Raw genomic sequence first — 576,716 nt, forward strand, 5'->3', positions numbered from 1 at the left:
TTCCCTGAAAGCTCTACCACAACAACAGACTAATTAGCAAAATAATAATTATTGTGGTTTCAAATCAATTTGAAGCAGGTTATTTGAACAATTAGTAAACAGAACTAAACTTTAAAGTTGAATGCTATTATGACAAATTCTACAGCATGTTAGTTTTGAGACCAGATTATAGGAGGAAACAGGAAAAATTTTGAGGAGACACTGTGAAATCAAAGAGACTGTGTAAGCTAAAAGGAATATGATGAAATTGTTACACAATTCTAGTAAACAAACAATCCCTATTGTTCAGTAACATAAATTTTGGCTGCAGTATAACTTCTGGTTATATGGACATCTAAAGTATATCTAATGAACTGGTAGGTTTGGGGAAAAAACATCTTCCATGAAGATGGTAGAAAGTGTCAACTTCTTTATCTTACTTGTTTATAATAAGATATGTATAGAAACAGATAAGCTGAAAATAAAAACACAGTCAAGTTATTAAGTTTAGAGAAAATATAAAAATATAAAGGATCCAGGTTCAAAAGTAAATTATTCTAATTTCCATTTAGTTCAGAAAAAGAAATCTGTCAAATAAGAACTGGCCTATCTAGTATTACTATAATATTAATGAGAGATAAGAACACTACAAGAAAAAAAATATTTACAGGCTAATATTCCTGACCAATATAGATGGCAAAATCCTCAACAAAATGCTAGCAAACTAAATTTAACAATACATTTAAACAATCACACCCAGATCCAATGGGATTTATCTCTGGGATGCAAGGATGGTTTAACAGACACAAATCTATAAATGTGATACACTACATTAACAGAATGAAGAATAAACATTATATGGTTATCTCAATGCAAACATAAAAAGTATTAGACAAGATTTAGCATACTTTTGTGATTAAAAAAACTCTCAATAGGTACAAAAGGAAAATACCTCACTATTATAAAGGTCATATATGACAAGCCCGTTTTAACATACTAAATAATGAAAAAGTTAAAGCTTGTCCTCTAAGATCAGAAACTAGATGATGATGCCCCCTCTTGCCCCTTCTACCCAACACAGTAGTGAAAATTCTAGACATAGAGATTAGGAAAGAGAAATAAAAGGCATCCAAGTCAGAAAAAGGTAAAATTGTTTGTGAATGGTATAACCATATATATATAAGCATATATTATATATTATATATATAAGCATGTATCATATATTATATATATAATATAAATATATAATATATAAATATATATGTCAAAATTTTGACCAAAATAATTAGAATAAGCAAATTCAGTAAAGTTGCAGGTTTCAAAATCAGAATACAAAAAATAGTTAATTTTAATACACTTCAAATAATAAAAAATAAATTAAGAAAACAATTCCACTAATGATAGCATCAAAAAATAAAACACTTAGGTATAAATTTAAGTAGAGTGAAAGATTTGCACACTGAAAACTCTGAGACATCAATGAAGGAATTATCATAAATAAATGGAGAGATATCTCATTTTTGTAAAGTAGAATACTGTTAAAATATCCACACTACTCCAAGTAACTCCAAGTAATCTGATTCAATGCAATCCCTATCAAAATTACTATGACATTCCTTAGAGAAATAGAAAAATCAATTATAAAATCCATGTGGAACCACTAAAGAACCCAAGCAGCCAATGGAAAACAAACAAACACAAGAAGCATCACCCTTTATGGTTTCAAATTATGTTATAAAGCTATAGTAACTAAAACATGTGGTATTCACATAAAAACAGATAGACTGATGAAATAGAATAAAAAGCCCAGTAGTAAATCCCTACATAACATCAACTAATTTCCATCAAGTACGCCACTAATATACAATGCAGAAAGCACAGTGTCTTCAATATATGCTACTGGAAAAACTAGTTATTTACATGCAACAGAGTAAAATTAGACCAGCAAACCACCATACCACACGTTTACATATGTAACAAACTGGCACATCCTGCACATGTACTCCAGAACTTAAAATAAAAATAATTTTTTTTAAAAAATAGAATAAAATTGCACCCTTATTTATCACCATACACAAAAATAAACTACACTTGAAGACTTAATGGTAAGAACTGAAACCATAAAACACCTAGCAAAAAATAAAATAAAATAAAAAACAGGAAAAAAAATACTTGAGATTGGTCTTGGCAATCGTTTTTTGAAGATGATACCATAAGCTCAGGCAAAAAAAGCAAAAAATAAACAAGGAGGATTGTAACAGCTGAAATGTCTAGCACAGCAAAACAAACAATCAACAAAATCAAAAAGTACTTTAAAGAATAGGAGAAAATACTTGCAAATGATAAATCTAATAAAAAAAATTAGTGTCAACAATGGACAAGAAACCCATAAAACTGAATATCAAAGTGAATTAACACATTAAAAAATGGGCAAAGAAAAAAATCACTAATGGATACTAGGCTTAATACCTAGGAGATGAAATAATCTGTACAACAAACACCTATGACACAAGTTTACTTGTGTAACAAACCTACGCTTGTACCCCTGAACTTAAAATAAAAGTCAAAAAATGTGGGCAAAGAACCTGAATGGACATTTCTTCAAATAAAACATATAAATGGCCAACAGGTATATAAAAAGATGAGTATCATTAATTATCAGGAAAACATAAACTAAAACCTCAGTAGGATATCACATTACATATTTTAAGATGACTATTATTTAAAAAGTAAATAAGTATTGGTTCAAACGTGGAAAAAAGGGAATCCTTGTGCACTGTTGGTGGAAATGTAAATTGGCACAGCCATTATAGAAAACAGTTGGAGATTTCTAAAGAAATTAAAAAGATAACTACTATATATTCCATCCACCCCACTACTGGACATATACTTAAAGGATATAAAATTACTATTACCTAAGAAATATTTGCACTTTCATGTATTTTGCAGCATTATTATCAACAGTCAAGATATGTAATCAACCTAAACACTTATGGATCCATAAATGAATTTAAAAACTGTGATATATATATGTGCATATATATGTGTATATTACATATATATCACATATACATAAATCACATATATATGAACATATACATAAGAATATAATTTGGCTTCATGCATAAAAGAAATCCTGTCATTAGCAACAACGTGGATGGAACTGGAAGACATTATGTTAAACAAATGAAGCCAGGTACAAAGAGACAAACTTCACATATTCTCACTTATTTGTGGGAGGTAAAAGTTAAAACAATTGAACTCATGGAGATAGAGAGTATAGTGATGGTTACCATAAAAGCAGATATAAAATTATTTTATAATTAATAAAAGCATCTCTATAAACTCTGTTTTTCATAATTTGTTAATGAAACACAATCATATTAAAGTGAGAAACCCAAATAAGTGTTGTCACTTCCAATGTGTTTAATAGTTATCTTTTCTATTCCTCTCTCTCCTTCCACCCTCCAATCACATGCAAACCCCAGTGCCTATTGTCTCCTTGTGTTCATAAGTTGTTAACATTTAGCTTCCACATATATGTGAGAACATATCGTATTTGGTTTTCTGTTCCTGTGTTAGTTTGTTAAGGGTAACAGCCTCCAGCTCCATCCACGTTCCCACAAAAGACATAATCTTCCTTTTTTATGGCTGCATAGTATTCCATGTTGTATATGTACCACATTTTTCTTTATCCAATTTGTCATTGAGGGGTATTTAGTTTGATTCCCTGTCTTTGCTATTGCGAATAGTGCTGCAATGAAAACTTGTGTGTATTTGTCTTTATGGTAGAATTTATATTCCTCTGGGTATATACTCAGTAATGGGATTGATGTGTCCAATGGTAGTTCTGCTTTTAGCTCTTTGAGGAATGGCCCTACTTCTTTCCACTATGGTTGAACTAATTTACACTCCCACCTACAGGGTATAAGTGTTCCCTTTTCTCTACCACATTGCCAGCATATGTTACTATTTGACCTTTTTTTTTTTTTTTTTTTTTTTTAAATGAGATGGAGTCTTGCTCTGTCGCCCAGGCTGCAGTGCAGTTGCACAATCTCGGCTCACTGCAAGCTCTGCCTCCCGAGTTCACGCCATTCTCCTGCCTCAGCCACCTGAGTAGCTGGGACTACAAGCACCCGCCACCACGCCTGGCTAATTCTTTTTTTTTTTTTTTTTTTGTATTTTTAGTAGAGATGGTTTCACCGTGTTAGCCAGGATGATCTCGGCCTCCTGACTTCGTGATCTGCCCACCTCAGCCTCCCAAAGTGCTGGGATTACAGGCGTGAGTCACCGGGGCGCCCGGCCTATTTGACTTTTTAATAATAGTCATTCTGATAGCTGTGAGATAGTATCTCATTGTGTTTTTGATTTGCATTTCTCTGATGATCAGTGATATTGATCTTTTTTCATATGCTTGTTGGCTACATGTATGTCTTCTTTTGAAAAGTGTCTTTTGGTGTAGTTTGCCTACTTTTTAATGGGGTTGTTTTTCTCTTGTAGATCTGTTTAAGTTCCTTATAGATGCTGGATATTAGACCTTTGTCAGATGCATAGTTTGAAAATATTGTCTCCCATTCTATAGGTTATCTGTTTACTCTGTTGATGGTTTCTTTTGCTGTGTAGAAGCTCTTAAGCTTAATTAAATCTGACATGTCAATTTTTGCTTTTGTTGTGATTGCTTTTGATGTATTTGTCATGAAATCTTTGTTCGTTCCTATGTCCAGAATGGTATTTTCTAGGTTGTCTCCCAGGGTTTTTGTAGTTTTGGATTTTACATTTGTCTTTAATCCATCTTGAGTTGCTTTTGTATATGGTGTAAGGAAGGGGTCCAGCTTTAATATTCTGCATATGGCTAGCCAGTTATCCCAGAACCATTTATTGAATAGGGAGTCTTTTTCCCATTGCCTGTTTTTATCTATTTTGCCAGAGATCAGATAGTTGTAGGTGTGAGGCCTTATTTCTGGGCTATTCTGTTCTATTGGTCTATGTGCCTGTATTTGTACCAGTAACATGGTGTTTTGATACTGTAGCCTTATATTATAGTTTGAAGTTGGGTAACATGATGCCTCCAGCTTTGTTCTTTTTGCTTAGAATTGTCTTGGCTATGCGGGCTCTTTTTTTTATCCATATGAATTTTGAAATAGATTTTTTTCTAATTCTGTGAAGAATGCTATTGGTACTTTGATAGGAATAGCATTGAATCTAATCTATTACTCTACTACTTCCTATATTATTTTGAAGCAATTTCCAGGAATTGTAAATATGTCGGTAAATACCTCTCAAAGATGAGGACTCTATTATTTAACATAATCGTGGTACTATTTTAATGCTTTAAAAATAAAATTATCAATTCTTTCATATTATAAAATATGCAGTCAGTGTAAATTTTTCCATTGCCTCATAAATGTAATTTTTCTCAATTTATTAGTTTTGTTGAATCTGTCTCCAAAATACCTTCATATATTGCAAATGGTTGATATATCTCTAAAGTCTCTTTTAAATGTTAGTTCATTTTTTGTGCAATCTATTGATAGAGACTAAGATATTTGTCCAAAGACACATATTTAAAATATTAGTTTTATTGAGGTATAATTTATATATAAATTCAATTTTGGGTGAATAATTCAATGAACTTAGACAAATGACCGCATAATTACCACCAGAGTAATAATATATAGAGCATTTCTATTAACCCTAAAAGTTCTCTTGTGCTCATTTTTAAAAGATACTCATGGCTATTATTTATTACATTGAAAGGATGGAAGGCAAAATTAACAATGAATAAAGGTACATGTGGCAAAATCTCGAGGAAATCAGGTATAAGCTTCCAAAAGTCCTCTCCCAGTATTGTTGCATAGGAATAAATTAATTCCTTCTGCATGGAGTAGTGACAGCACATGAAAAATGTTATGGGATTTATTCAACTTATTTTAGATTCAGCGGGTACATGTGGAAGACTTACCTGGGTATACTATGTGAGGCTGACGTTTGGGGTATGAATTATCCTGTCACCCAGGTACTGAGCATAATATCCGGCAACTAGTTTTCCAGTTCTTGTGCCCTTGCCTAGCTTCCCCATCTAACAGTCTCCAGTGTCTATTATTACCATCTTTATGTCCTTGAGTGACCAATGTTTAGCTACTACTTATAAGAGAGAACATGCAGTATTTGGTTTTCTGTTCTTGCATGGATTTGCTTAAGATGATGTCCTACAGCTGCATCCATGTTGCTGCAAAGAACTTTTTTTATGGCTGCATAGCACTCTGTGGTATACATATACTGTATTTTCTTTATCTAATCCACCATTGATGGGCACCTAGGTTGATTTCATATCTTTGCTTTTGTGAATAGTGCCATGAAGAACATACACATGCGTGTGTCTTTTTGGTATAATGATCCATATTTGTTTGGTTATAGACCCAGTAATAGGATTACTGTGTTGAATGATAGCTCTGTTTTCAGGTATTTGAGAAATCTCCAGAGTGCTTTCCACAGAAGCTGAACTAATTAACATTCCCACCAACAGTGTATAAGCATTCTTTTTTCTCCACGGACTTGCCAGTATCTGTTTTTTTTTTTTTTTTTTTTTTTTTTAACTTCTTGATAGTAGGCATTCTGACTAGTTTGAGATGGTATCTCATTGTAGTTTTGATTTGCGTTTCTCTAAGGATTAATGATATTGAGCATTTTTCAAATGTTTGTTTAGCCACTTGTATGTCTTATTTTGAAAAGTGTCTGTTCATTTTTTTTTTGCCCACTTTTACTGAAGTTTTTACTTGTTCAATTGTTTAAGTTCCTTATTCATTCTGGATATTAGACATTTGTTGATCTAGAGTCTGTAAATATCTTCCCCCATTCTGTAGCTTACCTGTTTACCCTGTTGGTGGTTTCTGCTGCTGTGCAGAAGTTCTTTAGCTTAATTAGGTCACGTTTTTCCATTTTTTGTTTTTGTTGCAATTGTTTTTTCAAGACTTAGTCATGAATCATTTTTTCAAGGCTGATGTCCAGACTGGTGTTTCTGCAGTTTTCTTTGTGCATTTTTATAGTTTGATACCCTTTCCATTTAAAACTGCAATCCATCTTGAGATAATTTTTGCATATTGTGAAAGGTAGGGGTACAGTTTTATTCTTCTGTTTATGGCTAGCTAGCTATGCCAGCATCATTTATTGAATAGGAAGTCCTTTCCACAGTGCTTATTTTTTTCAACTTTGTCAAAGAATAGATGGTAGTGGTTGTGAAGCTTTTATTTCTGGGTTCTCTATTTTGTTACATTTGTCTACATATCTAGTTTTGTAACAGTACCATGCTGTTTTGGTTACTGAAGTCTCATAGTGTATTTTGAAGTCCCATAATGTGATGCCTCCAGCTTTGGACTTTTTGTTTGTTGTTTTGGCTTAGGATTGCTTTGCCTATTCAGGTTTATTTTTTGTTTGTTTGTTTCCATATTATTTTTAGAATAGTTTTACCAATTCTGTGAAAATTGGCATCGGTAGTTTGATAGAAATAGCATTGAATCTGAAAATGGCTTTGAGGTGTGTGGCCATTTTGATGATATTGGTTCTTTCAATCCATGAGTATGAAATGTATTTCTATTTGTTTGTGTCATCTGAAATTCCCTTACTTATTCCATGAAGCCAGTATTACCCTGATGAAAACCTGGCAAAAACACAACAAATAAGGAAAACTACAGGCCAATATCCTTGATAAACATAGATGCAAAAATACTCAACAAAATACTATCAGGTTGGTGCAAAAATAATTTGGTTTCTTGCCATTACTTTACCTTTAGTGGCAAAAAAAAAAGCCAATGACTTTTGCACTAACGTAATAACAAACTGGATTAAATAGCACATCAAAAAGTTAATTCACCATGGTCAAGTAGGCTTCATTCCTGGGATAAAAGGTTGTTTCAACACATGCAAATCAATAAATGTGGTTTACCACATAAACATGATTAAAAACAAAGACCATATGATCATCTCAATAGATTCAGAAAAAGCTTTTGGTCAATACAACATCCCTTCGTAATAATACCCTCAATAAACTAGGGACTTAGGAAACATAACTCAAAATAATAAAAAAAAATATCTGTGACAAACCCACTGTCAACATCACCCTGAATGGGCAAAAACTGGAAGCATTTCTCTTGAGAACTGGAACAAGACAAGGATGCCCACTTTTACCACTCTTATTCAACATAGTTCTAGAAGTCTTAGCCAATGCCATCAGGCAAGATAAATAAATAAAAGTCATCCATATTTCAAAATAAGAAGTCCTACTATCTCTCTTTGTTCACAACATGATTCTATACCTAGAAAAACCTAGACTCTACAACAAAAGGCTATTAGAACAGATAAAACAATTTTAGCAAAGTTTTAGGATATAAAATCAATGTACAAATATCAGTAGCATTTCTATACACCAATAAAGTTAAAGCTGCATGCCACATCAAGAATGCAATCACATTTACAAGAACACCACAAAAAATAAAATACCTGGGAATACATCTAACCAAGGAGGATAAAGATCTCTATGAGAAGAACGTTGTGCCCCTTTGAAATCAATCTCCTCTGTTTTGTCAACCACTGATGTGGATTTTATCATCATACTTCTTCCCCTTCAAGGATTACTTGCAAGTGTAATTTTATAGTGTGTAAGCTTTTGTGACTAGCTTCTTAAACTTATTACAATACTTTTGAGATTTATTAATGTTATTGCATGTTTCAGTAGTCATTCATTTTTATTGATACACCAACCATATTCCATTGTGTGGATTAACCACAAAAAGCACTTTTTTAGAACATAGGTTACCTAAGCAAAAATATTTTTGCCAATATGTTGTTTTTGTCACATTTGGATAGAGATAGTCATAACCACGAAGTTAAAAAGAAAATAAATGCAATCACCTGGTTTATAAAATTATATTATTTCTTTCTGCTTTTCAGGAGTGTCTACAATTAATCTCAATATGGCTTTTTAAATACAACTCTAAAGTGTGCAGCAATAATTTTTCAAAGACATACTGAAGTACAGCTTTTCAGAAACTCTTTATGATTATGAAAATCTGGAGATAAGACGATTGTAATCAACGGGAGAATTTCTTCTAAGCAAAAAGATTCTAGCAAACACATTTTAGAAGGAGATTTATAAACAGAATCAGGTTGTGCTCCAAATGACTGAATTCAAAAATCAGAATTATCATTTTTATAAGTTTGAAGTATGAGCAAATACTGAATTCCTAGCAAGAGATGATGAATTATCAATCACTCACTGTTGCCTCCTTATGAAATGTAGATTAAAAGATTGTGATGGAATAGCCTAGCCCATGAACAGAGTCTTAGGATACTAAAGTTTAAAAAAATAAAACATACTGAAAATCAAAAATGTGTGTTTGAAGTGACTCACATTTAGAATGCTGATTCAAATAGAACTTTTGCTTGATATTCAGTATAAAATAATATATTTCTAGCAGATTTATATTGTTTGTACATAGATTTATTATGTTTCTTCAGTATGTTATTTTTCTCTTTAGTGTATTATTTTTACAATATCCCTTATTTTCCAATTATAGAAATTTTCCAGGTTTAATCTACTTTATGCAGCATTAAAAGAGGATCCAATCATAATAAATTAAATACAATAAGAAGACATCTTAAGTTTATATAATTTTCAGGAAAATGATTCAATAGATTATCAAAGGGAGATTAAACAAAAATAGGAAATATTTTATTTTTTTCTATTTCTTTGGTTTAGGTTTCTAAACACAAAATTTATAAGCCTAAAAGAACATCCCAATATTATAAGGCCAAAGAAAAACTAATTTAAAAGGTAGCATGGGGGAACACAGCGTAAAACCCTAGTGAAAGTAGAATATCAAGTTTGTTTTCTCTTTCATGAGCTAGTGTTGAATATCTTTCATTTCTTGCAAAGCAAAAGATAAAAAGAAAAAAAAAAGTTTCCTTAATCGTGATGAAGACAAATAACTTTCCTTATATCTTTACTTCTCTTTATTTCTCTGGGTAAATACAAGAATGGCTCACCAAGAAAGCAATATAATGGTGAGAAACTGTGAAACCAAGTAGGTTGCTGGATTCTGTCTCAGGAGACAGTTTAAAAGACAGTTTCCCAGGTGGCTCACTCTCATGCCTGGCAAGTTTGGTTCTGAGTGTTGACAGGAGGCCTCACTTTCTCTACATATGGACCTCTACATAGGCAGTTTTAGTGTCCCCAAGACATGAGGGCTTGTTTCTTCCAGAGGAAATGATCCAAGACCCAGTTTTATCCTTTCAGTTGTGAAAACGTTGACAACAAAGCAAAACAAGCACATTCCACTAACATCTGCAGTTGTGGCTACATAGCAATTAAAATCTGACTATTTGGAATGAAGTTCTTTCTTTTTAATTTGCAACATTTTCTAAATGAGGGTTTCTATTTTCATCCATATATTTGTAGCTGTAATGGTATAGTCCCTCTTTTTTGAGCTTTCCATGATTTTAAAACACTAGTATTATAATTTTGATGCCATTTATGAACTCCTAAGTCACACGTTTAGAGAACTGATTTATTTATGTCAATATTCAATATGGTAATACTTAGTGTGTAGCCGATATTTCCTGATTATGAGTTTGTCTTTGGTCCTTTGTTGTCTCTATCTAGTCTTTTTTCTAAGCTCAAATTTTCTTTTAAAGCTATCATACTCTCAAGAAGCTGTCCCTCAAGTTAAATTATTTCTTTCAGCAAGATTGTTTCCAAAGTCATAGAAAAAATAGACAGTCATGGAAAACAGTAAAAATTCATTCTAAATACTGTCCTCTCACCAACAAAATATCATTATTTGAATCCATTCTCACATTTTTCTATAATATTTCAGGAGACTAGCTTCTCTCTAGACTAAGACTAATTTTTTCATCTTTTCAGAATCTGATCTTTTGCCTCGTTCTCATTAGGAAGTTGGGCAAATGGTTTACTGAGCGGAAAGAAGTTTAGGGCATGGCTCCATCTACTATTATTTTCTTTTAGTTTTTTTTTTTTTTTCTCTCTCTCTCTCTACTGATATATTGAGTATCTTCCATCTGAAAAGAAAGCAAAAAGAAAAACAATTAAAATGGTCATTTGTATGTCTTCTTTTTAAAATTGCCTATTCATGCCCTTATCCCACTTTTTGATGGGATTGTTTTTTTCTTACTGATTTGTTCAGTTCATTGTAGATTCTGGATATCAGCCCTTTGTCAGATGCACAGATTGTGAAGATTTTCTCCCACTCTATGGGGTGTCTGTTTACTCTGCTGACTGTTCCTTTTGCCATGGAAAAGCACTTTAGTTTAATTAAGTCCCAACTATTTATCTTTGTTTTTATTGCATTTTCTTTGGGGTTCTTGGTCATAAAATTCTTTCCTAAGTCAATGTCTAGAAGTGTTTTTCCAATGTTATCTTTTAGAATTTTTATAGTTTCAGGTCTTAGATTTAAGTTCTTAATTAAACATATGAAAAAATGCTCAACATCACTAATGAACAGGGAAATGCAAATCGAAACCACAATGCGATACCACCTTACTCCTGCAAGAATGGACATAATCAAAAAACTAAAGGGAAAAAAAACAGTATATGTTAGCATTGACATGGTGATCAGTGAACACTTCCACACTGCTGGTGGGAATGTATACACTACAGAAAACAGTGTGAAGATTCCTTAAAGAACTAAAAGTAGAACTACCATTTGATCCTGCAATCCCACTACTGGGTATCTACCTAGAGGAAAAAAAAGTCATTATATGAAAAAGATAGTGCACATACATGTTTATAGCAGCACAATTCATAACTGCAAAATCGGGGACCCAACCCAAATGCCCATCAATCAGCGAGTGGATAAAGAAACTGGTATGTGTGTGTGTGTCTGTGTGTGTGTGTATATATACACACAGACACCTACATATATATATACCTATATATACACACCTATACACACACACCCATATATATATGTATATATATGATGTATATACACATATATATGTGTGTGTATATATATATGATGGAATACTACTCAGCCATAAAAAGGAATGTATTCACAGCATTTGCAGTGACCTGGATGAGATTGGAGACTGTTATTCTGTGAAGTAACTCAGAAATGAAAAAACATACATTGTATGTTTTCACTGATATGTGCGAGCTAAGCGATGAGAATGCAAGCACAAAAGAATGATACAATGGGCTTTGGGGACTTGGGGGGAAGACAGGGAGGGGGCAAGGGATAAAAGAGTAAATATATGGTGCGGTATATACTGCTCAGGTGACGGGTGTACCAAAATTTCACAAATCACCACTAAAGAACTTACTCATTTAACCAAATACTACCTGTACCCCAATAACTTATGGAAAAACTAAAGAAAACAATTAAAATGAACAAAAAAATCACTTGTAGTGAATGTCTGTAGTCTACTCTACTTATTACCTTAGGCATCTTTCCATTGATAGCCAAGGTTTAAAATAAAATAGAGGTTTAGCTTCCATTTCTAAGTAAGAACATCAAGTATTTGCTTTTTTGTTTTCCTGCATTTGTTCGCTTAGGATAATGACCTTCAGCTCCATTCATGTTGCTGCAAAGGACATTATTTCATTCCTTTTTATGGATGCATAGTATTCCATGGTGCATATGTATGACATTTTATTTTCCAGTCTACCACCAATGATCATCTAGGTTGATTCTATGTCTTTGCTATTGTAAATCATACAGTAATGAACATATGCATGCATATGTCATTGTGGTAGAAATATTTACATTCCTTTGAGTAGATATGTAGTAATGGGATTAGTGGGTCAAATGGTAATTCTGTTTTGAATTCTTTGAAAATTGCTATGCTGCTTTCCACAATGACTGAACTAATTTAAATTACCACCAGCAGTATATAAGCATCCCCTTTTCTTGCAACCTTGCCAAAATCTGTTACTTTTTAATAATAAGCATTCCGCTACTGTGAGACGGCATCTGTCATTTTGTATTTCTCTATTGATTAGTAATGTTGAGCATTTTTTCATATGCTTCTTGCCCACATGTAGGTTTGAAGAGTCTGTTCGTGTCCTTTGCCCACTATTTAATGGGGTTTTGTGTTTTCTGCTTTTTAAGTTCCATATATGTTCTGGATGTTAGAACTTTGTCAGATGCATAGTTTGCAAGTATTTTCTCCCATTCTGTAGGCTGTTTGTTTACACTGTTGATAATTTATTTTGCTGTGCAGACATTTTTTGGTTTAATTAGGTCCCATTTGTCAATTTTTCTTTTTGTTGCAATTGCCTTTGGCATTTTCATAAATTGTTTTTGCAAGGGTCTATATACAGAATGGTATTTCCTAGGTTATCTTTCTATCTTCCTAGTTTTTTATAGTTTTAGGTTTTACATTTAAGTCTTTAATTTCTCTTTAGCTAATTTTTATATGGTGTAAGGAAGGGGTCCAGTTTCAATCTTTTGCCTATGGCTAACCAGTTATCCCAGCACCATTTATTGAATAGGGAATCTTTTCCCCATTGCTTGTTTTTGTCAGCTTTATTGAAGATCAAATGGTCACAGGCATGTAGGCTTATTTCTGGGCTCTCTCTTCTGTTGCATTGGTCTATGTGCCTGTTTTTGTACCACTACCATAATGTTTTGGTTACCAGAGCTTTGTAGTACAGTTTGAAGTTGAGTAATGTTATGCCTCTAGGTTTGCTCTTTTTGTTTAGGATTACCTTGACTATTCTGGCTGTTTTCTGGTTCCATATGAATTTTTAATTAGTTTTTTTCTAACTTTGCAAAGAAAGTCATTGGTAGTTTAATAGAAATAGCATTGAGTTTTTTCTTGTAAATTTGTTTAAGTTCCTTGTAGATTCTGGATATTAGCCCTTTGTCAGATGGATAGATTGCAAAAATTTTCTCCCATTCTGTGGGTTACCTATTCACTCTGATGATAGTTTCTTTTGCTTTGGAGAAGCTCTTTAGTTTAATTAGACCCCATTCAAGAAGGAAAAACCCCATCAAAAAGTGGGTGAAGAATATGAACAGACACTTCTCAAAAGAAAACATTCATGCAGCCAACAAACAGTTGAAAAAAGCTCATCATTACTGGTCATTAGAGAAGTGCAAATCAAAACCACAACGAGACACCGTCTCACACCAGTTAGAATAATGACTATTAAAAAGTCAGGAAACAACAGATGCTGGAGAGGATGTGGAGAAATAGGAAGGCTTTTACACTGTTGGTGGGAGTGTAAATTGGTTCAACCATTGTGGGAGACAGTGTAGAGATTCCTCAAGGATCTAGACCCAGAAATACCATTTGACCTGGCAATTCCATTACTGGGTATATATCCAAAGGATTATAAATCATTCTATTATAAAGACACATGCACATGTATGTATATTGCAGCACTATTCACAATAGCAAAGACTTGGAACCAACTCAAATGCCCATCAATGTTAGACTCAGTAAAGAAAACATGGCACATATACACCATGGAATACTATGCAGCCATAAAAAAGAATGAGTTCATGTCCTTTTCAGTGACATGGATGAAGCTGGAAACAATAATTCTCAGGAAACTAACACAGGAACTCAGAAAACCAAACACTGCATGTTCTTACTCATAAGTGGGAGTTGAAAAATAAGAACACATGGACATAGGGAGGAGAACATCACACGCCAAGGCCTGTTGGGGGGTAGGGGGGCAAGGGGAGGGAGAGCATTAGGTAAATACCTAAGGCATGTGGGGCTTAAAACCTAGATGATGGGTGGATGAGTGCAGCAAACCACCATGGCACATGTATACCTATGTAACAAACCTGCACGTTCTGCACGTGTGTCCCAGAACTTAAAGTACAATAAATAAATTTTTAAAAGTAATAGCATTGAATCTGTAGATTACTTTAGGAAATATGGTCAATTTAATAATATTGAATGTTGCTATTCTTGAGCATAGAATACTTTTCCATTTGTTTTTGTCATCTCTGATTTCTATGCAGTTTTTTGTAATTTTCATTGTAGGGATCTTTTACATCCCTGGTTTGCTGCATTTATACATGTTTAATTCTTTTTGTGGCTATGGTGAATGGGATTGTGTTCTTGATTTTTCTCTTATCTTGAACATTGTTGATATATAGAAATGCTACTAATTTTTGTACATTGATTTTATTTCCTGAAATTCTGCTGACGTTGTTTATCAAATCTAGAAGCTTTTGAGCAAACACTATGGGGTTTTTGGCATAGAATCACATCATTGACAATCAGAGATATTTTGACTTCCTCTCTTTCTATTTGGATGTGTTTTACTTCTTTATCTTGCCTGATATCTTGTCTGGCCAAGACTTCCACTACTATGTAGAATAGAAGTGGTGAGAGTGGCATCTTTCTCTTGTTTTGGTTCCCTAGGGGGATGCTTCCAGCTTTTTTCCTATCAGTCTGATGTTGACTGTCATTTTGTCACAGATTGCTCTCATTGTTTTGATGTATGTTCCTTCAATGGTTAGTTTGTTGAGGGTTTCTAACATGAAGTACTGTTGGATTTTGTTGAAAACTTTACTGCATCTATTAAAGTGATCCCGTGTTTTTTGGTTTACTTGTTCTGTTTATGTGATGAATCACATTTATTGACTTGCGTATGTTGAACTAAACTTGCATCCCAGGGGTAAAGCCTACTTGAATGTGGTGTATTAGATTTTTGATACGCTGCTGGATTCAGTTTTCTAGTATTGAGTTGACTATTTTTGCAACTATGTTTCCCAAGAATATTTGCTTTATTTTTATGTTGTTTCTCTGCCAAGTTTTGATATCCGGATAATGCTGGCCTTATATGAGTTAAGGAGGAGTCCCTTTACCTCAATTATTTGTAATAGTTTTAGTAGGAATGGTACCAGCTCTTCTTTATACATCTGATAGAAATTCACTGTATCTGGCCCTGGGCTTTTTCTGGCCAGTAGACTTTTTATTACTGATTCAATTTTGGACCTCCTTATTAGGCTACTTAGGGATTCAATTTCTTTCTGGGAAGTGTAATTTTTAGTAGCCTCTGAAAGTTTTTAATTTCTGTGGGTTTGATCGTAATGTCCTCTATCATTTCTGATTGTGTTTATTTGAATCTTCCCTCTTTTTTTCTTCTTGGGTAATGTGATACCTCCAGCTTTGTTCTTTTTGCTTAGAATTTTATTCTCTAGTCTAGTTGTCTATCAGTCTTATTTATTCTTTCAAAGAAAAAAGTAGACTTGTTGATCTTTTGTGTAGTTTTTCCTCAGTTTTCTTTAGACTCTGATTTTGCTTATTACTTGTTTTCTGCTAGTGTTGGGTTTTATTTGCTCTGGTTTCTCTAGTTCCTCTGAATGTGATGTTTAGTTATTAATTTAAGATCTAACTTTTTTATGTGGGCATTTAGTACTAAAACTTCCCTCTTAATACTTCTATAGCTGTGTTGCAGAGATTCTGATATGTCATATTATGGTTATTAGTTTCAAATAATTTGTTTCTACCTTAATTTCATTGTTCACCAAATAGTCATTTAGGAGCAAGTTTTTGCATTTTCCTGCTAATTGTATGGTTTTGAGAAATATTCTTTGTATTGATTTCCATCAAAACTGTACTGGGAATGATTTTTTTTTTTCAATTTGCTGAGAATTGCTTTATGGACAAAATGTGGTTGACTTTAGAGTATGAACCATGTGTAGATGAGAATACATATTCTGTAATTTTTGAATGGTGAGTTCTGTAAATGTTTATTAGGACCACTTGGTCATGTATTGAGTTCAGACCCTAAACATCTTGGTTAATTTTCTGCTTTGATGATATGTCTAACACTGTCAGTGGGGTGTTGAAGTTTTATACATTGTGTGGTTTTCTTCATACATCTCTAATAACTTGCTTTATATATCTGGGTACTACTGTGTTTGATGCATATATATTTAGGAGACTTAGATATTCTCATTAATTTCAACCCTTTACCATTATCTAATGATCTTGTCTTTTTTGTTGGTTTAAAGTCTCTTTTGTCTAAAATCAGTATAGTAACCCCTGCTTTTTTCTGTTTTCTATTTACTTTGTAGATTTTTCTCCATCCCTTTACATTGAACTTATAAACACCATGGTTTGTGTTGTGTCTCTCCTGAAGACAGCATACGATTGGGTCTTGCTTCTTTATCTGAATTGCCACTCTGTGCCTTTTAATCGGCATATTTAGTCAATTTACATTTTAATTGTAAAAGTTAATATTGGTATGTGTGGAGCTGATACTATTATGTTGTTAGCTAGTTATTATGCATATTTGATTGTGTGGTTGCTTTATAGCATCATGGGTCTATGTACTTAAGTGTGCTTTTGTGGTGGCTAGTAACAGTCTTTCCTTTCCATATTTAGTGCTCCCTTAAGGACCTCCTTTAAGGCATGCCTGGTGGTGATAAATTACCTTAGCATTTTCTTTTCTGGAAAGAAGTTTATTTTTTATTTGCTCATGAAGTTTATTTGGGCTGGAAATAAAAATTTTGGTTGATTTTTTTTTTTTTTTTTTTTTTTTTTAAGAATGCTGAAGATAGGCCTAGAATCTTCTGTGACTTGTAGAGTTTTCACTGAAAGGTCCACTTTTAGCTTTATTAGGTTTCATTTGAAGGTGACCTTTCCCTTATTTCTAGCTGCCTTTATCATTGTTTTAAAAATTTCTACCTTGGAGAAACTGATATCTATTTGTCTTGGGGATGCTCATCTTGTACAATATCTTTCAGGAGTTCTATGCATTTCCTGAATTTTTTTTTGAGACAGAGTCTCGCTCTGCCACCCAGGTTGGAGTACAGTGGCCGGATCTCAGCTCACTGCAAGCTCCGCCTCCCAGGTTTACGCCATTCTCCTGCCTCAGTCTCCCGAGTAGCTGGGACTACAGGCGCCCGCCACCTCGCCCGGCTAGTTTTTTGTATTTTTAGTAGAGACGAGGTTTCACCGTGTTAACCAGGATGGTCTCGATCTTCTGACCTCGTGATTTGCCCGTCTCGGCCTCCCAAAGTGCTGGGATTACAGGCTTGAGCCACCGCGCCCGGCCTGCATTTCCTGAATTTTAATGTTGGCCCTTCTAATAAGGTTGGGGAAATTTTTATAGATGATATTCTAAAATATATTTTTCAATTTGCCTGCTTTATCTCCCTCTCTTTTAGGGATGCCAATGTGTTGTAGATTTGGTCTCTTTACATAATCTTACATTTCTTAGAGGTTTTATTCATTCTTTGTTTTTATTTTTTTTTTGTTTTGTTTTGTTTTGTTTTTAATTAGCTCATCTGAGTTATTTTGGAGAACCAGTCTTTGAGCTCTGAGATTCTCTCCTCGGCTCCATGAATTCTGCTGTTAATATTTATGATGACACTAGGAAATCCTTGAAGTGCGTTTTCAGCTCTGTCATATCAGTTTGGTTCTTTCTTAAAATGGCTGCTTTGTCTTTCAGTTCCTGTATCATTTCATTACATTTTTTCAATTCCTCGGATTGAGTTTCAACTCTCCCCTGGATGTTGATGATCTTCTTTCCTATATCTATTCTGATTTCTATTTCTGTCAGTTCAGCAATTTCAACCTGGTTAAGAACCATTGCTAGGGATCTAGTGCCGTTTTTTGTAGGCTATAAGACCCTCTGGCTTTTTTAGTTTACAGAGTCCTTGTGCTGGTTCTTTCTCATCTGTGTGGGATGGTGTTTCTTCAGTCTTTCAGATTTCTGTCCTTTGGATGTTTTTGTTGTTGTTTTTGCTTTTATCTTTTTTGAAGCTCATGAAGGTTTGATTGTGGTATAAAGTGAGTTCAGTTGACTGGCTTTTTTTCGGGAAGATTTTAGATGGTGAAATCTCAGCTCATCACTTCTGCTCTGCATGTTCTAAATCTGGGATGCTGGTATTAGGCTGTGGCTTTGTTCTCTGGCCCCTCAATTTTAGGAACTTACTGGGTTGGAGGGGCCAAATTGTTCCTGTTCCACTGGCTATCACACTGTGTTGGGTGTTTCTAGCCAAAGCACTTTTTCAGGGCTGTAGCAGCAGGATTAATGCTTGCTCATACATGTCAGCAGGCATAGCAGTGCAATGGAGAACATGCACATTAGCTGGGGTGGGGTTAAATTGGCACCTTTAATATTTCTACATAGCAGACATTTTTTCTTTTTACTTAACTAGATGTATAAATATATGTGTAATATACCTGCAAATACCGTTTGATAAGATGTATTTAACTTAAAAAGTCAATATGTAATCAATAAGATTTTTCAATATCTTAAATATTTAATAATCTTGTTTTTTTCAAATATGTATGGCTACATTCTTGCTCACAATAAAGCCAGACACTATTGACAACTATTTATTGAGCACCTTCTATATGTTATTTAATTAATCTGCAGTGCTTTAAAAATTCGGAGCCATTAAATCAAATAGCTTAAATAGTGTATCTTTTCTCAAATATAAAATATAGTGAAACAGTACTTTTTTTCTAGTTAATTTTTTCAGGTTAATATGATTTATGTAACACATACTTTCTGAGTATACACAAGGTCCTAGGCATTGTAAAGAAATGAAGTGAGTACAGCAAATGAAATGAATAACTAATTGAGGGCTTCCAGGTGACTTCACAAGAGAAAGGACCTATTAAGCTATATTTTTGTCCAACTTTACTGAGGTGTGATTGACAAATAAAGATTGTATATATCTAAGATGTATAACATGATGTTTTGGTATAAATAGACATTGTAAAATTATTGTTACAATCAAACTAGTTAATATATCCATCAGCTCACATAGTTATAATTTGTGTGTGTGTGGTGAGAACAATTGAGATCTAGTCTTAGCAAATTTCGAGTATGCAATACACTAATTAACCATAATCACATGGTGCACATTTGGTCTCTAAAATTTATTTACCTTGTAACTAAAAGTTTGTATACTTTGGCCAAAATTTCCCCATTATTCTCATGCCCCAGGACCTAGTAACCTGATTTTGCCAAGTTCTCTATCCAGGTTTTCCTGTATCTGGTTAAGCTTTTTTAAAACTATTATTTTGAATTATTTACCAATCCAATTCTAGATCTCAATTCCTTTGAGGTTTGTTACTGGGTGATTTTTATGTTCTTTGGAAGGCAGCTATGCTCACTGCCTTACCACCAATGCCATTTATTGTGTTTCTTTGGTGTTGTCATGTTTCCTTGATTTTACCTGTTTCTTCAAATCTCGTATTGCTGTCTTCCCATTTGAAGAAGCAGTCACCTCTTTACTGACTGGCTTTAGAAAAAAAAAAAAAATGCCTTTACCAGTAAGTCTTGTCAGGGATTCTGAAATTTTCTCACATCTTTTCTATGAATATGTCTGTTCTACACCTCTTATTTATTCTTGGTGGTGGGGGAAGGATTCTTAAGATTGTATACCTTCTCCCTATTCTGTAAAGCCAAGACAGATGCTGAGAGTCTCTTACTAGTTTTCAATAGAGTGGTCCCTTAAATATTCAACTTTGTGTGTCTTCTTCCAATCACACAGTGTCAAGTTGGCTGTCTACATGTGCTCATAAGTCATTTTCAGAAGCTCACATATACTGTCTGTGCAAATGCACATGGGGAGCAAGCCATGTTTGAGGGGAAGAGTGTGAAGTGAGTAGAGCTTTGAGGTGCCTTTGGACCAGTTGGGGGGTCTCCAGGTAAGGCTCATAAGGGGGCTTTCTGTTTACGTCTATGAAGCAGTTAGTAGAATTTATGACTGTTTTTGAAATTCCAAGCCCTGGTTGCTATGACTTTCTGCCTCCCTTTTCTGTTTCCAGCTTTTCCTAACCCCTCAATCATGCTGATCACCTCAGTACTGAGTGAAGCAAGTAAGAATGCTTGCCCTCTTGGGCAGTATACCACCTGACTTGGAAGCTAGACTCTCACTGTCTAGCCTCTCACTTTTCTCTGTGAGAGAAATTGTAGGTTGAGTTTATATCCATTGGCAATTAGCTGAGTCACCTCAGAAGAGTGGTGATGTGGGTAAGTAAACATATTCTTTCTATCCTCATCAGTGCATTTATTATTGGAATATTATTTTTCTCCAGTGGTGTGCTGGAACTTCTACCCTAGACTCCCACACAGGTACTCTCATCAATCTGTGATTGCCAAAATTGATGTTTCTGTGAAAATATGACGGTAGACTCCTATTCTGTCATATTGCTGTCACTCCTGAACAATTATTTTCTGACTGAGTAATTCTTACATGTCATACAGCAGTAAACAATTATAACTCAATTTTAGTTACACAAATATAAGTTTAACCTACATCGATACTACCAATTCAAATACACTATTATTGTTTTATTTTGTTTTCTCTTAAAGTTTAATGGTTAAAATTGTAAAATATCAAAATGTAATCTTTGAAGACATTAGTTTCTACCATTCAAGCTTAACTTATATATTTTATTAGGTATGCTTTCAAATAAAATTCTACACGGCTTTTCCTAAAACTTAAATATATACCAGTAGCCAAACACTATAGAAGGAACCAGAGTCCATAGACACATAAAGACATGTTTATATAAAAATGAGTAATATATTTTCAGAATAAGAAAACTATCTTAACCATGTCTTTCCAAATAAGGATAAGCTTAAAATTTAGGACCCATGAATTCCAATGTTCTTGTTGGTCTTACTGACAGCTACTGAAATTCTAAATAAGCAGTAAAAAAAAATACAAGACTTGATGGCAAAATTAGTTATGTGTGCATTTTATTTACATTTATAGTCTTCCTAAGTGTCAGAAGAGTGAGATTGTTCTACTTTCTCTATAGATATTTCTCTTAGATATCTAAGGAAGCTCTTAGGGTACCCAAAAAACTACTTATCTGATGAGTAGATAGTTATTATATGTGATAACATATACTTAGTATCTTTACTAAGGAACTAACAACTCTATAGCAAACCTCACAAAAAATTTCATTTTGTAGAGCTAACAAACATTTTTTAATAGCATCAACTTATCCAACACTAAGACAACTAATCAAGAGAGTGCAATACCACCAGGAGATTATATCCCACAATTGGCCTGGAGGGTCCCACACCCACGGAGCCTCCCTCATTGCTAGCACAGCAGTCTGAGATCTAACTGCAAGGCAGCAGCGAGGCTGGGGGAGGGGCACCCACCATTACTGAGGCTTAAGTAGGTAAACAAAGCCACCAGGAAGCTCGAACTGGGTGAAGCCCACCGCAGCTCAAGGAGGCCTGCCTGCCTCTGTCCACCTCTGCTGACAGGGCATAGCTAAACAAAAAGCAGCAGAAACCTCTGCAGATGTAAATGACCCTGTCTGACAGCTTTGAAGAGAGCAGTGGGTCTCCCAGCACAGAGGTTGAGATCTGAGAACAGACTGCATGCTCAAGTGTGTCCCTGACCCTTGAGTAACCTAACTGGGAGACATACCCCGCTAGGTGCAGACTGATACCTCACACGGCTGGGCACACCTCTGAAACAAAGTTTCCAGAGCAAGAATCGGACAGCAACACTTGCTGTTCAGCAATATTCTATCTTCTGCAGCCTCCACTGCTGATACCCAGGCAAACAGGTCTGGAGTGGACTTCAAGCAAACTCCAACAGACCTGCAGCTGAGGGTCCTGACAGTTAGAGGGAAAACTAACAAACAGAAAGGACACCCACACCAAAACCCCATTAGTACGTCACCATCATCAAAGACCAAAGGCACATAAAACCACAAATATGGGGAAAAAGCAGGGCAGAAAAGCTGGAAATTCAAAAAATCAGAGCTCATCTGCCCCTCCAAAGGAACGCAGCTCATTGCCAGAAACAGATCAAAGCTGGATGGAGAATGACTTTGATGAGTTGAGAGAAGGTGGCTTCAGTCGATCAAACTTCTCAGAGCTAAAGGAGCAACTACATACCCAGTGAAAAGAAACTAAAAATCTTGAAAAAAGAATGGAAGAATGGATAACAACAATAATCAGTGCAGAGAAGGCCATAAACGAACTGATAGAGATAAAAACCATGACATGAGAATAACGTGACAAATGCACAAGCTTCAGTAACCGACTCAATCAACTGGAAGAAAGAGTATCAATGATTCAAGATCACAGGAATGAAATGAAGTGAGAAGTCTAGAGAGAAAAAGAGGAAAAAGAAATGAACAAAGCCTCCAAGAAATATGGGATTATGTGAAAAGAACAAATCTACCTCTGATTGGTGTGCCTGAAAGTGAGGGGGAAAATGGAACCAAGTTGGAAAACACTCTTCAGGATATCATCCAGGAGAACTTCCCCAACCTAGTAAGGCAGGCCAACATTCAAATTCAGGAAATACAGAGAATGCCACAAAGATACTCCTCGAGAAGAGCAACTCCAAGACACATAATTGTCAGATTTACCAAAGTTGAAATGAAGGAAAAATGTTAAGGGCAGACAGAGAGAGAGGTCAGGTTACCCACAAAGGGAAGCCCATCAGACTAACAGCAGATCTCTCGGCAGAAACTCTCCAAGCCAGAAGAGAGTGGGGGCCAATATTCAACATTCTTAAAGAAAAGAATTTTAAACCCAGAATTTCATATCCAGCCAAACTAAGTTTCATAAGTGAAGGAGAAATAAAATCCTTTACAGACAAGCAAATGCTGAGAGATTTTGTCACCACCAGGCCTGCCCTACAAGAGCTCCTGAAGGAAGCACTAAACATGGAAAGGAACAACCGGTACCAGCCATTGCAAAAACATGCCAAAATGTAAAGACCATTGATGCCAGGAAGAAACTGCATCAACTAACGAGGAAAATAACTAGCTAATATCACAATGACAGGATCAAGTTAACATAATATTAACCTTAAATGTAAATGGACTAAATGCTCCAATTAAAAGACACAGACTGGCAAATTGGATAAAGAGTCAAGATCCATCAGTCTGCTGTATTCAGGAGACCCATCTCACATGCAAAGACACACATAGGCTCAAAATAAAGGGATGGAGGAAGATCTGCCAAGCAAATGGATAACAAAAAAACACAGGGGTTGGAATCCTAGTCTCTGATAAAACAGACTTTAAACCATCAAAGATCAAAAGAGACAAAGAAGGCCATTACATAATGGTAAAGGGATCGATTCAACAGGAAGAGCTAACTATCCTAAATATATATGCACCCAATACAAGAACACCCAGATTCATAAAGCAAGTCCTTAGAGACTTAGAAAGAGACTTAGATTCCCATACATTAATGATGGGAGACTTCAACACCCCACTGTCAACATTAGACAGATCAACAAGACAGAAAGTTAACAAGGATATCCAGGAATTGAACTCAACTCTGCACCAAGTGGACCTAATAGACATCTACATAACTCTTCACCCCAAATCAACAGTACATTCTTCTCAGTACCACATTGCACTTATTCCAAAATTGACCACATAGTTGGAAGTAAAGCACTCCTCAGCAAATGTAAAAGAACAGAAATTATAACAAACTGTCTCTCAGACCACAGTGCAATCAAACTAGAACTCAGGACTAAGAAACTCAATCAAAAACACTCAACTACATGGAAACTGAACAACCTGCTCCTGAATGACTACTGGGTACATAACGAAATGAAGGCAGAAATAAAGATGTTCTTTGAAACCAATGAGAACCAAGATACAACATACCAGAATCTCTGGGACACATTTAAAGCAGTGTGTAGAGGGAAATTTATAGCACTAAATGCCCACAAGAGAAAGTTGGAAAGATCTAAAATTAACACCCTAACATCACAATTGAAAGAACTAGAGAAGCAAGAGCAAACATATTCAAAAACTAGCAGAAGGCAAGAAATAAGATCAGAGCAGAACTGAAGGAGATAGAGACACAAAACACCCTCCAAAACATCAATGAATCCAGGAGCTCTTTTTTTGAAACGATCAACAAAATTGATAGACAACTAGCAAGATTAATAAAGAAGAAAAGAGAGAAGAATCAAATAGAAGCAATAAAAAATGATAAAGAGGATATCACCACCGACCCCACAGAAATACAAACTACCATCAGAGAATACTATAAAAACCTCTACGCAAATAAACTAGAAAACCTAGAAGAAATGGATAATTTCCTGGACACTTACACTCTCCCAAGACTAAACCAGGAAGAAGTTGAATCCCTGAATAGACCAATAGCAGGCTCTGAAATTGAGGCAATAATTAATAGCCTACCAACCAAAAGAAGTCCAAGATCAGAATTCGGATTCACAGCCGAATTCTACCAGAGGTACAAGGAGGAGTTGGTACCATTCCTTCTGAAACTATTCCAATCAATAGAAAAAGAGGGACTCCTCCCTACCTCATTTTATGAGGCCAACGTCATCCTGATACCACAGCCTGGCAGAGACACAACAAAAAAAAGAGAATTTTAGACCAATATCCCTGATGAACATCGATGCAAAACTCCTCAATAAAATACTGGCAAACTGAATCCAGCAACACATCCAAATGGTGATCCACCATGATCAAGTGGGCTTCATCCCTGGGATGCAAGGCTGGTTCAACATACACAAATCAATAAATGTAACCCAGCATATTAACAGAACCAAAGACAAAAACCACATGATTATCTCAATAGATGCAGAAAAGGCTTTTGACAAAATTCAACAGCCCTTCATGCTAAATATTCTCAATAAATTTGGTATTGATGGAACGTATCTCAAAATAATAAGAGCTATTTATGACAAACCCACAGCCAATATCAGACTGAATGGGCAAAAACTGGAAGCATTCCCTTTGAAAACTGGCACAAGACAGGGATGCCCTCTCTCACCACTCCTATTCAACATAGTGTTGGAAGTTCTGGCTAGGGCAATCAGGCAAGAGAAAGAAATCAAGGGTACTCAGGAAAAGAAGAAGTCAAATTGTCCCTGTTTGCAGACGACATGATTGTATATTTAGAAATCCCCATTGTCTCAGCCCAAAATCTCCTTAAGCTGATAAGCACCTTCAGCAAAGTCTCAGGATACGAAATCAATGTGCAAAAATCACAAGCATTCTTATACACCAGTAACAGACAAACAGAGAGCCAAGTCATGAATGAACTCCCATTCACAATTGCTTCAAAGAGAATAAAATACCTAGGAATCCAACTTACAAGGGATGTAAAGGACCTCTTGAAGTAGAACTACAAACCACTGCTCAGTGAAATAAAAGAGGACACAAACAAATGGAAGAACATACCATGCTCATGGAGAGGAAGAATCAATATTGTGAAAATGGCCATACTGCCCAAGGTAATTTATAGATTCAATGCCATCCCCATTAAGCTACCAATGACTTTCTTCACAGAATTGGGGAAAAAAACTGCTTTAAAGTTCATATGGTACCAAAAGAGAGCCCACATTGCCAAGACAATCCTAAGCCAAAAGAACAAAGCTGGAGGCATCACTCTACCTGACTTCAAACTATACTACAAGGCTACAGTAACCAAAATAGCATGGCACTGATACCAAAACAGAGATATAGACCAATGGAACAGAACAGAGCCCTCAGAAATAATACCACACATCTACAACCATCTGATCTTTGACAAACCTGACAAAAACAAGAAATGGGGAAAGGATTCCCTATTTAATAAATGGTGCTGGGAAAATTGGCTAGCCATAAGTAGAAAGCTGAAACTGGATTCTTTCCTTACTCCTTATACGAAAATTAATTCAAGATGAATTAGAGACTTAAATGTTAGACCTAATACCATAAAAACCCTAGAAGAAAACCTAGGTAATACCATTCAGGACATATGCATACAGCCAACAGACACATGAAAAAATGCTCATCATCACTCGCCATCAGAGAAATGCAAATCAAAACCACAATGAGATACCATCTCACACCAGTTAGAATGACAATCTTTAAAAAGTCAGGAAACAACAGGTGCTGGAGAGGATGTGGAGAAATAGGAACACTTCTACACTGTTGGTGGGACTGTAAACTAGTTCAACCATTGTGGAAAACAGTGTGGTGATTCCTCAAGGATCTATAGCTGGAAATACCATATGACCCAGCCATCCCATTACTGGGTATATACCCAAAGGATTATAAATCATGATGCTATAAAGACACATGCACACGTATGTTTATTGCAGCACTATTCACAGTAGCAAAGACTTGGAGTCAACCCAAATGTCCATCAGTGACAGATTGGATTAAGAAAATGTGGCACATATACACCATGGAATACTATGCAGCCATGAAAAAGGATGAGTTCGTGTCCTTTGTAGGGACATGGATTCAGCTGGAAACCATCATTCTCAGCAAACTATCGCAAGAACAGAAAACCAAACACCACATGTTCTCACACATAGGTGGGAACTGAACAATGAGATCACTTGGACACAGGAAGGGGAACATCATACGCCAGGGCCTATTGTGGGGAGGGGGGAGGGATGGCATTGGGAGTTATACCTGGTGTAAATGACAAGTTGATGGGTGCTGACGAGTTAATGGGTGCAGCACACCAACATGGCACATGTATACATATGTAACAAACCTGCACATTGTACACATGTACCTTAGAACTTAAAGTATAAAAAAAAAAAAGTGCAGTACATTAGCATGAGTAAAAGAAAAATATCATTTGCCTAAGCCTAGGCATATATTTCTTCTTTTAGGAATAATTTTAATTTGTAAATTAATATTACAGAATGACTTATTTAAAAATATTGATAGCTATAACCTCTCTACATTCATTAGTAAGTCCTCAAAATATTGTAGTTTATCACCTTAAAGTTTAATTTACTATTAATATTTACAAACATACTTTTTATTTGAAATTTTAGCACTGAAAATGTTATCTGTAAGTAATCATTTTCTAATGATGTTTGTCACTAAATGAAAGTTTGTTGATATATTGAGATGGTAGATTTTTCTGTTTCTGATCTATGGGTGCATAGCTCTTAAAATATATTTTCCATGACAACCTTTTCTTGAGACAATGCTAGGTAAATATATTAACTCCACACCTATGCTAAGAATCTTTGAATAAACAAAACTTTACACTGAGAAGTATTATCACTGCATAATAATGTAAGCAGTATTTCTCCTTGAAATACTCTGTCATTTTTCTGGATATTTGAATTTGATTGGTGTAAGACTATCTATTCAGCATATCCTATTTTTGTTTCAAGTAGGCTTTCCATGTTTAGCAAATAAATCCTAGTCTCAAGCTGCCCTTTGACTATTATTTGGCTGTTTCTTCTCATATTGGTTTACATAAAAAAAATTGGCATAATCACAGGAAGAGATACTGATATATAGATTTCTATGGTTTAAATGTTTCCCCTCCTAAATTCAGGAGTTGCAGAATTTATTAACAGGTTGGATCTTTAAGAGGTGATTAGGCCATGAGGGCTGCTCCCTTGAGGATGGGATTAAGACTCTTGTAAAAGAGGCTTTATGTGGTGTTTGTCTAGCTTCCTCTTCCGTATTACTTTAGAAGAGGAAAGTAGCCTTCACCAGACAATGGAAACTGCTGGCTCTTTGATCTTAAAAGGGGACAACACTGTCACACATTATGCAGTACATGTTTGTGCTTAAGCTGGTGCTAAATCATTCAAAGATGATCTACTTCTGGGTCACACAGTTGCCTTAGGTCTTTGTTTCCTGCATTCTGGCCTAGTGCTCCTTGCCCCAGTTGTAGTTCAAGTGGGCCCAGGCATGGCTGAGGCTAGCACTTCAGAAGGCACAGTAATGCGCATTGGTGGTAATTTGGTGCTAACTCCATGTGGTGCCAATTTTACAAGTGTGCAGAGTGCATGAGCTCTAGAGGCATGGCATGGTCCACTTAAATGTCAAATAATGCCTCAGACAATTTTGGGGCCTGGGCAGAGACCTGCCACTAGAGCAGAGTTGTTGCAGAAAGCTCTCTAGAGCAATACTTAGAGTGGAGCTGTGGGATTAGGGCCACTCCTGAGACCCCAGACCTCTAGAGCCACCAACACACAATGCCAGCTTGGGAGAGCCACAGGTATCTTACTGCAACCTGAGAGAGCTGTGTCATGGGCTGTGTCCAACAAAGGGGTGAGTTTACCTGGAGCTTAAGGACCCTGCCCCCACTCCAATTTGTATGGAAGGTGTGACATGGCACAGATTATTCAAGCCTCAAGATTTAATAATTTTTGCCTTGTGGTTTGGACTAACCTAGGACCTGTTTCTTCTTTGTCCGTTCCTATTTCTCCCTTTTGGAATGGAAATGTCTGTTCTTGGCCTATCCTGCCACTGGATTTTAGAAAGACATAGCTTGTTTGATTTTATAGGTTCACAGTTTGGAGATTTTCCTCAGGATGAATTGCACCTTGAGTGGAACTCATATGATATTTAGCTAAGATGTTGGACTTAGACTTTAAAGTTGATGTTGAAATTAGTTAAGAATTTTGGGGCTAAATGGAATAAATGTATTTTGCAAGTGAGAAGGACAAGAATTTTGGGAAGCCAGAGATGGATATTATTGTTCAAATGTGTCCTCTCCAAAATTTAGGTGTTGACAATTTGATTAAATAGATGGGACTTTTATTATATGATTATGCCATGAGGCCTGCTACCCTGTTAGTGGAATTTAAGGTCCCTTTAAAAGTGGCCTAACAGTGTTAGGTTAACATGCTCTTCTGACTTCTTTGGAAGCAGAAAGAAGCTCTAACCAGAAAACTGAACCTGCTGAAACCTTCATCTTAGTCTTTCCAGCCTCACAGAGTTCTGAGAATATAAATTTATGTTCTTTATGATTACCGAGTTATCGGGGAAAACCCCACCCCCGATATTCAACGTGGGTTCTTTTCTATTTCCCTAAGCGTCGGCTGGTCTAATAAAACAAGAGTAGGAGAGAAAAATTTCAAAGCTGAGTGTCCAGGGGAGACATCACATGTTGGCAGGTTCCGTGATGCTCCCTGAGCTGTAAAACCAGCAAGTTTTTATTAGTGATTTTCAAAAGGGGAGGGAGTGTGCGAATAGGGTGTGGGTTACAGAGATCACATGATTCACAAGGTAATAAAATATAACAAAGCAAATGGAGGCAGGGTGAGATCACAGGACCACAGGACGGGGCAAAATTAAAATTGCTAATGAAGTTTTGGGCACACATTGTCATTGATAACATCTAATCAGGAGACAGGGTTTAAGAGCAGATAACCTGTCTGACCAAAATTAGGCATGAATTTCCTTGTCCTAATAAGCCTGGGAGCACTACAGGAGACCAGGGCTTATTTCATCCCTTCGTCTTCGACCATAAAAGACATCAGCCCCCAAAGGGGCCATTTCAGAGGCCTATCCTCAGGGGCCACACTCTTATCTCAGGGATGTTCCTTGCTGAAAAAAAAAAATGCAGCGATATTTCTCCTATTTGCTTTTGAAAGAAGAGAAATATAGCTGTTCTACCTGGCTCACCTGCAGAGTTTAAGGTTCTTTCTTGTTTCGTGAACATTGCTGTTATCCTGGTTTTTTTTTTTTTTTTTTTTTTTTGAGAGAGTCTCGCTCTGTCGCCCGGAGTGCAGTGGCCGGATCTCAGCTCACTGCAAGCTCCGCCTCCCGGGTTTACGCCATTCTCCTGCCTCAGTCTCCCGAGTAGCTGGGACTACAGGCGCCCACCACCTCGCCCAGCTAGTTTTTTGTATTTTTTAGTAGAGACGGGGTTTCACCGTATTAGCCAGGATGGTTTCGATCTTCTGACCTCGCGATCCACCCGTCTCGGCCTCCCAAAGTGCTGGGATTACAGGCTTGAGCCACCGCGCCCGGCCATATCCTGTTCTTTTTTCAAGGTGCCCAGATTTCATATTGTTCAAGCACACATACTCTACCAACAATTTGTGCAGTTAACACAATCATCACAGAGTCCTGGGTGACATAATCCTCCTCAGCTCACAAAGATGAGGGAATTGAGAGTAAAGACAGGCATAGGAAATCACAAGGGTATTGACTTGGGAAGTGATAAGTGTCTATGAAATCTTCGCAATTCACGTTCAGAAATTGCAGTAAAGACGGGCATAAGAAATTATTAAAAAGTATTAATTTGGGGAACTAATAAATGTCCATGAAATCTTCACAATTTATGTTCTTCTGCCATGACTCCAGCTGGTCCCTCCGTTTGGGGTCCCTGACTTCCCACAACACTGAGTCTCAAGTACTGTGTTAGAACAGTACAAATGGACTAAGACACAAATGAACGTGAGCATTTTCCACGAGTTTAATACACACTCATTCAGATTACTGGAAGATAGATCCATTTTGATCATCCATGTTATTTAGATAAAAGTTTTATATTCAAAATTATGAGCAAGCATTTTTGAGATACTATTTCTGCATTCACTATACATTAAGACCTTGACCACCCATATATTAATAGATTTTTTCTAGAATCATGTGTAAGCTTGACATCTTTAATATTTGTTCCTATGACAATTCCAGCAAGATATTTTCTATATGCATAAGAGAAAGGAATTACCAGCCAAATCATTGAATTTATCTATAACAACATGTGCAATACTATTCACTAAAATTCACACTTTATCTACATCCACTGAATAACTTGTAGGGGTTTTCTGACAGAAGAAAATCATTTCTGTTTGCTAAATTCCTTGATTTTTTTGAACTTGACACAAATAAAATATATTTGTGGGGAATACAGAATTGAAATGATAGTACTTCTGGATTTTCTTTCAGTCTCTCCTTAAACTCTCATTTTCAAGCTTGAAAGACTTCATTTTAATGGTGTTGCTGTAGGATTAAATTAGATAATATATGTGAAGAACTTAATGCAGTTTGTGTCACGATATTAGCTCTTTGTGAAATGATGTAAATAATGACATCAGTCACACAATAATGATGATGATAATGAAGGCTATAACATCAATCATAACTAAATTGATGAATCATCGAGTTTCTAAGATACGCGTTCAAATTCTAGCCATGGAGCAGAGATGCCTCAGGTTGCTCATTCAGTTGTTCAGTCGTAAGTGCTAGCTTTTGTTCCATCAACACACTGTCATCCCTCAGCCAATTTGTGTTGCACCATGGGTACAACTGTGTGCTCATCTGGCCCAAAGCTTCCTGACTGCTGATATTTAATGGTTGCCACAGTTACCTGAATAGTGTTTTTGAATGGCTGCTTTTGCTTTATGTTTGCCTTTTTTTCCCGGTGAATATTTGTCAGGATTATTTCTCATGAAGTAACCAAGATCAAATTATATACATTTGAAAAAAGTATATATATATATATATGGTTACAAGGATAGAGAGAAAGTTGAAAGCTTTCACTGATACATTAAAATAATTTTGTCTAATTAGGCCTCCACTATTTATCTTTTTGTTGCACTTGCTTTTGGGTTCTTGGTCATAAACTCTTTGCCTAAGCCAATGGCTAGAAGAGTTTTTCTGATGTTGTCTTCTGAAATTTTTATGGTTTCAGGTCTTAGATTTAAGTCTTTGATCCATTTTGAGGTGACTTATTTTATAAGGTTAGAGATGAGGATCCAGTATCATTCTGCTACACACAGCTTGCCAATTATTCTAGTACAGTTTGTTTAATAGGGTGTCTGTAGGGGTTCTGCCAGCTGCTAAGTATGTCTATGCCAATTATGCATTCTGGCACTGGGGAAATGACCACAGGAAGAGTCTGGGGACCAACTGGACCAACTGTAAGTCAGACCTGAACTAAAACTCCATTAATTACCTGTCCTCCATAAGCCCCTACTTTTAACTGCAGGACCACAGTGACATTTTGGATCCCCTGGAAACAACGTAAGCTGAGAGGCAGTGTCCAGTAGTTCCAGATATTGCCGATCATTTCCCTTTCCCCAGTGCACAGTTACCCTGGTAAAAGGCCAGAGGTCTCCTTGCAGAAGGGTAGGAGAAAGATTCACTGCATAAATTGTTGGTAATGTAGTAGGGTCCTTCCTCAAGGGGACCTGGCCTCCCCTTCATTCAAGGGGTTCTGGTCTGTAAATTGGCTTGAGTCTAGAAATTGATCAAGAGGCTGTGATTCTGTTTCTATAATTCAAATTAGTCTATTGTCCATTCGACCTAGAAGTTTTCTGTTTGTATAAATTAAGTAGCAATCTAGAAGGCTTCCTATTAATTTCACTTATAGGAACACCGTGATTAGTCAATGCCACAGCTCTACATGAGTGAGACAATTCTGATTGCAGCTTTGCCTCCTCTGCTGTTCATTATGGTAGTTACACCCACCTTGCCTTTGATGGCTGAATACTGCCACTTGGTCCTGGCCACCTCGGGATCCAATTATTCCATTGTATTTAAATTTTGTAGTTGAATGACTATGGTTCCCACCATTAGATCTGACTTACAGAGAAGAGCAATTACAGGGCTCTTCAAAGATGCAAGTGCTGCCCTCACAAATCTATTTTGCAAGGCATTGATCAAGGGTATGTATTCTGGACCCTCCAAGCTGGGATGAGTAGGTCTAAAATTATTACTCCACTCCACCATTCCAATCTCCTTAAGCCTTTGGATCCGTTTCTTTACATTAAACCTAGGGAGACCAGGCATTTCCAGCTCACTCACAGTGGGCCATCTTTTAATCTGTATTTCAGCTAACCAAGAAAATAAACTATTAGAACCTTTTTTAACTCCCCAAGCTGCAACATCAAAGGCAGAGTCCCTACTTAGTGGGCCCAAATAAATAAATTCAGCCTGATCTAACGCTATGTTCCTTCTATCATCATCCCACACCCTTAATATCCATTCTCATGCCTGTTCTCCAGATTTCTGTTTATATAAATTAGAAAACTCAAGCAGTTCTTTTCAAGTGTAGTGCACCTCCTCATGGGTCACAATCTTAACTTCACCTCTAGTGACCCTCCAGGACTTTAGTTATAGGTTTAGAAGCAAACCGGGGTGTTGGGGGTGGCTCCTAAAGAGAATCAACATTATCTTGCCTGGCAACTGCCTCAGGAGAGGTCATCACTGTTGCCTCAGGCAGTGAAGGGTTTATCTCCTCAAACAAAAGTGAAAAGGTTTATGGCAGCATGGGTCAAGGAGGGAATGGGGAAGCTGTATCTTCTGGCAAGAAAGGTTCAGAGTTTACAAACTCAGTGGCCCCAGATTCAGTCTCCTCCCACACATCCCCATTCCAAGTTGCAGGGTCCCCTTCTCTTCCAATCAATGCCCTCACTTTATCAGTGGACACCTGGTGAGGCTGTTCGGGAACCTTTTGTTGCAGGTCAGACACTTGCATGATAATAGCTTGTGTCTGTTTTTTCCACAGTTTGTTATTTCTCTACAGGAGATAAGGCTCTCACTGAGGGCAATTTTAGCAGACTTGAGGCTCTGTATCTGCTTCTGAAGTCTGGATACAGAATCCCTGAGTTTATCATTTTCTTTCATCACTTTTTCCACTGAACTTAGGAGCAGTCAACCAGTTTCATTATGTTCCTTGGTTCTCCACATATGGACAAAGGTATTATGTATAGTCACTAAAGTGCTTGCCTCTCACAGGCAATGAATCAGGAGTGTCAAATGCATTTATTTTGCCTAACTCTCCAAACAGTTCAGGCAAAGGATTATCAGCGTTCCCCATACTATTTAGAAGTAGAGTTCTTAGCATTTGGGGGCTTAATCATATTAAGCAGCCAACTCCAGAAACCCCAAAACCAGTTAAAGAACTCCATCCTTAATATTCTGTTCCCCTAGAACCACTCCTGGTACCAAAGTCTGTATTAGTCAGGGTTCCCTAGAGGGATAGAACTAATGGAATAGATATATAAAGGGGAGTTTATTAAGTATTAACTCACACAATCACAAGGTCCCACAATAGCCCATCTGCAGGCTGAGGAGCAAGGAGAGCCAGTCCAAGTTTCAAAATTGAAGAACTTGGAGTCCAATGTTCAAGGGCAGAAAACATCCAGCATGGGAGAAAGATAGGCTGGGAGGCAAGGCCAGTCTCTTTTCATATTTTTTTTTTACCTGCTCATTTATTAGCTGAGTTGGCAGCTGATTAGATTCTGCCCACCCAATATTAAGGGTGGGTCTGCCTTTCCTAGCCCACTGGCTCAAATGTTAATCTCCTTTGATAAAACCCTCACAGGCACACCCAGGATCAATACTTTGTATCCTTCAATGTAATCAAGTTGACACTTGGTATTAACCATCACAGTGTTCTTCACCGCACTTGATGTTTTTGTTAAGTTTCTGCATAGCAAAATAATAATAATAATCAGCAAAGTAAACAGAACCCCAAAAGTGGGAGAAAATACAATGTATCCAATAAAGAACTAATATCTAGAATCTACAAGGAACTCAAATCAGCAAAAACAAAATGAAGAATCCCATAAAAAAGTGGGTTAAAGACATGAATAGACAATTCTCAAAAGATATACAAGTGGTCAACATATGAAAAAATGCTAAATATCACTAATGATCAGGGAAATGCTAATCAAAACCACCACTGTGCAATACCACCTTAGTCTTGCAAGAAGGGCCATAATTAAAACATCAAAAAATAGATGTTGGCATGGGTGAGGTGAAAACAGAACACTTTTACACTGCTCATGAAATTCTGAACTAATACAACCACTATGGAAAACAAAATGGAGTTTCCTTATAGAACTAAAAGTAGAACTACCATTAATCAAGAAATCCCCCTACTGGGTATCTACACAGTGGAAAAGTCATTATATAAAAAAAAAAAACACTGGCACGTACATATTTATTGCAGCAAAATTTGCAATTGCAAAAAGATGGAACCAGCCTAAATGCCCATCAATCAATGAATGAAGAAAATGTGGTGTCTATATATAACATGGAATATCACTCAGCCATCAAAAGAAATGAAATAATGGCATTTATAGCAACTTGGATGGAGTTGGAGACAATTGTCCTAAGTGAAGTAACTCAGGAGTGAACAACCAAACATAATATATTCTCACATGTAAGTGGAAGTTAATTTATGAAGATGCAAAGGTGTAAGAATGATATAACAGATATAACAGCCTCTAGGGACTCAGGGAAAAAGGTGGGAGAGGAGTGAGAGATTAAAGACTATACATTGGGTACAATGTACACTGTTTGGGTGATGGGTGCACCAAAATCTCAGAAATCACCATTAAAGAACTTATTCATACAACCAAACACCACCTGTTTCCCCAAAACTATTGAAATAGTAAATAAAATATAAAAAAGAATTTTTTCATTCATGAGTTAAGGCAGATTTACTTGATTCAAGATGCAAAATGCTAAATATAAAACGATAGAATTTCTTCTGTACTGTTTGAATTTTTTTATAAATAGCACACTGGAGAGTCAATGAATAAAATGTGCATAACATGTATGATGTCACACAGACTGGCATTCTATTCCTTGTTTTTCATCTCTTGGGCAAATAGTTTTCTAAGGTATAGCTGCTTGTCTGTAAAATGTAGAGGACATCTATCTCAAAAAGGTTTCTGAGAGGTTTAGAGAGAATGTAAAGTACAGCTACCTGTATAAAATTCTATAATTTTTTGTTCACATATTATCACTTTGGGTGTATCCTAAATGTAATAGTTTGTTTTCACATTGCTCTAAGGAAATACCTGAGACTGGGTAATTTATAAAGAAAGAGTTCTACATGGCTGGAGAGGCATCAGGAAACTTACAATCACGGCATAAGGCACCTCTTCGCAAGGCAGCAGGATAGAAAATGAGTACAAGCAGGGGCAATCCCAGACACTTATAAAACTATCAGATATGGTGAGACTCATTATCATGAGAACAGCATGGGAGAAATCACCTCTATGATTCAGTTACCTCTACCTGGTCCCACTCTTGACACATGGAGATTATTGCGATTATAATTCAAGGTGAGATTTAGATGGGGACACGGAGCCAAACCATATCATTCTGACACTGGCCCCTCCCAAAATCTTATGTCTTCACATTTCAAAACAAAATCATGCCCTTCCAACAGTCCCTCAAAGTTTTAAACTTATTCTAACATTAACTCAAAAGTCCAAGTCCAAAGTACCATATCAGACAAGGCAAGTCCCTTCTGTCTATGAGCTTGTAAAATCAAACACAAATTAGTTACTTCCTAGATACAATGAGGGTACAAGCATTGGGTAAATACACCTGTTCTGAATGGGAGAAGTTGGCCAAAACAAAGGAGCTACAGGCCTCATTTAAGTCCAAAATCTAATAGGGTAATTATTAAAGTTCCAAAATTATCTCATTTAATTCTGTGTCTCACATCCAGGTCATGCTGATGCAAGAAGTGGGCTCCTATGGCCTTGGGCAGCTCCACTCTTGTGACTTTACAGGGTACAGCTGCACTCCTAACTGCTTTCATAGCTGACATTGAGTGTCTGCCACTTTTCTCGGCACACAGTGCAAGCTGTGGGTGGATCTACTATTCAGAGGTCTGAAGGATGGTGGCCCTTTTCTCCCAGCTCGACTAGGCAGTGCTCCAGTGGGAACTGTGTGGGGGCTCTAACCCCACATTTTTCTTCTACACTGCCCCAACAGAGGTTCTCCATGAGAGCTTCACCCTTGAATCAGACTTCTGCCTGGAAATCCAGGCATTTCCATACATCCTCTGAAATCTAGGTGAAGGTTCTCAAACCTCAATTTTTGTCTTCTGCACACCTGTAAGACCAACATTCGATGGAAACTGCCAAAGCTTGGGGCTTTCATCCTCTGAAGCAATGGCCTGAGCTGTACCATGGCCCCCTTTCGCCATGGCTGGAGTGGCTGAGACGCAGGGCACAAAGTGCTGAGGCTGCACACAGCAGGGAGGCCCTGGACCCGGCCCAGGAAATAATTTTTCTCTCCTAGGCTTCTAGGCCTTTGATGGGAGGGACTGCCACTAAGGTCTCTGACACGCCCTGGAGACATTTCCCCCCATATTTTGGCAATCACATTTGACTCCCAGTTACTTACGAAAATTTCTGCAGAAGGCTTAAATTTCTCCCCAGAAAATGAGTTTTTCCTTTCTATTGCATCATCAGGCTGCACATTTTCCAAACTTTTATGCTCTGTCACCTTTTGAATGCTTTAATGCTTAGAAATTTCTTCCAGCAGATACCCTAAATTACCTTTCTCAAGTTGAAAGTTCCCCAGATCTCTAGGGCAGGGGCAAAAAGCCACCAGTTTCTTTGCTAAAGCATAGCAAGAGTGACCTTTACTCCAGTTCCCAACAAGTTTATCATCTCCATCTGAGACCAGCTCAGCCTGGACTTCATTGTCCATATCACTATCAGCATTGTGGTCAAAGCCATTCAACAAGTGTCTACAAAGTTCCAAACTTTCCCACATCTTCCTGTCTTCTTCCGAGTCTTCCAAACTGTTCCAACCTCTGCCCATTACTCAATTCCAAAGTCACTTCTGCATTCTCAGGTATCTTGTAGCAATGCCCCACTCTTAGTACCAATTTAATGTAGCAGTCTGCTCCCACATTGCTATAAGGGAGTACTCAAGACTGGGTAATTTATGAAGAAAAGAGTTTTAGCTGACTCACAGTTCCACATGGCTGGGGAGGCCTCAAGAAACTTACAATCATGGTGGAAGACACCTCTTCACAAGGTGGCAAGATAGAGAATGAGTGCAAGCAGGGGAAATGCCAGACTCTTAAAAAACCATCAGATCTTGTGAGACTCACTCATCATCATGAGAACTCCATGTGGGAATCACCTCCATGAACCAATTACCTCTACCTGGTGCAACCCTTGACATGTGGGGATTATGGGGATTACAATTCAAGGTGAGATTTTGGTGAGGACACAGAGCCCAACCGTATCACTAATCATACTATTTTAAAAAATTCTAGATTTTATCATACTATGATTTTTCCTGCTGTCAATTTGTGTTCTTATTTTGTTGTATCTCTTTCTTACCGTTTGACCTATTGCTCCTCACAAGAGGGCATTAGCTGCGGGGGTCTGCCTTCAGACCCTGACCCAAATGACGGATGAATAAAACGTACACTGACAGAGATATTCTGTTTTGCCAGTCCTGCCGAGTGTCTGACTGCCTGCACACCAAGAGGTTTTTTCACTACGGCCAGCCCTGAGCAGTTTGCACTCCAGGCATTTATTTAGTATACAGTTAACAGAAGCTGAGTCAACACACGTGTAGATAATTAACATTGTTAGAGGGTAGTTCTAGGAATGATTAAAGCTTAGGTACCTGGGTTTAAAGTAAACACTATTAGGGGTCAATATCCCTGGTAGACATTCCCGACAACCGCCCATCCCAGGGCCATCTGGCTCAAAGGTTAATGGAGGTAGGGTAAACAGACTTAACTGGGGAAGCCTCTATTGTCCTTAGTATTTACCCTATGACCTAATGCTCTAAGGTAAGAACCAGCTGCCTTCAGCCTGTTCAATTATTACAAGCTATGTAACCTTTCGACCTTCCAAAAAGGTATGTGACTATTCCCTATAACTTTCCCTAATAATTCCCTTTAATATTTCTGCCACCATCCTGAGTGAATCCCAACAGTGTTAGATTTACTTATATATTTTAGAGTATTAGTGTATCAACTTACTCTGGGTGGGATAATTTTTTGTATATTTTCTTTTTCTCTCTCTTCACTTACTGACCTGGAAGTTTTACAATTACATTCATCTGACCCCAGGGAGGCTAGAATAGAATTAGATATGATATTAGTATTCTGAGATTCCTGTAGTTTACTGATATTGGGGTTTTCATATAACTGGCTGTTGAGCCATTGAGGAACCTGACTCAATCTTTGACGTGATGATACAGCTGTATCTTTATTTAAAATACCCTCAATAGGCGAGCTTTTTATTTTATATTTTATTTTTTATTTATGCCAAAGATAATGGTTTCTATTTCTTCATAAAGGTAATTGCCAAAAGACATTTGGTTGCACCCATGCAACGTTGGCCTGAGTAGTATTTTAAATATAAATTCGCTGTCAGCATTTTAAAAGTAGAATATTGCACATAAAAGTCTTGACTGTGGAAAAATTAGAGTATCTAAGCCACACACCTGCGTTATTTTATTACCAACAATCTGGGGCTTGAGAAATAGCTGTGCCTTTTAGGCTTAGTGTAAATACTGTAATCTTTCCATTGTCTTCATTACTGTTTTTTTCCTCAAAATCAGAGTTTGACTCATTTTACTTATCCATAATATTACTGCAGCCTCTTTGCACATTTTGAGAATATGCTTTAGTGCTTATATATACACATACACACATATATACATACACATATATACACACACACACATATACACACATTTACACACACATATATATACACACACATATATATTCTAAAAGAAAAAGCAAAAATTTGTTCCAAATGATTCATCTTTAAGAGTAATAAATAAACTTTTCCTATTACACTGTATATTACTTTAGACTTAGCCACCATTAACCAGTCAACAGCTATCTGTAACCTTGGGTATGCGACTAACATATTTGGAATTTAGTTTATTTTCCTTAAAAAAATGAGAGAATAGTTGACCTATCTACTCTACAGTGTTGTTATGATAAAACAACTATAGGAAACTGAAGGTAGACATGAAAGATTGATGCTGTATAAATGCTGTCATATATAAGATAGTGCCAATTTAACAGATGACTACTGAAGGGGCAGAGGAAGAAGAATGGGAGGCTTCATCAATCATTCCTCCCCTCACAACAAGGACATCAATTTAACAATTTAACAACTATCTACAAACGAAAAGCACCTTCATAAGAACCAAAAAATCAGGTTAGCACTCACAGTACTTGGTTTTAACTTTGTATTGCAAAAAGCGGAATTGAAGAGGTAGAAAAAAAAAAAAAATCTTGAATTACCAATGCAAACTGTTCCCCCATCCCTGGCAGCAGTTGCTGGGTGGTGAGAGCCTCTCTGTTTGAGGAACTGGGAAATGAAGAGCACAACAATTGTGAGGCACTGAACTCAGTGCTGTTCTGTTACAGCAGAAAGAAAAGCTGGACCAAACTCAGCTGATACTCCCCACAGAGGGAGCGTTTAAACCAGCCACAGCCAGCAGGAAATTACTGATGCCAGCGGCAGAAACTTGAGTTTCTGCAAACGTTTCCACCACAGATTAAAGTGCTCTGGGGCTCTCAACTAAGTTGAAAGGCAGTCTAGGCTACAAGGACTGCAACTTTTAAGCACTTCCATAACCTACTGAGACGCCAGCTGGGTAACAAAGAAATTGCTGGCATTATCCCTCCCCTGACTCCAGGCTGCACAGCTCACAGCTCCAAAAGAGCCCCCATTTTATCACTTACGAAAAGGAGAAGAAAGAGTGGGGAAGACTTTGTCTTGCATGTTGGATACCAGTTCAGCCACAGCAGGACAGGACACTGAGCAGAGTTGTGAGGCAATAATTCCAAGCCCTAGCTTCCAGATGATATTTTTAAACATGCCCTGGGCCAGAAAGGAACCTACTGCTTTGACGGGAAGAATCCAGTCCTGGTAGGATTTATCACCTGCTAACTGAAGAGCCATACGTTCTGAATAACCAGCAGCGATACCCAGGTACTATGTCTTGGGTGAGACTCTGAGATGTGCTGGCTTCAGGTGAGACTCAGCACATTGCCAGCTGTAGTGACTATGGGCAATACTCCTTCTGCTTGAGAAAAGCAATGGGAAAAGTAAAGGGGACTTTGTCTTACATCTTAGCTACCAGCTTAGTCACAGTAGGGTAGAGCACCAAGCAGGATCTTGGGGATCCTGACTCCAGGACTCACCACATGAACTAGATAAGCCACTAGGGACCAATTCTGGCTAAAAAGAGATATCTGACCTTTCAGAGTATTCAAAATAGCTGTGTTGAGGAAACTCAAAGAAATTAAAGATAACACAGGGGGAGAAAATAAAGCAGAAATCTGCAGCTGAAAAAATGCAACTGGCACAGTGAAGGATGCAAAGTATTTTAAAAGCAGAATCACAGAGAAAAGACAATTAGTGAGCTTGAAGACAGGCTAAAACACAAAGTGAGAGAATTCAAAAGTAAAAACAATGTAGCACACCTACAGGATCTAGAAAATAGTCTCAAAAAGGCAAATCTAAGCGTTATTGGCCTTGAAGAAGAGGTAGAGAAATAGATAGGAGTAGAACGTTTATTCCAAGATATAACAGAAAACTTCTCAAAGCTAGAGAAATATCAATATCCAAGTACATGAAGATTACGGAACACCTAGTAGATTTAACCCAAAGACGACTATTTCAAGGCATTTAATAATCAAATTCCCAAAGATCAAGAATAAAGTATCCTAAAAGAAACAGCAGTAAAAGAGAAACAAGCATACAATGAAACTCTAGTATGTCCAGCAGCAGACGTTTCAGTGGAAACTTTAAAAGTCAGGAGAGACCGGCATGACTAGTTTAAAGTGCTGAAAGAAAAACACTTTTAAACTAGAAGTGTATATCTGTAAAAAAATAGTCTTCAAACATAAAAGAGAAAGAAAGACGTTTCCAAACAAACAAAAGCTGAGGAATCTCATCAACACATAGACCTATTCTACAAGAAATGCTAAAGGGAGTTCTTCAATGTTGAGGTGGCCAGATCCAGCACAAAGTAACATCTTTGGGGGTAACAAAGCCTCATTATCTGTTTGAAATGGCTCAAGAGCTGCTTTTATTAGCACCCACAGTGACCAAACTGAGACTGGAATTTTTGCTCCATCTTTATACGCTTTTTAAAAATCTCTGCCAATTCTCTCCCATTGATCCAACTCCACAGTCCCTTGTTGTGGGAACCATGGGCAAAACTGCTTTACTGCACTAAAGAGTGATAACAAATTCTGAGTACTATCTTTCACTCTTTCACTCTCCCCCTTAGGAACAAATGCCTTAAGAAATTTAAATAAGCAGAAAGTCTGCTTTCACTTTGTCCCATTATTACCCTGGTTCTTCCGAGTGCTCAGCTTTACCATCGAGCTTCTAGCTTCTTTTAGACGTCCTCGGGTGTCCTTTGATGATGCGTCCTCCACTCTCACATGCTCTGGCATTCCTTCACTGGGGTCTTTGTCACCCCACGTTGGGCACCAGGAATTTTGAAGTGGCCAGATCCAACACCAGGTCATGAGGGCGATGAAGCCCGGTGGAGTCAAAGTATTGAGGAAAAAAAGACAGTTCAAGAGAGAAGTCGGACAAGGGGGAAACCACTGCAATCATGGAGGCTGGGAAGACCCCCCCCACCCCCAGCTCTGGGAGCTCAGGCTATTTATTGGTAATCCGACAAAGAAACAGGTGGTGAGAATGTGGCGGTCAAAAGGGCAGGCGCATGATCTACAGCTGTGACGGCTTAGCATTTATATGGAACATGTTTTGCTACTTGAGATAATGGGGATAGGCGCTTAGGAGGGCTAGGAGCAAGGAGCCTGCAAGTCTAGAGGTATTCCAGAGGACATTATGTCAGTCATGCAAGCCCTGCCTCAGCTTTCTTCCCAACCCTCAGCTTTTTCCCAACACTTCAATAAGAAAAACATATTAATGAGCAATAAGTAATCAACTACAACAACTTACCAAGACATATACAATACAATAAGATTTGAATTTAAAAAAAGATTAAAAAATGACAGGGCAAAGTTAAGGTGTAGTTTTATTATTCCTTGTTTGCTCCTCATTCAAACAGTTTTAAGTCATTATCAGCTTACAATAATGGATTATAAGACAATATTGGCAAGCCTCATAATAACCTCAAACCAAATAACATACAATGGATACAAAAAAATAAAAAGAAAAAATAAATCATATCACCAGAGAAAAGTACATTCACTAAAGAAAGGCAGGAAGAAAATAAAAAAGAGAAAATTACAAAACAACCAGAAAGGAGATAATAAAATGGCAGAAGTTAAGTCATCACTTATCAATAATAATATTGAATTTAAATGGACTAAACTCTTCAATCAAAAGACACAGAGTGACTGAACGTATTAAAAAACATGACCCATTGTTCTGGTACCTACAGGAAACACATGCCACCTAAGAAGACACATATAGACAGAAAACAAATGAAAACAAATTGATATTTCATGGAAATGGAAACCAAAAAAGAATGACAGTAGCTTTAATTATATCAGACAAAATAGATTTCAAGACCACAACTTTAAGAAGAAACAAAAGACCACTATGTAATGATAAAATGGTCAATTTAGCAAGTGTATATAATAATTTTAAATATATATGCATCCAATGCTGGAGCACCCAGATATATAAGCAAATATTATTAGAGCTAAAGAGAGAGGTAGGCTCCAATACAATGGTAACTGGAGGCATCAGCACTCAAATTTCAGTTATTTGACAGATCTTCTAGACAGAAAATCATCAAAGAAACATCAGACTTTATCTGCACTATAGGAAAACAATTGATCTAATAGATATGTACAGGACATTTTATCGAAGAACTGCAGAATACACATTCTTTTTATCAGCATATAGATTATTCTCAAGGATAGATGATATGATAGGTCACAAAACAAGTACTAAAACTTTTTAAAACTTGAAATAATCACAAGTATCTTCTCTGACCACAATGGAATAAAACTAGAAATCAATAAAAAGAGAAATTTTGGAAATTATACAAACACATGGAAATTAAACAACATGCCCCTGAATGACTGGTGGGTTAATGAAGATATTAAGCAGAAAATTGAAAAACTTCTGAAACAAATAACAATGGAAATACAACATACCAAACTTTATGGGATACAGCAAAGCAGTACTAAGAAGGAAGTTTGTAGGTATAAGTGCCTACATAAGAAATAAGAACAACTTAAAATAGACAATCTAATGATGAATTTTAAAGAACTAGAAAAGAGCAAATTAGTAGAAGGAAAGAAAAACAATAAAGATCAGAGCACAAATAAATGAATTTGAAATAGAGAAAATGATATAAAAGATCAATAAAATAAAAAGTTGGTTTTCTGAAAAGTTAAATAAAACAGACAAAACTTTTGTCAGACTAAGAAAAAAGAGAGAAGATTCAGATAAATAAAATTGGAGATGAAAAGAAGACATTAAAGCTGATACTGCAAAAATACAAAGGATAATTAGTGGCTCCTATAAACAAGTATATGCCAATAAATTGGAAAATCTATTTAAAAATGAACAAATTCCTAGACAAATGCAACCTACCAAGATTGATCCAGAAAAATAATCCAAAACATGAACAGACCAATAACAAGTAAGAAGATCAAAGCCATAAGGAAAGTCTCCCAGTAAAGAAAAGCCCTGGGACCCCAATGCCTTCACTGTTGATTTCTACCAAATGTTTAAAGAAGAACTAATGTCAATCTTACTCAAACTTTTCTAAATAATGGAGGAGAAATGAGTACTTCCAAATTAATTCTATGAGGCCAATATTACTCTGATATTAAAACAAGACAAAGACACATAAAAAAAAAAAAAAAAAAACTACCAGTCAATATGTCTGATGAATATTGATGCTAAAATCCTCAACAATATACTAGTAAACCAAATTCAACAATGCATTTGAGAGATTATTCATCATGAAAAAGTGGGATTTATACTAGGGATATGAGGATGGCTTAACATATGTAAATCCATTGCCATCTGCAATAACATGGATAGAACTGGAGGTCATTATGTAAAGTGAAATGACCCAGGCACAGAAAGAGAAACATCGCATGTTCTCACTTATTTGTGGGATCTAAAGATCACAGAAATTTAACTCATTGACATAGAGAGTAGAAGGATGGTTATTAGAGGCTGGGAACATAGTGGGGGGTCTTGTGGGGAGGTGGGCATAATTAATAGGTAAAAAAATAGAAAAAATGAGCAAGACCTATTATTTGATTGCACAACAAGCTGACTATAGTCAATAAGTTAATTTCAGATGTTTAAATAACTAAAAGTGTATAATTAGATTGTTTGTAACACAGATGATATATGCTGGAGGGGATGGATACGCCATTTTTCCATGATGTGATTATTTCACATTCCACGCCTTTATCAAAATATCTCATGTACCCCATAAATATATACACCTACTATGTACCCACAGAAATTGAAAATTAGAAAAAATTAAAAAGAAAGAAAAACAATGTAAGCCACTTTTATGAGACACAGAGATGGGCCTGTATTAAAAACATGAAGATTCATTTAATAATATTATCTCCATCTGAATTAATGTAATTTATTCTATGACTTGATACTAAATAACTTAAATGTTTGATTACTGATGGGATTTTTTTCTGTCATTTTCAAAACTAGAAAGGGATTATGACCTTTTTGTTTAAAATGTTGTGAATTCCTTCTGTGTGTGTATTTCTCTCTCCCTTTTTTTTTTTTTTTTTTTTTTTTTTGGCCTCCAGAATTGCAAATTATTCAGCCCCTCCAGGCCTAGAGACTGTCATATAGATGGTTTCGAGCAAAAAAATCAATTCAGACCTTCCAAATCAAGCATGGGCACACATATGCCTCAACAGCTGGCCAAAATGCTTGTGTTTTATATAGCTAATTGCTACAAGCCAAGATTATGGTAGCTCAATGAATAGAATATATAGATAAGTCAATTTTATATCCTTGCCTCTTGGCTTTTGATTTTTGGCACTTATGTTGCTTAAATAGGATTTAAACGTTAATGAGTGCCTGCCCACCTCCACTGCCATCTGGCTTAGAATGTTTAATTGGCTACAAGTCTTCTGAGTTTAAGTCTCTTGGCTACAGGTTCCTTCTGAGGGATATGATTGACCTTGGACAGGTAGCACACCACTCACACATAGATTTGGGATAAAATAAAAGCTTGCCCATCAATTCTGCCTTAGGTCTACCTTGACATAAAAAGGGGGAATATAAACTTATACAAATAAAATGAAATAAGATCCTAAGCCCTCCAACAGAATGAACCCCCCCCCCCACACACACACACAGGCCAAAGGAAATCCCTTCCAAAAAAAAAAAAAAAAAAAAAAAAGTTGCAACAGAATGAAACCCCACCCACCCAGGCCAAAGGAAATCCCCTCCAAAAAAAAAAAAAAAAAAAAAAAAAAACTGAGAATAAACTAGCTCTTGCCATGATGGAAAGCTGGGGGTCGAACCCACATCTCTATACATTTTCCCCCTTGTAATTCAGGCACAACTTTTCAGCATTAACATTAAGATAGAGATCATAAGACTGGCAGAACAGACTCTTTATGACAATAAATATCAAGTTATAAACTGGATCTAAGACCATGTCAGGCAAGGGTTAAGTCTCCACCCAAATATAAACAGAGTCTTATGTTACATTTATGTTTGTTCAACATACATGTGTCAGGAACACTTCCATAAACATTCATAGCTCCCTTGTTTAATCAAGAGACTGCAAGTACTATTAAAAACTTGGAAAAAAGAATGTCCCAAAGATCAATTACAACCAAAATGGAAGGGTACTACGAGGGTATTGTTAAGCACACCCACAGATGTTTAACTTTAGGGAATTACTAGATGGCTACACCATTGGACCTGTTTTATGTGAGTCCCTGCAGTCGCCGAAGAAAGACACCACTATCTACCCTTGTGAAGCCCTAGTAGACCTAAAGCTGCTGTTTTGCAAATAAACAGATAAGTAACATCTTTAATCCCTTCTACAGGTATGTAACCTTTTTAACAACTGCCATCTCTACTTTATGCTCTACCATATACAATTGGTTTAATTGGTTAATGGGTACTCAAATTCAGGTGTCAGGTGAAGTACCCTTTTGCTTTCAGAGACAACAGCTGCTTCTAGGCTGACAGTCATAATATGACCTCCTTTTAACTGACAAAATATAGATGGAATGCCAAAATAAATCTCTATAGTTAGATGCTGATATGGTTTGGCTCTGTGCCCACACCCAAATCTCACCTTGAATTGTAATAATCCCCACAAATCGTGAGAGGGACCTGGTGGGAGGTAGTTGAATCATGGGGGTGGGTTTTTCCTGTGCTGTTATCATGGTAGTGAATAAGTCTTATGAGATCTTATGGTTTTATAAAGGGGAGCTCCCCTGCACATATTCTTTTGCCTGCCACCATGTAAGATGTGACTTTTCTCCTCATTTGCCTTCCACCATGACTGTGAGGCATCCTCAGCCATATGGAACTGTGAGTCAATTAAACCCCTTTCCTCTATAAATTACTCAGTCTCGGGTATGTCTTCATTAGCAGCATGAGAACAGACTAATACAGGTGCCCATTCTTCTTCTTGGGAATTGTTGTGGGCATGTGGGTCTCATGTTTGGCCGTCCTATATTACAATTGAACTGGATGATGTACTTAGAGTTGTCCCTAACTTTCAGGACATATCCTTTATACATCTGTGTTCCCTCAACACCAACTGGGAAACAGTCAATGCTTATAGACAACAAAGCAGATTTCTTGGTGGTTTTATCCTATGACAATCGTCTCTTCTCAGGCAATAGCTGTGGACATTGAATTTCAGGTCCAAGCCCTAGAAGAACACATTGCTGCAGCTTTCAATAAACACTAATCAGGCTGTCATCACCCTTCTAACAGAAGCATAGTTGCAGATAAGACAAGTAAGTCTACAAAACTGTATTACTTTATATATTTTAACTGCAGCCCAGGGGGAACTTGTGCCTTGATTAAAACTAAATGTTGTGTTTATATTTCTGATTACTCCCATAATATATCCCAGGCTATAAGATCCCTGGAAACTCATATCTTAGCAATTGATTCCCTGTCTCAAGACCTCATAATGGCATGGTTTCATCAGTTCTCCAGCATTTGGAAAGCATTTCTTTTGGCATGCTTAGTATTATAGTATTCATTATTATTAGTTATTGTGCTTTTTATTTCTGTTGTGCTTGTTGTATATGGTTACAAGATAAAATAGCTCAGTTGCTTCTTTGCTCGTCTACTTACCAACCTAGTATATTAACTTTCTAGAATCTATAGGGATATCACACATGCAAGAAACTTTATAGCTCCCTGAAGAGGCTCACACTAAACTTATAGAGGACTCTGTCCCAGTGATCAATTTCCACTGTCAGCAGGAATAAGTTACAGAAGAATGAGTCTTGCCCTTCAGCTCCCCTTAAGATTAAGAATTCTTTCATAAATAGAGAGGGGAAAGTTAGGGAAGCAGGAACCTAAGAGAGCCAGAGTGACACCGTCTTAAAACTAGCAAGGCATATGTCTTGCCAGTCATGACCCATGGTCCTAAGATGTTTACAGCTAAGGAAGCAGCTTGGTAATGCCTGAAAGGACAAACTCTTAAAATAACTGAAAATCAAAGTGTCCCAAGACCCATAACAATATATGCTTTCAAGATCATTATAGATATGCTTTCATGTACTCACACATAAATTGTCAAGGATAGTTCTCCTTAAGTCAATAAAATAATAAATGTTGTCACGCTGTCCGTCCACCCACCCATAGACACAGCTTAGTTTAGTTTTTACATAGACAAGACCCCTATATAAGAGAAACTTAAAACAAAGATGGTGAATTTTTCCACTTGCTTTCTGAGGATGCCTTACTCTGTAACAGAGTAATTTCCAATAAAACTGCTTTTTTCACTGAACTCTGACTCCTTTTGAATTTTTTCCTGCATGAGAATCCAGGAACGCTCCCCTTTCTAGTAACATTACTTTCTTTTTTTCTTTTTAAATGTACTGTTTTCTTTCTTTTAACATTTACTTTATGTTTAAGGGTACATGTGCAGGATTGTCCCATAGGTAACCTGCATGTCATGGGAGTTTGGTGTACAGATTATTTAGTCACACAGAAAAACGTAGTACTTAATAAGTATTTTTAATCCTCTTTCTTCTCTCACCCTTCATCTTCAAGTAGGCCCCAGTGTCTGTTTTTCCCCTACTTGTGTCCATGTGTTCTTCTTGTGTAACTTCCTTTTATAAGTGAGAACATAAGGTATTTGGTTCTCTGTACCTGGTTAGTTTGCTCAGGATAATGGTCTCCAGCTCTATCCATATGGCTGCAAAGGACATGATCCAATTCTTTTTTATGGATGCGTAGTATTCCATGATATATATTTACCACATATTCTTTATCCAATCTAGTACTGATGGGCATTTAGGTTGAATTCATGTCTTTGCTATTGTGAATAGTGCTGCAATAAACATGTGTGTGCATATGTTTTATAGTAGAATAAATTATATTGCTTTGGGTATATACCTAATAACAGGTTTGCTGGGTCCAATAGTAATTCTGTTTTAAGATATTTGAGAAACCACCACACTGTCTTCCACAGTGGCTAAACTAGTTTGCACTTTCACCAGCAATGTATAAATGTTCCCTTTTCTCCACAGCCTGACCAGCATCTGTTGTTTTTAGACTTTTAAATCATAGTCATGCTGACTGATGTGAAATGTAACTCATTGTGGTTTGATTTGTGTTTTTCTAGTAATTAGTGATGTCGAACATTTTTATATTCTTTTTGGCTGCATGTATGTCTTCTTTTGAGAAGTGCCTGTTCATGTACTTTGCCCACTTTTTAATGCTTTTGTGTGTGTGTGTACTTGTAAATTTGTTTGAGTTTCTAATAGATTCTGGCTATTAAACTTTTGCCAGATGCATAGTTTGCAAATATTTTCTCCCCTCTGAAGGATGTCTCTCCACTCTGTTGATAGTTTATTTTGCTGTTCAAAACTCTTTAGTTTGTTTAGATCCCATTTGTCTGTCTATTTTTTGTTCTTGTTTCAAATACTTTTGGCATCTTTGTTATAAAATCTTTGCCAGGTCATATGTCCAGAATGGTATTTCCTAGGTTTGCTTTCAGGATTTTTATAGTTTCACATTTTACAGTGAAGTCTTTAATCTACCTTGAGTTGGTTTTAATACAACTCAGTTGTATTAAGGGTTTCAATTTCAATTATTTGCATATAGCTAACCAGTTATCCCAGCACTATTTATTGAATAGAGAGTCCTTTAGCCATTGCTTGATTTTGTCAGCTTGGTCACAGATCAAATGGTTGTAAGTGTACAGCATTATTTCTAGGCTCTCCATTCTGTTATTTGTCTATGTGTCTGTATTTTTATGAGTGCCATACTGTTTTGGTTACTGTAGCCTTTTAATATAGTTTGATGTCGAGTGATGTGATGCCTCCAGCTTTATTCTTTTTGCATAGGATTGCTTTGGATATTCAGGTTCTTTTTTGGTTCTGTGTAAATTTTAGAAGACTTTATTTTTTAATTATGTTAAAAAATGTGGTAGTTTGACAGGAATAGCATTTAAATTGTAAATTTCTTTGGGCAATATGACTATTTTAACAATATTAATTCTTCCTATCCATGAGCATGATTTTTCCATGTTTGTGTCATCTCTGATTTATTTGAGCACTGTTTTGTATTTTTCACTGTAGTAATACTTTACCTTCCTGTTTAGCTGTATACCTAGGTATTTTGTTCTTTTTCGTGGCTATTGTGAATGAAATAAAATCATTGATTTGGCTCTGAGCTTAGAGGTTGTTGGTATATAAGAATGCTAGTAATTTTTGTACATTGATTTTCTTTTTTCCCTGAAACTACTGAAGTTGTTTTTCAGATCTAGGAACTTTAGGACAGATACTATGAGGTTTTCTGGGTATAGAATAATGTTGTCTGCAAGCAGGGATAGTTTGACTTCCTCTCTTCCTATTTGGATGCCTTTACTTCTTTCTCTTGCCTGATTGCTCTGACCAAGATTTCCAGTGCTGTGTTGAATAGGAGTGGTAAGAGAGGATATCCTTGTCTTGTGTTGGTTTTGATGGGAACTGCTTACAACTTTTGCCTATTCAGTATGATGTTGGCTGAGGGTTTGCAATAGGTGGCCCTTATTGGTTTAGGGTGTGTTCCTACAATGTATAATTTTTTTAGGGTTTTGAACATAAAGAGATGTTGAATTTTATCATAAGCCTTTCCTCCATCTGTTGAGAAAATTCTGTGGCTTTTGTTTTGAGCTCCGTTTATGAGATGAATTATGTTCTCTAATTTGTGTGCATTGAGCCAACCTTGTGTCCCAGAAATGAAGCCTATTTGATTTTAGTAAATTAGCTTTTTGATGTGCTGCTGAATTATTAATAACATTACTTTCAATATTATTAGTAGTGTTAAGTAAAAATTCACCAAATTATGAAATTATATTGTGAGGTAAAATTTTAAATAATGATAGCATAAAGGCACAGAAATGTTGCAGCAATAATTATCAAAAAATTCTATGAAAGTATTAGTGACAAGAAAGCTATACTAATATCAAACAAAATATTCTTAGGACAAAAGACATTGTTAGCATTAAAGAACTTCCCTTCATAACATTGCAATATTTATCTCACCAAGAAAATATTAATTCTCAATTTTAATGTACTTAATATGGTTTCAAAGTAAATAAGGTGAAAATGACAATAGAGAAATAGCAAAAAAAATCGGTTAGTGATTATAATACATTTTTCTCAAAAATTCATAGAGCAAGTAGTAAAGATAAAGAAGCTTTAAACAACAATTAGAAGACTTTACATAAATAATATCTATATAATACTGAATTCAACAGCAGATTACATATTTTTTGAAGGACTAAAAAATAGGTAAGGAGATTATAGATTGCCTATATATAGATACTTTATTTATGACCAAAATGGCACTTAAAGCAATGGGAATTGAAGAGTCTTTTCAATGAATTGTGGTGAGAAACCTGGTTAAATATGTGGAAGAAAATGAAATTGGATCTCATTATTACACCATGCACAAATATCAATTTCAGTTCTGGTAATACACAATAGTGAAAGGTAAAAATGGAAAGACTTAGAATAAATTAAAGAAAAATATTATATTGAATTTAGAGTAGGGTAAGATTTCCTAATCAAAACATGTAAAGCATTCACCATAAAGGAAAACATGGTTGAAACCGAGTGGAGAAAAATGAAGAACCTCTGTTCACCAAAAGACAGCAAAAAAGAATGAAAAGACAAGCCATGAAGTGAATGAATGTATTTGAAAAAGTTATGACCAAAAAAGGACTAGTATAAAAATATATAGGTCAGGCGTGGTGGCTCACGCCTGTAATCCCAGCACTTTGGGAGGCCCAGGTGGGCGGATCACCAGGTCAGGAGACCGAGACCATCCTGGCTAACACAGTGACAACCCGTCTCCACGAAACATACAAAAAATTAGCCGGGCGCGGTGGCGGGCGCCTGTAGTCCCAGCCGGGAGGCTGAGGCAGGAGAATGGCCTGAACCCCGGAGGCGGACCTTACAGTGAACCGAGATCAAGCCACTGCACTCCACCCAAGCAGAGAGAAAAAGAGAGAGATCCTAGCACAAAAATAGCAAAAGACATGAAGATATAGGTTATGAAAGAAAATATCCAAATAATATATGAAATTAAATTATAAAATGATTCTTAAATTCATTGGTAGACAAGGTACAGTAGCTTACACCTATAATCCCAGCATTTTGGGAGGCCGAGGTAAAACGATCTCTTGAGCCCAGTAGTTTGAAACCAGCCTGGATAACATAGTGAGATCCCCATCTCTACCAAAAAAAAAAAAAAAAAATCAAAAAGAAAAATTAGAAAAATTAGATGGGTATGGTGGAATAGCAGCAGTTCCACCTAGCTATTCAGTTGGTTGAAGTGGAAGGATCACTTGAGACCAAGGGGTCAAGGCTGCAGTCAGCTGTGATTGTGCCACTGCACTCCAGCCTGGAAAACAGAGTAAAACCCTGTCTTAAATAAATAAATAAATAAATAAATAAATAAATAAATAAATACAAATAAATTTTAAAAAATCATTAGTATTCAGGGAAATGTAAATTAAAACCAAAATGAGACAGCTGTGTATACCCCCATGTTTGCTCGCTAGCAAAATCAATTTTAAAAGTGAATAAATACAAAAATAACACTATCATGTACTAAGGATGTAGGGAAACACAATCTCTTGTAATTGGCTGGTAGGAATTTAAATTTCCATGACCAACCACCACAAAATAATTGCTATTTTCCAGAAAATTTGTGGATATGTATATCCTAATACTAGGCAGTTCGACTGTGAGTTACACATATAGAAAACGCCCTGAACATTAATGTGAGACTACTGTTACAAAAATATTCTTAGAGATATTATTTGTAATTATCAGAAATTGTACATTTGAAATATTAAACTATAATGGTATTCTAAATTTTGACATATTGAGCCTAGGGAATATTATACAATAGTAAAAATGCAAATCAAAACGGATAAATCAATAAACATAATATAGAGCGAAAAATCAAGACACAGGAGAATGTAAGCAATTCTACTACATTTATGTAAAGTTCAGTAACAGACAAAACATAAAGGGTAGCATGTAGGAATGCAAATATAGTTGGTAAAACTGCAAAGAGATGTGAGAAGAGATAGTACCATAAAAGATAGGACTCTGAGAAAAAGCCAGGTTCTCTCTGATGTTTACAGGTGTTTATGAATGTATTTTAAACTCTCAATATACATTTCATGTATATTTTCTCTAAGTGTGTGTTATGTCACAATTTAATTTTTTCCCCATTTTCATAAAGGAAGGAGTAATTAACTTGGTCAAGTACAGAAAGAGTGAGATGAGGGCTAAGAATTGACAGCTGAACTTAGTGTTGTGGAGGCAACTCGATATATGTCAGTTTGTGAATGGACTCTTTATATTTCTTTTAAAATAATTTTGGTATCCACATTGGAGCTAAAGAGAACTATACCAAATATCAGTCTCTGCTTTTTATCAGCTGAATGACATTAAATATTTATGCATTCTCCATCTCAGTTTATTTGCTTATAAAATAGAAGCACAATACTTGCCTGACTGTGTTGTAAGTGTTGAAGAAACTGATGGAGTAAAAATTATTTATAATGTCTGTCATATAGAAGGCACTCAGTAAATGTTTCATGTCCTACAATCCAGTTTAGTAAGCAGGTGATTAATAAACATATGTTGATTTTTCACTTTTACTTGACAGAAAGTAAAATTTATAAATAAAAATAATATTTAAATTTAAATTTACATGTTCCCTAGACTGATGTTAACTGAAGCTTCAGAATTAGTTACTTTTTAAATTGATACTTAATATTTTTTCATGTTTATGGGGTACATGTGATATTCTGTTATATGTATAGAATATGTAATGATAATTCAGAATATTTAGAGTATCCTTCACATTGAATATTTATCTTTTGCATATGTTAGGAACATTTGAATTCTGTCCTAGCTGTTTTGAAACTGACAGTACATTATTGTTAACTATAGTCACTTTATTCTGCTATCAAACATTTAACTTATTCTATCTAACTGTACGTTTGTATCCATTAACTAATCTCTCTTCATGCCCCCAACCCAAATACACTTTCCAACTTCTGTTCTCTATCATTCTTCTATCTTAATGAGATCAATTTTTAGAGTTCCCACATGTGAATGAGAACATGTGATATTTGTCATTCTGTGACTGGCTTATTTCATGATGATTTGCAGTTTCATCCATGTTGTTGCAAATTACATGCTTTCGTTCTTTTTTTAATGACCAAATAGTATTGCATTGTGTATACATACCACATTTTCCTTATGCCTTCATCCGCTGATGGACACAGGTTGATTTCATATTTTTGCTATTCTAAATAGTGCTGCAATAAATATGGGGGTGTATTATCCTTTTGATATTCTAATTTCCTTTGTTTTGGATAAATGCTGAGTAATGGGATTGCTGGGTTAGTTTTGTGAGAAATCTTCATACTTTTTTTCATAGTGGCTTTACTAATTCAATTTCCAACAACAGTCAGGCAGTCTTTTCTAACCAAATGCTTCAAAATCCTACCACTTACGTCAACAACATCTACAAGATATGGGCATTCTTCGGCTGTTAAACTCAAGCTGTAAGTCTACGAAAATAGACAGAGTAAGGTTTGCAGAACTCTCTCACTCAGTCTAAACCTCCGTACTAAGAGATGACCAAACCCTGGCGTGGCTTCTAATAGCATAAGGCCATGTCCCTAAGATCATCCAAGACCCCTACTAAAAAGAGATCTATTGTACAGCCTGGTTACTATAAAAACATGGCACTGTGCACTTGAACATTGATGAGAGTACATTTGAAGTGTTCTCACATGCCTGGTAAGTATGTGAGGTAATGCATATGTTAATTGGCTTGATTTCGTCATTCCACAATGTATACGTATTTCAAAACACCATGTTGTACACCATAAATATGTACAGTGTGTATTCATCAATTTAAAAAATAAAAATTGGAAAAAAACAAAGCCTTCCCTAGAAAGCTCAATGCTGCAGGAGAACTTTCTGTTTGTTCTATTCCATACCTGGTGATAGGCCTCTTACCTCCCCTTCTAAGAACATTTACCAAAAAGGGCTTACAACTGTAAATCTTTACTCTGTCTCCTTGAGATGTGTATACATCCTCTAAGATTCTGGAGTGTCTTTCTCAAGGATTTGAAAATCAATCATTTCAAATGTAATAATTCAGAAAGATAGGATCTCTGTTGTCCAGTCTCTTTGCCAGGATAGAATCTTAACTTTGATTGTTGCCAGCAAGCAGACACAGCTGGCCTCATCATACTTACACTGAGTAACCCTTTCTAATTTTTCACTTAATCCGCCATTCACTCTCCCTCCCTTCTCTCTCATTCTTCTTTTAAACTCTTCAGTCACCTCTGAATAAATCTGAGTGGAGCTCAGCTCTTTTTCTACTGTCAGTAGTTGCTGAGTAAAATCTGTTTGCTCTGCTTTAATTAATATTCAACTTCGTTTATCTTTGAAAAAATATGAAAATTTCCCAACCATCTATTGTCTTAGGAGAAATAGTCCTAGCAGCAACAAGCAGCAAACAAGCACATATTTCATTACATATTGCAGTATTTGCAATAGCAGCAATCAAATGTTTCATTCAGTAATAATACCTGTGAAACAAAGAAAACATTCTTTAAGTATCTATCACTTAATGAATATGTCGTGGATGTGGAGATGAAGCAAGAACTTAGGAGTAGCACCCAGCAGCAGAAGGAAAGTGAGAAAAACCAAAAGGAAAAGTAGTAGAAATCTTACTAAGGTACTTTGGATAAGGCAAAATGTCTAAAGGCATAACTCTCTGCTTTGGCTCTAAGCATAAGTGAAATACAAATAGAACTTCAAAATAAATGCTTCTCCAAAAGTAAAATGTAACAAAAAACAAACCCGCAGTTGAAAATAGCAAAGTCAATAATAATTATGTATGTGGAGGGGTTTTCCATTTTTGTATAGATAAAAAATGGAAAGCGTCAGTTAAAAAGAGAAAATTTGAAGGCAGAACTGAAGAAATTCTGTGCTCATATGGACGTAAGATAGGTTAAACTTGTATCTTTTTTCTCATAATAGCACAGCAAAAAGATGTCCTTTGAAATTTAATATGCATGCAGAACATATAAATGAAATTTTTATTTTACAAATAGAGTAATAAACTTCTGCAGTATACTACCACAAAAGGAGAACGAGGGAAAATATTACATTCAAGAAAGTTGTAGATGAATCAGTAGATGCCAGAAACATGAAAACTTTCTATAGGAAACTTTTTGAGGTTGACAACCATATTTATTGCCCAGTGACCAAAACAGTGGATATTAAGCTTGAAAGATTATTTGTTTGATTAGTATGTCATGGTTTACATAGACACACTGTAGTTGTCTTTAGCCACTGGGTTAGCTTGCTCGGGCCCCTATAACAAACTACCACAGACTGGGTGACTTATACGACAGAAATGAACTGAAAAGTCTCAGAATTTTGGAGGCTAAAGTCCAAAAATCAAAGCAGGCGAAGATTGGTTCCTTCTGAGGGATGTAGAGGAAGGAAGCCTTTCTCCTGATGGCTTTCTCTTTCACTTTCAGATCAGTATCATATCTATGTCTCTTCACATGGTCTTCCTTCTATGCAGGGTTCTGTGTTCAAATTTCTTCTTTTTTTTAAGCCTATACATCATATTGAATTAGGTCCCACCCTAGTGACTTTATTTGAACTTGATTACCCTTTGAAGACCCAATTTTCAAATAAAGTCGCATCTTGAGGTACTAGGGGGTAGGATTTCAACAAATAAATTTGAGGGAGACACGATTTAATCCATAACATACATCAATATAGTAACAGATATACAGTAATCCTTTTGAATATTTTTCTTTATGGGAAAGCTTCATTTTACAATTAAAATACTGAAAGTGCTATTTCTTACTATTTTCAAAGTAGTATTTTCTTTATTTTTTGTGTGCGTTCCTATGTGTGTATGTGTGTGCGAAGGGGTCAGAGAACAGAATCGCTTTATCACATTGCATTTGTGAATGGATTCACTGTTTCTTATTATCGTTTCAGAATCAATATTATTGGTTTGAAATTTTCCGCTCTCCTTTGTCGATACTTATCTTTGACAAAGGACGTGCTATTTTGATCCTGTCATTTAGCTCCCTGAATGTATTTGCGTTTCATGGTTGTGTTCTTATATTGTATAAATTTAAAATTACAGAACAAATCACACTCCAGCAGACTCTCTTTATACCAAATTATGAAATAAAATAAACTTTCAGTAGTACTCATATTTTTGTGAATAATATCTGGCTTCTAACATGTAGGACGGAATTTTATCTCCAAAAGCCCTACTATCCTGAGGAGAGATATTAGTAGAACAGAGAGTTTACTATCCAAATAGTTCTATTTAATACAGCAGATGGCAATGTTTCTGAAATTGAAACAAGTGCAAAAATAGTACAGAGCATCATAGGCACAGATTTATTTCTCATTTCTTATAATTGATTTGAATAAATACATTAAAATTGAATTTACTTGATTTTACTACACATCTGTCAATTCAGCCTTCTGTTTAGATCCTGAGAAAACAATGCTGTTGTTAATGGTTGAAATTAATCGGAAGAATTTTGCTAAAATTTGGCTTCTCAAAATTTGGGGATAACATATGTACATCACAAATATTATTCCAGGCCTGAAAAATTGTGTCACTTTAATAGTAGAAATGCAGTTTCTATACAATTCTATCCATATTCAATTGAAGCCTGAAATTTATTTTTATTTTCAAGTTAAGATTAAAATGCCTACTACTTCACAGGTGATGGAAGTCATTTATTATTTAGAATTATGACAGTGGTATGTGTTCCAGTGTCCATCGGGTCAGGAAGTTTGCTTCTCACTGTGAAGTTTATCTACAGAGTTTATTGCTGATTAAATTACATCATTGAATTGTAATTCACTACAGGTTCACCTTACATTAAAAGTGATGGTGGGTTGACCAAATGCATTCCAATATCTTTATATGCTGTGTGTATGTGCTTGTGTAGATATGACTCTGTGGGCACTAGGAACCTAGAAAGTACCAGACTAAAGTAGACAAATATGCAAATGACTCTCAGACCCAAAAGGCTGTGGCAAAAAAATAAAGAGTAGTCTTACTAGTGGATAAAGGGAGAGGTCAGGATAGTGGAAAAACAAGAAAGACTAAGTGCATGGAATTAAAAATGTCATAAATAAAACTCTGGACCTTCGGAATATTTAAGTAGAGGCGAACCAACAAACCTGAATTATTTGTTCACTTGGGAATAACCGCAAAATGAAATACTGAATCCATGTATTGAGCTACATGTCCAGTTGTGGGTAAATTAAAAAAGGAAGAGGAAATATGTGTTCATTCTTGGGTCAGTTATTGTGTTACATACCTTAAATAGAGTATCTTCCTTCATCCTCTAAAAATTCCTGTGAAGTGAATGTTATTACCTTAATTTTACAGAAAATAATGGCATGTTTTAAGGAGACTAAATAGTAGGTCCAACGCTATATAATTAATAAGCAGTGACATAAACAATCAAATCTAGGTATGATTATATTAATTAGGATCCAAGTTCAGAAGCTGTAACAAATACTGAAAGAATCATGACTTAAAGCAGGATGGAAGTCTAAATAATAGTCTGCATGTAAACAATACAGAGCTAATATGGTTGCTTTACTTTGTCAGGGTCGCTACTGCCTTAATGCTCTATCATTTTCAATTGTGACTTTCATTTCGTAGTTTGAAGATTTCTGCTGTAGCTCCATTCTTTATGTTTGTATTCTAGCCAGTGGGAGGGAGAAAAGGGAAAATGAAGGGTAATCCCCTACTCTTTCAGGATTCTACTCTGAAGTTGCCCACATGACTTCAATTTACCTGGCTGCCTCTACTGCAGTGGAGGCTTACAAATATATTTAACTGGTGGCCATGAGTCCAGTTAAAATGTGAGGATTCTATTACAAAAGAGATAAAAATAGAATGGCTACTGGAAGATAGCTAGCAGACCCCATGGCCTGTGTTTAAAATTAACACCTTTCCCTCTATGGGTCAACATTATTGTTCTCACCCTTTTCTCAGTGTCATAAGTGAAGATGTTAGTCCCAGGCCTAGGTACAGTTTTTTCTTCTTGATTACCATGAGACAATCTGAATATTTCTAAAAGAAGTTTGACATAATGGGGTAAGTTTCCTCTAACCTTTCATGTACAACTTTAGAAGCTTGTGTTTCAGTTTTCAAGGCTGGTCTTTGTTAAGTCCAATTAGTTCAGTGTAGAAGAAGAATCTATTAATCTATGACTCCAGGGTACCACAGATTATACATTGACAAAGTTTTAGGTAAAAGAAGTAATCATGTCTTATTTTGGACTTCCAATTTAGATACTGGTTTCTCAACAATGTATTTCATTATTTTGGAAAGAGAGGTACCAGAAAATGTCTGTTTTTAAAAACTCAATCTTTTTTCATTATTGTCCCATAAGGAGTATTTTTAAAGTTTTTTTCCTAATCACCAGTTTTCCCTCATCCCCACCAAATTTTAGTACTGCAGATTTATTGCATACTCTTGAAGTAGTATAGTCTTTTGGAGGAACACAAACCATTATAACATGTAAGGCTTTCATCTTCCAAGGTCTTCCCTTTAAGGTCCAACTTGCCTCCCTTGATAATGCGTGTGGTAAAGTAACCTGAAGACTTTATCCCACTCATCTTTAAGCACTTTCTATCTGTCTCAATTTCTTTAGAAATTGTAGCCATCACTATTTTGAATTTGTTGGAAGGACCATGTTAACTCAATATCCTACTTTGGCTCTTCTAACTGGACCTGATAACTCATAAATAACCTCGTTTATGACAGACCTTGCTCTTATTATATCCCCCACCTTTTGCAGCCATTATGTATAGGTACGTTTCAAAGGAAAAATGAAGTGATTGTCTTGGAAGATTTGGGAGACTTAGGCACGAATGATGAACTTTCCAGGGCGAGAAATAACTTCTCTGAAGTTAAAAAGTGGAACTATAGAATTACTTGATAAATTGCTTCCTCATTGAGTAACACTGATTTATTACACATTACTACTGAGCAGTAAACCAGCTAGTTGTATCTACCTTAGGTCACAGAAGAAATTACGGCTTACACTCCAAAGGAATATTTTGGAGAATTTTATCACTTTGGAAAAGGTCACACAGGTGAGTTTGAGAGGTTTAATTGAATTTCTCTGTGAGATTTTGTTTGTTCAGATTTTCTTTTATGTAGGGGGAGGATGCCATGTAGCAAAACTTCAAAAAGGTGTTATTACATTATAGCCTATGTAAATGGTCCGTTAGTGTTGTTCAGTGTATATACTATGTAGCTATACATTGCATCCTTTGCAGGCAGTATCTACTTTTGTAGCAAATTAGTTACTCTATTAATGGAGATACAGTGATATAAATTTGGAAGCCTGGAGAACTACTTAGGACAGTGGCAGTCATCTTTCTGTGCTCAGAAAAGGTAGAGGCAGAATACATTGAAAAACATAGGTAATATAAATTCAATGTTTTGAAAAAATATACACCCAATGTTGAAGACTTGGCAAGATCAATGATCTTCAAATATTTTTCTTGCAATACCTTCTACAAGATTTTGTAAATGTTCTCCCTCACATATTTTTAAGTGGACATCTAAAATTTGTGATCATTGGTTTAAATAGTTGCAATATTTGTAATTCCTAGAATATTGTAAATACTAAATTTTAAAACGAAACATTACACTACTATTTTAAATGAATTTAATGTAATATAAATTCCACATCATCAATATAATACAAACTATTGTCCATTTAAAAATGAGTGAACAAGTTCATTTTTATCAGGTGGATATTTTACATTTTTATCCTGCTTATTGAACTTGTATTTCCATTTCATTTCCCCCAGAAAATTTTATCTTATGACAATGTATTTTATGCCTGAGAGTATTTTATACATCACCCTAACATACTCTTTGGAAATAAAATATGTGTATAAGTTGACTTTTAAAAAATGTCCTGTAACATTAAGCCTCTAAGGACTAAGGCATTTTACTCTGGATTAAGTTATCATTACAATTAGCAGTAGTAAATTATTCATTAGACACACACACACACACACACACACACACACATATATATATAGAGAGAGAGAATATTTAAATATGTAGTAGTAAATATTAATCTTTTATTGGAAATGCATTTCCTAATGAGATGGGTAGACTTATTTTCAATTAGTTTATGTACCTGTGAGTGTTTATTACTTATTGCTAGAATGAGACTAAGTTAAACATAATTTCTATTTTTAATTTCAATTTTGATTGATAGAAGCACTGAGAAAACTCATACATGTAAAGAAATGGAAATTTTTTATAGCAGTGTCACTCTTTAATCACTTTTTGACTTGTAGGTCAAAGATCTTCTAGTGATGCATCATGAAAATTTATTTTTAATTATATATAAGATAACTTTAAGTAAAGAACTATAAATAATGTGACCTAAAAGACTGTTAACCTATCATTAGCTTTGTGATTTCTATTGTTAATTTTTTTTTAAGTTTTAATTTGGTCTTGAGATCTCTCTCTTGAGAGTGGCTGTGTCAAGATAGCCACTCTACAGGAAAGTCCTGACTACAGGGAAAATCAGGTTCAGGTGTGTCAGTTGGGTGAGACACAATAAAGCAGAGGAAATGTATTGTATTACTCACATATCTCAGAGAGGTTAGTGGTACCCACTGGGTATGAGAGAGGACTGATAAGAAGTTCAGAGCCCATCCACTAGTTGAGCAGGGAGCTCGATTAGTAGGTGGGGAGTAAGAAAGAGAGAAAGAGAGGACCTGTGAGACTATGCCTTTAATAAGGATCATAAGCCTTATTCCTTTGATTTTTTGTTGTTGTTGTTGTTTTGTTTCACAGGGATTGTGGATTGACTAGTTTAAAGAAAGCGTGTGCAAGGAAAGGAGCTTAGTTACATAACTCAGGTGTTGATCATTAGGTTTGATTGTGGTCAGCAGCTGTGGGATATGTTGAGTTTTGCTTCAGTGAGATGAGGAACAAGGGGAATGTATCACAAACAAGCACACAAGGAGGAGAAGTTTTAACCAGGCCAAACATGAGGAGAAACTGCATCTCAAAAAACTTGTGTCAGGCCTATAATGGATGCCACGGCAGCAACTACATTAAACACATTTATGAAAATTAGAGTCATTAATTCTCAACAAGGACTGCATTATTTTGAGTTGTCTCTTGTTTGCTTTCTACACTAAGGGGCAGTGCACCATAATAAAATATGAGAATGGTAAGAGATAAGAGTGTCATCTGTCTTTTGCAAAGTGGAGGAAAGGCAATCGTGAAATAGGATATACAGAAACAGAAATTTTCTCTTCATTAGCGGTGCCTTCTCAGGGAGCTCAACATCAGAAAACAGAATATTTTGAAGATGTGATTCTCTAAACTGCTAAATGTAAAACTATCTGTGAATGCATTACTCCTGGAAAGCCTTCATATACTGTGGGGGTTCTGTACATGACAATAAGGACCATTAGACCAGGTCATGAGACATGACTAGGTTGATGTTTGGTGTTTTCACAAGAGTGTACTCTTGATAGTGGTGGTTTTCAAAAGCTTATTTCAGCCTAGAAGCAAACATTTTGGGTAGAAGAAAGGACATAGCCAGGGGATATTCTATCTCTTCTTCAAGTATACCAAGAAATAGTCTTGGTATGATTCCACTGAGAACTTCCCAGGTTATTTGAAATTAAGTAACAATGCTGAATTTTTTCAAAGCCTTCTGTTAAAGATATAATTGGAATACCTGCTCTGCAAAGGAAATAAAGGGTCAAAATTATTAGCATTGAATTTTATGTCTTATGATTATGTTGATATGGGAATAAACAGCAGGGTATGTATGATAGGGAGTGGATCTAGTTGACAAGAAAATGGACCAGAACAGTGAATGGTCAATATTCAGGCATTGGGACACTGTTTTGGGAATTAAGTGAAGGAAGGCAGAAATTTATTGGTTGATAAAAAAATAAAACTAAAGCACAAGTGAGATAATACCAGTGAATACAACTGGGATACAAAGTCATAAAAAGAAATCATTTGCCTTGCCTGGTTTGTTGCTGGATCATTGGCCTAGATATCATTAGCTTTTCCTGGATTAGGTGAACTATTCAAATCTAAATTTATTTTTGTGGATGAAATAGACCAAACGTTGAAGGTTAGAAGGGACATGAGAACAGAGAGCCTAGCAGGTCATTTAGTTGTCTTAACTGTTTTATACATACCTATAAAGATATTTTTAAATAAAAGGCTATGTTTTAAAATTAGAAATTTTGTGCATTGTTGTTAGGAATGTAAAATGGTGCAACTTCTATAGAAAACTGTATGGCAGTTCTTCAAAAAATTAAAATTAGAATTAGCATATAATCCAGCAACTTTACTTCTGAGTATATATCCCCAAATAACTGAAATCAGGAATTTAAATGGATATATTCACACCCATGTTCATAGAAACATGGTTCAAAAAGCTAAAAATTGTCAGGAATTAAAATGTCCCTTGATGGATGAATGGACAAGCAAAATGCAGTAGATGTACATAACAGAATAATATTTAGCCTTAAAAAAGGAAATTCTGACACATGTTACATCATAAACAAACTTTGAAGACATTACACTAAGTGAAGTAAGGCAGTCACAAAAGGACAAATAGTAGGAAATTTTACCTATATGAGATTTGTACAGTAGTCAAATTCATAGAGAAAGGTAGAATGGTGGTTGCCAGAGACTGGATGAAGGCAGATATGGTGAACTATTGTTTAATTGGTAAAAAGTTTCAGTTTGGGAAGATGAAAAAAGTTCTGGAGATGGATAGTGGTAATTCTTCCACAACAATGTAAATTTACTTAATGCCACTAAACTGTATAGCTAAAAGTTGTTAAAATGGTAAATTCTGTATTATGAACATTTTGTAACAATAAAAAAAGACTGTTGGAAATACTCCTCATAGTATTGTTAGTTGCTTTAATACAGGATGAAACCATTCATTACAATTATGTAATTTTATGTTTTGAGTTAAATATTGATGACATTCTCTTGTTAATGCCAAAGAATGTTAAGTTTCTTCAAAAGGAAAAGTGGATGAGCGAAAGCTTATTTAATACCAGTTCTAATGGGAAAAGTATGATTGACAGCAGAATCCTCATCTGCTGTGTAAATCTGCCAACCCTGACATATATCAACAACTATTTGCAGGGACTAAAAAGACTCATGATTGCAAATATACCCTGTTGGTCCATTTTCTTACCAAAAAATTAGAGATCTGGCAGACTAAGATGACACTGAAAGCAAAAGGTTGAGTACCATATGCATATAAAGCAAAGTCACCTTGTCACATTCCATATTTGAACACTTTCAGAGCTAAAATGCAAAATAACTTCTATGTGTAACTTAATACTGAGAATGAAAATGTGAGGTTTGGTAATTAACTTGATAACTAGTTAGTAAAATTAAAATGCATGTAAAACTGCAATCAGTTTGAAGCCAAACTATACCTCCCATAACCTCTGTTGGTTCCTAATAATAAGAATCTGAGGAATCTTTGAAAAACAGCTGCAGACGTATGTATTTAATTTTTAATATTAAAACATCAATATTGCTTTCACTAGCATTATAGTTATAGTTTTCATGGATGCAAATCTTTGAATACTAAAAGTGAAAGACTCTGTTAGAAGAGGGTAATCATATTTATTAGAATACTGAATTCCAGCCTGGTTTTCAGGTTTGTCTTCCATCGTCTCTAGGGTAGTCCTTTGTCTCTTTGGTCTGTTCTTCGTACATCTTCTGTGTATATTTGACTTCCTTGTTCACATACATATCTTTTTTTTCTTTTTTAATTTTTTTTTCCACAGGTTTTTGGGGAACAGGTGGTATTTAGGTGCATGAGTAAGTTCTTTAGTGACGATTTGTGAAAGTTTTGTGCACATATCACCTGAGCAGTATGCACTGAACCCAATTTATAGTCTTTTATTTCTCGCTCCTTTCCCACCCTTTCCCCCTAAGTCCTGAAAGTCCACTGTGTCATTTTTATGCTTTTGTATCCTCATAGTGTAGCTCCCATTTGTGAGTGAGAACATAATGATGCTTGGTTTTCCATTCCTGAGTTACTGCACTTAGAATAATAATCTCCAATCCCATCCAGGTTGCTGAAAATGCCATTAATTATTTGTTTTTATGGCTTATATATATATACACACACACACACATATATATATATACATTCAGATGTTTAATTTAATTATTTAATTTCCTGCACTAAAATGTAATTGCACTAAACTGTTATACAATGAAACAAGAAAAGCTTGTAAAATTCAGGAAAATATTCAAAATATTAATATAAATAGCACTTCCCATGTTCAATAATGTATGAACTAAGTCTTTAATGTTTATGCTTAATAAATAATGAACTTTTGAAAAGTGAATTTAATTTAATGATAAGTGCACTTAATAAGTTGCTTATATGGTAATAACAAATGTGAAAATAGTTGTTCAAATATAGAAATTTTACCTGAATAAAATGTTATATGTACCTAGTATATTTTAATTTTGTTTGTTTTTTGTATTAGGGGTATGTATTTTAATTGTATAATACATATGATTATAACACGTACAAACTAGTCATTGTAAGAATTAGAATAGCTTGCATGTAATGTAGTCATTAAGCTTGTTTACTTTACAATGTTAAGCATGATAGAATTTTATATCTCAGATGATATTATGACCTTGAATTTGTATAGTGTCTTTCGTGCAAAAATCACAAAGCATTTTTGCATTATTCACAATTAGATGAGGTAGAGAGTTGGAAGAGTTAACTTCATTTTACTGTTGGAAAAATATAAAGTTCAAAAAGGTTAAATGACTTGTTCAAAGTTGTAAAAGAAAGCAGTTATGACCCAGGGGGTAAATCCTAGTAAGATTATTTATATTTATTATTTTTCCTTTTTTGTCTAAAATACATATAACAAAATTTGCCATCTTAATAATTTGTGTGTGTATATTTCAGTACTAATGGGATTGATTTTGCATACATATGACAGAAATGACTAGTTTAGAATGTGAATGCTTTCTAACTTTAGCCTATCATGAAATTTATAGACTCTGTGCATTGTTCATGTTATAGTTCTGATATTGGGTTTTGTTTTATAGTGCTTCATTTGTGAATTCTATGAATTGTATATGATTTGGAGCTATATAAGATTGTCATTTTCTCACTTGTTTTATAATGTTACCTTTTAGTAATGGCTAGAACACACTTGTTAAACAGTTTAGTTGTCTTTATTACCTTGGGTTACCTTGCAAGTGGTCATCCTCTTCCTGTTAGGTTGTTGAGCTGTCCTCACTTCTTCCCCTTGTTTACGTCTGTGTATTTTGTAACACTCACTTTATATATTGCTTCTTTCAGGACGCTTCCCCTCACAATCTTCCCACTCCCATCAGTCTGAGTTAAATGTATGACACTACATATGCTGCTGTAGTAATAGATACAGTGCTCTGTAATGCCATCGTTCATTTACTTCACTATACCATTGCTAGCACAGAATATAAACTCTTTAACAGAAAAAAACTACATTTTATTAGTATTTGTATCCCAACCACAAAATATAGTGCCAAGTTCATATAGATAGGTGCTCAGTTAATGAATATTCAATGGATACATAAGTGAATGTGAGATGAATTCTTCATAGCATCTATTACATTTCTACTTGTTCGGTTTCTTTCTTTGCTAAATTATAAGCTCTAAAAAGCGGGACTGTATCTATTTTGGTCATCATGTTCACCTCAGCATCTAGGTGCATTATAAACTCCCAATAAATGTGGAATAAATGACTGAGTGGATGTATGCTCATCCCTCTCAATTGTGCAACACAGAAAATTGAATTACAATGACAGCAGTTATAAGAGGTTGTGTTACCAGAGATCATTATGGGTGAACCTATCCCACAGCAGAAAGTAAGTATGGCAGATCTCTGATTTATTGGTATAAGAGTTATTATTTAGGCAGCCCTCCAGTAATTATATAATCTCAGGCCTTTTCTGTACATGTACTTCTAACTGATTTTCAGCATCAAAGATTAGAAAGTATTGCCTGCCAAGTTATAGAAAACTCTCACTTGCAGTTATGGAATGTGAAAGACATTTTAAAAGATCGTACAGAGATGAGATCCAGGAAAGCAGGCCCACTGTGTAATAACTCTTTTGTAATAACTTCTATCTTATCTCTAAAAGCTAATTCTATGTCCTATTTCTACAGTACTTTACTTTCAAATAAATAGTAATTTATGCTGCTGTGCAGAGCAATGAAGAATGAAAATATTTATATTCCCGGGGCATTTGTATTTTAATAAAGAGCAGTTGAAAGTGAAAATAACCTGCTACCCAAAATCATTTATTATGAAATATGAAATATCAGGTAGTATAATAGATTGAGATAACTTGAGGGTGACCTTATTTAGGAGTTGGCAGGAACCCATATGATATTATTTGCAGGGTTTTTAGTAGATCATCATGTTCTTAAACATCTCTTACAGTTAGTTTTTTTTTTTTTTTTCTTTACCTAACATGTTTTCAGTAGCTATCCTGGAATGCTTTTTGGCATTATGTTCTCCCATTTGAAATTAAAATGTAATAAATAAGACACTTCAAGAAAATGAAAGGAAAACAAAACACAAGAAGAATCCCAGGCAAGGAGAAATAATAGGGTTAGATAGCAGTAGAACCAAAAGTGAAAAACCAGCTTAGAAGGGTAATACTACATAGAACAATAATTCTGAAGTTCAATCAACAGAGTATTTTTATTAGATACAACATACAATTCTTGTATTCATTTCGTCAGCACACAGGGGTGAACCACAGTTGGAAATCACATTTATAACTAAAAATATGAATGAAAAGATTTTTATCAAAGTGTAATCTGGTTCTTTAATAAGCTGAATCTGAATCCAAAATCATCCTATTGGATATTTTAGTAAATACTGATAGCTAATTGTCACTATTCTTTGATACTAAGTCATGAAGTTTCTCAACGGAATGAGGAAGAAATCGTTTACCCAAATTTATATTATTTTAAGAAGTAAGCAGATGCTGTCCTACAAGGCATTATTGGCCATAGCAAAGACTGTCCTAGAACGCAGTTTCCTCAATTATAAAACATTAAATAACAAAGTTGAGAGAAGCTTCGAAACCTATCCAGCTTGTGTATATTTCTGATTACAATGTGATGATTTGATACATGTATACATTATAAAATGATTATCACAATCAAGTTAGTTAACACATCCATTATCTGACATAATTACCGTGTGTGTGCACGTGTGTGTGTGTGCTGAGAACACTTAATATCTATTATCTTAGCAAATTTCAAGTATACAATACAGCATTATTAACTATAATCACTATGCTGTACATTACATCCCCAGAAATTATTTATTTTATAACTGAAAGTTTCTACTCTTTGACCAATACATTCCCATTTTCCCACCCCTAGCTCCTGGAAACGATCATTCTGTTCTGTTTATGTGAGTTAGAATTTTAAGATTCCACATACAAATGAGATCATTTAGTATTTATCTTTCTTTGACTGGCTTATTTCACTTAGTCTAGTATCCTCCAACTTCATCCATGTTGTCACAACTGGCAGAATTTTCTTCCTTTGTATAGATGAATAATACTCCATTTTATTCATACACTACCTTCACCATTAGTTTGTTGATGAACACTTTGGTTGTTTCTGTGTCTTGGCTGTCATAAATAATATTGCAATAAATATGAAAGTGTAAATATCTATTTAAGATACTGATGTTGTTTTCCATATATGTATATCCAGAAGTAGAATTGATGGAACATACAGTAGTCTTATCTTTAATTTTTAAAGCAATCTCCATATTGTTTTCATAATGGTTGTACAAATTTACTTTCCCAGCAACAGTGTACAAGGGTTCCCTATTTTCCACATCCTCACCAATACTTGTTATCTCTTGTATTTTTGATAATTGCCATTCTAAAATGTGTGAGGTGATATCTCATTGCAGTTTTGATTTGTATTTCTCTGATGATTAATTATGTTAATCCCCTTTTCATGTAATTGTAGGCTATTTGCATGTCTTCTTTGAAAAATGTCAAAACATTTATTTGGGTCTTTTACCCATTTTTAATTGGATTATTATTTTTATATTATTTTTATCCCTATTGAGTTGTATGAGTTCCACGTATATTTTGATATTAGCCCTTTATCAGATATATGTTTTGTGTTGTGTTGATTTTCTTTGCTATAAAAAAGATTTCCAGTTTTATGTGGCACTATTTTTTTTTTTTTTTTGCTTTAGTTATCTGCACTTATTTTTTTTTTCCTATTCAACTACTGTGTGTCTTTTTATTAGATAATTTAATCCATTTGTATTTAAAGTAATACTTGAAAGGCAATGAGTTACTATTGACGTTTTTCTAATTGTTATTTGACTGTTTTGTACTTTGTAGTTTTTCTTTTTTTCTTCCCTCTTCCTGACTTTCTTTGTGATTTGATGACTTTTTGTGGTGGTGTGATATGATTTCTTTTTCTTAATCTTTTATATATCTACTGCAGGTTTTTCTTTTTTGGTTACCATGAGTCCTGCATAAAACATTGTATAGTTATAATATCTCCTTTTAGGCTGACGCAACCTAACTATGATTGCATGCAAAATCTCTATAGTTTTACTTCTTCTTTCCTAACATTTTAGATTGTTGATGTTAAAATTTATATATATTTAATATTGTGTATCCATTAACAAATTATTGTGGTTATAGTTATTTTAATGAATTTGTCTTTTAATTTTTATATTAAGATGAAAGTGATTTATGCACTATCATCATTACAATATCAGAAACTTCAAAATTTGATTATAAATGTACCTGTATTAGTGAGTTTTACACACTGTTGTTTTAAAGTTGTTTGTTAGAACCCTTTTATTTCAGCTTAAAGAACTGCTGTTAGCATATCTCGTAAGTCAGATCTACTGTTTGACTTCTTCAGTGTTTGTTTGATGAAGAAGTTATTATTTCTCCTTCATTTCTAAAGCACAGATTTGCTGTGTATAGTATTCTTTAATGGAAGACTTTTATTTCAATATTTTGAGTATACCATCCTACCTTTTTCTTGCCTGTAAGGGTTCTGCTGAGAAAATCACTTATAATTTTATGGATATTTTCTTGTATTTGATGCATCATTTTTCTTTTCCTGCTTCCAAAATTCTCTCTTTGTCTCCTCCTAATGTGTCTTGGTCTTGGTGTAGATCTTTTTATGTTCAATCTATTTGAAAATGTACTCATGAAGCTCAATGTTCATTTATCTTCTCAAATTTAGAATTTTTTTAGACATTGCTGTAGTCCTCCCCACAACCTTATCTGGCATTTTGTTTTTTTGTAGTTTCAGTTACCTGTGGTCACTTCGGTACAAAAATAAATTATTACAGTACAATAAAATATTTAGAGATAGAGGGAGACAATATTCACATACTGTGCACTGATTAGCAGTTATTCATGAGTGAGTAATAAAGACTAATTTAAGGTAAGCTAGTAAGAAGGCACACCTGTCATTACACTATTTCTTTACCAAATTATTTTGAGGTATTCTCTAGAAATATTTGTATTATGCAATGACAAACATAAGCTTTTATTAATTGAGTTAAAATAATTTTTGTTTAAAGATGGAATCTAATCACTATTATATGTACAATTGTAAATGCGTATATAAAACATGATTATTTCTATATGTCTATATTGAATAAGAAACTTTTTAAAACAATATTTTAATAGAGGAGTTCACACTTTTTAAAAATTTTATTCAATTGTGAGGAGACAATACCTAAAGGTCTAAAGGTCTGATGTCTAGAGCAAGATAATAGTTTCATCCACATATAACATACACAGGAGCCCATTGAATATATGTATCACAAATAATGTTCAGAAAAGCCCAATTTCTATCAACTCAAAAATCTAGCCAACCAAGGAAGAGAGCCACAAACTTACTATTGCTGCTTTTGTGTCTAGGCATCCCAAACTTTTTCAAATAGCTCATCATCATGACTCTCACTTAAACTTATTACCTTATTCTGGTTATTTGTTGTTATAAATAACCTGAAAATACTTGCAGAATTTAATAGAAAATTATGAACCAACAGAATAGCAATGTGGCATTCTACATTAAAGGAAGGTGAAGAGAAGGTTCATAGAAACAACTAGTAAAGTTACAATGACACCATACATATTCAAAATAAAAGGCTTAACAATATTCAGAGTGCTTGTGAAATAAAGGAATTAGTTTTATTTTGAGTTCTACAATTGTCTGACTTTTAAAGAATACTTTTCCCCAAATGGAAAGAAGCTCTATGGAAAGAAAGGAAAAATATAAATAAGATGGCAGTAACAATGGGATTTCTTCTCACCAATGAGTCCAGGATGATATATGAGGCATGCAGTTACAACACCAGTTTCTAGCTTAAGCCAGTTTCTGTCAGTGAATTAAGTGCATATTTATCCAATCACTAAACATTTCAAGACTTTAGTTTCGTCTTTGAAAAGCAATACTTATCACATTGCTTTTCTCACTAGATTATTGTGAGACTTCAAGTAAAATATAACTGCTTAAGTAAATGGAAAAAAATGACTCTGATTTACAAAGTAATGTTGTGATAGCTAAAATAGTTAAATTGTCATGACTCACTCAACCTTTAGCAGCAAGCTTTAGCAGAATGCATCATGACATTTCCATGGGAAATTTCTCCAACGTGTTTGGCAGATGACACAAAGTAAGTAAATGTCTTTCTCTGTGGGATACTGTTATGCAGTCTACTGTAAGCTCTGAATTTATTCCAAGTGCCCAGTGCTGTCATCCTGCTATTCAGGCTCCTTCACTATGTCATTTTCTTTGTAAAGCAACACCCCATTCTTTAGAACATGGTATATTTTTTCTCATTTTCTCACCAATGCAGCATTCATAGTTTAGCACACATTTTACCAGCCCTTTGAGGGTTAGCTAGAGGTCTAGATCACCTTACACATTTATTCAAACACAGATAATCCTGGCAAATAATATTTTTGGGCCAGGCATGGTGGCTCATGCCATTTGAGAGGCCAAGGCAGGTGGATTGCTTGAGCCCAGGAGTTTTAGAGCAGTCTGGCAACATGGCAAAATCCTGTCTCTACAAAACATACAAAAATTAGCTGGGTGCGGTAATGCATGTCTGTAGTCTCAGCTACTCAGGAGGCTGAGAGGTGGAAGGATCCTTTGAGCCCAGGAGGTTGAGGCTGCTGCAGTGAACCCTGATCATGCCACTGCACTCCAGCCTAGGTGAGGGAGTAAGACTCTGTCTCAATAATAATAATATTTTTGATGTTTGCATGTTCAAAACAAAGCTGTGTAGACTGATGATCGAATGGCTGCTCACAATCCTTAAATATATGATAAAAATATACATTGCCAGGCCCAATTTCCAAGATTCAAAATTAATAACACTGGGATACAAATAAAAAATCTCTATTTTAAAGTAATTTCTTCAGGTGACTTTTCTGTGTAGCTGGTTTTGAGAACCACTGATACGGAAGTGCGATGGCTTTAATGTTTATGCACCTCCAAAATTTATATTAAGGGCACCATATAAGGGCACAGGGTTTGTCCCTTCCACAATGTGAGAATGCAGCAACAAATACCATCTTGAGAACAGAGAGCAAGCCCTTAACTGACACACAGTCCAAGATTACTGGCAACTGAATCTTGGAATTCCCAGTCGATAGAACTGTGAAAAATAAATTTCTATTTTTTTCAATTACCCAGTCCAGGGAAATTACATTTGCTAAAACCAACTTTATTTTTGAAGAACTTTCAATGCATTCACCAAAGGAACACAAGGAAATAAGGAGATTTCCATAAGACAATGTCTTCACTGTTATCTAACATGAAATATATATGGCAGCAAGAAAAACGTCTATTATAACATCTCGGAAGTATATAATAAAGGAGGATGGAGGATAAACACTTAGGTAGAGTGTGATGTCTTTTGTTCTTTTTTTATTTTCAGCATTTGTTTTAGGTTCAGAGGGTACATGTGCAAGTGTGTTATGTGGGTAAATTACATGTCACTGGGGTTTGGAATACAAATGTATGCATCCTATCCAATAGGTAGTTACTCAACCCTTACGCTGCTCCCACCCTTTTCCCTCAAGTAGACATCAGTGTTTATTATCCCCCTCTTTGTGTCCATGTGTACTCAATTTTTAGCTCCCACTTATAAGTGAAAGCAGGTGGCATTTGGTTTTCTGTTACTGCATTAATTTGCTTAAGATAATGACCTCCAGTTTGATCCATGCTGCTGCAAAGGACATTATTTCATTTTTTTCTATGGCTGCATAGTATTACATGGTGTATATGTACAACATTTTCTTTATCCAGTCAACCATTGATGGGCATTTAGGTTGATTCTGTGTTTGAGCATTGTGAAAAGTGCAGCAGTGAACATACAAGTGGATGTATCTTTTTGGTAGAATGATTTATATTCCTTTGGAAATATACTCCTTAATGGGATTGCTGGGTCAAATCGTTTTTCTAAGTTCTCTGAGAAATATCTAGACTGCTTTCCACAGGGTCTGAACTAATTTACATTCCTACCAGCTGTATATAAGCATTACCTTTTCTTCACAGCCTAACCAACATCTGTTATTTTTTGCCTTTTTTAACTTTTTTTTTCTGGAGATTGAGTTTCACTCTTCTTGCCCAGGCTGGAGTACAATGGTGTGGTCTTGGCTTACTGCTACCTCTGCCTCCTGGATTGAAGTGATTCTTCTGTTTCAGCCTCCCAAGTAGCTGGGATTACAGGTGCCTGCCACCACGCCCGGCTAATTTTTGTATTTTTAGAAGAGACAGGGTTTCACCATGTTGGCCAGGCTGGTCTGGAACTCCTGACCTCGTTATCTGCCCACCTCGGCCTCTCAAAGTGCTGGGATTACAGGCGTGAGCTTGTATATACTTGTTTTGATTTGCATGTGCCTGTTCACATACTTTGTCCATTTTTAATGAGGTTTTTCTTGCTTTTTGATTTGTCTAATTTATTTCTAGATTCTGTGTATCCATTTTATGTTTTTTGATTTGAGGTTTCCACATGGTTTGCAAATAGCATCTTATTTTAAACTGATGACGACTTATCACTGACTGCACAAAGATAAAATTAATGTAAACTCTACACTTTAACATCATCCTCCTCTTTTCAACATTTTTTGTTTCCGTTTATATGTTATTGAGGATGAGAGCTGGTGGGAGGTAATTGGATCACGGGTGTGGTTTCCTCCATGCTGTTCTAGTGATAGTGAGTGATCTACGAGAGCTGATAGTTTTAAAATTGTTTAGCAGTTCCCCCTTTGCTCGCGCTCTCTCTCTCTCTCTCTCTCTCTCTCTCTCTCTCTCTCCTGCCACCACGTAAGATATGCTTGCTGCCGCTTTGCCTTCTGCCATGATTGTAAGTTTCCTGAGGCCTCCCCAGCCATGTGGAACTGTGACTCAATTAAACCTCCTTTCTACACAAATTACCCAGTATCAGGGACCAATCCCAGAGAGACAGAGATATGTGACATTTCAGACAGAGAATTCAAAAGAGCCGTTTTGAGGAAAATCAAAGAAATTTGAGACAACACAGAGAAGGAATTAGAAATACTATCAGATAAATTTACCAAAGATACTCAAAATTTGAAAAGAGTCCAGCAAAAATTCTTCACCTGAAAATTCGTTTGACATACTGAAGAATGCATCAGAGTCTTTTAATAGCAGGATTGATTAAGCAGAAGAAATAATTAGCTCAAAGACAGGCTATTTGAAAATAAACAGTCATAGGAGATAATATAAAAAAGAATAAGAAATAATTAAGTACACTACAATATAGTATTTGTCCATTTTCACACTGCTATCAAGATTGACCCCTGGTGCTTTTTTCAATATTTTTTTGAGGTCATATTTTTCTGGATGGTCCTGATGTTCAACAGTGTCTGGGCATTAAAGAGTTAGGTATTTATTATAGTCTTCACAGTCTAGGCCTGTTTGCACCCATTTCTTGGCAAGGCTGTTCAGGTATTTGAAGGGACTTGGGTGTTGTGATCTAAGTTTTCTGTCACTGTAGCCGTATGTACATTAGGGATCACCTCAAGCCCAGAAACATTGTGTTTTTTACAGACTTATAGAAATACTGCCTTGGTAGTCTTAATTAACATCCAGAAGAATTCTCTGGATTACCTGGCAGAGACTCTTGTTCTTACTTTCTGCCAAACAAACAGAGCCTCTCTCTCTCTCTGCCGAGCTGCCTGGAGCTGTGAGAGGAGTAACACAGGCACCTCTCTGACCACCACCTCTGGTGTACGCTGAGTCAAATCTGAAGCCAGCACAACACTGGGCCTTGTGCAAGGTCTAGTGTAAACACTACCTGGCCTCTGCCTATGTTTGCTCAGGGCCCTAAGGCTCTGCAATCAACAGGTGGTGGAGCCTGCCAGGCTGGTGACCTTCCATTCAGAGTGGCAAGTTGCCCCAGGCCCTGTGTAGGTCCAGAGATGCCGTAGAGAAACCAGAGCCTGGAGTTGAAAACCTTAGAAAGCTAACTAGTGGTATATTCTACTGCAGGTGAGCTGGCACCCAAACTGCAAGACAAATTCTTTTCCATTCTTCCTACTTCTTTCCTCCTTTGTTTTTTTTTTTTTTTAATTTTCTTTTACAAATTACCCAGTCTCAAATAGTTTCTTTACAGCAATGTGAAAATGGACTAATACAGATAATTGGTACCGGCAGTGGTGCACTGCTATAAAGATAACCTGAAAATGTGGAAGCAACTTTGGAACTGGATAACAGGCAGAGATTGGCACAGTTTGGAGGGCTGAGAAGAAGAAGGAAGATGTGGGAAAGTTTGTAACTTCCTAGACACTTGTTAATCGGTTTTGACCAAAATGCTGATAGTGAAATGGAAAGAGACTACGGGGTTTTCTAGATCTAGAATTACATCTTCTGTTAAGAGAGACCCTTTGGTTTCCTGTGTTTCTGTTTGGATGTCTTTTATTTATTTCTTTTGCCTGATTGTTCTGGCTGGCTAGGAGTTCCAGTACTATGTTGAATAGGAGCAGTGAGAGACGGCGTCCTTGTTTTGTTCTGGATCTCAAGGGCAATGCTTCCAGCTTTTGCCTATCCAGTATAATATTGGCTGTGGGTTTGTCATAAGTGGCTTGTATTATTTTGAGATATGCTTCTTCAAAACCCAGTTTGCTGAGGATTTTTTAACAGAAAGTAATATTGAATTTTATCAAAGCACTCCTATGGATTTATTGAGATGATCATATGGTTTTTGTTTTTAGTTTTCCTTATATAATAAATCACATTTATTTATTTGTGTATGTTGAACCAACCTTGCATCCCAGGAATAAAGCCTACTTGATTGTGGCAAATTACTTTTTGATGTGCTCCTGGGTTTGATTTTCTAGTGTTTTGTTGAGGATTTTTGCATGTATGTTCATCAAACATACTCACCTGAAATTTTCTTTCTCCTTTCTGTGTCAGCCAGGTTTTGATGTAAGAATAATTATTTCCTTTTAAAATTAGTTGTGGAGGAGTGTCTCCTCAATTATTTCAAATAGCATCAGTAGGATTGGTACTAGTTCTTTATATGTCTGGTAGAATTTGGCTGTGAATAAATTTGATCAAGGGCTTTCTCTGATTGGTAGGTATTACGGATTGAATTTCAGAACTTGTTATTGGTCTGTCCAGATATTTAATTTCTCCCTGTTTCAATCTTGGAAGGATGAATGTTTCTAGAAATTCATCAATTTCTTCTAAGTTCTCTAGTTTGTGTGCATAGACAAGTTCATTATAGTCCCTAAGGGTTATTATTATTATTATTATTTGTGTTTCTGTGAGGTCATTGGTAATGTCATATTTGTCATTTCTGATTGTGTTTATTTGGATCTACTCTTTTTTGTTTTCTTCTTTAGTATAGCTAGTGGTCTATCAGTTGTATTTATTCTTTCAAAAAACCAACTTTTGTTTACATTGATCTGTATAAATTTTCATGACTTATTTTCATTCAGTTCAGCTCTAACATTGGCTATATTTTCTTCTACTAGCTTTGGAGTTAGTTTGCTGTTGCATTTCTCTTGATTTAGTTGTAATATTATATTGCTAATTTGATATCTTTCTATTTCTTGATGTAGACATTTAGTGTTACAAACTTTTCTCTTAATACTACTTTAGCTGCGTTGTAGAGATTTTCATATTTTTATCTTTGTTTTCATTAGTTTTAAAGAATTTATTGATTAATTCCTTAGTTTCTTTATTTATCCAAAAGTTATTCAGGGGCAAGTTGTTTAATTTCCCAGTAAAGGGATGGTTTTGAGATATCTTATTTGCATTGATTTCTATTCTAATGAGACAATGGTCCAAGAGTGTGGTTGGTATGATTTTTTTTAAATTTTTGAATTGGTTGAGAATTGCTTTATGACCAAGCATTTGGCCGTTCTTAGAGTATGTACCATGTGCAGATGAGAAGAAAGTACATTCTGTTGTTGGGTGATACGTTCTGTAGATGTGTGTTAGGTTCATTTGTTCAAGTGTTGCGTTTAGGTCTCAAATATATTTGTCAGTTTTCTGCCTCAATGATCTGTCTCATACTGTTGGTAGGGTGTTTAAGCCTTCCACTATTATTGTGTAAATATCTAAGCTTATTTGTAAGTTTCTAAGAACTTGTTTTATTAATCTGAGTGCTCCAGTGTTGGTTGCATATATATTAAAATTGTTAAGTCTTCTTGTTGGACAATCTCTGTTTAAAGTTATAATCAGTGTCTTTGAAAATAAAAATAATTGTTACATGATGACATTTGTCTTTGATGCCTTCCAACTTTATTGTTCGGCTACTATATTTTATCTCTTGAACTTTTAATCTCCCTTCTCTCAATCTAATGTTAATGGCCCTATGATCTTCAGAAACCTTACTTAAATAAAATCATGGTGATCTGTTCTCCTTGATTCCATAGTATTTATAGCAATTAAGGTAGCTTTAAAGCAATAATAATGATAAAATACAACAGTATGTATAACAATGTATAACCATATACATATATAACTATGTGTGTAACTATATTTACACATATAAAACATTAAAACAACAGTTACAAACAAATAATTCAGTGGTGTTACACACATTCACAGTGGTGTAAAATCATCACTACTATCTATTTAGAAAACTTTTTCATCATTACAAATAGAAACTCTTTAGTCATTAAACAACAACTCTCCATTCCTCCATACCCCCAACCCCTAGCAACCACTATTTACTTTATCTGTGAATTTCACCATTCTAGTTGCTTCACATAACTGGAATGACACAATATTTGTCCTTTTGTATCTGACCTATTTTATTTAGCCTAACAGTTTTAGGATTATTTGTGTCGTGTCTTATAATTGATTTCTTTCTAAGGCTAAATAATATTCCATTGTATGTATATGGCACATTTAGTTTGTCCATTATATGTTAATATACATTTAATTTTTTTGACTTTTGGTTATTATGAATAATGTTGCAACGAACATTCATGTACCAGCAAATTTTTGAGTCTCTACTTTGAATTATCTTGGTTATATACCTGCAAGTAGAATATTTGGATCATATGGTAATTCTACGTGTAACTTCCTAAAGAATTGTCATACTGGTTCCACAGGAGCTGCACCATATCTATTTCCACCACCAAAGCAGAAAGGTTTCAATTTCTCCATATGCTTTTCAACATTTATTTTTCATATACACACACACACACACACACACACACACACACATCAAAGCCATCTGATGTGTGTTCAGTGGTATCCCATTAGGGTTTCGATATGCATTTTCCTTATGATTAGTTTTGTTGAGCATCTTTTCATACAATTAATGGGCATAAGTTCATTTTCTTTGAAGAAATGTGTGTTTAAGTTCAATGCCTTTTTTTATATTGGATTTCTTGTTGTTGGGTTGTACAAGTTGTTTATTATGCATATTCATATTCTATTCAATATTTTATTTAATGTTATGTTCTCCTATTCTGTAGGTTGCCTTTTCACTGACTTGATAGGGTCACTTGATGAATAAAAGTTTTTAGTTTTGACGCGTTCTAATTATTCTACTTTTTTTTCTTGACTCTGCTTTTGATGTCATATCCAGGAAATTATTATCAAATCCAATATTATAGAAATTTTCCTGCATATTTTCCTCTAAGGGTTTTATAATTTTAACTCTTAAGTTTAGCTTTTGATCCATTTTCAGTTAATTTTTATATATGGTATAAGATAATGGTCCAATTGCTTTTGAATATGTATATGCAGTTTTCCTAGGACAATTCGCTAAAAAGAATATTTCACTTTGAATGGTCTTGAAATTCTAGTCAAAGAATCATTGACGGCCGGGCGCGGTGGCTCAAGCCTGTAATCCCAGCACTTTGGGAGGCCGAGACGGGCAGATCACGAGGTCAGGAGATCGAGACCATCCTGGCGAACACCGTGAAACCCCGTCTCTACTAAAAAATACAAAAAACTAGCCGGGCGAGGTGGCGGGCGCCTGTAGTCCCAGCTACTCGGGAGGCTGAGGCAGCAGAATGGCGTAAACCCGGGAGGCGGAGCTTGCAGTGAGCTGAGATCCGGCCACTGCACTCCAGCCCGGGCTACAGAGCGAGACTCCGTCTCAAAAAAAAAAAAAAAAAAAAAAAGAATCATTGACTAGAAAACTTAGGGGTTATTTCTGGACTCTTTATTCTATTCCATAGGTTCACATATTACCAATTTATTTCTTTCAAATATATAACTTTAAATATATATATACACATATATATGTATATTTATATATGATGGGTCTTCAAAAAGTTCATAGAAATGTATATTATGAAAAAACAATGCATGGATTTCAAAAATATTTATACATAAATAAACTCATATTAACTTGTTAGAACATGTCTGCGCAGGATCTAGTTTAAGGCACCAAGAATTATAAGACATCAATTTTAAAAGAACCCCTATAAGAGTGACATAAATTTTGCTAAAATTGAAGCAAGAACGAACAACAAATGTGTCATGAAGCCTGGGTGAAATAATGGTAAAATCACTGATGTTTTCCCAAAAGCTTATGGCGACAATTCCCCAAAGATATTACCAGTTTACAAATAGATAGACTCATTTTAAAAAGAGAAGAGAAAGTGTTGAAATGAAGCCCCGAGTATCAGATTATCTACATCAATTTTTGAGAAAAATAAAAGTATCTTGTTTGTGCTCGAATTAAAGAAGAGCAATAATTAACAGTGGAAATAATAGCTAACACAATAGAAATATCAATTAGTTCAGCTTACACAATTCTGACTGAAAAATTAATGTTGAGCAACCTTCCCGCTTGATGGGTGCCAAAATCATTACATCCCCATCAGTTGCAAGTAAGAGCAGAGCTTTCAAGAAAAATTTTTAATAAGTAGGCTTAACATCCTGAAGCATTACTTCAGAGAATTGTAACAGGAGATGAAACATGGCTTTATCATTACAATCCTGAAGACAAAGTGCAAACAAACCAATCACTATTGAGGATGGAAGTGATCCAGTAAAAGCAAGAGTAGAACACTCAAGAGCAGAGGTTTGGGCAACAGTGTTTTGGAATGCTCAATGTATTTTTGCTTGTTAACTTTCTGGAGGGCCAAAGAATTACCAGTCTGCTTAATATGAGAGTGCTTTGAGAATACCCAAATATTTAGCATGCACACACACACACACACGCACACACACAATGCCTGGGAAAGCTCCACTTTCCCATGGTGGAATCTGTCTCCACCATGACAATGTTCTTGCTCACTTCTCTCATAAAACAAGGGCAATTTTGTGAGAGTTTCAAAGGTAAATCATTAGGAATCCACCTTACCATTTTTGAACACTTCTGACATATTTTTTATTTCTTGATCTTAAAACAACCTGGAAAAGGGCACTTATTTTTCTTCAGTTAATAATGTAATAAGGACTACACTGACATTGGTAAATTTCCGGGACCCTCAGTTCTTTAGAGATGGACTAAATGGCTGGTATCATCCCTTACAAAAGTGTCTTGAACTTAATAAAATTTCTACTGAGAAATAAAGTTTATATGTTTTATTTTTATCTTTTAATTTTTCATGAACTTTTTCAAGTCTCTCTCTCTGTATACATATACATAACTTTAAATATAATGTCCAACTTCCTTCTGATCTCCAATGTTTGTAATGATAAACCAGCTAATAATCTCATTTTTTATGGTTAAAGACTGTAGTAGTTCACTATTTTGCAACTGTTCCAAACTATTTTTTCAAACAACATTTCGTTTTATGTGGGCTCAGTGAAATCTGCTTCTTTAGTTAGCATTCAGCTAATGTTTTGACACAGATTCCGTTTAATGCCAGGAGCTAAAATAAATCAAACAAGCAACAGAAAAGAACTACCGCCATTCCCAATTTCTCCACACTAGCTTTGTGCTGGAGAATTTCCCATCATTAGCTAGGCTTGGACTGATACTAGTGATAATCCTGAAGTGAAAGCTTAAAGTTTTCTCAGGATTTTACTGAACATGCCTCTTGTCTGAGCACGTATATGGCTTCTAAATTATCCTGTACATGCTGTTTTGATGTTTAAAATGATTAGAGAAAGTCTTTTTCCAATTAAGAACTGACTTATTTTTATAATGTTATGTTATAGTAAAATGATAGCATTTGCCATGTACTCAGAATCTACTACGTTCAAACAATTGTGTCACAACTTGTATATACATTAACAATCTCTACAAGAAATCTGCAAGGTGATTATTATTACCTTTGTTTTGTAGATAAAGAAACTGAAGCACATAAAAATTAATTAAATTCCCATTGTCACAAAATTAATAACTGGCACATTCAATTCTGCCTGTTCAAAAGCCTAAGCAATATCTACTACACCATGGCACTTTGCTGATACCTTGAAAGATTGAATGTAGGTTTCAAAGTAAGTATCCAACTATGTACTGTTCTAGAATAGTCAGATTAAGCAATTACACACATTTCAGTTCCTCTGTCTTCAATTCCCACTTCTGCAGCATTTATATCAACAAGTCATTTGGAACAGAACCTTACCATAAACCACTGTCTGAGTACCATGTGTGCAATCTATAGAAATAAACATAGTTAGATCATCAATTTGTAATAGAACTGAAGTATATAAAAAGACATATATTTCATGGCAGCAAATCTTGTTAATTTGCCTGAAATTCCTAAAGGGCATACATTTTAGAGAAGATAGAGATCATTTACCTTAAAAACAAAACAAAATAACAAAGGCACAATGTTTATTGATTATTTCTACCAGAGAATATTTTGCAATTATAACTATCTCTGACATACCAGAGAAATAATAGCTTATACACAGAAAACTTATCTTTGTAGCACTCATTCTGGAAATAGTAATGTCCACCTCTTGAGGCTCTAGGCATTGATAAGGTGTTATATTAACCAAAATGTTACTTAATTGTCACTCTAATTTTCTATCATTTTCTCTCTCTCTCTCTCTCGATGTGTGTGTGTGTGTGTGTGTGTGTGTGCGTGCGCGCATCTTGCAAATTCTAGGAAGGCCCTAGATTATCCTGCTTGTACCTCACTGAAGGAACAGATTTGCAAATTCCTTGTCAAGATCCCCTTCTTTCAATGACGCATTCTCACACAAGAAGGACAGAAAATATAGTCTAAGCAGAAAGCACTATGCCAATCTGAGCTACTATTATCTGGCACTACAATAATTCTGAAAAATTACTGAGTTATATCAACTGTAATAAAAATCCATTTCTAAACTTTCAGCAATATCAAGTAGTATGAATAAGCACTTTAAAATATATATATATAATGCAAAACTAAAATAATCATACTAAATAAATCCTATTTTTAAAAGGAAACAAAATCACCTATATAGAAAGTAGAGCTATATCAAAAATAAATTGGATAGATTCACAGGGTGACAGCTCGTAGAACATTTTCAAGAATAATATAGTACTTGCATACTTTCAGATTCCCGTAAAATAAATCTCAAGGTTTTCCAATCAGCCCACAGGCAATTAGACCCTTGCTTGCTTGCCCACAAGCATATTCCAGCCAAGCCTTTCTCTCAGAATTTTCATATTCTGTGAATGAATTATGAATAACATTTACAAATTCCACCAAGCCGACTGTCAGTATGTATCACCATCCCCTATTTTTGGGCAATAGTGTCAGAAGATACTTTTATGAGTTTTAAAGCTTTTGCAATTTAAAATGAGCTTTTTGAAGACCCCATTATTTTATGAGTAAGAACAACAGATAAATAAATATATTTGCAATGCCAGTAACAAACACAGCCTATAATTTTATTACCACACGACTGCAGGCTAAAGTTTAGGTGCTAAGCTGTGCTAAGCTGTTTCTGGTTTCATATCTCTCTGAGAGTTTTTTGTTTGTGTGTTTGTTTGTTTGTTTGTTTGTTTGTTTTTGAGATGAAGTCTTGCTCTGTCACCCAGGCTGGAGTGCAGTGGAGCGATCTCTGCTCCCTGCAAGCTCCGCCTCCCGGGTTCACGCCATTCTGCTGCCTCAGCCTCCCCAGCAGCTGAGACTACAGGTGCACGCCGCCACACCTGGCTAATTTTTTTTGTATTTTTAGTAGAGACGGGGTTTCACCATGTTAGCCAGTATGGTCTCGATCTCCTGACCTTGTGATCCGCCCGCCTCGGCCTCCCAAAGTGCTGGGATTACAGGTGTAATCCACCGCGCCCGGCCTCTGAGAGTTTTTTAAAATGTGGAGTATGTCCCGTTGCAGCTTACATTATTTTTTAAATCAATAATTTAACTTACATTTCTTATTATCTCATTATTACTTATCTCTTTCATTAAGGAATCATTACAGCATTAGAGTTTATAGCTCTACAGGCAAGGAAAATATAAGTGTTAAACAAGTAGCTTTACTGTATACAGACATAGCTGTGATGTGCAAGCTCACCCAGAAGCAATGTGGATTTTTGTGTCATTAGAAATAATTTTATTTAAAGAAATAAAATAGAAGAAAACATTTTGTTTGTTTGTTTGTTTGTTTGTTTTGAGACGGAGTCTCGCTCTGTCACCCAGGCTGGAGTGCAGTGGCCGGATCTCAGCTCACTGCAAGCTCCGCCTCCCGGGTTTACGCCATTCTCCTGCCTCAGCCTCCCGAGTAGCTGGGACTACAGGCGCCCGCCACCTCGCCCGGCTAGTTTTTTGTATTTTTTAGTAGAGACGGGGTTTCACCGGGTTAGCCAGGATGGTCTTGATCTCCTGACCTCGTGATCCGCCCGTCTCGGCCTCCCAAAGCGCTGGGATTACAGGCTTGAGCCACCGCGCCCAGCCAGAAGAAAACATTTTAATTATTCCTTGGAATAATTTGTATCCTGCAGATTTTTTTTTTTCCTGGTCAGTAATGAATGTATAATACTAAGATTGAATATATAAATAATTTTCATAATTCAAGAAAAAATAAATATAACTACCTCAGACATTTAATTATGAATGGGATGCTGTTATGGTATTTAAAGTAATATACATTAATACTAACTAAAATCTTGAGAATTCATTCTTTAAATATTCAATTCTGTATATTGTGTAAGTTATATAGCTCCAATATTGTGACCTAAAATATACTCTTTCATTGGGGAAAAATGGTAAATTATAAGACACATGGTTTCTTTTTTGGCAAACTATTTTTGAATATTTATTTTTCTGACATTACTAATCTATTTCATTTTAGAATCTATAATTTGAATTAGAGGGTATTTTTATTATTTTTGACAAAACATTATAGTCCACTGACAAATTTTGTAAATTCCATTTTGCATTAGAGTATTTTGGATGCTAAAACTTAAGTGTTCTACATAGTAATCATTAGTGATAACCAGTATTTAAAATGCATGTTACTAGTAAACCAAATTATATTAATTTTATGTATTATTGGTACATGTATCTGGCAATCCGCCCCCCCCCCGCCCAATTTCCATTCACCTCCAAAAATGGTAACTATTTCTGGTGTTTTACAGTTTTTTATTTATAATATTAATTCTATCAAAATATAACTTAAGGATTTATTTACAAACATTCAAAAGCAGAAAGATATTCACAAAAAAAGTTTTAAGTCTTGATAAACTTTACTTTGAAAAAAATGAATTGATAAATTATATATGAGGCCACATACTTCAAAATATCATGGTACTTCATCATCAAATTCCATCATTTGATGGGTTCATGATTATCTTAGTTGTATCTAAGGTATCTTATGACATGAAATGTAAAAATAACATAGTCGAAACTTTAGTTACAATAGTTATAATTCCTTGTTTTATTATTTTATATAAATTAAATGATTGTGTTTGAGTTTTATAGAGCACTCAGGGCACAAATAAATTGGAATATTAGAACAACATTTAGTGTATTCCTTAATATAGAGCTAGTGAAAGGACACAAAGATAGATGTGTACCCGCCCCTCTCGCTACACTCTTTGTTCTGCTTTCTAATCTCTGCACGTACCAGAGGTTTCGTAAGTTCTGTAAGTACATGTTTTTCTTTCTGAGGCCAGGTCACAAGGAATGTTTAAGTAAGATAGCCAGGTCACAAGGTGTGTTTAAGCAAGATAGCCATAAACTGGTTGTGCAACCTGACGCAATATAATTAACTGCCTTTGTGTAAAACTGCTCTTCTGCCTCAAAGGTTGTACTGAAATATCAGAAATGGTGGGAACCAATCATAGTTTGCCAAATCGCTTTGTTCAAACTCCAGCCAATCATACCTCTAATTTGTATAATGATTCTATGCCTACTTTCCTTAGACTATATAACATTGTTCGGAGCTCAGTGGGGGAGCTCTCCTGCCCGTCTCCTTTCGCGAGGGAGGGAGAGTTCCAGGTTCGAACCTGTAATAAAGATCCTTGCTGCTTAGCTTTGACTCTGGACTCTGGTGGTCTTCTTCGGGGAATAAACGGTCTGGGCATAACACTAGCATTTGTCTTAATATAATTAATCTCTCTTACATTAGATGTAATAAATAATAAGGTGAAAATATAAAAGCTGCTTTTTTATATAGGTTACTATTACTGATAGAGATTTTATGGCATGCTAAACCAGAAGAGATACACGTACAGACACACACATATGCATGTGTGTATTCATTAAAATGTCTGACAACTGTATTAAACCCACACAGGTGAAAAATGAGCGCTTTACCACACAGCTCATTGAAAAGTTGGTATTTTGGAGATTTGGTTTTGTTATACGTGTATAGACACATTTAAGTATATACCAACATGCAATAAATGTAGTTCTTATTGGCAAAAAAATAAAGATCTTATGAGGTATTAGTTGTATTTAAGAGGCACTCTGTAGTATTTCAAATTTTTTTTTTTTTTTTTTTTTTTTTTTTTTTTTTTTTTTTTTTTTTTGAGATGGAGTCGCGCTCTGTCGCCCAGGCTGGAGTGCAGTGGCCGGATCTCAGCTCACTGCAGGCTCCGCCTCCCGGGTTTACGCCATTCTCCTGCCTCAGCCTCCCGAGTAGCTGGGACTACAGGCGCCCGCCCCATCGCCCGGCTAGTTTTTTGTATTTTTTTAATAGAAACGGAGTTTCACCATGTTAGCCAGGATGGTCTCAGTCTCCTGACCTCGTGATCCGCCCGTCTCGGCCTCAAATATTTTCTTTTAACTTTATCAGTTCTCAAACCAGTTTTGCCACTAATTTGATAGTATTATAGAGAGATAATAAGGTGTATTTCAAACTATTCTGCATGTGTGTGTATATATTAAATACAAATATAAATTATGCATATAAATTATAGTGTGAAAATGAGAGAGAAAAAGATATATGAACTAGTCTATATATAATTTTCTGGTTTGGCTTGGTATTATTTTAGTATGGCTGTCTATATTAGTCTTTTCATAATTTTTTGAAATGTGCTTTATTACTAAGTGGAAGATTACTAAGAAATAGAAGAAAGCCTAATATTTCGATTCAAAACAAAATGGTATTCAAATAAATGGTTCAGTCTCCAGTTAATATGATTTGGGTACTAATATCTTAAAAATCATCTTAAGCCTAACTGTCAGTTGGGGAATATACAAATTATTTGACAATGACAGAGCCACAGTATTAGTTGGGTTCTTTGCAATCATCTTAAGAAAGTAAGCATTTTAAAACAAAGTCATATTTCTTTTCTTTCTACAGTCTTAATTTTCTCCTACTTTGAGCTACTATTTGGAATGTTGCCTTAAGGCTATATCACTGCTGCAGAAGAATGGGTGGGACATTGCTAGAAGACTGTTAATACTGTTTCTAATTGGCTATAAGAGTCTGAATCAGGCCCTCCTCACCTGAGGATTTAATGCATTCCTTTTGCAAAATTTGTGACTCCCTGTGCCCAGAAAGTTGCACAGTAGGCTTGGTAATCAGACAGTATTCAGCATCTGCTTGTTAAGCAGAAATAACTTGAGGACTCCAAAAATTTTAGGGAGAAAGATAGAAGACTGTCCAATATACGTATTCAAAATATTCACAACTCAAAATTTAGAAGCACGTTCCTGATTATAATATTGCCTTCATCCAAAAACATACGTAATTTGGGGAAAACAGCATCAGTAAACATTTTGTCTTATAGTACCTATAACGAAAGTGTCTCTTAAACCTGTACCCTCAGACAAAAATAAGGAAAAAAAGAATAAAAATATTAACAAAGCCTTTGAGATGTTTAGGACTATATAAAGTGACCAAACATTCAAATTATCAAAATTTCTGATAGGACAGATCAACAAGTTTAGAAAACATATTTAAAGAAATAAATCCTGAAAATATCCCATGTCTAGCAAGAGAGTTAGATATCCAGATATATGAGACCCAGTGATTCCTAGCCAAATACGTTCCACAAAAGACTGCCACACTGCATATTATAACTAGAATGCCTAAAGTCAAAGTGAAAAAAATAATTTCAAAATCAGCTAGAGAAAAGTGTCTCATCACCCATAAAGGAAACGCCATTAAACTATGACATGGTTTGGCTATATGTCCCCATGCAAATCTCATGTTGAATTGTGGTCCAAAGTGTTGGAGGTGGGGCCTAGTGGGAGGTGATTGGATCATGGGGGTAGTTTCTAATGGTTTAACACCATCCCCCCAGTGCTATCTTGTGACAGAGTTCTTATGAAATATGGCTGTTTGAAGTGTGTAGCATCTCTGCCTCCTGTTCTCTCTCTCTTCCTCCTGCTCCCACCACGTAAGATGTTCTGGGTTCCTGGTCACCTTCCACCATGATTGTAAGTGTCCTGAAGCCTCGCCAGCCATGCCTCCTGTACAGCCTGTGGAACTGTGAGTCAATTAAACCTATTTTCTTTATAAATTACCCAATCTTAGGTAGTTCTTTATTGCAGTGTGAGATCAGACTAATACATACTAACGATGGATTTTTAGCTGAATCTTCACAGGCCATAAAAGGATAGAATGACATTTTCAAAGTATAGAAAAAACAAAACAAAACAAAACAAAGAACCTTTTGATTAAGAAATTTATATCCAGCAAGAATACACTTTATAAATGAAGGCAAAATAAAGTATTTTCCAAATAAGCAAATGCTGAGGGAATTATTCACCACCAAACCAGCCCTATAAGACATACTCAAAGGAGTGTTTTGTTTTTTTTTTGAGACGGAGTCTCGCTCTGTCACCCAAACTGGAGTGCAGTGGCCGGATCTCAGCTCACTGCAAACTCCGCCTTTCGGGTTCACGCCATTCTCCTGCCTCAGCCTCCCGAGTAGCTGGGACTACAGGCGCCCGCCACCTCGCCCGGCTAGTTTTTTGTATTTTTTAGTAGAGACGGGGTTTCACCGTGTTAGCCAGGATGGTCTTGATCTCCTGACCTTGTGATCCGCCTGTCTCGGCCTCCCAAAGTGCTGGGATTACAGGCTTGAGCCACCGCACCCGGCCAGGAGTCTTAAACATGGAAATGAAAGACCAATATTCACCATGATGAAAACATATGAACAAAGAAGATAAATGAATCAGATGTTAATATGGGAGAATTTCCCCAAACCATAGAGAAGAAAAGAATCTATGAAACAACTAGAATACAGTTAACAATATGACAGAAACAAAACCTTAAATATCAATATTAACCTTGAATGTAAATAGATTAAATGTTCCATTTAAAAGATATAAATTAGTAGAATATTTTTAAAAAGTCATTCAACTGTATGCTGCTTATAAGAACTAACCTATAAAAACACAAATAGACTGAAGGTAAGGTAGTTGAAAAATATATTCCATGCATGTGGAAACCAAAAGAGAGCAGAAGTAGTTACATTTATATCAGATAAAACATAATTTTATTCAAAAACAGTAAAAAGATGGCAAGGAATGTCATTATATAATAATAAGGGTATCAATTTAGAAAAAAAAAAAATAACAATTTTCAATTTATACACACACCACACCAGAGAACCCAGATTTATAAAACAAATGTTATTAGACCTAAAGAGAGAGACAGAGAGAGAGAGAGACCAATTAGCTGATAGTAAGGAAGCTTAATATTCCACTTACAACATTAGACAGATAAGATAGAAAATCAACAAGGCAACATTGAACTTAAATTGAACTTTAGGACAAATGGAACTTACAGACATCTACAGGTCATTCTACCCGAAAACTAGAGAATATATATTCATCTCATTAACACATAGAGAATTTTCTAAGACAGACCATATTTGTTGAGAAAAAATATCTCAACAAACTTTTTAAAAGTAAAATTATATCAAGTATCTTTTATGACCGCAGTAGAATAAAACTAGAAATCAATACTGAGAGAAACTTTGGAAATTATACAAATATGTGGAAATTAAACAACATGCTCCTGAATGATCACTGGGCCAAGAAAGAAATTAAAATTGAAATGTTAAAAGTTGTTGAAACTAATAAAATTGAAAACACAATATACTAAAACCTGTGGGATACAGACAAAATAGTCTTCAGAGAGAAGTTGATAGTATTAAATGACTATATTAACAGAGTAGAAAGATTGCAAATTAACAATGTAACATCACCTCTCAAGGAGTGAAGAGTAAGTACAAACCAAACCTAGGCTGGGCGCAGTGGCTCATGCCTGTAATCCCAGCACTATGGGAGGCCATGGCAGGTGGATCACCTGAAGTCAGGAGTTTAAGACAGCCTGGCCAACATGGCAAAACCTTGTCTCTATTAGAAATACAAAAAGTACCTGGGCATGGTGGCGAGGGCCTGTAATCCCAGCTACTTGGGAGACTGAGGCTGGAGAATCACTTGAACCCGGAAGGGGGTGGTTGCAGTGGGCCGAGATCCAGCCATTGTACTCTAGCCTAAGACACAGAGCGAGACTCCGGAAAAAAAAAAAAAAAAAAAAAAAAAAAGAAGAACAAAGCAAACCTATAAACAGCAGAAGAAAAGAAAGATCATAGCAGAATTCAATGAAACTGAAACAAAAAATACAATGATTAACAAAATGATTCTTTTAAAAAAGATAAAATTGATAAACCAGTAGCAATAAAACCCAAGAAGACAGAGGATACAAATAAACAAATTTGGAAATTCAAAATGGACATTACAACTGACACCAAAGAGAAACAAAAGATCACCAGACCACTTTGAACAACACACTCACAAACTAGAAAACGTAGAGAAAGTGGATAAATTCCTGAAAACATACAACCTCCTAAGACTGAATCAGGAAGAAATAGAGAACCTCAACAGACCAATAACAAGTTCCAAGATTGAATCTGGAACAAAATAGCCCCAAAGAAAGAAAACCTCAGAACCAGACAGATTCACAGCTAAATTCTACCAAATGTACAAAGAAAAACAAACAACAATTCTCTTGATACTGTTAAAAAAGAAAGAAAGAAAAGAAAAGAAAACAAGGAGAAGAGAATTATTTCTAACTCATTCTATGAGGCCAGTATGATCCCTAAATCAGACAAGGACACAACAATAAAAGAAACCTGTAGACCAATAACCCTGATAAACATACACATAAAAGTTCTCAACAAAATACTAGAAAATCAATTCAACATCATATCAAAAAGGTAATACATAATGATAAAGTAGATTTTATACCAAGGATGCAAAGATGGTTTAACATATGCAAATCAAAAAATGTGATGCCTCACATTCACAGATTTAAAGACGAAAACTATATCATCATTTCAGTAGGTGAGAAAAAAAGCATTTGATAAAATCCAGCATTTCTTTGTGATAAAAATCCCTCAACAAATAAACCTATAAAGAACATATCTCAAAAGAATAACAGCCATGTATGACAAACCCACTGCCAACATCATACTGTATGGGGAAAAGTTGAAGGCATTTACTCTAAGAACTGGAATAAAACAAGGATCCCTATTTTTACCATTTCTATTCAAGATGACACTGGAAGTTCTAGTCAAACCAATCAGACAATAGGAAGAAATATAAGGCATCAAAACTTGAAAACAGTAAGTCAAATCATCCCTATTCGCTAATGATTAGATCTTATACCTGAAAAATGTAAAGACCCCACCAGAAAACTGTTAGATTTGATAAATGAATTCAGTTAAGTTTCAGGATACAAAATGAAAGTTCAGAAATTAGGCAGTTTTATACACCGATAATGACCTAGCTGACAACCAAATCAGGAAAGCAACAAAACTTACAATCACTACAAACATAAACAAACAAAATACCTAGGAAAATATTTAACCAATGAGGTGAATGGTCTCTACAACAAAAACTACAAATGACTGATAAAAGAAATTGTGTATAACACAAAGAGAAAACTTCCCATTCTCATGGATCAGAATAATTAATACCTTTAAAATGACCATATAACCCAAAGCCATTTGCAGCTACAATGCAACGCCTATCAAAATGTCAATGCCATTTTTCACATTGTTAGAAAAAAAAAAATTCTAAAATATATATGAGACAAAAAAGAGCCTGAAAAGCCAAAGCAATCCTATGTAAAAATAACAAAGCTGGAAATATCACATTAATTGACTTTAAATTACACTTCAAGGCTATAGTAACAAAACCAGCATCATGCTTGTGTAAAAATAGACACATAGATTAATAGCACAGAATAGAGAACCTAAAAGTATTTAAAACCACCTGATCTTCTAAAAAACTGACAAGCACATATGCTGGGGAAATGATACCCTTTTCAATAAATGATGCTTGAAAAATCGGACTTCCATGTGCAGAATATTAAAACTGATTACAAAATAAATGTAAAAAGAATGAAATACTTAAATATAAGAGCTAAAATTATAAACATACTAAAAGAAAACCTACGGAAAACTCTTTCAAACATTGGTCTAGGAAAGAATTTATGAGTAAGATCACAAAAGCACAAGCAACAAAAACAAAAATATATAAACTAAAAATCTTCTGTGCAGCAAAATTAATAATCAACAGAGTGAATGGACAACCTGCAGAATTGAATTTATTTGCAAACTATGCATCTGACAGGGAACTAATATTCAGAATTTACAAGAAACTTGTAAATTAACAACATTAACAACAACAACAACAAAAACTCCAAATAATACCATGAAAAAGTGAGCAAAGGAAAAGAAAACACAAAAGTGGCCAACAGGCATATGAAAAAATGTTCAACATCACTAGTTGTTGGAGAAATGCAAATTAAAACCACAATGAGGTATCATCTGACACCAGTTAGAATGGCGATTATTAAAAAGAAGAAAAGGAACAGAAGTTGGCAAGGATGTGAATAAAAGGAAACTCTTACATACTGTTGGTGCAAATGTAAACTAGTACAACTTCTATGGAAAACTCTGTGGAGATACGTTGGGGATAGGACCCAAGTCTAAATATGAAATTTATTTAACTTTTACATACACCCTATATACATAACCTGAAGGTAATTTTATACAATATTTTAAGTAATTTTATACATTAAACGAAATTTTGATTCTGATTTGATTGCATCCCATCACATGAGGTTAGGTGTAAAGTTTTCCACTTGTGTCATGTGTCACTCAAAAAGATTCAAATTTTATAGCATTTTAGATTTAGATTTTTGGATTTGAATGCTCAAACTGCAATATATCATATATTTCAAAACAGCTAAGATACCAAATTTTAAATGTCTCACCACAAAAAAATGGTAAGTGGGGTGACAAATATGTTAATTAGCTTGATTTAGATATTCCACGTTGTATACATATATCAAAACATGATATTGCACCCCAAAATATATACAATTATTATTTGTTGATTTAAAATATATGAAAACTGTTTTTGTAAACAAAATGTAGGTTGCTTTAAAAAATGTTTTGACCCATAAAAACTGTATATATTTAAGAGGTACCATGTAATATTTTGATATACATATACATTGTGAAGTGATTACCATTTTTAATGATGATGCAAACCATTCCCAATGATATAAAATGAAGAATTTATATGTAAAACATATGAAGCATGAAATATAATAACAACAATGATAATAACCAACATTTATTGAATTTTACTCTAAGTCAATCTGCCTGCTAAATATTTTACATGTATAAAATAATATGGTGGAAATTCAAGATGAAAGAAAAATAAACACAATTAAAGGAGTATGAAACTTTCACAGTCACTCTCAGTTCTCACCTGATCCAGCAGACAATTAATAATTACATTGGTAGAGGTTTTGATTGTATATTAATATAATTTGTTCTAATACATATGTTTAGAATGCTACATCTTATAAGCATACAATACAACAACCTCTCTTCATGCCTCTATCAAAAATATATAATAATTGGCTATTGTGTTACAAATACCTCAGAAAGTGGGAAAAAGTAGAATTAAAACATCTTACCACAAAACACAATAACTACAAATAAATAGTAAAAGTGAAACAAATAAGTAAAAATAAATACATGTGGAAGTAAGCTATTAATCCTTTTCTCACCTGAAATGTTCTTTGAACAAAACAGCCATTGCAAAATTTCCAGAAAAATAAATACTAATTAAGAGCCTGCAATAATTGTATGGTCATATTAGTCTCTGCATTTATTTACATATTGATTTGTTTTTTTTTTATTTTTATTTTTAAAATTTAATTTAATTTCAATAGTGTTGGGGGAACAGGTGGCTTTTGGTTACATGAATAAGTCCTTTAGTGGTGATTTCTGAGACTTTGGTGCACCTGTAACACAAGTACTGTACACTGTACCCAATGCGGTGTCTTTTATCCCTCACACTCCTCCCACTCTTCCCCCTGCATCCCCAAAGTCCATTATATCATTCTTACACCTTTGTGTCATCATAGCTTAGCTTCCACTTATAAGTGAGACCATACAATATTTGGTTTTCCATTCTGGAGTTACTTCACTTAGCATAATGGTCTCCAACTCCATCCAGGTTGTTGTGAATACCATTATTTCATTTCTTTGAATGGCTGAGTATTATTCCATTGTATATATATGTATCACATTTTCTTTATCCACTCATTGGTTTATGATCATTTAGGCTGGTTCCATATTTTTGCAATTGTGAATTGTGCTGCAGTAAGCATGTGTGTGTAAGTGTCTTTTTCATTTAATGACTCCTTTTTTTCTGGGTAGATCTGCAGTAGTGGAATTGCTGGATCAGATGGTAGTTCTACTTTTAGTTCTTTAAAGAATGTCCATACTGTTTTCTATAGTGACTGTGCTAGTTTACATTCCCACGAGCAATATGAAAGTGTTCCCTTTTCACTACATCCACACCACTGTTTTTGAATTTTTTAATTATGACAATTCTTGCAGGAGTAAGGTGCTATCTCATTGTGGTTTTAATTTACATTTCCCCAATAATTAGTAAAGTTGAGTGTTTTTTTCATGTATTTGTTGGCCATTTGTATATCTCCTTTTGAGAATTGTCTATTCATGTCCTTAGCCCACTTTTTGATGGGATTATTTGTTTTTTACTTGCAGATTTGTTTGAGTTCTTTGTAGATTCTGGATACTAATCCTTTTTCAGATGCATAGTTTGTGAATATTTTCTCCCACTCTGTGGGCTGTCTTTTTACTCTGCTGATTATAATAATAATTATTATTATATAATAATATATTATAATTTTATATAATAATTATTATGTTATAATTATATAATATAATTATAATATTATTATTATTTTGCTGTGTGGAAGCTCTTAGTTTAATTGGGTCACATCTGTTTATTTTTGTTTTTGTTGGATTTGCTTTTCTGTTCTTGGTCATGATATCTTTGCCTAAGCTAATGTCTAGAAGTTTTTCAGATGTTATCTTCTAGAATTTTTATGGTTTCAGGTCTTATATATGAGTCTTTAATCTATCTTGAGTTGATTTTTGTATAATGTGAGAGTGGAGGATCCAGTTCATTCTTCTACATGTGGCTTGCCAATTATCCCAGCACCCATTTGTTGAATATGAGGTGTCCTTTCTCCTCTTTATATTTTGTTCGCTTTGTCAAAGAGCAGTTGGCTGTAAGTATTTGACTTTATTTCTGGGTTTTCTATTCTGTTCTATTCATCTACTTGCCTATTTTTGTACCAGTATCATGCTGTTTTGATAACTATAGTGTTGTAGTAATTTGAAATCAGATGATGTGATGCCTCCAGATTTGCTCTTTTTGATTAGTCTTGCTTTGGCTATGTGGGCTCTTTTTTGGTTCCGTATGGATTTTAAGATTTTTTTTTTTTTTTTCAGTGCTGTGAAGGATGGTTGTATATTTATGGGAATTGCATTGAATTTGTAGATTGCTTTTGGCATTCTGGTCATTTTCGCAATATCATTTCTACCCATCCATGAGCATCGGATGTGTTTCCTGTGTCATCAGTGACTTTTTTAAGCGATGTTTTGTAGTTTTCCTTATAGAGACCTTTCACCTCCTTGGTTAAGTGTATTCTTAAGTACTTTAGGGTTTTTTTTTTTTTTTCTTTTTTGCAGCTGTTGTAAAAGCAATTCATTTCTTAATTTGATTCTTAGCTTGATCATTTTTGGTATATAGCAGCGCTATTGATTTGTGTACATTGATTCTGCATTCTGAGCTTCTTCTGAATTTATTTTTCAGTTCTAGGAGCTTTTTGGATGAGTCTTTAGAACTTGCTAGGTATACGATCATATCTTCAGTGAACAGTGACAGTTTAACTTCCTTTTTACCAATTTGGATGCTCTATATTTATTTTCTCTTGTCTGATTGCGCTGGTTAGGACTTCCAGTACTATGTTGAATAGAAATGGTGAAAGTGGGCATCCTAGTCTTGTTCGAGTTCTCAGGGGGAATGCTTTCAACTTTTCGCTGTTCAGTATAATGTTAGCTATTAAAATAATTTAAAAAGAGATATAATTGTTTATGATTACAGAACAGAAGGTAGTTGTTATCAAACCCCAACAATTAAAAATACAGATGTATCATGGGCATTGAAAGAGAGAGAAGGACTGAAGGTTAATATAAGGGCAAAAATATTCTCACTTATAGAGAGGTTGTATAATGATAACGTACAATATTGGTGGGATAATATTGTTCTATAAGTATATCAGCATTCTTTCTGTTTACATTAGTATAGTTATACCCAGTCCACCTGCTAACTTCTTTCTTATATTCTTTTTAATTTATCCAATTTGCATTTATGTTTATGTGTCTATAAACATGGGATGGATCTGCAACAGTATACACCAAACTATTAATGTGAATAATTACTTGGGTTTAGATTATGCAATAAAGACTTTCATATGCCACTAATATATATTATATATAATATATATTATATAGACATATTAGAAATAAGAGTATAAAAGCAAAATAAGTATGTAAGTGATGTCACATTGCGTTATTATCTAGAAACAAAATAAATACATAAAATCCTGTTTGTAGCCTATCAGAACAAGATAAGGCATTCAAAAGAAGTGAGCTAAGAGTTCAGGAAGAAAAAAAGACACTGCAATGGAAGTTAGTTATTTCCAGCCTTAGCTCAGAAAGGACATAAGGTAGCCTGAGAACATGGGAGTGTGACAATGGTATCCCACTTGTTTCTCACATAAGCCAAACGATTGCCAGACTTGCAGGCAAATAATGACTAGCTGGTGGGAATAGTGAGGAAAAAGGCAATAGGACCAGCTGAGGTCCACACTCCCTTTTACTATTTCTGTTGCGTCACTAAAACCATACTAAGTGACTAGCTTAGAGTGATTTCAAATGTTTCTTCTTTGTCCACTTTAAGCCAATATAGTCCCTCAGTTTTAGCTTTTATTACTACACTTCATTCTCCTGTTCAGCATTTCCAAGTGTCATGCATGAGAACTCCGTAGGGCCCAGGAGGCACCAGCTGCCTTGTATGGTGGAGGTCAAAGCCACAGATTGAGGGAGGCCCTGACCCCTTTTTGTCTGTGTCTGGCAGAGACGATGTGAGACCAAGACAATTCTTCCTGGCTGCCTGGATAATAAAGAATTTTGGCTGGACCTTTGAGCACACACTGGGATAGTGAGGAGCCAGGGAAAAAGCACAAACTATGTAACTGAAGCAGATTACTAAGGAATTTAGGATTTTTGTCCTTGGTCCTCTAGCACAGTGTTCTGTTGGATGTTATAGGTTTCATTGGCAGGCTACAATTATAGGACCTCCTTGCCGCCTGTATCAAGGTGGGTGTGTTCTTGACACTTCATTTTCATTCAGACTACCCCTTCAAACCACCTAAAGTTGCATTTATTACAATAATTTATCATCCAAACATTTATAGTAATGAGAGCATTTGTCTCAGTATTCTAAGATCACTGTGGTCTTCTGCTTTAACATTTTTAAAGTTATTTTTACATCAATTTGTTCACTGTTATGTGATCCAAATCCAGAAACCCCCTAGTGCTAGAGATTGCAGAGACCTATAAAACAGACAAAATAATAATAGAATGTTTTGGAAATAGACTGAGAAGTACACCGTATGATGCTTCCTCAAAGTCAGAATAACCTGTACTATAACTGTAATAAACTTTATTGTTCCTATTTTGATTTTCTTATGCAGATGCTCCCCTATCATACCTCACCGTTTTAATTTGTTTTTTCAGTCTCCCTCCATTCATTCACATGCTTATCAGAGAATTCTTAAGTTCTTACAGCTTTGGACAATAACTTCTTTTAGAAATTATAAACTAGTTACAAGGGAAAAGTTACTCAAGATTCAGAAATTTGAAAAAATGGAATATGTATATTATGTGACCGATGTCTTCACTTTACCTTAGTATGAGACTAAAACCATTCCTCGCTGCTCTAACATGCTGAAGAAATCATCTGCGGGGGAGGGAGACAGATACTCAGCTATAATATCAAAGAAAGCAGCATTACTCAGCAATATCCATTCATGTTTAAACTTTTCACCGTTAGAAATTTGAGGTTACGTGATATGCTTTATGCTCATAACCAATGTGGCTGGAGAATTGGCATTGAATTTACAACATCAGTAGAACAGAAAATGTGATGTATTTTATGCATGTCAGTAAAGTAATGACCTGTTCTTGTTCTACAGAGAATGGAAGAAAAAAGTGCCAAAGTTTCTATATTTAATGGTCCTGGTGAACAGAGATTATCTTCTACATATTTTCCAGGGCACTTATTTCAACAGGAATCAAATATTAGCCCCCATTGGAACTTCAAACATGAATGCTTATTTAAGCCCCAATGTACTTTTAATAGGAATATAAAAGGCAAATATTATTCAACACAGGAAAATCATAAGGTCTAGATGCATGTGTTTAGAGACTCATGGTAATATTGCTTTATTCTGAGTTTTACTTCAGATCTGAAAGGTGATCTATTGTGGAAACAAAACAAAACAAACAAAACAAAAACAAAAAAAACCTGTACCTTTAGTGGAAAGACCCATGACATGAAGTCGATAGACCCATGTTCTCATTTATTTAATACCCCATGACTTGTGCCTTTGGGTAAATTACTTAATTTGTACCTCAGTTTCCAGATCAATAAAATATAGTTGTTGACATGTTGATTTCTAATATATACATCCAGCTCTCTGTGCTGTGGTGGAAAAATGTGAACTTTTGACAAATCCAGGTTTTAATTCTGATTCTATTCCTTATCACCAATCACATTCAACCAATGATTAATGTCTTTTATTATCAGTTTCTTCTTCTCTATAAAATGGGGATAATACTGTCTGACTCCTAGAATTATAGAGTTAAATTTCATTAGGTAATATATGTAAAGTAAATGGCATAAATTAGGCACTATATATGTGCATACATAATATACACATATATATTTGTTATCTTTATGTCATTACTCTTTTTCTATAATTCTAAGGTATACTTTTTTCTTGAAATGATGTGATAGTCACAGCCATATAACTGTCACTTTTATACTATACTATTCTTTAGGTAAATAATGAAGATGAAACACCTAGCAACTGGGGCTATTTTTCAAGTTAATAATTTCTAGGAACCTAAGTCAGAGAAATATTTTTCAGCTGAGCTAACAAAAGCAAGGAATTGACTCCAGCGAACAGCTCATTGCAGCATTAATAGAAATTAATTGACTGCCAGGCTTCTCTGCACACCCAAAATATCATCACCAATATCATGCTATGGATTACAATGACAAGCACTATAAGGTATTGGTAAGTACAATCTGAGGACCATGCATATGCTTCTAGAGTATGTGGAATGACTTCACATGCTTTCAAAAATGCTGTCCTATGTAGAATTTGGTCTCAGTTTTAAAGCACTTTATCTGATAAGCTATTATTGAGCCACCATATGTAGGTTATATGCACTCATATAACATCTATTCTTTCTCTCTCATTGCACTCTTACCTCAGTTTATTTTAAATGCCTATAGAACTCCTTAAGTTTTTACTAGACTGTAAATTTCATGAAGGTAAAGGTCATAATGATCTCATTTACAACTACATCATCCGTGTTTAAAAATAATGCCTGAAGTATAGTTTAGTAAATATCCAGCAAGTAGAAGTTAAATGAAGAGGACATTGGTATGAAACCAAAGTTAGAGGCAATGTAAAAAGTGTTTGGATTTGTTAAAATTTTGAAGTTGCAATATAATCTAATTTTCAATTGTTTTCTTTTCATTTAAAAATTATTCTGACAGCCAGGCATGGTGGCTCATGCTTGCAATCTCAGTGCTGTGGGAGACCAAGGTGGGAGGATTGCTTGTGCCAGGAGTTCCAGACCAGTTTGAAAAATATAGCGAGATGTTGTCTCTACAAGAAGATAAAATGTCCGGATGCAGTCGCTCACGCCTGTAATCCCAATTCTTTGGGAAGCTGAGGTGGGCGGATCACGAGGTCAGGAGTTCGAGACCAGCCTGGCCAACATAGTGAAACCCCCTCTCTACTAAAAATACAAAAAAAAAATTGGCCAGGCCTGGTGGTGGGTGCCTGTAATCCTAGCTACTTGGGAGGCTGAGGCAGGAGAATCGCTTGAACCTGGGAGGCAGAGGTTGCAGTGAGCCAAGATCATGCCACTGCACTCCAGCCCAGGCAACAGTGTGAGACTACATCTCAAAATAAATAAATAAATAAATAAATAAAAATAAAATAAAATAAGTTAGACATGGTGGTGCATGCCTATAGTTCTAAGTAATCAGGAGGCTGAGACAAGAGGGTCAGTTGACCCCAGGAGGTAGAGGCTGCAGTGAGCTATGACTGTACCACTGCACTCCAGCCTGAATAACAATGTAAGGCTCTGTCTCAAAAGAATTTTATATCTATCTATCTCTCTCTATATATACATATATGTGTATATGTATATGTGTATATATGTGTGTATGTACGTGTGTGTGTGTGTGTATATGTATATGTATGTGTTCTGGGAAAATATCACTTATTGTAGAGGAGTACAGAGGAGGAAAGTAGACAGGACACTGAGCTAGGAGAATAAAATATGAGATTAAGTTTCACCTTTTCTACTTACTGAGGCAAGCAAAGGAAATGAGGAGCTGCTGGGTTAAATTGCTTAATTTTTCTGAATTTTAGTTAACTCACCTGTAAATGGAAGATGCAGATAAAATACGCTCTCTTTCTATTTCAAAGGGCTCTTGTGAGGCTTAGATATTATGTAAAAGTACTTCAAAAATTGTGAAAACTAATGCAAATGAAGCATTTATTCAGAATTATGTAAGATTATTGAGACAATTACTATAAAACACATTTTAGACTTATCAAAGCAAGAGCATAATCTGTTTGTATAATTGCAATGTTAAAAAGCCCAATAACGATCCCCAGATATTATATAAAAGACAATTTTCTGTTAGCCAAGGAAAGGAATGGTATCAGAATTTTGATCAAGAAGGGACAAAAGTGGTGAGAAAGTATAAGAATATATGCTTCTGATTTTATGGAAACAAGAAAGGCCAGTACCAGAAATATTTGGAACTTACTATAAACCAGGAATCGCCATATGTAGGAAGATACTTATGCAGCTCACATTTTAATGGAAGTGACAGATAGAGAAAATAGTGACAGAATTCACCCATGAGCTCTCCGGTCCTTATTATCCCAATAAACATCATCCTTTCTTTCAAATTCATTTCTATGAGCAGATATTCCATTTCCAACCTCTCGACTCTTCAACTAATAGTGAAATGATGGATAATTAATTTTGTGCCCATTTGAAGGAATTTTACTGTTAAAAATACAAATAAGGATTGTGTTTTAGGTACTTTGATCTTTAAGACAGACTGTGAAGTCTTACATATCCTACGCTCCTTCTTACTTTATCAGTTACTATTGCACAAAGAAATGTATGCTCATTCAGAGGTTATGTATGTATCTTAGAAACTTAAAATTCTGTCTTAGTAGCATATATTCGTCTAAATATAATATTAAACAAATGGAGTAATGAATGTGAATGAAATTTGGTAGAAACCAAGAGACAGAACTTTAAAAATCTAGTTAACCTAATATGATAGTAGGGTATATATTTTTTTAAACTTTGTTTCACACAGGTCATATAAGGTCAGTAAATCATGCAAATTCTGAGATAATCAAATTCAACTTCTATTTTCTATAAAGCTGAAAGAGTATGAATATATGCCACAGTGATTGATATTTGTATTTCTTCCTAGATTTAACATCATCGGATATGACATTTTCTGATTTTACAGATAACATTTTATAATTCATGATGCCTTTCAAAACCCAAAATAAACCTTCTTATGTTTCTAATTTGATTAAAAATAACTTTGTTATTTTAGCTAATTTTATATTTTAGCCCCCTAAATATAGAATATATTTTCCTTTACTCACAACCCACATCCCTCTCACTCCAGATTGTAGACAGTTCTGTTCTAAATACAAACTCTCCTTTTTAATTTTTTTTCTATTTAAAAACTCTGTGGTTAGGATTTAAAAACTTGTCACAAGAATTATTCTTACTAGTAACAGATTATAGATAAGGTAGAACTGAGAAAAAGGATTCATTCAAAAAACATTTGGAAAATACTTTGTATAGCCATGAGTCAGTATCCCTGACTACATGCAGCTTGCATTTTAAGACAATATACGTAAAAATAAAGCACAGGAAACTTGTATTTATCCTGGGGAGGGCCAACAATTGCTTTGGGGAGCAAGTTCTATTTTAGCTACACTTTGAAAGATGGCTATGCATCTATTAGGCAAAAAATAGAGGTATTCACATTCCAGGGATAAAAAGTAGATATTTCTGAGGAGGGATGCAGTACAACAGGTTTAAAGACAAGAAATAATCTTCATGTGATGGTAACATAAGAAAGCAAAAATGAGTGTGATATGACATGAGGCTAGAGTCGTAGGAAAGGACTAGAACATGAGAGCTTTTGTGGATTACATTACAGAATTTTGCCATCATTATAAAAACCATGGGAAGCCATTGAATGGTTTTATATTTGTATCTATTAGGGGATTAATGGCATGAATACCATCTTTTCTCCTTGCCTGGTATAGTGTGAGGTGAGACACGTTGAACTGACCGGATTCACTTTAAATATATGATCACTGACAACGAGTGTGTGTATTACTTTGTTTTTACACTGCTATAAATGACTACCTGAGACTGGGTAATTTATGAAGAAAAGAGGTTTAATGGATGTACAGCTTTACAGGCTTATCAGGAAGCATTGCTAGGGGGCCTCAGGAAACTTGCCGTCATGGCAGACAGTGAAGGGGAAGCAAGCACATCTTACGTGGTGGCAGAAGAGAGAGAGAGAGAGCAAAGGGGGAATCACAACACAGTTTTAAACCATCAGATTCCATTAGAAATCACTCACTATCACAAAAACAGCAAGGGGGAAGTCTGCCCCCATAGATTCCATTACCTCCCCCCAGACCCCACCTCTGACACCTGGGGATTACAATTTGAGATCAGATTTGGGTAGGGACACAGAGCCAAACCATGTCATACCACTCCTAGACTCTCCCAAATCTCATGTCCTTTTCACATTTCAAAACCAATTATGCCTTCCCAATAGTCCCTCAAAGTCTTAACGCATTCCAGCATTAACTCAAAAGTCCAAGTCCAAAATCTCATCTGAGATAAGGCAAGTCCCTTCTGCCTATGAGCCTGTAAAATCACAAACAAGTTGGTTATTTCCAAGATACAATAGGGGTACAGGCAATGGGTAATTGCTCCCATTTCCAAAGAGAGAAATTGGCCAAAACCAGGGTCTACAGTCACCACGCAAATGTAAAACTCAGCAGGGCAGCCATCAAATATTAAAGCTCCAAAATCGTCTTCTTTGACTCCATGTTTCACATCCAGAGCACACTGATATAAGGGGTGGGCACCCAAGCCCTTGGGAAGCTCCACCCCTGTGGTTCTGCATGGTACAGCCCCATGGCTGCTTTCATGGGATGGCATTGAGTACCTGCAGCTTTTTGAGGTGCACAGTACAAGCTGTCAGGGGACCTACCATTTTGAGGTCTCGAAGACAGTGGCCATCTTCTCACAGCTCAACTAGGCAGTGCCCCAGTGACGACTATGTGTGGGACTCCAACCCCACTTTTCACCTTTACACTGTGCTAAGACAGGTTCTTCATGAGGGCTTTTCCCTGTAGCCAACTTCTGCCTGGACATCCAGGCATTTCCATATGTCCTCTGAAATCTAAGTGGAGACTACCAAACCTTAACTCTTGCCTTCTGTGCACATGCAGGCCCAACACCACATGGAAGCTACTAAGGTGTGAAGCTTTCACCCTCTGAAGCAATGGTATGAGCTGTAAAATTGCCCCTTTTAGCCACAGATGGAGTTAGAGTGGCTGGAATGCAGGGTGACATATCCTGAGGCTGCACAGAGCAATTGGGCCCTGACCCTGGCCCATGAAACATTCTTTTCCTCCTAGGCCTCTGGGCCTGTGATGGAATGGGCTACTGTGAAGGTTTCTGATATGCCCTGGAGACATTTTTTCCCCACTGTCTTGGCTATTAACATTCTGCTTCTCTTTAGTCATACAAAGTTTTGCAGCCAGCTTGAATTTCTCCCCCAGGAAATGGGTTTTTCTTTTCTACTACAAGGTTAGGCTGTAAATTCCCCAAACTTTTATGCTCTGCTTCCCTTTTGAACATAAGTTCTAATTTCAGACCATCTCTTTGTGAACACCTGTGACTGTACACTATTAGGAGCAGCCGGGCTATTTCTTGAATGCTTTGCTGTTTAGAAATTTCTTCCAGCAGATATCCTAAATTACCTCTTTCAAGTTTAAAGTTTCAGAGATCTCGATAGCAGGGGCAAAATTATGCCAGTGTCATTGTTAAAGCATAACAAGTGAGATCTTTGCTCCAGTTCCCAATAAGTTCCTCATCTCCATCTGAGACCACCGCAGTCTGGACTTTATTGTCCATATAACTGTCAGCATTTTGGTCAAAACCGTTCAATAAGTCTCTAGGAAGTTCCAAACTTTCCCACATCTTCCTGTATTCTTTTGAGCCCTCCAAACTCTTCCAACCTCTGTTCATTACCCAGTTCCAAAGTTGCTTCCATATTTTCAGGTATCTTTAGAGCAGTGCCTCACTCTCCTGGTACCAATTCTCTGTATTAGTTCGTTTTCACACTGATATAAATAATTACCTGAGACTGGATAATTCATGAAGAAAAGTGGATTGACTGACTCACAGTTCCATAGTCTTAACAGAAAGCATGGCTAGGGGGCCTCAGAAAACTTACAGTCATGGCAGAATTTGATGAGGAAGCAAGAACCTTCTTCATTTGGTGGTGAGAGAGAGAGGGAGAGAGAGAGACAGAGAAGAGAGAGGAAGAGAGTGAAAGAAGGGGGAAGCACTAAACAGTTTTAAACCATCAGATCTCATGAGAATGCACTCACTATCACGAGAACAGCAAGGGAGAATTCCACCCCGCCCCATTCAATTAACTCCCACCAAGCCCCTCCTCTAACACATGGAGATTAAAACTCAAGATGAGATTTGGGTGGGGACACAGAGCCAAACAATATCAGTGTGCTTTTCACACTGCCCAGCAATATGATTATATTTTCCAGGCCCATACTCTCTTCTGCTTACTATAGACTATTTCAAACTTTCTTTTCACCTCAAATCTTCAAAATCTCACTACATTGCCATTCAGTTAATTCTCTTACCTCTAATTTCAGTAAGAAATTGGAATAAATCAGGTGAGAATATCCAGACCCTTCCACCACATCTACCAAGCTGATATGCAACTCTTCACAGTTGCCACCAAAGGGACTAATAATTAATTTAATAATATGATACAAAACAAATTAAGAAATAGGCTTTATTGATAAAAGTTACAAAATGGTGGTCAACAAGAAGAGTATCAAGAGAAGCATATGACATTCACTGTCCTTTCATCATCTCATGGAGAGGCATAGTGAGGTTTAAGTAATCTATAAGACACGCAGTAGATTTTTATTCCAGTGTAATGACCCTGCCCACTCTTGCTCTGCAGTTTCATATTGTTGAAACACACATGTTCTGCAGTCAACTTGTACAATAGTGGTCCTGAGGTGACATATATTCTAAGCTTACGAAGATAACAGGATTAAGAGATTACAGTAAAGACAGGCAAAAGAAATTATAAGAGTATTATTTGGGAACTGATAAATGTCCATGAAATCTTCACAATTTATGTTCAGAGATTGCAGTAAAGACAGGCGTAAGAAATTATAAAAGTATTAATTTTGGGAACTGATAAATAAATGTCCATGAAATCTTCACAATTTATGTTCCTCTGCCATGACTCCAGCTGGTCCCTCCGAGGTTCAGGGTCCCTGACTTCCCGCTACAGCCTGGTTGGATTTCCACCTGCTTAGATACAAGACTCCTTTTTACCTTTTTATTCCCCCCTTTTTGAATCAATGTCTAAAGCTCTTTTCCTACGCTTGTCCCACCATTGTACGTTGGGAGTAGTGAGGAAAAACAACTTGTCTCATTTCTTTTGTTGGTCCTCATATGGAGATGATTTTCATGTCCAGGAGCCTTATTTCCACCTGAGCACCTGAATTACATAATGAGATTTTGAACTTTGAGTTAAGATAATCTAGATGAAAATTTTCAACTTGAGCTAATGAGATACTGACATTTAGATGCAGATGATGAAATTTTGAACTGGAGCTCATATTGGGAAAAAAAGGTTGAGACACTTACTATGGAGCAAATGTATTTTGCATGTGGGAGAGAACTATATCATGGAAACCAGAATCCATATTGTAGTAGCCAGAATTATCTAGGTCCCCTGATGTCAGTCTTGTGATTCTCTTATATGATGTGGAAAAAAGGCTTTTGAAGATGTAATTAAATTTACTAATAATTTAACCTCAAGAAAGGTCTGAGTGGGCTTAACCTAATCAGATGCCTCCTTTAAAAGCAGAGGACTTTCTGGCCAATTTCAAAAGAGTTAGGGGAGGAGCATGTCAGAAAGATTGGTGAAACCTGAGAAAGATTTGACTCAAGGGAGATATTCCATTGCTAGCACTAAGGATGGAGAAGGTTACACAGAAAGGATCTGAGAGCTAAATATAGCTTCCAGGTGATGGCCAGCAAGGAAACAAGGACCTCAGCTGAAAGAAAGTGAATTATGTTAACCTCAATGAGCTTAGAAGTGAAGAGCCTCCAAATAAGAACCTAGTTCTACTGACATCTTTATGTTCACCTTGTAAAATCCTAAGGAAATAATCTATCTGAGCCCACCCAGACTTTCAACCTACAAAAAAAAGTATGAGATAATATATATGCTGTACTTTTAACCTACTAAGTCAGTGGTAATTTGTTAAGTGGCACCAAACATGCAAGACACCTTATCTAATGAAAGTATATTCAGACTACTGGAGTGTCCAGATGTCTAGGCTTAGGTGACAACAGTTTGAAAGAGGTATCTTGGAAAGGGAACTGCCTGGTATCTACGTCTTTGCAAAGGTATAGCCCTTTCTGTTTGAGTTACAGAATGGGAAAGAAAACTTCAGTCACCTATGAACTGATTTCAAATGCAGCCCATCCTGCTGGGAGATGAAGTTGATCACCAGAACCAGCTTCATCATTGCCCAGGTATCCCATATTGCATTCTTGAGGTAATTTTCAGACATTCCTTCATGTCTCACCACATCTACCTGCATGTATTCTAATATACTCTACCTTTCCTTACATTACTATGTTCAACTATTCTGTTCTCCTTTCGAAGACCAGCTACTCCACTTGTGCACTCTAGCCCATGTAATGTAAACTACTCAAGCATATCACTCTATCAATATTCCCACTTTTCTTAATTATCAAAACTTTTCTCTACTAGATTATTCTCATTAGCATGCAAATATCCTGTTAATCCTATAATCTTAAAAAATACAGTAGTCTCTCCCCATTTTATGTAGGGATACATTCCACAATTCCCAGTAAATGCCTGAAACCATCAACAATATTGATTCTTATGTATAGTATATGTTTTTCGATACATAATACATACCTATGATAAAGTTTAATTTTATAAATTAGGCACAGTAAGAGATTAATGTTAATAACTAATAATAAAATAGAGCAATTTTAACTATGTGAATATCACTGCTCTTGCACTTCAAGGCCATTATAAAGTAAAATAAGAGTTACTTGAACACAAGTACTGAAATACCAGACAATCAATCTGATAATGGAGATGACTACTAAATGACTAATGGATGGGTACCATAGACAGCATGGAGTAACTGGACACAGTGGTAATTCACATTCTGGGCAGGATGGAGCAGGATGGCACAAGCCTTCATCATGCTACTTAGAAAAGTATGCAATTTAAAAATTATAATTTTTTTCTTTCTGAATTTTTCCAGTTAGTGTTTTTGGACCATAGTTGAATATAGGTAACAGAAGCCATGGAAAGCAAAACCACAGATAAGGGGGATCTACTGAAAAATAAAATGAAATAAAGCCTTTTTACTCATGTATTTCTGTAGCTACTAACTGGTTTTTTTGTTTGTTTGTTTGTTTTGTTTTGTTTTTTAATCTACCTTGTTCATGCAACACTCCTTGAACAAATAGTTGATATATTGCTCTCTACAAATGTACTCCTTATTTTCTTAGACTCATTTGAATCAAAATTTTGCTCTCTTTTCAGGACTATCAATGACTTCTATAATGTTAAATACAATAGCCACTTTCAGTCTATCTTACTTGACCTATCAGTAGCATCTAATACAGATGATAAAGTGTTCTTCTCCTATCTCACAACCACTTTTTTTTTCAGCCACATTGATGGCTCTTGTTATCTATACAACATCTAAATATTGCAATATTTCAGGATTATTTGTTTTTTGTTTTTCTTCCTGGAGCAGATCCTGTTTAAATGCCAATAAGCACACAGAGAAATAAAGCATGGAAAGAAAACAACTAATGTAGGGTGAGTTATCAAACAAGCTTTTATTGTATCTTAGAGGAAGCTTTTCCCAATAGTCATTATGAGAGTTAGTGTAGAACATACACCATGTTGTTGTCCCACATAAGGGGTGAATGAAAAAAGGTATTTCACAACTCTTTTCATGGATTGGAAGGTGCTCCTGAGTGAATTTTTAGTTTTCTGTGTGTTAGGACAGATTAGACTTTAGTGTCCAGAGGTAATCTTTAAAAGGAGACAAAGTAAAGATGCATAGTTGCTGACCATTGGAAAGTGGGCTGGTATACACAAAAATTATGAATGTCAAGGGGATATGGGCAGGGCACTGATACCATCAGCTGTTCTTGAGATATAGTCTTAGGACCCTTAGTCTTAGGACCCTTTCTATTTTGTCACTACCAAGTCCCTTTGTGACCCTAAGCAGTCTCATGGATGTAAATATATTCTGCATACTGTTGACTCCTAAATTTATATCTCTAGCACAGACTTCTCTCTTTACCTTCAGACTCATATATCCAACTACTTCGTCGACATCTCTAGTTGAATGTATAATCTGCATGTAAAATTAATATATATAAACAGAACTTATGCTGTTTCTCTCTAAAATTATTTCTTCTTCATTCTTCTGTGTATCACTAACACTGTATCACCAACTACCCAATTGCTCAGGCTAAAATCCTATCATTATTCTAGATTTTTCTTATTCACACCCCAATTGGGTGATCTCCCAAATAATTTGATCTTCCAAATGGTCTATTTCTGCTTTTGCCCCCCTCTCCAAGTCTATTCTTGACACTTCAGCCAGAATGGTCTTCTAAAAATATAGGTCAAATCATATGATTTCTATGCTCAAGATTCTCCAGTGGTTTTCTATCTCACTTAGAAAACAACAACAACAAAAAAATTACATTAATTTTGATATCTTACTTTAATTTTATTGCCCTAATGTTACTATCATTTACCAGATACAAATTCAAATGTGTTTGAGACCATAGTTTATGCTGTTAAGCCTTATCCAATCATGCTTCCAAAAGCTATGTTTTCTTCCTTAGGCTCTCTCTAACATATTATTTTCTACGTACATTTTTAGCAGTAATTGTTATACATCTTTTCTTATGTTAATTTCAGTATAAACTATTATTGCTTTACATTTATACTTTTAGATATCAGTTAATGATAGTTGTGCACATTTAGGAATTCTTAGAAACACAGTAGCTCAACAATTTGTTTATAAAAGAAGACATTGGCATCTAGAAAATTATTAACCAGGTAACTTCCTATACTTGATAGTAGGCCTACACTTAGAAACCTGGCTTCGTCATGTCTTTTTTGCTCTTCTTTTCATTGTCGCCTACCAAGTCAATGATGCTATATCCATAAGAACAAAAGAGAAAACAGAAAACAAGCAAAAACTGAGTCTTGAAAACTCTGTTTTTGTTTCATTGTTTGCTTTTAAATAAAGACGGGTCTTGCAATGTTGCCCCGGTTGGTCTCAAACTTCTGGTCTCAAGCAATCTGCCTGCCTTGACTTTCCAAAGTGCTGGGATTACAGGAGCCCCTGCACCTGGACAAAACTCTATTTTATTTGTTTTATCTTATTGTTAATTGACACATAATTGAACATATTTATAGGGTATAGTGTGATGCTTTGATACATGTAACCACTCTGTGTATTTAGCATATTTACCGCCTTTACTATTTATTATTTCTTTATGGTGAGAACATTCAAAATCTTCTCTTATGGCTATGTTGAAATATGCAATATTGTTAACTATAGTATACCTACTGGGCAATAGAACACCAGAGCTTATTAATAATTTCTTATCTGGCTGGGCATGATGACTCATGCCTGTAATCCCAGCAATTATGGAGGCTCAGGTGTGGTGGCAAACCCCTATAATCCCAGCTGCTTGGGAGACTGAAGCACGAGAATCGCTTGAACCTAGGCAGTAGAGATTGCAGTCAGCCCACTCCAGCCTGGGCGACACAGTGAGACTCTGTCTCAAAAAAAACAAAAACAAAAACAACAACAACAAAAAATGGTTGTACTAATTTACATTACCAACAATAAAGGTTCCCATTTTTTTTCTGAATCTATGTCAGTGTTTGGTGATTTTTTCTTCTTTTTTATAATGGCTATTCTAATTGGAGTGAGGTGACATTTTACTGGGGATTTGATTTTTATTTCCCTGATAATTAGTGATTCAAAAACCCTGTTTTGAGCCTTGCGATCAGGAATTTATTCAAAGTAGAGCAAAAATAGCTAATAATTCACATTCAGGAGAAAATAAATGATTTTGTAGAGACAGAGTCTGAGTATAGATGAAAAATTAATGCCACATTTAAATTTGTTGATGTCTTATACCATATAGGATTAGAAAGTGTAACATAAGGTACTTATTTCTAAGGTTGATATCGAAGGAAGAAACTAGCTATATTCTCCGATGTTTTGACTGTGTCCAGTAAATTGTAAAAGGTCGAGATATGACCTACAGTATTCTTGGATCTATGTCAGAACAAATCATGTTTAATGAGATTCTTAATACAGCATGTATTTTTTCTTCAAAAGGTGACTTTCGTAGAATCATCCTCATATTGTATCTCTTGCCAGTCAACATGTAAGCTTTAGAAAGTAATCACACATTATTGCTGGGGCTTTCATTTCTATCAAAATATTTTCTACAAAACAAAAGTGGTAAATAATTTAACATTTGGAGAAACTAAAGCGGATTTTCAGCAAAAGCTCTCCTTTGCCTAACCCTTTGATGTGGAGAAGAACAGGAATAAGATGAGAATTTAGTCAGTGTAACTTCCTCAGTAAATCTACCTATATTCAGCAGCATAAAACATTTTTTGAAATCCTCTAAACATAGCAGTCAGAAAAGAAAATGAAAGGAGAAAAGCAAAAAGCAGCAAGAAATTAGATTAACTATCCCGATGAAGATACCCTAGAGGGAAAATAATTTGATTTTTCACAAACATACTCAACACAGAAGATGAATAAAAACTACCTGCTTTTATTGTATTCCTGCCTGCTAGGGTGGCTTAATGCTCTGCATACTTCATAGCTATTGGTCTTCAGAAAGAAATCTGTTCGAAATATAGTGCAGTTTGGGGTTTATATCCAGTGATACTCTGAATATATCGGAGGGTAGATACAGGAAAGTAATAAAGGAAATTTAAAGTCTAGCTGGTGCTTGATGGTTTTTAGGTAGTTAGCATCCTAATTTACAAATTAATTGGAAGATTAAGCAGGAAATGTACATTGCCAGCTTTTTCATTTATTTGTTTGCATTTTTCCTCTGCCAGAGCACTTAATAAAGATGAATAACTCTTAAATATGAAATTATAACAAATGGATACCACATAGTATTACTAAAAAGAGTAAAATCTAAATTGTTTTCCCCTTCAGAACTTAATAGTATTGTCTTTTTAATAAGCAGAAACAAACAAACAAACAAACAAAAATGAATAAAATCAAATCTCTGGGGTGCCTTTTATATGGGTAATGTAAAGGTTTTATATAGGCTTTGCAGCAGTTACTCCTGAACATTCCTCTTTTTTTTTTTTTAACCTCCTTTTTTTACCATTTGATTTATGGCGGAGATCTCAGCAGCAACAATGGAAGCCAAAGGAAAAATAAAATAAAATAATATCATCAAATGCTGGGAGAAAAATAGCTTTTAATCTAGAATTGAGTACTCTGAAAGTTTCTTTCAATAATGATAAATATACTTTCATATAGATAAGACCTAAAACAGCTTACCACCAGTAAACCTTTCACTAAAGCAGGTTTTAAAGAATGTAATTTGAGGAAGGGAAATGACAGTAAAAGTTCTTCATTTAAAAAGGATGAGTTTGTGTCCTTTGTAGGGACATGGATGCAGCTGGAAACCATCATTCTTAGCAAACTATCACAAGAACAGAAAACCAAACACCGCATGTTCTCACTCATAGGTGGGAACTGAACAATGAGATCACTTGGACTCGGGAAGGGGGACATCACACACCGGTGCCTATCATGGGGAGGGGGGGGGAGGGGAGAGGGATTGCATTGGGAGTTATACCTGATGTAAATGACTAGCTGATGGGTGCTGACGAGTTGATGGGTGCAGCACACCAACATGGCACAAGTATACATATGTAACAAACCTGCACGTTATGCACATGTACCCTAGAACTTTAAGTATAATAATAATAATAATAAATAAATAAATAAATAAATAAATAAAATAAAAGTGAAAAATAAAAAAAGAGGTTGCTAGTAGATTACATGTAGATTAATCAATTTTTTTTAAATAAAAGAATGATAATTTTGTCATTTATTTTAAAGTTTGTTTTGAAGTGGATGATTTGTATTATAGGTGTTATAAGAACTTTGCATGATTGAGGCAGAAAGTCAAGTTTATAATTTGTTAAGAATGCATGGTAAAACTTCAAGAGTAACCATTAAAATAAGAGACATTTCAGCAATATAAAAAGGCAAGGTATCCAACAGAATATATTATTGGCATAAATATCAATTAACAAATGCTCAATGACAAATATGTTTTAAAATATGAATTTTGAAATTATACATACACTCCTGTTACTCATAAATCAAAGAATTTATAATGAAATGTTAAAAATATTTATATCCTATCCATGAGCATGGAATGTTTTTCCATTTGTTTGTGTCTTCCTTTATTTCCTTGAGCAGTGGTTTGTAGTCCTCTTTGAATAGGTTCTTCACATCCCTTGTAAGTTGTATTCCTAGGTAATTTATTCTTTTTATAGCAATTGTGAATAGGGATTCACTCATGATTTGGCTCTCTGTCTATTATTGGTGTATAAGAATGCTTGTGATTTTTCCACATTGATTTTGTATCCTGAGACTTTGCCAAAGTTGCTTGTCAACTTAAGGAAAGAATCAATATCGTGGAAACAACAGATGCTGGAGAGGATGTGGAGAAATAGGAACGCTTTTACACTGTTGGTGGGAGTGTAAATTAGTTCAACCAGTGTGGAACACAGTGTGGTGATTCCTGAAGGATCTAGAACTAGAAATATCATTTGACCCAGCAATCCCATTACTGGGTATATACCTAAAGGATTATAAATCATTCTACTATAAAGACACATGAACACGTATGTTTATGGCAGCACTGTTCACAATAGCAAAGACTTGGAACCAACACAAATGCCCATCAATGATAAACTGGATAAAGAAAATGTGGTATATATACTCCATGGAATGTTATGCAGTCATAAAAAAGGATGAGTTCATGTCTTGCAGGGACATGGATGAAGCTTGAAACCATCGTTCTCAGCAAACTAACACAAGAATAGAAAACCAAACACCTAATGTTCTCACTCATAAGTGGGAGTTGAACAAAGAGAACACATGGACACAGGGAGGGGAACATCACACACTGGGGCCTGTCAGGGGGTGGGGGACTAGGAGAGGGATAGCATTAGGAGAAATACCTAATGTAGATGACAGGTTGATGGGTGCAGCAAACCACCATGGCACGTGTATATGTATGTAACAAACCTGAACATTCTGAACATGTATCCCAGAACTTAAAGTGTAATTTTAAAAAGGAAAATAATGTTTTTGATTTTCTTAAAATTTTTGAGACTTGTTTTGTGGCCTATCATATGATCTATCTTGGAGAATGTTCCATGTGCTGATGAGAGGAATGCATATTCTACAGATGGTGGGAGATTGTTCTGTAAAGACCTGTTAAGTTCATTTGTTTTAGGGTATAGTTTAAGTCCATTGTTTCTTGGTTGACTTTTTTTTTTTTTTCCTGAAGATCTGTCTAGTATTGTAAGTGGAGTATTAAAGTCCCCCACTATTATTGTTCTGCTATCTATCTCATTTCTTAGCTCTAGTAGAAATTGTTTTATAAATTTGGGGCTCCAGTGCTATTTACATATAAATTTAGGATTATAATATCTGTCTGCTGTACAAATTATTTTATCTTTATATAATGTTCTTGATTTTTTTTTTTACTGTTTTTGCTTGAAAGTGGTTTTTTTGTTTTTTGTTTGTTTGTTTGTTTGTTTTTTGAGACAGAGTCTCGCTCTGTCACCCAGGCTGGAGTGCAGTGGCGCGATCTCTGCTCACTCTCAGCTCTGCCTCCTGGGTTCACGCCATTCTCCTGACACAGCCTCCTGAGCAGCTGGGACTACAGGTGCCCGCCACCACGCCCGGCTAATTTTTTGTATGTTTAGTAGAGACGGGGTTTCACTGTGTTAGCCAGGATGGTCTTGATCTCCTGACCTCATGATCCGCCCACCTCGGCCTCCCAAAGTGCTGGGATTACAGGCGTGAGCCACCGCGCCCGACCGAAAGTCCATTTTTTTTCTGATATAAGAATAGCTACTTTTGCTCACTTTGGGTTTCCTTTTGTGGGGCATATATTTTTTCACCCCTTTACTTGAAGTTTATATGAGTCCTTATGTGTTAGGTGAGTCTCTTGAAGACAGCAGATACTTGGTAGATTTTTATCCATTCTGCCATGCTGTACCTTATCTTATAAGTGGAGCATTTAGGCCATTTACATTCAGTATTAATATTGAGATATGAGGCAGCATTCTATTCATCACGTTAGTTGTTTCCTAGTTACATTTTTTTAACTGTGATATTGTTTTATAGGTCCTGTGAGATTTATGCTTTAAGGAGATTGTATTTTGTATCATATCATGCTTTTGTCTCAACATTTAGAACTCGTTTTAGAATTTCTTGTAGAGCTTATTTGGTAGCGACAAATTTCTTTACCATTTGTTTGTCTGAAAAAGACTTTACCTCTACCTCATTTATGAAGCTTAGTTTTACTGGATACCAAATTCTCAGCTGACAATTATGTTGTTTAAGGAAACTAAAGATATGACCTCAATCCCATCTGGCTTGTAAGGTTTCTACTGAGAAGTCTGCTGTTAGTCTGATATGTTTTCCTTTTTAGGTTATCTAATGCTTTTGTCTCACAGCTCTTAAAATTATTTCCTTCATGTTGACTTTAGATAGCATGATGACTATGTGCCTTGGTGATGATTCTTTTGCAATGATTTTCCCAGAAGTTCTTTGAGCTTCTTTTATTTGGACATCTAGATCTCTAGCAAGGCCAGGAAATTTTCTTCAATTATTTTCTCATATAAATTTTGTAAACTTTTAGACTTTTCTACCTCAGAAACATCAATTATCCTTAGGTTGTAATTTATTTTAAATTTCTTTAAGGTGTTTTTACCTTTCTCTGGTAGCTCCTTGGTAGCTTAATTATCAACCTTCTGAATTCTTTATCTGGCATTTCAGATATTTCATCTTTGTTTGGATCTATTGATGGGGAACACTTATTATACAGCAGAGTTTGTATGAGTACATTTCTCAGACCACCTATACTGTAACCATCTTTGTCATTAGAACATATAATATAGATTCTTTGTCTAGACACCAGGCATGTCCAATCAGAATCTCAGAGAGGAGTGGACTGAAACTGCTCTTTATAACAAGCTGTCCGAATGATATGATGCATATATACCTAATTTTGAGAACCATAACAATAGAGGGTAGTTGAGTCTTGAAAATTAGCCTTTTGTTAAGCTTTACTTTTTACCTTCATGCTATTCCTTAAATTTTGTCTAACTTAGGGAATTCTTAACTTAGAAGTGCTACCAGTCTGGTTCATCATTAGTATAGTCATCAAAGGAAGCTTTTTGACAACCCCTTACTATATCAGCCACAGGTTTGAAGAATACCACATACCCATACTGCTTCTACCAAAAAACACACCACTTCCCCACCAACCAAAGCCTCTGCTAGGGGCTGCAAGTCTATTAGATTAATTTCTTAAGGAAATCCTTCATGATATGTACCTTGAATAGGTTAAAATATGATATTGCACAGAATAATTAATGTATTTAGTTAACATTCTATTTCTAATTTTCAGAGAGAAAGGCCCTGATGGTGTGAGACACAGATAAATTCTAATACAGAAGAACACAGGAAAGATCTGTAACATTGTATTACTTCACATGGAAAGCCAGAAGAATCAAGAGATTATACAACATCCATATATGGTGATATTTTTAATAAGGGAAGAAGTGTCAAAAAGCCAAAAATATGTGTGTGAGATTCACCAAAAGAGAGGAAGATAATAAAACAAATTTTGCCCGATTCAAAGTTGTGAGAGATTATTACTAAGGAATTCCCCACATTTATTCAAAATGCCAACTCAGCATCATGTATCCCTACGTTTTGTTTAAATTTTGAACCTAGACAAGTTTTCTAGCTGTGTCAAATGTTTTGCATACTTCTGTGCACTTGTAATTTAAATTTTACAGTTTCAAACGTGAAGTTAAAAAAAAAACTAAAGTAATGTATCAAAATGATCTATTATATTCAGGGCCATATGAAATTATTCAAATTAACCTTTTTGAATATTGATCATTTTTGTTTTAGATTAGATTAGGTCGTGCTTAAATGATAGCCCGGTTGTATAGCAGGTAAAATCAGGCATTAAGATACAAACCTTTGAAATTCATTCTTTTCAAGAGGTTCAGAAAAGCTTCATAAATCTCTCTTTGTAGGGAAAAATATCAAATTTATTTAAGAAGACTAAGACCTCTCAGTTGTACATTTCAAACCAGAAATATGATATGTTTCTTGCTGATAAAATTGATAAGGTAACTCCTAAAATTATATTCTCTTGGAAATCTCAGCTTATGCACATATATACACTATTGTCTTTCTTCTCTAAAGTTATTATGTAGCAGCATTTAAAAGCACTGATAAAGAAAAGTGTCTGTTTAGGTACATTCTGTGTCTCTACTTGCTCTTCTCTTTTCTTCAAGATGTTAAAAGTATTCAATGATTAATAAGTTGTTGGTGCCTTAACCTGTGCTCTGTATAGTTGTAGTAACTGAAAGAAGGTTTGTAGTGGGAGTTGAAGCTCAGAACTAAAGATGCACGATTAGCTCACTGCCATAGAGGAGTTGATGCAATCAAGTTGGTGAGAAGAGACATGGGCATATAACTCAAGGTGAAGAAAACAGACAATAGGATATAATTATGAGCCATGTGCTCAGTAGTATGCTTAAGAACTATATAAGGTCAAAAAAGGCAGAAAGTTGGCTGAGATAGTCACAGCAAATTATATGGAAGAGATGAGGCTTTAGTTCAACGTTGAAGGATGTGTAAAATTTGAATAGGAGAAAATAAAGAAATGGCATACTGGACAAGATCAACATAAAAAGTAAGAGGAATGATAATTCTTCAATATTATTTTGTGAAGCAGTAGGGAGGTAACGTGGAATATTCAGTGGTAAAGGTATTGTTATTTTCTTTCGCTTCCAACATTTGTCAGAATCATTATCATAAGTAGCATAATGCCTTAGTAAAATTTATTTTTAGTGAACATGACTCACTACAGGGACACTGAAAAAATCAACAGAGAGAGAGAGAGAAAGAGAGAGAGAAAAAAAGTATTAAAATTATATAGCTGCTCACTTAAAAGGGGCATGTTCAGAACAAGAAAATTGGTTGATTAAGGAATATTGATAATGCCAAAATGTTGTGACAGTATTAGAATTAGAAGTTTGGCTTGAACCACATGAGCAAGCTATTCTTACCTAATTACACTGCAGTGGATTAACTTGCCTTAGGAAATTTTATTTTTCAGGTTATTTGTCAATTTTATGGTATCATCCTATATTTCTTATGTCTTTTACCATGAAATTTATGAAAACCTTTTATATTCTCTTGCTATTTTGTCTTCATTCAATTGATTCTCAAACCACCATAACTGGCATTTTGTTCTCAATGTAATAGTAAACTTTGTATAAATTTGGATTATTAATACATCCCGTCAAACTCAATAGTAACTTCTAATCCTAATATAAATAGTTTTGACCCTGATAGAAGTATAACACTTTTTTTTCTTTCAACATTTTTTTCAGGTTCAAGGGGGTACATGTGTAGGTTTCTTACATGGGTAAATTGTGTGTCATGGGGTTTATTGCACAGATAATTTTGTCACACAGGTCATCAGCATAGTGCCTGACTAAAACACCAAAAGCAATGGCAACAAAAGCCAAAATTGACAAATGGGATCTAATTAAACTAAAGAGCTTCCAAATCGCAAAAGAAACTGTCATTACAGTGAATAGGCAACCTACAGAATGGGAGAAAATTTTTGCAACCCATCCATCTGACAAAGGGCTAATATCCAGAATCTACAAAGAACTTAAACAAATTTATAAGAAAAAGCAAACAACCTCATCAAAAAGTAGGTGAAGGATAACATTTATGTGGCCAACAAACATATGAAAAAAAGCTCATCATCACTGGTCATTGGAGAAATGCAAATCAAGACCACAATGAGATACCATCTGACACCAGTTAGAATGGCGATCATTAAAATGTCAGGAAATTACATGGAATACTATGCAGCCATAAGAATGAATGAAATCATCTCCTTTGCAGCAACATGGATGGAGGCTATTATACTAAGTGAATTAACACAGGAATAGAACCTAACACCACATGTTCTCACTTGTAGGTGAGAGCTAAGCATTAATGGGGTTGTTTGATTTTTGCTCAATTTGTTTAAGTTTCTTATAGATTCTGGATATTAGACCTTTCTCAGATGTATAGTTTGCAAATATTTTCTCCCATCCTATAGGTTGTCTGTTTGCTCTGTTGATAGTTTCTTCTGTTGTGCAGAAGCTCTTGTTTAATTAAGTCTCACTTCTCAATTTTTGTTTTTGTTGTAATTGCTTTTGGTGTCTTTGTCATGAAATCTATGCCCATTCCTATGTCCAAAATGGTATTACCTGGGTTGTCTTCCAGGGTTTTTATCATTTTGGGATAATATTTATGTCTTTAATACATCTTGATCTGATTTTTGTATATGGTAAATGGTAGGGATCCAGTTTTAATCTTCTGCATGTGGTTATTCAGTTATCCTAGCACCATTTATTGACTAGGAAGTCCCTTCTTTATTATTCATCACTGTTGGTTTTCTTTAAGATTAAATGGCTGTAGTTGTACAGCCATATTTCTGGGTTCTCTAACCTATTTCATTGGTTTATGTGCCTGTTTTTGTTTTGTACCAGTATCAAGTTATTTTAGTTATAGTAGCCTCATAGTATAGTTTGAAACCATGGAACATGATACCTCCATACCTCTAGCTTTTTTTTTTTTTTTTTTTTTTTTTTTTTTCCTTAGGATTGCTTTGGCTATTCAGGATCTTGTTGATTTCAAGTGAATTTTAGATTTTTTTTTCTAGTTTTGTGTAAATTTTTGTTGGTAGTTTGATAGAAACAGCATTGAATCTGTAAATTGCTTTGGACAGTATGGCCCTTTTAACAGTATCACAATATTGATTCTTCCTATTTGTGAGAATGAAATATTTTCCCATTTATTTGTGCCATTTCTCTTATCTTCCAGAAGTGTTTTGTGATTGTCATTGTAGTGATCTTTTACGTCCCCAGTTAGCTATATTCCTAGTTATTTTGATAATTTTGCAGCTATTGTGAATAAGATTGCATTCCTGATTTGGTTCCTATCTTGGGATTTTATTAGTGTATAGAAATGCTTCTAAATTTTGTGCATTTATTTTATATCCTGAAACTTTGCTAAAGTTGTTTATTAGATCTACAATTCACATTTTCTGTGAAGAGAGATACTTCCTCTCTTTCTATTTGGATGCCTTTTATCTATTTTTTCTTGCCTGATTGCTCTAGCTAAGACCTCCAATACAATGTTGAATAGGAGTTGTGAGAGTGGGTTTCCTTGTTTACTTTTGGTTCTCAAGGGGAATGCTTCCAGCTTTAGACTATTCAGTATGATGCTCGCTATTTGTCATAGATGGCTCTTATTATTTTGAAGTATATACTTTGAATGTCTAGTTTGTTGTGGATTAATAACATGAAAGGATGCTGAATTTTATCAAAAGCTTTACGTGCATCTATTGAGATGATCATGTAGTTTTTGTCTTTAGTCCTGTTTACGTGATAGATCACATTTACTGATTTGTGTATAATGAACAAACCTTGCATCCCAGGGGTGAAGCCTACTTGATCATTGTGGATAAGCTTTTTGATGTGATGCTGGATTTTGATTGCCAGTATTTTCTTGAGGATTTTTGCATTGATGTTCATCAAGAATATTGGCCTGAAATTTTCATTTATTGTTGTATCTCTGCCAGATTTTGGTATCAAAATGATGCTGGTCTCAGAATGAGATAGGGAGGTGTCCCTCCTCCTCAATTTTTTGAAATTGTTTCAGCAGGAATGGTACCAGCTCTTTTTTGTATGTCTGGTAGGTTTGGCTATGAATTCATATGGGATCAGGGCTTTTCCTGGTTGGTAGGTTTTTATTACCAATTCAGTTTGGGAACTCATTATTGATCTATCAGGGATTCAATTTTTTCTTTTTCAATCTTGGGGGCTTGTATATTTCTAGAAAATTATCCATTTATTCCACATTATCTAAGTTGTGTGTGTAGTGGTATTTGTAATAGTCTTTGAGGATTTTGTATTTCTGTGGGCTTAGTGGTGATGCTCTCCTTGTCATTTCTGATTTTGTTTATTTGGATATTGTCTCTTTTTTTCTAAATTAGCTTAGCTAGCACCATATCTATCTTATTCATTTTCTTCAAAGAACCAACTTTTGGTTTTGCTGATCTTTTGTATGACTTTTCTCATCTCCATTTCATTTAGTTCAGGCCTTATTTGGTTATTTATTTTCTTCTGCTAGCTATAGGGTTGGCTTGTTTTTGTTTTTCTAGGTCCTCTAGGTGTAATGTTAGTTTAATAATTTGAGATCTTTCAAAGTTTTTTATGTGGGTGTTCAAAAGTATAAAATTTTAAAATTTTCTCTTAACACTGCATTAGCTGTGTCCCAGAGATTCTGCTATGCTTTATTTTTGTTTTCATTAGTTTCAAAGAATTTCTTGTTTTCTGCCTTAATTTCATTGTTTATCCAAAAGTCATTCAGGAGCAGATTGTTTAACTTCTGTGTAATTGCATGGTTTTGAGAAATCTTCTTGGTTTTGATTTCTATTTTTACTGTGCTATGGTCTGAGAGTGTTGGTGGTATGATTTTTTTTTAATTTTCTTCAGATCCACTTTATGGTTGAGTGACCAATTTTAAAGTATGTGCCATGTGCAAATAAAAGTAATGTACATTCTGCTGTTGGCTGGAATGTTCTGTAGATGTATGTTAGGCCCATTTTGTCATGTGTCAAGTTTAGAACCCAAATATCATTGTTAGTGTTCTGTCTCAATGATCTGTCCATTTCTGTCTGTGGGGTGTTGAAGTCTCCCACTATTATTGTTTGGTTATTTATATTTCTTTATAAGTCTCTATGCACTTGTTTTATCAATCTGTGTACTCCAGTTTTTAGTGCATATTTAGTATAGGTTAAGTCTTCTTGTTGAATTGAATACTTTATCATTATGAAATGCCCTTCTTTTTATTATTTTTGATATAATGTCTATTTTTTTCTAAAATAAAAATAGCAACATCTGCTCTTTTTTTGTTTTGTATTTGCTTGATAGCTATTTCTCCATCCTTTTACTTTGAGCCTATGGTTGCCCTTGCATGGGAGATGGGTCTCTTGAAGATAGCATACAGTTGGGTCCTGCTTTTTTATCCAACTTGCCAGTCTGTGGCTTTCAAGTGGGAATGATTAGCTCATTTCCTTTCAAGGTTAATATTGATATGTGAGGATTTGATCTTTTTGTCGTATTATTAGCTGGTTGTTATTTGGACTTGATTGTGTATTAGCTTTATAGTTTCAATTGTCTATGTACTGGAGTGTGGTTTTGTGGTGGCTACTAATGGTCTGTTGGTTTCACATTTAGCACTCCCTTAAGAACCTCTCGTGAGGCAGGTCCGATGGTAATAAATTGTCTTAGCATTTACTTATCTACAAATAATTTTATTGCTCCTTCACTTAAGAAGCTTAGTTTGGTTAGATATGAAATTATTGTTTGGAATGTTTTTTCTTCAAAACTGCTGAATATAGGACCCTTAATTTCTTCTGGCTTGTAGAGTTTCTGCTGAAAGATTGTGTGTTACTTCATTTCTGGGTGTTTTCGGAGACATCTGAAACCTCAGATGTCTGATGGTTTCTCTGTATTTCCTCACATTTGCAGCCATGCTCCCTCTCAGTGCTCTGAGAGTGTGGATTCCTTTCCTACTTCAATGCTGACCACAGACCTTGGCTTGGCACTTCCAGTCTGTGCACTGCAGGCCTGGGGCAAGCTCAGACTTTTTGCTTACTCCCCAGCTTAGAGAAAGCAAAGTTGGAGACCTTGGCAGTGGCAATGGCAAAGCACCCTTCACTAGTGTCTTAGGGCTCCACTCCAGAGAAACACAGAGCCTTGGTAAAGTGGAATGATCAGCCTAGGGTGGGAAGAGTGTGTTGTGAGCCCAAGACAGGAACCCCTGTGTGGTGAAGAGTAGGAGATTTGAGGGGCTTATGAGGAAAACAGTCTAAACTTTTTTTTTGTAGGGTGACTGCAATGTGCTGGAGGTCCAAGCGCTCAGGCTCTCTGTTTCTTCCTCAGCCCAGGGCAGTAAGGATAGTACCACTGTATTGGTAGTGGCAGAGGGGCTGCCAGTTGCGTCTAAGAACACCACCCCAGAGAGACAGAGCCACTTCCAATGGGAATGTTTAACTGGGGTGATGTGACTGTGCTGTGGGACCACATCTGGGATCCTACTCTGTGAAGAGTAGAGGCAAAAGTCTTACAGGGAAGGAGAGTGGGCTCCTCCCTGTATGGTGTCTGCAATGTGTTGGAGGTTCCAGTAAAATGATCAGTCTCGGGTATGTTTTATCAACAGTGTGAAAATGGAATAATACAAGAGTTTCACAAAAAGTTAAAAAGATTACTTCAGACTTCTTTAGTTTGTGCAATTAACAGTCATAAACATTTCAGCCCTCCATGAATCCTGAAAGGTTTTCCTTTCATTCTAATATCACAATTTCTAAAGTTATTAGAAACCTGCATTTAATGACACCTGTTAGAGTTCTATAGCTGACTATAAACCACCTTTTAAAGAGGATTAAAACAAGACAACAAATATCTGTGGATGATAAAAAGCCTTAGGACAGCCACCGTCAAAAACAAAATTGACAAGGAAATTTGGTTACCTTTGTGGCATACAAACGTTTACATAATAATTATAACTATTAATAACATACACTAAGCCATATTAGAATTACAGGAGTTTCCCATGATTTTGGATCTTATACCAATAACATATGAATGCAAATACAGCCCAAAGAACACTAAACACAATTTCATATTTGACAATGCTTTCAGTATGAATTTTATGCCAAATACGCCAAATGTCACTGTTGCATTAGTGCATTATTGATGTCAAACCAAATCTTAAGAAAACCTTTTAGACAAATGTGTTTAATCTCAATTAGTTTGAACATAAGATAAGATTCTTATAAACCTTTTATAACTCTTTAAAATTTTTTTGTTAAAAAGCAAATTATAAGCAGATTTTTGCTCTAAGAAAAACGTGTTGTGCTTTTACTTTAATGATCAATTTATAGAAAAAATGAATAGTACCCCTTTAACTTTAGCCAAAATGCTCATGCACAGAATTAATTTTGTTTGCAATTAATTTTTCACATACCTTCCACAACTTTTTTAAACCTTCAGCTTTATCCTAACTTAAAACAATTTTTAACACTTTAGGCAGAAAAAAATCCACATTTCCATGACTTCTTATACTCTTTTACTAAAATTATTAATATATTTTACTTTCCTTACATGCTTCATGTGTAGAACTGTTTTTTCAGTAGTCTCAAATACATGTTACGATTTTAACTCTTAGCAACTTTTACTTTTGGTGAAAACCTTGGGAAATTTGGGATTTTAATTATGTACTAGGTGTGGAGCCTAGCCTAGGACACATCAGCCAAAAGTGCAGGTAAGGGTAAGGGTCTTTCTAACTCCATGTGTCTTTCTAACTCCATGTGTCCCAGGTCTTACATAGGTCTTACATAGATGTTAACATCCCACAGTGCCAAATCCGTTCTTAGCCAAGAGAGATTTTATCAAGTGGGACTTTACTGAAAGGGTTCCCTAATCCCTTAAATCTTAGAAGGGACTCTAATCCTCCTAAATTGGGCCTCTAACACAAGGTCCTTTATGCATCCTTGCCTTTTATTAAGAGGGGCCTCTAACCCAGTCTATCCTAGAAGACACTCAACTCCCTTAAGTTGGGCCTCTAATCCAATCCCATTCTTTACCTGGGTATATGCACCCCACTTACCCAAAGTTGGACAATCAGTGCTGCAGTCTATTTCCTTTGAGTGGGAGAGGTCTCCTCAGTATTTTTGCTTCTTGGTCACCAGAAAGATGTTACAGGAAAGGGATCTTGATCTAGACCCCAAGAAAGGGTTCTTGGATCTCATGTAAGAAAGAATTCAGGGCAAGTTTGTAAAGTGAAAGCAATTTATTAAGAAATAAAGGAATAAAAGAATGGCTACTCCATAGACAGAGCAGTCCCAAGGGCTACTGGTTGCTCATTTTTATGGTTATGGTTATTTATTGATGATATGCTAAACAAGGGGAGGATTATTCATGCCTCCCCTTTCTAAACCATATAGGTAACTTCCTGATGTTGCCATGGCATTTGTAACCTGCCATAGCACTGGTGGGAGTGTAGCAGTGAGGATGGCCAGAGGTCACTGTTTTGGTCATCTTGGTTTTGATGGGATTTAGCTGGCTTCCTTACTGCAAACTGTTTTATCAGCAAGGTCTTTATGACCTGTATCTTGTGCCAAATTCCTATCTCATCCTGTGACAGAATGCCTTAAACATCTGAGAATGCAGCCCAGTAGGTTTCAGCCTCATTGTACCTAGCTTCTGTTCAAGATGGAGTCGCTTTGGTTCATACACCTCTGATACAGGTCTGCATTAACCTAAAATCTAGTCTCTGCCTACTCTGCTACACTGTTATGACACAGGAAGTAAAGGACTAACCTCATTTTCTGTAGATTGTGAATGTAAACCTTGCATAGGACAAAATACTTTCACTGCATAGACTTTTTAAAAAAATTTATCCTATAGAAAAAGCTTCCCCTTTTACCTCTGAAGATTCACTGAAAGTCATTGGCAAAAAGGAGATTCATAGAAAAAAATATATACAAATTTATCTGTTTATAGCTTTTTAAGAAATGAGAGGCTTCAGATTGAAGACCCAAAGACACAGGGAAAGTTGTCCATTTTGATGCATAGGTATAGACATGTAGAAATATGATTAGATAATCTTAACAGACTGAAAGGGGAAACCTAGCCATTTCTGTCCATTTACATGCTTTTTGGCCTCTCTATGCAGTATTCTTTCTTTCTGTGTGTGGGGCAGAATTTTTTTCTGGAGGGAGGGTCTTATTACCTTCAACCAAACACCATAGCTCAGATCATGTCCTATGACCAGTTTTTACAAAGAAAGGCAGAAAGAGAGTTAGAGTAATATTTTTAGCTTTATGACTAGCTTTGGGAAAAAAAGATTCTGGTTTCTAAGACTTGCATTGAAGACGAGGGATTCTAGTTTCTATTTCTATCCTTGGGCAAGAATGAGGGGGTCAGAGACAGGAGGGTAGAAAAAAATCAGAGAGAAAAATTTGCTTCTTAAGCTGTTTCTGGGATCTTCATCTTGGAGTATGGTTTATCAAGCTCTAATAATCCATTCATCTACCAATTTATTACATAAGCACAGTATGTTCTAGTGTGGAAGATTTCAATAACTTGGTTTAGCTAGGAAAACCATACACTGCTATTATTTTTTAAAAAGTAAATTAAAAACAGAATGTTTCTGGTTGAAATTCAGGTTTGGGTGGTTTAAAATTATTTATTCAAAATAGTTATAAGTACATGTCAGAGTATTGTTTCAATTTTGTAAGAGGGGAGACCTAAAACAGGTCAATTCATAGAGAGTAGAAGGATGGTTACAAGAGGCTGGGAAGGGTTGTCAGAGATTGGGGAAGGGTTGGGATGTCTAATGGTACAGAACAATAGAAAGGATAAATAAGACCTAATATTTAATAGCATAACAGGGTGACTGTAGTCAATAATAACTTAATTGTACGTTTTAAAATAAAGATTGTAGTTGGATTGTTTTTTAACTCAAAAGATAAATGCTTGAGGAGATAGATACCCCATTCTCCACGATAGGCTCATTTCACATTTGCAAGCCTGTATCAAAGCATCTTATATACCATATAAATCTATACACCTAAAATATACTCATAAAAATTACAAATAAAAACAAAAAAAAGGTCAATTCAAATATAACCTCCCACTAGAACATTTTCATAGAAAAATAGAATTATTAGAAAATTATTGTTAGGGCTGATGTGGTGGTTAAAACCTGTAATCCCAACACTTTGGAAGGCTGAGGCAGGAAAATGGCTTGAGCATAGTACTTAGACCAGCCTGGGAAACAGTGAGACCATGACTCTAAATTTTTTAAAAAATGTAACCAGGTCATTTGGTATATGCCTACGGTTTCAGCTACTTAAGAGAGTGAGGCAGGAGAATCTGTTGAGCCCAGGAGGTCAAGGTTACAGTCAGCTGTGATTGCACCATGGCACTCTAGCCTGGATAACAAAGTAAAAGCCTGTCTTAACAAAAAGAAAGAAAAAAAATCATTATTATTTATTATTGCTATAATAAATTGTATTCCAGGGAAATAAATTCCATTTAGATATTATTTGACATCTTACTGAAATTAAGCTAATGGCCAGTTGAGGAAAGAACCAACAAAATCACGCAATATATTCCGGGGCCTGAGGCAAGAGTACACATGGAGTTTTACAAACAATATGAATAAATATTTACAAGTTATAAATTAAGCTAACTGTTTAGCAAAATATCTTCTTGACAAGATACAGTTTCATAAAGACCTGGAAGACCAGATTCTGGCTCAGAATTCTCAGATTCTTTAGAGTTATGTACCATATATGGCAATTCCAGGAGAACCATCCATAACCTGTCTCTCATCTCTTCCCATCCCTGGTTTTTGTGAACTATACATCAAGTAATCTTGAATGCAGGTGTGTTGACACCTCAGTTTGCATGTCAAAGCTATGTCCACACTTTCACCTTTGCATTCAGCTAAACCTCAAACCTAGGGCTATACACACTACCAGATTTTCTACCTTAGTTGGATGGATCCAGGGAAAAAGCTAATGTAAGTTTTAAACTCAGAGCCATTTGGGCAGATAATGTCTTGGATTTCATATTTAGGGGAGGAAATGTTTTTCTCTATTGCTCTACTCTCTGAGGGTTTGATAACTGCATCTATGAAATAACCTGAAAGAGACAAATTAACAGCAGAAAATGTACACAAATGTATCATAAGCACAGGGGCATCAGAGCAAAAATAAAAGTGAAAATTCCAAAATCCAGTGAGATGTAGAAGGTAACATATACTCTTCATAGGGGAGAGGAGATATAGGGAGCTTACAGGAGAATATATGATTTGGGAAAAAATGAATGGGACTTTAGGAGAATATATTGAGAGAGGAGAAAAGAAGAAACTGGTCAGGCAGACAGTTAGGGTGGGTCCTTAGTTAAATTCTTTCAAACAAAAACACAGCCTGAAAAATCAAGTTGCAGGAACACATAAAGGAACTTGCCCAGGGGGCTTGGCTAAGACATCCCCACAGCCACATAGATGAGAAAGTATACAGAGGAGACTTGCAAAGACATGCCCACAATGGAAAATTCCATCCCCTGACACATTTGCAGTAAGTGAAGCAAAGGAACATGGAATAACTCAAGCTAAGAGCCTGCATGCACACTGGGAGAATGGGGTGGAACTATCAGAAATGCACACCTTATGCAAATGAGATGCCCAGCCACCCTACTGATTTCATATAAAAGCCTCTATATCCAAAATGTGAATCAGCAACCCATTTTTCTGGGACCCTTCTCTGTACCAGGAAGCTATTCTCTTTCATATATTAAATTTCTGCTCTAAACCTCACCCTTTGTGTGTCCACGTCCTTGATCTCCATGGCTGTGAGACAGTGAACCCTGGCTGTTACCTCAGACAACAAGGTCACTTCAATATGATAGTTTGCATCAGTTTATCTGAGTGTGATGCCAACTTCTAGTTTTACTCACCTGTAATGAGTTAATCTTCCCTGTTTAACAAAACCCCTAGGGAAGGAATGGGTGACATTGAGTATTTATTGGAGGATTTGTCTTTGGACAGACAAGGCTTCTTCCTGCTACTACTGCCCCCAAAGTATCCTGAGTTCAAAGTAAGTAGCATACAAAAATGACATACTTTTGTTACATTTCCTGAACTTCTTTATAGTAGAGAGTAGTCTAAGAAACAAGTAGAGGCTACAGACCCAGGTGCACCTTTTCACTTGACCTGTGGTCTCTTCATGCTGTGGAAAGTGATGTTGCCATAAAATATACAGAGTGGGCTCCTCTAAAGCAGGGCTGAGGACATAACACCCCAAAATGTGACTGCAGGAGACCAAAACATACAACCCCAAATACACATTGATAAATAAAAATAAAATTCTATACCCCTAACTGACTAAACAGACCCCTTCTTGTCCACAGAAACCCCAGAGAAACCTTGGAAGCTGAGTTCATGGCCATGACAAGATGGGAGATTAGATTCACTTCATTACACCCCTTCCTTCGCTAACAGCCATTAAGCTTTCTTCCCTAAGAATTAAACAGAAACTAGCCCTTTCAAAAAACTACTAGCTTATATTTCCAGATTCAGAACAATGACAAGATTAGATTAATCATTTCTTCATCTTTCCCTGAGACTAGATGAGATTAATCATTCTTACATCTCTCTGTGAGAAGTCTACTTCCCCTACTCCCTTTTTGTAGAGGACTACATGCTCGCAAACCAGATGTTCCTGATAAGTCCTGCTCTTGCAAAGGAAGCAGGGTGTTGGGGGCTTGTTTATGTGTAAACATCTTGAAAATCCAGAAAGTCAGGGAAAGGTCAGAAAAACAACAATGTGTCTTGTGACTTGGCAACATTCCACAAATGACTGTATAAAATAAAGCAGAGCCCGCCATTCAAGGCGGCCGCCATGTTTGTCTTGTCTTGTGTTGTCTTGTGTGTTCATTCCTTTGTTTAGGAAACACGCAGACCCAACACTTTTTCTTCAAATGTTCACTTTATCTTATGTAAAATGTGGGTTTACTGGACACTAACTAAAGTCTTACAAGTATGTAATCATTTTTTCTCACTGCCGCCCCCGGCTTTGAAAAATAACATATAAATGCAAAACCTCCTGATAATGTCTTTTGGAAAAACAGTCACCAATGCTTCTGTAACTTGCATTTTTCCTAGGTGCAGCTTCAAGCTGGCTCAATAAACATTCATTTGAGACTTATGCCTCAATCACTTATTTTGGTTGTCAACCTCTTTGCCATATTGATTATTATTTTCATCTGCTTATTTTGAGAGACTGCAGACACAGTAGTAGATCTGAAAAGCTGCTCTTTTATGAAAAAAATTTGCATCTATAAACAGAATTGTTACTAGTAAGAATATCTGTATCAAGAAGAGAGATCCTCTAAGACGATCTTTATTACCTGAAGGACTTTTATCTGCATAAAAAGGCAACTTTTGTTTGCCATACATTCCTCTTCTAAAACTCCTAAAATTTGTCACCACTCTCAGAAGCCGCATGCCCCTATTTTTTTCTATAGCTCAGGATGCTATACAAGTCCTGATCATCTGTCCTTTCTTTGAATTTCATATTTCTGTGGGATTCTTGTGAATGTGCATGTAATTAAAAAGCTATTTTTTTCTGTTCATCGGTCTTATGCTAACTTAATTTATACCCAAGCCAAATAACTGAAATGGGTGGAGGGATGCTATTTTTTTCCTTCACTACAGGGTCCAGGGCATGGGACTTTCTTTCTGGGGCCTAACAGAGGTACCAAGCAACAATAATTTTATTACCAGAAAAGGGTGCTGATTCAGACCCCAAGAGAGGGTTCTTGGATCTCGTGCAAGAAAAAATTCAGGGCAAGTCTGTAAAGTGAAAGCAAGTTTATTAGGAAAATAAAGGAATAAAGGAATGGCTACTCCAGGGCTGCTGGTTGCCCATTGTTGTGGTTATTGCTTGATTACATACTAAACAAGCAGTACATTTTTCATGAGTTTCTGGGAAAGGGTGGGCATTTCCCTGGAGTTGAGGGTTCCTCCTCTTTTTAGTCCATGTCGGGTAACTTTCTGATGTTGCCATGGCATTTGTAAACTGTCATGGCACTGGTGGGGTAGCAGTGAGTTTGACCAGAAGTCACTCTCTTTGCCATCTTGGTTTTTATGGGTTTTAGCCAGCTTCTTTACTGCAACCTGTTTTATCAGCAAGGTCTTTATTACCTGTATTTTGTGTTGACCTCCTATCTCATCCTGGGACTTCGAATGCCTAACCATCTAGGAATGTAGTCCAGTAGGTCTCAACCTTACTTTACCCAGCCCCTATTCAAGACGGAGTTGCTCTGGTTCAATCTCCTTTGAAAATTTCCTAGAAAAGCCCTTAATCACATCAAATTATATCCAAAAATTGTTTAGGCATTTTATACAAAATAGTTGTTCATTTTTCAGAGTTTGTAAATTATGCTATACAAAAATATTCTGTAACATGCTAGATTTATAATAATGTTATTTGTTGGAGGAGTGGTAGCCTTCATTCTCTCCCCTTCAACATACACATGCAAAATTATAAATGCACCTAGCAGGCTTTGTGAGAACTCCCATAATGAACAACTTTAAAACTACTGATCCATTATGAAGGGTATAAACTTTGAAAATCAGCCCTGAATTCAAATGTAGTTCAGTGATTGTCTTTTTTTGCAAACTCAGACAAGTTATTTAACCCCTTGGAATTCAATTTCATTGTTTATCACACAGGAATAGTTTTAAATGCTTTTCAACATTTCAGGAGAACAAAAAGATTGTGCAGATTTGCTTTCAGTTACTGGGTATCCACTTCCTGAGAATGTAAGTAATACAAAGATTAAAGTTATAGAGCATAGTGATTAGAGAACATTTGAGAAATGGTTCTATAAAGGAAAACAAGTTCCACAAATTGAAATGGCAAAGAATAGACTCCAGTGTATGTATAGAGGTCTGTGAAAGACCAGGGTGGAAATCTGTTTAACATTACCTGGTAGTCTAATTATATTTATGTAACTGGCATACTTTAATTGGATTTGAGAATGTATGTATTCTGTAATAGATGTAAGTATCCTTTTAAGGACAAAAATGGTAAGCATACATGAATCGAAAGTACTAAATTTAGGCTTTAATTTTGTCATGAGAGATAATGAGAAAGATCACGAACAAGACAATTAGGTTATATTTTTAAGAATTAGCAGACAATGGCTTCCAATGTCACCATCTGTTTTTACTAATCCTTTTACAATTCATAGACAAGAGTTGAGAGTAAGGGTGAGAAAAAATGTATGTGACTCAAAACAAAAGAATAAAGACAGCAGTGAAACCAGCAAAATATGGACAAATGCTGACTTTAAAATAAAAACATAATATTTATTAGGAGCTGGGGTTGATGGATTTATGACATAATTTGAAGAAGCTGTTCATGTCATCCTCTGCTCCAAAAAATTTGAAATTTTCCAAGAGAAGCACAATCATTTAGATTGACATAGTCCTCTTTAAGGAGGTTGAGGGGGGAGGATCACTTGAAGCTAAGAGTTCAAGACTTACCAGGGCAAGAAAGTGAGACCTCATCTTCATAAAAAATAAAAAGAAAATAAATTAGCCCGGTGCAATGGCATGTGCCTGTAGTCCCAGATCCTGGAGAGACCGAGGTAAGAGAATTGCTTGAGCTCAAGAGTTCAAGGGTGCAGTGAGCTATGATCACACTACTGAACTCCAGCCTGGGTGCCAAAGTGAGTCTCTGTCTCTAAAGTCATCATCATTATCATCATCATCATCATCATCATCATCATCATCATGATAAAGATCCTAGCTCTGCATATGGTAAAAAAGTAGCTTCCTTGACCCTATGTATATAAAATTATATTACATAATATAATTTTCAGCTACAATTAAATATAGTTGTATATTATAAATATTTTATATATAAGTTGCACATTTTGAATATTTTATAAATATTTTATGCATATATTAAATCAGATTAATTATCAAGCTACAAGTAAAGTCAGTGGATTAAAATAGAAAGTTGTTTTGGGGGAGGCTTTACTTCATTTGCATTGCCCTACAAGAATATACGAGGCTAGGAAATTTATAGAGAGGTTTATTTTGCTTATCGTTCTGCGGGCAGTACAAGAAACATGGCACCAGTATCTGCTTCTGGTGAGGGACCCAGGGAGCTTTCAATTCTGGCAGAGGGAAAGAGGAGCAGGCATGTCACATGGCAAGAAGGAGCAAGGGAGAGGAGGTGCAGAATTTTTTAAACAATCAATTCTTGCACAAACTATGAACTCACTTGTTACCGTGAGGATGGCACCAAGTAATTCATGAGGGATCTGCCCCAACAACCCAAACACTTCCCCCTAAGCCCTACCTTTAACATTTTGGATTAAATTTTTACATGAGACTTGGAGGGAACAAATATCCGAACTACATCAGGGTGAAAGGTCTGAGAAGGAAGAGTCTGCAGTTGGTAAGGCTGGTTTGGTTGAGTAAGCCCTGGCCAATTAAGAGTTCTAGGTAGCTGAAAAGTACTTGTGGCCTGAAGAGCAGACAAAAGAAGAAACATAAATATATGCTTAAATATATGCTTAGGTGGATAGTGAAAGAAAGTTTATTACTATGAGTCAAAACTGTTAGAAAAGAGAAAGAAAAGGCATCACAAACAAACCCACCTTTAATCAAGTATATTCTTGATATGGTTTGGCTGTGTCCCCACCCAAATCTCATCTTGAATTGTAGCTCCCATAATTCACATGTGTCACGGGAGGGACCTGGTGGGAGTTACTTGATTCATGGGGGTAGTTCTTTCCTGTGTTATTCTCCTGATAGTAAGTAAGTCTCGTGAGATCAAATTGTTTTACAAAGAAGAGTTCTCCTGCACATGCTTTCTCTTGCCTGCCAACATGTAAGATGTCCCCTTGCTCTTCCTTCATCTTCTGCCATGATTGTGATGCCACCCCTGCCATGTGGAACTGTGAATTCTTCAAACCTTTTTTTCTTTATCAATTACCCAGTCTCAGGTATGTCTTTACTAGTAGTATGAGAACAGACTAATACAATTCTTAGCCTTTCAACTAGCCCTTTTTTCTACTTTACAATGCAAGGGAGTTTTAGTGTATAATGATTCATCTACCTTGAATTTTCTCTTTTAATGTTACAAAATATTTTACTAAAAAATACTTTAGAAGTCAGCATTGAAAAATTATATTGTCCATAACATAGTATGCTAATTGATTTTTTGTCTTTGCTTAGTTATCTACCATGTGCAAAGTACTTTTATACATACATTATTTATTTTGACCCTTATATATGTAAGTTTCATACAATTAGGAATTCTAGGAGTTTTTGCATATCCAAGTTACATAAATGCTCAGTACCTAAAATACTTCTTTTCTCTTTATATCAAAACAGAAGATCTTATGCTGTTTGACTTCAAGAGATATTTTTTGTTTGTTTGTTTTGTTTGCTTGCTATTAACTTGAGTTTATTCCAGAAATATTAATGAGATTCTCCATAGAATATTTAACTACTCTATAAATCCATCTTGGGTGTCCCTTGACACTCTAGCCAAACTTTACACTTGTGCAGGTCACACTTATGCATTGAAAGCTGTTTTCCACAAGCTACTGTGAGTCTTCCTTATATATCTTCACTGCAAATGTGGGCTGGCACTCTCCCCTCAATTTTCTATAGCAAAGGCCAAGATCTAGTTGTAATTTTAAATGAGATTTTTACTGAAGTCTTTGTTGTAATAGAATGGAATCATGGCACACAGAAACTTAAAACTGAATGGACCTTTATTAGAGTCTACAGATCTAACAATCTTAACTATCTCTCCTTTATCTCTTGTGAATACCCTTGTGCATGTCTCCCCGCCTCAAGTCCTGCTCTCTACAACTATAAATTCCAAAGAAAGTTAATCCAATTTTCAAAATTGCAATATTATTATGCAAAGCAATTTAGCCTTATTTCCCCAAGTCATATTAGAATCTAGATTTAGTTTGGTACAAATAAAAGATGCAGTAAGTGACTCTCCATTACAAGGGACAGCGATCTACCACTGAGAGTAATTTGCCTTTATGTCCACAGAACAAACATTTGCAGGCATTTTTAAAATAGCAATTTTTCCTCTCTACTAGCAGGTAACTTTAAAAAAATATATATTGTTCAGTTTCAATTATAGTACTTTGCAACACTCTGTTACTTTTACTTTACAAATAAAGAAACAACTTATAAGAATGTAATTTACCCTAATTAATGCCACAAAAATTTATTGAACATCCAAATTATGCAACTAACACATGATAAAACTGAAACAAAAACTAGGTCTTCTGATTCTTCATCCAGATATCTTTGTTTTTGTTTGTCCACCCTACCTTGACAGTTAAAATAAACACACTGTTTTTAATATAATAATTCAATCATCCATTTGACTATTCCAATTGACCTATGTTGCCAACGAAGTTATATTCTGTTGAATATATTTTCACATGTGTATTTGTCTTCTATATATCCTCTTTGGTAGAATGTCTGTGTGTGTCTTTGGCCCATTTTCTAATTGGATTGTTTTGGCCTACTTCTGTGGGTTGTGCTTCTATTGGAAGTCAAATTTTTAGAGACTTTATGATGTTCCTTTATTCTGTTTGAATTATCTGGTGTTACTGAGGCTTTCAGTGGTTCTTTGCTGATGCTGCCTGACAGACTCAAGCATAATAATAAGACAGGGCAGTCTGGTACCTCTAGGAGGGGGAAGGAAGCCTCCAGCCCACACTGCAAAAGAGTGTTTCCCTGTCTGAGTGCTTATTATTTCAGGATTCTTTTTGTGTGGAAAAGAAACCACTTCTGAGCAGGGGTGGCTTGATGAGACAGGATCCACCTTATCACCTTTGTCAGTTCTATAAGCCTGTCTCTGTCTCTGTATCTCTAAGCAGGGGCAAAATGTCTCAGGCACAATGATAATGATAATGACTACAATGAGAAAGGAGGGCATTTCCCTGGCAGCTTATTGTCCCTATTGATCCTCCTTGTAGGTGGTGCAGTCTGGCTTTCTTGTTTGGACTCCCATTTGGTCCAGGGGAGTGGTTAGCCTACCTGGTCTGTCCTCTCTTCCTTGGTTTGGTGTCAGGAAATGCTGGCCTGCGTGCTTCTCTTCAGTTGGTTTTGTAGAGGGGGAATATAAGAAGCCCTGCTCCTTTGTTCTTCCAGTTCTCAGGTCCCAAACAAGTTCACACTTCCCTTACCATCTTTCAGAGTTCTCCTTTGTCTTTTCTGTTAATTCCAGGGTTTATAGTTGCATTCAGCAGGGAGGAGGAGGACAAGAGGAGCTATGCTATCTTATCTAGACAGGAAATCCTACACAGTACTTTACTTCTCAGTGTTTGCTTCATTCCAAATTTATAATAGGTATTTATTGACATCCTAAAATTATATAGTTCTGGTAACTTTTTATTGGGAATCGGACAATATGTTACTTTTGTCAGCATCTTTTTTTTTCTTTGCCTTCCAAGGCCCATTAATTTACTAAACTTTAAATAGATATGAATGCTTACATATATATATATACACACACATATAATATGTATATATGTTCTGTTTTATTGTGATCAAGTTAAAAACCTGCTTGTTTTTGAAACTTGTCCATAAGTCACACAGATTCCCAGATTCCTATAAAGTCCCACAGATTCCTATCTCCTTTGTATATCCCAAAATTATTTATAGCCTGTCTTATAATAAGTGTTAATCTTATCTTTCTTATTCTTAAGAATGATCATCTTTCTAGAGCAGTGTTTCTCAACTGGGAATTATTTTACTTCTTCCCCACCCCACCCCCACAATATCCAGGAGATATTTGGAAATTTTGAGAGTTTTCTTCTTTGAACTTTGAGTCCAGTGCTAGTGCATCTAGTTTGTTAAAGTCAGTGAGGTTGATAAATGTCTTATTATACAAAGGACTGGCCCCCCACAATAAAGAATTACCTGATCTAAAATTTTAAAAATGCTGAGGTTGAGAAACCCTGCTCTATTTGCTAGTATAATACTTCTCAATTGTTTGTCAGAAACAAACAGGAAAACGTGTGACTTTTTTTTCAGTATTTTCTCTTTTCTCTATTCTCCCTGTTCTAAAGAGCTAAATCTTTCTACTTAGCCCTTTAGACATGCAAATATAATATTTTACTTTCCCTTCACCAGACATTCCCCACTGGGCAAGTTCATCTATGTGCTGCAACATGAAACTCCTACCCACCAGGAGGTTGCTTTGAGAGATAACAATCAATTTTTAGAACAAAGGATATGTTCTACAGAACTCACACCCACCAGGAGGTTGCCTCAAATGATGACAGTCAAAAGCATGTGTGCTACTCTCTCTCCCCTGGAGAGATTTTGGTGACCTTTACAACCTATTTCTGCCCATGAAGATGCCAATTTGACTGCCCAACACATAATGCACCAAGGTAGCATGCAGATTCCCCAACCTTGCTCACTTCCTCTCCTGACTTTTAACAATTTCCATGTTCTGCTTTAAAAGTGAAGTGGTATCCTTAAAGGCAAGAAATCTTTACTTCTTCCCCTAAACTAGCTTTGGAATAAGTCACTTTCTTTGTACAAGACCTATCTCTTGTTAATTAGATGGCACTGAGTGACTAGACCTGCTTTCAGTTCCTAATCAACTTGTTTTTCCTAATACACAAAAACTATTTACAGTCCCACATTTTCAAAGACTGTCTGGACATCGCCACTTGACTGTTTTCAAATTTGCCAAACTAATTATGTGCAAAACAAAACTTACTACTTTCCCCAATTCTTTACGCATTTTAAAAGAGTTAACTTTATCATAATCTCCTTACTCTTTCAAATTAGAGAGCCAAATTCAAATTCTGTTGTCTCTAAAACCTCACATTTAATTAGCCAATAAAATTGGTCATTTTATGATACAACCATAAAGCAATTTTAATTGCCCTTTGAGGTTTTTCATCTAAATATCTAGGGCCCTTGCACATGCCCTTTCTTGTTCATAAAATTTTACTTCCACCAACTTTCTTAACATAACATTTTCCAGCTTATGATTTAAGAACCAGATCGAGTACAATGTGTATAGGACCATTCTTGGACTAGTCTTCTTCTGAGCTTTCACAGCATTCCTATAACGCACTTCATGTTTTATTTATTCCAACGTCTCCCATGCTAAGAAGTAAGATTCTGGGGAAAAAATATATAATTATTATTCATCTTTATACCTCTAGTACCTAGTGTGGTGCCCAGAAAAAGGATGGTGACTTACTGAGTAAATGAATTAACAGGTAGGTAATTGGACATATGTATGAATGTAGACAAATTAACACAATTCAAACTGGAGTTTATAACAGACTCTTTTGTCAATGCCAGTGTTAAAAAGCCTTCAGAATTGCATTTGCTATCACAAAAAATACATAAAATATACATTAAAAATAGATTTAATAAAGTTAAAATATAGTTTCAAATATATTGAAATTTCCATCAAAGTATAAACTTTGTGAATTTTGATCTGTCAAATGTGCCCTAAGATGTTTCTCTAATCACATATGAACAAACGCTACACTATATAGGCCGCTCACAATAAGATTCATAAATAAATAAGTAATGGATATTTTAAAATTGTAAATTTTTGCACATCAAATTCAATTCAAGCAGAGGTAGTCATGACTACAGAATTTGACATAAACTAATATTAATAATTTCTGTTTGCTACTACAAATGTGTTGAATGTATTCTTATAGAGTGATTAAAGATAAGTTTTGGTTTTATTGAATGTTCTTAAAAGGTTAATTACGATACATTTTATATAATACATATTTTCTAATTTTTTTCCTAAAATTATGTTAAGGCAGCCTAGTGATTTGCTAATTTGTTAATGTTTATACTTTAAATAATATGAGTGCTTCTTTTCCCAGATGTAAATGTTAGAAATGTGCATTCAGGAAAAGGAAAAAATGTCCATAATTTACTCCTCAAATTTATGTCCCTTTTTATTGTCTCCTTAGTCATAAAGTGATCTGCAACCTATTTTTCAGAAAACATTATATTCTCCTTAGTGAAAGGGAGATAATTTGAACTATAATAAGAAAATAGAAACAATCGTAAATCATTTTCAGATTATAAAATTTACTAATGCTAGCCTATGGTTGCCAGCCTTCAAACCATTTATTTACTCATACTCTTTACATTGGGTGCTAGGTAGGACAAAAAAGACTTGAAATTAAATCTTGTCATTTATCTTTGCTACTAACCTTCTAAAAGTGTTTCTGAAAGAAAATATCAATATATTTAATTAAGGTAAGTTTTAAACGACCTATTAAATTTAGTCATTCCTATGTCCTAAACTATGCCTAATGAATTGGGAATAACAAAAATGAAGAAATTCAGAAAATGCCACCATAAAATATGATGATTTGGTATTACTTAGTTATTACTTTGAACTAAGTTCATTTGGGGAACAGGTAATGCAAGCAGAGGCTTTCTCAGAGCTCTGCTTATCTACTTAAAGATAGATCTTCCAAAAAGGACTCGATTATCATGAATTCCCTCCACAGAAATCTTGTCAACCAGGGACGATAAATTTGGATCAAAGGAGAGAAGACTATAGTGACTTCAGGCCTAGACAGACACTCACTTGTTCTTCTGAGAGCTGCTTCAAAAGAGGTTTTATTACCTGAGAGGCTTTTTATTCGCATAACAAGACAACTTTTATTCACCATGCATTTCCTACCCTTATCCTCCCATAACTCGTCGCCACCACCACCCAGAATCACCAAGCCCCTATACTTCTCTGTAGCTCAGGATGCTATATAAATATCAGTAATCTGACCCTTCTTTGAGTCTCATATTTTATGAGACTTCCATGCAGATATATGTAATTAAATATGTTTTTTCCCCTTGTTAATCTGTCTTATGTCAATTTAATTCATTGTCTAGCCAAAGGAACTAGAAGGCTGAAGAAAAGTCATTATTTCCAATAAAGATGAGGTTGTACTATGTTTCCCAGGCTGATCTGAAATGCCTGGGCTCAAGCCATTCTCCCATCTCAACCTTGCAAAGTGCTGTGATTACAGGTTCGAGTCTGTGAGCTTGGCCAAAAGTCATTTTTTGCTAACCTACAAAGACTTACCAAAAAATGACTTTTCAAAGTATAATTTTTGATTCAAACCTTAAAGAAAAATATTGACTAATTAGATATATCAGTCATTCAATTAAAGTATTTCTATTTTAAATTAATAGGGAAAGCAGTCTTAAATGACTAACTATTCATGATGTTTAGTGGTACATTTCTGCCTTATTTATAGAATTTTCTATATAACTTTCTATGAATATGAATGCATTAATTTATTCATTTATTATTCCTACATTTATAAAGTACTTGTTATATTGTTGCAGGAAGTCAGGGACCCCGAATGGAGAGACTGGCTGGAACCATGGCAGAGGAACATAAGTTGTGAAGATTTCATGGACATTTATCAGTTGCCAAAATTAATACTTTTATAATTTCTAATGCCTGTCTTTACTGCAATCTCTGAACATAAATTCTGAAGATGTCACAGACATTTATCACTTCCCTAATAATACTCTTATAATTTCTTATGCCTGTCTTTACTTTAATCTCTTAATCCTGTTATCTTCATAAGCTGAGAATGTACATCACCTCAGGACCACTATTGTGCAAATTGATTGTAAAACATGTGTGTTTGAACAATAAGAATTCAGTGCACCTTGAAAAAGAACAGAACAACAGCAATTTTAGGGAACAAGGGAAGATAACCATAGGTCTGACTGCCTGCAGGGTCAGACAGAATAGAGCTACATTTTTCTTCTTGCAGAGAGCCTATAAATGGATGTGCAAGTAGAAGAGATTTTTCTGAATTCTTTTCCCAGCAAGGAATACCCTGGGGAAGGAATGGTTTTTTGGGGGGAGGTCTATAAACAGCTGCTCTGGGAGTGTCTGTCTTATGTGGTTGAGATAAAAACTGAAATACACCCTGGACTGCAGAACCCTCAGGCTCACTAGGGTGGGGAAAAACCCCACCCTGGTGAAATTAAGGTCAGATTGGTTCTCTGCTCTCAAACTCTGTTTTCTGTTATCTAAGCTGTTTATCAAGACAATATGTGCACAGAGGGACATAGACCCTCAGCAGTAATTCTCATTTTGCCCTTGCCTTGTGATCTTTATTGCCCTTTGAAGCATGTGATCTTTGCGACCTATTCCCTTCTCATACACCTCCTCCCCTTTTGAAATCCCTAATGAAAACTTGCTGGTTTTGCAGCTCAGGGGACATCACGGACCTACCAATATGTGATGTGACCCCTGGAGGCACAGCTGTAAAATTCCTCTCTTTATACTCTTTATGTTTATTTCTCAGACCAGCTAACACTTAGGGAAAATAGAAAGAACCTACGTTGAAATATTGGGGGCTGGTTCCCCAGATATTATATGCTAAAAGTCATGTTTGATAATGGTATTACAAAAATGATTGATACTTCACCTTACTCTGAAGAAAATTATGAAGTCATCAATGAGACATACATGTATAAACAACCATTTACTTGCATGAGGGATAAGTGATAGTGAGATCTCCATATTTCAATAACCTGATTAATATTAAGCCAAGCATATTGCAAATCATTTTTAGAAACTGATTTTCAGATGACCTTTTGTGAAATGAGAAAAAAAATGCAGGATGTATGAACAAAATGAGTTTTAACAACAAGAACAAAGGGAAAGAAACCATGAAAAGTGTAAAAGTCTTCTAATTCTGAAGATGATTAGCCAAAGTAATTTCCCTTATATCATTTTAGCATTAGAGGTATCCAATAATTTTGAATCTAGTAAGTGATTGATATTGATTTGAAATCAACTAAAAATTAATTGTAGGCATTTTTAAATTTTCCTACATAAGAATTAAGATGGATGTTAATGGATAAGTAGTCAATGGTATTTTCTCTCCAAGTATAGATCACAAAAATAAAGAGTTTTTACACATACACACAAACATACAGGTGCCCCCACACACACACAACATTGATGTTTTAAAAAATTGCTTTTCATTTGCTCTCATATTCTGTAATAGAGAAAAACAAACAAAAACAAACAAACAAAAACAACAAAAAACTTCTCTTCCTTCTTTCACTGTATGTGACAGCTGGAGCTGTTTTGCACCAACTCAAAGCTAGTGGAACTAAATTCTCTTGGCCACTGAACTAAAAATTGCTTTGCGTTGTAGACTGGCTGGCAACTTTGAGACCAGACACACTTTCTTAGGGGCCAATGTGTTTAGGATTATGTATGGGCAGTGACTTCATGTAGTTTCTCTGCCTGAGATTTGTAAGGGCCAAGAGCATTCCTACTAGACTGCTTAGCAGATTATTTTCAGATTTCTACTTTTTAGAGAGAGAGGTGAAAAAAAAAATTGGCTGGAAAAAATATTTTGCAAATAATTCAAAGTAATCTTGATGAGATTAGGAAAATCTATCAGTAATGTATCCTCTAGGCAAATATCAGAAGTGACAGAGTGAAAGAATACTACAAAATAGAAAAACTAAATACTGGAAAGAAATGGATTTAATTAAATTTTAATGAGATTTTCTGAGAGTCATTGTTTTTATTGCACATTTTGGTTTTGTGCTGTTTATTAGGATTCTGAATTTACCAGCTTTGCATAAAATAAATTAAGCTTGTGATGAAAAATAATTTTAATTTTGTATTCATTAATTTTAAAAAATTGAAGAACATGGCAGATTACCAATAAACATTGAACATTGTAGTTATTTATTTTGTCCTACTAAAACTCTAGAAACATTTTAGCAATCCTTTATATGATGTGAATTGTTATATTTAGCAATAAACAGAATGTCATGTCTGTCATATATTCAAAAGAATAATCACAAATAGTTTGCCAATATCCAATCATTAAAGATCCAATGTTTTGTATAAGAGTTTTGTTATTTTCTAACTCTTAAAAAAAAAATCTAATTTTCATGGTGGCATTATATTTATTGGGTTCCAAAGAGTGTATATATTTAGAATTTTTTTTTTTAATTTATGTATGCTTTATAGTAGAATGCATTTAGGTTTTTTTTTCTTTTTGTAAAATCATTTGTGAAAAACTCCTGTTGAGTTTTTATTTAAAACTGTTAATTTTTTGTGAGTAAAAAATAACTGTATACTAGATATTTTGATATAGGTATGCAAGGTGTAATAATCATATCAGGGTAAAGGGAGTATCCATCACCTCAAGCATTTATTCTTTGTGTTATAAACAATCAAATTATACTCTTTTAGTTACGTTAAACTGTATAATTAAATTATTTTTTATTATAGCCACTCTGTTGTGCTATTAAATACCAGATCATAATTATTTTTTGTAACTATTTCTGTAACTATTAACCATTCCAACTTTTCGAAAGTCCATCCTCTCACTAACCTTCTAAGTCTCTGGTAACCATCCTATTCTCTATCTTCTTGAGTTCAATTGCTTTGGGTTTTAGGTCCCACAAGTAAGTGAGAACAGGTGACTGTCTTTCTGGGTCTGGCTTATTTCAATTAACATAATGATTTCCAGTTTCATCCATGTCTTTGCAAATAACAGGATAGAATCTTAAACATTCTTTTGCTTAAATAGTACTCCATTGTGTATATGTACTACATTTTCCTTACACATTTGTTTGCTGATAGATATTTAGGTTGTTTCCAAATCATGGCTATTGTGAATACTGCTGTAATAAACATGGGAGTGCAGATAATTCTTTGATATACTGATTTTTTTCTTTAAATATATACCTAGAATTGAGTGGGATTGATGAATGATATAGTAGCTCTATTTTTAATTTTTTTAATAATATTGAAACTGTTCTTCATAGTGATTGTACTGATTTACATTTACACCAACAGTGTTCAAGTGATTCCTTTTCTTCACTTCCTCACCAGCATGTGATATTGCCCATCTTTTGGATATAAGCCATATTAACTGGAGTGAGATTATATCACATTATAGTTGTGATTGGCATTTCTCTGATTATCAATGATGTTGAGCACCTTTTTGTATGCCTCTGTGCCATTTGTATGTCTTTTTCTGAGAAATGTCTATTCAAATATTTGGCCTAATTTTAAATTTTATTAACAGATTTTATCTTATTTAGTAATTTGAGTTACTTATGTATTCTGGTTATTAATCTATGGTCAGGTAGTTTGCAAATGTTTTCTCTCGTTCTGTGGATTGTCTCTTCACTTTGTTAATTGTTTCCTTTTCTGTGCAGGAGCTTTTAATTCGATGTGATTTTATTTGTTCATTTTTGCTTTTGTTGCTTGTGTATGTGGGGTATTACTCAAAAAAATCTTTGCTGAGTCCAATGTCCTGGAGAGATTCCCCATTTTTTTTTTTTTTTTTTTTTTTTTTTTTTTTTTTTTTTTGCAGTAGATTAATACTTTGAGGTCTTAAATTTAACTATTTCACTTATTTAGATTTGATTTCTATATTTGATGAGAGTCAGGGATTTAGATTTATTCTTTTGAATAGGCTATTTAATTTTCCCAGCACCATTTATTGAATAGATTGTCATTTCTCCAATGTGTGTTCTTGGCATCTTTGTGGAAAATTAGTTTACTGTAGGTCTATAGATTTGTTTTTGAGTTCTCTATTCTTTTGTATTGGTCTATGTGTCTGCTTTTATGCCAGAACCATGCTTTTTTGGTTACGATAGCTGTGTTATATAATTTAATTCCAGGTAATGTTATTACTCCAGTGTTGTTATTTTTGCTCAGGATAACCTTGACTATTCTTGCCTTATGTGATCCCATATAGATTTCGAGGATGTTTTGCCTATTTCTGTGAAGAATGTTATTGGTATTTTGATAGAGATTGCACAGAATCTGTAGATTACTTTGGGAAGTGTGGGCATTTTAACAAGATTGATTCTTTCAATCCATGAACATAGAATATCTTTATTTTTTTGTGAGTCTTTTTCAATGTCTTTCATCATTGTTTTATTATTTTAATTATAGAGATCTTTTACTTCATTTGTTAATTCCTAGGTATTTAATTGTATTTGTAGCTATTTTAAATGGGATTATATTTTTTATTTCTTTTTCAGATTGTTCACTGTTGGCATATAAAAATGCTCCTCATTTTCATATGTTGATATTTTATCTTGAAAATTTACTGAATGTATTCATCAGTTTGAATTTTTTTGTTGTTGTTGGAGTCTTTAGGTTTTTCTAAATATAAGACCATATTATCTGGGAACAAGGAGCATTTGATTTCTTCATTTCCAATTTGGATCCCTTTTGTTTATTTCTCTTGTCTGATTGCTCCAGCTAAGACTTCCAGTACAATGCTGAGTAACAGTTGGTGAAAATAGGCATATTTGTTGTATTCCAAATCACTTTTTTTAAAGGGTTTCAGTTTTTCCCCATTCCATATGATACTAGTTGTGGGATTTTCATATATGGCTTTTATTATGTGGAGGTATGTTCCTTCTATAGCCAGTTATTTTGTTTGTTTGTTTGTTTTGTGCCCAGGCTGGAGTGCAGTGGCATGATCTTGGCTCATTGCCAGCTGTGCCTCTCGGGTTCATGCCATTCTCCTGCCTCAGCCTCCCAAGTAGCTGGGACCATAGGTGCCCGCCACTATGCCCAGCTAATTTTTTTTTGGTATGTTTTAGTAGAAATGGGGTTTCACCGTGTTAGCCAGAATGGTCTCGATCTCCTGACCTCGTGATCCACCCGCCTTGGCCTCCCAAAGTACTGGGATTACAGGCGTGAGCCACCATGCCCAGCCCTTCTATACCGAGTTTTATGAGGGATTTTATCATAAGATATGTTGAACTTTATCAAATGCATTGTCAGCATCAGTTTAGTCATATAGTTTTTGTCTTTCATTCTGTTAACATGTTTTGTCACATTGATTGATTTGTTTATGTTGAACTATGTTGGCATGCCTGAGATAAAACCCATTTGGCTGTGAGGAATTGTGTTTTTAATATTTTGGTTTGATAGTATTTAGTTGAGAATTTTTGTGTCAATGTTCATTATTAATACTGGAACAAAGCTTTATTTTTTGTTATTTTGGTGTTTTCTTGAAAGGTTTTGTTATCAGGGTAATATTGGCCTCATAGAATGAGTTTGGAAATATTCCTTGCTCCTGAAAAGATACACGAAAATGTGGAAGCAACTTTGAAACTGGATAGTAGACAGAGGAGGTTGTAACAGTTTGGAGGGCTGAGAACAAGGCAGGACAGTGTGGAAAATTTCGGAATTTCCTAGAGACCTGTTGAATGACTTTGCTCAAAATGCTGATAATGATATGGACAATGAAATCCAGGATGTGGTGGTCTCAGATGGAGATGAGGAACTTGTTGGCAACTAGATCAAAGATGTCTCTTGTTATGTTTTAGCAAAAAGACTGGCAGCATTTTGCTCCTACCCTAGAGATTTGTGGAACTTTAAACTTGAGAGACATTATTTAGGATATCTGGCAGAAGAAATTTCTAAGCAGCAAAGCATTCAAGAGGTGACGTAGATGCTGTTAAAGGTATTCCGATTTAAAAGGAAAGTGAAGCATAAGAGTTCAGAAAATTTGCAGCCTGACAGTGTAAAAGAAAAGAAAATCCCATTTTCTGAGGAGAAATTCTGGCCAGCTGCAGAAATTTACATCAGTAACGAGGAGCTGGATGTTAATCCCCAAGACAATGGGAAATATGTTTCCAGGGCATGTCAGAGGTCTTCATGGCTGCCCCTCCCATCACAGGCACCAGAGGCCTAAGAGAAAAAAGTGGTTTCATGGGCCAGACCCAGGTTCCCTCTGTACAGCCTAGGGAGTTGGTGTCCTGCATCCCAGCTGCTCCAGCTGTGACTGAAAGGGGCCAATGTAGAGCTCAGGCCATGGCTTCAGAGGGTACAAGCCTCAAGTCTTGGCAGCTTCCATGTGGTGTTGAGCCTGTGAGTGCACAGAAGTCAAGAATTGAGGTTTGGAAACCTCCACCTAGATTTAAGAGTATGTGTGGAAATGCCTAGATGTCCAGGGAGAAGTTTGTTGCAGGAGGGGCTCTCATGGAGAACCTCTGCTAAGGCAATGTGGAAGGGGAATGTAGGATTGGAGGTCTCACACAGAGTCCCTACTGGGGCACCAGCTAGTGAAGCTGTTAGAAGAGGGTCACCATCTTCCAGACCCCAGAATGGTAGATCCACCAACAGCTTGCACGGTGTGCCTGAAAAAGCCACAAACACTCAACACCAGCCCACGAAAGCATCCGGGAAGGAGGCTGTATCCTGTAAAGCCACAGGGGCAGAGCTGCCCAAGGCCATGGGAACCCACCTCTTGCATGAGCATGAACAGGATGTGGACATGGAGTCAAAGATCATTTTGGAGCTTTAAGATTTGACTGCACCATTGGATTTAGAACTTGCATGGAACCTGTAGCCCCTTTATTTTGGCCAATTTCTCCCATTTGGAGCAGCTGTTATTTACCCAATGCCTGTACCTCCATTGTATCTAGGAAGTAACTAACTTACTTTTGATTTCACAGGCTCATGGGGGAAGGGACTTGCCTCATCTCAGATGAGACTTTGGACTGTGGACTTTTGAGTTAATGCTGACATGAGTTAAGACATTGGGGGACTGTTGGGAAGGCATGATTTATTTTGAAATGTGAGGACAGGAGATCTGAGAGGGACTAGAGCAGAATAATATGGTTTGACTGTGTTCCCACCCAAACCTCATTTTGAGTTCCCATGTGTTGTGGGAGAGACCTGGTGGGAAGTAATTGAATCATGGGACGGGCCTTTCCCATGCTCTTCCCATGATAATGAATAAGTCTCACAAGATCTGATGGTTTTAAAAGGGGAGTTTCCCTGCATACTCTCTTCTCTTGTCTGTCGCTAAGAGAAACTCTTCTCTTTCACCTTCTGCCATGATTGTGAGGCCTCCCCAGCCACGTGGAACTGTAAGTTCATTAAAGCTTTTTCTTTTGTAAATTGCCCAGTTTCAGATATTTCTTTATCAGCAGCATGAAAACAGACTAATACAATACCAAAGTAAGGACTAGGAACCAAGTTTACTTACTCTTAATTTATTATTTATATTCTTTTTCTTAATTGACTTCTTGCAAAATAAAGTAAAAGAAAATTTTTTAAAAAACTATGTAAGATTAGTTAATATAATTGATGTATATATAAGCTATACATTTTTTTCAGGGCTTTCAAATTACATATATGCACTCTCATCATTCATGTGTATTTATTTTTTTCTCTGTTAAACCTTATAGATATTTAAAGTGGAAAAGCTACTCTATAGTAGGTCACCAAAACTATATCTCTTTAATTTCTTCAATTTCCGATTTTTCAGATGTGTGTGTGTATGTGTATGTGTGTATACATATCCTGTGCATAACAAAATCCAAGAGTTGGATAGAGATAATCTTTACCATCCAGAATCATACCAAAAAGTGTAACTGAAAGATACATGAAAAAAGCTAGAAGTAATTAAGTAAATTAAAATAAAAAGCACAATAGGAGAGAAAAAAAGGAAAATTTATTGCACATAGAGACCATTTTATTGATTCAAAGAATTGGTCACATTTTAGTTTTACACTTTTCCTGCCCGTTCCATTGATACTATGAAATAAACTTGAAACATTCATTAGAATGTATTTCAACTTTTTAGCCACTTGTGTTGATTCCAGGTATCCTATGCAATTTTTATTTAATCCTGAATAAAAAGCCAAGTTGCTGTTTAGATAACTGGAGACCAAAAAATAGTGGAAGATTGTTTAGTTACGCATCATATAAAAGTAACAAAGGCAGATTTGGTACAACTTTCACTTATTTGAGCTCCGGAGTATGTTTAGTTTTTGTTTTTTAACGAAGTATGATTACAGAAAATGTCCTTAAAACATCTTTTGTTCACAATCGCAAAATTGATTAAACAATTTATGCACATATTAATATAGAATTCAAATACAAATAAAAGGGCATCTTAATTTTTCTTAAGCCAATGTAGTAACTTACCAATAAAAAAGGTGAAACAAATAAAATCTAGTGAACCTTGTGTTTCTGTTCAGGTTGCCAGCTTCCTAAAAGTGCTGTCTGCTTGGCAGAATATAGGAAGTGTTTGGGCACTGCAGAGCTATAGAATAATATTATTTCCGTACAAATAGATTAGCTAAATAACAGTGATCTTATACAGATGATTCAAATTGAGAAAAATACCTAAAATTTGAGAACAAAGACATGCAGTGTCTTGTCTAATACGTGTTGATAATAATGTGAAAAAATTACCCATATAGCTCCCCTGCTGTAATCTCTATATTCATGTTGTCAGGATTTGCAATTAACGTTAATTAGATTACTTTGTTTTTTGATGTGGTTTTGAATTAATGTAGTAATTAGCAATACTTAATTTTGAGCTGTGTTGTCACCATTTGCTGATACACTTTTATCAAAACATGCAAAGCAGATACTTTTCCAGTTCATAATAGGTCATGCTGCTCTTGGAAAATCTTACTTTTATTAGTCTTTCTGCTTCCTAATTGTTGGAGTGGTTCTAAAAAACCTTTTGTACTTGTAAATATCACTTGTACATATAAGGGGGCATTAATTAAAGGTTTCCGATTATGTTTTATTTTACTGGATACAATATTAATCACCTAATTTCTTCATTATTAGCTGAATTTTACGAGAGAAATTTTTTGATATGCAATATATATAAAAAAGTTTTAGAAAAGACACTATGTCTGCATAAAATACCAAAGTTGAGTTCCAACACATGATTGACTAAAGTGATGCAGATTCCTCTTCTGCTAGAAATACATACATTGACTATGATAGATATATTTTACAAGATTTATAGCTGAGAGTAAAAGACAAAGAAACTCCCAAGTGCTAGAAACAAAGCAGGAATTTAAAGCCAGAAAAGTAAATTAAGGCAAATACGATAGTGGTCCTTATGGATATTAGATAAATGGCAAAGGGCTTGGTTTTCAACATCTAGAAATAAAGCAAATGCACGGCTTCAGGCCTGCCCAATGTGGAATGTGGGTCCTGAGACTCTGAATTAAACCAGGACCTTTTATTTTAATTCAATCATTGAAAAAGGATTGGAAAATTCCTACTCGTAAGCAGCTCTTGGGTTCTCAGGTAGAAAAAACACACACACACACATCTTATAAGAAATTGAAAGTGTAAGGCTGCCCTATGTGCAAGTTCCAAATTAACACGACTCATTTAGTGCAACAGTGAATTTTAGACAGTAACAATAAAGAGAAAAACCATCTCATGCAGATAAAACCACTGAAAATATAACAGGGGAAAAAATCTTCTGTAGGAAAACTATTATATACGGGTTCTTTATGGGGGAATAAAGAGAGGTTACTTTCATTGAAGGAGGCCTCTGTAAAAATGTCGTGTCATCTGAGGATATAAATAATAAGGAAAGAAATTCAGCAAAAGAAACAAATATGAGAATTGTTTTCCAGTTACAAGAAGTAATAAAATAGTATAAAAGCATAAAGTTAACATTTTTATAATGAATCATAAATAGAATACGTCAGACAAGAAAAAAACGCAAAGAAAAAAAGGATGCTATGACAATGACAATTATTTCAACAGAAATTGTTTATTGACAATTAATTAAACAGAAATCAAATACCTGTTCAAAAACAAACAGAGATTCTCAGGTTTAATGTAATTTAAAACAACAAAAATTATGGGCTTTTGGTTGTGTTTATGAAAGAGCAAAGTTTAAAGTAAAGGGATGAAAATGATATAAAAGCAAACAAAAGTTGTTGTAGCTAAATTAATATAGACAAATTAAACTTTAGGTCAAAAAGTACTACAGAAATTAAGACACAGATGTCTTAGTGATGAAGGGATCTATTGAAAAGGATGCTAAAACCATTCTAAATGTTTATGTACCTCATAATTTATACTCAAAATATGTAAAGCAAAACTTGACACAACTGAAAAGAGAAAGAGGTAAATTTACAATCCCAGTAGGAGGCTTTCACACACAGTAACCGATCAAAAGAAGCAGAACAAAAAATTATAAATAATATAGAAAACTTGAACTTAATTCCCTATAAAGAACTCTACATCAAACATATTCCAGGTAGAGATTTTCTTGAAGTAAACATGGAACAGTTACCAAAATATATCATACTTGATGTTTAAAGTAACACTTAATATTTGTCAAAGAATTAAATCACAGAGATTATTGTCTCTGACCACAGTGAAATAAACCTAGAAATCAATAATATAAAGAGATTTTTTAAGAATTATCACTTTTTGGTCGGGCGCGGTGGCTCAAGCCTGTAATCCCAGCACTTTGGGAGGCCGAGACAGGCGGATCACGAGGTCAGGAGATCGAGACCATCCTGGCTAACCCGGTGAAACTCCGTCTCTACTAAAAAATACAAAAAACAAGCCGGGCGAGGTGGCGGGCGCCTGTACTCCCAGCTACTCAGGAGGCTGAGGCAGGAGAATGGCATGAACCCGGGTGGCGGAGCTTGCAGTGAGCTGAGATCCGGCCACTGCACTCCAGCCTGGGCAACAGAGCAAGACTCCGTCTCAAAAAAAAAAAAAAAAGAATTATCACTTTTTGAAAATTAAACAACACATATTTAAATAATCCATGGATCAAAAAAACAATCACAACATGAATTGAAACATATTTTCAGTGAATGAAAATTAAAATAAGACATATAAAAACATGTGGAACACAGCTATAGAAGAATTATAGACAAATTTATGGCCTTAAGTTACAATATAAAAATTAAAACCAGACATGGTGATGTGTGTCTATAATTTCAGCTACCTGGAAGACTGAGGGAAGAGGATTGCTTAAGCTTGGGAGTTCAAGCCAAAGAGTGTAACATAGTGAGACACCATCTCTAAATATAAAATAAAATAAAATAAAATAATTTTAAATAAATATTCTAAGCTTCCTTTCCAAGATCATAAAAAATTAACAGGAAATTAAAATGCAATGAAGTAGAAAGAAGAAAATAATAAATTTAAAAGAAAAATACATAAAATAGAAAGTTAATATATACTAGATAAAATTAGCAAAACCATTTGTTTTTTGAAAGATTAAAAAGAACTATACCTCTTGCAAGATTCACCAAAAAAAGAGAAAGAAAATAAATTAGCAGTATCCAATTTTTAAAGAACATCATTAAAAATTTTATAGATTTTTAAAAAATAAACATTATGAACAGATTCTTGCTAATAAAACTTACAATTCTGAATAAATTCATAAATTCATAAACTTTTTGAAAATTCACCTTACAAGAACATGGAGAAATAGGAAAACCTGAATAGTCTTTTGCACATTAGATAATTAAATTTCTACAAATAAATTTCTTCTATAAAGAAAGATCTGCACACAAATGACTTACTGGTGTAATCTTCCAAATATTTAACTTAAAAAAATAGCAAAATTTACCCAACTCTTCCAGAATGTAGAAAAACACGGAACATTTCCCACTTAATTTTATAAAGTTAGAATAACTTTCAGATAAAAGTCTGATGAGGCCATAAAAAAATTACAGACAAATATCTCTCATCAATATAGTTACAAAATGCCAAAGGCAAATATTGGTAAATCAAATCTATGCTATATAAAATAGATTTAATTACAACTACCATAATGTGGATTGATTTAATATTAGAAAATAAATTAATATGATTTACTACATTAGCAGAATAAATTATAAAAGCAATATGGTTACCTCAACTGATGTGGGAAGAACATTTGAAAAATCCAAAATTTCTTTGTTATTTTTAAAAATCTCATAAAAGTGATTACAAAAGATCAATTTTTTAAAAGTATCTAAAAAAGCTATCAGTAATATTTTATATGATTATGAAATATTGTATGGTCATTTCCTGAATTCACAGACAAGACAAAGCTCTGCACTACTACATGTTATTTTCAGCAATGAACTAACTGAAAGTCCTTTCAAGTGCAACGAGATGAAAAGTGTCACTTTTCTAGATGACATGATTCTATATATAGAAAACCCCAAATAATCCACAAAGTAACTAGTAGAATTAATAAGGAAATTTAGCCATGGTACATGATATGAGGTGCATATATAAAAGTTCATTGTAAGTATATTTTCAATAAACAATTTAAAATATTAAAAATATATATAATAGGATTAAAAGTATTAAATATATAGGAATAAATATAAACAAATATACCTAATATATTTACATTGAAAACAATAAAACTCTGCTGAGAGTCATTAAAGAGAACCTAAACCAATGGAGGTATATAGCAAATTCATGAGACAGTATTTCTACCATAACAATTCTTATTTTGAGTTATAGATTCAATGTAATATTGATGAAATCCCACAAAGTTTGTATGTTTCTGTGAGCATAAATTGAAAATCTGATTTTCAAATCTATGTGAAAAAGAATAAAATGCAAGGAATTATACTAACGGGTAGAGTAGTGCTTCCTTATCTTCAGGGGATATGTTTTATGACACAGAATGGATGCCTGAAATTACGACTAATACCAAGCCCTAAGCATACTATTTTCTCCTATACATATATATCTATGATAACATTTGTTTTATAAATTAAGCATAATAAGACATTAATAACAATATGATAACCAATAATTAAATAGAACAATTATAAAAATGTACTGTAACAAAAGTTATGTGAATTTGTTCTCTTTCTCGTTCTCTCTTTCTCTCTCTCTCAGTATTTTATTTTACTGAACCACAGGTAACTGAAACCATGAAAAGCAAAATTGTGGATAAGGAGAAACTACAGTATTGTAGTAGTTCGCTCAGGATGCCATAACTAAACACCACAGATTGGGTGGTTTATACAATAGAAACTTATTATCTCAAAGTCTAAGATCAAGATGCTGGCAGGGTTAGTTTCTGATAAGGCCTTTCTTCCTGGCTTACAGACAGCTGCCTTCTTACTGTGTTCTTACACTTACTTTCCTCTGTGCATAAGTATATACAGAGAGACAGAAACACAGAAAGCACTCTCTGATTTCCCTTCCTTTCTGGTAAGGACACCAGTCCTATCAGATTAGGATTCTATGCTTAAGACCTCACTTAGCCTTAAATACCTCCTTAAAAACTGTACCTCCAAATGGAGTGACATTTGGGCTTAGGACGTCAAGGTATGAATTGTGGGAGAAAACAATTCAGTCTGTATCAGATATCAAGACATATAACGTTCATAAATATAAGTGTATTACTGGCAAAAGAAATTAAAAAAAAAAAAAGATCAAGGAAGGAGAATAGAGTCCAGAATCAGATCCACAAATATATAGACATCGTAGTTACAAGAAATAATCCATGAAATTAAGTAAAGGATAGGTTAATTTTATTAATATATGGTGTCAAGTCAATTGGCTGTTGATATTGTAAAAGAAAAAAAAAACTTCTCCTTAACATCTGTATTAGTTCATTTTTACACTGCTTTAAAGAACGACCCGAGACAGAATAATTTATGAAGAAAAAAGTTTTAATTTACTCACAATTCCACATGGCAAATGAGGCCTCAAGAAACTAACAGTCATGGCAGAAAGTAAAAGGGAAGCCACGCATGTCTTACACGGTGGCATGAGAGAGAGAGATTGAGGGGGGAAGTGCCACACACTTTGAAACCATCAGATCTCATCAGAACTCACTCACTATTATGAAAAGAGCATGAGGGAACCACCCCCATGATCCAGTCACCCCCCACCATGTCCCTTATCCTACATGTGAGGATTGCCATACAAAATGAGATTTGGGTGAGGACGCAGAGCAAAACCATGTAATTCCACACCTGGCCCCTTCCCCAGATCTTATGTCCTCACATTGCAAAACACAATCATGCCTTTTGAACAGGCTCCCGAAGTCTTAACTCATTCCAGCATTAACTCAAAGGTCCAAGTTCAAAGTCTCATCTGAGATAAGGCAAGTCCCTTCTACCTATAAGCCTGTAAAATCAAAAGCAAGTGAGTTATTTCCAAAATACAGTGAGGGATACAAGCATTGAGTAAATGCCCCCTTTCTAAACGGGAGAAATTGGCCAAAACAAAGAGGCTATAGGCCTCATGCATGTCCAAAATCCAACAGGGCAGTCATTAAATCTTTAAGCTCTAAAGTAATCTCCTTTAACTGCATGTCTCATACCCAGGGCATATCAATGCAAAAGGCGGGCTCTCAAGGCCTTGGGCAGCTCTGTCTCTGTACCTCTGAAGGGTACAGCTTCCATGTGTCCTTTCACGGGCTGCTGTTGAGTGCCTATGGCCTTTCGAGGTGCACAGTGCAAGCTGTAAGTGATTCCACCATTCTGGGGTCTGGAAGATGGTGCCCCTCTTCCCACAGCAGTGCCCCAGTGGGGACTCTGTGTGAGGGTTCCAAGCCCACATGTCCCCTCTGCATTGCCCTGGTAGAGGTTCTCCATAAGGGCTCCAGCCCTGCAGCAGATTTCTGCCTGGACACTCAGGCATTTCCATACCTCGTCTGAAATCTAGGCAAAGACTCCCAAAGCTCAACTCTTGTCTTTCTGTGCACCTGCAAGCACAACAACACATGGAAACCACCTAAGCTTTGGGCTTGCACCCTCTGAAGCAATTGCGTGAGCCGTACCTTGGTCCCTTTAAGCTATGGCTGGAGCTGGAGCAGCTGGGATGCAGGGCACCGTGTCCTGAGGCTGCATAGAGCAGCAGGGCACTGGGCCCAGCCCCCAAACCCATTTTTCCCTTCTAGGCAGGCCTTCAGGCCTGTGACGGGAGGGGCTACCTTGAAGAGCTCTGAAATGCCCTGGAGATGCTTTCCCCATTGTCTTGATTATTCACATTCAGTTCCCAGTTACTTACACAGATTTCTGCAGCTGGCTTAAACTTCTTCCCTGAAAATTGGACTTTCTTTTCTACCACATGGTCAGGCTATGAATTTTCCAATCTTTTATGCTCTGCTTCCCTTTTAAACATAAGTTCCAATTTCAGATCATCTCTTTGTGAACACATATGACTGTACACTTTTAGAAACAGCCAGGTTACATCTTGAATGCTTTCCTGCTTAGAAATTTCTTACACCAGATACCCTTAATCATCTCTGACAAGTTCAAAGTTTCACAGATCTCTAGGGCAGGGGCAAAAAACTGCTAGTCTCTTTGTTAAAGCAAAGGAAGAGTGACCTTTGCTCCAGTTCCCAATTTTGGTCAAAAAGATTCTACAAGTATCTAGGAAGTTCCAAACTTTCCCACATCTCCCTGTCGTTTTCTGAACTCTCCCAACTATTCCAACCTTGTCCTGCTACTCATTTCCAAGGTTACTTCCACATTTTCAAGTATCTGTATAGCAATACCCTACTTCCAGTATCAGTTATCTGTACCAGTCCATTTTCAAACTGCTATAAAGAACTACCTGAGACTGGGCCAGGTGCAGCGATTCATGCCAGAACTTTGGAAGGCCAAGGCAGACAGATTGCTTGAGCTCAGGAGTTCAAGACCAGCCTTGCCAATGTGGTGAAAACCTATCTCTACAAAAAAAAAAAAAAAAAAAAAAAAAAAAAAAAAAAAAAAAAAAAACTTAAATAAATACATAGAATACAAAAAATAGTAGGGTGTAGTTGTGTGCACCTGTAATCCCAGCTAGCTACTTGGGAGGCTGAAGTGCGAGGATGGCTTAAGCCTCGGGGGCAGAGGTTGCAGTGAGCCAAGATTATGTCATTGCAATCCAGCCTGAGTGACAGAGCCAGACCCTGTTACAAAAACAAAACAAAACAAAACAAAAAAGCCTACAGAAGACTGGGTAATTTATAAAGAAATGATGTTTAATTGACTCCCAGCTTTGAATGGCTTAGGAAGCCTCAGGAAACTTACAATCATGGTGGAAGCTGAAGGGGAAGCAAGGCATTTCTTACATGGAGGCAGGGGAGAGAAAGAGCAAAGGTGGATTGCCACACACGTTTAAACCATCAGATCTCATGAGAACTCACTCACTGTCATCAGAACAGAATGGGGGAACTGCCCCCATGATCCAGTCACCTCCCATCAGGTCCCTCCTGACACGTGGGGATTCTAATTTGAGATGAGATTTAGGTGGAGACACAGAGCCAAACCATATCCACATCTATCATACGCAAAAAATATTTTGAGATAGATAACTGGTTGACTTGTGAAAGATAAAACAATATAGCTTCTAGAAAATCAGGAGAATATCTTTGCAAATGTAAAATGCAGACTTCTTAAATAGAGCCCCAAAGGCACTAACCATTAAAAACATATTAAATAGTTAGATGTCATTAAACTTAACTTCTTTATATCAAAGATACCATCAAACAGCAGAGTGGGAGAAGATATTTATATTATATTTATGAGACAAAAAATAGTAATAAGAACATATTTTTAAAATATGACAAATAAGTAAGACAAAGACAATCCAATTTTTAAAAAATGAACCAAACACTTAAGTAGGCACTTCAAAAAATATTTCCTAATGGCTATTAAACATGTGAATGTTTCTGAATTTTTTATTCATTAGAAAAATACAAATTAAAACTACAATAAAATGCCACTATTCTTTCACTACAAAGACACACACACACACACACACACACATATATATATATTTTTTTTTTTTTTTTTTGAAATAAAGTCTCACTCTGTGCCCAGGCTGGAGTGCAGTGGTGCCATCTTGGCTCACTGCAACCTCCACCTTCTGGGTTTAAGAAATTCTCTGCCTCAGCCTCCTGAATAGCTGGGATTACAGGCACGTGCCACCACACCCAGCTTTTTATTTTTGCAGTTTTAGCAGAGATGAGATTTCAGCAGCTTGGCCAGGCTGGTCTTGAATTCCTGACCTCGTGATCCACCCACCTTGGCCTCCCAAAGTGCTGGGATTACAGGCGTGACCCACCACGCCCAGCCTACAGACACTAATATTTTTAAAAGAATATGTTATATAAAGTCTTAGAAAGACTGTGGAGACACTCAAACTTTCATACATTGTCCATGGGAGTGTAAAGTGTTATAATCACTTTCAAAAGCTATTAGCAGCATGTATTAAATATCAATATAAGTATATGTTATCATACAAAAATTCCACATTACCTAACAGAAATTTTTATTTTTAACTACTAAAATAATGTACAAAAATATTAATGTAGGCTTTGTAAACAGCCAAAAAGTTTGAAAACAACCCAAACTTTCATCAATAGTAGAATGAATAAATACATTTTTATATATTTATACCACGGGATGCAAGACTGCAATAGAAAACTTGGCAAGACAAAGTGGCTCACATCTGTAATCTTGACATTTTGGTAGGTTGAGGCAGGAGAATCCCTTGAGCCCAGAAGTTAGAGGCCAGCCTGGGCAAAATAGTGAAACCCTGTCTCTACAAAAAGAAAAATAAAAATAAAAAATTAACCAGGTGTGATGGTGCACATCTGTGGTCCCAGCTATTCAGAAGGCTGAGGCAAAAGGATTGTTTGAGCCCAGGAGGTTGAGGCTGTAGTGAGCTGTGATCACACCACTGCGATCCACCCTAGGTAGCAGAGCAAACCAAGTCTAAAAAAGGAAAATAATAAACTATTATAAGCTACAGCATAAATGAATCTCAACGATATAAACTTGAGTAAAAGAAACAAGTCACTCTAAGGTTAATACTGTAAGATTCCATTTATTCGAAGTTCAAGAATAAGCAAAATTGCTCTATTGTACTAGAGGTCAGAACAGTGATTCCCTTTGAGGGGGTATCAACTGAGAGGTGACACGAGGAGACTTCTGTCATGGTGGAGTAAAATTCAGGTCATAGTCCTCCAAAATATGGCACCTTGGCATTTAAGGAAACGGCAAAAGTAGGAAAGTCGTTGTCTCATTTCCTTTGCCTTTCTTTTTTTTTCTCCCCTAAAGCAGGCCATTAAAAAACAAACAAACAAACAAAAACAAAACAAAACAAAACAAAACTATCTGACCTTTTTCTAAAGTAGATCTTTATTCCCAACAGATCCTACCTATACCCAGAGGAAAGGAACGGCACCCAAAGAAGCCAAGAAAAATATTAACAGATAGACCTTGTTAGGTTTTCATAATTTATTACCATTAGATCACACCCTTTGTCCTCCAATCATACTTCTGCATGACCGGTTATAAAAATGTACAGTTTTCTGGGGTCAAGTGCTGGGACCCTCACCTGTAATCCCACACTTGAGAGGCTGAGGTGGGAGAATCACTTGAGCCCGGAAGTTTGAGGCTACAGTGAGATATGATCATGTCACTGCACTCCAGCTTTGGTGAAAGAGATTCTGTTTCTAAGAAAACAACAACAAATATGTGTGAGTGTGTGTATATATATGTGCGTGTGCATAAATATATATAAACACACATATTTGTATATGTATATATTTGTGTACAAATATGTGTATATATATACAAGCACAGACACACACACACGCACACATACAAACACACAGTTTTACCTCTTTGGGTCTTCACTTCTGTGTAACATCCAACTTATAACAAATACATTTGCATGTTCTTTTACTGTTAATCTGTCCTTTTTTATAGGGCCCTCAGCCATGAATCTTGCTATGGGTAAGGAAAAGGAAAATATTACCATTTCTTCTTTAGAGTGGAAAGAATCTTTTTTTTTTTTTTTTTTTTTTTTTTTTTTTTTGAGACGGAGTCTCGCTCTGCCGCCCAGGCTGGAGTGCAGTGGCCAGATCTCAGCTCACTGCAAGCTCCGACTCCCGGGTTCACGCCATTCTCCTGCCTCAGCCTCCCGAGTAGTTGGGACTACAGGCGCCCACCACCGCGTCCGGCTAGTTTTTTGTATTTTTTTTAGTAGAGACGGGGTTTCACCGTGTTAGCCAGGATGGTCTGGATCTCCTGACCTCGTGATCCGCCCGTCTCGGCCTCCCAAAGTGCTGGGATTACAGGCTTGAGCCACCGCGCCCGGCCGGAAAGAGTCTTTAATACACGTAGTGGTAACAGGATTGTACAGACATATAAAAATTAATTAATCATGCTGTACTCTTAAGAATACCAAACTTTACATTGAAGTCAGAACAGCAAGAGTAAACTTTAAAAATAAACAGCAATTTAAAGTCATTTGAGTGCTACCAAGGTAGTAGAAAGTTATCCAGAATAATCTCAGTGTTGAAGAAAAACCAGAAGAAAAAGCTTGGGATTTATGGCTAGTTTTCTTAAAGAGGCTGCTAAGTAGTCAAGAAAATGAACATAATTTGACACTTATTCAGATTTAAAGAAACAAAAATCTCAACTGAAGTTCGGCACCTACCACGAAATAAAGGCCCTAAAAACCCACCACGATTTGAATTGCACTACTGAAATGTTATGTCCTAGATGCAAATATAAACCCGAAATATTTAGTGTAACAATGTCTGATGTCTGGTTTCAAATTACTTAGTTTCTGAAACTAGATGAAGATGATCTGGGATTACCAGTGTATTTAAACACTTGCCAGAAGACGTGAATCCTATCTGAATAATGATAAAATTATAAAGCCTAAAATTATTTTGCCAATTTTTAATGTAGAATCTTCAGCATTTAATATAATTAGACACATAAAAAATTAACAAGGAAAAGAAAATAATAATGGATTATGATAATAGACAATAGATACTAAAACTGATTTAAATGCAAAAAAGATACTTATGTGTATACTATATATACATATATAAAGGTATATATAATATATATTCCTTGATTGGCTATATATACACTATAATGTATAGTCAATATATGTATTATATATAATATATGCTATTATATATAATATATATACTATTATATACAGTCAATCAAAGAAAATGATTGACAAGTCTCAATCATTTTAGGTCTATTTGTTAAAGTTAAGCACACGTTCCTGAGAGAAAGTTATGTGGCTTTCTCTGAAGATGATTTTGAGGGCTTCAATATTTTTAAAGGGAAAAGGGTGGGATATTGAGAAATAACAGAATTTTTATGTGGGGCGAGGTAGGGAAAAATAGTTCTTCATGCCTTTGTCTGGCTCAATGAATCTGCATTTTTACAAAAGATAAAGTAGACAATAGGGCAGAGGAAACAATTAGATATCTATTTCTCTCATGTGGGCAGAGGGATTACTTTGAGTTCTTACCTATGTCCCTGCACACGTGAAGATAAACTATCACACTGCCATGGTGAACTTTTTAACAGAAATGTTTCAGGGTAAAGATCTTGAGGCCCCAAAGAAATTTCCTTGTAGGCAAAATGTCAGGGAGGTATGTAGCTTTTCATCTTTGTATCCATCTTATTTAGGAACCAAAATGGGAGGCAGGGTTGCATATATTATCTATCTATCTATCTATCTATCTATCTATCTATCTATCTACCTACCTACCTACCTACCTATCTGTAATAGTGATAAGGCGTAACGTAAATTTAATTTTACTTTTATGTTTTACCAAAACATAAAAGAGGAGAGAGAGGAATGTGCAGAAACAACAAACAATATTTGGAAAAATAACCGTTGGCAGTTTGCCAAAAACTGGCAAGCGCTATCGAGCCATAGATTAAAGAAGTTTTACAAATACCAAGAAGGATAAGAAAATAGTAAACATGATAAAAATCAAAGAAAAAGAGAAAATATAAAAAGTACCTAGGAATAATAGGCAAATTACCTTTAAGAAAACAAAATAAGACTGATACATATTAATGTGTTATAAAATAATTTAACATTGGCAAATAATTTATTAAATACTAAGATAATAGTCAAAAGATAGGAATTTTACTCTTGCCTGTTCCTCTGAAAAGTTATATGAGCAGCACTCAGTTTTCTCATCTATGAATGGAAATTCCATATTTTATCCTTTAAAAATATGTAAGTGTAAGATGAGAAAGGCACTGTTGGAAAGTAATTTGTTTTTGAATGATGGGGAAGGGAAACTAGGATTTTTAGTTGACCAAAATGTTAGTAACTGTAGACAGTGTGATGTGACTGCTGAATAAACAAGTAAACAAATAAATTATTAGACTTTATTAAAAGAAATAGGGATTAAATAAAAGGAGGTTATAGTTTTAATATATTCTCTCTTGGTTTGAGCACATCAGGCATGTCCAGTTCTGAGCAGTACTTGTTAGTAAGAACATGGCAGATGCGGACAAGGCATTATCAAGAGCAGCATAAGGTAAATTTTCAAAAATATGTCAAAGTAGGAATTAAAATGACTTCGGATTTTTACCTTGGAGAAGAGTGTATTTGGGGTGGCAACGGGTTTATGATAGAATTATTTATAAAGATTTGACAGCCTGTCAACTGAAGATCAAATCAGTAATTATCTTACATTGTTTTAGAAAACACAATAAAACGGAAGGTTTAAGAAGGCAAATAGCCAGGCGCGGTGGCTCACGCCTGTAATCCCAGCACTTTGGGAGACCGAGGCGGGAGGATCACCTGAGGCCGGGAGTTCGAGACCAGCCTGACCAACATGGAGAAACCCCGACTCTACTACAAATACAAATACAGCATTAGCCAGGCATGGTGTCAGGTGCCTGTAATCTCAGTTACTCAGCTACTCGGGAGGCTGAAGTAGGAGAATCGCTTGAACTCGGGAGGCGGAGGTTGCCATGAGCCGATATCGCGTCACTGCGTCACTGCACTCCAGCCTGGGCAATAAGAATGAAACTCTGTCAAAAAAAAAAAAAAAAAAAAAAAAGAAGGCAAATAAATACAGATACCTTGAGTTCAAAGCTTAGTGCCCTTCTTTAATTACTGTGTGACCTAAGATGTACTAGTCAGGATTCTCCAGAGAAACAGAATAAACCAGCTATTTATAATATTTATTTATTAATTATCAGGAATTTGCACATGTAATTACGTAGGCTGACAAGTCCAAATCCACAGAGTCAACGTTTCAGTTCCCGTCTGATGGTCCGAAACTGTTGTAGAATCAAGAATAGCTGATATCCCAGTTTGAAAATCTTCAGGCAGGAGAATTTCTCTCATTTAGGTGAGAGAGAGTAACGCTTCTGTTCTATTCGGGCCTTCAACAAACTGAATGACGCCCACCTACATTTTAAAGGGCAATCTGCTTTACCCAGTCCACTGATTTAAATGTTAATTTTATTCAAAAACATCCTTACAGAAACATACAGAATAATGTTTAATCAAATATTTGGGCACCTAATGGCCCAGTCATGTTGACACATAAAATTAACTGTCACATGAAGCAAGTTACTAAACTTCTCTCTGCTTTTGTTTAGTCATCTGTAAAATGGAGCTAATAATAGCGCCTAGCTCACTGGCCCATTGCAAGAATTGAATGATAAAAATACTTAAATAGGTACTTCAGAAAGTCACTGGAACATAGACATTTTCAATAAATATTAGGTAGCATTGTTTCTAGTACTTAATATACAAAGTTGTCAAATGATTATAATAATTTGTTATAATATGATAAAAGACTATGAGCCAAAAGGAAGCTATATTTTAACCCAATTCCAAAGTCTAAGAGCAGAAAATCAAAGCTTATCCTTACACTTTACAATATCTTTGCACATAGCATCTTAATAATTTTTTTTTTTTTTTTTTTTTTTTTTTTTAGATGGAGTACAGCCCTGTTTCCCAGGATGGAGTGCTGTGGTGCGATCTCGGCTCACTGCAAGCTCCGCCTCTTGGGTTCACGCCATTCTCCTGCCTCAGCCTCCCGAGTAGCTGGGACTACAGGCGCCCGCCACCACGCCCGGCTAATTTTTTTGGATTTTTAGTAGAGATGGGGTTTCACCATGTTAGCCAGGATGGTCTCCATCTCCTGATCTCGTGATGTGCCTGCCTTGGCCTCCTAAAGTGCTGGGATTACAGGCATGAGCCACCGTGCCTGGCCAAGAATTTTTTTAATAATTGACAATTGGTAATATATTTTAACAGTATTTTCAGTACTTTATTAAATTACATTTGATAAAGTTCTAGAGAAACTTTAGTTTCTATTTTACTATGAAGCAAACGAAATTAGATGATTTTAGTATAATTATAGAAAATTATGTCTAAAGTAAGACAAAGCTATTTCGAATCATTCAGAGGGTTGGATTTTAGAATAACATAATATAAATATATTTTTATCACATCAAAGTGCATACAAAAATACTAAATAATAAAAATATCAAAAAGGTGTCTCATCAGGTTTCCTTGAATGGAGAAGTAAAAGTCATTTGTAATCACCAGTAGACCTTTTTGCTATAAATTATTAAAGTTCTAAATTCTTTAAAAAAAGAAAAAAAAAAAACAGGAAATTTTCTTCAGTAAGTTAAAAGCTTTTTTATTTGGTATTTTCTCATAATTGCTTAAGAAAACTTTTCATCATAACAAGTACAAAGATAAAATTCATCCCGGCTAAACATGGTTTGTAGTACTTTTTTTTTTTTTTTTTTTTTTTTTTTTTTTGACGTGGGGTCTTGCTTTGTCACCCAGGTTGGAGTGCAGTGACACAATCTTGGTTTATTGCAACCTCTGCCTTCCAGGTTCAAGTGATTCTTCTGCCTCAGCTTCCCGTGTAGCTGGGATTACAGGCGTGTGCCACCACATACAGCTAATTTTGTATTTTTCAGTAGAGACAGGATTTCACTATGTTAGCCAGGCTGGTCTGGAACTCCTGGTCTCAAGTTATCAGCCTGCCTTGGCTTCCCAAATCCAAAGCTGGGATTACAGGCGTAAGCCACAACGCCTGGCTAGGTAGTATTTTTAATTGCTAAAGTATATTAATGCTAATTTAATGTATGAAAGAACAAGTCATAGGTAAATATGGTAAATATGATATTTTAAAGAAATGATTTTTTTTTGTACTCAAAGTGTGACTTTTCCAAGTATATCACCCAGAGTGAGAATTTGCAGCAGTTATTCAGTTATCTTCTTTCATTTAAAATACCTATTTCCATATTAATATTTTATTGCATTGATTGTGACAGTTTAATGCTATACTGTACAGATGTCATCTCAGAAAGTGTAAACACTGAATGAATTAAATGCAGAAGAAGGCCTCATTCTGTCCAAATTGAAGCATATCACAAGTTATTACTATATTTATGACAGATTTTCACCTCATACCAAACACTTTATCTTTAGAAGTTCAAGAAAACACAGCCATTCTCCACTTTGAGAACATTTTCTGACTTATCACTGACATAAGTGTAAATTTGTTATTTTTCCCTTTTTGTAAAGCAAAAATAGAAATCTATGCATACCTGCTTACTTATAATTGACATCCCCCATCTCCACCCAATAAAAGCAGGCTGGAAAAGAATATAAGACTTCTAATAACTGCAGAATTTTGTTCTGTTTCTTTTCTACTACCATATTATGTATCAAGATAGTTTTAACACACATGTTAGAAGGCAGTGTCCCAGTAGTCCCATAAAGTCTGAGACTTAAAAATTTAAGAGGGTAATTGTAGCTCCCTTGCTACTATAAAGTCATGTTCGTATGAAAAGTATTGTCACAGACCTGTATGACTATTAACTTTTAATCACCTTCAAAGAAACGTTAGTTAGTGTTTTCAAACCACCAAAACTACCGTAGAAGTGTACCGAGGTTTTTGGAGCTACCTTAATGGCTTCTATGCAGGGAAGAAAGATTCTATGCAGGAAAGAAAGAGGTTTCCCTCTTTCTTCTCTTCTCTTAATTTTAATCATACTTATTCTGTTTTTTTTTTTTTTCTTGTTTGTATATAATGCTAGGTGATGTTAAAAGATTATTTATGACACTTGTTATAGAATGGTAAGGCAGATTATATCTAGAAAAACTATCATAGTAGGTATGGTTACCACCACAGTAGGATTTTGCAGTAGAGGAGAGAGATTGAACTCCATTCTGATTTAAAAAAAAAAAAAAAAAAAAAGTGGGAATTTATATCCAAAGAAGAGGCTAGGTGTCTGCGGATAAAACAATTACTAAAATTTGAATCAATTTGAAACATCAGATATAAGGGGAGATTCTGGCTAAACCAACAAAACAAGACCATTGCTGAGGGCAAGCCAGGTAGTCAGACATCACCTGGGGGATGGTGGAGGATGAAGAACCCTATTAGATAACAGGGATGATCATACATGAAGGGTAGATGCCAGTGGGTATATTAGCTGGAAGATTCTTTACCACTTGCTTAGGAAAATTACCTGCGGAGATGCCCAGCTGCTTGGTGCCGCATCTGAAGCCTCGCACCACTTGGCCCCGGCAGAAGTAAGGCAGATGTTCCATAATGCTGTCTGCTTGGGGTATGGGCTGAGGCCTGGTCCACGTGTTCTGCGGAGCCACCATAGACCTAGTGCCAGTACCCCGGACCACATGTTCTGCAGAGCCACCATTGATGTGGTGCCTGGACCCCGGACCCACCGCCAGGCAGGAGCTTGGGCTCTGCCTACCGTAGGGGCACAGCAGGGGTCGTACAAACGCAAGAGTAGTTTCTGTTGGAATAACTGAGAGGAGCCGGGCACATTCCTCAGCCCTGGGCTCAAAACAAAGAAGCCCAATACAAACACATCCCATCCTCCCATCCCACCACATATCGCCATATATCTCTCAAACTTCCTGAGCCCAGTACAAACACCACCTGGAAAAGTCTCCGATAAGGAGGCAGCCGTTCAAAGTTTTACTGAAAGCGCGGGAACCAAAAGAATTCCTTTGTTCCCCTGTAACTTTTGGGCTATAAAAAACAAACACTCGCATTGTTCGGGGCCCTCTTGTATGCTGTGTAATGGAGGGACCAAGTTCGAACTTGTCGTAAAGATCCTTGCCGCTTGGCTTTGACTCTGGACTCTGGTGGTCTTCTTTGGGGAACAGAGGGTCTGGGCATAACATCTGGGGGCTCGTCCGGGATTCCCCCAAGCCCACCAGACCCCTGGTCAACGGATCTACTAGAATCGACCTACTGATAGGTGAGCCGGCTCGTCTCCGTTTGTCTGTCTGTGTCTGTTCCGAATCTGAATCTGACTCGCGAGGTCTGAAACTGGAGCTGGCACAGTCCTGGCGGACGCGCTATAGGACAGCCAGCGGAGACCGGTGGGAGACGTCCCCTGGCGCTCGTCTGATCTAGCTGTTTCTGATCTGAACTGCCCCAAGTGCCGGTTTGGGGTTTGGGCAGTAGCTGTCTCTGATCTGCACTGCCCCGACCGCCGGTTTGGGGTTTGGGCAGTAGCTGTCTCTGATCTGAACTGCCCCGACCGCCGGTTTGGGGTTTGGGCAGTAGCTGTCTCTGATCTGAACTGCCCCGACCGCCGGTTTGGGGTTTGGGCAGTAGCTGTCTCTGATCTGCACTGCCCCGAGCGCCGGTTTGGGGTTTGGGCAGTAGCTGTCTCTGATCTGAACTGCCCCGACCGCCGGTTTGGGGTTTGGGCAGTAGCTGTCTCTGATCTGCACTGCCCCGAGTGCCGGTTTGGGGTTTGGGCAGTAGCTGTCTCTGATCTGAACTGCCCCGACCGCCGGTTTGGGGTTTGGGCAGTAGCTGTCTCTGATCTGAACTGCCCCGACCGCCGGTTTGGGGTTTGGGCAGTAGCTGTCTCTGATCTGAACTGCCCCGAGCACCGGTTTGGGGTTTGGACAGTAGCTGTCTCTGATCTGCACTGCCCCGAGCGCCGGTTTGGGGTTTGGGCAGTAGCTGTCTCTGACCTGAACTGCCCCGAGCCCCGGTCTGCGGTTTGGGCAGTAACTGTCTCTGATCTGGGCTGTCGGAGCATGATCGCAACTAAATATCATTAATAAGTCAGATCAGATTTCCTTTGCAGGGATTCAAACCCACATTCCTTTACAGGAAGGGACTACAAATTATTACAGGATGGGTAATACCCAGAGCACTCCTCTATCTCTCTTTACAAATAATTTCAAAGAAGTAAGAGCAAGGGGCCATGATCTTGGTATGGAAATCAGGAAAGGAAAGCTAATTACTCTGTGTCGCTCCGAATGGCCTGCCTTTGATATAGGGTGGCCACTGGAAGGGACCTTCTGACTTGCGGTCATCACTAGGGTAAAGTCCAAGAATTTCCTACCTGGGCGTGCGGGCCACTTAGATCAAATCCCATATATCCTCATATGGCAGGACCTTGTTGAGAACCCGCCTCCTTGGCTGTCCCCTTTCCAATTAGCCTCTGAACCCTGTAAGACACTAGTTGCTCGACCACTAAAATCCAAGCAACCAACTGCCCCCCCATCCTGTTCTACCTGATAGCGGGGACCCACTGTTCACAGAACCCCCTCCGTACCCCTCCGGGCCCCAGGCCCCGACCCCCCGGGCTGAGTCGTGGGAGGGAGCAGGCGGAGGGGAGGCGGCCAGCACAGACGGGCCTGCTGACAGGGAAGGTAACTTTGAAGGGCCAGCGGGGCGGAAGCGAGGGCGCACTTCACGGGCTGGCCCCCCCCAGCCGCCTGACTCCACGGTGGCTTTACCCCTTCGGGAAATAGGACCCCCAGATGACACAGGAATCCCCAGGCTCCAGTACTGGCCATTCTCCACCAGTGATCTGTATAACTGGAAGACTCAGAGTGCTCGGTTTTCAGACAACCCCAAAGATTTACTGGCTTTACTGGATAGTGTCATGTTCACCCACCAGCCCACTTGGGATGATTGCCAGCAGCTCCTCCGAATCTTGTTTACCACGGAAGAGCGAGAGAGAATACAGGTAGAAGCTAGAAAGCTGGTCCCGGGGGACGACAGTCAACCGACTGCCAACCCCGACCTCATAAAGGCGACCTTTCCTCTGACCAGGCCAGCGTGGAACTACAACATGGCAGAAGGTAGGGGACGGCTACACCTTTATCGCCAGACTCTAATGGCAGGTCTCCGGGCAGCTGCTCGCAAGCCCACTAATTTGGCTAAAGTATATTCTATTCTGCAGGGAAAGACAGAGAGCCCAGCCACCTACTTAGAAAGATTAATGGAAGCTTTTAGACAGTACACCCCCATAGATCCAGAGGCTCCAGGATGTCAGGCAGCTGTTGTAATGTCTTTTGTAAATCAGGCAGCCCCAGATATTAAAAAAAAAAACTCCAGAAATTAGAAGACTTGGAAGGAAAGCAGATTCAAGACCTCCTTCAGATAGCCCAGCGGGTTTACAATAACAGAGATACTCCAGAGGAAAGGCAATTTAAGGCCACTGAAAAAATGACCAAGGTCCTGGCAGCAGTAGTACAGAAAGAGCATCTACAGCCAGAGTACACCCAACCTAGGCGGCCCCCCAGGCATGATAACCTGAGAAAAGACCAATGTGCCTACTGCAAGGAGGCTGGCCACTGGGTAAGAGACTGCCCCAAAAAGAAACAACGAGGACAGGGACCCCCTAGGTCTACACCTGTACTAGTCACTCAAGATGAAGACTAGGGAAGACGGGGTTCGGATCCCCTCCCCGAACCTAGGGTAACTTTGCAAGTGGAGGGGTCCCCAGTCCAGTTCTTGGTCGATACAGGAGCACAGCACTCAGTCTTAGTTAAAACTAATGGGAAATTTTCCTCCAAGTCCTCGTGGGTACAAGGGGCCACAGGAGTTAAAAAATACCCATGGACAACACAAAGGACAGTAAACCTCGGAGCCAAGAATGTAACCCATTCTTTCCTGGTCATCCCTGAGAGCCCCTGTCCCCTATTAGGGAGAGAACTGCTAACTAAAATGGGAGCACAGATCCATTTCCTCCCTGAAGGGCCGGTCGTGACCAACTCCCACAATCGGCCCGTGTCCGTCCTGACTATAACCCTAGAAGATGAGTACCGGCTCCACCAGGAGCGAGCAGCCCCTGACCAGGACATAGCAACCTGGCTCCAGCAATATCCAGAAGCTTGGGCGGAAACGGGGGGCTTAGGACTAGCAAAACACCATCCTGCCTTGTTTGTTGAACTTAAGCCTGGGACAGACCCCATGCGGGTATGCCAATACCCGATGCCCCTAGAGGCCAAGAAAGGAATTGCCCCGCATATCCGCCGGCTCCTTGACCAAGGGGTCCTTCGCCCATGTCACTCGCCCTGGAATACTCCATTGTTGCTGGTACGAAAACCTAATAGTGGAGAATACAGACCTGTACAAGACTTAAGAGAAATCAATAAGAGGGTTGTGGACATACATCCAACTGTGCCTAACCCGTATACCCTCCTGAGTACCTTAAACCCTAAACATCAATGGTACACTGTTTTAGATTTGAAAGATGCTTTCTTCAGTTTGCCTTTAGCCCCTCAGAGCCAAAAGCTCTTTGCCTTCGATTGGAATGACCCTGATAGGGGCATAAGTGGCCAATTGACATGGACCAGGCTGCGGCAGGGATTTAAAAACTCTCCTACCCTGTTCGATGAGGCCCTCCATGAAGACCTGGGTGAGTACCGACGCAAACACCCTGAAATAACTTTACTACGGTATGTTGATGACCTCCTAATTGCTGCTGAGACCCAAGAAGCTTGCATCCAAGGGACCAAGGGTCTCTTACAAGCTCTGGGGAATCTGGGCTACCGAGCCTCGGCAAAGAAAGCTCAAATCTGTAAGCCAGAGGTAACATATCTAGGGTACCTGCTTAAAGAAGGGCAGCACTGGTTAACAGATGCCCAGAAACAAACTGTTCTGCAGATCCCCAGGCCACAATCCACCCGACAAGTGAGGGAATTCCTGGGGTCGGCGGGATTTTGCAGACTATGGATACCTGGGTTCGCAGAACTGGCTAAACCCTTGTATCAGGCAACCCGGGGGCAGCAGCCATTTAATTGGACAGACGAAGCCGAGTCAGCTTTCCAACAGATTAAAACCGCCTTACTCTCTGCGCCTGCACTGGGGCTACCTGATGTTACCAAGCCCTTCCACCTATATGTGGACGAGAATACGGGTGTCGCCAAGGCGGTAATAACTCAGAACTTAGGCCCCTGGCGGAGGCCAGTTGCCTACCTGTCAAAGAAGTTAGACCCAGTGGCTGCCGGGTGGCCCCCTTGTCTCTGAATGATTGCGGCCACGGCTCTGATGGTGCAAGATGCTGATAAACTTGTCATGGGACAAGAATTGCAGGTCGTTACTCCACATGCCATCGAAGGTGTACTCAAACAGCCACCTAATCGATGGATGAGTAACGCCCGGCTCACCCACTACCAAGGACTACTACTAAATCCTCTCAGGATAACTTTCCTGCCCCCAACGACCTTAAACCCTGCCTCGCTGCTGCCCAACCCGGACCTGGACGCCCCACTCCATGACTGCACTGAGATACTAGCTCAGGTGCACAGAGTTCGAGAAGACCTGCAGGACCGCCCACTTCCTGACGCCGACCTCGTCTGGTTCACTGATGGGAGCAGCTTCATGCATCAAGGCCAGAGGTACGCTGGAGCGGCAGTGACTTCAGAGACTGAGGTAATCTGGGCGGAACCCCTGCCCCCGGGGACATCGGCCCAGAAGGCCGAACTGATTGCGCTCACCCAAGCCCTTACCTTAGGGGCGGGGAAGAAGCTGACAGTATATACAGACAGCCGATATGCTTTTGCAACGGCGCATATACATGGGGCCATTTACAGGGAGCGAGGGTTACTGACGGCTGAAGGAAAAGAGATAAAAAACAAGCAAGAGATCCTAGCCCTGCTAACAGCCCTATGGAGGCCAGAAAAGTTAGCCATTGTGCATTGCCCAGGGCATCAGAAACCAACTACTCCAACTGCTCAAGGCAACTTTCTGGCAGACCAAACTGCAAGGAATGTGGCAAAGGCTCCCAGCCAACTCCTTACACTCCAGCTCCCTGACCCGGGCCCCCAGGACTTGCCAAATTTCCCTGAATATTCAGAACAAGATCTCCAGTGGATTGAGAAACTTCCCCTGAAACAAGTCCAGAATGGGTGGTGGACTGATACTAATGACCAAACCATCCTACCAGAAAAATTAGGACAACAGGTGTTAGAACACATCCACTGAACCACCCACCTGGGGGCCCGGCGGATGATAGACCTGATCAGACGCTCCAAGCTCAAAATCAGACATATAGCTGAGACGGCCAGCAGTATCGTGACAAGTTGCAAAGTCTGCCAGCTTAACAACACATACCCCCAATCTCAAGCTGCAACAGGAACAAGGCTCAGGGGAACCAGGCCCGGTATCTACTGGGAAGTAGATTTTACTGAAATAAAGCCAGGAAAGTATGGGTACCGGTACTTACTTGTCTTTGTAGATACTTTTTCAGGGTGGACTGAAGCATTCCCAACCAAAAGAGAAACTGCTCAGGTCGTAGCAAAGAAAATTCTGGAAGATATCCTTCCCAGGTATGGCTTCCCCCTCCAGATAGGGTCAGATAATGGGCCCGCTTTCGTCACTAAGGTAAGTCAGGATTTGGCTTCCATCCTTGGGGCAAATTGGAAACTCCATTGCGCTTACAGGCCCCAGAGTTCAGGACAGGTAGAAAGGATGAATCGGACCTTAAAAGAGACCTTAACTAAATTGACTATGGAGACTGGCGCTAATTGGGTAGTCCTTCTCCCCTACGCTCTGTTCCGGGCCCATAATACCCCTTACAGACTGGGCCTTACCCCTTATGAAATCATGTATGGTAGACCCCCACCCCTAGTTCCCAGCCTAAAAGATGATCTGCTCAAGTCTGAAACAGAAAATGTCTCTGAACTCTTATTTTCCCTACAAGCCTTGCAGAAAATTCATCAAGAAATCTGGCCCAAGCTGAAGGAACTATATGAGACCGGTCCCCCGCCGACACCCCATCCGTACCAGCCAGGAGACTGGGTCCTGGTCAAGTGACACCGACAAGAGACCCTAGAACCCAGGTGGAAAGGACCACTCCAGGTACTCCTAACCACACCCACTGCCCTAAAGGTAGAAGGCATCGCGTCGTGGATCCACTACACCCACGTCAAGCCGGTGGACCCAACCTCTGACCTCCTGGGACCAATCACGGCGGCGGCTGAAGCACCGGACACGTGGACTGTGGACAGAACTAAGAACAACCCCTTAAAACTCACCCTGCGCCGACAGCATAGCTCACTGCAAACATGCAGTTAGGTAGTCTGACTCTAACGTTGGTCGCCCTAGTGGCCGCTGGGGAAAACATAAAGCCAGCTCCTAATCCCTTTGTCTGGAGATTCTGGCTTTATGAAAACCAAACCCACCCTGGGCAACCTCATAAGCCCGGGAAATTAGTGGCCAGTGCAGATTGCCCCTCCTCAGGGTGCAATAGCCCAATTTCACTAAATTTTACCGATTTCCCAATAGCCAAACCAGTGGCACCAATGATATGCTTCGAGTATGATCAGACTCAATACAATTGTAAGCACTATTGGTGGCACCAAAGTGCCGGCTGCCCTTATAACTATTGTATCATCCATAAATACCAATGGTGGGGTGGAAAAGAACAGATAGATCCCAGATGGCCCTTCCATCATAGACGAGATGGAGACCTTTCATATACATGGATAGTTAGAGACCCCTGGAACTCCCGCTGGACCACGCCTCAACACGGGGCTGTATACTACTCCTCCGCCTCCACATGGCCTAGCAGTCACCTCTATCTGTGGCGGGGTCTAGTGCAGGTACGGCCCCTGGTCCATGGAAATATCCAGCGACAAGAAAACTGCCTGACACAAGATTTACGTCCTTTTTCCTGGTTAAAATTATTGCAAGAAGGATTAGAACTTGCTAACCTTACAGGACTTCACAGCCTGTCTGGCTGCTTTCTGTGTGCCACTCTAGGGCGTCCACCGCTAACCGCTGTCCCCCTGCCGTGGGGATCCTCTACCTCTGCCCAAGCTAACAACCACCGAAACCTCTCATATGCCCCTATCCCTAACGTGCCACTATACCTAAACCCCAGTCAAGAAAAGTTTCCCTACTGTTTCTCAGGAACTAATTCCAGCCTCTGCAGCATCACTGCAACGCCCCCTAATATCACCTTAAGGGCTCCGTCAGGCATATTATTCTGGTGTAATGGAACATTATCTAAAAACCTATCAAGCCCCTCTGTTACCAACCTACTGTGTCTTCCTGTCACATTAGTTCCCCGGTTGACTCTACTTACTGCTGGAGAGTTCCTAGAGTATACCGGTAACTGGACTAGTGCTGTTATTCACCCAGTCCCTAGACCGAGACCTGCACGAGCCATATTTTTCCCCCTCATTGCAGGAATCTCCCTCACCGCATCCTTCATGGCAGCCGGACTGGCGGGGGGAGCCTTAGGTCACACCCTCATAGAAAGTAACAAGCTGTACCAACAATTTGCCATTGCTATGGAGGAGTCAGCTGAGTCCCTTGCCTCCCTCCAGCGGCAGCTCACGTTCCTAGCACAGGTAACCTTGCAGAACCGGAGGGCCTTAGACCTACTCACTGCTGAAAAAGGGGGTACGTGTATGTTCCTAAAGGAAGACTGTTGTTTCTACATAAATGAATCAGGACTTGTGGAGGACCGGGTCCAACAGTTACGCAAGTTAAGCACAGAAGTAAGAACACGGCAGTTTGCTTCAGCTGCAGACCAATGGTGGAACTCATCTATGTTTTCTCTGTTAGCCCCCTTCCTTGGACCCCTGCTGAGTCTTCTATTTCTGCTTACCGTAGGACCTTGGGTTGTTAACAGAATTTTGCGGTTCGTTAGAGAAAGATTTGACACTGTACAACTCATGGTCCTCAGAGCCCAATACCAACCTGTAGACGCTGAAACAGAATCAGACTTGTAAGACCCAAGATTGGCTCTAGAGATACCTGAAAAGAAGGGGGAAATGAGAGGAGCCGGGCACATTCCTCAGCCCTGGGCTCAAAACAAACAAGCCCAATGCAAACACATCCTATCCTCCCATCCCACCACATATCACCATATATCTCTCAAACTTCCTGAGCCCAGTACAAACACATCCCATCCTCCCATCCCACCACATATCGCCATATATCTCTCAAACTTCCTGAGCCCAGTACAAACACATCCCATCCTCCCATCCCACCACATATCGCCATATATCTCTCAAACTTCCTGAGCCCAGTACAAACACATCCCATCCTCCCATCCCACCACATATCGCCATATATCTCTCAAACTTCCTGAGCCCAGTACAAACACCACCTGGAAAAGTCTCCGATAAGGAGGCAGCCGTTCAAAGTTTTACTGAAAGCGCGGGAACCAAAAGAATTCCTTTGTTCCCCTGTAACTTTTGGGCTATAAAAAGCAAACACTCGCATTGTTCGGGGCCCTCTTGTATGCTGTGTAATGGAGGGACCAAGTTCGAACTTGTCGTAAAGATCCTTGCCGCTTGGCTTTGACTCTGGACTCTGGTGGTTTTCTTTGGGGAACAGAGGGTCTGGGCATAACATAACTATTTCAGTCAAGAAATCGAGTAACACAATATAAAAGCAAGCAGTTTGATCTGAGATGATCTTATCTGTTTACATACTTGGGGTTCCATAAGTAAAAACAGAGGTTTCTCCCTAGAAGGGAGCCTGATGCCTTCTCTGTTTACTTTAAGTAATCCCAGGCTCTTACAAACTATTTTAGGTCCCTCATGAAGCAAAGGAAAAAAAAAATAGCAAAAGAAAGGTGAGACAGCAGAGGTAAATGAAGAAAATATAATTTAGTCAACTGAGAAGAAAAAACTTTTTTTCAAAAACGACAAGATCATAAGAGAGAAAAAAACATAAAAGCCTCATAAATACGAACACACATGCACACACGCACATATCTTTGATGCTAGCTTTTAATTAAGCTGACTTTTAACCATTGAGTTTATTTAAAAAAAATCTTTTAAAATCTCATTATCATATTTTAGCTAGGACAAACTGCTGATATTTCAAAAGAAACAGGTATCAACTCAGAAAGGACTTGATTTAGGAATCAAACCCAGACTGTCATGGGAAAAAAGAAGGGAGAACCTTAGCTACAACAGAATTGCAGCATGGGGCAACAACCATTGCTCTTTCAGTTTGGTTTGGCTAGCAAAAAGGTGGCCTTGTTATGTAAATAAAGCCACTTAAGTAGTCTAATTAAAAATCTTTCTTTTTTGTTTTTTTCTTTTGGCTAGCTTTTTTTTCTACTCCCCGCCCCGACCTTTTTATGCAGGAATTTAGCCACTTCAGAGGCCTTGTTTCCCATAAATTTGAACTTTATATCGGATTTGATTATGTCAGATAGAGTTGGTCAAACCAATGCAAAAAAGACTGAAACAACAGGAAAAACAGAAACAAACTACAACAATAACAACAACAACAAAAATTAAGCAAAACAAATGATGCATAAATTATACAATTACTGAGTGCTGTAATGGTAAAGAGGAATTAAGACCAGCTGGTTGTTCATCTTAACTTTAGCTAAGATAAAAACCTCAATTCAGCTATTTACCTAGGGAGGAGTTGCAGGCTGAAGACTGCTATCTACTGTCCTGGAACCTGGAAAAAACTCAAACTTGCCTTCTCTGTTGGAAGTGAGCTCAAACTCCAGAAAGGAGTTACCTGCCTTGCATTGTCATGAAAGTGGAAAAACTTGCCTTCCTCGTTGGAAGCACGTAAATCTCCAGAAAAAGCATTGTACAGAAAAAATAAACTTTAGATCTCAACCAAATTTTGGGAGATCAGGGATTTTTCTGGAGGGAGAGGAGCTCCCAGGCCTCAGCAAATGGTTTTATTAGTTTGAGCCATAAGGGAATTTCAAGCTAGTTCCAAGCACCCATAGGAGATTTGTCAAAAGTCAAGGCCACCTCCATTCAGAGTCCCTCTGTGGTCACCAAATTGTTAACACAAAATATCTGAGACAGGGGCCAGTCAATATAGAAAGTTTATTTTGCTATGGTTAAGGACACACCTGTGACGCAGCCTCAGGAGGTCCTGATGACATGTGCCCAAGGTGGTCAGGGCACAGCTTCATTTTATACATTTTGGGGAGACATGAGGCATTAATAAATATATGTAAATTGTACATTGGTTCAATCTAGAGGCAGGACAACTTGAAGGGGGGAGGGAGCTTCCAGGTCGTAGATAAAGAAGAGATGATGAATAAAGGAGGGAAGGAGTTTTTTATGTCTAATGCAGGGTCTCTACCTCTATGTCACTCCCCCATGGGCTGGGGTTGGACCGCACAATCTAAACTGACCTGATTGGCTGTTTGTGAATATTTTCCCAAATAAGGAAGAGAAGGGGGATGTGTGAGTTACAATGGTAGGACACGTGATTTCGAAGAGTAGAATAGGTGCAGAGTGGGTAACTAAGGGAACAGATGTGAGTTATTGATTAGAGCTGATGGGAAGCTTGTTTTTTTTTGTTTTTGCTTTTTTTTTTTTTTTGAGACGGAGTCTTGCTCTGGTGCCCAGGCTAGAGTGCAGTGGCACGATCTCGGCTCACTGCAAGCTCCGCCTCCCGGGATCACGCCATTCTCCTGCCTCAGCCTCCAAAGTAACTGGGACTACAGGCGCCCGCCACCACGCCCGGCTAATTTTTTAAATATTTTTAGTAGAGACAGGGTTTCACCGTGTTAGCCAGGATGGTCTCAATCCCCTGACCTGGTGATCCACCCGCCTCGGCCTCTCAAAGTGCTGGGATTACAGGCGTGAGCCACCGCGCCCGGCTTGGGAAGGTTGTTTAGAATAACTAGAGGTAAGGAGGCAGGGAGAACAAGAAAGTTGAGTTTGAGAACAAAGAACAAGGAAGTTAACAGGCTGAACCTTTGAAGAGAAATTCAGAGAAATTCATTGTATCTTACAAGTTTTTAAAGAAGAGTGTAGTTTAGACACTTAAACATGTATTTGTTAAAAAACCAACAAACAATCAAAAAAACTAAAGTGCACTGTAAAAACATCGCATAGTCTACCCTCATAATAATTCTTCCTTTTTGGAGACCCAGGATTCAGTGTGGGCTCTGCTCGGAACTCAGAAATCCAGTTAAAAGGCAGGTAGACTCTATCTAAATAAAATTGATCTCCTTTTACAATCCTATGATAGATTTCTATAAATTTATGTTTGATTTGGCATCTATCTTTAATCTCCCTCTAGCATGACCAGACTTTCTCTCTGTATTTTGAGATGTAAATTTCACTATCCTATTTTTTACCTAAGAGTCCTTTAATATGTAAATTTAGGGCCTTCTAGCTGACAATTGCCTGGGGTAATAAAAGAGGAAATTGCAAGTCTAAAATAGGTGGAAAAAATAGAGGCCTTATGAATCTATAAGATTTACTTCTATCTGTGTATCTAATACATCTATACATTTATGTATCATGTATATGATGTTTCACTACTAAAAATGTATAAAATAGCTCTAATTAATTGGCTTAAAATGCTTAAATCAAATACATTACCAGAAAAATAGAGACTTTAAGCCAAGTGCTTTTTAAAGTTCCTGTGATTTAAGTAAATATTTAATAAATAAGCTATTTTTAAAAATATTGGTGGAACAGAATTAGAAATGCCTTGACAATTGTTAATACACGTTGTCTCTGCTAGATGTCAAAATTTGGCATGAGTGTTATAAAGCTGTGAATGCAGCTCGAAAGAGAATTATCTTCGTTTACATAAAATTTAATTAATAAGGCATTTAATATTGTTCAGTTAATGAAAACGACAAAATTCTGACTTATTGGCAAAAAAAATTATCTAACCTTAAAATTTTTGCTTAGGAAAACCTAAAATTCACAGGTTATAAAGGTGGTTAACAAGGAAACAGCTTTAAGTAATAACTATCACAGTTTTCATAAGTAATCTGGTTAAACTATTAAAAAATAATAATTTGGTAAATGTAATGGAATAATTATAAGTAAACTTGTCATATAATATAAAATCTAATGTTATATTAAGCAAAATAATAGGTATTCATTAAATGTCTGAGTCATTTCCAATTTTCTTTAAACAATAGGAAAATATTTTTTTAAAAAACCTGGGATTTTATTTAAAGAAAGCTAATTTTTGTGTAATCCAAAGGTTATTTTAAAGTTTTTTATAAAATTAGGTAAAGGCAATCAGTGAATAAGATCAATGTAAAAAATGTCATAAAGATATATTTTTGGCAGGAAAGGTTAAAAGGAAAATAATTTTGTATGAGAAAGCATCTTGTATGATAAATTTTTGTCTTAAAATAAAATAAATGGTTATTTAAGACAGAGGAATGCCTAGGATAAAAGAGAAGCCCAAGCCTGTCATAAAATGTTTCATATCAAGTTGTCTATAAGTAAAGGTAAATAATTTATAATAGTCTCTCTAGAGATTGGGTTATTGATGTAAAAACACTCATACACTAAAGAATCGGTTAGAACAATGACATTTTCTTAAGGGATTAATTTATTCTTAATAAGCTATAAAATATTTTAACTTTTTAACCCAAAAGCTTTCATTGTCTCACCATTTTCAGTTTTCTTTCCCCCTTCAAAAGGCCTGAAATAATTACTCTCTCCCTCAACTAATTCTCAAGCTCATACAAGTTCCCCCCACCACCCCACACCCTCAGGTTCTGTTTGTTGTGGCCTAATGCTAATAATGTTTTTCTTGAAGGTCTAAACAAAATATTTTCTTCCAATATAGTATTCTGTGCACTGCAGAAGTTATTTTCTTTTGTCTTTTGGTAACTGTCTAAAAAAACAGATTTTACATTTTGTTGAAATAATTCTTATGGCATTATTATTAAGTTTTAGTTTGCTTAGAAAGGAACTGAGATTAATTATTATTTTTTTTTTTTAACTAAGGTTATTACATCTATGGAACTTTCTGTATGTGCCTTTAAAGTCCTTGTGCCATTGAGTTACAGGACTTTGACTCTTGGACCTAAAAAGGACACAGTGTCCTGCTAAAATCTTAAACACTGACAGCAATTAAAGTCTCATCTTCAGAACTGGTAGAAGATGCCATTCAAAATAAACTGAGTTTGTGAGACACAGAGCCAAATATGAAAACTGTTCAACTTGGCCGGGAATGGTGGCTCATGCCTGTAATCCCAGCACTTTGGGTGGCCCAGGTGGGTGGATCACCTGAGGTCAGGAGTTTGAGACCAGCCTGGCCAACATGGTGAAACCCCATCTTTACTAAAAATACAAAAATTAGCTGGGCGTCATGAAGGGCGCCTGTAATCCCAGCTACTTGGGAGGCTGAGGCAGGAGAATTGCCTGAACCTGGGAGGCGGAGGTTGCAGTGAGCTGAGATCACGCCATTGCACTCCAGCCTGGGCGAAAAGAACAAAACTCTGTCCCCCACCAAAAAATAAATAAAAGAAAAAACTGTTCAACTCCTCAGGGCCCAAGGGCTATCATGGAAGAGGTGGGCACATAAGCTTGTAAGGGCTGGCTTTAAGAGATAAAATTAGTTCAGTTTCTCTAGAAATTAACTATTAATATCAAAGCCACACTGATGCAAAACCAACATCTGGGCCTCTGCGACTGATTAACAAGGTTTTATTGGAGAATTAACCCACTCCTTAATACAAAATTATAAAGATTACAAGAAGGTTAATAGAAATTATATTGTATGGTCAAGATGATCAATTTTATAGATTGTTTACAAAATGTTGAGAGACATGTTTAATTGACTTTACACTGTCTTTATTAAGGATTATTGTTTGGAAAACTAATTCTCCTCTCTCAAATAATAAAGGTTTCCACCTTTTTTTGAAATCTGTGGGTTATTACTTTGAATGAGTTATTACTAAATGAATGACTTATTTTACAATGACCTGTGATTCTATTCTGGCAATATAAAGTGTTTTAAACTTTTTATATTCAACAAACTTTCCAAAATCAAATTCTAACTTCAGTCTTCATTAATTTTTGGATTTTGGTTTCCTGAAGTCCAGAAGAGACATATTTGGCTTATTTGATATAATAAAATCATACAGGAAGTATTGTCAAATATGAAACAATGTTTAACCTTCTTGGGATTATATTTATATAAATGTATCATTATTGTGTGTTCCAGAATTGTATGAAATTCCTGTGATTCTAATATGTCTTAGCATATGTTATCAGTAGTAATTATGATTATTACATAAAATCGGTGTGTGCCATAGAAGTAAACAAATTTCCTTGTCAATTGTGTCTTTAGCTATGCCTGTTCTAAAGCTTGTTCTTTTTACTTTTATCCTTTTCCAAAGATGTTTTTATAATCAGCTATAGGATTCTGACAGGTGCTCTCAAATGCAAGTTTCTGATAACTTTGGAGATTGTTACACTAGAATACAGAGAAAACTTCCAAGGCTCCCAAGGAGAGTTAAAATGTTCATGAGTTTCAAGCAGAACAGGAGTTAACTGCATGAACTAAACTAATAGAAGACTGACATAAGCCTTTTATGACTTTTTGCTTTAAATGTTGCTGATCCACTTTTTTCAGAGCCGAGAAAACTGTTCTTTTGAGCTATTTGCAGCTTTTAACAATTGGGTAAAGTATACTCAGATAACCAAAATATGGAACATATTTCTCTCTACCTGATTTATACAAAATTTGGAAAGTACTTGTGAGTATTCTTTACTTACGGCAATGTAGTTATTTACATAAGTGCAGTAAGAATCTGTTTTCTTTTGTAACGGGACACAATTGGAAACACTAGTTATTTTACCAGTGTCTTGACTTGAATGGGATACTTTCAGATACAGGCTCTTTAAGGAATTAAAGTTAACTTATAGAGCCAGTAAAAGCCCCTTGGGAAGAAAACTGGCATCATACCTTGTCTATGCAGCCCTGTACAGATTCCTGACCTATGGTAGGTAAAGAATGTCACTTTCTGACAGGCCCAAGAGCCCCAAGTTTTCCTGTAGTCTCAAAGTGAGGAATTCACCCAACTAATATGGGTATTTGTAGGCACAGAATGGGCTTAAGGCATTAAAGCCAAATCTGAGATTCTTTATGGAATTAAGTTGCAGCAAAGCCAAAAAAAAAAAAAAAAAAAAAAAAGGAAACTATATGGCAAATAATTATTTTTTCTTACTTTATGAAAATACTCAGGCCAAGTATCATAAGACTAAAACTTATTTTCTAAATGAGTTTGTACTATAATTAGTCTTTACTGAAGATGGGGACTGGAGAGAAGAAAATTATGTTTCAAAATCAACTTAGTACACCTGTTACTAGATTCTAGTCTTGCATAAGGCTTTTCAATTTTTATTATTTTCTACAGTTTGGACTACATTCTAAAACTTTTTCTGGTTACAAGTCCCCAATATAATGTTTTCCATTTCTTTTCCTTCTTTCTTTTATTTTTTAACATTCTTTTTCTAATTTTAAGTCACTGAAAAGTAAGCTGGGCTTTCTTTTTTTTTTTTTTTTTTTTTTTTTTTTTTTTTTTTTGAGACTGAGTCTCGCTCTGTCGCCCAGGCTGGAGTGCAGTGGCCGGATCTCAGCTCACTGCAAGCTCCACCTCCCGGGTTTACGCCATTCTCCTGCCTCAGCCTCCCGAGTAGCTGGGACCACAGGCGCCCGCCACTTCGCCCGGCTAGTTTTTTGTATTTTTTAGTAGAGACGGGGTTTCACCGTGTTAGCCAGGATGGTCTTTTGTATTTTTTAGTAGAGACGGGGTTTCACCGTGTTAGCCAGGATGGTCTCGATCTCCTGACCTCGTGATCCGCCCGTCTCGGCCTCCCAAAGTGCTGGGATTACAGGCTTGAGCCACCGCGCCCGGCCCCAAGCTGGGCTTTCTTAAAGCCCTGAAAACTGAAGCTAGGCAACTTAAACTTCATAAGAATATAAAAGCAACTTGTTGGCCGGGCGCGGTGGCTCACGCCTGTAATCCCAGCACTTTGGGAGGCCGAGGCGGGCGGATCACAAGGTCAGGAGATCGAGACCACGGTGAAACCCCGTCTCTACTAAAAATACAAAAAATTAGCCGGGCGCGGTTGTGGGCGCCTGTAGTCCCAGCTACTCGGGAGGCTGAGGCCGGAGAATGGCGTGAACCCGGGAGGCGGAGCTTGCAGTGAGCCGAGATCGCGCCACTGCACTCCAGCCTGGGCGACAGAGCGAGACTCCGTCTCAAAAAAAAAAAAAAAAAAAAAAAAAAAAGAAAATAAAAGCAACTTGTTTACATACATAAGCCACTCTCATACCTGCCCACTGATATATGAACTTCAGAGTTACATGGCCTACATTGACTTTCCAGAATTTTTATCTTTCATTTGTTGTTGTTTTCCCCCTTTCTCTTGCTATTTGCTCTTCACAGGATGTGAGACTTCACAGTCTTCTAAAAATGAGTTTTCCTAACAATGTGGGACTTATCCTTCTAGGAATAAACCATCCTAGCCATGAGAAATCAGATGAAAACTGAGACCAGAGACTTTTTTTTTTTTTTTTTAATGCTTTTTCTGATAGATTTTAAAAAGAAAAGAGGGGAAATGTGAAAGGAAAGTAAAATTTTAGACCCCCAGACCACTAAGCTAAAGGGAAAAGTCGAGCTGGGAACTGTTTAGGGCAAACCTGCCTCCCCTTCTATTCAAAGCCATTGTCATGCGTGTCCGTGTGAAAAGACCACCAAACAGGCTTTGTGTGAGCAATAAAGCTTTTCAATCACCTGGGTGCAGGTGGGCTGAGTCCGAAAAGAGAGTCAGTGAAGGGAGATAGGGGTGGGGCCATTTTATAGGATTTGGGTAGATAAAGGAAAATTACAGTCAAAAGGCAGTTGTTCTCTGGCAGGCAGGAGTGGGGGGGTCACAAGGTACTCAGTGGGGGAGATTTTTTGAGCCAGGATGAGCCAGGAAATGGAATTTCACAAGGTAATGTCATCACTTAAGGCAAGGACCGGTCATTTTCACTTCTTTTGTGGTGGAATGTCATCAGTTAAGGCAGGGACAGGGCATTTTCACTTCTTCTGTGATTCTTCAGTTACTTCAGGCCATCTGGGCGTATATACGTGCAGGTCACAGGGGATGCGATGGCTTGGCTTGGGCTCAGAGGCCTGAGAGTCATTCCTCTGCTCACTGAGATAAATGCACATCTGATTCCTTTCTTTGGAAAGGCCAGTCAGAAACTCAAAAGGATGCAACCATTTGTCTCTTATCTACCTATGACCTGGAAGACCCCCCTCCCCACTTTGAGTTGTCCCGCCTTTACAGAACAATCCAATGTACATCTTAAATATATTAATTGCTGTCTCATGTCTCCCTAAAATGTATAAAATGAAGCTGTGCCCAGATCACCTTGGGCACATATTATCAGGGACCCTTGAGGCTCTGTCACGGGTGCATTCTTATCCTTGGCAAAATAAGCTTTTTAAATTGACTGAGAACTGTCTCAGATATTTTGGGTTAACAGACAAAATAACCAATTTTGCTTCCATTCTTAAACAATACTAAGTTTTGCTGATACAAAATGTTTGTAATAGTCAAGTGTTTTTGTAAATACTAATATATTATTTAAAGACCTATAGGCATCTTACATGTTTTAAAAAAGATAGTAATTACTGAGAAAAATAAAATAAAATTACAAAATTGCAGATAATAGATCAATAAAGAAACTTTTCAAACCACAATAATGTAGTTCAACCTTCTTATTTTTAATATGAGAAACCAAAACACAGGGAGATTGACTAATACAGGTTTACAAGGTTTTCTAGCTCCCAGTTTAGTGCTTGTTCTGTTTTGTTAGCCTGCCTTCAAATTCTAAACGTTTAGATGTTTTTAAACTAGACATATTCTGAGTTATTCAATTCAGAAATAGCAGACATAATTTCTTTAAAATAACTCCAACATTTGAAATCGACATGTTATAAGAGACCAGAATATGCCATTCCAAAATGTGACTGTAGGAGACTGGAATATACCACATCAAAATATGCCTCTTTAGCATAGGATTATGTTGTGCTGATTATTTTGAGAAACAGAAAAGATAGGAATAGTTCTGAAAACAAAGTAGAAGCCACCTTTTGTAAGGTAAATTTACATTTATAAAGGAAATCTCCATTTGTAGGTGTGTATTTCTCTCTGTATTAGAAACAGAAGGATGACTTTAAATGACAATGGAATCTTATCATTTGAAAAGGCACAAATTTAAATCTGCAATACCACCCTTGTTTACTGTGATTTTTCTGGTCACATTTCCATAAATAATCTCCCTCACAGTCTTCTTTCTTGGCTTTTACCTGAAGATGACATTTAAACCTGAATTCTATGCCACCTCTTTGGAAGTTTCTCTTTTGCTGAGTTTTTTCACATTTATATATGAAATATATGTGGAGTCCTAATTAGGGAAAAGGAGTCAGGCTGACAAGACTGGGGGGAAACAAACAGAGCAAATACGTTTTAAAAATGCTTTCTTTCATGGTCCACAGCATGCAAACAAATAGAGGAATCAGACAAGCTATAGATCTGCTTTTATTTATTTATTTATTTATTTTATTTATTTTTTTTTTTTTTTTGAGGCGGAGTCTCGCTCTGTGGCCCAGGCTGGAGTGCAGTGACGCAATCTCGGCTCACTGCATACTCTGCCTCCCGGGTTTACGCCATTCTCCTGCCTCAACCTCCCGAGTAGCTGGGACTTCAGGCACCCGCCACCACGCCCTGCTTATTTTTTTGTATTTTTAGTAGAGACGGGGTTTCACCGTGTTAGCCACGATGGTCTTGATCTCCTGACCTCGTGATCCGCCCGCCTTGGCCTCCCAAAGTGCTGGGATTACAGGCTTGAGCCACCGCGCCCAGCCTAGATCTGCTTTTATTTTATTTTTTTAGTAGTCCAGGATACATTTGGCCTTCCTGCCCAGATAACATACACAACTCACAAACTTCCTGCATACCATCAAACACCTCAATTCAAACACCTCCACTAACAGAAGAATGCAAGTTAACTCCCCTGCTAACTTTGCATTATCAATCAACCCAAATCCCATTGTATAAAATCTTCAACGAGCCTTTGTTTATTTGCTGTCGGCTTCTCTCATGCAGACTGCCCATTGTCTCTTGGGCAATGTATTTTACTATTTTCTTTAAAGAAATCTGCCTTCCTTTACCTACAACTGTCTTGGTAAATTTTTTTACCCCTGTGCCAGTGGCCATCGTTCACCCACAACATTTGGTGACCTGTACAGGGACCTATCTCCATGAAGGGCTCCCTTTGCTCCATATGGGGGGATACTCTCTCTTCTCATGGGGAAGTCTTTTCCCTATATCTTTCCCTTTCCCAACTTGGGACCCTTGGCTGACAGTGTCTAAGTGTAACCTCCCAGTGGGTTCACCTTCTCCACTGCCTAGAGTGAGCAGATTTATCAAGACAAGGGAATTGCAAGAGTAATTCACACCGAGTTCCCTGTGCAGGAGATTGGAATTTTATTCTTACTGAAATCAGTCTCCCTGAGCATTTGGGGATTGGAGTTTTTTTTTTTTTTTTTTTTTTTTTGAGGCGGAATTTCACTCTTGTTGCCCAGGCTGGAGTGCAATGACAGGATCTCGGCTCACTGCAACCTCTGCCTCCCAGGTTCAAGCAATTCTCCTGCCTCAGCCTCCCTAGTAGCTGGGATTATAGGCATGTGCCACCAGGCCCAGCTAATTTTGTATTTTTAGTAGAGACGGGGTTTCTCCATGTTGGTCAGGCTGGTCTCGAACTCCCGACCTCAGGTGATCCACCCGCCTCGGTTTCCCAAAGTGCTGGGATTACAGGCGTGAGCTACTGCACGGGGCCTAGGGATTGGAGTTTTTAAGGATAATTTGGCAAGTAGGGGCTCAGGAAGTGGGGAGTGCTGATTTGTGGGTCGGGTTGGAGATGGAATTATAGGGGGTTGAAGTGAGTTTTTCTTCATGTCTTCTGTTCTTGGGTGGGATCACAGAACTGGTTGAACGGGCTGTGTCAGCTAGTACATCAGAATGCAGGGTCTGCAAAATATCTCAAGCATGGATCCTGCATATTACAACAGTGATGTTATTTCCAGGAACGATTTGGGGAAGTTTAGAATCTTGCAGGCTCCAGCTGCATGACTCTTAAACCATAATTTCTAATCTCGTGGCTAATCTGTTAGTCCTGCAAAGGCAGTCTAGTCCCCAGGCAGGATTTTGTTTTGGAAAAGGTCTGTTATCATATTTGTTTCAAAGATAAACCATAAACTAAGTTCCTACCAGAGTTAGTTCAGCCTTACGCCTAGGACTAAACACGGACAGCTTGGAGGTTAGAAGCAAGATGGAGTCAGTTAGCTCAGATCTCTTTCACTGTAATAATTGTCTCACTTAAAATGTTTGCAAAGCTGGTTTCATCAGCACAGAGGCAATTGTGGGTCTCTGGCATAAAGTTAGGGGTTAGGATGTTAGAGACTGTTAGAGACGGGATACACTCCAGTGGGACTGAAATGTGTCCATGTGGAAATGCCTGACCGCCACCACCATCCAATTCGGGTGAGGAACCTGAGTTCTTCTACTTTCTTCAGTCTTTCAGTGGTCGTTTCCTAGTAGCTCTTTGGTAACTGAGGGTAACTGGCGGGGGCCACTCTCGGGTGGTGCCTGAAGGCCAAAGAGTGGACAGAGATAGCTTCCCTGTCGGAAGGGGGAGAAATTCTCTCCTATCTTTTCTTGTTATAGTCCATGATTCCTATGTGTAACGCAATTAGTGGCGGAAGCTTGTTCAGGGCAAATTCACACACATTTCAGGTGACTTAAACCTTCACTTTGTCATTCTAAATTCTCCTATGGAGTCAGCTAGCCATCTGTTTTGGATGTTGCCGAATTAGATGATCTCGAACAGCCTCAGAATGTTGAGTTTCCTACTCACCCCTCTCCTGGGCCGGCACAGGACAGAAATATTTCTTTGCCCTTTCTTCCACATACCAGAGCTGATCACTCAGTGTAAGTGCGTTCTTGGGCTGGGCATCCAGCTTAAAGCCCACAAACGGCCAGGTAGTCTTTTCTAATAGGTAGGATGGCCCTTTAGAAAGTGCACCCTAGGCCGGGCGCGGTGGCTCACGCCTGTAATCCTAACACTTTGGGAGGCCGAGGCGGGCGGATCACGAGGTCAGGATATCGAGACCATCCTGGCTAACACTGTGAAACCACGTCTCTACTAAAAATACAAAAAAATTAGCCGGGCGTGGTGGCCGGCGCCTGTAGTCCCAGCGACTCGGGAGGCTGAGGCAGGAGAATAGAGTGAACCTGGGAGGCGGAGCTTGCAGTGAGCTGAGATCCGGCCACTGCACTCCAGCCTAGGCAACAGAGCGAGACTCCATCTCAAAAAAAAAAAAAAAAAAAAAAAAAAAAAGAAAAGAAAAAAAAAAGAAAGTGGAAAGTGCACCCTAAGTCTCCTAGCAGACAGATGTGAAACCCTTTTTATCTTAGCAGACGCCCTGAAAGTGCAGTTCCTTAGCTGCGAGCAGTGCATTTTCCAGTCCCAACATGGGGCAAGTCCCATTCAATCGTTCAGGCTCACCTCTAGGCTGTGTTTTAAAGAATTGAAGCAAATTTGACTCCCAAACCCTCAAAAGGAAACATCTGATTTTTCTTTGCAAGATGGCTTGCTTTCTCTGCCACAAGCTCAACCAGAGGAAATGGAACTGCCCTTAAAGTTAAAGCGCGCATGGGACAAAACCCCAATCCCTAACGGCCTTAAGCTAAAGGAGCACTCTACTCTGGTTAAAATAGCTCACCTTAACTGGTAAATCACCTTAACCGGTAAATTTACTGGTATAAAATTTACACCATGTAAATCTAGAATACTAAGACTCTCCCTAACAGGGGATAAACAAAAGTAGCAAAGATGCTAACCCTGCACTCTGCAATGGCTGAAAGGCTCACTAGTCTTCCAGTAAAACTTAACCCTTTCTTCTCCTCTCCTTTCTTTTATTTTTTCTCATTTCTGTTCAATCTAAAAATCCAAACGTAAAAGGAAAAAAAAAGAAAAAAAAGTCTCTAACATCCTAACCCCTAATTTTATCATTCTCTTTAAAACTCAAGCTAGTTACATATTATGGCCTGTTTTGTGCACATTTTAAACTAATTGTCAAATAACAACAAGAAAAATTTGAAGTTCAAATGTTTAACTTACACTCTAAGTACAGTTTTCTAAAGCTTCCTATCTTCCTATTTAAAAATAAATAAATACATAAATAAATAAATACATAAATAAATAAATAAAAATTCTTCCTGCTGGCCTGGCACTGTGGCTCACGCCTGTAATCCCAGCACTTTGGGAGGCCGAGGTGGGCGGATCACCAGAGGTCAGGAGTTTGAGACCAGCCTGGCCAACATTGTGAAACCCCGTCTCTACCAAAAATACAAAAATTAGCCGGTGTGGTGGTGGGCGCCTGTAATCCCAGATACTCGGGAGGATGAGGCAGGAGAATCTCTTGAACCCTGCAGGCGGAGGTTGCAGTGAGCCGAGATTGCGCCATTGCCCTCCAGCCCGGGAAACGAGAGGGAGACTTCGTCTCAAAAAACAGACAAACAAACAAACAAAAAACTCTCCCTGCTTTAAATCTGCGTTTACTAAGTGACTGCTGCTGAAATAAGACTCATCATTTATGGCGAAACTAGAGTGTAAACATTAAAAACCCATTTAAAGTTAAAGAGTAAAATAGGTTTTGTTCAACCAAATTGCCATAAAGACTGCTTTACCCAAATTTTGCTTCACAGCTTTCCTTGGATTGCAAAGTTTAGCCATGTGAACAGGTTCCCATTTTATCTGAAAAAAAAAAAAAAAGAAAGCTTAAATTTTATAGGTTGGTAAGTTTATAATGCTGTCTCATGGCTAAAGTTCTGAGGTAAAAACTATTGAATCCTTGTGTATGTATGCATATATGTTTAAATATGTCTATGTAAAGTACATGCAATAGTTATGTTCTGTTTTTTCTTTTTATTTAGCATGCTACCAAATTGGAATATAAATAAATGAGTACTCAAATGCTTTTCAAGTTCACATGAACCTTTACCAAGTAAACCAACTTTAAAATTATTGGTAAAATTATTTCAAAACTGTTTTAAAACTTGTAATATATATTTTTGTTCATGTTTGCTGACCTCAAAAAATATCACAGCCATTGGAATTCTGTCTTAATTCTCTGTATCTGTGTGTCTGTGTATTATTTGTATTGTATGTGTGATGTTTTTATAAATGAGCTCTAATTAATTGGCTTAAATGAAAAGTAAGCACTTGAATCAAACATATTTTCAAGAAAAAGAAATAAAAACGTTAATGCATTTAGGCCACAGGACTGAAATCTTTAAAAAATAAAAACAGTTAAAAAGATCATTGATAAAAATAAATAAATTTCTTACAATTTTATACATTTGGTCTAAATTAGGCACCCATTTACCATACTGGTTGGTAAATGTTTTAAGGCGATAAACTGCTTCTATAACTTTTAGTAATTGTTTAACTTGTCTGTTTTACAGCCACTAAATTCAAGGTAAGTCCTGAGAACATACAGAGTTAGCCAGGTCCCCTGGCTAGGCTGGGGAAAGTTATGGGCTCTGCAATCTTATACATCTTTAAAATTGCTTACTTACTAGGTTTTTAATCAAAAATAAATGTTGCTAAGAGTTAACACTGTAATGTGCTTAAGACTATTGGAGAAACAGTTTTACATGCAAGGTATAGTACTGGTCCATTTTCACATGGCTGTAAAGACATACCCAAGACTAGGTAATTTATAAACAAAAGCAGTTTAATTGACTCACGGTTCCACATGTCTGGGGAGGCCTCAGGAAACTTACAATCATGGTGGAAGGGGAAGAGGCACATCTTATATGGTGGCAGGCAAAAGAGAGCACATGAGTGAGAAGGAAAAACTACCGTTTATGAAACTGTCAGGTCTCATGAAAATTCACTCACTATCAGGAGAACAGCATGGGAAGAACTGCCCCTATGATTCAATCACTTCCCTCCCTCAACACATGAGGATTACAATTCAAGATGAGACTTAGGTGGGGACACAAAGCCTAACCATATCAAGTATAAAAGAGAAGTTAAATGTGTTTCCTGGTAAAAGGGTTAATCTTGTAAAAAGTTCTCTGGTTGGCTAAAATTTAAAGGGAATTATTTGGGTTTTCAAGTACTAAATACTCTAAAGTCCAGAAAATAACATATTTGGCTTATTTGGCATATTAAAATCACACAGGATGTATTGTCAAATATAAAGTGGTGTTTAGCATTCTTTAAACTGCATTTATATTATGGGTTATTGGTGTGTATTCCAAAATTGTATAAAATTCCTGTAATATTTCTCAGTATATGTTATCAGTAATAATTATAATTATTTTGTTAAATTATTGTGTGTCACCAAAATAACCAAATATTAACCATGCCTGTTTTGAAACTTTTGTCATTCACAATTGTTCTAAGACTTCTAAATTGTTTTAAAACTTTTGTCACTCACAATTGTTTTACCTTAATCATATTCAAGTTGGTTTTATAATCAGCTATAGACCTCCAACAGGTACTCTTAAATGCAGGTTTCTAACAACTTTAAAGATTGTTACATCAAAATTGAAACAAAAACAAAAACAAAAAACTACTGATGTGTTCATAAATATTAGAGTTAATGTGTTCATAAATATTAGGCAAAGTAGGAGTTAATTATATTTTATAATCTAAAGTAATGAAAAACCAAAATAATTTTTATGGCTTTTGGTTTAAAATATTACTAATTTGTTTGTTTTTCAGAGTCCAGAAAGACTTTATTCTTCTAACCTATTTAGGGAACCCACTTTGCAATAATTATAACTGAGGAAATTATGACAGTGAAAGGAATTAGACCTAATCAACTCCATCTTGCTTCTAACCTTTAAGCTGTCCTTATTCATTCCTGAGCATAGGCCAAACTAACCATGGGAAAGAATTTAGTTTATAGTTTAACTCTGAAATCGAATTGATAATAGCCCTTTCCTGAAAACAAAAACAAAACAAAACCTTCTTGCCTGGGGACCAGTATGCATTTGTAGGACTAACAAATTAGCTACAAGATTAGAGATTACAGTTTAGGGGACACACACCTCTGGCTGCAAGCATCTGAACCTCCCCAAATTGCTCCTGAGAATAACACCACTGTTGTGAAGCATATGATCAGTGCATGAGATATTTTGCAGACCCTGCATTCTGATACCCCTTTTGACACCACCCAGAACAGTAATCTAATTCAACTGATCCTGCAATCCCACCCAGTAATAGAAGAGAGCAAGGAAACCTCACTTTGACTTCCTGGGATTCCATCTCTAACCCAGTCATTCAGAACTCCCCACTTCCTGAACTCCTACCTGCAAAATTATCCTTAAAAATTCTGATCACTGAATGCTCTGGGAGACCTAATTTCTCCAGAATTTAAAAACTATTTGCAAGTATACTTAATTTATGTCAGTGTAGTTATGTGCATAAGTTCCTTAAGAATCTCCTTTCTTTTTTAACAGGACACAATTGGAAACACTGGTTATTTTACCAAAGCCTTAACTGGAATGGTATACTTACAAACTGCTTTAAGGGATCAAGATAACTTATAAAGCCAATAAAAGCCCCTTGGCTCCTTCAGGCAGACTGCTCATTGTCTCTCCAGCAATGTCTTTCCCTTCTTTCTTTAATAATTGTCTTCCTTTACCTATAACTGTCTTGGTAAATTATTTTACCCAGTGCCACTACAATATACATGTCAATAAACTTGTGTTTTTTTCTTGTTAATATGTATTTTGTTAAAAGGGCTACTGTTGAAAAGTTAGAAAGATAGAAGAAAAATTATTTTTTCTTCCCCTACAATGTCCTTCTGTGTATAAAGTGTAAGCCTGGCAGGTGTATGTGTGTGTGATGCTCTCGAGTGTATGTGTGTTTTACTCTTGTTTGTATAAAAAGTACCCAAAATGTATTTGCTTAAAATATGAGATTAAATAAATGGATCAATAGTGAGAAACTATCATTTTGAGTTTAGTTGGTGAGATCAACCACATCACTCCAAGCAAATCATTTACGTGGTCAAAGTGGATGGAATCTATGTTTAGGAATGATTTCAGAAATCTTTTATTAAGCCAAGAAACAAGAAACAGGATTCCTTTGATATTCCTGATCTGACATTCTCTTAAACAGAAGCACTTTTTATTGATGCCGTATTAGAGACTCTCGATCAGCATTGAAATTACCATACTGCATAACAATAACTTTAGTTCAAAAATAGTCATTGTTTATCAGATATTCTTGATCTGACCAGAGTCAGCTTCTCATCTCTAGTGTTAGGAACAAGTCAATAATTGAAAAATTGCCTACATATGATGTCATAAGTAGGGTCATATAAATAGTAGAAAAGAAATGGCCATTTTTATTCCCAAGGAGAAATGACTATTTCTGTCAATAATAGACTCTATGTTTTCTAACTGGCTCCAAACCACCATTGTAACTCTAACTTTGCTCATAGGCTATGTAAACCAAAACTATTTGAGACAAGTCTCAATTAATTTAGAAGTTTATTTGCCAGGGTTAAGGACATGTCAGTGACACAGTCTCAGGAGGTCCTGAGAATGTGAATCTGAGGTGGTTGGGTTACGGTTTGATTTTATATGTTTTAGGGAGATGTAAGACATCAGTCAATACATGTAACATGTACCTTGGTTTCAACTCGAAAGATGGGACAATGCAAAGCGTGGAGTAAGAGGTGTTTCCAAGTCATAGGTGAATTTAAAGATTTTTTTGATTGGAAATTGGATGAAAGAGTTTATCTAAAGACTTGGAATTAATAGAAGGGAGTGTCTTAGTTCAGATTAGGGGATGTGGAGACCAAGGTTTTTATTATACACATGAAACCTCCAGGTAGTAGGCTTCAGAGAGAATAGATTGTAAATGCTTTTTCTTAGACCTTAAGAGGGTTATATTCTTAGTTAATTTTCTCCTGGATTAGGAAAAAGACATGGAAAGGGAAAAGGATTCTCTACAGAATGTAGATTTTCCCCACAAGAGACAGCTTTGCAGGGCCATTTAAAACATGTCAAATACATGTATTTTGGAATAAAACACTTTGATTTATTTTAGGGCCTGCTACCTGTTATGTTATTTTCTGGTTGCAAAGAATCTGTAAGACTGTTTTTTTAGTCTTAAGATCTCTATTTTAAAGTTAAATGCTGTTCAGCTGTGTCTCAATTTCAAAAGCAGAAGAGTATAATGAGGCTCCCAACCCCCACTTATCATCATAACTGATGACCAACCCCCACTTCTTATCATATCCTGAACCAGTTTTTTACGTTAATTCAGGAATATTCTTGTCCAAAAGGAGGAGTCCATTCAATTGGTTGGGTTCTCAGAATTTTATTTTTGGTTTACAGCTATTATTGGTGTAGAACAACTAGATTATCTAAGAATGTAATTGTTTGCAATGTTACTAAAGCATGAGTAAAAACGAACCTCTTGCATTGTGTAGCTGTTTAAATGACAAGAGCTATCAAAAAAAAAAAAAATCACAGTGTTACACAAAAGACTCTTTTAGGAAATATGAAAAGCTTATTTCATTTTAAAGATATGTTACCAATTAATCCTGAAACGATTTAGAAATTCAGACCTTTAATGTCAACATTGTTTTCAGCATAATTGTTCAATCACTAAATACACATGAATTTTACTGTGTCTGTGTTGGTTTGAAAATTAGAAAGATGCCAGCTTTCATCTATCTTTTTTAATTGTAAATTTTGGAGTTGCAAGGATTCCATTTCGTATTTGAAATGTTATGCAAAAATTAGATTACTATGAGTTAAAGAAAATTGATTTAAAAATATGATAGCAGGTGGCTGGATAAGCTTTAGCCATTAGAAAATATATTTTTAAAAAGGAAATAGAAGAACATTATTTTACACTATGACATAAAAATCCATAATTGCATTTTACTTGTACATCTGGGACAAGTGTATAATTATATTGCTTTTTACTTGCAACTTTACTGTTTAAAGTTTACAGGCTCCAACATTTAATTCAATTATTTTATTAAGGTTGAGAAAAATTCTCAACGCTATTTTTTTTTTTTTTTTTTTTTTGAGACGGAGTCTCGGTCTGTCGCACAGGCTGGAGTGCAGTGGAGCGATCTTGGCTTGTTGCAAGCTCCACCTCCTGGGTTCATACCATTCTCCTGCCTCAGCCTCCCGAGTAGCTGGGACTACAGGTGCCCGCCACCACGCCCGGCTAATTTTTTGTATTTTTTTTTAGTAGAGACAGGGTTTCACTGTGTTAGCCAGGATGTTCTCGATCTCCTGACCTCGTGATCCGCCTGCCTCAGCCTCCCAAAGTGCTGGGATCTCAAAACTATTAAAAACCAGAAAATAAAATGAGTGCTTAAAAAGTATTCCTTCATTTAAAAATGGTGGTTTCAAATTACTGCTCAAAATATAATTCAATGTTACTATTTCTTAAATTAAAATATTTCAATATATAAGCAACATATTTAATTATAGCTGTTTCATGTTGGTCTATAATTATGACATTAAAACATTTTAGGACATTATAGCATTTCTTTGGAATTTGAATTCAAATATGTGTACATTTATCACGTAAAACAATTCATGAGATAAAGCTGTACTCTTAACCTAACTCTACATTCAGCTACGGTTTTAGCTTAGTATCTTCTGTCATTTGTACTCTCTCTCTCAATTATAATGGCAGAATGCTATTTTAAATTTAAAACAATAGAAATAGAAAAGAAAACACGTCAAACAGATTCTAGCATTATTGAAGGGTTGACTTTATGATGTTACTGAGAATTTCTAAAATCCCCAGGTCTGTTTCCCAAAAGAGCCTGCCATGACATCCACCAAAATTCCAACTCTTGGATAGTTCTTTGGTTTAGAGAATCAACTGTAAGTTAGTATGTTAATATTTTGATATCCTATTAAAATAAATTAGTTTATTTGATTGGCTGGCCAAAAGTAGGCTGTGATAGGCTTTCCAGAGTACCTACAGTTGGGGCCTAGAGCCTGCCAAGACTCAAAGGCTAGTAGGCATCTGTAGATGAGTGTCAATCCATATGAAAGAGTATCAATAGGAAATTAAGAGCCCATTCCTCTTCATTTCTCATATTGGTGGAGTTTTAATATCCTGCCTGATCAGGATAAAGAAGTACAGTACTAAATTTCTCCTGCTGTTTAGGTTTTAGACCATTTATTACAATGGAGTCCTATTTGGTGCCCTGTCTTATCCTGCCTCAACCCTGCGACATGCACCATTCTTAATCTTCAGGTTTGCTGAGGTGGATGAGGACGGTTGAGAGTAAAGAGCTTATGTTTCAAGGTTGTTTTCAAAAAATTGACAAAACGTTTTGTAACATTTACAATGAATTTAATAGCACCTTAATATATTGTCAACCATAGCATTTACATGGTTTGAGGAAAAAGAATGTGTGTGCTTGTGCCTGTGTGTGATTGTGTGTGTGGCGTTTAATAAGTCTATAAAGAATATATCTCTTACTTGCAAATCTGTGACTCCCTTATGGGTCCACAGTGTGCAGACTGTGCTCCTCTGTAAATCCTCTGCTTTACAGTACACTTGGTCACTTTGAGAAATTAGGTTTACACATTCTGGGTATGTCTAGATAGTATGAAAACAAAGCAAAACAAAAAATTGTTGATCCAACAAAGCTATACATTGAAAATCGAGATAGGCATCTTAATCCAGTAACTGATTTATTTGAAAGAATCATCAGGACAGAACGGCAAATTGTTTCTAATATCTAGTTTTTGAAGAAGGTGAAACACACATGCATACTCAAGTTCCATATGAATTACTCTGACAATATGGCAACATGAACAAGTTTTCGTTCTTAGAGAAATATATATGTATATAATTTTGTTGTTTTATTATTTTTTTTCTTTAATAGAAACGAGATCTCACTATGTTGCCCAGGATGGTCTTGAACTCCTGGGCGAAAGCAATCCTCTTGCCTCAGCTTCCCTAAGTGCTGAGATTACAGGCATGAGCCCCCATGTGTGGAGATTATATATATATATATATAGGAATTCTAAATAATGTATACATCTGAAAATAGATAACACACATACTCTTGTACACATACATACGCAATGATCATTTCTTGAAATTAGTCTCAAGATAAATGGGTACCAAATTTGTTTTCCTGTGTGGGTAGGGCCTTAAATCACTGACTGCTTTCTCAACAGACAGGGAACATATTTTTAGCTATTGGAAGATAATGCAATCAGACTCATCCATTTGAGACTTCTCATTTGTCTAAAAACAATAGCAGAAGGACTTAAGGGAAATACACTGAAAACTCAGGACTCTTCTACTATGTCAATATATAATGTGAATACTTTTGCATGCTTGCTGTCAAATATACATCAATATTCTTTGGAATCCATGTGATATTAATTTATCATCATACAGAAATCTTAATTTATGATAAGTGTGAAATTTATAAGGGCCACTGATTACTGAAATACATGCATTCTACTCTGTTGTCATTGATTTTTTACCTTTGATTAAAAATCTGAAGGGTATCTTGTATATTCTTAAATTTCCTAAAATATCATTTAATTTCACAGAACTATACAAATTATTTCTCATTAAAATAATACTTATTTATATGAAAATATATATTTGCATTTATTGAAATGAAATTCCTCTAGTGTGTTAAAATAAATGACAGAAAGGAAAAATTTCTTTCTCAAAATTATAGTGAATTTACTACTCCCTTGTATAGTTGTTCTCCAACATATATTCAAAACAGATAGTATAATATAGTGTTAAGTATCTTTGAAATGTATACTAAATTTTATACAGTTTAACAAACTTTGATGATGATTTTGGACATTATAAGTAGATACATTAACATCTCTGTAAAATTCTTCAATTAGAACTGTGTTATGTAGACTTAAAATCAAGTATTTAAGACAACTTTCCTAGTATACACATTGTGACTTTAATGATCAAATGTATTTAGCATAGGTTACATAGACACAGGATTTTAACTCAGAAAACTCAGATGCCAACATTTTAAAATGCCCATTAATGATTTTAAAAATTAGCAATTACAAAAGGTATATTACTCCAAAAATTGAAGTTTTGTTCATTATATGATAATATAATTTATACTACTATGTTAATAATATATTATTTAGGGAAAATGAAAAATACTGTAGAAAATATAAATTACTCAGTTTTACCCAAGGAAAAATAGAAAAGATGAACAAATCAGTAGCTGTCAAAGAAATCAGAAAAGTTATCAAAGAATCACTACATTAAAAGTAACAAGCCTAGGAATCTTTTTATGTAAATTCTTTCAAAGAACACTATTTTGATTCTATATAAACCCTCTTAGAGCATGAAAAAATATAAAAATGTTCCAATTCATTTCTCACAAGTAAAATTAGTCTTATAAAAATGTTTGAAGCATAGTGCAATAAAATATTAATAGATGTATAATGAAATATACCAAGTTCTAAATTAAAATATTGCAAAACGCAATTCAGAAAGGCATTAAAAGAATAATATCATGACCAAAAAGGGGTGTTTTTCAGAGCTCAACCATTTCTGTCAGTGTAAACTGCTGTTCAAAATAAAAAACTAAAATAAAATAAAATGTAATTAAAATAATGTAAGCATGATTATAATGTTAGAAAATCTATTACTATGATATTCCTGATGAATATGTTAAACACATAAAAATAATTCAATGCACAGTAGGTATTTGTTTGTTTGTTTCTGTCTTTTTCAGTGACAGGGTCTTGCTCTGTTACCCAGGTTGGAGGACAGTGGTGCAATCACAGTTCACTGTAACCCTGAACTCTTGTACTCCAGGTATCCTTCCACCTCAACCCCCTGAGTAGCTAAGACTACAGACACATGCCATTATGCCCAGCTAATTTTTAAAATTTTTTTGTAGAAGTGGAATCTCGCTATGTTGCCCAGGCTGGTCTCAAACTTCTGGCCTCAAGGAATCCTCCCACCTTAACCTCCCAAAGCACTGGAATTACAGGCATAAGTCACCATGACCGGCAGCACAGTAGGTATTTCAAAAATTCAACAAGCACACCTTTATAATACATACATATAAATTAGGAATTGATGGATATTTCAACATAAATTCATTATTTCACTCCAGTGTTCAAAAGCCTCATTGTGGGCCGAGCATGGTGGCTCATTCCTGTAATCCCAGGACTTTGGGAGGTCAGAGCAGGAGAATTACTTAAGGCCAGGAATCCGAGAGCATTCCTTTTTGCCTCTCCAAGCAGGCATTTCTTCCATGTGTGTAGCAGGATTTTTCTGGAATGAGAGTCTTACTAGCTACATCCATATAAGGTAGGTCAGATAATTTATTTATGGCCAGTTTTTACACAAATAGGGCAAAGGGACAGCCAGAGTCATATTTTTAGGTTTTATGGCCAACACTGGAGAAAGGAAATGCTTGCTTCTAAAACCCACCTTGGGGAAGAGAAATTCTAGTTTCTATGGCTAGCCTCTGAGGAGAACAGGACTGAGAGTCAGGAAGGCAGAAGGTGAGAGAAAAGACTTTTGCTTCTGAGACTTTTATTTTGGGGCATTATTTTCTGAACTACAAGGTAATGAAAGACTATCGAACTGTTTACAAAAGTATGTTCAGCATTTATCAGAATGCAAAACGTCCATGAGAGGAAATGCATGTTTTCTTTCACTAGACATGGTCATGCTAGCATGTGATGTCTGGATCTCCTGAGGCTATCCTGCAACCACAAGAGGAAATATTATTTTTACACTGAATATGGCACAGCAATAAAATGAAAAGAAAACTGGTTTCTGACAATATTTTTGAGTTACTAATTTAAACAAATTTAGGGTCATTCTAATTTGGAACTTCTGTGAGCTAATAAATCCCACAATAATTAGATTATTTTTCATGGGTCTTCTTTTACTTTACATTGATAGTATTCTACCAGACACATATATATTATTACATTATCCCAAATGGAAACCAGGAGAAGTAGTTATTAACACCACGGCACCAACAGTAAATTTAGTATTTGAGAGAATACTGGCTGGGCGCTGTCGCTCACACCTGTAATCCTAGTACTTTGGGAGGCTGAGGCAGGCGAACAACTTGAGGTCAGGAGTTCGAGACCAGCCTGGCCAACATGGTGTAACCCTATCTCTACTAAAAACACAAAAATTAGCCAGGCATGGTGGCGGGCACCTGTAATCCCAGCTGCTCAGGAGGCTGAGGCGGGAGAATTGCTTGAACCCAAGAGGCGAAGGTTGCAGTGAGCCAAGATTGCGCCATTGCACTCCAGCCTGGACGATAAGAGTGAGCCTGAGTTTCAAACAAACAAACAAAAAAAAAAAAAAAAAAAAAAAAAGGAAAAAAGTAAAAGAAAAAGAGAATACTGACATGTCTTAAGTCACTTAGCTCAAAATTTTGTAACTAAGATTCAAACCTAGATGTTCTTACGTCTAAATCTTATGCTCTCAGCCATTATGCCAATGTCTTCTGTTTTCTAATGATGAATATAATACTGTATATATTATCATAATTTATTTAACTGCTGTACTGTTGTTTGATATTCACATTGTTTTATAGATAATATCATGATGAATATAATTTTTATAAATCTTTTGTACTATATCAAATTTTTCCTTAGAAGTAATTAGTAGAAATAGAATCACTAAGTTTTTTTCATGAATACTTTAGAGTATTTAATAATATTCTAAAGGAACTCCTAATTTTTCTCCCCAACTACTAAAACAACTTCTCTCCCTTCATCTTATCTACTGTTAAGGGTAAGAATAGGGTCAGAAAGGAAAATGGGAAATATAAGGGATGTCTCAATCACACAGGTGAGAGAAAAGCCCTCACTTTCTGGTACAGTGCATTATAGGAAAGAGAAATGTCAGAAGAAGATTTTTAAAAGATAAAACAGATGACTGAGATCAGTGGAGAAGCATTTTCCTTGCTTCCTTTTCAGAACTCCGAGAAGAAAACACCTTACAAGTTCCCCTTTCATAGGGTAACTGTATCTACAGAAAAGTGATGACAGAGAGAGAGAGCCTGGATTTATGTTCTCAAACTGTCTAAGCTCTATGTAATAGAAAAAAGACACAGAAACTCCTTCCTATCCAAAGGCTGAGTATCTCCTTGGTGAGCAAGCCAGATGGCAACGACAATAAATTATACTGAAAAACTGAGCTGCAAACCAAATGAGATGCACAGCCAGACCGCTGGAAATTCCCAAAACCACTAGAGGGAAGGTATGGCCAAGTCAGGAGGAGGAACTACAAGATTCTGTCTAAGTAAAAATGAAACAAATTGTGAGTTATACTAGTATTGAATCCAGCTTTGGATCTTATCAGAATGCCCAGCAAAGGGATTGGACAAACCGCACCTCAACAAATAACCACCAGTACACACCAAATGCCTACCATAGAGCTAAATGTTGCCTGTACCAAAGAGCCAGGGTAATGTAAACCTTCTATGTTGGTCACTATCATAAAGAGAAAGGGAAATGAAAAGACACTTGAAAGGTTTGGTAACACAAAAGGCTAATTGCCTAAAAAGACTTTTAAAATTCTGGATCCAGATGAGTTTACCACATCAGAATAACTTGAGTTTTTATTTTCCTTCTTAGCTAGTGAAGGTTAAGTTGGAATGAGTCCTTACAGAGAACACCAGGGTCAGCTATGCAGATAAATAATACAAACAGTGTAGGGTGACTAGATGTATAACCTCACTGTAATATGTTTTAAAGTTCTCAATTCATATTGTGGAAATCATCAACCAGAAAGGAAGGTTTGATGTATACATTATACAATCAATTTATACATTATACAATCGATTTATACATTTATACATTAATACTATAGTGTCTAAGTATATTCTTTCTGGAACTCTGGAAATCCTTGGTATCACTTCAAAAACTCATTAATTTAAAATTTTACAATATGAAAAATTAAAAGTGTTACTTTAATTTGCATTCCTTTTATTGCTACTGATGTTGAACATTTGTTCATATACTCATTGGTCATTTGTAATTCTTGTTGGGTTAATTGCCTCTTCATGACATCTAACTTATTTCCTGTTTGAAGTTTTCTTCTGAAAGGCTTTGTATATTTTTGGTTAAGTTCATCTATTAGAATATTTTTTCTTTTTTTCTGTTATGAATTGGACCAATCATTTCCATGTTATTGTTGTTTTTCCCTACATGACCGTAGATAATATATAAAAATGTTATTCATTGTTTTCAAACTTTTTAATGAAGAATAAACTATAAATAAAATAGTTAAAATGTACTACTTCTAAACAGACACTTTTACATATGTCTATATAGTTCCATACCATTGGTTTCAAGACACAGGACATTTCTGACACTCCAGAAAATTCTCCCGGGTCCCTTCTCAGTCATTTTTTCCCAATGGCAACCACTACTCTGACTTCAATCTCCATCGATTAGTTTTGCTTATTCTTAAACTTTACATAAAGGAAATAATACTGTTATATACTATTTTGTGTCTAAGCCATTTATTTTTACATGTTTGTTATGGATTTGGAGACTTTCCTAAACGCTATCTTCACAGCATTCTGGCATAATCTACACAGCAAGAACACCAGTATAGCTCTACCAGAGAGAATCAAGGGGCAACAGTAGTAAGAACAACCTTTTATAAAGGCTCTACAAGAGACTTCTCCTTAGGTCTCACTGGACAAAATTGGGTTATGTGATTAAATCAATCACTGGGAAGAGAAATAGATCACCATAATTGCATTTCACTTATGTAATTTATTCTCTGGAACTGGAGAAGAAAACATTTATCCTGAATACATAGCTGTGTAGAGAATGGATACCAAGCAACATTTGAGTATTGCCATTGAAAAAGAAAGTTTCAAATAGGGAAGGAGAATGTGACTATGGTTTCCAACATTGCCTAGCACAGTGTTTAGGAAAATTATCATAGTGCTTGATTCATAGTATAAAAAGTTAAAAAATTGTTAAAATATAAAATAATCTGTTATTACTGATAATTCAAATAAAATTAAATTTTAGGGAATAATGAAATAGGAACATTCTCTTATTTTATTTTGTTAGAAAGTAGCTTATAACCTGCATGATTACAATCTTGTTTTAAGATAAATGAATAAATATACAAACACATATTGTGTGCAGAAAAGAAAAAGAAGGAAGAAAGAAAAGAAACGAACACACACACTGGAAATCAAAGAACAATGTATAACAGTGGATGTCTTTGAAAACTGAAATAACAAATAGTTTCATTAAAAATCCTAAATTGTCCACAGCTTTTGTTATCAAAACTGGCAATTTAAACATAGTAAAAGCATAAAGAAAAACAAAAATATGATTATCAATTTTATATTTTATTTATGCTAATTATAATCTGTATTGTCATTGAAAGAGATAATTAATTCATGTGCCATTGAGCATTTAAAGATTAATTAACTGTTGCCAAGCTCATCATTAAATGAATTGCTTCTCTGGGAGATATCAGTTATATCTTGGAAATGTTTTATTTATAATGCATTTGACCTATTCACCCGTGATGTTGGGCTACAGTGCATCAAACTTAGTCTGATTATGCTTTTGTTACATACTATACACATTTGAACATTCTCAAAATGAAATGATGTACAGACTTGTGGTAGGCCAAATAATGCCTATTCTCTTTCAGCAAAAAATAAAATAAAATAAAAATAAAAAACGAAATAAATGCCTACATCCTAAACTGTTAGTATTGAACTTCACATGGCAAAAGGGGCTTTTCAAATGTGGTTAAGTATCTTGAAGTGGGGAGATTTTCCTGGGATACTCATGTGGGATCAGTGTAATCACGGGGTCCTTATAACAAGATGAGGATCAGAGTTATAGAAGAAGACGTGACAGTAAAAATAGAACTTAGAAGTTAGACTGATGCAGCCATGAAGCAAAAAATTTGGAGAGCTTTTAGAAACCTAAAAAAGGCAAAGGATGGACTTCCTCCTAGAGCCTCAGGAGTAATGCAACTCTTCAGACAACTTGGTTTATTTCTTTAAAACCCAATTTGTGCTTCTGATCCCTCAACCTGTCAGAGAATATATTTGTGTTTCATCAAACCATTAAGTTTGTGGTCATCTGCTACAGAAGCAATAGAATATTAATATCTTTCTATACTTTGCTACATTTTATTTTTTTCATAGGTTTGTAGGAGATGACAGAATTAAGTATTTTTATGTGTCTCTCATTTACAGAGATAAAGTAATATATGTGTTTTTTTAATTGACTTGTTCTTATGTTGATTAATAAATCATTGTTTTTCCTGATGTTCACAATTTAGAATATGCTAGTTTTGGTCAAGTGGGTGAACATTTTCTGAACGGTTTTCAAATCAGTTTCTGAGTCTGTTTTACTTCGTATATAAGAAATTGTTTTTCTTAATACATATATTACCACAGGTATGCAAAATATCATGGCCTGAAAGTGATATTATTTTTTCTAAAAATGATTAATTCAACTCATAGAGAAATGTATAATTCTGAAAACCTATATCCAAGCTATTCAATATACTATCTTTATTGTATCAGTTAGTAAGAAATTTTTTAAAAAAATAGACGGAGTCAGTATATTTTTGGCAACTGCTCCAAGCCTCAGGAAATTATTTAAAAATCAGTTAAAATAAAATAGATTGTATACATTCATTTAAAAAAATGAATAATGGTGGTCCATTTATAATTTAGTATCAGTATAAATAATAACCTCTTTTCAAATTAAATCACTTGAAGGTCCTTATATTATAAATGTATCAATTTATTTCTGATGTGATTTTAATGAATTTTTTTTTTTAAATTGAAAAAAGTATTTATTCTAAGCGGCACAAGTTTTTAGGCTTACTTTTTGTTTAAATATTAGTAAAAGAGGAATTGGCGGAGAAGGGTTTTTTGACGTCCTACAACATGAACTAACAGCTCAGAGAAAGTTACGACTAGTGATTACTGGCAGGAGGAGAGAAGAGAATGGAAGATAATGAAAAATAGCCACATTGACAAGGATAGAATCAGAGTAAAACCATACAATAAAAGTAATGGTCTTCCTTATGCATATTCCATTGTATTGGGGGATACAGCTATAATCATCTCAGGCTTAGTCTGACTACAACCATAGGAGTAGACAACAGCTTAGCTGTTTTAGAATTCAAGCCAGTGGTTTCAAGTTCCTCATGCCTAACCTTTCTACCTCACTTGTCTTTCCCCAATAATAGAGAATTCTAATGAATGTTTTAATGTATCAAGTACAAATGGAGATTTTGTGGAATATTTAACCTATATCAGTAATCTGCCCATTTAATTATTATGTAGCTTATCTCTTTATTAACAATTTTCTATAATCTAAAATTTAAAATGCTTGCAAAATATGTCTGTTCATGATCATGTGTGCATAAGCAAAGTTTATTAACTACCTCAGAGAGTATGTACATCAAGAATTATTAGCAGGGGCTACGTTAGTGGAAAATTGATCTTCAGGATTCTAAAACTAGTGATCTAGGCTTTTCAGTGAATATATAAATAAAGCAAGAATCACACATATGAAAGAAACGTTTTAATATACTAAGTCACATGTACTTGATATTCAGTTAATTGTGTGTATGTACATGTATCTTTACCAGGGAAAAAAAACTCATTTGAAGAAATAATAGAAATAATAGTAAGCAACTGTAATGTACCCTTGGAGTCCAAGGAAAGGTGTAAATTATTCCTTCACTGTTTTCCTTGGGTCATCTTTTAGCCCACAACAAATAATTTCTCCTGGGCTTGTAGAGACCCCTTATCTCTTGGTCTCTCTCTGATCATCCTGTCTGCCACTCAGTTTTCCCACCCATGATTCTCGTTCTTTTATCCCACTTCTATCGCTGTCCAAAGGAGTCTCCGTAAGAAGAACACCTACAAGAAAAAAAAAATCTTAGTGGTATTGATATGTTTTTATTGAGGAGCTTTGATTTAACGTTATGATTAAAGAGCCCTTCTCTGCCAGTGCTGAACCGAACACGGTAGGCAAATGAAACAGAGAACTCATCAATCACTCCCACCGTCTCCTCATCAGGCAGAATATATTTTGTGTTAAGGTTTTTAAACTCAAAAATACGAATATTCAACTACCATTTGTATCTGGGTTAAAACATACACACACACACAAACAAACACACACACACACACAGAGTACTTTAAAATCATTTGTATTATAATAATTGACCTGTAGTATTTTGAAAATATTTAAATCATGTTGAACATTTTAAATTCACATATGACATTAGGTACTCAAATGCCTTATTCTACAAGAAGCGTATCCCCAAAAGTGATGCCAGATAGCTTTTGTTGTTTGGAGTTATTTTTGTATCAAATAACTTCCATTGAATGCCATTCTCTGAAAAAGCTTGGCATGAAGTGCCTCGAGCATATAGCCAGGTTGTTGAAAGGCTACTGTTTTCTGAAAATCAAGTTTTCGAGAGAGAATGATGACATTGTATGTTGGAAAGCGGAAGACAGAGCAGCAAAGTTAACAAAGTCAGAGGGTATGAAACAGGTGTTTGGCAATCTAAGTAAACAAAGGCTTAACATTGTCATCTATGCCAAAATTCATATTTATGAGTACTTTTTCAGATAATCTTATTTATGCTTACAATTAAAAATAAACATTGGCGAAGATGCTAACATGAGTTAGTCTGGCAAATAAAAAATTAATAGTCTCTCTCTTTCTCCTGCTTTCCTACCCATACCCATTTGTGAGTGTGCACACTTGTGCCTGAGCCTGTGTTTATGTATGTATTTTTATATATATGTATGTATGTATATGTATATGATACAGATCTTAGAACATACATACATTAAAGAAGTTTCCATAAATCATTTCCATAATCATTGCCAAAAATGAGAAGTGTGTATCTAAATATTTTTCTTGTGGTTGTTAATGAGCATTGAGATATAAGAATTCTCTGTGTTACGCCAAAATGGGTGTTATATAGTTATTTATTGTAAAGAATCATAGGGTAAGGCAGACATAATTCAAGAGTTTATCAATAAAGTCAGCCTCCACTACTGCTTACTCAAATGAAGACAGATGTTGACAAAAGAACTAGCTTGATTTAAATAAAATTGGTCTGTTATTTGTAAAAAGAATACATTTGGATAGGTGCTAATCTGTTACTGTTATTGCCTTTTGTTTTTAATGAAGCTAGAATACATAAACTCAAGTCATCTAATCTGAATGATATTTAGAAAGGTTATACTTGTTTAAGAGATATAAACTTGAGCTATAGATCACCTAACAACTAGTTAGAAAACAAATGAGTTAGAAGCACTTATTGTGGGGAATGTTAATAACCAAGCAGAACATACTGGATCATTCATCTCCTAGTAAAATTGGTTCCATTTGGCCACATTTTCAGTTTGTCCATTTAATAAAATGGCTTAAGATTTTTAAATTGATTTCATCGTGTTTACTTTCTAGTGCCTGCTAGAGAACGTGTTTTTTAGATTATACACCCTGATTTTATAGGCAGTTTGCTATCTCTGAAGAAGGCTTAACATGATTTGCTAGAAAAAGATTTTATGGCAGGCAATGCCATTATTTTGAAGACCTGAATATTGAAAAATAATTTTATTTTTAATTCTATTTAAAATTCTGTAGAATTTTAATTCTATAGAAATTATCTACTTTTTAATAAATAATCAGTAGGGTGAACTTCAAGAAACATGAGATAATCTAGATAAGTGTTTGTGTTATTTCAAGGGTTCATATTTTCTCATTTAAAGTAGTCTGAAAGGAGGTTTACTTTATTTGACTAAGTGTGATTTTCAAAAGTAAAACTTTGAAGGAAGATATTAAAATTACTCACGTATTTTAGAAAAATCAATTTGCATGTATTCATAGACTATGACATTTCACAACCTCTGTTGTGTATCTTTCTGTGGCTAATTATATTTGACTTTAATAGTAGAGAACAATCATTTGATTAACTAACACACCTCAAAAAAAAAAAAAAACTATTGGTAAAATGTTAAATCTGTCAATATAAATACTTTTCAACAAAGTAGGAATATAACAAACTTCCATATTCTGATTAGGTTTATACATCAATAATTTTAAAATTATATCACATATTTTACTAAGAGATTTTTAGGTAATTTTTTAGAGTAAAAAATGAGACAAGGTTTCCCACTAGCATTGTTTCTATTCAACTTTGTAGTCCTGCCCCATGCTAGTATAGTATAGAAAGAAAAAGAAATAACAAAATTTGAGATATTTTTACCCAAACGTGCCAAACGTGCTTTTAATTATACTATTAACAAAGATAAAGCAAAATCAGGGAAGCAAAACATAATCACATGTGAGTCTAACAAAATTAACATCATTGGTTCTCAGATTCTATTTACTTCCTCTAAACCTGTTCCTTTTCCAAATATTGAATATTTTCCCTCTTTGCTAGTATTTCTCTATGAAACACCAAATTAAATATGCCTTTGCTTTAACAGCCAAATAATTATATGAGAAAAAATAACAAATATAAATTAAATCACGATGGCCTTTAAAGATTAAAATGAAGCAACAGTTTGATCAAAGATATTTATTAGTTAATATTTGTTCATCACTATGAATATTTCAAATCCTATGTAGTCAAACTAATCTGTCACTGGGTTCCAGGAAGTGATAATATCTCTTCTAGTGTCATTAACAATGTTAATCTTTGTCAAAGTCCCCTACATTAAAAATGTATAAAAGCAAAATGTTGCTGTAGTAATTATTCTAGAACAGTATTTTCTGGTTCTTGTGATTTAAAGACCTCAAATCTATAAGCAGAGCATCATGGGCAAGATATTATATACATGCATAGATACATGTATACAAATATACAATATGCTCCTGTCCCCTTTCACAGATAACTTCTTAAGTATTTATTTATTTTCAGACATGGTCTTGCTCTGTTGCCCGGGCTGGAATGCAATGGCATGATCATAGCTTTCTGCAGTCTTGATGTTCCAGGCCCAAGCAATCCTCCCATCTCAGCTTCCAGAATAGCTGGGACATCAAACATGCACCACCACACTTGGCTGATCTATTTCTTTTTCTTTTTCTTTTTCTTTTTCTTTTCTTTTCTTTCTTTTTTTTTTTTTTTTTTTTTTTTTTTTTTTTTTTTGTAGAGACATAGCCTCTGTATGTGGCCCAGGCTGGTCTCAAACACTTGGACTCAAATTGTCCTCCCACCTTGGTCTTTCAAAGTGTGGAGATTACACACATGAGCCACTGTGCCTAGCCTGATAACTTTTTCTTAAAACAGAAAACATTAACTAGTCACACATTCATGAAATGCATTAAACTATCAAAGCTTCATGGGCATTTACATATGGCCAGTTGTGTGTTTTATATTAAAAGTAACCAGATCATTTATTTCTGCTATTCCCATGAACACTGTGTGGAGACTTTCTGCTTGCCATTGTCTCATTTCCTCTATTGAATCAATGTGTTCATCAGGGGTCTTTCAGTTTCAAGCAACAGAGATGCACTCCAGCTATTATAGTTTAAACAGAGAAGAGGCATTCACTGGAAGCACAATCTGTGTTTCACAGCCAGGAGGGGCTAGAACCAAAATTCAAGGGCTGTCAAGGCCAAGCACAGGCTCTTTCTGAGACTTCATTCTCCCGCCTCATGCACACTTGCTGCTTCTTCCTTCTCTCTGCAGACTGGCTACTGGTGCATAAGGGCAAAACCTGGCCACTTCCAAAGGCCGTCTCTGCCTCATTGTGCATGCTAATCCCAAATCTTTTTTTTTTTAAGTTCTCAAAAAATCACCATCATTATTTAATATTTATTGTCATTTTGAAGGATTTTGATTTTTAAAAGTATTAATTTTATTTTATATGAAATTAAAGTAGCATCATTTTAAATTAATACAATCGATTTATGTGAAGTAGTGAGGATATCCAAGTTTTATGTTGAAATAAAACAAATTCTATCTTAGCAGACTGCTGCTAATAAGCATTTGCAAGTAAATATTTGCTAACTGGGGAAAGGAAAGAAATGGTAGTAAAGCACCAATTTGGCTTTGTTCCGATAATTTATTTTAAAATTATTCAAAATTAATCAGAAATTTTTAATTCAGATTTTAAGAATTAGTTATATCTTTTTCTTCAAAATAATGAGATACTTTATTGAATATTTAATATTGCCAGAAGTATTTTGTGTTTACCAGAAATAAATAATGCCAAAAGCTTTCTATATCATGAGACTGAATCAATGGCTTTCTTATTATTTTAAGCCAAGTAATCAATAAATATTTGATCTTATTTTAAAATTTAGATTTCTAGAACCATCCACCATGTATTTTACTAAGTACAAATAGCACTTTTTAAAATTTCAAGTATTGCCTCTGACTAGTCACAGTGGCTGTTATGATTGGCTGGTATCCATAAAAAACTAATTGTCAAGTATATTGGATGCCATTCTTACTTGTCATTGTTTTTCTTTTTGAGAGACAAGTTCTCACTATGTTGTCCAGGGTGGTCTTGAACTTCTGAGCTCCAGCAATCCATCCACTTCAGCTTCCCAAAGTGCTAGGATTACAGATGTGGCTCAGCACACCCAGCCTATACTTTTAGCATCAATTTTTTAATGTGCTTTTCTTTTCTTTTTTTTTTTTTTTGGTTAGAGATGTTTTACGAAAAGTTTTCTATTTATCTGCCCCTCTCAGCACCTAATTCCCTTAATTCCCTTTCCTATTCATCCCCTGATATTGGAAGGGGAGTGAATTTAATTTTTTAATTTTTTTCTGTCAAATGAGTATAATCACAGAATGAGAAGAAATTATAAATGTAATTTAAAAACTAACTTAGTTTAGTGACATATGAGTCAAAGCATCTCTATATTGATTACCTTTTCTGGCATTGATATGTCGTGTCTACTTTCTTCCTATTATACCCTTGTTGTGAATTTGAATGATATATTAATGGGAAAACACAGCAATCTAAAATATACCTGACTGAATAATAGTTCTCCTCTGTCTGAAAATGTTATCCTTACAATCATACAGTTATAGGAGAAATGTTTTTGCAGTTGCCAGATTATCTAAATAAAATATATGAATCCATCAATGGACTGACATGGAAGTTACCTACGAGGGTTTGCTATCAACATTATAATAATTTTAAATATTGGCATAATTTATTCTGAGAGTGATGAAGACAAATTAGGAAGCATTTTCAAATTTTGTTTTCTGAGATACAAAATTCATAAACTTAAAGATGAATATAGCAATTTGCTATAAGTCATGTAAGGCAAATGAGAAAAATAGAAAAATTGAAGTGTCTAAGGTGACATTAACTATACTTGGTTTATTATTGAGTTGGAGGTGGATAATAAATTACAATTTTAAAATTTGCTTATTACTTTCTATAAATAAAGATAAGTTATTCATAGATACGTGTTTACACATGTATAAGTAAATTATCTAACTTTAGTCAAATTTCAATTCGTAATTTTTCACCTCAAGCAATGAGAAGCTTCGAATTGGTAGTGTTTTACGTTTAGAAAACATAAAGAGATATCAAATCAACTTTTGTGATATATGCTATATTCAGAACACATTTGCTTTAGTTATATACATATATAACTAAGTTGTTGAACAGACAACAGTAGTAAGTTGAGCATAACACTATGTATATACATGCATATATGTATATAAATATGTGTATATATACTATATATACCTCTCTTTAAAGATATATATCTTTTAAGAGACAGGATCTCCGTATGTTGCCCTGGCTTGCCTTCAATTCCTGGGCTTAAGCAACCCTCCTGCCTCAGCCTCCCAGTGTGCTGGGACTACAGGCATGCACCACCACAACTGGCCCTGTTTAGTCTTAAGAGAGTAAGATTACATAAATTAATGAAATTAAAGTAAAGAAATCAGAATCATGTGGCTCTGCAAGTGCTTCAATCATTAAAATCTCAAGCTGTAGTTAAGTTGAGCAAAACAATGCCTCTCTCAGTTACATTATCATAAAAATGGACGGCAATAAAATATTTCACTTGACTGAAGGCAAACGACTGACTTACATTTTGAGGTCTCTTTTTATATTATTTTATGATTCTGGTTATGTATGTTACTGCAGGAAATATAAAAATAGATATAAAAATAGCATGGCTTATACAAGCAGAGTGTCTGTCTTATTTTCAATTGACAATGTTTAGTTATTTATAGTCCCACAACAGCCATTTCTGTGATTACATTTGTCTATATTTATTGCAATGATTTTGAAGCAAGTTAGATAAGGCCTGACAGTCATATAACTATCTCACTGATGCTAATAACTGATAATGGTTTACAACAATGATCTTAATCAGAAGTATACATCAGAAATATACACCAGAGACTGTTGTGGTCTGAATATTTGTATCCTTTCAAAATTCATGTGTTGAAATTCTAACCCTTAAGGTAATTGTATTAGGAAGCTGGCCTTTGGAAGGCAATAGGTCATAAGTGTAAGTGTGCCCCTCATGAATAGGATTAGTGCCTTTATAAAATAGAACTAAAAGAGCTTGTTCACTCCTTCCACCACGTGAGAACACAATAAAAAGACTCCATTCTATAGACAAGAAAGTGATTCTACACCAGACATCAAATCTGTTAGCATCATGACCTTGGACTTTCTAACATCCAGAACTGTGAGAAATAAATTTCTGTCATTTAGAAGCCACCAAATTTATGGTATTTGGTTAGAGCATCCCAAATAGGCTATGACAAAGGTATACATCAAAACCACCTAGGTGAGTTTTTGAAATTATAGGTGCCTTGATCCAAGCCCCAGAAATTCTGATTTCATAGCCTAAATTGAAAATAAGAACTGTTTTTTTCTTAGTGTTTTCAAGATCATTCTGAGAAGCCATACGTTTTCAGCAACTCTAAAGAGGAATTCTTGCATATTCGTACTTTGGTCAAAAACTGCAAGTAGAATATTTCTTTAACCCAAAAGAAGAGATATGATTTAAATATTTGCAATAGACTAGTAGGAATAAATATTTTTTTTGGGGGGGGGAATCTTGAGAGCTACTTTTCATGCCACAATTTTACATGTCAGATGTGTTATTGTCTTAGCTGCAGCTAACAATCTATAAAAGAGAAAACCAATGTATTTCAAAGTATTACAGGGTGGTATCAAGGGTTACCCTGTATTTAGGATATATTCTCAGATTTGTAGTTTTAAAATTTATAAGTTCGACATTAATAATTACAATATTGGGAAATGCTTTATATGCAACAAATTCAAAAGACAGGGATATATAATAGAGGAAGCCAGATTATTAAAGTAGAATGGACATTTATTTGTCACAGTACCTGAAACTGGCAATTTAGTTAGGAATCTTTTCCATCTAGTTGTTTTCATCAATACAAAATACTCTCTTAAAATTCCAGGCAATCAATATTCTATAAATAAATTTTCTAAGAAAAATTAAAAAAAAATTACAATAGCTACAGATGAAATTAAATACCTAGAAATTAACTTAACCAAAAAGCAAAAGATCTCTACAATAAAAACCATAAGGCACTGATTAAAGAAAATGAAAAGGACACAAAAAGTAGAACAACATTTTCTGATTATGGATTGGAAGAATCAATATTGTTAAAATGTCCATATTACTGAAAGCAATCTAGATTCAATGTGATCCCTGTCAAAACACCAATAGCATTCTTCACAGAAATAAAAAAAAAAAAAAGAAACTAAAATTTGTATGGAATCACAAAAGACCCAGAAGAGCCAAAGCTATGTAAGCATAAAGAACAAAACTGGAGGAATTATATTACCTGACCTCAAATAATACTACAGAGCTATAGTAACAAAAACAGTATGGTACTGGTATTAATACAGACACATAGACCAATAGAACAGAATAGAGAACACAGAAAAAAAAAATTTGCACACCTACAGTGAACTCACTTTCAACAAAAGTGCCAGAACATACATTGAAGAAAAGATGCAAACAGATGATGCTTGGGAAACTGTGTATCTATATGCAGAAGAATAAAACTTGATCCCCATCTCTCACCTCATACAAAAATCAAATCAGAATGGGTTAAAGACTTAAATCTAAGATCTCAAACTATGCTACAAGAAAACTTTGGGGAGAATCTCTAGGTCATTGGAGACTTTTTCTGGGCAAGAATTTATTGAGCAATACACCACAAGCACAGGAAAACCAAAGCAAAAAGGGACAAATAGAAGTTAAAAAGTTTCTGTACAGTAGAGCATACAATCAACAAAGTGAAGAGACAGCCCACAAAATGAGAGAGAATATTTGCAAGCTACTCATCTGACAGGGCATTTATATCCAGAATATAAAATGATCTCAAACAACTCTACAGGAAAAAATTCAATAACACAATTTTAAAATGTTCAAAAGATTTGGATAGACTTTTTCTCAAAAGAAGACATACAAATGACAAAGAGGCGTATGAAAAAGTGTTCAATGCCACTGATGATCAGAGAAATGCAAATCAAAACTACAATGAGATATCATCTCACCAGAGTCAAAATGACTTTTATCCAAAAGTCAGGAAATAGCACCTGCTGGTGAGGTTTTGAAGAAAAGGAAAACCTTGTACACTGTTGGTGGGAATGTAAGTTATTACAATCACTATGAAGAGCAGGTTGGAGGTTCCTCCAATAACTAAAATAAAATCCAGCATTCTCACTGCTAGGTATATATCTGAAAGAAAAGAGATCAGTATATTAAAGAGATATCTGCACTCCCGTATTTGTTGCAGCACTGCTCACAATAGCCAAAATGTGAAAGCAACCTAATTGTCCATTAACAGATGAATGGATAAAGGAAATGTGGTGCTTTTACGCAATGGAATACTATTCAGTGATTTTAAAAAAATGAGATTCTGTCTTTTGCAACAACATAAATGAAACTGGAGTTCATTATGTTTTTACATATTCTTTGTGTGTTCTAAAGATCAAAACAAATGAACTCCTGAAGATAGAGAATAGAAGTATGGTTACCAGCAGCTGAGAAATGTAGTTGGGGTGGGGGTGGTCAGAAGGGAGATGGGGATGGTTAATGTACACAAAAATAAACTGTTAGAAAGAATGATTAAGACCTACTATTTGCACAAACAGGGGATTTTAGTGAATAATAATTTAATTTTACATTTTAAAATAAAAGAGTGTTAGTGGATTGTTTAGAACACGAAGGGTAAGTGCATGAGAGGATGGATATCCAGTTTTCCATAATGTGATTATTATGTACTGCATGCCTGTATCAAAATAGCTCATGTAACCCATAAATATATACCTGTACTGTGTACCCACAAAAATTAAAGATAAAATTTAATAAAAATTGTTTGCTAAGAACAGGGAGCTTGATAGAAACAGAAAGTTTTTTTTTTTTTTTTTTAAAGGTGATCAAAAAGTGTGAGGAAAATTATTTTTATCTTGACCTTGAAAATTAAAATGAAGTCTAACAGTTCAATGGGATTTTCAATTATCATGTCTGTAAAGAGAGTCTTGGCATGGAAGATAACAGATAGATAAGAAGTGTATCTAGACCTTAGAGGTTCATTTTATAAAATGAGACTATTTTTAAGTCATGCTTAAAAAACAACATAGTGGAATAATGATAGACCTGTTTTTCAACTTCTTATGGAAAAATAGAAGATGAGTACCATATATAATGGGATAAAATGAAGGTAGTGTCTCGTGGGGAAAATAGTATTTTAACAATAACAAGTGATATTTTACTGTGAGTACTATTTTTTTTCATTATTGGCTAATAAGTTTTGTTTAATAGGATAAATTCTGCTTAGCTTTAAAACATTTTATGGGTTTCTTTTTTTCTTTTACATTGTTTTCATATTCTTAGTTACCTTGTCATATGATTTCTATAAATCTGGTTCTAGTTAAAAAATTTCTCACAAAATAACATAAAAAATTATTAGTATATCCAGATATCTCATGGAGTCTAAAGTAAAAATTTCATTTTAAAAATGCCTCTAAGGGGGCAGGATGTGGTGGCTCATGCCTGTAATCCCAGCACTTTAGGAGGCTAAGGTGGGAGGATAGCTTGAGCCTAGGAGTTCAAGACCAGCCTGGGCAACAAAGCAAGATCCACTCCAAAAAATTTTTTTAAAAATTACCTGGTAGGGTTGCATGTGCCTGTAGTCCCAGATACTTAGGAGGCTGAGGAGGGAGGATTTCCTTGAGCCCAGGAGTTTGAAGCTGGAGTGAGCTATGAGCACCACTACACTCCACTCTGGATGACAGAGTGAGATCTCATTTAAACATAATAATAATGAAAAGAAAATAAGTAAAATGATTCTAAGATATAATTTTAATATTCAGAACGTGAACAGATTCACATCTAAGTTGGAAATAGACACATTTAATTGAGGAGAGATCTGTAAAGGTCAACCTAAACAAGAAATTATTATTTTCTATTTATTTAAACTAGAAGAAGATTATTCTTAGAAGAAAATAAATCCATTTTGGGAGAGTGAGATGTAGCTTCTAGATTGTTTTAAAAATGATTTTTTCATATTTTATTTTCAACATCCACCTTAATTGGAAAGTATAAAATGGGAACTTCATTTTTTGTGTGTGTCCATGATAGTTATAAAGTTAAGGAATTTCAATTGACTCTCAAAAAATATAAAATAATTTGACATGTGTAAACATAGATCATAAAATACTTAAGATGGCGGTGATACATTAATAAAAATTAAAGTAAGTACAAAAATGAAGACACAAAACATTTTTTTGTGTGTTGTTTTAACGTTCCAATCATTCTTTTCCTGTGAAGTGGTTAACCGTTCACAAAGTGTTGCATATGCAAAGAAAAGACATGAGAATTATTTTAAATTCAATAATATGATATGCCATAAAAACAATTCATACAAGCTTCTGTTCAGAACAAATAACAAGTTATACATATAAAAATATTTAATTTATGAAACGTTGCCCCTTAAGACTTAGTCATAGTTTTCAGGATATATCAGATAGCACTGTATTAATATTGATTTATGATGTGCACAGTACTCAGCAGGACACAAGCAAGAGGAGTGCAGTACAGAGGCAGAAATAAAGCACAAGATACACTTTATATTCTTTAACATTCTGGCTGCTTTTTAAAGAGCACTCAGAAAATTGGAAAGAAATGCCATTCAAAGGCATCTGTGAACTTTACAAGGCCTTATTTCATGGCAAGTAGCCAAAGCATTTGATCCTAAAATTCATTGGCTCTGATTATTATTGCTTATGAAGTAGCCCTTCAAAATAATGGGTTCTCAGGATTCCACTGCATGGCTCACGGGGCTATGCAGCCTATATTGGATCTTATTTCATTAGAGTTGTAAAAAGCTTTTGAAATGTCCAATCCTCATGTTAAATTATATTAAAATCTGCTCTGAAAACTTTACATATACTCATCTTTTTATGTGTATTTTGATGATCTCAACTTTTTATTTATTACATCTAAATTTTCTTATTTTCAAATTCTATTTTCCTACTTCTTTTTTTTTTTTTAATCAATTCTTACCGTGAATCTTTAGTAAGTTAATTTTCAGTCTTTTTCTCCAAAATTAAAATGTTGAGTACTATGAAATGTATCATAAATAGTTCATATTTTAGGTTGGATACATGTTCATTTTGATTAAGAATTACTAAATGATTTATAGTTTTGGTTTTAACTTTTTAGTTAAACATACAATGGCTAAGGTTGTGCTGGTTTGTTTGATTATCTCTCTCTCTTTTTTTTTTTTACTTTCTTATAATCCTATTTTCTTCAGGGTATATAAGATGTGAACTGAAAAGTATCTGAGATAGATCTCGGTTTATTTAGAAAGTTTATTTTGCCAAGGTTAAGAACATGCCTGTAACACAACCTCAAGAGATCCTGGTAATGAGTATCCCAGGTGGTTGGAGTACAGCTTGCTTTTATATATTTTAGGGAGACATAATACATCAATCAATATGTGTAAGATTTACAGTGGTTCCATCTAGAAGGGCAGAACAGATCAAAGCAGGGGCTTCTAGATCATAGATAGACTTAAAAATTTTCTGATTGGTAATTTGTTGAAAGAGTTATTATCAATATAAAAGAATGTCTGGGTTACAATGAGAGAATATATTGTAATTGTTTCTTATCAGACTTAAGATCCGTGTTGATGTTAATGCGGTCAGCTTTTCCTGAATTCTAAAAGGGATGAGAATATAATGAAGAATTTCTGGCTTCCCCTTCCCATTATGGCCTGAGCTAGTTTTTCAGGTTAACTTTGGAATGTCCTTGGCCAAGAGGAGGGGTCCATTCAGATGGTTGGTGGCCTTATAATTTTATTTTTGGCTTACAAAAAATTTTGTTTTTCAAAATTAAGGTGGTCATTGTTAAGCATAAAGCTGTGATATTTCAAGAGCATAAAAGACTGTTATGCATTCTGTGATAGTCATAGTAATTTGAAATAATCAGTGTACAGATATTATTTAGAGCCGTTGGAGGAAATGACCTTATCAAAGTAGTGAGTATAGATAGAAAAGAGATTCAGGAAGAGAGACATTCCAGTTTGTAAGGGTTATTTAAACAAAGAGGGCTGAGGTATGTGAAAGATGATGAGAAGAGACCAGTAAAAAAGATTGACAATAAAAAGCTGGTGAGAAAAAAGTCAACTGTGGGAGCACAATTTTCTAAAAGTGAAATAAAGAAAAATGTTTCATGAAGAATGGAGTGGGCTAGGCAGTGACGTGCACCTGTAATCCCAGCACTTTAGGAAGCTGAAGTGGCTGAATTGCTTGAGCTCAGGAGTTTAAGACCCACCTGGGCAAAATGATAAAGCATTGTCTCTTCAAGAAAAAGAATGCAAAAATTATCCGGGCGTAGTGGAGCACACCTGTAGTGTCAGTTGTTAGGGTTTGAAGGGAAGATGAGGGTTAAAGAAAGACACACACACCAAAAGAGGGCAACCCAAGAGCAAATCCAGGCTTTGTGTCCAGCATAAAACCTATAAAAGTGGAGTACAAGTCTAATGCCAGAGCCCACCACCGCTTACAGGCTGGGGCAATTTATAGGTGTGGGTGGGAGGGGTCTGGGCAGTATGACTTGCTGCCTGGAAAAATATTGGTAAGATATCCGCATGATGAGGCAATTCTTGTCCTTGTTCCAGTGGAATGTCATTGTGGTGTTCCTTGGAACTTTGTCCAGCAAGATATAATAGGGATATTTCTTTAGTGCACCTTTGTCCACCTTGTAGTCAGGTGGTTAGTCAGGATGTTTCTTATGGTCCAAACTCCCGTAAAATGTTTCACTGTAACTGACGTCTGCAAAATAGTGGTGAGCTTATAAAATGGCACAGTTCGTACTAACACCAGCTACTAGGAATGCTGAGTTGGGAAAATCGCTTGAGCCCGGGAAGTAGGGATTGCAGTGAACCCTCCTTGTGTTACCGCACTCTAGCCTGGTTGACATAGTGAGACCCTGTCTCAAAAAAAAAAAAAAAAAATTGAGTGATGAACTGTCAAAATATGTGGGTATGTCAAGTTACAGGATGTCTTAGTTCCTTCAGGCTGCTATAACAAAATACCATAAACTGGATGACTTATAAACAAGAAAAGTTTATTTCTCACAGTTCTGGAGGTTGAAAAGTCCAAGATCAGGGTGCCGGCAGATGTGGTGTCTGGTGAAAGTCTACTTTCTGGTTCTTTGATGGCCGTCTTCTCACTGTGTCCTCATATGGCAAAATGAGTGAGCTAGTTGTCTGGGGTCTTTTTTATGAAGGCATTTATCAAGAGTCCTCATTACCTAATCATTTTCCAAAAGACCTACTTCCTAATACCATGTCATGAGGAGTTAGGATTTCAAAATACGTATTGTGGAAGGAACATAAACTATAGTATAGGAAAAGTTAAAGTCACATGGTCGATTTTGCACTGTAAAAATAATTAGTGGACTTGAAAAGAGTTGTTTCTATAGTGTGGTGGGGATAAAATTTTGATTAGTGTGGGTTCAATAGAGAGTGGGAAGAGAGAAATTTGAGAAGGGGGTTATAGGAGATTTATAGAAGTCAACCTTTGCAACAAATGGAATACTATCTAGGAAAAAATATAGGTAAGGTTGATAGATGCAGTAGAGGGAGAAAGTGGAAGTGTGGTTATATTTGTTATTGCTTTATATTATCTCAAATTATACTAATAAAAAGTATAGAATAGTATAATAAGCCCTACATACCCATCACTGAGTTTCAAAAATTATCAGCTTGTTTTACCTCTACCCTCAACCCCCCCAATTATTGTGAAATAAAATGTAAATTACATTACTTTATCTGTAAATATTTTAATATAAACCCCTAAAAGATAAAGACTCTTTAAAAATCACCAGAACGCTTTATAGTAATTAGAACAATATTAATTAAAAGACTTTAACATCATTGAATTACCCTAATCATTGATCTTCTAACTTTTTTTAAATCAGGAAAATTAATGTGTATAAAACATTGCAATCTGTTAAAATGTTTCTTAAGTCTCTTTCAATCTATAGCAATAGTTTGTAATCTTAGTTATGTGTCAGAATCAATTGAGAGTGGGTCTTTAAAAATCCTGATGTCTAAGCTATACACCTGACAAGTTAAATCAGTATCCCTTGTCATAGGATGTAGGCATCAGTTTTTTTATTTTTAATCTCTGCATGTGATGCTCATGCTCATATTAATTTGAGAACAATGATATATAGATCCCCATTCCTTTCATTTTTTCCCCTTGCAATTCATTCACTGTAACTACTAATTTGCTTTATCCCACAATACATACAGACACACACATACCCACACAATTTTTAGAATAATAACACTAATACGCCCATTAATAACATGTTGAAATTAAAAAGAGTGTTATTTTTAACAGCATGCTTTGTTTTTAGGGTGCATTTTATTAGTGATATACAGTCCAATTACTCTTTTGTTTTTCTGTGGAGATGTGGTCTTCCTATGTTGCCCAGGCTGGTCTCAAACTCCTGGTCTCAAGCGATCCTTCCACCTCGACCTCCCAAAGTTTTGGAAATACAGGAATGCACCATCACATCTGGTCAAATTACTAGGTTTCAAAGTAACTTATTTTTTTTTTCTTTGTGTAGTTATACCTCCAACTTGATATTCAGTTAGACTTATTTATATTAACTGTTTATTTGAGTTTTAGAAATGGCATTTCAACATTTAATTATATTGAAACATTTTCTATGTATTTTCCTGGATTTTAAAGCAAAAATACAAAGCATGGTATATTCAAAAGTTATATAATTACTTTTTCCATTAGCTTCAGGAATACACGTGGTTTTTCATTACATGGATGAATTTTATAGTGGTGAAGTCTGGGCATTTAGTGTACTCGTCACTGAACCCAATAGATAATTTTTCATTTATTTCCCTTCCTAACCTCCTCTCTTCTGAGTCTCCAATGTCCACTATACCACTCTATATGCATTTACAAACACATTGCTTAGCTACCACTTATAAGTGAGAACATGCAGTATCTGGTTTTCTATTCCTGAGTTACTTCACTTAGAATGATAACCTCCAGTTCCATTCAAGTTTTTTTTTTTTTTTTTTTTTTTTTTCCAATAGCGAATTGTGCAGCATTAAACATACATGTGTAGATTTCTTTTAAATACAATGACTTCTTTTCTTTTGGGTAGATACTCAGTTGTTGGATTGCTGTATTGAATGATAGATATACTTTTTATTCTTTGATACCTCTCCATACTGTTTTCCATAGAGGTTGTGCTAACTTACATTCCCACCAACAATGTATAAGTGATCCCTTTTCATTACATCTTTGCCAATATCCATTGTTTTTTGAGTGTTTAATAATGGTCATTCTGGCTGGGATAAGGTGGTATGTAACTGTGGTTTTAATTTTCATTTTCCTGATGATTAGTGAAGTTGGGCATTTGATTAGTGATGTTGAGTCAATCACATTTACTAACTTGAGTATGTTGGCTGTGGATTTGTCCTAGATGGCTCCCATTATTTTGAGATATGTTCCTTTTTTGTGTGTTTGTTGGCCATGTGTATATCTTCTTTTGAAAAATGTCCATTCAGGTCATTTGCTCATATTTTAATGGGATTATTTGTTTTTGTCTTCCTATTTTTTTGACTTCCTTGTAGATTCTGAATATTAGTTTTCCTCTTGTGGGTGTATAGTTTGCAAATATTTTCTCCCATTCTATATGTTGCCTGTTTATTCTATTTATTATTTCTTTTGCTATGCAGAAGGTTTTTAGTTTAATTAAGTCCAATTTATTTAGTTTTGTTTTACTTAGATTTGCTTTTGAAATCTTAGCCATAAATTCCTTGCATAGGCCAATGTCCAGAAAAGCTTATCCTAGGTTTTCTTGTATAATTTTAATGGTTTAAGTCTTTAATCTAACTTTACTTAATCCTTGTGTGTAGTGAGATATAGGGATCCAGTTTCATTTTCTTATATGTGGCCATCCAATATTCTCAGCACCACTTATTGAACAAAGTGCCCTTTCTCCAGTGTACATTTTTTTTTTTTTTTTTGACTTTGTCAAAGATTAGTTGTTGTAGCCATTGGGCTTTGTTTACAGGTTCACTGTTCTACTCCATTTGTCTTTGTATCTATTTTTATACAATTAGCATGCTGTTTTGGTTACTATAGCCTTGCAGTATAATTTTAATTTTGTAATGTGATGCCTACAGATTTATTTTTGGATCAGGATTGCATTGGCTATTCAGGTGATTTATTGGTTCTATAAGAATTTTGGGATTGTTTTTTGCTAAGTCTGTGAAAAAAAATGACACTGGTATTTTGAGAAGAATTTCATTGACTCTGTAGGTTGCTTGGGCAGTATAGTCATTTTCACAATACAGATTCTTTCAATCCATAAGAATGTAATATTTTTCCATTTGTTCCTGTCATCTATGATGTATTTCTTTAGTGTTTTGTACTTCTTCTTACAGAGGTCTTTCACCCCTTTGGTTAAATGTATTCCTACATATTTTATTTTATTTGCAGCTATAGTAAATAGGATTGAGTTTTTTACTTGATTAATGGCTTGGTTGTTTCTGGTATGTAACAGGGCTCCCGTTTTACATAACTTGATTTTGTAATCTGAGACTTTACTGAATTCATTTATCAAATCTAGTAATCTTTTGGAAGAGTTTTTATGGTATAAGATCATATTATTGGAAAACAGAGATGGCTTGACTTCCTCTTTTTCAATTTGGTTGGCCATTATTTTTTTCTCTTGCCTGATTTTTCGGGCCGGAACTTCCAGTATTGTATTGAATAGAAATGGTGAATGAGGGCATTTTAGTTTTGTTCCAGTTCTTAGAATGAATGCTTTCAACTTTTCCCCACTTAATGTGATGTTGGCTGTGGATTTGTATAAGATATCTCTGATTGTTTTGATGTATGTTCCTTCAGTGGCTAGTTTGTTGAGGGTTTTTATCAAGGGGTGTTGGATTTTATCTAATGCTTTTTCTGCATCTACTAAGATGATTGTGTGATTTTTGTTTTTAATTCTGTTTTTGTGTCCACTCACATTTATTGACTTACATATGTTGAACCATGCTTGCATACCTACCTGGAATAAACCCACTTGATTGTGTTCAATTGTTTTTTGATGTGATGCTGGATTCAGTTTGCTGGTATTTTTTGAAGATTTTTGAAATCATGTTTATTAGGAATACTGGTCTGTAGTTTTCTTTTATTCTTATGTCTTTTTCTCACTTTGGTTTCAAGGTGATACTGGCTTTCGAGAAAGAGTTACAGAGAATTCTCTCCTTCTTCCTCTTTTGAAATAGTTTCAGTGTAACTGCTACCAGTTCTTTAAACATCTGGTAGAAATTGGCTGTGAATTTATCTGGTTCTGGATTTTTTTGTTGCTGCTGGGAGATATTTTATTACTGATTCAGTCTCACTGCTTATTTTTCGTCGCTCAGGATTTCTATTTATTCCTGATTCAAGCTTTGGGGTGTTATGTGTTTCCAGGAATTTATTCATTTTCTATAAATTTTCTAGTTTGTGTACATAGAGGTGTTCATAGTAGTCTCAGATCTTTTGTATTTTTGTAATATAAGACATTATTTTCATTTCTGATTGAGCCTATTTGAATCTTCTCTCTTTTTGTCTTGGTTAATCTAGCTGTTGGTCTATGAATCTTGTTTATCTTTTCAAAGAGCCACCTTTTAATTGTATTAAATTTTGTAATTGCCTTGTTTCAATCATTTAGTTCTTCTCTAATCTTTGGTATTTATTTTCTTCAGTTAGCTTCTTTTTTTGTTTTTTTCTTGCTTCTCTAGATCCTTGAGGTGTAATGTTAGATAGTCAACTAGTGATTTTTTTGTCTTTTTGATATAGCTATTTAGCTCTAGAAACTTTTCTCTTAGCATGAATTCGGCTGTATCCCAGATATTTTGATAATTTGTGCCAATTTTATGGTGTATTTCAGGGGCTTGACATGGTGTCCTGCCTGTAAACCCAGCATTCTAGGAGGTAAAAGTAGAAGGATTATTTGAGGTCAGGAGTTTAAGATTAGCCTGGGAAAAATAGCAAGACTCTGTCCCTTCAACAAATAAAAATAAGAAAATTAGCCAGACAAGGTGGCATATGCTTGAAGTATCAGCAACTCAGGAGGTTGAGACAAGAGAATTGCTTGATGGTAGGAGTTCAAGGCTGAAGTGACCTATGATTGTGCCACTGCACTCCAGCCTGGATGACAGAGAAATATCCCATCTCAAAGAAAGAAATGATGAAAATTTCATATTAATATTATTGCTGATCCAAAAGTTCTTCAGGAGCCAATTGTTTGATTTCCATGTATCTGTATAGTTTTGTGAGTTTCTTTTGGAAGTTAATTCTAGTTGTATTCCACTGTGGTCTGAGAAGGTAATTAATATAATTTTGATTTAAAAAAATATTCAGATTTGTTTTGTTGCCTATAATATGGTGAATCTTAGAAAAATGTTCCATGTGCTGATAAGAATGTGTATTCTGCAGCTTTGAGGTGTGATGTTTATGACAAATATCTGTTAGTTTTGTTTGTTCTAGAATCCAATTTAAGGCCAGTGTTTCATTGTTAAATTTCTACCTCTATAATCTGTCTACTGCTGCCAGTGGAGTGTTGAAGTCTCCCACTATTATTGTATTGCTGTCTTTCTATTTTCTTAGGTCTAGTAGTATTTCTTTTATGAATCTGGGAGCTCCAGATTTAGTTGCATATATATTTAGGATCCTTACGTTTTCTTATTTAATTGATCTTTTTATCTTTACATAATGACGTTTTTCGCCTTTTTATTTTTACTATTGCTGATATAAATTCTGTTCTTAGAAGAGAGTATTTTTGCTCACTTTTGTTTCTATTTGAATGGAATATTTTTTCACCTATTTACCTTGAGTCTATCATAATCTAAAAGTTTGTCTGGTGGGTGCAGTGGCTCGCACCTATAATTCCAGCACTTTGAGAGGCTGAGGTGGATAGATCTCTTGAGTCCAGGAGTTTGAGACCAGCCTGGGAACACGATGAACTTTTTCTCTACAAGAAATACAAAAATTAGTCAGGTGTGGTGGTGCACACCTGTAGTCCCAGCTATTTGGGAGCTAATGTGGGAGGATTGCTTGAGCCTGTGAGGTGAAGGCTGCAGTGAGCAATGATCACGCCACTGCACTCCAGCCTGGGAAGCAGAGTGAGACTCTGTCTCAGAAAAAAAGTCAAAAGAATCTACAAGTTAGGTGGGACTCTTAAAGGCAGCAGATATTTGATTTGTGCTTTTCGTGTGTTTGTTTATTTATTTATTTATTTATTTATTTATTGAGACAAGGTCTCACTGTGTCATCCAGACTGAGTGAAGTGGCACAATTATAGCTCACTGCAGCCTCCAACTCCAGGGCTCAAGGGATTTTCCCTCAGAATTCTGAGTGGCTGGTACTGTAGGGGCACACCACTATGCCTATCCAACTTTTAAATATTTTTTTTAAAGACAGGGTCTTGCTATGCTGCCCAGGCTGGCCTCAGGCTTCTGGGCTCAAACCGTAGGCCCACCTTGGCCTCCCAAGTGATGGAATTTTAGTCATGAGCAACTGCAGCCAGTCACATTTGTGTTATTTCATTGTCAATTTTGCCAATGTGTATCTCTTAAGTGGGGCATTTGGATTCTTTATATTGAACATTAATATTGATATGTTATGTAGTGTTGCAGTTGTCATATTGATTGTTACCTGGTGGCTTTGTTTTCTTTAATGGGTTACAGTTTTATAAGTCCTGTGTGCTTTATATTTTTAAGTATTTATTTATACTGATGCATATTGACCTTTCATTTCAATATTTAGAACTCCTTTGAGCATGTTGTATAAGTCTGGTTTAGTGGTGATAAATTCCCTCAGCATTTGTTTGTCTGGGAAATATTTTATTTCTCCTTTATTTATGAAACTTAGTTTTGCTGGATATAAAACACTTGGCTGACAGTTACTCTATTTGAGAAGACTAGATATAGGGACCCCAATCCCTCTGGCTTGAAAGGTTTCTGCTGAGAAGTCTGCTGTTAGTCTGAAACATTTTTCTCTATATTTTATTACTTTCTCTCACTGTTCTTAAAATTATTTCCTTCATATTGACTTTATGTAGCCTGATGACCATAGCTTGGTGATATCCCTTTTGCAGTGAATCTTTCGGGAGTTCCCTGACCTTCTTATATTTATATGTATAAATCTCTAGCAAGACATAGGAAATTTACTTCAATTATTTCCTAAAAATATATTTTCATAACTTTTAAATTTTATTCTCCCTCAGAAATGCCTATGATTCTTAGGCTTGGACATTTTACATAATCCCATATTCCTTGAATACTTTGTTCATTTTTAAAATTTTTTTTGTGATTTTCATCTGATTGGGTTAATTCAAAAGTCTTGCATTCAAGCTCTGAAATTCTTTCTTCTACTTTGTCTCACATTTTGTTAAAACAATCCACTGCATTTTGTGATTTTCTAAGTATGTCTTTAATTTCCAGAAGTTCTATTTTTTTCTAAATATATTTCTCTTCAGGATATTTTAAAATCATATTCTGATTTTTTTTAAGTTGCTTTGTGTTTGTTTTCAACATTATCTTAGATCACATTGAGCAAATTAACAATCAACATTTTGAATTATCTAGCTGGTATTTAAAATATTTTATTTTGGTTTGAATCCATCGCTAAATAGTTCATGTGATTTTTTTCTGAAGTGTTGCAAAACTGTTTTCTTATATTGCTAGAATTATTTTTCCGGTTCCTTCTCATTTGGGAAAATATTTCTTCTTACTAGTTTTAAATTTATTTTTATTCAACTGAATTTTTTTTTCTTTTTTTCTCTTGAATATGTGACTTTAATGTGTATAGTCTATGGTCACCTAGCTTAGTCTCTGCATGTTTTCAGCAGCAAAGACTCTATATGAATTTGTTTTATAAAGAATCTTTATGCAATAGCTTTTTCAGATGCTGGTGGAAGTAGTAATATACCAGATGTTTGAATAAGTTCACCATCTCCTGTGGAGCCAGAATGACAAGAAGTCTCATAAATCTTAACTTGTTCACCAGCGATTTGCCCTTTTTTCTCAGTATTTTGTTTTCCTGGGTAGTACAGTTCAATCTTCAGTTCAGTTACAGGTTCTCACAGGTAAAAATCAGTTGTGACTACCAGGCCCCATCTCCAACATTGGGGATTACAATTCAACATGAAATTTGGGTGGGGACACAAATCCAAACCACATCATTTTGCTTCTGGTCCCTCTCAAATCTCATGTCCTTCTCACATTGCAAAATACAATCAAGGCTTCCCAACAATCTCTCAAGGTGTTAACTTATTTTAGCATTAACTTAAATGTCCGAAGTCTGTAGTCTCATCTGAGACAAGGCAAGTCCCTTCTGCCTATGAGCCTGTGAAAAACAAAAACTAGTTACATCTCCAAGATATAATGAGAGTATAGGCATTGAGTAAATGCTCTCATTTCAAAAGAGAGAACTCAGTCAAAAGAAAGGGGCTGTAGACCCTATCCAAGTCTGAAACCCAGCAGGGCAGTCATTATATCTTAAAGCTCTAAAACAATCTCCTTTGACTTCATGTCTCACATCCAGAGCGTGTTGGTGCCAGGGGTGGGCTTCCAAAGCCTTGGACAGTCCACCCCTGCTACTTTGCAGGGTTCAGCCCCCACAGTGGCTCTCATGGACTGTCATTAATTGCCTACAGCTTTTCCAGGTACAGGGTGCAAGCTGCCAATGGATCTAGCATTTTGAGATCTGGAGGATGGTGACCCTCTTCTCAAAGCTCCACTAGGCAGTGCCCCAATGAGGACTTAGTGTGGGGCCTCCAACCCCACATTTTTCCTCTACAGTACCCTAGTAGAGGGTACTGTACCTCTATGAGGTACCTCCTCTCTATGTGCTTTGCTCCTGCAGCAGGCTTCTGCCTGGGCATACCAGCTTTTCCATACATTCTCTGAAATCTAGGCAGAAGTTCCTAAGCATCAACTCTTGCATTCTGTGCATCTTCAGGCTTAACACCACTTGGAAGGCATCAAGGCTTATGGCTTTCACCCTCTGGAATAGCGGTCCAAGCTCTGCCTGGGGCACTTTAAGACAAGACTGGAGCTGAAGAAGTAGGGGTGCAGGGAGCCGTGTTCTGAGGCTGCATAAGGGAGCAGGTCCCTGGGCCTGGTCTACAAGATCATTCTACCCTCCTAGGTCTTTGGGCCTGCTATGAGAGGAGCTCCTGAGAAGGTCTCTGAAATGCCTTGGAGGCCTTTCCCCATTGTCTTGGGTATCAGTACTTGCCTTCCTTCTAGTTATAAAAATTTATGCAACCTGCTTGAATTTCTCCTCAGAAAGTTGATACTTCTTTTCTATCAAATGACCAGGCTGAAAATTATCCAAACTTTTACACTCTGCTTCCCTTTTAAACATAAGTGCAGGTCATTTATTTGCTCACTTATAGGAGCATAGGTTGTTAGAAGCAGCCAGTCCACATCTTCAACGCTGTTGCTTAAAAATTTCTTCTGCCAGATACCCTAAATAATGACTCTTGAGTTCAAAGTTCCACAGATTCCTAGCACAGGGGCACTATGCCTCCGAGTTTTATGCTAAAGCATAACAAAAGTGGCATTTGCTCCAGTTACCAATATATTTCTTTCTTTCTTTCTTTCTTTTTTGTAAATTATACTTTAAGTTCTAGGGTACATGTGCACAATGTGCAGGGTTGTTACATATGTATACATGTGCCATGTTGGTATGCTATGTTTCTTATTTATATCTGAGACCTCCTCAGCCTGAACTTCATTGTCCGTATCACTATTAGCATTTTAAGGTCACAACAATTCAAAAAACATCTAGCAAGTTCAAAACTTACCCTCATCTTCCTTTCTTCTTCTGAGCCCTCCAAACTGTTCCAATCTCTGCCCATTACCAAGTTCCAAAGCTTCTTTCACATTCTTAGGTATCCTTATGCAATGCCCTGCTCCTCAGTGCCAATTTTCTATATCAGTCTTTTTTTTTTTTTTTTACACTACTATACAGAAATAGCTGCACCTGGATAATTTATAAGAAAAAAAGTTTAATTGGCTTACAGTTCCACCGGCTGCACAGGAAGCATAATTCTGGCATTGGCTTACCTTCTAGGGAAGCTTAAGAAAACTTACAATTACGGTGGATGGCAAAGGGGGAGCCTACAGTTCAGAAGAAGGAAGTGGTGAGGGAGGTGCTTATATACTTTTAAATAACCAGATCTTGTGCAAACGCTATTACAAAACAAGAATGGCACCAAAGGATGAAATCCACCCCCATGATCCAATCACCTCCCACCAGGCCACACCTCCAGCATTGTGGATTACCATTAGACATGAGATTTTGGTGGGAATACAAATCTAAATCATTTCAAATGTGCTAATTTCTTTGCAGGGAGAAATGTTGGAGCCACCTCAGCTTTTCTATGAATTCAGCAGGAAAGTGATCCACCTGTCCTGTCTATTATGCTCCTCTAAGTGCTTTAGATATTCATATCAGATAAACACCTCTGTCCATCTGCAGGAACTCTGCTGTTTCATGTAGAGAGGGACTGGGACTTAACACCTTCTGAAACCCTTTATCCTTCCCTTATAGTTAACTTTTTAATTCATATTGAGTTTAACCTAACTTTTTGTAACTATAGGCAAATATATACACACTTCATATGTATATGCACATACACATACATGCATGTATGTGTCTCCTCATTCTTTGGAAAATGACATTATCTGTAAAAACTAGAAGTGCTATTCTAATGGCTTCTTTCTTGATGAATTAAAAATATTAAAAATAGTTAATTAATTAATTTATTTCCAATAAAGATGGGTGTCTCACTATATTGCTCAGGCTGGACTCAAACTCCTGGGCTTAATATATCCCACCTCCTCAGCCATTCAAGTAACTGGGACAACCAGTGCACACCACTATGTCCTAATGAAAGTGACATTTTATTTCTCATATTGAATCAATGAATATGTGAGCAAGTATTGTGATTTTGGTACTTTGTATTGGAGTATAATAATGAACAAGAAAATTATAGCACTTGCCTTCCCGGAGAGATTATTCCAAAAGAAAGACAGGCTGATGTGGGAAATTTTGGAACTTCCCAGATACTTGTTGAATAGCTTTGACCAAAATGCTGATAGTGATATGGACAATGAAGTCCAGACTGAGGTGGTCTCAGATAGAGATGAGAAACTTGTTGAGAACTGGTATAAACATGATTCTTGCTATGCTTTTGCAAAGAGACTGGCAGCATTTTGCCCCTGCCTGAAATATCAGTGGAACTTTAAACTTGAGAGAGATGATTTAGGGTATGTAACAGAAGAAATTTCTAAGCAGCATAGCATTCAATGCTACTTGGGTTTTCTTAAAAGCATTCCGTTGAAATTTATGGTTAAAAGAGAAGCAGAGCATAAAAGTTTGGGAAATTTTCAGACTGATGATGTAATTAGAAAAGAAAATCCCATTTTCTGAGAAGAAATTTAAGCTGGCTGCAGAAATTTGCATGAAGTAATGAGGAGCCAAATGTTAATTGCCAAGATGATGCGGAAAATGTCTCCAGGACATGTTAGAAGTCTTCTCAGCAGCCACTCACATCACAGTCCGGAAGTCCCAGGAAGAGAAAATTGTTTCATAGGCTGGGCCCAGGGACTTGTTGCTTTGTATAGTCTCAAGACTTGGTGCCCTGCATTCCAGCCATGGATGAACGGGGCCAAGATAAAGTTGAGGCCATTGCTTCAGAGGGTGCAAGCCCCAAGACTTGGCAGCTTACAAGTGGTGTTTGGCCTGTAGGTGCACAGGAGTCAATAATTGAGGTTGGGAACCTCTGCCTTTCAGAGGATGTATGGAAATGTCTAGATGTCCATGCAGAAGTTTGTTCCAGGGGTGATTCTTCATGGAGAACCACCGCTAGTGCAGTGTAGAAGGGAAATGTGGCATCAGAGTCCCCACTGGGGCACTGCCTAGTGCAGCTGTTAGAATAGGGCCACCGTCCTCCAGATCCCAGCATGGTAGATCCACCAACAGCTTGCATTGTGTGAATGGAAAGGCCACAGACATTCAATATCAGTCCATGAAAGCAGTTGAAAGGGGCGGGTGGGCTGTACCTTGCAAACGTATAATCCCACTTGTCAATGGAGAGACCAAATAGAGGTAAATGGATCATAGGGTTGGTTTACCCCATGCTGTGTTTATGCTAGCGAGTGTGTTATTGCAAGATCTGATCATTTATAAGTGTTTGGTAGTCCCTTCTGCATTCAGTCTTCTTTTCGCTGTCCTATGAAGAAGGTGAAATGATTCCTCTTCACCTTCCACCACGATTGCAACTTTTTTGAGGCCTCCCCAGCCATGCTGAACTGTGAGTCAATCAAGTGTTTTCCTTTATAAATTACCCAGTGTCATGCAGTTCTTTATAGAAGTATGATACCAGACTAATCTATCTATTTTATTAATTTTTTCAAATACCAATTCTTGGATTCATTTATCTTTTGAAAGGGTTTTGTGTCTCACTCTCCTTCAATTGAGCTTTTTTATTTTTTCTTGTCTTCTGCCAGCTTTGAGGTTGAATTGTTCTTGGTTCTCTAGTTCTTTTAGTTATGATTTTAGGTTTTAAAATTGAGATCTTTCTAACTTTGCAATATGGGAATTTAGTGCTACACATTTTCTTAAAACCATCTTAGCTGTGTCCCAAAGATTCTAGTCTGTTTTATCTTTCTTCTCACTAGTTTCAAAGAAATTCTTGATTTCTCTCTTAAATTTATTATTTACCCAAAAGTCATTCAGAAGCAGGTTATTTAGTTTCCACATAATTATATAGTTTTGAGTGATTTTCTTAGTCTTGATCTCTAAATTTATTGCATTTTGATCCAAGAGAGTGGTTGCTATAATTTCATTTGTTTTGCATTTTCTGAGGAGTGTTTTGTGTCCAATTACATGATCAATTTTACAGTACATGCTATGTGGTGATTAGAAGAACATAGACTGTTGTTTTGAGTGGAGAGTTCTGTAGATGTCTATCAGATCCATTTGATTCAGTGCTAAGTTCAGGTCCTAAATATCTTTGTGAATTTTCTGCTTCGATAATCTGATAGTGTCAGTGGGGTGTTGAAATCTCTCCCTGTTATTGTGTGGGAGTCTTAGTCTCTTTAAATGTCCATCAGAACTTGCTTTATGAATCTAGGTGCTCCTGTGTTGGATGCATACATATTTAGAATAGTTAGATCTTCTTGTTGAATTGAACATGTTACCATTATATAATGCTCCTCATTGTCTTTTTTGATTTTTGTTAAAGTCTGTTTGTTTTTCTGAAATTAGGATTCAAACCCCTGATTTTCTTCTGTTTTCCATTTGCTTTATAGATTTTTCTCCATGCCTTTAGTTTAAGCCTATGGGAATCATTGCGTACGATGTGTGTCTCTTGAAGACTGTATAACAATGAGTCTTGGTTCTTCATCCAGCTTGCCACTCTATGTCTTTTAATTGTGGCGTTTCACCCATTTACATTTAAAGTTAGTACAGATATATGTGGATTTGATCCTGTCATATTGAAGTTAGCTAGTTTCTATTGCATGTATTTTGGGTAAAAGCCATTCCAATTAAGGTGAGGTAATATCTTATTGTAGTTTGGATTTGCATTTTTCTGATGATCAGTAATGTTGAGAAACTTTTCATATATCTGTTTACCATTTGATTATCTTATTTTGAGAAATATCTATTGAAATATTTTGCCTAGTTTTTAATTGGATAACTAGATATTTTTCTATAGAGTTGTTTGAATTCTTTATATATTCCAGTTATAAATCCCTTGTCACATGGGTAGTTTGTAAATATTTTCTCCCATTTTCTGGGCTGTCTCTTCATTTCGTTGATTGTTTCCTTTGCTGCAAAGAAGCTTTTTAACTAGATGTAATCTTATTCATTTATTTTTGCTTTGGTGGTCTTTGATTATGGGGTGTTACTCAAAATATCGTTGCCTAGATCAATGACTTGGAAAGTTTCCTTGAGGTTTGCTTGTAGTGGGTATATTAGTTGGGGTCATGGATTTAAATATTTAATCCACTTTGAGGTAATTATTGTGTATGGTTAGAAATGAGTGCCAGGTTTCATTCTTCTGCATATGAATATCCAGTTTTCACAGTACAATTTATTGAAGAGATTGTGTTTTCCCCAGTGTATATTCTTGGAAAAATGAGTTCATTTTGAGTGTGTGGGTTTGTTTTGGGGTTCTCTATTCTGTTTCATTGGTCTATGTGTCTAAGCCAGTACCATGGTGTTTTGGTGTTTTGGTTACTATAGCTCAGTAGTAAAATTTGAAGTCAGGTAATGTTATTCCTTCAGCTTTGTTTCTTTTGCTTAGAATAGCTTTCGCTAGGCTGGGTGCAGTGGCTCACTCTTGTAATCCCAGTACTTTGGGAAGACGAGGTGTGTGGATCACTTGAGGTCGTGAGTTCAATACCTGCCTGGTCAATACAGCAAAACCCTGTCTCTACTAAACATACAAAAAATTAGCTGGGCATGGTGGCACGTGCCTGTAATCCCAGCTACACTGGCGGCTGAGGGAGTAGAATCACAGAGGTGGAGGTTGCAGGGAGCTGAGATCACGCCAATGCACTCCAGCATGGGCAATGAGAGTGAAACTCTGTGTCTAAATAAATAAATACATAAGTAAGAATAGCATTGGCTATTCTGGGTCTTTGTGGTTCCACATAAATTTACAGTTAAAAAATTTTCAGAAGAATGTCATTGGTATTTTGATAGTGATTGCAGTAAATTCATAGATTGCTTTGAGTAGTATGGATACTTTAACTATATTAATTCCTTCCATCCATGAACATATTTTTTTTTATTATTTTTTGGTGTCCTCATTAATTTCTTTCATTAGTGTTTTATAGTTTTCATTACAGTGACCTTTCACTTCATTGTTTAAGTTAATTCCTAGGTATTTAATATTATTTGTGGCTATTTTAAGCAGAAGCAATCTTTAATGCTTTTGCAGTTTGTTCACTGTTGGTATATAAAAATGCTACTTTGCCGGGCGCGGTGGCTCAAGCCTGTAATCCCAGCACTTTGGGAGGCCGAGACGAGCGGATCACGAGGTCAGGAGATCGAGACCATCCTGGCTAACACAGTGAAACCCCGTCTCTACTAAAAAATACAAAAAACTAGCCGGGCGAGGTGGCGGGCGCCTGTAGTCTCAGCTACTCGGGAGGCTGAGGCAGGAGAATGGCGTGAACCCAGGAGACGGAGCTTGCAGTGAGCCGAGATCCGGCCACTGCACTCCAGCCTGGGCGACAGAGCGAGACTCCGTCTCCAGAAAAAAAAAAAAAATGCTACTGATTTTTTTGTGTTGATTTTGTATCGTGCAACTTTAAGAAATTTGTATATCAGTTCTAACAATTTCTTTTGATGGAATCTTTAGTTTTTTTTCAAATACAAGATTACATTATTTGCAAATAAGTGTAATTTGACTTATTCTTTTCCTTTCTCTTGTTTTATAGCTCTAGCTTAGACTTTCAGTACTATATTGAAATACAATGATGAAAGTTAACATCCTTGTCTTGTTCTAGATCTTAGATGAAAGGCTCTCAGTTTTCGCCATTCAATATGATACTAGCTGTGAGTTTGTCATATATGGCTATTATTACATTGATGTGTCTTCCTTCCACCCCTAGTTTTTTGAGGGTTTTTTTTTTTTTTTTTTTTTTTGAGACGGAGTCTCACTCTGTTGCCCAGGCTGGAGTGCAGTGGCACGATCTCTGCTCACTGCAAGCTCCGCCTCCCGGGTTTACGCCATTCTCCTGCCTCAGCCTCCCGAGTAGTTGGGACTACAGGCGCCCGCCACCACACCTGGCTAATTTTTTTTGTATTTTTAGTAGAGACGGGTTTTCACAGTGTTTGCCAGGATGGTCTCGATCTCCTGACCTCGTGATCCGCCCGCCTCGGCCTCCCAAAGTGCTGGGATTACAGGCGTGAGTCACCACGCCCGGCACTTTTGAGGGTTTTTATATGAAAGGATATTGAATTTTATCCAGTGCTTTTTCAGTATCAACTGAAATGATGATTTTTTTTGTCCTTTCTGTTTATATAATGTATCGCATTGATTGACTTGCGTATGTTGAAGCATCTTTGCATGCCAGAGATAAATCTGACTTGGTCATGATTAATAATATTTTTAGCATATTGTTGATTTTAGTTTGCAAATATTTTATATTTTTGAGGATTTATGCATGTACATTCATTAGAAATATTGGCCTGTAAGTATCATTATTATTTTTTGGATGTGTCCTCGGTTTTGGTATTAGGGTAATACTGCACTTACAGAATGAGCTTGGAAGTGTTTTTTTCTGTAATTTTCAAAATGTTTTAAGTAGGATTGGTATTAGTTATTCTTCAAATGTTTTGTAGAATTCAGCATTTAGCTATTGGGTCCTAGAGTTTTCTTCAATGGGAGACTGTTTAAGAACAGCTTCCATCTCATTACTTGCTGTTGGTCTGTTGGTATTTTGGATTTATTCATGTTTCAATCATCATTGGCAGTATGTGTCTAGGAATTTGTCCATTTCTTCTAGATTTTTCAATTTATTTGCACATATTTGCTAATGGTAGTCACTAATAATCATTTTAATTTATGTACCATCAGTCACAATGTCTTCTGTTTCAGCTCTACTTTGATTTACTTGAAACTTCTCTCTCTCTCTCTCTTATTTTTTGGTCTGGCTAAAGGTTAGTCAACTTTGCTCAACTTTTCAAAAAACCAACTTTTTATTTCATGGATTTTTTGTATTGTTTTCTTCACTTCAAATTCAGTTATCACTGCTCTTATCTTTATTTTTCTTCTACTAATTTTGGGTTTGATTTGCTCTTGCATTTTTAATCTTTAAGGTGCATCATTTATTTAATTTAATTAATTATTTATTTAATTTTTATGTAGGCATTTACAGCTATAAAATTCCTTCTCAGTACTAGTTTGCTGTATCTCATAGGTTTTGGTATGCTGTGTTTTCATTATCATGTGTTTGAAATTAATTTTTAGTTTCCTTCTTAATTTCCTCATTGACTCACTGATTATTCAGGAGCATATTGCTTAATTTTATTGTATTTCTATTATTTCCAAAATTCCTCTTATTATTGATTTATAGTTTTATTCTATTGTGGTCAGATAATATGCTTCACATAATAATAATAATAATTATTATTATTATTACTGTTTTAAGACTTGTTTGGCTAGACACGGTGGCTCACACCTGTAATCCTAACATGTCGGGAAACCAAGGCAGGTGCATCTCTTGAGCTCAGGGGTTTGAGAAAAGCCTAGGCAACATGGCAAAACTCTGTCTCTACAAAAGGAAAAGAAAAATACAAAAAATTAGCCAGGCATGGTGGCACATGTCTTTAGTCCCAACTACTTGATGGTGCTGAGGCAGGAGGATCGTTTGAACCTGGGAATTCGAGGCTGCAGTAAGCTGAGATTGTGCCACTGCACTTTGGCTTGGGTGACAAAGTTAAATCCTGTTTCAGAAAAAAAACAAAAACAAAAACAACTTGTTTTTTAACCTAACATATGGTTTATTCTTGAGAATAATTTATGTATTGAGGAACAGAATGTGTATTTTCCAGCTGTTGGATACAATGTTCTATAAATATCTATTAGGTCTACCAATTACATTTGGTGGTTCTTTGTTAATTTTCTGTCTAGAAGATCTGTCCAATGCTAAAAGTGGGATGTTGATGTCTTTAGCTATTACTCTATTGGAGTTTACCTCTCTCTTTACATCTAACAATATTTGCTTTATATATCTAGTTGCTCCAGCGTTGGGTGTGTATATATTTACAACTGTTATGTTTTCTTGCTGAATTAACCTTTTTATTATTATACAGTGACTTTCTTTGTTTTTTCTTATGGTTTTTGTCTTAAAACCTGCTTTTTCTTTTGTAAGCATAGCTACTCTTGCTATTTTGTCATTTCCATTAGCATAGGATATCATTTGCCATCCTTTATTTTTAGACTTTTTTTTTTCTTTACCAAATACTGAGTCAGTTTCCTCTGAGTCCTCTGCCTTTACTAAGCCCAATCCTGAGCTTTTCACTTTGTTCTTATAGAACACAGTTTTAGCAGGAATTCTGCTAAATTAGTTTAGCAAAATTCACCCACTTTTGCTACCTGAGCACCCTTCAAATCTTACCACCTTGGCTTGCCTTCAGCAATAATTCTATTGCTGAAGATAATTCTATTGCTGAAGCAAAAGATAATTCTATTGCTGAAGCAATAATTCAGAAACCCTTTGCCTTTAATATTTTCTCCTAGTAATTCTCTATCCACTAACTCCCAACTTGCTTTTTGGTTATAAACCCCTATTTGTCTTTGCTGAAATAGGAGTTGAGACCAATCTTACTCCCACATTGCAAGACCTACTGTGGTGATCTGTAGACATATCGTTATGTCCTCTCTTGGATAACGTCTACCTTACCATTTTTAGCAAATGTTATGAATATTTTTGACAGCAACAATAGGTAAGAGTTCCTAGTGTAGTTCTTTACATTAAGTCTCTGAAGCTATCATTCTTTGATTCTTTCACAAGACCCAATCTCTAACCTATAGCTTAAAACATAAGCTTACAGAGAAAGCATGAGGAAACCCTTTTGTGACAGAAAGGCACAATGGTTTGGGCAAGTTTATTATATATAATGACTAAAAGTATAAACTTGGGAAGAATAGAATCCTCAATCGGGGTAAAGGACATAATTAAATAGGACTACTTATAATTATTTAATAGGAATTTGGTAATATTTTGAGGAGATTATATGACCGTTTGTATCTAAAATATAATTCACTCTGTTATGTTTATTATTTTTTTGATGTTTCTATTGTTTTATTTATAAATTTCCTTTTAATTTGGGGAATTTTTAAAGTTCCCTATCTCGTTTTCTAATATTTTGGTAAAATTGTGAGAATTATAAAATTTTTATGTTAATTTTTGTAGGTACTTATTAATTGCATACATTTATGTGGTACATGAAATATTTTGATACAGGCATATGATGTGTAAAAATTGCATTATGGTAAGTGGGGTATCCATCACCTCAAGTATTTATCCTTTCTTGGTGTTAGAGTCAACTTTTACCATTTTAGTTATTTAAAGGTGTACAATAAATTTTGTTGACTGTAATCACCCTGTTGTGCTATCAAATATTAGAACTTATTCATTTTCTCTGACTATTTTTGTACCCATTAACCCATTAACCATTCCCACTCCCCACCACTCACTACATTTCCCAGCCTCTGGTAACCATCATTCTACACTCTATCTCCATGAATTCAATTGTTTTAATTTTTTTTTAGCTCCCACAAATTAGTGAGAACATGCAAAGTTTGTCTTTTAGTGTCTCACTTATTTCACTTAACATAGTGACTTCCAGTTTTATTCGTGTTGCTGCAAATGACAGGATCGCATCATTTTTATTGCTGCATAGTATTCCATCGTGTGCAAGTAAAACTTTTTTTTTTAAATTTTACTTTAAGTTCTGGGATACATGTGCTGAATGTGCAGGTTTGTTACATAGGAACACATGTGCCATGGTGGTTTACTGTACCTATCAATCCATCATCTAGGTTTTAAACTCCACATACATTAGGTACTTGGCCTGAGGCTCTCCCTCCCCTTGCCCCCCACCCCCTGAAAGGGCCCAGTGTGTGATGTTCTCCTCCCTGTGTCCATGTGTTCTCATTGTTGAGCTCCCACTTATGAGTGAGAGGATGCATTGTTTGATTTTCTGTTCCTGTGGTAGTTTGCTGAGGATGATGGTTTCCAGCTTCACCCACATACCTGCAAAGGACATGAACTCATTCTTTTTTATTGCTGCATAGTATTCCATGGTGTATATGTGGCACATTTTCTTCATCCAGTCTATCATTGATGGGCATTTGGGTTGGTTCCAAGTCTTTGCTGTTGTGAATAGTGCCGCAATAACATACATGTCCATGTGTCTTTATAGTAGAATGATTTATAATCCTTTGGGTGTATACCCAGTAATGGGATTGCTGGGTCAAATGGTATTTCTGGTTCTGTATCCTTGAAAAATCACCACACTGTCTTCCACAATGGTTGAACAAATTTACACTCCCACCAACAGTGTAAAAACGTTCCTATTTCTCTGCATCCTCACCAGCACCTGTTGTTTCCAGAATTTTTAACGATCACCATTCTGACCGGCATGAGATGGTATCTCATTGTGGTTTCGATTTGCATTTCTCTAATGACCAGTGATGATGAGCATTTTTTCATATGTTTTTTGGTCAATAAATATTTTCTTTTGACAAGTATCTCTTGATATCCTTCACCCACTTTTTTATAGAGTTTTTTTTTCTTGTAAATTTGTTTAAGTTCCCTGTAGATACTGGTTATTAGACCTTTGTCAGATGGATATATTGCAAAAATGTTCTCCCATTCTGTAGGTTGCCTGTTCACTCTGATGGTAGTTTCTTTTGCTGAGCAGAAGCTCTTTAGTTTAATTAAATTCCATTTGTCAATTTTGGCTTCTGTTGCAATTGCTTTTGGTGTTTTAGTCATGTGGTCTTTGCCAGTGCCTATGTCCTGAATGATTTTGCCTAGGTTTTCTTCTAGGGTTTTTAATAGTTTTAGGTTTTACATTTAATTTTTTAATCCATCTTGAGTTAATTTTTGTATAAGATGTAAGGAAGGGGTCCAATTTCAGTTTTCTGCATATGGCTAGCCGGTTTTCCCAGTACCATTTATTAAATAGGGAATCCTTTCTCCATTGCTTGTTTTCGTCAGGTTTGTTGAAGATCGGATGGTATTACTTCTGAGGTCTCTGTTCTGTTCCATTGGTCTATATATCTGTTTTGGTACCATTATCATGCAATTTTGGTTACTGTAGCATTTTAGTGTAGTTTGAAGTCAGGTAGTGTGATGCCTCCAGCTTTTTTTTTTTTTTGCTTGGGATTGTCTTGGCTATACGGGCTCTTTTTTGGTTCCATATGAAATTTAAAGTCGTTTTTTCTAGTTCTGGGAAGAAAATCAATTGTAGCTTGATGGGAATTATTGAATCTATATATTACTTTGGGCACTATGGACATTTTCACGATAATGCTTCTTCCTATCCATGAACATAGAATGTTTTTCCATTAGCTTGTGTCCTCTCTTATTTTCTTGAGCAGTGGTTTGTAGTTCTTCTTAAAGAGGTCCTTCACATCCCTTGTAAGTTGTATTCCTGGGTATTTTATTTTCTTTGTAACAATTATGAATGTGAGTTCATTCATGATTTGGCTCTCTGCTTGTCTGTTATTGGTGTATAGGACTTCTTGTGGTTTTTGCATATTGGTTTCGTATCTGAGACTTTGCTGAAGTTGTTTACCAACTTAAGGAGTTTGGGGCTGAAACTATGGGGTTTTCTAAATATACAATCATGTTGTCTGCAAACAGAGACAATGTGACTTCCTCTCTTCTTATTTGAGTACTGTTTATTTCTTTCTCTTGCCTGATTGCTCTAGCCAGAACTTCCAATACTATGTTGAATAGGAGTGGTGAGAGAGGGCATCCTTGTCTTGTGCCAGTTTTCAAAGGCAATGCTTCCTGCTTTGGTGCACTCATTATGATATTGGCTATGGGTTTGCCATAAATAGCTCTTATTATTTTGAGATATGTTCCATCAATACCTAGTTTATTGAGAGTTTTTAGCATAAAGTGGTGTTAAATTTTCTCGAAGGTCTTTTCTGCATCTATTGAGATAATCATGTGATTTTTGTCATTGGTTCTGTTTCTGTGATGGATTATGTTTATTGATTTGCATATGTTGAACCAGGTTTGCATCCCAGGGATGAAGCCAATTTGATCATGGTAGATAAAGTTGATAAGCTTTTTGATGTGCTACTGGATTTGATTTGCCAGTATTTTATTGAGAATTTGCACATCAATGTTCTTCAGCGATCTTGGTCTGAAATTTTCTTTTTTAGTTGTGTCTCTGCCAGGTTTTGGAATCATGATGATACTGCCCTCATAAAATGAATTAGGGAGGAGTCCCTCTTTTTCTATTATTTGGAATAGTTTAAGAAGGCATGTTACCAACTCCTCTTTGTACCTCTGGTAGAATTCGGCTGTGAATCCATCTGATCCTGGACTTTTTTTGGTTGTTAAGTTATTAATTACTGCCTCAATTTCAGAACTTGTCATTGGTCTATTCAAGGATTCAAATTCTTCCTGGGTTAGTCTTGGAAGGGTATAGGTGTCCAGGAATTTATCCATTTCTTCTAGTTTTTCCAGTTTATTTGTGCAGAGGTGTTTATAGTATTCTCTGATGGTAGTTTGTATTTCTGTAGGATAGGTGATGATATCCCCTTCTTCACTGTTTATTGTGACTATTTGATTCTTCTATCTTTTCTTCTTTATTAGTCTGCTTAGCAGTCTATCTATTTTTTTAGTCTCTTCAAAAACCACCTCCTGGATTCGTTGATTTTTTTTGAAGGGTTTTTCATGTCTCTATCTCTTTCAGTTCTGCTGTGATCTTAGTTATTTCTTGTCTTCTGCGAGCTTTTGAATTTATTTGCTCTTGCTTCTCTGGTTCTTTTAATTGTTATGTTAGGGTGTCGATATTAGATCTTTAACACTTTCTGATGTGGGCATTTATTGCTACAAATTTCCCTCTAAACACTGCTTTAGCTGTGTCCCAGAGATTCTGGTACATTTTCTGTGTTCTCATTGGTTTCAGATAACTTTGTTGTTTCTCCCTTAATTTTATTATTTTTCCAGTAGTCATTTAGGAGCCAGTTGCTCAGTTACCATGTAGTTTGTGGTTTTGAGTGAATTTCTTAATCCTGAGTTCTGATTTGATTGCACTGTGGTCTGAGAGGCTGTTTGTTATGATTTCTACTCCTTTGCATTTGCTGAGGAGTGTTTTACTTCCAAGTATGTGGTCGATTTTAGAATAAGTGCTATGTGGTGCTGAGAAGAATGTATATTCTGTGGATTTGGGGTGGAGAGTTCTGTAGATATCTATTAGGTCCCCTTGGTCCAGAGCTGAGTTTATCCATTCATCTATTGATGGACCCTTGGGTTGCTTCCAAATCTTGGCTTTTTTGAATAATGCTGCACTAAACGCAATTACAAATATCTTTTCAATATACTAGTTTCCCTTCTTTTGTGTATATATCTAGTAGTGGGGTGGATGATTTTGTGGTTTTATTTTTAGTTTTTTAAGGACTCTCCAGACTCTTCTCCATACTGATTGTACTAATTTACATTCCCACCAAAAGTGTATGAGGATTCAGTTTTGCCCACATCCTTGCCAACATTCTTATTAATTTCTAGTTTTATTCCATGGTGGTCAGAGAAGGTACTTTGTTATTCTCTGTTCATCAGTCTTACATTTCTTTCATAAAATTTATTTCAATGTATTTTATTGTTATTATTTTTTGAGACAGGCTCTCATTCTGTCACTCAGGCTGAGTGCAGTGGTGTAATCACAGCTCACTACAGCCTTGACTTCCTGGGCTTAAGCGATTTTCCCACCTCAGCTTCCTATGTAACTGGGACCACATGTTTGTGCCACTATGCCCAGCTAATCTTAATTTTTCCTCTTGTAAAAATATGGTCTCAGTCTGTTGCCCAGGCTGGTTTTGAACTCCTGAGCTCAAGCCATTCTCCCACCTTGGCCTCCCAAAATGCTGGGATTGCACACTTGTACCACCAAGTCTGGCTCTTTTATTATTTTTGATACTATTGTAAATAAAATCTTGTGCTTAGTTTTTTTTTTTTTTTTTTTGGAGTATTCTTTACTAGTATATAAAAATATAACTTGTTGGCCTGGTATGATGGCTCATGCGTGTAATCTTAGCACTTTGGGAAGCTGAGGTGGCAGGATTGCTTGAGCTCAGAAGTTCAAGACCAGCCTGGGAAACATGGTGAAACCCTGTCTTTACAAAAAAATGAAAAAATTATCTAGGCATAATAGCATGCACTTGTTGTCCTAGCTACTCAAGTGGCTGAGGTGGCAGGATTGCTTGAACCTGGGAGGTTTTAGCTGCAGTGAGCTGTTATTACTCCACTACACTCCAGCCTTGGTAACAGAATGTCTCTCTCTCTCTCTCTCCTCTCTCTCTCTTCTCTCTCTCTCTCTCTCTCTTCTTCCCTGTGTGTGTGTATGTATACATATATATATAGAGAGAGAGAGAGAGAGAGAAATAGTTTGTTTTTGTATCTTTTATATCTTTAGCCTGTATTCTGCAAACTTCCTGAATTCATTTACTATTCTAATAATACTTGTGTGGATTCTTGAGGATTTTCTATATTCTAGATTATACTATATGTAAATAACCAGAGTTATACTTCTTTCATTTCAGTCTAGAAGCTTTTGTCTTTAATTTTTCTCTCCAACTACCTTAGCTAGAACCTCCAAAATGTTGTCAAATAGAGGTGGCAAAAGTAGACATCTGTTTCCTATTCCTCGTATTAGTAAAAAGAGTTTAGTATCTCAACATTAAATAGTATATTAGCCGTATGTTTTTCATAGATTGCCCTCTATTAGAACATGAAACTTACCTTCTATTCCTAGTTTTGTAAAAGTTTTATCATAAAACTTGGTTAGGTTTTGTCAAATGTTTTTCTGCATCTATGAATATGATCATGTAAATTTGGGCCTTTATTCTATTAGTATGGTAAATTACAGTGTTTAAATTTCAGATGCTGAAGCAGAAACACATACCTGAGATAAATATCACTTGGTCATTGAGTATATATACTCTCTCTCTCTCTCACATATATATACACACACACACACACACACGTATATATATACACACACACGTATATATATACACACAAGTATATATACACTTACACGTATATATATATATTCGTGTGTGTGTGTATATATATATACACATGTGCATATATATACATATTTGTTTTTTCAGATATAATTTACATACCAAAAAATGAATGCTTTTAAAGTATGTGCTTCGCGTTTCTTTAGTAGTTTCTCTATGTTGTGCAACCATTACCATTATATATTTGTAGAAAATTTTCATCACCTCAAAAGGAAACCTCATACCTATAAGCGGTTACTACAAATTCTCTCCTCTGTCTATGGCCTTGCAATCATTAATTTACTTTCTGTTTTTATGGATTTGTCTATTCTTGACATTTTATGTAAATGAGAACATACAACATGTGCCCATTTATGTCTAAGTTATTTCACTTAGCATAATGTTTTTATGTTGTAGCAAGTATCAGTACTTCATTTTTCATGACTGAAAAATATCCCATTATATTGATATATCACATTTTTTACTATCAGGAATAATACTGAAATACATATTACTGTACAAGCCTTTGTTTTTTGTTTTTTGTTTTTTTTTGAGACGGAGTCTCCATCTATCGACCAGGCTGGAGTGCAGTGGCCAGATCTCAGCTCACTGCAAGCTCCGCCTCCCGGGATTAGGCCATTCTCCTGCCTCAGCCTCCCGAGTAGCTGGGACTACAGGCGCCCATCACCTCGCCTGGCTAGTTTTTTTGTATTTTTTAGTAGAGACGGGATTTCACCGTGTTAGCCAGGATGGTCTCGATCTTCTGACCTCGTGATCCGCCCGTCTCGGCCTCCCAAAGTGCTGGGATTACAGGCTTGAGCCACCGCGCCCGGCCACAAGCCTTTGTTTGAAGATATGTTTTCAATTTTCTTGGGTATATACCAAGTAGAATTGCTGGGTTCTATCGTAAATTAATTTTTAACTTTTTGAGCTATTGCCAATCTATTTTTCACAATGTCTGCATCATTTTACATTTTCACCAGCAATGTATGAAGGTTCAAACTTCTCCACATCTTCACCTTGTTCTTTGTCTTCAATACTTGTTCTTTTCTTTTTTCTTTTTAAAATAGTATACCTAGATTAGTGATTGTAAAGCAACATGTCACTGATTTTGCTTTTTAAGTCCTTGAAAACAATTGATCTCAAATATCTGTTCATATGCTGACTCACTATTTGTATATTTTTTTGCCTAGCTTTCAATTCGGTCATTTTCCTTGTTTATTGACTTGTAAAAATTCTTTATATATTCTGAGCACTAGATCCTTAAGAGGTATACAATTTGCAAATATTTTCTACTGTTCTATAGACCTTCTTTTTACTTTTTTGATAATGTTATTTGAGAAAAGAAAAGCTTTTAATTTTTATGAAGTCCAATTTATCTACTTGTTTATGTTACTTGTGACTTTGGTGTAACATCTAAGGAACCTTTGCCCAATAAAAGATCACACAGATTTCAACCTATGCCTCCCTTAAAGAGTTTTATAATTTCAGTTTTTAAATTTACACCTTTGATCCATTTTGTGAAGTGTCCAACTCTGTGGTTTTGCATTGTATATCCAGCAGTCCCAGCACCATGGGACAAGACCATTTTTAATTGATGGACTTGGTATCCTTATCAAAAATGAACTGACTCTTTCCTGTAGGTGATAGCTAAACAAAAATGAATTGAACATAAATGTATGGGGTTATTCCTGGGGTCTCGATTATATTTATTTGCTAAATGTATATATCCTTTCAACAGTACCATACAGTCTAATATGTTTCAACATCAACAGATATGAGTCCTACTACTTTGTTTTTGTTTTACCTGCTTTTAGTTATCCTGTGATTCTTGAAAAATCTATATGGATTTTGGGATCAGCTGTCCCCTTATGAGAGAAAAAAAAAAAAAGCAGTTAGCATAGGGATTGCATTTAGTCTGTATATTAATTTGTGTAATATTGCCATTGTAATAATATTAAATTTTCCAATCCATGAAAATGATACATATTTAATTTATTTACATCTTTAATTTGGTTCAAGAATGTTTATAGTTTTCAATGGACACGTCTTACACTTCCTTGGTAAATGGATTACTAGGTATCTTATTCCTTGACTTCTGCTGTAAATGAAATTATTTACTTAGTTTTACTGTCAGATATTTAATTACTAATTTATAGACATACAAATGACTTTTATATGTTTAGCATTCTAAAACTTTGCTAAATTAACTTATTCATTAGTCCTAATTTTTAATTTGTTTTTTGGGGGTAGATTCTGTAAGATTTTCTGTACACAAGATTAGGTCACGTACAAAGAGAGGTACAGTTGCCTCTTTCTCTCCAATCTAGATGCTTGTTATTTTTTTTTTTTTTTTTTTTTTTTTTTTTTTGAGACGGAGTCTCGCTCTGTCGCCCAGGCTGGAGCGCAGTGGCCGGACCTTAGCTCACTGCAAGCTCCGCCTCCCGGGTTCACGCCATTCTCCTGCCTCAGCCTCCCGAGAAGCTGGGACTACAGGCGCCTGCCACCTCGCCTGGCTAGTTTTTTGTATTTTTTAGTAGAGACGGGGTTTCACCGTGTTAGCCAGGATGGTCTGGATCTCCTGACCTCGTGATCCACCCGTCTCGGCCTCCCAAAGTGCAGGGATTACAGGCTTGAGCCACCGCGCCCGGCCTAGATGCTTGTTATTTCTTTATCTTTAATAATTACCCTAACTAAGATCTCCAGAACAATATTGAATACGGGCATGGAGATGGGGCATTCTTGTCTTATTCCCAACATTAAAATTATAGCTTTTAGGTTTTCACAATTTACTATATTAGCTGTGGCTTCTTTGGATGTTATTTATCAAATTGAGATATGTCTTTTTTTTTTTTTTTTTTTTTTTTTTTTTTTTGACGGAATTCTGCTCTTGTTGCCCATAGTGGATTGCAATGGTTCAATCTCGGATCACTGCAACCTCCGCCTCCCGGGTTCAAGCGATTCTCCTGCCTCAGCCACCCGAGTAGCTGGGATTACAGGCATGCGCCACTATGCCAGGATAAGTTTGTTTGTTTGTTTGTTTTGTATTTTTAGTAAAGACGAGGTTCCTCCATGTTGGTCAGGCTGGTCTGAAACTCCTGACCTCAGGAGATCCGCCCGCCTCGGCCTCCCAAAGTGCTAGGATTACAGGTGTGAGCCATTGCTCCCGGTCAGACATGTCTCTGTTATTTCTAGTTTATTGACAGTTTTTATCAGGAAAGGGTGTTGGATTTCATCAAATTTTTTTTTCTGCATCTATTGAGATAATAATTTGTTTACATAATTTTATTGATAGAATATATTGCATTGATTCCGTTTTTATATATTGAACCGGGTTTACATTCCTGAAATAAATCCCAGTTGGTCGTGATGTATGATCCTTTTCATAAACTGTCTTATTTTGATAGCCATATTTTCTTGAAGATTTTTGCATCTCCATTGATAAGTTAAATTGATTTGCAGTTTTATTTTGATTTCTTTGTCTATCATTGTTATCAGGGTAATGCTGACTTCATAGAATTAGTTTCTATGTGTTTCCTTCTCTTCTAGTATTTGGAAGAGTTTTAGAAGCAATAATAATTCTTTGCTTTTGGTAGAATTCCCCTGTGAAACTATCTGGCCTTGGAGTTTTCTCTGTGAGTAGTTTTAAAATTACTAGTGCAATGTCTTTACTTGTTACAGGTCAATTCATATTTTCTTCTCATTGAGTTAGTTTTGATTGTGTGTTTTTAATAATTTGTTCATTTCATCTAAGTTATCTAATTTGTTCGTATGCAGCTATTTACAGTATGCCCTAATAATCCTTTTTATTTTTGTAAGGTCAGCACTAATATCCCCTCTTTCATTACTGATGTAATTTAATTCTTGTTCTTATTCTAGCCCTTCTTCTTCGTCCTCCTTCTCTTTCTCCTCCTCCTCCTCCTTCTTCTTCTGCTGCTTCTTCCTCCTCCTCCTCCTTCTTCCTCCTCTTCCTCTTTCTTCCTTCTTCCTTCTTCCTCCTCCCTCCTTCCTCCTCCTCCCCTTCCTCCTCCTCCTCCTCCTTCTTCTTCTTCCTCTTCCTCCTGCTCCTCCTCTTCTTTCCTCTTCTTCTTCTTCATAGAACCAACCAAACTTTTGGTTTTGTTAATCTTCTATGTTTTTCTCTTCTCTATTACATTTATTTTAATTCTCATTTTTATTATTCCATTTTTGTGCTTGCTTTGGATTTAGTGGTTCTTCTGGCTTCTTAAGATGGAAGCTTAGGTTATTAATTTGAGAAGATCTTTCTTCTTTTTAATATATATGTTTACAACTATGACTGTTATTATCTTTTTCTTTTGGAGACAAGGTCTCACTTTGTCACCTAGGCTGCAGTGCAGTGATGTGATCATAGCCTATGGTACCCTCAAACCTCTGGGATCCTCCCACCATTCCTCCTCAGCCTACTGAGTTATCTGGGAATACAGGTGCATGCCATTATGCCTGGCTAATTTTTTAATTTTTAAAAATTAGATCACACTGTATTTCCCACACTAGTCTCAAACTCCCGGCCTCAAGTGATCCTCCTGCCTTAGCTTCCCATGTAGCTGGGGTTACAGGCATTAGCCACTACACTCATGACTATAACTTTTAATTAAGCACTTCTTTTGCCGAATTGCATACGTTTTGGTATGTTGTGTTTTCACTGTCATGCTCCTCAAGGATGTTTCATGATTTCACTTTTACCCATTGGTAAAACCAACCTGAAAGACATATGCATAATTTCTCTTCACAAATCGTTGACAAGAATTACTCACATGGTCCTGCAAGGAGGTGTAACTACAAGGAGGCTGAGAAATGTAGGAGAGCACGTGTCATATTTGACTTTGCTACAGGCACACAATCATTTTTCCAAATCCTACTCTACTCAAGGAAAACAGTGTAAGTGCAATTTTTAATATCTAAAGATTCACAAACCCAGAATGATCTTCTACTTTCTTGTTCATCTAATTTAATGTTAGAAATATTCCATTGTATACTCTCTTTCTACTTGCTTATGATATTTTAGAGTTCTCATCTATACAATTACCTTCTATATATGTGCATGTATAGTATGCATATGTGTGTGTACATCTATCATACATATGCATACTGCTTTTCAAATAAGAACAAAATAAATATCAATCAAAAAAGGAAAAGCTTCAAGAAGTAACTAAAACAAGAAAAATAAAGAAATGCAAGTGGCCCAAAGTAAAAAAAAAGTTCAAATTCAATAGTAAGAAACAAAATGTAAAATGAAATTATATGCTATGTTTCCTTCATAAAATTGACTTTAAGTTGGCTTTGATCTGATAATTCTTGGCCCATGCCAGCAGATCTCCATTCTAAATATTGAAGAGAAGAATTTGGAATATTAGCCCTAGAGTGCTTGGATCTTCCTATGTAAAATGATATAATTCTTCCTTCAGATCGCTGAATGACAAGAAGTGAAGCCATCTTTATGAAGTCAAACAAAATATATGATTATATCTTTTCCCAGTATGAAATCATTTTTAAATTAACTTACATAACTATAGGTATATGATGTGCACAAAGCAAGTTTGCTCCATCATTGACTTTTGTCCCAACTTTTCCTTATGTTTCAGGGAAAAAATTGTTCTGAAAGGCTGAGCGTGGTGACACATGTCTGTAATCCCAGCACTTGGCAAGGCTGAAGCAAGAGAATTGCTTGAAGCCGAGAGCTCAACACCAACCTGGGCAACATAGCAAGACCTCATCTCTACAAAAAAGTAAAAATAAAAAATTAGCTGGGCGTGGTGGCATGCACCTGTAATCTTAACTACTTGGGAGGTTGAGACAGAATGATCACTTGAACCCAGGAGTCTGAGGCTGCAATGAGCCATGACTGTACCACTGCACTCCAGCCTGAGTGACCCAGTGAGACCCTTTTCTCCCCAAAACATATTCTGATAAATAAAATATATCTAGTTGCTTTTCTTCCTTCTCTTCACCTCTGTTTTCATTGTTGGTGACTTTTTCAAACTTTGTTAATTAAAAGCATCCATATAAATTAAGATTGAAGTCAGATTTTTATTGAAATAAATAAAATTAATTTACTTATTTGTTTTTTACAAAACAGGGCTTTGAAATTCAAAAGAAAAGACCTGAAAATCAGGTTTACAATACAACAATAAACTTTTAAGGAAAAATTCAGAAATTGGACACCACTCATGATCGCTGAGAGATTAGCAGGGAGTCAAATGAATTCGAAGATGGGAAGGAGCAAAGATGATTTGATTTGAGAGAATTTATAGGATTGCATGAATATAAACTGAAACTCAAAACTGAGAGCAATCATACAAGGATTATTTTTGAGAGAAATTTTTAGTAAGTTTATTTCCTGTAGAGTTGTGAAAGAGCCTAATCAATGCCTGGATGCCATGCTAATGCCTGGAGAAAATAGAACGGACCCTGGCAAACCAAACCTTTAACCCACTTCTGAACATACAGATATACTGTGTGAAGAAACATTCTGTTATTTCCTGGTTTTCTGTTATATATTTCTTTAGTTTAGATATTCTTTTATTAACAGCAACTTTAAGATCCGGTGTGGCTGCCAACTATGGTCTTAGTGAGGTCCGTTAACAAGTTTAGCAGTTTATTTTATTCATGTTGATTACAATGTGAAATACAGTACCCTAAAGCTGTGTAGTACACAGTCTGTACAACCAAATGTGAGGGCCCTGGAAACTCTCCAGACCTTGGGTCATCTCAGAATTTCATCCAAACTAACTCATATTTAAATTCCCTTATAAATGACCCAAAGTAATAGTAAACTCCTCAAAACAGAGTAAAATAGAGGGACAGTTGATACCAAGATAATCATAAAAAAAGTCCCAGCACTGGTATTTCATTGGCCATTTAAAGTGATTATATATGTACATCTGTATCTGCATCTACATCTAGAAATTTATCTCTAATTAGTATATCATCAATATCAATATACTATTCACAATTAATCACATATGGTTATTCAAAATCAATTTGAAATGCATTTGTACTAATCTGTTGATGATATGCATACAAAGTAATGCTGTAAAAGTCCCCTCATATATAATTGATATCTCCTTTCTCTTCTTCAGAATGTCTGAAAACTATTAAATGCGAAGTTTCTAATTCATAAATAGTTTCTGGAATATTAGTATTAGGCAGGTTTGTTTGTTTTAAAAGTGATCATAGGCCGGGCGCGGTGGCTCAAGCCTGTAATCCCAGCACTTTGGGAGGCCGAGACGGGCGGATCACGAGGTCAGGAGATCAAGACCATTCTGGCTAACATGGTGAAACCCCGTCTCTACTAAAAATACAAAAAAAAAATTAGCCGGGCGAGGTGGCGGGCGCCTGTACTCCCAGCTACTCGGGAGGCTGAGGCAGGAGAATGATGTGAACCCGGGAGGCAGGGCTTGCAGTGAGCTGAGATCCGGCCACTGCACTCCAGCCTGAGCAACAGAACCAGACTCCGTCTCCAAAAAATAAAAATAAAAAAATAATAAAATAAAATAAAATAAAAGTGATCATAAATTAGAATAATTAAGAGCTGTAATGCATTTTAAGATGTCTATATATTTAAGTTTATATGTGGGTCTACTTGGAAACTAAGTGGCTATTCGTAGGATAATGTACCATCAGTAAGATGACATTTATTTAAATATAAAATAACAAATAAGGCAAGACTCTTTTTGTGCCAGTAGATGTTGATGTTTAAGTGAAATTGCTTTCAAAATTCAGAATTTATTTTTATGAGAATGATTATGACATTAGTGTCCTCACAGATTTAAAAAAGGAGAGTAGTGAACAGAACTGAAAGTAGGGGGTATCATAACTTAACATTCAATAAATAAAGCTCTATAACTGATAACTGAAGTACACAAGGAGTTCACTATTTGGGTTAAATATATATATGTGTGTGTGTATATATACATGAATTTTTACATATATATATATATAAATGAATTTTTTGAGACAGGTTCTCACTCTGTCACCTAGGCTGGAGTGCCATGGTACAATCACTGACCACTGCAGCCTTGGCCTCCCAGGCTCAAACAATCCTCCCACCTCAGTCTCCAAAGTAACTGGGAACTACAGGCATACACCATATGCCCAACTAATTTTTATTTTTATTTTCTGTAGAGATGGTCTCAATATGTTGCCCAGGCTAATCTTGAACTCCAGGGCTCATGCAACGCTTCCACCTTGGCCTCCTAAAATGTTGGGATTATAGGCTTAAGCCACTGAGCCCAGTCATTTTTGTTTATATATACAAATCAAGCACCAGCTCCCCACTGTGTCTTGTCAAATGATTACCTGATTTCTTCATCAGCTTTGAATGTTTCATCATTCTGGAATTTGACTGAAATTAACAAAATACTTCAAATTGTCCCTAATTTTTGGTTTCTAAGAAGAAAAGTGTTTGTAGAGAACATTTCATTGCAACAAAAAGGAATGAATTCACAGTGTAGTTATTGTGCCATGTATTTGTAGAAACCGTTTAAAAGAAAAAAAATGTGCATTTTTATTTTATTTACCTTTAAAAATGGATGATATAAAAATAGTAAATAAATATCTATAAGCCTAAAGGTCTATTTGATTTACTAATAGTAATGACGACTTTCCCTTTTGTCTGCTTGTTCTTACAGAAAGGTTAAAATAAGTATTTTAAATTTACAAGTAGATATTGTTTTACTAAATAGATAGAGATTCGTTACATCATAATTCCCTTCTCAGTAATATTTAGTTAAACTAGCAATGATCCATTTTAAGATTTAGAGAAAATAGAAAATAAAACACAAGGTGGCATGCTTTGATTGCCAGTGTCTTGTTGGAAATCTGGCTTGCCAGAGTGTCATGTTGAGAAAAATGTTGAATGGAATTAAATAAACTTTTAGCCAACCAAGAGGAATACATACAGAAATGTTTAGCATTCCATGAGTTGGTCTGTAACAGATGCTTCACAAAATTAAGTGTTTGGACACATTTCGAAATTCATGAAACACTGTAAGCTTTTCACTAAATCTGAAGTTTTGGCATTTGATGATGCCAAGACTTTGTCAATAAAATTAGTTTGGTACAAACATTAAAACTGATTTTGTTTACCATAGAACAGTAAAGATTAACGGATTTTTAATTAGCATTCAAAATGTACATTCAACATTAATTATTCCTTTTGGGAACAATTGTCTTATGCCTTTCAGAGAGCATGAGGAAGAGAGTTCATATTACCCCTTAAATCTGAATACAAAAATCTCGTTGCACTTAATATGAGAATCTATCCTGCAGCAAATCTTTTAAAGTAAATAAGCTAACAAGCCTTAGAATAATGATTCTAAAGAGTCCGTTTGCTTATAACAATGCTCTCCAATATATCTATCTAATCACAGCAGCATTTTGCACCGTAGCATGCAGTGATCATGCTCTCAAATAAGAACATTTCAACAACAAATGTGCAATAGATATTTGGAAATATTTAAAGATCCATCATATGGCAAGCATTTATATCAAGGAAAAAGCCAAAGCAGCTTAGAATTATTTGAGTTATATTTTGTTGTCTTTGGGAGCTGTCACTTTACACATTTTGGCAGATGATCTTGTCGACATGATAATTTTTTCCCCAAAAATCTTGGTTCTTTAAGCAAAGCAAGAAACATATTCTCCATATCTACCACATTGTCAAGAAAGTTGCCAACATGTAGACAAATCATTTAATTAGGTTTTACTTCCATTCGATCACCCTTTGCAACTTGCCTACTCTGTTGAAAAGATAATAATGAAGACTGAGCAGGGAAACTGTACAGGAGAACTAGAAGAAGAATGAGAACAGGGGACCGAAGAGTCTGAGAGTTGCCTAATCGGTTCCTAAATAAACAAGCATTTATCACAGTATTTCAAATAGCTGAAGCACCATCAAATGTTCAGTTGAAATGAGGTAAAAATAGACATGCAGTTAGGCTACTGAAAAGAAAAATGTGTTTAATGTCAAGAATGAAGAAAAGGTAAAATTGGAAAAATTTTGTGCACTTAGTTCAGGTTACATAAACTCTATATCTACATGGGATATGGAAAAATAGTCATTTTTATTTACTTATTTTAACCAATAGTTCTACCCATGCTTATTAATAATTAACATATGTGGATCAGAATTGATGAAAACTGTATGAAGTGAGAGCCAGATATGTCAATCCTAATTAACCTGGCAGTCATTTAGAATGAACTATAGTAGTATTCTCAAACTTTAGTGTGTTGATTGCTTTTGCAATAAAAGGACCACATAAAGCTGATTGTGAGTTATCGGGAAAAGCCATAAAAGATGTTAACTCTTTTGTTAAGGTAGCTATCATGCAGAAACAATTGTAAGATACTTGGCTTCTGTGAACCCATTATGCTGAAGTGCCCGTGAAGAAAGACCACAGAGATTAAAAAAAATAAAAAAAAGTAATGGAGGGGCATCGGCTGTTTCATCCTCCAGCTATTGTCAGCCCTTGTGTGTGACATGTAAGTGAATTAACATTTGAGATGACCCCGGTCCCAGCTACCACTTTACTGCAAACTTAAGAGAGAATGTCCAACCAAGCTGCTTCTGAATATCTGATTCACAGGAACTCAGGAATAATAAATATTGTTTTAAGCCACTACGTTTTAGCATGGATTTTATGCAGTCATAGCCACTGACCCCTTCTCTAACAACTCTATTGGATTATGTAGAAACTAGACTTTAGTTATAATGATGAAGAAACTGAGGCCTAAAAATGATAAATCATTTGATCAAAGCCATATAACTAGTCTCCAGCAGAGATGAAATTGGAATCCAGGTTTCCTTCACTCTAAAGCAAATTTTCTTTCTAGTACAACACACTATCTTCTTTCTAGTAGAACATGCTGCTCTTCATATTTCCCTAACTTCTCACTCATACTCCATGCTCACTAGATATACATTAATATACAGAAGAAATAATATTTCCTTGAAAACTGCACTGCATGGTGCATTATTTATTGCTGCATAATAAATTATTATAAAACATTAATTAAAAAGAGCAAAAAGTTATCTATATCTCCCATCATTTCTGTGGATCAAGAATTCAGGAGTGGCTTGGCAGGGGGATTCTAGCATGAGGTCTTTCATAAATTTGCAAGCTCATGTTGGCCAGAGCTGCTGTCATCTAAATGCATGGCTGAAGCAAAAGTGTATTAGTCCGTTCTCACTCTGCTAATAAAGACATACCTGAGACTGTGCAATTTATAAAGGAAAGAGGCTTAATTGACTCACAGTTCCACAAGGCTGGGGAGGCCTCAGGAAACTTACAATTATGGCAGAAAGGGAATCAAACACTTCCTTATTCACATGGCAGCAGGGAGGACAAGTGCTGAGCAAAGTGGGAAAAGCCCCTTATAAAACACTCAGATCTTGTGATAACTCACTATTGTGAGAACGGCATGGGCAAAACTGCCCCCATGATTCAGTTACTTCCCACTGGGTCCTCCCACAACACATGGGAATTATGAGATTACAATTCAATTCAAGGTGTGACTTGGGTGGGGAGACTAAACCAAACCATATCACTTTGCCCTGGCCCTTCCCAAATATTGTCTTTCTCACATTTTAAGACACGATGATGCCTACCCAACAGTTCCCCAAAGTCTTCCCTAATTTTAGTGTTAACCTCAAAGTCCAAGTCCTAAGTCTCGTCTGAGACAAGGCAAGTCCCTTTCACTCATGAGTCTGTAAAATTAAAAACAAGTTAGTTACTTCCTAGATACAATGGAGGTACAGACATTGTGTAAATACACTTGTTCCAAATGTGAGACATTGGCCAAAACAAAGGGGCAACAGGATTCATGCAAGTCTGAAATCCAATAGGGCAGTTATTAAACCTTAAAGTTCCAAAAGGATCTCCTTTGACTCTGTGCCTCACATCCATGTCCTTTTGATGCAAAAGTGGGTTCCCACAGCCTTGGGCAGCTCCACCCCTTTGGCTTTGCAAGGTACAGCCCACCTCTCAGCTGCTTTCATGGGCTTGCATTGAGTGCCTGTGTCTTTTCCAGGTACATGGTGCAAGCTGTTGGTGTATCTACAATTCTGGGGCCTGGAAGACAGTGGTCTTCTTCTCACAGCTCCACTAGAGAGAGTGCCCCAGTGGGGACTCTGTGTGGGGGCTCCAACCCTACATTTGCCTTTTGCACTTCCCTAGCAGAGGTTCTCCATGAAGGCTCTGCACCTGCAGCTGGCTTCTGCTTGGACATCCAGGCATTTCCATACATCCTCTGAAATCTTGTTGGAGGTTCCCCAGCCTCAATGTTTGTCTTCTGTGCAGACGCAGACTCAACACCATAGAGAAGCCACAAATGCTTGGGGTGTGCACCCTCTGAAGCAATGGCCTGAGCTGTAGCTTGACTCCTTTTAGCCAGTGCTGGAGCAGCTGGGACACAGTGCACAAAGTCCTGAGGCTACACACGGCAGGGGAACCCTGGACCTGGCCCAGGAAACCATTTTTCTCTCCTAGGCTTCCGGGCCTTTTATGGGAGGGGCTACCACGAAGTCTCTTACATGCCCTGGAAAAGGTTTTCACATTGTCTTGGTTATTAGCATTTGGCTCCTTGTTACTGACAAAAATTTTTGCAGCAGGCTTGAATTTCTCCCCAGAAAATGGATTTTTCTTTGTTACTGCATCATCAGGCTGCAAATTTTCCAAACTTTTATTCTCTGTTACCTCTTGAAAGCTTTGCTGCTTAGAAATTTCTTCTGCCAGACACTCTAAATGCTCTCTTTCAAGTTCAAAGTTTCACTGATTTCTAGGGCAGGGGCAAAATGTCATCAGTTTCTTTGCTAAAGCATAGCAAGCATGACATTTACTCCAGTTCCAGTAAGTTCCTCATCTCCATCTGAGACCACCTCAGCCAGGACTTCGTTGTCCATATCACTATCTGCACTTTGGTCAAAGCCATTCAAGAAGTCTATAGGAAGTTCCAAACCATCCCACATCTTCCTGTTTTCTGAGCCCTCCAAGTCTCTAGGAAGTTCCAAACTTTCCCACATTTTCTTGTCTTCTTCTGTGCCCTCCAAACTGTTCCAACCTCTGCCTGTTAACCAGTTCCAAAGTTGCTTCCACATTTTAGGGTGTCTTAATAGCAGTAGCCCAATCTCTGAGGTACCAATTTACTTTATTAGCCTGTCTCATGCTACTATAAAGAACTGTCTGAGACTGGGTAATTTATAAAGGAAAGAGGCTTAATTGACTCATAGTTCTGCAGGACTGGGGAGGCCTTTGGAAGCTTACAATCATGGTAGAAGGGGAAGTAAACACATTCTTCTTCACAGAAGGAGAAGTGCTATGAAGGGGTGAAAAAGCCACTTATAAAACCGTCAGACGTCAAGAGAACTCACTAACTATTATGAGAACAGCATTGGGTAAATCACCCCATGATTTAATTACCTCCAACCAGGTTCCTCCAAGGACACATGACGATTATGGGATTACAATTCAAGATGAGATTTGGATGGGGACACAGAGCCAAACTACATCTTAAAGGATATGCTTCCAAGGTTACTCAATTGCCTGGCTGGCAGGTTGGTGCCAACTTTGATAGAAGGCCTCAGTCTCTTCATGTAGGCATCACAACAACATTGTTTGAATGTTCTTAGGCATGTCGGCTGGATTCCTTCAGAGTGAGCTACCCAAGAGAGTGAAGCAGAATCGTCCATGTTCTTTATGACCTAGTCTTGAACATCATACATCATCATGTTTAAGCCCTTGAAGAGGCTGAGGCCAGTATTCAAAAGGATTTGGGGATCATAGGGGAGCAGAAAATGTACTCTGAGACAAGTCATATTCCCTTATCTGCAGTTTTAGCTGTAATGCACACAGTAGCTTAGCTTTGATGTTTAGATGACCAGATTCTGCAGTTGATTTGATTCTACAAGGGATTGAGACTTGTCTATTTATGCTGAGGAACAATGAGGGAGGTAATGGATTTGAATACGGATAACTCTGTTTTACTTTGGATCACACATGCTCGATGGGATGCAGGAGGTGGAGGTGGATGAGATACTAAGGAATGTAGAATGAAAGCAAAAGAACATGTGAAAGGGCAAAAGAAAAGACCCTGAAACCTTCTAGTACACATGGGCTCATGCCAGTGGGGAAAAAAAAGGAGGAGGGGGGGCGTAGTTTAAAAGAATTCACTGCAGCTGCATTCCACTTCACATTTTCATTACTCAGAGCTAGGGCTAGGCATAATACTTTCTGTTGGCGGTTGTGATTTTAACCCTGTAAGTGCTAAATGTGACTGCTAGAAGTGAGCAAAGCTTTCAGACAAAATAGAGGGAAGAATTAATCATTTTAAAACTGATTTGTATTGTATTGTATTCTGCGCTATTGCATCTGTGTGTATGGTGGCAATCAATGTTGGATATTATATGCCTGTCGTAAATGTTAAAGAGATAGATCATCCCTGATCAGGGAAAGCTGCAAAGACAAATGTTGGTGGGACAAACTGCTTCTTGCTTCCTGTTGGTGGGACAGAGGGAAAAAAAAAAAAACAAACTGTTGGCTTCTTACCATCAAAAAAGAGACATAAAATCTTGTTAAACTCTAGGTATGGGAGACACAACGGGTCTTCTTGATGGATTTTTTGCTATGATTTCTGCATCTGGAAAGGCACTAAGCAAAGGAAGACAGCTGGAGAGCCTATCTGCTGACAAAGGTACCCTTGGAATTTTAGGCAGGCTACTAGATACATATCTTTTTGAAAAGTAGCTTTGAAGCATGTAAATGAGCTCTTCCGGAAAAGAGAAGCACCCTTTTGGAGGTGGATCAACTCAGCCTCAATGACTTGTGAAAAAGGGGGCTTAAGAAAGAAAAGCCTTGCAAGAAAGCCCACATTAACCCAGCAGAGTCCTAGCTTTGCCTGAAAAAGGGGCAGCTATGCCCTCTGCTTCCTATTCTGAAAAAAATAAAAAAAAACCAACAATTCAGGATTTTGACTCAATCATTTCCCTGGGCTTGACGTGTTCTTGTTTTTTTATAATTGTAACCCCAGGTCAGGTTGACTGGAAAGGGAGCTGGCATATTCAGACTTTAAGTTTTATGAAAATGTACTTCTGTAAAAAGGCTTTTGTTTCTCTTCCGCCAGAATGTTCTGAACAAAAGATCTAAAAGTAGAAGATGACTGGGAAAACTACAAAGTTAGAGTTAATGAAATGGGACACCCAGGTTTTATAACAATGGACGGAAAGCAAAAACCGTGCCATTGGGGTAGGGTAAACTTAAACCTCTAAGAAGTGTAGAGGAAAAGGGACATTAAGGAGCTCTGTCTTTTAGAAAGTGTCCCTGGAGTACTGGTCCGCGCTATTCTGCCAACTGACTGCCTTGATTGGAAGGAGTTCTTTTAAACTGCTTTCCATGACATCGTGAGGGCTTTGAATTCAGGCTACTGCTGAGCCAACCACCCCTGCCAAGAGAGCTGGGGATGGCCTCAGCTTCTACTTTTCAACACAAGGTACCTACAGATGTCATCAACATCTCATAGAACAGATAAATTGGCGTCGTGGGTAAGCACAATTGCCAGAAACTGACTGCCTTCACAGACCGAACTAAAATGTTCTGACTCAACTGCCGCGTGTTGGGGGTTTCCAAAATTTACCAACCAATGGGATTTGTGAGACTAGATTGGAGGCTGTTTCTATTTGTGCTGCCCGACTGAGGTATGTCTTGCATAGGAGCCCCCAACAGTTGTAAATTCTTTATCTCCAGGAGGAACATATATGACCTCTGGAATTGCGCTTCTTGCGTCCTCTGTGTAAAAAGCATATATTAACTTACATCTCTCTAGCTCTGATTGGTAGCTTGGGATAGAGAGCAACACATTAAAATGTTCAGAGACACATTCTACAGAATTTTTTTCTACAACAGGACTTATCCTATTACAAAGGTGGTATGAATGGTGTCCTGGATTTTATTGCAAGTGATTCATGACCCCATCTTAGTCTGGAAGGCATTTAATAGGCAGCTTCACCTCACTGACCAGAGTTGATAAATAAAATTTGCTATAGATTTCTTCCTTGCACATCAAAGTGAAGTCTGAGAAAATTATTGATTCTTCTGTTGTACCTTGTGCGTATGCTTCTGGCTAGTTGGACAAAGTCAATACAGACACTTAAGTGGGAAGCCACTGGGCTTTCTAAGATAAACCTTTATCATTAATGAGATTTGTTCAACTGATGAAACCCAAGACCCTTGGAGGGTGTGGCTAAGAACAATAATGCAGATTTGATCTCATCTTACCCTTGGAGTCCTGTCAATAGTTGAGTAAGTGTTGTTTTCAACAAAACAACAAAGGAGAAGAAGACAACAAAGGAGAAATTTTGAGGTATGAAGAGAATATTCATAAGTTCATGCAGACTTGGGGCATTCTGAAATAAATTATGCTAAAAACTCAGGATCTTGGACTAAGAGCCAACCTTAAGAAGATAATTTACAATTGTATAGATAATGAGAGAACTCCAAAAATATTAGCCTAATTCCAGAGGTATGTGTTTTAATTTCAAGGGAAAATAAGGCCCGGAACCTTGGAAAAACTCTTTAAGTCATAAAAGCCATTGACTCCAAGGCCTTTGGTAAAATGTATTTACATTTTAAAAAGTTAGAATGACAATCCAGGATTCTTTCCATTCTGTTTTCAAGAGCGAAGTTTATTATCTACTTCCTTTTGGGAGGAAAGGAGATGTAAGTCTTTCTTTTTCCAACTTGTAAGCAGAGAAAATATTTTTTTCACTATCTCTTGCCTGTGGACACTTTGTCCACTTGTATAGATTCCTCCATCTAGCTTTTATTATATTGCCCCACTGGTAAGGACAGGGTCATTAGGAAACCAACACAGTTATTATGTAGACATTAATAAATCATCTGTGTATGATCCAAAACACTTTGTCCACACATTGGCGATAAAATGAATACAGATGAATATAAAAAACCCAACATTGTAGCATAGGAGAAGCCAGGTGGCATCTTTAACACTGTGCCTAGAAATCTCCTTGGCTAGATCACCCACTTCATTAGGTACATACCCTATCTTTCATGATAATACAGGCTCTGGTGTGGGTTAAATGCTTGCCATTACAAAACAGGAGTTTTCTTTCTTCTATTTTCCAATAACTGTATTTTTTTAAATTTTATTTTAACCCTTTACCAAAACAGCTATTTCAAGAGTTATCAGGGTTCTGCTAACAGTTTCTTCAAGGCTTTTTAGGCTGACAAAGTCCGGAATGTGCTACAGTAGCCTAAGAATTATTTTGAGCTCAAGACATTTGAGAATCAGCAAATGCAGAAGGAGGCTTTCCTTGAATTCCCCTTATCTGCCTAAAAGCAGATCCTCAGAAAGAAAATACCTCATTTGTCATGAATCTCCTACCTGGGAGTTTCATCATCCAGGAAAGATTGACTTTTATCACAGCAGAAGAGATAATAATTGGTACCACACCCAGACATTGTCACAGACAATATATTATTTCCCATGTATATTTCATGTATATATCTCCCATGTATTTTCCTAAGGGCCCATTTATATTTCCTAACTAAAATTTATTTGCTCTCCCATTAAGTGACCTTTCTTTTTCTCCCTTTCCCCTATTAAGATGATATTTAAGTTCTCAAATCTCACCACTATTGGGTATTTACTCTTTTTCTGTGATGCCCCTGTGCATGTACAATTAAAAATTAATCGAGTTGAATATATATATATTTTTTGCCTGTTTATCTGTCTGTTGTCAGGTCCCCATTTACTAAACCTAAGAAGATAGAGAACAATTTTTTTTATTATTATTTTTTTATTTTTTACAAGGCTTTCAGTGGCATTCTTCTCAAGGTCCTTCTGGCTTATTCCTATAGCCCTATCCCAAAGCCACTTCAACATTTTAAGCTTTTGTTATGACATCATCCTACTTCTAGGTAGGAACATTTGTACTTGCTATGAAATTCTGTATAACAAATTACTCAAAACTTATATCTCACAGTATATGTAGGTAAGAAAATTGGAATGTTTTGGCAGGGCAGTTACTGTTTGATGTTTCTAATAAGATTGCAGTTAGATGGCAATGAGGGCAGTTGTCAACAGGAAACATGTCTGGAAAGAGAAGATCTGCTCTATTATGGCTTGTTTACATTGCTGGCAAGTTAATGCTGGCTGTTGGTGGGAAGTCTTAGTACTACAGGGAAAAAGAAGTTTCTTTTGTCCCTATGGCAAGGTTCACAGCTGAGGTATCTGTAACAAAAGGCGGATCATCAAAAGAAAAGCACACACATTTTGTAAATGTAAGTTTTATGTGGCATCAAAGCCTTCAGAAATGACTGAAACAGGTGGGCATGTGTACTTTTATGCTGAGGTATGATGAAGAGTAGATAGTCATGGGGAAATATGACTGAAAACAAAAAAGCGTGATCAGAAGACAAAAGGGTGTGATATAACGGTGGTAAACTGGGAGGAACTTAGCAAGACCAGCTTGTTCAGATTCTTCTTGGCATGTCTGTGTCTTTAGCAATAAGGATGTTTCTTTCCTCCAGTATAGGGTGGAGACATCTCAAATGAGAATCTTATAACTTGCTTCCGAGGAGAAAGGTGAGGGGAAGGAGAGAGGGATCTTCCTGATTCGACTGTTTTCTCAAATGCCACAATGCCATATTTTGTGGTAGCACGTCCTGAACCCCGTCAATACATTTCCATATATGCTTCTGCATGAGTTTTCCTAATGACATTGTAGCCGTCCTTCCCTAGAGCAAGTAATCAAGAAGATGTAATGCCCTTTACGGCCTAGCCTCAGAAGTTACACACTGTCACCTCTGAATATGTTATGGGTCACAGCAAGGCCATAAATACCAGAATTTGAGAATCAGTGGGGGCATCTTGGGAGCGGGCTATCACACAAGAAAATGGTCTAAATATAAGAGATGCAGGTTCTAGCACTTGAACATAGTTCTAGGGATTCCTGCTATCATTGGCCTGTGATGATGTCAGAAGGGTTTTCAGGGAGGGGTGTTGGAACCCTAGGTGCTGGGTGGCATTGGAGGGTCAGACTGAGACTTAGGCTATTTACTGACTGAAACTGTCAGCTGAATATTAATTACACACACGTGTGCACACACACACATACCTACACAGTATTTTGGCACCTAGAGTCATTAATAAAAAAAAGAATAACACATCCTTTTAGGGTTGTTGTGTGAGAAAAACATCAAATAGATTCAAAAGGATTCCAAAAAATCGATGTTCATTACATTTTCATTCTCTTCTTCATCAAGTTGTCTGACATATTAAATGTTAAAATACATTTAATTGTTCTCCAACTCTCAGTGGCTCCATATGCTAATTTTCCTTTCCCACTTAATTCTTCATTATTTTTTAAACAGGATTCCTATCTTAAACGTATTTTTTTTTCTATCCCCCTATGTGAGGAATACTGATGTTGGACATATAACCTATTACTGAATGATAAATCCTTACTGAGTTGGCTAACTCCTCCATCTCCTTATTATTTAGTTAATATTTTAGCAACTGTCTACCAAATTTAGAGCCTGTATTTTAAAAGGTAAGTTGAGCTCCTGCCCCAAGGATCACTAACTTTAACCAAATAATATTTAGAAATTTCAAAATGTATAAGGAATCAGAAAATATTATTCCAATGTCATGTGAGGGGAGTATACTGTTACTTCTAGGACAGGGATAACAACATTATTTGAAGGGTACTTTAAAACATACACACATTCTCCCAATATTCTGTATTTACTACCTAAGGGTTTTGGTCACTCACCAGCAGTACCTGCCCGTACTTTCTGGCCTCATTCCCTACTTCAGTAGCTCATCTTTTTTTCTTGTATTTTTTCTTTTTAAAAAATAACTTTTCCTTTTTTTTTTCTTTGTAGAAACATTGATCTAGAAAGTAGTTACAATTTGATTGGTTCTTATAAATTAAATGTTCTTTTTTTCTTGAGATGTTGAGACAAATCTTCTTGTTTTGACTTGTGTAAGTTTTTATTTTGTTATATGCTGTTGGAATAGAGGTCTGAGTGCTTATGAGAATTGGCTTAGATGAAAATCTTTAAATGCAGTTTTTTTTTTTTTTTTTTTTTTTTTTTGAGAAGGAGTCTTGCTCTGTCGCCGAGACTGGAGTGCAGTGGCCGGATCTCGGCTCACTGCAAGCTCCGCCTCCCGGGTTTACGCCATTCTCCTGCCTCAGCCTCCCGAGTAGCTGGGACTACAGGCACCCGCCACCTCGCCCGGCTATTTTTTTGTATTTTTTACTAGAGACGGGGTTTCACCGGGTTAGCCAGGATGGTCTGGATCTCCTGACCTCGTGATCCGCCCGTCTTGGCCTCCCAAAGTGCTGGGATTACAGGCTTGAGCCACCGCGCCCGGCCTTTAAATGCAGTTTCTAAATTTGGCAGACTAGAAAATAGTCAATTGCTCACAAAATATGAATGAATACATTTTCAAGGAACAAATAAACAATCTTCACATCTTTTTTTCTTTGTCTTTCCCATGCTTGGTGCTTACAAAGTATCTTTCTCTTTCTCACTTTTTCTAAAAGTTTTCAGGATTTTGTCAAATCCATATCTTGAGCATATTGTTTCAGTTGAAATTGGCAGTATCATCTTTATTTTTTTGAATAATTTAAAGCTAAATCCTACAGTTGTCACTCATTGGTTTTTGTGCTTTCTGACTAGGGGTGTGTGTGTGTGTGTGTGTGTGTGTGTGTGTGTGTGTGTGTTATATGTAATATATACAAACCATGAATTGCTTTCACTAAGTTACAATCCATGTTACTGATTGTGAAGGTTATAAAATAATCTTTCTTCTTTGACTGGGAAAGGTGGCTCACAACTGTAATTCCAGGACTTTGGGAGGCCAAAGTGGGAGGATCACTTGAGCTCAGGAGTCTGAGACCAGACTGGGCAACATAGCAAGACCCCATCTTTAAAAAAATAATTCTTTATTATTCTTTAAGTAATTCTTTTTCAAGCAGACATGCTTCAGTGACTCAGAAGTACAAACACTAAACATGGTTTGATTGTAAATCTTGTATATGCTTAGACTATGTATCTAATAATTTCTTTCCAGAATCTGCTATTTAAGTTTGATCCAAGTTCATTTCAGACTCCATTGTTTCTGGTGCAATGCAGTGAAAGAGTGTGACGTCAACTCTTTTTACTATCTTTCAACTAAGCATCAGCACAGAGGCAGCCACACGATGACAATTCTACAATGTGCTTTTCTAGTGGTTTAGTCACACTTGTGGCAAAGATAAACTCTGTGGTCAGAGGAAATATAAGACGACTTTAACAAGAACAAAAAATATTTCCTCTGAAATGATCGCAATTGTCAAATGTCTCATAGAACATATACACTATTCAGGGCTGGGCAAAACTGCACAGGCTCTTCCTTTTAACAGGATATTGGGAGTGGGAGGAGTGGAGGTGAAATCCAGTTCTCATTCTGCCTGCTAAACCTGTTATTCTGGTGAAAGACTGCATCTGACCAGACAAGGTGACTCTTTCTAACTCATGGAAAGACATCTTCTATCAGTGCTCCCGAGACTGAAGGCACTGAAGCACCTGGGTTTTTATTGTTTCTGTAGTTGTTATTTAATCAATGTAACCTATTGATGACACATATTTTTGTAAGTTTTAAATTTTTTATTTTCATTTATACTCTTTGTAAAATAAAATGCAAAATATAAAATACATACCTTACAAAACCCAAACTGAAAACTTTATATTAAGCAAAAAATAAAATTACATTTTTATAATATAATTAGAACATTTATAAAATAGAGAATCAAGAAAGTACATTGCCCATTGAAAATGTGTATATGATCAATTAATATAAAGTCTCCCTGTTAAACTTAAAACTTATTAGTTCACAATTATAAAACTTATTAGTTCACAATTATATCTAAAGTTTTCAAAAATGATTACAATAGCAGTTCTCAATATTAAATGCGTATGCACCCAGTTTGAATTAATACCTTGCTTATCAATTTTAAAGATTTCAACGTGAAGCAGTCGTGTGCTTATTGTTTAATCTAATTTGGTTTGACAACACTACTCACGGGATAACGCATATCTAAACTGTTTATATACTTTATTTTAATAACATTTGTAGTAAAGAATAAGTCTCATAGATGCATGTTGAAGGGAATAGAAGAGAAATTTTTAAGAATTTCAGCAAACTTCAGATACTAACACTTAAGTTTTATACATAACAAAGCCAAAAAGAGCATATTTTGAAAATGTTCTTAAAACTTTTCATCGGTAGCCAGATCCACCAATTTATATTATAAAGTTTTTGATAAGTTGAAATTATCTCTCAAGGAAATAAATGAATTTAAAATTTTCCAAATTTATGAATTTCCCTGTATGGATTTTCTTCTGAAGGAATATGCAATTCAGTACATTCTACCAGATTTGTAATGAGTTTGGTGGTACCTTTTTATAAATATGCAATATAGAGATCATCATCTCCTTATTGATAATTGTCCAATTGCGTAGCACAGCGTAATAATCTACAAAACTTCTGGCCAAGTGCTCATTATTTCCGATTTATAATCCTCTTTTTTTTGTTGTTTTTTTCCTGACGGATCATTAGTCAGTTTCTCTTCTCTCCACAAGCCCTTGAACTTTGGTTTGCCTCTAAATCTGAGCAAGCACTCAAGTGCAGATCCTGCTTCCTTTAGTAGTTTACGGAGAATCAGCTAAACACAGTGCGATGCATTTCCTGTTCAACCTCAAATATTCTATAGTCAGCTCAGTCTCCCTCATTTGTCCAATGTCTCCTTATGTAGTGTACTGCTTATATCTCCCTATAAAAAATGTTTTCTGTTTGATTTTGAGACCTTTGCAGATATCTGAGATCTGGAGAGTTCTTCCTATTGTGGGTTTTGTTTTTTTTTTAATTTTTGAGACAGAGTCTTGCTCTGTGGTCCAGGCTGTAATGTGGTGGCACAATCTCCACTCACTGCAACCTCTGCCTCCCAGGTTCAAGTGATTCTCCTGCCTCAGCCTCCCAAGCAGCTGGGATTACAGGTGCCTGGCACCACACCCAGGTAAATTTTTGTAATTTTATTAGAGATGGATTTTCATCATGTTGGTCAGGCTGGTCTCGAGCCCCAAATTGCTGGGATTCCAGACATGAGCCACCACGTCCGGCCTGTAGCAGCCTTTTTGAATAAAGTTTCTCCTTACCTAAGTCTGGAATGTTCTTATTGGACAATCTACTCTTTCAGGCTTCTTTCTCTTTTGCCCTTTGATCTCAACTGCCACTGAAAAACATGTTCTCCCCTTCCCTTCTATGGAAGTTGTTCAATGATCAAATATATCAGATAAATAAAATAAATAAGAAAGTCTGACTGTCCAATTGGTTTCTTTGAATATTTCGAACCAAACCATTTTTTTTTTTTTACCTTGCAGAAACACTGAGATTGTTTAGTAACAACTATACCTCAGCATGCAAGATGATTGTGTATGATTAGCTAATAATTTTTCACACAATAAAGATAATAATCTTAAATTTGTAACATTAATTTTATGTAATTCACATTTTTGTACTACTTCACTGAGCAAACTATTTGGTTCGGCTGACCAGTTTTTGTAGCAAGACTTTCTCAGTAATGGAAATGCGTTTAAATTCAGAAGCCAGCACTTTAATCTGGATACATTCCTGCCATTTTAGCAATTCCATCAGAATATACTCTTAGATAAAATTTAAACTCCAAGTCACATTTACTGAAAATGTGCTTTTTTTTTGGTAGATGTATGTAGTTCAAAGTAGATGTGTTCATCAGCAAAGAAATGGGGAAAAACAATCTTCTTTCAAATTGTTATTATGTTCAAATTTTACATTCTTGAAAAAAATTCCCATGTTATCAATTTGTGCCTTTGCCAAGTTGTACTTCAAATACTTAGCGAGCTGTATGTATTTTCTGAGTTAGCCTTCTATGTCATTTTTCATTTCCTGAGTATGTTGAGCTATAGTGTTATTGAAAAATGATGCCTTTTTTTTGATCACATATCCATCAAACATTTAAGCAACCATCTTTGATGTAGTATTTTAACAATATTTCAGCAGATGCAAATATTTCTTATCTTAGTAGTGTTAAGTTCTATATTAAAAGAAATATTAATATTTATGTGTAAAATATTGACTATCTGCATCTATCAATTTTTTAACCAATACTCTTTCTTTAAAATAATTATTTTGATGGCCGGGCTCGGTGGCTCATGCCTGTAATCTCAGAACGTTGGGAGTCCGAAGAGAGCAGATCACGAGGTTAGGATATTGAGACCATCCTTGCAAACACGGTGAAACCCCGTCTCTATTAAAAATACAATAAATTAGCCGGGCGTGGTGGTGGGCGCCTGTAGTCCCAGCTACTCGGGAGGCTGAGGCAGGAGAATGGCATGAACCTGGGAGGCGGAGCTTGCAGTGAGCCGAGATCGCACTACTGCACTCCAGCCTGGGTGACAGAGTGAGACTCCGTCTCAAAAAAAAAAAAAAAAATAATAATAATTATTTTGGTTTTGAAATTATCTCTTTTGGTTTTTATATAAATGCCACCTAAATTTTGATGTTTTTATTGATTAGTAAGCCAATATATCTCCACAAACTTTATATTATAGTTTTAGTACTTCACAATAAATTATGGCTCAAACACTGAACTCCATATATGAAGGAGCATGCTTTGAAGCAAAACTACTACAGAATATACAGGTTATTATTATTTTTTTTTCTAAGATCACATCCATCATCAACATTTAGTTTATAACAGCAACCACATCCAGAAAAAAAAAAATGTACTTTTTCTTAACAAAACAGATCAGTAAAGTTTGTTTTATCATCAGTGTATTGAAGTCAAATGTAAAGAATATAAATTTTAGGCCAGGCATGGTGGCTCACACCTGTAATCCCAGCACTTTGGGAGGCCAAGGTGGGCGGATCACGAGGTCAAAGATTGAGACCATCATGGCCAACATGGTGAAACCCCGACTCTACTAAAAAATACAAAAAGTAGGTGGGTGTGGTGGTACACACCTGTAGTCCCAGCTAATCAGGAGGCTGAGTCAGGAGAATCTATTGAACCTGGAAGGCAGAGGTTGCAGTGAGCGGAGATTGTGCCACTGCACTCGAGCCTGGCAACGGAGTGAGACCCATCTCAAAAAAAATAATAATAATAATAAAAAGAATATAAATTTTAATTTTCTAATCTAGCTAGTAACGTTTAAACTGTAAAAATATTCAGTCTTTATTAAATGTTAATGGATTACTAAAATGCAGTTTATAAATATAAATAAATATTTTTTCAGATTTTTATATACTTTTGGGTTCATTTGGGAAATTAACTTTAAAATATAATTATACTTTGTGTTTCCACTGCTCCTGCCTAGTAAGCAACTCAGGCTATATTCACTTTAGACATAAATAAGACAATATCCCAAATGATCTATGTCCTGTTGAAGGAGGCAAGTTTGCTAATCACAGGCTTGATTGTTTCGACAATATTAATGACAGTAGTTCCCCCTAATTTGCAAAGATACATTCCAAGATCCCCAGTGGATGTCTGAAACTGTGGATAGTACTGAACCCTTTATACAGTATATTTTTTTGTCTGATAGCCAAGACAGCTACTAAGTGACTAAGAGGCAGATACTGTCTACAGTGTGGATATACTGGATAAGAGAATGATCCATGTCCCAGGAAATATTTCATTATGTTACTCAGAGTGGTGTACAACTTAAAACTTATGAATTGTTTATTTCTGGAATTTTTCATTTAATATTTTTGGACCACAGTTGACCATGAGTAACTGAAACTGGGGAAAGTGAGACTGTGTAGTGTACTACAGTACTACAAAAATATCTAACATCATTGGGATTACAAGCACGAGCCTCCATGCCTGGCAAAACCACCCTTTGAGTTACAATTACATGTGGGTTGGTAGAGGCTTCTGTACTTTTTCAGATGTCATAAAAGCACAATAATTGCAACTGGTTGATTGAATTTTTTTTCTGAGCTGTTTTCTACAGTTTTTTTTTATCTTTGTGTGACGGTAACATTGTTTTAAGGCAAGAATGATACTAGTGATCGTTCTTCATTATCTGAATATGTTGCTATTTCTTTTGCTGCAAAAAAAGTTCACAATTCAAAAGTGTCTGATTTTACTTATAATACAGTAGATGAAACACTTTTTCAAGGTTATACTGAGCTTGTTGCTGTTCAGATACAAACATAAGAAGAAACAACCGGGTGTGTTTCATGAAATCTTTTTCATATTTGAGAATGAAACAAAGGTAGGCTTTCATAATTTTTCATGGTATCTCTTAATCAAAATTTAAAAGGTCTTATTCTTACTGCCCCTTCCCTGAGTCTTAAAAGATTGCTGAGACTTACTCCTGTTGGGGCTCAGAAACCACCATCCCAAAACACGACATTTTGAAATACGGAACTGAAGAAGAAGCCTTAGGGTCTCTCGGACATTTCCCCTCAATAGAATACCTTTTCTTCCCCTTCTCATAATCTGTTTTACCAGACTCCAAGTCCCCATTGTTTCTGTAACCTTAAGATGGTGTATAAGCTTCTGTTACTCATTAAAAAGTTGAGTCTTCATTTTGAAGCCTCCCGCGTATACATGTTAAGTAAATTTGTATGCCTTTTCTCCTATTAATTAAGCTGTCTCATGTCAGGGATTTTTCAGCAAACCTTTAGGGGACCAAGAGCCTGTGGCACTCACAGTATGGTACTGTGAGCAAGATAAACAAAGCTGCTCTGCTCTTATTAAAGCTACAGTGAAGAGAACTCAGGAACATGACAAGCCAGCAAAAGGGTAAGGCCTTCTTTTTTCAATTTTTTTTTTTTTTTGAGACAGAGTCTCGCTCTGTCACCCAGGCTGGAGCTCAGTGGCCGGATCTCAGCTCACTGCAAGCTCCGCATCCCAGGTTTACGCCATTCTCCTGCCTCAGCCTCCGGAGTAGCTGGGACTACAGGTGCCCGCCACCTCGCCCGGCTAGTTTTTTGTATTTTTTAGTAGAGACGGGGTTTCACCGTGTTAGCCAGGACGATCTCGATCTCCTGACCTCGTGATCCGCCCATCTCAGCCTCCCAAAGTGCTGGGATTACAGGCCTGAGCCACCGCGCCCGGCCTGCTCTGCTCTTATTAAAGCTACAGTGAAGAGAACTCAGGAACCTGACAAGCCAGCAAAACGGTAAGGACTTCTTCCCAATCAGGCTCCCGGTCTCTCTCTCTGTCTGTGTAATCTAGTTGAGCAGAAGGTAAAAATCACTGTTTCGTCTCAAGGTTTTGATTAACGGGAAAAAAAGCATTTGTGTGCTTAGTCTTGAGATGTAGTGACTCTGCTGTACATTTGGTACTTTGTAGTATGAATGCTCACATTGTTTGATCCTTTACTTCTCAGAAATAAATTCTTTGTGTGGTCATTTTCCTTTGTCTTTGTCTTTCTGTGCCATTCTGCCATAAAGAGGAGTACCATAGGGTACAACACAGGCCTGGAACCCCTAGAAGCCTGCTGGATGAGCCAGTCCCGCAGACTAATCAGCTTTGCAATGATGACTAGACCAGGGTCTGTTAAGACAAGCGTTTCTGTGGGTCCCTGGTTTTCCTCTCATCTTGGCTTATGTCCTTGAAAACTTGATTTGTGACTAAGTGGGGATACTGTCTTAGTGGATGCCATCCAGAGGGTATGAGTTTTCAGGGTCAGCTCAAGCAACCATCCTGAAAAGACTGGGTTTGCAGGACATGTGAGATTTTAAGCAACACACTTTTCATTCTAAACGTAAGTTCTTAGGGAAGTTTTGTCTCAAAAGGCACCATCCCTATGAAAATTTTGTCATCTTTACTCTCTTAAGTGTTTTTCTGAGAGTAAATTTTGGGGGATCATGTGGACTGTTTTATGTATGCCATTCCAGGAAATACGGTAAAAACCCTGGAAATTCACTTGGGCTTTACATGACAGACTTTTGGATTGAGTTGCTATTGAAATTAAGCGTGCAATTATAAATTCTAATTTATAGTAGCCATGAGGTCCCTTAAATTAGACTAAACTGCTAAATTAGAAAGGATGTTATGGATATCTTATTCTAAATATTGATTATAAAAAGCCATAGTCTGTAAGATATTTAAAAAGGCTTATTCTGAGCCAAATATGAGTGACAATGGCCCAAGGCACAAACTTAAGAAGTCCTGAGACCATGTGCCTAAGGTGGTTGGGTTGTAGCTTGGTTTTATATGTTTTAGGGAGATGTAACCACCCAACAAGTTCATCTTGCCCACTACCTAGATAGTAGGGGAATTACAAGTTAGGGAAATTACAATAGAGAAAGAGTTGAATGGACAAAAGGACTGCCTCCTTGAGAGAACTGGAATTATCACTCAAATGTGTCTTTCTGAAGGCACGGATGTTAAGATTTTTATGGACAATTTGGTCAGCAGGGAGCTAGAGAATTGATGTTGCTGATTAGTTGGGGATAAATTCATAGAGGTGTCCACAACAGTCCCCATGCCCCGAGTTGGCCTCTGGGTGGGGCCACAGGATCATATGAGTAATGAGTCAGAAGTCTAGGTAGAATCAGTCTGAAAGATACATTAAAAACAAAAGAAAAATAATTTTATGTTCTACAAGTGTGATGTTATCTATAGGAGCAATCTTGTGACTTCTGGCCACATGACTCCTGAGTAGTAAGGGACTGTAGAAAGTACACTTACATTTTAGCAGAGTTCAGGCTCCTCTCATAATCCTGTTCTTGTGGCCTTTCATTAGTCTTATAAATGTGGTTTTCAATTCCTGAGCAAGCTTTGGGGATAGTGTTAGAGAGATACTTGCTTTTAAGTTAAACTAAAAACTAAATTCCTCCCAATGTTAGCTTGACCTATGCCTAGAAGTGATGAATGACATCTTGAAGATAAGAAGCAAGATGGAGCCAACTATGTCAGATTTCTCTTAAATGTCATAATTTTGCAAAGGCAGTTTCAGGTCCCTGTGGAGTTATCTGATCATCGGAAATGCAAAGGTCTGAAAACACATCTCAAAAGGCCAATCTTAGGTTCTACAACCGTGATGTTATTTACAGGAATAATTGAGGAAGTTCCAAATCTTGTGACTTCTGGGACAGTGGCTGCTAATCATCTAACTACACCTATACTTAACAGAATTCAGGTCACTCTTATCATTCTAACCTTGGGGACTTTTATTGCTTTTATAAAGATGATTCAGTTTTGTGAGGGCTATTATCATTTAAACTATAAACAAAATTTCTCCCAAAATTAACTTGGCCCACACCCAGGAATGACCAAAGGCAGGTTGGAGGTTAAAAGCAAGATGGAATTGGTTAGATCAAATCACTTAAAATGTCAAAATATCCTCACTGTTATAATTTTTTCAAAGGTTGTTTCAGATATATAAGATATTAGTCAATACACATGGGGTACATATTTGTTCAATCCAGAAAGGCTGGACAACTCCAAGTGAGGGTTTACAGGTCATAGGTGGGTTCAAAAATATTCTGATTGGCAATTGGTTGAAAGAGTTAGGTTATTATCTAAAGACCTGGAATAAATAACAAAGAACATCTGGGTTAATAAGATAAAGAGTTTTGGAGACCAAGGTTCTTATTATGTACATGATGTCTCACAGATGGCTGCTTTTAGAAACAATAGATGACAAATATTTTCTATTTTGACCTTTAAATGATGCTAGACTCTGAGTTAATCTCTTCAGGGTTGGGAAGGCCTGAATGGGGAAAGATCTAGCTATGTTAATATATGTCATTTATAGATGCACATTTTTGCCCACAAAAGATGTTTTTTCAGGGCCAATTTAAAATGTGACAAAGAAACATATTTTTGAGTAAAATAGTTTCAATTCTTTCTTTATCTGCCATGTGATGTTATACTAGAGTCAATTGGGAATTTGGAATCTTATTGTTACAAAGACCCTGTTTTGTCAGTCTTAAGGTGTATTTTTTAATATTAGTGCTGGTCACTTTTGCCTGAGCTCCAAAGGAAGAAGAGTATAGGAAGTCATGTGTGATTCTCCCTTCCCGTCATGTCTTGAACTAGTTTTTTTCAGATTTCTTAGGGTTCCCTTGGCCATGAGGGGATTCTATTTGGTCACTTGAGGTGCTGAAAATTTTATTTTTGGTTTACATAAACAATCTATGAAAAAAATCATTTTTTTTAAAAAAAGGACATATAATAGTGTCATGCCAAGCCTTTAGAATTCTCTAGTCTAAATTCAGGAACAAAAGTATGACCTAAAAAGAGTTAAAATTCTTTGTAAGCTTAAAACTTCCATCAGTTTCTTTCTGGGAACAGCAATGGAGACCTCCCTATGCTATCTGCCAGTTGCTAAGGTGCTGCCCTTTTACAATGGTGGCCTTGGTTTGATTTCTGGACAGGGAATGAGTCCTTTCTGGTTTGATATTTGTGTGATTTTTGCCATTTATTGACGCTTTTCATTTCCGTGGACAGATTTTGATTTCCTATCTTCTGTCTGTGGGGCCATATGGGGCTTCTCGACCTGTGTATGTAGATGATAAGCTGAGAAGCTGATATCCTCAAGAATATAGCACAACAGAATTATGAATTGCATTTGGTTTATGACTAGCAAAACTTTCCTTTCTCTGAGCTATCTTTGGGGTGATACTGAATTTTATGAGGACTAATTTGCCTCTCTTTGGAGACTTCACACATCCTTGTTTAAGTCATAACTCTGGTTAAAGCATATTAGTTTCACTTGTAGAATACCTTTGCTAAAGAAGTTTAAAGGCCACAAATGCCAACTGTTTGCCCCAGCTAAAATCAGGTAATAAGAGAATAATTTATTTGTTTATTTACTTTTACAGAGATCTACAGTTAGAAGTCAATTTCATTAAAAGTCGATATCCAAGTATACACACACATACACACACACACACACACGAAAAACTACAGACCAATTAAATTTAAAGACTTAAAGGAGTTTCATTGAACGATAAACTATTTGTGAATTGGGCAGCCTTCTGAGCCATGGTAGGCTCAGAGACTGCAGTGCAGCTACGTGGTGGAAGAAGATTTACGGACAGAAAAGCGAAAGTGACATACAAAAAAACAGAAGTGAGGCACAGAAACAATTGGATTGGTTGCAACTCAGCATTTGCCTATTTGAACATGGTTCAAACAGTTGGCTACATATGGTTGGCCAAAACTCAGTGATTGGCACAGGTGTGGGCTACAGTCTGTTTATACCTCTACTTGTTATAGTTCACAATGTACAGAAAAACCTATATGCAAAACTTAAAATATGTAAGGACGCAGCTTTAGGCTAAACTTGATTTCACAATTTCCCCCCTTTAGGAAATGTTCTCAATTTTGAGAGATTGACTAAAACTTTAGACAATGATATTACTATCACCATCTTAAATGTACTTATTTGGTCTTGCAACCCACTAGGAAACAGTAAAACAGTGGGTTTTGCAAGGTGGGAACAAGGACTGAGTAGAGGGTACCACTTTATGCCAGAACATTCTGTTTACAGGAGAAAAACAAAACCTGGTCTGTTCTAGGGCCTACGTGTTTCCTTAAAGTCTTAGTTTGATTATGTCCCATTGAGCATGAGCAACTCCATTTTAGTTTGGTTTGGTCTGTTGGGGCCTAGTGCATGAGCTCAGTCCAAAACAATAGCCTCCTATAATTTTGTTTAAAGAAAATCCCCATTTTTGGTCGGGTTCTCACTTATATGAGAGTGTGACCAAAACTTAAGGTCTTAGTGCCACTCTCAGTTATCATCATTTTGAGTTTTTGGTGCCAGTATGTCATTCATAGGCTATAGTGTCCTCATTGTCACACATTTATTTCAGCTCTTGCCATTCCAGTTAAAGAGAGACCATTTGACATTGTAGAGATGCCTGCATCCAAACATTTAAAACCTTTGAGAGAATGCAGCACACCAAGAAGACTACTATTATGACTATTAGGAGGATAATACCAAGAATTTGGAGTATTCTTTTTACCCAGTGTCATAAGTCAAACCACCTAAAATCAAATAGACCAAAGAATGAGCTAGATAAAGAGTCTACTTGCTTAACTAAGCAGTCTCTTTGTTAATCCCCTACAGATAAATCTCTATAATAGCCAATATTTTCTCCATAGGCCATAAGTGCCAGCAGCTACACAAATACTTCTGTTTAGTCAGTAAGTAATCTGGAGTAATTATATTATTTAGCACAACTTTCACAAGAGTATTTAAAGTCTTTCATGTAACTATAGCCTTTACAGTAGCACCTGCTACAGAGCCTATTATGAGAGATACATTGCTAATCATTGTTTCCTTTACTCTAAACCATGGAAAAATGATCTAACAAAAGAAGCCCTTCTAGAAGACTGAAAACCTTCTGGCAATGTTCTTTTAACTCATGATGTGGGTTAAGAGGAGTGAAACAATGTTTGTTTCTGACTAATTATGAGGCAATTTATGTACCATTTAAGTTTCTCACTCCATTGGGCCTTCATCTTTCACGTATCAAGGTATAACATTATCCACACATAAGGCTGACTGCAAAATCCTTCACAAATAAAAGTATACCCCATAAGTGCATACAACAGCCCCCTTTTTCACTTCTATTGTTCATAGAGGCATAATCAAGGGAATAATATTTGAAGATAAGAGTTTCATGATAGTAGAGAAGTCTTGATTCATGATCATGGAAAAAGCTATCCACATCAAGGATGCTATCTTCTCCTGAAGAGAAACATTCCTTGTTAACTTTACCTTAAGGATTCCAATGAGCATACAGTTCCAAGAGTGTGGAGGGATCCTTCTCAGTTGTGAGATTGTGAACTCAAGGTTCGAGGTCCTGAAGTTTGGTTGCAGTGTGAGTGGCAAGGGCACTCTTTCTCTGATGTTCTCAGGAAATCCAATCTTTGTGTTCTAGATTGTGAAGAAGTTGATTTTCCTCAGTGAACCATAAAAAGCTTTCTTTACCTGGTAAAAATACACCGTGGCATAATAATTTACTATTATAACATCAGCCTTCTTGCATGGGAAAGCTTTTATACAACCAGAAAACATGCATTGAAAATGACAATTTAATAAAATCACTCCATAAATGTTTAAATGGCCCATCAGGTAGCTGAATGTACCTGAAGCTTTGATTGTCTTCCCAGGAATATGGGTTCGACAAACCAAACATTGTTCATAAACTATTTTATCATTTTATCTTTCTCAGTATGAGTCATTGAATGCAGAACTTTTAATACAATTTTAAAGGCTCAGGAAAGACAAGGCAGCCATCATGGTTCTCCATGAGTCCATGCTTAACACTGGACTTATGTCCTCTTGAATACCAGTTGTTTCTCCAATTTGAGTGTATAGCACTGATAACTAATGGATTATCATAGGTCATTTGACTTAGACCATGGAGTTCATTCAAATTGTATATATACACAATTTCAGTATTGTCTGATTTAGCAAGAAGTCCAAATGATACAACTTTAAAGTTATCAGAAACCTGCATTCAAGAGTGCGTTTTGGTGTCCTTTTCATCCTTTCACAAACCTCCTAAAAGACACCATATTTTAGAATTTTGTATGCTTGTGATTTTTTAGAAACTGCATCAGCATTAAGTACTTACCTGTGGAAATGACTTTAAATAGTCAAAGTTAGACAAAATTGACAAGGAAATTTGGTTATTTCTATAGTTTACAATAAATTAACATAACCATAATTATGATTGATAGCATGTACTCAGACATATGAGAATTTTAGAAATCTCATACAGTTTTGGAACATATATGAATGTCATTCACTGAAATATATAACCTGAAGGAGGCTAGACATTATTTTTAACTTTATTCATTGATAGAGGAAAGACTTAGCTTTCCAAACAATCTGTCTCTTGTCTTTCACCTTTTTTTCAGTAGTTTATTCAAAAGTCAAACAAAAATCTTTCATTATCCTTTAATGTTACATGAAAACCTTGTTCAAGAGAGAAAACCAAATTTCATCCTTGCATTATTGTACTGTTAATGTCAACACCAATCTTCAATAACACCTTGTAGGCAAATCCATCAATCTTAATCAGTTTGACCATGGGGTGAAATTTTAATAAGCTTTTTATAAATCCTTTACAAATTTTTGTAAAGAGCAGATCAGTACTCTAAGTAAACCCTGTTGTGCTTTTATTCCAATGTACAGTTTACAGAAAAAACTGAATTATAGCTCTTTTAATTCAGCCAATATGTTCATAATCAGAATCCCTTTTACAATTAATATTTCAGAAACCTTCCATAACTTGCTCAAACCTTTAGCTTTATCCTATTGAATTTAAAACAATCCTTTAATCCTATAAAGTAGGTACAAATTTACATTCTCATGCCTTCTTATAAGCTTTTACTAAAAGCACATTTTGCTTTCCTTACACATCTTTCATGTAAAACTGTTTTTCAGTAGTCTCAATTGCATATTGCAAGGTTACCTCTCAGCAATTTTAATTTTTGGTGAAGAACCTTGTAAGTGATTTTAATTATTTACTAGTTTTGGAGCCTAAAGTAACATACAAAAATGCAGATAAAGTCTGACTCTTTTCAGCATAGTTAGGGGCATGATTAACTCTACTACATGTCCCCAGGCCTTACCTAGCTGTAAAGCAGGCAAGTTGAACAATTTTCAAAAGTGAAAGAAGCAGTTTACGACCTTAAAGCATTTAGCAAACATAATATCTGACTTGCCTAACTTAGACCAATTTATTTTACCTATAATCTTTTTAAAACGGCTTTTATTTTCCAAAGATTATTAAAGTCACATGAACTAAAAGGCATTACAGTTTTCATTTTTCTTTCAAAATATTTGGCGTAAGTGCTTATTTTTCTTCATGTCAATTAATTAGAGCTTTTTTATATGAACATCACATATACGACACATATATAACTACACAGACAGACAGATGAAGATCCAGAAGTTGTAAGATTTTTTATTTGCCAGTTTTTAAGTTTCTTAATTGGATTACTGGTGTCACGGTGGAGTTCTTCGGGGAACAGGGCCAGGAAAGTCATGCAGTTCCTAGGGCCTAATAAGCAGGCTTCTTTGGAAGACAAAGATCTCCAAAATTAATGGCCCCATTTTTATATCACATCCTGGATTCTTAAAAAGAAGGAAACGTTATGGGAGAAGAAAGTGCAATGCTTTTACCATGCATTTCATTGCAAGGCAACCCAAGGCCACTTAGCCCATTTTGCAATCAATCCATCCCCCAATGGGAGTCATCTCAGTGGGGAGTGGCATCTCTCAGTGGGGAGTGGCGATATCTTCATACCTTCTAGGTGGCCAAGAGCATGCTTCTCTAATCCAAATGCATAAAGAGCTGAGTATCCCCCATGGCAGCCATAGCCATTTCTAAAAGTGTATTTTCTACCTAGCTATAATGCAAAGTATTTTCTGATATCCCCAAAACTCAAAACCATGAAATAATACAATGCAAAACAAAACAGAGCCTTAGATTTTGAAAGGGATCTATCCACTTCCAATTCCTGGGGTTTCATGAGGAAAACAGAGATTTTTCTCAAAATGGGATCCATGGAGCCCTCTCTGTTTTCCCCAAGGAGTCCCAAGCTATTAGAAGCTATCTTAGGTCCTCTCTTGTGTACATTGAGTAGCAAGAAGACAAAGTGGAGAAAAAAACTCGGTTGACTGAGAATAAAATAAACCCTTTTTTCTTCAGAAAACTAAAATCCAAGAAGGGGGAAAAAACAAAAACAAAAACATAAAGGTCTTTTAACTACACGTATAGCTCGGGTATGCACTGTTAATTAAGCTGACTTCTAACCATAGCGCTCTGTAAGAAACTATCCCTTTAAATTATTTTTTATACTACTTTACCCAGGCCAAATGGCCGATATTTCTGGCTTTTTAACTTCACCAGAAGTAACCTCACAAGTGAAACAACCAAATCTCAACTAAGGTTTTGACCCAATCACGAGTATATGAAGTATTTTCAAAAAGGTGGTAAGCTATCTTCAAAGGTAGCTCAGAAAAAAAAAAAAAAAAAAAAAAAAAAAAAAAAGAAGGAAAGCTAGCAGTTGTTATTGGAGGAAAAGAGAATCAACAAATGGTAAAGGTCAAACAGATATCACCCAGTAAGTGCTCATTCCCTATGCTATAATTGAACCTGGATTAGCTGCTGAATTACAGCATTGGGCAGTTTCCATTGCTCTTCCCAGAAGGAGTCTAAAGCAGTCAATTTTGAGCTTGCAAAGGCTTTTATCTACTCAAGGTAATTTTCAGAGCTAACTATGACGTGAACCCCAAAATCCTTGTTCCCCAGAAGGCAGAAATCAAGAGAAAGTGCTGCCACGTAGTTACAAGGTCAAGCTCCCAAGGTCATAAAACAAGATGGAGACCACATCCAGTTTTTTTGTTTGTTTCAGGGACCTGCAGCAAAGTTTGTTACTGAACAGCCTTTCCAGGTCATCTTGAATAGCAAGCTTATGTGGTCCTAATCCCGTATGCTATCCTAAGGTACTTTTCTTTATGACAGAACCATACAGAAAGACACACAAAGCACACTAGATATGCTACAGCTTAAGAATAGCCTCAGAATCCTTTTTCACATTAACCAAAACTTTACAGAGCAGATAAATCGTGATTTGTTTTCATCATTCACTCAACCAGTTTGCACAGAGAGAGAGAGAGAGAGAGAGAGAGAGAGAGAGAGCAAGGCCAGAAGCTGACTGGTAAGACATTCTTACCCTTTTGCCAGTATGCCAAGCTTCTCGCCTCCCCCTCCCTGAGCAGCCACACTATAGCTCTGGCGGCCAAGATGCAACACAAAAGAAAATCTTTTTTTTTTTTTTCTTTCTTTCTTTTTCATGGAACCACAGGCAAAAGCCTCTCAATTTTGTAAGATGCTCTCCAAGGGTGGCATGGGGTAATCAAATTAACCTTTTCAATTTTGGTCAGAGTAAAATACATGCGACAAATAATAAACATTAGCCACTTCACTTAGCACCCAATATCAAATTGGAAATGCCCAAACTTGCCCTCAGTTTGATCCTGTCAAGTTTAATCCAACCTCCCACCAGGAGATTTAACATGTGGTCTCTGGGCAAGATGGCCGCCCTGAGTAACAGAAAAGATAGGAAAGGGAAAGGAGAGAAAAAAAGAAGAGCATTGCCTGTGGTCGGGTGGGGAAGGCAAGGAGCTCAGGGAGGCCAGAGAAAGACCCACCCAATGCAGCAATACTGAATCAAAAGTCCAGGCAGCTGCTTGTTGGTCACGAAGAGATCTTTTCCAGCAGTCACATCTGCTCTCAAGTTTTCGTTTTTTAAGAGAAAAAGTTCCCCATGTTCCATGGTCCTATTCATGCCTAATCCTGTCACTCATAGCTGTCAGAAAAAAGTACAAGGCAGATTAATCCAAAGAGAATGTTAGTGCTAATAGCAGAATAGCACTAACATCCTGTAGTGCCAAATCTATTTTTAACAAAGAGAGATTTTATTGAAGGGAGGGTCTCTAACCCAATTCCAGCCTTTACCAATGTAAAATGTATTCCATTACTTAACCTGACTCAGCCAATTGGTGTTGCAGTCTATTTCCTTTGGATGAGGATAGTAACTAAGCTAAAAGGTTAGTATATTTTATTTATTTAATCAATTAGTCACTTAAGCTTATTATTTGCCTTTCATCATGTCTTTAAATAAAAATACTGAAATCTTTTAGCTTCTGAATATCAAGAGTCATCTCTAGATAGGACTAATTTGGGAGCCCTCATTTCCAAACGCACTTCATTGCAGTTTTGTTCATTTGGAACGTTCCACGGTAAGTTAACTTTAGTAAGATTTTGCCATTTCTGTGAGACTTTGGAGCTTCTGGGACCTCACACTTACCCATGTATGAGCCAGAAAAAAACTGATCTCTTCAGAAATTAAGGATCCCATTTTTACCTAAGATGTTGGCTTTGCTCTCAGGTTCCCTTGATTAACATAGCCAATGACTTTTTTCCTGCGTAAACATGTAATAAAAATGAAACGGGGGTAGAACATAAAAATCCCTGTGAATTTTCAAAAGCCAGTTACTACACATCCTGAAATATTACCACTTACTACCAGTTTCTGACCCAGTCAGATTTAAGAGGCCTGTAACTGGAACCAAGCCAGTTAATTACTGGATTGAATCCAATCCTGGACCCAGGCGAGTTTCTGTCACAACTTCTAAACCCAATTTGGATCAGAAATTTGCTCAGAGAAACTTGAGCAGCTCAAAACACAAATCTGTAGAGCTCTGAAATCTGAGCGAGAACTTACCATGATCCCCAGCTGCTCTAAGAGATCAATGGACACAAATGGGTTCTGCAGCTACCTCGCTTTGGTCACCTAGCACTCCTAGGGTTTGTTAGAAGTTCTGCTTGGGACCCTGCTTCTGACACCATCTGATAAAAGAAAAACTTCAGCTGAATTAAAATTTTAAAACATTAATTTTTTAATGAACAGTTCATGAGTCCAGCAGCCTTCTGAGCCAGGGGAGACTCACAGACTCCAGTGCAGCCATGTGGTGGAAGAAGAGCTACAAACAGAAAAAGAATAGTAACGTACAGAAAATGGAAGTGAGGTACAGAAACAGCTGGATTGGTTATAGCTTGGTGTTTGCCTTATTTGAACATGGTTCAAACAGTTGGCTACATATGATTGGCCAAAACTCGGTGATTGGCACAGGTGTGGTCTATGGTGTGCTTACAACTCCACTTGCTATAGTTCACAGTGTACAGAAAATAATTTAGGCTGGACTCAAAATATGTAAGGAGGCAACTTTAAGCTAAACTTTACTTAACAATATAAAAGGCCTTTATACATTTTATCTTTTTAGATCCTGTTTTGGGGAATCTATTTGAATTGACTGAAACTTTTTAAAAATTATGTGCTTGGTACCTTTGTTCACTTTCTTTCTTGAAAACTGTTCTCTTATTAATATTTATTTTTACTTCACCTATTTATTTTTCCTTTTTACCATCTTTAGTCTCTTTTGCATTGCATTATCTTGTCTCTTTAGCTTTTGGGGGAGTACCAGAAATTACTTTGTATTATTAAAAAAACTTGAACTTGGTATGTATAATGGCTTTATAAGCAGTGATCCAGTTATAAGATAGAGACTAAATTGAAAATGACCTATGTGAATTAAATTGGTCTTTTTATAAAGTCTTATGGTAAATTTCTAAGATTTTATGTTACCTTGGAATCCACTTTGAAATCATCCTATAACCCATCCAAACATTTTACAAAGGCTTCAGTTCTGTCTCTTTACATGCTTTGAGGTGTACATTTTCTACCTTGTTTCATCTAAGAGTTGTGCTTTAGAAACACAAAAATTAGGGTTGCCTAGCTGATAATTGCCTAGGGCAATAAAACAAGTAATGAAAAGAACAAATTTAAAAAACTATTTAAAATTGACAAATAAAGAATATTATAAATCTGTAACATCTGCTTCTGTCTGCGTGTTTTCATGTCTCTGTGTTTATAGATGTCATGTATATGTGATGTTTCACTATCAGAATACATGAATGAGCTCTAATTAATTGGCTCAAAGAAAAAAGTAAGTACATCAAATATTTCACCAAAACAATAGAAACTTGAACTCAAATGCCTTTTAGTTCATGTGACTTTAGTAATCTTTGGTGAATAAAGATTGTTTTAAAATTATTGGTAAAATAAAAATAAATGTCTTCAAAATTGAATATAGACATTTGGCCTAAATTGGTCAGGCAGGTCAGATACTGTTTTGCTATTTTAAGGTCATAAACTACTCTTGTGACATTTTTGATAATTCTTTAACTTGTCCATCTAAGAGCCATTACATTCTAGGAGCTATACAAATTGTCATAGAAATGCCTGGGGACATGTGGAGTTGTCCCTGGCCTATTTGTGACTCCTGTCCATGCTGTGAAGGGTCAGGTATTACCTGCAGCTCTGTCTTTTGTCCTGTGCTCTGCATGTGATATATAATTACAATTTCTTACCTCTTAGATTTTTCACTAAAAATAAGAATTACTAAGAGTTAACATTGTACCAAATAAATGCAATTAAAAATACCAAATATAAGAGAAGCAATTATGGATCCAAAGCAAATAAAAAAGGTAAGATGTGTTTTGGGTTAAAAGTTTATGAAAATGCATGGGAATATGTTTTTTTTTTAAAGGAAAGAAAAGAGGCTTTAAAGGATTTTTTTTTAAATGAAGAAATAAAAGAATGATGGTTAAAACTGAATGGATATAGAAAGTTAGTAAAGAAATAATCGGAAAAATTGTAAAAGTTTATAAAAGTTTATGATAACCTTACCTTGTGTTCAAACTGATATTGGATGAATTTGTTTATAAGATTTTATTAAAACTAGGATTAGCATGAATACACTAATGAAAAGACAGAATATGGTTTTTCCCTTTGAACAAAATATTTGTGTAGTATTAATAAGAGATAATAAAAAAATTAGTGTACCTTTTCAGTAAACTGCAAAAACAAAATAAAGTGGGACAGGGAGAGACAGATTCAGTTGGCTTCACACCATCTTGATCAGCTCTTATTTTTTGGGAAATTTTCTTCTCTCTATCAATAAATCAAGTTTTTTTTTTTTTTTTTTTTTTCTTTTTAAATCTTTGAATTACCTTTTTGGCTCGGTGAATGACTTATTTTACAGTAACACGTAACCCAATTTTTTGATATCAAGTGTTTTAAACCTCTGATATTATAATTTTTAAATCAAAATTTCAACTTTTGTACCGTCTTTTGACCTCAAATTATTTGTTTTTGGATATTAGTGTTACTGAAGTCCAAGAGAGACATATCTGCTTATTTAATATGTTAAATCATCCAGGAAGCATTGTCAAATATGAAATGGAGTTTAACTTTCTGTGAATTATACTTATATAAATATGTAATTAATGTCTGTTCCAAAATGGTACAAAATCTCTAAAATTCTTATGCCTTAGTGTATGTTATAATAATTATGATTATTATGTTAAATTACTTTGTGCCATAGAAATAGCCAAATTTCCTTTTCAATTGTGTCTTTCACTATAACTGTTCTAAGACTTTTATCATCAACCAGCAATTATTGTGTTATTTTTATCCCACCCCCCCAAAAAAGTGGTTTATGATTAGCTACAGCCCAAAACTTGCTTCTTTAGTGGAATTCATGAAAAGGACTCTGATAGGTGCTCTTAAAGGCAGGTTTCTGATAACTTTGGATATTGTGTCACTAGATTAGAGAAAAAACTTACTTAAAATAATCTCATTGCAATGCTGATGTGTGCATGAGGATTCTTGGCCCAATGTTGAGTAACACAGGAGTTAATTGCATGAATTGAACTAATAGGAAATGGAAATAATATTTTTTAATTCTCCAGTCCAGACTTCTGATTAGATAATTTTTTTTAACATTTTTGTTTGAAACATTGTTGATTCTTTCTGTTTGTGTTTCAGATTTAAGAAAAAAAATTTTGGGGTGACATTTGGAGATTTTAACAATTGAATAAAGTATGCAACTGTGAGCCAAATTTGAATCCTATTTTTTTTTTACCTGATTTCTCCAGAATTTTAAAACTATTTCTGAGTATTTTTAATTTATGTCAATATAGTTATTTACATAAGTTTAATAAAGATCTGTTTTTTTGTGTGTGTGTCTGTGCAGGAAACCATTGGAAACCCTGGTTATTTTACCAAGACTTTGACTAGAATGGCATAGTTTCAGTTCTGACTGCTTTGAGAAATTGAGATTGACTTTACAGAGCTGATAAAAGTCTTTTGGAAGGGTTGGCCTTGTACCTTGTCTACACATTTCCTTGACAGGTTTCCTGAAATAGATAGAAAAATATTCCAACTTCATGAATAAGAAAAATTAATATTGCTAAAATGTCCATATTACCCACATTGATCTATAGATTCAATGTAACCTCAATATAATGTATAATGTAATTTTTTAAAGAAATAGAAAAACAGTTTTAAAATTTATATGAACACAGGAAAAACCCTAAATAGCCAAGGCAATTTTGGGCAAAAAGGACACAGACAGAACTATCACTGTACCTGATTTAAAACTATATTACAAAGCTATTTTACTTAAAACAGAATGGTAATGGGCATCAAAATAGATATATTAAACAATGTGACAAAATAGAGAGCTCAGAAAAAACTTTCACATTTATGGTAAACTGATTTTCAGTAAAGGTGCCAAAAATACAAAATGGAAAAAGGAGAAATCTGGGTATCCACAAGTAGAACAATGAGATTGGATCCTTATCACGCACTATATGCAAAAATCAACTAAAAATGAATTAAAGATTTAAAGTTAGATGTGAATATATAAAATTACTGGAAGAAAACATAAAAGAAAAATGATATAGTATAAGTTTGGGCAATAATATTTTTAGGTTTGATTCCAAAAGCTCAGGCAATTAAAACAAAAATAGACAGATGTGACTAAACCAAATGTTTAAATAATAATTAACACCAATCTTTCTCAAGGTTTTCCAAATAATAAAAGAAGAAAAATATTTTCTAACTTATTGTGAGAGGTCTGTGTTATTAGCCTGCTACTATAGCCAGAGGAAGATTTCACAAGAGAAAACCAAAACCAAACCCAAACTTCAGACCGTATGCCTTATTCCTATAAACACAAAAATCTAAAAAAAAGCTGTAAAACAGAATACAGCAACATATAGAAAAGATTATATACACTTGTAATAAATGATATTTTTCCCAGGAATGCAAAACTGTGCAAACATATGAAAAAATTAATAAATATATTTCACCCTATCACAAAATAAAGACCAAAACTCACATGATCATATCAATAGATGCACAAAAAGCACTTGGCACAATATAACACTTCTTCAGAATAAAAGCAATCAACAAACCATAAGAGAAGAAAACTTCTTTGAATTAATGAAGTTTATCTACAAAAAACATACAGAAACATCACATTTACTAGTGCAAGTGAATTACCTTATTTTTCCTATAATCAGGAAAAATAGAGTGATGTACACTGTCTTCACTTCTATTCAACATTATACTTGAAGGTTTAGACAGGGCAATCAGAAAAGAATATAAAATAAAAGGCAGTCACTATCTTGCCTATAGAAAATCCTAAGGAATTTACACAAACATAGACACACAAAATAAACTATTAGAACTAATAAATGAGGTTGGCAAATTTAGTATAAAATATAAATATATGGAAATCAATTATATTTTTATTTCCTAGCAATGAACAATTGAAAAAAATTAAGAATATATATTTATTTACAGTAGCATCAAAAAGTGTACAATACTTCAGCATAAATTTAACCAAAGAAGTGTAAAATTTGAACTCTGAAAGCTATATAAGTCTGTATAAATAATTTAAAGGCCAAAATATTTGAAAATATATGTCATAAATCGAAAGATTTAATATTCTTAAAATAACAGTAGTTACTAAAATGAGCAATGTATTCAATGCAATCTTCATCAAAATTTCTGCTGACTTCACAAAAATTGATAAACTCATCCTAAACTTCTTATATAAATGCAAACGATTCAGACTACTCAAAACAATTTTGATAAAGAAGAACACAGTTGGAGGACTCACTTTTCTTGATTTCATGTCTGCTACAAAGTTACAGCAATCAAAGCAGTGTGGTACTGGAAAAAGATTGATTATATATTGATTATCTATAGATTAATAAAATAAAAGTAATAAGAAAAAAATAAATCGTGACATTTATTGTGACTTGATTGTTGGCAAGGGTGCCAAAATAATTCTATGTAAAGAAAATTTTTTTTAATCAAATGATACTGGGTAGATTCTACATCTACAAAAAAAAAATGAATAAAGTTGCAATCCTATCTCATAAGAAAAAAAAAGTTGGCTCAAAATATACCATATTCTTAAATACAAGAGCTGAAATAACAAAAACATTACATTGACATATAAGCATATCTTTTTTACCTTAGATGAGGCAATATCTTCTGAAATATGACATCCATAGAACGAGTAGCAACAACAAAAACAAAAACAAATAACATATCGACTTTATTTAAATGTTTTAAGTTTGTCCTGCGAAGACACCATCAAGGCAGCGAAAAATAACCCACAGAAGGAAAAATTTACTTCTGATTAAGTACATGTATCTAGAATGTACCCTTGCAACCAAAAAATAAAGAGATGAATAAACACAATTAAAAATAGGCAATATATTTGAATAAACATGTATCTGATAAAGGTATTAAATAGTCATTAAGCACGTAAGAAAGTGTTCAACATTATGAGCCATCAGGGCAATTAAAATTAAAACCACAATGAAATATTAGTTCACTCCTCAATAAGATGGTTATAATAAAAAAGATGGACAATAACAAGAATTGTCCTTAATATGACAAAAGTGGAGCCCTCACGTATTGCTAGTGGTAATGTAAAATGGTACAGCTGCTTTGGAAAACAGTTTACCGTTTCTTACAAAGTTAGCTTAGGGTTACCACACAACCCAGAAATTTCACTATTAGGTCCATGGCCAAAATAATTAAAAACATATGTCACAAACAACTTATAAATTGATGTTTATAGCAGCATTATTCATGATAGCTAAAAGGCAAGAACATTCCAAATACCAACCAAATGGTGAATGAAGAAATAAACATGGTATATTCATACAATGGAATATTATTCAGCCACAAAAAGAAATGATACATGCTATAATGTAAGTGAACCTTGAAAACATTGGACTAAGTTATAGAAATCAGACACATAAGGACACTTGTATGATTCCCTTTTGCTGTGGTTAATACTAAGTGTCAACTTCATTGGATTGAAGTACACAAAGTATTAATCCTGGGTGTGTCTGTGAGGGTGTTATCAAAGGAGATTAACATTTGGGTCAGTAAGCCGGAAAAGGCAGACCCATGCTTAATCTGGGTGGGCACAATCTAATCAGCTGCTAGCGTAGCTAGAATATAAGCAGGCAGAAAAATGTGAAAAGAGAGACTGGTCTAGCCTCCCAGCCTACATCTTTCTCCCGTGCTGGATGCTTCCTGCCCTCAAACATGGGACTCCAAGTTCTTCAGTTTTGGAACTCAAACTTGCTCTCCTTGCTCCTCAGCCTGCACATGACCTATTATGGGACTTTGTGATTGTGTGAGTTAACACTTAATAAACTCCCCTTTATATACATATATTTATAATATTAATATGTATATATCATATATATTTATATTTATCTTGTAACTGATGTAAAGTCCATAAGCAATAATTATAAAACTATATATACATACACACACACACACACACACACACACACACACAAATGCATTCCATTCTTTCTGTCCCTCTAGAGAACCCTGACTAATACAGATTTTGGTACCAGGAGTGGTTCTAGAAAAACACAATATTTAAGATGGAGTTGTTTTCTTGGTTTTGGAGTTTCTGGAGTTGGCCGCTTAATATGATTAGACCCAAGAATGCTAAGGGCTCTATTTCTGATAATATGGAGAACACTGATAGTCTTCGGCACGAACTGTTTAGAGAGTTATGCAAAATAAAACATATGACACCTGTAATCCCAGCACTTTGGGAGGTGGAGGCGGGCAGTTCACTTGAGGTCAGCAGTTCAAGACCAGCCTGGCCAACATGGCAAAATCCTGTCTCTACTAAAAATGCAAAAACATTAGGCGGGAGTGGTGGTGCACACGCCTGTAATCCCCGCTACTCGGGAAGCTGAGGCAGGAGAATCGCTTGAACCTGGGAGGCAGAGGTTGCAGTGAGTCAAGATGGCACCATTGCACTCCAGCCTGGGTGACAGAGTGAGACTCTGTCTCCAAAATAAAAGTCTTTAATCCAAATAAAAACAATGCAAAACAATATGGCTCTTATCACAGTACTAACTGAATTTCATAATATGCAAAATCTTTTTATACTATAGCTCTTTTTTCTCTTTCTCCTTTTGTGCTGCCTTTGCCTTGTAAATTACATCTTCATAGCTTATTAGCTCATCAAAACAGTTTTATAATTGTTGCTTTATGCACTTTACATCAGTTACAAGAAAAAACATATACAATAAAAATACATTAATGCTACCTTAAATTTATTCAGTTGGTGCAACTTTTAATGACAACAACCTCAATTACTTTTGCACCAACCTAATACCTGTGTACTTACCAACACCAGTCTATTTATTCATGGAGATTTTAGTTTTTGTCTATTGTCGTTTCATTTCAATCTGAAAGCTTCCATTTAATATTTCTTTTAGACAGGTTTGCAAAACATAAATTCTCTATTGTTTATTTTAAATCTAGAAATATCTTCATTTCTCTCTCAATGTTGAAGTATAGTTTGCTTTATATAAAAAAACATCTGGTTGATAGTCTTTTTCTTATAGCACATTGAATATATCATCCCTCTCTGTCTTTTGACCTCCATACTTTTTGATGAGAAGTCAAATGTTAATCTTATGAGGTTCTTTTGTCTATGATAAGTGAGTTTTATCTTGCTGCTTTTAAGATTCTATGTTTGTCTTTGGCTTATGATAATTTGACTGTAATGTATCCAGATGTGAATGGTTTTGTGTTCATCTAATTGCAGTTTTTTTGAGCTTTTCAGATGTGAACATTTAATATTTCATTTTTGGCAAAAATTTTTGGTCATGATTTCTTCAAGTATTTTTCTTGGTGTTTTCTCTCTCCTGTCCATCAGATTTCTATGTTGCATATTTTGGTATACTTATTCGTGGCCCACATGTCTCTAGGGTTCTGTTTCTTTTTTGTTTGTTTGTTGTCTTTCTGTTTCTTAGACTGGATAATCTCAATCGACTAGTTTTCAAGTTTGATGATTCTGTCTTTTTCAGTTGAAATCCATTGTTGAGCCACTTCACTGATTTATTTTTCATTTCAATATTTGTACTATTCAACACCAGCATATTTATTTTGCACGTTTATATAATTATTATCTCTTTATTGATATTCTTTATTTAACATAATATCATTGATCTACTCTCTTTTGCCATCATTTTCTTTTGACTTTTTTTTGTATACTTATATTAAGTCAACTAAATCTAATAAGTCCAATAACTGGACTTTTTCATTGTCAGTTTCTAATAACTTTTATATTCCCTGAATATACATCTTATTTTCCTATTTATTTGTATATCTCATATTTTTTGTTGAAAACTGGATATTTCAAATAATATAAATTGACAAATATTAAAATTATTTTCCCCTACCTGCTTTGGAGTTGTTTTTGTTTTCTTGTTTAATTTTTTTTTTTTTTTTTTTTTTTTTTTTGAGGCAGAGTCTCGCTCTGTCACCCAGGCTGGAGTGCAGTGGCCGGATCTCAGCTCACTGCAAGCTCCGCCTCCCGGGTTTATGCCATTCTCCTGCCTCAGCCTCCCAAGTAGCTGGGACTACAGGCGCCCGCCACCTCGCCCGGCTAGATTTTTGTATTTTTTAGTAGAGACGGGATTTCACCGTGTTAGCCAGGATGGTCTCGATCTCCTGACCTCGTGATCCGCCTGTCTCAGCCTCCCAAAGTGCTAGGATTACAGGCTTGAGCCTCTTGTTTAATTTTTATATCGTTGTGGTTAGTTTTGTGGCTTTCCTGTACCAATTCTGTTAAGTTTGTATTCCTTGTCATGTGTTTCCACCAAAGTTTTTCTCTGTTTAGTTTTCTGATCAGCTAATGGTTGAACAGAGGTTTCCTTAAATGACTTGAACCGATATATCATCTAAATTTTGCTGAGAGTTTCTCTCCATGTGGCAGGACATGCTTTTAATACTTTTTTTACAACTCTGCCTTAGTCTACATTTCTGGTTTGCCTAGAACTTCAAGGTCAACTATAGGTTAAATATTTTAACTTTCTCAGTATTTTTCTGGACATGTGCACAGCTCTTCAATGTGCATAGAATTATACATCCCGAGGAATATGTTGGAACTTTCAAAAGTTCCCTATGAGTATCTTATATCCCAACTCTTTCTTTTAAGATTTTAAGTCAGCCTTGAGTTAGCCCCAGTTACTTATTTATTTATTTATTTATTTATTCTCTCTCTTTATATATTTTATTATACTTTTAAGTTCTGGGACACATGTGCAGAACATGCAGGTTTGTTACATAGGTATACACGTGCCATGGTGGTTTGCTGCACCCATCAACCCATCATCTACATTAGGTATTTCTCATAATGCTATCCCTCCTCTAGCCCCCACCTCCCAACAGTGTGTGTGATGTTCCCCCCTCTGTGTCCATGTGTTCTCATTGTTCAGCTCCCACTTATGAGTGAAAATATGCCGTGTTTGGTTTTCTGTTCCTGTGTTAGTTTGCTGAGAATGATGGTTTCCAGCTTCATCCATGTCCCTACAAAGGTCATGAACTCATCCATTTTTATGACTGCATAGTACTCCATGGTGTAAATGTGCCACATTTTCTTTATCCACTCCATCATTGATGGGCATTTGGGTTGGTTCCAAGTCTTTGCCAGAGCTGCAATAAACGTATGTTTGCGTGTGTCTTTATAGTAGAATGGATTATAATCCCTTGAGTATATACCCAGTAATGGGTTTGCCGGGTCAAATAATATTTCTAGATCCTTGAGGAATTGCCACACTGTCTTCCACAATGGTTGAACTAATTTATACTCCCACCAACAGTGTAAAAGCATTCCTATTTCTCCATATCCTCTCCAGCATCTGTTGTTTCCTGACTTTTTAATGATCGCTAAAACTCTCAATAAACTAGGTATTGATGGAACATATCTCAAAATAATAAGACCTATTCATGACAAACCCACAGCCAATATCATACTGAATGAGCAAAAGCTGGAAGCATTCCTTTTGAAAACCGGCACAAGACAATGATGCCCTCTCTCACCACTCCTATTCAACATAGTATTGGAAGTTCTGGCCAGGGCAATCAGGCAAAAGAAAGAAATAAAGGGTATTTAAATTGCCTCTGCTTGCAGATGACATGATTGTATATTTAGAAAACCCCATCGTCTCAGCCCCAAATCTCCTTAAGCTGATAAGCAACTTCAGCAAAGTCTCAGGATACAAAATCAATGTGCAAAAAATCACAAGCATTCCTATACACCACTAATAGACAAACAGAGCCAAATTATGAGTGAACTCCCATTCACAATAGCCCCAGTTCTTAACATCACTTCATTCACCTGTGACATTGAACAGTTTGGTTTAAAAACAAAAAATTCTGTGGTGACAGGGTGATTCTCACAAAGTGTTCTCTGAGCAAGGTAAACTAAAGAATATGCTTCAGAATGTTGCTTTTCATGAGCTGCCAGATAAGTCAAATAGTGACAGTTCTCTAGGGATGGGGCTTTTTAGGAGCGCCAAACCCTTTCTGCCTCCACTTGTGGCTGCTATGCTCTTGTTTTTCACAATTAGAAGAGCTGTTCATTTTAGAAACTGCTGGAGAGCTGAGGAGAGAGAAATGTAAATAGAGTAAGTTAAAATGCCACAAAGGTCACTATTCTTACCAAGGTTCAGCTAATTCCTTGAATAAATGGTCCCCATTTCCAGATTTCTGAAAAAGTTGATTTTGACAATTTTGTAGTGTTCTATTTAGTTTTATGAAGAAACACTTTCAAAGTATTTACACTGCCATTCCGGAAATGCTTCACTTCAATATAATTTTATTTAAGTATTTTAGTTATAGTTTTTTTATATCCCATATTTTATCATTTCAATTTCAGATATCATTGTGTGGTTAATTCTGTCGTAGTTTTTCTGTTGCATCTCAATCATCGTAGCTTTTCATGTATTTGCTGATTTTTTTATTAGCTCATACATTTAAATTTTAAAAACAATTAGAGTCATTCCTCACTAGTGATATTTATAAGGTCAGAAATAAATGTATACCCTCAGTAACTTCTTAGCCCATTCCTTTAGAGTTACTGCCTTTACGAGTCACTGCTAGTGACTAAATTCATAAGTCTTGGAAAAATATATAGAGAACCCTTGTGAAAATGAGAAAATGATTAATCTTCACTTCCCTGATGAAGCCTGGTCTTTTTTTATTTTTATTTACTTATTTATTTATTTTGAGACAGGGTCTTACTTTTTCACCCAGGCTGGACTGCAGTGGAATGATCTCAGCTCACTCATTGCAGTCTCTCCCGCCTGAGCTCAAGTGAACCTCCCACCTCAGCCTCCTGAGTAGCTGACATTACAATTATAAGCTTGCATGCCCAGTGATGAAGCCTATTCTTTAATTCATTTTTTCTCAATATCCCCTAGCATTAATCAAAGGAGCATTAATCAAGGAACATACATGTTCCTTGACATTGTTTACACCTGACAGCACTGATTTCTTTTTTTGTTTGTTGGTTTGTTTAAGGTTTGTCATGTACCACTTATTTCTTATAATCTCTTATTTAGACTAATAGTTATTATACATTGCTAATAGTTATCATGTTCTGAGCAATTTATGTTATTACAAATTTTATTACTACCGCATCTCTTCCCTCCTGCCATAGTATTTCAGTGGGTTTGATGTGAAATCTTATTTGCAATTTCCACTTATGACTGGGCTTATTTAGCATTGCCTCTGACCTCAGGCTAACCTACAGAATCTAGAGCAACCCCCTGGTGTGGTGTATAGCGTCAGTACTTGTATGTTTTGGAAGATAGTCTGTTGGTTTATGTCTGTCTCAGAGTGGAACCAGAGGCTCCAGAAACCGATCCTGTATTTATTTCTCCGCCTACTGAATGCATAGTTAGAACAAAAATACTTGTCAAACAATAAATAATTCTACATTGGATACCTGGTCAATCTAGTGAGAATTACTATGGTAGAAAAGTCTAAGTGCAAGACCTTGCATCCAGCCCTTCTTACTAATATAGTTGACCATAACAATACCACATTGCTGAGTGAATTGCAGAGATTAGTATTTTCATGAGAAACTTGGAAGCTGCAGGTACAGTGATTCCCATTTTAACTCAATTATTTCACATGTGTGCAAGACCAGTATAACAAACCTGATCAAGTATTGTGTACAATTGCTACTGGACCCTTACAGAAACTAAATTCTTGACCATGAATTTAATATGACCCTAAGAACTGAACTATCTATGATAAACTGGATGCCATTTGTTACACCAAACCATAAAGTTACTCATAATGAAGCTCCTGAAGGCACAAGAAAGCTACATGAACTGTTTGCTCAAACTCTCAGTATAATAGCTATCTTTGCGGCATTGTTATATATTCCTTAACACACACCTGTGGCTTCATGGGAAGTTTCTTAAAGCCAGTTAAGAAAGAATAAAAATATACAAGCTTGATTTAAAGATAGTTCTGCAGGCAAAACCAGTATCAGCTGAGTTGATTGCTGCAGTATTATGGGCCTTGTGAGGGTGACTCAGAAAGCCAAAAAGGATGAAAAATTTTCATAGTAAGCAGAACTTTGAGCATTACATTTGATTGTTCAATTTTTGGAGCTAGGGAGATACATTCAGAAATATTACTACTTCATTGTCATTGTCTTATGGTTTGTCTACATATCCAGAGGCTTGTAAAAAACAGATTGCAGAATTGGTGACAAGGAGGTTTGAGAAAGAGATGAGATGATAGGAAGATGATAATTATTTGAGAATGGATCCTGTTATGAGTTGAACTGTGTGATCCCCAGATTCATATGTTGAAGTCTTAATTCCTAGTACCTAGAATATGACCTTATTTGGAAATGGGCTAATCAAGAAAAAGGGAGGTCATGGGGAGTTTCTAATCCAATGAGACTGATGTCCTTATTAAAAGGGGAAATTTGTATACAGTTGTTCATAGAGAAAACATGATGTTAAGAGACATAAGGAGACGCCATCACAAGCCAATGAGAAAGGCTAGAAGCAGACATTTCCCTCTCAGCTCTTGTAAGGAAGTAACCCTAATGATAAGTTGATTTTGGACTTCCGACCTTCATATCTGTAAGACAAAAAATGCATATTGTTTATGCCACCCAGTCTGTAGGACTTTGTAATAGTAGCCCTAGCAAACTAATATAGAGTCTAGTAATGGGAAGTGTGATGCTTCTGTAACAAATACCTAACAATGTGGAAGTGGCTTTAAACTGGATTACAGGCAGAGTGGTATCAAAATACCAACTGAAAATATATTACATACATAAACTATACTCTTTTTAATTCGAGAAGATTTCTTCTAATTTAAGATATATAACCTCACTTAAAAACAATAACCTATTCTGCTTACAATTCTTTAGTTTGATATCACATTAAAGAAGATTCCTAATTTTTTTCTCCACATTTGTTCTATAATAACTGAACATTCATAAATGTATGCACGTAGGCGGCTTCCTTTTAAGAATGCACTGCTCATAAAAGTTTACTTCCAGCTAGGATGGCAATCTTTTGCATTCTTGTTGTTAATGTGCGTGTTTGAGTGTGTATTTGTCATAAACTAATTTTCCTCAATCACCAGGATATTTTTTGGCTTCCATAATTGTCGTCTCAGTTTGTAAAGAAACTTTTATTTTTCTATTGTGTCTTTGAAAATGTTTTATATTGACTAATGCATGTTATGTAGCATTAAGAAACCATGGCATAACCTTTGAAGAGTTGTGAAACAATAATCCTGTATTTAAAAAATTCCCTTTGGCACATGTTAGTGTTATGAAAAGGTACACAAAAACTAATATGGTTTCCTGGCATGCTTCATTGTAGGGTTATACCATAGGGAGAGCAAAAGCTCAGAAGAGATCATAACGAAATTACCAATTTATGCCGTTGCTAAGAGAGGGCAAGTTGTGGTTTGAATTAATGTTGTACACACTATTGATTAAAGAGAGAGGATTTTCTTATTGAGAGAACAGAATTCAATACAAATATTGAAGTTATTTGGACAAAAAATCTCATTGAACTGTTCAATAGCTGTTGTCAATCTATGTCTTTTTTGCCAATGTATGTATTTTTAAAATTGCCTCTGTGACAAGAAAATAACCAAATTTTCTGAACTTGTTTCTTACTACTTTAAAAATAATTTAACTATGTAACCCTTTAATGGTCATATTTCAATCTTTGGTCTGTCACTTAATATTGTATTGTATTTTCTAATCTATAGCTAATAAGAATAGGATATTGTAAACTCCAATTAAAATATATTAACCAGGCGCAATGTGGTGGCTCATATCTGTAATTCCAACACTTTGGGAGGCTGAGATGGGAGGATCACTTGAATCTAGGAGTTCTAGACCATCCAGACCAACATATGGCAAAACTGCCTCTCTACAAAAAATAAAAAAAATAAAATAAAAAACATTAAAAATTAGGCAGGCATGGTGGTTTGCACCTGTAGTCCTAGCTACTCAGGTGTGCACCACCAAACCTAATTTTATTTTTTTTTAATTTTTTAATTTTTTTGAAATGAAGTCTCACTCTGTCACCCAGGCTGGAGTGCAATGGAACCATCTTGGCTCACTGCAGCCTCCACCTCCCAGGTTCAAGCGATTTTCCCACCTCAGCCTCCAGAGTAGCTGGGATTATAGGTGTGTGACACCACACCTGGGTAATTTTTTTGGAGTCTTAGTAGAAACAGGGTTTCGTCATGTTGGACAGGCTGGTCTCGAACTGCTGACTTCAGTTGATATGCCTGCCTCCGCCTCTCAAAGTGCTGGGACTACAGGCAAGAGTCACTGCGCCCCGTCACTAATTTTCTTCGTGTATGCGGAGAGGCCGTTTTGCCACTCAGGAGGTTGAAATGGGAGGATCTTTTGAGCCCAGGAACTTGAGGCTATGGTGAGCCATGATTGCACCAGTGCATTCCAGCCTGGGCGACAGAGAGACACTGTCCTTAGTAAAAAATAAAATAAAACAAACAAGTAAAAATATTGTTCAGCATTCTACAATTCAGGTTGTTCCTTTTAGGACTATATGTGCTATAAGGAAACAGGTTTAAATTTTTAATATACAAATATTTCAGCTAGGGCTTTTTGAACTTTTTCACTAAAGGGCAATGTATTTTTGAATAATAATTTTAAATAGTTTTAGAGAAAAATAACTTGATTAGTTCATCCATTAATCACAAAATATCCACTGGCAGTGTAGTTTATGTGAAATGCTTTGCTTTGCTTTATATTTCCATATTATATAAAAGAACAACAAGGTATTGTGGAAAACTTAACAGCAAATGATTCATAATAAAAAATTAAAATTTTCAGATGGATTAGAAGTTCTTGAAAATGAAGTTCCAAAATGGAATTCTGTCATTTTGACAAAAAAAGTAGAAAATATGATAGGGAAGATAAGAGCCTAAAAAATATTTTCAGTAATTACAATATTTGACAACTGAGCTTTAGAAAAAGCAAGTGGGAAACACAACGGAAGTAGTTATGAAAACAGTAACAGATGTGGACCCTCTAAACTGAAGGATGTCCCGGTTGCTCTGAGTGAAGAAGACCATTGGAGAGAAATAAGCAGGCTGGGTAAAAGAAAAGAAGTACTAATGCATACAAATTATAAAACTGTAATATTATAAAATGGTGTAACACTAAGGCATAAAAAGACAATTCTAAAACATCCAAGATTTACTGGGGAAGGGTATGTGTGTGTGAACATACATTTAAAAGACTTACCTCACAGTGGAGCAATCTATTTTACCTTGTGGTAATAAACTATGTCCAAGTCCCAGTAGCTTAACAAAACTACTGTTCATATTTCTCTCAAGCAAAGTCCACTGTAGTTTCTTAGACACTCTCCAGGGGAGTTGCCCTCAATGAAGTCGCAGAAAATTTGGGGCAACTGTGATCTCATAGCACTATCATCTAAATCTGCGGTCTCCTATAATCTTTATAGCAGGCAAAGAGAGCACAAATAGGCTCCTTCATGCTTCAGTTTGTAACTGACAGTTTATTTCTACTTACATTCTCTGAAGCAGAACCTATATAGTTTCTGCATACTCCAAAGAAGTTGAGAATATGGGTGACCAAAAAAGATATTTGCAAAGTATAACCATTCCCTGCTTTCTGGGAGACTTATTTCATCATCCACTCTATCTAAATATTTTTAAACTTTTATAAATTAAAAACAATTTTTAAGAATATCTGAGAGCCCTCTTTCAATTATCTGATTGTTTCTCTTTAAAGCAACTTGTTCTTGTCTCCTATGGAGATTGGATTGCATGGATTGGAAACTTGAAAATTTATGAATGACAGAATATCTACCTTTTTTTTTCATGAGAAGCCAATTCTCACAGTACCTGTCTTAGATTTTCTAACAGAATGATGCAATTTACCTTGGAATAAATATAACACACATGAAAAGTCTATATATGGTAAACTGTAGAACTTTTCTAAATCTATAAAAGAACACATGAAAGCCAATTGTCACAATACCTGCCTTAGATTTTCTAACATAATAATTCAATTTTTCTTGGAATAAATATAAAACACATGAAAAGTCTCTATATGATAAACTGTAGAACTTTTCTAAGTATATAAAACAACACCTAAATAAATGGAAAGAACATATATCTAGATTGAAAGATTAAATGTAGTCAATGTATCAATTCTCCTAAAATGAAAAGAAATAATTCAGTATAATTCAAATTTAAATTCTGTCATGCTTTTTAAAAGACATAAAAAGTCAATTCTAAAATATATTTTGAAAGAAAAATCACAATATTAGCCTAGAAAATTAAACAGAAAAAAAAATTGTGTTATTTGTATTTGAAATGATGTTACGTGGTATTTTTAATTTGCAATTATCTAATAGATGAGAATAATTCTATTTTCATAAGTTTATTGAATATTGGATTATCCTCTTCCTTTAATTTTCTTCTCATCTGACCATGTTGATTATATACATTAATTTTACTTAAATATAATGTAAATATATATTTATCAATTGTATTGTATATTTATTTATTTTATTTTATTATATCTTGCTCTCATTTTTATTTACTTTCTTTAGATATAGTTTAATATTTCTTTTGGTAAATTTTTTTAATTGATGAATTAAACTTTATTAAGAATTTATGCTCATCAAAAGATACTACTAAGAGAATAAATAATAAAGCTGTAGGGTGGGAGAAGGAATTGTAATGCATATATCTACTAAAGAGCTCACATTTTAAATATACAACAGGAATATTGATTAGGAAAATATAAACAACTCAGGAAATGGCAAAATCTTGAACAGGTATTTCACAAAGATGTCCAGGTGAACAGTAAGCATAAGAATAGGCCCTCAGTATCAAATCTTCAGGACATTGCAAATTAAGATCTATCTAAAATACAACCTCAACACTCCTACAATGTGTAAAATTAAAACAGAATAATAGATAACTGATTTTTGAAGAGGCTACTGGGTCACTAATTTCTCATATTTCCTTCTGTTTCATTATATGTATTTAAAACTGTAAGATTTTCCTCTAAACAGGTCTTAGATGCATCTTACAACTCTCACTGTCATTCAGTTGCAAACGTATTCTAATTTATATTATTGCTTTCTTCAATATATGGCTTATTTAAGAGTCTATCTTAATTACAATCATTGAGAATTTCAAATTTTCTTTGTCATTAATTTGTAGCAAAATTATTACATATTGTGGCCAGAGAACATACTCTGTATGATTTCAGGTTTTCAAAGTTTTTTAGATTTTCTACATGGCCCTGTATGTGGTCAATTTTAGTAAATTTTCTGTGTGGACTTAAAAAGAATCTATATTATCTTATAACTGAGTGCACTGTTTCACATACGCCAATTAAATCAATCTTGTTCTTGATGTTATTTAAATATTTATTTAATATGCTGTTTAAATCTTATGAATTGTGTTAACCACTTAATTCATTATTTTCAATAATTTTGGGGGAACAGGTAGTGTTTGGTTAATTGGATATGTTTTTAAGTGGTGATTTCTGAGATTTTGGTGCACCCATCACCCGAACAGTGTACACTGTACCCAATGTGTAATTGTGTTATTTAAATCTTTCTTTCCTTCTTTCTTTCTTTTTTTCTCTTGTTTATTCTGTTAGTCACTAAAAAATGTTTCTCAAAATTTCCACCTATGATTATAGATTTATCCATTTTCTCCTTTCACTTCACCCAACACTTATGATTTTGAAGCTATAATATTAGTTGCATACCAATTTGTATGTGTTATAATTCCTGGTGGATTAACACTTTCATCATAATGCAACATTCCTCTTTATCTCTGATGAAATACTTCTTGCCTCTTCTACTATGTCTAATATTAGTACAACTATGCCAACTTTCCTTTGGTTGTTGTTTGTGAAATATATCTTTTTTTGCCTTGTTATGTTACTTTCATCCTTTCTGTGTTTTTAATTGCATGTCTTATGAATAACATATTTTTTACATTTTAAATATGACTTAATTTTAATTCTGTCTGTTTCTACCTTGTAACTAGAATGGTTTATTTAGTGGTAGTAGGTTGATAAATACAGGCCCAAATATATCTGTGATTTTGCTACTTGCTTTTCAGTTTCTCTTTATCTATGTACCTTTTGTTCTTCATAGACTGTTTTAAACAATCATTTATAAGTCTACTTAGCTATCTAAGAGTTTGTTATTTATATGTAAATTTACCATTATTTTGAGGGTGCCTAAAATGTTATAACTTACATATTTTTCTGTTTGATTAGTATGTAAGTTACTTCTTTTAATACATGATGGACAGTTAAAAGACCTTAAAATACTTAGTTTCATTTACCTTCTTTGACTTTGGTGTTACTTTTGCCATGTATTTTATTTTTTTATTGCCAATTTTATTTAATATTTTAAAATTTTATTTTATTTCGATAGTTTTTGGGGAGCAGGTCATTTTGGTTATGTGGATAAGTTATTTGGTAGTCATTTCTGAAATTTTAATGCACCCATCACCTGAAGAGTGTACACTGTACCCAATGTGTAGTCTTTTATCCCTCACCCCGCTCCCACACTTTCCCCTGAGTCCCCAAAGTTCATTGTATCCTTCTTATGCTTTTGGATCCTCATAGCTTAATTCTCTTATAAGTGAAAACATATGTTATTTGGTTTTCCATTTCTGAGTTACTTTACTTAGAATAATGGTCTCCAACTTCATCCAGGTTGCTGCCAATGCCATTATTACATTCCTTTTCATGTCTGAGTCGTATTCCATGGTGTATATATGACACATTTTCTTTGTCTACTGGATCGATGAACATTTGTTTCCATATTTTTGTAATTGCAATTTGCACTATGATAAACATGCATGTGCAATTATCTTTTTCATATAAGGACTTATTTCCTCTGGGTAGATACTCAGTAGTGGGATTACTGGATCCAGTGGTAGTTCTACCTTTATTTCTTTAAAGAATCTCCATATTGTTTTTTAGAGTGGTTGTACTACTTTATATTCCCACCAGCAGTGTAAAAGTGTTCCTTTTTCTCCACATCCACACCAACATGTATTATTTTTTGATTTTTTAATCATGGCCATTGTTGCAGAAGTAATGAGGTGTCTCATTGTGGTTTTAATTTGCATTTCTCTGATAATTAGTGATGTTGGGCATTTTTATATGTTTGTTGGTCATTTATATATCTTCTGTTGAGAGTTATCTATTCATGTCCTTTGCTCACTTTATGATGTTATTTTATTTTTTGTTTCTTGGTAATTTGAGTGTCTTATAGATTCTGAATATTAGTCCTTTATTGGATGCATACTTTGGAAATATTTTCTCCTAGTCTGTGGGGTGACTATTTACTCAGCTGATTATTTATTTCACCATGCACCACTTTTCCAGTTTAATTAGCTCCCATTTATCTATTTTTCTTTTTGTTGCATTTGCTTTGGGTTCTTGTCATGAAATCTTTGCCTAAGCCAATGTCTAGAAGAGTTTTTCCAATGTTACCTTCTAGAGTTTTTATGGTTTCAGGTCTTAAATTTAAGTCTTTGATTCATCCTGAGTTGATTTCTGTATAAAATGAGAGATGAGGATTCAGTTTTACTCTTCTGTGTGTGGCTTGCCAGTTATCCCATCACCATTTGTTGAATAGGGTGTCTTTTCCCAACTTTATGTTTTGTTTTCTTTGTCAAAGGTCAGTTGGCTGTAAGTATTTGGCTTTATTTCCGGGTTCTCTATTCTATTTCATTGGTCTATGTGCCTATTTTTATACTAGTATCATGCTGTTTTGGTAACTATGGCTTTGTAGCATACTTTGAAGTCAGGTAATTTGATGCCTCTAGATTTGTTCTTTTTGCTTAGTCCTGCTTTGGCTATGCAGACTCTTATGGTTCCATATGAATTTTAGGATTTGTTTTTTTTACTCCTGTCAATAAGGATGTTGGTATTTTGATGGGAATTGCATTGAATCTGTAGATTGCTTTTGATAGTATGGTCATTTTCACAATTTTTATAATGTTGATTCTACCTATCCAAGGGCACGGGATGTGTTTCCATTTGTTTGTGTCATTACTAATTTCTTTCAGCGGTGTTTTGTAGTTTTTCTTGTAGAGCTCTTTCACCTCCTTGGTTAGGTATATTCCTAAATATTTTATTTATATTTTTGCAGTTGTTGTAAAAGGGATTGTGTTCTTGATTTGACTTTCAACTTCACCATTTTTGGTGTACAGCAGTGCTACTGATTTGTGTACATTAATTTTGTATCCTGAGACTACTGAATTCATTTACCAGATCTAGAAACCTTTTGGATGAGTCTTTAGGGTTTTCTAAGTGTATAAACTCATCATCAGGGAACAGTGACAGTTTGACTTCCCTTTTACTGATTTGGATGCCTTTTATTTCCTTTTCTTGGCTGATTGCTCTGGCTAGGACTTCCAGTATTATGTTGAATAGAAGTGGTAAAAGTAGAAATCCTTGTCTTGTTCCAGTTCTTAGGGAAAAGGCTTTCAACTTATCTCCAGTTACTGTAGTGTTGGCTGTGGGTTTGTCATAGATAGCTTTTATTACCTTGAGGTATGTCCCTTCTATGCCCATTTTTCTGAGCCTTTTTATCATAAAGGGATGCTGGGTTTTGTCAAATGCTTTTTCTACATCTTTTGAGAAGATCATATGATTTTAGTTTTTAATTCTGTTTATATGATATATTAAATTTGTTGCCTTGTGTATGTCAAACCATTCCTGCATCTCCAGTATGAAACCAACTTTATCATAAATGCATTATCTTTTTGATATATTGTTGATATCAACATTATCTAGTTAGCATTTTGTTGAGAATTTTTGCATCTATTTTCTCTAGGGATATTGGTCTGTAGTTTTCGTTGTTGTTGTTGTTATGTCCTTTTCTGGTTTTGGTATTAGGGTGATACTGGCTTCACAGAATAAAATTTAGGGAGAGTTCTGTCTTTCTCTAATAGTTTCAGTAAGATTTGTACCAATTCTTCTTTGAATGATATAATTCATCTGTGAATCAATCTGGTCCTGTACTTTTTTTTTTTTTTTTTTTTTTTTTTTGAGATGGAGTCTTGCTCTGTCACCCAGGCTGGAGTGCAGTGGCCGGATCTCAGCTCACTGCAAGCTCCGCCTCCCGGGTTTACGCTGGTCCTGTACTTTTATTTGTTGGCAATATTTTCTGTTACTGTTTCAATCTTGCTAATTGTTATTGGTCTGTTCAGAGTTTCTATTTCTTCCTGGTTTAATCTAGGAGGGTTATATATTTTCAGGAATTTATCCATCTCCTCTAGGTTTTCTAATTTTTGTGCACAAAGGTGTTTATAGTAGCCTTGAATGATCTTTTGTGTTTCTGTCTTATTGGTTGTAATATCTCCCATTTGGTTTCTGATGGATCTTATTTGGATCTTCTCCTTTTCTTAGTTAGCCTTGTTAATGGTAGATTAATTTTGATTATCTTTTGGAAGAACCAGTTTTTCTTTCATTTTTTGTTTGTTTTTTGTTTGTTTGTTTGTTTCAACTTTTTAATTCTGCCCTGATATTTGTTATTTCTTTTTTTCTGCTGGGTTTGGGTTTGATTTGTTCTTGTTTCACTATTTCCTTGATATATGACATTAGATTATCTATTTATGCTCTTTCAGACTTTTTGATGTAGGCATTTAATGCTATGAACATTTCTCTTCATACCAATTTTACTATATCCCAGAGGTTTTGATAAATTGTGTCACTAATATCATTGAGTTAATTTTATTTTTAAATTTCTGTTTTGATTTTATCATTGACCCAAAGACTATTCAAGATCGGATTATTTAATTTCCCTGTGTTTGTATAGTTTTGATGGTTCCTTTTGGAGTTAATTTCCAGTTTTATTTTACTGTGGTTTGAGAAGATACTTGATATGATTTCAATTTTCTTAAATTTATTGAGACTTGTTTTAGGTCTACCTTGGTAAATATTTCCTGTGCTGATGAAAACAATGTATATTCTACAGTTGTTTCATAGAATAGATCTATAAGTATATTTTAAGTCCATTTGTTCTAAGGTATGGTTTAAGTCCATTGTATATTTGTTGACTTTCTGTCTTGACGACCTGTATAGGGCTTTCAGTGAAATCTTGAATTCCTCCATTATTATTTTGTTGCTGTCTGTCTCATTTCTTAGGTCTAGTAGCAACTGTTTTATGAATTTGGGAGCTCCAGGGTTAGGTAATTATATATTTAGAATTACGATATTTTCCTGTTGGATTAATCTTTTTGTCATTATATAATATTGTTTTTGTCTTTTCTTTTTTACACTTGCTGCTTTATAGTCTTTTTTTAAAGGTATAAGAATAGCTACAAATGGTTGTTTTGGGTTTCCATTTGCATGTAATATTTTTTTTCCTTTTCACTTTAAGTTTATGTAAGTCCTTTTGTGTTAAGTGAGTGTCTTGGTGACAGCAGATAACTCACTTGGTAGATTTTTATCAATTTTTTATCTTCTAAATGGAGCATTTAGGCCATTTACATTCAATGTTAGTATTGGGATGTGAGGTATCATTTTATTTATCATGCTAGTTGTTGCTTAAATACCGTGTATTTTTAATGGTGTTATTGTTTTATAGGCCCTTTGAGATTTATACTTTAAGAAGCTTCTGTTTTGCTGCATTTCAAGATTTTGTTTTAAGATTTAGAACTCCTTTGAGCATTTCTTGTAGTGCAGGCTTGATAGTGGCAAATTATGTTAACATTTGTTTTTCTGCAAAAGATTTTTTTTTTTTTTTTTTTTTGAGACGGAGTCTTGCTCTGTCCCCCGGGCTGGAGTGCAGTGGCCGGATCTCAGCTCACTGCAAGCTCCGCCTCCCGGGTTCCCGCCATTCTCCTGCCTCAGCCTCCCGAGTAGCTGGGACTACAGGCGCCCGCCACCTCGCCCAGCTAGTTTTTTGTATTTTTAGTAGAGACGGGGTTTCATGGTGTTAGCCAGGATGGTCTCGATCTCCTGACCTCGTGATCCGCCCGTCTCGGCCTCCCAAAGTGCTGGGATTACAGGCTTGAGCCACCGCGCCCGGCCTCTGCAAAAGATTTTATCTCTCCTTTATTTATGAAGCTTAGTTTTGCTGAATACAAAATTTTTAGCTGACAATTATTTTGTCTAAGCAGGCTAAAGATATGACCACGGTCCCTTCTGGCTTGTAAGATGTCTCCAGGAAAATCAGCTGTTAATTTGATAGGTTTTCCTTCATATGTTACTGGATGCTTTTGTCTCTCAGCACTTAAGATTCTTTCCTTCATCTTGACTTTAGATAACCTGTTGACTATGTGCCTAGGAGATGATATTTTTGTGATAAATTTCCCAGGAATTCTTTGAGCTTCTTATGTTTGACTGCCTAGACCTCTTGAAGGCCAGGGGAGTTTTCCTCAATTATTTCCTCAGATAAGTTTTCCAAACTTTGAGATTTCTCTTCTTCCTCAAGAACACCAATTATTCTTAGGTTCAGACATTTAACATAATCCCAAACTTCTTGGAGACATTGTTCTCATTCTTTTTTCATTGTCTTTGTCCAATTAGGACAATTTCAAAGCCTGTCTTCAAGCTCCTTTTTGTACTTGTTCTACTAAATGATTTAAACTTTCTACTGCATTTTGTATTTCTCTAAGTGTATCTTTTATTTCCAAAAATTGTGATTTTTTTACAACATCTATTTCCATGGAAAAGTTCTCATCCATATTCTGTTTTTTGTTTGTTTGTTTCTTTGTTTGCTTAAGTTAGTTTTCACCTTTCTCTGGTATCTCCTTGAGTAGCTTAATAACCAACCTTCTGAGTTCTTTATCTGGCAATTCAGATTTCTTCTTGGTTTGGAACAATTGCAGGGGAGCTAGTGTGATATGTTGGAGGTGTTATAGAACACTGTTTTGTGATATTACCAGAATTACTTTTATATTTCTTCTCATTTGGGTAGACTATTTCTTATAATTGTTCTTGAATTTATTTTTGATTAGATTATGGGTTTTGTTTGTGGTGGTGTTTTTTTTTTTTTTTTTGCCTCTTAAAAATCAGGATTTAATATCTATATTAGCTTAATTTGATTCTTGGTGCTTGTAGACATGAAGATTCTTTTGTCCTATGGGGTAATCCCTTGATATGGCACTCCCCCCTTTCCCCTAGTTATGGGGGCTTCCTGAGAGCCAGACTACTGTGATTATTATTGCTCTTCTGAGTCTAGCTACCCAGCAGTGCCACCAGGCTCCAGCTGGTGTTGGGTAATGGTTGCAAATAGTCCTGTGATGAGGTGTGTCTTCAGGTTTCTCAGTTGTGAATACCAGGACCTGATCTGGTGGTAATAGCAGGGGAGTGAAATAGATTCCATGAGAAATTTTGATTGTAGATATATTTAGTGTGCTGACTTTCTCAAATGTTGGTTATGTTAGCAGTCAGTGAAATTGTCACATGGACAGATTCAGGGCCGCTTGTTAGCCAGTATGTTTCAGGCGTGGTATTAATGGTCATTTTCATTTTTTTTTTTTTTTTTTTTTTTTTTTTTTTGAGACGGAGTCTCGCTCTGTCGCCCAGGCTGGAGTGCAGTGGCCGGATCTCAGCTCACTGCAAGCTCCGCCTCCCGGGTTTACGCCATTCTCCTGCCTCAGCCTCCCGAGTAGCTGGGACTACAGGCGCCCGCCACCTCGCCCGGCTAGTTTTTTGTATTTTTTTTTTTGTAGAGACGAGGTTTCACCGTGTTAACCAGGATGGTCTCGATCTTCTGACCTCGTGATCCGCCCGTCTCGGCCTCCCAAAGCGCTGGGATTACAGGCTTGAGCCACCGCGCCCAGCCTTAATGGTCATTTTCTCCTTCCTTGGAGCAGGGTTGTTCTGTCACGAGTTGCTGTAAAGCCTGAGTTGGTTGGCCTCCAGCCAAACAGTGGCAGTTGTAAGAGAGCACCAGCTGTGGTGGAATATAAGCTTGCCCTAAGTTGGCCAGGGGAGGCATTCTGGTTACTCAGGCAATGTGCAGGGCCCTAAAGCAACCAAGGCTGTGTGTCTTTTGTGCTTGTCTACCAGGGCTGGTACAAAAATACCATCAGGTGGGGGCAAGATTAAGTGGGTCTGGGCTCAAACTCTCCTTTGTCAGGGTTTGCTGTGCCCACCGTGGGAGATGGGGGTGGTTCTCAGGCCAATGAAATTATGTCCTAGAGGGGAGTATGGCTGCCTCTGCTTAGTAATATTGTTTGTCAGGGAAGTGGGAGCTAGTCAGTAGCAAAGACTTCACCCATCTCCCATGCAGTTGGCGGGGCCGGTCTGGCTTCCACAGTGCCCTGGTTTCCACTAAAACTGCTGGGTTAAATCCAGACAGCTTGCTGAAGCAGACCTCAGACTTTTTTCCCGGCCATAACCTACTGAACTGATCAAGCAAGCTCAGCTTTCTAGCCTTGCCCCTACCTGCCTGGCTACAATATTGGCTGCAGCTTTTGCCCTCATATGTGTCACAGTTCTTGTTTTCCCCCATATTCTGCTCAAAAAAGTTAGTTCCCAGTCAAAATCATTGCAAAATTCAGTTGGAAACTTCTGAGACCTTGTGACCCCTCCGTAATTTTGCTGGGTGCCTTTCCTGAGGGCCTCTGTGAGATATAGTCAAAGATGGCTTCCCTGTGCTCCAGCTGGAGAATGGGAGTACCTATAAGGCTCTTGCCACAGTTGCTTTAACGTTTATATTTTCCATGGCTTCCTAAATCCATTCCAGCTCTAGGTAAAGTTAAATCCTTCTCCTGTGATCTGTACTTTTAGATTCCCCAGTGGGATGGTGTGTTTGGAAGCAGGTTTTTCCTCTCTCATACTTTGAGAACTCACAGTTTTTTGCCTATCTCATGCCACTCCTTTCAAAGGATCTGTGAATTCTTTCCATTTTCCTAGTACAGTCCTGCAATAGTTCTTTTTTTTTTTTTTTTTTTTTTTTTTGAGACGGAGACTCGCTCTGTCACCCAGGCTGGAGTGCAGTGGCCAGATCTCGGCTCACTGCAAACTCCGCCTCCGGGGTTCATGCCATTCTCCTGCCTCAGCCTCCTGAGTAGCTGGGACTACAGGCACCGGCCACCACACCCGGCTAAATTTTGTATTTCTAGTGGAGACAGGGTTTCACCGTGTTAGCCAGGATGGTCTCGATCTCCTGACCTCGTGATCCGCCCGCCTCAGCCTCCCGAAGTGCTGGGATTACAGGCGTGAGCCACCACGCCTGGTCCCTGCAATGGTTTTTTCAGCAAAAATTTGCAGTGTGAGTGTTCACACGCTGTTTTGTCAGTCCAAATGGGAGCTGCATGTTAGCCCTGTCTTCTGTCTGCCATCTTCCCCCACCTCTGCATGTATTTTAATTCTACATAAATTAAAAATACCACAAGAAATTATAAATCTTGTGCTGTATGCTAATATTTGTTATAATTTATCCATAAATTTTCCTTATTTTTTTTTTTTTCTAAATTGTTGTGCCTTTTCTCTGGCATTATTTTGCTTCTGTATAAACTCATTAATATCCTTTTTAATATGGTTCTATAATCTACAACTCTTTTTCCTTTTAATTTATGAATCTGAAAACATTTTATACCCCTTCACCTTTTAAGATATTTATATTGAATGTATAGTTAATACTTAGCAGTATTTTCCACCACTTTATATGCCTTTATCGTCCAGGTACCAAATTTCAATTAAAGCATCAACTGTCTGTCTCATTGTTACTTCTGTGAATATAAAGTATCTTTTTCCAGGATGCTTTATATATATTTCTTTTTCTCACTGTTTTTCAACACAATAACTTTGATTATGACTCCGTATTGTTAGTGAAGTCATTTTGCTTGGAGCTTCTTGGGTTTCATAAATATGTGGTATGATGTTTTATGCCACTTTTGGAATATTATCTCTTCAAATATTCTTTTTGTAATAATGCTTGTGTTAGTCTTTTCTACCATGATATTTGTATCCACTTTCGTCTATTTTCTCTTTTTTTTCTCTCCTTGCTTTAGTCTATATAGTTTCCCCCATTTCTTCAACTCAATATTCTTCACTTAAACTTTACAACCATTCTACTTTTCTTTTCAATAGTTTTGTTGGAGTATAATCGATATATAAACAACTGCAAATATTTAATGCATACATGTGGATAGATTTAGACATATGCAAACACCCATGATACCACCAACACAATCAAGGTAATAAACTAAATCTACTCTTTAATACATACATTTTGAATTTCAGTTGTTGTGTTTTTGTTTCTCTTTTATGCTTTTCACTTGATTTTGTTTTTACATTCAGTTCCTCTATTATTAATGCTATTAATTTTCTTGAAAATAATAATTATATTTATTTTAGAGTTTCTGTCTAATAACTTTAATATCTGAATCACTTTTGGAGCAATTATATTGTCATCATCCATCTTGTTTCTTGAAATATACATACATTTTTATTTGAATATTGTATAATATTTTGAAAAAATTGAGGATCTGGTATGTTACCATCTAGCTGTAGAAAAAAAATTAGACTTTTATTTTTGCAGGCATAATTAAGATAATTAAAGAAAAGTCTCTTTATTCAATCAGGAATTCAGGTAATTTTACTCTGGATCTCAATCACTGTGCATTCTTCTTTACTTCTAGTCTGCCATTAACACAAGAAAAATCCCATTAAGTGTCAATTGAAGAATTGTTGTGTTTGCCAGGTTCCCAACAATAATAATGATGAAAACTTTAATTATTATCTCATTCTGAAGAAGCAACTTTCCTGTTAGCTAATCAACCTCTCCTCTTCAGGCTTCTTACAAACAAATAACATCTAAAGTAGATACCTGAGGCCTCATCATTCTCCCCTTGTTCGTGTGGGACATGTGGAGACTGGGCAATGTAGTCTTAGGCCAGTTCCAGTTTATACTGTGTTCACTGGATCCATGGACCAATCTAGAGTTTGTTTTCCTTAGTCTTCAAATACATAATTAGAATGAATATACTTGGTAATTAACAGAATCCTTATTTTGGGTTTTTGAAATATGTGTAAGAACTATTATAATAAAAAGATTAAGTGAAAATTTCTAACAACTTTCACCTCAGCCAAAATAATAAATTGTAAACAGTATCACATAAAAGAGGTTAATAGGTTAGTGCCTTGTTTAAGCATGTTATGAGCATAGAAATTGTATTCATTATTATATGCCCATTTAGTTTACCAGTTTGGCTCTTATAGAAATTAGATGAAATTTGGCAGATCATAGTGAATTAGCACAAACTCAAATAAAAATTAATTCCCTTTGCAGCTGCTATATTATATGTATATTTACTAGGGAAGATCCTCACAGCTTCAGACACATGACATTTAGCTTTTAATCTGGCATAAACAAATGTCCTTTTCCATCCATAAGAGAAGAAAGATCAAAAGCAGAAGAATAATATTCATATAGAATGAAAAGACAACACATAATTATGCACTTGCTTTAGGGTTTTTAAAAATATTTGTTACATTCTGATGATGGTGGGATACAACACAATGACCATCTGGAGAGAAGAAAAGCAAAATTCCTTCTTAAAGTTCCAAAAAGAGAAGGCTGCCATGCAGGGCCACATACTGAGTTACACTCAGGGAAAGAGTTACAGAGCTGGAACTATAGGAGATGGCCTATGTATGGCAAGCAATGCAAATTTAGTTAGGATTTGGGAGCTTTTGTGGGTTAATTTAAAAATAATTCTGTGAGCCTAATTTAAAAAAGACTGTATTAGTTCATTCACACATTGGTATAAAAAAACTATCTGAGACTGGGTAATTTATAACAAAAAAAAATTTATAATTGACTGACAGTTTTGCAGGCTGTACAGGAGGCATGGCTGGGGAAGCCTCAGAAAACTTACAATCACGGCAGAAGGCAAAGAGGAAGCCAGCATGTCTTCCATAGTGGGAGCAGGAGGAAGAGAGCAAAGGGAGAAGTGATACACACTTTAAACAACCAGTCTTGTGAGAACTCTATTATGAGACAGCACTAGTGGGATGGTGCTAAACCATTATAAGCCACCTACATGATCTAATAACTTCCCACCAGGCCCCACCTCCAACACTCGAGATCACAGTTAAACATGAGATTTGTGTGGAGACACAGAGCCAAACCATATCGTTCTGCCTCTGGCCTTTCCCAAAGCTCATGTCCTTCTCATATTTCAATATACAATCATACCTTCACAACAGTCCCCTAAAGTCTTACCTCATTCCAGCATTAAACCAAAAGCCCAAGTCCAAAGTCTTATCAGAGACATGGCAAGTCCCTTCTGCCTCTGAGCCTGTACAATCAAAAACAAGTTAGTTACTTGCAAGATACAATGGGGGTAAATGAATTGGTTAGATGATCCCATTCTACATGGGAGAAATTGGCCAAAACAAAGGGACTACAAGCCCCATGCAAGTTCAGACCCAGCACAGTCATCATTAAACCATAAAGTTCCAAAATAATATCCTTCAACTCCGTGTCCCACTACCAGGGCATGCTGATGCAAGGAGTGGGCTCCTGACACCTTGGGCAGCTCTACCCCTGTGGTGCTGAACAATGCAGCCCTCACAGTTTCTTTCATGGGCTGGTGTTGAGTGCCTGCAGCATTTACAGGTGCATAGTGCAAGTGTCGCTCAATCTACCATTCTGGGGTCTGGAGAATAGTGGTCCTCTTCTCATGGCTCCACTAGGAAGTGCCCCAGTGGGGACACTGTGTGGGAGCTCCAACCCCACATTTTCCCCGCTGCACTGTTCTAGTAGAGGTACTCCATGAGGGCTTCACCCCTGCAACACACATCTGCCTGGGCATCCAAGCATTTTCATACACCCTCTGAAATCTAGGTAAGGGCTCCCAAACCTCAACTCTTGCCTTCTGTGCACCTTCAGGCCCAACACCATCTGGAGGCTGCCAAGTTGGAGCTTGCACTTTCTGAAGCAACAGCCCAAGCTGTACCTTGGCCCCTTTTAGCCACAGCTAGAGCTGCAGTGGCTGGGAGGAAGGATGCCATTTCTTGAGGCTGCACAGAGCTGTGAGGCCCTGGACCTGGCCCACAAAAGTATTTTTTCCCTCCTAGTCTTCTGTGCCTGTGATGGGAAGGGCTGCCATAAAAGTCTCTGAAATACCTTGGAGGCATTTTCCCATTGTCTTGGCTATTAATATTTGTCTCTTCTTTACTTATGTGAATTTCTGCAGCTGGCTTGAATTTCTCCCAGAAAAATGTTTTGTTGTTGTTGTTTTTCATTTTTTTTTTTTCTACAACATTGTCAGACTGCAAATTTTCCAAACTTCTACACTTTGTTTCCTTTTTAAGTGTAAGTTCCAGTTTTAGATAGTCTCTTTGTGCAAATGTGTGTAGGCTTGCATCTCACTTTATGCAGAGATGGAAAATATTACCCTTTCACTGGATCCTTTGCCAACACAAAGAAAAATGTGACCCAGTTACTTATTTAAGGTATAAATTATACTGTGTAGATAACTGGCATGCTTTTAAATAAACATGTAAGTAACTTTAGTTTGGCAGTTGTATTCATATACACAGAGAAAATACTACGCCATTCTTTTCTGGTTTTTTTTTTTTTTTTTTTTTTAATACTCTGGCAAGTCTACAGTAAGTCTAACATCTCTTGTAAATATCTATCTTTTATCTTTGTTTTTAAGTTCACTATATTAATAATGTTTTGAAATTTTGCTACAAAGGTGTGGATTTTTTGTTTGTTTGTTTGTTTGTTATCTTGTTTAGATTTTACTATGTTTCTGAGTCTTACAATTGATGTCTTTCATCATTCTGGCATTTTTTAAGAAATAATATTTTCCAATATTTCCTCTTGTCATTGAAATACTATTAAACATATGTTGGACGTTTCCATTCTGCCACCCTTGTCTCTCAGTTGTCTTTCATATGTCTTTTAGTGTCTTCTGAGTAATATTTTTCAGACCCAACTTTCAGTTTACTAGTTATTTCATTGAATGTAATATGGTGTTTACCACATCTGTTGAGTTTTTACTTTTAGCTATTTTATTATTCATTTCACAAGATTATATTGTATCTTAAAAAGTATTTTTAAAATTAATTCCCTCTTTTTTTGAAGATGATTGTTCTTGATTCATTATGTTGAATTTAATTATTTAAATTTTTTTTTTTTAGATGGAGTCTTGCTCTGTCACCAGGCTGGAGTGCAGTGGCACAGTCTCGGCTCACTGCAACCTCTGCCTCCCGGGTTGAATTGATTCCCTTGCCTCAGCTTCCCAAGTAGCTTGGACTACAAGTGTGCACCACCACACCTGACTACTTTTTTGTGTTTTAGTAGAGACGGGGTTTCATCATGTTGGCCAGGATGGCCTCAATCTCCTGACGTCGTGTTCCACACACCTCAGTCTCCCAAAGTGTTGGGATTACAGGCATTAGCCACAGTTCCTGGCCTTAAATATGTATTTTTAATCTCTGCAACTTGTTCTATCATAGAAAATTATAATGACAGTTTATTTTTACAATAGGTTTTCTCATTTTCGCTGTAAACGTTGGATTTTAAACACTCTTAACTAATATTTTATATGTAATAATTTTGTTCTGACTACATAGGAGAGTTTTTATTGCTCCCGGGATGTACCTTAATTTATCACCAACATTGATTTGCCAATCTGGGCCCAACTTGCCAGTATCAGCTTGAGATTTCCTTGCTTACATAGAAATTAAACATTTAAAACACGAACTTTTATATAAGTGTGCCTATACGTAAACATTTTAAGGGGAGAATTTTATTATAATTATAACACAAGCCAGTACAAAATAAGTTTCTGTGTGTTGGTTTGTTTACTTTTTACTGTGCTATTTTACTGTGGATAAATATTTTATATATGATTTGAGTTTTAAAAAAGATCACTGCTCCATTTCTATCATATTACAGTCCAAGACCTTACTTTTTTTCTTATAAGGGCTTTAAAACCAAATAATCCTGTCAATGAAATTGCAAAACTCTCCATGTTTGCTAAGGTGTAATTTTAAATGATAAGTGCTTCAATTTATTTTTTACATTTCAGACTCTATTTTCTTGCTAGTTACTGTTCACTGTCCTACACATTATTCTGACATTCACTTCCTTTTTACCCTCTGAAGCCTGGGAATTATTTTCTATTAATTTGGTGTTTGTTTATACATTTTAACATTTCATTTATACTGTTTCCAGAATTTCTAGATTGTAGAAGCAGAGGGGGAATTCTCTCATTAGTCTACAATATTTTACATTTACACATTTATTGTATTTTTAATATAGACAAAAGAAAAAAGTATGCAGTGTTGATTTTCTTCACTTGGTACAAAAGAACATTTACTTAATCTAAATAGATTTTTACTTATGCCTGTCATTAATAATTAGATTGCAGATATATGCATCAAGAAAGTACAAATATCAATGAGTTTTAAAGATTAACCAAGTGAATAAAAAAGATCAGCAGGGAAAAAATATATTTCTGGAATAACAATATAATCAGATATCAACGAAGTCAGTTTTGGTCATAATATTTACATTTAAAGAGCCCTGTACATACTTAAAGTTAAAAATATTATACTATTCTATAATATGTTCTAATAACACAGGCATTTTTAAATTAATTTCTATAGTCTTCAATATCATGGTTCTTAAAGCTCTAGCTTTACTCGTGACTTCCTTAGTGCACTTTAGAAATTATAAGACTAGTATAAAGAAAACCATTTTCATTCCTTCTCTGTAGTCAATGTAACTTTAACCTACAAACTTTAGTATGCCACAATTGGCATACAGATTTTAAACACAGGACTTCAATGGTAATATAATTATTCCTTTATTATTTCCAATTTGATGTTGAGTAGTTTCATGAAATTTAGATTTTTGTTTTGTTTTGCAAAATTTATTATTTCACTGAAGATTAGTGAGACATGAAAACTTCTCAAGAAATAATAAGTAGAAAGCAAAAGCATGTCTTTACTATTGTGTCCTTAAAAGAAATGCTACTTGAAAAGAAATTCTGACCATAATTCACAAATTTTAGTTGCAAATTATACATTAGTACTACTTATCACTCATCTCACTTATTGCTTTTGTCACAATAGGCTTGCATTTATCATGGCTTATATTTTTAGTGTAATTGTCCTTATTGTTGCCAATACTTCTCTTAATACACATACAGCCAAACTGAATTAAATGCAACCTTATATTTCATACTTAAGTCATGATTGGAAACTTGATTGACTAGCACTTAACAATAAATTATAAAATAAAGTGACCGGCCCAATTTTGTCTAGCAAAACAATGCAGACACTATGATGAAATGGTTGATCTGACAGTCTTATTTTATGATCTGTTGTATTAAACTCATACTTAACATGATTTTCATAGATACTCAGAGTGTGAATATTGGTGAAACCTAAAACACTTATTTTACATCAAATAAAAGTGCATTACCAAATAATACCTCCAATTTTGTTGGCTCACAAGATATTTAAGAGCTTAAGACATTTTATCCAGGAAAAAAATTATATATATTATACACATATATATTCCTTGTGTATATATATATAAAATATATATATACCCACATATATATGTGTATATATATAAATTTAAGAAGTATAACAGCAAGGAATATATATATACACACACACAAAGAATATATGTATATATTATATATATTATATTTTCCTTATGTGTGTGTGTATATATATTTCTTGCTGTAATTACACTTCTTAAATTTATATATATACACATATATGTGTGTGTGTGTATATATATATCTCACCACTGCAAGGATCTCTCACAAGCCATTTTTGCTCTGCAGCATATGTCACAAATGGGAAAATGGCTATATATATATACACACACACACACACACACATGCATATGCTGCAGTGTAAAAATGGCTTGTGAGAGATTCTTGAAGTGGATATATAGATATATAAATTTAGAAAGTGTAACAACAGCAAAAATATATATATATGTATATATGCCTGTATATATACACCTACACATATTTAGGAAGTGTAACAACAGCAAGTAGTTAGGTAGACATGAGTGTAGAGGACTATGTGCTTGCAAACGACCGTTCCTGATAAGTCCTGCTCTTGCAAACGAAGCAGGGCGTGGGGGGCTTGTTTATGTGTAAACATTTTGAAAATCCAGAAAGTCAGGGAAAGGTCAGAAAGACAACAATGTGTCTTGTGACTTGGCAACATTCCACAAAGGACTGTATAAAATAAAGCAGAGCGCGCCATTCCAGGCGGCCGCCATGTTTGTCTTGTCTTGTGTTGTCTTGTGTGTTCATTTCTTTGTTTAGGAAACACGCGGACCCCAACACATGAGATTTTTATTTGTTTGCTTTCTTACTCTGTTTTCTGAGACCTGAAAAGCAGTGAACCATCTTGAATTGTACCAGGAAAAATTAAGGTAAAAGTTATGAAAAACTACACACCAAAATTACTTTCTAAATACCAGGGTATAAAACAAAAGATTAGCATTTGGTGAGTGAATTTGAACATAATAGACTGTCAACCAATGGCCTAAAAATTCAGTGAAAATAAATATATTTTGATTCTGAGGCTTTAATTCTTAAAGTGACTAAAAACATTCAAGAACGGCTATAAAATTATCTCGTGCAGACTGAATAAGTACTACTTATCTGCCTGTAGTAGACAACAACCAGTGTGAATGCGGAAGAAATAGCCGAGTAACTCTGGAAGCTATTGATATTCTGAGATCACAGTGATAAGAGAAAGGTTCCCCTTCCCTCTCCTAGGGCATGCAATGGGGGTGTGACTCTCTTCTTCAGTGTCCCACTGCTCAAACCTCTAGGGGAGCATACAGATGGGCAGGCTATGGGGCTATGACCATATGGCACTGTCTAGGGATTAATGTTTACAGCTGAAGCCCTGGTGGGCATGTTACAAGGTGCTCTTTTAGTTTGCCATCTATACGTGGCTTGTGTTAACCAGCTCAATTAGACCCCCTTCCTTATCACAAGGACAGAGGGATTTCTGTACCCCAGGGTTTCTTGCCTTGGTGTGCTGGAATTATTGGATCACATGTGGGCTTACAGAATGAGTGCAAGGTTTTATTGGGTGGAAGTAGCTCTAAGCAGATGGAGGAACCAAAGGGAGATGGTTTTCCCTTAGAGTTGGGCTGCTAGACTCTTCTATTGCTCTGAACAAACTCCACACCATTCCACTGCTCAGTGGCCTGCCGGTCTGCCAGTGCCTGTTGGCATGCTCCTTCCACTGGTGTGCTCTTGATGACCAGCCACTTGTATCTTCTTCCACCGATGTGCTCCTCACAACATTTAGCCACTCGTGTGTCTGCCTTGCTAGGGTCTCCAGTTTTTATAGGCCCAGGATGGGGGTGTGGCAAGTCAAGGTGGTCTTGGAAAATGCAATATTTGGGCATGAAGGCAGAAGTGCCTACCCTCACCTAGGTCCATGGTGGTGGAGTAGTCAGGGATGGCACTCTCTTCCCTTCCCTGCTTCTATATTATTTAAAGGAACTATGCTCTTCCTTTCCCAGCACTTCCGTATCAATAGAAAATTCTAGGCACCATCTATGTATTAAAATTCAATGTATTAACCCTGGTAATTACCTTATACATTTTGCTTGTGATTAAATCCAAACTAGATAAACGTTGAATACAAATGAAATATTGCTGAGCTCTGTTCACTGTTCTCAGCTAAGCTTACCTTAGAGTGCTACATTGATTACCCCAGTAAACATCCAGTAAATTATATAATTATAATATTCTTGCTAATAATTTCATCAAAAAAGGAAACCACTCTTGTATATTTAACTCTATGAAGAAATAGCTTAATTTAATTAACATTGTTGTAAAATTAGATTCCAGAAATATTAAATGCATTCCTGCAGTAACACAGATCACAGTTCACAGAATGGTCCATATATCATTTTGCAATGCATTTGAAAATATCACATATTTGTCACTTTAAACCAGCAATGTGGTGCACATTGCTGGCCTGTAATCCCAGTACTTTGGGAGGCTGAGGTGGCATGATCACTTGAGGCCAGCAGATCAAGACCAACCTGGTCAACATAATGAGACCCCCGTTTCTACAAACAAATTAAATAAACAATTATCCGGGCCTGGTGGCACATGGCTATAGCCTCAGATTCTTGGGAGGCTGGGGCAGCATGATTGCTTGACCCCAGGAGGATGAGGCTACAGTGAGCTATGATTTCACTACTGTACTCCAACCTTGGTTAATGAGTGAAACTGTCTATAAAATAAATAGAACATCAGTTGCTTTAATGTTATTTAGGTGTTTTAATAGCATTTATTTTTTAAATAGAAAGACTCCTGTATCTTGGTAAACATTTTTACAACTTGACAGTACCATATTAAAGCTCTGAATTGTCAAGCAAGTGTGATGTTTTTTATTGTGATCAATTTCATGGCTTCTGTCATCTGAGCATCAGCTTTTGCTTCACCTGTTAGAAAAGTATCAAATAATTCAGTTGACTGGATAATTATTAGAAATAAAGAAATTCTTGCCTTTCTAGTATAGCTGTCTCAAAGTGATATCAGAACTGCTGCTTTTAGTAATATATGTATATTTAAATATATTTAAAATATATACAGATTTTTTTTTTTTTTTTTTTTTTTTTTTTTGCTTCATTTACCCAATACATTTTTCCTACTAGAGGAGACAACTTTGCAACTTTTGGTTTGAATGCCATTGTCTTCTCTGACTAGTTCAAGGATCTCACACAAGCCATTTTTGCACTGCAGCATGTCACAAATGGCAAGAATGTCTGACTAAGTTGGCATGTAAATGTTTCTTGTGCTGCTGGCTATTTTGAAGATACTTGTCCAGTGACTTCAATTTCCATTGCTTGACATACCTTAAATTATCAACAGCTTGAAACATGTTTGCAAATGCAATGCAAACATAGCAGCTATGTTTGATATATAAATTTTTTTCTGTAAGACACTGATCTTTATTACAAATGTACAGAGTATTACTAAATACACTCATAATTATATATCTTGGATGCCCTAACTTCATTTTACACTATGAAAATATATTGGAGAGCTGTAAAATAATTACCATTGGTTTATTCAGTCAGTTTCATAGTTTTTATTTCATCTATCAAAATTCTAGAAAAGTCTTAAGTTTCTTGAAATTGTGCAATAAAATTTTTCTTAAAAAACATTTGAAATGTATTGGTTCCTGACTTTGTTTAAATAGTACTTTAAAAAATGTAAATTAAATTAGCATTTAATTAAATGTTCTTTGTCCTTAGTTATATTAATCTACACATTAACTACCCTTCTAAAAATTCTTCATTTCTTTATCTCAGCAGACATCTCTCTTATTTTCATTCACTCATTATAGGTTTAGATGGAAAATTTACTTCCATGTATTTACAGGGTTAGAATTTCTCCTTGGGCTAAGTGGGGCAAGTTTTTGTGATAAAGGCTATGGTCAGGAAATTTGAAAAGTACCATATAACTTAGTTATAGTCATAATTATGATTTTTTTCGTTATGTATTTGGCTATGCTACCTATTAAACCTTAGATTAATTCAGCTTATTAATGTTCATTCTCTTATCTCTCTGTCACTCTTTCCTAGCCAACTAAAGACAGATGTACAAAAATGCACATGTATCATTCTCAACTGGCTCACAGCTCAAGGGTCTGCCAGTGCAAAATTAACATCTACCCAGGCCATAGGTTAATATCCTACTTGCTATTCTTCATATTGGCCCCTTTAGTTATTTCTAGTTCTTCATATAAAAACTATTTCCAACCCTTGAGAATGCCCCTAGTAGAGTAGGTAGATTATCCAAATAATTTATGTTTTTAACTATATTACATTAATATATTATAGTTTAAATTTCTTGAGTGCTTACTATGTGCCAAGCCTAATGTCAATGCAATATCTCATTTATCCTTATAACACCATTAAAATATGTATTATTATTTTTACAAATTTATAGATGAGTCAACTATAACACAATAATATTCTAAATGATGCATAATCGTTAACTGTAAAAGCCAGAACCTCAGTCAATGGCCAGGCCTCAAAGCAGGCGTATTTAACTGTTATGCTATACTCTATTGCATCCCTAGTTGTTTGGTTTGCAGATAATAAAGATGAATAAATTTAAGTTTTTAGTTGCTCCACTGTTGCATATCATCTCACAATAATTTAATTAAAATTCATAGAATTAACTACTTACCTTTTCCTTACAGCATTTCCATAAAATATTCCTTTTTAGGGTACAAATTGGATCTTCCTGTCAGTATAATTTTTTAATGATGTTCAACAGAGTAGCAGCATTTTGAAAATTAATCACAACTGTGTGTTGAAACACAATTATACGTCATAGACCAAGCTGGTACTCAATCATCAAAGAAACACTATCTTTGTCTTAGAAGGACTAGTAGCTAAGTTTAATATTGCTTAAAAAAATCTATGCATGCTGCCCACATCATTTTGTATCTCTATGTGTTTAAATCCAGCAAGTATTCAACTTATTATAGCACCCAAAAAATATTGTTTTATGATGTAACCTACATGTGATTCAAATGCTTTAAATTTTACCTACAGCTGTAACTTTTTATAAATTTAATAGCAGCAAAACCTTAACATGTCACCTTTGAATCTCTTGAGACATGAAAACATTAATATTTAACGTCTTAACAACTAAATTCATCTTTATAGCAAGTTTGGTATAAAGCTATTAATGTGAAATTGCTTGCAAAAGTGATATTAATGAAAATCTAAAACTTTAATGCCTAGACTTCATTTTGATTACTAAACTTTATTAATACAGCAAACTAAAACAATTCTACTACTCTTCAAGTTCCTAAGAAATACCATGCATATATTATTGAAATTTATTGAAAATTTGTCAGGCATGGGTCACTACAAGTCTGAGCATTTATTGAAACATATAAAATGACTTGATAAAATATAAATAATTTATATACAGAAAATAAGAGGCTAAATCTTCTCATATTAAGATATAGTAAACCCCTGCAAATACAACCTGCACCATGTAAAGCCTCACAAATTTTTAATTGAACAATGGAGTTTGGAAGACACCCTATTAGACTTTTACTTTACACATAGTTGACAAAGACAGATCATTCGTTTTCTTAAGGATAATAAAAATGTTAAAATGTTATATTTACTTTTATAATGACTTATTTAATAGAACATAATCATTTTTGCCTCTGAAATAAGTGCTTACTAATGCCTAAAAGTTTGCTAGCTAGTAATTTGTATAGACTTGCACTCTGCGAGGTTTCCCTCCCTGTGTCCGTGTGTTCTCATTGTTCAACTCCCACTTATGAGTGAGAACATGTGGTGTTTGGTTTTCTGTTCCTGTGTTAGTTTGCTGTGAAAGGTGGTTTCCAGCTGCATCCATTTGCTGCAAAAAACATGAACTCATCCTTTTTTATAGCTGCATAGTGTTCCATGGTGTAATATGTGCCACATTTTCTTTATCCAGTCTATCACTGATGGACATTTGGGTTGTTTCCAAGTCTTTGGTATTGTGAATAGTGCTGCAATTAACATACATGTGCATGTATCTTTATAGTAGAATGATTTATAATCTTTGGGTATATACTCAGTAATGGGATTTCTGGGTCAAATGGTATTTCTGGTTCTAGATCCTTGAGGAATTGTCACACTGTCTTCCACAATGATTGAACTAATTTACACTCCCACCAACAGTGTAAAAACGTTCCTATTTCACCACATCCTCTACAGCATCTATTGCTTCCTGATTTTTTAATGATTGCCATTCTAACTGGTGTGAGATGGTATCTCACTATGGTTTTGATTTGCATTTCTTTAATGACCAGCAATGATGAGGTTTTTTTTCATGTTTGTTGGCTGCATAAATGTCTTCTTTTGATAATTGTCTGTTCATATCCTTTGCCCACTTTTTGATGGGGTTGTTTGTTTTTTTTTCTGTAAATTTAAGTTCCTTGCAGATTCTGGATATTAGCCCTTTGTCACATGAATAGATTGCAAAAATGTTCTTCCATTCTGTAGGTTGCCTCTTCACTCTGATGATAGTTTCTTTTGCTGTGCAGAAGTTCTTTAGTTTAATTAAATCACAGTTTTCAATTTTGACTTTTGTTGCCATTGCTTTGGTGTTTTAGTCATGAAGTCTTTGCCCTTGCTTATGTCCTGTATGGTATTGCCTAGGTTTTATTCTAGAGCTTTTATGGTTTTAGGTGTTACATTTAAGTCTTTAATCCATCTGGAGTTAAATTTTGTATATGGTGTAAGGAAGGGGTCCAGTTTCAGTTTTCTACATATGGCTAGCCAGTTTTCCCAACACCATTTATTAAATAGAGAGTCCTTTTCCCATTGCTTGTTTTCATCAGGTTTGTCAACAATCAGATGGTTGTAGATGTGTGACAATATTTCTGAAGCCTCTGTTCTGTTCCATTGGTCTATATCTCTGTTTTGGTACCAGTAGCATGCTGTTTTGGTTACTGTAGCCTTGTAGTATAGTTTGAAGTCAGGTAGCGTGATGTCTCCAGCTATGTTCTTTTTCCTTAGGATTGTCTTGGCTATACCAGCTCTTTTTTTGTTCCATATGGAATTTAAAGTAGATTTTTCTAGTTCTGTGAAGGAAGTCAATGGTAGCTTGATGGGGATAGCTTTGAATCTATAAATTACTTTGGACTATATGGTCATTTTCACGATATTTATTCTTCCTATTCATGAGAATGGAATTTTTTCCATTTGTTTGTATCCTCTCTTACTTCCTTGAGCAGTGGTTTGTAGTTCTTGAAGCAGTCCTTCACATTTTCTGTAAGTTGTATTGATAGGTATATTATTCTCTTTGTAGCAATTGTGAATGGGAGTTCACTCATGATTTGGCTCTCTTCTCTGTTTTCTATTATTGGTGTATAAGAATACTTGTGAGGAGATCTTGGATGGAGACAATGGGGTTTTCTAAACAAATAATCATGTCATCTGCAAACAGAGACAATTTGACTTCATCTCTTCCTATTTGAATACCCTTTACTTCTTTCTCTTGCCTGATTGCCCTGGCCAGAACTTCCAATATTATCTTGAATAGGAGTGGTGAGAGAGGGTATGCTTGTCTTGTGCCAGTTTTCAAAGGGAATGCTTCCAGCTTTGCCCATTCAGTATGATATTGGCTGTGGATTTGTCATAAATAGCTGTTATTATTTTGAGATATGTTCCATCAATACCTAGTTTATTGAGATTTTTTAGCATTTGAAGCAGTGTTAAATTTAATCAAAGGCTTTTTCTGTATCTATAGAGATAATCATGTGGTTTTTGTCATTGATTCTGTTTATGTCCTAGATTCTGTTTATTGATTTGCACATATTGAATCAGCCACGCATCCCAGAGATGAAGCTGACTTGACCGTGGTGGATAAGCTTTTCAATGTGCTGCTGGGTTTCGTTTGCCAGTATTTTATTTGTTTTGTTCGTTTGTTTTTTGAGATGGAGTCTCGCTCTGTCACGGAAGCTAGAGTACAGTGGTATGATCTCGGCTCACTGCAACCTTCGTTTCCCAGGTTCAAGTGATTCTCCCCACCTCAGCCTCCTGAGTAGCCGGGATTACAGGCACACACCACCATGCCCGGCTAATTTTTGTATTTTTTTTTTTTTTTTTTTTTTAGTAGAGACAGGTTTTCACCATGTTGGTCAGGCTGATCTCGAACTCCCGACCTCGTGATCTGCCCTCCTCAGCCTCCCAAAGTGCTGGGATTACAAGCATGAGCCACCGCGCCCAGCCAGGTTTGCCAGTATTTTATTGAGGATTTTCGCATTGATGTTCATCACGGATATTGGCCTGAAATTTTCTTTTTTTGTTGTGTCTCTGCCAGGTTTTGGTATCAAGATGATGCTGGCCTCATAAAATGAGTTAGGAAGGAGTCCCTCTTTTTCTATTGTTTGGAATAGTTTCAGAATAAATGGTACCAGCTTCTCTGTGTACCTCTGGTAGAATTAGGCTGTGAATCCATCTGGTCCTGGGACTTTTTGGTTGATAGACTATTAACTACTGCCTCAATTTCAGAACTTGTTATTGGACGAGTCTGGGATTCGACTTCTTCCTGGTTTAGTCTTAGGAGGGTGTATGTGTCCAGTAATTTATCAATTTCTTTGATGTTTTCTAGTTTATTTGCATAGAGGTATTTATAGGATTCTCTCATACTAGTTTATATTTCTGTGGGATCAGTGGTGATATACCCTTTATCATTTCTTTTTTTCTTTTTTTTTTTTTTCCCCAGGGGAAATCATACATGCATTTATTTTTAAGAATCCCAATAAGGGGGAAAAAGTCAACATCTTTAAAAATGTGTTTTTTTTTTTTTTTAAAGTAAGTTGTGTACAAAAGTGTTTCATAGTTTTTAATTCTCAAGACAAATACCCCAACCCTCCACCCACAGCCCACCCTGCTTTGATGGTATTTCTGGTAATCCACCCATTTTCCCCTTACAGGATGTTAACAGCTCAGAATAGATCCTCCTACAGAATTTATCATCAATAACAGATTATTTAGAATAGAGATCTAGAGAAGCTAACAAGCAAAGTTCACTATAATGGCGGTAGACTTCCAGCAGACACCACAACAAAGCACCATCAATTGCTGAAAGCTAAAAAATAGATATTATTTTCAATAATATTTCATGTTCTGTTGGAAAAGTTTTTAAAATTATATTAAATAAGTCTCTTTCTCCCCAAAGAAATAGTCTAGCTTTTATTATGATGCCTGTAAAAATTAGGTAACAGCAAGCAGAAAAGGATCGTCAACAGCACAGTGTAATGATTTCCATCCACTCACACCTAGAATCAAAGTGACAAACTGTACCACACCTGATTATATACAGCAGCATGGCTGAAATAACTAAGAAAAAGGTGACACATTCAAAACTCCCATTTAGGTGATTGCAAGTTCATGAGGGCAGATTAGTCCAATAAAGCAGTAACAGAACAAATGGGACAAGAGAGATACTAACACTCCCCTACCCCTATGCCACAAGATTTTTGATCTATATTGCAGCCGTGCCAATAGAACATGTGACATAATATGTATACAGTGAAGAAATAAAGGCTATTTATCAGTAAATACTTCAAGTTACCTTCTTCCCAGTGACAGCAACTAGTTGATGGTAAGCATTTATTTTAAACTGGTACTAAAATAATGGAAATGCATTTTTTTTAAATCAATGGTTTGTACTCTGGAATTGAAATTCCTTAAACTAGAAAAAGTGATTAATACAATATCATTTTCTAAAAGTCCATGAAATAAAGTTAACTGTAAACAGACGGCTTCCTTTTTCATATCTAAACGTTGTTTCCCTCTACATACTAGAAGGTATACCTGACTTCAGCTCTTCCCTACCCCAGTGCATCTTAAATCTTTAAAATAACAACAAAAAATTCATAATTGCCTATCTTGCTACATAGGATTGTAAAACATTATCACATACCTACTGCACAGTTTTAAAAGTTCAAATCAGGCATACACTTATATCCAAGACCTGCTTTTCACATTGGTAAACGTATTAAGCAGCCCTAACAGTAGCACAGTATGCTGCATTCTGTAGTGCATAAATAAGCAAAATCCACTTAAACTGCCAATTCTTTCTTACAGATACTTATAAAGAATTATTTTGCATAGCTTTATGTGCCACCAACAATCATAAATGTGTATTACTTCTAAAAAATGAAAAAAATCAATCTTTCATTTCATAGATTATTCTGTTCAAAAGCAAAATACTTAGACTCCAAACATTTATATATCCTTGAACGTGTTATGTGTTTAAGTAAACCGTAGTTGTAATTCCAAACATTTTGGGGTGCCAACTCAGAGCATCTAATTCGGTACCTAGTTCCTCAAATATTTACATACCACTGAATACTAATTTGGGTCCACTAACTGCCATTCATTCATTCAGTAATCAGTACTGAAATACTATACAGCGAATTATTTCTTCTTTTAAAAGAGGCACATACTCAGGAAACAGGCCTGATTATAACAAAAGTCTACTGAGTATCAATGACTTCTAGCAAATCTGTCTGCCCTAAATGGGATTTCACTGGATTTTTTTAAACATAATTTTTGAGGCTTTTAAAACTGACAAATGGAGCCAACTCAAAAACATTAAGAATTGCAAAAATAATTTCAACCAGGGTACTATTCCCCTATGCCTGATCTTTTAGTGTCTTTTTTCCAAACATATTTAAGACCAGAGGAAAAATGCAATAGCTTTAGTTTCTATGTTTGGCTCACTAAATCTACTCACAGACAAGAGAAAAACAAAACCCAAACAGTACAGTGGGAAATATATCAGAAAAAAAAATCATCACATTAAGTGTAAATAAGGTAAATTTTTATAATAAAGAATCTATTATGAAGAATGTCTCAAATCAAATATTGTACTTTCCAATTCCTTGGGCACTAGGGATGTTGAGGTGTAGTAAGATGAGTACATACCCTATATGGTTCATGTACATAAAAATCAAAGCAGGATATAGCTGCCTCCAAGAGCATGTATGTGTGTACGTAATGCTTGACTTTAGTAACCTCTGTGCTCTCTCACTTTTTTCTAACCACAAGACAATTAAATACACCCTGATAATACAGGAAAAAAATAAACTGGGTAGATGTGTCTGATATTTTTAAACCCAAATTTTACTAATACAACCAAGTTGCCGTCCACTTGAAAAAAAAAAATTCCAACCAACAATGAAGAAAAACCATTCACATTTCTACACAATCCAACCTTACTTCAAAAAATAAAGCACGAGGTTTCAGATATTTAAAATAAATAAAGGAAAATCTTGTTTCCTTTGGCATCTTTAGAAAATAAACTATAGCAATAACAGGAGGTGATTGTATAAAGAAAAGCTTAAGAAAACATATGGGGGAAAAAGTAGCAACGCGTGTTTAGTATGCAATAATATCAACTACCAGAGTTAACTGTTAATTAGGAAAGCTTTACAAATTTTTGGAAGAACCTTCACATCTTTAACATTATAATATGTTTAATACTGATTCTTGTATTGCTTCTAGTATCAAGATTATTTAGAAGTCAAATGAAGTTATGCTGAAGTTATGATTCAAAAATTATCTTCGAAGCACTTAACGATTATAATTTAAGATAAATAACACTTAAAGAAAGCAAACTTTTTATAATATGACTTTCAATATACAGTCTTACTTTAGTTCAGTCTGATTCCTTTACATTTTTGTTACTTGTTTTTCCTATCATTTCTTATTGTGTCTGTTTGATTCTTCTATCTTTTCTTCTTTATTAGTCTATCCTGAAAGTGATGGGGAGAAAGGAACCAAGTTGGAAAACACTCTTCAGGATATCCTCAAGGAGAACTTTCCCAACCTCACAAGACAGGTCAACATTCAAATTCAGGAAATACAGAGAACACCACAAAGATACTCCTTGAGAAGAGCAACCCCAAGACATATAATCATCAGATTCACCAAGGTTGAAATGAAGGAAAAAATAATATGGACAGCCAGAGAGAAAGGTTGGATTACCCACAAAGGGAAGCTGATAAAACTAACAGTGGATCTCTTTGAAGAAACCCTACAAGCCAGAAGAGAGTGGGGGGCAGTATTCAACATTAGTAAGGAAAAGAATGGCAACCCAGAATTTCATATCCGCCAAACTAACCTTCATAAGTGAAGGAGAAATAAAATCTTTTATGGACAAGCAAATGCTGAGAGATTTTGTCACCATGAGGCCTGCCTTACAAGAGCTCTTGAAGGAAGCACTAAATATAGAAAAGTAAAACCAGTAGCAGCCCCTGCAAAAACATACCAAATTGTAAAGACTATTAACACTATGAAGAAGCTCCATCAACGAATAGGCAAAATAACCAGCCAGCATCATAATGACAGGATCAAATTCACACATACCAATATTAACCTTAAATGTAAACGGGCTAAATGCCCCAATTAAAAGACACAGACTGACCAATTGAATAAAGAGTCAAGACCCATTGGTGTGCTGTATTCAGGAGACCCATCTTATGTGCAAAGACACACATAGGCTCAAAATAAAGGGATGGAGGAAGACTTAACAAGCAAATGGAAAGAAAAAAAAAGCAGAGGTTGCAATCCTAGTCTCTGATAAAACAGTCTTTAAACCAACAAAGATCAGAAATGACAAAAAAGGGCATTACATAATGGTAAAGGAATCAATGCAACAAGAAGAGTTAACTATCCTAAATATATACGTACCCAATACTGGAGCCCCCAGATTCATAAAGCAAGTTCTTAGAGGCCGACAAAGAGACTTAGACTCTCATACAGTAATAGTGGGAGACTTTAACACTTCACTTTCATTATTAGACAGATCAAAGAGACAGGAAATTAACAAGGATGTTCAGGACTTGAACTCAGCTCTGGAGCAAGCAGACCTCATGGACATCTACAGAACTCTCCACCCCAAATCAGCAGAATATAGATTCTTCTCAGTACCACATTGCACTTTTTCTAAAATTGACCACATAATTGGAAGTAAAACACTCCTCAGAAAATGCAAAAGAATGGAAATCATAGCTAACAGTCTCTCAGACAAACAGTGTAATCAAATTAGAACTCAGGATTAAGAAACTAACTCAAAACTCACACAACTACATGGAAACTGAACAACCTGCTCCTGAATGACTACTGGGTAAATAACAAAATGAAGGCAGAAATAAATAAGTTCTTTGAAACCAATGAGAACAAAGACACAACATACCAGAATCTCTGTGCCACAGCTAAAGCAGTGTTTAGAAGGAAATTTACAGCACTGAATGCCCACAGGAGAAAGCGGGGAAGATCTAAATTTGACACCCTGTTATCACAATTAAAGGAACTAGAGAAGCAAGAGCAAACAAATTCAAAAGCTCAGAGAAGACAAGAAATAACTAAGATCAGAGCAGAACTGAGGGAGAGACACGAAAACCCCTTCAAAAAATCAGTTAATCCATGTGCTGGTTTTTTGAAAAGATTAACAAAATAGATAGAACACTTTTCAGATATTATGCTACTCTCTCCTGGCTTGTCAATTTTCCAATGAAAAGTCTGCTACCAGACACATTGAAGCTCCATTGTGCGTTATTTGTTTCTCTTGCTGCTTTTAAGAGTGCTTCTTTATGCCTGATCTTTGAAAGATTGATTATAAGATTTTTCGAGGTAGTCTTTGAGTCAAATCTGCTAGGTGTTCTATAACCTTCTTGTACTTGAGTGTTAATATCTTAATACATTTCTCTAGCTGTTAGTTCTTTGTTATTATCTCTTTGAATCAACTTTCTGCCTTTATCTGTTTTTCTTACCTCCTCTTTAAGGACAATAACTCTTAGATTTGCCTTTTTGAGACTATTTCCTAGATCCTATGGGCATGCTTCAAATTTTTAAATTCCTTTTTCTTCCATCTTATCTGACTGTTTGTTTTCAAATAGCCTGTCTTCAAGCTCACTAATTCTTTCTTTTGCTTGATCAACTTTGCTATTTTAAAAACTCTTACACTTTCTTCAGTATACTAATTGTATTTTTCAACTCCAGAATTTCTGCTTCATTCTTTTTAATTAATTCAATCTCTTTGTTAAATTTATCTGATAGAATTCTGAATTCCTTGTCTGCATTATCATGAATTTGAGTTTCTTCAACACTGATATTTTGAATTTTCTGGCTGAAATATCACCTACCTCTCTTTCTCTGGGATTGCTTCCTGGTGGTTTATTTAGTCCATTTGTTTTTCTGAATCATCCTCATTATTGTAGACATTCATCTTTGAGCATTGAAGAGTTAGATATTTATTGTAATCTTCACAATCTGGGCTTGCTTGTACACATCCTGCTTGGTAAGGCTTTCCAGATATTCATCAGGATTTGTGTGTTGCAAACTATGTTGTATCTGATTTAGAGGGTACCGCAAACTCAGTAACACTCTGGTTCTTATCATACAGGCATGTTAGTCTTGGGCAAAATCCAACAAAATTGTCTGGATTACCAGGCAGCCACTCTTCTTCTCTTTCCTTACTTTTTCCAAACAAGTGTAGTGTCTACCTCTGCTTTGAGACACCTGGAGCTGGGGGTGGAGTGACACAAGCACCCCTGTGGCTACCACCCCTAAGACCATACTGGGTCAGACCAGAGGCTAGCACAGCACTGGGTCTTACCAAGGCCTGCTATAACCACTCTCTGACTACTGCCTAGATTTTCTCAAGCCCTGGAGCTCTACAATCAGCAGAGGGCAATGCAAAGCAAGTGGCACAGCCATATTTATATACTTTTATTCAGTATGTCAAGTTTTCCCAGGTCCTAGGAAGTTCCAGAGGTGCCATCTGGGAGCCAGAGACTAGCATCAAAAATCTTAGAAGTCCACTTGGTGCTCTGTTGTACTGTGGCTGAGCTGGCACTCAAAGCACAAGACACAGTCCTTCCCATTCTTCCCTCCCCTTTCCAAACACAGAGGAACCTCTCCCCATGACCACCACCATTTCAGGCTCATAGAAGGTACTTCAAGACTGCTGGCAATATTCCCTTAAGACCCAAAGAGTCTTCATTAAGCTTGTGGTTTATTCTGCCTGTCCTGGGACTCACCCTTCAGAGCGGTGGGCTTCTCTCTAGCCAAAGGAAGGTTCAGAAATGCTGTTTAAGAGCAAAGTCCTAGAATTGAGGATCCCTAGAGTCTGCCTAGTGCCCTACATCCCTGTGACTAAGCTAGTCCCTAAGGTGCAAGACAAAGCCCCATTTACTTTTCCTTCCACTTTTCTCAATCAGGAGTCTTACCCCATAGCCACCACATCTGGAAATGTGCTGAGTCTCACCTGAGGTCAGAGAGTCTCAGCATCATACCCACGACCCTTGAGGTATTACCTAGGTATCACTGCTCATTATTCTGGGTCTAAGGACTCTTCAGTTAGTAGATGATAAATTTTGCCAGGACTGGGTTATTCCTTTCAAGGCAGTAGGATTCATTCTGGCCCAAGGTAGGTCTAGAAATGACTGGGGGTTAGAGCTTGGAATAAAGGCCACCCACCCAATTCTGACTTGTGTTCTATTTTGCTGTGGCTGAGTTAGTATCCAAGATGCAAGACAAAAGGCTTTCTATTCTTCTGTATTCTCTCCCCAAGCTGAGGAAAGAGGTCTTTTTTGGAGCCATGAGCTGTGCAACCTGTTGCTAGTGGTGGGGTAATGCCAGCACTCCCTTATCTGCTCTGCCTTGTGTCTCAGTACATTGCATGCCCTCAAATCCACTGTCTTTGGGCCCAATTCAACCTTAGGACTCACCTAGGTGTTGCAGTCATTGTTGACTAGACTGCCTTCCAAGTTTATTTGGGACCCCAGAACCCTTTAGCCCATGGTGACAAGGCCTGTGGAAACTCAATTTCAGACCTCTGGGATCAGTGATTCCTCTCTGCTTAGGGCTGGTTTAATTGCACCTTCTGTGACTGGCATCAGCTGAGTTTGGTTCAGTTTTCTTTTCTGTGATAATAAGGGCAGCAGTGAGTTAAATGCCTCAGAATTGCTGGCATCTTTCTCTCCTCAGGGCATAGAAACACTGTCCACATTATGCTTCCACTGCTGGTGGATGGGGGAGAGCTAGCATCAGTGATTCAAGACTGTTTTTTTTACCTCTTTAGTGTCTCTTCCAGTAACTTATTAAATTAAAAGCGGGCACTCTGAGTGCTCACCTAATTTTTAGTTCTTATAAATGTAATTTTTGTTTGTGTGTGTGTAGATAACTGTTAAATCTTTTATAACCCTTTACAAATTTTGCTAAAGAGATTAGTGCTTTAAGGGAACGTTGTTGTGCTCTTATTTCAATGGACACTTTACGGAATAGCCATATATGCCATATATTACCCTTTTGAATTTAGTTAAGAGGTTTACATATATAATTTCTTTTGTAAGATTAATTTTTATATTCCTTCCACAACTTGTTTAAGCCTTCAGGTTTACCTCATCCAATTCAAAACGATCTTTTAACCCAAGGTAAACATTTACATTTCATGCCTTCTTATAATTCTGTTTTTTTTTTGAGATGGAGTCTCGATCTGTCGTCCAGACTGGAGTGCAGTGGCGCGATCTCGGCTCACTGCAAGCTCCGCCTCCCGGGTTCATGCCATTCTCCTGCCTCAGCCTCCCGAGTAGCTGGGACTACAGGCACCCACCACCACCCCCGGCTAATTTTTTGTATTTTCCGTAGAGACGGGGTTTCACCATGTTAACCAGGATGGTGTCTATCTCCTGACCTCGTGATCCACCCGCCTCAGCCTCCCAAAGGCCTTCTTATAATCTTTTACTAAAAACACATTTTACTGCTTTTACACACCTTGCATGTTAATCAATTTTCAATGGTCTCAATTACATGTTATAATGGTAAATCTTAGCAATAGTTAACTTTAATGTAGAGTCTAGTACGTTGTTTTTATTATGCACTAGGCACTGATAATGTTTGACTCCTTCCAGCATAGTTAAAAGCATGGTTAATTGGATATGTCCTCAGGCCTTACCAATTGTGAAACAGACAATTTGAACAGTTCTCAAAAGCCAAAGAACCAGTTTATAATATTAAAGCATTTAACAAACCTATTAACTGACCTGCATAATTTAGACCACATGTTTATATTTTAATGACATTTGCATTTTACCAACAATCTTTAAGACTGTTGCAATCCTAGTCTCCAATAAAACAGATTTTAAACCAACAAAACATCAAAAAAGACAAAGAAGAGCATTATATAATGGTAAAGGGATCAATGCAACAAGAAGAGCTAACTATCCTAAATATATATGCACCCAATGCAGGATCACCTGGATTCATAAAGCAACTTCTTAGAGACCTACAAAGAGACTTAGACTCCCACACAATAGTAGTGGGGGACTTTAACACCAAAGTGTCAATATTAGACAGATCAATGGGACAGAAAATTCACAAGCATACTCAGAACTTGAACTCAGTTCTGGATGAAACAGACCTAATAGACATCTACAGAACTCTCCAACACAAATCAACAGAATATACATTCTTCTCAGTGCCACATAGCACTGATTCTAAAATCGACCACATAATTGGAAGTAAAACATTTCTCAGCAAATGCAAAAGAACAGAAATGATAGCAAACAGTCGCTCAGTGCAATCAAATTAGAAATCAGGATTAAGAAACTCACTCAATACTGCACAACTACATGGAAATTGAACAACCTGTCTCTGAATGACTACTGGGTAAATAACGAAATTAAGGAGATAATAAAGAAGTTATTTGAAACCAATGAAAACAAAGACACAACATACTAGAATCTATGGGACAGAGCTAAAGCAGTGTTAAGAGGGAAATTTATAGCACTAAATGCTCACATCAGAAAGCTGGAAAGATCTAAAATCAACACCTTGATATCACAATTACAATAGCTAGAGAAGCAAGAACAAACACATTCAAAAGCTAGCAGAAGCCAAGAAATAACTGAGATCAGAGCAGAACTGAAGGAGAGAGACATGAAAAACCCTTCAAAAAATCAATGAATCCAGGAGCTATTTTTTCTAAAGAAGTCTTTAACAAATATTAGCTACTATTGTTAACAATAATCCCATATGAGCAAAAGACAAAAAATGTGGAAATTTTAGAGCAGTGAAATAAGATTAAATTAAGGTCAAGTGCTTTTATTGTGTTTCTGTAGAGAGAGTGGCATATTGTAATGGATAATCGGGATTCTTTACAAAATAAGGTAGAGAAATGGCCTGATTTCACAAGTGCTGGTTTATCATCTAATGCAATGACCTTTTATTAGACATAAAAATGCAGGATATGGAAGAATCAGTGGTAAATTGTTACATAAAATCTAAATCTAGTAGAAGAGATAAACCCACATAAATACATAGATCTTCATTCTGCTTTAGTGGGACATTTGGCTCCGAAGCAGACTATGTAGAATTACGATGTAGGCCTGAATCATGACAATGGCAATTAAAATACAGGGAAGTGAACAAACCCAATAAAAATTCAGGAGGCAAGATTTTCTGACCATTTAGTAGGGGGTGCTGAGTTAGCATTCTGTTATTAAGTACTGCAAGATATCCAGCTTGGGTAAGTGATATAGATGATGTTTATTGAAACAAGAGAGTAAGACAAACGTTGAACACTTTTAAATATAAGATGTAGATAGCTTTTACTAGAGAACTAAGTTACTAATTCCCTCATACTTTTTATTGTCTTAGCAAATAATTTATATTAATGAGTAGAAGGTATTATTCAGTAACCTAGTAATACTTGTTTTCTAAACCTGCTTGTCTTTGGGGAGTTGATGTTTTCACTTTAGGAGTTTTATTATATAGTTAAGTGACATGCAATTCTTTTACAAACCAGTTTCTCCAGATGATGTATAAACATAATAAAATTAAGGAAATATTTTTATTTGTAATAAGAACCATCAATGGAAAAAGCTAAAATTTATTGTGAGCTCACTACTTTCTAGACACTATGTGTAAAACACGTGTGAGTATACACATCGTCTCAGTTCTTACAGCACAGGAGGCAGGAGAAATCGTTATGCCTATTTTATAGATGAGAAAACCGCGGCTTGACAAAGTAAATGAACTTCACCAAAGTCACACAAATAGTAAGTATCAAAGGCAAAATTTCAATGTAGATGACTCTTAGCTGCACAATATGTTATCTTAATCTCTGTGAAATACAGACTAATGTGTGGACATGATTAAGAAAGAATATGAATACTTTGGAGGAATAAAAAAAGAGAAATGTGCTTTCTCCAAGGAGAGAAGTTAAATTGCACTCTCTCACCTCTGATATATTAAGCAGAGGTCACAATTCTTTTGACAACTCTTTACCTATAAGGATAATACATCTACAGGATGCTACTATTGTCTGCTATTAAGTATCCACACTGCATTTCCCTCTGTTAAAACCTTGAAATGCACAAGTATTAGAACTCATAGCATATGCCTAATAAAATGGTATAATTTTAAAGTTTCTTTATTGTCTAAAAAGCATCAATGATGTTGGCTGTAATTACTGTGTTTAGTTGAGATAGCTCCTTTCATATCTACAAAAACTTTACTGCTCATTACGTTTCCTTTGACCAACTACATCAATGAATATTCTAGTTTGAAGTCAAACTCAGATCTCCTTATATTTCTAGTAGGGCATAATATTGTGGAAAAATTTTTGTTGAAAAATTTAGAACAACAAACTGTTGATGCTAAACATTAGGATAAAAACTTGCAATGTATTTTAAAGGAAAAAGCATTATCTTAAGACTAATTTTAATATTATAAATGAATGATAGTAATTTCTTATTTTCAGATTTATTATTATTCTGATTCTGAAATTGAAGCAATTTCTTTACTATTTTCTACTGTTTGAGTTTTAACAAAGATAAATTTTTGCTTTATTTTTTCCCTCTTTTATTCTCATATTAAGGGATTCTTTCTACTTAACCAAATGCAGCCCTTGCCTAGTAAAGCCCTAGGAAAGCCACAGCCAGTCCAGCTGACAATGTTCTTTGGGTTTCTCAGTAAACTGGATCAATCTAAATGACAAAGGAAAAACGAACAGTTAAATAAGGAAATTGTATTTTACTAAATGAGTTTTGGTAGAGTGGGAAAGGGGTAGAGTTAGGGACCAGACAGAAACATATTCAAATCCTGGCTCTGTAATTTACTAATTGTGCAAACTTGGGTAAGACAATTTATCTCATGCTCTGGAAATAATATTATTTTCTTTTTTATACAGTTATTGTAAAAATAATGTATTCAAATTTTTTGTCAAATAGTAAGCTCCAAGTAAATTATAGTTCTTATGGAAGGAGTGGAGACAAAGTATTTTAGGATACTTACACATTTCAGAGTAGTATTGATAGTCATATTACATATATTGCTTTATCTGAGTCTTCAAATTTGAGAGCATTAAATTAAATCAATTAGATTAGGTTAGAGCTCTAGGCCAGTTCAAAAGATCATGATGAATTTCTGATTCACATTATGGTTACCACCAAGACACAGACTGTAAAAGGATTTTGACAGAGAAATATGATATAATAACTAACTTTGAAAGTAAAATACATATTTAAATTAATTTTCAAATGAAGCAGGAGAAAATCAATATGTCAAATTTTAGTTCTTTAACTGATTTTTATTGCAATCTATACATGTTAAAAAGACTTTGGTCATAATGTGCTAACGAGTTCTAATAATTAAAGTGCTTAAAAGAATAAGTGACCTATCATGTAAAAGCCCTGTATGCATTATTCACTGTCGGTAATTGAAATTTTGTCTGCAATAGATTGTTGATTTTAGTGTATGTCCTGGATTAATTATACCTTTAAGTTTCCTGTGGGGTGAAAATTAAATATAAATATAATTTTAAATTTGCAATGTAGATACCTATGAAATCATTCTATAGCCACTTTATAAGATAATAATTGAAACTTCCCTACCATAGAGTCTGTTTCAGCTAGAAAAAAATGGGGACATCTATTTACCCCACTGCTTAAATAATAATAATATTCATATTGTCTTGATATTCTGTCAAGTTTACTAAGAAATACTGTAACTGACCAATTGGTTTTCCTTGTCCGCTACCTAGACAGAATCAATTTGTCAAGACAAGAAAATTGCAATGGAGAGGGTGTAATTCATGCAGAGCTGGGTGTGCTGGAGACCAGAGTTTTATTATTACTCAAGTCAGTCTTCCCTAAAATTCGAGGATCAAAGGTTTTAAAGATAATTTGGCTGGAAAGTAGGGCGTGCTGATTGGTCAGGTTGGAGATGGAATCATAGGGGATTGAAGTGAAGTTTTCTTGCTGTCTCCTGTTCCTGGGTGGGATGCCAGAACCGGTTGAGCTATATTACCAGTCTGGGTGGTGTCAACTGATCCATGGAGTGGAGGGCCTGCAAAATATCTCATGCACTCATCTTAGGTTTTACAGTAGTGATGATATCCCTAGGAGCAATTTGGGAAGGTTCAGATTGTTGGAGCCAGAGGCTGCATGACCCCTAAACTGTAATTTCTAATTTTGTAGCTTTTTAAAGCTACTTTGTTATTCCCTCAAAGGCAGATGATCCCCAGGCAAAAAGGGGGTCGTCTTGGGAAAAGGCTATTAACAATTGTGTTTCAGAGTCAAACCATTAACTCAATTTATTCTGAAAGTTAGTTCAGCCTACACCCAAGAATGAAAAAGGACAGCTTAAAGGTTAGAAGCAAGAGAGATTTGGTTAGATCTGATCTCTTTCACTGTCATAATTTCCTCAGTTATAATTTTCACAGAGGCAGTTTCAGTCCCTACAATCATATGGTTAGGCTGTGCCTGACCCAAATCTCTTCTTGAATTGTAACTCCCACAGTTTCCACATTCGTGGGAGGAATCTGGTGCGGGAATGACTGAATCATGGGGGCACGTCTTTCTTGTGCTGTTCTCATGATAGTGAATGAGTCTTACGAGATCTGATGGTTTTAAAAATTGGAGTTTCCCTGCACAAGCTATCACTTTGTCTGCCACCATTCATGGAAGATGTGCCTTGCTCCTCCATACCTTCTACCATGATTGTGAGGCCTCCCTAACCGTGTGAAACTGTAAGTTCATTAAACCTCTTTTTCTTCATAGTCTTGGGGCTATCTTTATCAGCAGAATGAAAACAGACTAATACAATCATGTATACTTACTTATGATGACAAACTGAAGCAATGTAAAAATAAAATTATCTTTCATAACAGGAGACAAATGTATATTTTTATAATAATAATACAAACAAAACAGAAATTGTGTACGCCTCCCAGATTCAAGAGATTCCCCTGCCTCATTCTCCCGAGTAGTTGGGACTACAGGCGCATGCCACCATGCTTGACTAATTTTTGTATTTTTAGTAGAGATGGAGTCTTACCACATTAGCCAGGCTGGTCTTGAACTCCTGACCTCAGGTTATCTGCCTGCCTCGGCCTTCCAGAGGGCTGGGTTTACAGACGTGAGCCACCGCACCTGGCTGGAATCTATGAATTTTTAAAGTGAAACTTATGCAATAATCTTACACGTGGCAGCATCAGTTGGTGCTCAGTAAATAATGCATAAAGTTCTACATTTCTCAACTTTCTTTTCAGTAAAGTGAGGGCAATTGTTATTTCTAGTCATATTGTTAGTCACATCTAGGCCAAGGCCATTTAAAGCTGGTATGCTGCATGCATTCCTTTATTTCCCTTCAGTGACAACCTCAGAAGCTATATAATACAGATGGCACTGTTACAAGGTGGTAGATTATTTTTCGGGCTGGGTCCATGAATAACACTGTGGAACAGCCACTCACTGACCTGCGGTGAATATGTAATGTGGATGAAAAATAAACTTTTATTGTATTAAACCACTGAGATTTCAAGATTAACCTTTTAGTGCACCAAAGCCTATCATTTCATGTTTAACATATATAACTTCTCTTGAGAGAATTAATAAGAAAACTTAATATATGCCCACTACAGATCCAATAGTTGACCAACACTGTTAGAATGGATGGGGAGAACATTGAAGCATTGCTGGTGAGTGTGTGAATTGGTATAACAATTTCAAAAAGATTTAGAATTATCTAGTAAATTCTATATATTCCTAAAGCCTAGCCTATCAATTCCACTCCTAGGTACATAGGCCTAAAGAAATAACTACACATGTTTACCAGGATTCATCTATAAGAATGTTCACAGAAGCATCATTCACATTACCTAAACTTGGGGAGTAATATGAATGTTCACAAATAATAGACTATATAAAGTTGTTTTGGTGCTGTTCTCGTGATAGTGAATGACTCTCACGAGATCTGATGGTACATTTCAATCCTGTCTCCCAAAATTCAAACTTTTGTCAATTGTAATTTTTATGAATGAGAGTAAATAAGCTAGTTTCAAGCAATAATATGAATATATGATGCAAACAATATTCATGGAAAGAAGCAGGTATATATTAAAAAAAACCACTTTTTGGAGGGCAAATGGAAAACCATTAAATTGCATTGATATGTATTTCAAAAACAGGTAAAACTATGCTTTTAAGGGCTCCATCAATTGGCAAAAATATATAAAGACAACCAAGGAAATTGCTACCAGAAATGTCACCATTTTTTAGAGGTCATGGCAGGTAGTTGATATCTGTGTGGGGGAAATGTGCTATAACTAGGAAGAGAGTCACATGTCTTCTGTGGTGCTGGAAATGTTCCATTTCTTGACCTATGTAGTGATCATGCAGATTTTCATTTTAAAACTCTTTATTATACTGTATATGTATATTTTACATACTGTTCTCAACCTATGATATATTTCAAAATTATAAATGTCAATGCACATATTATATACCAAATTGTAAATGTTTAATATTGAAGGAAATAAGTAGAGGCTGAAAGAGTTTTATGGTGCATTCTAGAAAATGTTAAGATTTCAGTGAGGAAACTTTTAAAAGTGATTCTGGTGAAGGGTTAGAAAAAAAGGAGTTGTAAACAAAGCTACTTCTTCTTAGAAAATTTATCAGTAGGCTGGCCTGGTGGCTGACACCTGTAATCACAGCACTTTGGGAGGTGCAGGTGGACAGATCACCTGATGTCAGGAGATTGATGGCAGCCTGACCAACACAGTGAAACCCAATCTCTACTAAAAATACATGATTTAGCGGGGCATAATGTCATGTGCTTATAATCCCAGCTACTCAGCAGGCTGTCAGGAGAATCACTTGAATCCAGGAGGTGGAGATTGCAGTGAGCTGAGATGGTGTCACTGCACTCCATCCTGGGCAACAGAGTGAGACTCCATCTCAAAATAAATAAATAAACAAACAACCAACAAAAAAGAAAAAAAGAAAAAAAAAAGAAAATTTATCAATAAATGTGTACAGAATGTTGGTGGAAATACGAACCATAAAGTGATGTTTGGTTACATGAATAAGTTTTTTAGTGGTGATTTGTGAGATTTTAGTGCACCCATCACCCGATCAGTATACACTGCACTCAATTTGTAGTCTTTTGTCCCTCACCCACTTCCCACCCTTTTCCTCAAGTCTCCAAAGTCCATCGCGTCTTTCTTATGCCTTTGCGTCTTCACAGCTTAACTCCTCCTTATAAGTGAGAACATAAAATGTTTGTTTTTCCATTCCTGAGTTACTTCACTTATAATAATAGTCTCCAATCTCATCTAGGTTGCTGTGAATGCCATGAATTCATTCCTCTTTATGGCTGAATAGTATTCAAATATATATATATTACAATTTCTTTATCCATTCAGTGATTGATAGGCATTTGGGCTGGTTCCACATTTTTGCAATTGCAAATTATGCTGCTATAAACATGCTGGTGCAAGTATATTTTTTCATGTAATTACTTCTTTTTCCTTTGGGTAGATACACAATAGTGGAATTGCTGGATCAAATAGTAGTTCTACTTTTAGTTTTCTAAGGAATCTCCACACTGTTTTACAGAGTGGTTGAACTAGTTTACATTCCCACCAGCAGTGTGAAGGGTACCCTTTTCACTAATTTCACACCAACATCTATAATGTTTTTTTATTCTTTGGTTATGGCCATTCTTGCAGGAGTAAGGTGGTATCACATTGTGTTTTGATTTGCATTTTCCTGATTATTAGTGATATTGAGCATTTTATCATATGTTTGTTTATCATTTGTATATCTTTTGAGAACTGACAATTCATATCCTTAGCCCACTTTTTGATGGGATTTTTTTTTTTCTTTTTTTCTTGCTAATTTGTTTGAGTTCATTGTAGAGTCTGGATATTAGGTCTTTGTCACATGTATATATTGTGTAGATTTTCTTCCACTCTGTGGGTTGTCTGTTTACTCTGCTGACTGTTCCTTTTGCCATGCAAAAGGTCTTCAGTTTAATTAAGTCCAAGCTATGTATTATTGTTTTATTACATTTGCTTTTGGGTTATTGGTCTTGAAATCCGTGCCTAAGCCAATGTCTAGAAGGGTTCTTCCAACATTACCTTCTAGAATTTTTATAGTATCAAGTCTTAGATTTAAGTTCTTGATTCATCTTGAGTTGATTTTTGTATAAAGTGAGAGATGAGAATATAGTTTCATTTTCCTACATGTGTCTTTTCAATTATCCCAGCACCATTGGTTGAATAGGGCATCTTTTCCCCATTTTATGTTTTTGTTTGCTTTGTCAAAGATCGGTTTGCTGTAAGTATTTGGGTTTATTTCTGGATTATCTATTCTTTTCCATTAGTCTATGTGCCCATTTTTATACCTGTACCATGCTGTTTTGGTGACTATGGCATTGTAGTATAGCTTGAAATCGAGTAATGTAATGCGTTCAGATTTGTTCTTTCTGCTTAGTCTTGTTTTGTCTATGAAGGCTCTTTTTTGGTTGCATATGAATTTCAGGATTATTTTATTTCTAAATCTGTGAAGAATTATGGTGATATTTTGATGGGAATTGCATTGAATTTGTAGATTGCTTTTGGCAATATGGCCATTTTCACAATATTGATTCCATCCATCAATGAGCATGAGATATGTTTCTATTTGTTTGTGTCATCTGTGATTTCTTTCAGCAGTGTTTCGTAGTTTTCTTTGTAGAGGTCTTTCACCTGCTTGGTTAGGTATATTCCTTTCTTTTCTTTTTCTTTTCTTTTTTTTTTTTTTTTTTTGTGGCTATGATAAAAGGGATTGAGTAATTGATTTGGTTGTCAGCCTGGTCACTGTTGGTATATAGAAGAGCTACTAGATTGTGTACATTAATTTTGTATCTGGAAACTTTGCTGAATTCTTTTATCAGTTCTAGGAGTTTCTGAAGGAATCTTTAGAATTTTCTAGGTAAACAATCATATCATCAGCAAACAGTGACAGTTTGACTTCCTCTTTACCGGTTTGGATGCCCTTTATTTCTTTCTCTTGTCTGATTGCTCTGTCTAGGACTTCCAGTACCATGTTCAAGAGGAGTTTTGTCTACCACATAGTCAAAGTAAAATTGCTACCAATCCTATTGGCAGTATTCCACAAGACAGAGAAAGAAGGGACCCTCCCTAGATCATTCTATGACACCAGAATCACCAAGGTACCAAAACCAGGAAAGGAAATAACCAAAAAAGAAAACTACAGACCGATATCCTTGATGAACACAGATGCTAAAATCTTTAACAAAATAATAGCTAACCAAATCCCAAAACATAACAAAAAGACAATTCACCATGATCAAGGGAGTTTTATACCAGGGATGCAGGGAGGGTTTAACACATGCAATTCAAAAAATGTGATACACTGCATAAACAGAATTAAAAACAAAAATCACATGATCATCTCAATAGATGCAGTAAAAGCGTTTGACAGAAGTCAGCATCCCTTTATGACTAATGTACTCAGTGAAACTGGCATACGAGAGACATAGCTAAATTTAATAAATGCCATCTATGACAAACCCACGGCCAACATAATACTGAATGGAGAAAAGTTGAAAACATTATTTCTGAGAATTAGAACAAGTGTATTTATTTTAAAATTATTGTTTTGAAATCTTCGTCAGATCACAGTAGAAAATTTTTTCAAAAATTTATTTATGTACCAATTAATTGTTATGTGTTATATTTTTCTTTCTGTTAAATATATTAATGAGTTTTTGAAATGTGGGTTTTCCAATCTCATTTTGAGTATACAATATAACATCTTTAATATAAAATGACATATCACAAGCACAGAAGCTACTCCTTATATGTTTTCATCTATGCTCTCTAAACCTAACTTTTAAATGCTTTATGTTTTCCTCATGCTGACCTTTATCTTTTCTCTCATTGTCTTCAATGTTTTTGAAACTTTAAAAAAATTACATTTGACAAAACTCCTTTTCTCTCTTTTTGTTTTTATGTCTTTATTAAGCCACAGACCAATCTTTACAGATGAATTACTGTGGCTTTGATGAAATTGCCTTCTTTTTTATAGGAATGGTTTATTGTTTATTTTCTAGATATTCATATTTTAACACCAGTAATGACACTTGGTATGTTTAATATAAAATAATTATGTGAATGTATTCCTCAATAGAACTCAGGTTTTCTATTTTCTGTCTTTATACATTTTTAATAGGTCATAATGCATTTTATATAGTAATTAATCATTTCCTAAACTGCTAATGTGCACTGCAGTGGCATACCTATCTAGAATATTTGATATCTGGAGTAGGTCCTGTTTTATCAGCTCCCACTTCTATTTAATAAAATTATTTTAATTAATCATGAGATGAATTACCAGTCAAAAATAAAGAAAGAATATGGCCCCAAAAATAACCAAAGTAACACATTATTACTCTTTTATTATATCCATGTAGTTTTTGAAATACAAATAGATACTGGTAGTGAAATTTTCACTCTTTAAATTTTAAAGAAAAATGTAAACTCCGAGTGGTTCCATAGAATGACAAAATTGAACATTATAATTTAAAATCTACTGATTAATTACAGGAATATATGACATCGCATATATTAAAGTAAACTAATATGGCCTGAAAAGAACTCTGTACTTCTATATTTGAATTCTTGTGGATGAACTGTAACCTAGCTTAATAGTCAGACAAAATTGAAAACCTAACTTAGTAGTATGTACCTGTAACAATAGCTGAGTGTTGGCCAATCCCAGTAGCCATACTTCAATCACTCATAAACTGTTGAATGTTCAAACTGCATTCAAATAAGGCAAATGCTGAGTTGTAACCAATCTCACTGTTTCTGTACCTCACTTCCGATTCCTGTACGTCACTTTACCTTTTTGTCTATAAATTTGTTCTGACCACGAGGCACCCCTGGAGTCTCTGTGAATCTGCTATGATTCTGGAGGCTGCTCGATTAGCGAATCATTTATTGCTCAATTAAACTCTTTCAAATTTAATCTGGCTGAAGTTTTTCTTTTACTACATAGAAACAAGTCTATTAGAGTTTACACATGCTAGGACCACCTATATGACTAGATCCCTGAGTTAACTTCCACGTAGAATACAATGTTTATGAAGGTATAAGTGATACAAACAGGCTGATTTTACAGAGAGATACGTATATAGGTAGATGAAGATACATAGATATGTACTTAAAATTCAACATAAGCAGCAGCAATTGTTTAGCATTTTGACCAACAAATGCTTTTCTCTGGAAGTGTTGTTTATTGTAGACGTCATTCAGAATTGTCTTCACATGATAGTAATTAAAAGTTGTTTGAATTTTAATTAGCTTTGTTTTTCCTTTATAATTACTTATAATAAACTCCCTTAGTAATTGTGTCTATTTCAATCTTTCCCACTACCATTGCTATGCCATTATTTTGTACAAATTCTTCTTGTAGCTATTATTATGTAACAAAAGGGTCTTTCTTTCTTTCTCTTTCTTTCTTTTTTCTTTTTCTCTTTCTTTCTTTCTTTCTTTCTTCTCTCCTTCTTTCCTTTCTTTTTCTTTCTCTTTCTCTCTTTCTTTCTTTATTCTTTCTTTCTTTCTCCTTCCTTCCTTCTTTTCTCTTTCTTTCTTTATTTCTTTTTTTCTTTCGTTTTCTTCTTCTTTCTTTTTCTTCTTTCTTTCTCTTTCTTTCTTTGTTTCTTTGTTTCTTCCTTCCTTCCTTCCTTTCTTCTTTCTTTCCTTTCTTTCTTCCACTCCTTTTTTGCTTCTCCTAAGGATATGCTTCAGCATATTCAAGCCCCGATATGTCCTACAGTACATAAACCTATTTAACTTTACATAACCAAGCTAGTTTGCATGTATTACAATACTAAACACCTGCCATGTAATATGATACTTGATTTCCCCCAGTAACTCAATTAGTTATATACACTATTGTTACTGATATTTTACTGATGAGTAAATTAAAACATTGAAATTAAAATTTCAAACATTAAACAGCTAGCAATTGTTTTTAATCTAGCATTTTGTTTACTTTGTTAAGCACTAGCCACTTCTTTCCTCCACCCACAGCAGATCTGTAAAGAATCTGTGCATATCAGAGATTAACCATAATTGAACAGACACAGAAATCATTGTGGAAACATGATATTAGAAATAACCACTTGCATTAAAATTTCTGGAAAAGTGAAATTATAGAAGGGGGATAAAATTGCTATCCATAATAATAACCGTAATATAACCATAATAATCACATAACCATAATAATCACATCACATAATAAGTAGTGGCCTGAGTAGGCAGATCACAGATTGCAAGAAAAGCCCAGAGATTATATGTGCCTGGCTACTGAACTGAACCCAGGAAGAAGGAGCTCTGTGGAGAGGTCTCTTGAACATATTGCCTCTAAGGGAATGGTAGTCAAGTGCTTGGTGGCACCATTCACGAAATGATGATACAAAATTTGAGAAAATACACTGGAAAATGGAGACCACTAGACATAAGTTTCCATTTATCACTTTGTCATTTTTCCAGTATTTTCAAAAGTATTGGTTTCTTCTTCATTCCTGCTTTTCAAATCTCACAAAAGATCTGTTTTTGGCTAACTCTAATCTGATATATTTTCGCAATGTGAATCTGAGACACACAGTTCCTAGCTTAGCCAAGTTGACAAAGTACAGTCTAGTATAACCCTATGGAATGATTTTCCATGGAAGGAAGGTACAGTACGAAAAATGTCAATTTTATATATTGTTTTTTAAAATGTTTTTCAAATCACAGACTTTATTCTAGGTCCTATCAGGTAAGTGTATTGAAATGAGCATCTTAGCAATGAGTAAATGTAAATGCTTATCCAACATCTACATTTCAATTATATTTAGTTTATTTTGTTCAAAATTTACATTATTTTTATTGATATGATGAAAACATCATTGCTTGAGGAAAACTTCTCCTGAAATTAATGTGAACTGCTAGTACTTATAATTACAATAGAGAAACTAATACAGTGTAACAAAAGTGGCATTTTTAACAGTTGAAGTTAGTATCATGGAGAGAATAAGACTAGAATAAAATTATATGTAGTATGAGAATATGTCTAGAATGAAGAACTCAGATTCAATCAGACTTTTTTCTGTTTATCACAAAATAATTAAAATTATCTAAAAAGATTATTCATTTAAAAAATAATTATTGTATTTTATAGGATAACTTATATGCTACAAAAATATTTATCAACTGGTAGATTCACAAGAGTCTCCTGGCATATACACAAATATCATAGGTCTACTGGAATTGCTACATCTTTACTTTGAATATGAAATTGCCACATAGAAAGTAATAGATATCTAAACTAAGACCAGAATTCTAATTTGAAATTCTAAACATATATTTAAAAAACTATGTTTTATGAGTACAATCAATTTCCTATTTTTCCTATGTATCTAGAATGCCATCCCGTGAATGGATTTGTGATGCTGAAATAATTTCCACTTGATCAAAATTGGTATGATGTACCAAGAACTGTAACTGTGAGGTTTGAAAGTGAAGATAATGCATGATATAAAAGTAAATATGTTAAAAAAACTTTTTTATCCTTATAATGTCAGAAACAATGTCTCAACACTTCTTATCAGGAAAAACATCGTATATTTAAATGGTACGTCTAGTTCATGCTTGTTCTAACATTTTAGTTTGGAAATACATAATTTGCTTGATTTCACAGGCTCACTGCAGGACAGGATGGCAATTTGCCTCAGCATGAATTATGCCTGAGTCTCACTTGCGTGATGTTTAGAGGAGACTTTGGACTTCTAAGTTGGTGCTAGAACAAGTTAAGACTCTTCAGACTATTGAGATGGAATAAGTGTATTTTGGATGTGAGAAGGACATGAGTTTTGTGAGACAAGGGGCACACTGCTATGGTTTGAATGTTTGTCCTTCCAAAACTCATGTTGAAATTTAAGTGCCCTTGTAACAGTATTAAGAATTAGGGCCTTTAAGGAGGTGAATGACCCATAATGGCTACACTTTCATGAATAGTTTAATGCCATTATTTCAGGAGTGGGTTCACTGTGAAAGGACAAGTTCAGCCCCTTTCAGTCTATCTTGCCCTCTCTTTGCCCTTTTGCAATGTGATAACTTTATCCATGTTATGTCTGACACATCAGAAAGGCTCTTGCCAGCTATCAGGACCTAGATCATTGACTTCCCAGCATCTGGAATGGTGAGAAATAAATTTTTGTTCATTATGAATTACCTACTCTCAGGTATTCAGTTACAGTTGCACAAAACAAATATGATAAAAACCAAAAATAGGTTCTAAATTTACAAAAAAGTAATACATTCCACAAAATGATATCTCACATGGGTTCAGATAACAAAATTTTTCCCTGTTGTTTTTACACCTGTAATTTTCAAACAGCACCATGATGCATAACATATTTTTCTTCAAGCCAACAAATAATTCAGTCTCTTTCAATTGACATACAGTGGGGGTATTTTTACACAATAAAGAATGATGAACCACGCGTCTGTAAATATAATCTGCATGGAAACAACAGGTGGTGATGGGATAGGAAAAATAAATGCCTTTATTTTTATCTTCTTTACATATAGTTTTGCAAGGAAAGGAAAAGTTATCCTTAAAAACTGCTAAATGGAATGACACTTTTGCTCCAAGTATATTATTACAGAGATCTCAACTATTACACATGTTAAATATAATAAACTTCTAACATTCACATGTTCACCATTTTTTTCTCAGCCATTTATAAGACATCCATATCTTTTATATATAGCTTTCTTATAGCTACCATTGTAAGCAAAGCATAAAAATTAAATTATTTTTTATAATATAAATATTTATTATATTTTATATATAGTATATTTTATAATAACATAGCTCTTAATATTTATGCCTGTTATCAGGCTTGGGCATTTTGGAAGTCTATAAAAAAACTCCTAGCCTGATAAAACTGTAGCATCTACTTATGGTCACATATTTTCATTACTGTTCAGTCAACAATGATTTTTCAAACCCTTTCAGCAAATAACAATTGTACACACATGGATGTCTATGTGTGGCCTTTGTTCTCAATAATATTAAAATTTATTAAGGAAGAACAGATAAAGAGATAAAATGATCTATATTTAAAAACTAATTGCTCATAAAAGTGAATTAGAAAGAGTGGGTTAGTAAGCATGCTTAAGGAAAAAAGATTAAGATGAGAATTAATCACACGTGTTTTGAAGGATGTATCACTTCTATTATTTAAAAGGGAATAAATTGGTATCTAAAGAACAGGTGTGTGGTGATTTTATTTTCAACTTGAATTGCCAGACTGTTCATGGGCTGAGATTCACTGGTGTGTGGATTTGTCTGGGGAACTGTTAGAAAAAAATGGTGGATAGAGTTTTCTGGAAGTCTACTTGAGTAGAGGTGCTAAAAAGTATCCCAAGATATATATTGACAGAAAAGTAGCTAGATACGACTTTTCTGATCAAATATCAAGCCTTTATTGTGAGAATTGGTGAGGGAGCATCATACAAACATCATATTATTTACAGTTTAGCCTAATTTATCTTCCCAGTTATCCATTGGATTAAAGGATGAATCATCTAGAGAGTAAGGAGACTCTAAGCCAAAACTGATAGTCATCTACCACTAATTGTTCTATGAAATACTGTGATACAAGCAAAAATGCTTTGATACCACTCCAATACTTCTAATATGAAAGGAGAATAAAAACTATTTTTCCCTATTGCAACATGAAACACTGCAGGATTTCCATCTCGTGGACTCTTGTTACTTCAGAAGCAGCAGGAGATAATGATGACCAGCAGATACGTAGTCATTTTTTTTTTTTTTTTTTTTGAGACGGAGTCTCGCTCTGTAGCCCGGGCTGGAGTGCAGTGGCGCGATCTCGGCTCACTGCAAGCTCCGCCTCCCGGGTTCCCGCCATTCTCCTGCCTCAGCCTCCCGAGTAGCTGGGACTACAGGTGCCGCCACCACGCCCGGCTAATTTTTTTGTATTTTTAGTGGAGACGGGGTTTCATTGTGTTAGCCAGGATGGTCTCGATCTCCTGACCTCGTGATCCGCCCGTCTCGGCCTCCCAAAGTGCTGGGATTACAGGCTTGAGCCACCGTGCCCGGCCTGTAGTCATTAAGAATGAGTTGAGCAGGAATAATACTCCATGGAAATAGACATTCTCATTTGCATATTAGATAATGCTGCAGACTCCATAAATATTTGTGCGGCAACTCTGAGATTACTATTAATAATATCCTGTTTGAATGCGTGAGGTAAAAAAACAATAAAATTTTGTTTACTGCTCTTACAATAGTGCTTAATAATATACATAGGTTGCTGAGGTCTAGGAAAAATTTGATTTCACAGGAATAAAAAATATTTTAGTTACCACAATTTTGTTTGTGCAAATGTTGTTGTATATGAGACAGAGAGAATGAGTACAAGCAAGCACAAAATTAAACTTAAAAAAAAAAATGTATGCTAGGACCTAAAATAAATTTAAAAAGAAAAAGGCAGAATCTGGAACCAGATTCTCTAAGGCCTTGCTACCCAAAGTGTGGTTCTCCAGCCAGCAGTATTAACATAACACGGAAGTTTGTTAGAAATACAAAATCCCAGGTTTAATGCCCAAACCCCTGAATTAGAATCTGTATGTTTTCAAGATCTCCACGTGATTTATGTGTTTATTATAGATTGAAAAACACTAGAAAAGCAATTATGCCTATTGCCACAAATTTGTGTTTAATGTAAGTATTACGAATTTAATGTCAGAATTAAGAAAGGTGTAGTTGTGATGTCAAAGAAGTGAAGAATAAGTGAAAGTACTCAGAGATACTATGAAAGAGATAGAAGTTAGTCAATTTTAGAGAAGAAAATGTGGTATACAAACGTCAGACGAGTGGTGCATATATTAATGCTTATTCACTACTCAATTCGTAATCATCTGAAATATATGTGCCATAATTACTCTTGGTAATTTCTGTGACTAGTTTTGACAAAACTACAAGAGATTGGTGGAAATATAGCTAAGCTTAATTGGGGACCACTGAGTCACTGATTATAAATGACTGATCTGGAAAGAGATACTCCCTCCAAACAGGAAACCTAATTCAGACAGGTTTCTTTAGATTTCCCAGTAAGTTTGGTCTATATGACGTTTTAGCCTTCAGGGCATAAAAGTTCCTTGCATTTACATTCCTCAGAAGAGCTGTTTCACAAAAACTTTAGCAACTTGCTCTCAGTTATTTTTGTTATTTGTACTCTTTTGGAAAACTACATCCACTCTCATTGGAGGGGAAGGAGTATACACACACACACACACACACACACTCACAGACACACACACACATACACACACATATAGGATTCAGATATGCTACTTCATTTATCTCTTATAAACTTTCCAAACATCATTTGCATGCTGAACTTACTCGAAGAATGAAATATCTTTTTACAAAATGACAAAATAAGGTATTTCAATTATCTCTAAAGCCTGTCAGGAAATTACAGCTTAGCCACATTCTGTCTTACTTCTCCTCCCTGGGAATATGACAGTTTTAAATAGCTAAATCTCTTGAATTGTATTGCTGTTTAATGTAATTTAGCTATTTACTGCTTTTTCCAGAGATTTAGTTGATGTTTTATTAAATTCACTGATTAGCATATGTTTTATGGTTACCGAAATATAGTCATAAATAATCAGAGAAGAGCTCTAAAATAATGATGAAACACACCTGTCTCATCTTCAGCTTTTGGAAACTGTTTGTCATACCAATGACTAGAAACTAAAAAAAAAAAAAAAAAAAAAAAAAAAAACATACTTCTTTTTGCTTCAACTATTAAAAAGTTTTATTTACAATAAAGAGAACACTTTCATTTCATTTGTTTGAGAAGAATAATTTTACAGTCCACATAGCTGAACAGAGAAGGATTTCCTTATAAAGATTTGCCCAAGGTGATTGCAAAAACGAGAAGACAAGATTTTTATTTAAAAAAGCTATATATTTCTGTTTGTTATGAGTTTCTGCTTATTATAATCACAGTACAGTATTACATATTTCAGTCTTTAGCATTTATAGTACCCTCAAATAAAAAGATTTCTTAATTTTTTATACTTATTTAGATATGAAAATGATTTCAGCAGAAAGCCTTTGCCTGTAAGGTACTAAAAAAGGAAAACTAAAATTTGGAGAGTATAAAAATTTGTTTGAACTAAACTTTGAAATTTAATTTAAGTAAGAAGCTACTCCTTCAATCTAAGGAACAAGCACTTTCTCAAACAAAGTAATTACTTTGCATTTTTATCCCTCGTTGGGAACACCTTTAAAAAAGAAAAGTCTAATAAATTTTAAATTATAGTTGAAATAAATATGGTGTATTTTTAGGGGATATCAAATAATAATTAAATCATTCTGTCTTAGTTTTATACCCACCTTTCTATATTTGTATTCTGATGTTGTAACTGGGATTTGACAAACCACATTTCTTTATTGCCAGGTGATTTTTTTTATAGTGACTGTCAATAGGAAGTGAGAGAGAGAGCAATAGGGTTGCAGTAGAGGGGTGTGGGGACAGAAGGGAGACGAAATTACTGAAGGAGAAAAATGGTTCACATTATTTTGCCTCATAATATCACAGCAATGTTTTCACCCTGACAGTGACATTGGTTATAACATCAATTGGTTCCAAGTTGCTGTTTTCACTTATCTATGACCAGGCTAACTGAGGTATTTCAGAGGTACCGGCACTCGTTGAGTCTGTCTGATCCTAACTTTTTGAAGGCACTCCTCCAACCTTCTAGCTTTTAATAATGTAAAGCTCTTCATTGTGTTCTCTGAGATCTAGGGGCTAGGAGTTGCTGCCTGAAGCTACTACTCCTGTGATACTTCATAGTCCTTCCTTTACCTTCACAGTTTTGTAATACCTGGTTAACATATTTTATATTATATTTTCTCTCTAAAATAATTGGTATAGTATCTGTGTACTGATTAGATTCAACCAACATATAGAGCCTGTATTCCAGTATCTAGTTCCTTTTGATAGCTCAAATAAAAATGTTTGTTACTCAATAGAATTCAAAGCTTTCAACAAGTATTTGTTGAGTTAGTTCTCTTAGCAAGATATTATGCTAGTTAATAGAGAAATTAAAATATTTAATGAACTAATGATTTTCTGGTAAAAGCAACACTATACCACAACAGTTATCATTACCAACTTTGGAATCCGAGAAGCTTTGGTTTATTCTCATTTCTACCACATATTTGCTGCATTATAATTTTGAGTACCTACCATTATTTTTTTTTAAAAGATGAGTGAGAATATTTAGTAATATATAACTAAAGCATAGAAATACTTTGGGATGTCTAAAGAAAAGAAAGATCCATAGGAATATGGATTATTGACTCTAAGTCTTCCCTTCTTCATAATGGGATTATACATTTATGCTGTTTGACATATAACTTTATAGTGTTCTCCCATTGTGGGGGAACAATACTTCCCCCACTCATTTATATTGGGCAATGCTAAGCAACTTGTTTTGGTCAATAAAATGTTAGCATATGGGCAATGAGAAAAATCCTTAAATATGCTAGCATAGTTTGACTTGGCTTCTTGTATTCTTTTCCTTCACCATGACAAGAATATGCCATAGGTAGGTGTTGGTTTAAGAATGCTAGAAAACATTTACTGCAGACCTGAATTCAATCTACAACCTGATTCCAACCCTAACGATTCTATAGCATTAAGCATTCTGCCTAGACTGAAGAAGAGTTACCCAGTTGAGCTTAGCCTGGATCAGTCAAACAAGAGAAACATAATTATAAGAACAAATATTTGTTGTAGCAAGCCACTAAATTTGGGGATGCTTTGTTTCACGGCACTGTTTCAGAAATAGATGACTAAGAAAATCATCATGGGTTGGTGGGTTGGCGATTTTAGAAATATTACATAAGATAAAACTTAAATAGTCAATAAATTTTGAACATGATTCATACCATATTTAAGGGGGCGTGTGTGTGTATGTGTTTGCGTGTATGTGTATTTTCAATGTCTCCAATCAGACAACAATCCTCCTTTAATGGAGGGACTGTTTCTTACTCCTGGATTTTGGAATAAACTGTTAACTAAGAATTATGAGAGGTGAATTTCAGTATCAATTTTCCTACCGGCTAATCAACAAACCTTATGATTTTAAGCAAATAATCACTCTGGGCATATATGACCACATAATCTGTACAGCTTTATCACCACATCAGTTTATTTTTCTTTCCTTATTTTTAAGTAAATGTTTTAGAAGAAATTTTTCAAGTAAATTTTGCTTGAAAATTTAATGCTGAATGGAAAAAGCACATGGTGTCTGATTAAAGCAGAAGTGGTAACCCGTACCAATTGAGATGCAGTTTTCAGAGATGAAACTCACGTATTTCAATACATAAGCATAAACAGACACAGGAAAGATAAAAAAAGACAGACAAGGCAATCCACACCTACATTCTGTGGTTTAATGGATGCTACCAATCCCTCATTTCCTCTAAGAAGCCCTCTTCCATGTTTATTCTGGATCTTAACTTCCCACTATGACTATAACAAGGCTGACTTTCCAGAAAATCCATGTTAAAGATAGGATAATTATCTTAATTGTGGTACTAATGATTAAAGCACAGTATTGGTGGGCAATGACAAAAAACACATGATTATCTCAATACATGCACAGAAGACCTTCAAAAAAATTCAACAGCACTTCATGCTAAAAACTATGAATAAACTAAGTATTGATGGAATGTATCTCGAAATAATAAGAGTTATTTATGACAAATCCACACCCAATATCATACTGAGTGGGCAAAATCTAGAAGCATTCCCTTTGAAAACTGGCACAAGACAAGGATGTCCTCTCTTGCCACTCCTATTCGACATAGTATTGGAAGTTCTGACCAGAGCAATCAGGCAAGAGAAATAAATAAAAAATATTCAAACAGGAAAAGAGGAAGTCAAATTGTCTCTGTTTGCAGATGACACGATTGTGTATTTAGAAAACCCCATTGTCTCAGCCCAAAATCTCCTTAAGCTGATAAGCAACTTCAGCAAAGTCTCTGGATACAAAATCAGCGTTCAAAAATCACAAGCATTCCTATACACCAACAACAGACAAACAGAGAGTCAAATCATGAGTGAACTCCAATTCACAATTGCTACAAAGAGAATAAAATACCTAGGAATGCAGCTTACAAGGGATTTGAAGGACCTCTTCAAGGAGAACTATAAACCACTGCTCAAGGAAATAAGAGAGGACACAAACAAATGGAAAAACATTCCAGGTTCATGAAAGGGAAGAATCAATATCATGAAAATGACCATACTGCCCAAGGTAATTTATAGATTCAATGCTATCCCCATCATGCTACCATTAACTTTCTTCACAGAATTGGAAAAAAACTACTTTAAATTTCACATGGAACCAAAAAAGAGTCTTCCTTTCCAAGACAATCCTAAGCAAAAAGAACAAAGTTGGAGGCATCACGCTACCTGACTTCAAACTATACTACAAGGCTACAGTAACCAAAACAGCATGGTATTGGCACCAAACAGATATATAGACCAATGGAATGGAACACAGGCCTCAGAAATGACACCACACAAACCTGACAAAAACATGCAATGGGGAAAGGATTCCCTATCTAATAAATGGTGTTGGGAAAACTGCCTAGCCATATGCAGAAAGCTGAAACTGAAACCCTTCCTTACACTTTATACAAAAATTAACTCAAGATGGATTAAAGACTTACATGTAAGACCTAAAACCATAAAAACCCTAAAAGAAAAACTAGGCAATACCCTACAGCACATAGGCATGTGCAAAGACTTCATGACTAAAACACCAAAAGCAATGGGACCAAAGCCAAAATTGACAAATGAGATCTAATTAAACTAAAGAGCTTCTGCACAGCAAAAGATACTGTCATCAGAGGGAACAGGCAACCTACAGAATGGGAGAAAATTTTTGCAATCTATCCAGTTGACAAAGGACTAATACCCAGAATCTACAAGGTACTTAAATAAATTTACAAGAAAAAACAAATTACTCCATCAAGATGTGAGTGAAGGATTTGAACAAACACTTCTCAAAAGAAGACTTTTATGCAGCCAACAAACATATGAGAAAATGCTCATCATTGCTGGTCATTAGAGAAATGCAAATCAAAACAACAATGAGATACCATCTCACACCACTTAGAATGGAGATCGTTAAAAAGTCAGGAAACAACACATACTGGAGAGGATGTGGAGAAATAGCACTTTTACACTGTTTGTGGGAGTGTAAATTAGTTCAACCATTGTGGAAGACAGTGTGGTAATTCCTCAAGGATCTAGAACTAGAAATACCATTTGACCCAGCAATCCCATTACTGGGTATATACCCAAAGGATTATAAATAATTCTACTATAAAGACACATGCACACATATGTTTATTGCAGCACTATTCACAATAGCAAACACTTGGCACCAACCCAAATGCCCATCAATGATAGACTGGATAAAGAAAATGTGGCACATATACACCATGGAATACTATGCAGCCATAAAAAAGGATGAGTTCATGTGCTTTGCAGGGTCATGGGTGAAGCTGGAAACCATAATTCTCAGCAAACTAACACAGGAACAGAAAACCAAACACTGCATGTTCTCACTCATAAGTGGGAGTTGAACAATGAGAACACATGGAGACAGGGAGGGAAACATCATACACCAGGGCTTGTCAGGGGGTGAGGGGACTGGGGGAGGGGTAGCATTAGGAGAAATACCTAATGTAGATGATGGGTTGATGGGTGCAGCAAACCACCATGGTACATATATACCTATGTAACAAACCTGCATCTTCTGCACATGTACCCCAGAACTTAAAAAAGTATAATTTTAAAAAATATAAAAAAGCATAATATTAAGTTAAACCACATGAGATTGCTGAGTTTTTCATTGAATATATGTTTTTACCTTATGAATGTAAAGAAAAATAAGTGACATTTTGGACATGAATAATATGTAGAGAAAAGAAATTTAGAATATTAAAATCTTGATTTTGAGTATGATAAGACAAGTCCTTGGAGGAATTGATGTAAAAAATGGGTTAAACAGCAGATTTTGAAGAAATTACAATAATATAAGTGAGTTTTGTTGCTTCAGAAAATATTTCTCTCAATTGAGAAAAGAAGTAGAAAGGAAGTTCATTCTTTTTTTAGTTAGTAAGTATCCTTGACAAAAGATGCTATGCTTTTCCACTCTTCAGATGATGGGATGGTAGAGGAGCATTAGAAATTACCAACTAGACTGTGAAATTCTATGGTAGAATAAAACTGGGTCTTATTTTTAAGTAAAGCCTATGAGAGTTGTCAAGTCATGTAGTGTATACTGGTGCACAGCAGAACAAAAAATAAACAAAGTGGAAATATGTTGTGGCTTTGTTTAGGATGAGATGGCTTGAGAAAAAAATATTGTCCTGAATCTACAAAATGAATATCTATTATTTCATGTGTTATACAGCAGAAGTGTGGAAATTACTTTAAAAAGAAAAATGTGTCTTTATAAAGAAAATGCTACTTAGGATACTTACTAACTTTAAAAAGGAGAAATAAAAAGAATATATTTGCAGATATATTCAAGTATTTTACCAGAGATGTGAGAAAAATATGGGGTTCCAGGAAATTTTGCCCTAACAAATAGTCAACTGTATGTATATATTTCTTCCAGTCTACTAAATGTCACTATTGATGTCTTAATATTTTGCTAGAATTCTTAAAATTTTTATGGATTCTAAGATGCACTTTTTTCACATTTTTACATATCAAAAATTTGGATGTATCTTATAATGAAAGGCATTTTACAATTGTTGTTTTTCAAGTGGCAACTATAATACAGTAGTCATTGCCTGAACTTGTGATCACATCAGAAGGATTAGCATCACCAACACGTGCAGAGTAGATGTCAGAGGCTGGGATCCCATAGTGGAGTGTTTAGTTTAACCCCTATGAGACAAATGATTGTAGGAAGAGAGTGGAAGAGTTGGTGCATCACACGTATTTAACATTTCTAAAGTGAGAATCAAGGCAATCTAACTGTACATAATTTCAAAGCTAGCATAACAGCCCAATATTAATTAATGTGGTTAGTTTATAAATTATTCTAAGAAATGTTGCATTAACCAAACACTTGATAGCAAAAATATTATATTAAAAAACATAGATTTTGATGACTCCAAGATAAATGTTAATGAGAAGAGTGGTACCATGTGATATGAAGTAGTTTCAGAATTACTATAACCAAAATATTGTGCTTGAATCTCCCTTTTTATGTACCCGTAAGCATGATATACAACAGAAACTATCTCTAATAAGTCTAAACATCTTTTCAAATTAGTATAAATTTTTTCTTAGACATAAGATAGTGTTTTGTTATGGTTTCTCAGTATTCTTTTTAATTAGATAAAATAATGTGTATTTTACAATTGTTTGTGTTTTAAATCTGATAAACTATGGCAGATATAACTCTGAGAGAAAGGTATTCAGTTGACTTCAAAAAATTTGAAATGTCTAAATTTACTCTGAGTTAGTCAAATGTAAGTATCTGCCATCAGGTGTTTTGTGAACCTGAATTGTAGCTTGGAAATTAAAAACTATTACAGAGAGAGAGAGGAAAGACAGCCAAATAGACACAACCAGAAGGAACATCTGCCACTGAGGAACTGGGACATTGGGAAGATGGGCACTCTCCTAGCAGATTGTCAGAGAGAAGGCATTGAGAGTAGATGGAGAAAAGGCACAGATGCTGGGCTAAGGAGAGAGAAAGCTGGGAACCCTGCATGAAGCTACCATGCACCAGGACTTGCTCCTGGTCACCAGCAACTCCTAGGGAAGGGGCGAGTAGAGCATGCAAGGTTCAATCTGCTCTTGCCACAGGCCTCTGGAATCCTTGCAGCAGGAGACCCTAAGACACCTATAGACATTTGAGATGGCAGAGGAAGCCACTTAGAGAAGTGATAGAGGCAGAACTCCAGCCAGTGCGGAGTACAGTGGGTGTGGTGAAGGAATGTCTGTAGTGCAGCATGGTTAGCGATGTGTATTCTTCAAGGCTCATCTTGTTTCCCTAGGAGACTTTAGCCCTAGGGAAACTATTGAACCTGAAGGGTGCAGGGTGGTCTTGTTCATGAGAAGGGGCCAGTCCAACCTGAGCACTCCTCTGTCTACTGACCTCTCCCAGGGCCACAGCCTGGCCATGCATGCTTGCAGGTCAGCCTTGGCTGCCGAGGCCTACTGTCTCATGGGGGCCCACATCATAGCCCCTACATTGGTGGATCATGCCTAACCAGAAAAGAGCTCCATCAGAACAGCTTCTGCAAGCATGCACCTGCCCATTCATGCCCTCTCCCATTCTGCTTGGCCTGCATACAATTTCCCACAGCCAACACCAAGATGACCTTACAGCATGTGTGCATACCACAAGACTTTGTCTTCCCTTCCCTAACAACATGTGGGTACACATGCACCCTGCTGTGTCACTGTTGCCATTGTGAGTGCACTCCACACCTCCTGCCTTGCCACCATTGCAGTAGGAGTGTTTGTGTGCATGGAGACCACCAGACACCTGCCAGTGCCTTGCTCCTGTGCCAAAACTGCTGCCAAGGCAAAACTATGCAGTGAGACAAGTGGACCCATCCCTGGCCTGAGAAGCCACTGTTGCCAGCATAAATGCATGCACAAAGGGTGCACACAGTCCTTTGCATGCCCCTGCTCTAACACTGCCTCCACCATTAATGTGCACTTGGGCACCAGGGAGGCACCTACCTCCCATGCTGTGTTTCCATTGCTTCCACTGCAAACTCCTGCATGTAGGCCAGCATCCCTGCAAACACCAGCACCCCACTGCAGCCAATGTGGTACATCCCACTGCACTTCTGCTGTTGACATGTGCAAATGAGGACAGATCTTTCTGTCCCTCCCTATGAAGTGCTTTGGCTGGAACCATCCATCAGAGTGTAACAACCAGCTGTTCATGCAAATCTTGGACCCTCCAGAGCAGCATGTTCCTAACCACAAGGGACTAGAGAAAAAGCCCGATCCCAATACCAGACCTCTAGAGTCACAGCATCCAGCCCGGGAGTCTTGAAGTGATCCTTGTCCAACAAAAATCTTCCAGAAATGAAACCAGTCAACTGGAATTACCTTATACCGCAATAAAACCCCAAGGACCTCAAAAAGGATAAAAGAAAAACAAAACACATCCAAAACACAGCTACTTCAAAGACTGAAGGAACATCAGCCTACAAAGATGAGAAAGAACCAGTAGAAGAAGGCTGGCAACTCAAAAAGCCAGAGTGTCTTCATACCTCCAAAGGAATGCACTAGTTCCCCAGCAAAGGTTCTTAACCAAGGTAAGATGACTGAAATGACACAAATAGAATTCAGAATATGGATAAGAGCAAAGATTGTTGACACAGAGGGGTAAAGTTGAAACCCAATCCAAGGAATTTAAGGATTACAATTATTATTATTTTATAATAAGCTGATGGACTAAATGGTCATTATGAGAAAGAACCCAATTGAACTGATATAGCTGAAAAATACATCAGAAAAATTTCATAATTTAATTGCAAGTATGAACCACAGAAATGACAAAGATGAGGACAGAATCTCAGAGCTTGAAGACTGACTGTTTGAAATAACTCAAACAGAGATAAAACAAAGACAAAAATGAATAAACAAAACCTCTGAGAAATATAGGATTATATAAAGAGACCCATTGGCATACCTGAGAGGGAGAGAAACTAAGCAACTTGGAAAACATAGTTCAGGATATCATTCGTGAGCATGTCCCTAAACTTGCTAGAGAGGCCCATGTTCAAATTCAAGAAAAGCAGGTAAGTCCTGTGGTGCACTACACAAGAAGGCCATCTCTAAGACTGATAGCCATCAGATTCTCCAAGGTTGAAATGAAAGAAAAAATTTTAAAGGCAACTAGAGAGCAGGGGCAGGTCATCTATAAAGGGAAGCCCTTCAGGTTAACAGCTGACCTGTCAGTAGATATTCTACAAGCCAGAGGAGATTGGCGGCCTATATTTGGCATTCTTAAAGAAAATAATTTACAACCACAAATTTCATATCTGGCCAAACTAAGCTTCATAAGTGAAGGAGAAACAAGATCTTGTCCAGACAAGCAAATGGTAAGAGAATTTGTTGATGCTAGAGCTGCCTTAGAAGTGGTCCTGAAAGGAGTGCTAAATATGGAAAAGAAAGACCTTCACCAGCCACTACAAAAACATACTTATATACATAGAACAATAAGACTATAAATCAACCACACAAAAAGTCTGCATAGTAACCAGATAATTACATATTGACAGGATCAAATTCATAAATATCAATACTAACCTGGTATTGGCATAAATGCCTCCAGTTAAAAGGCACAAAATGGGAAGTTGGATAAAGAAACAAAACCCAAATTTATGCTGTCTCCAAGGGACCCACCTCACATACAATGACACTCATAAGTTCAAAGTAAAGGGATGGGGAAAAATCTACCCCACAAATGTAAAATAGAAAAAAAGTAGAATTTGCTATTCTAATTTCAGACAAAACAAACTTTACACCGACAAAGATTAAAAAAAAGACAAAGAAGGGCATCGCATAATGGTAAAGCGTTCAATTTTAGTAAAATGATCTAAATATGCTAAATATATATGCACTCAAAAAAGGAGCATACAGATTCACTGAGAAAGTTCTTGTAGACCTATGAAGGAATTTAAATAACTACACAATAAGAGTGGGATAATTTAGCACACAATTGACAGTATTAGTTCATCAAGGTAGAAAACTAACAAAGATATTTGGGTGCTTAATTTAGCACTTTACCAAATCAACCTAAAAGACACCTATAGAACTTTCCACCCCCAAACAAAAGAGTATGCCTTCTTCTCATCTGCACATGGCACATACTTTTAAATCAACCACACAATCAGCCATTAAAAAAAAAAAAATCCTAAGCAAAATAAAAAAAAAGACTCAAAAACATACCAACCACACTCTCAGACCACAATTCAATGAAAATAAAACTAAAGGCTAAGAAAATTGCTCAAAATAACACAATTAAATGAAAATTCAACAACCGGTTTCTGAATAACTTCTGGGTAAATAATGAAACTAAGGCTAAAATTAAAATGTTATTTTAAACTAATGAGAAAAAAATGATATGACATACCATAATCTCTGATACATATCCAAAGCAGTTTTAACAGGGAAGTTTATAGCACTAAATACCCACACAAAAAAGTTAGAAATTTCTTAAATTAACAACGTAACATCTCAACTAGAGGAGCTACAGAAACTAGAGTAAACCAACCTCAAATTTAGCAGAATACAAGAAATAACCAAAATCAGAGCTGAAGGAATTGAAACATGAAAAACCATACAAAAGACCAGTGAATCCACAAGTAGGTTTTTTGATTAGATAGATGATAGATAGATGATATTTAGATAGATAGATAGATAGATAGATAGATAGATAGATAGATAGATAGATGAGAGAGAGAAGATCCAAACAAATGTAACAAAAAATGGCAAAGGGGTTATCACTAACCCCATAGAAATACAGAAAACCCTGAGACTATTATGAACTCTTCTATGCACACAAGAAAGGAAACCTAGAAGAAATGGATAAATTCCTGAAATCACATTATCTCCCAAGATTGAACCAGAGATTGAATCCTTGAATAAATCAATAATGAGTTCTTAAATTGAATCAGTAATAAAAAACCTACTAAACAGGAAAAGTCCAGGACTAGACAGACTCACAATTGAATTCTACCAGGTATGTAAGGAAGAAGTGGTGCCATTCCCACTAAAGCTATTTCAGAAAATTGAGAAGGAAGGACTTTTCCCTAACTCATTCTATGAGGCAAGCATCATCCTGATACCAAAATCTGTAAGACACACAACAAAAATGGTAAATTATAGGCCAATATCCTTGATGAACATAAATGGAAAAATTCTCTCAAAATACTATCAAACGAAATTCAACAGTGCATTAAAAAGATACTTCATCATGACCAAGTAGGCTTTATTCCTGGGACACAAGGAAGGTTCAACATATGCAAATAAAAAAATGTGATTAAATATTTAAATGAAACAAAAAACCACATGTTCATCTCAGAAGATGCAGAAAAATCTTTTAATAAAATTAAACATTACTTCATGTTAAAAATCCTCAACAGACTTAGCACTAAGTAACATACTTCCAAATAATAAGAGCCATCTATGAAAACCCCACAACCAAAATCATACTGAATACACATAAGGAGGAAATATTCCACATGAAAACTGGCACAAGATAAGAATGCTCCCTCTCACCACTCCTATTCAAAATAGTACCCAAAGTCTTAGATCCGTCATGCAAGAGAAACAAATAAAAGGTATCCAAATAAAAAGAAAGGATGTCAAAATATCTCTTTTAGCAGATGACATGATTCTATCTAGAACTTTCTAGATTTTCTACCTAGAAATTCCCATAGGATTTGCCCAAAAGCTTCTTGATTTGATAAACAACTTCAACAGTTTCAAGATACAAAATCAATGTATAAAAATCATTAGCATTCCTATACACTAACAAAATGCAAGCTGAGAAGCAGTCACAGTAGCCATAAATTAATAAAAGACAGTGATAGAGCTAACAAAGGAGCTGAAAGATATCTACAATGACAATCACAAAACACTGCTCAAAGAAATCAGAGACAACACAAACATGGAGAAATAAATCATTTCATGCTCGTGAATAGAAATATTCAATATCATTAAAATGGCCATACTGCCCAAAGCAATGTACAGATTCAATGCAATTTATATCAAATTAGCAATGACATTCTTCACAGAATTGGAAAAACCTATTTTCAAGTTCAAATGAAGCCGAAGAAATCTGGAATACCCAAGGCAAGCCAAAGCAAAAAGAATAAAGCTGGAGGCATCACACTGCCTGACTTCAAATTATATCACAAGACCACAGTAACCAAAATAGCATGGTACTGGTACAAAAGCAGACACATAAACCAATGTAACAGAATAAAGAGCTCATAAATAATGCCATACACCTTCAACCATCTGATCTTTGACAAAATTGACAAAAGCAAGCAATGAGAAAGGGAATGCCTATTCAGTAAATGGTGCTGGGATAACTGGCTAGCCATATGCAGAAGATTGAAACTGGAACTCTTTACACCATATACAAAAATTAACTCAAGATGGATTAAAGACTTAAATACAAAACCAACAACTATACAAACCCTGAAGGATAACCTAGGAAATACAATTCTGTGCATAGGACCTGTCAAAATCTTCATGACAAAGATGCCAAAATCAATTGAAACAAAACCCAGAATTGACAAATGAGACCTGATTGAACTAAAGAGCTTCTGCATAGGCAAATAAACTATCAACAGACTAAACAGGCAACCTACAGAAGAGGAGAAAATATTTGCAAACTATGCATTCCACAAAGATCACATATTTAGAATCTATAAGAAACTTAAGCCAATCAACAAGCCAAAAACAAATGACCCCATCAAAAAGCAGGCAAAGAACATGAAGACATTGCAAAGGAAGCATACACATGGCCAAAAAGCATATAAAAATGCTACACATCATTGATCATTAAGAGAAATGCAAATCAAAACCACAATGAGATATTATCACACACCAGTCAGAATGGCTATTGTTAAAATAAAACTAAAAAAAAAAAAACAAAAAACAGATGCTGGCGAGTTTGTGGAAAAACTGGAATACTTATGTATGGCTCATGGGAATGTGAATTAGGTCAGCCATTGTGGAAAGCAGTTTGGTAATTTCTCAAATTACTTAAAACAGAATTACCATTTGACCCAGCAATCCCAATATTGCATGTATATACAAAGGAATATTAATTTTTCTAACTCTAAAGGCACATGCACACATATGTTCATCATAGCACTTTTCACTATAACAAAAATATGGAATCAATGAAAATGTTTATCAATGGTAGACTGAATAAAGAAAATGTGGTCCATATAGCCATGGAATACTATGCAGCCATAAGTAAGAATGAGATAATATGTTTTACAACAACATGGATGGAGCTGGAGGCCATTCTCAGTAAACTAACGCACTAACAGAAAACAAATAACACATCCTCTCACTTATAAGCAGAAGCTAAACATTGAGTATATATGGACACAAAGAATGGAATGAAAGACCCTGGGGCCTACTTGGGGGTTGAGGGTGAATGGAGGGTGAGGACTGAAAACCCACATATTGGGGACTACACTTGTTACCTGAGTGACGAAAATCTTCTGCCATCAGCGGAAGATTCCTAAGACCCTCACCAGAAGCAGATGCCGATGTCATGCTTTTTGTATAGCCTGCAGAGCCATAAGGCAAATAAATATCCTTTCTTTATAAATTACCCAGCCTCAGGTATTACTTCATAGCCATACAAATGGACCAAAGCAAGAGGTGAATCGATACAGTAGGCAAATTAAATGTGTGGAGAAGCCAAAAATCACCATTAAAACTGCTATGTGTGTATGTATGTATGTGTGTGTTTATATTTGTGTGTGTTTGATTAAATAACTCAATTATGCTTCATAGAGTGTTTACATTTTCAGTTCTTTTTCACTTATCACTTAGGAATATGTAAAGCTGACTTTAGTCTCATAAGTAACGTTCAATCATTGCTCATTGTGTAGATAAACTGTGAATGTCCCGATGAAAGTAAAGTCTTTGTTTACATGTATCCTTCTACCCTTTCTGAAAAACAAGATAGAACATGTGTGAATTTCTATAATTTCCACAGGACCCTACATGTAGCAAGCACTGGAAAATTATTTGTTGAATAACAAAGCATATTTCTAAAATAATGTTTCTTTTGCGGAGTTAGGTTTTTTGGATAACCCTTTCAATTTTTCATTTCATCTAGAATGTAAGACATTCACAATATTTTACATTAATGACCTCATGTGCTGGATTCATACATAGAATATGGCTATTCTTCTTTATTCTTTAGTATCTCTGAAATCTTTTTATTGAAATGAGGCAGACTCACCAGTAGATTTCAGAGAGGTGGAGGTTTTTATTCTACTAGAATTTTTTTAAGACAGCACTTTTCTCAGGACAGTTGTTTTATTATTTATTTGACAACATTTAAATGGTATTACTATGTAAATATAATAAAACCTCATCAGTGTGTTTTGGTTTGAAGTGAATAAATAAATATTAATGTCATAACTGAGATTTATAAAATAATTGGGGAAATTTTTATGTAATTGCCCTAACTGGAAACACCAAATAAGATTAAACTTCATTACTACACCCTGAGGGGTTAGTTCCAGATGGGGCACATAAAATTGAAACCACTCTTTTCACTGCTTTGGGGAACCGGGATTAAAGTATACAACATTTGGCAAACATATCTTACAGCTTATGTGTTTTAAATTACTGCATGATTTCCAAAGGAAACTAAGATACTAGAACTAAATCTTGATCTTATTAGTGAACAGTAAAATGGCATTTAATGGGCAGAATGTCATAACTAATAAGTCATACGATTATTGTGGCATTAGTATGGGAATCTTAGATAATATTTCCAGTTAAGTGATAGTGAAATATCTATTGCTGTGCAGTGTATTTTAGAGTTAATTTTACCTAAACTCTTACTTATCCACTATCCTTTTCAAGACCCCAACCCCTGCACCAGACTTCATACACCATGATATGCACATTTAGGTAGTGCAGCTGGTGTTGCAATGCAGGTATCTTCTCTCTTTCAGGATATCTAAGTATCAAAGGAGCAATCTACAAAGTGAGTCCTCTGCATTTAAAATATAAATTAAAATAACTGTCAAACTAAAAATTTAGGAGCAGGCCAGGCATGCGGTGACTCCCTTCTGTAATCCCAAATCTTTGGGATGTCAACACAGGTAGATCGCTTGAGCCCTGAGGTGAAACCCCATCTCTATAAAAAATACAAAAACTGTGCAGGCGTAGTGGCCCATACTGTAGTCCCAGCTACTCAGGAGGTGGAGGTGGGAGGATGGCTTGAGTCAGGGAGATGGAGGGTGCAGTTAGTTGAGATCTCACCACTGCACTACAGCCTGGGCAACAGAGTGAGACCCTGTCTCAAAATAAATAAATAAAGTGCAGTATAGGGCCGTTGCTACTTAGCTGTTCATAACAAAAATAATATATTCATTGTTGAAAATATAGATTAAAAAAGTAAAATGAGCTATTTAATGTTTTAAATGTTGCCAAATTTATTTCAAGGTATAATGGAAGAATCAAAAATGTGCAAATAAAATAAAATGAATGAGAGTATCTTAAAAATAAGTTCAGTCTTTGGTAGCATATACATAATGCCAACGCAAAACACTGCAAAAACAGAGACAGAGAGAGGATACAAAATAGTTAAATCATTTAGAGTTGGCATTTGGTAGCATGAGGATTACCCCTTTTCTTCCCTCTACTCTAGGTAACTACTACTCTGATACATACAGGCATAGCCTGACATTTAGTTCAATTCTGAGTGAGTAAAGGAAAATGGATAAAGAATAATTTGGTAGAAATGGTGAAAAGTTACACAGTATAAAGACAAAATCAGTAACAGTTTCTAAAGGTATGTACACAAAATGTTACAGGCTTTTTGTAAAACAAGCTTTACAAGTTAACGCTGTCATATATTTGTGTGTTTATTTAGTATCCCATATAATACAGTAAGGACTAAAGTATGGAAGCAACAGGAAGGTAAATTTAACTATAATGTCTACTCATTAGGAATTGCATTTAGCAGTTGTTAAGAGAGACCAGTATATAGCGGGATAAAAATTAGAGTGGATGGCACTCTCTTTGTAGAAGACATTTGAAAACAGGCAACCTAGAGCTAGTATGTAGGCTTCATAAAATCATTTGGGCCAGTTTCTTTCAGCTCCAACACAGAGTTTTCATCCTTTAATTTAGGGTACAATGTGACCCTTCATGGGTGTGCCGCCAGAGCAGTTGCAGAGGACCATGAACTCAGAATGACCCTGTACTTGAGATTGAACGCACTGAGGTTGCTGGCTTAAAATTCTTGATCTTTTAATCTTTGAATTTATTTTTTTCTAAGTTGAGACTAATGGGATATTGGAGTATGTGCCCATACGTTGGAACATTGGCCTGTAAGCAATCATAGCTATTGCCTTCTCCCTGGCTTCTGAGGACAACTTATCAGCCTCGCTTTCCCTACCCTTGCCTCACTACTATGCTGCTCTGTGCCCAGGTGGTGTATGGGATGTTGGGGATAGGCCCCCAAATCTGGCCATAAACTGGCCCCAAAACTGACCATAAACAAATCTCTGCAGCACTGTGACATGTTCATGATGGCCATGACACTCACACTGAAAGTTTTGGGTTTACTGGAATGAGGACAAGGAATACCTAGCCCACCCAGGATGGAAAACCGCTTAAAGGCATTCTTGAACCACAAACAATAGCGTGAGCAATCTGTGCCTTAAGGACATGTTCCTGCTGCAGATAACTAGCCAGAGTCCATCCCTTTGTTTCAGCCTAGGCCTTTGTTTCCCATAAGGAATACTTATAGTTAATCTACAATCTATAATCTACAGAAACAATGTTTATCACTGGCTTGCTGTCAATAAACATGTGTGTAAATCTCTGTTCAGGACTGTCAGCTCTGAAGACTGTGAGTCCCCTGATTTCCCACTCCACACACTATATTTCTGTGTGTGTGTGTCTTTAATTCCTCTAGTGCTGCTGGGTTAGGGTCTCCATGACCAAGCTGGTCTCGGCAATGGGATACATTGGTAGGGAAAGGCCCGTGTTCCTCCATTGTCCTCTATCCCAGGTGGGGGGCTTAGTAAGAGTGTGGAAAATTTTGAGGTTGGGTTTGCACCCCACGGCATCTCAGGGAGAGAAAAAACAGCGACATTCACAACTCTAGGCTGACAGCTCAACAGGCAACTCTGTGGGGGCTTCTTCTCTCCTCACAAACCAGGTTCCAAGCACAGCCAGCAGGGAGGTTGCAATCTTTTGGAAGTTGCTCCTCTCATGAGTTAGGATGGTGGGTCCATGAGAAAGGAAGATTGACTTCCTCACCCTCAATCAGGGCTCTGCATTTTTGTTTTGTGCTGAACCCTGAAAAATTATGCAGCTGCCCCTGATTTAGGCATCATGTTAACAAGGAAGAAGAGGAAACTGAATATTGTGTAATTGACTAGCAGTCTCCAGTGCAACACACAAAAAAAGATATATAAAAATTACAGCTGTCTGAAAAGTAGTGAGATTTCTGGGGAAGTCGTAGTGAGTTTTGTGCTCACTGTATGCAAACAGAGCATCTGTAACTTACATAATTGTTGTATAGTCAAGATAAAAATCAATGAGCAGTTATAGTAGTTGAGCTCTAATATCCTTTTACTTCTGAGTTTCTATGATTTTAGGTGAGAAATATAAGGTTGGTAGATGTGATTAATTTTATCTCAATTTGTCTTACAGATGTTGGAGTTTGGTGTTACAGGACTTTGTATATTAGCTATATGATCTTTTAAAAAGTAATACATATATCAGTATAATACTTATTTCTTAATTCCAAGAAATGTACTTCAATAAAAAGATCCCTATTGTTACTTACATGTGAAAAAAAAATGTACAGATTTGCATTTATTATCCAAGAATGAGGAAATAATTGTCTAAATATTTATTAAATATTGTATAAAATATTGAGTATTATTCAAATATTTATATGTAAATATTCATTATATTTAGTTTGACATAGCTCTATATAGTCAGAATATCTCACATCCTTCCAATCTTATTAACTTAATTGCCTCAAAAGTTAAGTGTACTTTATGATTCTCCTATGTGATCCATCTATTAGAACAATCTAAATTCTGTTTATATGAAGTAAAAGCATGTGGGACATATCAACTGATTTCAAGTCTATAGTCTTAAGAGTAAAGAGAGGTTGGGATTGTGGGGTTGTGCAACAGTATTCTCTCATTAAACTTCTCAGTTGGCAAAGTAACGTGAAAGGTTACATTAAACTACTCATTATTCATAAGTAGAATGCAGTCATACACTAGGAAGTGTTTTTCTCTAGGCTAGAAAGTTTAACAGCATCTTCTCTCTGCTTGATGATGAACACTTTGTCAAGGCCAGAAAATAGTTTTTATATAATAACAGAAGAAAATCACTCTGCATTGGTCCTTGCAAACTATAATCAACATAAAATAGTTATAGAAATATGACTTACCTTCCATGCTTCTATATGTATGATGTTTTAGGGGAATAAATCTCAGAAGAACATAGGAATATTTTGATTCCCATAAAGATCTTACTAAACAGTTAAACTGTGTATTGTTATCAGATGGAATTTCTGTGATTGCTAATCTGTAACATAATTATATACCACAACACCTGGATCCAAAAACCATTTTACATCAATTACCTAAGTTTATGTAATGAAAGTGTGCAGAAATGAGCAGTAAAATTCTACCTAATATTCCTGTTTTTAATTTAATTTTATTTTTTATTTTTGGCAGTAGAGAAGTTCCACACAACAGCAATTGACTAAAAAAATTGCCTTAGTGTGAGCATAACCTGAGTACCATGGGCAGTTTCAGGCTAATTCAATAATAGCCCGATAATAGCTATAATATAGTTAAAAGGTAGACTTATAGAACTTTATATGAATATTCATGGCCTTTTTATGACAACTGTAGTTATCATTTTTTGTCTTAATAGACTGTCCTTGTTTTCTTTGATCTTTTTTATGAACTCTTCCTGTTCTCAAATTTTTTATTCAAGTGTAACATATATTTGGAAAAGTACTTGAGTGATGACTATACAGCTCAATGAATGTCTATAAAGTGAACACATCTGTGAAACAACCATCCATTTCAAGAAATATGCGCTACTCCAGGAGTCTCTCTCAAGCTCCCTTCCAATCAGTTTTCTTCCCACACAAAAGGGTAAGGACTATCCTGACTATCACGACCCTTTGATTTTTCCAACTTTTGAACTTTAAATATACAATCATGCAATATGCACTCTTGTTTCTGGCTTTTATTAAATATATTGTTGAGATTCATCCATGTTGCAGGATTTATTTTATTTTCATCATTGTATATTCTACTGTATGGCTATACTTTGATCTATATATCCAGTCTTTTTGTTGGACATTTCAATTGTATCTATTTTCTGTCAATTGTGAACAGTGCTGATGTAAAAATTCCTGTATATCACTTTTAGTACACTTATGCATGTACATATATTGGGTTTAAACCTGGGAGTGGATTTGTTGTATTATAGGGTGTGCATGCACTCAACTTCGGCAGGCCTTACCTAACATTTTTCCAAAGTCATTGTGTCACTTGATACTTTAAACCAGCAGTATGTGAGTGGTTTAGTTATTACTTCACATCCTCAACACCATTTGATGTTATTATCTGTATTTTTCATTTAACCAGGTAATAGTATCTCATTGTAATTCAAATTTTAATTTTCCTAATGAGAACATCCTCATGTATGTTTTTTGGCATTGGAGATTTTTTTTGTGAAATATTATAATTTTGGCTCTTCCTTTTTTATTTCTGCAAATTACATTTATGTTATTTTCTTACTGATTTGTAGACGATTATATATTTTGAATGTAAATATTTTGTCACATATGTGTATTGCAGTAGTCACATATATGTCACATATGTGTATTGCAGTAGATTTGTCAGCAGTTTTATGGTGTTTTTGATTAATGAAATTCTTAAGAAAAATTGTAAAGCACCACTGGGTTTTGTAAAATTATAGAATAATTTTTTACAGAGGAAAAAATGTGTTGCTCAGAATTCTTTATCTCACTAGAAACCTTATTCTGTCAAAGATTTTATTTTAAATAATTTCTAGTTTTAATTTATCACAAACACATTATTCTATTTCTTCTCTAGGCAAGATAAATTGAAACAAAAACTTTCTGACATGAAAACCAGGTAAGTATCTTTTTAAAATTTTTTGGATTAACTGTCAATTTCACTAAGGCTCCTAATGATTTTCCAATGAAATTAATCATAGTGGTGCATGGAGATAGTCCTTCTTCCTTTTTCAATGACAATTGATATTTGTACTATATTTATGCAGCAGGAACTGACAACAAATATTCTAAAATTTTGTATTCTGAGAATACATTTTGGATGCTCAGACCTAGTATGTATGTCCTGGAGACAGTTTTTATGGTAGGTTTTTTCTTTTATGTTTTTTAAAAAATAAGAGGATTTTAAAATGTCACCATAGTAGGTATATTTATGTAAATTATTAACAAGTCATTCAAGTTAAGTTTAAAAATAAATAGAAGTTGGGCTTCAAGTTTCAATGTAATCACTAAGCCCTTGATTCTAACAAATCCTCACTCCACAAATACTAGCAAATAGAATTTTAATATGAACAACACGGTTTAACATTTGGTTTTTTTAATCTACATCTGACCAATTTAACTAATTTACCTCAGTTAAAAATATCAATTATTCAAATGTCAAGTAGAGGTAATCTAAAAGAACATTTAAAAATCTGGAAAGTATAACACAGCTAAAGGCATCAATACAATTAATTATAATGATAGGCCCAGTGATTATGAATATGTCAGGATCCAGTCCATGGACCAATTGCCTGGCCTTGACCTAGAAAATAAGTCTCTAGAGGTTGAACCATTCAGGGAGAGCAGTAGAGGACCCTCCTGAATGGCATGTCAGGATGCCCAAGGACACCAAAATCCCTATAAAGGCTAAGTCTGGCTGTCTTAATGCCAGAAATAAAATTCAACACATAAACCTGACCTATTTTCTCATAAATGCTAATTCTCTTACCACACACCTCTTCTGATTTTGAATCCAAGCAATACATCACACTTCCTGCAAAAATAAGCACAGTACATTTAGAAAATATGTTAACATTTTAGCAAAAGATGCCAAACAACATTCAATAGTGACACAGTAAATCACTCCTGAAATATACTGCAATGAGAGGGGAACAACACACACTGGGGCTTATGTGGGGGTAGTGGTTGGGAGGAGGGAGGGAATCAGGAAAAATAACCAATGCGTACAAGAGTTAATACCTGGGTGATGAAATAATCTGTACAACGAACTCCCGTGACACAAGTAAACCTAAGTAACAAAGCTGCACATATACCCCTGAACTTAAAATAAAAGTTAAAAGGAAGAAACATACTCTACGTGGCTTAGTTAGAAGTAGTAAACCTAAAAGTAACAATTGAACAAGTAGCCACCAAATTTGATTAATATGAACCGCGATATCTTATACTTTAAGCTAAAAGTGAAAAATAAAACTGGCAACTGGAAGCTTCACTAACTACTATCACTATGTAAATACAGCCAGTATCTTTACAGATATTATGTGGAGAATATTAAAATTTTGGATACTTCTGCAACTTGCAATAGACAGGAAGGATAATAAGGTTTAGTTAGTTTTTGCTTTTTCAGGTTACTGTCTACAGTGACCAAAATGTTCACATAAATGCTTACCTCTTATTTAATATTGGCTACTTCTATTTGACTGTAAAGTAGTGTTTGACAAGTCAGGAAACAACAGGTGCTGGAGAGGATATGGAGAAATAGGAACACTTTTACACTGTTCATGGAATTGTAAACTGGTAAAACCATTGTGGAAAACAGTATGGCGATTCCTCAAGGATCTAGAACTAGATGTACCATATGACCCAGCCATCCCATACTGGGTATATACCCAAAGGATTATAAATCATGCTGCTACAAAGACATATGCACATGTATGTTTATTGCGGCACTGTTCACAATAGCAAAGACTTGGAATCAACCCAAATGTCCATCAGTGACAGACTGGATTAAGAAAATGTGGCACATATACACCATGGAATACTATGCAGCCATAAAAAAGGATGAGTTTGTGTCCTTTGTAGGGACATGGATGCAACTGGAAACCATCATTCTCAGCAAACTATCACAAGAACAGAAAACCAAACACCGCATGTTCTCACTCATAGGTGGGAACTGAACAATGCGATCACTTAGACTCTGGAAGGGGAGCATCACACATCAGGGCCTATTATGGGGAGGGGGGAGGGGGAAGGGATGGCATTGGGAGTTATACCCGATGTAAAGGACAAGTTGGTGGGTGCTGACGAGTTGATGGGTGCAGCACACCAACATGGCACAAGTATACATATGTAACAAACCTGCACATTGTGCACATGTACCCTAGAACTTAAAGTAAAAAAAAAAAAAAAAAAAAAAAAAAAAAGTAGTGTTTGACCAGGAATAAAATCACCTATATTGTTATAAGCTTGGATTGCCAGATAAAATACATGACTCCTGGTTATATTTGAATCTCAAGTAAACAATAAATACTTTAAGATAAATATGTCGTATGTAATATTGGGACATACTTATACAAAAAACTATTATTTATCTGAAATTTAAATTTAACTCTCTGTCCTGTGTTTTTATTTGCTAAATCTGGCAGCCCTATTTTAGGGGAGATTTCCACTGGTGTATTCATGAGGACGGTACGTTGCAACGATTAGTAAAGGCAAAGTATAGGCAGAAAAAAAAACATGGACTAGGATGTAAATAGTTCTAAGTTTGTATCTAGTCTTAATCACTGAGAGATTAGACAAATTGTCTAACTTCCTAAATCTTCAATCTTAATCTATAAAATAAAGGTAATAGACTTTGCAATATCTACCTCAAGTTCTTGTGGAGTGCAAATAAATTAGTATATAAGAAATCTAAATTGAAAACTAAAGTGAAAAAAACACCAATGGTATAAGGTACTACAGTCTCATTTTGTAGTTCAACTACTATGATCTATTTACATTTTAATAAAACTAGAGTGAATATGTATCATGCTGGTTTTTATAAAGATTTAATAATGTTTGTCTTTTTGCTTAATTATATAGCTATGTAGCCTAGATACCACTGAACAAATCTAATGTTTTATTAAACCAATATTTTGCCAAGTAAAATGCCTTTTCTTTCTTTTACCACCAGGACCACTATCATTAGTACACAGAGTCTTATTTTTGTTCACTTTATCATCCAGTACCTTATGCCACCGAAACAAAACAGTTACCATGATTTTGATCTACATACATATATATTTACATATACAAATGTGTGTATATAATATATACATATATGTGCATTTATACACACACATATCTGCATATATATGTGCACATATACATACATGTGCATATATATAAACATATATATGTATGTGTGGTTGTCCCCATGTTTCTGGTGTTGAATCCTCTATAGAATTTCTATAACAAATACCGGTCACCTATATGTATTTATTTACCTTTAAATTTTTAGTTGACATGACAAAGTTATATGCATATATGGGATAGAACGGGATATCTCAATGCATATATACAATGTGTAATGATAAAATAAGGGTAATTAGCATGCCATTACTTCAAATATTTATTATGTGTTTGTGTTGGGAACATTCAAAATCCTTTCTTCTACCTATTCGGAAATATAAAATAAAGCACTGTTAACTATACTCACACGATAGTGCTATAGAACACTAGAACTGATTTTTCCTATCTAGCTGTAACCTTGTATTCATTAACCAAACTCTCCCTAGTCTCTTCTTGTTTCTCTTCTCAGTCTCTAATAACCACAATCCTACTCTCCTCTTATATATACTCAACTTATTATCATTCACATATTACTGAAAATATGTGGTATTTACCTTTCTGTGTCTGACTTATTTCACTTATTATATTCTCCAGGTTTATCCATGTTGTTGCCAATGACAGAAATTCATTCTCTTTTATGGCTGAATAGTATTTTGTTGTGTATATCTACCACATTTTCTGTATCCATTCATATGTTGATGGACACTTAGATTCATATCTTGACTATTGTGAATAATGCTGCAATAAACATGGAGGTGTAAATATCTCTTCAAGATACTGATTTCTTTTCCTTTGGATAAATACCCAGTAGTGGGATTGCTGGATCATACGGCAGTTCTATTTTCATTTTATTGAGAACATTTCATAATTTTTTTTATAGTGGCTGTACTAACTTGCATTTCCACCAAGAGTTTAAAAGAGTTCCCTTTTCTCTGCATCTTCGCCTTCATTTTTGTCTTTTTGATAATGGCCATTCTAACTAGGGTGAGATCATAACTCATTGTGCTTTTGATTTGCTTTGCTTTAATGATGAGTGATGTTGAGCATTATATCATATAGCCGTTGGTCACTAGTATGTCTTCCTTTGAGTAATGTCTGTTCAGTTCCTTTGTCCTCTTTTTAATAAAATTACTTGATTTTTTGCTATTGTTTGAGTTTCTTGCATATTTCAGATATTAGTCATTGTCAGAAGAATAGTTTGCAAATACTTTCTACCATTATACAGGTAGTGTCTTTATTCTGTTGATTGTTTCCCTTGCTGTAAAGATTTTTAATTTGAAATATTTGATTTGCCTATTTTGTTTCTGTTGCTTGTGCTTTTGAAGTCTTAGCCATAAAATATTTGCCCAGACCAATGTCCTGAAGTGTTCCTCCTATGTTTTCTTTAATAGTTTTCTAACTTTATGTCTTATATTTAAGTCTTTAATACATTTTGAGTTGATTTTTGTATATGGTGAGAGATAGGGGTTCAGATTTATTCTCCTGCATCTGATTATCCTGTTTTCCCAGCACCATTTATTGAAAATAGTGGCCTTTCTCCAATGTATGTGATTGATGACTGTGTTCAAGATCAGTTAGTTGTAAATATGTGCATTTATTTCTATATGCTCTGCATTAGTCCGTTTTTATGCTACTGAAAAAGACATACCCGAGATGGAGAAGAAACAGAGGTTTAAGGCCGGGCGCGGTGGCTCAAGCCTGTAATCCCAGCACTTTGGGAGGCCAAGACGGGTGGATCACGAGGTCAGGAGATCAAGACCATCCTGGCTAACACAGTGAAACCCCGTCTCTACTAAAAAAAAAATACAAAAAAAAAAAAAAAAAAAAAAAAACTAGCTGGGCGAGGTGGCGGGTGCCTGTAGTCCCAGCTACTCCGGAGGCTGAGGCAGGAGAATGGCGTGAACCCGGGAGGCGGAGCTTGCAGTGAGCTGAGATCCAGCCACTGCACTCCAGCCTGGGCGACAGAGCGAGACTCCGTCTCAAAAAAAAAAAAAAAAAAAAAAGAAACAGAGGTTTAATTCACTTACCGTTGCACATGGCTGGGGAGGCCTCACAATCATAGTAGAAGGCAAGGAGGAGCAAATCACATATTACATGGATGGCAGCAGGTAAAGAGAGAGAGACCTTGCACAGGGAAACTCCTCTTTTTAAAACCATCTGATCTCATGAGACTTATTCATTATCACAAGAACAGCACAAGAAAGACCTTTTGCCATGATTCAATTACCTCCCACCTTGTTCCTCCTGCAAAATGTGGGAATTGTGGGAGTTACAATTCAAGATGAGCTTTTGGTGTGGACATAATCAAACTCTATGATGCTCCATTGGTCTATGAGTCCATTTTTATAGCAAAACCATGGTGTTTTGGTTACTATAACCTTGAAATATGATTTAAAGTCAGTTAGTGTGATGCCTCCAGCTTTGTTCTTTTTGCTCCAGATTGCTTCAGGTATATGGGATTATTTTTGGTTCCAAAGAATTTTGGAGATTGTTTTATCTGTTTCTGTAAAGAATGTTATTGGTATTTTAATGGGGAGTTTATTGAATTTGTGTATTACTTTGTGTAAAGTGTTCCTTTTAAGAATATTATTTCTTCCAATCCATGAAAATAGGATATGTATTCATTTTTGGTGTGTGTAATCTTCAATTTTCATTTTCATCAGTGTTTTTTAGTTTCCATTGGAGAGATTTTACATCCCCTTAATTTCATTTCTAGGCTATAATTTTTATAGCTATTAAAAATCATATTGCTTTATTGATTTCCTTGTCAGTTAGTTTGCTATTGATGTATAGGAATGTTACTAATTTTTTATGTTGATTTTGAATTCTGCAACTTTACTGAATTTATTTATCAGTTTTGATGTGTTTTTTGTGGGATATTTAGGTTTTATAGATATAAGATCATATTATCTGTAAAGAGGGACAATTTGACTTTATTTTAATTGTGGAAGCCCTGTTTTCTTCTATTTCTTATTGGCCTGGCTAGGATATTCAGTACAATGATGAATAAGAGTGGTAAAAGTGGGCATCCTTATCTTTTTCCAGTTGTTAGAAAAAATCTTTCTACTTTTCCCCATTTAGTATAATTTTTACTGTGGGTTTGTCAAACACGGCCTTTATTGTGTTGACATATGTAACTACTATAAATAATTTATGGAGTATTTATCATGAAGGGGAGGTGAATCTCCTCAAATGTGTTTTCTGTATCCATTGAGGTGATCATGCGATTGTTATGTGATATAACACATATCACATCATGTAGTTGTTATATGATATATCACATTTATTCTGTTGATGTGATATATCACATTTATTGATTTGAATATGTTGAATAATCCTTGCATCTTTGAGATAACTTGCACGTGATCATAGTTTATTGTATTTTTGATGTGCTGTTTGATTAGTCTTATAGTATTTTCTTGAGAATTTTTATTTGTTATTTATTTTCGAGATGGAGTCTCTCTCTGTAGCCTAGGCTGAAGTACAATGGTACAATCTCGGATCACTGCAACCTCCATCTCCGGGGCTCAAGCAATTCTTGTGCCTTAGTCTCCTGAGTAGGTGGGACTACAGGTGCATGCCACCATGCCAGGATAATTTTTTTTTCTTTTTTGTATTTTAGTAGAGATGAGGTTTCACCATTTTCCCAGGATGGTCTCAAACTCCTGAGCTCAGGAAATCCGTCTACCTTGGCCTCCCAAAGTGATGGAACTACAGGTATGAGCCACCATGTGCCAGACTTGTTGAGGATTTTTACATCTATGTTTATGAGGGATATTGGGGCCTATAGCTTTTTGTTAGTTTGTTTGTTTGTTTGCATCCTTGTCTGATTTTTGTAAAAAGATAGTGCTGTTTTTGTTGAATAAGAAATAATTCCCCCCTTTTCTATTTTTTGGAATAGTTTGAGAAGAATCGGTATCAGTGCTTTTTTAAAAGTCCGGTAGATTCAGCAGCAAATTTTAATAAAACTTTATTAAAATTTGTTTTCTGACCAAACATATGGTCTACGCTAGAGAATGTTTCATGTGCTGATGAGAATAATGTGTATTATGCAACTGTTGAATGAAATATTCATTTAAGGTTCGTTTGGTCTATATTACAAGTTAAATTCAATGCTCCTTTCATAATGTTTTATCTAGATTACACTGTGGTCTGAGAGACTGTTTGTTATGATTTCAGTTCTTTTGCATTTGCTGAGGAGTGTTTTACTTCCAATTATGTGCTCAATTTTAGAAAAAGTGCCACATGGCATTGAGAAGAATGTATATTCTGTTGATTTGGGGTAGAGAGTTCTGTAGACATCTACTAGGTACCCGTGATCCAGAGCTGAGTTCAAGTCCTGAATATCCTTGTTTATTTTCTGTCTCATTGATCTGTCTAATATTGACAGTTTGGTGTTAAAGTCTCCCACTATTATCGTGTAGGAGTCTAAGTCTCTTTGTAGTCTCTAAGAACTTGTTTTATGAATCTGGGTGCTCCTGTATTGGGTGCATGTATATTCATAATAGTTAGCTCTTTTTGTTGGATTGTTCCCTTTACCATTATGTAATGCCCTTTTTGTCTTTTTTTGATTTTTGTTGATTTAAAATCGGCTTTATCAGAGACTAAGACTGCAGCCCTTGCTTTTTTTTTCTGCTTCTTGTTTGCTTAGTAAATTTTCCTCCATTCCTTTGTTTGAGCCTATGTGTGTCTTTCCATGTGAGATGAATCCCTGAATACAATACACCGATGGGCCTTGACTCTATCCAATTTTCCAGTCTGTGTCTTTTAATTGGGGCATTTAGCCCATTTACATTTAAGATTAGTATGTGTGAATTCGATCCCGTCATCATGATGCTATCTGGTTATTTTGCACACTAGTTGATGCAGTTTCTTCATAGTGTCATTGGTCTTTATATTTTGGTGTGTTTTTGCAGTGGCTGGTACTGGTTTTTCCTCTCTGTATTTAGTGCTTCTTGCAGGATCTCTTGCAAGGCAGATCTAGTGATAATGAAATCCCTCAGCATTTGTCTGGATAGGATTTTATTTCTCCTTTCTTTATGAAGCTCAGTTTGGCTGAATATGAAATTCTGGGTTGAAAATTCTTTTCTTTAATAATGCTGAGTATTGGTCCCCAGTCTCTTCTGGCTGGTAGAGCTTCTGCTGAGAGCTCTGCTGTTAATCTGATAAACTTCCCTTTGTAGGTGTCCTGGCCTTTCTCTCTGGCTGTCCTTCAGCCAGAGAATTTTTCCTTCATTTTGACCTTAGAATATCTTGGGGTTGATCATGGAGTATCTTAGTGGTGTTCTCTGTATTTCCTGAATTTGCATGTTGGCCTGTCTTGCTAGGTTGGGGAAGTTCTCCTGGATAATATCCTGAAGTGTGTTTTCCAGCTTGTTTTCATTCTCCCTGTCTCCTTCAGGTACTCCAATCAATCATAGGTTCAGTCTTTTTATGAAGTCCCATATTTCTTGGAGGCTTTGTTCATTCCTTTTCATTCTTTTTTCTCTAGTCTTGGCTACATGCCTTATTTCAGCAAAGTAGTCTTCAAACTGATATCCTTTCTTCTGTTTGGTCAATTCAGTTATTTATACTTGTGTATGATTCATGAAGTTCTCATGCTGTATTTTTCAGCTCCATCGGGTCATTTATGTTCCTCTCTAAACTGGTTATTCTAGTTAGCAGTTCCTCTAACCTTTTATCAAGGTTCTTAACTTTTTTGCTTTGGGATAAAACATGCTCCTTTAGCTCAGCGTAGTTTTTTATTACTCATCCTCTGAAACCTCCTTCTGTCACTTCAACCATCTCATCCTCCGTCCAGTTCTGCACCCTTGCTGGAGAGATGTTGAGATCATTTGGAGGAGTAGAAGCACTCTGGCCTCTTGGGTTTTTGGCATTTTTTTTTTTTTTTTTAATTGCTGTTGATTCTTTCTCATCTTTGTGAGTTTGTCTAATTTCAATCTTTGTGGCTGCTGACCCTTGGATAGGGTTTTTTGGGGGCCTTTTGTTGTTGATGCTGTTGTTGTTGCTTTCTGTTTGTTTGTTTTTCTTTCAATGCTCAGATCCCTCTTCTGTAGGACTGCTGCAGTTTTCTGTGGGTTCACTTCAGAGCCTATTCACCTGATTCACTCCCACGCCTGGAAATGTCACTTAAGGAGGCTAAAGAACAGCAGTGATAGGTGCCTGCTCCTTCTTCTGGGATATCTGACCTCGAGGGGCACCAACCTGATGCCAGTAGGCTCCTGTATAGGATGTCTTACAACCCCTGTTGGAGGGTCTCCCCCAGTTGGGTGGCATGGGGAACAGGACCCATTTAATGAAGCACTTTGTCTGTCCCTTGGTGGAGGAGGTGTGCTTCACTGGGGAAAAACTCACTTGTCAGGGCTGCCTGGATTGCTCGGAACTACCAGGAGAAAGGCTATGTCGGCTGGTTGGCAGAGACTGTGGCCACCCCTCCCCCTAGAGCCTCAGGCCCAGGGAGATCCAGGTTCTGTCCCTGTGCCTCTGACTAGAGTTATTGGAGTTCCCAGTGAGGAAGGATGAGTCAGAGTCAGGCCTGAAGAGGCACTCTGGCTGCAATCTGCCACAGCCAGTGTGTTGGGCTGTGGGGGACAGGTCTTTTGACCAAGCCATCCAGCTTCCCTGCCTCCAGCAGGGGAAAAGCACGGTCTGGAGCTATAGAGATGAATGCAGCCCTTCCTTTGCCCGGGAAGCTTAGTGTGTTAGGCAGTTGTGAGAGTGCCAGCGCTGAGTACTTCCTGTCCCCTGAGGAGCTCAAATGGCTTAGACTGCAGACAGCTGCAGCTGTGGTGTTGGTCACCCCTCCCCCCAGGAGTTTGCTAGGCTTAAGCAGATTCCAGCTGAGAGGCTGTTGAGAATCTTCAGGGCTCTGGGGTTGGGACGTTAGTCCCCTGTGGCATGGGTTCACGAGTGGGATCTTCTAATCTGTGGGTTGCACAGTTTCATGGAAAAAGCACTGTTTCCCTGGCTGGGTAGCATGCTCACTCACTGCCTCCCTTGGCTGGGGTGGTGGGGGCTCTCTTGCCCCATGTGGCTCTCAGGTGGGCTGCAGCACCACGTTGCTCTTGTTTGCTCTCCGTGGATCATGCCAGCCTCCTAGTCAGTTCTGATGAGAGAACCTGGATACCTTGGTTGCTGGTGAAAGATTCACATGCTTATTATGGTTCATTTTGATGGCAGTCTCTGAACGCCACTGTTTCTAGTGAGCCATCTAAAAACCATTAGTTCGGTTGTATATAAAGTTTTGGTGCGGCAAAAGAAATAGCGCTTGAATATAAAATTTTCTTTTCAATTATCAGCAAGGCAAGGTACTTCTATAGAAGGGTGCACCCTCACAGATGGAGCAATGGTGAGCGCACACCTGGACAAGGGAGGGAAAGGGGTTCTTATCCCTGACCCACGTGGCCCCTGCTGCTGTGTCATTCCCCTATTGGCTAGTGTTAGATCACACAGGCTAAACTAATTCCGATTGGCGTAAAGAGAGTGAAGGAGTGAGTGCCTTGGCAGGAAAAACATGGTTATGCAGGGTGGAGAATAATGAGTCAGGGCGGAGCAGGTAGCAGGTAACCGGGATAAGTCAGGGTGGAGCAGGTGATCGGAATGAGTCAGGGTGGAGTAGGTAATTGGAATGAGTCAGGGTGGAGTAGGTAATGGAAAAAGGTTGCTTTATGAGGAAGTTAAAAGTACAAGGCAAAGAACTGAACATACTGACATATTAATTTTTTGAAGAGAAACTTAGAATTCATATTTAACATTTCTTTACTTAAAAAGACTTTTCAAGTTTCTTTGACAACTATACCTTTAAAGTATTTCTAAATTAAATTAAGTGATAGGTATTTATCTTAATTCTAAATCATTTTTAACTAAGATAATATGTCACCAAATAATAACTAAGATAACTATAAGTTAAACATTCAAATCACTATTTTATGTAATTATGTAATTAAAAACTAAAAGTAAAAGTTATAGTATACAAAATTTACAAAAATGTAAGATATGTCTGTTTGGAGAAAAGTAAGATAAAGGCATAAGGATGCGGTTTTTGTTAAAGAAAATGTAATTTTGTCTAGTTTACCTGGTATTTAAAAGTTGTTTCAAAATTTTTTAAATTTATTTTAAATTTTTTTTTAAAATTACTGTTATACTTTAAGTTCTAGGGTACATGTGTACAACGTGCAGGTTTGTTACATATATATGCATGTGCCATGTTGGTGTGCTATACCCATTAACTCGTCATTTACATTAGGTATATCTCCTAATGCTATCCCTCCCCCCTGTAAAAATGTTTAAATTAGAAATTATATAGATAAACCAAAATGAATACAAATGTTGTAAAGCTTTATAAAATAAGAAACTTACAAAATAATTTTATGTGTGTTCAAACTAACTAAAATTAATAAATTTATTGTAAGGATTTAAAAAAATGAGCCTTGATCAATGACAGATAGGAGGCAGGACTAACTTGTAGCTCCCAATTGGATGGACAGAATAGTGTGTGGAGCCTCACTTTGTGAACTTTTGCTCCAAGCACTACTGCAGGAAAGTATCAAGAAAATTGAAAGAATTCACAGACCCAATGAAAGAAGTAGCTTGCTGCAGCAAACTCTATAATAAAGAAAAAACACTAGGACAAAGCAAGCCCCACCCAAGGAGAGTAGGGCTCAGACATGCCTTACCCTACCCCCGCTGATGTTCTTTCTCTACTAGCCCTGGTAGCTGAAGACAAAAGACATAATCACTTGGGAGCTCTATGGCACCACCCATCACCTGAGAAACCCAAATATCTATCCAGGAAACCTTAGAGCAAGCTTGTATGCCTCCCGTACTACTGCAGATAATACTCTCTTGAAAGTGTCACCTCCTGGCTAAAGGCCAACCAACTCAACCCATTACAGCAACTCATTGAAGACCATCCCTGCTTCAAGAAAGGAGAAGACAACAGCTAATTCCACTGCAGGGAACATTCTGGCTAAACAGAGGTCTTGAGTCTGTCCACATGACAACTTCACTGCTAGCACAACCAGCACTGGGGAAAAACAGAACACTAAACAAAACTACATCCAAGGACACTCACAGAGTCCACTTCAGTCTCCTGCTACTTCTGCTGGATCAGGTGGTGGTATACATACCTGAGAGACCAAAAGACAGATCACACCATAGGACTCTTTGCAGATACTCCCCTGTACCAGTCCAGAGTCCAGTAGCTCTGCTGGGTGGCTAGACCCAGAAGAGCAATAACAATCACTGCAGTCCAGCTCTCAGGAAGTCCCATCCTTAGGAGAAGGGTGAGTGCACCACATCAAAGGATCACACCCACCCCATGGGACAAAATAAGCTTACCAGCAGCCCTTGAACCCCAGATCTTTCCTCTGACATAGTCTACCCAAATGAGAAAGAAATAGAAAAGCAATTCTGGTAATATGAAAAAGCAAAATTTGTCAACACCCCCAAAAGTACACACTAGCTCACCAGCAATGGATCCAAACCAAGAAGGAATCTCTGAATTGCCAGAAAAAAATAATTTAGGAGATCAATTATTAAGCTACTCAAGGAGGCACCAGAGAAAGGTAAAAACCAGCTTGAAGAAATTAAGAAAACAATACAAGATGTGGAACAAAAAATCCCCAGAGAAATAGATAGCACAAATAAAAAACAGCAAAAACTTCTGGAAATGAAAGACACATGTAGAGAACAGCAAAATGCACTGGAAAGTTTCAACAGTAGAATCAAACAAGTAGAAAAAAGAACTTCATAACTCAAAGACAAGGCTTTCAAATTAACCCAATCTGATGAAGAGAAAAAAAAGAATAAAAAATGATCAAAGTTTTTAAGCATTTTGGGATTATGTTAAATGATCAAATGTAAGAATAATTGGAGTTCCCGAGAAACAAGATAAATCTAAAAGTTTCAGAAAACTACATGAAGAAAACTTCCCTGATCTTGCTAAAGATCTAGTCATTCAAATAGAGGAAACTCAAAGAACACCTGGGAAATTCATCACAAAAAGATCATCACCTAGGCACACAGTCATCAGATTATATAAATTGAGATGAAGGAAAGAATCTGAAGAGCTGTGAGGCAAAAGCATCAGGTAACCTATAAAGAAAAACCTATCAGGTAAACAGCGGATTTCTCAGCAGAAAACCTACAAGCTAGAAGGGATTGGGGTTCTATCTTTAGCCTCCTTAAACAAAACCATTATCAGCCAAGAGTTTTGTATCCAGCAAGACTAAGCTTAACAAATGAAGAAAAGATAGTCTTTTTCAGACAAACAAATGCTGAGAGAATTCATCACTACCAAGTCAGCACTATGAAAACTGCTAAAAGGAGCTCTAAATTTTGAAACAAATCTTCAACATACACCAAAATGAACCTGCTTAAGGTGTAAATCTCACATGACCTATAAAAGGATAACACAGTGAAAAAACAAACAAAAAACCCCACAAGGCATTCAAGCAAAAACAAGTATGATGAATAGAATAATTCCTCACATCTCAATACTAACATTTAGTGTAAATGGACTAAATGTTCCAATTAAAGGATATATAATGGCAGAATGGATAAGACTTCAACAACCAAATATCCGTTTTCTTCAAGAGATTCACCTAACACATAAGGACTCACATAAACTTAAGGTAAAGGCGTGGAAAAAGATATTTTATGCAAAATGAAACCAAGAGCTAGCAGCAGTAGCTGTTGTTATGTCAGACAAAACAGACTTTAAAGCAAAAACAGTTAAAAAGAAACAAAGAGAGACCTTATATAATGATAAAAAGGACTAGTCCGACAGGAAAATATCACAATCCTAAATATATATGCACTTAAAACTGGAATTTCTAAATTTATAAAACTATTACTACTAAACCTAAGAAATGACATAGATGGTCACACAATAGTAGTGGGGGACTACAATACTCCTCTGACAGCCCTAGACAGGTCAACAAGACAGAAAGTCAATAAAGAAACAATGGACTTAAACTATACCTTAGAACAAGTGGACTTAACAGATATTTATACAACATTCTACTCAACAACTGCAGAATTATACATTCTATTCATCAGCACATAAAACGTTCTCCAAGATATACTCTATGGTAGGACACAAAACAAGTCTCGATAAATTTAAGAAAATAGAAATTTTAGCAAGTACTCTTTCAGACCATAGCGGAATAAAATTAGAAATAAACTCCAAAAGAAACCTTCAAAACTATGCAAACAGATACAAATTAAATGATCTGTTCCTGAGTGATTGTTGGGTCAACAATAAAATTGAGATGAAAATTAAAGAAAAAAAACACACTTTGAACTGAATTACAATAGTGAAACAACTTATCAAAACCTCTGGGATACAGCAAAAGTGGTGCTAAGAAGAAAGTTCATAGCATTAAATGCCTCCATCAAAAAATCTGAAAGAGCTCAAATAGATAATCTATAGTCACACCTCAAGGAATTAGAGGAACAGGAACAAATCAAACCCAAGCCCAACAGAATAAAAGAAATAGCAAAGATCAGAGCAGAACTAAATGAAATTGAAACACAAAAACACAAAAGATAAATGAAACAAAAAGATGGTTCTTCAAAAAGATAAGCAAACTTGGTAGACTATTAGCGACATTAACTATAAAAAGAAGAGAGAAGATCCAAATAAAGTCAATTAGAAACGAAACAGGAGACATAATGACTGATACCACAGAAATATAAAAGACCATTCAAGGCTACTATGAACACCTTTATGCACACAAACAAGAAAACCTAGAGGAAATGGATAATTTTCTGAAAACATACAACCCTCGTAGATTAAACCGGGAAGAAATAGGAACTTAGAACAGATCAATAACAAACAATGAGATTGGAATGGTAGCACAGAAATTAGCAAAACAAAATGTCCAGGACTAGATGGATTCACAACTGAATTCTATCAGACATTCAAAGAAGAATTTCAATCCTATTGAAACTATTCCAAAAGATAGAGAGAGTGGAAAATCCTGCCTAAATCATTTCATAAAGCCAGCATCACCCAAATACCAATACCAGGAAATAACATAACAAAAAAGAAAACTACAGACCAATATCCCTGGTGAACATAGATGTAAAACTCCTCAACAAAATTCTAGCTAACCAAATCTAACAGCAGATCAAAAAATAACCAACCACAATTAAGTGGTTTTATACCAGGAATGCAGGGGTGGCTTAACATACATAAGTCAATAAATGTGGTACACCACATAAACATAATTAAAAATAAAAATCACGTAATCATCTCAATATATGCAGAAAAAGCACTCGACAAAATCTAGCATCACTTTATGATTAAAATCCTCAGAAAAATTGGCATAGAAGGAACGTAACTTAAGGTAATAAAAGCCAAAGGTGACAAACCCACAGCCAATATCATACCGAATGGGGAAATGTTGAAAACACTCCCCGTGAAAACTGAAACAAGATGAGTATGTCCGCTCTCACCACTTCTTTTCAACATAGTACTGGAAATCCTAGCCAAAGCAATCATCAAAAATAAATAAATAAATAAATAAATAAATAAATAAATGGCATCTAAATCGGTGAAGAGGAAGTAAAATTGTTGCTGTTCACTGATGATATGATTGTATACCTAGAAAACCTAGAAAACAGTAAAGACTCGTCCAAAAAACTTCTAGATCTGATGAATAAATTCAGTAAAGTTTGAAGTTACAAAATCAATGTACACGAATTAGTAGCACTGCTATACACCAACAGTGACTAAGCTGAGAATCAAATCAAGAACTCAACCCCTTTTACAATAACTGTAAAATATAAATAAATAAATAAATAAATAAATAAATAAATAAATAAATAAATAAAATACTTAGGAATATACCTAACCAAAGAGGTGAAAGACCTCTACAAGGAAAACTACAAAACACTGCTGAAAGAAATCACAGATGACACAATCAAGCATAAACATATCCCATGCTCATGACTTGGTAGAATCAACATTGTGAAAATGACCATACTGCCAAAAGGAATCTACTAATTCAATTTTCATTGAATTAGTCATCAAAACACCATTATGATTCTTCACAGAACTAGAAGAGACGATGCTGAAATTCATATGGAACCAAAAAACAGCCTGCATAGCCAAAGTGAGACTAAGCAAAAAGAAGAAATCTGGAGGCATCACATTTCCCCAACTTCAAGCTATACTATTAAGACTGTGGTCACCGAAACAGCACAGTATTGGTATAAAAATACACATATAGATTAATGCAAAACAATAGAGAACCCAAATATAAAGCCAAATTCTTAGAGCCAAGTGAACTTTGACAAAGTAAACAAAAACATAAAGTAAAGAATGGCCACCCTATTCGACAAACGGTGCAGGGATAATTGGCAAACCACATGTAGAAAAAGAAAACTGGATCCTCATCTCTCACCTTATCGAAAACTCAACTCAAGATGGATCACAGACTTAAACTTAAGACCTGCAATCATAAATATTCTAGAAGCTGATAAAATCAGAAAAATCCTTGGCTTAGCAAAGATTAGGCAAAGATTTCATGACCAAGAACAGAAAAGCAAATGCAACAAAATGTAACAAAGACACAGATACATAGATGGGACTTAATTAAATTAAAAAGCTTCTGCACAGCAAAAAAAAATGATCAGCAGAGTAAATAGCCCACAAAGGGGGGAAAAATATCTTTGCAAACTTTGCATCTATTAAAGGGCTAATATCCAGAAGGTACAAGGAACTCAAATCGTCCAGAACAAAACAAATAATTATATCAAAAAGTGGGCTGAAACATGAGGAGACAATTATCAAAAGAAGATGTACAAATGGCCAACAAACATATGGAAAAATGCTCCACATCACTATCAGAGAAATGCAAGTCAAAACCACAATCCGATACCACCTTACTCCTGCAAGAAAGGCCATAATTAAAATAATAATAATAATAGATGTTGGTTTGAATGTGGTGAAAAGAGGAAAATTTTACACTGCTGGTGGGATTGTAAACTAGTACAACCACTATAGAAAGCATTATGGAGATAGATTGTTTAAAGAACTAAAAGTGGATCTACCATTTGATCCAGCAATACCGCTAATGAGTATCCACCAAGAGAGAAATAAGTCATTAAATGAAAAAGGCACTTGCATATGCATGTTTATAGCAGCACAATTCACAGCTGCAAAAATATGGAACCAGCCTAAATGCCCATCAATCAACAAGTGGATAAAGAAAATGTGATATATAAATAACATGGAATACTACCCAGCCCTTAAAAGAATGAAATAATGGCATTCGCATCAACCTGGATGGAGTTGGAGACCATTATTCTAAGTGAAGTAACCCAGGAACAGAAAACCAAACATTGTGGGTTCTCACTTATAAGTTGAAGCTAAGGTATGAGGAAGGAAGGGCATATGAATGATACAATGGACTTTGGGGATTCGGGGTGAAGGATGGGAGAGGGTTAGGGATAAAAGACGACACACTGGTACAGTGTACACCGCTTGGGTGATGTGTGTATCAAAATCTCAGAAATGACCTCTAAACAACTTATTAATGTTACCAAATACCAACTGTTCCCAAAAGACCTATTGAAATAAAAACAAATATAAAAAAATATATAAAATAAAAATTTTAAAAATGAGCCTTAATACAACTGATACAAAACTAAAATTTGGTCTTTTTAAACTAAATTTTGAATATAGTATTAATAAAAGATGGTAAAATATTCACATTTTGATTAAACTGCAAAAAGAGAGAGTGATATTTTATGTTATCAAAAATTAAATATTAAGAGTTAAGGTTTTGCTTTTCCTATGTGGCTTTCTTTACTTGCTTTTAAAAACTTATAATTATCACTTTGTTTAAATGGATGACTATTATTTTACAGTGACCTGTGATCCTCTTTTGATCAAGTGTTTTAAACCTTTGATATATTTGACAGTCTTCCTAAAATCAAGTTCCAAATTCTAATTTTAGTCTATTTGACCACAAGCTAACTTTTGGACAATCTAAAAGGGCCCATGGAAAGAAAAGTTAGTCATATTAAATTAATTAGGCTTATTTAATATGTTAAAATTATATGGGAAGTATTATCAAATAAGAACTGATGTTTAACTCTGAGTCATATTTGTATAAATTTGTTATTAATATTTGATCTGAAATGCATGAGATTCCTAGAAATCTGGTAAGTCTTTGTGTAATGGCTAATATTGAGTGTCAACTTGACTGCATTAGGAGATGACTAGATATCTGGTAAGTTATTGTTTCTTGGTTTGTCTGAAGGTGTGTTTAGAGGAGATTGACATTTGAGTCAGTGGAATGAAAGAAGACCACTCTCAATATGGATGGGCACTATCCAATCAGCTTCCAGCATTACTAAACCAGGTGGAAAAAAGGGGTTAAGTAGCTTGCTGAGTCCTCTCACTCTCGGTCTCTTTTCCGACCAGACACTTGCTTCCTCTGCTCCTGCTCTTAAACATCAGACTCCAGGTTCTTAGGCTCTGAACTCTGAGACTTTCATCAGTGGTCTTCCACTTGGGCCTTTGGCATCAAACCGAGGGCTGCACTGTCGGCTTCCCTGGTTTTAAGGCTTTCAGAGTTGGACAGAGCCATGCTACTGACTTGCTTCTCTCTTTCCCTGGCTTGTAGAAAGCCTATTGTGGGTCTTTGTCTTGTAATCATGTTAGCCAACTCTCCCAAATACACTCCCTTTTATATATATACATATATCATACTGGTTCTGTCCCTTTGGAGAATCTTGGCTAACGTACTTGGTATACATTATCAGTGATAACTCTGATGTAAATTTGTTGTGTGCTATAAAAATAACCAAATTTCCTTGTTGATTATGTTATTGTTATAATGATTTCTCATCAGGCTTTTAAGAATGCCCATTTTAAGTCTTATGCATAGTAAATTGCTTTATTCTGATGCATTTTTCTTAAAACTTGTTACAAATTGTATTGTGTTTTCTAGAAGGTGTTGTAGAATAATAATTTTAATATTCTCATAAGCACAGGTTTCTAACATGTTTGAATTTATAGGATTTGACTAAATTTCAAGAATTATAATAAAAAAGAAACAAACACTGGACCCATAAAATTGCTAACCCAGCACTAAGCAGAATAAGAATTAATTACAATACATTCAATTGATTTAAAAAAAAAAACTATATTTTTTCATAATGTTTTGTTGAAAACATTGCTGTTTTTTAAATGATTTGCTTTTCAAATGGAGGGAAACATTTTTTAAACTATATATAGCTTGTAGCAAATTGACAAAGCATACTTTTGTGAGTAGAACCGAAGTATTTACTTTTGTCCTAATTCTTTCAGAATTTGAAAACTATAAATACTCTTATTTTATGACAATATAATCATTTTCATAAGTTCAAAAATATCTTCTCTTTATAACAGGACAATTGGGGACACTGGTGGTACTACCAAGGCTTTGACTAGAATGTTATATTTCATATACGACCAGTTGGCTTTCAGAAACTGAGGTTGGGTTTATGAAGCCAGTTGAAACCTTTGGAAAACCTGGTCTGGCATTTTGTCTAGATAGGGTTGCTGGCCTTTCAGTAAGTGAAGAATGTTAGTTTTGACATGCACAGGATTTTAAGTTATTTGCAGACCTCAAGAAAAGAGATATTCAACCAACTGATACAAATAATACATGCACAGTGACGTTGAATTTTTGCTTTGGCTTATTAGCCTCAAGTGGCTTTTCCAAAAGTGTAGTCTGAGGTTTCTTATGAAAACCTCCCAACAAAGCTAACTTTAAAAAGAGCATATATTATCAATCACCAATCTTGCTAAACTTACATAATCAGTCCAAAAATGAAACTCATTTAGCAAACACGCCATTCTGACTGTGACTATCTTTGGTTAAATTATGGGAGATTTAGAGAAAAAAATGTTTTAGACAAAACCTATAATGCAGCCATTATTAGGTTCTATGTCATTGTTTTTTAGGTTTTATTATTTACCTGCAATTTGGACTGAATGTTGAATGACTTAATTATTTCCTGTCTTCTTTGAGAATCTAAACCAAGGTTTTCAATTATTTGCCTACTCTTCTTCTTCTTCTTTTTTTTTTTTTTTTCTGAAATGGAGTCTCTCTCTGTCACCCAGACTGGAGTGCAGTAGCATTATCTCTGCTCACTGCAACCTCTGCCTCCTGGGTTCAAGCAATTCTCCTGCCTCAGCCTCCCGAGTAGTTGGGACTACAGGTGCCCACCACCACACCCAGCTAATTTTTATATTTTTAGGAGAGACAGAGTTTCATCATATTGGCCAGGCTGGTCTCAAACTCCTGACCTTGTGATCTGCCCACCTCAGCCTCCCAAAGTGCTGGGATTACAAGCATGAGCCACCACGCCCGGCCCTATTTACCTATTTTTCTTATTTGGAATCACTAGAAATTAAAACTGCCTTTATCCTGAGGCCCTACAAGCCAAAGCAACACAACTTGGATTTGAAGAAAAATCACCACAACAGCTTATATTTGGACAAACTTAATAACACGTAAACTGCAAACTAAAAAAATCTTTCAGCTAGACACTGCCTGTTTCTGTTCCAACTGAAAATGAACCTCAAATGCAAAATCTAGACATTTTCTCCACTACTAGACACAGAAACTACTTAATAGACTACTCCAAATATTACTCTTTGTTTTACATTCAGTTCCATAGAAATGTCTCTTATTAAAACCTGTTTGCCTAGACCATGTAGTGGCCTAGCTTTCAGAGACCATCTGCAATGCCATCTTCTAAAATGAGACACACTGATTTCATTGGACTCATTTATGCCTAGGAATGAGAGACTGGCTTAACTGGATACTTTGCCACTCAGCTACTAACTCTATTGTCTCCACAGCTACCCATTTCGTTTTTTTTTTTTTTTTTTTTTTTTTGACAGACTCTCACTCTGTCATCCCAGGTTGGAGTGCCCTGGTGCAATCTCAGCTCACTGCAACTTCCACCTGCCAGGTTCAAACAATTCTCCTTTTCCCCATCTCCCTTTCCCCTATGTAGCATTGTGTATAGGCATTTGGGCATCATTGGATTATTGGGTAATCATTTTTTTCTGAAATTATCCTATGTTTATGCATATTAAATAAATTTGCATACCTTTTTCTTGTTAATCTGCCTATTATCAGTTAATATTCAATAAACCTTTAGAAGGCAAAAGGAAAACTTTTCCCCTTTAAATAAACCATTATCCAATTCTGTGATAAAACTGTTCGTGTCACTGATGAATGAGTGAAGTTCCAACATACACCTTTATTGTTTCATTGTTGTCTCATTCATTAACCTAAACAGTAATGTCAACCAACATTCATGGCAAAAGTACACTCATTTGTCAAGTATACTAAAGTAGGATATGGCAACAAGAGTTCAACAAAAATTTCAAAAACATTCTGTAATAATCAATTGGTGATATGAATTTACAATAGTTTTTTTCCTTTATTACTTTGCATTGTGTGCTATGTATCTTTTATATTAGTAAAATTATATATATATAATATACATATGCTTCTTTTCCAGAAACTGTTAAACACTTACAAGTAAATAATTGAATATAATTTTACTGTTTTACTTATATAATGGCTTTGATTTATTTCATGAGATTATTTTTAAAGTGTGTAGCTATGTTTAATGCAAATATAAGGCTTATTAAGACAACTGAGCTTAAAAATTAAACCAAAAGGTAAATTTTTTTATAGATCACTCTTGTAAAGTGTACTACCCAGATAGAGCCTGAATTCATTACTATTATCAGCTCCAATTTATTTAATAGTGATTTTATAGCTAGAATTGATTATTAGACTTGTTTGATTATTAGATCAGTTTGAACTACCTGAGGTAATTCAATGGATGGTCTTAGTTTATCTTTCTAGCATTGTAATTAAATCGTGTGTGTGTGTGTGTGTGTGTGTGTGTGTGTGTGTGTGTGTGTTATGGTGAGAGAGAGACAGAAAATGATAGAAAGAGGGAAAACAAAGCAACAAAAAGTGTTATTTTGTAAACATCAAGCACAAGTCATTTATGATTGTGCCCCTAATCTGAGGGGAGCCATTTCCCACTTTTTAAAAATGATAAACATGTTTTTTTCTCCTCATATCATTAATTAATTATTTTTCTAAAAGGTTCTTAAAATTTAAATATAATAGCACGCTTATTAGCTGTAAAAAAAATTACCTTAAAAACTAGTTACTCTTTGAAAACTGCCTTCTTAGAAGGTATCAAAAGTCTTTCATTTTAAAAGAACCCTGCTTTAAAATAAGCTTAAATAGAAAACCTAACAAGGCCTTTAAAAATGATTTAAAGAAACTTCATCTATCACAAAGGCTTATGATTGCTTTACTTTATTCTTTGTAGAAGATTCTCCATATAGGTGTGAGAAAGATGAATTATACCTCTGTATGCATGGGAAATACCTTGATCCACTAAATCCATTGTATAGGGAAGCAATTTCTAATAGGGTTTCGCTATTCTGGTTTTCTATTATCATCAGAATATTGTAATCATTCTGAACTATCTCTGGTATTTTCTCTGTGACATCTTTAAATCTAACATCACACTATCTGCCTTTGTCTTCCTTTTATTTGAAAAGTAAATAAGCTACCAATTGTTTTTAAATTAATTTGATCAATGATATAAAGCTCTTCATTTAGTTTCTATCTGTGTGGAAACTCACCCACAGCATCCTTTGCTTTCATGTGATTCCAGAAGCAAATTTTATAATAAAGTTTCCCTACAGGTTTTCAAATGATCAAATTTATTCTACCTGATTTTCATTATACTTTATTTCTCCCTATATAATTGCAAAAATATATGAGAAGACACATTGATTCTATGTGCCTCTATATAGAAAGTCTACAGACCAGGTGACTGAAAATAATAAAAAGGAAAACACTTAAACTTAACTGATTATCAGAATCAGGAAAACAATGGTTTAGGAAATAATAGCATTCTGCATTCCTCTGAAGACATGCTGAATCAGTTTCTTTTAGGTCTGGAAACAAGAAATTTATTTTTTCTCAGCTGTTGAATTATTCTGATGTAAACAGGTTTAGTGTTTAAATTTGGAAATCAGTGACATAGATGAGTGGTTGCCAAAATGTTGTTCATAGACCAGCAGCATCAGCATCACCTAGGAAAATGTCAGAAATGCAAATTCTTGGGCCCCATCACTCAGTCTCTGAGGATGGGACACAGGGGGTTCTGATGTATGCTGATGACTGAAAATCACTGTACAGTATATACTGATGCAGGATTTTCTGCTCCTTAGCTAACCTTAATCTGGGATCTTGTCTCATGACCAGGAAGAAGTAGGCACACGGACAAAAAGGTGGGGAGGGCAGAATTTATTAAGTGAAAGGAAAGCACTCAGTAAAGAGAGGTGTCCTGCTCACAGGACTCCACCTCACAAATTTGAATACCAAGCTACCACACATGAGTTGCAAAGGGAAGGTTCCTTGCCTACAAAAGGTACAAATTCCTGGGGGTTTGACCCTATTCTCCCACAGAGCATGCCGACCCTTAGTCTGAGCCACTCCACATTCATTTATTTCCATTACTGTGCATGTGTTAAGGGATGGAATTTTTGACTGTAGGCATATTTAGGCAACCCCCTGTGTGCAATTATTTGGGCAGGTTGGAGGTTCTTTGGGAGCCCTACACTATCTGCTAGGCATTTGTCAGCTTCCTCCCTCTATCATTCACGCTTCTAAAGAGGTACATCTAACTGTGTTAGAATAGGGGTGAAGACTGATCTTAACTGCTTCCTGCTGACAGGGGGCGCTGTTTTGGGAAGATAGCAGTTAGATTTCCTCAGAGGCCTATCTAAGGGTCCCCAGTAAAAAGGGCCATCATCTGAGGCATTGTTTGCATGACCATTTAGAGTTTGATGGCCTGAAGGTGAGAAGAGACAACCCGGGTTATTAGAATACATGTATCAAAACGAAACAAAAAGGGGTGGGTAAGGACAGCTCAAAAATCCCAAGACTGACGGCACGCGCAGATAGCTGGTGGCTATAGTTATGCCTGCCAAGATTTGGGTGTGTGGGACTTGGCTTTGATTAGCATGCTTGTTCTTATTTTCCCGTATAAAGAAACCTCCGGGTTATGGACAGCCTATTTACTCCTATCACCTTGCCGGGTTTGTAGGATTATTGCCCAGAACTAGAATATTAATCCAGACTTTGACATTACGCATCCCTTCTGTTTCTTCTGAGCTGCAGCTAGAGATCACTGGTTGATCCATGAAAATAAGCAGGGGTAGTGGGTAGTTCAAAGTGTGGGCAAAAAACTTAAAAACAACCAACCGAGTCTAGAATTTAATGGCAGATGTATGATAAGTTTTGAAACTTATCATACAGCGGCATTATCTCAGCTCACTGTAACCTCCACCTCTCCAGTTCAAGTTATTCTCCTTCCTCAGCCTCCATAGTAGCTGAATTACAGGTGCATGCCAACATGCCCAACTAATGTTTGTAGTTTTAGTAGAGACAGGGTTTCTGCACGTTGGCCAGGCTGGTCTCGAAATCCTGGCCTCAAGTGATCCTCCCGCCTCAGACAATTGTCAAGAGACAATTGTCTGTGATTAACACAATGTCCAGGGTAGCTACAATTAAAAACACAATTGACAAGAAATTTGGTTATCACTGTGGTTTACAATAATTTAACCTTAATTATGATTGATAGCAGCATATACTCAGACATTAGAATTTTAGAAATCCCATATAATTTTGGAACATATGTTAATATTATTCACTAAAATGTAAACTGAAGAAGACTAAACATCACTTTGGTAATCTCACATAACTAAACATGTCAAATAATTCTGTTTACCTCTCTTTTGGATGCTACAAGAGCCCTCTGTAGCGTCCAAAAGCCAGGGGTCAGGAAAGACAACCCTGAAGCTAAAATTTGATTTTGAGAAGACTATTAAATGTTATAGTTTTAAAACACTTAATGTTATGAAATAGAATTCCAGATTACCATAAATTAGTTATTTCCCCAAAAGGATGACTCAAAAATTGTAAAACGAGGCAAAAACCTTTACTCATTAAGAGGGAAAACAGCTTTACAAACAATTTGTCTCCTTTCTTCTCTTTGTCTTGGCAGTTTATCTGCAAGGCAAATGGAATTTTTTCATTATTATTTACTATTGCATGAAAATCCTGTACAAGGGAGAGAAAGTCAAATTTTAGCCTTACATTAGTTTACTATTAACGTCAACCCCAATTTTTTAAATAAAACATTATAGACAATTCTATCCAATCTTAACCAGTTTGACTATGAGGTAAGATTCTTATAAGCATTTTACAACCCTTTACAAATTTTGCTAAAGAGCAGATTAGTGCCTTAAGGGAACCTTGTTGTGCTTTTATTTCAATGCACAATTTACAGAAAAATAATATAATACCCTTTTGAATTTAGCTAATATGTTCACACATAGAATTTCTTTTCTAAGATTAGTTTTTACAATCCTTCCACAACTTGTTTAAACCTTCAGTTTTATCTCATCTAATTCAAAACAATCCTTTAATCCTAGGCAAAAATTTACATTTCTATACCTTCTTATAATTTTTTACTAAAAAAAAAAAAAAAAAATACATTTTACTGTCCTTACATACCTTCCATGTAAATCCATTTTCAGTGGTTTCAGTTACATATTATAATGTTAACACTCAGCAATTTTTAACTTTAATGAAAAATCTGGTAAGTTGTTTTAATTATGCACTAGGTGCCAATAAAATTTGAATCCTATCAGCCTAGTTAAGGGTGTGGTTAATTCCATATGTCTCCAGGTCTTACCAAGTTGTAAAGCAGGCAAGTCAAACAGTTATCAATGCCAAAGAAGCAGTTTGCAACCATAAAACACTTAGCAAACTTAGTATCTGACCTGCATAAGTTAGATCACATTTTTTATTTTACTGACATTTGCATTTTACCTATAATCTTTAAGACTGTTTTTATTTCTCAAAGATTAAACTTACGTGAACTAAAAGGTATTACAGCTTTCACCTTTCCTTCAGAAAATAGTTGATCTAAGTGCTTCATTTTCTTTAAGCCAATTAATTAGAGCTCTTTTTTATAGACATAACACACAACACATATGTAACTACACAGACAGACAGAATAAGATCCAGTAGTTACAAGATTTTGTGTTTGCCAATCTCCTAATTGGATTATTGGCATACACGTGGAACCCTTTAAGAGCAAGGCTAGGAAAACATGCAGTTTCTAGGGCCCAATAAACAGGTATAGCTAAAAGACAAAAACAGATTTTGAGAGTAACATATCTGCTTTCAACCAATTCCTGTGCTTCCCTGAGGAAAACAGGTTTCCCCCAAAGTGGAATCCATGGTGCCTTTTCTGTTTTTTCCAGGGATTCCTAGGTCATCAGAAGTTATCTTATGTGTGCATTATGAATAGCAACATGAATAGCAACACAAAGTGGAGAAAAGTAATTCAGTCAATTGAGAAAAAAACCTCTTTCCAGCAAAACAAGATCCAAGAAGAGAAACAAACATAAAGGTCTTTTAGACATGCCTATAACTTGAATATCCACTTTTAATTAAGCCAAACTCTCTTTAAGTCCTTTTAAATCACTTATTACCTGACTTTAGACATGCAAAGTGGCCAATATTTCTGGCTTTTGAACTCTACCAAAGATAGTCTTCCAGGTGCCCAGAGGAAGGAAAATTCAAGATGGTTCATGGAGGGGAGGAGAATCAACAAATGGTAAATCTCACACAGATATCAAATCAGAAAGGACTCCTTACCCATGCCAAGAATTGAACTTGGGCCATCAACTGTGAAAGAACAAAGCCTTAGCTACTGAGCTATAGCACTGGGCGGTCTTCATTCCCCTTCCCAGAAGGAGTCTAGAGTAGGTAATTTTGGGCTTGCAAAGGCTTTTAACTACTCAATAATTTTTAGAGAGAACTATGCCAAGAACCCCAAAATTCCTGTTCCCTGGAAGACTTACACCAAGAAGAAGTACCACCATGTGATTACAAGGTCAGGTTTCTCAGGACATAAAACAAGATGGAGACTTCATCCAGTTTGTTTGTTCGTTGAACTGTGGCAAAGTTTGTTGCTGACCAGCTTGCTGGGTCATTTTGAGCAGCAAGCTTATGGGGTCCTTAGCCTGTGTTGTATCCTAAGATACCCCTCTCAATGACAGAATGACGCAGAAAGACAAATTTATAGCACAAAATAAACCAGATTCACTACCGCTTAAGACCAACCTCATAAATCCTCCTTCATTAATGGAAACTTTACAGAGGATATAAACAGTGGTCCTTATCATTCTTTTTACTGTTTTGCACAGGGAGAGAGAGGCCAAAAGTCTGACTTGTTTTTTTCACAAAACCGGCCTGCTGGCCGGTCAGGATTCTGGGTTCCCTTCCCCAAAACTCAATTCTAAGCCAACTAGTTTAAGGTTTGGTAAATTAACTTTTCCCAGTTTTGAGGATTCATCTAAGGGGAGTATCTTGTAGCATGGGGACAAAATTACCCATCTGTAAAGAGAGGACAGAAAAGGAAAAAGGAAAAAAGAAGGCATTTTTTTTCAATGGAGTCAAAGGGGTTCAGGATGCATTCGAAAGTGGTATAGACTGAAAATGGATTGACTACTCAAATAGAAAGAGGGGAGCCAGGCATCCCTGGTTCTGTTGTCTTCCTAGCGAATACCCATGATACATGAGGGAGAAAAGGAATAGCATCTTCTTTCCTTCTTCCATCCTCATATCCCTGAGTCTTGGTGATCTCGACAGGGTGCTGCCATGGGTTTCAAAGTGGCTTTCACCCACACTAATAGGGTGTCTAAGCAGTGGGATCATACACTCTTACCCACGTGTTGCCTTTTCCCTCTGCTGTCAGTAGTCTTCAAGTTCCCTAGAGCTCATTAATACCATGGACACTAGCATGAACTTTATCCATGAAATGGGAGGCTTGGCTTAATCGGCAGGAATTAGTCATGCTCACCTGCACTGTGACTTTTAACTTCTGTTGTCATCTGCCACTGGATCAATCAGATCCACTTTTCTTTCCTAGGGTTTCAACCCAAATCTTGGAATTGAGTTTGGGACAAAACAGTTGCCTCAGGGGTGCATAAACTCTTCAACCCCCAGGTGTCCCTTGCCAGACTGGCTGTTGCCTCCTCAAATAAGGGAGATAAATAGATGTCTTGTAAATGTAAATAGGGGTCCTGACCTAACAAGACGTCTTCCAAAGGAAAACAAAACAAAACAATAAAAAAAAAAATCTCGCATAAAAGTTAACTCCTGACAGGGTGAAGAAGAGGAAAAAAAAAAAAAACAGCTTAAGTCTGGGGCAGGGAAGATGACTGAGGGAAAAACCTTTTTTTTTTTGAGATGGAGTCTTGCTCTGTTGCCCAAGCTGGCATACAGTGGCACAATCTCGGTTCACTGCAACCTCCGCCCCACGGATTCAAGTGATTCTCCTGCCTCAGCCTCCTGAGTAGCTGAGATTACAGGTGCATGCCACCACACCCCACCAATTTTTGTATTTTTAGTTGAGATGGGGCTTCACCATGTTGGTCAGGCTGGTCTTGAACTCCTGACTTCGTGATCCACCTGCCTCAGCCTCCCAAAGTGCTAGGATTACAGGCACGAGCCACCACATTGGCCTAAAAACCTCTTATTCTTATGCAAATAGGTTACTTCAACAGAGAGAAAAACTTTTAATTACTGTTTTACTAAGCTGAACCCCTGGGCTGGAGGAGGGGATGACTCCTTGGACGTGAAGCAGAGAATGCTGGTTTGCCAGCCATGTGGGGACTGTGGCCCCCAAGACTACCCTGGGGCCCAGGCAGTGGCTATGGCTCAGTTACGCCCTGCATGGCTGTTTGATGCTTCATGCACAGCAGACAGGGCCTTGTGCCCCAGCTGGAAGAGGAGATGGAGCAGGAAGGGGCTGTTCTCCCATCCTTCCTGTGTGTGTGCCTGTGGCTGTTGGGGTGGAACACCTCTAATATTGTAAAAGAAAATATAAGCGCCATTGCAGTCCTGAAAAAAAGAAAGAAAAAGCCATAGAAAAGACTTGGTTGTGCTGAAGCCGACATTCCTGACCCCTGAGAGCGACGTGGGAGGGCAATTTCCCTGCCTTCAGAATAAGTCTAAGGTTGGAGAAGCTTAGAAATGAAAGGGAAAGAGATTTTTGGGTCCACATTTTACTTACTCTTCCTCATGTCCCTATACAGGCCACAAACATGATGCAGGATTTTCTGCTCTTTAGCTCAGCTAAATCCAGGATCTTGTCTCATGACCAGAAAGAAGTAGGCACGCGGACCCGATGAAGACTGAGGAGGATGAAATTTATTAAGTGAAAAGTCGTCAAAGTTGAATACCAGGCCTCCACACACAGGAGTTGAAGAGACCAGGCTTCTCCTCAACATAAGGCACAAATTCCTCGTGGCTCCTCCCCATTCTTTTAGTGCCCACGGGGGCCCTAAGTCTGAGCCACTCCACATTGATTTGTTTCCCTTATTGCACATGTGTTAAGGGGTGGAATTTTTCGCTGTGGGCGTGCTTAGGAAAGCCCACTGTGCACAAGGACCTGGGTGTGAAGGAAGTTCTCTGGGGGGCCTTCCCTATCTGCTAGGCATTTGTCTGCCTCCTGGCTCTATTAATACCCATACAAGATAATCAACTTTTGGTTAGCACAGTGTACCTTACATATTTGGTACCTTGTTGATAATTTTAATATTCACAAATATTAAATATTCATAGAAGCTACTCTGTATCTTTCCTCTCTAAGGTGTAGTTTTTGTTTTCTTTTTGTTGCTCTATAAAATATTTAGGTGCATATAATTTCCAAGAGAATTATTCTTCAATGAGTGTAGGTAAGATGAAAAGCCTATTCATTCATTCTTAAGAAAAATAAATCCTGATCTCTGCAGAATTATAATTGGAATCTAGCAGACTTTTTTTTTTTTTTCTTGTGAACTTGTGTAGAGAAGTATCTAGCCGACTTTGTTTTCACAAGGAAATCCCTAGTCTGTCATGATTTTGGTCAAGAAATTAAAGCTGCAAAGGAATTATTATGATATTTATTGGATAATTATTATATAAAAATAAATGAGCAGTTGATAAAAAATTTTTCTATAACCCAAGATATATGAAATTTCATCAGATATCAAATTCATATTTATTAATACTTATACAAATCATTTTATTCAGTTTCCTCAAGAAATGTATGGTACCTCTGATTTAATTAATTACAAAGATTATTTCAAATTTAAGGAGAATGAGCTTTTAAAATGAAGCAGCATAAATGTTTCTGTTTTGAACCCTCACACTTTTTATGCCTTTCTCACCTTTATCAATCTAAAATGTAGAAAACTTGTCTTAATCCTTCGGTATTTGTTCATAAATTCTCACTAGAATTAAAAATCAGTAACTTTTTAAGGCATAGAAGACAATATAAAGATCACCCAGTCCAACTCCTTGTTTCATACATGAACAATCAAATTAAAGATAGGTACAGTCCATAAACTGCACATAATTCAGTATCTTAAAACTCTTAGTATTAATAATAATATGAGGACAGTAGTGAGGTGAAGAAGGACAAGTACACTGGCTTCTAGAAAGGTACTGGGGATCATTTTAGTACAGTCTTCTGTTTGCATTCAGACATAACTAAACCGTTTACTTTCGTATTTTATTACTGGAGCCACATAAACAGAGTGCAAAATAATTTCGTAAAAACTCAAATTTGAGATCATAGAACATGTTAAAGATATTTGGTAAATGGGTCTCTTTAAAAGTGAGTGCTTCCCTCATCTTTTCAAATTAATTTATATTGCAACTTGGGAAATATGTTTTAGAAAATCTCAGAAATCCTTCCTGAGATTAATTTTTTTTGGTTCCAATATCCAATGAAAAGTAATTTTCAGCTCTAAATTTCCACTTATCGCTTTCCTTTGTTTTCTGTCCTTTAGCAACTTTTCAATTCAATAGTTCATTTCTCCTCCTTTTCATGATTCCATACCCTTGACATTAACCTTTGATGTGTAAGCCTAATGAATGCTTTCTGAAGAAACATGTAACATCATTTCAAAGTGTGTTTACATTGCAAAAGTGTCTTCAAATATGTTCAGTGTTTTTCAGGCACAATCTTCAGTTGTGAAAGCATTTTCATTGTTGATCAAACAATGTTTCTTATCCCAAAATGTTCCTCTGTTGATGCTTGCTTTTTTTAAAGACTTGAGAATTTCTCTTTCAGTTATGTCAAGCTGATTGAGTTACAACCAAAATGAGGTCTTTTTGGAGTAAGTAAAATCAATGTTTGTGGTTTCACTTCAAATATAAATAGACCTTAAAAAATCCATCATGCCATTTAGGCTAATATGAACATATGTTCATATATATAATTAGGTATTCAAAGATAGTCACTCATGTTTACATATATTTTGAGAAAGTATACACTTAAATTTTTATATATACCTCGCAAAAATATCTACCTCTTTTTAATATATTAAATATTATAACATTAAACATTAATAATCTCCTACAATATTAAAATAAATGATATATAACTTAACAGATTATTGCATAATAGCAAGTTCACTTTAAATCTTATTAGTGTAGCTTGGATAGAAATTTGAGCTTAAACGGAAACTGATTTCAGTACATAATTACCAACAATTCTCTTGTACTTGAACTGTTCCCTGAATGTAAATTAGGTTATAAACAAGATAGCTCTGTTAGAGGAACCCCTAAGTACCAGGCCTCTGGTTTAATAAATAGCCACATTCCAAGCTGACAACCATTGATAATGACAGAATAATTGTGGACATACAGAGCATCTCCCACCAAGCCTGCCAAGTGTCCAGATGTCCTAAGAATGTAACCTTCTGTACTTAAAGATAAATTAATGAGCAAGCTTAGGTTAAAAGATTAATAGTCATCAGTATAGTCATTGATAATACCAATAGCCCCTAACTTTAGTGAGCACATAGACACATTCCAAGTTTAATTATATATCCTTATAGTTTCTTTTAAGTAGAAGCACTAACGAAAGATGGGGTGTTCCTCTTCCTACTTTCTGAGAACTCCCCACTTTGTATCAGAATAGTTTCTAATAAAATTGCTTCTTTCACTGTGCTCTGTGACTTGGTCTGAATTCCTTCCTGCATGAGATCCATGAACCTGCTCTTGGGAACTGAATTGGGACCATGTTTTTAGGCAACACCGCTAGAAGCAGCGCTAACTAATTTGTGAGCACATTAAAGCAGAGTGGTTTTTCTTTTTTTTTCTTTTTTTTTTTTTTTTTTGAGGCGGAGTCTGGTTCTGTCACCCAGGCTCGAGCATAGTGGTATGATCTTGGCTCACTGCAAACTCCGACTCCCAGGTTCAAGCAAGTCTCCTGCCTCAGCCTCCTGAGTAGCTGGGATTACAGGTGCAAACCTCCATGCCTGGCTCATTTTTGTATTCTTAGTAGAGACAGGGTTCTAGAGGCTGGTCTCGAACTCCTGACCTCAGATGATCCTCCTGCCTCGGCCTCCCGAAATGCTTGGATTACAGGCGGAAACCTTCACGCCCAGCCAAAGCAGAGTGTTTTTGCAGTAAGTCTCATAGAACGGTATCCTTCTATTGGAGCCTGTTAGGATTTTATGGGATACTTACAAGTAGCAGTGATAATTCAGTTTTGAAATTTGAATAAAAACCAAATCACTTCAGCTATTCCCTAGACATTCACTGACACAGGTATAAAAATGTTTACCTTCTGTAGGTTCATCTCTGCACAATTTCTCAATTAATGACAGTAAAACTTTGAAGTGTATTAAACAGTTTTTTTCATGAATACACAGGAGTTTTGAATGAGATCATGGCCTCAATCTCAGGGCATCTGAAGTCATAATCTGTGCATATGCCACAGACACTTCTGTCTAACTTCTACTGGGTATATTTAGTTTAACCAACTGAGCTTCTATGTCAATTTATGCTTCCTAGTTCCCTAAATTACTAATTCTCTCCCAGGGCATTGATTTATCTTTTCTACACCAGGCATCTTTTTCCTGTACCATCTGTGACAGTTCTTTCCGGAAATACAGTCATTTTTCACACCTAAAAATGAAGAACCAAAACAAGTTGGAGAAGGCTAGAATCCTTTTGGCCTATCCTTTAGCCCTTTATTCCAACCATGTTCTTCATTTTCCCCATACTCCTTTTGGATCATTTGTATATTGATGTTAAACTGGATGGCAATTCATTTTCTGCAGTCCCTGCAGATTAAAATCTGCAATGTTAGTCACTCCCTATGGGAATACAGCCAAACTGTTCCTGGATTATTCTCTTTTTCAAGGGCCTAGATATATACGTAATCCCCAAGTTCTAAGCAAAAGGAACTAGGCTGCAACACCTGGCACTTTACGTGCAATGTGTCATTGAATTGATCAATAACGCTGTCTAGGAAGGTGTTTGTCTGTTATATTTTTGAAATGAGGAAACCAAGACCTGGAGATGTGAGGTCATTTGCCCAAAGTCCACAGATACTAAGTGGAAGATTCAGATTTATATTTTGGGATCCAAAAGTCCATATCCTTTTTATGTAACACTCAGCCTTATGAGTTATAAAAATCTGTATATAGAAAATATGAAATGGCCAATTTTTATACCTCTCCTCAATCTATTGAGCATTCTAATTATACTAATATTCATTTGGGGCTGCTGCTATTGTAATTGTTTTTGTTTGAGGAAAGGAAATGGGATATTGGATTTAATTATTTCAGTATTATAATGAGAGAGTCAAACTTGAGGACAGAAAGCAAAGAAGGATAACATATACAAATGATCTGAACAGTGCAGACGTATTGTTACTCTCTATTATCACATGAGCAATTACATAATACTTACACCTGGAAAACCAAGAGCCCCCATACCTCCCATACCTCATGATGTTCCCTTAGGTGTTAGGAAATAATGTGTTGTGCTGTCAACTCTTTCTTGAATGTAGACCTTTGATTTCCTAATCTTTTTTAGGAAATCAAAAAAGAGATTTTACGACAAACATTTATCCCTTTAATGGGTACTGAGCTTTATTTCCTATTTTATTAGTAGCCCAAAACATTTTGTACATAGAATTAGTAACTCATCACCTCTCAAAGAGTCAGGCATATGAAAGAAGTATGGTAGTGTGTCCAACAGCGCTTTTTAAGTTGGTTATTTGGTTACAGTTGCAAACAACTTTCTATATAAACCGGCATCTACTCAGTGGCTTTGGTCATACTGATTCAATAATCTTGACTAGTTTACTGAATTATTATTTGCTCAAATTCAGCAGGCTATATGGAAACTCCGTTGTAAGTAAATACACAGCTTTTGAAAACACGTTAATAGTGAATTTGCTAAATATAATAATTGCTATATTTATATAGGTACAATGTTAAAAGAAAATAATAGTTCTTATAGATCAAGATTGAGTATTGAGTAGAAAAGTTTTATTTCCAACCTGGAAACCAATCCAGTACAGTATAAATAGACTCTAGAGCTAGGAGATAGTAGTTACGGACGAGGAATGGAACAGGTTTTTAAAAGCCAAAACTCATCTGCCTTTCTTCCTGAATAAAGTAATCTAAAAGCCATTAGGTGGGGCCAAACAAGGCTGTCATCTGTGCAATTTGGGGGAGTGAGAGAAGAGCCATGCAGAGATCTGACAGAGTATTGTGATCCATGCATGGCGATAAGGACATAATGGTACTGGGTACTGATGCCACATGCTGGGCCATTTGGTATCATAATTTGATGATGAAATTATGATACCACAGCATGTGGTATCAGTACCCAAGTGGGCAAACAGGCTGGAACGTGTGGTGGGTGGACAAGGGATAAAATGTTAAAAGCAATGATTGGCGATTGCTTATACAGAGAGCCGATTAAGCAAACAAGTAAGTATATTTAAGATAACAGAGGTCATAATTTTCACTGTCAGAAAAGGCAGTTACAGTTATGAAAAGGCAGAACATTAGAATGAACACTGTGGTTTTATAATGAAAGTAAAGTTATTGGCATGAACTCTAATCTTTTTTAATCTATAAAAAGATGGAGTAGAGGAAGATATAAGTTTAGGTACATGTGTGTTTGCACATACATATATTTCCTACCTTTGTCTGGGAACGGTGCTACCTAATAGCATTGAGCATACCTGCACCCAGATCTTGCTTTCTAAATACCATTGTCCACTGGCAGAAAGAAGGACTTATTAGAAAAAAATGGTTAATTTCAAAACTGAGACAGGGTTAAAAAAACAAGATGAGCCTGGAACATTTTGTTATGCTAGAAAGCAAAGAAGTACTCAAATAGTGATGGGAGCATGTCAAGAGAATATAGGAGCCAGTTTGAAGGAGCTTCACTGCCAAATTAGGTATAATTTGAGCCTCAAAGAAAATAATGATAATAATCAATTTAACCCATTGAATAAATAAAAATTCATGAGCCTATAGTGATATAAATAAATAAATGAATAAATTAATCAGAGAGGAAAAATCTCATTTTTAACAGTAGAAGACCAACTAGTGAAACTGTAGACATAATATTGGAAGTGAAAATCACCTTTTTATTGCCATGATATTAATAATTATTTCAGCTACAATTTTAAAGCTAGTGGAGAAAGTTTTCAAAACAGATATTTCCACAGTATTAATCCATCTCCCCACAAAACACCTGTTTATTACAAAAGCAAACAAATAACTTTGCAGTGGAGAAAACTGGCAGATATCACCTCAATCAAGTAAGTAGAAGGAACATTATCAGGAATGGGATAAATCAAAATTCGGTGCACTGAAGATGAACTAAGAAGAATGAGAAAAATATGACTTCAGTAATTTTTCAGCCAAAAATGTATAACTTGAATCACACAGACCCAAATTAAGGGACTGCATTAGTCTTCCAGGGCTGCCATCGCAAGTTTTCAAACCTTGATGGCATAACTCAGAAGAAATTTATTCTTTCACAATTCTTAAGGCTAGGAAGCCTGAATTCAAGGTGTCGGTACAGGCGTGCTTTCTCTGAAGGCTCTAGGGAAGAACTTATTCTTGCCTGCTTTAAATTCCAATGACCCCAAGCAATCTTTGGTGTTCCTTGACTCGTAGACCCTTCACTCCAACCACTGTTAACCATCTTCACATAGTCGGCTTCTCTATGTCTTTGTGTGTCTTTTTCTCTTCTTTTAAGGAATTAGACCCCATCCTAATCCAGTACGATCTCATCTCAATCCTTTAGTCATTACATCTTCAAAAATCTTATGTTCAAATAAGGTCACTTTCTGGGGTCCCCAGTGAACGTGAATTTGGGGGAACACTATTCAACCCACTGTAAAGACTTTCTACAAAATTTCTGGTCTGTAATGTTCCAATGTGCAAAGGTAATGAACATCAAAGGAAGATTTAGGAATACTTCAAAACTAAAGGAGAGTAAAGAGACATGTCAATAAAGGAAACAAAAATACTTTTTTCCAAAATATTGAGGATTATTAAATTAAAGACGTTTGAAAATGCAAGGGAACGCTCTGCCTCAGCATTAATATGCCTGCAGGTAGGACATAAATCTTTCTTTGTTGAAAACAGCACTTCATTATCCGCCCAGAGAAGGCACTAGAAGCACCAGAGGAATCTGGAAACTGATGTTACTATATTTACGCATTTTTCCACCCTTTAAAAGACTGCAACTGCTATGTCCTTTGTCTTCTCACTATGTAGGATTTATGGCTCTTTGTTAAAATACTATTTATTTAAGGCCGTTAAGCCACCACTTTGAGAGAGAAATACTTTTGAACTGTGGCCTTTCTCATTTGATGGGTATAGCACGCATTAATCAACTTTACTTGTTTTTGTTTTATTAATTGGACTTTTATTAATTTTCTTGTGTCTCAACTAAGGAGTTCAAAAAAGGAAACGAAAGAAATTGTTTTCTCTCCTACACCAACTAAATGTAACACATGAATTTAAATTGGATCTTTCTATTGTTAAGGATATTACTGAGACAACTGATGAAACTTGAATGAAGTCTGACCATAAGATGATAGCAAAGTATCAGTTTTAATTTCCTGATTTCTATGGTTATATTGTGGTTATGTAGGAAAATGCCCTTGCTTGTAGAAATTTCACACTAATACATTCAGCAATAGTGAGGCATTATGTTGGTATTATGTTGTAGGGTACTTGTAATGTTTTTATAAATTTATAATTATATATGTTTTTTAAAAAAAACTAAAATCAGAAACTTTCTCATTTTAGGAGAGCAGACATTCTAAGGGCTGTTGATAAAGTGTTTGTCAGTAAGATAAGAAGTGTGAAAGATGGTTGCATACACCTGAGGTAATTTTGAAGCTTATGACATCAAAATTCCTCTGGTGTTTATACATCTAGCTTTCTTGATTTGTATTTTACATGCCCAAATTTAAAATATATTACCTAGTCATGGCTATAGCAGTGTCATCAAGCTAAGTTGGACAGTTTGGGGTTCATCAACAGACTTTAATAAGTGGAAAAGATTTCAGGTAAGATCTAGAAAAAATCTTGCCATGTGGCCATTTAAATTATATATATGTACAGCATTTTATTTTACATAAAATAATTTTCCTCATTCATATCTTTTTTCTATACCAAATTGGAAGCCTGACTGGGTGTGATGGTTCACGCCTATAATCCCAGAACTTTGGGAGGCTCAGGTGGGCAGATCATGAGGTCAGGAGTTCGAGACCAGCCTGGTCAACATAGTGAAACCCTGTCTCTACTGAAAATACAAAAATTAGCTGGGCGTGGTGTCACATGCTTGTAGTCCCAGCTACTCGGGAGGCTGAGGCAGGAGAATTGCTTGAACCGGGAAGGCGAAGGTTACAGTGAGCCAAGATCACGCTATTGCACTCCAGCCTGGGTGACAGAGTGAGACTCCTTCTCAAAAAAAAAAAAAAAAAAAAAAAAAAAAAAAAAGAATTGGAAGCCTGTTAAACTGAAAACAGGAGGATAACTGGTTAGAGACCCAATAATAATAATTAGTATTTAGTATAGACATATTTTCTCAATATTTAAAATGTATTTTTGAACATCTATGATTTTCTTACCCTTGAAACATTTTTGTTAAGAATACCCATAAAATAGAAGCACAAATAAAATATTGCAAATTTTGAAATGAATTTTACCTTGTTGTACTCAAGTATCTTCTTTTTGTATATATCATTAAATTCATTTTGTATTTCTGTGGATGAATTTATCAATCTTTAATAAATGTTCCTGTTCATTGCATAGTCTTTTTATTAAGCCTTCCATTGAATCCAGCATTTATTTACTCGTAAAATAGGGAGTAATTTAAGTGTTCATGGATTTGAATATGAATAAAAGGAATGATGCTTTCTCTTAAAGGAATCCTGCATAGAAACAAGTCAAAACAAAAATTTACATGCTAGGTTTTCCAATGAATAGGACTAATAGGTTGACTAAAAAGTAGACATCACTTAGGAAACATTTTTTGTCTATACTTTCCTTGGCAATAAAATAAATTGCTACTAATTATTTTTCATAATTCTATAGTCCTTCCAAAGTACTCCCAATCATATATATACACAATGCATTTCAGTAAAAACAAAAAAAGAAATACATATACACACACAGAAGCAGCCTCACTTTTGACAAAAGGTCACAGAGTTCATCAATTATAGCTTACAAACAATGTAGTCTACTTAAAATAAGTATTATTTTCCAGTCTGTGGCTTGTCTTTCACAGAACAGTTATTAATTGCAATAAAGTCCAACTGTATCATTTCTTTTGTTTCATGAATATGTCTCTAGAGACTTACTAGAGACTATTGCCAAACCTAAGATCACCTAAATTTTCTCTTGTTATCTTCTAGAATGTTTAAAGTTTTTTGTTTTACATTCAGGTCTATGATAATTTCAAATTAATTTTTGTGCACAGTGTAAGATTTGCATTACAAAAAGGGAATATTTCTTTTTATTAATTACTAGGCTCATAGATGAGGCCCTTATATATATAAAAACACACACACACACACACATTATCCAGAGAAAAGCATGCAAATTTATTTGCCCTGCTTCTAGGTCTTTTGTGCTTTCATACAAATTTGAAATCAATATGTTACAATCTGTAAAATATCTTGCTTGGGTTTTGATTGGGATTATATTGAATCTATAGATTTAGTTGGGAAGAGTTGGTATCTTGCCAATATTGAGTCTTTCAACTGATGAACACAGCATATTTCTCAATTTATATATTATTTGATAATTTTCATAAGGGTTTGTACTTTTAAACATGTATATTTAATATATATTATGTTAGATTTATAGATAAGTGTCAAATTTTTTGGATTCTATTGCAAATGATATTTTCTTCTCATTTTAAATTCAAATTTTTATTGCTGTTATATAGGAAATTAATTGACTTTTGGATATTAATCTTATAACTTGTGACCTTGCTACACTTGCTTATTAATTACAGGAGTGATTGTATTGATTCTTTGATATTTTCTCTGTCAGGTGGTCTGAAAATAAATACAGTTTTTATTTCTTTCTAATTCATATATATTTTCTTGTTGTTTCATTCCTTATTACAATGATGAGGACTTCTGGTAAAATGGTGAATAAGAATTTTGAAACCTGACATTTTAATTTTATTTCCAATCATATAGAAAAAGTGTATAGTTTCTCACAATTAAATATTGTTAACTGGAGAATTTTTATAATGGTTCCTCATAAAATTGAAAAGTTCCCCTCTATTTCTGGTTTGCTGAATTTTTACCATTAATGGATGATGTGTTTCGTCAAGTGTTTTTCCAGTGTCAATTGAGATAATCATATGATTTTCCTTGTTTAGTCTGTTAATGTAGTGGAATACATCAACTGACGTTTGAATGTTGAATAAGTGTTGCATACCTAGAATAAATGCCACTGGTTATAGTGTATAATTCTTTTATATATTGTTAGATTTGATTTGCTAATATTTTGTTGAATGTTTTTGTATCTATGTTCATAAAATATGGGTCTATAGTTTTCCTTTCATGTAATGTCTTTAATTGAGTTTGGTATTAATGTAATGCTGACCCCATGGAATGAGTGGGGAAGTATGCTCTCTGCTTCTATTTTCTTGCAGATAGTGTGGAGGATTTGTATCATTTCTTTCTCAAGTGTTTGGTAGATTTCACTGGTAAAAACATCCAACCCCGGTAATTTCTTTTTTAGAATATTGTTAATTAAAATTTTATATTATTTAACCACTAGGGTTATTCAGGCTATTTCTCCATGTTAGGGTTTTTGGTAGGATGTGTCTTCACAGGAATTGGTCCATTTTATCTAAATTATCAAATTTGAGCTCATACAGTTTATGATGGTTACTGTTATGTGTCAGCTTGGCTAAGCTATAGTACTGAGCTATTGATTCAAACATTATTTTAGATGTTTCTGTGAATATTTTAAAAATGAGATTAACATTTAAATTGGTAGACTTTGAGTAAAGCAGATTATACTTCATGTTCCTTTTTCAGATTTAGTTGATTTTAATTGAAAATTTTAAGCGATCTTATTTTATCTCTTCTCTTAAAAAAATCAAGTTAACTTTTTAGTTATTTCGCTGAAATTTAAAATATACATTTTTTAGCTAATCTAAATTCACCTTCAGTTTGTAGAGCAAGCTGGCCAACTAGACACAGACAGGAGAAACATCAGCTAATTCAGACAAAAATAAAGAAAAGTCAATGAAGAAGAATGAACAAAACCACTGAGAAATATGGGATTATGTAAAGAGACCAAATCTACCACTCATTGGTGTCCCTGAAAAAGGAAGCAAAACCAAGCAATTCAGAAAACAGATTTCAGGATATTGTCTCTGAAAATGTCCCCAACCTCCCTAGAGATGCCAACATCCAAATTCAGAAAATGCAGAGAACTTCTGTGAGATACTATTCCCAGGACACATTGTCATAAGACTCTCCAAGGTAAAAATGAAAGGAAAAAATATTAAAGACAGCTAGAGAGGAGGGGCAAGTCACCTGCAAGGAGAAGCTTACCCAGCTAAGAGTTAAATTTTCAGCAGAAACCCAACAAGCCAGGAAAGATTGGGGGCCTATATTTAGCATTTGTAAAGAAAATAAATTCCAACCAAGAAATTCATGTCTAGCCAAACTATGCTTCATAAGCGAAAGAAAAATAACATCCTTTTCAGACAAGGAAATGGTAAGGGAATTTCTTAACACCAGACCTGCCTTGCAAGAGGTCCTGAAGGAAGTGCTAGATATGGAAAGGAAAGATCCTCACCAGCCACTACAATAACACACAAGTACATAGAGCATTGACACTCTAAAGGAACTACACAACCAAGTCTGCATAATAAAAACATTATGACAATATCAAATCCATGCATATCAATACGAACCTTGAATGTAAATGGGCTAAATATCCTGATTTGAAGGCACGGAGTTGAAAACTGGATAAAGAAGCAAGACCGGCATAGCGCCATGGCTCATGCCTGTAATCCTAGCACTTTTTGAGGCTGAGGCAGGTGGATCACCTGAGGCTGGGAGTTCAGGACTAACCTGACCAACATGGAGAAAACCTGTCTCTACTAAAAATACAACATTAGCCGGGCATGCCAGCTACTAGGGAGGCTGAGGCAGGAGAATCGCTTGAACCAGGGAGGCAGAAGTTGTGGTGAGCTGAGATTGAGCCATTGCATTCCAGCCTGGGCAACAAGAGCGAAATTTCATCTAAAAAAAAAAAAAAAAGAAAAGAAGAAGAAGAAGTAAGACCCAATGGTATGCTCCCTTTAAGAGGTATGTCTCACATGTAATGACACCCACAGACTCAACATAAAAGGATGGAGAAAAATATAACAAGAAAATGGAAAACAGTGAAAAGCAGAGGTTGCTATTACAATTTCAGACAAAATCAATGTTAAACCAAAATAAATAAATAAATACATAAATAAATAAAACAAGGGCATTACATAATGGTAAAAGGATTCAATTCAGTAAGAAGAGCCAACTATCCTAAATATATATGCACCCAATACAGGAGCACCCAGATTCAAAAGCAAGTTCTTGGAGACCGATGAAGAAACTTAGATAAGCACACAATAATAGTGGGAGACTTCAATACCCCACTGACAGTATTAGACCACTGAGGCAGAATACTAACAATGATATTCAGAATCTGAACTCAACAGTTGATCCAATGGACCTAATAGATATCTACAAAACTCTCCACCCCAAAACAATACTAAGAAAATCACTTAAGACACTTAAATCACTTAATCACAGGAATATTCACAATAGGAAATTAAAAACAACGTGCTCATGAATGACTTTTGGGTAAACAATAAAATTAAGGAAGAAATCAAGAAGTTCTTTGACACTAATGAGAACAAAGGTACAATATGCCAGAATCAACTTAAAATGAATTAAAGATCTAAATGTAAAACCAAAACTATAAAAACCCTGGGAGATAAACTAAGAAATACCATTCTGGATATAAGATCTTGCAGAGATTTCATGATGAAGACTCCAAAAGCAATTGTAACAAAAATAAAAATTGACAAATGAGACCTAATTAAAGAGCTTCTGCACAGCGAAAGAAACTATCATAGAGGGAGTAATCAGATGATTTACAGAATGGGAGAATATGTTTGCAAACTATGCATCCAACAAAGGCCTAATATCCAAAATCGATCAGAAACTTAAACAAATTTACAAGCAAAAAACAAACAACCTTATTAAAACTGGGGCAAAGGACAGGAACACATAATTTTCAAAAGAAGACATATGTATGGCCAACAAGCATATGAAAAAAATGCTCAACACCACTAATCATTAGAGAAATGCAAATCACAACCACAGTGAGATACCATGTCACACCAGTCAGAATGGCTACAATTAGTAGTAATTGTAGTAAAAATATAACAGATGCTGACAAAGTTGCAGAGAAAATGGAATACTTATATACAACTGGAAGGAACGTAAATTAGTTTAACCTTTGTGGAAAGCAGTTTAGCAATTTCTCAAAGAACTTATAACAAAATTACCATTTGACCTAGCAATCCCATTATTTGATATATACAAAGGAATATAAATCATTCTACCATAAGGACACGTGCATATGATTATTAATCACAGGAATATTCACAATAGGAAGGGTATGGAGTCAACATAAACGCCCATCAACAGTCAACTGCATAAAGAAAATATGGTACATATGCACTGTGGAATACTATACACTCATAAAGAAGAATAAAAGTATGTTCTTTGCAGCAACATAGATGGAGCTGGAGGCCATTATCCTAAGTGAGCTAACACATGAACAGAAAACCAAGTGCCGCATATTCTTACGTTTTACGTGGGAGCTAAACATTGAGTACATATGGACGCAAAGAAGGGAACAATAGACACTGGGTCCTATTTGAGGATGAAAGATGGGAGGAAGGTGAGGATCAAAAGACTACCTATCAGGTACTGCACTTATTACCTGGGCGATGAAATTATCTGTGCACCAAACCCCCACCTCACATAATTTGCCTGTATAACAAACTTATACATGTACTGCCGAACCTAAAAGTTAAATATAAGTAACACAAAAAAATGAATTCACCTTCAAATACCACTATATAGTGCTTATTGGCTATTTGTATAACATCTATTATGAAAAAGCTCTTCAAATGTTTTGCCCGTGTCTTTTTTATAAATTAAATAATATCAATGGATTTAAGTGTTTAATATATTACAGTTAGAACTCTATTACCATATATATACACATATATGTATATGCATATTTTTTACAATTATTTTCACTTAATTTTCCACATATATTTCCTATGACATCAATATAATTTAATGACCTAGAAAAAATGGATATTTATTTTGGATGATTCATTAAAGTGGGAAGAAGTTCAATGTTTTCAAGTGTGGACTGTTTAAACTAAAACAATGTTAGATCACTCTATGCATTTCTTATGTTATTTTTCACATATGAAGTGGTTGTCAATTGTTTCTAAATTAGGCATTTGGTGACCTTGTGAATTAGACTGCATTTTAAGTGAGTTGTTAACTAAACTGAAATTGTCTAACTAGACTATATTTATATGAACAGATTCTGAGAGCTACAAGAGACTTCAAAAGACATTTTACCCAATACTTTTTATTTTTATTATTTATTTATTTTTTAAGATGGAGTCTCGCTCTGTCGCCCAGAATGGAGTGTAGTGGTGCGATCTCGGCTTACGGCAACCTCCACCTCCCGGGTTCAAGCAATTCTCAACTGGGATTACAGGCGCCCACTACCACGCCTGGAATTTTTTTTTTTTTTTTTTTTTTTTTTTGATTTTTAGTAGAGACAGGGTTTCACCATCTTGGCCAGACTGGTCTTGAAATCCTGACCTCGTGATCCACCCGCCTCGGCCTCCCAAAGTGCTGGGATTGCAGGCATGAGCCACCGCGCCCAGCCTACCCAATAGTTTTTAAACTCTGTGAGACTTCAGCATTTTTTGCTGTTATATAAAAGGCTGTTCTAGTGGGCTAGGGAAAAGCCATGTGTGATAGCACTGAATCCTACATCTCCCACTTCAAAAAGAGCAGCTCAACTTTTATTTGTTTCTGCATATATTGGAGGGTTGTGTAAGGTCTGATTAAAAATCGGAAGGCTTCTGCTGTTAGATTTTGAAAACCAACTTATTTATATTAATTGAGATATAAATCATATACAATATAACTAACCCTTTTAAACTGTACAAATTAAGTGGCTTTTAGTATATCTACAAAGTTGTACAGTCGTAATCACAAGTTAATAACAGAACACCTTTATCATCCCAAAAAGAAACTCTTTACCCATTAGTAGTAAAGTGGGTGCCATTCTCACCCTCACCCAGACCCTGGCAACCACTAATCTACTTTCTGTTTTTATGGATTTGCCTATTCCAGTCATTTCATGTAAATTGCTAAGTGGACTAGATAGCCTTTTGTGTCTAGATTATTTTACTTCACATATTTTTATGGTTTATTCTTGTAGTAGCATTTGTCAGTACTTCATTCCATTTTATCATTAAGATTCTATGGTTTGTATAATAAAATATTTTGTTTATCCATTCTTTAGATGGACATTTGGGTTATTTCCACTTTCTTGCTCTTATGAGTAATGTGGCTATGAATAATTGTGTATAAAGATATTGGGTAAAAATATGTTTTCAATGCTCTTGCATATATACCTCGGAGTACACTTGCTGGGCAATATGGGAACTCTATGGTTAACTTTTTAAGGAATTACTAAATTGTTTTCCAAAGTGGCTGCAAAATTTGCCATTTTCACTAGCAACGTATGAGCATTCCAACGTCAGCATATCTTCAAAAACCAATTATAATTTTTTTAAATTAGACTCATCATTATGACTGTGAAGTTCTGCATTGTAGATTTGCTTTGCATGCTCTTAATGACTAATGATATTAAGCTTATATTTTGGGCTTATTGGCCATTTGTATAGCTTATTTGAAAGAAAACACTTTGTTCATTGTTTTTTATTGGATTGACTACTTATTGTTGAATTATAAGTTTTCTGTATATTCTGTATATCAGACCTTTATAAGATGTATGGTTTACAGATATTTCCTTCCATTGTGTAGATTGTCTTTTTATTCTCTAGATGCTCTTATTTGTAGTATAAATGGCTTTTACTTCAATAAAGCTTTATTTATTTATTTTTTTATTTGGTTACTTGCGCTTTCACCAACCTGTTCTGACTCTGTAATTTTATGCAGTAAGTAATTGATGCTGGAGTGATCTGATAAAGCTCATAATTCTAGTTAAGATTCTAATTAAATATGACATAAAACTAGTTCTATACATTATTGGCCCACATTTCAAGAAGGTTTTAAGACTTAACATACTTATACACTTTCTAGCACACAAGTGCTATTGAGAAAAAATTATCTGAACTATCGTGAAAGAGGGCCAAAGACACACGATCCTATGCCGAAGACTGAAAAATTAAACTTAATAATTCCAAGACACATTGAACTATGGAAATAGTCATGTGCTATAATTATTATGTTTTAAAAATTCAAGAAACTTTGTAAAATATCAAAATTGTATACATTATACATATATATGAAGAAATTATATACATGCAGTTTTGGATATATGTGCAAAGGAGAAATTATATGATATGTATATTTGCACATATTTATATTTATATACTCATACTGCTCACAAACAACATATGCAGTTGGCCTTCTGTATGAATGGGTTTTGCAGCCATGGGTTTCATATCAGTGAATTCAACCAAATCAGAAAAACAAATATCCAGCAAAATATTCCCACAAAGTTCCAAAAAGCAAAAGTTGAATTTGCCACACTCTGAGTACTATCTTGAATCCATGTGAATGACGTGATGTGCAGGCATTGTATTAGGTATTTTAAGTAATCTAGAGATTATTTAAAGCATATGAGAGGACATGCATAGGCTATATGCAAATACTTCATCATTCTATACAAGGACTTGGGCATTCACAGATTTTATTACTTGAGGGCCGCCTTAGCACCGATTATTCATAAATACCAAAGGACAACTGTACATTTATGATATAGAAGACAGGATCATAAGTACTTTTTAAACTGTATTTCATATTGAGCCAAACTAACAATATGCATTCTATAGACTCTGACTTAGGTTGTTGAGAATTTTATAATCATAAACTGACAAAGTTTATAGGCTCTGAGGAGCTACTGTTCATTTCCTCCTTTCTACAGTTGCCTCACAGAGTGCTTTGGTCCACAGTATATATTTATATATTATTAAATATATATTCATATTTATATATATTATTAAATATATATTTATATTTATATATATTATTAAATATATATTTTTATATTTATATATTATTAAATATATATTTATATATTTAATAAATGTTTGTTGAATTTAATGGAAATTTTACCCAGGCAGAGATGGGCATTCTGTTTTAATGCCAAACAAACATGAAACAAACTTATTCCACAGAACCCTGATAATAATCAGCCAACATTTTATTATTATTTTTTTCTTTTTCTTTTTTTTTTTTTTTTGAGACGGAGTCTCGCTCTGTCGCCCAGGCTGGAGTGCAGTGGCCCGATCTCAGCTCACTGCAAGCTCCGCCTCCCGGGTTTACGCCATTCTCCTGCCTCAGCCTCCCGAGTAGCTGGGAGTACAGGCGCCCGCCACCTCGTCCGGCTAGTTTTTCGTTTTTTTAGTAGAGACGGGGTTTCACCATGTTAGCCAGGATGGTCTCGATCTCCTGACCTCGTGATCCGCCCGTCTCGGCCTCCCAAAGTGCTGGGATTACAGGCTTGAGCCACCATGCTCGGCCTATCTTTTTTTCTTTCTTAGCCCATTTATTTGCTCATACATCTGTAATAGAGATGCACCATGAGTCAGATTTACATTTTCCAAGCAAACAGAATCATCGAACAATAGGATTTTAAAGCTGTCTTGCTTGTATATAGGTTGTATTTCCCTAATTTTGCATACGTTAGCATTTCACCTGTTATCATCAGTGGAGTTCCCTAGATTCTGTTTCCTTCTGAAATCTGATATCAAAAGAAGATGAATGTTTATAAAATGTTTTACATATCTTATATAAATAATAAAACACATTTTCAGATGGGAAAAATTATAGTTATTATACCTTCCTTACAATTATGTTGCTAAAAGAAAGTTAATAACTTATCCATATCATTGAGCTTTTCAGTGCCAAAGCTTACATTCTTACCCAGGTCTGCTTAACTCCAACGCTGATTCTCTTTTCTAAAAAAACAAGACCAAACAAAACTGTTGTTATCTTATAAAGATTTTATTTCCATTGGAAATGTCACCTAATAGAAATTAAAATCTATTATAAAGTAGGCCACTATAATTCTTTGATTCAAAAATATGAAATAGACTTTTTTCCCTCTATATCAACCTTCCGTGCACTATTTCCCAATATTTTTCATTCTTTTCGAGCTCATATTCACAAACCTTTCAGTTAGAATAATGATTGTGAAACATGCATGAAACAAAGAAAGCTAAAAATACCCTAAAAGGTGAACGAATACAGGAAAACACTTTGCATAAGTTGGTAAGGATGAATTTCAAATAGTTTATATTGCATAACTTTTGAGACAACAAAACTATTGTAGAATACAATTTTCCTGCACATTACATTGAACATTTTATGCCAATTAAATTAAAGTTTTTTTTGGTTCATGTTTTAGCCTGCAATCATGCACTAGATCTCAGAAAACTCATGTGAAAAACAAAACAAACACAAACCGACATGAAATAGACAATTGCTAGTCACAGTGGTAAGATAATAATTTTATGTCATAAGAAAACACAAATAGAATATTTTCCTGGGTAATAAACTGTGTATCCTTTTGAAATATTTACTACTAGACACTTCATCTCAATCCAGTTGAAACAACTTTTAGAACATCCCAAAGGAGTGCCATATTCTGTTCCAGAGAATTTATGTATGTGGCTTCTCTTTGACACCCCTTACTAATCTACTGCTATTTTTCTCTCTCTCTTATCTTCCCTTTTTCCTTGCTTTGTTCAACCTGAAGTATCTCTCTTCCCAAAGGCTTTAAAACCTTTATATTAGTGTTTGTCGAGAGGGAGTCTTGCAATGAATCCATTAATAAACAATTAATATCATTTATTATTTATCAATAAACAATTAATATAATTAATTATCAATAAACAATTAATACCATTTATTAATTATCAATAAATAATAATATCATTTATTAATTATCAATAAATAATTAATAACATTTATTATCAATAAATAATTAATAACATTTATTAATAAATAATAACATTTATTAATGGATCATTAATATTTGCTACCTAGATATATGGCTTTCTTTTTGTGTGTTTAATTTTCCATACTACCATTTGATCATTTAAGTCAAAGATGGAAAATAGATTTCTTTTTGTGTTCCACATTCAAATAGATGGTAGCGGCATGCTACATTGAGATAAGGGTTGGAGATCAAGTCTTCTCTAAATAGAGAAAAGTTACATGAACATAGATAGTTGGGTGGGTGGCTAGAGATGACTAGTGTGCTACGTATTTCCCATTTTGATTGAAAATGTAGTCACTATTGAAAATATTTTCCTGTTGTATTAATTGAATATGCCCCCAAGATACACCTCTCCAGTCTAGTTATACAAACTGTAAGAAGAATCTAGGATTTCTTGGAACTGTTTTGTTGTCCTAGACTGCAATATATTACATACCAGCATTTATTGAATGCGGACTGTGCATTAGGCACAGTTTTAAGTTGTTTACAGGTGTGTTAGTTACTGTTATTATCTTCAATGTGTAGATTAGGAAACTGAGGAAAGGGGATTAGGTAAAAACACTTTAATTTCCTCCAATATAAACTTTCTTTAGATAAAATGTTTTTGAGGAGTATAAGGCTACGAAAGAACAGGTAGCATTCTTGTTACTGAAATGATTAGTTAAATGTAAATACCGTTTATTGGAAATGATTTCAAGCGCATAATTCACAAGTTAGACAGTGAACAGTCTTTACCCCTGTACAGGAAGCCTAAATTTTCTTAATTTCTCCATTGGACAGATAATACAATACTTGGGAATTAACTATGAAGTTGATTTAAAAAGTTCAACTCTTTCAAGTTGTTACATTTAAAAAGGTCATTATGACTAACATCCAATTCACTTGCTGTGAGAAGAGGTGGATGTGAGTCATAAAATAACTTTTAAGTCAGAAAATTGGATTTAATTCAGACTTTTTCTCCTCTTACATCGACTGAATGACAGGGATAAATGAACTTGATCGAGCTAGATTTAGAACTGAAGTTATTTTTCTTATCTATCAGAAGCATGGCAGGACTGATAAGCTGGATATAATCAGCTGATGATCAAACATCTCAAATTAATGCAAAAAAATAAAATAATTTGTGGCATTATATTCTATACTTTATTATGTTGATTTATGATACTTTATTGCAAAAATATGACATCAAAATTTGAAATTTTGTCTATATTACCAATTGGGTAAAGTAACTTTTAATTACGTTGTATACTTTAAGAAATGCATTAGTCATTCTACTGCAATTGTAAAAATATGTCCACCCGTTAAATTTAAAACCTCCTAATTGAGATAATTCTAATAAAATTAAAAAAATTCTTCAAAGCTGCAGAAACTTCATGTATGGTATTTCTGATCTTGTACTAAGTATAAAACTAAGAGATGCTTTTTCTGTGTAAGCAATGATTGTTAATATAATAGCTACTGAGTTTTCTCTTTTAGTTGAAAGCATTGTATTTTGACATCAGAAGTTACATGTGAAACAATAATTGTTATAATAATTTAATTACCCACTTTAACTGACTGTATAATAATATATTTGCTAACATATGCTGTTTTTCCTACAGAACACCATTGGCAAGATTACATATTCACTGTTAGCTTCAAGAACTTTTTATGTACACAGGGCTAGTAAAAGCTCATTGAAAATTATGTTTTAGGCGGAGGTTTCACTCCTACAGTGCCTTCAGCAAAGTTTTTGGCCTCAGAAGATCGTATTCTCAGGCAAATTGTTTTCCATAACAACGTCCTTTCTGTATTGAAAGACTGAAGGAATAAAATAAGGAAAATCCCTTCATTTCTCTCAAACAGTGCAAAGCGAGAAAAATTCTCCAGATAAATGCACTGACAATGTTATGTAATGATTTGAATAGAAATTAAATAAATGTTGAAGAAGTAGTTTAGCTAGTTATACACTTCCTTCAGTTAGACAAATAATACAATCACTTTTTTAGACATTATTGGAAATAGCACTCAATTTAGGGTCAGCTTTTTTTTTTTTTTTTTTTTTTTTTTTTTGACACGGAGTCTCGCTCTGTCGCCCAGGCTGGAGTGCAGTGGCCGGATCTCAGCTCACTGCAAGTTCCGCCTCCCAGGTTTATGCCATTCTCCTGCCTCAGCCTCCCAAGTAGCTGGGACTACAGGCGCCCGCCACCTCGCCCGGCTAGTTTTTTGTATTTTTTAGTAGAGACGGGCTTTCACCGTGTTAGCCAGGATGGTCTCGATCTCCTGACCTCGTGATCCGCCCGTCTCGGCCTCCCAAAGTGCTGGGATTACAGGCTTGAGCCACCGCGCCCGGCCAATTATTTCTAATTCTGATCATTCAAATTTCAAGCTCTGTGACTTTCTATGTTTTTAACACTGGCCAAGTCATTAATCTCTTAAATGTTCAATGTATTCATTTTATAACTTTATAAAATGTATAAAATATAGTTAATAATATAGGTACAACCTACTTCATGACAGAATACAACATCCCAAAATATTCCACTCTGGCATACTGGCAATTTCAGTTAAAGGCACTTAAAAAACAGCAAATTCAAGAAAAATGCTCTGATCTTCCTTCTGTTTCTTAAAAGCAGAGGATGAAAGTCCCACGCAAAATAAGTCCTCCCTATATGATATGGCTTGACTGTGTCCCCACTCAAATCTCATCTTGAGTTGTAGCTCCCGTAATCCACATGTGTCATGGGAGGGACCCAGTAGGAGGTAATTGAATCATGGGAGTAGATTTTTCCTGTGCTGTTCTTGTGATACTGAATAAGTCTCATGAGATCTGATGGTTTTATAAAGGGTAGTTCCCCTGCATGTGCTTGTGCCAGCTGCCCTGTAAAGTCATGTGTTTGCTTCTCCTTTGCCTTCTGCTATGATTGTAAGGCCTCCCCAGCCATGTGGAACTGTGAGTCCATGAAACCTCTTTTCTTCATAAATTACTCATTCTTTGGTATGTCTTTATTAGCAGCATGAGAACAGACTAATACACTATATCAGAAAAAAAGTAACTTTCTGCCTACTGGTTGAGATAGAGGTACATAAATGCCTCAAATGATCATTCACCAATGTACTATGTGTTTATGGAGTGAAAAGTAACTTTAAAAACGTTTTAAGATATTTTGTATAGGCATAGGACATAAAAAGTTTTCTTCCGTCTGAGGTTTCCTCAAAATGTCACCTATTTAGCGTAATCTCTGACCACTGTATTTAAAATTGCAATCTCTTCCTCTCCCAGGTATAACCACCTCAGAGTACCTCTCACTGTCTTTTTAGGTATTATTGTTCTTCCTAATATTTATCACTTTCTGACTTATAATATTACAGATATATTTGTTTGTTTGTGTCTCTTCACTATATTTTGAATAGAAATTTTATTTTTCTATTTTGTTCAATACTGTTTCCCCAACTTTTGGAATAATGACTGGCACATAATAGCTGCTCAATAAGTATTTTTTAAATAGATAAATTAGTAAGGGATTAGAAAATGCTTTATACAAATGGGCAATAAATACATATAATTTTAAAATATATGAATTTTCACTTTATTGATTTATTGGCTTTCAGTTCACAGTAATTTCTGTCATAAAACTTACACATTTCCAGTTACTAAAATTTATCAAAATTGGCCAGGCATGGTGGCTCAAGCCTGTAATCCCAGCACTTTGGGAGGCCGAGACCTGTGGATCACCTGAGGTCAGGAGTTCGAGACCAGCTTGGCCAACATGGTGAAATCCCATCTCTACTAAAAATACAAAAATTAGCCAGGTGTGGTGGTGCATGCCTGTAATCCCAGCTATTCGAGAAGCTGAGGCAGGAGAATCACTGGAATCCGGGAGGTGGAGATTGCAGTGAACCAAGATCATACCACTGCACTCCAGCCTGGGTGACAACAAGATTCCGTCTCAAACATAAATAAATAAATAAAATTTATGAAAATAACCTTTTTTTTCCCATTTTTTTCCTATAATTAAAATGTATACATTATTAAAAAGCCCTGGGGACATCTCTTATCAGATATTAGAACTGAAAATGTTTTTCACGTGGAATCTTTACCATTTGGGGTTGATCACCTGTGAAGTGCGTAGTCATCTATTTCCCATTCTTTTCTATTGGGATTTTTACATTTTTTCCTTGTCAACTTAAAAGAACTATGTATGCATTACAGAAGTAACTTTTTGTCTCTCTAGAGTAGTTTTGGTTTCTAACAAAAGAATTACTAACATGGGTTCTTGGTTCTCTTCTCCCAAAATATGAACTCTGGCAAATGATAGAAAGAATATGGAACAGAGAAATCTGAAACAACAGGGAGAAAAATACCCAGGTGTAAGAAGACTGTTTTAACTTTCTGCAGGAGAAATGGTATGTGTCTATAGTCTATAGCAAGAGGCATTAGGTTCAACTCTGAAATAATAAATTTGAGCAGTGCTTCTCAAAGTGTGATTCCAGACAACCAGCATCAACGTCATTTGGGAAATTGTTAAAAATGCAAATCTGGGGGCCCTGCCGTGCATTTACTGGACCGGAACACTTGGCTGTGGTAGCCAGTAAACTGTTAGAACAAGACTATCAGATGATTCTCATTCAGACTGGAGTGTGAAAATGAATACATTTTTGAAAAAGACTGTTGAATTTTGTTTTTCCATTCTCCTTGCCATTTCCTTGGGAACAATGAATATCTGCTTCTTCACTACAGTAATCCTGAGGCAATAACTCAGACCACTGACTGAATAGACAAATGGACCATCCCAGATCATGTGTGAAAACAGAACTCTGACCTATAGCCTCTGCCGAAAGCAGCCCAGGAAGTCAAACCACTTACGTAGCAATCGGCCCGGAAGAGTCAGGACTTGGTCGGTGACTGCAAGCTTCCCTGTTTTTTATTCCCAGCTTTGGACTAGGGACTAATAAGAGAAAGCTGAATATGCTCCCCAAACCAATCAATCACCTAAGATGCCCCACTTCTAGTTAGCATGCCTCTAGCTTTTTCATGCCAACCACCTCTAATCAGAACATAATTGATGCTTTCCCTTTTTTTAATCATAGTTTTTCCACTTCCCTGCATATTTTTGAGTCTGCCAAAATCAAGTGATGTTGATTGACTTCCTTACTGTAGCAAGTTCTAATTAAACAGCCTCTGTTTGTTTTCATTGGTCTTCATTTATTTCCACACTGCTAATGCAAGGGTAAATAATGCTAATATCAGAGTAGCATATAAAACACTGCTGGGGTGAAAGATTGCTACTAACTGGAATGCTATTTACCAGCCTCCATTCTTTTACTCCATTCCCCCAGTGAGTGGTCTACTACGGTCTTCTGAGGATTTAAAATTGAAACACATAACTGAAGAGATGGTTGGTTAGGTGAATGATTAACTATGGTTTTATGGCCCCTGGGCTTTTCATAGTATAACTTGTTCACCTCCTCTCTGGAAGTAGTTCTTTTGGCCCTGAAAAATTAGCACAATCTGAGTAGCCAGTACCTCCAGGTGAATAAGAGCTCACAGGCCAAAATAAAGTTATGCCTCAGGAGATAAGGCTGCCTCAAAAGAAAAGACTGGGTTGTCTTTAAAAAATACAATTCAAACATGTATCCTTTTAACTTTATATTTTCTCATCTTGGTTGGGGAAGACTCCAACACCCTTCAATTTTACGTGTAGGATTTTAGAGTTTCTTGCAAGATTTTTAATTTATTTTTTATTTTATTATTATTATACTTTAAGTTCTAGGTTACATGTGCACAATGTGCAGGTTTGTTACATATGTATACATGTGCCATGTTGGTGTGCTGCACCCATTAACTCATCATTTACGTTCGGTATATCTCCTAATGCTATCCCTCCCCATAATAGGCCCTGGTGTGTGATGTTCCCCTTCCTGTGTCCAAGTGATCTCATTGTTCAATTACCACCTATGAGTGAAAACATGCAGTGTTTGATTTTCCGTTCTTGAGATAGTTTGCTGAGAATGATGGTTTCCAGCTGCAGCCATGTCCCTACAAAGGACATGAACTCATCCTTTTTTATGGCTGCATAGTATTCCATGGTGTATATGTGCCACATTTTCTTAATCCAGTCTGTCACTGATGGACATTTGGGTTGATTCCATGTCTTTGCTATTGCGAATAGTGCTGCAATAAACATACGTGTGCATGTGTCTTTATAGCAGCATGATTTATAGTCCTTTGGGTATATACCCAGTAATGGGATGGTTGGGTCAAATGGTGTTTCTAGTTCTAGATCCTTGAGGAATCGCCACACTGTTTTCCACAATGGTTGAACTAGTTTACAGTCCCACCAACAGTGTAAAAGCGTTCCTATTTCTCCACATCCTCTCCAATATGTGTTGTTTCCTGATTTTTTAATGATCTCTATTCTAACTGGTGTGAGACAGTATCTCATTGTGGTTTTGATTTGCATTTCTCTGATGGCAAGTGATGATGAGCATTTTTTCATGTGTCTGTTGGCTGTATGAATGTCTTCTTTACAAAGCCAAAATTGACAAATGGGATCTAATTAAACTAAAGAGCTTCTGCACAGCAAAAGAAACTACCATCAGAGTGAACAGGCAACCTACAGAATGGGAGAAAATTTTTGCAATCTACTCAACTGACAAAGGGCTAATATTGAGAACTTACAAAGAACCCAAACAAATTTACAAGAAAAAAACAACCCCATCAAAAAGTGAGCAAAGGATATGAACAGACACTTCTCAAAAGAAGACATTCATACAGCAAGATTTTTTAATATTTACATTTTAAACTTTAGTACATCTGGAAATTATTTTTGTTTCGTCTATAAGATAGAGAGTCTCATCTTTATTTATTTCTAGATTTAAAAAGCATATATGTTATTATAATGCATAAAATAGTCTATCTTCCATTGCTAAATTCAGCCACTGAATTTGTCATATATTAGTGTCCCATATGTCTTAGTATCTGAATACATAATGATCTGATGTTATGACACAAAAGATTATATTCCATAGTTATTCCTCCAAATATCTTTTTTTTTTTTTTTTTGCCACAGAGTCTGGCCGTCTCCCAGGCTGTAGTGCAATGGCGTGATTTCGGCTCACTGCAAGCTCCGCCTCCCGGGTTCACGCCATTCTCTGGCCTCAGCCTACCAAGTAGCTGGGACTAGAGGCGCCCATGCTCGGCTAATTTTTTGTATTTTTAGTAGAGATGGGGTGTCACCGTGTTAGCCAGGATGGTCTCGATCTCCTGACCTCGTGATCTGCCCGCCTCGGCCTCCCAAAGTGCTGGAATTACAGGCGTGAGCCACCGCACCTGGCCCTCCAAATATCTTATAGGATCTTTTTTTTTTTTTTTTCCTAAATTCTCTCCTCATTGCCACACCCTCTTCAACAAAAATTGTATTAAAATTCTCTCCTTACTGCCATACTTCCAACAAAAATCCTATTGAAATCGCACTAAACTTATTGCTGTTGATTTTAAAGTATTAACATACTTGCAATATGCAATCTTTCTCTGTACAACAATCAGAATCTGGGGTTGTTGTCCAACTTACCACAATTTTCCTAGTAGTCAGGAATGTGTTGCTTCTTTATTTTGGTAACCTCCCCCTCTCCTCCACCAGCCTGTACTTTCAATTTGAATGGAATTTTCCATTTTTTAATGCTAATCAACCATGTTGTCTCAGTAGTAGTTCATAAAGTATTTATTAATGTGGTTCAAACATATTTCTACTCTTTTTTTTTTTTTTTTTTTCTTTTTGAGACAGAGTCTGTGGCCCAGGCTGGAATGCAGTGGCATGATCTCTGCTCACTGCAAGCTCAGCGTCCCGGGTTCACGCCATTCTCCTGCCTCAGCCTCCCGAGTGGTTGGGACTACAGGTGCCCGCCACCATGCCTGGCTAATTTTTTAAATGTTTTTAGTAGATACGGAGTTTCACCGTGTTAGCTAGAATGGTCTCGATCTTCTGATCTTGCGATCCACATGTCTCGGCCTCCCAAAGTGCTGGGATTACAGGCGTGAGTCACCACGCCTGGCCTTATTTCCACTCATTTTTATAAACTAAAAATCTAATTCATAGATTTGGTGCTGAAAATATCTTTCCTCCCTTGTTTCTGGACCTGTAAGGTTGTGAGTCAGGTGCCATTGGCAATCCAATTGCTGCTAACAGGCAGAGAGAAAGCAGAGAAGATAATCAGAGTCCTGATGGCATTTGAGTCCACAGTTCCTATAATTTCCGAGGCTAGTTTCACTTCTTTCCACCATGTAGTTTATCTATTAAACCAACAGATTTCACTTTTTGCTTAACTTTTTGAAATTGTGTTTCTATCACTTCTTACAGTAAGAGTTTTCATTAATTCTCAGTTAATAAATATTGCATATCTTTACATAACATTTTTAAATGTCTAAAACGTATTCATGTCTCCAAATTACAAATTAATTTTGAGTTTTCCTCAACTAGGTTTTACATATTTTTATTTAAGATGCCATCTGGTTAGATAACATATTTTGTTCTTATACTAATGGGCTATTTCCCTAGTTAATATTTCTACCGATTATTTCTGATACATAGAAAAGTTAGTGATTGGTGTACATTTGTTTGTTGACCAACCAACCAACTATGCTATTTTACTACTAAAATATTTGTTTTTCAACTATTTCTTTTCTGTTTTGAGATCAACTGATTTTTTTTACTTGTCTTTCAACTAATAGCAAGCCTTATTTCTGTTTTCTTAACATTTCAGATATTATGAAATTATATTGTATATTGTATGTATATATAGATATACATATATATGTGTGTGCACACACGTGTGTGTGTGTGAAATACATTATATAATATTTGGGATTACGTGGCTAGAAACTATTAGAAAGTTACTATTTATCTTGGCTGTTCAGTTGCTTTTTAGAAAAAGAGAATAAATAACAGGGAAATTATTTGATAATATAAATTCTCAAAGAAAATTGTCATGTTTGTTCAAGAAATACAAGAGCCATTAAAAAGTTGTATAGGTGTATTTTCTAGTTATTCATAAGTATATCAGAATATTAAACTATTGAACTAATGTGAACACTTAATTCCCTGTAAATCTGAATTTGTAAAGTTGCTTTAATATATATTCCTTTAAAAATAAAAAAAATGAACTCCAGCCTGGGTGACAGAGTGAGACTGTCTCAAAATAAATAAATAAAATAAACAAAATAAAAGTCATAAAATAGGTTTTTAAAAACTTATTTTATTTTTAAAATTATTGCACATTAAATTTTGATTGATATTCAATAAGAGTCTCCTTGACAAAACTCCATTCAAGCTTCTCTGAACAGTCCTCCCAACCAGGATTTGACTCCTGGGTTTTCATGTTCTTCTCTGCATTGTCCAAGTTTAGCCAGAATCCTGCTAAGCCAGTTTAGCCAGAATCTCCTACTGTACATCTGATTGTGTTCCTCATCCCCCACAATCCTCCAAATGATATCTGATGGCTAGTCTGACCTCACCTGGAATTGTGTTACGTAGGTTTAGCCAGAATCCTCCCTTATTCCTGATGTCTTCGATTAGTAATTTCTTTGCAACTACACCTTCTCCCCTACATTCTTGACTGTACATTTCCACTTTTCTTTATTGTATTTAGAATTGATTCCAGTTTTATTCTGAGATATTTTTTCCCCTTATTGCAGTAGTTTCTGGGTAAAATATGTTCTACTGCTTTAACTGCTATCCAGTTCTAGCTTTTCTTTGACAAACATGTATAGATTGTATAACAATCATCACAATCAACATACAGAATACTACCATCACCTCAAAATCTTTCTCATGCTCTCCCAAAAAGATAATTTTAAAATTTAAGTTTTTATTTTTATACCCTTTGTGTCGCAAATATTATACTAAGATGCATTAGTAGAAAAATATAGATTATAAATTGAACCTAATCTACTACCAATTATATTTGCTTCTGTGATCTTAAAATGCACACAGAAACAGTGAGATAGACAGATTCTCCGAGGTAAAAGGCTAACCCCCAGATGAATTTATGTAACCAATAACAAAGATCAAAGATAAAAGAAACACACAAAGCTGCAATCATTAACATCAACTATAGATAACATTAAAGAGCTGAAAACAAAGTATTCAATGTTATTAACATTTGTCCTGAATTGTATTTCTCCTATAAACATATCCTTAAAGGTGAATTTCCTCTTCTTAATATGCATATATAAATTATTATTTTTTAATACAGAGACCTCACGCAGAAGATATTTGTTCACATCACAGTTAGATTCTTAACATGTCTGAGTAAAATATATAATATTGATTTATATATGGTGACTGTTTTCAATTGATGTAGATAAAAATATTTAGTATTTAACAAGGCTAGTTGTTGCTTTTAGAACAATATAAAAAACATGAAGAAACTATAGATTTCTATATACTTGCAAAAATTACTGTGTCTTTAAAAAGATATCAGAAGGTTCTGTGCTTTAGACTTTAAACACTACTGCTGCTTTTCCAACATCACATTAAGGGATATTCCCAGTGACTTGTCCTCATTATTCTTTTATAAAGTCAGATTTTCTAGGGGCCCTTATTTTGCAATTCAGTTACCTTCTATGTATTTAAGGGGCAGTATAGGATTTGTGGTTAAATTCTATCAATTGTTAGACTTGCATCCATAACTACTAAACATATTCAGTTTCTTCTTTATTCTATTAAACCCTAAGTCAGGTAAAATCCTTTGCAACTAATAATTTGAATGTAAACAAAGCTCTAAAGACAAAAATTTGATAATAGATTTGAAACCAAAATCTTGACCCAATGTGGCCCAAATTGCAATGTCTAATCACTCCATCATTATAATATACATGACTATATAGGGGAAGACTTTTTTTATTATCTTAGGTCATCTGCATTTAAATTAATACATTATGAAGAAAACATGCATACCACAGGTGAGCTTTTATTTTTCCTTTTAGTTAATGTAGATTTAGTGTGTTTTACTGTTTTAGTTCAAAGTAGGCAGGTTCACAGACATTGAATAATAGTAATATCAGAAAATCAAGTATACTGAAAGGAGGGGACAAATACTGTGTTTTTTAAGTTCATTTTAGGTAAATGAACTCATTGCTGGTTATTCCTGCATATAGATTTTATTACTGAACAAAATAAGAGAACACTGAGAATAGTTTTTGCAGAGTGAGAGCCAGGTATCAGCAAATAATTTAGTTCTATAAATAGGGATACCACACTGCAACTCAGTCTGAAAGACTATTTGAGATGAATGGCCCCATTTGATTTTGTTATTTTAATGTTTTAAAATAAAACATGGAAGTTAAATATTTAACTTTTTTGGATGCATCCAAAAAATACCTGAAATAATAAAGCTGTTTGGAGGATTATTTTCATTTAATTCATATAGTATAATATCCATGTTTTACTAAAATAACTTTATTGTGTATACATGTCATGCCATAATTTTTGTTCTTTTAGTATGAATGCCCTCATTCCCCAAAGTCAGCCGTTGACATAAGTGTAAATAGACTTCATCAGCGTGTTCAGGGAAAAGATAAGAAATATAAAACTGTCAAACATTTGTATGCATGGCTTGGTGCGGTGGCTTATGCCTGTAATCCCAGCACTTTGGGAGGCCAAGGCGGGCGAATCACGAGGTCAGGAGATCGAGACCATCTTGGCTAACGCAGTGAAATCCCGTCTCTACTTGAAATACAAAAAATTAGCTGGGCGTGGTGGCGGGCGCCTGTAGTCCCAGCTACTCGGGAGGCTGAGGCAGGAGAATGGCGTGAACCCAGGAGGTGGAGCTTGCAGTGAGCAGAGATCGTGTCACTGCACTCCAGCCTGGGTAACGGAGCCAGACTCCGTCTCAAAAAAAAAGAAAAAAAATTGTATGCATATTTTTTAAAAAAAAATTGTGCTTCATTTTTTCTCAGATACAGCCCCAAAGCCATGACAAATAATATGATAGAAGATTTGATTCTAAATAAAAATCTTCTTTTCTCTTTAAAATGGTAACCTGAAGCTGTATAATAGTATTTGTGTGATAACTAATTCCTATATTGCAAGTTTAGTGAGCAATCTAGGCAGCACTTGCCATGTTTGCTGTTTATTAAGCAGTTTGAAGATGGTTGAACATTAAATACAAGAATAATTTAAGTTCAATACTGTTAGGTTTAGTAAGAACATAATGTGTCTTTTTGTTGTTGTTGTTGTTGTTGTTGTTGTTGAGATGGAGTCTCGCTCTGTCGCCCAGGCTGGAGTGTGCTGGCAAGATCTCTGTTCACTGCAAGTTCCGCCTTCTGGGTTCACACCATTCTCCTGCCTCAGGCCCCCGAGTTGCTGGGACTACGGGTGCCCGCCACCATGCCCACTAATTTTTTGTATTTTTAGTAGAGACGGGGTTTCACCTTGTTAGCCAGGATGGTCTTGATCTCCTGAATTCGTGATCTGCCCGCGTTGACCTCACAAAGTGCTGGTATTACAGGCGTGAGCCACCGTGCCCGGCCGGCAATGTATGTTTTTAAATTAATTAACTCTTAAGGTCAGTGGAGTGTGTAGATGTTTACTTATATTTCTATCTTCACTTAGCTGTACCCAGTATTAAAAAAAAAAAAAAAAAAAAAAAGACTAGTGGCTCTGTTAAAACCTGAAAATTAGCTTAATGATCTTACCTCTTCTTCCCTCCTACCAATCTGGCCCCTTTTAAATCCCCGAATGTAACCATTGGTACTATCTTCCTCTTGATTTCAGAGAACACCTCCTTGGAAATTTGTTAATTTTTCTCTTGTACCGTATTAAATCACTTACTGAGTAAAGGAATTCTTCCCTTGAAATGTGGTTTGGTTTCTTCTTTGCTCTCCATTTCTATGCCATTTTCACTTAGACTTGTCCCCACATTGTTGCAAAAACCTAACTGGTTTCTTTGATGTGACAAAATTAGAGAGACTACCTGTTGATAGTAAGGTCAAAGCTCACCTACTAATCTGGACATCTAAAGCTCTCCTTCAATTAAATGCTCTCATTCCTCTGCTTCCTATCTTCTTCACTCCTTAACATTCCTTGTTACTTCTATGCATACCTCTTCTCTTTCAGTTGACCATGATCCTTTCTATCCCATAGGCACTGCTTTTTCTTTTGTAACAATGACTTTACTTATAAAGATCACTTCACCTAATATGTTCTCTGACACGTTGCTCCCTGTTCAAACAAACCTTCATAAAAACCGAGATGTTTTCTGATTATATTGATAATCATGTGTGTGTGTGTTTGTGTGTGTGCATGTTTGTGTTTTCTTTTGTCATTGCTTTTATACCTGAGAGAACAATGATTTTATACTTGAGAGAACAATGATGCCTGTGGTTTGATTAAAATATGAACATGAGGCCGGGCACAGTGGCTCATGCCTGTAATCCCAGCACTTTGGGAGGCCGAAGCGGGTGAATCACCCGAGGGTCAGGAATTCCCGACCAGCCTGGCCAAGATGGTGGAACCCATCTCTACTAAAAATACAAAAGATTAGCTGGGCATGGTGGCTCCTGCCTGTAATCTCAGCTACTTGGGAGGCTGGGGCAGGAGAATCGCTTGAACCCAGGAGGTGGAAATTGCAGTGAGCCAAGATCGCACCATTGCACTCCAGCCTAGGCAACAAGAGCGAAACTCCGGCTCAAAAACAAACAAACAAACAAACAAACAAACAAACAGACTATACATATATGAACATGAGTGCTTAATCTGTGTATATATTTGCAACTTTTTGCCGTTCTTTCTTGCTCTATCTGGAGCTTCTCTTTGGCAAGTTCGTTGTGTTCTCACCTCATTTACATCATATCCCTAGTACCTAGTAAAGTTCAATTAACATCATAAAGTATTAAATAATGCTTAATAAGTGAATGGATCACTCTGCAGCCATTACAAGAAGGAAAATAAAATTTCGTACCCATTTGAGGTGTTTAATTTTACATAGTTTGAACATTCACAGACTCAAACATTTTAGAACTTGAAAGATGGTAAGGGAATATCTAAGTATTTACCTTATTTTATAGGTAATTGCTGTGGTTTGGATACTCCAAAACTCATGTGGAGACCTGATCCCCAGTGTTGGAGGTGGGGCGTAGTGGAATTGCTGTGGTTTGGATACTCCAAAACTCATGTGGAGACCTGATCCCCAGTGTTGGAGGTGGGGCGTAGTGGAAGGTGGTTGGGTCATGGTGGCTGATTCCTCATGAATGGCTTCGTGCTCTCCACACAGTAACGACTGAGCTGTCTCTCTATTAATTCGCATGAGAGCTGATTGTTTCATAGAGCCTGGCACCTCCCTCCCCACTCTCTCTATATCCCTCTCCTGCCATGTGATCTCTGCATCTACAGCCTCCTCTTCGCTTTCGGTCATGAGTGGAAGCAGCCTGCACCACTCACCAGAAGCATAGGCTGTCTCCATAGTTCTTGTATAGCCTGCAGAACCATTAGTCAAACAAATATATTTTCTGTATAAATTACCAAGTATCAGGTATTCTTTTACAGCAACAGAAACAGGTTAAGACAATAATGGTACAATAGGAAGAACATAAAGAAAATATTCTAAGAGTTCTAAAAGCATTATGTTTCTGGGTTTCCAAAGCTCTGCTTCTGTATGTTCCAGGATTGTTCTAGGTAGTCTATTTAGTGCACATTCTTTGAGTTCTCTGACACTGCTAGGTGCCTAGCACAGGAGTTCTACAAATAATGTGTGATAGAGCATTACATTTCTATGAACAAGTACTAAGGTAAGTTTTGGTGGATTCAAATCAAGTTTGGTGGATTCAAAATATTGAATCTCCTCTGTCAACTAGAAAACCTCCTTTTTGTTTTATATACTACAGTTCAGCACAAAAAAATAATATGTCCAAATTGCTAATGTTACCAAAAAATGTGTGTTTTGAGGGTTATGTCATTCCAGAGTGGCTGGAGCTTAGACAATAGAAGAACAAATACAAGGAATGTCTCAAAAGGGAGGTAGGAAATAGATCATCATGCATTGCCTTCAATATGTTCAGATTTTATTCTCAAGGTAATGGGAATTCACCGAAGAGGTTTCCACTAGTAGGTGACCTGTCCAAATATGTTTTATTTATTCTATATCGAAGTTATAGGCATACATGTTTTAAAAAACTTACTGTAGGTGGTCACCAAAAATTATTTTAGCTAGTTATTGTGGTATTTACTACTAGGTTTCATAATAACACACTTATACTATTATTCCTTGATTTTCAGCACTGTATATAATGTGATGACTACTTACTATGGAAGATGAGCCTATTGTTCACTTACCACCACCATCATCACCACACACTAAGGGCACACTGTTGTTCTTTAGCACATGCATAGTCTCCCACCCCTATGATAGTGGCCATGGAAATCTCTTACTCAGATGGCCAGCTCCAGGGAGCATAGTTGACTGATATTCCATGTTGCCACACCTCTGGATTCACCACTTACATTGTGCTAAAATCTTGCATTCCTTAGGCTGCTCTTGGCCAATGACTAAGTATGCCAGTGGTAACAGAAAATACTTTTGACCTTACAGATTCATTGAATTTATGTTGTGAACGACTGGCAGTCCTGGACCACACTTTGAGAACCACTGACCTATGCTGCATTCAATCTACCACACAGCTGAAATTCAGATATTTGTTTTAGAGCAATCACTCGTACAGAACAAAGACACAGGGATACCTGGGAGATATTGCAGGTTTGGTGAGAGCTGATTGTTTAATAGCGCCTGGCACCTCCCTTCCCTCTCTCTCTATCTTCCTCTCCTGTCATGTGATCTCCGTACATGCAGGCTCCTCTTCGCCTTTGGTCATGTTCCAGACCAACACAATAAAGCAAGTATCACAATAAAGTAGGCCATGTACATTATTTTGGTTTCCCAATGCATATACAAGTTATGTTTGTAGTATACATTAGTCTATTAAGTATGCAACAGCATGTGTCTAAAATGTATATATTTTAATTAAAAATACTTTATTGCTACAAAATGTTAGTGATCATCTGGGCCTTCAGTGAGTCATGATTTTTTTGCTGGTCCAAGGTCTCGTTTTGATGTTGATGGCTGCTTACTGTTCAAGATGGTGATTGCTTAAAGTCAGGTGGCTGTGGCAATTTTTAAAAATAAAACAACAATGAAGTTTGCAACATCAATTAACTCTTCTTCTTATGAAAGATTTCTCTGTAGCATGAAATGCTGTTTCATAGCATTCTACCTATAGACTATTTTTCAAAATTGAAGTAAATGGTCTCTCAAACTATGCTGCAGATTTATAAACTAAGTTTATATAACCTTCTAAAACTTTTGTTGTCATTTCACTGTGTTCAGTTTCTTCACCAGAAGTAGATTTTATCTCAAGAAACCACTTTCCTTGCTCTCCCATCAGAAGCAACATCTCATCTGTTCAAGTTTTTTCATGACATTAAAGCAATACAATCACATCTACAGGCTCCACTTCTAGTTCTTTTGCTATTTCCTCCACATCTGAAGTTAATTTCTCCACTGAAGGCTCAAACTTCTCAGAATCATCCATAAGGGCTGGAGTCTATATCTTCTAAATTCCTGTTAATGTTGATGTTTCTGCTTCCCCTCATTAATCACAAATGTTCTTAATGGCATCTAGAAGGGTGAATTCTTTACAGAAGGTTTTCAATGTACTTTGCCCCGGTCCATCAGAGGAATCAACATCTATGGCAGCTAGAGCCTTACAAAATATATCTCTTACATAATACAATTTGAAAGCTTAAATTACTCCCTAATCCATAAGCTAGGGAATAGATGTTGTGTTTGTAGGCATAAAAGCAACATTAATCTCCATGAACACCTCCATCATAGCTCTTGGGTGATCAGGTGCATAGTCAATAAGTAGTAATATTTTGAAATAAATCTTATTTCTGAGCCGTAGATCACAAAAGTGAGTTTAAAATATTTAATACACAATTCTGTAAACAGGTGTGCTTTCACCCAGGCTTCATTGTTCCATGTATAGAGCACAGGCATAGTGGATTTAGCATAATTCTTAAAGACCCAAGGATTTCCAGAATGGCAAATTAGATTCAGCTTCAACTTAAAGTCAGTAGCTGCGTTAGGCCATAACAAGAGATTCAGCCTGCCTTTTGAAGATTTGAAGCCGGACACTGACTTCTCCCTAGCGATGAAAGCCCTTTATAGCATCTTCTACCAATATAACCCTATTTTGTCTGTACTGAAAATCTGTTGTTTAGTGTCGCCACCTTCATCGATTATTTTAGCTAGATCCTCTGAATAATGTGCTGTAGCTTTCACATCAGCCCTTCCTGCTTTGCCTTATGGAGATGGCTTCTTTCCTTAAATCTCAAGAATCAAACTCTGTTAGCTTCAAACTTTTTCTTCTGCAGCATCCTCGCTTTTTATAGGATTAAAGAGAGGGCTTTTCTCTGAATTACGCTTGGCTTAAAGGAATGTTATAGCTAGTTTGATCTATCTAGATTACTAAAACTTTCTTCACATCAGCAATAAGGCTGTTTTGCCTTCTTATCATTTGTGCATTCACTACAGTAGCACTTTTAATTTTCTTCAATAACTTTTCCTTTGCACTCACAAATTGATTAACTGTTTGGTGCATGAAGCACAGCTTTCAGCCTATCACCGCTTTGAATATTTCTTCCACACTAAGTTTAATCATTTCTAGTTTCTCATTTAAAGTGGAGATATGTTACTGTTTTTTTTTTTTTTTTTTCCCACCAGAACACTTAGAAGCCATTTTAGAGTTATTACTTGGCCTAATTTTAATATTCTTGTCTCTCAGAGAAGAGGGACGACTAAACAGAGGGAAAGTGAAATGGGAGTGGTAGGTTGATGGAGCAGTCATAACACATGCATTTATTGATTGAGTTCACTGTCTTATGTGAGTGCAGTTCATGGTGCCTGTAAACAGTAATAATAATAATAATATTAAAGATCACTGAGTACACTACTGCACGCATAGCTCATTATGACGTATTTAGTAATAATGAAAAATGTTTAATATATTTCAAGAATTACTAAAACATGACACAGAGATGTAGTGATCACGTGCTGTTAGAAGTGTGGTGCCAATAACATTGCTCGATGCAGGATTGACATAGATCTTCCATTTTTAAAAATGCAATATTTATTCTGGTTCACAATACCTGACGAGAGACATTAGACATTTATGTTTTCCAGAACACAAAGAACCAAACTATGAATAGACAATTATGCTACAAATAGAGCATCTAGGAGAGGGACACTAGAGTCCAGCACAGAAGTCATGGGAAACACCTGAAGCACAGAAAAAGATGGATGTCAGTAGCCAGCTCAGCTGACATTGGCTGGAGCCTAGAGGAGCTTGCTCTTGCAGGTAAAGAGTAAATGAGGAAATGCTAGTAGTCCGCATCGCCACCATTAATTGTTGCAATCCAAACAACAGGAGAGCTCTGCTACCCACAGAAACCCTGACTACCATTGTCAGTAATCTGGAGACCCTGTAAGAGCATTACACCAGACAGGGGATGTGTGCCTGGTCACTCACACCCCAGACACCTATGTGGTTGGATTAGGGCACCATTGTGAGAGCATAGCCATAATGGGACTGCATCCTGCCCTGGGGAGTCACAGCCTCCATATCTCCACATTCTGGGAGCTCCAACATATATCCCCCAGTGTAAACTCAGAGAGCTACAGTGGCACAGCGCTGGCTGAACCCAAAGGTGTCACATGATTCTCAAGACTCTAGTCAATAGGGAGTACCATTTCCTGAGAATAGGACAGTGCAACACACCAAAAGGTGACCAAAGCACTTGCTTTCCAGAGCCCCAGAGCTCTGGTGCTGTGAAAAGAGATGCTTTTCCCAGCAGTGGCAAAGAATTTTGCTTGGACTGGCAACAAACAGTATGATCCCCTCTCCCACTTTGCACTCTGCCACAGCAGTTGCTGCAAGTAGGAACCCAGGTTGGTAAATCTGAGAGTTGACACTCTGAGGCTGGAGGAAGTGACTCTACCTCAACCATCACAGTGGCCTCTGTGCTCAGTCTCCTCCGTAAAGATAAGTACCTGCCCACCCCCCTCACCTTTTCTTCTCTGCACCGCTGCAGCCACAGCTGCTGCTGCTGCTACCAAGGACTGGGGTGAATGAGCAAAATTGCTGCCTGCCTGGGGTTGTGAGTAGTGGCAGTCCTTCCACTGGTGGCATGGCCTCTGTGCTTTGGCTCATTCATAAAGAGTGGGGCCATTCCACACCTTTACATGGTGTTGTCATGCTGTTGCTGCTGCTTAGAGTGGGCAAGCATGAGAACTACTTGTCCAGGGCTTTGGGTGTTGAACCTGCATTGCAACAATTGCCAAGACCAGCACATACCGCACATTACCCACTCTATCCTCCTATAACTACTACTGCCGTTGCCCACATCGAACTAGCTGCCCAGGGACCAGGGAAGCTTTTCATTCACCCAGCCCACTGTTGCCACAACCAACATTTGAGGATACCTCTTTGAGACTCAAGAACTGGCTTGGCTGGTGCTGCTAACATTGGTAACAGTGTGTACTGTCCTGGGGCCCAAGAACAGGCATACTCAACCCTCCACTGCTATCACTAGGGCCTGAAGACTGGCCCACCTAGTATCTCCATCCCCAGGAAAATTTTACCATAGCCTCCATTAATAGCCACACTGTAGACCACTGAAGAAATCACAGGTACCATTGAGGTTGTTTATAGTAGAAAAACTTACATGCAGACTACACAACTGCACACACCTGGAATCAAAGCCAAAGGGGCCTGCTCAACTGGCACTATTGGTCCATTTTTGGGAAAATGTCCTCTCCTATGAAAGCAAATTCAAAAAATTGGAGGAAGCAACTATTACATCATATGTGTAGATATCAATGTAAAGCCCAATAAAGCAAGAAAAAGCAAGAAAATGTGATACTAGGAAAGAAATACAATAGTTCCCCAGTAATATATCTCAATAAAAACATTGTCAAACTTCCAGAAAAAAAAGCATTAAAAATGGTACTAAATAAGCTCAGCAAGATAAAACATAATTCCTTAAAATAATCAAAGGAATTGGAAAAACAATGCATAATATAAATTAGAAATTTACCAAAAAAGAAAATATTATCTAAATGAACCAAATGGAAATTCTAGGATTGAAGAAGTCCTTGAATAAAGAACAAAATATACTCAAAATCTTCAAAAATAAGCTAAATGAAGCAGAAGAAATAATCTCATAACCTGCGCAAAGATCTTTTGAAATAACACAGTGAAACAAAAATAATGAAGAAATAAATTAACAAAGTCTTCCCTATATATGAGACACCATAATGCCATCACATACATGAATTATCAGTATCTTCAAAGATACAAAGGTAGGAGGAGAAAATGAAGGTTTTCAAAAACATATTTAATGAAATAATACATAATAAGTTTACATGTGTAGCAAGAGATGTAGACATTGAGATACAAAGGGCTCAACGATACACAAACAGATACAATGCAAAAAGGTATTTTTCATGGGACATTACAGTCTAACTGTCTGAGGGCAATGACAAAGAGACAATTCTAAAAATAGCAGGAGAAAAACAACTAGTCATCTATAAAGGAGCTCCAATCAGACTAACAGCAGACTTCTCAGCAGAAACCAGACAGGCCAGGAGAAAATGGAATGATATATTCGAAGTGCTGAATGAAAAAAACAAATCTGCCACCAAAGGACACTATATTTAGATAAATTATCCTTCATAAGTAAGGGTGAAATAAAGACTTTGCAAGACATGCAAATCCTGAGGAAATTCATCACCACTAGGCTGACTTGATAAAAAATATTTAAAGGGGTTTTAATTCTAAAAGCAAAGGGATGATGGTTACCATCAAGAACATGTTAGTATAAAACTCACTAGTAAAGTAAACACAGAAATTAAGAAGAGAAAAGACTCAAATGTTACCACCCCAGAACAACAGTGAACTGCAAGGGCAAACAATAAGAGAAGAAAAGAAAAGACAAAAAAGAATATATGAAACAAGTAAAAAATGGTTATCAATATGAATTGAAAAAATCTCATATATCCATAATACCCTTGAAGGTTAAATTCTCCACTTAAAATACATAGACTAGCTGAATGGGTAACAAAAAATAGTTCAACAATATGCTGCTGACAAGAAATGTGCCTTACCTGTAAAGACACATAGAGACTAAAAGTAAAGAGGTGGAAAAAGATATTCCATGCAAATGGAAACCAAAAGTGGACAGGAATAGCTATATTTATATCAGCTATAACAGACTATAAGTCAAAAACATTAAAAAAGGCAAAGAAGATAATTATATAATGATAAAGGTATTAATCCAGCAAAAGGACATAATTCAATTTTTAGTCTGTATTTTGTTTAGATCTCCTCTGATTACTACTGATTTTCTTCCATTAATTTGAGGTTTGGTTGTTTTTGTTCTTGTTTTCTAGTTCTTTGAGATGCCTCATTAGATTGCATACTTGAAATTTATCTTTTTATGTGTTTTTATGCTGTATCCCACAAGTTTTGGTATGTTGTGTTTCCATTTTCATTTATATTAATTTTTTACCATTTTTATCTAAATTTCTTTCTTGACCCAATAATCTCTTTCAAGAGCATGTTAATTTCTGTGTATTTGTATAGTTTCCAAAATTCTTCTTGTTGTTTATTTTTATATATGCTGCCAGTATTGGAACATCCAGATTTAAAAAGTAAATATTACTAGATCTAAAAAAAAAGGACTCCAATACAATAATAATAGGAGGCTTTAGTACCTCACTCTCAGCATTTGATGCACAATTTACACAGAAAATTAACAAAGAAACATTGAAGTTAACTTGGACTTCAGGGAAAATGTACCTAACAGACATTTACAGAATGTTTTATCCAACAACTGCAGAATGCACATTTTTCTTATGAATACATGGAACGTTTTCCAAGATAGATCATATGTTATGCCACAAAATTAGTCTTAACAAATATAAAAAAAAAAACCAAAACTATATCAAGTATCTTCTCATTCCACAATGGAATAAAACTAGAAATCAGTAACAAGAACTTTGGAAATTATACAAATACATAGAAATTAAACGACATCTTCTTTAAAAAGATCATTGGGCCAATGAAGAAATTAAGATGGAAATTTTAAAAAATATATTTAATGAAAATGGAAACACAACCCACCGAATTTGTGGGATACAGCAAAAGCAGTGCTAAAGGGAGGTTTATAACAATAAACAAATTTAAAAAAAGACAAATTTCAAGTAAGCAACATAATGCCATATTTCAAGGAACTAGAAAAGCAAGAACAAACCAGATCCCAAATTGACAGAAGAAATAACAAAGATCAGAGGAAACCTAAAGAAAACACAGACTAAAGAAACACAAATAATTAATGAAAAGTTGGTTCTTTGAAAAGATAAACAAAATTGTTAAACTACTAACAATACTAATCAAGCATACCCAAATAACAAAATCAACAATGAAAAAGTAGATGTTACAACTAATACTACATAAATACAAAAGAACATCAGAGTCTATTATGAACAACTATGAACTGACAAAGTGAAAAACTGAGAGAAAATAAATAAATTCCTTGTAACAAACAATCTACCAAGATCGGATCAAAAAAAAAAAAAAAAAAATGTGAGCAGACTGGTAATGAGTAATGAAATTATGTTAGTAACAGACAATCTCCCCTCTCCCCAGAAAAGTCCAGGATTAGATGAGTTCACTGTTGAATTTTACCAAACATATAAAGAAAAATTAATAATACCAAATGTACACAAACTATTTCTAAAAATTGAAGAGGAGGATATTCTCTCTAACTTACTCCATGAGGCCATCATTACCCTGATACCAAAAGCAAATCAAGACATCACGAAAAAGAAAACCAAAGGCTAACATCCCTGATGAACATAAAAGGAAAAATACTCAACAGATACTAGCAAACTGAATCAAACTTCACGTCAATAAAAAGTACATCATGATCAAGTGGGATTTATTTCAGAGATGCAAGTAGGGTTCAACACATGCAAATCAGTAAACATGGTACATTACATCAACAGACTGAAGAAAAAAAATTATCCTTTTAGCAGACAAAGAAAAAACATTTGACAAAATTTAACAACCTTTCATGGTAAACTCTCTCAACAATCAGACCAAGAATAACCACACTTCAAAATAATAAAGGACATATATGACAAAGCTCCAGGTAGCATAATATTGTATTAGGATAAAGTTGAAAGCAATTCCTCTAACAACTGGAGCAAGAGAAGAATGCCCACTTTCACCACTGCTATTTAACATAGTGCTGGAAGTGCTAGCTAGAAGAAATCAGGCCAAAAAAAAAAAAAAAAAAAAAAAAAAAAAAAAAAAAAAAAAAATGCAAGGCTTTTAGGGCTCTTTTTTAGTTTTATATGAATTTTAGAATTTTTTTTTTCTGATTCTGTGAAAAATGATGTTGGTATTTTGATAGGAATTGCATTGAATTTGTAGATTGCTTTGGGCAGTATGGTCATCTTCACAGTATGGATTCTTTCAATCCATGAGCATGTGATGCATTTCCATTTGTTTGTATCTTCTATGATTACTTTCAGCAGTGTTTTGTAGTTGTCCTTGTAGAAAACTTTCACATCTTTGGTTAATAATTTTCCTAGGTATTTTTTGCAACTATTGTAAAAGGAAATTAGTTATTGATTTGGCCTAAGCAAAAAGAACAAATCCAGAGGCAATCACATTACCTGACTTCAAATTATGCCACATGGCTATAGTTAATGAAGCAGCATAGTACTGGTATAAAAGTTGATACATAGACCAATGGAACAGAATAGAGAACTCAGAAGCAAAGCCAAATACTTACAATCAACTAATCTTCAACAAATCACTCAAAACATAAATTGAAGAATGGACACCCTATTTAATAAATGGTGCTTGGGAAACCAGATAGTTACATGTAGAAAAATAAAACTGTATCCCTATCTCTCACCTTATACAGAAATCAACTTAAGATGGATCAATGACTTAAACCATACAAATTCTGGAAGATTACCAAGGAAAAACTTTTCTAGACATTGGCCTGGGCCAAGAATTTATGATTAAGACCCCAAAAGAAAATGCAATAAAAATACATAAGTGAGACCTAATTAAACTAAAAAGCTTCTGCACAGTCAAAGAAATAATCAGCAGAGTGAACAGACAACCCGCAAAGTGGGAGAAAATCTTTGCAAACTATGCATCCAACAAAGGGCTAATATCCAGAACCTACAAGGAACTCAAAGAAACCAGCAAGAAAAAAACAAGTAATCCCATCTAAAACTGGGCAGATTACATAAATAGACATTTTTCAAAAAAAGATATACAAATGGGTAACAAACATATAAAAACATGCTTAACATCACTAATTATTAGGGAATGCATATTAAAACCACAATAAGATACCACCTTACCCCAGCCAGAATGGCTATTACTTAAGGAGTCAAAAAGAATAGATGTTGGCATGGATGGGAGGAAAATGGAATGCTGCTGGTGGGAATGTAAATTAGGATAACTTTCATGGGAAAAAGTACGGAGATTTATCAAAAAACTAAAAGTAGATATACCATTCTGTCTAGCAATCCCTCTATTTGGTATCTACCCAAAGGAAAAGAAGTCATCATATCCAAAAGACATGTGCACTTTATGTTTATTGCAGCACAATTAACATTTGCAAAGATATGGAACAAACTTAAGTGCCCATCAACAAATGAGTGGACAAAAAAATGTGATATATATATACATACCATAGAATACTACTCAACAATAATAAAGAATGAAATAATGCTTTTTGCAGCAACTTAGACGGAACTGGAGCTCATTACTCTATGTAAAGTAATTCAAAAATGAAAATTCAAATACTGAATGTTCTCACTTATAAGTGGAAGCTAAGCTATGGGTTTGCAAGGGCCGACAGATGGCTATAATGGACTACGGAGACTCAGAAGGGAGAGACAGAAAGGGTGAGTGATAAAAAATGACGTATTGTATACAGTATGCACTACTGGGATGATAAGTACACTAAAATGTCAGACTTCATAACTATACAATTCATCCATGTAACCAAAAGCCACTTGTATCCACAAAGCTATTGAAATAATAAAATTAGAAAATTTAAAAATAAAAAAGTTAAATACATGGCCAGTTTCTATGTACTAATAAAAGAAACAAAACACATCCAAATTGGAAAAAAGACAATAAAACCGTCCCTCTTTGCAAACGACATGATAGTATGTCTACGCAAATGAAAAGACTACCAAGAAACTTTTAGAAATGATAAATACAGTGAAGTTTTAGGATACAAAATTAACATTAAAACTCAGGAGCATTTCCATACAGCAATAATTAAATATCCAAAAAAGAAATCAAGAAGGAAATTCTATTTACAATGTTAAAGAAAATAAAGTACCTAGGAATAAATTTAACAATGGAGGTGGCGTGTTCTCTATAAGGAAAACTACAAAATACTGATGAAAAAAATTAAAGAGGACACAAGCAAACTGATAAACATCCCATGCTTGTGTATCAAAATTGGTATCATTAAAATTAACATACTCCCCAAAGCAATCTACAGATTCAATACAATCCATATCAAAATACTAAAATCATTTTTCACAGAAATGGAAAAAAAATCCTAAAATTTATATTGAAAAAAAAAGCCAGAAGAATCAAGCAATCCTAAGCATAAAAACAAAATTGGAGGCATCAGAATACCTGAATTAAAAACAGATTACAAAAATAAAATAACCAAAACAGCATGATATTGGTATAGAAATAGATACAGACCAATGAAACAGAATAGACAACAGAGAAATAAATCCACATATTTAGAGGCAACTGTTCTTTGACAAAGCTGCCAAGAACATACATTGGGGAAGGAACACCTTCTTCCATAAATGGTCCTGGAAAAATTGGATAACCAGATACAGAAGAATGAAACCGGACCCCATCTCTCACCACATACAAAAGTAATCTCAAAATGGACTAAAGACTTAAATGTAAAAGTCAAAACTATAGCAGTAGAAAACATAGGGAATACCCTTCAGGAATTGGTCTAGGCAAAATTTTTTATAAGACCTCAAAAGAACAGGTAACAAAAATAAAAACCAATGAGACTACATTACACTAAAAAGCTTTGGTTGAGCAGAATAAATTATCAACAGAGTGAGGAGACAACTTATTAAGTAGGAGAAAATATTTTCAAATTACTTATCCAACAAGTGACTCAACAACTAAACAATAATAAAAAAAAATCTATCAATTAAAATGGCTATGTGTCATGCATAGACTTCTCAAAAGAAGACCTTAAAATGGCCAACAGGCATTCGAAAAATGCTCAACATCATTAATCACCATGGAAATGCAAATCGAAATCCCAACGAAATATCATCTCACACCAGTTAGAATGAATATTACTAAAAAGGCAAAAAAAATAACAGCTGCTTGTGAGGATGCCTAATAAAGGGAACTCTTACACACTCTTGGTGTGACTGTAAATTAGCACAACCAGTATGGAAAACAGTATGAAGATTTCTCAAAAAGTTAAAAAGAGAGCTACTATATGACCCAACATAGTCAGTACTGAGTATCTTATTCAAAGGAATGGAAACCAACGTATCAAAGAGATACCTGCACTCACAGGTTTATGGTAGCATTATTCACAATAGTAAAGGTATGAAGTCAAACTTAGTGTTTACCAATACTATTTAGCCATAAACAAGAATGAAGCCTTGTCATTTTCAGCAACATGAATCGAACTGAAGGTCATTATGTTAAGTGAAATAAACCAGACACAGAGTGACGGATAATGTATGTTCTCACTCTTATGTGGGAAGTAAAAAGACAACTACATGGACATAGAGAATTGAATGATACTTACGAGAGACTGGGAAGGCTTAATGGAGGGAAGGGTAGATGAAGAGAGGTTAGCTACGGGTACAAAAGTACAGTTAGATAGAAGAAATAAATTGTAATGTTTGATAGCAGGTTAGGATAACTATAGTTAGCAACAGTATTATGTATATTTTAAAGTAACCAAAAGAGGGAACTTTAAATAATACAAACACAGAAACATGATAAACAATAAAGGTGATAGATATTCCAAGTACCCTGACTTGATCATTACACATTCTATACATGTTAAAAAACTCACATGTAGCCCATAAATATGTAAAATGTCTTTATATATACATATATATGATTTTTTAAATGCAATATCTGTGAAGTACAATAAAATGAAGTGCAATAAAACTAGGTATTCCTGCAATAGTTTGGAGGTGGAAAAATTAATGACAGAGACAAGTTAGAAGGCTTAAAAAAAATTGGGAAAAAAATAACACTATGACAGTGACAGTGAAGGTAGACAGAAACGAGAAGAATAATAGACATTTGGAAGTGTGATTGATAAGAACTGATAACTTACTAAATACGGCGAAAGAGATGAAGTAGTCAAAGATGACTCAGAGGTTTTTGCATTGAAGAGGAATAAATTGCATTGTGATGATTCCTAAAAGACTGAATGCTTACTGAATGTAAACAACTTGTTAACAGGAATGTGTCATTTTGTACTTGTTACTTTCCTTATCTGTGAAACAGAAAATATTATCTACTCCACAGGATGGCTATGAAGGTCAAAAAAAAATGTCAAGGTAAAGCATTTCCTTTATTGTTCAATAAAATTTGGCACTAATTGTTATTATTGTCCACTTCTCTGCCTTTTCCAATATTTAGGTCTGAGGAAGACTGATTACTTTTTGGGACCAGGGCTCCTGTGTTGCAAAACTCTAGGATCATCAGTCACATCACAACATCACAGTGTATAGGAGCAGTGCCCTTGTAGTTGTTCTATGCCACAGTACGAGCAGCCAAATGCAGTGAACCTGCATAGGTCATTCATATCATGCATCTGGCTTCAGGGCAGCAGCAGTTGCTGAGCAGGCTCCAAATGCTCTGCCCTGAGTGACTTTAGTTATATAAAATTTATTCCTGAACCCAAACACCTGGGGAGAAAATTCCTTACATGTTTTTAATGCAGGCATATTCTCTTGATAACAAAAGGCAATTTTACAACAAAGTGAACACTACTACTTCTTCACCGAGTACTTTATATCTGACTGGGTATTATGAATCATTATAAGGCATAGCTCTGAAATATATTGAGTGAGTAAAAGAATAGCCTTATTGAATAAAGTCTTGATAATAAAAATGTGTAATATTATTACATATGTTTAGAATCTCATAAAAACATACAGTAAGTCAGCGTCTTTCTAATGCTACATTATTTACTGATGGTAAATTTATGGAGACATTAATTCAGATTGCTGGAGCAAGATGAGGAGCTCCAATTCCAGGAAGCTTATCAAAATCTCTTTGCTTGATTATATCGAGCATTTCAGAAAATGTCTACTGTCATCAGTGCAGAACTTGTAAGTGAGGATGTCTTTTTAAAATTCCAATAATTCAATGATGGAATGGGCTTCCATGCATAGCTGCAAACTCCTTATACCTGGAAATATTCAAAGATTATATGATTTCATCTCAGGAATGCTATAATGATGATTCATGAATTTTAGAGTGGAATGGTGATGTCCTCTGGGTTACCTTCTAAATCCAGAATTTTATTCTTTAATTAGAGAAAGTTAAGAGATAAAAAATGATTAATATATCACTTCTACCTGTATTTTCTCCCTTTGTAATTTTATCTGTTTTCTAGGCTTTAAATGCTTTATAGATGCTAGTGATTCCCAGAACTGTAAGTCTAACCCTTATCTATTCTCCGAACTCTAGGCTCTAAGATCCATCCTCCTATTTGACATTTCTCCTGGAATACCTACTATATACCTTACATTGAATATGGCTAGAACAAAACTATTGATTTCAACTCTCTTATCCTGCCCCTTTACATGAATTATAAAAATGGAATCCTGTTTAAGATACCATTATTATAATTATAAGAAAAGTATAATATGCAGATAGTATTCAAATAGGACACTTCTCTGCAATCTGTAAAAAGTTTCCCAAACAAGTATCAAAATATGCAATGCCTAAGCTGAGAATGGTGCTTCTCTAGGGACATGCAGGGGACAAACTGAATAACCAAAGTAGCAGGCCTTTTACTTCCATTAATTTATCTTTCTGTCTTTCCCATCTCAATAAATGAAACTAGATTTCAATCTATTTGTAAAGTTAAAAAAAAAAAAACTTTGATTCCTTTTTTTCTTACTCTCTATCTCTCTATATCCAATTTATCTGTAAATTTTGTTAATTCTACATCCAAAATACATACTAAAATTCTAGCTGCTTTCCTCCCTATTATCTCTCTAGCCTAAGCTATTATTATTTCTCTCTCGACCATATCCTGTTACATAGTCTCTTTGCTTCTTCTCCTATAAGCTGCTCTCCATAGAGCAACAGCAAATACATTTAAAACAAAATCATCATAAATCAGATCATTTCATGCCCAAGCTTACCAGGACTGTGTCCGTAAGAAAAACTTTTCTTCTGCCTTCTTAGCTTTATACTTTGGAGCCTGCAAAGTAAGCTGACAAAAGACAGATCAGCAAGAGAAAAAACAGGTTTAATCCTGTACTATGTATGAGAGTTCACAGAAAAATGTGACTCAAGGAAGCATTTAGAATTTGGGGCTTTTTATACCGCCTTAATAGGAAAAGTGGAAGGAGAGAAGGGCACTTACAGAAAAATAAATGACTTCTTAATAGGTGAAATAGGAGAGGTATAGTGCACTTGTGGAAAAACAAATAATTTTTAGGAAAAACAAAGGGGTCTTAGGAGTATAGATGGAATAAATATGACCGTTTTATCATGTCTGTTTGGGCGTGATGTAAAGTTATATAGAATTCTGAATAACTCATCTCTGATGATGAGTCAGTCTTCCTTGGTTGCCCCAAGGGAGGAGATTTATGACAATTGGGTTCCTTTGCATCCTTTTGGGAGGCTCTGCTTTTAGGCAGATCAAAATTTTTATGCATTCACCTTTCTTAAGCTCAAGATAATTTTATACTACACTGGTCTACTTTGGACTTCTTTGCCTGCTACACCATAATCTCCATGGGGAAACATTCATAGAAATATTAGGTGAATTGTATCCCTGGGAATTGTGTAACACAATGGCCATGTAAATCCTTTGTTTTCTTCCCTTTATTATGGAATAAAAACCAAATTACCTACTTTGACCCCATGATCTGGCCTCTGCCTCCTTCTTCAACTTCATCTTGAACCACTTTTCTACCAACCCCTTTGCTTCAGAAATACCAATACTCTTTTTTTAAAAAAGTATACTATCTGAGTTCCCATATTATACTCTTTGAACTACCTGTTCCCACTTCTGGACTGGTCTTCTCCCTGATGTCACACTGCTGGACCTTAGTGTCATTTAGATTTTAGATATATATCACCTCCTCAAACGGTCCTTCACTAACTCTTAGGGTTCCAATCGGTCTATTGTATCATTTACCATCATTTTTTACATGTAAGTTGTTTCTGTCTAATTTTTAATATTTATTTCGTATTTGTTTTTCACTGCTTGATCTCTTGTACAAGTGTCAGCTACTGAAAACCAATCACCAGCACCTAGAACAGTACCTGATGCACAGTAGGAACAGCATAGCTACTTATACAACAAAAAGATAATACAATGAAGTTCATTTATTAGAGTCTGACATTCAATTAATAGGTTTTTGAAATTCCTCCCTCTTTTTGTCATTTCATCTAATGTCTCCTTTCTCCTACTTTTTTTTATTTTTACTATTCATATAGATAGATAGATAGATAGATAGATAGATAGATAGATAGATAGATAGATATTTGCCCTCCAACTATACTTTACCCTTCCCTTTCTCTTGCTTTCCACCTTTAACTAGTAATGCCTGTATTATATTTTTGATATATGTTGGTCTCTTTCAGTCAAGTTTAGTACAAGAGACTAATATTCAGGGCTTTTTTTTTTTTTTTTTTTTTTTTGAGATAGAGTCTTGCTCTGTGGCCCAGATTGGAGTGCAGTGGTGCCATCTCAGCTCACTGTAAGCTCCACCTCCTGGGTTCACGCCATTCTCCTGCCTCAGCCTCCCGAGTAACTGGGACTGCAGGCGCCCACCACCATGCTCAGCTATTTTTTTTTTGTATTTTCAGTAGAGACAGAGTTTCACCATATTAGCCAGGATGGTCTTGGTCTTGATCTGACCTCGTGATCCACCTGCCTTGGTCTCCCAAAGTGTTGGGATTACAGGTGTGAGCCACCACACCCGGCCGTATTCAGGGCCTTCTGTGCATAAAACACTGCTTCTACAGATTTAGGAGATGTAATGATGAATAAAATACAAGCCCTGCCCTTAGAAGTTAATATCTAATAGAAGTGGCAATCTATAAATACAGTAAGTGAGCTTTAAAGAGAAAAATGGTGTGGAAAAATTACTGAGTGTTGGCTGAATGTAACTAACTTATGAAAGCTGAAACACTGTTGTTAAAAGTCTGCTTTTAAAAATATTATATATTATTAGTATGGTTGTTCTCTGGGGATGACATAGCAAATTGAATGAAAGAGAAATAGGAAGTGGGACTCCATTCTGGACCAGACTGAGAAACGGGGAAGAATCCGAAGCACCTCTCCATAAGACATGCCCACCAGAGTTATGAGTTTACCCCTTCCCTGGCAATGACCCAAAAGTTATCACTCTTTTTCTAGACATTTCTGAATAACCTACCCCTTAATTTTCATGTAATTAAAATGGATATAAAAGCTGCTACAGAACTGCCCTGAGCTGCTACTCTAGATAAACTGCTTGTGAGGTAGTCCTGCTCTGCAGGAGTTATGGAGCCCTAACACTGCTACTTCAATAAAGGTGTTTCCTTCTACCACCAGCTCACCTTTGAATTCCTTCTTGGGAGAAGCCAAGAACCAATTATTTGTAAAAGATTTTTCCAGAATACACCACCATTTATTTAAGATCTGAAGACAAGGAATGGTGATTTGATAGCAAAAATTATCTCTTACTGGGATCATGGGTTATGTACATACTTGGTTGTGATGCCCGGGCAATCCTTACATTGTGGCATGTCCCTTTTTCTTATCTTACAACTAAAGATCTTGAGAGAAGCTAAGAAAATTGTTTCTTTGAAATCAACTTCACTATGTGGCTTTATTACATGAGTTGAGGTAGAATAATGCTGTAAAGTAATAACGTGTTTCTCAAAATAGAAAGTTCTTCATTAATTTTATAATTACACGAACAGGTATTTCTTTGAAGAAGCTGACCTACCAATTATACATTAACTATTTTGGTAGCTTAATCATTATTTTTCCTCATGATTTTGGATTTTCGTCTTTGCTTTTCATAAAAAATGCGGCTGCAGTGTGTGGCTAATTTTTCTTTGAGCAAAAAGAAAATGTCTCCAGCTCAATAGGTGTTTAATGTCAGATACGATTTTTTTTTTAATTTTGTAATTTAAAATGGTTTTGCAGATTTAGCTTCATCAGGCAGGGAAGATATGACAAGTTTTTGAATTTAACCTCATTCTTGAAGATAAAATAAAATGTATTTTATTCAGTGTTTGATGTTTACCCTGCTACATATACTCTACCAGTCTAGATTGAGCACTAAAGGAGAATATAAACCCTTTTTGCATGCATATCTATTTGAAGGCTCCCTGGAGATGAAGCCGATTTAGCTTTTTTTTTTTTTTTTTTTTTTTTTTAGATGATATCATCTTGTCACAATGACAAACCAACCCAGAAACTACAAACTTAGAGTGTTATTTTTATTTATTTTAAAAACACGGCTATGACCCTGATGTCTTCAGGTATCTGTTCCTAATGTAATTTTTAAAATTAAATGTTAGTATAAATGAAATAGCCAAAAATTGACATTACCCTAACAAAGGAAACAAAGCTAAATGACTTGTTTCTCTAGAACAAATAATTTACTCTCCCTTGAACCTGCCAATTAGAAGAAAATTAAATATTCCACATATTCTTCAATATTAGATATATCTAAATATACAAGTTCAGAGATTTTACTGTTTTTCATAAGTAATTGTTCCTGTGCACATGTGGAGTAGGCATTCAGCTAAATGGTGTAGATAAAGGAAAGTATAGTCACACATCACTTAATAATGGGGATAATTTCTGGGAAATGTGTCATTAGACAATTTTCTCATTGTGTGAACATTATCGAGTGTACTTAAACAAACCTAGATGGTATAGCCTACTACAGCCCTAGGCTAGATGGTATAGCCTAAGGCTCCTAGGCTATAAACGTATACAGCATGCTACTGTAGTAAATAATGTAGGTCATGGTAACACGATGGCATGTATTTGTATCTAAATATGGAATGGGTCCAGTCATTAGTCTGGTAATTTCTCTGCATTAAATAAAAGTGGGTGCACTGTCTCTAAAAAGTCATTATCTAAATTGCATTGTTACCTGGCAGGGGATGATTTCTTTGTCATTACTCTAAGACGTTAACATGAGCTGGATTTTTGCTTTATTTTATTTTAACCTAGAGTAAGACATTCTTACCTCTGCAAGATCAAAGAGTCGCGCTTGGAGGGGAAAGCAACAGTAGAGGGAAATGTAGATGAGAGTCATAAAAAGTTTTCAAATTAAAATTTCGTGTCCAGAATATAGCACTGGGGAAAGCAGCACATCTCCGTAGTAAAGACAACTTCTGGTGTACCTTACCTTTCTTAAAGTGGAAAAGAAGCTCGTGTAACCAGGTATGAGAATGAAGGTCAAGAGTTAGAAAGGACAGTATCAAATCCTACATAAATCAGTCTCAGAGAATGTTGACTTGAGTGAACATCAACATGAGATAATGTTTAAGAAAAAGCAGAAGAAATAGGCATGTATGTGGACTAGTATATGGTGGTAGGGGGAGTGGCATCTAAAGGGCAAGAAGTCTAAGGGCAAACTTTCCTAATTTCCTTAGGTCTGTTGCTGCATCCACAGTCTATAGGTGAATAATGAGGATATGTTGATTTCAATCTTCCTGAGGGCAGAAGCCGTAGTGTATGTCTATAGAATCTTCCATAAAACCTTGAATAGTTCTAGGCATACTAATGGCTTGTTAATTAATTGTACAAAATAAAGTTATACCCGGGAGACCCATCAGTTGGTTAGTAGGGCATAAATACATGTTTCTCTCTTTTTTCATTTTACTTGATAGACTATTTTTTTAGAGTAGCTTTAGATTTATAAAAAAAATGGAACAGAGATTAACTGTATACCTCCCCATTCCCTGACTTGCACAATTCCATTATTGATATCTTACATTAGTGTGAGTGCATTTTTAAATTAACGAATTAAACAAATTCCATATTTTATTCAGATTTCCTCAGTGTTTACCTAATGGCCTTTTTGTACTTCAAGATTCCATTCAGGATACCACATTAGCTTTGATTGTCTTGTTTCCTTAGGTTACTCTTGGCTTTAACATTGTCTCAGACTTTATTTTTTATTACTTTGATAGGAGCACTGGTAACAGACTCTCTTCTTGATAAAACTTCAGTCAGGTTTTTCTGAGCTTTCTTCTGCACTAGGCCTCAACCTTGGCCCCCATCCTGGTCAGGTCTGCACAGCCTAGTTTTAGCAAAAATACTCCTAAATAACTTTGGAAAGTATTTCCCACTCTTGATATTTGTCACATTGCCCTGCGTTCAGCAATAATCTTAAATTGGTTTAGCAAAAATATCTTTTTCCTATTGTCTTTTGTGGTAATTCTTCATCTTTTGACCCCTTAACAATTCACTGGCTATAACTTCCCAGATATCTAAGCTATATGCAGAGCTGAAATCAATCTCTCTCCCTTATCGTGATGATCTTGACATTTATTGCAATAGTCCCGAATACATTCTTCCTTGTGGTTTTAGAAAGTGTGGTAGTTAACTTTGTGTGTTAATTTGATTTGCCTAATAGATGTCAGATAGCTGGTAAACATTATTTCTGGCCATGTCTATAAAGGTATTTCTGGAAGAGATTATCATTTGAATCAGTACACTACGAAAAAAAAAAAAAAAAAAAAAGATTACCCTCAGCAATGTGAGCAGGCCTCATTCAATTCAATGAGGGCCTACAAAGAACAACGACAAAAAAAAAAAAAAAATGGAGATAGGTCAAATTTACTGTTCAGGAGCTGGGATATCCATCTTCTTCTGCCTGTGGATATCAGTGCCCTGGTGCCCTGGATCTCAGGCATTCCCTCTCAGACTGAAGATACTTACACTATGAGCTCTCTTGGTTTTCAGGCCTTTGGACTTGAATTGGAACTATACCACTGGCTTTCCTAGGCCTCCAGACTGCAGATGGAGGATCAGAGGACTTCTCATTCCCCATAAACACATGACCCAATCTTTCAGAATAAATCTCTTTCTACACATCTCTCTTTATATCCTATTGGATCTACTTCTCTGGAAAACTCTAATACAAATATTTGCATATATTTTTCTTTACCACTGGTCAGGATGTTCCCCTATTAGAATTTTCCTGATGTTTTATTCCCCATGATTCTATTTTCATGATTAGATTGATGTTACGGGTTTAGAAGAAAAAGATCACAGGACAAAGTGGAATTTTTCTCATATTATATCTAGGTATGTACTTGATTTATGAGTAGTTATGTTGATCTTGATTACCTAGCTGAAGTATTAGTTTTAAGGTTTCTCCACTTTAAAATTCATTTTATTTCCTTAAGATATAGTACACTCTAGAGAACAGTAACTATATGCAGTCCACATTTAAGGAATGGGAAGTTATCTTCTACTTCCTTTAGAGTACACTGTTTACATAAATCATCTGGATTCCAAGATGGAAGATTTGCCTCTTTCCCCAAATTTTAATTTATTCAATAATTCATTTATTTCTGTTTGAACTCATAGGTGTTTATTTTAGACTTTGTATTATACTGCAGTACTACTTTATTTATTCTATTGATTAAATTGTGCCAAGTTTGGCTACTTAGAGCTTTTTCATTTGACTTCTGTATCCCTTTGACATAACTCCATCAATGTTACTTTGTTTTTGAACACACCCATATTTTCTGGCACTACTCAAATCTTTAGGCTCATCTTCTATATTTCCTACTGCAATCCTAGTATCAGCCATTTCTCAAAGAAGTCCCGGATATTTTGAAGAGAAAATGGAACCAAGACCTAGGCCCTAGCTGTCTTGTTGCTGCTAGGATATTATATCTTTTAGGCACTCTGCTGACAGAGCAAAGAACTATTTATGTGTATACTAACTTATTTATATACACATATGTATAAATACGTCTCTATTTTACCATCTGTCTCTACATTTAGTTAAACATGTTTATTTTCTGATGCATCCAACTCTAATGCATTACCATATGGATTATTTCAGCCTGTTCTTGTTTTCCCATAACTTTCCAGTACAAAAGCACAACCTGACTCCCACCATCTGCTACACAGTTATGTAATTGTTCAATTTTAATATACATGTATAGCAGTATCAGAATTGTTGGCTAACACCCTGATATGGTTTTAATGTGTTCTCATCAAATTTCATGTTAAATTGTAATCTCCAGTGTTGGAGGTGGGCCTGGTTGGAGGTGATTTCATCATGGAGGCAGGTTTCTAGTGAATGGTTTAGCATCATCCACCTTGGTATTGTCTTGGTATAGTGAGTCCTCATGACATCTGGTTGTATAAAGTGTGTAGCACCTCCCCCTTCTCTCTCTTGCTCCTGCCACCACCATGTAGGATGTCTCATACCCCCTTCACATTCTGCTTATGATTGTAAGTTCCCTGAAGCTTCCCCAGAAGCTGATATTACTATGATTCTTGTACAGCCTGCAAAACCATGAGCCAACCAAATCTCTTTTCCTTATAAATTACCCAGTCTCAGATATTTCTTTATAGCAATGTGAGAAAAAAACTGATACAGAATATTGGTACCAAGAGTGGTGTGTTACTATAAAGGTACCTAAAAATGTGGAAGCCACTTTTGAACTGGGTAACAGGCAGAGGTTGAAAGAGTGTGTAGAGCTCAGAAGAAGACAGGAAGATGAGGGAAAGTTTGGAACTTCCTAGAGACTTGTTGAATGGCTTTGACAAAATGCTGATAGTGATAGGGGCAATAAAGACCACACTGAGGTGGTCTCAGATGAAGATGAGAAACTTATTAGGAACTGGAGCAAAGGTCACAATTGTTATGCTTTAGCTAAGAACATGGAGGCATTGTGCCCCTTGCCCTAGTGATTTTTGGAACTTGTGAGTGATGATTTAGGTCATCTGGTGGAAGAAATTTCTTAGTAGCAAAGTGGTCAAGATGTTCTCTGGCTGATTCTATCAGCCTATGTTCATATGCATGAACAAAGAAATGACCTGAAATTGGAACTTATATTTAAATGGGAAGCAGAATATAAGTTTAAAAAATTTTCACTTTGGACATGTAGCATAAAAGAAAAACTCATTTTCTGGGAAGCATTTCTGGCAGGCTTCAGAAATTTGTATAAGTAAAATGGAGGCCAGTGCTAATAGCCAAGACAAAAAAAAAAAAAAAAGACCTTCAAGGCATTTTAGAGATCTTCATGACAGCCTCTCCCATCACAAGCCCCAGGGTCCAGGATAAAATAATGGTTTTGTAGACCAGGCCATAGGCCCAGCTGCCCTGCACAGTCTCAGGACACTGCTCCCTGCATCCTAGCCACTCCAGCTCCAGCTGTGGCTCAAAGGGGCCAAGGTACAGCTCAAGATACTACTTCAGAGGGTGCGAGCCATAATCCTTGGCTGCTTCCAAGTGGTGTCAAGCCTGCGGTGCACAGAGTGCAAGAGTTGAGCTTGGAAGCCTCTGCCTTGATTTCAGAACATGTACTGAAAAGCCTGGATATCCAGTCAGAAGCCTGTTGCAGGGGCAGAGCCCTCATGGAGACCCTCTACTAGGAAATTGTGGAGGGGAAATGTGGGGTTGGAGTTCCCATGCTGAGTTTCCACTCGGGCACTGCCTAGTGGAACCATGAGAAAACGGTCACCATCTTCCAGACCCCAGAATGGTAGAGCCACTGAAAGGTGCGCCATGCACCTGGAAAAGCCACAGGAATTCAACACCAGTCCATGAGAGCAGCCATGAGGACTGAACTCTGTCAAGCCAAGGGAGCAGAGCTGTCCAAGGCTGCGGGAGCCAACTCCTTGCATCAGACTGCCCTGGATATGAAACATGGGTTCAAAGATAATTTTGGAACTTTAAAATTCAATGGCTGCCCTGCTGGATTTTGGACTTGCATAGGGCCTGGAGTCCCCTCTTTTTTGTTTTTTTTTTTGTTTTGTTTTTTGTTTTTTTGTTTTTTTTTTGGCTGATTTCTCATATTTTGAAAGAAAGTATTTATGCAGTGCCTATACTCCCATTGTATCTTGGAAGTAACTAACATTTTTTGATTGTACAAGCTCATAGGTGGAAGGGACTTCTAACCTTGTCTTAAATGAGAACTTGGACTTTAGAATTTTGAGTTAGTTCTGGAGTGAGTTAAGACTTTGGGAGACTGTTGGGAAGGCATGATTGTAGTTTGCAATCTGAGAAGGAAATGAAATTTGGAGGGCAAAAGGCAGAACATTATGGTTTGAATCAGTGTCCCTACTAAATATTATATTATTTGAATTGTAATCCCCATTGTTGGAGGTGGGACTGGTGGGAGGTGATTAGAACATGGAGGCAGATTTCTCAAGAATGGTTTAGCACCATTTCCCTTAGTATTGTCTTAGAGATAGTGAGTGAGTCATCCTGATATCTGGCTGTTTAAAAGTGTGTAGCACACCCCTACTCCTTGCTCCTGCTTCCATGATGTGAGATGCCTTGCTTACCCTTTGCCTTTCACCATGGTTGTAAGTTCACTGAGGCCTCCCGAGAAGCTGATTTTGCTATGCTTCCTGTACAGCCTGCAGAACCATGAGCAAACTAAACTACATATATATATATATAATTTATATATATATATAGTTTATATATACACACACATATCTATTTGTAATTTATATATATAATTGTATATATATAATTGTGAGGTACCTGAATATATATTATATATACACACATATATATTATATATAAATATACATACACACACACACACACATATATATATATATATATACACACACACACATTACCCAGTCACAGTATTTCTTTATAGCAATGTGAGAATGGACTAATACACACTCCTATGAATATTAACATGGTTAACAAGAGTACAGTACTTACCGGCAAGTCCATTTTCTTATTTAGCTTTGCATTCTCTGCTCATTTTCTAAGTAACTTAGGTCAGTACCTTATTCCTCTACCCTGTTTCAGACATTGATAATACAGTTAGATCTTGTTACAGTCTGCATTCTTTCCCAGTCCTTCTGACCTTCTTAATTATTTTTATATATACATACATTTAAAGTTTACTCTATATAGTATAAAGTTCTATGGGTTTGACAAAGACATAATGGCATGTGTCGACTATTACAGTATCACAGTAATTAATTTTATCTCTCTAAAACTTCGCTTTTTGTCACCTTTGCCTTCTCTACCTTCCTCAAAAAACCTCTAGCAACCATAAACCTTTTTACTGTCTTTATAGTTTTGCTTTTTAAAAAGTGTCACATAATTGGAATTTTAAAGTATAAAGCATTTTCAGATTGACTTATTTTATACTATACTATCCTTTTAAGGTCTATCCATGTCTTTTGGTTGCTTTATAGTTAATATATTTTATTTTTTGCCAAATAATACTTCAACCTATAGATGTATTATAGTCTGTTTATGCATTCATATCTTGAAGAAAATCTTATTTGTTTCTCATTTTTGGCAATTATATATGAACCTTCCATAAACATTTTTTGCACTTCTTTGTATGGACATAAATTTTCAACTCAGTTGGATAAATACCTAAGAGCACCATTGCTAGATCGTGTGGTATGATTATTTTTAGACTAGTAAGAAACTGCCACACTGTCTTCCAAACTAGCTGAACCATTTTGCATTCCCACCAGCAATGATTAAGAATTCCCAGTGGGCAAAGGATATGAACAGACACTTCTCAAAGGAAGACATTTATGCAGCCAACAGACATATGAAAAAACGCTCATTATCACTGATCATTAGAGAAATGCAAATCAAAACCACAATGAGATACCATCTCATGCCAGTTAGAATGGCGATCATTAAAATGTCAGGAAACAACAGATGTTGGAGAGGATGTAGAGAAATAGGAATGCTTTTACACTGTTGGTGGGAGTGTAAATTAATTCCACCATTGTGGAAGACAGTATGGCGATTCCTCAAGGATCTAGAACTAGAAATACCATTTGACCCAGCAATCCCATTATTGGGCATACACCTAAAGGATTATAAATAATTCTACGATAAAGACATATGCACATATATGTTTATTGTGGCACTATTCACAATAGCAAAGACTTGATACCAACCCAAATATTCATCAATGATAGATTGGATTAAGAAAACATGGCACATATATACCATGGAATACTAAGCAGACATAAAAAAGAATGAGTTCATGTCCTTTGCAGGGACATGTATAAAGCTGGAAACCACCATTCTCAGCAAACTATCACAAGGACAGAAAACCAAACACCACATGTTCTCACTCTCAAATGGGATTTGAACAATGCGAACACATGGACACAGGGTGGGGAACATCACACACTGGGGCCTGTCAGGGGGTGGGGGACTGGGAGAGGGATAGCATTAGGAGAAATACCTAATGTAAATGATGAGTTGATTGGTGCAGCAAACCAACATGACACATGTATACCTATGTAACAAACTGGCACATTGTGCACATGTACCCTAGAACTTAAAGTATAATTTTAAAAAAAAAAAGAAAACAAAAAATGAATTCCCATTGCTCGATATTTGTTTTAGTCCATTTGTGGAGCTACAACAAAATACCTGAGACTGGGTAAGTAATTTATAAGTAATAATGTATTTCCTCACAGTTCTGAAGGCTAAGTCCAAAATCAAGGAACTGGCAAGTTAGGTGCCTGGTAAGGGCCCTGGTCTCTGCATCTGATATAGTGTCTTGTGTGCTGTGTCTTTATAAGGCAGAAGGTATGGCAGGGCAAAAAAATAAAAAAATAAAAGGGGCCATAGTCTCTACATCAAGCCTATTTTAAAGAACACTAATCCCATCTGTGAAGGCAGATCCCTCATGGCCTAATAACATCCTAAGGCCCCACCTCTTAATACTGTTACACTGGAAATTAAGTTTCAACATGAATCTTGAGGGATACAAACTTTCAAACCACAGCAACATCCTTGTCAACATTTTGTATAGTCAGTTTTATAATTTTAGCTATTTTATTAAGTGTACACTGGTATCCCATTCTTTTAATTTGCATTTACCTAATTACATATGACTGGAACATCTTTTCACTTGCTTATTTACCATCTTCTTTCATGGCATGTTTGCACAGTCTTTTGCCCATTTACTAATTGAGTTGTTTGCTTCTTATTGTTCAGTTACCAGCATTTTTGTATATTTTGGGCACATGTCCTTTATTAGATATATTGTTCTTCTAGTTTTTAACTTCTCCTTTCAATGTCTGAACCACATAAATTATGCAGCAGATATTTTACATTTTAATAAAGTCCAATTTATCAATTTTTATTTTATGAATTCTGTTTCTGGTGTTGTGACTAAAAAAAATCATATAAAACCAAAGGTCATCTATATTTTCTCTTGTTTTCTTCGATCAGTTTTATAGCTTTGCATTTTACCTTTAGGTCTGATTCATTTTGATTACATTTTTGTGAAAGGCATAAAGATAGTGCCTAGATTACTTTTTTTTCTTACATAATGTATGTCCAATTATTCCAGGACTCTTTGTTGACAAATTATTCTTTCTCCATTCAATTTCCTTTTTTCTTGACAAAGACCAGTTGACTATATTTCTATGCGTGTATTTCTGAATTCTCTATTATGTCCCATTAATCTATATATCTATTATTTTACCAATGAAATGTTGTCTCAATTACAGTATCTTTATACTGTGCCTGAAGTTAGGTATGTCATACCTGCAATTTTTTTCTTTTTCTTCAGGATTTTGTTGACTATTAAGAGTCCTGGCCGGGCATGGTGGCTCACACCTCTAATCCCAGCACTTTGTGAGTCTAAGGTGGGTGGATCACCTGAGGTTAGGAGTTCGAGACCAACCTGGCCAACATGGTGAAGCCTCGTCTCTACTAAAAATACAAAAATTAACCAGACATGGTCACACATGCCTGTGGTTCCAGCTACTCAGGAGGCTGAGGCAGGAAAGTCACTTGAACCCAGGAGGAAGAGGTTGCAGTGAGCCGTGATTGGGCCACTGCACTCCAATCCAGGCAACAGAGCAAGACTCCACCTCCAAAAAAAAAAAAAAAAAAGAGTCCTTTGCCATTTCATATAAACTTTAATATTAATTTTTCAAAAACCACAAAATATCTTCCTGAAATTTTATTTCACATTGTTGTCAAAGCTATACATCAATTTGGGAAAAATTCACATCGTAACAATGTTGAGTTTTCTAATCCATAAATATGAACTATCTCTTCATTTATTTATATCTGTGATTTTTTCATTAGAGTTTTGTAGTTTTCTGTGTACAAGTACTATACATATTTTATTAAATATGCTCCTAGGTGATTTTGCATTGTTTTTAAGTTATAAAGCGAAGTATATTTTTTACATATAATTCCAAGTGTTCATTTCTGTTAAAAAATTCCATTTTTTTGTTTTGTTTTTCAAATTTTATTTTAGATTCAGGTGGTACATAAAAGGTTTGTTACCTTGGTATATTACGTAATGCTGAGAAGTTTACAGTATGAAAGGTTCCATCACCCAGGCACTGAGAAGAGTACCCAACAGTTTTTCAACCATTGTCCCTTGCAGTAGTCCCCAGTGTCTATTGTTGCCATCTTAATGCTCGTGAGTACCCAATGTTTAGCCCCACTTATGTGTGAAAACATGTGGTATTTGATTTTCTGTCCTTGTGCTAATTCGCTTATGATAATGGCCTCCAGATGCATCCATGTCCATCATTTTTATGGCTTCATTGTATTTCATGGTGTATATGTGCCACATTTTCTTTATCCGATCCACTCTTAGAGGACACCTGTGTTGATCGCATGTCTTTGCTATTGTGAATAATGCTGTGATAAACATACACTTGCATGTGTCTTTTTGATAGAATTATTTGTTTTCTTTTGGATATATATCCAGTAATGGGATTTCTGGGTCAAATTATAGCAAGTTCCTTGACAAATCTCCAAACTACTCTCAAAAGAGTCTGAACGAGTATACATTCCCACAAATGGTGTATGTGATGGTTAATATTAGGTATCAATTTGACTGGATTGAAGAATTCCTGCCTAGTTGGTAAGGTATTGCTTCTGGGTGTGTCTGTGGGGATGTTGCTAGAGGAGATTGACATATGAATAAGTGGACTGGGAGAGGAAGACCTACCCAAAACATGGTGGTCACCATCAATAGGCTGCCAGAAGGACTATAAAGAAGTGGGCAGAAGAAAGTGGAATATAAACTGGCTTTCTGAGTCTTCTGGCTTTCATCTTTCTCCTTTGCTGGATGCTTACTTCTGTTTCTCCTGCCCTCGGACATCAGACTTCAGGTTCTTCAGCCTTTTGACTCTTGGACTTACACCAGTGGTTTGCCGGGGTCTCTTGGGCCTTCAACCACAAACTAAAGGCTTCACTGTCAGTTTCCCTGCTTTTGAGGCTTTTGGTCTTGGACTGAGCCACCACTGGATTCTTCTGCAGATTGCAGATGGCCTTTCTGGAACTTCACCTTGTGATCATACAAACCAATTCTCCCTAATAAACTCCCTTTCATATATACATATATCCTATTAGTTCTGTTCCTCTAGAGAACCCTGACTAATACAGCGTACAAGCATTCCCTTTCCTCAGCAGCCTCACCAACATCTGTTGTTTTTTGACTTTTTAATAACAGACATTCTGACTGGTATTAAAAAGTACCTTATTGTGGCTATGATTTGTATTTCTCTGATGATTAGTGATGTTGAGCATTTATTCATATGTGTGTTGGCCACTTGTATGTCTTCTTTTGAGAAGTTTCTCTTATGTCTTTTGTCCATTTTTTAATGGGTTTATTTATTCTTTGCCTATTCAGTTGTTTAAATAACTTATAAAGTTTGGATATTAGACCTTTGTCAGATGTATAGTTTGTAAATATTTTCTCCCATTCTGTAGGTTGTCTCTTTACTCTGTTTATAGTTTCTTTTGCTGTGTATAAGCTCTTTAATTAGGTGCCACTTGTCCATTTTTTGGTTTTGTTGCATTTGCTTTTGAGGACTTAGTTATAAATTCTTTCCCAAAGTTTATATCCAGAATGGTGTTTCCTAGGTTTTGTTGTAGGATTCTCATACTTTGAGGTATTACATTTAAATTTTTCATGCATCTTGAGTTTATTTTTGTATATGGTGAAATGTAGGAGTCCAGTTTAATTCTTTTGCATATGCTTTGCTAGCTATCCCAGCAATATTTATTGAATAGGGAGTCCTTTCCTCATTGATTATTTTTATTGACTGTTGAAGATTAAATAAATGTAGGTGTGCAGTTTTATTTGTGGGTTACATATTATCTTCCATTCTTCTAGGTGTCTGTGGTATTTTGGTTACTGTAGACTTATAGCATAGTTTGAAGTTGGGTAATGTGATGCCTCTGGCTTTGACGTTTTTCTACATGAATGCTTTGGCTATCTGGGCTGTTTTTTGTTTCTCTGTGAATCTTAGAATAGTTTTTACCGATTCTGTGAAAAAAAATTACATTGGTAGTTTGATAGGAATAGTGTTGAATCTGTAGTTGCTCTGGACAGTATGGACATTTTAATGTCATTAATTCTTCCAATCCAGGAACATAGAAGACTTTTCCTTTTGTTTATGTCACCTACGACTTCTTTAGCAATGTTTTATTGTGTGTGTGTGTGTGTGTGTGTGTGTGTGTGTGTGTGTGGAGATTTTTTAACCTTATTGGTTAGATGTATTCCTAGGCATCAAATTTTGTATATTAACAGTATATTTTGTGACAATGTTACAATTGCTTATAGCTTCTTGGGAGTTACTGTCAATTATTTGTGATTAGCAGACTGACTTTATTTTTTAAAAAATATTGTTAATTTATTTCTTTGTTCTTCCTCTTGGCTAGCCTTGCTAGAGGTTAAAAGATTGTATTATCTTTTCAAAAACCAGATTTGTTTTTGCCTTTTTCTACATATTATTTTTGCTTTTAATTTTATTGATTTATAGACTTTAAGTCATTTATTATTTTACTTTCTTTAGGCTATCACTGTCATTTTACTGTTTAGTTTTATAAGATGAACTTTGATTACTGATTTCAGAGGTTTGTTATTTTCTAATTTCTGCATTTAATTCTATACATTTTCCACTCTTCACTGCTTTTGATGCCTTCCACAAATTTTTATAAGTTGTATTTTTCTGTTGATTTACCTAACAATATTTTTTTTTAATTTGCCTTGTGTGTTTTTCTTTGACACATTTGTTATTTAAAAGTTTAGTACTTAATCTTGAAATATTTTAAAAGTTTTCAGCTTTTGTCCTATTGATTTAAACGTTAATTCCATTGTGGTCTAAGGACATATATTATATGATTTCTACTATTTTTAATTTATTAAGGTAACATGATATTAGAAAAAAGTAGCCAAAAAGGAAACACAAAAATTCCATCCCACTCAAAAAGCAGAGAACAAGCTAGCACAAATAATCAGAATCAACTTTCTCAGAACTCCCAAATGTAATAAAAACTTACAGAAACCAGGGGAGTGCCTATTGAAGAAAATAATAACAGCTGAGTCTTGGTAAAAGAGCTTTGTGGCATTTTTATTTACTTTGGTACCATTCTCTACTACTCACTTTGGTGATGACCTTGAAGACAATAGGCCGCATTCCTGGAAGAAATGTTTGGTACTGGTTTTCTAGTAGTAGAGGGAAACGTACTACCTCATTCTCAAAAAATTAGTATTGTTTGTTTTTATCTAGCCAACTTGAAACTTTCTCAGAGCTGGAGATACTACTTGGGTTGAAATTGGTCAAAAACTGTTCAAGGTGAGACTTGAAGCAGAGCAAGATGGCAGAATAGAAGGGTCCACTGATTGCCTCTCTTGCAAGGACACCAATTTAACAAATATATACGCAAAAGAAACCTTCATAAGAGACAAAAATCAAGTGAGCACACGCAGTACCTGTTTTTAACGTTGTATCACTGAAAGAGGCAGTGAAAGGGTATGTAGGAATGGTTAGGTCTTAGGATGTGCACATGTTAAGCTTTAGTAAGTAATACAAAGTAGTTTAACAAAATGACTATAGCAGTTAATTCTTCCATTAGTGCTTTGTGAAAATTCCAATTGTTTCACTTACTCTCCAACACTTCATTTTCTTTGCCTTTTTTTAGCCTTCTTTTTTATATAATCGAGATATTAGTCATTTGCAATATGTGTGTTGCAAATATCTTCCCTCATTTTGTGTTTTGCATTTTTATTTCCCTAAGGTATATTTAAGTAAAACAAAGCACATTCAAATGTAGCTACATTTATTTAGTTTCAAATAAGATACAGTATATGGTGAAAGGCCCAAATTCCTATTGCAACAATTGGATAAATCAAATGAGGTACAAATGTCATATTTTAAAAGGCATTGAAGCAATGGTTATGATAAACAAAAAACTCGGAGAGGAAAAGTAATTATTCTGAAGTGAGCTGATAATTGACTCCCACATCTCCCATCCTCCATCCTCCCTCAGACAGGCATTTGCTATTTCCCATTGCAAGCTGTAGATCAGGCTTGGTCTTGGATTTTTTTTTTTTTTTTATAATTTTACAGTAAGACAAACTCTTACTTAAACACGGAACTGTGTCTAAGGGTTAAATATCAGTATAAAAATATTTACTGTTTTTAGCCTTTGTCCAAATAAATATGAAAATGCAATGTACTAATATACCTTGACTATAATAGCAAAATACTTTATGTGAGCAAGTAATAGTGTGCCATGGTAGTGTAAGTAGGCTTTTAATAAGTTACTCTATAATACGATTATGGGAATTAGGTTACATTGATACATTTACACAATAAACTACATTTCACAGTAGTTTGAATTTGAAATCTGCAAATCTGCAACCACTATCCTCAAGATGGTCTTAGGTTCATTGTGCCTTTCTTATTATATGAAAATGTTTAACAGCACTTCAATCTCTGAAAATTACAGTGTACAATTGAAATTTAAATAAATGATCCATAAAGGTACACTAAACCATAGGTTTCTACAGACACAAAATTACGGCAGAAGGTTCTATACATAAGACAGGATCTCCTATATTCGAATTGACTTTTACTTCTATTTAACAATAAAAATAAAATCATAGCTTTAAGTCTAATTAGAATTATAAAATTTTTGCTTTCTAATTGCATTTGGAATTTATTAAGCAGTTTCTTAATAGGGAGATTTTAAATGAACAAAATCATAAACTTCAAAGGTATAATGAATTTCATAAATATAAATGCAAAATGAAAATGAAGCACCATTATAGGTATTTTTTAAAATAGGAAAACTCTTTTTAATAGAATAACTTTGTCATTCTAAATAATAACTTTTAATATAACTTGAGTTATATTAAATTATATATTATATATTATATTAAGTTATATTATAATAACTTGTGAGTCATTTGTGTAAGTGCCGTGTATAAACAAAAACACATATGTCATTAAAAAGCAGTCTAACAATGGTACTACTGTAAACAATAATTTTAGGAACTGAAAAACTTGTCATGACAATCAACAGTTTCAACTTCTGGGTTAATTTTGATTTAATGCCATACAATTAGCAGAGAGTTTATAGCCCTTTTGTTATTTTTGAATAGTTACTAGTAGTTAGCAGCAAATACCTTCTTTTTTCCCACCTGCCTCACAAATTGAATATTTCACAGAGGTGAACACTATCATGAAGATTATACAAAAGGTTATGGAGGATTGCAATTGAGTGGAACTCTTTTGAGAGCGATCAAGAGATGACATGAAAAAGTTGCATGTCTGTTCTTACTCGCAGCAGTTGCCATAAAAGATGGCATGAAAACTCTCCAGAGAAACAAAACCTTTTCATCCAGCTCAATAGCTTGAAAAATGTCAGGGAGTTTTCTATCTATTTCCATTCAAGCAATTTAACATAGCGTGTTTTAAGCATGAAAGACTAAAACAAAAGGGTGAAAGTGATGTTTTCTTTGCATCTGTGTTAAAATTCAATGGATTTTAAGAATCATAAAACTGCTTTATTTTCAGACACCATTTATTCCTTCCCCGCCATGGGCGGGTACTGCTATGGAGCAGTGTGTACTGCTGGAAAGTTTTTGATTGACAATTAGAATCAGGATTTTTTTTTTTTTTTTTTTTTTTTTTTTTTTTAGATAAGAGTCTTGCTTGCCGCCCAGACCAGAGTGCAGTGGCGCAATCTTGGCTCACTGCAAGCTCCGCCTCATAGGTTCACACCATTCTCCTGCCTCAGCCTCCCTAGTAGCTGGGACTACCACCACGCCTGGCTAATTTTTTGTATTTTTTAGTAGAGACCGGGTTTCACCGTGTTAGCCAGGATGGTCTCAATCTCCTGACCTCGTGATCCGCCCGCCTAGGCCTCCTAAAGTATTGGGATTACAGGCGTGAGCCACCGCTCCCGGCCAGAATCTGGTGACTTTTTAACTTCTTCAAAAGTTAAAGCAAAGCATGTATTAAATTTTGCTTGCAAAAAGCTCAATCCCAGAGATATCTTTAAAAAATCCACAGACATTCTTATTTAATAATTCATAATAAGCCAGTTTTTTACTTTTTCCATGAATTACATTTTTAAATTTAATTTATATTTAAAATTTAAATTTTAAATTGACATTGAAATTTACATTTAAAAATTTTAAGTACATGAGCACTTGGCCAAGTTTTATAAATTTGTTTTTAAATAATCATAATCAGTTATTTTCTTTATCACTTCTCTTTTTGTATCACTCATTTTCCCTAAAGTTTCAAGTAATATTTAGTTTTCTTACCTCATCTGTAAAGAAGAACTAAAAAGGAAAAAAAAAAAAAAAAAAGCTGATTTGTTGGAAATGAAGTACTACCAAGATATCAGTTATATGCTGCTATCTCATAAGAAAAGATATGCTTCGGGAGGCGGAGACGGGCGGATCACAACGTCAGGAGATCGAGACCATCTTGGCTAACACGGTGAAATCCCGTCTCTACTAAAAAACACAAAAAACTAGCCAGGCGAGGTGGCGGGCACCTGTAGTCCCAGCTACTTGGGAGGCTGAGGCAGGAGAATGGTGTAAACCCCAGAGGCGGAGCTTGCAGTGAGCTGAGCTCCTGCCACTGCACTCCAGCCTGGGTGACAGAGCGAGACTCCGTCTCAAAAAAAAAAAAAAAAAAAAAAGAAAAGAAAAGAAAAGATATGTTTCATTTAACAAAGTTGCAATAGAAAATATTCATTCCCAGGTGCTTCTGGTCAGCCATGCACGTGGACAAAATGGGTTCTACTAGCAAGAGGCAGCCATCTGACAAAATGCAGGTGTTTGATGCTGGAAGTCAGGCTGTGGAAACAGAACAGATAGTTTCTGCTACAATAGACTTTTGAAATTGGAATAACTACTAAAGTGTCCATAGATTCACCAAGTGGGAGTCATCAGGAATGTAGCCTGAAATAGTTTCCCCATTGGTAAAAGGGACAGGGAAACTACTTTTCAGGCTTGTTGTGAGGATTTAATGAAATGGCACGTCAGAAGTTCCTGGAACAAGGCAGCCAATAAAATTTAGATTTCCAACCCTTTTAAGTTCTCACATTAAACATTCTTCTTTTCACTTATCAAGCAGATACTAATATTTTATTTTTGCAGCTCAGATAATGAATGCTAGCGTTATGGTTATGGTAAAGATATAATTCAAGAATTTTCAGAATAATCCCAACATTTTGTAGCTAAATAAAACAGATGTGAAGAATTCTTTTTCCAATGGTGATCAAATAATATAAAGAAAAATAAGTGAATTAATATATAAAAATTAAATCTAAATTAAAATTAGTGTTTTACGCTAAAACATGAATTCTATAGAATATAATAATTATTATATTCCAGGTCTCCTGGAACTGTACACTATTTGAGAGCAATGATGATATTTTGGAAGTGCTTAGGAAATTAATGTCAGTTCTCTTAGGGTACGGCATCCTATTCCATTGTTTAGAAGAATACTAGAATTAAATAGAGGCATGATTATGTCACATCAAATACAGTGTCAACATAAGTGAAATCCCCCTTTTCATCCATACCTCTAATGGTGTAAGAGGATTCTGATGAAGATAGAAACTAATGCAATACAACTAGTGGCACATACCACATAATTTGTTAGGTGTGCTAGGCATGGTAAACCTAACCAATTTGAGCTACAATGTCCGGAGAGACAGTTTCCAAAGATTAAAAAGAAACTGTAACATTATTAGAAATTACTAGCTGGAAAGAGATGTTTTTCAAGCTTTCGATCTGTATATTTTTAGAGCCACTTAACCTTCTCTTACATGTCTGACCTGCATTTTAAATTCAAGATGTTAAAACTAAATTTTTTTATACTCCAACACTCCATCTCAATGAAAGATACCAGTCTACATCTATCTAGTAAAACCAGAAACCTGGAAGCCATTCTTAAGTTCTCCTTCTCCATCATCATCTTTCTCAACCAATCACTTACCAGTTTCTTTTAAACATATCTCCTGAATACCATGAAGAACCTTTAACTTTTCTATATTTCCAGAAACGTCATCCTATCAGCCACTAACAAACCTCAACTGGGCTATTGGAATGACCTCACAGCTAGTCTTTTTGTTTGTGTTGCTCCCTATAATTCATCCTCTAAAGCTTAGTTTGACACTGTATTCTCAGCACCTAGTGTCTGGCACATAGTAGTTTATCAATTGACATTTATTGATATTTGTTAAAATAATAAAATAAGAAAACAAAAAAGAAAAAAATGAAATTTTGACAAATTAAAAGGCAAATGTGATTATTACTACATCTACTAAAAACTCCTCCATGACTTTTGATTATTCTCATGATTAAATCTAAATTCTATAACAAGTTCTATAGGCTTCTTAATAATCTTTGCATCATTTATATGTTCAATCTCTTCACTTGTCACTGTCCCCACCAATACCCTCTGTATTCTGTATTCTTCACATTTAACATCTTTCAGTTCGCCAACCATGGCATTTTCTCTCTTGTCTCTAAAACCCCACAGGCTCCAATTGTATTTCTTCATGACTGTCCACTCTTCATCACTCTTCAAAAGGTTTACCTGTTTCTTTGGGTCTTTATTTCTAAGGATTCCTGTGTCATGTAAAACTTATATCAAATATATTTATAGCTTTTTCTCATGTTAGTTTGCCCTTTAGTAAAGGAGCCTCAGTCACAAACCTAACATGAGAAGAAATGATATATTTCTTTCCTGCAACATCCACGTCAGAATATCCTACCTGGGCTACCTTGCTGGTCTTGTTCCCAGTTGTGTTAAGCCAGAGGAAGACAGAAGCAAGAGATAAGATAATGAGAAAAAAGAGGCCATGAGGGTTTTTTTTAATGTTTTCTGACATCAATTCTGACACCAAATATATGATTTTATTCTGACAACAAATATAGGTATTTTTTCGACACCATTTCTGCAATTCTCCAATACCAACCTAGTGTTTGAAAATTCAATTCAATTCTATCACTAACTTCTGTTAGTGGCAGTACCCTGTGGGGCAGTAACCCCATAGGTTAAGCACAGAGAGAAAGGAGCTCCTAAAACCAGAAACAAAGACCAAATATATTTTTTATTATACCACAGTATTTTTTTACCTGCTCCATTGTTGCCTCCATATTACATTTTTTAACAGGAGATGCTATTCTTTAAATTGCTCATTGCTTTACAGTTGTTCACTACAATCTGACTCCTGTTGGGCTTTGATATTACTATACTATACTCTCCTTTTTCCCCTTCGGCTTTAAGGAAAATAGTGTCGTCCTGCTGTTGCTTAACTTAGTAACTCAACATTCCTAGTTGGTTCTATCTTGCCAACAATTGATGGGGGGTGGGAGGAGATAGTATTTCCACTCCCTTCCCTCTTCTTTACCAGTTGTCAAGTGAAACATAAGCTGAATTCCGTAGTTCCTCAGAATGCAGTGAGGGAGTCCCATCCTACATTTGGTTAGATTTAAGAAAATCTCTTTCCACTATACCATTTTTCAAGAGGAATAACCTGTTTTGAGTTCACTTGTATATTCCTGACTGCCTTGCAATTTGTTTCTCATTAAACTCATATGTGCCTTTCTTTGCGCTCACGCATTGAGATTTGGCCTTTTCCACTTTTGAACTGAGCCCAGAGACCAGAACATTTTTAATTATCAATTAAAAAGTGATGTGGAATCACTAGCCAAATCACCTTGTTTGTAATGACTCCTTGTCAGGTTACTGTTACTGTCCTCTTTACTATGAAAACTGTAGTATATAATAGCAGTACATTTGTCCAACTGTCACGGTAATGTGCAAAAAGATTATGGCCCTCTAGACTACTTTTTTTAAATAAAGAGATTAAAAGCTTTACCTCATCATTTAATTTAAAATTAGGTTAAAGTTCTTTTTAATTTATGGGAAGGGGTCATTGAAAAGGAGTTCAAATAACCATTTTTAGAAATATGTTTGATAAGGGCTACATAATGAAGAGTAGTTGCAAATAAATTATTATACAAGAGTAATTGAGCTCACTGTTTCCCTGAAATTGACAGACCACATGCATAGTAATTTTCTCTGTTTAGAGAAACTGTATAATTACGCTTGACAAGTAAAGGGAAGAATGGGATTAACTTTTTGCAAGATGATTCTATTAAAGCAGTGCTGTGGGATTTGAAATTTAAACATAGAGCTATTCATTGAAATTCTAAAATAGTTGACATGAGGAAAAAATGTATTGAAAGAGATTTGGAATTTCTAATTATACCTGCCCCGATCTCTGGCCAAAGCGCAGCCTTATGGGTCAAAATGGTCTAGAGTTTGTCCCTTGTTATTTGTTACCAGTGAAAGAATGGTTTAGAATAGGCTTAATGGAGGAGTCAGTTAAAGAGTTTTTCTTCTACTAACTCTTGACGCAATGAACCCACCTTATCAGTCACCTTGTAAATGTCCATAAAGCTTGAAAAAGGATCTGATAGTTTGACTCTGTTGACATCTTAGACTCTTTTGGCTGCATTCTTCTGTTTCTCATTTCTTTTCTTTTTCTCTTCCTCCTTTCTTCCTTCCTTCCTTCTATTCATTGTTTCTTCTTAGCTTATTTACACTAGTAATACAAAAATACATGGTTTTTTCTTATGTAATGGGGTATTACATAACTATATATAGCTATATCTAATGCATATATGTGTGTGTGTGTATATATATATATAGAGAGAGAGAGAGAGAGCGCGCAAAACTTCATTTGCAATTCTCTTTTAGTTGTTTTCCTATTGTGATGATAGGTTACATTATACTTTCCACAGCACTCCTGCTGCTGCATGTGATTATTTCTGTTTCCTCAAAATGATGGAGACAAAATGTAAGTGAAATTACAAGCTTCTGAAAGTTGCACAGACATTGACACAGGCATAACTGCTTCAGAAGGAATATAGCAGGGAAAATTGTCAATTACTGGACATTTTTTGCAAAGGCTTTTTTTTTTTTTTTTCCCCAAAGCCATCACAGAGCTCCTATGTTGTCAGAGCAATATCACTTCTTTTTTATCTCATGGCATCACCTAGGGTTGGTTTGTTTGTTTTAACAGCTTTATTGAGTTATAATTGATTTCCAAAAACTTCATATATTTAATTTATATAAATAGATGAGTTTGAACATATACATACACCCATTAAACCATCACAACAATTAAGATAATAAAAGTCTTCATCACCTCCCCAAGTTTCCTCATGTTTCTTGTTTGTGTGTACATATGTGTGTGCACGTGCACACATGTGTGGGAAGAACATAACATGAAAACTACCCTCTTAAGAACTGTTTTAAGTGTAAAATACAGTATTGTTTACTGTAGGCACTATGTTTTGGAGCAGATCTATAGAACTTATTTACCTTGCATAGCAAACATTATTGCCATTAAATAAGGACTCCCTATCTTTCTTCTCCCCAGCCTCTGGCAACCACCATTCTACTCTCTGCTTCTATAAGTTTATTTTAGATTGCAAATATAAGTGAAAAAAGAACCATGCAGTATTTATCCCTCTGTAGATGACTTGTTTCACTTAGTATGATGCCCTCCAGGGTCACCATGTTGCCACATATGGCAGAATTTCTTTTTTAATGCTGAAATGTACATATATATTATGTTTTATTTTTCCAGTCATCTGATGATAGACATTTAGGTTGTTTCTATACATCAGTTATTGTAAATAATGCTGCAATTAACCTGGAAGTGCAGATATAACCTTAAGATACTGATTTCAGTACTTTTGGATATGTATCCAGAACTAGGATTGCTGTATCATATGGTTGTTTCATTATATTTGCTTTTTATGAAATTTCAAACTACTATTCATATCAGAAACAACATTTTATATTCCCACCAACAGTGTGCAAGTGTTCCCACTTCTCTACAACCTCAACAACACTTGATATATTTTGGTATTTTTTTGATAATAGTCATCCTAAGAGGTATGAGATGGTATCTGGTTGTGATTTTGATTTGCATTTCTCTGATAATTAGTGACATTGCTACAGATAGTTAGGCATGAGTGGGGCAGGAGAGGGCTCTCCCCCAACCCACTAGAATGTCAGGTGGTGGTCTGGAAATTATTGCATTGCCTCTTTAATTTGGTAGTGCCAGAGGAAGGTCATTTCCTGATGGTCCAAACCTGTTAATATCAAAATGTTAATTGAATGCAGGCCCAAGGGAGAAGCAACTTCCTGGGCAAGAGCATTAGGAGACAAAAATGGTGAAGTATGATCTTCTGGGGGCACATTCCACCAGAAAGGGGAAGAAGACCTCAGATGGACAGGCTCATAATTCCCTTAACACACTGCGCACGCTCAATTCCAAAGAGTAAGGAAAGTACTGGGCATGTGGGAAGCCCACCCTAACGGAAGAATCATGTGAAAAAGGGGAACTTATAGAATTCCTAGGATCACAGTTAAACAGGGCACTTGACTTTCTCTTTTACCTCCACATGCCCACTTGGGTCTCTTCCAAGTGCATCTTCCTTTCTTTCCTGTTCTAAGGCCCTTTTAAATAAACTTCCACTTCTGCTCTGGAACTTGACTCAGTCTTTTTTTCTGCTTTATGCTCCTCAGTTGAATTCTTTCTTCTGAAGAGGCAAGAACTGAAGTGGCTCCGAATCTGCTGTTTTCTCTACATTTTTCTTCCCAATGTTTTCTGTAAAACCATAGCTTTATAGTTTCTAGTTTTTTGTTTAGATTTTTAATTCATTTGAGTGCACTTTTGTATATGGTATAATAAAAAGTATTCAATTGCATTCTTCTGCATGTAAATATGATTTTATCAACAGAATTTGTTGAATACAGTGACTTTTTCCTGATTAGGTAACCTTGTCACCCTTGTGAAATGTCAGGAAACTGTATTTACATGAGTTTATTTCTTGGCTGCCTATTCTCTTCCATTGGACTATATGTCTATTTTTATGCCAGTACCACACAGTACCACACAATACCACACAGTACCACACAATACCACACAGTACCACACAGTTGTAACTATAGTAATTTTGTTCTATATTTTGAAATGACAAAGTGTGATACCTCCAGATTTCTTTCTTTCTCAAGATTGTTTTGACTATCTACAGACTTTTATGGTTACATTTGAATTTTAGGATTCTTCTCTATTTATGTAAAAAATTTCATTGGGATATTTATGGGGATTGCATTGAATCCGTAGATTGCTTTTGGTAGTATGCATATTTTATCAATATTAATTCTGTCAATCTATGGAAATGGGATCTTTTTCTATTGGTGTCTACCTTAGTTTCTTTAATCAATGTTTTATAGATTTTGGTGTACAAGTTGTTGCAGAACTTTTCCTTAGTTCAGCTAAAGACGAGGTCCTTGTCTGTCCCACGGCCATGAAAATTTAGGCTCTTAGACAATTTGAAGGGTGAGTAAAGCAGGGTTTTATTCAGTGAAAAGGAAGAAAAGGGGGAAACAGGGACTCTCACAAGGCCAGGGTCCCTGCTAGAGTGCTTCCCACCTGGTCATTTGAATCTCAGTTTCCACACAGGAAGAGAAAGGGCCAAGTTCCTCCCTGCTGCAAATGTCATGAAATTCCTGAGGTTCCACCTCAGTGGGAAGGCTAGCTGGAGTTTCTCCAGGAACTCCTTTCCAACTGGTTGTCTCATTTCCCCCTCTAAAGAAGTGCATCTAACTGCCCTTAGATTAGGAATAAAGACAAAGATGGTCTTAACTGCTTCCAGCTGACAGAGGGTGCTGTTTGGGGGAAATGGTAGTCAGAGCTCCTTCAAAGGCCTATCTAAAGGATCCCAGCAGAAGGGGCCATTGTCAGAGGCTCAGGTTGCGTGACTGTTTTGAGTGTGATGTCCTGAAGGCAAGAACAGATGAACCAGGTTATTAGAAAACACGTATCAAAACAAAACAAGAGAAGGGGTAAGGATAGCTGAAAGATCTTGAAGCCTTTTACCAGTTTGCACAAGGAGAGGGAGGCCAAAAGCCCTACTGGTTAAAAAAAAAAATTAAAAAAAAAAACAACAACTACCATTTTGCTGGCATGTTAGGCTTCTGGGTTCCCTTCCCCTGGGCCCAATCTTAATCCAATCAGTTTAATGTTTGGGAAATTAACTCTTTCCAATTTGGAGGATGCATCTGAAGGGAGCTTACCATAGTACGGAGAAACAATTATCTATCAGTGAAGAGAGGACTGAGGAGGAGAAAGGAATAAAAAGATGGCATTTTTTTAAAGGAGCCACACGGGCTCACGATGCATTTGAAAGGGTACAGACTGAAGATGAACAGCTACCTATCTAGAAAGAGGGGAGCAGGCATGCCTGGTTCCCTTCTCTTCCTAGCAGATACCCGGGGGTAAATGAGGGAGGGAGAGAAGAGTGTCCTCTTTCTCTCTTTTGTCCTTGTATCCCCGAGTTCCAGTGACCTTGGCAGGTGCTGCCATAGATGTCAATGAGACTTGCACCCAAGAAGCAGGGAGACCTAGAAAATAAGAATTATCCACTCTCACCTGTGTCCCTTTCCAACCTACTGTCAATAGCCTTAGAGTTCCCTAGACCTCATTTATGCCATGTGTATTAACATGGTTTTTATTCATAAAACAGGAAGTTTGGGGTGGGCTTCATCAGCAGGAACCAGCCACACTCACCTGCACTGTGCCTTGTAATCTCTTCGGTCATTTGCCTCTGGATCCCTCAGGTCCAATTTTCTTTCCTAGGGCTTTGACCCGAAGCTTGGAATTGAGTCTGGGACAAAAATATATCTTGGGGTGGGGGCGTCAGGGGGTGGGTGGTGGTTGCATGGACTCCTTATGATAAGCTAAACGCTACGGTAAAACTGTGGAACTGAATCCTCCCTCAACAAGAGAAAGGAAAGAATGTCTTTTGACACACTCAGATAACTGATAGCTATAGTTATGCTTGCTCGGATTTGGGTACATGGTGCTTGGCTTTTGTTAGCTTCCTTGGTTTTACTTTCCCAGAAGGAAACCTGTAGGTGATGGACACCCTATTTATTCCCTATTTAGTCTATCACCTGGCAAAATTTGCAGGATAATTGCTCAGAACTAGAATATTGACACCGATTTGTACACTACCCATCCCTTTTGTTCTTTCTGAGCTGCAGCTGGAGATTGCTGATAGGTTCACAGGAACAAGCAGCGTTAATCTAAAATGTAGGCAAAAACTTAAAAACAGCTAATGAGTTTAGAATTTAGTGACAAATGTATGATAAGTTTTGGAACATAATGTCTCTCTCTCCAGTCCTCATTTTTGTTAAAACACAAATGATCATAGGACTGAGTTATTTAAATAGACTTTAGTCTTATACTTCGTCTGATTATTTGCATAAAATGCAGCAAGAATAATTATTTCTACATAGGCCTTTTGGATTAGCTTTGATTGATTTCTCCTCCACAAGGAATCTCAAATAAGACCTTTTAAAGCCAAGCCCAACCATGGGTTTGTATCTTCAAATACCTGTAAGTAGGGTGATCCTCACCTCTTAAGGTTCCAAGATAAACTTGGAGCTCCTAAACCTGTTGGAAACTAGCATTCTTTACTGATAACAAGTCAGGAACCCTCTACAAGGACTGTGTAGACAAGAGTATGAGGCCAGTTTCCCCATTGGGCTTCTATTGATTCTGTAAGTTGAGCTTGACTGTTTAAAGGGAAGCATACACTTCCAATCTAAGACTTCGTAAAATGATCACTTTCTCGAATTGTGTTCTGTTCCAAAAGAAAAATGGATTCTTAGTGCACTGATGCAATTATATTGCCATAAGTTAGGAATACTCAGAAAGAGTTTCTAAATTTTAGAGTAACCAGGCAGAGAGTAACAAACATGCTTCAAATTTTGCTCATAGGAGTATATCTTACTCAATTATTAAAGGTTGTAAATAGTTCAAAATAAGCTTCCTTCACTATGAAAAACCAAACAAGGCTCAGTAATATTCCAACCAAATATCCAAAAGGTTTCTTCAGCTTTCTGTGTTCAGTCCATTTAGTTAACTCTTGTTTTGCTCAATATTCATGAACATTTCAGTTCTTCTTGAGTCCTGTACATTTTCCTTTATTCCAATATTACGGTTTAGAAGTTACCAGAAGCCTGTACTTGAGAGCACCTTTTATAGTTCTATAGCTCATTAGAAATCATCTTTGAAAAAAATTAAAACAACAATTGTCTGTGAATAGCAAAATGCCTGGCTAGTTACAGTTACATACACGATTGAAAAAAAGATTGCTTATCTCCGTGGTTTACAATAACTTAACATAAAAACCCTATTTATGACTGATAGTGTGTCCGGAATTGGTTCCCTCCGGTGGGTGCTTGGTCTCGCTGACTTCAAGAATGAAGCCGTGGACACTTGTGGTGAGTGTTACAGTTCTTAAAGATGGTGTGTCCAAAGTTGGTTCCTTCAGATGTTCAGATGTGTCCAGAGTTTCTTCCTTTCAGTGGGTTCGTGGTCTGGCTGACTTCAGGAGTGAAGCCGCAGACCTTCGCAGTGAATGTTACAGCTCTTAAAGGTGGCATGTCTGGAGTTGTTTGTTCCTCCCATTGGGTTTGTGGTCTTGCTGACTTCAGTAGTGAAGCCACAGACCTTCACAGTGAGTGTTACAGCTCATAAACGTAGGGCAGACCCAAAGAGTGAGCAGCAACAAGATTTATTATGAGGAGCAAAAGAACAAAGCTTCCACAGAGTGGAAGGGGACACAAGTGGGTTGCTGTTGCTGGTTCTGGTGGCCAGCTTTTATTCTTTTATTTGGCCTCACTCACATCCTGCTGATTGGTCCATTTTACAGAGTGCCGACTGGTCCATTTTATAGAGTGCTGATTGGTGCGCTTTTACAGAGTGCTGATTGGTGTGTTTATACTCCTTTAGCTAGACATAGAGTGCTGATTGGTGCATTTATAATCCTTTAGCTAGACACAAAAGTTCTCCAAGTCCCCAACCGACCCAGAAGCCCAGCTTGCTTCACCTTTCAATAGCATATACTCAGACATTAGAATTTTAGAAATGCCATACATTTTTGAAACATATATTAGCATTATTCACCAAGATATAACCTAAAGAAGATTGAGCATCATTTTGGCCATCCCGTGTACTTAAATGTGTCAAATAATCCTGTTTACCTCTCTTTTCTGGGCACTTCAGGGGCCCTCTGAAGTATCCAAAAAGCCAGGTGCCACAGAATACAATTGTGTGACTCAAGTTTGATTTAGGGAAGGCTGTTAAATTTTCGAAGTTTAAAACACTTGATGTTAAGAAATAGAATTCCAGATTACCGTAAGTTATTTATTTTGATAAAATGACTCAGAAATTTTAAAGAAGGAAAAACCTTTCATAACCCTTTACAAACTTTGCCAAAGAACAGATTAGCACCTTAGGAAAACCTTGTTATGCTTTTATTTTAATGCTCAATTTACAGAAAAACCATGTAATACCCTTTTTTGAATTTAGTCAATGTGTTCACACAGAGAAATTCTTTGGCAAGATTAATTCCCACAATTCTTCCACCACGTCTTTAAACCTTCGGCTTTTTCCTAATTTAACTCAAAACAGTTCTTTAACCCAAGGCAAAAGTTTACATTTCCATGCCTTCTTATAACCTTTTACTAAAAAATACATTTTATTGTTCTTAGCCAACTTGCATGTAAATCTATTTCTAGTAGTTTCAATTAACTCCTAGCAAGTTTTAACTTTAAGGTAAAACTTGGTAAGTTGCTTTAATTGTGTGCTAACTGCAGCCAAGGTTTGCCTTCTTAGTTAAGGGCGTGGTTAATTCCATATGTCTCCAGGCCTTACCAATCGTGAAGCCAGCAAGTCAAATAGTTCCTAAAACCCAAAAAGCAGTTTGTAACCTCAAAACACTGAGCAAATCTTGCATCTGACCTGCATTTTACCAATAATCTTTAGGGCTGTTTTTGTTTCTCTAAGATTAAAATTACATGAACTGAAAGGTTCCAGCTTTTAACTTCCCTGTAGAAAATATTAGATCCAAGCGTTTGTCTTTCTTTAGGCCAAATTAGTTAGATATCTCTTTTTACAGGTATCACACAGAGTACACACACAGGCGGAAGAAAACCTAGTTGCTGGGTGGGGGCCTCTAAGAGACAGGGCTGGGAAAACATGTGGATATCAAACCAGAAAGAAACTTACTTCCTAAGGCAGGATTGCTAAACAAAGCCTTGCCACTGGAGTTACAAGCCATGACCTCCCCATGTAAAACAAGATGAAGCATTGATTTCACAAGGAAGACTTTGCAGAGAATACACACAGTGATAGTTGGTGGGGTTGGGGGTGGGGAGTGGGGTATGGCCTGGTAAAATGCATCCTAAAAGAAAAAATAATAATAATAATAAACTTAACTGCGGGCGGAATGGAGAAGAGGAAAGAAAACCAGTTTTAAAATGCCTGGGGAAGAACCTCTTACCCTTATGCAACTGGTTCCTCCACCAGGGAGAAAAGTTTAATTACTGTCTGATGGAGAAGTAAAACCTCTTGGCTGGGGAAGCGGAAGGTTGAGGCAGCCCTGAGGCTGGGAACCAGCACAGCCAGCTGCGTGGGACCCTTGGGCCATGTGACCCAGCCACGGCCTGGAGTGGGGAGCGGCTGGCTGACCCCCAGGAGCAACAGGGTGTGGGGGTGCAGTTCTCCGTAAGCTCAGAAATCCAAGGATGAAAAGGCTGAAAAACCACAGTGAGAGATTTTGAGTCCCCGTTGACGCGCTGCTTCTCGAGCACCCACATTGTGCACCAAAAATATTGCAAGACTTTTCCTTAGTTCAGCTAAAGATAGGGTCCTTGCTTGTCCCATGGCCACAGAATTTTAGGTTTGCAGACGGTTTGAAGGATGAGTAAAGCAGGGTTTTATTGGGTGAAAAGGAAGAAAAGGGGGAAATAGGGAATGTCACAAGGCCGGAGTGCCTGCTAGAGTGCTTCTAGCCAGGCCATTTGAATCTCAGTTTCCACACTGGAAGAGGAGGGGCCAGGCTCCTCCCTGCTGCCAAAGTGGTGAAATTCCAAGACTCCACCTCAGTGGGCAGGCTGGTTGGAGTTTCTCCAGCCACACCTTCCCACCTGACTGTCTCAAAATCTTTCACCTCCTTGTTTAAGTTCATACACAAATATTTTGACACTACTATAAATGGGATTATTTTAATAATTTCTCTTACAAATAACTTACTGTTAGTGTATAAAATGCAACTAACTTTTGTATGTAGATGTTAGGTCCTGCAACCTTACTGAATTTGTTCTGTAGTCTTTTTAGTGGAATCTTCAGGTTTTCTACATACATATAAGATCATATCATCTGCAAATGGGAATATTTTACTTCTTTCCTCCCAAATTGGATGGTTTTTCATTCTATTTATTGCCTGATTGCTCTGGTTAAAACTTACAGTGCTATGCTAAATGGAAGTGGCAAGAGTATACATCCTCGTCATGTGTCTGATCTTAGAGGAAAAGCATTCAGTTTTTAAACATTAAGTATGATGTTAGCTGAGAGCCTGTCACATATGGCCTTTCCTACATTTATATAAATTTCTTTTATATGTAGTTTGTTAAGTTTTGTGATGCAAGTGTGCTGAATGTTGTCAAACACTTTTTTGCATTTATCGAGATGTGTATGAGGTTTTTATCCTTCATTCTGCTAATGTGATTTATCACATTAATGTCCTGTATGTTTAACCATCCTTGCAACCCAGGGATAAATTCTACTTGGTCACAGTGTACATTTTTAAATATGTTATTAAATTTGCTTTGCTTGTATTTTCTTCAGGGTTTTTGCATATATGTTCATCAGAAATATTGGTCTGAAGCTTACTTTTCTTGTAGTGTCTTTGTCTGACTTTGATATTAGAATAATGCTGGACTTATAAAATGAGTTTGAAAGTGTTCCCTCCTTTTAAATTTTTTGGAAGAATTTGAGTATGATTGGTTTTATATATTCTTTAAATGTTTGATAAAATTCATCCATGAAGTCATCTGGTCTTGAGGTTGTTTTGTTGTTGTTGGGAGGTATTTGATTACTAATTAAATTTCCTTATTTGTCACTGGTCATTTCAGGTTTTTGATTTCTTAAGAATTCAGTCTTAGTAGGTTGTATGTTTCTAGAAATTTCTCCATTTCTTCTAAGTTATCTAATTTCTTATTGTATAATTGCTCATACCAATATTTGTGATTCTTTTTTATTTCTGTGGTAACAATTATAATATCTTCTTTTTATTTCTAATTTTATTAATTTTAGTCTTATCTCTTTTCTCCTTAGTCTAGTTAAATGTTTGTCAATTTTGTTGATTTAAAAAAAAAACTCTGTTTCATTGATTTGTTCTAATTTTTATTTCATTATTATTATTATTATTATTATTGTTTTAGATATTATTTTCTTTCTTCTGCTAACTTCTGACTTATTTTGTTATTGTTGTTTTTGAGGTATCAAGTTAGATTGTTAATTTTTGATCTTCCTTTTTTATTTTTTACAAGACTCCTGGATCAGAGGCAGTCTTCTTTATTAATGTAGGCATTTACCACAACAAACTTCCCATTTAGTACTGCTTTTGCTGTATCCCAGGAGTTTTGGTATTACGTATCTTCATTTTAATTTATCTTAAGGTATTCTGATTTCTCTTTTTATTTCTTCTTTGACCCATTGATTGTTCAGAATTATGTGTTTAATTTCCTCATATTTTGAGTATTCTAATTTTCCTTCTCTTATGGATTTCTGCTTTAATTCCATTGTGGAGAAAAAGATACTTAGTATGATTTCATTATTTTAAAATTTGTTAAGACATTTTGAGAATGTGAATTTTTCTGCTGTTGGATGTAATGTTTTGATTGGCTGATAGGTCCATTTGGTCTTTAATGATTTGAAGTCTGTTATTTCTTTATTTTCTATCTGGATCGTGTATTTGTTATTAAAAGTGGGGTATTGAAGTTTTCAATTATTATTGTATTGCAGTTTATTTATATCTTTATTCTGTCTGTTTGATATTTTTTGTTCCTCTGAATAGATGTACATACATGTTTATAATTGTTGGGCCTTCCTGAGGAATTCATCATTATATGTCCTTCTGTGTCTCTTGTTACAGTGTTTGAATTATAGTCTATTTTGTCTAATATAAGTATTGCCACTCTCGTTTCTTTTATTTATATTTGCATAGAATATCTTTTTCTATTCCTCCTCTTTCAGCCTAAGTCCCTATATCTCACGTAAGGATTTTTTAGACAGCACATAGGTTTGTTTGTTTGTTTTTAAAATATCCATTCCACTACTTTAAGTCTTTTGAGTTTGGATTTTTAACTTGTTTTTATTTAAAATATTTTTACCTTTTTGTTGCTAAAAGAATAGATTTCATAATTTTAATATTTTTACAACTTTTGTTTTAGAATTAGGGGTATTTGTGAAGCTTTATTACAATGGTATATTGTCGGATGCTGTGCTTTGGAGTACAAATTATTCCATTACTGAGGTAGTGAGCATGGTACCCAATAGGTAGTTTTTCTCAACATTTATCTGATTTCCTCCCTCTATCTTCTTGAAATCTCCAGCGTCTATGCTTCCCATTTTTATGATTGTGTGTGTCCAAAGTTTAGCTTCTACTTATAAGTGAGAACTTGTGGCATTTAGTTTTCTGTTTCTACATTAGTTCACTTAAGATCATGGTTTCTAGCTGTATCTATGTTTCTGCAAAGGACATAACTTATTTCTTCTTTATGGCTGCATAGTATTTCATGATGTATATATACCATATTTTCCTTTTCTAATTCACCATTTATGGGCAACTAGGATGATTTCATGTCCTTTGTAAACTGTGAATACCACTATGATGAACATATGGATACATGTGTCTTTTTAGTAGGATGATGGATTTTACTTTGGGTATACACCAGGTGTGGGATTGCTGGGTTGAATGGTAGTTCAACCCTCAGTTCATTGAGATATCTCCAAATGGCTTTCCAGAGTGACTGAACTAATTTAAATTCTCACCAATAGTGTATAAGTGTTCCCTTTTCTCTGCAGCCAAGCCAACATCTTTATTTATTTATTTACTTTTATTTTTCAGTAAAAGCTATTCTGACTGTTGTGAAACAGTATCTCACTGTGGTTTCAGCTTGCATTCTTCTGATGATTAGCAATGAGGAGCGTATTTTTATGTTTGTTGGCCATTTGTATGTGCTCTTTTGAGAATCATTTGTTGATGTGCTCTGCCCATTTTTTAATGGACTTATTTGTTTTCTGCTTGTTGGGTTGTTTAAGTTACTAATAGATTCTGGATGTAATATAGAACAAATTTTTTTTATAAATGATTGTTTTCTTTTATTCATTACAGTTTCTGAAAAATACAGCTGTTCAGTTATACCATTTCTCAAACTATGTATTTGAACTCCTTGTCAATCATTTATTGTAAAATATAATGTTGACATTCATTAATCTGATGCTAAGGAGATAATTTCTTTCTGGCATAAAACAAAGATAAAAGAGATAATAGTTACTTTGTTTACACAATAGTAGAGGAAACATATTTTTTCAAGAACAATAAGGATAATTATTTCATTCTTAGCAATATACATGGCTATCATTTCTTTTTATGAAGTAATTAAATAGCCTGTTTATTAATTGAATTATTCCAACATTTTTATGTTGGAGTCCCAGCTCCCAGTACCTCCAAATGTGGCCTTATTTGTAAACACAATGATTAACAATGTAACTAGTCATGATGAGGTTATAATGGAGTAGGTTGATAGCCTAATCCAACATGATTGGGGTCCTTTATAAAAATATTTGGGCCTAGATAACACACAAGGAGAATTTCATGTGATGATAAAGGCAGAGATATGAGTGATGCTTCTACAAGTGAAGAGCCACCAATGATCAACAGTAAACCATCATAAGTTAGGCAAGAGTCATGAAACAAATTCTTTCTCACAGTAGTCAGCAGAAAGCAGTTCTGCCAATAGTTTGATCTTGCACTTCTAACCTCTAGAACTGTGGAAAAAATGCATTATAGTCCTTTAAGCTACCCAGTTTTTGGTGCTTTGTTATAGTGAAGTAAGGCACGTGAGCCAAAAAGTTGGGGATTAGAATGGAAAAATTCTTGGCTTCACTTAAAAAATAATTCAAGAGTGAGCCAGTGGTAAAGAAAACAACTTCATTAGGGTGGCAGTGTTACAGCTCCATGACTGCTCCTGCAGAGCAGATCTACACCACAGGCAGTGGAATGAGAACAGCAGCTCAGGGGCAGCTCTGCAGTTATATTTATACCAACTTTTAATCACATGCAAATTAAGGGTGGGTTATTCAGAATTTTCTACAAAACCGTTGATAATTTCAAGGTCATTCCCATGGAGTGGAGATGTAACTTCCGGGTTTTGCCATGGCAATGGCAAATTGACATGGCACTGGCGGGCAAGTCTTATGAAGATATGCTTTGAGTGCCTCTTCCCCGTTTCAGCCAGTCTTCAGTCTGATTCAGAGTAAAATCCTGCCTTCTACCTCATTCCCTACTCAGAGATTAGATACTTGTTTTTAAACTCAAGGGGTTTGCAAAAGGATGGAGATGTGTCTTCTATAACTGCTTCCTGCTGAGTTCATGGGTGTAGACTCTGCCCAGCACTGAAGGAGTAAAACTTTTGGGATTAAAAAAAATCCAGAGATTTGGATAAAAAATCCAGATCCAGAGGTAAGAACTGCATGACATACAAGAGAGCCCTGAATACTATCAATGGATTTCTTAACAGAAACTCTGAAGGAAAGAATGGTATGAAATATTCAAAGCTCTGAAAGAAATAATATGAAAACTGGCAATTAAGAATACTTTAATTACTTTAATTGGAAAAACTGTTCTTCTAACCTGTAACAGGTTTGTTTTGTTTGTTTTTGTTTGTTTTTCAAGATGTCTGATTAGGGATGTCAGATTCCAGGTCTCCTCAGAAAAATCAAAGTTACAAATCAACTGCCATGATTGAATGGAAAGCTGAGGAAAGAAGGCCTGGATCTCTTTGAGGGCCCAGGGGAAACAGCTGGTGTCCCTAAAAGGAAAACAGCAAGTATATTGCAAAATTAATCCCCCAAAGAACTCAGAGCCCCATGAAAAGGACAGGTTGGGGTGCTTCTGTACTTTCCTCATGCCTGCAACAATCTGCTGACCACTGTCAGGCCTTCTGTCTTAGTTACGCTGGGCAATGCTTTTGGTGGCTCTTTGAGAAATTGCCAGGGATAGAGCACTGTGCGGTCAGTTCACACAAATGCACCCACAGTCTTCTCAGGGCTGAACCGAGATGGTCAGAGACATACTGCTTGTGTACCCAATATGAGCCACTGTTTTGTCTAGGGAACCTCAGCGCTTATATCACTGCATCACCAGATATCCTGCAAACATACCCCAAGACTTGCTCTGACTTTGGCAATGAGAGGAGACTGCCGAGTCTCTGAGGAGCTGCATAATCCCTGCATAATGGCCTTCAGCAGGGGCCACCCCTATGGAGCGGGGAGAGCATAAACCATCAACGCCATCTTGGGACAAAGGAAATGTAAACAAAACACCGATCATTGAGGGTGGCAGCACCAGTGACTGGGAACAGACGTGGAGAACGGATAATTTTGTGCTGCCTCATCCACTGTCACAGACACAGTAGAGGCTCTCACACTGGGGTTTGATGTGAGTCTACTTGGAGACAACCTTCCCATTGCTTTATACAGTGGTTGCACTCCCATTGCAAGTAAGACCATACTGAGTGGGCATGCACAAAAGATGAGGCCCATCTTCCCCTTTCTACACAGAGCAACAAAATCCTGGCAACAGCAGGCAGACGAGTCACAGAGCTTTCTGTGCTGGACTGAGGGATGCATCTCTGCCTCGAGTTTGTTTTCATGGTAGCTGCCAGAGGGGAACTTCTCAGACTCTAGTCACACTTCAACTCGGAGCCAAAGAACAGTATCCATATGAATTGAAGGTCATTAGCCCTATTAAAGGAAACAGATTGTGCTTCTGCCTGCCCAGGATGAGAAGCTGGTGTAGACTTTACCCTCTTATTCCTATCCTGGAGACTTTAGTGCACTCCAACATGATCTCCCCCTCAGTGCTCCCCGGGAAGGTAGATGCTCATGCTTATTATCAAGCTACCAGAGAGCGAGCTGGCTCTTACTCTAAAGCTCCATTTACTGTACTGGAGAGTAAGCTTCACTGCCAAATACAAAACTTACTACTGAAAGGATATAGTGTCAGTGTATGATATAAGCTTCCTGAGATGTCCGCATTCTCAGACCCACAGGAGATAGATCATATGTTCAATGCATTGCTACGACAAGATGCATTTGAGAAAAATACTGCAAAAGAGCTATCCACAACCAAGGAATCCATGCAAAGCCTGTGCACCTTGAAAGCATCCAGAAATAAAACCAAAAGATTTTACACAAGATACACCACAGTAATAACCTCAAGGGAAAAAAGAATAAATAATAAAAAGGTCCCATCCAAATGATAGCAAACACAAAACTGAGAAGTGACACTGCTTCAGAGGAGGAAAAAAAAATCATTGCAAGAACTCTGGCAGTACAAAAAGACAGATTGTTTCAACATCTCCAGCAGATTGGACTATCTATCTCACAATAGATCCTAAACAAAATGAAAATTCTGAAATGAGAGCTAAGGAATCCAAAATATGGATTATATTGAAGCTCAAGGAGATGAAATAGAACGTTAAAAAGAAACAAGCAAACAAACAAACAACAAAAAAACAGAGAAATGATTCAGGATAAGGAAGATGAGATAGCTATGTTAAAAATATAGAACTTTTGGAATTAAAAAATTAAAGAAAATTCAAATAGAATTGAAACCTTCAAAAGTTGACTAGATCAAACAGAAGAATTCCAGAATTTGAAAACTGGTCTTGCAAATTAATCCAATCAGAAAATATTTTTAAAATAATTTTAAAAAATGAACAAAGCCTTTGAGAAATATGAAATGATGTGATGTGACCAAACCTATGATTTATATGCATTCTTGGGAGAGAAGAACAAAAAGTAAGCAATTTGGAAAACATATTTGGGAAAATAATTTAGTAATATTATCCTAATATTGCTAGAGAGATAAACATCCAGATACAAAAAATTCAGAGAATAACTGCAAGATACTACACAAGATGAATATCACCAAGACATATAGTCATCCAGACTATCCATGGTCAAACTTACTGAAAAAAATCATAAAGCAGATAGAGAAGGGGACAAATCTCATGCAAAGATAATCCCATCAGACTGACAACAGATTTCTCCACAGAAACCAGAAGAGAATGTTGTTCTATTTTGAGCCTTCTTAAAGAAACAGAAATGCCAGCCCCAATTTTCATACCCTGCCAAACAAAGCTTCATAAATAAAGCAGAAAAAAAGTATTTCCCATACAAGGAAACACTGAAACACTTTGTCACCATGCCACCACTAGACTGCACTTAGAAATGCTCAAATGTGTTCTCAGCATGGAAATAAAAAGATCATACTTCTATCGAAAAGCACATGTAAGTATAAACTTCACAGATCCTATAAAGTAATTACACAATTGAGACTACAGCAACTAGCTAACAACTAGCTAACAACATTATAACAGTAACAAAACCTCACATATCAATTTTATCCTTTAATGTAAATAGCTTAAATGTTCCACTAAAAGATACAGAATGACAAATTGGATTAAAAAAAACACACACACACAAGACCCAACCATATGTTGCCTTTAAGAGACCTACTTAAAGTGTCATGACATCCACAGACTCACAGTAAATGAGTGAAGAAATATATTTCGCATACATGGAAAACAAAACAGAGCAAGGTTGCTATTCTTGTATCACACCACATAAGCCAGACTTTAAACAAACAACAGTAAAGATAGACAAAAAAGGCACTCTGTAATGATACAGGGTTCAATTCAACAAGAAGGTTTATCTATTCTAAATATATATGCACCCAACACCAAATAAGCCAGATTTATAAAACAAATACTAATATAACTAAGGAAAGAGATAGACATTCATAAAATAATAGAGGGGACTTCAATACTTCATTGGCAGCAGTAGAAAAATATTTGATGCAGAAAAGTAACAAACTCTGGTCTTGAACTGTACTCTTGACCAAGTGAAACTAATAGATAAATCAGAATATTTCATCCAACAATGGCACAATATACATTTTTCTAACCTGTGCATGAAATATAGTCAATTTACAGATTTCACACACAGATGAAAATTCACAGATTAATTCCCCAAAACTAATCATATACTTGTCCATAAAGCAAGTTTCAATATACTTTAAAAAAATCTATCACTATATCAGATCAACTACATCCTCAGACCACAGTGGAATAAATCTAGGAATCTATACCAAGAGGAATCCTCAAAACCATACAAGAACAAGGAAAATAAGCAACTTGTTTTTGAATGACTTTGGGTAAACAATAAAATTCAGGCAAAAATTAAAATTTTTGAAACGAATGAAAATATAGACACTGCATACCAAAACTTCTCAAATGCAGCAAAAGTAGTATTAAAAGAAAAGTTTATAAAACTAAACTTGTATTTCAAAAAGATAAAATATTTCAAGTTAACAACCTAATATCACACCTCAAGGCACTAGAACAACAAAAACAATTCAAACCCAAGGACAACAGAAGAAAAAAATAACAAAAATCATACTAGAGCTAAATGAAATTGAGGACAAATAATACAAAGGATCAACAAAATGACAAGTTTGTGTTTTTGAAAGTATAAACAAAATTGATAGACAGCTAGCTAGATTAAGAAAAGCAACTCAAATGAGCACAATTAGAAATAATAAAGGTGATGTAACAACTGATACCACAGCAATACAAAACACCATCAAAGATTACTGTGAACATCTCTACATGCACAAACTAGAGAGCCTAGAGAAAATGGAAAAATTCCTGGAAACATGCAACCTTCCAAGATTGAACCAGGAAGAAATAGATTAGACATAGATTTCTATTTCTTCCTGGTTCAATGTTGGAAGGTTGCATGTTTCCAGGAATCTTCTATGCCAATAATGAATTATGAAATTGAAAAATTGAATCAATGATAAAACATCTACCAAACAAAGCCCAGGACCATATGGATTGAGAGCTAAATTCTACCAGAAGTACAACAAAATCTGGTATGAATGTTACTAAAACTATTACAAAAAATAAAGGAGTTGAGATTCCTCCCTAACTCATTCTATGAAACGAGTATTATTCTGACACCAAAATCTAGCAAGAACTCAACACAAAAGTAAACTTTAGGTCAATATTCTTTTTTTTTTTTTTTTTTTGAGACGGAGTCGCTCTGTCGCCCAGGCTGGAGTGCAGTGGCCGGATCTCAGCTCATTGCAAGCTCCGCCTCCCGGGTTCCCGCCATTCTCCTGCCTCGGGCTCCCGAGTAGCTGGGACTACAGGCGCAGGCCACCTGGCCCGGCTAGTTTTTTTGTATTTTTTAGTAGAGACGGGGTTTCACTGTGTTAGCCAGGATGGTCTCGATCTCCTGACCTCGTGATCCTCCCGTCTCGGCCTCCCAAAGTGCTGGGATTACAGGCTTGAGCCACCGCGCCCGGCCTAGGTCAATATTCTTGATAAACATAGACACAAAATTCACAACCAAATACTAGTAAACAGTATCTACCAGCACACAAAAAAAATAATTTATCATGATCAAGTGGTGTTTATCCCAGAAATGCAATGATGGTTCAACATATGAAAATGTGTTATTTACAACATATTCAGAAATAACAAAAAGCACATGATCATCTCAATAGTTGCAGATAAAATTCAGTATCCCTTTATGATAAAAACCCTCAACAACGTAGGCATCAAATGAATATATTCCAAATTAGTAACAGCCATGTATGACAACCCTCAGCCAACATCATACTTAATGAGGAAAAATTGAAAGCATTCCTCCTAAGAACTAGTATAAGACAGGGATGTCCACTCTCATCACTTTTATTCAAGATAGTACTGAAAGTCCTTCCCAGAGAGACTAGGCAGGAAAACAAACGACATCCAAGTTGGAAAAGAGAAAATCAAATTATCTCTGCTTGCTGATCAGATGATCTTATATCTGGAAAATCCGAAGATTGCTCCAGAAGACTTTCACATCTGATAAACAACTTCAACAAAGTTTTAGGATACAATATTAATGCACAAATAATAGTTGCATTTCTATACACCAACAATGTTCAATTTAAGCGCCAAATCAATAAATCAATCGTATTTAAAATAGCCACAAAAATATATAGGAATACATTTAACCAAGAAGGTGAAAGATCTATACAAGGAAAACTATAATATGCTGATGAAATAAGTTGTGGATGACACAGATGAAAGAACATACTATGCCCATGAATAGAATCAGTATCATTAAAATGAATATACACCCCAAAGCATTCCACAGATTCAATACAATTCTTATGAAAATACCAATATTGTTTTTCACAGAGTTAGACAAAAACAGTTCTAAAATTCATATGGAAACAAAAAAAGGCCCAAAATAGCCAAAGCAATCCTAAGCAATAAGAACAAAGCTGGAAACATCACATTACCTGACTGCAAACTTCGCTACAAGGAGATAGTAACCCAAACAGCACTGCACAGACACAAAAATAGACACGTAAATCAATAGAATAGAAAAAGAAACCAGACACTAACTGATTCTTGACAAAGTAAACAAAAGTAAACATTGGGGAAAGGACATCCTATTCAATAAATGCCTCAGGAAGAACAGGCTAGCTAAATGTAGAATAATGAAACTGGACGATTATCTCCCACCGAATAGAAAAATTAGCTCAAGATGGAGTAAAAGTTTATATTTTAGACTGGATTATCAAAAAGTTCTGGAAGAAAACCTAGGAAAACGTCTTCTGGACATTGGCCTAGGTTAAGAATTTATGACTAATGCATCAGAGGCCAGTGCAGCAAAAGCAGATATATACAAATTAAAATTAAATAAAAGAGCTTCTGCACAGCAAAAGACACTAACAACAGACTAAATAGATAACCTACAGCATGGAAAAAAATATTTGCAAACTATGCATCTGATAAATGACTAATATTTATAATCTATAAAGAATTTAAACAAATCATCACTAAGAAACGAATAATCTCATCAAATAGTGAGCAAGGACATGAACAGACACTTCTCAAAGAAGGCATATAGTGAGTCAACAAATATATGAAAAAAGGCTCAATATTACAAATCATCATATATGAGCAAATTAAAACCACAATGAAATCCATCTCATAAGAGTCAGAATGGCTATTATTAAATACTCAAAAAATAAAAGATGTTGATGAGGATGTAGAGAAAAAGGGACACTTATTTACCATTACTTGGACTGTAAATTAGTTCAACCCCTAAGGTAATCAGTATCCAGATTTCTCAAAGAACTACAAACAGAACTGCCATTTGACCCAGCAACCCCACTGCTGCTTCTCTCTCCAAAGGAAGAGAAATCATTCTACCAAAAAGACATCTGCATTCATATGTTTATGGCAGTCCTATTCACAATAACAAAGTCATGGAATCAACCTAAGTGTCAATCTATGGTTGATTGTGTAAAGAAAATGTGGTATATATACAGCATGAAATCCCATGCAGCTATAAAAAATAATACTGTCTTTGTAGCAACGTGGATGGAGCGGGAGGCCATTAACCTAAATGAAATAACTCAGTAACAGGAAAACAAATACTGCATAATCTCACCTTTAAGTGGGAGTTAAGCAGTGGATGCACATGGAAAAAATATGGAAATAATAGACACTGAGAAATCCAGCACATATATATATATACAAACACACACACACGTATAGTTAATAACAATGTATATTTTTATTACAATACAATAATATGCATTTTAATACAAAATATGTATTTTAGTAATGTATTTTAAAATTATATATTAACTTTAAAATTATATTATTATATATTATATATATTAACTATATATGGTTGATATTAATGTATATTTAGAAATTAAGAGAATACAATTCAAATTTCTCGTTAAAAAGTGATAGCAAGTGATGTAATAGTTAATTTAGTTTTATTTAATCTTTCCACGTTGTGTGTTTGTGTGTGTGTTTGTCTTTGTGTGTGTGTGTGTGTATTTGTGTATACATATACATGCGCACGCACACACACACACACACACACACAAGTGTGGGACCTGTGGGACCTGGACTGGCTTCCTCTCCTTGGGTTAACCGTAGTGCATTGGAGGTATGAATAAAGGACCTAGGATCTTTGCTCCTTTGTTAGTCTGAGGGTAGAAAGGTCCATTTCACTCCAGAGGCCATGGCAGAGAGGTTTTCAGTTGCCCCTGGAGGCTCTGTCCAGGAAGTTTCTCAGCTGCTACTGGCTCAGTAGTTCTGGTGGGGGTGGCTGGAGGCCCAGGCATGGAGGACCTCACCAGTGAGGAGATGTGGGACCAAGCACCCACTTAAGTCTGGTCACTTTTCCACTGGGCTGCTGCAGTATGCTGGGGTCTCCCTCCAGTCCCTAGTCACCTTAGATTTTCCAATACCTGGAGGTGTCACCAGTGAAGGCAGTGTAACAGCAAAGATGGCAGCCTTCCCCACCGGACCTGTTTTTGGCCTGAACATACCTGTAGAAGGTAGCTAGAGACCCTGGTTGGGAGTTTCCACCCAGTGAGGAGGAACAGGATTGGCAGAACAGCTTGAAAAAGCAGTCGGGTCATGTTTTGGTAGAGCAGCTGTACTGGGTGTCCACTTCAGTCCCCAGTCACCGTAGACACTCCAAAGCCCAAAGGTTGGAATAGCTAAGTAACACAAACAACGAAAATGGCGGCTCACCCTTCGTCTGGGAGCTCCATCCCCGGAGAGTTTGAAACGCCTGTCAGCCAAAGAACACTGGTAGGGATAGCTGGAGATCCCGGTTGGGAGGCCCCACTGATGATGAGAAACAGAATTGGGGAACTGCTTAAAAAAGCAGCCTGGCCACGTTTTCATAAGGCAGTTGTGCTGTGCAGGGGGTCCGCTTCAGTCCTTGGTCACCTTGGACTCTCCAAAGTTCAAAGGCCAGAATAGCTAAGTCGCCCAAACAGCACAAAAGGCAGCTCACCCCTCCCTCTGGGAGCTCCATGCCAGAGAGGCTTCAAATCTCTGTCAACTGGAGAACACCAGTGGGGGTGGCTAAAGACCCCAGTTGGGAGTCCTGTACACTGAAAAGGAATGGGATAGAGGACCTTCTTAAAAAGTCAGTCTGGCTGTATTTTCGTAGAGCAGTTGTGATGTGCTGTAGGATCCTCCTGTTCCTGGTTAGCTTGGACTCTCCAAAGCCCACAGGGTGGAACGGCTAAGTCTCCCAAACAGCAAAGAGGGTGGTCCACCCCTACCCCCAGGAGCTCCATCCCAGTTGCAATATTACTATCAGTGGCTGGCTGAAATTCCAAGCCAGAGTTTTATTCTGTGAGGTGTCTTGTTAGTGGGACCAGCGGACAGTCACTGCTCAGCTCCCTGGATTCAGCCTCTTTCCTAGGGATATATACAGGGGTCTAACCTTTCACTTTGCTGGAATTGCAGGTAATTTTTCTGGGAAGCCCAGAAAGCCAGAGTATCTAAGGCTCCAGGGTCTCAGCACGAGCCTGACCAGCTGCTCAGCTGAGACTCCACATAGCTCTGTGTGTCAGACTGAAGGTCCTGGTGGAGTTGGTTCATGAGGGGAATCTCCTGACCCAAAGGTTGCAACGATCTGTGGAAGAAGCATGGGTTCCTGTGGTCACACTTTCACTCACCACTTCCTTGGGTCGGGGAGGTTACTTGGCTCCATGTCGCTCCTGGGTGGGCCTTCATCCTTCTTTGATTTCTCCATTTTTCATGGGTCAAGTTGTTTTCTTGATTAGTCCTTATGCGCATGCCTGGATGTTTCAGTTGAAAATGCTGTATTTACTCAGCCCTTCCTTTTCTCTCCATGAGAGCCATGCACACTAGCTTCTTCTAGTTGGCCATCTTGGCCACCTCCCCCATGGAGAACCTTTCTGACAGGGGTAACAAATATGGATTTGATGATGGAATCCTTTAACTTTGATGCAAAGCTACAAGAAGGCTTTAACACCTTTGGTTTACAACAGTATTAGACTGTCTCACTTCCATCATTAATTACAAATTATTAATGTGCATCCTACATAGTGCAGGATTAGTCAGTCTGTTCAAAGCTTTGATTGGACACTCCTCAGTTGTAATCAAGCAGATCCTCAGTATCACAATGCATGCTTTTTTTTTTTTTTTTTTTTTTTTTAATTGTGGAAGTGCATTAAGAAGTTGTGTTTGTACAATCTATAATTTACAAGTTATAGGAAACTGGAAGCAGATGAAAAATGTCTGATTTCAACCATCAATGGCAATATGCTACGAAAATCTCCAGGAAGTGTTAAACCACGGGTTTGACATCTGCTCTGTGACATGAACACTCTATATGAACATTTATAAATTTAAAATTAACTGATAGTTATTCTGCCAACTAGAATTTACAGGTTCACATATAACCTAGATACTCAATGATACCTATTTGGACATGTTAATTTAGTTTTTATACACCCCATGTTTGTCTTGAAGAACAAGTGAATTTAACTCAGGACAGATAGTAGGATTGCTAAGCAGCAGGAAAATTCACTTTAAGGCCGGGCGCGGTGGCTCAAGCCTGTAATCCCAGCACTTTGGGAGGCCGAGACGGGCGGATCACGAGGTCAGGAGTTCGAGACCATCCTGGCTAACACGGTGAAACCCCGTCTCTACTAAAAAATACAAAAAACTAGCCGGGCGAGGTGGCGGGCACCTGTAGTCCCGGCTACTCGGGAGGCTGAGGCAGGAGAATGGCGTAAAAACCCGGGAGGCAGAGCTTGCAGTGAGCTGAGATCCGGCCACTGCACTCCAGCCTGGGCGACACAGCGAGACTCCGTCTCAAAAAAAAAAAAAAAGAAAAAAAAAAAAGAAAATTCACTTTATTTCTTTGGTCATAAATTAACTTGAGATCTTTCGGCTTGAGTTTCTTATTGTTATTTCTTTGTTTGTTTGTTTTCTTTTTCCATACCTGTTTTTTTTGTTATAGGTATAGACTAAGTAGAGAGTTAGATTAGCTAAAGTTGAGGGTCTGCCAGGTAACTACAATAGAGAGATAAAAAGTGTGAGCAAGAGAGAAACAAACAGGTAAGTGGCTCGTACATGCAAGACAGAGACTGCAATGAAAGAACATGAACTCCAAAGTGGGTAATAAGGGAAAATAATAACATGCAGAAAACATTGAAAAGTGATAAGGTGGTAATATAAATAAGTTTGATTCCAATAGAATCAAATAATTGTTGGAAAGGAATGCTGGAGGATATGACCTAGAAATATAGGATGTTGTGACTGGTGAATATAATTATTGAAATTGAGATTTTGTAAATGTGATTAATGAAAATAATAATGTCTGTGATCATAGGTGGAGGTGTCACAGGTGGGGCAAAAGACAAGATCACTGACACTAATGAAGTCAAGAAACTGAGAGAACAGTTTGAGCGATTTTTTTTTTTTTTTTAATTTTAACATTCCTGACAACTGACAAGAGTGGTGTTGGAGATAAATTAAGTCAGATGTAAAGTTCTGAAGGAAGAAATGTAAATAATTAGCCTGTCTATAAATAAAAATATAAGAGATAGTGATACGGTTAGCTCATGCATCTTCACCCAAATCTCATCTTGAATTGTAATCCCCAGGTGTTGAGGGAGGACCCTGGTGGGAGGTGATTGGATCATGGAGGTGGTTTCTCCCATGCTGTTCTCATGGCAGTGAGTACTCACAAGATCCCATGGCTTTATTAGTGTTTGGCAAGTTCCTCCTTCACTCACTCTTCTCTCTCCTGCCGACTTATGAAGAAGGTGCTTGCTTCCCCTTCCACCATGATTGTAAGTTTCCTGAGGCATCCCCAGTCATGCAAAACTGTGAATCAATTAAACCCCTTTTCTTTATAGATTACCCAGTTTTGGGTAGTATCTTTACAGCAGTATGAGAACAGACTAATACAAATGTAATACTATCACTATTGGGGAAAATTTGCTCCTGATAATTCACATAGGTTCTTTTCTATTTTCCCTAAGTGTTGGCTGGTCTGAGAAATAAAGGGAAAGAGTACAAAAGAGAGAAATTTTAAAGCTGGGTGTCCTGGGAAGAACTCGCATGTCAGCAGGTTCTGTAATACTCCCTGAGCCATAAAACCAGCAAGTTTTTATTAGTAATTTTCAAAGGGGAGGGAGTGCATGAATAGGGTGTGGGTCACAGAGATCACATGCTTTAAGGGCAACAAAAGATCACAAGGCAGGAGGTCATGGTGAGATCAGGAGGTCAGGGTGAAACTAGAATCACTAATGAACTTCCATGTCCTGCTGTGCACGCATTGTCAGGGTTCAAGAGCAGAGAACTGGTCTGACTAGAATTCACCAGGCTGGAATTTCCTAATCCTAGCAAGCCTGGGGGCACTGCAGGAGACTAGGGTGTGTTTCATCCCTATCTACATCTGCATAGAGGCAGACACTTCCAGAGCAGCCATTCAGAGACCTCCTCTGGGAATGCATTCTTTTCCTAAGGCTGTTAATTATTAATATTCCTTACTGGGGAAAGAATTGAGCGATATTTATCTTACCCATTTTCGGTAATAAGAGGAATATGGCTCTGTTCTGTGCAGACCATGGACAGTCAGACTTTAAAGTTATCTCCCTTGTTCCCTGAAAATCGCTATTATCCTGTTCTTAAGGTGCCCAGATTTCATATTGTTCAAATACACATGCTCTACAAACAATTTGTGCAGTTAACGCAATCATCACAGGGTCCTGAGGCGACATTCATCCTCAGTTTACGAAGATGATGGGATTAAGAGATTAAAGTAAAGACAGGCATAGGAAATCACAAGAGTATTGATTGGGGAAGTGATAAATTTCCATGAAATGGTCACAATTTATGTTCAGAGGTTGCAGTAAAGACAGACGTAAGAAATTATAAAAGTATTAATTTGGGGAACTAATAAATGTCCATGAAATCATCACAATTTATGTTCTGCTGCCGCAGCTTCAACCAGCCCCTCCATTTGGGATCCTTGACTTCTCGCAACATATCAATCTATATAATATATAGTATACTATGGCATGCAATCCAAAGGATATTTTTTCTTTTTGTAAATTAGAAGGGAAGAAAAATGGTCCAGAATTGGCAAGAAAAAACTAAGACAATGTATTCTCAGGCCCACTAGTTCATAGAATGTGAGATAATAGAATCTCTTTCACTTAGCTCCTGGGGGAAACACTGTCCTCTGGAGACATCCAGAAAATTTAAGAAGGTAATGGAGACATCCAGGAAAACATTGAGGCATTTTTTCCATTAGAGAGCACAGTGAGAGGATTTAAGGCATTGAGAATAGATTGAAAATTGGTACATATTATAGTATATACACTGCCATGTGAAGATAAGAATTGATCCATTTTATGATAGAAAAATTTGGAGTCTTGGCGCACTCGTGATCATCAAAGTAAGCAAGGACAAGAGTCATAAAGATAATTCTCTCTATTGTCACTTACATGGAGATGAATAATTATTCTAATTATTAGTATAATTTTAGGGTCTCTCCATGAGTAGGAACTCTGAGTTAGCCCCTATATTTTCTAAGAGGTTGATGTGATGTTCATCCTAAGGAAGGACTACATTACAAAAAGCAAGTGGATGTCTATGCTAGCTGCGTAAATCATGTTGAAAATGATGTCAATCCTCAGAGATGGGCAGCCCTACTAAGACTATAGGAAATTCTGCCAACTGTGAACTTTAAACTCTCTTGAGGTGAATAACTAACCAACAGCCAACAAAATTCTTATCTGAGAAATGGTGAAAATATACTATATTTAGGAAAAAGACAAGGATGCTTTCTATTATCTGAATTTTAAATATTTGTCAGGAAATTTTACTTAATGTAATTACATATATTTTATATATTTTATAATTTGCAACATTATATATATTATATATTATATATCACATATATATCATGTATGAGCATCTATAAATGATGTTGCTGAAATGGGAAAAGTTCCCTTGTCCCTCTTGCAGGGCATGACATGGGGATGTGGCTTGCTTCTTCAGTGCTCTGTTGCTCAAACCTTCAGGGGAGCATACAGATGGGCAGGGAGACCCATGGCAGTGTCAAGGGGTGAATGTTTACAGCTGAAGTCCCAGTGGGTGTGTGTTACAGGGTGCTCTTTTAGTTTAACCATCCATAGATGGCTGTGTTAGCTCAATTAGACCCCTGCCTTATCACAGGCACAGAGGGTTTTCTGTATCCCAGGGTTCTTGCCTTGGTGTGCCAGAAGAATTGGATCACATATGGGCTTGGAGAATGAGTTCAAGGTTTTATTGAATGGAAGTAGCTCTCAGCAGATGGGGGAGCCAGAAGGGAGAAGATTTTCCCTTAGAGTCAGGCCACTTGGAGGCCTGGGCTCTCCTTCAACTGCCCCAGCCAAACTCTGTGTTGTTCTGTTGGTCGGGGGCCTGCCGACATGTTCAGGGTGTTCGTCTCGACATCCAGCCACCCATGTGTTCCTCTGCTGATGGGCTCCTCTTGACATCCAGCTACCTGTGTGTCTTCCTGCTAGCATCTTGGGGCTTTTACAGGCACAGGATGGGGGTGTGGAAGGCCAGGGTGGTCTTGGGAAATGCAACATTTGGACAGGAAAACAAAAATGCCTGTCCTCATGTAGGTCAGTGGCCGCAGGTCTGGGTGTGGAGTCCTAGCCAGGGACCACACCGTTCCCCCCTTCCATATAATTTAAAGGGATCATGCCATTCCTTTCCCAGAACTTCCCTTCCATATCATTGCTAATAACATGTTTGGATACTTCAGAAATCTAAGATAGATTAGCTAAGACACATAAGAGCTTAGAATTGTCACTTTCATTTTTAACAAGGAAAAGCTGGAAAAACTGAAAATCAATTGACACCTTTGGACTCATCAGAGAACAGAAGTTACTAGATTTCCTTGAAATATTTAGAAACAGTTATTTTCAGAAGGACAAAGTATGTGAGCATTTTCTTATCTGGAGCAGACACTGCCAGACACCCTAGAAGTCAGTAAGAATGTTAAACCAGAAATTTTGATGAATTTATGGTGCCCAAATGTGGGCTAGCTTCTGGAGGCTGTAGTCATAGGAATACCCCTCATTTCTGTAGGCTTTCCTACAGAAACTCCACCAGGCTTTCATAGAGTGGATTTAGAAAAATCCTAAGAGTGCTCCCTTTGTGACTCTACCAAGGGAAGATGAAGGTTTCCTTTCAGAACAAAAAGATTAATCCCTAGGGGGGCTGGACATTGTCAGAGGGCACCAGTAAAATCCCATTTCAGTTGGGTGAAGGAAATTTTATCCTACCCAAACAGTGTCTCACCTAAGAGATAAAAAAGCCTGAATCTATAGAGAAGACAACTTTAATAACATACACTGGGAACACTGAGATTCTTTATTGCTGCTAGAGAAGGAATTAGGCGGCAGGGTGAAAAAAAGTCTACCCCTAAAGAAAAAAAAGAAACACGAATTACAAAAGTCACAGCTCTGAAATACAGCTTACTATGCATTTCAAAGCCTGAAAATAAAAAATAAAAACTAGAGAATGCCTTATATCCTCCTTTCCTATATTATCACCATACTAGTAATGCCTCCAATAATGGTCACAGTGGATTACAACTGAAAGAGCTAAAAGAAAAAATAAATAGATAAAACTTTCTGAGAAGCCCAAAATTCAAGATGAGAGAAAAAAACATGATTACTAGAGACATATGAAGCTTCCAGTGTCCATAGCTACAACAAACATCAAACATAACACAACTCTTGGCCAGATTAACATGTATACCAAACATCTACTAACATATATGTGAAACTAGGCCTCATAAAACTTAGAAACTAGGCCTCATATAGAAAAAATTAACACCAGGTGGCTCTGGATAGGGTCCCACCCTGCCTCGATAGGGTCCCACCCTGATAGGGTCCCACCCTGCCAATTCCGGGAAACAACCTCATGGGGTCCCACCCTGCCAATTCCGGGGGTCCCACCTTGCCTCGAAGTTCCCGGAATCAGCAACTCCAAGAAAAAACCTCATAAGGTCCTGCTCCAACCAATTAGAACAAGACACCTTGCTCAGGCCATAGCTAGACCCAATTACCACGCGCCTAAAGCTTTGTTTGAATTTCGCGCCTTAAGCTGTGTTTGAACTTGTGTTTGCCTATATAAACAACCTGTAACAAGCACTCGGGGTCCCAGGGCCAACTTAGAGCTTGGGACCCTAGCGCGCTAGTAATAAATAACTCTCTGCTGTGAATCTCGTGTCGGTGATCCTTCGCGGCGACCCCTGCCCAGGAGGGAATCGACAGTTCGGTTCCAACATATGATATCTTCAGCATTCAACAAAAAGTTCTAAGACATGCCCAAAAGACAAGAAGCAAACAAATAAACAAAGAACACATAGTCAGAAGATAAAGTATTAAAGAGACACAGACTCACTTATGACATGGATGTTGGAATTATCAGAGAGGAAATTTAAAATGATTATTATTAATTACCTTGTCAAAATCTCTAATGAAAAAGGTACAGGACATGCAAAACCAGTAGGGTCATACAAGAGGAGAGATGAGAATTATAAAAAGAAAATGTTAGAAATTATTTTTAAAAAAACATACAGCAACAAAAACGAAGAATGATCTCCATAGGTTCATCAGTATACCCAACACAGCTAAATACAATGTCAGTAAATTTGAAGACAGGTCAATAGAAATTTTTCAAACTGAAATTGAATTAAAAAATGACAAAAATAGAACAGAACATTCAAGAACTCTGGGAAAATATCTGCAAAATTGTAATACTAGACGAAAAAGACAAAACAAAATGAAATAAAAATTTGGGAAATAGTAGTTGAAAAATGTTAAATTAGTGACAGGCACCAATACACCAATCTAAGAAGCTCAGAGAACACCAAGAAAAGATACACACTGTATTAGTCAGGATTCTCCTGAAAAATACAAGCAATAGAACCAATAGGCTCTATTTTTCTCTCTGTATAGAGAGAGAGATACAGAAGTTTATTTTAAGAAATTGGCTCACATTATTATATGGGAGCTGGCAAATCCAAAATCTACAGGACGGATTGGCAGATTGGAGACCCAAAGAAGAGCAAATAAGGTAGTTCAAGTCTGAAGGCCATCAGAATAAAATTCCAGGAAGGAACCAACATTGTAGTTCAAATCCAAAGGATATCTACTGGCAGAATTACTCTTTGCTTGGGGGAAATCAGTACTTTTGTTCTATTCAGTTCTTAACTGACTGGATGAGACCCACCCAGATTACAGAGCGAAATCTGTTTTGCTCAAAGTTGACTAATTTATATGCTAATCTGATGGAAAATAATCCTCATAAAAATACCTGGAATAATCTGTTACCAAATATTTGGGCACAAAGAAGCATCCAAACTGACACGTAAAATTAATTATCACACATAACAAAAAATAGATAAAAATTGCCAAAGACGTCTTATCAGATATTATGTCAACAGCAAAATAATGGCATAAAATCTTTAAAATTAAAAAAAAAAATTCTGCCAATCAAAAATTCTATACCCAGCAAAACATGTACTTTAAGATTGAAAAAAAAAAAAAAAGCCTTTCTCAAAAAAATATATATATACATATAAATATTTATATTTAAATGTATATATTGTTTAAAACTGTATATAGTAAACCCTCAGGCAACCACTAAAAAAGATGAAAAGGAAGTATAAATGATATGTCAGTATAGACAAATATTTATATTTATATGTATATATATTGCTACTGGACTAGCCCTACAAAAATTGTTAAAGGAAGTTCTTCACAGAAAGAAATTTATATAGGTCAGAAAAATTGAGAATACACAAAAAGATGGAAGAGTAGAGCACAACAAATAAATAAAGGTAAAATGTCTTTTATGTTTTTCTTAATTTCCCAAAAGATAATGAAAATTTTAAAGCAATAATAATAACAATGTATTGAGTATTTATAGCATATGTTTAAATAAAATGAATAATGACTGTGTTAGAAGAGAGGAGAGAGGAATTAAGAATATCATAAATGACCTGCACTATATTGGAATGAAATAGTATTATTTAAAGAGGAACTTAGATTGTTTAAAACTGTATATAGTAAACCCTCAGGCAACCACTAAAAAAGATGAAAAGGAAGTATAAATGATATGTCAGTATAGAAAAAAATGACATAATAAATGCTCAATAAATAGCAGAGAGAGCCAGAGAAGGAAACATTTAAAACAAAGAAAGAGCAAATGTAGTTAATTCAAAGCATAAAGATAATAGGCTGGGCGTGGTGGCTCACGTTTGTAATCCCAGCACTTTGGGAGGCTGAGGCAGGTAGATCACCTGAGGTCAGGAGTTCAAGACCAGCCTGACCAACATGGAGAAACCCTGTCTCTACTAAAAATACAAAATTAGCCAGACATGGTGGCATATGCCTGTAATCCCAGCTATTCGGGAGGCTGAGGCAGGAGAATTGCTTGAACCTGGGAGGCAGAGGTTGTGGTGAGCCAAGATCATGCCATTGCACTGCAGCCTGGGCAACAAGAGTGAAACTCCGTCTCAAAAAAAAAAAAAAAAAAAAAAAAAAAAAGATAGTGTATATACTTTATTCCAAACATGTTTGGAATCGCTTTATACCTGAATAGTCTAAATACACCAGTGAAAATCAGAAATTGGCTTTCTGTTCCTGTGTGTTAATTCACTGAGGATTATGGCCTCCACTTCTATCCATGTTGTTGCAAAGGACATGCTTTTATTTTTTTCTATAGCTGTGAAGTATTTCATGGTGTATATGTAACACATTTTCTCAATTATAAGTGGTAGCTAAATATTGAGCACACAAGGACTCAAACAAGGGAACAACAGACACTGTGGACTACTAGAGGGGGACGGTGGGAAGAAGGAGCTAGGTTGAAAAACTATCTAATGGGTAACATGTCACTACCTGGGTGCAATATAACCAGGTAAAATATCTGCACATGTGTGCCCTGTATCTAATAAAAAGTTGAATTAAAAAAAAAAAAAGAAATTTGGGAAGAATGATCAACTGATAAACACGAGTGTAGGGAAAGATGTAGAGTTAGGAACACTCCCAAACAACACTTATTAGAGTTTTAATTGGTATGATCACTTTGGGGAGCCATTTAGCAATATTTTGTGAGATTAAAAATGTGAGTATTTCATGACCAGACAATTTCAACTCTCAATGTCTATATCAGATATGTTCTATTTTATATACCCCAGGAAACATATGAAGAAAATTATTTACTTTAGCACTTGTTTATATCATCAAATAAAGTGTAAATAAATTAACTTTCTGCCAGTAGGAAAATGGATGACTTAGAGATAGCTTATTTTTATAAGAAAATAGTATATAATATTAGAAATGAATTCAGATGATTTACTTGTATCAAGAGGGATAAATATAGAAAAGATAATGTTAAGTGAAAAGCAAAGCTTCAAAAGGGTACTTAGAGTAGGAAGCAACATATAAAACTTAAAACACACAAATTAATAGAATATTTGTTTATGGGGACATACATATGTAATAAAGACAAAAATGCACATTTGTTAATTAAATGGCATAAAAATCATAAATTACAGATTAGATTAAGGAACAAACACCCATATCAAGAAAACGAAACAAAAAATATAATACCTAATTATATGCTGTGTAAAAGAAACCCAATTTAAATGTAAAGACTTATAGAAGTTAAATAAAATGATGAAGAAAGATATATCATGCAAACATAAAGCATATAAAGAAGCTGAATTACCTCTATTAATTTCAGACAAAGCAATCTTCAGAACAAAAAAGAGTATGAGGAGTAAAAGAAACATTAAATAATGAAAAAAGGATCAATTATCAAAGCAGACATAATCATAAAAGGATGTGCACCTAAAAAAACAGCATCAAAATATGTGCAGAAATTTATAGAACTGAAAGGAGATATAGACAAATATCCTATTACAGTTGCATAATTTGACACTCCCTTGTCAGTAAATGACAAATAGAGCAGGCAGAAAATGATAAGGCTAAAGATAAATTGAACAGCACTATCAACAAATTTACATTATAGAATATTCTGTGCAGCATCATAAGAACACACATTCTTCTCATGTGCAGATGGAACACTCATCATGATGGAACACTCATGAAGACACATCACAGTATAGTCCATACAATAAACATTTGCAAGTTGAAAATGCTAGAAATTATGTAAAGTACATTGTCAGACCATAACAGATCTACTTTAGAAATCAGTAACTGAAATGTGGCCATAAAACCCCAACTATTTATGAAATAGAGAATATAGCTCTAAATAACACTTAGGGTTAAAAAAAACTACCAGCATATCTTATGAACATAGAGTACATACAAAAATCCTTTAAAGTATTAGCAATTCAAAAATGGTAAGATATAAAAAGAGTAATATACCACAACTGATTCATTATAGGAATGCAAGTATGGTTTTACATTCATAAGTCAATCAATGTAATTTATCTTGTTAGCAGGCTAAATATGAAAAATCATATCTCTATATATTAAATTCATTTTACAAAATTTAATATCCGTTTATTACTAAAAACTCAAAAATCAGGAATAGAAGGTGTGTTAGCCCAGTCTTGCATTGCTGTAAAGAAATGCCCAAGACTGGATAAATTGTAAAGAAAATAAATTTAATTGGCTAACAGCTCTGCAGGCTGTGCAAGAAGCATGGTGCTGGCATCTGCTGGACTTCTGGTGAGGCCTCTGGGAGCCTTTATTCATGGTGGAAGGCAAAGTGGGAGCTGGCACATCACATGACTTGAGCTAGAGCCAAAGAGAGAATGGGAAATCCTGCAGAGTTTTAAATAACCAGATCTTGTGGGAACTCACTCATCACTGAGGGGATGGTGCTAAGTTGTTCATGAGGGATACACATTTTCATGATCCAAACACCTTCCACGTTTCCCATCTCCAACAATAGGGATTACATTTCAATGTGCAATTGGATGAGGACACAGATCCAAATCATCTCAGAGGGAAACATCCTTTATCTAATAAGGCAGATAGGAAAACTTACAAAGAACATCATATTGATGATAGACCAAACAAAATGAATATAGTAGTATTGTATTATAGCTAAAATTATAAAATAAATATTTACAAGTCCATACAGATATTAAAAATGAATGACTAAATAGATAAATATGGGAGAATAGACAAATCTCCTCTGCAGAAGAATTACAAATAATTCGTTAAGATATTTTCACCTTAAGGAAGCAGAGCTCATCTCTCAGTTTCTTAGATGTGGTCTTTACATTGTGACTTTCTTCCAAAACATACACATTATGAAGGAATTAAAAAAAGGAACTACAGTGGAGGAACTTGACAAACTACCATAGCCAAGTGATTAATATCAACATTAAAAAGTCATATTGATAGCATATATTCTTGATATGCTATGAGAAAGGCATTTAATCTCTGTGATCTTGCAACCAAATATCAATTATCCCAGTCTAATGAGAAAAACATCAAAGAAATTGCAATGTAAGAACATTCTACAAAATAACCTGAACTCCTCAAAACTGTCAAAGTCATCAGAACAGAAACGGAAAATCTGGGAAACCATCATAGCTGCATGGAGCCAAAGGAGACATGACTACTAAATATAGTGTGGTATTATGTTTAGGAATCTAAGATAGGAAAAGGACATAAAGTAAAAATTAAGAAAATGTGCATAAATATGGACTTTAGTTAATAAGATATCAATGCTAGTTTGTTAATTATAACAAATCTATTTTTCTAATATAAGATGCTAGTTATAGGAGAAGCTGGATGCAGAATATATAGAAATGTTTTATTTTTAAAATTGCTCTAAGTTATCAAGTTTATAAAAATATTTATTCTACTACTTCTTGCTTAAAAATTCTAATTAAGTAGGAGATAGGCTTAAATTCTTCAAATGAAGACACATAGAATGTCTGATGATATTAAGAAAACCAAAGTAATGGAGCTTCACAGAAATTTAATTTTTCAAACTTAGCAGTGTTAATGATCAGCCACTCTGGACTATATTCTGAATATTTTTTGTACACTTACAATATTTAATTTGCTAGCTTTAAAAGATTTTAACTATGATGTTTCAAACAATTGTTTTAGGAGCTATCTGAACATTAACTTGAGCTTTGGAAGCTTTTATTATGGTAAAGAGAATTGGTGGCAATAACGGTTAATGATGTTGAAAATACTTTTGTGTGTTTATAATACTATATAGTGAGCCTCTTTGGAGAAGTGTATATTCAGATTATTAACCCATTTTATGATTGGGTTATTTATTTAATATTGTGCTATTAGTACTTTATAGGTTCTAGATACAAGTTTGTTGCTGCTGTTTTTGGATATGTGGTTTGCAAATATTTTTTCCCAGTCTGTTCCTTGTCTTTTCTTCTTCACATGGACTTTCAAAGAGCATATGTTTTTAGTTTTGATTTTAGTTATGTCCAATGTAGCAATGTTTTATGGATTTGGATTTGTTATAAAATCTAAGAACACTTTGACTAGCCATGGGGCCCAAAGATATTCTACTATGATTTTAATAAAAGTTTTCAGGTGTGTGTTTTACATTTAGGTCCATAATCTATTTTGAATGGATTTTTACATGAGGAGTAAGGTTTAGTTCAAGGTTCATATTTTTTTCCTATGGAAGTTTAGTTGCTCTAGTACTAATAAAAATAAAACTTAATAAAAATGCATTATATACAAAAACTGGCTCATAATGTTTCATTGACCTAAATATAAAACTGCAAACTAGACAAATTCAAGGTGAAAATATAAGAGAAAACGTTTACCTCTTGGGGTTACAAAAATATATATATTGCATATTTTACAAAAAGCACTTTCACAGAAGAATAAACCTAGGTAAATTGAACAGTATCCAAATTGAAAACTTCTGCTCTTTCAAATACACTTTTAATAATGGAAAGAAAAGTCACACTTTTTCTGGGAGAAATTTTCAGATTATATATCTGATAAAGGACATATAACCAGAATGTATAAAGGACATTCAAATCTCAATATTGAGTAAACAACAATTTTTCAAAAAAGGACAATACATTTCAATGAAAACTTGAATAAATTAAATATTCATATGGCAAGTGAGAATGTGAAAAATTAACCCTGTTACTTATCAGGGAATTGCCAGGGAAAAAACATGAGATTTCTCCAAACATGCATTACAATGGCAAAAACATTTTTCTAAATGACATACCAAGCGTTGATGAAGATACAGAACAACTGGATCTCTCATATATTGTTGGTGGGAAAGCAAGATTATATTGCTACTTGAGAAAAATGTTTAGTAATTACTTAGAACATTAATCATACACTTAATATGTTACCTTGTAATCTTACTGCTAGGTGATTTCCCAAGTGAAATAAGATTTTAAGTTCACACATGAAAAACAAACTGTACAAGAATTTTTACAATTGCTATATTCATAATTGCCAGAAAATAGAAAAAAACAAAATTCTCCTTAATGGGTTAATGAATAAGCAGACAACAGTACATCTATCTATACAACAGAATACTACTCGACAATCAAGGAATCAACTATGAATACTTACTCAACAACATGGATGAATCTCGAATGTATTCTGTAAAACAAAAACATGCATTAAAAGTGTATATTATATATAATTTCATTAATATGACATTCTTCCATAGATGAAACAATAGGAAGAGAAACCTGATGGGTGGTTGTCAGGTACTGGGGGTAAGAATTGATTACAAAGAGCAAAATAAAATGTATTAGGGTAATGGAACAAATATGTATCTTGACTTTTCTGATGGCTATATGATTGAATATATTTGTCAGCAATCATAGAACTCTATAGTGAAGAGGGTATATTTTACTATTTGTAAATTATAGTGTCTCTCCAACCCCCTCACCCCCTAAAAATACAACATGAAAGAAAACTCAGAACTTTACCTAATAATCAGGCCAAGCTAGAAAAAAAAAAGAGATCCTTCATATATCATTTTCCAATACCATTCATTATTTTTTAAAATTATTATTTTCTAAAAAGTTTGTAGGTACATAGTACATGTATATATTTATAGGGTATGTGATATGTTTCAATAAAGACATGCAATGTGAAATAAGCGTATCATGAAGAATGGGGTAACTATCCTCTCAAACATTTATGAGTTATAGACAATCCAATTACATTCTTTAAGTTATTCTTTTTTTATTATTATTATACTTTAAGTTCTAGGGTACATGTGCACAGTGTGCAGGTTTGTTACATATGTATACATGTGCCATGTTGGTGTGCTGCACCCATTAACTCGTCATTTACATTAGGTATATCTCCTAATGCTATCCCTCCCCCCACCTCCCACCCCAGACAGGCCCCAGTGTGTGATGCTCCCCTTCCTGTGTCCAAGTGTTCTCATTGTTCAATTCCCACCTATGAGTGAGAACAAGCAGTGTTTGGTTTATTGTCCTTGCGATAGTTTGCTGAGAATGACAGTTTCCAGCTTCATCCTAAAATATACAATTTTTATTGACTATAGTCACACTACTGTGCTATCAAATAGTGGGTCTTATTTACTCTATCATTTTTTGTACTCATTAACCATCCTCACCTTTTCCTCAAACCCCTGCAACTCTTCCCAGTCTCCAGTAACTATCTTTCTTCTCTCTATGACCATGATCTCAATGGTATTTATTTTTAGATCCCATAAATAAGTGGGAGCATGCAATGTTTGTCTTTCTGTACCTGGCTTATTTCGCTTAATGTAATGATCTCCAGTTCCATTCATGTTGTTGCAAATGACTGAATTTCATTCTTTTTTATGGCTGAATACTATTCCATTGTGTATTACAGCACATATTTTGTTCATTAATCTATTGATGGACACTTAGGTTGCTTCCAACTCTTAGCTATTGTAGACAATGCTGCAACAAACATAGGCCTGTGGATGTCTCTCTTATACACTGATTTCCAATTTGGGGGTATATACTAAGCAGTGTGATTATTGGATCATAACGTAGCTCAATTTTTAGTTTTCTGAGAAACATAGGAGTGCAGATATTTCTTTGATATAATGATTTTCTTTCTCTTGGTACATATCCAGCAATGGAATTGCTGGATCATATAGTAGCACAGATTTTTTTTCCAATGTTTTCTTATGATAATTTAATGGTTCAGTCTTAAATGTAAGTCTTTAATCTATTGTGATTCAATTGCTGTATGTGGTGAGAAATAGGGGTCTAGTATCATTCTTCTGCATATGAATATCCAATTTTTCCAGGACTATTTATTGAAGATAATTCTGTTTCCACAGTGTATGTTTTTGGCATCTTTCTCAAAAAATGAGTTTGCTGTAGGTGTGTGGACTTGTTTTGGGGTTCTCTATTCTGTTCCATTGGTCTGTGTGTTTTTCATGCCAGTACCATGTTGTTTTTGTTAATATAGATCTGTGGTATAATTTGAAGTGAGGTAATATGATTCCTCCAGTTTCATTCTTTTTACCTAGGTATGGTGTTTGGTGTTGCTGCAATTTGTTATTATTGCTTTTGTTGAAGCTGCTGCTGTTTATGTCTTTGTGACTTTCCTAAATTAATCCATTAAGGTCTGTGCTATGGTTTGAAAGTTTGTGTCCCTCCTACCCCCCACCAAATGCGTGTGTTGCAAGCTAATCACCAATGCAATGATGTTAGGAGGTGGGATCTTTGAAATATTAGGTCATAATTAGGTCATGAAGGTGGAATGCTGATGAAAAAAAATAGTGATATTATGAAGGAGATCCTGGCAAGCGTTTTGGCCCTTTCTATCACGGGAGGACACAGAAAGAAGTTGCCATCTATGAAGAAAAATGCTCCCTCATTACACACTAAATCTGTTTGTACCTTGATTTGGACTTCCCAGCCTCCAGAGCTGTGAAAAATACATTTCTGTTTTTTAAAAGCCACCCAGACTAAAGCTTTATTATTATTATTATTATTATTATTATTATTATTGTACTTTAAGTTCTGGCTTACATGTGCAGAAAGTGTAGGTTTGTTACATAGGTATACACGTGCCATGGTGGTTTGCGACATCCATCAATCTGTCATCTACATTAGGTATTTTGACCAATGCTATCCCCCTCCTAGCCCCCAACCCCCCAACAGGCCCCAGTGGGTGATGTTCCCCTCCCTGTGTCCATGTGTTCTCATTATTCAACTCTCACTTATGAGCAAGAACATGTGGTGTTTGGTTTTCTCTTCCTGTGGTAGTTTGCTAAGAATGATGGTTTCCAACTTCAACCATGTCCCTGCAAAGGACATGAACTCCTCCTATTTTTTTTGACTGCATAGTATTCCATAGTATGTATGTGTCATATTTTCTTAATCCAGTCTATCATTGATGGACATTTGGGTTGGTTCCAAGTCTTTGCTATTGTGAAAAGTGCTGCAATAAACAAATGTATGCATGTGTCTTTACAGTAGACTGATTTATAATCCTTCGGGTATATACCCAGTAATGGGATTTCTGGGTCAAATGGTATTTCTGGTTCTAAATCGTTGAGGAATTGCCACACTGTCTTCCACAATGGTTGAACTAATTCACACTCCCACCAACAGTGTAAAAGCATTCCTATTTCTCCACATCCTCTCCAGCAACTGTTGTTTCCTGACTTTTTAATGATCGTCATTCTAACTGGTGTGAGATGGCATCTCATTGTGGTTTTGATTTGCATTTCTCTAATGACCAGTGATGATGAGCTTTTATTCATATATTTGTTGGCTGCGTAAATGTCTTCTTTTGAGAAATGTCTGTTCATATCCTTCCTGTGCAAATGGTTGAAGACAATCTGCATTCTTTGTTGCATGTGACCACTAAGCTTTCTCATCAGGTAGCTTAGAGTCCTGCTAATGATTAAAGAGACATTTCAGTAAAAATTTTGAATCAATAATCGCCTAACCCTGAGCACTCAGAATTCATATTTTACCATAACTTTGACATTCTGTTGTATAGTTGGGAGCTCTGCCTTTTCCTTCACTTTCTGCTTACACAGAGTCTCAAGGCAACATAGAGGTGAAAGTTGAGGATTTTCTGTTTCCTTTTCTGTGTATACACACAGTCTTATGTCTGTGTGTCCTTCTGGATTACCATATATATGTCAGAATATTTCAAAGCCCCTAATGTAAATCTTGATTTCTCAGCTTTTCTTTTTAAGTTTTTTTTTTTTTTTTTCCATTCTTTTTGCCCCAGCTGTTATCTGTATCTCAAAATACTGGGATGTTAAACCATTTTTATTAATTGTTTCTGACGAACTCCCTTGGAAGAAAGACTATTTCCATTGAATGAGATATTAGGCCAAATAAAGACAAGCTCTGAAATTGAGGCATTATGTATACTGCCAAACAGGTCAAATAATGACAGTTCTTCAGAAATGATGCTTTTGCATGCTTCAAACATTTTCTACTATTTTCAGTTGCTCTTAGGCTGCTAGCTATTTGTGGGACTGTTGGTTTTCAAGGCCACCATGGAACTGGGGAAAGTGGAATAGAAATAGGGAGAGTAAAAATGCCATAAAGCTTGCTCCCCTTATTGAGGTGTAGGTGTTTCTATTGAATTAGTGTCCCTTGGATGTTGCTAGCCTTTGGTTAATTTACAGAATTCTGAGTAGTTGACTTTGACCATTTTTTTCCAGTGCTCTTGTTTTAGTTTTTAGGGAGAAACAGATTTTTGAAGGACTTAACTCCATCATTTCTTCTGGAATCACTTTCTTGATATAAATATTAGAGTAAGATTTTTTTTAAAGCACACACATATAAACAAACAAACAAAAAACAAAAAAAAATCTTGCTAGAATTTTTCCTGGAAAATACTTATAAATCATTTAGGGTGTCAAATTGACATATTTAGCATGCTGAGTCTTCCATTTTATAGACATGGTATGTCTTGTCATTTATTTAATTCTTTATGTCATTTTATCAGCATTTTGTAACTGTCAGCATGAAAAACAGTTACGTGTTTTGCTAAGTCTCCACCTAAGTATTTAATATTTTTGGATAGATTATAAATGATATTTCAGTTTTAAAGATGATTTTCATGTGGTCACTATTGGTATATAGAAATGCAGTTATTTATTGTGTAGTAATCATGTATGCTGCAGTGTTGCTACACTCAATTACTAGTTCTAGTAATTTTTAAACTTTTCTTTGGTGGACTTGTTGAACTTCCCTGCATCTACAATCATGCATATGCAAATAAAAATTTCTTTTTTTTCCAGTTTGTATATCTATTATTATTATTCATTTTCCTATTACTTTTGCCAAATGTTCTAATATTATGTTGAAAACGAGTTATGAGAATGGACATCCTTGCCTTTTCCCTGAAAGTATTCAGTCTTTCACAATTAAGTATGATGTTAGCTCTAATAAATATGATGCTTCAGTGATGTTAGCATTTGTAGATGCTCTGTATCAAGATGTGTAAGTTTTCTCTCTAATTCTAACTTGCTGAGTGTTTGTTTCTTTGTGTTATGAATTGTGTTGAGTTACATAAAATACCTTTTTGTACCAATTTATATATTGCTTGTGTTGCGGGAAGTCAGGGACCCCGAATGGAGGGACCGGCTGGTGCCATGGCAGAGGAGCATAAATTGTGAAAATTTCATGGACATTTATTAGTTCCCAAATAATACTTTTATAATTTCATATTCCTGTCTTTACTTTATTCTCTTAATCCTGTTATCTTTGTAAGCTAAGGATGTATGTCACCTCAGGACCACTGTGATAACTGTGTTAACTGTACAAATTTATTGTAAAACATGTGTGTTTGAACAATATGAAATCAATGCACCTTGAAAAAGAACAGAATAACAGCAATTTTTAGGGAACAAGGGAAGACAACCAAAAGGTCTGACTGCCTGCAGGGTTGGGCAAAAAGACCCATATTTTTCTTCTTGTGGAGAGCCTATAAATGGATGTGCATGTAGAGAAGATATTGCTAAATTATTTTCTTAGCAAGGAATATTAATATTAATACCCTGGGAAAGGAATGCATTCCTGATGGGAGGTCTATAAATGGCCACTCTGGGAATGTCTGTCTTATGTGGTTCAGATAAGGACTGAGATACACCCTGGTCTCCTGCACTACCCTCAAACTTACTAGGGTGGGAAAAAATTCTGCCTTGGTAGATTTGTGGTCAGACCGGTTCTCTGCTCTCAAATCCTGTTTTCTGTTATTTAAGATGTTTATCAAGACAATATGTGCACTGTTGAACATAGACCCTTATCAGAAGTTCTGCTTTTACCCTTTGCCCTTTTGCCTCAGAAGCATGTGATCTTTGTTAGACCCTTACTAGTAGTTCTGCTTTTTGCTTTTTGAAGCATGTGACCTTTGTACCTACTCCGTGTTCTTACACCCCCTCCCCTTTTGAAACACTTAATAAAAAACTTGCTGGTTTGAGGATCAGGTGGGCATCACAGTCCTTCTGATATGTGATGTCAGCCCCGGTGGCCCAGCTGTAAAATTCTTCTCTTTATACTGCCTCTCTTTATTTCTCAGCCAGCTAACACTTATGGAAAATAGAAAGAACCTACGTTGAAATATTGGGGGTGGGTTCCCCTGATACACATGAGTTTTCTTCTTCCTTAAACTGTTGATAAGATTTATTATGTAGATTGATTCTTGACTGTTTACCCAGCCTTGTCTAACTGAAATAAATTTTTCAGTCATTGTGTTAACTCTGTGTATTGTTGTACTTCATTCACTAATATTTTGTTAAAGGTTTTTGTGTCTATATTCATAAGGCATATTAATCTTAAATTTTTCATTTTTGTATAGTTTTTGTCTGGTTTTAGTATCAGGATAATATGTATCTCATAAAATGAAATGTTTCTTTCTATTACTTTCTCTGGAAAAGATTACTTAAAGTTGAAATGAATTCTCCTATAAATGTTTAGTTGAAACATTTGAAAAAGTAGAATCACCTGGTGCTAAAGACGAACTTTTCAGGAACATTATACTTATTAATTCACTTTCTTTAATGGTTGTAGAATGAATATTGTTATGTATTTGGTCTTGTTTTGTTAGTCATGGTCTTGAATTCACAAGTACAAAGGTGGTCTTGAATTTATGAGTACAAATTAATTTTAGTGTTTTCTAATTATTATTTTATTCAGGAACTGTTACAATATTCCTCATTTCCTTCATGATGTTGGTGGTTTGTGACTTCTCTCTTTATTTTCGTTTATGGTGTTGGTGGTTTGGATCTTCTCTGTTTTTATCAGCCTTGATAGAAGTTTCTAAATATTATTAATATAAAAATAACTATATTTATTTGCTTCATTATTTTCTGGTTATTTGCCTTGATTTCTGTGCATATTATTATTATTTCATTCTTTCTGCTTATACTGCTTACTTTGCTTTCCATTTTCTACTTTCTTGAGGTAGTAACTTAGAACTTAGACTATTGACTTAAGAACTTTCCTATTTTTCTAATATAAGCATTCAGTAAGATAAATTTCCCTGTCAACATGGATTTAGCTACATATATCAAGTTTTAGTATGTTGTATTTTCTTTTCTTTTTTTTTTTTTTTTGAGATGGAGTCTCGCTCTGTCACCCAGGCTGGAGTGCAGTGGCCGGATCTCAGCTCACTGCAAGCTCCGCCTCCCGGGTTCACGCCATTCTCCTGCCTCAGCCTCCCGAGTAGCTGGGACTACAGGCGCCTGCCACCTCGCCCGGCTAAGTTTTTGTATTTTTAGTAGAGACGGGGTTTCACTGTGTTACCCAGGATGGTCTCGATCTCCTGACCTCGTGATCCGCCCGTCTCGGCCTCCCAAAGTGCTGGGATTACAGGCTTGAGCCACCGCGCCCGGCTGTATGTTGTATTTTCATTGAAATCACACACACCCCTATATATTTTTTTCTTTGTAATTTCCTCTTTGAGAGATGAATTATTTAGAAATGTGTCATTTAGTATCCTCAAGTGTTTAAATATTTTCTTTTGTCTTTCTGGTATTGATTTCTAGTTTGATACCATTATGATCAGATAAACAAATCTTTATAACTTTTTCTTAAATTTGTTGACTTCAGTTTTATGGCCCAAAATATCTTCTGTGTTGGTGAATGCTTCATGGTCACTTAAAAATATGTGTATTCTGATGTTAGTAGGTAAAGTGTTGTATATATGTTCCTCTTTCTCTTTAAATTTTCTATGTTATTAAATTTGAAATAATTTTTTAAAAAGCATGTATTTGGTTGTTTCTTAAAAATTACTTTACCAATCTCTGTGTTTGTTCTTTTTGATAGATTTCATTTTTTAAAATTGTTTTAGGCTTACATAAAAATTGAGCAGATAGAGCATATAATCCCTATATATCCCAGACCCATTTTTTATAATTAATAATTTACATTAGTGTATTTGTTAAACTAAATGAGCTAATATTGACTTCTTGTTATGAACTAAAGTCCATAGTTTAGATTTCCTTCATTTTTACCTGATGTCTTTTTTTGTGCTTCAGGATCTCATCCAGGATATAATATTGCTTTGTTTGCCATGTCTCCTTAGGTAGCTTTTGGCTGTGGCAGTTTCTTGGACTTTTCTTGGTTTTGAGGACCTTGGCAATTTTCAGAAGTATTTATCGGGTATTTTGTAGGATGTTCCAATATTGGAATTTGATATTTTTATTATAATAAGACTGGGGATTATGAGTTGTTGGGAGGAATTCCATGGAGATGATGTTACACTTCACCACATCATATCAAAAATAAATACTATCAATGAGATTTATGACTGTTAATATTGACTTAATCACTTGGCTGAGATAATGTATGTCAGGTTTCCTGTCTGTAAAATTACTCTTTGATTTTGCATTTTTCTACTCTTTCATTCTCTTCCTTTTTGTTAGAAAGTTACTATGTGGCTTAAGGAGTGGGAAGTTACATCTGCATAATTTTTTTGGAATTCTGCAATTAAAACTTGTCCTTCATCCACATTTATTGATTTATTCAATACTTCATGTATTTCAGTATGGAAAATTGGCTATGTATATTATACTTGAGATCTAATCCAATACTACTTTCTCTTGTTGCTCTAATTGTTACTATTTTGGCAATCAGAAACTTTTCAATTGGTGTTTGTGTCCTTGACATACCTGCATCCATAGACTTTTCATAGACTTTGTAAAGCACTTGTTTACATTTTGGCACTACTTGATGCTGCAAGCTCGTGTTCTATATTTCCTGCCCAAGCCCTAAATTCAGTCATTTTTCCAAGTTTCCTTGTTTTTTTTTTTTTTTTTTTTCTTGAGGAATGTATTAAAAAATAAAATTTAAGTGACATGTATGCTAATTGCTACTGGAATTTTATTGACTCTAGGCCTTTTTTGGTGGCAGATTGCTATGGACTGAATGTTTATGCCCCTCCGAAATTTATTTGTTGAAATCTTCACCCCCAAGGTAATGCTATTAGAAGGAGGAAACTTTAGAATAATTAGGTGATTGGGACAGAGCCCTCATGAAGAGGATCAATGCCCTTATAAAAGAAATCTGAGAGAGACCCTTTGCCACTTCTGCCATGTGGATTAGACTGAAAAGAAGGTTATTTATGAGAAAAGAGCCCTCACTAGACACTGAATCTTCTGGTGCCTTGATCTTAGACTCACCAGCTTTCAGAATGGTGAGAAATAAATTTCTATTGTTTATAAGCCTCCCAGCCTATGGTATTTTGTTATAGCATCTGGAATGGACTAAGACACAGAACAAGATAATGGGTGGATATGCTAACCTTTGTATATACACATGTCTATTTATATTTCCATATGTCTCCATCTTTTTTCTATATCAAGCTAAACATGAGTTCATATTGATGTTTCCAATTCCAATTTGTTACAAAATGGATCATCACCTTGTTTTTCTGTAATCTTCTATTCAATGAAAACCCTTGCTCCCATGCTATGACATCCATTTAATTGTTTGATTTCACTATATATGTACAGCAATATCCAAATTAATAACATGTACCCCTGTGGACATGATTATGTGAACTAGAGTATAGGGTTTATAAATTTTAAAAATTTATTTTTATTTTGGAAAATGCACATAACAAAATGTGGCATTTTAATGATTTTTAAGGGTAAAATTTAGTGACAATGATTATATTACTAATGCCGTATAGCTATCATTACTATCTATTTTGAAAATACTTTTAAGAACCCAAACAGAAAATCCATACCCATTAAGCAATAACCCTATTGCCCCCTCCTTTCAGTCCCTGGCAATGACCATTGTACCTTTAGTCTGTATGAGTTTGCCTTTTCTGGATATTTCATTTTAGTGGAATCATAGAATATTTGCTGTTTTGTGTGTGGATTATTTCACTTATTTTTTTAAGGTTTATTCATTTGTAACATGTATTAAAACTTTATTCGTTTTGAGGTTGAATAATATTCTATTATGTGTATGTAACATTTTGTTTATTCATTCATTTGTTGGTAAATACTTGGGTTATTTTCACCTTCTAGAAATTGTGAGTCATGCTGCAGTGCACATAGGCATACAATTCTCTGAGTTGCTACTTTCAATTGTTTTGGATATATAATCAGAATTTGAATTGATGCTGCATATGGTAATTTTATGTATACTAATTTGAGGAACTTCCATACTGTTTTTCTCAATGGCTACACTATTTTACATTCCCACCAGCAATGCATTGTGGTGCAATTTCTCCACATCAACAGCAACACTTATTATTTTCTAGGTTTTATATATTTTAATAATGTTTATCCTAATAGATATGAAATAATATTTCATTGTGATTTTGATTTACATGCTAATGATTAGTGATGTTGAACATCATTTCATGTGCTTATTGGTTATCTTGTATCTTTTTTAGATAAATGTCTATTTAAATCCTTTATTTATTTTTGAGCTGAAATGTTTAGTTTTTGTGGAGTTGTGGTAATTCTTTATATATTCTGAATATTAATCTCTTATTTTATATATATATGATTTGCAAATATTTTCACCGTTTTTCTGGGTTGCCTTTTTACTTAGTTGATACTTTCCTTTGATGTTCAAAGTTTTAAATTTTGATTAAGTCCAACTTAACTTGTTGTTGTGTTTTTTGTGCCATATCCAATATAACTGTCAGATCCAATACCGTGAAGTTTTTTTCCCTGTATTTTCTTCTAAGAGTTTCATAGTTTTAGCTCCTACATTTGGGTCTCTGACCCATTTTTGTTGTTGTTGTTGTTGTTATTGTTGTCTGTTTTGAGATAGGGTCTCACTCTGTTGCCCAGGCTGAAGTGCAGTGGCATCATCAAGGCTCATTGCCACCTCGACTCCTGGGTTCAAGTAATCCTCCCACCTCAGCCTCCCCAGTAGCTGGAACCACAGGGATGTGCCACTGTGTCTGGCTAACTTGTGTAATTTTGTAAAGGCAGGGTTTAGCCGTGTGGCCCAAGCTGGTCTTAAACTCCTGGGCTCAAGTGATCTACCCGCCATGGCCTCCTGAAGTGCTGGGATTACAGGCTTGTCTGGCCTCTTATCCATTACACATTTTAAATCAACTTTCATATATAGTGTAGTGTAGGAGTCCAATTTCATTCTTTCAAATGTGGATACTGTTTTCCTAGCACCATTTGTTAAAATGACTATCCTTTTCTTAATTGAATGATCTTGGTAATCTTGTCAAAACTAATTTGACTATAAGCCTAAGATTTGTTTCTGGACTTTTTATGTACTATTTTGCTGGTTTACATGCCTGTCCTTATGCCAGTATCATGTTGTTTTGATTACAGTAAATTTGTAGTAAGTTTTAAAATTAAGAAACATGACACCTCTAACTTTGTTCTTGTTAAAAATTGTTATTTCTATTGTGGGTTGATTGTGGCTACATATGCATTTTAGGATCAATTTTTTTTATTTTGTCGAAAAACATCATTGAGAATTTGATAGGAAGTGGGTAGTATTGACATCTTAGCAATATTAATCCTCCCAATCCATGTATATGGATTTTTTCCATTTATTTGTTTTCTTTAATTTCTTTCCACCATATTTTGTAGTTTTCAGTGGACAAGTTTTTTGCTTTCTCGATGAAGTTTATTGCTAAATATTACATTCTTTTTGATGCTATTATAAACGGAATTATTTTCTTAATTTCCTTTTTGGCTTGTTATTAGTGTAGAGAAACAATACTGATTTTTATATGTTTTGCTCATTTGTATTTAAGTTGTTTAGTTTTATATTATTCAGTTGTAAGGATTGTATATTTTGAATATAACTTTTTTACTTGATATATACTTTGTAAATATTTTCTTTTAATCTGTGGGTTCTCCTTTGATTATATTAACAGTGACTTTCATAGAGAAGACATTTTTAATTTTAGTACTTTATGTCTTTTGTTTAGTAAATTTAGATCTTTTATATTTAAGGTAATTATTGATGTGTTAGTGTTTTAGTTTGCCACTTAATTTTTTGTTTTATGTTACCTCTGTTTTTCATTTCAATTTTACCTTGTCTTAATTGTCTTGGGCTTGCTTGAATATTTTTGAGGATCCCAACATTATTTTATATAGAATTCCTAAGCAAATAAGTTAGTATATACTTTTTTTAGTCATTGTTCTAGGTATTGAATTATACATGTAACTTATTACAGTCTACTAACATAAATATTTTATTTCTTCACCTGAAGTGTGAAAACCTTACTTTTATTTAAGTTCCTTTTATTGTCTCACTTTTAATGATTATTTTCATAACATTAGATCATGTTATAATTTTTCAGAAAAAAATCAATTTTATATAACTTATAAGGAAAAAATATTTTTGTGCCAATTTTTTTTTTTTTTTTTTTTTGAGACAGAGTTTCTGTTGCCCATGCTGAAGTGCAGGGGGCATAATCTTGGCTCACTGCAACCTCTGACTCTCAGGTTCAAGCGATTCTCCTGACACAACCTCCTGAGTAGCTGGGATTACAGATGCCTGCAACCATGCCTGTATGTCAATTTTTTTTCTCTTTCCATTGTTTCCTCCTCTTGCATGATGCTACAAGAGTACTTTTTTAAAAATAACGTCCTGTCTGAAGATTATTCTTTAGCCCATCTTTAAGGATACGTGTGCTAGTGACAAACTGTTTTAGTTTTCTTTATATGAGAATTATTTATTTCCCTTTACTTAGTTTTATCATATTTAGATTTCAGAGTTTTAATTATTTTCTCTCAGCATTAAAAAATCAGTTTCAGCTAAAAAATCCATGCTTAGTTGAAGTGTTTTCTTCCCCTGTAGTTAATGTGTAATTCGTCTTTGCTGCTTTCAATTTATTTTCATCTTTAGTTTTCAGAGATTTAATCTAATATTTCTTGATGTGTACTTCTGTGAGCTTACATTATTTAGGTGTTGCTAAGCTCTGTGAATCTGTATGGTTTTTTGTTGTTGGTTGTTTGTTTCAAAACTGAGAATTTCCAGCTAAGTATTTCTTCACATGTTTTTTGCAATTCTCCTTTTATCTACTCTCCTTCCAGGATTCTAATTATATGAATGTTAGGTGCTTTGTTATTGTCATACAAGTTGTTGATGGTCCTTCTTATTTTTTCCTTAGTCTAAGTCTCCTGAGTTCTTCAGGTCAATTCTTCTGACCTGTTTCCAAGGTTATTGATTTTATCTTCTGTCATCTCTACTATGTTATTGTGCCCATTCAGGGCACAATTAGGTATTTTTGGTTGTTGTTATTCTTTAATTTATTTTAAACTTCACTTATAATATTTTACTTTTATATTTTTCATTTTATTCTTTTTTGTAACTTCTATTTCTTTGTAGATATTTTCTAATGTTTTGGCTTGTTTAAAGAAAATTTGTCATTAATTGTTGAAGCATTCTTATTATGGCTATTTCAAAATATTTGTCAGATAATTCCAACATTTGATTCATCTTAATATTGTTGTCAGTTGTCTTTTTTCATTAAATTTGTGATTTTCGTATTTATTGGTATAATAGGTTTTTTTCAATTATACATTGGAAATTGTGTCTATTATGTAAAAAACCCCTGGTTCTTATTTGTTTCAATTTTAACAGTCACATTTAGCATAAAGGCCCGAGTTTACATATGTGGGATGTAATTCCAGTGACAGCTTATTTTTCAGAAATCGGCAGTGTTATTTTGATCTGTTTGGTTGATTTGATGGTACTCTGGCTCCCTGTGGTCTTTGCTGATATTGCCTGAGAGAACTCAACTGATTTCACCAGGTTAGGCTGCCTTAGTATCTATTGATGTGAAAGAAAGTCTACAGCTTGTGAGGAAAGAGGCTTCTCTGGTGAGACTCTTACTGTGGTGGAAACCTCCTTGCCTTAGAGTAACAGGTAGTATTTCCCGGGTTTAGTACTTGTTGTAGCATGTTAGTTTCTGAATGATCCCACTATTTACCTCAGTGTCTCTTTGTCAGGGAGGAACATGTTAGGCCTATTGTGACCCCAAAGCTGCCAAGGCCAAGCCACTTATTGTGGCTGGGTCCTTAATTCAGTTTTGTTATTTTTATCCTTAAGCACCAAACCGTTATTCCTTCTGCTTACCATTTGTGTCATTCTTCTCTGTTTGGTTTTTACATTATTTCAGAGTTCATAGCTGGACTTATATAGAAAGTATCAGGAATGAATCAATGCCTTCCTGTCAGAACAAGAATTTTGCATTGTATCTGTCCTCAAACTTTTCTCCCAGTGGCCAAAACAGTCTACATTTTTTTTTCTTAACCAATATGGAATGCTGCTATCTAAAAGTTAGGCAAAACATAACAGAACATTGGGCTTTAAGTCCTTCATGGGTAGTATATATTTTAACTAGTAATAAGTAGAGTTTCCAGAATTGAATAGAAAATTATTAATACTAGGCAGAAGATTTTCTTACTTTTCTGCATTGGAAAGCCTTATATTTCACCATTCTACAGCTTTCCAAAAGATTAGCGCCATGTATCTTCACATTGGAAACTAAGCCTAAATTTAGAAACATACTAATTAAAGCTAAACAAAATTTAGAGACATACTAATGTGCACTAAACTTTATTGACTAACCATTAGGTAGCCAGTTAAAAATTGTTGTGCAAAATTTTAATGACAATTTGCCTGAATTTTATCACAATTTGCCACTTAAGTGATCAAGAAATTATATCAATTTTTAAATGTAAATTTGATAATGTAGAAGAATGTTTTGTTTATTGTTATGTAGGAAGCAATCACAGAAGTCTGAGTTGTGATCATACCACCTAGTATCAATTATTTTAGACATGTTTAATAATCATAAAGGAATATTCAAATGCTCGCCTTTCAAAATTCTCCCTACATTTTCAAGGTCCTGCAGAACAGCATATCTAATTTATTTTCCCCATTTCCAGAGATCATCCAGTCATACAGTTAATATGGAACCAACATCTCACATTACAGCACTATAGGGCTCACAAGGACTTTCTTCTCAGCATCATAGATTAGAAATTATTTCCTTCATTACTGTGGTAGAGACAGGTTATCTGACCTTGTAAGTTCAATAAGTGTTTTGCTATTTAGAGCATTTCCCAAACTTTGTTCAGTGAAATATAACTGGGTGAAACAGTAATAGATTCCATAGACATAGACAGGATGTCATGGTCATGTAAGTTTGCTAAATAATAAGCCAAATATAGTTAAATATTTGTATTTCTCTGCTTGACTTCCCAGAAGCTTTAATATGCCTCTCCAAGGGTGGAGGAGAGAGCAGGTTAAAATCTGTTGTTTCTAAAAGAATTATCTTTTGAAATAATCTTTAGAAAATTTGCCTGGAATATTTTCATTTGTTTAACACAGAATTTCCAAATCTTAATTGAATATAGAATGCCCCTCACCACACATATTTTATTCCCCTTAAAGAAGAACATATATTCAGTCAAAACAATTAAATGAAGTAGGAAAATTTAAAGTGATAAAGATTAGGAAAAAAATAATTGCAAGTGACCTGCCTTCCAGATTATATGATCGTTTCTATTGACTTTGATAAATACTTACAAAGTGTTTGGTAGAATGAACAGAGACAGTGTAATTTTTTAAAAGGTAATTGCAATTTTTTACAACAAAAAACATTAAAAGCCTCAATCTTTAATACCAACAAAATCGCATATATATATTAAAATTTTAAGATTTATAATATATTTACGTAGAAAATAATGTAAAATATTTAGAATATTAAAAGAACTAAATAAAAAGATACATTATGTTCATGAATAAAATAGACTATATGTCAAAGAAGTCTATTATTATATTGATTTGTGTTTTGGGGCAACTCAAATCAAAATTTGAATAAGATTTTTAGTATGTTTAGTGGAATTTTACAGATTATTTAACTCTCTTAAGAGAGCCAAGGTCTAGGAGTAGCAATGCTATTCTTCAATAACAGCACAGTAAAGGGACTATTTCTACTTGTCCTATCAGCTATCAAGACATTATTAAGCCTCATCTAAGGCCCATGATAAGGCCATAGTAATAGGATCGTATTCTACTGGCAAATAAATAAATGCAGGAAAATAGTGCAGAATTTAATCAACACCTGTATAAAAACTAATATGTGGTGTTGGTGTTGGAATGAGTGGTTATCTACACAGAAAAAAAAAATTAACTGAATTCTTATTTTATACCTCCACAGAATACAACTATAGATATATTAAGTACTTCAACATAGAAGAATAGTCCTTGAAAACTTTTAGAAAAAGGCATGATGATATTTCTATGACTAGATATTTTACACACGATAAAAAGGTGCAAGTGACAAAGAAAGTGGAAAGGCATTCCATGACAGGGAAATCATCAGGGAAAACATGTTTATCATACATATCATTTGACAAAGGCTTACTTTTCAGAATATGTTTTGAGATAATTACAAAAAAACCCCTACAAACCAATAGGTAAAGACAAGTAATCTACCAATAAAGCAATACACAAAAGTGACAAAAGGGCTTTCTACATAAGCAGAGACATATGTGTTCAATAAACATTTGAAAACATGCTCAACTATATTAGTCAGAAAGAAAATACAAATTAAAATCAGACACCATTTCACATTCATTAGAATAATGAAAATAAAAAATTCAGACAACACTAAGTGTACTAATTTGCTGAGGCTGCCATAAAAAATACTGCAGACTAGGTGGCTCAGAATAGCTTGATTTTATTATCTTACAATTCAGAAAGTGAGAAGTCCAAGATCAAGTTATTGGCACATTTGGTTTCTTCTGAGGCCTCTCTGGCTTGCAGGTGGTGGTCTTCTCACTGTGCCCTTACATAGTCATTCTTCTGTGTGTTATATATGTTCTAATTTCCTCTTCTTATAAGGATACCTGTCATATTAGATAACAGTTCATCCATATGACTTCATTTTATCTGAATTTTCTTATTAAAGACCCTATGTCCAAATACAGTCACATTATGAGGTGCTGGGGGTTAGCACTTCAACATCCAAGGGTGTATAATTTAGCTCATAAATTTCAAGGGTACATAATTTAGCCCATAACACTAAGTTTGAGCAAAGATACTAATATGAAACTAACATTAAACAAACATTAACACTGAACAAACAAGAATAAGACTAAACAAAGACACTAATTGTCTGCTTTTCTATGGTAGATAAAATTATCATATGCTTCAGTTGAGAGTTTAAGTTGGTATAGACCTTTAGAAAAACATTTTTTTTTAGTAATGTTGAATACGTACATGCCCTAAAAATGTTACTTCTACTTATGTCTCAGGTGGCATTTGTACAGGTGCTCAAGAAGAAATATATAACAAAAAGCCAAAAGTAAAAACTAGCAAACCCCCAAATATCTACCAAAATGGAATAGATGAAGAAATTGTGGTAAAGTAATATAGTGCAATATTGTAAAACAATTAAAATGATTAAACTATAGTAATGCACATCAGCATATGTCAATCACAAAAATTTAGTGATAGACTAAATTCACAGAATATATCAATATTTTTTCTTTGTGTGAAGTGATTTTCTAGTAGTATGTTTTAATTTTTTGCTTTTTTGTGTATCCATTGTAGATTATTGATTTGAGGTTACCATGAGGCTCTCCTATAATATTTAACAACCAAATATTTTAAACTGATGACAACTTAATTTGAATCACACAAAAAAATTTACAAAGCAAAAAATAAATTAAAAATTTTAAACTTTAACATCACCATCCCCCCACTTCTTGACATTTTGTTATCTCTATTTATAATTTTTATACTATTATCTCATAAAGTTATTGTACTTATTACTTTTGATAGGTTTTTCTTTTAGTCTTCCTACTCAAGATATGAGTAGTTTGCACATCAAAGTTACAGTGTTAGAATATTCTGTATCTGTTTGTGTGCTTAGTATTACTAATGAGTTTTACATCTTGAGATGATTTATTATTGATCATTTTTTCTTTCAGAATAAATAACTCCCTTTAGCATTTCTGGTAGAACTGGCCCAGTGTTGACAAAATCCCTCCGCTATTGCTTGTCTAGGAAAGTCTTTATTTATCTTTCATGTTTGAAGGTTATTTTTTGCTGGATGTGCTATTCTAGCATGAAAGTTTGTTTTTCCTCCTTCAGCACAATGAATATGTCGACTCACTCTTTTCTGGCCCCTAAGGTGTCCACTGAGAAGTTTGCTGCCAAATGTATTAGAGCTCATTTATATGTTATTTTTTTAGCTGCTTATACAAAGTTTTTACACATCAAAAGAAACAATCAACAAAGTAAAAGACCTTGTTTTACAGATCCGGTTTCATTATTCTGTGTATGGCTAGCCAATTTTCCCAGCAACATTTATTGAATAGGATGTTCTTTCCTTGCTCTGTGTTTTTGTCAACTTTGTTGAGGATCAATAGACTCTAGGTATGTGGTGGCTTTATTTCTAGGTTGTCTATTCTGTTCCATTGATCTATGTGTCCATTATTGTACAAGTACCGTGTGGTTTTGGTTACTATAGCCTTTTAATATAATTTGAGGTCAGTTAATGTGATGCCTCCAGCTTTGTTCTTTTTGCTTAGAATTGCTTTAGCTTTTCTGGCTTTTTTCCTTATGAATTTTTGGATCTTTACTAATTCTGTGAAAAATGACATAAGTATTTTGATAGGAATGGCATTACATTTGTAAATTGCTTTGGGGAATATGGTCATTTTAATGATTGATTCCTTCAAATTATGAGCATGGGATTTTGTTTTTCATTTGTCTTTGTCATTTAGGATTTCTTTCATCACTTTCTTACAGTTTTCCTTGCAGCAATCTTTTATCTCCTCTATTAAATGTATACCTAGATATTTATTTTTTCTTATAGCTATTGTAATTAGGTTTGACATTTTGATTTGGTTCTCAGCTTGATCAGTATTGGTGTATAGAAATGCTACTAATTTTTGTACATTGATGTTGTATCCTGAAATGTTATTAAATTCATTTATTAAATCTAGGAGTACTTTGATGGAGCCTTTAGAGTTTTTTAGGTATAAGATCATATGATAAGCAAACGGAAATAATTAGGCTTTCTCTTTTCAATCTGGATGCCTTTTATTTCTTCCTCTTAACTGATTGCTCTGGCTAGGACTTCCAGTACTATGTTGTAATAGGAGTGGTGCAAGTGAGCATCCTTTTCTTTTTTCATTTCTAAGAAGAACAGCTGAAAGCTTTTGCTATGATGTTGGCTATGTGTCTATTATATATGGTTTTTATTATTTGGGGGTATGTTTCTTCTATGCATAGTTTGTTGAGTGTTTTTATTATGCAGTAATGCTGAATTTTATAAAAGGATTTTTTGCATCTATTGAGATGATCATACGGCTTTTGTCCTTAATTCTGTTAATGTGGTGAACTGCATTTATTGATTTTTATATGTTGAACCACTCTCACATCTCTAGGATAAAATCCACTTGATTGTGATGCATTACTTTTTTTGATGAGCTATTGGATTTGGTTTACTCATGTATTGTTCAGAATTTTTGCATCTATTTTCACCAAGAGTAGTGGTCTGCAGTTTTCTTTAATTGTTTCTTTGCCTGGCTTTGGTATCAGAGTGAAACTGGCTGCATATAATTAGTTAGGGAGGATTCACTTCTCCTTAATTTGTTGAAACTGTTACAATGGGATTGGTACCAGTTCTTCTTTGTAATTCTGGTAGAATTAGGTTGTGAATCCATCTGGTCCTGGGCTTCTTTTTTGTGGGGAGATTTTTAAATTACTGATTCAATCCCACTATTCATTGTTAGTCTATAGAAAATTTTTATTTCTTACTGATTCAATCTTGAGAAGTTATGTGTTCCAGGAATTTAGCTGTTTCCTTAAATTTTCTAGTTCATGACCATAGAGATATATACACATACATGTATATAATATATATAATGTATGTGTATATACATTATATGTGTGTATTATATATAATATATGTGTGTTATATATAATATATTATATATAACACATATATGTATATAATACACATTGTGTGTGTGTATGTATATACACATATATATGTATATATATATGAGATGGAGTGTTGCTCTGTCGCCCAGGCTGGAGTACAATGTCATGGTCTCAGCTCACTGCCACCTCTGCCTCCCAGGATCAAATAATTCTCCTGTCGCAGCCTCTCGAGTAACTGGAATTACAGGTGCCCACCCCCACCATGATATCTGGCTATTTTTTGTCTTTTTAATAGAGACAGCGTTTTGCCACATTGGCCAGGCTGGTCTCAAACTCCTGACCTCAGGTGATCTGCCCGCCTTGGCCTCCCAAAGTGCTGGGATTACAGGCATGAGCCACTGAGCCTGGCCTCTGATAATATTTCGTATTTCTGTTGTATCAGTTGTAATATCTTCTAATTCATTTCTAATTGTGCATATTTGAATCTTCTCTATTTTTAATCTAGCTAGCATTTAATTAATTTTGTTTATCACTTCAAAAAATAAACTAGTTTAATTGATACTTTGTATGGTTTTTTGGTCTCAAGTTCAATTAGTTCTGCTGTGATGCTGTGAACTTTGTTATTTATTCCTTTTCCTCTGCTAGCGTTGAATTTGGTTTCTACTTTTTTTTTTTTTTTTTTAGTTCCTTGAGGTGTGACATGCTGTTATTAATTTCTGATCATTCTGTCTTCTTGATATAAGCATTTAATGCTCCAAACTTCCCTCTTGGCATTGCTTTTGGCTGTATCTCCAAGGTTTTGATATGGTGTTTCTCTATTTTTATATGTTACAATTTTTAAAATGTCCCTCTTACTTTATTTATTCAAACATTGTTCAGCACCAAGTTTTTAAATTTTAATATATTTGTGTGGTTTTGAAAGTTTGTCTTGGAATTGATTTCTTCTTTCATTTCTCTATGATATGAGATGATATAATTTTGATTTTTAAAAATTTATTGAGACTTATTTTGTAACCTAACATACAATCTATTTTGGAAAATGTTACATGTGCTGGTGAGGAGATTGTATATTCTTTGGTTGTTGGGTAGAATATTCTGTAAATGTTAGGTCAATTTGGTCTAGAGGCCAATTTAAGTTCAGTATTTCCGTGTTGATTTTCTGTCTTGATAATCTGTCTAGTGCTGTCAGTGGGGATTGAAGTCTGCCACTATTATTGTATTGATATTTATCTCTTTTCTTAGTTCTATCATTTGTTTCATTCAGACTTTAAACTACAATGATTTTTTTTAAAGCGGACATTACATAATGGTAAAGGGTTTAATTCAACAAGAAGGCCTACCTATTCTAAATATATATGTACCCAACACAAGAACACCCAGATTTATAAAGCAAGTTCTTAAACACCTTTAAAGACACTGAGACTCCTGCCCCCGCAATAATAGGGAGAAACTTTAACAACCCACAGACAATATTAGACAGATCATGGAGGCAAAAAATTAACAAAATATTTAGGAGCTGAACTCAGCACTGATCAAATGGAACTGAGAGACACTTACAGAAATTTCCACCCCCAAACAATGGAATATGCATTTTTTTATCACCACATTGCACATTCTCTAAAATCAATCAAATAATTGGACATAAAACCCTCCTCAATGATTGCAAAATAACTGATATCATAACAACTACCCTCTTGAACCACAGCATAATCAAACTGAAAATCAATACTAAGAAATTCACTCAAAATCATACAATTACATGGAAATTGAGTAACTTGTTCCTGAATGACTTTTAGGTAAATAATGAAAGTAAGGCAGAAATCAAGAAGTTCTTTGAAACTAATAAGAACAAAGATACAATCTACCAGAACCTCTAGGAAACAGCTAAGTCAGTGTTAAGATGGAAATCTGGCCCGGCAAGGTGGCTCACGCTTGTAATCCCAGCACTTTGGGAGCCCTAGGTGGGCGGATCTCCTGAGGTCAGGAGTTTGAGACAAGCCTGGCCAACATGGAAAAACCCTATCTCTACTAAAAATTAAAAAAAGTAATAACCACAGATGGTAGTGGCCATGGCAATGGGCACCTGTAATCCCAGCTACTTTGGAGGCTGGAGCAGGAGAAACACTCAAACCTGGGAGGTGAAGATTGCGGTGAGCCAACATTACGCCACTACACTCCAGCCTCGACAACCGAATGAGACTCCATCAAAAAAAAAAAAAAAAAAAAAAAAAAAAAAAAAAGAGGGAAATTTGTAGCACTAAACGCCCACATCAAAAACTTTTAAAGATCTCAATTTAACAACCTAACATCACAAATAAAAGAACTAAAGAACCCAGTGAAACTCAACCCCAAAGCTATCAGAAGACAAGCAATAACCAAAATAAGAGTTGAACTGAAGGAGATTCAAATATAAATAAATCTATGAGCTGTTGATTTTGAAAAAAAAATAATAAAATAGACCACTAGCTCAACTAATAGAAGAAAAACCCAGAAGAATCAAATAAACGCAATCAGAAATGATAAGGGGGATATCACCATTGACCTCACAGAAATACAAACAACCATCAGAGAATACTATAAACACCTCTGTGCACATTAACTAAAAAATCTAGATAAATTGATAAATTCTTGGACACATATACACTCCCAAGACAAAGCCAGGAAGAAACGGAATCTCTGAAAAGACCAATAATGAGTTCTGAAATTAAGGCAGTAATAAATAGCCTACAACCAACAAAAACCTCAGGACCAGATAGATTCACAGCTGAATTCTACCAGATGTATAGAGCTGGTACCATTCCTACTGGAACTATTCCACAAAATTAAGGAGGAGGAATTCCTCCTTAACTAATTCTATGATGTCAGCAACACCCTGATACCAAACCTGACAGAGACACAAGAAAATAAAACTTCAGGTCAATATCTTTGATGAACATAGATACAAAAATGTTTAACAAAATACTAGAAAACCAATTCCAGCAGCACAAAAACATCTTATCCATCAAAATCAACTAGGCTTTATCCCTGGGGTGCAAGGCTGGTTCAACATATGCATATCAAAAATTGTGATTCATCACATGAACGAAACTAAAGACAAAAACCACATGATTATCTCGACAGATGCAGAAAAGACTGTCAATAAAATTCTATGTTCCTTTATGTTAAAAATTCTCAATAAATTAGGTATTGAAGGAATATACATTAAAATGACAAGAGTCATCTATGACAAACACACAGCCAATATCATACTGAATGAGCAAAAGGTGAAAGCATTCCCCTTAGAAACTGGCAAAAGAAAAGGATGCCCTATCTCAGCACTCCTATTCGACATAGTATTGGAGACCCTGGACAGAGGAATCAGGCAAGAAAATGAAATCAAGGGCATTCAAACAGGAAGAGAGGAAATCAGCCTATCCCTGTTTGTAGATGATATGATCCTGTATCTAGAAAACCCCAAAGTTTTCACCCAAGAGCTTTTTAATCTGAAAAACAACTTCAGCAAAGTCTCAGGACACAAAATCAATGTACAAAAGTCACTAGCATTTCTTTACACCAACAACAGTCAAGCTGAGATCTCAATCAAGAGCAGAATCTTGTTTACAATTGTCATAAGAATAATAAAATACCTGAGAGTAGAGCTAATCAGAAAAGTGAAAAATATCTACAAGGAGAGCTACCAATCACTGCTCAAATAAATCAGACATTACACAAACAAATGGAAAAACATCCCATGCTCATGGATAGAAATAATCAATATCTTTAAAAATGGCCATACTGCTCAAAGCAATTTATAGATTCATTGCTATTCCTATCAAACTACCAATGATATTCTTCACAGAACTAAACATAAAATCAACATAAAAGCTCATCAATTGCAGACCAAATAAAGAAAATGTGGTACATATACACCATGAAATACTATGCAGCCATAAATGAAATGAGATCATGTCCTTTGCAGGAACATGAATGGAGCTGGAGGTCATTATCCATAGCAAACTAACACAGGAACAGAAAAGCAAATACTGCATGTTCTCACTTATAAGTGGGAGCTAAATGATGAGAAGACATAAACACATAAAAGGGAAAAACAGACACTGGGTCCTATCAGAAGGTGAAGGTTGGGAGTAAAAAGTGGATTAGGAAAAATATCTCACAGGTACTAGGCTTAATACCTTGGTGACGAAATAATCTGTACAACAAACCCCAATGACATAAGTTTACCTATATAAGAAATCTGCACATTTAACCCTGAACTTAAAGTTAAAAAATTAACTCCAGACCTAAATTAACATAAGACCTAAAATCACAAAAACCCTAGAAGAAAACCTCGGCAATACCATTCAGGACATAGGCATAGGCAAAGACTTCATGACTAAAACACCAAAAACAATGGCAACAAAAGCCAAAATTGAAAAATGGGATCTAATTAAACTAAAGAGCTCCTGCACAGCAAAAGAAACTCTCGTCAGGATGAACAGGCAACCTAAAGAATGAGGTAACATTTTTGCCATCTATCCATTGGACAAAGGGCTAATATCCAAAATCTACAAGGAACTTAAACAAATTTACAAGAAAAAAAACAAACAACCCCATTAAAAAGTGGGAGAAAACTATGAACAGACACTTCTCAAAAGAAGACATGTACGCAGCCAACAAACATATGAAAAAAAGCTCATCATCACTGGTCATTAGAGAAATGCAAATCAAAACCACAATGAGATACCATCTCACACCAGTTACATTGCTGATCATTAAAAAGTCAGGAAACAACAGATGCCGGAGAGGATGTGGAGAAATAGGAATGCTTTTACACTGTTGGTGGGAGTGTAAGTTAGTTCAACCATTGTAGAAGACAGTGTGGTGATTCCTCAAGAATGTAGAACCAGAAATACCATTTGACCCAGTAATCCCATTACTGGGTATATATCCAAAAGATTTGAAATCATTCTACTATAAAGACACATACACACATATGTTTATTGCAGCACTATTCACAAGAGCAAAGACTTGGAACCAACACAACTGCCCATCAATGTTAGACTGGATAAAGAAAATGTGGCGCATATACACCATTGAATACTATAAAGTCATAAAAAAGGATGAATTTGTGTTCTTTGCAGGGACATGGATGAAGCTGGAAACCATCATTCTCAGCAAGCTAACACAGGAACAGAAAACCAAACACCACACGTTCTCACTCATAAGTGGGAGTTGAATAGTGAGAACATATGGGCACAGGGAGGGGAACATCACATACCGGGGCATGTCAGGGGGTGGGGGGCAAGGGGAGGGATAGCATTGGGAGAAATACCTAATGTAGATGACAAGTTGATGGGTGCAACAAACCACTATGGCATATGTATATCTATGTAACAAACCTGCACATTCTGCACATGTATCCCAGAACTTAAAGTATAATAAAAAAAGAAAAAAAAAAAAAACAATTTGGTTTATTAATCTGGATGGTCTTGGGTTAGATATATATCAATTTAGGATTGTTATATCTTCTTGGTAAATTGATCCCTTTACCACTTGATGGTCTTCTTTGTGTTTTTTCACTGTTGTTTATTAGAAGTCTGTTTTGTCTGATATAAGTATTGCTACTCCTGCTCACTTTCTTTTGGCATGGAATGTCTTTTTAAAGCACTTTACTTTTAATGTGTAAGTATATTTTTCAGTTAGTTGAATTTTTTATAAGAAGCATATGGTTGCATCCTGTCTTTTTCTCTCGATTCTGCTGATCCATATCTTTTAAGTGGAACATTTAATCCATTTACATTCAAAGTTAATATTGATATATATGGTTTTTTTTCCTTTTGTAATGTTGTTACCTAGTTGACTTGTAGCCTTAATTGTAATTGTTTGTAAGAACTATAAGCTTTATGCTTCTAAGTGTTTTTATGATAGCAAATAATATTATTGGGATGTGTGTCACTTTCATGTTGAAACGTGATACCCAATTTTGGAAGTGGGGCCAAGTAGGAACTGTTTGGTTCATAGTGGCGGACTTCTCATGAATGACTTGGTGCTGTCCTCACAGCAATGAATGAGTTCTCACTCTATTAATTTACACGAGAAATGATTATTTAAAAGAGCTTTGAACCTTCTCTCTCTTTGTTCTCACTCTTGCCATGTGACACACCTCCTTCCTCTTTACCTTTTCCCTGGGTAAAATCTTCCTGAAGATTCACTAGAAGCTGAGAAGATACTAGTGCCATGCTTGAATATTCCAACTAACCATGAGCAAAATAAGCCTTTTTTCTTTATAAATTACTCAGCTTCAGTTATTTCTTTATAGTGACACAAACAGACTAACATAGCAAGTACTGACATTTTGTTTTCATGTTTAGAGCTCCCTTCAGCATTTCTTATAGGTCTGGTCTAGTGGTGACAAGTTTTCTCAGAATTTCTTTTTGTCTGGAAAGCACTTTGTTTCTTTTTCATTTATGAAGCTTAGTTTAGCAGTATACAAAATATGTGGTTGCCAGTGTTTTTCTTCAGAAGTATGAAAATAGAACCCAAATCTCTTCTGGTTTGTAAGGTTTCTACTGCAAAGTGTGCTGATAGTCTAGTGGAATTTCCTTTATAGGTGATTAGATGTTTCTCTTTTGGTAAATGTAGTATTTTTTCCTGCATGTTAACTTTAGATCGTCCAATGACTATATGTTTTGATGAAGTCTGTCTGGCAATGTATCCTCTTTGAGTTCTCTGTACCGCTTGCATCTGGATGTCTAAATAACTAGCAAGATGAGAATGTTTGCCTCAATTACTTCCTCAAATAGGTTTTCCAAACACTTTACTTTTTCTTCTCTCTCAGGAATTTCTATGAATTGTAGGTTTGAATGTTTTACATAATTCCCACACCTCTTGAAGGTTTCATTTATATTTTTATTATTCTTTTTTTCTTTTGTCTGGGTTATTTTGAAAGACCATCTTCCACATGCACATGTATGTTTATTGCGGCACTATTCACAATAGCAAAGACTTGGAATCAACCCAAATGTCCATCAGTGACAGACTGGATTAAGAAAATGTGGCACATATACACCATGGAATACTATGCAGCCATCAAAAAGGATGAGTTTGTGTCCTTTGTAGGGACATGGATGCAACTGGAAACCATCATTCTTAGCAAACTATCACAAGAACAGAAAACCAAACACCGCATGTTCTCACTCATAGGTGGGAACTGAACAATGAGATCACTTGGACTCGGGAAGGGGAACATCACACACCGGGGCCTATCACGGGGAGTCGGGAGGGGGGAGGGATTGCATTGGGAGTTATACCTGATGTAAATGACGAGTTGATGGGTGCTGACGAGTTGATGGGTGCAGCACGCCAACATGGCACAAGTATACATATGTAACAAACCTGCACGTTATGCACATGTACCCTAGAACTTAAAGTATAATAAAAAAAAAAAAAAAGAGAAAAACCTGTCTTCAAGCACTAAGATTCTTTCTTCTTGATGTAGTGTATTTTAAAGCTTTCAGTGAGACTATGTAATTCCCAGTTAATTTTTTTTTTTTTTTTACGTCTGGAAATTGGGTTTGTCTTTTAATATCCAGCTCTTTGGTAAATTTTTCTTTCGTATCTGAATTTTTTTTTTCTTTTGTTGGTTTCCAACTGTTTTTGTATCTCCTGGAGTTTCTTTAAAATCCGTATTTTGAATTATTTACCTGTTATTTCAAAGTTTCATTTTGCTTAGTATCCATTCATATAGAGGTCTGATTCTTTGGGGGTGTTGCAACACTTTATTTTTTATATGCTTCCAGAATGTTTCTCTGATTAACTTTCTTCTGGATAAACTATCTCTTATTATTATGTTTGAATTTATTTGCATTTGAACATGATTTGTTTTTCTCCTTGAGGATGTGGCTACAATATATGTGTGTAGCGTTGTTTGGCTTCGGTTCAGGGTTATTTCAGAAGGAAAGACTCTGAATGAGGTTCCTGGTTATAGATAGCCTTTGTGTGTTAGCTTCCTCAAATTCTGGTTTTAGTAGCATTGTGCTGGGTTTGTGAACATGTTCACTGCCTCCTGCGTAGCCAAATTGGTGAAGGTCTCAGGAAGATTATCTCATTCCGCATTGCTGTGTATTTGTGTCAACAGATTTTGTACTGGGTTGCGCAGTTCAATCTCCAGGCAAGTAGGTGGTGTTTATGGGTAAGAGCCAGTTGCACCAGACACAGAAGGATATATGCTTGATTATTATTTACTGAGAGAAGCTCTGTGTAGCCTCAGGCAATGGGACAATCTGTGGAATGCACAGTGGCCAAAGCTTCCTACTCAGTCCCTTTAGGGGGGCAAAGGTGGGTGGAGTTTTTCTGTTACACCCACTCTTAGATACACCAATGGCGGGCACAAGTACCAGTCCTGATGTGGTCACCAAGGACAGTGCCTGACGTAATGCACCAAGGTCACCACACAGGGAGGGAGGTGGCTATTCTAGCTCCATGGCCTTGGCAGGTAAGAATGTAATCTGCTTCCTTGTCACAACCATGTCCCAGTGCTTGAGGCACTCAGAGTGGGCATACACCATTGTCTATCTCCAGGCTGCAGTGTTGCCAAAAGCCATGAAAGACACCTGACCCTTGACTCATTGTTGAGACATCTTTTGTACAGGACCTTCTCCCTTAGCCCAAAACACATAGCTTTGTGGGTCTCCTGCTCTCCACTGCAAGAATGAATGCTGCTGCTCCATGAAGAGAGGGGCAGGGGGCTCACCTTTTGTGCAGGCCAGTGCTCAGTGGGAACACTATCAGTGGGGATGCAGTCACTCCAATAGCCCTTGAATGGCCATATTCTGGCCATATCCATGCCAATTTCCCCTGGGTAGCAAACATGGCTGTGTCTGCAATGGTGAGCAAGGTGGAGAAGTCTTCCTCTCCATACCTTAGCCCGAGCACTGAGGCCACTGGGTCACTGAGATGGAATCACACTCCTTTCTTGCAGACCTAAGCACAGTGCCTAAGTCCCCATTGGAAGTGGTGCAGTCACTCTCAGCTCAGAAGGGGGAAGAATTTGGTTGCAAGACAGTGACTTCTTTGCTTTCTTTTGTCCCAATGGGTGCTTCCTTGGTGCACTGTTTTCTCCCTTCTCTTAGGAGCAACAGTCCCTGTCATCTAAAACCCTGCAGCTCCCCTGGGTCCAGTCACTCTCGTGTGGCTGCCACAATCTGAGTGAGTGCTGGGTCATGTCTGCAGGGGTTCTGGTAATGTGTAGATAAAAGAATTGAGAGAACTGAGGCTTCCTGGTTATGACATAGTTCCTCAATGGCTGCATCCCCAGTACGACACCTTGCTACTGCAGCTTGGAACCTGAGGCAGGATGAGAAACCTGGTGCAAGTGGGTAGTCCAGTGCAATGCCTTCAAGAAGTTCCCAAATCACTGTCCACCACAGTGATTGAATTCACAAGAACAGAGGAGCTCTCTGTCAGTTTGGATACCTGAAGTCTGCTACAGGTGTGAGAAGAGTCAAAAACATCTGCACCTATACTTTCAATGAAATACCGAGTCTCTTATGGTTCCTAGACGATCTCTGCCAGTCTCTTCCTTCTTTGTTTCTTTGTGCCTTCACTTCTTCCCTTGAGTTCTCCACTAGGATCCAGCAGTCTCCCCTTCGTATTCTATTTGGGTCATGATTATTCACCTGTAATTTTGTTCCTTCTTTCTGAGGATAACTGGCATCAAACATCCCTGGACAGCCATCTTGAAAATAAAAACATTCTTCAATGTATTTTTTGCCTTTTTGAAAATTTTTGTATTGAAATGTTAGGCCCTCCTTTTTTTTTTTTTTTTTTTAACTGATTTATACATATTCCTTGTGGTTCAAGATACTAACTTCCTGTCAAATTGCTGGAACTTCTTTTTCTTCCATTTTGCAGTTTGCTTTCCATTTTACTTGTGTTGTTTGGTGTATCACCGAAGTTTATTATATTTTTAATACATTCAAATCTATAACTTTTTAATAATGTATTTTGCTTTCATGTCATACTTTTAAAGGTTTCTGATTCTAGCATTGCAAGAGCTGTTACTTCTCTAATTATATTTGTAATAGTTCAATCTTGTATATATTCGGCATTTACTTTTGGTGTTAGAAATGGATTAAGATTATATTTTATTTTTTCTCAGGACTATATAATTACTACCAAATTATTGTCTTTTCTCATGTCAATATTCTCAGTATTTTATTCTGTTCTATTATTCAATCTATCTGCTCTTGTACTTCCGTTGATTATTTTGTATTTGATAGAGATAAAATTTGGTCACTTTAATTTTATTGATTGTCTTTTGAGGGTGATTATTTCAAAATAATCATGACAACACTGGAATTTTATTGTGCTTGAGCCAAAACAGATAAGCAACTTTATTATGACTATTTTTAGACTGTTTAGGTTTAAAAAATAAAATGCATCGAGGTGCAATTTTACTACAATAAAACGCACCCACTTTAAATATATGCACTGTGTAATCATCATATATATAAAATTTGTATCACCCCAAAATATTCCCTTACGTTTATACTTATCCTTTATGTAAACACTGAACTGGTTTTTGTTGCTATAGATAAGTTATGCCTTTACTAGAGTTTCATAAAAATGTAATCAGACAGTATCTACACTTTTGTATGTCCTGTTTTAACTAGCTTTGCTTAAATATCATATTAGAATTTCTCAGTAATATAATTTTTATTTATCTTTATTTTTTTCACAGTTTTTCTTTGTTGGCTTCTCATCTTCCTTTGATTTTTCCCTTTTTGGGGGGCAGTAGGGTGAAAGTGAAAGAGTCCCTTTTTTGCTTTAAGCCTGATGATAGAATATAGAACCCAAAAGACAATAAAACTACAATAATCAAAAAGATAATTTTGTGCAAAAACAATAGTTTCTTCAGAATGCTATAAAAATTCAAGTACTAAATTGGAAATAAAAGTGTGTGTGAGACTTGACCCTTGCTTTAAGTAAGCTTTCATTCTTGAAATACAGATAGGGCATGTTCTTGAGCAATCATAAAGGCAGGCATTATGTGGTTAAAACTGTAAAATTCTAATAAAATATTACAGGATTTCAAAAAACCAAAATGCTAGCAAGAGAAAGTTTAGAAAATATTTAATGAGAGGTAAATCTTGCTCATATTTAATAATTCACACATTTGATATTTCCTTTCAGAGATACATAATAATTTCTTCATCTCACTCATTTCCAATATATGCTGAGAGGTAAAGGGATGAAACTTTAGTTTGATTTGCATTACATCATTTATATCTACGCTCTCAAAAAATAACGTTTTATTTCAGGTGTTTATTCACTGTGTTTTATTCACTATCTGTATTTACTCCAGAGGAAGAAAACAGAAATAAACATAAGTTTTCTTCCATTCTACCCTTAAAAAAATCTGTCATTTGTGTATGTATTATTTAGAATTAATTTTACAAATGATATACAATTCAATTCAATTGGAGACATCTGGTACAGAATGCTTATAGATGAGCTAGATGTGTGATAATATAAAATAAATGAAATTCAGAATACTAGATAAAATTAGTTTTGAAGTTTTCAGTCAACAATGTTTTAGGTAAAAAATATTTCTTAGTCATTAATATTTGGTAGTTATTCCAGTATTTGATATATAAATGTGCTCTTAATTAGCATTTTAACCTTATAAAAAATTATTCACTTATTTTAAAAAGCTATAAATTGAATTATATATTTAAAAAAAATTTGTATACATTGAAGATGACAAAACATTTATTCTAGAATATCTTGGCAAGAACACACAAGCACCTTGGCTCTATAAGGATGATACTTGTGTCTTAAAATGGAAGATCAAATATTAGTGTCAAGCAGCAATGTCAATAGTAACTCTTAGTTAATAAATGCTGCAACACATGTTAAGAAGAAAGGGGTATAAATTAGGAAATGTCATTTATTGTAAGTAAAAATATATTTATTGATAAAACAATTTCAATTACAAGCCTTCAAAAATGGGTTGCCACCCATTAGCACTCCAATTGTAAATTATAGGTTAAGTTTTAACTTTTTGTTCTGTTCATCGTAAAATGAAACAAATATGGCTTATATTCACTTTTCTCATTATATTTCCAAAAAGCATAGTATGATTGTTAGGGTTCTCTAGAGGGACAGAACTAATAGGACACATGTCTATATAAAGGGGAGTTTATTAAGGAGTATTGACTCATACAATCACAAGGTGAAGTTCCACAATAGGCCGTCCACGAGCTAAGGAGCAAGGAAGCCAGTCCAAGTGCCATAAACCTAAAAAGTAGGGAAGCCAGCAGTGCAGCCTTCAATCTGTGGTCGAAGGTCCAAGAGTCCCAAAGCTGAAGAACTTGGAGTCTGATGTTCAAGAGCAGGAAGCATCCAGCACAGGAGAAAGATGGAGGTCAGAAGACTCACCTGGACAAGCCTTTTCACATCCTTCAGTCTGCTTTTTATTCTGGTTGTGCTGGCAGTTGATTAGATTATGCCCACCCAGATTGAGGGTGAGTCTGCCTTTCCCAGTCCACTGACTCAAATGTTAATCTCCTTTGGCAACACCCTCACAGACACACCCAGGAACAATACTTTGCATCCTTCAATCCAATCAAGTTGACACTCAATACTAACCATCACAATGATGAAAAGTAAAGGTGTTTTACACAGTTTAATATATTCTAGTAAGTCTTTTGTAAGATTCTCTAATTTTGTTAGATTTACCCTCAATGATTTTATTTCTCTAGTTTTGTGATGTTATTTGAATTTTTGCTTCTTTTGAGATTTTTTTCTAAAAGACAAATTTTAAAAAAACTTGAAAGATCCTTGTCTAAATAAAAGTCAGTGGAAGTCAGCTAGAAACATGAGGAGTGGCAATATCGCATTTTTCATTACCAAAACCATGCAAAAAATGCAAATAACATGTTTCTTAAGAGGATTAATAATGTTAGAAAATAGTAAATTCAATATTATTTTTCAGACTATAAAATATTATAAAGAAGTATTTTATATATGTTGATATAATAAAACCAAAATACATTTCTGTAAAGTATTTTAAGTCTTTATTCTCATTTTATTCTATATATTTCTTAGAATAATTTTTCAAGATTTGTCATTCCTGCCTTTTCCCTCCTCCACAATTAAACTATACTCTTACAATGAGAAATGAAACAGGATACATTGCCACTGATGCCACAGAAATAAAACGGATTCTGAGAGACTACTATAAGGAATTACGTACCAACAAATTGGATTGTGTAGAGGAAATGGATAAATTCCAGGAAGCATATAACCTACCAAGACTGAATCATGAAGAGATCAAAAACCTGAGCAGAACTATGGCTTTTAAGAAAATTGAGTTACTAATCAACAACCTCTCAACAAGGAAAACACAAGGGCCAGAGAGCTTCATAGGTGAATTCTAGCAAACATTTAAACAATAATTAACACCAGTCCTTCTCAAATTCTAACAAAAAATGGAAGAGGGCGGAATGCTTCCAAACTCATTTTACAAGTTCAGGATTCCCTTCATATAAAAGCCAGACAAAAACACCACACACAAAAAAAATACAAGTCAATGTCCCTGATGAATATATATGCAAAATCATCAAAAAATACTAGCAAACCAAGTTCAATATCACATTAAAAGAATTGTACACACTTACCAAGTAAGATTTGTCCTTGAGGTGAAAGAACTTTTCAGTATACACAATCAGTGTGATAAACCACATTTTTACAATGAAGAATACCATCATATGATTATATCCACAGATGCAGGAATAATATTTGACAAATATCAACACTTTTTATAATACAATCTTTCAACAAATTAGATATGGAAGAAATGTATCACAACATAATAAAGGGCATAAATGAGAAACCCACAGCTAATATCATAGGTAATGAAAAAAAGCTGAAAATATTTCTTCTCAGATGAGGACAAAGTAAAGGATGACCACTCTTCCCACTTTTATTTAACATAATACTGGAAATCCTAGCCAGAGCAATAAGATACAGAAAAAAAATCCATATTCCAAGAGAAGAACTAAAATTATCCCTGTATGCAAATGATATCTTATATGTAGAAAATCCTTAAAATCTCTACCAAAAATAAAAACCTGTTAAAACAAAGAAATTTAGTAGTTTCAGGACACAAAATTAACATGCAAAAATCAGTTGTGTTTATATATACTAGCAGTGAACTATTCAGAAAGATAATTTAGAAAACAATCTCGTTTACAATGGCATCAGAAAGAATACAGTATTTATTAATAGTTTCAATCAAGGAGATAAAAATATTGTACAATGAAAACTACAAGCCATTCATTACAGAAATTAAAGATGTTGTAAGTAAATAGAAAGCCATTTTGTGTTCATGGATTGAAACACATAAAATGCCCATACTGCCCAAAACAATCTACAGATACAATGCTAACCTTATGAAAATCTCAATGACATTTTATAAAAATAGAAAAATAATCAAAAGTTTATATGAAACCACAAGAGACCACAAATAGCCAAAACAATATTGAAAAGAACAAAGCTGGAGGTATCATACATTCTGATTTCAAATTATATTGCAGAGCTACAGTAATCAAAACAGTATAGTACTGGTGTAAAAACAAACACATAGCCCAATGGAACAAAATATAGAGCTCAGAAATAAATTCATGAATATATGACTAACCGATCTTTGGCATAGGTTCCAACAATACATAATGCGTAGAAGATAATCTTATCTACAAATAGTATCAGCAAAACTGGACCTCCATACAAAAATAAAGAAATTGAATTCTTACACCATATACAAACATTTACACAAAATTGATTGAAGACTTAAATGTAACACTTGACATTATAAATTTCTTAGAACACATATGAAAATAGCTTCTTGACATGGTCTTTGTGATGTTTTCTTGAATATGACACAAAAACCATAGGCAATGAAAGCAAAAGTAGATGGGATTACATCAAACTAAAAGCTTCTAGACAGGAAAAGAAATAATAAAAAAATGAAAAGGCAACCTACAGAATAGGATAAAATGTTTGCAAACAATATATATGACCAAGAGTTAATATCTCAAATATACAAATCATTCATGTGTGTATATACTTTTTTTCAAAACAAATAGCAATTCAATAGGAAAAAAAGAAAAAATAAATAAATATTAAAAAGTAGACAAAAGCCTTGTATAGACATTTTTTTTTCCAAAAATATATACAAATGGCCAACAGAGTTATAATAAAGAGGCTCCACAACACTACTTATTAGGAAAATTCACTTAAAACCTTAATGGAATATGACCTCAGACCTGTTAGTGTGGCTGTTATAAAATAAGAGATTGTGAAGACAAGATAAAAATCTCCTTATGGTTCTGACAGAACGAGGGGAAAGTAATCATTTTGAAATATGCCTGAGCATTACATTCTCCTCAACAAAGGTATATTAGTCAGAATTATCCAGAGAAATAGAACCAATATGGAGCGGGGAGGGAGAGAGAGAGAGAGAGAGAGAAAGAGAGAGAGAGAGAGAGAAGAGAAAATTTATCGTAGGAATTGGCTCACATAATTATAGAGGCCAAAATATTTCATAACATGCTGTCTGCCAACTGGAGAACCAGGAAAGCCATTGGTGTAATTCGATCCCAATGACCTGAGGAACAAGAGTGACAATGGTGTCATCCAATCTGAGGCCACAGACCTGAGAACTGGGGGTAGGGTTGTAAGTCTTAGAATCCACAGGCTGAAGAATGAGCACCTCTGATGTCTAAGGGAATAAGGTGGATGTCACAGGTCAAGAAAAGAGAAGAGGAAATTTGCTCTGAGATTTTGTTATATTTGGGCCTTTAACAGATGGCATAGTGCCTGCCCACATTGGTGAAGGTGGACTGTTTTTACTTAGTCTCCTGATTCAATGCTAATCATTTTCAGAAACACAGAAAAAAAAAAAATGTTTTATCAGCTTTTGGGCATCCCTTTGTCCAGTCAAGTTGACACCTACAATTAACCATCACCAGGCCATCCCTTTTCAACTTGATACTCATATGCATCTCCTTAAATGACAATCTACAAATAAAGATAAGGAGAAGCTAATGATTCTGCCTAATATGATATAACTAACCTGTATACAACTGAAAATACACCACTACCGTCTTCAGGAAAAGTCGTCTTTAAGTGATGTTCAATCTTCACCTGATGCCCTGCAACTTAATATGATGTAAAACTAAAACTCTTAAAAACATATTTAAAATAACCCATCTTATGTTACATGATAAAGAAACAAGAGAAGAAAGAAAACAAAGATAGATAATTAATACATGTATATAAATACACATTTATTTATAACATAAGAAGGAAATACTCATGACAGTTACAGTTTTCTTTCTGTTCTATAACTGGTCATGTGGTCATAGCTAGTGTTCATAATTACCTTCTCCCACTCGTTCTGTATTACATTTGCCTTCAGCAAGATCCTTAGCTGCTTATAGTTCTTGCTTTAGCTGGTGTGGTAATCACAACTTTTATTCCTGAAAAGTCTCTACCTTTATTTGTCTTCCCCAGATTGAGTTGTTAGAGCTCGCCATTGAGATTAATCACAGGACATGGTAATATTAAGACAAGACCTAAATGAGATCCTGTATTCTGGACATACGCTTACTTACTTCCATTGTAGATGGTAGTCTAGTTTTCCATTGGTAGTCCATATCAGTCATCTCTGCCAATTCTGTAACTCTCTTCTTGACGTATTTACTCTAAGATATAAGGAGGCCGAATGAGCTAGGTGGCAGTCTTAACTTTTTATAGTTCAATAAAATTACTGTTATGTCTCCTAGTTGAAGGATTTCTCTTTCTGAAGCTAAGAGCTCTAGGCCAGCAGAGTATAAAGCCCTGGGATCAGGAAGAAAAAATGTTGCTAGTGTGTCACAAGGGATAATAGTGAGTGGCGCCACTCCCATTTTTATCCCTTAATTCCTGGACCTATGAATCCTAGCTATAGGAGGAACAGTACCATAGGTTGGATGCTGATTCAAGCACATACAGCATTCTGGAAAACCCTGCCCCACCCCTATAAGGTATTTTCACCTACCTGGTGCTGTAACAGAGTCTTCAAAAGGCAAATCCACATTCTATCAAGGCAGCTGCTTTAGGATAGTGTGGAACATGGTAAGACTAGTGAATTCCATAAGTATCAGCCCATTGTCACACTTTTTTAGCTGTGAAATGATTTCCTTGTTTAAAAGCAACAGTGTGTAATACTATGACAATGGATAAAGCATACTGTAAGTCCATGGATGGGAGTTTTAACAGAAGCATTTCATGAAGGAAAGGTAAATTCTTATCCAGAGTCAGTGTCTATTCCAGTAAGGATAAAACATGTCTCTCGTATGATAGAAGTGATCTAATGTAACCAACTTGCCAACAGGTAGCTGGATGATCACCCTGAAAAGTGGTGCCGTACTGGGGGCACGGTGTTGCTCCCTGCTACTCCCATATTGGGCACTCAGTGGAGGCCATAGCCTAGTCTGCCTTGTGGGGTGAAAGTCCACATTGCTGAGCACTTTCATAACTTCTACCCCTGTCACCTTGGCCATGTTATTCATGAGTCCATTATGCAATGACAGAAGTGGCTGGAGAAATAGGATGGCTGGGTTCCACAGAAAAGATCATTCTATCTACTTAATTATTAAAATCCTCCTCTTCTGTGGTCTCTCTTTTTGGGAATTCACACAGAATACAAATATCTTCACTTTTTTCCCCATTCAGAATGGTCTATCCACATACCTCATCCCCAGATTTCTTTGTTACCAATTGGTAAATCAAGCGCTTTCAAATCTCTGACCATCCAACCAAATCATTGATGACAGCCCAGAAGTTGGTATATAATTGCTCATCTAGTCTTTTCTCTTTCCAAGCAAAGCACATAACCAGGTTCAGTACCCCAAATTATTTACATTGGAAGGACTTACCTTCATCACTATCTATCAGGGATGTCCTAGAGAGAGGCTGTGGTGCTTCAGCTGCCCACTCGCAGGTAGTGCCTTGAGTATGGTGCAGAACCATTTGTAAATCAAGCTCAATTTTTCCCTTACTCTGTCAATTTGCTATGATCAATTGATCAGAGAAAATTCCCATGAGGTCCTAGGTGCAGGCTGGGAGAGAGATGACAGTGTAGTAGGAGTGGAAGCTATGGACATTTGAACAAATTTGTTTGTTGTAATTGGGGAAAGGCAGCCTCCTTTCATTTTGTCAATTTTGTTTTAGGCCACTTCATGTAACGTACTTGTGCCTGCTTGGGACTGAGTATGTATATGCCACTTCTGCTTGATGATGTAGTGCTTTTGTACATGCCAGACTCTATGGCTGGATTGATCATGTGATGTCAAGTTCATGGTAAGTTGCTCAGTTCACTTGGTAACTTGGTGACCTATGTTCAAGCATTTAGTTCTATAAAGGTCCAATAATATACTGACCAAGGGCAGTATCTCAGAGGGAGAACAGATATCCTCATATAATGACAGGGCTGGTCTCTAAAATCCTGAAGACCTGCTCTGTTATTCACCTATAAGGGTTTGCTAAAGCCTCCAAAGAGCACCCCTATCTGCCACTGAAGCTTCAAGCACCATGAGATCTGCTGGATCATATGGCCCATGTGGCAGAGCAGCTTGTACAGCAGCCTGCCTCTTGCAGAAGCTTTTCTTATTTTGAGGACGATTTAAAACTAGCATATTTTTAGGTCATTCTTTGTAACACACCCAAATGTGAAATAAGCTGCCTCCAAAATCTAACTACGTTCACTAGACATTGTGCCCCTTTTATGGATGTAGGAGGAGCCAGATGCAACAATTTATCCTTCATCTTGGATGAAATATTACAACATGTCCCACATCACTTGTTCCCTAAAAATTTCACTGAGGTAGAAGATCCTTTAACTTAGTTATATTTATTTCCCACCCTCTCATGTGCAAATGTCTTACCAGTAAGTCTAGAGTAATTGCTGCTTATTGCTCAATAGGCCAAATCTACATAATGATATCAATATAATAGACTAATGTAATACAGAAGGAAAAAACTATAAATATCTCTGCACACTGCTGGATGTCATTATCCTAAGGAAATTAATGCAGGAACACAAATACTGTATATTCTCTCTTATAGATAGCGACTAAACATTGGGTACACGTGGACACAAGATGGGAACAATATACACTGGTGACTATTTAAGGGGGAATAGTCAACTACTATTGGAAAACTACCTATTGGATACTCTGCTCTGGACCTGGATGACAGACAGCACCCATGGTACCCCAAACTTCAGCATTATGTAATACACCAGTGTAACAAACCTTCACATGTACCTCCTGAACCTAAAATAAAAGTTGAAAAACAGATCCCTGCAAACTAAATTATGACATGGGGCTAGATAGTTGATATTCTTCCGAGGTAGGAGAGTGAATGTAAATTGCTGTCCTTGACTACTGAAAGAAAATTGTGTCTAATGGGCCTGTGTAAAGGGATAAAGAAAAAGGCATTTGCCAGAATAATAGCTGCATATCAAGTACCTGGGGATGTGTTAACTCGCTTAAGATATGAAACCACATCTGATAACAGCTGCAGCTGGAGTCATCACTTACTAATTCTCAGTAATTGACTGTCATTATCCAAGATCCATCTGTCTTCTGCATAGGCCAAACAAAAGACTTGAATGGGGATGCGATGAGAATCACCATTCTTGCATCTTTTAAGTACTTGATGGTGGCACTAACCTAGGCAATCCCTCCATGAATGCAGTATTACTTTTGAATTACTATTTTCCAAAGTAAATTCAGTGTTGAGCCTTTCACTTAGTCTTTCCAACCATAATAACTCTGACACCATAGATAGGGAACAAAGGTGGAGATTCTGCCAGCAGCTAATTATGCCTACACCAATTATACATTGTGGAACAAGGAAAATAACCAGAGAGTAAGTTCAAAGACCCGCCGGATTCACCGTGACACAGACCTGAGCTAAGTCTCCATTAACCATGTGACCTCCATACTTCTACTGTGACTGAAGGCCCACAGTGACAATTTGATTCTCCTTGAATCTATGTTAGTTCAGAGCTAGTGTCCAGTAGTCACCCCAAAGATCTTATTATTCCATTCTCCCCAAAACACAGTTACTTTCATAAAAGGACATAGGTTTTTTGAGGAAGTTTGACAAAGGTTAATGGTAAATATTTTCAGTATTGCACTGGGATTCTTCCTCAAAGAGACCTGGCATTCACTTCCCCATTCAATGGGTTCTGGATCTATGAACTGGCTTGTCTTAGATTGAGAAGCAGTGGCTCTCTGTTTGTATGGTTTGAGTTAGGCCTTTTTTTTTCCCCCCCACTTGATATGGAGCTCCTCTCTTTTCATAGATCAAGTAAGAATTTAGTAGGCTTCCTATCTGTTTCACTTCTGGGAACATCATAATTAACTAGCCAATGTCATAGGTCTATGCAAGTCAGATTATTCTGGTTGCTACTTTGACTTTGCTATCTGACCTAGCAAGTAAGTCCACTTTGCCTTTTGCAGTAAAGTGCTGGATGTTGGCCTCTGTCACTCTAAGATCCAATTATTTCTATTGTATTTATGTTTTGCAATTGAGTAGCTGTGGTTTCCACTGTAAGGGCAGGACTATTAGAGAAGAGCAATTACAGAGCTCTTCAAGGATGCCGTAGATATCTCCATGAATGTATTTTTCAAAAAATTGTTGAAAGACATGTTTTATGGACCCTCCAAGTGTGGGTGAGTAGAATGACAAATTCATTTGTCATTAATGTTAGAGTGAATTAATGACAAATTCACTCTAACATTCCTGTCTCTCTAAGCCTTTTAATCCCTTCATCTACATTAAACCAAGCCAGATAGAGTATACCCAGCTCACTCATGATGGGTTATCTTTTGATTCGTGTTTTAACCAGAGAACCAAACAACTGTCACTGCCCTTTCTAACCTCTGTGGGAGGTGAAAAGGCTGCTACTACTGTAGGTAGAGGCTGCTTTCACTGTGTGTTTGAATGCCACTGCCACTGGGTGTGGAGAGCTTATTTCCACTGGGGATGGGGTGACCATTTTTGCTAAGGGAGAGACAGTGAAAAGTATTAGAATTTAACAAAACTTCTTAAAAAGTTATGGAGAAATAAAGGCATTTGAAAACAAACAAAAACTGAGATGATTTTTTGCCTGTAGAGCTGCATAAGAAATGTTAAAGAAGTTTTTCTGAGAGAAGGAAAATGTTATTGGGCCATAACTTGGATCTACATAAAGATAATATAAGAAGGAATAAATGAAAGGAAATAAAATATATATTGTTTTACTAGTAACTGGTCTATCAGATAACAGCTTGTTCAAAATAATAATATCAGCAATATATTAGAAGATTACAGCGGCCGGGCGCGGTGGCTTACACCTGTAATCCCAGCACTTTGGGAGGCCGAGACAGGCGGATCACGAGGTCAGGAGATCGAGACCATCCTGGCTAACACAGTGAAACCCCGTCTCTGCTAAAGATACAAAAAATTAGTCGAGCGCGGTGGCGGGCGCCTGTAGTCCCAGCTCCACGGGAGGCTGAGGCAGGAGAATGGCGTGAACCTGGGAGGCGGAGCTTGCAGTGAGTCGAGATCGCGCCACTGCACTCCAGCCTGGACGACAGAGCGAGACTCCGTCTCAAAAAAAAAAAAAAAAAAAAAAAAAAGATTATAGCTTATGTGGTAAATGAAATATATGACAGTGATATTATAAAGGAACAAAAAACAAAAGCAACAAATAGACAACAAATAGGTAACAGTTATAAATATGGTAAATAATAATGTCACTGTATCAATAATCATTTTAATGTGAATGTTTTAAATACACCAATTAAAAGACACACTATCAGAGTAGATTAAAAAAGACCAAACTATATGTTGTCTATGAAAATTATTTTAAATATAAAATAATATATAAATTAAAGGTTAAGGGATGAAGAAAGATACATTATGGCAGAACAATTAAAACATAGTAGAAGTAGCTATGTTAATTACAGAGAAAGCATATTTCAGAGCTGGAAAATTATCAGGAATAAAGAGGGCCATTGTGTAATGATAAGGTGGTCAGTTGTCCAAGGAGACATAACAATCCTGAGTATGTGTGTGCCTGACAACAAAGTATCAATATTCGTGAGGCAAAATATGTTTCCAATTTGCAGTTATGACATGATTCATTCAACAACAGTAAAATATGCACTATTCTCAAAGTCCCATGGAACACTTATGAAGATAAACCATTACATTCTGAGCCACAAACACACCATAACAAATTTAAGAGAAAAGACATTATTCAAAGTATGCTCTCAGACCACTGTGGAATTAACCTAGAAATCATTAACAACAGTACAGCCACAAAATCTCCAAATACTTGGTTAAATAATTCACTTCTAACTAATACAAGGGTCAATGCAGTATTAAATTGTTCAATTTAATCAAGAAATTTGAAAGTATTTTGAATGAAATAAAAATAAAAACTTATCAAAATGTGTGTGATGTAGCATTGCTTAGAGAAACATTTATAGCATTAGATATATTTATTCTAAAGGAAAAAAGGTCTAAGGTCAATAATGTAAGTTTACAAAGAGGTGTCATGAATTCTAATTCCAAAAATATTCAAAATCTATTAAAGGGATATTATGAAAAGCTCTACACATGCAAATTTGGCGATTTATATTAAATGGACCAATTCCTTCAAAGTACTAAAACTGACGCAATGAGAAATAGATAATGTAAAAATCTGAATAGGGCTATATTTTTTAAAGAAATTGAATCAACAATTAATCGCCTTCCAAAACAGACAGCATGAGGCCCAGATGATTTCACTGGTGAATTCTATGAAATATTTAAAGAAAAATGGTACTAATCCTCTTCAATCTCTTTCACAAAATTCGAGAAAATACTTCCTCGAATTTTGAGGAATACCGATTTCTTCTTTTACAGGTGGATACATGGTTTTTCCAGCACTATTTGTTAAAAAGGCCATTTTTCTTACTCACTGAATTGAATTGGCATGCTAGTTAAAATCAATTGGCCGTAAATGTGAAGTTTTAATTCAGGATTTTCAATTTCCTTCAACTGTTCTACTAATATAAGTCTATTTTTAAGTCAGTAATTTATTTCTGATTATCGTAGCTTATGGTAAATTTTGAAATTGGCAATTATGAGTCTTCCAACTTTGTTTTTCTTGTTCAAGATTTTCAAAAAAATTCTAGGTCCTTTGCATTTTCATATGAAATTTAGGATCAGCTTGTCAATTTCTATGAAGTCAGCTATAATTTTGATAGGAGTTGTGTTGAATCTGTAGATCAATTAGGGAAGTTTGCCATCTTTACAATACTGTCTCCTATCCATAATTCTGAAGTTTATTTCAATTTATTCAAGTCTTCTTTAATTTCTTTCAACATTGTTTTGCAGTTTCCTGGGTACATGTTTTGAACCGTTGTGGCTAAATTTATTTCTAAATTTATTACGCCACTTGATGCTATTGTTAAAGGACTTTTTAACTTTAACATCCACATGCTCAGTTGTGTATCTTTCTCTCTATCCATCTATTCATTCAGCAATCTGTTTTCATAAACATATAAAACAGAATTCTACCCTGTCAGTAACTGCTTTAATAATTTACATTCCAATGCAAAATATGATAATTGTATGTCCCTGTGCACATAACATTACACAATTTATGTAATATAAATTTTAGTACTAGATTGATGATAATATGGCATATTACTCTTAAAAACCATTTATTTTCATTATGTAAGAATGATAGTATGTTTTCATGTGCTTATTTTTTCTTTGTATTTCTTTTTTGCTTGGTTAACTGATTAAGTCCTTGATTTATTTTTTCTAGGAAGATATTCTCATTTTTTATTGATTTAATTTTTCCTTTCCTGCATCAAGTATATTAAGTATTCCCAACATATATTAAAAATGGACTACTTTCTATTAAAGAAAAATGAATACAGTGAATTCAGAAGCTATGTTTATACATGCCCTAGGAAATTTCTAAACAATGAGAAATTTGTCTAAATAAGAAATTTCTAAGCAATGAAGTTTCACCCTAAAAGTTCACTTGAACACTGCTTGTGTAATTAGGAGAGGGGTAGCATATTGCAGTAAAAGCTGATGCTAAGTTCTCAGAAGTTAACTCCATTGATAATTGATTAAAAATAATTATGATTGCATCTCACAATAGTTAAAAAAAATATATTCTAAATTGTTTTGGATCAAAGAAGCCCATTTTATTCCCTTCTAAATTGCTTATTTCCTTTGAGGACCAGAAATTTACTTTACTTTACCTACAGTGTTGATACTAAAAATTTTTTAACTGCCTGTAAGCAGAAAAAGTCCAATAAGAAAAGAAAAGGAGTTATTATTCAGCTCTGTTAAAAACCAGCTAATGCTTTTGTTTGTTTTTTCCTGAAGTTGGATGTTTCCTCATAGATTCCAAGTGTTTTCAATAGCGTTTTCTATGCTTGATCTTAATGTTGTTGTCTGGGATTTAATTTACATATGCCACTGTAATTTTTAAAAAACCTATTAAAGGTCATGGTAACAAATTGCATAATTTTACATATATATATATATATATATACACACACACATATACATGTACACACACAAAAATCCTGAGTATGTGTATATTATAAACATATATAATCTTATTATTTATATATAATTTATATGTATATATATATACACATTATTTATATATTATTGTATGTATATATTATGGGTTTATATTAGTATATGCATATGTTGTTTATATATTATTTATATATTATACATTATATTATATATGTTTATAATACATACATACTCAGGATTGTATGTGTGTATATATGCATTATATATTACACGTATTCTCATAATATGATATATGTGGGAACAAATGCTGTCAATCTGAATAAATAAACTTAAGTATTAATGACACACTTGGTATATGATTTGGCTGCATTAGACTCATAACCATATAAACCAAAAAAAAATTGTAAAAACTGATGGTATATTTGATTTGAAGACCTCCAGATTCAAGATGCATAATTATTATTGTTTTGTAAGGTACTTTTAGAAAGTTGATAAGACTGATGGAAGATTAACTTCCCAGCTATCACACAGATAAAAATTCAGTGTTGCCCACATTTTTTTGGTATAACCTTTGGAAATGGTCTATAGTCCTCTTTGCCCTCATATTCATGTACCTAAATTTTAAATTCAATTGTATTTTTACTTTATTATAAAATATAAATATTTGTGAACATAACATTTGCAATTAAGGTACAGATTACTGTAAACTCCACTAAGACTTTTGTTCATGGAAGCAGCACTTGCTCTTATCAGTATTAGGATGTAATAAATTTAAGATGTTCTGAGCCTAAAAAAACTGAAAGTATTACAATTAAAGAGAACATTTGCCATTTACTTGAAGTTAATGTTTTTCACTTTACACTTTATTGCACACTATCTTTCCTTCTTATCTATTAAATGTGTTGTGAGCCATTAAGAAAATGCTAATTTTTTGTCAGTGGGAAATAACGTAAGATGAATTTTCACATTTATTGGACTGCTTCTTAGCCTATGTGGTCATTTATTCTTAAGAGTGTTTTGAATAGTACCAACTAGCAATAATGACTGTAAACTAATACAGTTTCTAATGGCAGATTGCATTAGGAGAGTGTCCAAATTATGTATCTCCAGGAATGCTATATTTCTTGCTATATTTTATTATCCATTTTGTCTTGAAAAAAGGTTATATAGCTTAAGCTCAATATTGAATCTCTGCTTTTTGCCTCTTTTAAAAACTACCCCTGAATATAGCAAAAAGGTCTATAGGGAAGATACAGCATTAGAATTTTAGCTTAGCCATGTTGTAAATTATGGCACATGATTTGTTACACAAATTACACATAATTTAGCTAATTACTAAACTAACCCTCATTTTCTTATTGCCAATATGTAATATTTATATATTTATATAAACCAATGTAAAGTCAGAAAAGCAGTAAGTATTATATTACAGAAAATAATTAAAATTAGAATAGATCTTGGTTATAAATAAATTTTTTCAAGCTTATGAACTTATTTACATCTAAAAAATCTCAACCCAAAATGTATTTTTCCAATGCTGCATGCTTTGATATTTGAAGAAGTCAATGAATAGCTTTTCAAATGTACAGATAATAAGTCAAAACTATTTCAGATTATTTTAGGTAGTTCTAATTAGTGATATGTATGTATTATATAATTGATATAAAAGTTATTTTTATATAATGTATACAATTACAAGTTTTACTTCAACTCTTAATATGTGCTAAACCCTCTTACATACATTTGTATACGTTATATCATTTAACCTGCAGAAAAACCATAAAAGTGGACATCATTATTGTTTATATTTTATAAATGAAGAAACTGAACAATAAATTTGATAACTGTTCTAGAGTATTCTGTGACTGACTTAGGATGTAAATCCACCGTTCTCTATGGGTATCACTTTATTCTGTCATTCAGTCTACATTTGAATCCTGACCATGTGTCTCATGCTAAGACTGCAGTTGAGAATAAGTCAAAGAAAGTACCTGCATTTAAACAATTATATTCTAGTGGAGAAAAAAATAAACATGCAAATACATTAGTCAAATAATTTGGGGAACTATGAAGAAAATAGAATAAGGTGATATGGCAGAGATGAACCGGCTGTGGAGCATGGCCACTGCCTTAGTAAAGGTCATTTCAGAGAAAATGTTTCTAAAGAGTTGACATTTGACTTGAGTCTTGAATGATGAGAAGGAATCAACCATGTAAATTTTGAAGGGAAAACCGAAGTAATTGGATTAGAAAAGTGTAAAGCCTTGTAACAGGTACTTAAAGGAACCCATTTTGTCTGGAGCTTAGGGAAGCAGGGAAAAAAAAAAAAAGTAGAAGATATAGAATATGTAGGTAGGGGCAAAATCATGTATTAATATGTAGGCCATGGTATGGATATTGATTTTTATTCTGAATACAATGAGAATCCATTGTAAACTCTTGAGTAGTAGTATCTGATTTAAGTTTTATAAAGTTTATAAAACTGTGATATAGAGAGCTCCTCCAGGGTTGCAAGAGTGGGTGGAGGGAAACACATTTATTCACTGTGATATAAAATATTTGGATAGACAGATTTGGGAGTAAAATTTTAGTTCTGTTTTAGCATTGTTGACTTTGAGATGCCTATTAGACAAGTGAGTAGAGAATTTAGGAAAGTAGTTGGATATAAAATCCAGACTACAGAAAAAGTTCGGCAAATTGTATTCGGAGTTATGGGACTGGATGAGATCACCCAGAACAAATTCATAAACAGAAGAATCTTAAAGGGAGCAGAGACCTGAACCATCTCAAGGAATTTGTTAACCTACCAAAGAATACACTTTTTTCTAAATTGCACAAAGTCATCCCTTCTAGACATGTGCCTATTCTGGTAATCAAAAATCAAATAGAAACAAAAATATGTTATTTCTTTAGAAAGGTACAGTCTTGAGAACATAGGGTTTGTCTAGAAGAATTCCATTCCTACTAGTAGAAGTAGCTGAAGGAAAAATCTGGATTCAAGGTGCCAGTAATGGTAGTAGTCGTAGTAGCAGTAATTAAGTGTGTGTGTGTGTTTTCAAAAGACAAAAAAAGGATGTGAAGATATGGATATGAGTTGATTGAACTGATTCAGTAGAGACAGAAGTTGAAAACACAGAAGTGAAACAGAGATATAATAAAAAAAAGAAAGGTCATGGAGAAGATATGAATGTGTGAAATTAAGGGAAAAGTGGAAGAGCTATTTTATATAGTCACACAAACACTTGGTCTGTTTTGTTTTTTTTTTTTTCATATACGACAAGCTTATTTTGAAACAAGGCAGATATAAAATAAGACTGTGGTATCTAGATGCATTGTTGTATACCAGAAAAAGTTACTCATTCTTCTTACTGTCCCTAAACACATATTAAATGTTTCTTCAACTCTCTCATGTGAGAATAAAGTGTGTGTGTATGTATATACATGTATAAAATATTACATATATAGGTATGCATCCATATTACAGGTGTTATATTCAGACACTTAAAGCTTTAATCCCTTCCTTCTTCAGTATATTTCAGACTTTTTTAAATTTCAGTTTTTATTTTACATACAAGGAATACATGTGTAGGATTGTTATATGATATATTGGACCCAGGTACTAAGCATAGTACGCAATAGGTAGTTTTCCAAAGCACATCTCCCAGCCACCCTCCCTTCTCAGTAGTTTGCAGTGTCTATTGTTGCCATATTAATGTCCATGTGTGGTCTAAGTTTAACTCCAACTTATATATGAGAACATGTGGTATTTGCCTTTCTGTTCCTATGTTAATTTGCTTAGGATTATGGCCTACAGCTCTATCCATTCTTCTTCATGACTGTGCATATTCTGTGGTGTGTATATACCGTATTTTCTTTATCCAGTTCACCATTGATGGGCACCTAGGTTGACTCTACATCTTTGCTATTGTGAATATCACAGTGAAGAACATACAAGTGCATGTGCCTTTTTGGTATAATGATCTATATACCTTTGAGTATATACCCAGCAATCTCATTGTTGAGTGGTAGTTTTGTTTTAAGTTCTTTGAGAAATCTCCAAACTGCTTTCCACAGTGACTGAACTAATTTATATTCCTGTCAACATTGTGTAAATGTTCCCTTTTCTCTGTAGTCTTGCCAACATCTTTTTTTTTTTTTTTTTTTTTTTTTTTACGTTTTAATAATGGTCATCATGACTGATGTGAGATGGTATATCATTGTAGTTTTTGATTTGCATTTCTCTGATGATTAGTGATGATGAGCATTTTTTCAAATACTTACTGGCCACTTCTATGACTTCCTTTGAGAAGTATCCAGGTCGTTTGCCTTCTTTTTAACGGGGTTTCTTGGTTTTTGCTTGTTGATTTAAGTTCCTTATAGATTCTGGATATTAGACCTTTGTCAGATGCATAGTTTGCAAACATTTCCTACCATTCTGTAGGTTGTCTGTTTTCTCCTTGATAGGTTTTTTTTTTTTTTTTTTTCCTGTGCAAAAGCTTTTTAGTTTAATTAGGTCCCATTTGTCAATTTTTGTTTTCATTTTATTTGGTTTTGTGGATGTGGCCATAAATTATTTACCAAAAAGGGTGTATCCTAAATTTTCTTCTAGGATTTTTATAGTTGAAGGTCTTACATTTATATCTTTAATCTATCTTGAGTTAATTTTTGTATATGATGAAAAAAGGGGTCTAATTTCATTCTTCTGCATATGATTATCCATCACCATTTAATTAATGGAAAGTTATCCCCATTGCTTCTTTTTGTCAGCTTTGTTAAAAATTAGATGGTTGTAGGTGTGCAGCTTTATTTCTGAGTTACATAATTTGTTCCATTGATCTATGTGTCTGCTTTTGTACCAGTACCATGCTGTTTTGGTTACTGTTGCATGGTAATGTAGTTCAAAGTCAGGTAGCTTTGTTTTATTTGCTTAAGATTGTTTTGACTATACAGGCTATTTTTGATTCCATGTGAGTTTTATATATTTTTTTCTATCTGTGAAGAATGATGTTGGTAGTTCTATAAGAATAGCATTAAATATGTAAATTGCTTTGGACACTTATGGCCGTTTTAATCATATTGATTCTTCCAATCCATGAGCATGAAATGGTTTTCCATTTATTTGCATTTCCTCTGATTTCTTTCAGCGGTGTGTTGTAGTTCTCTTTGTTAAGATCTTTCACCTCCTTAGAGCTGTATTCTATTTCTACGTATTTCATTTTATGTGTGACTATTGTAAATGAGATTATGTTCTTGACTTGACTCTTGACATGGATGTTATTGGTGTGTGGAAATGCTGCTAATTTTTTGTATATTGATTTTGTATCCTGAAACGTTGCTGAAGTCATTTATCAGTTCTAGTTGCCTTTTGGTGGAGTCTTTAGGGTTTTCCAAGTATAGAATATCATCAGCAAAAAGAGATAGTTTGACTTCTTTTTTTCCTATTTGGTTGTGTTTTATTTCTTTCTCTTTTCTGAGTGCCCTGGCTAGGACTTCCAGTACTATTTTGAATAGGAGTGGTGAGAGTGGGCATCCTTACCTTATTTCAGTTCCCAAGAGGAATAGCTTCAGCTTTTATCTATTCAGTATGATGTTGACTGTGAGTTTGACATAAATGACTCATTGTCAGATATGTTCTTGCAATGACTAGTCTGTTGAGAGTTTTTATCACAAAAAGACTTTGGATTTTATACAAAGCTTTGTTGCATCTATTGAGATGGCCATATGCTTTTTGCTTTTCTCTTTATGTGGTAAATTGCATTTTGATTTGTGAATGTTGAAGCAGTCTTGCATCCTAGGAATAAAACCTACTTGGTCATGGTGAGTTAACTTTTTTTATGTTGTGCTGATTCGATTTCTTAGTATTTTGTTGAGGATTTTTGCTTCTATGTTCATCAGGGATATTGGCTTGAAGTTTCCTTTATTAGTCTTATTTCTGCCAGATTTTCATATTAGGCTGATGTTGGATTTATATAATGAGTTAAGGAGGAGTCCCTTCTTGGTTTTTTTAAATGATTGGTACTAGTTCTTCTTTGTATGCCTGGTAGAATTTGATTGTGAATACATGTGGTCCAGGACATTTTCGGGTTTATAGATTGTTTTAATCACAATTTCAGTTTCAAAACTCTATATTGAACCCTATTCAGAGTTTCAATCTCATCCTGATTCAATCTTTGGAGAGCATATGTTTCCAGGACCTTTTCCATTTCCTCTAGATTTTCTAATTTGTATGCAAGGAGTTGTTTATAGTATTATCTGAAGATCATTTTTATTTTTCTGGTATCAGTTGTAATGTCATCTTTGTCATTTCTGAATGCACTTATTTGAATCTTCTCTCCTTTTTGTCTTTGTTAATCCATCTAACAGTCTATCAATCTTACATATTTTTTTTTGGAGAACCAACTCTTGATTTCATTATATTTTGAATGGATTTTTGAATTTCAATTTCATTAGCTTATTTTCTAATTTTGGTTATTTCTTTCCTTCTGAAGCTTTGGGGTAGTTTTTCTTTTAATAGTTTCTTTAGGTGCAGAGTTATATCGTTAATTTGAAATCTTTTTAACTTCTTGATGAAGGTATTATAAACTTTGCCTTGATGAAAGGCTATAAATTTTCCTCTTAACACTCCTTCAGCTGCACTCTAGGAATTTTGGTAAGTTGTGTCCCTGTTTTCATTAATTTAAAGTAATTTTTAAATGTCTGCCTTAATTTTGATGTTCACCTGTAAGTTATGCAGGAGTAAGTTGTTGAATTTCCACTTATTTGTGCCATTTTAAGGTATATTTTTGATATTTATTTCATTGTTTTTGCACTGTGGTCCAAGAATGTGCTTGGTATAATGTTGATTTTTAAAAAATTTATTGAGACTTGCTTTATGAAGAAGCATTTAGGCAATCCTAGAATACTTCTGTGTGCAGATGAGAAGAATGTACATTCTGTGGTTGTTGGGTAGAGTGTTCCGTAGATGTCTATTAGGTCCTATTGGTCAAATATTGAGTTTAAGTCCAGAGCTCCTTTATTAGTTTTCCGCCTCAGTGATATGTTTAATACCGTAAGTAGGGTGTTCAAGTCTCCCATTATTGTGTAGTTATCTAGGTCTTTTGTTAGGCCTAAAAGAACTTATTTTATGAATCTTGGTGCTCCAAAGTTGGGTGCACATATATTTATAAAAGTTAAGGTTTCTTGTTGGAATCTACCCTTTATCGTTATGTAATACTCCTCCTTATTCTGAATTTTTATTGATTGATATGATTTGGGTTTGTGTCCCTGCCCATATCTCATGTTGAATTTTAATCCCCAATGTTGGAGGTGAGGCCTGGTGGGAGGTGGTTGAATCATGGTGGCAGTTTCTCATGAATGGTTTGGCAACATCACACTAGTACTGTTCTCCTGATAGAGTTCTCACAAGATCTGGCTTTTTATAAGTGTGTAGCACCTCCCGCTCTCGCTTTCTCTTGCTGCTCTGTTCATGTGAGCTGCCAGCTCTGTCTTTGCCTTCTGCCATGATTGAATTTTCCTGAGGCTTCCCGAGAAGCTGAGCTGATGCTGGAATTATTCTTCCTGTACAGACTGTGGAACCATGAGCCAATTAAACCTCTTTTCTTTATAAATTATCCAGTCTCGGATATTTCTTCATAGCAATGCAGAAATGGATTAATACATTGGTTTAAAGTCTGTTTTATCTGATGTAAGAAGAACAACTCCTGCTCTTTTTCATCTTTCATTTCCATGGTAGATCTTTTTCATTCTTTTTACTTTGAGTCTGTGGGTGTCATTACATGTGAGATGGGTTTCTTGAAAAACCACAAACAGTTGGATATTGTCTCTTCATCCAGTCTGCCACTCTGTATTTTAAGTGGACATTTATCTCATTTACATTCAGGATTACTAATGATATGTGTGATTTTGATTCTGTCATTATGTTGTTTGCTGATTGTTATGTATACTTGATTGTGTAGTTGCTTTATAGCACCTGTGGGCTATGCGGTTGAGTGTGATTTTGTGGTAGCAGGTGTCATTCTTTTGAATCCATGTTTAGTGCTCTCTTAAGGACAACTTGTAGGCCTTGTCTAGTTGAAATGTATTCCCTCAGTATTTGCTTGTCTGAGATGGGTTTTACTTCTCCATCATATATGAAGCATATTTTGATAGAATATGAAATTTTTGGTTGGAATTTTTTAAAAGATGCTGAAAATAGGTCTCCCATCTCTTCTGTGGAGAGATTTGCTGCTTGCCTGATTGGGTTCCCTCTGTACTTCACTTGGTCCTTCTCTCTATCTCTAGCTACCTTTAAGATTTGTTTTTTCTTTTGCATTGACATTGGTGAATATGATGACTATGTGCCTTGGGGACATTTATGTCATGTAGTTTCTGTCTGAGGTTCTCTGTATTTCTTGGATTTACATGTCAACCTCTCTAGCCATATTCGGAAAATTATCATGGACCGTATCCTCAAATATATTTTCCAAGTTGCTTATCCTCTGTCCTTGCCTCTCAAAAAATATTGATGTGTCATCGATTTGGTTTTTTACATAATGACATATTTCTTGGATATTTTGTTCATTTTTCTCAATTACCTTCTAAAGTTTTGTCTGAATGAGTTAATTTGAAGACTTGGTCTTTGAGCTCTGAGATTATTTCCTTTACTTGGTCTAGTCTTCTGTTAATACTTCCAATTGTGCTATGACATTTTTGTAGGGAGTTTATCAGCTCTAAAAGTTCAATTAGGTTCTTTCTTATATGGCTATTTCATCTTTTAGTTTTTGGATAATTTTACTGGATTCTTTGGATTTCTTGGATGGAGTTTCAAATTTCTTCTGAATCTTGATGAGCTTCCTTGGCATCTAGGCTCTGAATTCTGTATCTGTCATTTCAGGCATTTCACACTGGCCAAGAAACATTTCTGGGAACTAGTGAACTTGTTTGGAGGTAAGGGGACATTGGCTTTTTGAATTGCCAGATTTGTTGCACTAATTATTTCTCATCTGAGAGGGTTGTTGTTCTTTCAACTGTGGTGTGACTTAAGTACAGTCAGTTGGCTTCATTCCTAAATACTTTCAGAGGGCTATAAATCTTTACCTGTGGGTGAATTATTGCGCTCGGTTTCATAGCTGTATACGTTAGTAGGATACATTTTTGTTGTTGTAGTTTGGACTCTGACCCAGTAGATGGCGCTTAAGAGTAATGGCCAGTACCTAGGTTAACACTCAACTGTAGCTTGTTTGTACACGCTTGAATTCAGAGGCATGCTCTGCGGTGAGTTTGAGGGAAGAAGTGGTCCCCTCACCCGGTTCACTCCTGGGCCTTGAAAGAGCCTCTTCGATTGTTAGCACTGCATCTGCATTACTTTGTTAGGTGTACTGGGCCACGGGGCCCCCTCCGACAGAAGCTGCCACACAGATACGCCACACACTCTGTGGACCAGCTCTGTGGAAGGAGGCATGCCCTGCTCTCACTCCGGGTCAAGAACCTGCATGTCTCATCCCTCTCAGTGCTCTGAGGGAGAAGGCTCCTCTCTCACTCGAGTGTCCGCCACAGGTCTTGACTCCATACTCGTGTGCTGCAGTCCAGAATGTCCGTGGCTCAGGTTGAGGTTTTGGCTACCCTGGGAGATCCGATATGCTCCTAGGTCACCTGGAAATTACTCAGGTGCAGCAATGCACTTAGGTTGCGCTGTGGTGGCTGCACTGTGCATCCAATCCTGCAGGATGGCTTGACATAGACTCAGAAGGGCTGGCAGGCAGGAGGGCTTGCAGAGCAGTTATGCTCCAGTCCCGTGGGGAAGTTGGCTCTGCACTTTCCTGGCTGAGAGGTCAGCTGGGGCCCGTGCCTCCCAGATGGTGATGGGGAGCCCTGGGAGATTGGCATATATGGCCTCTCTCCACTGCAGCTTCCCAGCATTGAGGCTCTTGAGCTGTCTGCTGTTTTCTAAAAGGCCTGTCTCTTCTCACTCCTTGGGGAGATCCGCCTGTCAAGGTGCAGGTTCACGGGAAATGCAGGATCTCCTGTAGCTGGGATCCCAGAGAACCACAATAAGAATGAGTTGTCTCCAAGTTCCCTCTCTCATCTCTTTCCCAAAAGCCATTCAAGACCAGAAACTAGTTCTAGCATTCAGGTTCCCTGTACAAGGTTCCCAGTTTCTTATCTCTTCAGCCTCATCATCAGTATTGGCTCTCCATCCACTCTCAGCAAATTATCCTGGTTTGCTGGATAATTTCAGCTCTCTCAACGGAAGTGATGCTTCCTGGCTGCATCTAGTCAGCCATCTTGTCCTCTTTCTCATTCTCTGGTGCTTTGAACTGGAAAGCATTGTATATGTGTATAGAATGGTAGAATATATGATATGAAGGTCAAAGTCATCATATCCTAATTGCATTTTTTCCATAAAGTTTATGTCTAGGTCATTAGCTGAGGTAGGTGATTCTGACTAAGACTTTGAGAAGAAAAAATAAGGGTTAAAATACCTGTCTTTAAGAAAAGGAAATGAAATTTTTAGGGAAGTGTAGTAAAAATTTTGTCAGTGTTGATTATTCACTTGAGAAACTATGTCATAATTTTTCAGCAAATCCAATCAACATGGTTTTGCGAGTTTTCTCCAACATCATCCAGATATTTTGTACACCATGCAGTTAGCAGTAAACTATATTGATCTAAAAAGGTTGAAACCCAATAGCCAAAGATAGAACTATGAGATTGTGTAGCTGAATTGAGGTGGATGATAAAGCCATTAGACATGAGATGAAAGAAGCTAACGTGATGAAGAATCAGAAGCTAGTATCTTGAGTTTCTTCTCTATATGAATAAATAAGTTTTTTTTTAGGAATGATGATGAAGTGAACTACAGTAAAATAAGTATTCAATGAAATCTTTTATGAATTAAATATTGTGCCTTGGTTGATACATGTCAATGACATGGAACACTTACAAGTAGTAAAATTCGATGATGTATTTGAAAGAAACTTGTTTTTGTATAAAAGGGAAGACAGTCTAGAAGTGGTGGGAAGTAAGGAAGCCTCTTATCTATCACCAGGCTCTGGCATGATGATGATGGGGAGGGGGCCGTGCTTGAGAGAGCTTTAGAAAAAGCTGTATCTTTTCGAGTGAAGTAAAGTGAAAGGAGTATTCAAGGTACAGTTGGAATATGTAAAAATGTTTGCTGTTGATCACTTTTGAGCTCCAGAAAGACAACTACAACATTTAGTAAAGGTGGTGAAGTGTGTGCATGTGTGTGTGTGTGTGTGTGTTTGTGTGGTATAGTGGGGAAAGGGAATGAGGTCAGATTTGAGGATTTATAGACAACTATGGGATTGAGTGTTTATAGAAGGTGATGTGATGCACGGTGGCACTAGACTTGAAAGTAGTAACATGCAGAATACAAATATCTTTCGGTGGCAGCTGGAAACACTGCAAGTTTCACTTATTTTCTATTCTAAGTTTTACTGCCTACAGATAGGCTAAGGATGTATAAGGATGTATTTTTTGATCCATTAAAGCTGATCGATGGAGCAAAAATTCTGAATATAATGCTTCAGTGAAGAATCTGCATTTTGAAACACTCCTCAGGTGATTCAGATGTTCAGTAACATTTGAGAGACTGGTTTAGTAAAAATTTATAGAAGACTTACACAATAATTATGTCATGTGTATTTATATATTTATATACATATGTCTGTGTGTATATATATAAACATTTATATGCTATTTGAAAACAGAATGTGAATCTTATATAAATAACCTTCTTATAATGATTGAGGGTACTTAAAGCAATAAAGTCTTGAGCATTTTATGCATTATTCTTATAGTTATTTTTATTCAATTAATGTGCATACTCCTTGAAGAAAAGAATTGCTAAGCAAAGCTAAATGAGGAATTACCTTCTATTCAATTATCATAAATGTTTCATTAGAAGAGTTTAAATTAATTGTGTTACATTATTTACTTACTGTGTATGTAATTAATCTACATTTAGAATTTATTATTAGATGTTTGGGAAAGCAGTATCAAAATTCTTGAATGTATATGATTTTGAAAAAGTCTTGCATAATTGCTCCTATTTGAAATATTACTACAATGCAAAAGTTTGTTATTTATAGCTATAATTTAATTCTAATGCTTATCTGCCAATACCTCTATGTTGGTGATACAATAACAAACATGTATTAAAAGCTTAGTAGATTCCAGTTGTCAATGTATGTGTTAATAAACCTATTCATCACAACCTCCCTATGAGTCAGTTACTATATTTTTTTCTGTTTTAAGCTCTCAGGGAAACTGCAGAATACGGTTGTTAAATAATTTGATCAAGGTCTCCCATTTAGTAAGTGGCAGGGCAGAGACCCCAAAATAAGTAGTTAGATTCCAAGCCTGAACTGTTAATTACTATATTCTATAGCTTCCTAAAACTACTGTTCAAAGGACAGTGGTAGACAATTGTAATGAATAGATCTTTAAAATTTAGGTGGTTAAATATTTTATGTCAATATTCAGAGGAAAATGTAATTACAACTTACCCATTAAAAAGCTATAAAAATTCCATGCAATACCTATTTTCTTGCAACAAAAAGCAGGACATAATAGTGAAATAGAGTCAGTGAAAGTGTAATTTTAATCTTCAGCCACTCACCAAAATTGACACACACCAATTTAAAAAAAAATTGTGACATCCTTGCATTTCTAACCTAAACTGGTGTTTTCCAAATTTCACAAGTGGATATCTTGATACAATACATATTACTAAGCACATACACTGGGGTTTCTGGTTCATTCGTTCCAAACTTGTAAGAAAGAAATATTTATTTTAAACAAACACCCTACTTGATTTTTATGATCTGGGAAGCAATGGTCTGAACTCTAGATTAAATTGTTTTGGAGTTGTAAAGTATGATCTAAGAATACACAAGCACATCTCTTTCTTAAACCAAAACCACATTCCATTAAAAAGATTTTTGAAAATTGAAGCATGATTTTAAATTCTGAGATAGCAATGATTTATCTTGCTGCTGATTATTTTCTAGAAAAGTACACTTTTGTTATAGCTATTACCCCTTTACCCTTGCCTTCTTATTTATTTGTAATTTTTAATTTAGTATAAAAATTTGTTGACACTCTACACTTCAATACAGAAGAGTTACATTTCACAATACCTTAGAACACGGATTCAGCTTAGGATCAGACAAGTACGCATCATGTAAAAATCGTAATATTATTGTGAATCAGCATCATTCTCTGTGTCTTCATCTTCACACATAGAATCAGAACATGGAAGCAAAATGCTGAATAGAAAAAAATAGAAAATTAATATTAATATGGGAATCTAGGAAAGGACTAAATTTGTTGCTTGAGATTTGAAATACGCAAGAATTTTGGTTTTGCGCTCACACATTTGTTTGCCACTTTATTTGTTGTTCATTTCTTCAAGAAGGAAGGTAATTTTTTTAAATGAGATCTTTTCCAAAGTCTTCTTCAGTGTGACTATGTGGGCATCATTTAATCCCCTCAATGGTAGAAAACAGAGAACTACTGAACAAAAAGTAACCCACAAAGCTGATTTCCCTGCTATGGTAATTCATAGTAATCCACTGAGTGATCGAAACTGTATATTCCGGTTGCTGAAATTAATCTTTTGTGTTTGTTTGTTTGTTTGTTTGTTTTTAAGGCAGGGTTTCATTCTATTGCTCAGGCTGGAGTACAGTGGTATGATCATAACTCACTGTAACCTTGAACTTCTGGGCTCAAGCAATCCTCCCACGTCAACTTCTCAAGTAGCAAGGACTACCGTTGCATGTTACCACACCCAACTAAATTCTTTTTCATTTTCTGTAGAGATGAGGTCTCACTATGTTGCCCAGGATGATCTCAAACTCCTGGCCTCAAGCAATGCCCCGACTTCCGCCTCCCAAAGAGGTGAGATTACAGGCGTGAGTCATGTTTTAACATCTAGAAGAGGATTGTCAGGAATAAATTCAGAATACCCATATTACCTATTTCCAACACCAATCTCTGACTTTTTTTTTTAGTTAACAAGCACTTTCTCTTCTGTTTCATATCCTTGGAATTTGTTTAACTTATGCTTTCTTTCTAGTTTCCCAACCCTAGACTTTCTCTATCCTGCAAAGTCATCAAGACCCTTACTTTGCTAGTTCTAAATTCTGGTAGAACATAGAATAAAGCAAATAAAACCATGTATTTTCAATTGTAGCACACATATGCTGATGGCCTATTTGTGTAAAAATATGGATTCTTTCTTTCTTTATTTTCTTTATCACTGACATGATCTGGCATGTTCTGCTTTCAATTTGTCCTGAGAATTTGTATACATAGATCTTACATTCAATAAGATATTGGTTTCTAAAGACCAAAGAAAATTAAGACAACCTTCAGCCCAAATCAAGAAAAATAAAGAATAAAAAGTCTATATAAATAAAGATCCACAATCTCCTGGGTACAATGACATTTTTAGAACAAGCACAGATACCTAATTTCTGTGTTAATATGGGTTATTACATTGGTTTATTTTCGAAAGTTGAACCATCCTTGTACCCCAAAAATAAGCCCTACTTGGTCTTGTTGTATGATCCCTTCGACATGCTGTTAAATTTGGTTTGCTATTATTATATTGAAGATTTTTGCATATATATTAATCAGGAGTCATGGTTTCTAGTTTTGTTTTTCTTTTTTTTTCTCTCAGTGTCTTTGTGTGACTTTGGTATGAGCATAATACTAGCCTCAGAAAATGAGTTTGGAAGCGTTCTTTTAAATTATTTTGTAAGAGTTTGAGAATAAATCATTTTTTTTAATGCTTTGGTAGATTGCTCAAGTGAAGCCAGTCATCTAGTCCTCGGCTTTTCTTTGTTAGAAGATTTGCTTCTCTTGTAGCTTGTTTTTCTTTTTCTCTTTTGCTAGCTTCCTTTGTGCTTTATTGATAGTTTTTAGTGATATGATTTTATTATTATCTTTTTGATTCTAGGAGTTGGAGATTTTCTCCTGCTGGATTCATGCTGAGCCCAGGTGAGGGACTATAGCGAGTGGCCGAGTGCTAATCTAAATGGGCACTTTCATCCTCATAGGGCCCCAAATTGAAGCCTTTTCTTGTCAGTGCTTATATTCTGGCAAGACAGAAGGCAGTCTCCCGGGCAGTCTCACCACCCCAAAGAAAAGACAGAATATTTGATATATGGTTCAGTCTTCTCTTTTCTCATCAGGAAGAAGCTAAGACCTGGGCGATTTCTCTCTATTGTACCATCGTGGTGTGCCGGGGAGAGACTATAGTTGGTGAATGCCACAGATTTTTTTTTTTTTTTTTTTTTTTTTTTACCAGCTTCTATGTGACTGGTTTCAAAATCATCTAGGTTACAAAAGCCTCTTTCTTAACAGGTTTTTGGATTTCTCACAAAGGTAATTGTTTCATATACTGCCTTTGAGTCAGTATCTACATGAGTTAGAGGGTCTGGAGCTTCCTATTTGACCACCTTGCTGACATCACCTAGTCTTTCTGTACATTTTATTTTAATGGAGTTTCTACATTCAAATTGACTTCTAAAAAGTAATGTATACCACATATGAAATAAATTACCACCTAAAATATCCTTTACAAAGAAAAATAATAATGTAATTAGTTATCAGCAAAATGAGCACTCCTGTTACTTTGTTGGTAATGACCTTACATTTGGCTCTATCTTGCATTATTCATGTAGTCATCCAATGGGTTCTCCTTGCCTGCTGCCTAGACAGAGCCAATTTATCAAGATGGGAATTGCAATAGAGAAAGAGTTTAATTCATGCAGAACTGGCTATACAGGAGACCAAAATTTTATTATTACCCCTATCAGTCTCCCGAAAAACTCAGGATGGGGTTTATAAGGATAATTTGGTGGGTAGTGGGTTGGAAAGTGGGGAGTGCTGATTGGCTGGGTCAGAGATGAGATTATAGGGAGTCCAAGTGATACTCTTGTGCTGAGTCAGTTCCTGGGTGGGGGCCGCAAGACCAGATGAGCCAGTTTATTCATCAGGGTGGTTCCAGCTAATCCATGGAGTACAAGGTCTTCAAAATATCTCAAATACTGATATTAGGATTTACAATAGTGATATTATTCCCAGGAGCAATTTGGGAAGGTTCAGAATCTTGTAGCCTCCAGCTGCATGACTTCTAAATCATAATTTCTAATCTTGTAGCTAAATTGTTAGGCCTGCAAAGGCAGTCCAATCTCCAGACAGGAAAGGGATTTGTTTTGAGAAAGAGCTGTTATCATTTTTGTTTCAAAGTTAAACTATACATTAAGTTCCCCCCAAAGTTGGTTCAGCCTACACCCAGTAATAAACACAGACAGTTTGGAGGTTAGGAGCAAATAAGATGGAGTTGATTAGATAGGATGTCTTTCGCTGTAATGGTTTTCTCAGTTATAATTTTTGCAAAGGCGGTTTCATTCAAAATTGCTCCTTGAATCTTGGATTAAATGTCATATCATGTGTATATTTGTTGCATTTTCAAAAGCAGATTGTTTCCTCTTTCTCTGGAATTGTGTTTCAGTTGTAGTTGATTCACAATTTTAGTATATCTATTTATAAAGCAGGTATATATGTGCATAAGCACAAAACTTCTGTCACATCCCTGGACTATGCATTATAAGTTGTTTTTTGAGTTGGCTAAGTGAGACTATTTTTGCAAGAGATCAGTTTCTAGATTAAACCTAGTTTATGAAAAGTTTGAAAGGTGACCATCATTCTGAAAATAATATAAACATTTTGGAGGTTAAATATTTGTTCACAGTATATGGTTGTTTTTAGTTTTAACTTAATAAGAAGACTTGGATACACGGATAGCTTCAAAAATCCAGTCCTAAACTACTTGCCATAAAAATGCTATGAGCTTTAGAGTTCAGAGTTCTAGCATATTAAATAGTAAAACATTAAAGATCATTTGTTCATTAAAATACGATATAATACTCTTCATCTTCTAAAGAAGAATGTGTTTTTGTTTGTGTGCTTACTTGCTAGAAAAAACAGGTAAAAGAGGACTGTCACCTTGTATGTAATGCCTTACTTTTAGGTTGAAAATAGGCAGAGATTTATACAATTCGTTCTGTTTCCTTTTGTTGTATTTTTGAAACTTCAAGGAAAATTATTATTTTTTTTCCTTCTGTAGCAAATAAATCCATTTCCACTGACAGATTGTAACTTTGGAGAAACGGAATATTGTCTTCCACTTTTGAAATAAAACTTTAGTAATAATTTTGATATTCTACTTTACCTTTAATTCACAATTCATTGATTTAAAGAAAATTTAGTTAAAATAATTTTAAAATTAAATTAATACAAACTTGTTTTCTTGGATTTTATTTAATCAAGGTTTTTAGCTTGCTGTTACTATCTTTCAGTAGTGTTTTCTTATTTTTATGACTGTTAACGACTTACTTACTTCTTTCATGTTTTTCAATGCTATTCCCCGTCGGGGCCATACATTTCTACCTATCTCTGGAAATAGCACATCCTATCTATCCTTCGATGCCTAGACCGGATTCCTTTTTCCACTCAGCCTTCTGTATTGGTAGAATTTCAATTAGTTGCAACAAATAATATGTCTGACAAATGCTGGTTTAAACAAATACAAGAGGTGCAGAGTGATTCAACCCAGGAAGGTTTATGGCTTATTGAAATAATCAAGGATGAAGATATTTTCTACACTCTTACTCTGCCATCCTATTTTTAATTCACTTCATCCTAACAGGAACCATATAAATACACAGGATTATAATTCCTGATACAGTAATGAGAAAACTAAGGGCCAGAGTGATTTAAAAGTCTTTTCCAAACACTCCTAACCAGTAAATAATAGAGCTAGAATATTTGGTCATGTTCATCTAACTCTAAACTCCATGATTTTGATAACTATAATGTACTCTTTCCTACTCTAGCTGGATTTTATTTACATTGTATATCTGTGCCTATCTTGGCTACTATCTCTTAAAAGGTAAAACTTAGATTCATTTACTAATAGCACCATTCCAGAGTATAACCTAGTTCTGGGTAGACAATATGTATTTAGAAAACGTAAATAGTACTTTTATTCAGAAAGGGCCTTTTCCAGTTATTATATTTGCATATTAGTGCATAGAAAAATAACCCAAAACTCAAATGCACTTTAAAACAATAGTCATTTTGTTATATCTCACATTTTTGAGGGGGGTAAGAAATGTCAAAAACAAACAATGCTGGATACTCTAGTTCATGTGGTAAGAACGGATTTTAATCAGTAATAACTGTTTCAATAAGGGATATATTATAATGTGAACTTAATTCAAAATTGATTTGTGCAGAGGTGGCTGGGTGCTATAAAGGGACAACAAGGGAATAAGGAGGGGAACAGTGGTTGAAAAAAGTCCAGAAAATGGATATTTACAGAAAATCATGACAAAGGGATTGGTTAATGTAAAACCCATTTTGGTTTGCTAACTGGCATTTATCAAAGTTAGGCTCTTACCCTTCCATGGAGAGTTGGAGACAGGGGCCCTGTCTTTAGGTGTTGGTTGGGCCAAATAGTAAATTATTTGGCAGCTTTGAGCTCTTAGAAGCTACGCTAGCATTTCTTCAGCTCTCTTAGTGTGTGGGCAAAATCACCTGTACTGAAAGTGTCTGTTTTTTTATATGTCAAGCTTGAGTAAGGCCTAGTCGAAGAGAGACCTTAAAGGATTCTGACTAGAGTTTGGTCTAGAAAAGTGTCTTTGTCAGGAATTCTAGCGAAAATAAGTTGGTATTTAACTGACAGATGGGTTGCTATCGAATGTCCAATATAGCTTCACTCACATGCCTGATATTTTGGCAGAGATGGTTGAAAGGCAACGCTCAGCTGCAGCTGTTGATCATTATGCCTATATGTGACCTGTACAGTATGGAGGTATTGGATAGTCATATATTTTACTTGATGGTTCAGGTCTCCCAGAGAGAATACCAGATACGGAAAATGAAATCTGACAGTATCTTAAGACTTGAACCTAGTTACTGGCCCAGCATCATTTCTACCATGTATTATTGTCAGATCAGTTTTAGAATTCACCCACATTCAAGGAAAAGGGACATAAACCCCACCTCCTTATGGGAGGAGTATAACCACTTTTAATTTATTGCACTAGTATTGGAAACTTTCAAATATATTTTATGGAGTGAAAGCAGCAAGGTAGTATTTTTTGTCTTGTTATTGTGTCTATCTTTTTTGAAAGGCCTTTCTGTGTACTTCATTGAGTTCGAAAAGTTGATACTTTATAAATGTTGTGAATAAAGTTTTAAATACCTTAAAATATTTCAATGGCTAAAATATATGTTACACACTCAGGATTAAATTATTTAAACTTTCTATGTGACCGTTGGTCATGTTTGAAATAAGATAAAATTATCAGTGATTTCTAAATGACCTTATATTGCATATGAATATGCAATGACCTCATATTGCATATGAGTGTATCAATAATGTATAAACGTCAAGTTTTATAATTATTAAAATACATTATAGTTTATTACATTTATTTATAATTATAATTTATAATTTATTAGGATAAGATACATTATATTTAGAAGGAAATACATGTTGCTCTAAAAAATTTTTTCTTCGTTCCCACAGACCGCATAAATGAAATTGTGATGTTTGATTACAAACCCAAATACCACTTAGCAATCAAACTGTCATAGCTGTCTATTCAAGGAGTGGAACATATTCAGCTTGTCCCCTTGAAAATCATAATTCTACCAGGTTTAAAAAATTAATAAAGAGTGAGGATCTTGATTTATTGGCAAATTAGTAGTGAGAGCCCATTTTATGAAAAAGTTATCTTTAATCAATATGGATAAATTAGAAATAACCTTAAATAGTTTCAACGTCAAATTTATTCAAGTGGTAAAAAGAGTTACTGGATTTTTAAACATTAGAATATTTCTTCTCATTACTTACATGG

The sequence above is a fragment of the Macaca thibetana genome, chromosome X, assembly GCF_024542745.1.
Source record: "Macaca thibetana thibetana isolate TM-01 chromosome X, ASM2454274v1, whole genome shotgun sequence".
Classification (NCBI taxonomy): Eukaryota; Metazoa; Chordata; class Mammalia; order Primates; family Cercopithecidae; genus Macaca; species Macaca thibetana.